This window comes from Taudactylus pleione, unplaced genomic scaffold (genome assembly GCF_031769625.1).
Source record: "Taudactylus pleione unplaced genomic scaffold, aTauple2 ptg000259l, whole genome shotgun sequence".
NCBI lineage: Eukaryota > Metazoa > Chordata > Amphibia > Anura > Myobatrachidae > Taudactylus > Taudactylus pleione.
In genome coordinates, this window is record NW_028284661.1 from 2074001 (window position 1) to 2650716 (window position 576716).

Below are 576716 nucleotides of genomic sequence, written 5' to 3' on the forward strand. Positions count from 1 at the left end.
CTTGTGCAGTGTGCTAGGGGGTGGGTGGAATTTGTTTAAATTTTTTTCCAGTCTAGAGTAGAGTTTTACATGGATTTACTCGGATATGTTCAGTACTCATAAATGGCATCATATTGGCTACCCGGCTCTCACGTGTTTTGGATAGCCAATAGGATAAATCCGAACTAATCCGAACTTGCACTAATTTGGTGATAAGAACCGAATAAAACCAAACCTGCAAATCTCTAGTATAAATCATACACACTCTCCTGGCCATAGACAACCACAACAAGGGAATAATCTACTTATAGCATCTCCTGACACAAGGACACAATAGCAAACACAAGATCGTGTGATTGGTTTCTTGTTTCCCCACCTCTCCTTGCCCTCCCTTATACTCTTCATGTCTCAGCCAGCCTGACAGGACCGTAATGACGCGCCTGCGTGAGATTTAAATGTCCCCCCAGCTGCAGGCTGGCTGCTGCACTGTGCTCGTCTTATGTTGGAGTTAGCAGTGGTCTGAATCACGGACTGCAGTAGACGGTAGCTCACATATGCTGCTGCTCCAGCTCCTTCCACATGCTCTAAGGGACAATTACAGCTGAAGGGTTGCCTATAGAAGCCACACTGGACCTTAATGAACAAACACACGAAAAATACAAAGATTAATCCCCAAAAATACTAAAGCAACAACTGTGTCTAGCCATGAGCTGTTTGGATGTAATGTACCAAGTGTATGGTCCTCCTCAGCCTTACTTTGCAGCAGCATATAGTCCTTACCACCAGGTACGTTATATAAACTCATTTGTAAGTGACAATCCTGCGCTGTGTATAAAGTCATTTGGCTTCATAGTGATCAGCACAAACTATGTGTTCTTAGAATAACCTGCAATAGAAATGTCAACCACTGCTTTATAGTTTAGTTGTAGCTACATTTTGAAGTTATCTGAGACGCTGCCCAGTTCTGGAGGTGTCAACATGCTGTGATTTGCGCACTACGTAATTAGGTGCAATTGATAGTAGTATTTACTCATCATGCTGAGAACAAGTAGCCGCAGTAAAACAAGTGCAGGAGGGATTTACTATGTTTCCAATTTATACAACACAATTTAAAGGATTGTCCTAGTAGAGTAATAGTGTGACAATGGATACTTTGCTTATTTTTGCTTTTCTGCTATGGTGTGAGACGACCACGCAGACTTAAAATTCGTTGTATCTTCAGGTTCTTGTTTTACTTGTTTCATATAACATACTTAAAAAAACCGGAAAGATGACTGACTGTGAGGCAGCAGAGCTGTGTTCCCATAGCCTGCACCTGTTCTAGTCCATTTCATGTCATTCCGCAGTTACAGTCATTGCAGACAGAAATCGAAGCAATGTCCATTGTTTCCTCCGCTCCCGGAACTAATCGCTGGGAAGGGTGCATTTGCGCTGTTTCTGTTAGTATGGTGAATGAATGCGCTTGGATGAAATAAAAGTAAGTGGTAGGATAGTTATTTACAATGCATTTACTTGTGTAGAGACTTTTCCATAGGACTTTGAGAAATTATGTTGCATTAGTTTGTACAATAAGTTGAGTTATGTACTAATAACAGTTTGCTCTAATGTATTTAATAAATTTAATGAGATTTCAACCAAAACCTGTATTTCTTTACATGTGGAGAACTATGTATAAGTGATTCGTTTGTGATTTATTGTTGTGAATTATGAATTGTATGCTTATTGTGTTAGTAGTTCACTTTATCAGTATTTTCTTGTTAAGTAATAGATTGACTAAATGTAAAATACTTTTAAAGAGTTACATATCAGCACCACTAGTGGAATATACAATTCTTTGCCTTATAAAGCTATAAGGTACTTTATGGAAGTGCACGGCTCAATATCAATGTTTGTTTATGATATGGCTAATAAGAAATGTGAGTGTCAGGTGTGGTAATAACAGCAATATCTCACTGCAGGAGGAATACCCAACCTCATTCTACTATGAGGGATTGATAGCTCAGGCTATGATAAGCCGCTTCAATGCAAAATGCATTAATTGCTCATAGTTACAATATTATCTATACACTGTAGTGCTAACTTGTGTCGTCGTGTTAGTTACTTACATGTTGTATTCCATATGACTGATAGCTCTTATTTCTTTACATTATACAGAAACTAGCCTTTTACTCGAAGATGCAGGAAGCCCCAGACAGTGCCAGCAGCAGCAGCGCCAGCAGTGCCAGCTCCTTCTCCAGCCACGCACCAGCCAGCATTAAAGAGGAGGACTGCAGCCCGGAGAAAGAAAGACCCCCAGAAGCAGAATACATAAACTCCAGATGTGTCCTCTTCACTTATTTCCAGGGAGATATAAGCTCGGTGGTGGATGAGCACTTCAGCAGAGCACTCAGTCTGCCCAGCAGCTACTCCCCCAGCAGTGCCAGTGCCAAGGCGTCCAGGAGCGCCAGCTCATGGAGAGGTAAGTGGAGAAATAATGATAAATACACTTCATTCTGCCAGATAACTTATTTATCTGAGTACGGGTTATCGTGCTATGGTGCATTGTGAACATAAATGTTCCATAACTAATGTATGAGGCTTACGCTCCTTACCTTGCATGTACGTAGCTGGCGCACAGTTATTATTATGCGGCTTCCTGCTCCTGTCTCAGTACATCGGGCGATATTTATGCGCTGGAGGTTGCAAATCTCGAACATGTGAAATGTCTGGGTTTGAATCGTTTAATTCACACAAGATGCAAAACAAAAATTCTACTAAATTGTATCGATTTGTAAATTGTTAGAAAAAGTTTCAGTTGTGCATATGCGCACTTTTACTGGCATAAGTGTATTCTGCCCATTATTACAATGATGCAAGTAATAACTGCATGTATGTAATGGTTTCAAATAAAAGTACTACACAAGTTTACTAGACTCCCATAGGACTCAGGTTGGTGAGAAATTAGTTGGTGAGAAATTAGGCATTATATACTGAACTATTATAAGTGAATATTATGGCATTGCTTTGATATAGCACTGACAGTGCAAAGGATTGGACTGAAACTTTTATAGTGAGTTTGTGTGAAATTAATTAGAAAAATAAAACAAAACAATTATTATTCTGTTATGTGTGTGTCCAAAAAATATATCATTCATTAATTGGTGTTGTGGCAGCATGTATATTATTTTCTGACCTGATATTTAATCACATTGGTAAATATATGTTTTGTAAACCAGTTTGATTTCTTCAAACAACAATAATATGAGTAACATAATGTCAGCTAGGGATGTAACAACGGTTCTGAGTCAAATATTTATTTAGAGAAGTCATATAGTCATATTCAGTTGTTCGGCTAAAATTATAATTTTGATATAAATAAAATCTATGCTTTCATTTGTTAGGAACAGTTACAATATAGATTATAACCTTGTCAGCTGGGCTCTCTCACCTCTTTGTCTTGTTTTATTACTGTAAAGTGCTATGGAATACGTTTGTGCCATATAAGTATGTGCTAATATATAAATGTGTGGGGGCAGGAGGGTGGGGGGTTGTTTTAATTTTAGTAGAGACAGCAATTGAGGCAAATAACATAAATGTCCAGAAATCTCTCTCTATTCAGATTTGGAAATATTAATACTTAACATTGTATTGATGACTTAGAATGCACACATAACATCATATATCACAGTATAGATGCCATATCAGTTACTCCATCACAAATGTGTATGTAGATGAGCAAGTCCGCTGTGATCTGATTCTCTGGTTACTTCAGTAAATTGCCTCATTGTGAAAATTCTGAAACAATCATGAGGTGATACAAAATTCAATCTAATGAGTGACACTCTAATCAATAGTCTTTGGTTCTTCCTCTAAATAAGATTTTCACATTCCACCTAATGGAAAGTTGTTTGAAACTTTTAATCAATCCCATTTCACACAGTGATATTGCTCAGGTCATGTGAATCAGCAATATACAGACACAATCTGAAATGGTTCTCTCCTTTCTGCGTCCTCTGTACCTGTAGGAGTTCTAAATGTTCATACGTGATAATTACTGGAAGAAGTTGTGTACAAAATCATATTTGATAGCATGAGTTTGGAACATTGGTGACACATGTTAATGCTGAACCAAGAAGTAGTTTTATTCCAAAGTGTACAATATTTTGGAGGCTAAAGCATTACATATGTGGTTGAAGATGGAATAGGGATGTACCTTGGGTTCTGCTTAATAGTTTGTGATTTACTAAACATCCTAGAGCCAATAGATGATATCAGCCAGGCTCATTTGAATATACAATACTTAGGAGTTGATGTATCAAGCAGTGAAAAGCATGGAAAAGTGGACCAGTGGCGAAGTTGCCCATAGCAACCAATCAGCTTGTACCTATCATGTTATAGATAACATGATAGGTACAAGCTGATTGGTTGCTATGTACTTGATAAATGCTACCTCAAATCTGATTGGTTGCTATGGGTAACTTCTCCACTGATCTTCTTTTCCACTCTTTTCATGGCTTGATACATCAACCCCATGTTCCTCTTGTTTCAAACACATATTCAAATGTTGGACACTCTTCTGTGGCTAGGACATTTTTCATAGGGAACCTCAGTGATTTTAATGTTGTAAGGATTTGTGTGCTTCACTGTACTGTAGCTTCAGTGTCTGATGTAGCATACTGTCCACTTTCGCCAGCATGTAACTACAGTATGGGAAGACAAAATCTGAGTCAAAGGGCTACTGCAATAAATAGTCAATGATCATTTACGGTATCCATTTAATGAATGCGTAATTAAAAAAACTGCATAATACAAATTGGGATTTAAGTTGCCATTCTCATTATAATGAGCACATTTTTTTAGAAGCATTTCTGAGGACATACTTGCTTATTCAACAATTTTTTTTGTATCCATCCTGGGCATACACACACTATAAATTGCATGTATAGATCAACAGGTGTGTTTTACATATTTATTATTACCATTTATTATTACCATTTACTTATATAGACACATATTCCAGATCACCTGGAGGAACACCAATTTCTATGTGTTGTGTGTGTGTGTGGGGGGGGGGGGGGTGTATTATTTACTCATATTAATGTACTGCTAATTAGATGGTCATGTGTTGATACTCAAGTACCTAAGTTGTTTCTAGGACAACCCTCTTTCTTCCTATGTGAAATGGTTAGCATGGCATGCATGCCTAGTTTCCTAGTAGGATGCTTTTCCAGTTACAAAAGTGCAGTGCTAATACAAGCTGAACAGAGGTGTTCCTACTTTCCAGTCATTCTCCTGCCTGAGAAAGCAACTGCAGTGGTGGCTTCATATCAGCTACTATAGTTACTTTGTATACATTGTGCATTCTAAAAGAACTTTTGTTATCTTTTTATACATTAGTAAATATACCAATATGACTTTTCCAGCAAGAAATGTTCCATGTATTATATGAATTAGTTTAATTTTCTGCCCCTGTAAAAAGATTATATAATACTACATTAAGTTGCCCCACATCTGTGGAGATGAATCACTGCTGATGTGACATGTATTGAAGTGAAGAGGAAACACCTCTTACAGTCAGCCAGTCAGCCCTGAGAAGGCTGCATTCAGCATTTTCAGAGGTGAATTACTCTGCTTAAATGTTTTTCTGCATTCTGCCTCCATAAACTTTATGGGGTGTCTTTAATAGATTACGCAAACTCTATAGGTCTCTTTAGTCTTGTAGTGAAAATGTAGATGCCTGATGATTCCATGGTATTCATTTATATCATATATTGTTATTATTCTCTAATTATAATTTGCAAATTGACTTCAGAATCACCAAAGGTTTATTCATTTCCATGGATACATTTCAGTGAAACTGTTTATTTTCATTTCTGATTAATTTTGGTATAATGTTCATTTTAGCCTGTTTTAGTATATTCTTTTTTTTTCCTACTAGGAAATATAAACTTTTCCAGCATGCAAACTAGTAATTACTGACAAAGTTACTCCTTAATTTGGATTATCTTCTATTATCTTTATTCTAAGTAATATGATATTCTTATAATGTAACACTGATGATTAGGATGGGTTGGCTCGTTCTTAAATTTGCATGCTTGGATTTATGTTATACATAATTCTTGTGACTCTACATTTGTTCAGAATTTCAGCATAATCCAAACATCCAAATATAATAAAATGTGTTTACATCTAAATGTCCGCTTTGCCATTTCACAGCAAAAGAGATTTGCCTATCAAGACATGTGGATAGGAAAGTCGGTCCAATGAAGGCAAAGTGACCTTTGGCAAATTAAATTAAAAAAATAAATAACTTTAAAGAAAACCACTACCATTCATATAGCTGACTCCAAAGCATCATTGCCAAACATGGACTGAATTTGAACAATTCAGTCCATGTTTGCCAATGATTCTTCAGATGGCACCTATCATTTCTTATTGCGTTCAACCCTTTTTATGGAACTACCAAAATAGTGTTCCCCATCAGTACTACTAAATCTCCCTCTGGGTGTTTTCTGCATGGAGTCTGGCTATAATTTGTTTCTGATGTTTGTTTAGTGATGATTAATAATATTGTGTTATTTTTTTTGTTTTGAATTTTAACTTCTGAATATGTTTTATAAAATCCATGCACTTAATTTTGGAGCTTACACATTGTTAGTGCTAAGCACCGTATTCTATACTATATAAAATATATACAGGTAAAATGTTTGAGGTAGAGGTAAGTTTAATATCAATTGATGAGTAGTAGGAATGAGCTTATTTTTTATTTATTTTTTATCTCACATTGTTTTTATTACTTTGAATAGTAATTGCTTTCCCCATTGCTTTTGTGTTTTTCCATAGATCCTTCTTTTCCAATGAGTCAAAGAAGCTTTCCTCCATCCTTCTGGAACAGCAGCTACCAGCCATCTGCAATCACAGCTACATCATCACTGGGCAGCAGTCTAGGCAATCCTCTAAGTGGTCCGCACTCAGAAATCTCCCTTGGAGCAGATCATTATTCCCCAGCTTCTCTTCATAGCCATCTACATCAGGGACCACCTGAGCCCTGGCACCATGCACACCACCATCATCACCACCACCCATACTCCATTGGGGGAGCTATAAACAGTCAGGGTTCAAGTTACCCCCGGCCTGGCATGCATGAAGTTTATGGTACTCACTTCGATCCTCGCTATAGCTCATTACTTGTCCCAGCATCAGTCCGACCCCACAGGATCACCCCTGCTGGAACTTCAGCAGCTGCAGCACAATGTGACCTGGGCAAAGGAGAGCCATCTGCCTCCGCTTGGACAACTCCTGGTCCATATCCTGGACCAACCGGAGACATGGGACAAAGCCTTAGCCTCAATGTTGATGCAGGTAAGCAAGGACTGACATTCACAAATCACATCTACCAAAGTTGTGTCCACCATGGTTACATTCAATAACATATTCAAAATATATATATATATATATATATATATATATACTGTATGGAGCATACATTTTTCTCACTTTCAGAAATGCTTTAAACCTGAAAAGTTGCTTATCTGTACTGCAAACAGTGCTGTAACAGGGCTTTATGCCGCCCTGTGTCGGCCCGGCCCCCTAAACACCTGATGTCAAGATGTAATGCCTAGGGGGTGGTGCCATCAGCTCCACCACCGTCTCCGGTAAGTAGCGCATTGCCCAGAGTTAGGACGCTCTGGGCAGCTCCACAAGCTGCAGGGTGCCTGCATGGTGCATCCCTTGGACGCATCCCTTGGACGCTCAGTAGAGCTAGTGGCTGCAGGGTGATGTTCCAGACACCCTGCAAGCCGCATGTAGGTGTCGTGGGGCAGAGACCATGCTGCCCATAAGGCCCTGCTCTGTGAGCGGTGGCACTACTCGTACTCCCCTAGTAATTGCTCTGACTGCATACATTTGTATGCTCAATATAAAAATTATACATATTACATTCAAAAATGTATTCAAATACCTTCATCACTATAAATATATTAAGATTATTGTTAAATAAAAAGTGAGACTTTTACTTTTAGCTGTATGCTGTATTTGTTTCATGATCAATGTGTCTTATTAATACTTGTTATTTTTTTAATTATACATATATTAATTGTGAATTATGACTAAACTGTTTACTGTGTGCGAACATTATATATTTTACTATTTTAATAATTGAATTAATCTACTTGCACTCAAATGTTTTATGTACATTATCCTTAAAATTTAAAGAGGCTGTGTTCAATACCCCTAATAACCACTACTGATTATGGTCGCCTGCACCAAGAGGAGGAGAAGAGAGCTATAATCACAACAGCTCAGACAGGGCATCCAATTAAAGCATGTCCACGTTGGAGGCATATAGTGAATGTGGTATCTGATTGGACAAGACTTATAGTCAATCAAAGCATTACACACCACTCTATAGAACATAATGCATTGGATAGTCCCTGTCTTCCAGCACTAGAAGGGGTTTATTCTTCCTTCTAATATCTGTGGCAGTAACCATTTAACTTGGAAGGTTGATGGAGGGGAGTTAACGACTGCTGAGTGGGCCTCTTTAAAAAAGAGAGAGTAAACTAAAATCTGACAACTTCTTTGATAAAGTTTTAGGTCCTGATTCAGAGTTGGACACAAAACATCAACAAACTTGGATGGCTGTGGCTGCTAGATCTACTACCATATGCTGATGCGAGTATCCGTATGGCCTCATGCAGCCGGTCACACCTTCCAACGTTTTTCCACAGCCGCAGTAGTCATCATTAAAATTGGTACTTGCAGCAGGCCCATGTTAGGTGCAAAATATCCATCAGAAACAGGCCTCAAACTGGCATTGAATTCTGGCTCCACCCCCATGACACTCCTAAGAGATGGATCGTTCCATGCATTTGCAAGGAAGCTGCTCAGTTAGCACCCTGAAACTCCCATTTCAGGAATGGAGAAAAACTACCATGAAAAAACCAACCAGACACTCTCGTATGCTCCGTCAGGGTGCACTTGCGAAGAATGTGCAGTCTGTAATTACCTTTTGCAGCACTTGCACAGTTGGAAAATATTCATGGGATGCATCTGTTTTTGGGCATGAATCAGACTCAAAATAAGACCCTTAGGGCGAGATGTAGTTAAAACAAAATGTGGCCAAAAACTCAAAAAACTGCACTTTCCAAGCTTGTACCCAATGGCGTTGCCTAATACATCTTCTTTTCACATAATTTCCAAGAGGGATCCATTAGGATCCCTCCCAGGGTTCCCCGCGGCTCACTCATGCTGATGGCTGCACATGCACAGAAGAACTCCCGGGTCATAAACCTAGAAGTTATCACACCGCAAAAGACAGCTCTTATCGTATGCTTGATACATCCCGCGCTTAGCTGTCTTCACTAAAGCGGGATTGATTGCATAATTACATGTAGACTGTAGTCATGGAATTTTACTTATTGATAACACTTTGTTATATAGAGCTACTTAAGAAATCATTTGAGTCTGTATGGTCTTCAGATCCATGCAACTTGACACACTTTTTTACTAATAGGATTAACCTTGTAAATCAGGTAAACTTCACACTTTATCCTAAATAAATTTACTTCCCATTTGAAATTGTATCATGGTTGATAGTTGAGGTGCCATAGAATTTAGTACCATTCAGGAATTGGATTTTCTTCCATACTACATAAGAATTCTATCTATGCCAAATTGCAGAGAAAACTACTAGGAAGATAACAAGTCAAATATGTTACTCTGTGAATTCTTAAAATATACAATTTCTTTAGCACTTCTCCATATGAATCCTCTAGAACTCAATAAGTTAAAATAGCAATAACATTTTTCTCAGATAAACTATATTTTACAATAATCCTAGATAGATAATCTTAATACTAAAACAGATAATTTAGATATTATTTTAATGCATTAAAAATACAGGCAAAATTTTACTGAATGGACGTAAACAAAAGATATTTTACAATTCATACAATTACATAGGTTCAAACAAACTTTCACTATAGTAAATACAGTGATGTTTAAATCGCACTAACAGGCATACTAACAAAGCTATTTCATGTTAACCAACTGCTGTATGTTTCGCTTTTGAAATTATTTGCCTTCTCATTTAATTATTTGTTTCTCACTTTTTACTTTCTTCTGAATTGTTTTTTGATATTTGTACGGCCACTTACAGCCAGTCATGTCACCCATGCCATGCATTCCTGTCCTACTCACTTTTCTATTTTGTCTTTATTTAGACTTCACTTTCCTGGAATAGTGCAAAATGCCAATATACTCTGAGATTTATCGTTTAAGATTATTGTGAAGCAAATAGTTATCACTGTTCAATGCCAAAGCTTTCTACTTTGAAGAAATATTAAAAGCTTAATATAACTATAACCTACAGCCACTATATATAAAAATATGTATTGTTGCTATAAAGGGCAATTACTGTCGCATTGTCTTATACTGTGTATTGGGGATTATATCTGTATGGGAAATTACAATCAGGACTGCATTGACAATAGATCTCCTTGTCCTTGGTTGGTGTATTCATAATAATTATTTCCTAGAGCAATTAGTTTATATATTTTACTAACCATAACATTTGTAAACCTTGGGACACAACAGTTGTCTAAGGGCCTGATTCAGACCCACTCGCGAGCGGCTGTACGCTCGCAAGTGGGTCGATGGTCTGCACTGAGCATGCGCACGACGGAGGGAGCTCCGTCGTGCGCATGCGCCAGACACGACGAGCGAAGGACTTTCCTTCGCTCGTTGTGTCCGATCAAAGGGGGCGTGCTGTCAATGTTGATTGACAGCACGCCCCCTTTGGTGGGCGTGCCGGGGGCGTGCCTCCCTGACGGGGGCGTTCCCACGGGAACGCCTCCCGTCAGAAGCCGGCCCACTGACATCACTAGTGATGTCAGTGGGAGTGATTTTGGCTCTGATAGAGCCAAAATCACTCCGGAGCTTGAGGTTGAAAACCGCAACCGCAGGCTCCGGCTCGCAATTTCGATGGTCGCGATGGTCACGACCATCGCGGCCATCAAAATGCACGCTCGTATAGCCTGTGGGTGGTGACCCACAGCTATACGAGCGTCCAGGAGGACGCTCCATGAAAAAGGAGCCCGGCCCTCATGCAGAGCGTGCGCTCTGCTCAGAGCGTACGGCTCTGAATGAGGGCCTAAAATAGCAGTGAAAGAGAGTGAAAATAGTAAATGGCTGTGCATGAATGTCTCAAAGATTATGAGGGTAAGGTTGAAGGAGAATGGGGAGGAGCACCATTTAGGATGAAAAATAGGATAGTAAAATGAGATGGGAAAGAAAATAGAGCAGGAAAGATGGCAAAACACAAAGGGAAAACAAGGTATGACGGGATGTCGATGAAAAACCTTGAGCAGAAAGTTTTCGATGAAGAGACTGAAAATGAGTTGAAGGAAGGTAAATAGAATAGACAGGCTCAGTGAAGATATAGACAATGCATAAGCAGAGTTAAATAGTATGTTTGGAATTTAGGCATAATTGGCTTTGAAATAAAATAATAAAAAAAATACAAGATGATGGAAATATTAGAAAGATGGTGCATAATGAGCACCTGGTCTTATACACATAGGCACTAGCTATTTTATGAGTGGAACAAAGATGTCATGAGAATGCAGCCTATCAATTAATTAGAAACATTTGTTATAAATGAGAAACTTCGCCACAAACAATCATGAGACGGTTTCCTAGTGAACTGGTTTCCTGCATTTTCAAAAACTTCAGTTCAGCCTGCATTTGTATGCAACAGGGGCACTTAAATGTAGCTATCCTTTCATATATTCTGTATATTACTCCTGCTCAAATCTCATGCTAAAGAGTATCTTCCTAATGCCAACATGTACCTGTCTCCTATACAGTGGTGATCCATTCCTTATTAATTTTTCACCCTATCCTCAAAAATCTTGTACCTTTATTCATTTCCCCTCCCCTCCTCCCCTTCTCATCCACCTGTCTCTCCTCACTCTCCTTCTCTGCCTCCTCCATTCCCAGGTTTACAGCCTCAGGATAAAAGCAAGGATCTGTACTGGTTTTAAAACCTGTTTTCCCTGTAGATCCTCTCCACCTTGTAGAATTGGTGGCATTCTGAGCTGACATGGAGTTGCTTTGGTTTGGTGGTAACAGACTTGTGATCTTGGTTTGCAGCTCGACGCTACACCTTCTGTGGAGGACCTCTCCTGAGCTGATCTTCTTAAAGACTCAAACTATTTGCCCCAAGGCCCAGAACACATGTTCCAGCACTAAGACTGCAACCAGAGGATGGGAACAGGACTCCTTACCACAGGCAAAGCCGGAGGAGACATACTCATTTCACCTTGCTCAAAGACTCATATTTTTATTTAAAATATACTCAACAAAGTAATTAGTGCCACCAAAAATAGAGATATAATTATATATTAATATAAATTCAATTGCTTTCTTATGAGGGGAGGGGGAAAAGAGACTATTTTTGTTGTGAATATTTTTTATGCCTTTGTGAAAATGTACTTTCCAACCAAGCTGCCTGATGAACAAAAGTCCAATGTATTTGTATTATTCTTATTGTGATTACACAGACAAAGCACACACAACAGGACACACACTCAGACTATGGAAACAAATGAAAGGACTAAAGGTCGATGGACTAAAAGCCCATATGTGGACATACAATCCAGTCAGTTGTGAGTGGCGAGAATCTATCCGGGGCCACCTGCCCTAAGCTTATAGAATTGCAGCTGTTAGCTGGACAACTGTTCAGACTCCAGAAATATGACAAGCAAGGTGGCACTTCTCAGGGTTTAGCCCAACAATCGTATTTGATTTTTTTTTTTACAAGAGAATTTTATGATGAAAGAAGAAACGCTTTAGAAAACTGACAGCCTTGTACATGGATGGAACAACTGCAGCAGAGTGAAAGGTGATACTCTGCAGAGACACATTTCAGTGTGGACAATCGATCTCCTCAGTGTGTGTATATGTTGCTGTCATCCTGTCACTTTAATTTGTTTGGGAAACTGTGAGAGATGTATTTAATTGTAAGGACTCTGCATTAAAATATCTTCCTGTCCTTAGATGCGTTGACTACTAATACATACATGCAAATATATATATATATATATATATATATATATATATATATAATTTATTTCGAAGAAACAGAAAAAGTTAAATCTTTCTCAAAAGTTTGCCGATATTACAAATATTAATTTCCATAATTCATCTGAACTACATGTATAGCATTCACGGCTGTTTGCTATGTCCAGATGGGCAGAGAACGTGCAATAAGAGCCCATACTTTCCATACCTATTTTAAAACTCCTGGCAGTTTATGCAGTCGCCAACATGGATAAATGTTGTTGTTGCACTCAAGTATCTGCCTGGGTGAGATTTGTGTGCACAGAAATATTTCAAGGGAGCAACCGCTTAATAATTTATTGCAAAGATACCCGATACCTTGCCCGCTTGGTCTACGTAATTCTGGCTACAGTGCCGGGGAATATCTAATAATACACGATGGATTAATTTAATTAGCATTCTGCTTAATTTATGTGTGACACTATGCGTCCACTTTCAAGTATGTACAGCCTTCTGGTCTTGTAATACTGTGAACCAAACACCCAGATAAGTGTGAAGAAATGCATAATACATTTCCATATGAACTACAAAGAACCTATTAATATGTACTGTAAGCTATAAAACAAGTCCCATGTTTTGGAGGTGTGATGAATGCGCATGTATTGCAAAGACTGTCACTAGCAGGTGACATATATTTATATTTTATTATCTTAGCACTGAACTCTTTAGTTTTATTTAGTAAAATAGTGCATAATATTTACGAAGCACACATGCATTTTGTTAGGTAAATGGTGTATTATAACATTGCTAATATGCTCAGTTTGTTCCCTTCTTAATGATAAACCCACATTAAGAAGATAATACATATCTATGCCGGCGGCTGTTTGGCCGCCGGTTCAAATCCCGACAGCGGTTGGCCTACAGGATCAAGATCCCGACCGAGGTAGCTAAATACCCTAACCTCCCTTGCCCTCCCCTAACCCTAACCCTCCCATAGTGGTGCCTATCCTTACCCCCCCCCTCCCCCCCATACCGCTCCCTAAACCTAACGGGGGGTGACAAACCCTAACCTCCCCCCTAGTGCCTAACCCTAACCTACCCCCGGGGGTGTCTAACTCTAACCCCCCCCCCTCCCCCCTTACCGCTCCCTAAACCTAACCCTGGGGTGGGGAGCCTAACCCTAACCTCTTCCTGTGGGTGCCTAACCCTTCCTCCTAGGGGTGCCTAACCATAATCCCCCCCCCCCCCCACAGAAAAACAAAAACCCGCTAGACTCCCTTGCGGCCGCCGGACACATGACTACATCACGGCAGGGGAGACCACCCCATGTAGGTACAGAACACTTTCATGATTTTGCGTATGACATAAATGTATACAGCATATGTGGTTAAACTGTACCAAGCAATAAGCGACAAAGGTGAATAAAACGACATAAAAAAAAAACATTTATAAACATTATATACATCTGTGTCCATCCAGGGGCTGTTGATCGAATGTAATATTTTATTTTAAACTTGTTAACTTTCTATGAAGCAGACAATAACAATTTGCACAATGTAGCAATTGCACTGTGTTTCATAGTATCGTGTTCTGACTACAGACCATAAGAAGTAAAAAGATAACACATACCTACAGGTCTCCTAAAATAGTTCGTTTATCGCAGTATCGTATTTACTAAAACCAAGCTATTATTTTATTTCTAGGTTACAGTAAATAGTATATATAAATCATGCCTCTATTCATTTTGTTAGGATCTGTAAATGAATATTTATTAGTGGAAATCTTCGCTATAACATATCACGTCACATTTATTCTACAATGAGAAAGTCACATTGCACAGTTACTGCATTATGATAAATGGATCCGAATTACTTATTTGTTTTCTGCCCGTGCCGTGCATCTGATCTCCTGCTAAGATATTATCACTCTGATGTTGGTCATAATATTGGCATCACCCCTGAAAATCATTACACAGCCTGGAACATTATATCAGCCCACGGGCAAGCTGGGAGTCACTTCATAGACACTACTGTCATATCAACCTAATACTATACAAAGGTACGTTGTTGTTTTTTTATTTACAATATATAACGCCCTACTTTACCACCTGCTGTACACCTGCGTTCAAGCAAGAACATGGATCGCACAGCCACAGGCGTCTGGTATATTGGTGTAACCTGGAATTACCGACCTGCATCTCTCTCCCTGCTTCTGCTGCTGTGTTTTCATCGTCACTTTCCATCATCAGATTTATAAGGCATATGTGAGTTTCAAAGCCATTTAAATTACAATAAATATGTGTACAATTGTTTCCACGCCTATAACAGATGGAAAACCAGTAAGAGTTAGCTTTTAACCTCATGTTTAATTGGTACAGAGCCAAATAGTGAATCCCCCACATGCAAAAGTCTGCAATGTATAAGGCATGATGGAGAAAATATTTTATTTTTCTACAAGACCCTGTGGCGCTGTTGTGGAACAACAAGTTCCAGCATTGCTTCATATCCAAAAACCTGTACTCTAGCTTTGTGGAAGTACAAGTCTCTGTATGACATCACAAGCTGCTGTGAAACTATAAGTCCTAACCAGGCAAAAGACATTGAACCTGATGCAAAGTTAGAAGTAAATTGGGTGCATGTCCTATGGAACAGTGGGCCTGATTCAGAGCCGGACGCTATTTGCGCTCGCTCGTCCAGAAAAAGGGGCTGGCTATTTAAATTGACCGTTCGCTCTTTGCGGTCTGTTGACGCCTCTATGTCTGAACGAGCGAACAAAATATGCAGACTTTTTTTGTTAAAAACGCCCCCTGGCCGCTCACATCATACGTCATCTCCGCTATTTATTAGATTAATCGAGTACATCGAAACTCGAATGAACTGCTCGCAGTGCTTGTGGTTGCATTTTCCTATCGCAATCATGCGAGCAGTTTTGGCTAAAAGACACCCAACTGACGTGGTCGATGACGCTGCTTTCTTAATTATGCACACCCTTAAAATGCCCGTTTTGACCTTTTGGCATGCCTGCGTTCGGATCTCCACTCCCCGTTTTCAAGCACCTTCCCCTGTTACCACCCACAAACGCCTCATCCTGTCACTCAAATTAGCAGTCATTCGCTATTTTGCGAGCACACGATTTTCGGCCGCACTGACTGGTTCGCGCATGCGTACTAAAACCCATACGCATGCGCAGATGTGCGAACATTGCTTGGAGCGAACGAGCGGCCACTTACGAGCGGCTCTGAATCAGGCCCAGTGAGCACCTGCACTTACCTTATATTACAGAAGGTACAAGAGATATCCCTGGAACAGACACGAGGCCTTAAACAGTTTAGAATGGAATTGCAAATCTGCCCACAAGCAGCTTTGCAATTCCATCCTTGCCAATATGGTAATGTATAAGGAGGCATCACGCCTCCTGTTGCATCACATATCCGAGCTGCATTGTCCAACGCAGCATCGTATAATTTGCAATAACATCGGCCGGCTAAGTGACCCATGGGGTCACACAAGCCGACCACCGCAGTTACAACAAAGAGGCCAGGAAATCTCCATCAGCCAACAGCCTCTTCCGCCCCCCCCCCCCCAATGGCGGCGACACGCCTCAGTTTCTGGAAACGGAGGTCATCGCCATCCCCTCCCCACCCCCAAATGGCAGCAGACTGTCAATCACCGACAGTCTGCTGCCACTCTGCGTGCGTTCACACAGGACACCTACTGCACATGCACAGTATGGATCAGGCGTCTGCGCAGATTCCTGACCATCTGGAATGTGTGTTAAGCAGTGTACATACATGCACTGCTGAATAAGGGCCATAGTCCATATGTCCAACTATGCGTATTGCCCTCTGAACTTTGCCTATGTGAGATTGCCCCTGTACAACCCAGTTATGCCTCTTCAGTCATTAGTGTAGATGCAGATGAAATGCGTACTATTCTCTATCACATGTTCCTGTATACACGCAGTTCTGGAGCATGTGTAGTGCGAAAACAGACAAGGTAGGCTCCTCAAACAGGTGTACATTCAACTCTGCATCAGTGCCATTTAGTTCAACAACCACTGAATAACAACAGGCTGTGTAAAGCTGGCCATACACTACTGATGTTGGTTTGTTGGAATGAAAATGTGGTAATGGAATGGAATGGTAACGAAAACAGTCATCCAGACAAGTTGGTTAAATCTTTTGGTTTAAACCAATTTGTCTGACAGTTTTTGTCCATTTTCCAGTGTTTGGGAGCAAGTTGCTGATTGTCCTTTGCACCCATACATTACCAGATTTTAATTCAAACCAACCAATACGTTGTATGGTTGGAAAGATAACTTTAGGTGTGTGGCCAGCTTTTGGCTCTTTTTTTACCCTCTTTTTTTAAAAATAACATCAAACAGCAAATCTTAATCTCTGAATGGTTTAACCATGTCCATCAATTTGGTTGTGAGTTCTTGTTGTTAAGAAGCAGCTTTATGCACAGCACTGTATGTTGAACAAGAAATGTTCTGGAATATATGTAATTATGGGTTGCTGTAGGGCATACTACTATAATAGGCAGAAAGGAAATTTGAACTAGTACTATTTGTAGTGGATATTATCTAACCTTCTGGCTAACTTGATCAATAGCTGATAAATAAAGTGACACAGTAAGAAATGAAAACAGTACAGTAATTGCAGAGCAAATATATAGATCAGTGATTTATTGTCACTCAGTTATACAGTACATGGCAACTGAATGCTCTCTCCTGCTTAAGATTTACATTGAATGACTTACTTGTATGTTGAGGACTGAGTTGATCCCATTTTCTGACACAGAAAGGACAGCAATGCGACTCACTGGAACCTATGTATCCTAACATAACTCCTGTCTCTATATTATTCAGTACCTTTAAGCCATCCAAAGTTCACAGGCAAATAAATATTGAAGGTTGTCTCGTGTTTCTTGTCAGGTCAGGAGCCTACTAGGATCTATCACTGGAGCTTTGAAGTTCTATTTAGATCTGTACTAAACACCAACTGAGTGTAACATAGAAACATAGAATTTGACGGCCGATAAGAACCACTTGGCCCATCTAGTCTGCCCTTTTTTACCTTTTGGTAACCTTAACCCTATGGGATCCTCAGTTCTTTGTAAGAATATTCTTATGCCTATCCCAATCATATTTAAATTGCTCTACTGTCTTAGCCTCTACCACCTCTGATGGGAGGCTATTCCACTTATCTACTACCCTTTCTGTGAAGTAATTTTTTCTCAGATCTCCCTCCAGTTTCAGTGCATTTCCTCGTATTCTAGTACTTCTCTTCTTTTGAAGTATGTCTCCCTCCTGCACCTTGTTAAAACCCATGATATATTTGAAAGTTTCTGTCATGTCCCCCCTTTCCCTTCTCTGCTCCAGACTATACATATTGAGATCTCTTTGTCTTTCCTGGTAAGTTTTGTAATGTAGGCACTGGCGTCACAAGGGAGGGTGCGGGACTGCGCATGCGCAGAAGCCCTGACTGCCCTCCGGAGACATCGCAGGGACGGGCTCTTTTTCGGAGCCCGTCTCCCTGCATGTCCCGGATAATACATCCGGCAGATAGGATCGCATTTTGCAATGCGATCAGGGGCGATACTGCATGCCCTGATCGCATTGCAAAATGCGATCATTAATAAATGGGCCCCTGAATCATTGATCGTTCAGTGTAGGCACATCAATCATCTCTGAACATGGGCAATCTGTCGTTATCGGCAGATTGACCAGCATGCTCAGTAGATGATTGATGTCAGAAACAACCAGCGGGAGTGCACATCACTGGTCATTCCTGACATAATAGTTCCCAATTTTTGCACGATTACTGAGCGATTGCATGATTATGATGTCGTAATTGCACAATCGCTCAGTAAAATCGCGTAGTGGATATGCAGCTTTAGACCTAAAATTTATTTTTGGACTCTGGGACCTACTCATCAAGTTAGTGTAGTGACACGAATAGCTTGCCCGGCACTCGCAATGTGTCACTCTCTTTGAGTCTGTTTTGGCACAATAGGGAATATATTTACTAAAGTGTGGGTTTTTAGAAGTGGAGATGTTGCCCATAGCAACCTATCAGATTCTACTAACAACACAGATATTCCCTATGAAGTGCGAGTAAAAATCTGTAATGTTTGTGGTTGTAAGGTTGCTCCAAAATGCTCAGAACATTCCAAAGCATTCTCTGTCCTAAGATCATCACAGAGGTGACATTCTTTAATTATTGGCAAAAATGTACGATAGATGATTGGAAAATCATACACTACAAAATGTGCACAATACCAGCTCATTGTATTGGCAAAATACTATGCAGCAGATCGAAACATCTAATTTAACTGCTAAGGGAATGATAATCAGCCCTGAATGCTGGGTACACACTTATCAGAATGAGGAGCTGGAAATTGGCTGATTGGCCTGGATATGGCATAGTATCTATAGTACCTAGTGTTCAGAATCATTCTAGCTCAGATGCTCAGCTATGAACATTCTATAAGCTTAAATTCAGACAGTATTTTATTAGCATGATTCAAGTTTGTTAGCTGCAGAAAGGTGTCATATAAGGCAGTTCCTTCAACCAGGGAACTGATGATTATTATATAGGCCATTAGCCGATGTGTACCCAGCGCGATATCACATACACACATACACACTTGCTGAAGCCGGGTCTGACAGGGGGGAGGGTGGCGTCATGCTGTATTCTGAAGCATGACATTGTTAGCGACATCCCCGCTAATGACCCGTGGGAGCGTGCATATCATGTGTACACACTAAACGATGTACCCAAAATGTTGCTCCGATCCGTGGGATTAGACGACATATTGTCTAGTGTGTACCCACCTTTAGAGCCACACTGTTCCAGAAACAGCAGATAAATAACTTTTCTCTATATTTATCAGTTAAAACCAGGAACAAAACATACTGGTCATCACGAAATTCAAGGGCCTGATAACTAATTACTAGGTGCACAGTGATGTATGTTTAAAATGAACAATCAGGCTACAATACATATATAAGTGTACAATACATATATAAGTGAGCACCTGCAGCGTGTAGCAATATACACATTCCTGTGACTCGGCTGAGATCGGAACCAGACCCCTTGCAAAGCTGTACAGTAGGAAGAAAAGCTCTATGTGCTGTAGGAGCAGATGTGCAGTGTCTAAGATTGTGTACTCATGTTTTCGAATACACTCACAAAATCATTTTAATTGTACTTTTTCCAATACTATAACGAAATAACTCAAGGAATTATCAGTATTTGTGTCTCATGAATGTGTTATTTAGTGTTCCAGTCACATTGCTTTTCAAAGTCTAATATAAATGTTTTTCAGTACACAGCTTTCCACTGAAAGGCCACCTCCACCACAGCATAACGATAGAGTTGGCACAAGTAACTCACTGTTTGCTCATTTAAATATGATGTTTAGAAAGCCACTACTGTACCAAGTGTGCAAAATACTAGTTGTGCTCCGATCCATTAGCTAGCTCTGATTTGTTCATGTGAAGTGAGTATGTGGGTTTTATATTTCTGCTAATATAAATTAAACCATATGATGCCTTTCTTGCTTTTGTATAACATATAGGGAGGCAAGGTCAAAACCCTTTTAGTGCCAAGGACATAATTACTGCTAAGACATGGGTTTGGTCGGACAAGGCCAATGGTACTGTACAGAAAGAGCAAAGCTCCTGCAATGTGAATTGTACAGTACTCTACACAAAAATGTCTTTAAAATACACCATCTGTGTTTTCCATTATTGTTTGCAGTGATCATTACATAAACTTGCCTGTATAAATGGAGTAGTGAGATTAAATGATTATTTAGCATCCTTTATTATTGTGGTGGGGAGTTTATTTTAATAACTTTTTGTTTCATGTACATGTACTGTAGCAGTGGGGCACACTTTACAGTCAACCAAGAAGTCAATGTACAGTAATGCTCCTGGGAAGACTTACTTAACTCACATTCTAGAAGGTATAATGTATATGGTCACAGAGAGAACAGACTCCTTATGCAGTAGGTGCTGTTGTAAATAAAACCGTTTTTCCAAAATTCCTGCCACCATTATTTAGATTTGGAAAATGACCATCCATTCCAGTGTCAGGTTTCCTACCAGAAAGGTAGCACTGCACTTCATTATACAATCTATAGGTAGCTCTTTAATATTAAGGGGTCCATTTATTATATCCTGCATATTTTTGACTAAAATTTGCAAATTGAAAACAACATGTGCTCCAATAAGAGACTGCGTATGAGTCAGTGGGTGTCCCCCACTACCCCTCCCCCTAAAATCAGGTGTTACCAGGGGATATTCTGCAAATGTTCTTTGCTAAATAAGCCCCTAAGAAAGTAGGAAGGAAAGAAAACTATAATTACCAGGTTTTCAGGGTGTGCATCTGCTATGGGACCTGCTGCTGGGACAAAACCCCAAGTCTATTGGTGTTTTCTCACCCTTGGGTGGTAAATGGTGGCCCTTACAAAATGTTGGTATGGGGCCCACAAATATCTTGTTAGGTCCATGTTTGGAGTATAGCTGTTTGCTGAGATCTACAGGTATGAACAGGGGCCAGAATGATAGCACTAGTGAACATGCATGTACAGAATGATGGAATCACCAACATAAGTAATAATTCACTTGCATGAATTTATATTAAAATATATAATTCTATGTGTTAATAACTATATAATTTATATATATATATATATATATATACATATATATATATATATTACACATGTAATAGTAAATAAATAGTGTTCTGCCCAGCAAAGTGTCAAAGCAGAGTGAGACTGTGGTGACATTAGCATTCTTGCAGTTGCTGTTTGTGTGTAATTGAATCTGGGTATTTGCTCAAGCAGTGCAGTTAGACAAACAATCTTCCTTCATTACCATTTCCTTCATTCCCCACCTCTTTTGAAAAAAGTGAGTGGAATCCTGACACAATGTGCAATTTCCAGCACTGTAGCCTCTAAAGTGCTCTCTTTCTGCCTTGATCTCATCACAGCTCACATAACCACAAATGATTATTCCTGTCCCATCCTCACAGGCTTGGGCAGACAGCTATCCCTGCTCTTAGCTGCAGCTCCAGGCTGCTGGATCAAGGAGAGATACTTGATAGCTGCTGTTTCCGTGGTTTAAATATTTGTGAAGTTAACGCATAATCTGAAAGCAGAAGCTAATAAATTATAGGGTGCTAATTGGGGCCGGTGTGGAGCTGTCAATCACTTTATCCTAAACACACAGAGACCCTCATAACCTAAAAAGGCAAGAGAGCGTCCAAGAAGAGATCCCAGTTGTTTCCAGTCATGACCTCCACATGAAGGAAGAGCAGCGACAGTACTGAATAAATTGTAAACTAGGATTAAGCAAGACACATTGGGTGCTGAGAGGGGACAATGTATATATGTGAAGGTGGAGCAATACTTGTTAAAAAAAAAAATTAGAACACATTCAAAATTTAAATCACAACTGTTCTACAAGATACTTTTATTTAAACTAATCAATGCATTTATTACTGTATTTTAAAAAGTGAAATCTTGCTCCAGAATTATAAACACAGGTACCTACAGTAAAAGTCATTTCACATTACCAGTAAAGATTACTTGATGATGTATTAAGCAGGTACCTGTAAGTTATCTTATGCATCTTCCTGTAGTAGTTCTCAAAAATGTTATAGGTAAAAGCGCTTAGAAGCAGAATAAAAATGTGTTATTGTTTAGCAAATTAAAATAAATGAAAAACAATTCATAGCTAGTTATTACTTATCTCCACACCCACAGTGGTAAGATAGTTCAGTAAACTAATCTGCTATGTATTAGTTATTTGGCAAGTACTTGTATTTATTTAATTATAGCTAACTGTACAGTTGCAATTAGATGAGCTGTGTTGTAAAAATATATATTCGTTGGTTTCACTACAGTATACAGGATTCTAGTTTCGTTTTTCTTTTACATTTCGGGTAATTTATTACTGCTATTATGGCAGAGCAGGCATAAATAATGGTGTGCTCTTCTTGTGAAGACAAAACAGGTGCACAGAATATTAGCAGTGGAGGACATAGGTGAGAAGGTGTAGTATAGCTACAGAACTGTAGCAAGAAGTGATGGCTTACAAAAGTCCCTGCTACGTAAATATAGACCGTGATGTTTTGTGGATTTCTTTAATCATGCACAGGTGAGTTAATGTATTTTGCTTGGTCAGTAATTATCCCACCTGCTTCCACAGACAGAAATCCTCAAAACATGACCTGTTGGGGATACCCGAGGGTTGGGGTTGAGAACTATTGACTTAGGTCACATCTTTCCAAATTGTCTACTAAATTTCTGCACACCCAATAAAATGTATCTGTAGACAAATGCTTTATCTATGTCACAGGATGAATTAAAATCAAATAGTCCAACTCCAATAGTCTCATATGTGTATAATAGGCAAACTCTGCAAGCGTTTTTATACAGATCATTAAATAAAGGATGGTCTTCTGGAAGCTTTTGGTATTTTGTTAATATAGGCAACAGCGGAAAAGTACTTTGGAAAGTCCTTTATATAATAATGCTATACAAGTTATCAACAACTAGTACACTACAATTCCATTTAGTCATCTACTGTATATATGTGAGTACTATGGACAGTAGAATAATGAAAACATATACAGTTATGTGGTCTCAGTGCAATGGACAACTGACATTGACATTTAGAGAAAGAAGGAAGGATGCAGGCTATGTATAAGCCACACTGAGACCATTAAGCTAGTGACATAAAAACATTTGTGTATCCAAAAATACAACAGGTGTTTGGGAGCAGTGGACCTAACCAAGAATATCAAAGCTAGGCAAAATCATAATCTTGGCACAAAAAATGCTTATTTTCTGAAGCCCTATTAGAAAGGAGAATATGTAAACTAAGCAGACAAGGGCACTAAACCTTTTAGATCCCAGTAGATCTAAACCCCTGTTAAGTAGAAGAATAATGCACTATTTATCAAGCTTATATCCAAAGGGGGTAACAGGCACTACAGAGATGTATTCCCCTTAAGGGAAATATACATTACAAATGCAGTCACTTTTTTACTTACAGAATAACAAAGTCCACATAAAGAACTATACAAGTTGTATCTGAATAGAGAAGGAATAAATACAACTGTGCATTGTCTTGTCTGGATAATTAAAGTTGTTACTGGTACTGGAAGGTAAAATATGGTGGGATGCCCAGTTAGTGGGCCGTATCATTCTATTCTGCAGAGTTTGTGCAAAGCATCAAAATGTTGTAATAAACAGTCTGATTAGTCTATCTCTAAGCCTTCCCTGGCAATGTTACAAAAGACCCACCATTGTCACAAGAGGCACCAACATGGCTATTGTAGGTCTTACGCAGGGTCAGACTGGCTCACAGGATAACAGGGGAAATCCCCAGTGGTCACCACTGCCTGAGAGTTCCGACCCCTTTCTCTAATGTCAGGTACCAGACTGTGCACTTGAATGATACATTGTTACTTTAGTAGGGGGTCAGTTACCTGGTAGATCAGGAACATGGATGAACATTAGTGTTTGGTTTGTTTCTATAGAAACTACACCAAGATTTGCCCTCCTGACAATCAAAATTAGCAGTTGGGTTCAGATCTGTTTCCATGTGTGAAAATAACATTTAAAATATAGCATTTTGCAAACTAAGAATGTAGATGTAAAAAAAAGCAATTAACACTTCATCCAAGTGGAAATAACTTTTTACAATGGTATGTATTTGTCCTTTACTAGCCCTAATGCATTTTTTTATGAGTTTTAGACACAGGCTGGTGTGTATGGGGGTCCCCTATTATATGTAGAGCACATTAATTTGGTATATATAACAGAATCACCATCATGTGCTTTATTATTATATATGTTACATTATACTGCATTCCACGACTATAGTGTATTTACTACAGTGCATAATATGGTAGATGATACTGCATTTACTATATATATTTATAAAGGGGGCCCAGATCATGCATTATAGTATACATGTTGTCTGCACACTATGCCCTCTCTAATGGTTGGCCAAGCTTCTGCGGTGGCTGGCCACACCCCCTGTAGTAGCTGGCCACACCCCTTAATCATGGGAATCTACTATTGCATATCCCCAGTGGGTCCTTCATGCCCCAGTCTGACACTGATCTTACATGCCACTACTTTCAGGTGGTTTTTTGGCTAATAGGGAATTATCTTTACTTAAATGTGATATACACAATAATATTTAAGCCATTAGCAATGATAGAAATAACCAAGTAAAGTTTCTAAATACATTACACCGTGCAGTAACAATAGTACCATGTGACCCTTTAAAAGGGCTGCGGTGTATCCAGCTTTTACCAAGATAAGTCAATGGCATTGCCATTTAGCTACAATTGGTTCTCCAACAGGAGTCATAAATATCTGCAAGGATTTCACTTGGGATTTCTCAGGACTATTGCGATCTATATGTTTGGATTTACTTGCCTACATTTGCAATATATCTAACAACTCAATATATTTATGCAATTTACAATTGTTATTATTTTAATAGTGTACTCAATCTGTTGCTGATTTCAGTATTTATAATCAGAGCTTGTTTACATGTTGAGTGTTGATATTTTTATATCTTGTGGACTAGGAATCTGATCAATTCCAGTCCTATATTTAATTATTGTTTTTTTATTGTATTATTCATGTGTTTATTCTTGATTAAGATTGAATAAATTGGTCAGTGCAGACCTATACACACATATATGTGTTATCGTCTATGTCCCAACATAGTTATTAGAGCGCAGTGTTCTTTTGTTCAAGTTAAAATTAGTGCGTAAAATATTTTACATTTTAAACACTGTTTAACTATATGCTATTAAGGGTAATGTACAACACTGCGCTTCTATGTTTTAAAGCAGCTCATTAAATTTGAATTATGAAGAAATGGTGGTTATGAGCGCTAGTGACTCTAATTAAATTGAATTAAATTAAACAAGTGGCACCTGTAAGAAAATATTGTTAGTAAACAGTGTTTATAGCTCCTTTTTGAGGATTTGGTTAGAGAGGTGAAGTCCGGTTTTAAGTGTGTTGCTGCCGTGTGCTGAAACTGTCCCTACCTTACCCTGAGATGAATCACCTCCAGGGGACAAGTCCGAGTTGAAGTGGTTTGTTGGTGGAGTTCAGCCTGGCTCAGTACTTTTTCAAGGAGCTGTAAGGTACGAAACGCGCTGGAGGCACAAAGGTGAACAGTACCCGGCATCGGACTACCCCTCTTGGGAAGCCGCCCAGACTGCCCGCACTTTCCTGTACTATCACGCTGACGTTATCTATTGCGGCCGCACTTGGCTAGACGCCGGCGGCATGTGGAGTGAAAAGCCGAGGCCAGGCTGAACTCCACCAACAAACCACTTCAACTCGGACTTATCCCGTGGAGGTGATTCATCACAGGGTAAGGTAGGGACAGTCTCAGCACATGGCAGCAACACACTTAAAACCGGATTTCACCTTTCTAACCAAATCCTCAAAAGGAGCTATAAACACTGTTTACTAAAAATATTTTCTTACAGGTGCCACTTGTTTAATGTAATTCAATTTAATTAGAGTCACTAGATTCATAATAACTATATGCTATAACTATATGCCTCTGGAGAAGTAGAAAAGGCCAACACAAAACGTAAAGCTTGACATACAGATCTGCCCAGCTATTTTGTTGCTCATGGCGTGGCGTGAGTCGTGCCATGGACTTGTGGAATAACATGGTATTCTTCAACGAAGGATATGCTACGGCATGTAATACAGTGCTTAACCGCTGGGTGGCGAGTGCTCCACTTTTGTAATTGCATGTAATATAGTGCTTAACCGCTGGGTGGCGAGTGCTCCACTGTACTGAATGTCTATCACATTCACAGCATTTGCATGAACGCACAACCCATACTGTATTTTTAATGTCGCATAATATACATATACAGTATATAGTACTATACCGTACTGTACGTAACATCTTATAACAGGATGCAAATCACTGCACATACTGTATTGTACATACGGTACGGTGCAGTAACTGAATAGTAGAGAAGTTGCCAGAGTTGTTGTCACGGTATAACCGATACTGTAGAATAATTAGATGCACGCACAGCTTTCACTGATATGGGATGCATTACAGTATGACAATTTTTTTTTTTTTAATTAAAAAACAGCAGCGGGAGGAGTGCACAAGGATGAGGCCACTCTCTGTGGTTCACTGTAGCTGTCGTGTGGGCTAGTGGTTAGGTGATCACTTTGGTAGAATTATGGTCCGGGGTTCGATCCCTGGAAAAGAATATACTGTACCGTACTGTATATTTTTTTTTTGTCACTGTCTGCTCTGGACACTATAGTGCCCAGAGAGGGCTCTGTACTGTACTGTATTTCACTGAATAGTGATTTCATACTGTGGCTATGGTGGCTGACAGGGCTCTGCATCTGCAAACTGACGGTGCCGTACAATTTAGCACCACAGAATAGTGATTTCATACAGTAACTGCAGAAACTGTTAGTGAATCTACTGCCTCTGCATCACAAACTGTGCGCCCAGAAACCGCAAAACGCAAACATGCGACAACGCATATGCGGTCTCAGCCTTGTGCACTATGGCTACGTCCCTTGGACTGTGTCTGAGAGTGGTTTCCGTCTGTGAGAGAGCGCTCTGTGTTCAAAGCTGACTGTGCGTTTGATGCACAAAATAGCGTTGCATCCCAAACTGATGACATTGGTGATGCTGCTCCAACCTTGCACACTAAGTACGGTAGTAGTGGGATCTGTATGAGAGAGAGCTCTCTGTATTACACGGTTGGCGCTATGGTGGCTGTCAGCCATCTGCGATGGATTAGAAATGGAGGGGGGTACAATGGGATCTGTGGCGCCAAGCCATACGCCATGTAGCGCTATGCTATCACTGAGCATGCGCAGTTGGCTGTATTACTGCAGTCGGTACAGTATTGTATTCTGTTGCATTTCCATCTCTGGTGGGCGCATGCCCAGTAGGAGGGTTGTGATGGGATTTCTGGCGCATGCCCAGTGGGCCGAGAGTCATACACAGTGCATCAGGTCCCTTCCCCCAAAGCAAGCCAAGAGCCTCACATTACCATAATAAAGGAAGCTTTGTTAATCCATTTACTGTAAGCAGTCAGCTCTGCCCTAGTGTCCTGAAAAATGCTACGAATTGTCACCATTGCCAAAGACACCATCCCCCGTCTGCTAGGACAACTAGTGTGCCGCTATGAATGTGCCTGTACTGAATATTCAAAACTGACGGTGCCGTACAATATAGCACCACAGAATAGTGATTTCATAACTGCAGGAACTGTTAGTGAAACTACTGTCTAGAATGTGAGACAGGCCTCTGCATCACAAACTGTGCACCCAGAAACCGCAAAACGCAAACATGCGACAACGCATATGCGGTCTCAGCCTCGTGCACTATGGCTACGTCCCTTGGACTGTGTCTGAGAGTGGTTTCCGTCTGTGAGAGAGCGCTCTGTGTTCAAAGCTGACTGTGCGTTTGATGCGCAAAATAGCGTTGCATCCCAAACTGATGACATTGGTGATGCTGCTCCAACCTTGCACACTAAGTACGGTAGTAGTGGGATCTGTATGAGAGAGAGCTCTCTGTATTACACGGTTGGCGCTATGGTGGCTGTCAGCCATCTGCGATGGATTAGAAATGGAGGGGGGTACAATGGGATCTGTGGCGCCAAGCCATACGCCATGTAGCGCTATGCTATCACTGTGCATGCGCAGTTGGCTGTATTACTGCAGTCGGTACAGTATTGTATTCTGTTGCATTTCCATCTCTGGCGGGCGCATGCCCAGTAGGAGGGTTGCGATGGGATTTCTGGCGCATGCCCAGTGGGCCGAGAGTCATACACAGTGCATCAGGTCCCATCCCCCAAAGCAAGCCAAGAGCCTCACATTACCATAATAAAGGAAGCTTTGTTAATCCATTTACTGTAAGCAGTCAGCTCTGCCCTAGTGTCCTGAAAAATGCTACGAATTGTCACCATTGCCAAAGACACCATCCCCCGCTATGAATGTGCCTGTACTGAATATTCAAAACTGACGGTGCAGTACAATTTAGCACCACAGAATAGTGATTTCATAACTGCAGGAACTGTTAGTGAAACTACTGTCTAGAATGTGAGACAGGCCTCTGCATCACAAACTGTGCGCCCAGAAACCGCAAAACACAAACATGCGACAACGCATATGCGGTCTCAGCCTCGTGCACTATGGCTACGTCCCTTGGACTGTGTCTGAGAGTGGTCTGTAGCGTAGAGGTAAGAAATCAAACTTCTACATTGCAGACGTCTGTACAACCCGGGTTCGAAACCAGGAAGCTTAATAATGAAGCTTTTCATTATTATTAGACAGTCAAGGTTACACTTTTTATTTTTAATATTATTATTACACAGTCAGTGTAATAATAACACACTTTCACTGTGTGTGAATCATAACCTGGTACTGTACAGTATGATATTCCATACTGTACGCCATGGCGTACAGTACATAGCCATAGCACTACAAGGGTATGGCTATGGCGCAGCACCACTGGCAATGCATTGCAACCCCGCCACTGGGCACAAGCCAGAGATCCTATTTGTACCGTAACCCATCAGAACTGGCTATAAGTTACCACAACGCAAACTGTGCTGACATTGAGGCAATTTTGCGGTTTAAACGCCAAGTCAGTTTGTACTATAGAGACCCCTCTCTTATACACAGTCAACTATCAGTTACTAAACATATTAAATTACTAATGTTACCAAGTCTAAGACAGTATTTTCATTGACGCAAGTTTGCGCTCTGCATCTGCCCTACAAACTGCTGTTAGTCCACTACTGTAGCACCTTATGTACTGTAGTAATGAATTTACTATTGTGTATACTGTGCGGTACTGTAAGTCTCGGACAGTGCAGAATGGCACTAGTGTGAAAATTCAACAGTACAGTTAGCAATACAGACAACTGGGCATGCGCCATAAAATAGCGCTACTTAATGTATGGCTTGGCTCCACTGGACATGGGGCACACATTCCATTGTGATTAAAATCCGACCACTGGGCACGCGCAGACATTGACGAAATTTTGCGGTTTAAACGCGCAATCAGTTTGATATACAGAAACCAGTCTCTTTAACAGGGCCCATTGCCACTTGATGGTCATAATAAATCACTATAATGTCCGCGTTCATGTCAGCGCCGGCATTGACGCAAGTTTGCGTTCTAAGGTACAGTACTGTATGTACAATAATAAAAATCCTAGTTTCGCTGTTTGACTCTCGAAGCACTGGGCAGACATGCGCTCCACATGTACTGTATTGAATACTGAATATTTTAAGTGAAGATTTTAAAAATAAATTAAAAAAACATACTGTATTTTCAAGGTCTCGAACCCACGGAACAAGAAGAGAGGAGAAGCAGTGAGAGTAGGCATTAGACCGCTAGGCCACACGCTTCACCCATTAATAGAGTTCTGTAGTTTGTAAAGTCTAATGTCTAAGCTTCTGTCAAACAATCATCGGCCGGTGATACAGAACATACCGTACGGTACATTGGAAAGTGACACCTGGTGGGCAAAATGTTGTATTACATGTAATGAAATCACACGCATGCGCTATGTAGTTTAGGAAAAGTGACACCTGGTGGGCAAAATGTTGTATTACACTTAATGAAATCAGACGCATGCGCTATGTAGTTTAGGAAAACTGACATCTGGTGGGCAAAATGTTGTATTACACGTAATGACTTTTTTCACTAATAAACTTTCTTTGTGGCGCGACTCATGGTGTGGTGTGTGGCGCGCCATGCGTGGCGTGAGAGATAGCGCTGTGATGCCACGTTATAGCTGGGCACATCAGTACTCACTTGGAACTGCTTGGATACTGTATTGCTGATTGCCAACACCTACTCCACCATTTGACTTCAGCAGTACCATCTCTGGATTTATACCTGCAGCTTCTACACTCTGAGTCTGGACTTGCCTGGATTTTTCACAAGTTGTGCCGGTGGGCGCCACATTTGAGAAGCCGGACATAACCATCACTTGATATTTTATAGGACTAGGTTATTCATCTATTCTGAAAGTTGCCAAAAATTTAAGTTTCCAGGTGGATACATGGGTATTTAATTATCAGGATGTAGTTATTAGGTTGACAATAACAATGTTGATATTTGTAATGTTGATACCACATGCTGACATTGTTAGAATGTCGACATGTCAAAATGTCAACATTAGAGTTTTGTGTCATTTAGGGTTAGAGTTAGGCACTAGGGGTAGGTTAGGGTTAAGGTACGGGAAAGGGAGAGGTTAAGGTTAAGCACTAGTGAAGGCATGTCAAACTCAAAATTCCAACCAACTCGAATATTCAAGGTCTAAAGGCCCCCACACATCAGAGCGATATCGTTCCAACCAGCCAACCAGCTGGCTGGTTGGAATGATAATCATCTAGTGTGTGGGAGCAAACGATAGTCAGCCGTTTGCTCCCACATGGTGAAAAACGGGCAAAAACAGTCGTTCCAACTAGTTGGGGAAAATCAAACATGTTTGATTTTCCCCAACTATCATTCTAGTGTAGGGGGATAGTTCCCCCCGACTGAGCGATAGGTAGGCGGACACTGGCCGGGAGTGTCCGCCTACTGCTGTCACTCACCTCTAATGACTGCCCCTCGGAGATCTGCCGGTACCACTGCCACCGCTGTCTCTCTGCTGGGGGGAGACATATCCGGGAGCTGTGTGCTGCCATTAGCCGCCCCTGCAGAGGAAGCACCACTTCAGCACTCCTATACTCCCCCAGTAGATACACAAGCGGTACTACTAAACCTCAACCCCCCCCGTGCAGGCGGCATCTCAGCGTCGATCGCCCCCCGCCAGCAGCACCTCTCCTTCATGTGCTCGGAACACAGTGCCCCCCCCATGCAGGCGGAACTCTGATCCTCCCCCCTTCTGGTACAAGCGGCACCTCTTCACTGATGTGTCTCTCCGGTGCAGACAGAGCTCTGATCCTCCCCCCCATATGGTACAAGCGGCACCTCTCCTCCTGTGATCCACCCGCCTCCCACCTTCTAAAAACAGCGACTCTCCTCTGATCCCCACAAGCAGCACCTCTCCTCCTGTTCCCCCCTACCACCCCAGTACAGGGGGCACTGCACCTCAGACCCCCCCTATCAAGACAAGCTGCACTGCACATGTTATTCTTCCCCCTCCACTAAGTAAGGTTGGCACTGTGAACCCCCCTCCACCCAGTTCAGCTGGCAAGTGAGTAGAACCCCCCTGAAGCTGGCGCTGAGCACATTTCCCCCACCTCTCTAAGTACAGCTGGCACTGTGCGCCCCCCTCTGCCAGTACAGCAGGCTCAGGAGGGTCACTGAGCCGGAATAGGTATTAAACACCGGCTGACGCATGGCCGGCAGTTCGATTCTCGGCAGCGTCAGTCCGACAGATGCAGAGATCCCGACAGCGTCAGCCCGACAGCGCTGGAAATCCCGATCGGCCCTAGGTAAGTACAAACTAAGCTAATCCCCCTAACCCTCCTTAGGGGTGCCTCTTGTGCGTAACCCTAATCCCCCTCTAAGTGCCTAACCCTAACCTCTCCCCCCGGGGGTGCCTAACCCTAAGTCCCCCTTCCCCTAGCCTAACCCTCCCGGGGGGGTGCCTAATACTAAGTTTCCCCGGGTGCCCTAAACCTAACCCTCCCCCCTGCGGCTGTCCGCTCGCGGCGCTCTGCATCACTTCGATCGGTATGCCGGTCTCCCGGCGTCGGAAAGATGACAGGCGTCTAGATTTAGATGCCTGTCATTTTACCCTCGCCGGGATAAAGCAATCAGGAAGCCAGCTGTCGGGCTTACGTCAGCCAGTTTCCCGATTGAATACCCACTGAGCCCAAGAGCTTACCACTACAGGACTGTCTTCCCAGTACCCACCAGCTCTATCTCCGGCGTGTGATTGGGGGGGATCCTCCTGCTGCCCCGCTCCCTCTGGTGTCATGGCTGCAATATATATACTCATGAGGTGTAAGCATAAACCAGCTGGGTGCCCTCCACAGGTGATCTGTAAATTGTATCCATAAGGTGGCACTCCGTAATTAAAAAAAAGACATGTCACCTTAGCTCATATTGCAACGTTTCAGCGCTTTAATGCGCTCTTTTATTTGACAAAAGCGCGCATTACAGCGCTGAAATGTTGCATTATGAGCTAAGGTGACTTGTGTCTTTTTTTTACTACGGAGTGCCACCTTATAGATATATATATATATATATATATATAATCAGTCCAAGAGTCCCCGGCACTCCCTTGTATGCAATGGATTAAAAAATGCACTGGTGCCCTCTATGGGTGCAAAGCCCTGTGTACTCCAAACAAACAATGGCGGCACTCAGCATCTTAGATAAATGCAGAAAGGTGTCCTTTATTCCTGATGACGGGTTACAGGCCCGAAACGTAGGAGGAACAAAGGACACCTTTTTGCATTTATCTAAGACGCTGAGTGCTGCCATTGTTTGTTTTAAGTGTTTGGAGACAGTGAGTGAGTGAGTGAGTGAGTGAGTGAGTGAGTAAGAGTGAGAGAGTGTGTGTGTGTGTGTGTGTGTGTGTGTGTGTGTGTGTGTGTGTGTGTGTGTGTGTGTGTGTGTGTGTGTTATACTGTGTGTGTGGCCCATTTATCAATTTGCAATGCGATCTAAGCGCCATATTAACACCCATGGTCATACCACCCGCATGTATGAATTTGCACTCACAGAAACCACAATCACTTCACACCTGTGCCAGGGATCCTGCGCATGCGCAGCCTATGGAACCCTCTCCCATACAGATTTGTGATGTGTAGTATATATATATATATATATATATATATATTAGTATATTTCCAGTACATTCAGTGTGTGTGTATGTACATATATATACATACATACACACACACATATATATACATACACACACACTGAATGTACTGGAAATATACTAATATATATATACACACACACACATATACATATACACAGATATATATGTATTCAATATATTTATTTAAATCATGCAGAAGTAGGCAGGCACTCTCCGCCTACTTCGGTGACATTACCAGTTGAACAGAAGTTGGCTGGTCTGTTGAAAAATTTGGCAGGTTGCCTGGTTGGATGAAAAGTTGGTTAGATGTGTGGGGAAGCATTTTAGTTGGACAGACAAGTTGGACGGTTGGTCAGTTGGCTGGTTGAACAGATAATCTGTAGATGTGTGGCCAGCTTAAGAGTGTGTGGGCTGCAAGAAGAAAAAAAGTCTTATATGCAATTTTGAAAGGTTTATTATTGAGAAAAACTAACAATAAAGTTTAAGCAAAGAGATGTCAAGTATCGGAAAGAAAACATTAACTTTAATGTTTTCTTCCCCATATTTGACATCTTTTTGTTGTCACCAATTTTCCAATCTCAGGAGAAATATTATTGGATGTGATAACTTTTAAAACTGAACCAAGATGAAAGTTATGGAACTTCCGAACGGAAATAATTTTATATGCGAACTTGCAAGTTTCTACAAATCGAGCAGGCAAATACTTAGAAAAGTCAGGTACACCAACTTTGTTGAATTTGAGCTTCAAATTTGAATCGCATTGAATCTGAATTACTCCCATTTGCATATGAGTTGGCACTTTTTCTATTTCAATTTAATTCGCTTATTGCTCCCATAGCCTAACACACACACGCTGCCCCAATTCTATAACTGTGAAAGGTAGGCAGAAGCCGTGTGACTGCAGAGACAGTGGCACTTATCAGAGCATGGCAGCACCAGGCAGTACTTACAGGTGTGATATTATGAGTGACTCCAGTCTCAGCTGCAGCGTTTCTCCTGTCCTGGCTGGCTGAGCTTTCTTCACAGGCTCCTGTACAGAGATTCAGCTGGGAGTGCGGCGGTAGGCCTTGTGGCTTCTCTAGTCGACAGCATGTTACTGCTGGAAGGTGAGCTTGCATGAACACAGGCCTTGTGGTGTGTGACGTCTCTCCCTGGTAGTGGGTTACTGCTGGAACACGGGATTCTGGGAGTGCAGGTCTTGTGTGGTATGGCGTCTCTCCCCGGCAGTCCCGCGCATCATCGTGTGACACTGTCACTTTTGGGCCGCATAATATGTGTATTTGGGCCCACACTGTCAGGTCACATAAAATGTGCATTTGGGCCGCATGTTTAACATTTCTGCACTAGGGGAAGAGTTTTGGGCAGATATTACAGTTAGGGATAGGGGAGGAATACCGGAACCGCCGCTTATGCGATTGGTCAGCAGTAATTGACCACCCCCCACATTTGTGATTTGTGGAATTCCCACACCAGATACCCCTCATGGATGTCACATTGTTTACCTTATACTCACAAAGTCCATTACCTCGATCAGCGGACTTTTAAACAGTGGCTATAATTTCAAACTAACCTTCCAATCACAACTCTTTAAACTGCCGTCATAACAATAAATAGAATGCTTGCTATCAACGGAGTGCATGAGACTGGACAAGACCCGGCTGCACTCATATTTTGTTAACTATATAACATACTTAAGATTATGCTCCTTTCATTATTTTCCTCAGTACATTATCATAATATATTTTTATTATGTATCTTATGAAGTCTCTTTATGTTTTTGTATCTTCACATTTTCTTTTAGTCATCCCCGCCATCCATTTAACCTGTCTTGCATACAATCCTATACATCTGCCTATATAAGAAACAAGTGGTCAGTTATACACTCACTGCCTGTGGAAGCAGACCTGTCTGCAACTACAAAATTAGTAAGACTCTTCAAATGTTATTTTATGCTTTATTTTATTGTGTTATTGTGTGCATTATTAATGATTGTATATTATGTCATTATATAGTTTTAGATTTTTATTCAAAATTCTTTTTTGTTTTGTCTATAAATTGTGAAGCAAATTCAGTTAATTGTGTGTCCATTATAGGAGTTAACATACCTCCAGGACACTGTGATATTATATATATTTTTAATAAAACCACTTTTCATTTTATCATACCCATAGGCATCATTAGGGTTGGTGTCACTCAGTGCTGTAACTCATGGTGTCATCTCCACCAACAACAAAAAAAATATATATATATACATACATACTGTGTATATATATATATATATATATTATGATAGAAGCACTGGAGAAGTGTGGAATGGCTTCTATGTATGTCCTAGGGTCCTGTCATATGTGTTCTGAAACCCCCAGGAGAAATCTGTTTGGGAAAAACAGACTAGAAATGTTGGCTTTAGAGAAAAACCGGTTTGGGTCCTGGGGGTGTGGCTGTGAGGAGAGGGAGGGCTCCATCCACAGGTCACACCAGGTTTTGGGCCTTTCAGCCTGGTAACAGGCTCATTAGGGCTTGCAGCTGGAAATGGCTAATATAAGCTGGGTTTGTTTGTGGCTGTGTCTCTCACCTGGGAGAGCAGGCAGACTAGCCTGTTCAGAGACACTTGGTTACTTTCCTTGTAAGTACTGTGCACGTGTTTTGTTGATGGTGAGGGCAATAGGCCCTACCATTATTATAGAGAGGGAATCTGCTTTGTAGCTAGTGCCCAGCCGGGCTAGGACTTATGTTGATGTTTTGTTTATGTTTATATTCCTTTGGCACAATAAAGACTGGCGCCGACCAGTTTGTACGAGAACCCCAGACTTGTATCCTGTTTCTACGGCTGCTGTGTGTGTAAAGAGGGAGTCCATCTACCCCAGGAGAGGGAGCCCTATCCTGACTGTGTCACATTTGGTGGAGAATGCGGGCAATCACACACTGAAATTGCAGCAAGGAAAAAAATTTTATTTAAAATTTAAAGGGACAGACACCAATTCGTCAGTGTGGATATAAATTTGTGTCCTTTGAATTCCATAGAGGTGGCGTCCGCAGATGTTTAGGGAAGCCAGATTCTGCTTCCAACCTACACCCCAGGACAAAATGGAGGACATTGTAAAAGCCTTGTTCCAAGCTACGGCAGCTCAGCAGGAAACAAACAAAATTCAGCAAGAAGCTACCAGGGCTCAGCAGGAAGCTACCAGGGCTCAGCAGGAATCCACCCAGATGCAACTATTGGCCTTGGAGGCAGCCCAGAGGCAACAAACAAGTCACCATCGAGGAAAGCCGCCAGGCCATATCAGAAAACAGCCAGGCCATAAAAGAGGTGGTACAACAGCTGGTAGTCCGGTTTGGAGATGCTTCCCCTGCTCTGCTAAATAACACCATATGGGCCAGTCACTTTCTGCAAGAGATGACCCAGAGTGATGATGTGGAGGCATACCTTACGGCCTTTGAAAGAACTGCCGAAAGAGAGAAGTGGCCTAAAGAGCAGTGGGCAAGTCTTGTGGCACCCTTCCTGTCTGGAGAACCACAAAAGGCCTACTATGATTTATGCCTGGATGATGCCAAGGACTATGCAAAGTTAAAACGGGAGATCCTAACCCACTTGGGAGTCACCTCATTTGTTCAGGCCCAACGAGTCCACCGCTGGGAGTTCCTAATGGAAAAATCTCCTCACTCACAGATGCATGACCCCATCCATCTAACCGCAAAATGGCTGCAGCCCTAGATGCTGACAGGACCACAGATTGTGGAAAGAGTTGTGATGGACTGGTATCTGCAATCGCTACCTGCATCTTTGCGCAAGTGGATGAGCCATGCAGACCTTAAGTCCGCAGACCAGCTAGTCGAACTGGTGGAGAGGTATGTGGCAGCTGAGGAGCTGATCAGTGTGCCCCACTTAGCCCCGATGGCGCATTGGTGAACTTCCATTGACACTGGTAAGATTTTTCCAGGGGAGAAGGGTGCTGGGCGGTGGAAGGTACTCAAGACTGGGGGTGTGGAACCTGGAGATGGGCCAGTCAGGCCAGGAAGGTTCTTACCCCATAAAAGGCTAGATATTAATGTAATTCAGTGTTTCCGATGTGGTGGTTTCGGCCATATTGCGGCTAATTGTTCGCTTACCTTTGTACCTGTGCAATGTGATACTGCTCATGTCATCCACAGGATGTCTTTCTTTGCACAACCAACCTGTATTGCTGACCGGCAGGTTGAGACAGATAATCACATGTGTATACTCACTGTAGAAGGCAACCAAGTAGAGGCTCTGTTAGATTCTGGTAGCCTGGTTACACTTGTGAAGGCTGAACTGGTGAACCCCTTGAAGCGTAAGGGGAAAACTGTTGGTGTGACCTGCATACATGGGGATACCTGGTATTATGTTACTGCAGAAGTGAACATAGAAACACTGCGTAGTTCCGCGATAGTCTCTGTGGGTTTGGTACAGGGCTTAATGTATGATGCAATATTGGGGAGAGACTTTGCTCACTTCTGGAAGTTGTGGGAAAGCCGATTTTGCACAGAGGTAAATCACATTGACTCGTTTGTGAGGGTTACTGACTTAGTAGCAGAGTCAGAGATGTTCCCTTTTTCTAGTATGGTTGGCGAACTAGAGAATGTGGAGTGTGATGGTGGCTCACCAAGTGGTGTGCCTCCCACTGAGGTGGGGAGGGTTATTGAGCCCGTGGCCCGCCTGCCTGATCTTGAGGTCAGGAGAGAGGTCTTTGCCGTGGAGCAGTTGAAAGACCTTACTCTGGTAAAAGCCAGGGAGAATGTCAAGGTGATAAATGGTAAACCCATAGACCCCGATTGTCCTTCGTCATATCCTCACATGGCAGTATGTCCGAATTTGTTGTACCAGGTGACTAAGAAGGGGGAAGATATTGTGGAACAATTAATAGTTCCCAAAGCATACAGAAGAACAGTGTTAGATCTGGCCCATGGTCATATAATGGCAGGCCACCTAGGGGTAGAGAAAACTGAGTGAATTGTGCAGAGGTTTTTTTGGCCTGGGGTCCATAAAGAGGTATCTGACTATTGTGCATCCTGCCCTGAATGTCAGTATCATGCTCCAAGGCCACATTTCAAAAGTCCCCTGGTTCCGTTACCCATTATTGAGGTTCCGTTTGAAATAATAGCTATGGATTTGGTTGGGCCATTAATGAAATCTGCCCGGGGCCATCAATACATTCTGGTGATAAAGGATTACGCTACCAGGTACCTGGAAGCGATACCATTAGGCAATACGTCAACCAAGACCATTGCTTGAGAGTTAGTCCATGTCTTTAGCAGGTTGGGAATACCTAAGGAGATCCTGACTGACCAAGGTCCCCATTTATGTCAAAAATCATGAAGGAGTTATGCCGCCTGTTTAAAATTGACCAATTAAGAACCTCTGTGCACCATCCCCAGACCGATGGGTTAGTTGAGAGGTTTACTAAAACTTTAAAACACATGCTAAGGAAAGTAGTGGACAAAGGGCCTGATTCAGACCCACTCGCAAGCGGCTGTCCGCTCGCAAGTGGGTCGATGTTGTGCACTGCGCATGCGCACGACGGCGGGAGCTCCGTCGTGCGCATGCGCCAGATGCGACGAGCGAAGGAAAGTCCTTCGCTCGTTGTGTCTGATCAAAGGGGGCGTGCTGTCGATGTTGATTGACAGCACGCCCCTTTGGTGGGCGTGCCGGGGGCGTGCCTCCCTGACGGGGGCATTCCCAAGGGAACGCCTACCGTCAGAAGCCGGCCCACTGACATCACTAGTGATGTCAGTGGGAGTGATTTTGGCTCTGATAGAGCCAAAATCACTCCGGGCCTTGCGGTTGAAAACCTCAACCGCAGGCTCCGGCTCGCAGTTTCGATGGTCGCGATGGTCACGACCATCGCGGCCATCAAACTGCACGCTCGTATAGGCTGTGGGTGGTGACCCACAGCTATACGAGTGTCCAGGAGGACGCTCCAGAATTATGGAGGGCGGCCCTCGTTCAGAGCGTGCGCTCTGCTCAGAGCGTACGGCTCTGAATGAGGGCCAAAGATGGTAGAGATTGGGAATACTTGTTACTTTATTTGCTGTAGGCCATAAGAGAGGTTCCCCAATCCTCCACAGGGTTTTCCCCTTTTCCAAGTGGGTTACTTGACATTGCCAAAGAGACATGGGAGGGGCAGTCCAGTCCATATAAAACAGTTATTGAGCATGTTTCTCAGATGCAAGAAAGAATTGCTGCTGTGGTGCTGATAGTAAGAGAGCACTTGGTACAGGCCCAACAGGCAGAGCAGAGGGTATACAACCGCAATGCTCACTTACGTAACTTTGCTCCTGGGGACAGAGTGTTGGTGTTGGTTCCCACAGTAGAAAGTAAACTTCTGGCTAAATAATGGCAAGGACCCTTTGAAATCTTAGAAAAAGTGGGGCAGGTCAATTATAAAGTTTACCAGCCGGGGAAAAGAAAGCCAGAACAGATATACCATGTAAATCTTATAAAACCCTGGAAGGATAGAGCAGCACTGTCAGCCGTCCGAGCCTCTCCAGTAAACCCAGGGCCCATGGTACCCGAAGTGACAGTGGCAAAAACCCTGTCGGCCAGTCAATAGCAGGAAGTTAAGGAATTTCTGATCAGCAATAGGATGCTGTTTGCTGACATACCAGGGAAAACCACGGTCATCAAACATGACATAACCACTGACCAAGGGGTTAAGGTTAACCTAAAACCCTATAGGTTACCAGAAGCCCAAAGAGAATCAGTGTCAAAGGAAATTAAAAAAATGTTAGAGTTGGTTGTAATCGAAGACTCACATAGTGGTCAAGTCCCATTGTTCTCATTCCAAAACCCAACGGGAGTGTGCGATTCTGCAATGACTTCCGGAAATTGAACAGTGTGACAAGTTCGATGCCTACCCTATGCCTGGGGTGGATGAACTAATTGAAAGGTTGGGGACAGCCAGATATTTAACTACTCTTGACTTAACCAAAGGGTATTGGCAAGTGCCGTTAACTGAGAGCGCCAAAGAAAAGACCGCTTTTTATGCACCAGTGGGGTTGTTTCAATACAAAATGTTTTGGGCTACATGGGGCACCTGCTACCTTTCAAAGAATGATGGATAGGATTCTAAGGCCCCATAGACAGTATGCTGCTGCTTATCTGGATGATGTGGTCATTCATAGTCCTGATTGGCAGTCTCACTTGCCCAGAGTACAAGCAGTATTGGACTCCATCTATAAGGCAGGTTTGACAGCTAACCCAAAAAAGTGTTGTCTGGGGATGGAAGAAGTAAACTATCTTGGGTACACCATTGGCAGAGGTTTGATAAAGCCACAGCTCAATAAGATTGAGGCAATTCAAAACTGACCATGACCTCTGAATAAAAAGCAGGTGAGAGCCTTCATAGGGATCACTGGGTATTATAGGAGGTTTATCCCCAATGCTACACTCGAGAAAGAAGCATTGGCCATAAAGTGGGCGTTAGAGACTCCCAGGTACTACTTGGTGGGAAGAAAGTTCAGATTGATCACTGACCATGCCCCTCTGAAGTGGATGTCAGAAAACAAGGACAGTAATGCGAGAATAACAAGATTTGTTCTTGGCATTACAAACCTTTAAATTTACGGTAGAACACAGGCCAGAAAGCCAGCTGGCCAATGCAGATGCTTTGTCACGTGTCCATTGTTTAGGGACTACGGTTGTTCCGCCCCACAGGTCGAAAAAAAAGGGGAGATATGTGATAGAAGCACTGGAGAAGTGTGGAATGGCTTCTATGTGTGTCCTAGGTTCCTGTCATATGTGTTCTGAAACCGCCAGGAGAAGTCTATTTGGGAAAAACAGACTAGAAATGTCGGCTTTAGAGAAAAGCCGGTTTGGGTCCTGGGGTGTGGACGTGAGGAGAAGGAGGGCTCCATCCACAGGCCAATCCAGGTTTTGGGCCTTTCAGCCTGGTAACAGGCTCTTTAGAGATTGCAGCTGGAAATGGCTAATATAAGCTGGGTTTGTTTGCGGCTGAGTGTCTCACACCTGGGAGAGCAGGCAGACTAGCCTGTTCAGAGACACTTGCTTACTTTCCTTGTAAGTACTGTGCACATGTTTTGTTGATTGTGAGGACAATAGGCCCTACCATTATTATAGAGAGGGAAACTGCTGTGTAGCTAGTGCCCAGCCGGGCTAGGACTTATGTTTATTTTTGTTTATGTTTAAATTTCTTTGGCACAATAAAGACTGGCGCTGACCAGTATGTACGAGAACCCCAGACTTGTATCCTGTTTATAGGCTGCTGAGTGTGTAAAGAGGGAGTCCATCTACCCCAGGAGATGGACCCCTATCCTGACTGTGTCACTATATATATATATATATATATATATCCGATTGTATTCCACAGTCTTAGGAAATACTGTCTGGTGATGTGAACACTTGTATAAAGATGATGCCTTTGGTGTTGCTAGTGTCTTGAAGAAAGTCCATCAAGGACTTTAACGTCGACAAAATACTTGGCAGTGTGGATTAAAATAGCGTGAACTTTTTCTTTGGTGAGTGCCCTCTGTTATTTCCTAAGACTGTGGAATACAATCGGATATATAATTAACCATTATTTGGTTTGAGGATTGCACCCCAACATTTGCATATGAAATTTATGATGTGAGTCGTGGCTCCGGATTTAGGGCCTGATTCAGACCCACTCGCGAGCGGCTGTCCGCTCGCAAGTGGGTCGATGTTATGGACTGAGCATGCGCACGATGGAGGGAGCTCCGTCGTGCGCATGCGCCAGACGCGACGAGCGAAGGAAAGTCCTTCGCTCGTTGTGTCCGATCAAAGGGGGCGTGCTGTCAATGTTGATTGACAGCACGCCCCCTTTGGTGGGCGTGCCGGGGGCGTGCCTCCCTGACGGGGGCGTTCCCACGGGAACGCCTCCCGTCAGAAGCCGGCCCACTGACATCACTAGTGATGTCAGTGGGAGTGATTTTGGCTCTGATAGAGCCAAAATCACTCCGGAGCTTGCGGTTGAAAACCTCAACCGCAGGCTCCGGCTCGCAAATTCGATGGTCGCGATGGTCTCGACCATCGCGACCATCACAATGCACGCTCGTATAGCCTGTGGGTGGTGACCCACAGCTATACGAGCGTCCAGGAGGACGCTCCATGAAAATGGAGCCCGGCCCTCATTCAGAGCGTGCGCTCTGCTCAGAGCGTACGGCTCTGAATGAGGGCCTTAGTTTATATATATATATATATACATACACATACACACACACACACACACACATAGAACCCCCCTCCCCACAACAGTGCCCCCACTGTCCTCAGTGCCCCCCTACAGACTATAAAAATATAAATTTGCACCCTCCCCTTTTTCAATAAAGGGATAGCACTCACCGTAAAAATAGGCATGGTCTCAAAAGAAAGGGGCATGGTCACACAATAGTATCCCCAATTGAAATTACACCACACAGTAGCACAATCTTATTCACATTAATCCACACATAGTGCACTGATTCACATTACACCACATAATAGTGTCCCTTATTCATGTTAGGACACACAGTAGTGCCCCTTTTACACAATGCCCACATTAGTGACCCTTATACACAATGCCCACTTTAGTGCCCTTTATACACAATGCCCACAGTAGTAGTGCCCCTAATACACATAATGCCCACAGAAGTAATACCCCTTATACAATGCCCACTGTAGTGGTGTCCCTTATTTAGTGCCCCCAATAGTAATGCCCCAGTAGCAATACCCCCAGTAGTAATGCCCCCATTAGTAGTACCCCTTATGGGCACTTTGCGCAGTAGTGCTGTAGGAGATAATGAGTGTGTGTGCAATGATACATCTGCATCCGCTTCTCCCAAGTGATCCGAAATAGCTCCAGCTCCATCCCGCAACCTCACCCAAGTCAAGTGTGGCATGGAATGGGACTCTCATAGTAGGTGCAGTGCAGAGCTCCATCAGAGTGATAGCCACAGGCTTGTAGACCGCAGCTGCCAGTTTCAAGGCCAGTGAAGGTGGGCAGATGGAGGCGGAACTGGTTCCGCCTCCAATTAGAATAGGCGGAACACAATTCCGCCCTGTTCTGGCCCACTTTAAACCCCTGACACATGCATATAGATATACATACACACATTCATGTCCCACATACTGTACCTTACACACACACATATACACTGTATATACACACACATAAACTCTTTATCATCAGATGACAGATGAACCATAAATGAGAATCTTAACACTTATAACATAACTAAAGTGAAGACATGAGACCAAATGTGCCATTCAAAAATTAATGGTCAGCTTTATTTATTACAACAGAAGTAGGGTGGCAGAAGAAAGAACGGCATGCATATTGAAACCACTTGACATAGGCAAATGATGGCACAATTTTGCAAGGGCCAACTATCCCTTTGTCAAAAGCAAATGTGAAATTACAACTTGCAAGGGCCAATTATCCCTTTCTAAGCAAGTAGAGAGGTATCCAACACCCATGCACAATTCAGGCCCACTCAGTTGAGAGGCACCACTGACCCCAGTAGGGTGAAATTAGCCTAACCAGTGCATTGAAGGGGAGTGCACTCCCATACTGCAGCAAACTGGCCGCCAATTTGCCATTCTTTCTCGCCACGCATGGTTCTCCAAAAGAACCAAGTCCACCACCAAACCTAACTAGACAGGCACCAATGCTAAACCAAAAAAATGTCCTCAAGCCACAAAAATATCACCTCAGTGAGGTGAACCCATCCCTACGGAAAAGGTGGGCATCCTGTACATGGATTAAGGAGTGATGCACCACCAACCCACCCATTTCCAACACATGTCTAGCCACCCATTTATTCACTTTCTTCCTAGAGCGATCAATCACTGCCCTGCTCGACCTACAACACCAAGACAAATGAGCAACAATAGAGGACCAAACCACCACACACTCCGGTCAGAGCTTCACCACAATGGTGTGACACAAATCCAAGGATGTCCTTTGGCATAAATCATTACCCCCAAGATGCACCACTAATACAAGGGGGGCACCAAATTGTTCTACCCCACAGCATAACCTAGGTAAGAACATCTCCCACAACAGCCCCCCTAAAACCAAACCATTTGACCCTGTCCCATCGAGAAAAAATATATGCATCAGAGGCAAAATAGGACTGAGCAGCCTAATACACAAAGGAATGTCCAAACAACCAGATGGGCCTATCATCCAGGGAACCACCTGCAATATACAGAAAGAATAGGTGAGTAAAGTGTGACACTACTTAACTGCTATAAGGAGGTGTCAGGAAAGAGGGGGGGAAGGAAGACTTGACCCAAGGTAAAAACCTGACAAAAAAAACCTGCAGGATCTTTTGTAATTTTAATATATATTTTGTATATTTATTATCCAGTACGTTTATTTGATTTTTTTTTTCTTTCAATCGATGTCCACAGCAGAGCAAAAAAACAGGGCAAAATTCCTTGAGACCCCCACCAACACAGTGATGAGTGGCCATAGCTCCCAAGTCAAAACATAAAATACAAGCAATGTTATACAGTTAATCAATTCTCCAGTCGAATGTATCTCCTGCAGGGATCGAACTTCCATCTTCCCAAAGTCTTGATTTCCTGTACCTACAGACCAGAGAAGGTAGCAATTCTAAAAGAATGGGTGCCATAATCGGCCGGCGACAACCCAAGGTGACGGATGTAAAAACCGAACTAAACTGAAATTTCTCCAGAGGCGAGCCATCTGCGTGCATCAACCATGTATGCTCACGATACCGAACAACCCACTGGGAGACACATCCAGGTAATATCCATCTGCCAACTGAAACCCCATATACCTGAATGAATCAGGGTGCAAGGGGATGAGACGAAAGGCGGACTCAATATCCACCTTGGCTAACATGGAACCCAAACCGTAGGCCAGTACTAAATCCATCGAAAGATTGATAGCACACACAAAAGAGATCCTCCGCAATGGCATCAATCAGAGAAGGATGACAGCCCATGTATGATGTGGCCAAGCATACTAGACAGAGCCTGGCATCCTTATAGGGCTTTAGGGACACCCAGAGTCCCCTGCCCAACTGTTGGTCTTTGATCGCTGAATCCGACACAACAGGGTATCCCGTACGAGAACATGAGCATGTGCTAACGAGGGAGGGGCAGAGCACGATGAGGCAACTAATTTGCTGATGCAAAAAGCCCCATGGTAGGCCATCACATAAGCAATACTGAACAAGGCAACTTCTAATGAAGATGAACACACAAACTCTAAACTCGCAATCAAACATAAAAGCAATGCGGGGCCAATGGGACAACGTCGATTGTCCCTCACAGGGACAGTATGCGACCAACCCCTAAGGGCTTTTTGAACCAAAAAGCCCTTAGTGATATCTCGACGCACCGCCAACTTAAAAAAGAAAGAGATGACGGCAAGCCTCTGGCCACATAAGCCCAAGACTTCCTGGCAGCGAACATGTTCTAAATGAAGGCTAACAACTTGGAGTACTGGAATTTACCTTAGGAGCTCTGTTTCTGCAAAAAACACGGTCTCATATTTCATCAAAGTCCATGACCATGGGGTCACGAACCGGCATGCAAGACCCTATATGCTGGCTCGATAATCTGCCAACAATGATATGGACAAACATCACCGACAATAGCAGCTGTCGGCGCCAAGTCACAAAACCTACCCCAATCCTGTCTAGAGAGTGCATCCGCAACTGAGTTCTCAACGCCGGGCACATGATGAGCCATAAAAAACAAATTAAGTTGCAAACAACGAAGCACCAACCAAGCAAGAAGGTGCAAAACCATCGTTAACAATCGCTGATTTTTAATCGCCTGCATTACGCCTAGATTGTCACACCAGTAGTCAATGGAACTGTCCTGTAACCTTGCCCCCAGAGCTCTACGGCTACCACAATGGGAGACATGTCCCATAGGAGCCAGTTCTTCATAAGGCCCATTTGCACCCAATCCGACAACCATGTAGAAAAACACCAAGAGTCACCAAGAAGAGCTCCAAAGCCAGATGAACTGGTGGCATCGGTGTAGAGTTGCAAGCAGTTGTTTGATTGAGGGTCTGAAGGCCAAAAACGCACACCATTAAAATGCAAGAGAAAGGTCTCCCACTCCGCGAGGTCAAGCCTGAGTTCTGCCATCAGCCACAGAAAATAGTGCGGCAAACGCAAGTCAACCAAGGCTCTGCAGCTTGCGACAAAACACCCTCCCCATCAGGATCACCCGGCATGAAAAGTTAAAGAGCCCCAGTAAGGATTGTCCTTGACGCAAGGTAACCTTACCCCATGCCATGGTCAACAAAATTACATCCTGAAGCCGCTTTATCTTATCAAGAGGCAACCGACAACAGCACTCCAACGTATCGATCTCGATACCCAAGTACACCAGCCTAGTGGAGGGGCCTTCAGTTTTCTCATGCACAATTGAGACACCCAATTCCATGAAGAGGGATGTTAAGAAAATAGTGGACGGGAAAAACTATCGGAACTTGCTGGCCTGACACACAGGAAATCGTGTAAATAGTGAGCTAGCCCCACTTCCCCAGAGCCTGTGCAGATGCACCAATGGAGAAATGAACTAAAATGCTCACGATACCGAACAACCCATTGGGAGACACATCCAGGTAATACCCATCTGCCAACTGAACCCCATATACCTGAATGAATCAGGGTGCAAGGGGATGAGACGAAAGGCGGACTCAATAGCCACCTTGGCTAACAGGGAACCCAAACCGTAGGCCAGTACTAAATCCATCGAAAGATTGATAGCACACACAAAAGAGATCCTCCTCAATGGCATCAATCACTGAAGCACCCACGGGATAAGATAAGTATTGGATCAATCGGTAACTACCTGGCGTTTTTTTAGGCACAACACCCACCATTGAAAATATAAGGCCAGGAATAGGAGGCTCATCAAAAGGCCCAACCATGTGTCCCAGACTCACTGCCTTCATAACCTTGTCCTTCACTACCTGGGGTAAATCCCTAGCGGATTTGAGATTCTTAGGTGATCCCGGGCAAATAGAACCAGATATTGGGAGCGGAAACCCCTCAGCAAAAACGCCACGCAGGAGCTCGGCATCATCCCGTAAAGGATACCAGTCCAGCCACTTGGACATGGCATCCAGCCTAACAGGAGATGCAGCTTTACTTAGAGGCCCCATCCTCAACCCGCTTCTGAGCGGGTGCGGCTGGGAGGTTGAGGCCCCACTAGACCCTTTGAGGCAGACCTTGCTGGGATGCATCTCATTACATCAGAGGCAATGACACCGTCCACCAAGCAAGCAATTCCCATTATTAAAGGCGTAGCATCGCCCTTTTGCAAAGGCCGTGCCGGGAAACCTCTGTGAGGTAGGAGAAGAAGATTGAACCTGATGCCCCAGGTCAGAAGGAAGTAGGGGTGAGCGGATTCGGTTCTACTCGGTTCCGTTCGGTTTTAAAAACCGAATCTTATTGGCTATCCAAAACTCGTGACAGCTGATACCCAATAAGATTCGGTTTTTAAATCCGAACGGAACCGAGTAGAACCGAATCCGCTCACCCCTAGAAGGAAATCGCGCAGGCTGTGCGACTTCCATCCACACCTCTATGTCTTTACAACCCAAATCCATAACCAAAACACAGTCCTGCTTTCTACGGAATTCTTCATCATACTGACGCCATGACATCCCCTTCGATGACTTAAATAGGCCGTGTATTAAATGGAAGTATCAAATGACATTAAGAGATTCAGTCGGTCTGGACTTAAGGTAGCAGGCTGTGAATACAGAGAAGATGGATAACCAATTTATATATGACTTATAGGCCTCAACCCCAATGCCCCCTTTTGCCTTTGCAGTCGCAAACGTCTTCTTCACATGGGCAGTAAGCATAATCATGTCAACATAGCACCCCTTACGAATGCGCTCTCGCATTCTAGTGCACAAACCTTGTGTCACCGCTGTATTAGCGCAGTGCACTACATCGTCTGGACCAGCTTCACCTTCTATGCTAGTGCTGCTCCCAGGAGACCGGTCGCTAGAGTGTTGAGAACCACGTGAGCGATGACGACGAGCCCTTCTCGCACACCTGCACTTAGCCCTCCTTGAACTGTTACCAGAAGTGGTGGAGGAACTGGTACTAGACCCCCAACCAGAAGAATAAAGGTACTCACCAGAGGCAGCAGCACTTGCGACCCTAGCAACATCAGCCGTGACTGGACCACAACCAAAGGTTCTTCATCCACACTGCCATCTAAAAAAGAAGAAGCAGAAGCAACTTCCTGCAATACATCAGGGGGCTGACCCCCACTCCCAACCAAAGCAGTGGAAGCGAACGACACCCCAGGAGGAGGAACAGAAGAAAAAGTGAGACCACAAACTTGCCCCAATTGCTGGACCAGAGGCCCCAACTGTGCCTGCATGGCAGACACCGAGGGCAGGGCAGTCGACACCCCAGCTCCAGCACTGGGCCCGGGCTGCTGTGTCAGCAGCGGCGTCAATGCACCAACCACCGACACCAACAATCCAGCGACAGCATCGGCATCAAATTGCTGAGGGCCCCCAGCAACTGAAGGACCGGACCCTATTTGTTCTAAAAAAACAGGAGCTCCTGTAACCGATGAAGAGGAGACAGCAGCCCCAACATGAGGGATCCCATGCCATGAGCAGGCTGCAAGCCTGCAGTGTTGTGAGCTGTTGCCTGGTGGCCATGCCACCCCCCCCCCCCCGCCTTCTAGAAGATGGATGCCACCCACTCTCCCCCTCCAGCAAAATCGGTGCGGATGCGGATGCCATTACAGGCTCCCTGCCAACCCACTTATAGGCCCATTTGAGGCCACTCGGACCCCCGTCTGAGGAAGTCCCGGGCCGGGCAGCTACCAAGCTGGCCACAGGATTAACTACTGTCAGGGGAAGAGCTAGGTGCACACACCCACGACGAGACCGTGGCACACCCCCAGCAGACGCAGGGAGCTGTGGCAGGGAAAGCGCCTGTCCAGGGAGACGGCCGGGAGGTATGGCGTGGCTGATGTACTGTGGGGGAAATAACAGCCTGCGAGGACACCACAGCGGGTGTCCTGTCCTGCAAAAAATCACCAGACAGGTGGGCTGGGACAGAGCGGGCATGCTGGGGAAGAGGTATCCCTAACCTGGGCAAGTGGGGAGTACAAGTGACCGGACTGAGAGAATAGAAAAGGTAAGACAGCAGGGGTGTAGAAGGAAGTAACAAATAGAGAAAAGATAAAAGGATTTATAAGGAATTAAGAGAAACTCAGAAAGACGAATATTCAATATATCTGATAGAGACACACAATATGATTTCCCTGCTTGCCGAGATCAAAGCAAAGGCGCAGGATTATACAACCAACTCACCTAAAACCCCTCTAAACCCCGCCCCAAAACTAATCCCTACCAATCCTTCTAGTCACCTGTGTTGTCCATCAAACCAGAACCACACCCATCTAACTATTAACTCATTCTGTCCCTGACTGGAGGTTTATGAGACTTCAGTTCTAGGCAAAAATCAGTTATCTTATGTCACATATATAATAAAAACAAACTTACCTTGCAGCAGATCTGATGGGGACAGAACCTGGCAGGCTGGCACCACCATGTAATTAGGCCCCTCCCCCTCATGGGTCAAATGGCTGGGGGCGAGGCCAAATTACGCGATTCTAATGGAATCATGTCATATCAGCTCTGCCTCCTCCATTTTGACCCGCAAATCATGGCAATTTGCCGCGAGGGAGTGGGGCTTCAGAACATGGTGCTGCCCTGCACTCCAGTCTGTCAGAGGGGGTCTTGCAGGCATGAGTTTGCAGCTTTTGGTGTCACCCCCTTGGAGGGTGACATCCGGTGCGGCCTGCCCCACGTACCCCACTAGTTACGCCACTGATTATACCAATATGGGATGGATATTCTCTCATTTATAAATAGCTTATTATTGAGTAAAGAGGATTGCCTAACAAGAATACTTTAAAACTATATTAGTTGTTCAAAACACCCTAGCTAGGGCTGGAGAAATAACCTATTACTACAGAAATCCAGTGGTGTGGTTGGGAAGACCCTATTTTTTTCTTGACCGTAAACTAAGGTAAATTCTTCCATTACATTGGCACCAGTCACTAACCTTTCTGTGTTCCACTTTCCTCAAATGTAGCAAATGATTTATTTTTAATCCATCAAAAATTCTGTTGAATTTTATTTTTTTTTGTACTGATTTCAAGGACCGTTTAAAGTAAACAGTGCACACCCAGTTCGAGCATCTGTAATCAGTATACAAATTGAATAAGTTCAAAAAGAAAAATGAGATACCACACATTTCAATGGGTTTTGTAGAGATTTACTTATTTTCTGGCTTTATACATTTTGGCTACAGTATATGTCATAACACTTAACTGGAGTCTGGTAAGAATGTGAGCAATGCCTTGGTTGCAAAGCATCTCTTTATTGTACTTTAGCAGTACACATGTCCTGCATGCTTGGTGATTTGCACACTACTAACACTAGCATTTTCTGCATAATTCAGGGTTAACATTTCTTACAGCTTTCACATGTAATGTTTTCTGCCTACATCAAAGTGTTGTTTAAGTGGTTGGAAAGTAAACTAGTTGATGTAGCCTAAAATACTTAAATTATTTTTTCAAAAATATAGATGTTTAGCAAGTTGTGTCTTTCTGAATTGTATGAAGTTAAAAGCAACATCTTATCTAATGACAAAAATACTAAACTTTATTGGTAGCAGTGCCAGATTAAACACTGTGGAGGGCCCTAAACAGTCAAAATCTCAGAGCACCCTCGCAAATGATCTCCTAATACATTTTTAATTTTACCAACTAAAAATTGTAATGAATCGCACGTAGGTTGCATTTCAATTTTTCTACAAACTGACAGCTGACAGAAGTTGAGCTTTTAAGAGACAAACTGTAATGTGAATCTGATGTCTATAGTTTATGTACTTTAAGTTGTTAATGGGTAAATTAAATTAATACAGTATTTTCTGTATAGAGTCTTTAATGTAAAGTTTTCGTTTCTTTGAGTTGATTAATTTTTGTCTATCTTTTGGAAACAATTTAAGAAGGCTTGATTGTAATCTGCTTTCAAGATCAAATCAAAATTATTTTGAACCTTTGTTGCGGGGACCCCAAAAGGTGCGGGGCCCATAGGCTGGTGCTTACTCTGCCTATTTGGTAATCCGGCACTGATTGATAGTATAGTATTAAATACAACTGTGCAGAAGTACAAAGCATATTTCATAAGTACCGTTTTTATTTTCAAAGATGATGACATTTTGGTCATAGAGAAAAATATTAGATTTTCCAAAAGCCACCCCTGATGTCTAAATATGAGAGACTGAAAAATGTGTTTAATGCTACCCTCTTATGCCCCCTTATTCCACATATCCTATCTACTGTATAAAATACACAGTAATTAAGCAAATCAATGAGTTGCAATATAACCATAGGTAATCTTCCTAAAGACACTTGTCATATCTGCAGGGCGTGAATAGCAATATACACTCTATGGTTGTTTGAGGGTAGGAAAATGTTTACGTCCTGGGGGGGGGCAAGGGGCAAGGTAGTTTGGTTATGGAACATTTATTTGAGTTAGTACATTGTATTTAGGTTTTATTTTATTTTTTTATGTAAGATCATAATAGCTTTCAAATTTATTTATAATTTGGGTTCATATTTGTATCCTCGGTCATGCAGAAAATGATACTCTGTACAATATGTGTTGTTTGACCTACACTTGAGCAAAAACAGAAACGTTGGTAAGAACACATTATGGTACATAACATTCACTGGCATATAAAACACTTATGATTTTGCCCTTGTATTATCTATATAGAAGCTTTCTTATGTAGATTGTGTACTAATTATTTTTTCTATACTCATAAATTAGGACATCAATACTCATATTTATATGGTCATTTGATCTTTGATCTTTACCATAATTAACTTTATGTTTATTTCTCTCAATTCTGTGCGCACTGCTAGTCATTCTGTAATTATTAACATTGTTTACAAAGTAGCTTCACTTACACTATATGCAATAATGGCTTTTACATCCAGATGAAAAGATTAACAAATCATTTAAAGGCATAATTTACATCATGCGCATGAAAACACGATATGCAATTATTTTGGGAAAGAAAAGAAAGTCTATAATAGAAATGACTGACAAAAAGTAAATGCACATTTTTAGCATTTTAAGGCAACAAAGATTCACTGATTGGCACAAAAGGCCGAAAGGAAATGGACATTTACTAAACTGTTGCATTAACCTCATGGCATTTTTACTTAAAATCCTAATATGAAAAAAGACTCATTTGAAAGCTTTACGACAATAAAAGAATCCTTGTATCTGAAAAACATTCAACATTTTAAAGAATTCTGCACACCTTCAGGTATTTCTTTTGTATTTTTTGTATTAAAAAGGTAAGGGCCAAGGATAAAGTGAATTCCACTCCTAATTTCATGTCACTTTAATAAGTCACATATGATCAAGGACAAGGCTTCATGTTTCTTCTAAATGACTGATGAAATGTTTAAGAGACATAACGCTCAATGCAACTACAAACGCATAAAAACATTGCGGAGAACAATCCCTGTTGTTTGTATTTGCATTTTGTAAAAAGAAAAGAAAGAAACAGTCTTCAGAAATATGTCTTTAGTCGTGAATAGCCTTGATACAAATAATAATCAGAGACACGCTGAGCTTATAAACAAGAAGAAGGGCAAATCTCACATGTAGGCAGAATGGTGATACAGCCTTACACATATACAATGGTTATAGAATACACATAGCCATCGTATGACAATAGAAATGGAAGATAGCTTGGCATACTTTAACATTGAACCATTCATCAAAAGGTATAATTCTTCAGTTGAGTACTAGCTTTCATGTATGTTCTATAACATTGAAAACTTACCTTTGAGACCAGTTTGTAAAATTGATGTTATGATAAAGGTTGTGTTAGCACATTCCCAAAGTACTGATGGTCAGCAAGGACCAGTCATAGTTTGGACTATCAGGAGTAACGTGAAAGAAAGACACTGTGGCTGATGCACAGCTGAAAGCAAGTCGGCTGTAATTGCTCCCGCATTGCGCGCACAGAAAAAAATGGTTCATTCACCCATATGAGTTATGCGCATCTTTGCAGTCAGACTAGCCCTGCCCATTTGCTTGGTGTCAAAGTTATCATACCAGTGAGCACTTGAACCAGCCTTATCCCTGGTACAAAAGGTCTGTCTGAAAATAGGCGTAATTATGCCTACCTAACTCTGCAATGTAGACAATTCCATTGGCACATCCACTGTGAAGTTAGCATATTGCTGGCCATACACCTGCGCGATCAGATTCACCATCCGACTCCCCGGAGCTCCCTGGCAGTCCCGGTGGCATATTTGTTGTTTTTCTTAGCACACGATCTGTCGTACGATCGATCGTGTGTCTCACGCGCTCATCAGGGAAAAAGTAATTGAAATTACTTGAATGGACGCACACTGCATCACGTGCACAAAATAAATGGTACCATCTGCACACGATACGATGGAACATATGGGCTGCACATCTGATCATACGATCCATTTTAGGAGCTGCAGGAGCGCGCATCGGATTATATCTTACTCCAAAAATACACGATTTCCACAGGATCCACCATAAGACTCATCGAAAATCGGGCAATCGGCCCAAAATCGTGCAGGTGTATGGCCAGCATTAATGTGAATAGCTAATTATGCCCCTTCAGCCACATCTGTAGTTGCAATGACTCTGCATTGCCTGTAATTGTACAAAAACACAAAATGTATTCGCCAAACTGACTTGTTCTCAAATCTGTATCAGCCTGTATATGTTTCCTATGGTCCTAAACTTATAGTGGTAATCAGAGAACTGGGACATCCACATTTACTCAGGCCATAAAGGCACTCAAACTTTCTGAATGCAAAATATAGTAATATCATATAAAACAGTTCATAAAAAGAATGTTACACACCAGCAGCGGCGGCTCCTACCCTCTCTGATGAGGGGGGTTGCCGCTGCCAGGAAGGAGCAAAACTTACCGGCTCCTGGCCAAGTCCTTGTGCCAACACAATGAAACTGACAGGTGCTGGGACTGGCGCATGTGTACTAGTGGCGGGGAGCCGCACATGGGCATATCCCTGGCTTCAAAAAGGGCTGCATTGTCTGCAGTATCAAGGAGCCGGTTAGGGCAGAGAAGTGGCTTCCTAGTGGAAGCCGCTCTCTGCTAATAGCAGCCCAGATTGGCAGTCCCAGGGGGAGGAGAAAGCTCCTCCTGAGACTGCCTGTTGTGTATGTGACTGGCAGGTAGCACTTCCAATGGGAAGCCACTGCCAGTCACAGTGTAGCCAGTGCAGTCACAGACTGCACTGACTATACTGAGGTGTCAGATTTTACTGGAGGGGTTTCAACCCTGCAGCTCATAGGTAAAAACCGCCACTGCACATAAGACAGAACTATGGGCCTGAATCAGATCGACACACAAAGAGCTGCAATCTCTCATGGATCGCAATTGTGAAAATATTCTAGACTCACCCGCCATCCAGTGCTTAGAGACGCCAACTGAAAGCATCTCACATCCCTGCTCACACCCAAAACTGGAAACATCAACTGCAAGACCTAATTCAGATGTGGATGCAGTGCCGATATTCATGCAGATTGAGCGATTGTTAGCCAAAGCACATGTGTGTAAGCTGCACTGCACATGCACAGCGATTGAATTGCGATTACGCTCATCCAGAGGATTCACTCTCAAAGTGAGTGACAGGCAGTCAGCGTTTGAGGGAGGTAATGGGGGATAGTTTGAAAAACACAGGCATGTCGGACCATTTAAACACTGCTTTCTGGGCATCCACAAATTAGCCACTGAGGACTTGCTCACAGCAAGAGGGCCCTCTGCATGTCTGAAGACCGGATGTGTCTGCAACAGCTTAGATGTACTCAGAAGGCTGATTGCTGCCTAATTTGTTTTTGATGTTTCTGAGGTTTCTGGTTGTGTGCATGAGCGGCAGATATGAGATGCTCTCAGTGGGCATCTCTAATCACTGGTTGGCAAATTAGCATTTTTCACAATTGCGATCCATGAGAGATTGCGGGTGCAATGGCATTTTCATCAATATCTGAATCAGGCCCAGAGATCAGGTGGCCATCAGCCTTTTGAGTAAGTCTAAGCTGTTGCAGATATAGTGGGTCTCCAGACTCCAGTGTGGAGTAAAGCCTGTGTAGAACCTCCATTGTGTTGTTGCAGAGAGAAAGTGTGTCCAAGAAACCCTGTGTTGAAAGGAGAGTGTGTCAGAAGCTCCTGCTTGTGGAACAACAGGTCCCAACTAGCCTGTAAATGGAGAGTTATCTGCTGATCTGCCTGTGAAGAATTAAGAGTCCCAGCCAGCTTGTCATCAGGGCGAGATTATAGGTGGGGCGGACGTGGTGGTCGTCCAGGGGCCCACACACACTGGGGAACCCCACACTGCAGCAAGCATTCCGGGCCACTCTGGAACTCTCTGGCCGGCTCTCGGCAGCAGAGAACATGAGTTACTGTTCCCCGTGGCTGACTTTGGAAGCCCTGCCCCTTGATTGAGAAAATTTTGCAATTTGCGGATGAATGGAAAGGAGGTGGAGCCTAATGCAGTGAAGTGCCCGCATCCATCAGAAGTGCTGCCTGGCCTGCCTGATCCTGCTGCAACAGGTAGTGTGTGTGCACTCTGGGCCATGATTCAGAGCAGAACGCTCTGACCAGAGCGCTCGCTCTGAATCAGGGCCCTCCTACCTTTTTTTGGAGCGTCCTCATGGACGCTCGCATAGTTGTAGGTTACCACCCACAGCTATAGCGAGCGTCCATTCTGATGGTCGCGATGGTCTTGACCATCGCGACCATCGGGCTTGCGACGGAGACCCTGCGGTAGGGTCTCGCTGCCGCAAGCCCTGGAGTGATTTTGGCACTAGTGATGTCAGTGGGGCCGGCTTGAGACGGTAGGCATTCCCATGGGAACGCCTCCGTCTGGCAGGCACGCCCCCGGCATGCCGCCCAAAGGGGGCGTGCTGTCAATCAACATCGACAGCACGCCCCCTTTGGTGCGAGACCCGGAGCGAGGGTGAGCCCGTCGCTTGCCGGGTCTCGCGCATGCGCACGACGGAGCTTCCTCCGTCGTGCGCATGCGCAGTGGGGAACATCGACCCGCTTGCGAGCGTCCTGCCACTCACGAGCGGGTCTGAATGACCCCCTCGGTCCTTTACTCCCTCTCGCTCTCTCCCCCTCTCTTTCTCCTTCTCCTTCTATCTTCCTTTATCTCTCTCTCTCTTTTGAGAGCTGTCATGTGTGTGAAGTTCTGCAACCTTACACACTTATCTAGAAGCAAGCTGACAATGTGATAGATTCACACATGTCGGAGATATCAGCTGTGGTCCCTCTTTCATACTTCTGGGGAAAACTTAATATTTGTGGTTCACTCCCCAAAATGGGTGTTTTTGGGGATTAAGCTGCAAATATACAATAATAAATAGGCCCCTATGTCCATTTTGCTGCTGGGAGTCTGTTCCCAGCAGTGATGCAGACATGAAGTAGTATGCTGTGACCTTGACGGTCAGTGGAGAGTCCGGAGATATGGTAAGGGGCATAGTAGTCGCTACGTGCACCATGGCAATTTTAAGGATGGGGCCCCCACAACCTAGTTGCCCTGGGCCCCCATAAGCCTTAATCCGGTCCTGCCTGTCATATACTGACTGCTCTGCGAAAAGCTGTACTCCAGACCCCAGTTTGTCCCCTGGGAGAGTCTGATAAAAGTGCAAATGGGTCCCTTATTCTGTGATTGAGCTGTCCAAAGCTACCTGTGCTGACCAGATAAGTTACAATTTGCCTGTTATACACATCATCCTCAAGATTGTGATTTGAACAAGACTTGCAATAGCTCAGAAATCTTCTCGGTTTATATTATACTTTTCACTTCAGTTCATGCAGCAAGCATGCCAACTGTACCCAACAAGCTCAGTACTGCAGTATTATTTAGCTAATGTGGATTATTAATGCTTAGTTTAAATAAGGACCAAAATTGCTATTAGCTAGTGCAGGTATGTATGTAACACTGTGAGGTGTGCATGTGTGTGGATTGGCTAGGTGGAGAAAGTGATCATTTCAATAGTACCCAGACAAATTATTGTCCATTGTTCTGGTTCTTTGGGGCATATGTATCAAAGCTTCATGTGAGATAAAATTGTGAAATATATATCACCAACCAATCAGCTACAAACTATCATTTCTTAATCACAGCCTGCAAAATGTAAGTTAGAATCTGATTGGTTGGTGATCTATATCTCACAATTTTATCTCACATCAAGCTTTGATACATATGCCCCTTGTCAGTACAGTTCTCATGAAGATGAGTGAGCACATGTACATAAGGTGCGAACAGCAGTCAACAGATTCATCAAGCTGTCTAGGCCTCTATGGAGAGTTTCATGAAGAATGAAATTATGAGATTCTGCAGGCAGTTCGCATATTGCAAGGTGTGAAGAAGCTGAAGGTCATCGGCTGATCAGGGGGAGAACAAGACACAGTATGCTTAGTGTTGGTGGATACTCAGTGTTTGTGAAAAAGTTCCTTTCATTTAGGACCACAGAAGCCCATCTCATGTGCTGAAGACTTGCAACAGGCACACTAAAGATACCAAAAGGATCCATACAGAAGATCCTTTATACTTTTACTAAATGTGCTATGCTCTAATGGACATATGATGATACATGACTGTGGGCTATTCTAATACACCACGGAGGTGAGAACCAGTCCGAAGTAGTAATGTGACAACTAACCTATTATTTAGGGGTATATTCAATTGGGCGCGAGGTTTAGCGAGGCTAAAACCTCGCGCCCCTGGCGGCCAATTTTGAAATCCTGCTGGTAAGCGCGCTCCCGATACCCACGGGATTCAATTAAAAAAACAGTGGATGTGGGGTTTTCATCAATGAAAACCCCGCACCGCGTAAATTAAAAAAAAAAAAGTAACTTACCTGCCCGGGTCTCCGCGGCTCCCATTGGCATCCCCTCTCTATTCTTACTGGAGAGGGGGCTGCTGGGAGTCCCGTGGGCTGATGGGAGGAGCAATGGCTGGGAGATGTAGTTCTCACAGCGCCCATTCCGGGGGGGCCACACACACTGCACCGGTGGTCACACACACACACTCTCATACACACACACTCACTCACTCATACACACTTACATACACCACACACTGACATACTTGCCCTGCTGCAGAAGAGCCGGCTCCCGATGCTGGATGAAGAAGACACTGCTTCGGAAGGTGAGTAATTAAGGACTAATTAAGCTAATTGGATACTTCCAATTGCTTAATTAGTCCTAGTGGGGGTGCCGCGGGGGTGTCAGAGCATGTAACGGTTATTTTTCCTTAAATCATCGATTTTAGGAAAAATCACGCTTGCTCAGGAGGTGCATGACAAAAAAACTCCCGATGCTTGTTATTTAAAAAACCACGCACCTAATAGAATTGCAAAAAACCCGCACCTGCAGGAAAAACCTCTCAGGTGCGGGTTTTTTGCTATTCTCGCACACAATTGAATATGCCCCTTATAATTTCATTACTGTAGCTTCTCATATGCCTAAAACTTTTGTTCTGAGAAGTATAAGACACATTTGCATTTGACTAGAACTGTTATATTTGTCATTAGAATGTTCTGCATGTTGTTACATCCTATTACATTTTGTCCCTACTGATACATTGTTTGAAAGCCCAATAAGTTTGGTACATTACAAATACCATTTTCTATGTTTCTAGTTAATACAATAAAAATACAAATAGCTTTTACCTACTTAATTGGTTTTGGAAAGCCATTTCTAGCACACAGTACAGCTGTTTTAACTAACTAACTCCCTATCAAAAGGAGCTACACTACGTACACTTCAGCGCCACTCATTTCCTTATTCATGCTAAAGTTTAATGATTAACGGGGGAGGGACCCCAACATATTTAGGAAAAGGCTGCAGAGAAGTATGAATAGGAAGCAAAGTCAAATAACAACACGTTGTTTCAGTCTTGTTTATGAACTGTCGTCACCACTCTGTGCTGGTCTCTGAGCACTGATTACTGTCTCTCCCAGATGTGCTCAGAGCTGTCCTGAGCTTGCTCAGGAGACTGATGCTAGTTGGTTTCTCAGCCTTTATTAGGTGTCCTCTCCAGCTCACCTGTGCTGGTGGTAATCATTCTGTTTCTTCTGTGTGCATAATAGTGCTTTTCTTCTTGTGCTTCTGTGTTTTGATTATTGATTGTGACCCTGGCTACAAATCTGTTCTGCCTTCCCTGATCTTGGACTGTAACCCCGACTACGAAGCTGTCCTGCCAGCCCTAATCCTGGATTGTGAACCCTGACTACCATCTTGATTGCAAACAGCTGCAAGAACTTTTTACAATCTGAAGAGGGCACTCATCACTCTGATTTTGCATTTCGGGGGCCCTCTGTGTCCTTTTTCACGTGACACTGATGGTGCATCTGCACTGGAGGTCGGAGAAGTCGTGCCAATTCACCAGGAGGAGGATGTAACCCCCTGGCTGCCAGCTAGGATATATCTATCTGAGCAGCAGTGGCTAACAGAAAATGGTTGCCCCATAGCAGGCTATAAAAAGATGCTGCCATCAACCAAAGTGAAGCTAGGTATCCTTTCCCAGGAAACTAAGGTTGTTGCAGACTGAGGGCCTGATTCAGAGCCGCTCGCAAGCGCACAGCGCTCATAAGCGGCTCAATGTTTGGTCACTGCGCATGCGCCACGTCCAGCGTGTGCATGTGTCAGCCCCGCTGAGCCACTGAACTTCAGTCACTACGGGGCTCGCTACAAGATGGGGCGCCTGTCGGTGTGTGACAGCTCGCCCCGTTTTGTAGGTGAGTTGGGGGGCGGCTGCACAAACGCAGGTGTTCCCTTAGGAATGCCTGGCGTTTGTGGGAGTACCTACTGATATCAGTGATGTCAGTAGTGGATTTCCTGCTCTATTAGAGCAGGGAGTCCACTCGGGCTTGCGGCAGCTGAGACCCTACTCCAGGGTCTTGTCGCAAGGCCGATGGTCGCGATAATCGTGATGGTCTCCAGCCCGCTCGCACAAGCTGTGGGTGGACATCTGGATGTATTTGGATGAATTGTCCACAGGGGCGTAGAGAGCCACAGGGGGCCCCGGTAAAGAGGGGGGCGTGGCCTAATTTCAGAAGGCGTGACCACGGCCCCTTGGGGAAAAAAAAGTGTTTTGCAGTGCCGCGAAGCACTGTGAGCCCCTCAGCCCGGCGCAAAGCCAGTCGGGGGCGCGATCAGTGTGATCGCTCCCCCCTTCAGGCATAGGAGATTGCTGTGGCTGCTACTTAGCAGCCGCAAGCAATCTCCCGCTGCAGCCCAGCACACAGCGTGTGCTGGGCTGCTGCAGAGGAAGGGAGGGAGGAAGCGAGGGGGGGCGGCACCAGACCCGGGCCCCCGCCGGGCCCCTCTGGAAGCCCGGGCCCGGGTAAACTGTACCCGCTCCCCCCCCCTCTCGGCGCCCCTGATTGTCCAAAGCTACTTGCACTGATCAGATAACTTACCATTTGTTTGTTATACACATCATCCTCAAGACTGTCATTTGAACAAGTCTCTCCATAGTTCAGAAGTATGCTTGGTTTATTTTATAGTTTTCACTTCAGCTCATGCAGCCAAATGTACCCAATGAGCTCAGTACTGAAGTATTATCTAGCTAATGTGGATCATTAATGTTTAGTGGGCCTGATTCAAAGCAACTGTAAATCGCACACGCACATCGAGCAATTATTTACCATTGTGCGAAGGCAGCAGGGTGTTCGCTGTGCATTCACGCAGACCACGGAGGCCCATTGCAGATTGATTGACAGGAAGTGACCATTTGGGGGTGTTGACAGGGGGTAGTTATCGAAAAGCAGGCACGCCTGACCGTTTGAATGCCGTTACGTGGGCATGCATAAATTATCCACTACAATTGCATATGCAGCTCTGCGTGGCAGAAGAGCTCCCTGGCCTGTGTCAGGTCAGACCTGCCGCAAGGGTAAAAATGGCCACTGATGAGCTTCGAAAGTACCGATGTTTAAGTAGGTATGCATAGTTGTACGTAGGTGAGAAGGCAGTAGTGGGCATCCGTATGCTCGGGTGATTTTTGCTAACATTAGAATATTTTTGCAACTGCGTTGCGTATGGAGACGCGGTTGCGGTCACATTAGCGTCCGTCTCTGAATTAGGCCCAGTGTTGGGTAGGACCCCCCATCTTTACCTACCATTCAATAAATCTGCCGAGGTGGCTTTTACAAAATGTTGTGTGTGTGCAACACCCTTTCCTGAGTTGAGAAAAGGGTTGCTAAATATACCCCTATGCAGGGCCGGCTCTACCATTAAGCAACTTTAGGCAGCTGCCTACGGGCGCCAGGATCTGGAGGGCGCCACAGAGTCTGCCCATCACAACATTAAGGATGTGTCTGAGAGAGACATTCTTGTGGTACTAAATGCAAGTGGAGGATGTGGAACTAAGATGATGCCTTCTCTTTAAGCTGATGGGTTGGAAGTGGGTATTGGTGGCGGTGGTGGGGGCTCCTTAGCAGGCTGCAGTTTTGCCTAGGGTGCTGAGAAACCTTGCACCGGCCCTGCCCCCATACTAATGTAAGATTGTGATATATAGGGTGAGAGTATATAAATGAAATTGTGTGCAGTGGGCAGCATTACTTGGTAAATAAGGACTGCAGAGCATTTTCTTTTAATCTCCATTATGATTTGATTTTTACATGTGATCAGAGGTGGTAAAATCCAAGCCTCAATTTGTACTTCATTGGGATACATATTACACCTTCCAGTCAGACTTTATAGGGTATAGCTCATTGTCAATTTAAATCTTTGTCTATTTAACAAATACAAAAGTGAAGAATGTTAGAAAGACATCTGTTTCCCCCTATTAATTCAAGGCATAAATGATGTAAACAAAACAGTATTGTAGTAAAAACATGTCATATCTGAATTCAATGAAGGGGGTTGTCCGAATGTGTTAGTAGGTTGGTCTCTGGAGGGATATTTATAATTTTCCAACAATGCGTGTTCTCAGCCAGACCAGTAAACCTATAAAATATATCTCCATTTGTACTTTGAAAGTTATGCATAACATCGTTCTAAGCTTTCTACAAGCTAAATATTAGAATAAAGTGAGCTACAGAGTGTCACAAGCCGCCAATGCGAACGCCAGGCGATCATTCACTGAACTCCTCCTATCAGCTGTCCGTCAACATCTTGAATTGTCACAGTGTGTCACGACATTATGATTTGGGGGTCTATTTATCAAGCAGTGAAAAGTGTGGAGAAGTGGACCAGTGGAGAAGTTGCCCAAGCAACCAATCAGCTCCTACCTATTATTTTATAGACTGTACTTGATAAATGCTACTTCATAGCTGATTGGTTGCTATGGGCAACTTCTCCACTTGTTCACTTCTCTACACTTTTTACGGCTTGATAAATAGACCCCTTGGTTCACAATGGTAATCCAAGCTGTCTTTCGATTTTGGGAATTGAAAAAATCACACACACATCGAGGGGAGGGGACAGGTTTAACAACTATGTCACCAAGAGGTATACTGGACCTTGCAGTTCAATTCACTACATCCTGTTGGACTTAATGAGACCATTGAATTAAATTCAGTATTATAATATGGAATTCCTATTATATACTCATTATATAATATTTTATAGATTCTGATATATATCATTATCCCTCATTTAAAGGGTCTTTATAATATAATTGTACAATTCTATGTATACAAATTATGGATCATCGGTTATTCAAAATATAAATATTATAGGAATTGGTAATTTTTGATAAAAATAACTAAATTAACAATACACTGGGAACCATGATAATGTGTTGTGATATGTTAATATGTGCACGATGGATTAATAGGTACGATTACCAATCGTTTATCTCTAAGTGTTCTCACTCTATAAAATAGATTAAAGTAGGATTATAGAATCGATATGATGATATATATGTTGATTCAATATTTGTGATAAGCGGATACATGTATGGAAAAAGTGTGAATCAAGCCCGAGAACTGGCACCATTTCCCAACATATATACAGAATGTAACGACATGTACTAATACGTACAACAAAACGTTTGTTAATTTTAAATATCAAGTGTTGCCTAGCAACATGCTTACTACAAACAAGTTATATAAACCTTGTAATCCATTTTAATATGAATTTATATATTTTCTAATAATACTTATCAAATCTATATAGATGGAGACTACATATGGGGATTGTGGTCTCTAGATATATAATTCCATTCCCTTTTAGTAACGGACTGCATGAATAACTAATTATCTGTATCTATATGGTTGCCATGCAACACTAGACATTACTATCGACTTGTATAATTGACTCCATAACACTACATAAATATTCATGAGTCACGTGACCAGCCTTTATTTATATACGGAAGCGTAAAACACTCAGTTGACACTGGTGGTTGCTAAACAACACTAGAAACATTGAGATACTGACTAATTATATAATTGGCTCTGCAATACCACGTGAACAACCATGAGTCATGCCACTGACTATTATACACAGAAACATGAATCATACAGACGACACTGGTGGTTGGCAAACAACATCAGAAACAACCAATCGGCAATGTGATTGGTCCTTTCTCGTCACATTTACGAATACATGTCACATGATTGGACCAAATCTACAATGGAGATGTAGACACATCACAAAAGGGAATTAAGGTGAATTTAAACTTTTTTAGAATGTTTATATTTATATTGATGTCTATACTTATGTATGCAAATGGTTCCGAAATAGGATTGCCTTGAAACTATTAGGGAGTTATTGTAAGTTTATGAGAAGCGGATGTTTAATGAAATAACAAGCGATTAACACAAGGTGTTTTTTATTACCTTGAGTAAGGAGGTATATAAGGAGCTTTTTAGAGACAGTACAGATATGCTTCTGATGAAGCTGGTGTTTCAATATCCAGTGAAATGCATTAAGCAACTTCCATTGATGCTACATTGACTTTGGGGTGTCTCCTCTATTTAGTTGATCCAGTGGATTTTGGACACTATACATACGCCATTTGGATTTATTTCCTCTGCAACTGGATTCAGGATACAGCTACAAGTGGACCCATATTTCAACTTGCCGTTGCAGTGATCTGCTAATTGGATTGCTACCCTAAGATAATTCCACCTGGTAAATATTCGCTGTGCTTGAACCCAAAATAACTTTCTATTGAAGTCCTATCAGGATACATTAGTGTTCCAACCATTATCCCATCAGGGGTCCCCCTAGAAGCTGAATGAATTGAAATATATTTAAGTATATGCTCCTATGAGAGATTTACAAATGTTATCCATGTATATGTAATAAATGTGTTTTTTTATATTTTATACATCCGCTTCTCTATAGTATCTGTTTAATTTAATATTGAACAAGTGGTTTTAAAAGTGCTGGTTTCCTTTATATGTACTGCTGCTTGTGTGAACCTGGTGGCACAAGTCGCACATCAGCGTCCAGTGTGCGCAATCAGGCATACTGCTGATTGTGTCAACCCGGCGGCACAAGTTGCACATCAGCATCCAGCATATGCAATCAAGTGTTCTGCTGCTTGTGTCAACTCAACAGCACAAGTCGCACGATTGCCACATCTTGCCAAGGCTTACCAGCCCTCAAGGCTGCTACATGGCCCACAAGCTGCATCTTGCTTCAGGGCCCAAATGCCACAAGTCTCTTATAATGACAAACCAAATGTGTCAGGAATCATCCTCACCCTCGGTACTGGCACAGTGATGCTCTGTCCTGGTGGAGGTCCCAACCTGGAGGGACTCAGGAGGGTATGCTGTTGGCGGGCTCCCTGCGTGGTGGTGTTCTCAAGGGCCCGTAGCTCTGGTGGCATTCCCGCCGGTTCTGGATACTGGGCGCCACCATGTTGGTCCCGGTCAGCTGACCACTATTCCCCAATGGCAGCCAGGCTAATGGCCACCTGACTGCACCGGCCAATCACGGCATGACCCAGGGTATAAATATCCTTATCTGACAACATTTTGTGCATGAGCTTCATCACTACTAGACATCCAAGGCTCCAACTCCTTGACTAGCGGTCTGCGGTTCACCTGCGGATTCCTGCTGTAGTTCCAATCCAGCTCCAGTGTGTGCTATTGTCTGGTCCCAATCCGGCTCCAATTTGTGCTATTGTCCATTCCCAATCTGGCTTCAGTTTGTGCTATAGTCCAGTCCCAAACCAGCTCCAGTTTGTGCTATAGTCCGGTCCCAATTCGGCTACAGTTTGTGCTACAATCCGGTCCCAATCCAGCTCCAGATTGTGCTACACTCTGATTCCAATACGGTTCTTGTTTGTGCTACAGCCCAGTCCCAATCTGGCTTCAGTTTGTGCTATAGTCCGGTCCCAATCAAGCTCCAGTTTGTGTTACAGTCCGGTCCCAATCCGACTCCAGTTTATGCTTCAATCTGATGCCAATCTGGCCCCAGCCAGTGCTACGTTCTGGTCCCCATTCCAGCTCCAGTTTGTCCTATAGTCCTGTCCCAGTTGGTGCCAGAGCCAGATTTAGACCTCATGGGGCCCTAGGCAAGATACCAGTTTGGGGCCCCCTCCCTAAAACACATAGAGAGAGGGTCTAGGCAGCACTCACAGGTCTTAGTAGCAATAGTAGTAAATAAGGAGACACTACTCTATATAGTTGATAAATCCTTATTTACTACTAATGCTACTAAGACCTGTGGGGGGGTGACAGAACAAGGAAGGCTGGCAGGACTAGGAGGGAGACAGGGAAGGCCGGCAGGACTAGGAGGGAGAGAGGGAAGGCTGGCAGAGCTAGGAGGGAAAAAGGGAAGGCTGGCAGGTCTAGGAGAGAGACGGAAGGCTGGCAGGTCTAGGAGAGAGACAGAAGGCTGGCAGGACTAGGAGTGAGACAGGGAAGGCTGGCAGGACTAGGAGAGAGACAGGGAAGGCTGGCAGGACTAGGAGAGAGACAGGGAAGGCTGGCAGGACTAGGAGGGAGACAGGGAAGGCTGGCAGGACTAGGAGGGAGACAGGGAAGGCTGGCATGGCTAGGAAGGAGAAAGGGAAGGCTGGAAGGGCTAGGAGGGAGACAGTGAAGGCTGGCAGAGCTAGGAGGGAGACAGGGAAGGCTGGCAGGTCTTGGAGGGAGACAGGGAAGGCTGGCAAGACTAGGAGGGAGACAGGGAAGGCTGGCAGGACTAGGAGGGAGACAGGGAAGGCTGGCAGGGCTAGGAGGGAGATATGCAAGGTTGCTTGGACTAGGGGGGGAAGCACAGGGCAAGGAAGAATGGCTGGAACAGGGGGGGAGCAGGGAGGGACAACAGGGCTAGGTCAGGGATTAAGTAATTAGCAGGGTACCTGTTTTAAAATGTATTCAACTGGCTGTGCTGGTGCAGCCAGCCAACCAGAATCAGCGCCAACAGAATTAAAAATATTGAGAGAGGGGGGGCTCTGGTAGTAGTGCTGCATCGACATTTCAGATATAGCGCGGCCACAAGCAAATCACATCTTACAGACCGCCAACCAATCAGGAGCGGCCGCTCCAGATTGGCTGCTGGTCCGCGAGCTCAGGCTGGCTCATGGCCGGCACCATAAATGACATGCAGCCTGCACTGTAATTCAATCCTATGTGGCTGCCAGTGCAGCACCGCTGCACCCGGGCCCCCCCTCTTTTCCCTGTCTCCAGGCCCAGTACTCGATGCCTGACAGTCCCCCCTGATGGCGTCCCTGTGCGCAGGCGGCACACTTACATAGAGGCAGATTGGGATGGAAAACCAGCCTGAGAAATTTATAGTAGCAGCCCTAATGGGGGCGGAGTTAAGGGGGACACATGTACAGATTAAAAACAATGCACAAGAAAAAAATAAAAAAACACATTAGCCCCCACAAGTAAATAATAAAACACATTGGCTCCCATAGAAAAAAACAAACACACACACTGATCACCGACAGAAAAAAAAAACACATTAGCCACCACAGGAAAAAAAATAAACACACATTGGTCCCCGCAGAAAAAATAAACAAATCGGTCCCTACAGAAAACAATAAAACAAATTTGGCTCCCGCAGAAAATAAAAAAATAAAAAACACATTGACCCCTGTCAGGTAACAAAACAAATACATGCATTGACCCCATAAGGAAAAAAGACACATTGTCCCCTGCAGGAAAAAATTAAAAGCACATTGGCCTCCACAAGAAAAAAAATGGCTTCACTGGGGCTGTGGGGTATGGTGGGTAGTGTATGTCCAGGGCCTGGGAACTACTGTATGTCTAGGAGGCCAGGGAGTAGGGTATGATCGGGAGGCTGGGGGTAGGAAGGGTTACAGTATGTTCCAGAGGCAGGGATGGTAGTTAGGGTGGTTACTGTATTGTGAGGCCATGGGGTAGTCTGGTTAGTCAATCAGGGGGCAGGATAGGTGTAGTAGTAGTGCAGATTAGGGGCTGGATGGGAGTAGTAATGGGAAGTGGGAGTAGTTGTAATGCGGGCAGGTTTGGAGTAGTAGTATTGCGAAGCAGGGGGCATGCTGGTAATAGTAGTAGTAGGGAACAGGAGGTCAGATTGGGAGCAGTAGTATGGAAGAGGGGGCAGTTTGGGAGCAGTAGTGCGGAGCAGGGGGGCAGGTTGGGAGCAGTAGTGTGGAGGGTAGCAGGTTGGGAGCAGTAGTGTGGAGGGTAGCAGGTTGGGAGCAGCAGTGTGGAACAGGGGGCAAGTTGGGAGCAGTAGTGTGGAGCAGGGGCGCAGGTTGGGAGCAGTAGTGTGAAGGGGAACAGTAGTGTGGAGCAGGGGGCAAGTTGGGAGCAGTAGTGTGGAGGAGGGGGGCAGGTTGGGAGCAGTAGTGTGGAAGTTAGCAGGTTGGGAGCAGTAGTGTGGAGCAAGGGGCAGGTTGGGAGCAGTAGTGTGGAGCAAGGGGCAGGTTGGGAGCAGTAGTGTGGAGCAGGTGGGCAGGTTGGGAGCAGTAGTGTGGAGGGGAGCAGTAGTGTGGAGCATGGGAGCAGGTTGGGAACTGTAGTGTGGAGGGGAGCAGTAGTGTGAAGCAGGGGCAGGTTGGGAGCAATAATGTGGAGGAGGGGGGCAGGTTGGGAGCAGTAGTGTGGAGCAGGGGGGCAGGTTGGGAGCAGTAGTGTGGACTAGGGGCAGGGTGGGAGTAGTGGTGGGAATAAGCAGGCAGCATGAGAGTGGAAGGGAATCACTGAGAAGAAGTAAGCTTAACATGAATCACCTCCACTCCGAGGTCAACTGCTCTCCGCATGGGTCCCGACTGCCATCCCTCTCTCGCGCTGATAGCAGTAGCCAGTGTGTTCACTGCACAGCCAGTCAGTGAAAGCTTCTCCCAGTCCCACCAGTGTCCCATTCCTCCAGCGGCGGCTCCTACTTCATCCCAGCTATAAGCAGCCTCAAGCACAAGCCCCTTTCATCCTGCCGGCTTGTCTCCTGCAGCCCCAGGGGATGGCCCGGCCCCGACTATCCCACAGAGACATGGGGCATGACAGCGGCCGGCAGAGGGAGAGGAAACTCACACAGCACAGTGATGGCGGATCCAGGAGTTATGCAAATCGCGGAAGCACGGCAGCCGGCATCAACCCGGGCTAGGCGACAGTGTCGGCAAGCCCAGCAGAGGGGTTCATGTGACACACACACTTTCCCGCTGGGCCACAGACAGCAGCAAGGACTCTTTGGGAGTGGAGGTGGACCGCGTCACATCATGACGTCACACGGTACTCGCGCAGTGCTCCTCTGGGAGTGTTGTGAAAGACTGCTTTCTTCAGGCAAATGGGGCCCGTCCATGGGCCCCTTGGGTACCGCTGGGCCCTAGGCGAGCGCCTAGGATGCCTAGCGGGTAATCCGGCCCTGGTTGGTGCTACATTCCGGTTCCAGTCCCAGTGTCTATTTCAAGTGCACCTCTCTCCCGGGACTGTCCTGCCACATAACATCATATAGCCCTTCATCTATGAGGAAGAGCTACATACGCCCTTCCCTACTCCAAACCCCCAGAGCTATTCAAAGAGCAGGTATCAAGGTCTCTCCCGAAAAGTCCAGAACCCCCAGTCCTGACAAAATGTGTACACTAATGTATTATCTTCTATTTATCTAAAACATATAAAACATAAGTAGTTAATTTCACCTAGCAGTACTCCATACCAGAGAAAAGATAATATGAGCTAAATGTACAACTACCGTCCTTGATCTCCAGATTGAGAGAAGACAGTAAGTGCAAGGCTACATATGTCTGCGTCTCATTTTTGGAAGTGTCCCATCCTGCTGTGCCAGCTGGGTCAATGCATTTCGGAAAAAGATACTTTTTCAATACGACTGCAGTATCTTAGAGAAGTCTTTTTATTGCTTTTTACGGTGGTCACATGATCGCAGCTTCACACATTTAATTAACAGGTGCAGTTCATTAGTAACTTTAACTTACAATAATATAAAAATAACATAAGTAGATGGAGAGTATAAAACTCCAATATAAATTTAATACATAAAATACCATAGGGAAATGCAGAGGAGTTCTGGTTGCCTGGAAACACCCTCCCCAAACCACACCATGATGACCACAATGGAAATAGCATGTTTTTAAGAGCCCCTCAGTGTCACATATTAAATAATTAGCACCACCTGTTGATCTTTTAAAATGTGTTAGCCAGTAATGAATACACTTTTGCACCAACTAGGAGATCTGGAAAACATGCACTGTTAGAGGTGCACTGATATAGACCATCTATAGAGTCAATTATTACTACTGTATAACAATATACTATACGTATAAGGAGACCAATCTGTACATATATGTCCAGGGCAGGAGACCAATCTGTACATATATGTCCAGGGCAGTGCAAGGTTCTTTTGATGCTCCCCCAGACTCCCGAACTTGCACAAATGTTCTGGAATGGAGCCCAGACCTGACATAAAAACACTCAGCTCAGGCAGGATGGCCCTACTGCCACATGTAATGGCTTACTGTGATTGCTGGCCCTGTATATGTCAGAACCATTATATACACTATACTTAGTACAATGTATATTATGCTCATGGACTGGCCACACTAGCTTTAAAATCAAGCATTTGGAAATCCCCCTCTAAAAATCCTGTGTTTACCAGTGAAATACCTATACTGGTATAAATGGTTCACTGTATTTTATTTTATTCACCACTTTCAATTGTATTAAATTATTTTAATTGCATTTAAAGATTACATATGTATATACTTGCATTAATTGTATAATAAGGGAGTCCTTATGTTAGATGCAGCGGCAATCACATGTTTGCACCATTATACAATCAGCTGGTGTAGATCAGTGCTAACCTTATTTTATATGATTTATTAAAGATACAGATTGGTGTACATATTCGGCAAAGAATAGCAAACATATAATTAAACAGGGAGAATAGGATTCCAATGATACTACAAAACCTTTATATATAATATACATAAGATACATATAGTATACAATCATTTGTTATCTAAACTACATATAATCAGATAATATACTAGTTTTCTAATCTAAATAAACACAAATAAATCATATGACTCCTAAATAAATATACTACAAGCACTAAACTGATATACTATTATCCCCCAAGTTTGGGTGGTACCTATAACAGAAAATATGAAACAAAAGAAGAGAAAATAAAAATTAGTACATATTAACAAATAGGAACCAATAATTACAAAAACTGCAGTAAGGTCCCTGGGTACAAGTGTCCCTGATAGATATTTGCTTCATTTATGATTAAGCCAAATTGGATTATACATCATTAGACCTCCAATTTTGATGTCCTATACCTATGCCATAAAATTACCCTAGCTGTTTTATCTCACTCAACTTTATGTCACTTTTAATTGTATGATACATTAAGTTTTTTGTATCCCTTTTAGATACTGCGGGCATGTTCTGCTAAGTGTTTCTTCATAGCTTTGATCGTCTTCCCAACATATTGGTCTACACACTGAAATTGTGACTGTGACAGGTAATGAAGTCCAAAATCTCATATACTTTTCCAGTACTTTTAGAGGTATATTGAGTTATTTTGGACTTTACTTTTGAAGTTTCTGCATGATTCATGAGCCACATTGAAAGAAACCATTGGATGCGATAGGTTTTATAATGTGGAACTTAGAAACGGTACTCTTTACTAATTGATTTCTTAAATCTGCTTTCCGGTACACAAAACTGGGATTCTGTGGTAAACAATCTTTCAAAAGTTCCATCAGTCTGTCCTTTGTACATTGATCACTGTGTGGTTTGGAGCGATAACAAAACGGGAGTAGAACCAACTGGAGAGAGTAATTAGGGCCAAAGAAAGGAATATTTGTGTCGATCTTCCACCTATTAAAGAATTATATCTAACTAGTACTGGTAGCTGAGCAAAAAATATTGTGGAGGATAAAACGCACCCTGGTTATGACTTATTTGATCGCCTTCCGTCAAATAGGCGTTATAGATTGCACTGGACTAAAACTGCTAGGCACTTAAAAAGCTGTTTTCCATAGGCAGTTATCCTGTTGAATAATCAAGGGCTAGTTTAGGGAATAGGAGGTCCCAGGCGTCTGTGATGTATTTAATTAATATATGACTATATGACTGCTGTTTTGGGTGTGTATGTCATGGTAGTTTTTATTTGTTTTTTTTATGAGGAGTAGTTGCCAAAATTAATTCCTTGCATTGCTATACTTGGCCAATAAAATCCGATTCCGAAAATAGGGTCCCTATGTAATATTTCATAATGTCTGGTAATAAGGTTATCGATCTGTTTATGTTAGATTATATATATGGTAATTAAAGGAATTTTGGTAACTTCTTTGCTGTCCTTATTTTTATTACTTTCAAGGGTACTGGATCTATCCATATTTTTGCTTTTAGTGAGTGCCTGATGTTCTAATTTTGCTTCATATCCTTTATTAAGTAATTGATTTTCTAAGATGTTGGCCTGCTACTCAAACAACTCTAGCTCTGTACAATTATGTCTAAGCCTCTGAAACTGGCTATTAGTAATACTTTTGAGCCAGTTCTGATGAAGGTTACTTCTGTAGTTTATAAAAGAATTACAGTCTGAGGGCTTTATGTAGTTTTTAGTGAGAAAACTATTGTTTTCAATATAAATGGTGAGATCCAAAGAATTAACCTGTTGATCACTGATCTGGAAAGTGAGATGCATATTTCTGTTATTGCTATTCAAGTAAGTGCAAAAGGAATCCAATGAAGGTCCATCAATTTTTCAAATAAACAGGATGTCATCTATAATCTGTTCCAGATTCATAAAAATTGCACACATTTAACATGTAAAAATACATAAGCAGTAATATGGTTCTTAAGGTCCACGTCTCTTGTAGTATGCTGTATTAGAATTAGAGACAGCTCCTCTATAAATTATAAAAACCAGATACATCTCTGTAAAAATGTATTCAAAAATGATTACAAATGTAAAAAGTAAAACTGGTACCAGCAATATGTATACGTTCTCAAATGGCATCACTGCGTTCTATAAAGTAAAAGTACATATCATGGTGTATGCTCCAGTAATTTATTTTTGTATATGCTCTAAGACAGCATTTTTCACCCACTGTGCTGCGGGTGATGCCCACCAGTGCGCAGCCAGTACTTGTTTAACTTCGAGCCTGGGCTGCACTGGGCTTTTCCATGTAGCTCAGAGACAATATCTTGATAAAGATCCACTGAGGATCGAAACGGCGTTGGTGCAGAGATTTGTGGGCAACTTTTAGGACAATCAGAGAGACTGGGACTTCTTATTTTGAGGTATGCAATAGACCTAACACAGGTTTTAGTCCGGACCTTTTACCTGTGAGTGGAGAAATTGTGTAATTACTTGAATTTACCATAAAAAATTTGACTATGGACTCTGATTTGGATTTCAAAATCCCTTTTTGATTGTGCCTATTTTATCATTATCATTTTTGTTGTTTGAATAAACTATCATTGAAGTTCTATTACATCTATTGTGTGACACTTCATTAAGAAGTTCATAGATTTTTCGGCATGTGAGCCCCTTTTTTCCAATAGAGAAGGAGAAACTGTGTTTTTTTTTTTTTCATTTGTCTGGGAATACACTACCTGCTGAGAATAAGTATTAAGAAGTTCAAAGATACCTCTATATGTGGGTCCCAACTTGATATTACGTGAGTTGGGGTACGCCCATCTATTACGCTTCTGTGTGACATATGGTGAAGCATATTGAAAGATACCTTTATATGTATTTCCAACACACTCATTAAGTGAGTTTATGGTACGCCTATTCATACATCTAGTGGTGGTGAGGTCCTGTCCTAATTTGATTGAGTGACGTCCATCTTGGATTAAAAGAAAATCTATATCACCTTCCTCTTCTTTAGAACACAAAGGAGAAAATGTACATAATTGTACCAATTCTAACAGTACTTCACATATTTTCCTTTTTGTTTGTTTAATTTCATATCCCATTCTGCGGAGTTGATCATTTTGAAAAGGAGAATTTCTAGTCTTTGACGATCTTCTGTTAAATTTATAGTTTATGTCTGTATCACCTTAGATCCTAATCCCACTTTTCTCGCATTTTTTCACAGCCACTGCCTGTTTAACTTCGAGCCTGGGCTGCGCTGGGCTTTTCCATGTAGCTCAGAGACAATACCCAGGCCATGACCTATGAGACCCAGCGGCGTGACATCATCCACGCCGCGTCGCCATCCTGCCCGCATTCACTGCTCCATATCTGTACTGTGCAGTAAGTAATTGAGTGTGACTGAGGCTACACACCACTGACTGCTGGGTGCTGGTGCCACACATGGCGGAAGGACAGAGATGTCTGGCAGATCCTATCTCTGTTACCATCAGGTTAGACATGTCTTTTGTTGTGGACTGGGGCAATAATTGAGTTGTATTTTTTGTTTCCCGTGGGGCCAATGTCTGATTTTTATTTCTGTGGGGCCAATGTCTGATTTTTGTTTTTGTGGGGGCCAATGTCTGATTTTTTTTCCTTTGTGGGCCAATGTCTTTGATTTTTTTTTCCTGTGGGGGCCAATGTCTGATTTTTTTTCCTCAGGGCGCCAATGTGTGTGTGTTTTTCCCATGCGGACCTCTGTTTCTGTTTTCTTTTCCACGGGGGATAATGTGTGTGTTTTTTTGATGGTGTGCCGTGGCAATTTTAAAATCGGCTTCGATGTGTTGCAAGTAGAAAAAGGTTGAAACTCACTGCACTAAGAAAAGAGCTTTAATAAATGTACAGTACACTCTCACCCCTTCTGCTGGATGAATCCTGCTGAAATATCAGCACTGTAGTGTAGGACCAGTAATAAGTGATTGTGTTCTCGGTCTACTCTACTGTGAAAAGTGCTTGAAGGGAGTTGTGGCAAATGTCCCGCCAGGAGAACCGCATGTGATGTCGAACACTACCCTTCTTAATTTAGTAGTTAGTAACACTGCACAGGGGAGGATCAGCGGTGGGGCTGTTGTAAGTGTCCCGCTGGGAGATACACACTGAGGTCTAATGCTTCCATAATTGAGGTAGTCAGTAATAGTGCAGTGCCAGAGTCAACAGGGAGTGACTGATCACCAGTAGATGATGACAGGCTCGCCAGTGAAACAAGTAACAATATCAGAATGCTGGGTAGCCCAGAAACTGTCTGCTTTCATAGATTGTATTTTAACATGTTTCAATGCCAGATTGGAAGCTTTTTCAGAAGTCAAGACAAGACGTTTAAAGGAGCTTTACGTGATGTAGAATGCTCATTCATAGTGTCATTCAAGGTTTACTGGGTGGCTAAGAGCAAATGTACTTAATGGTGGCAGGGACAAACACATCATTTGTAAAGGGGGTTGGTGTGTGTGTGTAGATGGATAGATAGATAGATAGATAGATAGATAGATAGATAGATAGATAGATAGATAGATAGATAGATAGATAGATAGTTACACATATATACACATAAAGTGCAAAGTAGTTTATACACACACATCACAATGACACTTACCACCTGCCTGAGAAATTTGGAGACTAGTTAGTAGTACTGCATGACAGAGGCAGATGGCATGTGAGGACGTAGCTGCTGTGGCTGGGCATTTGCAGCAGCTCCCCCTCTGCCATATGTATGCCCTGCAGAGACCTCTGAGTGACAGAGATGTTTGTCTGATTGAGGCTGCAGGCAACATAAAGATGGAAAGAAAGGTGCCTACTTCTCAAAATAAAGAAGAAATCAGTCTGCTGATGGTCATGCCTACTCAGAAAACACCCATACGCAGTGGCGGGCTGGGCCGGGGGGCAGGGTGCCATGTGCCCCCTGGGCCGCAGCGTCATGCGGGCCGCGGGCAGTCTGTGTCACAAGTGACAAACCGGCAGCTGTGTGTTTGTTTTGATCAGCAGCCAATGAGAGTCTGGGAAGGACAGACAGAGGAGCGGATGGCGACGGCGGAAGCGGGGATTGAGTTAAGTGTGTTTTTTTGTATTACGTGTGTCTACTGGGGGAGGGGCGGGCACTACAAGGGGGAGACCACTACTGGGGGCACTACAAGGGGGGGGACTACTACTACTGGGGGCACTACAAGGGAGGAACCACTACTGGAGGCACTGCAAGGGGGTGACTACTACTACTGGGGGCAATACAAGGGGGGACTACTACTACTGGGGGCACTACAAGGGGGGAACCACTACTGGAGGCACTGCAAGGGTGTGACTACTACTACTGGGGGCAATACAAGAGGGGGACTACTACTACTGGGGTCAATACAAGTGGGGGACTACTACTACTGGGGCACTACAAGGGGAGGGGACTACTACTACTGGGGGCACTACAAGGGGGGACTACTACTGGAGGCACTGCAAGGGGGGACTACTACTACTGGGGGCAATACAAGGGTGGGGCTACTACTACTGGGGGCAATACAAGGGAGGGACTACTACTACAAGGGGGGACTACTACCTGGGGCACTACAAGGGGGGACTACTACTACTAGGGGCACTACAAGGGGAGGGGACAACTACTAGGGGCACTGCATAGGGGGGAGGGGACTACTACTAGGGGCACTACATAGGGGGGAGGGGACTACCACTGGGGGCACTACATTGAGAGATCACTGCTGGGGGCGCTATAAAAAAGGGCAATACTGGGGGTACTGCATAGGGGGGAGACTACAACTAGGGCCACTATTTAAGGGGCAGTGCATAAGGGTTACCACTATTGGGGGCACTGCATGGGGGGTGGACTGCCACTGGGGGCACTATATAAGGGGCACTGCATAGGGGGTACCACTACTGGGGGCATTATATAAGGGGCTTACTAATGTGGGCACAAGGGTCACTGCACAGGGGTCCACTACTGGGGGCACTGTATAAGGGGCACTGCATAGGTGGGGATCACTACTGGGGGCACTACTGGAGGCCTGCATAAGGGGGTCCTCTCCTGGGGCACAGGGGGGCACTGCATATAGGCACCACGACGGGGCTGCTTCTAATCTTTATTTTTACTTTATGGACCCGCCTCCTCCCTGGAACACTTGAGGGGGGATGGGGGGGACACCGTATCACGCGCATTCTTCGGGCACCCTGGCTACACGCTATTCCTTTGCAGGGCCGCCTGCATGCATTTGCCCTCCAGGCTAAAAGATGCCAGCCAGCCCCTGCCCATACGTGTGCCACTGGGTGGAGGGCAGCAGATTTTAAATTATAAATTTAAACACCGTTTTCTGTGCATAAACATGTAACACAAATTTTATAAATACACAAATTTGACACAACACATAAAAACAATCTCCATGCCCCCTGACTCTTAAATTTATGTCAAATTTACGACATACTGTAAATGAGGTAAACAAGCAAAATTTTAGGTGTAAAATGTTAAATGATTTAAGGGGTTGGTATTAAAGTGCTAGTAATCACCGACATGAGAATTCACATCTTGACCCACAATCCCATTAAAGGTCATATATAGAAGGTGTGCTAAGGGACACAGACCATATAGAGACCTTGAAGCATGTTTATCAAATAATTATGTGGATTTCCCTTCTTATATTCTGCAGTAAGTAACTAAACCTCACAGTCTTTCTCTATGAGAGTTGAGTAAAAGAAAACCTTGATCCATATTTACTGTAACTTCAAATTAATAATATTTAATTATTTAAAACCAAATCAGCAGTTAATAAATTACATGGAACACATGGATGCAACCAATCAGCATATATATATAAGAAAAGCAAAAAAAATAATTCAGTCACAAGTGCTGTCAATCATATGGGATTAGGGCCACTTGTGGGAGATGTAAAATTAACATATTTTTAACAAATTTCAACAAATGTAAGTGTGTACATAGAGAAAAGGAAGGTATCTGACATACTCAATTATATCTACACCTCCAATTGTTTACATCCAATGGCTTCAGCTTTTGCAAATCACACAGTAACACTTAACAACACCTTTCTGTTCTGTTCCTCAAACTGGGTGTCCAAGGCTTTGCATTCATTTGATTTCTGATGTCTTTGGTAGCAACGTCCTTGTCTTGAAGTTTTTTCCTGTGTATGCTGCTTTATGTAGTCACCATTAGATAATTGAGGCCATCTATGTTCCTTGCTTCTGTAAGGGTCAATGAACCAGTTTCTTGCAAATCTGAACCCAGCGTACTGGCATCTGTATCTGAGAAAGGTAACAGATATCACACATTTATTCAAGTTAAAAGCTAAGGGAAAATCATCTGATTTAAAAGTGCAAAGTAGTTTATGAACAATACCACACAATAAAATATTAGTATTGCAGATATGATAATTTTGCCCTTTGATCAAGAACTTAAACTTAAGTAAAAATTACATTCGTGTGGAAGGCTGTGCTGGGATCACGTGTTTGATCCCAGCATCAGCCGAGGTGCAGGGGCAGGCAGAGGGGATGTGTCCTCTGCGGGACACATCCGTTGCCGGCGCTGGGACAGTAATGTCCCTAGCGTCGGTGCAGACACCGCGGGCACCTGGTGAAGGGACCGCCTGGTCCCTTTCACCAGTGCCGGCGGTACTGTGGCGCCGGGAGAAGCTTGGCTCCGGGCGCAAGCTCAGCGGAGCTTGGCGACCGGCAGCCAAGAAGCGGCGGGTAGCCGGCGCTGGGACAGAGTACCTGCTCCCAGCGCCGGTCAAGCATTGGGCGCGGCGTTCCTTGCGGCGGGTGTTTGGCTCTGGCCGCGAGCCAAACCTGGCTCGCGGGCCAGCAGCCAATCAGAGGCGGACGTGATGAGCCAATCGCGGCTCGCCGCATCATAGCCCCGCCCACTCGCGCCGTCTTGTATTAGACGGCGCAGAGCGGGAAAAGTTAGTTCGGCGGCGGAGAGGGAGGAGAGAAGACCTCCCGAAGAGCAGAAGATCGGCGCGTCAACAGGGGCGGTGGCCGCGGAAGAGGCCAGAAGACGCCGCTGTTAAGAAAGAAGACAGGCGGCGCCGGCTGGAAGAAGAAAGGAAGAGGCGGCGTCGCTGGCCAGGATGGGCCAGCGGCCGAAGAATGCGGCTGAGGACTGGAGAGGATTGCGGGGGTGGGAAGTAAAGAGCTACACAAAGTTCCCCCCTGCAGCCTCTTCCAACGTAGCAGGTAGGCCCTCCGTGAGGCGCACCATATACCCCCCTCCCTAGACCGCCAGGGTTGTCGGGCGCTAGGCCCATGGAGCATTGTCGGGCACTAGGCCCGTGGGTAATTAGTCGGGCACAAGGCCGGTTGCACAGTAGCGGGCATTAGGCCCTGTTAAAAGGATTGGCCCTTAATAAGGTGTGAGTGGCCTGGGTACTAGGCCCAGGTCACTAAATAATCGAGTAGGCGGGCACCAGGCCCGTGGCCATAAATCAGGCGTAGGCCTGTACCCATACAGGAGGGCACTAGGCCCTATATATGAGCCCCACAGATAGGCAGGCAAATAGGCCTGAGCCCCATAAAAAGTGGTCTGGGCATTAGGCCCAGGCCACTACCAGAGCCCACCGTTAGGCAGGCCCCTAGGCCTGAGCTGCAAAATAGAGCGGGACTCTGAGCAGTAGGCCCAAGTCCCTTGAGTACCCTGCAGTAGGCAGGCATAAGCCCTGAGCCGCCGGTAAGACCCTGGGCGTTAGGCCCAGGGCCCTGAGCCCATTAGGTAGCCCCGCATAGATGAACAGAGGTGTGAGCAGTGGTGGAGAGCTGTACGGCTCCCACCAATAAGGTAGAGTTTCCCCAGTCACTGGGAAGAGGAGCTGGCCAGCTCTGGATAGGTAGCAGACATTTAAAGGGACAGCACCTTGTTTTGCTCTTGTATATTTAGTCTGTGATTGGTGTTCCGTGCAGGGCAAAAGTTTAGTTGTTGTTATATCTGTCGCACTACACACACTGTAGGTTGAGGGTGATGCCGTTTTAGTATGTGTAGTTGCTTGACATAGGTTTAGGCCCTGCACGGCTGTGTTGTGTATCTCCTTACAGGGACCTGTAGGCGAGTGAGCGGACGAAGAGCAAGAGTGGACATGGTGAGAAATATCTGTGTGTACTGTCTCTCCTGTTTGTTTGTCACTGTCTATCTCTCCTTCCTTCTGGGCGGACGGTGAACCTTGCAACCCGGTGCAAGGACGGATCTTCACCTGGTGCGTGAGTACCGATAGGTGAAAATTCGGGATCTGACGCCAAAAGTGCCAATGATGATCTTCACTTAAAACCTGAATTTATCCCCCGGTTCGGTAGGGCGCATCGGTTGACGTGAGGAAGGACGGTACTCACCTCGTCTCCTTCTCCTTAGGTCATCGTGTCCGTGTTCTATTTGGAGGTTCCAGGACCGTCTGCTCAACACACCGGCCTGAAGGTGAGAGGGTGCGACGCAAGGTAAGGAACAGACGTACACCTGCACGGCAGCAGGCACTGCACCGCACCCACCCCTCACATTGCCATACTTTACTTTTCATAAATACTGAGTTATTGTGGTGTAAAAGAAAGAGAGCTAGCTGAATGCAAGTAAGATATCTTCAGAGATGCAACCTTAAATATGTTAAATATTTAATGCATGCACATTTTATTCTCAAATATTTGTAATAAATTCTACTGATTGTTCAACTCATTTACAAGTACAGTCCTCAACAAAAACATATTTCTGATTCCCTCAGTTTTGATGTGGAGTAAATAATAATAATAATAATAATAATAATAATTGTATTTCTTTGTAAAATGCCACAGTGCTGTGCATCACTGTACAGTGGGGAAAACAGGACAGGAAATAACTTGTGATCTAATTGGAGCAGGGTACAGCTGAGACTGAAGGAATGAGTGTGGCTCAGAGTGGAGATTGTGACAATTGTGAAGGTACAACAGTGTGAGTAGGACCGCCATCAGGGGGGTCTGCCGGGAGTGGAGTCCCGGGCCCTGGAAGAATGGGGGGAGAGGGGGGGGTGGATGCCTGGCCCACTCCTACCCAGGGCCGTCCCTAGCCCAAATTTTTTGGTAAGCGAATATATTTTTCAGTGCCTCCCTTTGCAGTGCCGCTTTTACAGTGCCCCCAGTAGTGGTCCCCCCTGTGCAGTGCCCCTTGTGGCCCCAGTAGTAAGCCCCTTATATAGTGCCCCCAGTAGTAGTCCCCCTATGCAGTTCCCCCAGTAGTGGTACCCCCTATGCAGTGCCCCTTATATAGTGCCCCCAGTAGTGGTCCCCCCTGTGCAGTGCCCCTTGTGCCCCCAGTAGTAAGCCCCTTATATAGTGCCCCCAGTAGTAGTCCCCCCATGCAGTTCCCCCAATAGTGGTACCCTTTATGAAGGGCCCTTTAAACAGTGGCCCCAGTTATAGTTTCCCCCCTATGCAGTACCCCCAGTATTGCCCTTTAATCAGTGCCCCAAGTAGTAGTCCCCCTCTTGTAGTACCCCTAGTAGTAGTCCCCCCATGTAGTAGTCCCCCCAGTGGAGGTTCCCGCCCTATGCAGTGCCCCCAGTAGTAGCCCCCCTTGTAGTGCCCCCAGTAGTAACCCCCCTTGTAGTGCCCCCAGTAGTAATCCCCCCTTGTAGTGCTCCCAGTGGTAATCCCCCTTGTAGTGCCTCCAGTAGTAATCCCCCTTGTATTGCCCCCAGTAGTAGCCCCCTTGTATTGCCCCCAGTAGTAGCCCCCCTTGTAGTGCTCCCAGTAGTAATCCCCCCTCGTAGTGCCCCCAGTAGTAATCCCCCCTTGTAGTGCCCCCAGTAGTAATCCCTCCTTGTATTACCCCCAGTAGTAGCCCCCCTTGTATTGCCCCTAGTAGTATCCCCCCCTTGTAGTGCTCCCAGTAGTAATCCCCCCTCTTAGTGCCCACAGTAGTAATCCCCCCTTGTAGTGCCCCCAGTAGTAATCCCCCCTTGTAGTGCCTCCAGTAGTAATCCCCCCCTTGTAGTGCCCCAAGTAGTAATCCCCCCTTGTATTGCTCCCAGTAGTAGCCCCTTGTATTGCCCCCAGTAGTAGCCCCCCCCTTGTAGTGCTCCCAGTAGTAGCCTCCCCTTGTAGAGCCCCCAGTAGTAATCCCCCCTTGTAGTGGTCCCCCCTCTTGTAGTGCCCCTAGTAGTAGTCCCCCCTTGTAGTAGTCCCTGCAGTGGAGGTTCCCCCCTATGCAGTGCCCCCAGTAGTAGCCCCCCTTGTAGTGCCCCCAGTAGTAGCCCCCCCTTGTAGTATTCCCAGTAGTAGCCCCCCTTGTAGAGCCCCCAGTAGTAATCCCCCCTTGTAGTGCCCCCAGTAGTAGCCCCCCCTTGTAGTGCCCCCAGTAGTAGCCCCCCTTGTAGTGTCCCCAGTAGTAATCCCCCCCGCAGTAGAAACGTAATTAAAAAAAAAAACATTTACCTGAAATCCTAGTGCCGGAAGATGCCCGGCTCCAGCAGTGGGAGCAGCAACCGATGAGTGTCTGTCTGACTCTCATCACCTGCTAAAGCAAACACACAGCTGCCGGCGCCGGCGGCTGTGTGTTTGGCACTGTGTAGTGCTGACCGATTTATGTCCGGTCAGTGCTACACACGCGGTGCAGCTGTATCACAGAGACACAGACTGCCCGCGGCCCGCATGGTACGCAACTGAGGCTCCCTTCACTATGTGGCGCCCTACACAGCTGCGTACCATGCGTAATGGGAGAACCGGCCCTGCTCCTACTGCTGCTGCATCTTGCACAGCCTACAGTGCCACACTACCCCTTTAACAAAAGCAGGAGGCCCGTCCACTGCAGTAATTGGAGGCTGAGCTGCTCCACCAGCCTACAGCTACAGGACATGCTGCGGCCCGCTGTTACATAAAGTTTGTTTTGGACCCGCGTGACATGATGATATCACGCCACACTGCACCTCTGGAGGAAGAGGTCAGAGAAGCAGAGGCGAGTAAGGAGCAGGTCTGCTAGGGGAGAAGAAGAGAAGGAGGGACTAGGAGCCTTTAAGGAAATAAGGAAAGTACAGCAAGTGGGAAAAAGCTGGGGAGGGTGGTTTGGTCTGGTCTGTTCTGGTCCAGTAATATTTAAACGGGGGGGAGAAATTGGAAAAAGCTGGGGAGAGCAGTCTGAGCACTGGTCTGGTACAGACATATATGTAATAAACCAGGGGGGGGAATTAGGAAAAAGCTGGAGAGGGCAGTCTGAACACTGGTCTGGTACAGTCATATATGTAATAAACCAGAAGGGGGGATTGGGAAAAAGCTGGGGAGGGCAATCTGAGCACTGGTCTGGTACAGTCATGTATGTGATCAGTGGCGTAACTAGGGTATTTGGAGGCCAGGGCAAGTTAAAAAATAGAGCCCCACCCTCACAAGTAAGTGCGCAGCCACTGGAAAATGGGGGCGTGGCGACAAGACACACCACCATTTCTCATCACTCTAGGAACATTCCTTTCCATTCCATATGCACCTTAATGCCCCAAGTAGTAGTACCCCTCTTGCAATGACCACTGTAATAGTGCCCTTTATGCAATGTCCCAGTAGCAGTGCCCCTTATACAGTGCCCCCAGTAGTGCACCCTTATACAGTGCACCCTGTGATGACACTTATGCAGTGTCCCCAGTAGTACCACTTATACAGTGCTCCCAGTAATGCCCCTTATACAGTGACACTAGTAGTGGTCCCCCTTTGCAGTGCTCCCAGTAATGTACCCTTATACAGTGTCCCCAGTGATGACACTTATACAGTGCCCCCAGTAATGCCCCTTATATAGTGACACTAGTGGTTCCCCTTTGCAGTGCCCCCAGTAGTGGTCCCCCATATGCAGTGCCCCCAGTAGTGGTCCCCTCTGCAGTGCCCCCAGTAGTGGTCCCCCCTATGCACTGCTCCTAGTAGTGCCCCTTATACCGTGCCCCCAGTAGTGATCCCTCCCTATGCAGTGCCCCTTATACAGTGCCCCCGTAGTAGTCCCCGCTATGCACCAGTTTCTGATGTTGCCAAAAATATGGGAGGAGGTTCCTAGATGGTTAACATCCCTACCTCTATTTACTGTGGTTTTACAAATGCTACTACTGATGGCTTGACGATTGTTGTCAGGATTTGGGTAAAAATAATTCCACACATAAGAGGTGCATTTGTTGGTCCTAGGCCCAGGCATGACAATGGCCTTCCTCTTATCATGACCAAAAGCTGCTTCCACTGTTGCTTGACTTACACAAACAACATCCTCCCCCTCAACATCCTTATTAGTGCCGATGTCAGCTACAAAAATATCCCCCCTATCCTCTTGCACTTCCTCGGTGGCATCCTCAATTTATATGTAATCAGCTATATTTGTGCTACTCATCCCCACATTTGCAGAGAGAGCAGAAATGGTGGAAGGTGGCTCTTCTGCAAGTACAACAGTATCAGAAAGGTCAGGTTCAAACATCGTACTCTTGGACACACTTAGACTCTCCTCAGGGACTTGTGACACTTCTGTTTCTGAATCTACAGTTTTTTCTACTGCCTTAGTGGTTTTCATTTTTTTACACCCCTTCTACACTCTGAGTGAAAAGGTCTTGCATCGTCATGAGAGGCAGAAGAAGATGCCTCACTGACACTTGCAGAGCCACCACTCATACATAAAGACAAAGGCCTCAGTCTTTCCTTGCCACTGCGTGTGGTGAATGGCATGTTGGCAATTTTATATTTTTCTGTACCACACTTTCCCTTTATTAGATGTGTTTTTTCTTTAGCACTGTATATTGTTTTATTTATTTTAGATGCTCTGACTTAGACCTCTATGCCCTTGAGCATCGTCTTTAGTAAATGGCATTGAAGGACTAGCATTGTCATCATTACTAGTGGCAGCAGCTGCAGCGACAGTATTTGGCTGCTCTTCTCTAAATGGAACGGTATCCATTTTTCAATTGGCAGATCACTGCGCGGCTTATTTGTGCACGTGAACAAAGTGCACCAAACAGGACAAACAATACAATTATTTAATTTATTTTTTTGAGAGCACAGCTCTATTCCTGCATAAGCTGGAGCCACGGGGCTTGCTTTATATATGAATGTGAACAAAGCGCACCAAACAGTACAATTATTTGAATAATTTTTTTGATTTCACAGCTCTATTCCTGCGCGGACTGGAGCCACAGGGCTTATATATGCACGTGAACAAAGTGCACCAAACAGTACAATTATTTAATTTATTTTTTTATGTCACAGTTTTATTCATTTGTGGACTGGAGACACAGGACTTATATTTGCATGTGAAAAAAAGTGCACCAAACAGTATAAACAATACAATTATTTAATTTATTTTTTTTGATGGTGCATCTCTATTCCTGCGTGGACTGGAGACACAGGGAATATATATGAACAAAGCACAGCGCACCAAACAGTAAAACAATACAATTATTTCATTTATTTTTTTGATGAGTGGACTGGAGCCACAGGGCTTACATGTGCACAAGAACAAAGCACACCAAACAGTACAAACAATACAATTTTTTTATTTATTTTTTTGATGTTGCAGCTCTATTCCTGTGTGGACTGGAGCCACAGGGCTTATATATGCACGTGAACAAAGTGCACCAAACTGTACAAACAATATCATTATTTTTTTATGTCACAGGGGCAGCTCTATTCAAACTGTGTGGAGTCACAAGGCTTACATATACATGTGAATGTCTTACTGATGGACACAGCACAGCCAATACAGCAGAGTACAGCACAGCATACTGCAGTGGCATGCACCCCATATACACACTGACTAAGTAGCACAGCCACTTGTGACTTGTGCTTCTGGACACAGCTTCTACAGCAGAATACAGCACAGCATACAGCAGCGTGCACCCCCTATACACATTGACTAAGCAGCACAGCCACTTGTGACTTGTGAGTCTGGACACAGCCTATACAGCAGAGTACAGCACAGCATCTAGAAGCATGCTTCATTAAGCAGCACAACCATTTGTGACTTGTGAGTCTGGACACAGCCTATATAGCAGAGTACAGCACAGCATCTAGAAGCATGCTTCACTAAGCAGCACAGCCACTTGTGAGTCTGGACACAACACAGCCTATACAGCAGAGTGAAGCATAGCATACAGCAGCGTGCCTGACAAGGAAATGGGGCCACGTCCAATCCACAGTGCCTTATAAAGAATTCACAACCCACAAGAATCAAACACCACGAGGATTATGTTTTGCCTCGAAGTGGAATCCGAATCAGGCGTGAAGATCTGACCCGCCACTCGGATTGACTTGGATTCCAAATGTTCGGGTGGGTTTGGATTCCAAGGAATCCGAACCGCTCATCTCTAGGTTTGAGTGAGTGTTTAAAGATTTGAAGGCCATGGGAGAGTCTGATTGGAAATGATTTTGGACTCCAAATGTCCAAATTGACTGTGGGATTGACTCTCCCACAGTCAAAGTCGCAAATAGTGTATAAGCAGGAGCACCCTCCTCATGCCAATTTCCTATCTACATACGCATGTAGAAACCTTAATATTGATATTTAAATCAGATGCAAGCTCTATGCCTGAGGGGGCCCAGCACTGTCTGACCATAATCAGTTTGCAGCTGACAGGGCAAGGTGACAGGAGAGCATGTGCCCCTAAAACCATAATCAGTTTGTAGCTGACAGGGCAAGGTGGCAGGAGAGCATGTGCCCCTAAAACAGACCTTTCTGAAGTGTTTTGGGCTGAAATCCAGCCAGCCGTGTAGTATTTTATGTGGCCCTATGTCGCAACGGCACTGTCTATATTGTTACATTGCTCAATTACAAACCAGGCCTGGTAACAATAATATGTACAATTAGTGTATTAAATGCTAACAATGCAAGTGGAGAATGTGCACAGTAACTAAAAAAAAAAGCTGTCAGCCGCCAAAAGCTTACAAGTGATTCAGCCATCCTGAGTTGCCATCGAACAGCAGAACGTGGCGCCCATCATAGGTACACATAGACTGCTCCTGGAACTCTATGGTGGCCTGCTGGGTTAGTCAGGCAGCACTATCTCCCCTGCTGACATGGCCTATGTTATACTTGTAAAATTAAACTAAGGGCCTGATTCAGAGCCGAACGCTCGGACCAGAGCACTCGCTCTGAATCAGTGCCTTCCTCCATGAAAATGGAGCGGCCTCCTGGCCGCTCACATAGCTGTGGGTGACCACCCACAGCATATGCGAGCGTCCATGATGATGGTCGCGATGGTCTTGACCATCGCGACCATCGGGCTTGCGACGGAGACCCTGCGGTAGGGTCTCGCTGCCGCAAGCCCTGGAGTGATTTTGGCTCTATCAGAGCCAAAGTCACTCCCACTGGCATCACTAGTGATGTCAGTGGGGCCGGCTTCAGACGGTTGGCGTTCCCATGGGAACGCCTCCGTCTGGCAGGCACGCCCACCAAAGGGGGCGTGCTGTCAATCAACATCGACAGCACGCCCCCTTTAGTGCGAGACCCGGAGCGATGGAGAGCCCGTCGCTCGCCGGGTCTCGCGCATGCACACGACAGAGCTCCCTCCATCGTGCGCATGCGCAGTGGGGGAACATCGACCCGCTTGCGAGCGTCCTGCGCTCACGAGCGGGTCTGAATGACCCCCTAAGTGCAGAGGGGAAGGTGAGCGGGAGCCTCTTAATGGAATAGATTTTTGGGTGCTGATTTCAGTAAGTATACTAAAAAAAAATCCATCACGTATTATTTTTTCCACAAGTTTAAAATTTGCTTATAATAATATATTTTTATTATTTTTATTATTTTATTTCATGCAGCACAGAACCTAAGTCTCTAATTGTTCAATTCCCAAAGTGTTTCTTTGCAAAAATAGGTGTTGATCCCTGAGCAAGGATTACGAGAATGCAGGAGCTTCTAGTCACACAGAGGCCCTGATTCAGACCCACTAGCGAGCGGCTGTCCGCTCGCAAGTGGGTCGATGGTCTGCACTGCGCATGCGCACGACGGAGGGAGCTCCGTCGTGCGCATGCGCGAGACGCGACGAGCGAAGGACTTTCCTTCGCTCGTAGTGTCTGATCAAAGGGGGCGTGCTGTCGATGTTGATTGACAGCACGCCCCCTTTGGTGGACGTGCCTGCCAGACGGAGGCGTTCCCAAGGGAACGCCTACCGTCAGAAGCCGGCCCCACTGACATCACTAGTGATGTCAGTGGGAGTGATTTTGGCTCTGATAGAGCCAAAATCACTCCTGGCCTTGCGGTTGAGAAACTCAACCGCAGGCTTCTGCACGCAGTGGCGATGGTCGCATGGTCAAGACCATCGCGACCATCATCCTGCACGCTCGTATATGCTGTGGGTGGTGACCCACAGCTATACGAGCTTCCAGGAGGACGCTCCATATTTATGGAGGTGGGCCCTGATTCAGAGCGAGCGCTCTGGTCAGAGCGTCCGGCTCTGAATCAGGGCCAGTGTCTTGATATAACCTAGCAAATATGTGTTGTTTAATAACAAACACTCTTTATATTGTATCATCAAGATTGATCTAAGTTAAGGATGACAAAGTAGATTTGAAATCCAGAAATTAAGCAATCATGTGCATGGGGAAGGAATTATTTCAGAGGCATAGAATGCATAAATGGTGATGATGTCCATAATCATGCAGATATAATACCTACTGTTAACAATGTATCATTATTGTGCTAATTAAAAATATGTTTATTTGAGAAATGGCAGAAAATTATCAGTCGGAACTAAATGTAAATAAATAAAAATATATATTTAGTCACATAAAATATACACAAACAATACTCAGTCTCAATAGTTATCAGATATATGTAATATACTTTGTTTCCTGTCAGGCTCATATAATATCCAATTTAAACATTGATGTCTTTATCAATGTTCATGAAGATTTGTAATTGAGAGTGTTACTCTCTATGTCTATACTGAATTGCATCCACATTGATCCATATGGTTATATTGAGCAATGTATACACGCTATTATGTTGTAAAGTAATGTCCACGATATTAACCCCGTCTTGGCTAAATTTATTCAGTCTGGCTAAGAATCCGGCTTAAAACAAGTGAGACGCTTTTGTGTATACTCACTATGGATGTTCCCTCTGCACAGCAGTGTATCGTCTGACCGCAATCCGTCTCGTGACAACTGTGCTGTCCTTTATTAGCGCCTGCTGTGCGCCTCTTAGCTTGTCAGCAGCAAGCCAGTAAGTTTAATCACTGCAGGATCTTTGTAATACCAGCGGGGAAGATGACATCCATACGCTAACAACGGTAGGATCTCCAGTGACTGCCGTTATACCTGTGTACTGGTCAGCAGTAAGCTGGTGAGTATACTGCAATCACCATAGGACCTTTGTAATGCCAGCAGGGAAAATTACATCCAAGGACTTGCAGCGGTAAATGTCCAATAACTGCTATTACACCTGGACAACAAATATGGGCAGATTTTATGTGTTAATATTCATGCATGACAACCAAATAGAATATCTTGTCACTTTGAAATCAGCATAAAGTATGGGAATTTTTAAAAGGGAACCACAGGATAGAGCGTGTCATTATTCCTGTATGACGTATCACGCAAACATCAGGATAAAGTATGGGGAGCCTTAATAAGCAAACTCAAAATGGAGAAATAGAGGAGGAAAAAAATCCTGAGGGATGAGGTTATGTATATTTATAGTCATACATTAAAAAATCTATTTCAGTAGGCTTATTCAAACCTCAGGGCTCAATGATTTTAAGGTGAGGATCCATAGTTTTCTTGTATACATAATTTATATATCTATCCCCACCACTCAATGTGGGGGGAATAAATTCTATACCCATAATATTAACTTTTAGAGAGGTTATTGTGGTGAAAAGTGTTTAGAAATATTGTGTGCACAGTTTTCCTTTTGGCTATTGATTCTATGTTCCAAAAATGTAGCCTTAGACATCTGGAGATTCTCCCTAATGCTGGGCATACACTGCCAGATAAAATGTCTGTCAGACCAACAGACATTTTATCTGGCTGCCTGCCAGCCGCAGAAGTCGCCGGCATACACTGTGAGAGAAATCTCACAGTGTATAGCCCGACATCCGCGCTCCGCCCCCGGGGGAGGCATACACTGCCCGATGCGGCCGACAGTTTCCCGGGTAAATATCGCATCGGACGGGCATGCTGGACAATCCAGCATGCCCGACCGAGCAATATTTAACCCTCGGTCGCCCGCATACACGCTGCAATTATCGCGGCGATCCGCCGATATCGGGCGGATCGTCCCGATAATTGCAGAGTGTATGGCCAGCATAAGTACTGAAGGCAGCAGCTACATTTCAGAATACAGATAATGTAAGGTGTTGCAGTTTATAAAGATTCACCAGTGATGTGAGATTTGAAACTCTTTAACTTCCGTATGTATTATGCACAGATATATAAAATAAAAATAAAACCACATAACATATATCTGCAGATTTGTCTTCAATTCACAGCATAGTCAGCATCATTCAGTCTTATTGAGGATTCCTACAGCTGCCTATTGCTCCACGTCAAGAGCCTGCAGCACTCTGACACTGGCCCCACATCTTTAAGCCATCCACCGCCTGTATACATAGCTGCCTATGCTCCACGACAAGAGCTAGCGGCACTCAGGCATCGGTGCTGTATACTTAAGCCGCCTACTGCCTGTTCACAGTGTGGTGTATAGAACATTCTGCGGAGCCTTATCTGAGTTGCGGCGTTCCTGCTTCATAATAGCAAACTAGGTGGAGGCGTTTAACAACGGAACTCCGTGTAGGTCCAGCCTCCATATAGAAGATGCTGCAAGTTACATTCAAGCAGTGGGCAGGAGTAACCTATTCATCAATATAACGGCGGTGGAGGTATGTATGAACTGCCTGTTTTCACTATATACATTGAGTGTCATAGGAGCTGATTGTCACATGGACTATTTCTCACTATAAACTATCAGTGAGTATATGGAACATTTATCTTCATTTTTCCAAAAAGTGTCTTTACACCTGAAGCCGGACGTGGCTGTATGACTAGTCATTAAACTGCCTATATCTTGATTTGGCTTTGGCTGGGACAACAGAACACTTTTTTTAAATGCATTGCTATGTATATCTATTGATACTTTTTCCAGTATATGGATGTGATACAATATATACTGTACAATAGATTACTTTTAAGTGGTTTTATTTTTATTTTATATATTTGTGCATAATACATGATAATTTATATATTTTGTGATCATATAGGCACAATTGCATCTCTTAGACCCGTATTCAATTTGAGCCAAGCCGCAATACTTTTCCACCTCCCGGACTTTTCGCCTACTTCGCCTGTTTTGCAGATGGAAAAGTGTCGCGCGTGTGCCGGCGTATCGCCATATTCAATTTGAAAGTAGGCGAAAACGGGACCCAGCGAAACTTAAACAAGCGGAAAGTCCTGTCAGATTTGGGGAAATCAGCCTGACACCCCCCAAAAGATGCTCTGACATGGGGGTTAGCTATGGTTACCCCTGATTTGGCTTGCTGAAGGTATTTGGTGTTTTTAAACGGTCTCAATAGCTGCTAAATAGCATTTTTGTATAAGTGGTGAAGAATAGTATTCTGGGGTTTTTTTTGCAAAAGATAACTTATCCCAGCAAATTTGGGGTACTTGTAAATGAGGGTCAGCATATTTTAAAGTTGCTAAAGTTATGTTGAAAAAAATGTGAAAAATCCACCTGCCGCAAGCACCTGCAATGATAAAAACACCTGGTGCATACTTGGGGACTCCCCCAGAGTCAAGTTCGCTAGTTTTTATCTTTGTCCCCCAACTTTTTTTTTCGCCCCCAAAAGCAAAGTGATTTTTTTGGGGTGTCCTTAAGTTTTGGGGTTTTTTTGACACAGTTTACCTTTGGGGACTGTCTAAAGGCTGCATGGAAATTCCTGCAACATTGCACCCCAAAACCCCAATTCTGCAAATCTTTTTCGCCTATTACATTGCATTGACTTTCCGCCTAGGCGGAAAGTCTTCCAAATTGAATATGGAGTAAAATCAAAACAGGCAAAAATGACGTCATCTGCGAAAAGTTTTCACCAAAAACATGCCAAAACGGCTTTTCGCTCCAAACTGAATACGGGCCTTTATTGGTTTTATATCCTCAGTGCTGTTCATTAACATTATTAGCATTTTTCCTCTTTGGTTTGCTATCTAATAGAACAGCTGCGTGGTGTTGTAACCCCTTAAAGTGACATTTTGCATTTCCATTAAGCGCCTGAAGGTTTTTATTCTTATGAATCCACATATAATGCATAAATTGGAGCTGGATTTGTAACATCCCTTATCAGATCTTTTGAATTAATGATGTGGTGTTTGACAAGTTTTGTTTTAAAATAGAATCTAACATTTAAGGTGCATACACACACGATTTTTTGAACGATTATCGATAACAATATCGTTTATCGTTCAATCGTTGAAAAAATCGGTCACTTTCTGAGTTAAAACGATGAATGATTATCGTTCATGCGCATTCACGTTTGTAGTTTGTAGTTCAGTCAGGCTGATCAACTAAATGATTTTCAGTAAGGGAATATGCAAAAATCGTTTGTAGTTCAAAAAAATCGTTAATTACATTTAGTAAATGAACGATTTTAGTAAACGATTTTTGTTCATTTTTCTCTTGAAAAAATTAACGAAAATCGTTAACTAAAATTGTTCATTTACTAAATCTTTGTGTGTGTATGCACCTTTAGGTTGGAAAGTTTTTTTGTAGTATTTTCTTCATTTGCATGAAAGATCTATTAAATGTAGAAACACAAGTTGGATTATAGGTGAAGTCTTTAGAACTTGCTTTGTCTTTTGATGAGGTGAGGAGTAATAGATTCCTACCAAGGCCCCTACATTTCTCTAATGCCTGTTCAAGTAAATGAATAGGAAATTTCATGTCTTTAAATGCATTGACAAGTTCTGCAGCTTGTTCTTCAAACTGATCTAGAGCTGAACAATTCTTCCATTTTCTACACAATTGACCACGTGGAATGTTTCCTAACCAGGGTCTATGCTGGCAACTTTCATAATGGAGGACATTATGTGTAATTATTCTTTTCTATATGTCACTATGGGGCCCATTTATTAAGGATCGCATTTTGCAATGCGATCAGGGCATGCAGTATCGCCCATGATCGCATTGCAAAATGCGATCATACCGCCCGAATGTATGACCCGGCACATGCACGGAGACGGGCTCCGAAAAGAGCCCATCCCTGCGATGTGGCCGGAGCGCATTCAGGGCTGCTGCGCATGCGCAGTCCCGCGGACTGCACATGAGCGGCACCCATTGCCGGCGGAGGGATCTGGAAAGATCCCTCCGCCGGCTCAAATGCGGTAAGTGCCCATAGGACACAGCGGCTAACACTATCTGCAGATGGCGTTAGCTGCTGGGGTCAATATCGGGAATGCAAAGCATTCCCGATATTGATACATTTGGCAGCATCGCATCCCCCATAGAAACCTATGGGGGAGGCGGCTGCCGGCGGCAATGGAGGGATCGCAACAGGTATCGGAGATACCTGCTGCGGTCCCTCCTTCATACATTCAGGGGATACTAAGTATTTGAGGTAAACCCCCGAAAACAGGTGTTTTCGGGGAATTTACCTCAAATGAACTTTGATAAATGGGCCCCTATGTCATGTTCTCTTAAACTCAGGGTGATATATAGGAATGATATCTCAGTTTTACTGAATGTGCCTGTAAATTTTTAAATTAAAGTGTTGTGATATAGTTGTCCTATAAAGTGTGAGAGAGAGTGCTTGTCACCATCCCAAATAAAAACTAGGGGCCTGATTCAGACCCACTCGCGAGCGGCTGTACGCTCGCAAGTGGGTCGATGGTCTGCACTGAGCATGCGCACGACGGAGGGAGCTCCGTCGTGCGCATGCGCCAGACACGACGAGCGAAGGACTTTCCTTCGCTCGTTGTGTCCGATCAAAGGGGGCGTGCTGTCAATGTTGATTGACAGCACGCCCCCTTTGGTGGGCGTGCCGGGGGCGTGCCTCCCTGACGGGGGCGTTCCCATGGGAACGCCTTCCGTCAGAAGCCGGCCCACTGACATCACTAGTGATGTCAGTGGGAGTGATTTTGGCTCTGATAGAGCCAAAATCACTCCGGAGCTTGCGGTTGAAAACCTCAACCGCAGGCTCCGGCTCGCAATTTCGATGGTCGCGATGGTCACGACCATCGCGGCCATCAAAATGCACGCTCGTATAGCCTGTGGGTGGTGACCCACAGCTATACGAGCATCCAGGAGCACGCTCCATGAAAAAGGAGCCCGGCCCTCATGCAGAGCGTGCGCTCTGCTCAGAGCGTACGGCTCTGAATGAGGGCCTAGATCCGCTATGTAATGGCTATAGAGTGCACCAGCCCTACAACCCTAAACTGGTATATCTACAAAGGTACCCATGTATACCAAGGTACCCATGGGCAGCACAGACGGTGTAATGGTTAGCATTACTGCCTCACAGCACTAAGGTCATGGGTTCGATTCCCACCATGGCCCTACCTGTGTGGAGTTTGTATATTCTCCCTGTGCTTGCATGGGTTTTCTCTGGGTACTCCGGTTTCCTCCCACACTCCAAAAATATACTGGTAGGTTAACTGGCTCCCAACACAAATTAACCCTAGTGTGTGTATGTGTGTGCGCATGTGATAGGGAATATAGATTGTAAGCTCCAATGGGGCAGGGACTGATGTGAATGGCCAAATCTTCTCTGTAAAGCACTGCAGAATTTGTCTGTGCTATATAAATAACTGGTAATAAATAATAAATAAATGTATAGGTTAGCGAAGCTTAACACAAACCTCGTGTCCATGACTGTTCCCTGAATCTGTAGATATTATTTGTTATTAAAAATAAAATAATTGTGTGAAAGAATAAAGGAAATAAAATGTTGTATAAATTCACGCTGTATGCCCATCAGTTTTCATTTTTAGTCTGATGAACTCAATACCTACATTATGAGGGATGTTAGAATTTAGTGCCAGCACTTCACACACAACAATATTGGGCTTATGAATTGAGCAATCAACATTTTGTGTATTAATGTTCTGAGAGGTAGATGTGCTGGTTCTTGTAGTGGCATATTGGAGGTTCCTGTGGTGCCTCCAGATGAGTTAGCTCATTTAGAGATATATAATGTATGTGCTATTATCATGTAGCATAAAAAAATGCATAAATGTATGACCCAAATAGGGTACTATTATTATGTAGCATTAGGACCACCAAAAGCAGATACACCTTGACATGACTGGTGGCTTAACCGTATGTTGCAAATATGTGTACTAAGATCTCTGCATTTACTATTATATAGGGTGCAAATTTCTTTACTGGCCTATGTGCAGCATTCTGCAAAAAATGTTGTCTGTTTTTTCTTGTCTAGATTAACCCCCCCCCTTATATGCACCTATAATGGATTTATAAATTGATTTGAGCAACCACCATTTTGTGTATTAATACTCTGAGAGGCATGAAAATGGCATGTGATCACTAGTTGGAGGGCATGCTGGTCCTTGTAGTACCATAGTGGAGGTTCCTGGGGTGCCAATAGGTGAGTTAGCTCTTAATTTAGAAATATATAATTGTACAGTGGGCCTGATTCAGAGCCGGACACTCTTTAAGAGCCCACCCACAGCTTTTGCGAGCGGCCAGGTGATGGTTCGCGATGGTCGCGACCATCGCGAACTTCGGGGCTTGCGACATGATCCTTGTGGTAGGGTCTCGTCCGTCGCAAGCCCCAGAGAGCTTCCTGGTCCAACAGAGTCACTGGTGATGTCAGTGGTGCCTCCTACAAATGGCAGGTGTCGTCATTTTGCATGTCAACATTTCAACGATTTCAACATCATAACTGTAAATATCATAACATTTGACATTGTGGCGTTGACCTTGTGACTGGATCTCTTTGTGTATATAGGGCCTGATTCAGTAAGGAACACTACTGTGATCGCAACAGCGATTACGCATGCAGTCTCACTGGGAAGATATGCTAATGATTGCAATCACAATGCTGTTACAGCCTAACATAAGGACACCCCCTTTACCTTACACACATCCATAATACTTAGCAAGTCTGCAAAACAATCGGGAACATCGAGTATAATCGGAGCTTCACGCACACTTGCACAAGGTCTGACCCTACTCAGGAATTGATAACTCATTGCACGCAGTGAAAGCCCAAGCTGCGTATGGCAACACAGTGGCTAATTTATGTGGCTATAATCTGTAATGGCATCCAAATGCACTGGCACACCTGCGTTTTGCCGACCACGCCCCCCCCCCCCATAACCTCCCTAAACGGTTCTTCCCATCAATCACCCTGCGATGGGTCTGTGTAGTCATTGGGATCGCAGTCCCGGTCACAGTGGAGTCTTCATGCACACACAGGGCCAGCAAGAGAAATCTTGGGGACCGATGCACCGATATCGCTGGGAGCTCCCCACCACCTCCCTTGATGCCCGCACCCATAAATCAAAATGTAGAATGCATGGGGTGTGGTCATAATACCGACTGCAGGGATTCCAGCTATTAGAATGCCAGCACCAGAATCCTGACACCTGTCAGAATCCTGGCGTCGGCATCCTGACAGTAAGTATTTCGGTTAGGGGGAGGGTTAGGTTTAGGGTGCAGGGGGGGAGGTTAAGTTTAGGCACTGGGGAGGAAGGGTTAGGGGTAGAGAGAAGGGGAGGGTTAGGATTCAGAGCCTGTCAGGATGTTGGCGTTTGGAATCTGACCGCCGGGATTCCAAACGCCGGCATCCCGTACCCAGCCCGAATACACCGGCTTTAAAAATGATAAAGAAGATGGGTATAAGCAGAGACTGGCTTTGAAAAAAAAAATTAATATACAAGTGAAATGAAAACAGATGTTTTTACAGGTCAGTTATAACAGTAAATAACAGTGTTTATAACAAGGGTTTCACAAAATTAGCAATCTTTTTACTGATAATAAAACTCATACTCTTACAATTAACATTAAAGCAATATGAAAAAGAATAAAATACCGTATACAAAGGAGCTACTAGTAACATTGACATACAGTCATATAGTGTGATGTGAGTTTGTATATTATTCTGAATAAATATGCTGTGTTGCTACTGCTACTACCTTATAATATATATATTATAAGGGCACGGATGTGCCCATATATTAAGGCTGAATAGAAAAAAACTGAAATCTCCATAGAGAATTCCAAAGGGGTGTGCAGGGTGTTTAAGGAGATCCACCTGTATTTATCGGAACCAGCACCGGACTCTTTCTACCGATGGGGTGATGCCACAGCCAGGGGACCCCTTTCACCGGGCCCCTCAGCTGAAGCATTACCCCTGACCGCTAGACAGCCCAGGCCAGGGATTCCTGGGAGCTGGGGATCCCCCGAATAAAGGAGTCCCTCTCTCCAGGGCACCCTAGGCCCAGGCTGATAGCCTGGCGCTATCCCTGGCTCCCCTGGGTGGTGGGTGCCGGGTTGATTGTGTAAAGTGTGGTGCAAGTAAAGTTAAAATATTGGCTATAGTTCCCAGCAAGCCTCCCCAGCATGCTGGTACTTGGAGAACCACAAGTATCAGCATGCGGGGCATTACAGGCCTGCTGGTACCTATAGTTTCACAGCAAAAGCAATATTAAAAAACCACAGCACACCGTAGAAAAGTAAAATTTTATTAAAACATACATGCACACACACATGTACACACTATCTCACATACTCACCAAGTATTCCTGTAGCCAATCTGTCCTCTTCTCCAAGTAGATAATCCAATGGAGAACCTGTAATAAAAATTCCAAACTCACCTCCTTCTATGCGTGGATTTTAGAGAACACTACTACCCAATTCACAGCTCCGCCCGGGGTTTCAATTCAGAAATCCTGGTGCGGAGCGCTCATTGGCTGAGAGAGGTGAGCCTTTCGCCTCTCAGCCAATGAGCTGTTCTCACCATTGACTTCAATGGTGAGAACCGAGCGTGCCCTTTTCAAAAATGGTGCCTCAGCGCCATTTTTGCAATTCAAAGATGGCCATTGAGAGCCAATCATGGCTCGCAACGTCATTGCCCCACCCCCTTGGCTGGCTTATATACAGCCAGCATGAGGTGCCATGCAGGGAGCTGGAGAGAAGACCAACTGAAGCAAGAAGACGCTATGGAAGCCCTGGATGGGTGGCAGCCATGAAAAAGAGCTTAAATGCCGCCGGCCTTCAGGTGAAGATGCCATCAAAGTCCTGGGGGAAGCAGAAGCCTGCTCCCCAGGTGAAGGTGGGGCTAAATAAAATACTCTAAAAATTTGTATCTTTTTATTTTATTTTAATATTTCTTTTGCAGGGGTACAATAGGTACCAGCAGGTCTGTAATGCCCCATATGCTGATACTTGTGGTTCTCCAAGTAGTTCCACAACAAAAGCCAATATTTTAACTTGCACCACACTTTATACAATCAACCAGGCACCCACCACCCAGGGGGGCCGAGGATAGCCCGGGCTATCAGCCTGGGCCTGGGTTGCCTTTATTGGGGGGGTCCCCAGCTACCCAGGGATCCCCTGCCTGGGCTGACTAGCGGTCAGGGGTGATGCTTCGGCTAGGGGGCCCGGTGAAAGGGCTCCACTGGCTGTAGCATCACCCCCCCCACTAGAAAGAGTCCGGTGCTGGTTCTGGTAAATACAAGGGGACCCTATGCATTTTTCCCCCTATATTTCCAGAACCAGGGGTGGCTCAGAGCCCAGTGCTGGTTGCGCTGCATACGGGGGACCCCTACGTCATTTGTCCTCCATATTTTGGCAACCAGGACTGGTTCTGAAAAGTCTGGTGCTGGTTGTGCTTCATACGGGGGACCCCTATGTAATTTGTCCCCTGTAGTAAGCTCAATCAGTACTGGCTTTCCAAAGCCCGATGCTGGTTGTTTTTTTGGGGAGGGGGCCACGCCATTTTTTTTTCATACAGGTTGTTTTTTTTTAATTAAATACAGAAGCACAGACCCATCCCTGCTTCTGTGTTTGTTTTTTTTAAACACGGATGCAGGTATTACGGAATATTCCAGATCCGAGCCCGCATCTGTGTGCTGCTACCTCCCCCGGGTCCTAATGCCTGCTACACCGCCGCCCACACTACCGTCGCACCTCCGCTGCTAACGCCTGCTACCATCCTTGGTTCCTGGCTGCAGCTATCACCAGCTAACCCCTACCCCCTAAGAGCTCAGTGCTGGTTGTGATGAATATGGGGGACCAGCACTCCCATATTTGTCTCCCATATTTTGTCTCCCATATTTTGGCAACCAGGACTGGTTCTGAAAAGCCTGGTGCTGGTTGTGCTTCATACAGGGGACCCCTACGTCATTTGTCCCCTGTATTTAGCACAACCAGTACTGGCTTTCCAAAACCCGGTGCTGGTTGTTGTTTTTGACAGCACAACATTTTTTTTTTACACAGGGTTTTTTAAAATTAAACAGAAGCACAGATGGGTCTCACTGACCCGTCCCTGTTCTGTGTTTATTTAAATACAGGTATCACGGATCGTTCAGATCTGAGCCTGCATCAGTCTGCTGCTACCTCCCCCGGGTCCTGCCACCTGCACTACCGAATCTGCAGTTAACCACAGGGTGTGATGGCATACCACATCTGTATTGCGCGAGGAACACGTCCATTAAGGCGTCAGCCTTAGTGATCATAATTTCATTGTTTTTTTTTAGTTTGAGTGGCACAAATTCAGTAGGTTATGTGATATTTCAGATTATGTCTAAGGAACCTTAATGACATATAAAACCGTAAGGTTTTTTGTCTATGGAATATATATATATATATATATATATATATATATATGGTGTAAATTTACTAGGTTTTGAGCGACTGACGTATACTTTGTGACAAAAGTGCAATTGTGCAAAAAAGATCTACTGCATAAATTAATAGAATAAAATATATAAAATGTGACCAAATATTTAAAATATTATCAATTTAATATGGTATTTAAAAACATATCAGAACAAACACACACACAAATAAATGCTTATACATGCCTTAATCCTGATCATAGGATTTGGCAAAATATTTCATATACAGGCACGTTTCTGCAAATATTGTATATAAAGTGCAATCGTGATGCTAATAATCAATAAAATGATTTGAAGGGTATTCCAATTAATATACCACAAACATGTAAGATCAAAATGAGAAATAAATATAGCAGCACAGGAGAGTATACAAAAAAGGATCAGCAATAAAAACTTTGAGGCTAGATTCAAAATTTTTAAAAAAAAGCTTAAAATATATATTTGAATAGCATGAAATAATTCATATAATACTTATCTGTGTTAAGTTCATTTCAGGTAAGAGTCAGCTGTCCCAACGCGTTTCATCCATACATGGACTTCATGAAGGGGTGCTGCTGGTCTGGGGTTGTCACTATTTATACCCCTTTCTCAAACAGAACTCAATTCCCTCGTTTCACCTGCGGGTGATGTCACTTCCGGTTTTCGGCATCCAGAAGCGCGCTCAAAAGTGTTACTCCGTACTAAATATATGTCTTATACATTCCTGTTTAGTTTTCCTATATATGTCACATTAATTCCTGCAGCCAAACTGTATTACAATAGGCTCTGTAGTCATCTCTTTAGTTTGCCAGCTCCTCACTTCCGTCCACTTCTTGCATCACATCCGCTTCCGCCTTCTCCTATTCTCCGTCGCGTCATTCTAACCATCTAGTAGTGCTTCTATGGCTGTTCTCAGGGTGCGTGTAGCACATGCGTGGTGCGATCCTAGTCTTTTCAGTCATGTAAAATGACTTCCGCCCAAAAGACTGATACTGTACTGTTGGCCTCAGAGTCTGTTTTGCGCCTGCGTGGGAGACGGAGAAATCACCCAGTCTTCATCCATAAGGGCATTTGTAGGGTCACCATTATGTTGTAGTTGTGAATACTATTAATAAGAAGGAGAACATTTTACCGGCCAATATATTAAATAAACATATAAATTAATCAATAAAAAACTGCAGTTAATAAGAGGGAGGGTTTTATATAAAACCTAAATGGAAATGATCGGCTAAAACAAAGGAATCTATATATGATATTATTGGACCATGCATATCACCATGTATCCAATGAATATTCTTAAAAACATGAAAAAGTATATAGAAAAAATTGTCCATTGATGAACTGAGGCATGAAAAACGGGTGACTGTCCAAGAAGTCCATACTGTAAACCATTGGTTGCTTGAGTGATTCTTTCATGCTTCACGAGTTGTGAGGTGCCCATACTCCGTTAACGGACTGAGTGGCCATTCGCCCTACTGGGGATGTCTGTAAATACAACACTGGGTATTCCCAGGAGGTCTCCCATCCAAGTACTGACCCAGCCCAATTGTGCTTAGTTTCCAAGATCAGACGAGATTGGGTGTAATTGCAATGGTAAGGTTGTAGATACTTCAAAGCCATCACCAGTTAAACAACTCATCCTCTTACAGGAAAGGGGCAATTTCATAACTCTCGTTGAAACCAGTCGGGGCCATGGTGTTAAGCTGAAATATCCAAAACATCTCCCTTCTTGACAGTTTGTTGCCCAAATCTCCTCCTCTTTCACCCAAATTGATTTGTTCTATTGCCTTGAATGTTAATTCCTCAGGGTTAGATGCATGATGATTGATGAAATGCCTGGACACCGCATGTCCTTCTATTTTGTTCTTGATGTTATGAATATGCTCTTGAATTCTTCGTTTTAGGGGTCTTTTAGTTTTCCCAATGTATTTCAGGCCGCATTTACATTCCAATAAGTATATCACTGATGTTGAATTGCTATTTAAAAAGTTCTTAATTTTGTATTATTTGGAGACATTGAAATTACAAAAAACTTTTCTCAGTGGATATTTACAAATGCTACATCTGCCACATTTGTAGCACCCCAAGCATGGGGGAAGGGTGTAATTTCTCATCTGAGTCACATCCCTTCTCATGCTTGGTGCCAAAGTGTCTTTCAAATTCCTGCTTTTCTTAAAAAGAATGGTGGGTTTAGGGGGTAGAATATCTTTAAGAACAGGGTCCATGAGTAAAATGTTCCAATGCTTCTGTAGGCATCCCTTGATTTTGTTTTCATGTCCATTGTAGGTCGTGATGAAGGGTACAATGTTCTTCTCGATTTTTTATCTTTATATTTCAACAAATCTTCTCCCTTTAATTCGTTCGTTCTCTCTGCTGCCTTGGTCAGAAGCTCCACTGGATAATCTTTTTTGTGGTGAATCTCTCAGTATATGGTCTAATCTGATTAAATTCTTTGTAATCACCATCCCTTCTTCTTCACTCAGGGTGAGGTCTAAAAATTCTACAGATGTAGTACTGAAATGAGATGTAAATTTAAGATTCATATCATTGCTGTCAATAAAACTTAAAAATTGTTTAAAATCTTCCTCTGAGCCATTCCAAATAATGAGGATATCATCAATGTATCTTTTATACATGACTATATTGTTTTTGAAAGGATTATTTGTATAAATGTATTTTTTCTCCCAACAGCCGATAAAAATATTAGCAAAACTGGGCGCAAAGGTGGTGCCCATGGCTGTTCCACATATTTGGCGATAAAACACATCTAAAAATTTAAAATAGTTATGGTTTAATATAAAAGTCATAAGATCACATAAAAATTCATTGTGAGTGTTCTCCATGGATGCATCCTCCTCCATGACATCTTTACACGCATTCACCCCTTTATTATGTTCAATACATGTATATAAAGCTTGTACATCAAAGGTAATCCACTTATAGTTATCCCTCCATTCAATTTCTTCGATATATTGTAATAAATTTGTGGTATCCTTAAGATAGGAATCTAGCTTGACCACATATTTTTGCAGGAAGACATCCACATACTCTGAGAGGTGTGAAGTTAATGACTCAATCCCGGCCACAGTTGGTCTGCCTGGCAGATCTATCAATGATTTGTGTATTTTGGGCAGAAAGTAGAAAATGGGGGTAATAGGATTAGTTGTCATGAGATATTGGTATTCTTCCTTACATAAAGTTCCATCTCGGAGGCCACGTAAAAGTAAAGTTCTGAGTTCCTCAGTATAATCTCCCAAAGGATCCTTTGGTAATATGATATACGAGTCTTTATCCCCCAGCAATCTATTGGCTTCTTTCAAGTAGGCTTGTCTGTCCATTAACACCAATCCTCCCCCTTTATTGCCTTGTTTAATGATGATCCCCTTATTTTGTTGAAGTTCTTTAAGTGCATGTTTTTCATTGTTCTTAAGATTCTGTTTAGTGACCCTTTTCATGTCCAGATCACATAGGTCCTTCTTCACCTTCTCATAGAAAATTTCAATGTGACTGCTTTTGGATTCCAACGGATAATAAGTCAATTTACTTTTTAGTCCAAACTTCGATAATGGTTCCTGATAGTTCCTGATCGGAGCTGTTTCCTTTCTAATAAAATGTCTTTTCAATGTCAAATTTCTCACATACTTATTTAAATCAATGAACATATCAAATTTGTTCATGTTGGAAGTCGGGGCATAGTTCAGTCCTTTGCTAAGCAAGTTGATTTCAGGTCTGGTTAAGGTATGTGAGGAAAGATTGTAAATTCTTTTGCTTTTGAGGTCTACTGGAGGTTCCTCCTTTTTAGGATCCTTCCTCCCACCGCCCCATTTTCCTCTCCTGCTCTTAATCTTCTTTTTAGTGGTGAGGCTAGTGTAGTGGTCTCCTTGAGCAGGGGGTTCCCTGGGTCGTAGACGATGTTTGGGCCTGGTGACAAAAAATGATGTTCATTATCACTACTGGAATCAAGTCTCTGTAATGCTGAAAATCTGTTCCTTGTGTTGATCCGGGGTTTGGGTGATGGTCTCCATGCTTCACCCCTAAAACCATTCAAGTCCCTCGATAGGAACTGCTTCCCAGGATGTTCCTCTCTGTTCCGATCATTCCTTCTCATGTGGTTAGTATTAATCTGCTCCATTGCTTGATTTTATTATTGGCATAGTCCTGTTTGTCCCTTAAGAATTTTTTTTCTTTACCTTTAATGACTATTTCTTCAATTTTTTCAAGCTTCTTGTTTAGAACTTTTTCATTCTCCTTATAATTTTCCTCAACTTTATACTCCTCCATTATGCTTTCTTTGTTTTTGATTTCTATTTCAAGTTCCGTCATTAAGCTTTTCTTCTCACTAATTATCAATTGCATAAGTTCTATTGAACATTTATGTAGAATATTGTTCCATTTTTCCATGAAACTAGCTTTTTCTACACCAAAAGTGGGATTTTTTAAAAGTCTTAGGCCTCTTGGTACTATATTAACTGAGATGTAATACTCCAGGCCTTTTATATCCCACCATGCTTTGATTTCTTTAGTTAGAAGTTTCTCCATATCCCAAAATAAGTTATCCAGATTTTCAGTAGGAATTTCTGGAACAGTAGTTGTGCTATTCTATTTAAAAATCCTCTGACATAAGTCATTTCTTTTGTTGGCTCTTTCATTATTTCTGAATATTGTAAAATCTGACTAATAGCTTAAGGAGGCAGCCGGTAACACAATAATCCAAAGTACAAATTTAAAACAAGGGAGGTACCGACGCCAGCTTCTATGCTCGACAGAGGCATTCTATAACCACAGTTTGTAATACGTTCTCCCGAATGTAACAGGGTGTCAGCTGCACCTAGTGTGTACAGACCTTTGGATGAGGCCTTTAAGTGAAAATGGTGTAAATTTACTAGGTTTTGAGTGACTGATGTATACTTTGTGACAAAAGTGCAATTGTGCAAAAAAGATCTAGTGCATAAATTAATAGAATAAAAAAATATAAAATGTGATCAAATATTTAAAATATTATCAATTTAATATGGTATTTAAAAACATATCAGAACAAACAAACACACACAAATAATTGCTTATACATGCCTTAATCCTGATCATAGGATTTGGCAAAACATTTAATATACAGGCACGTTTGTGCAAATACTGTATATAAAGTGCAATCGTGGTGCTAATAAATAATCAATAAAATGATTTGAAGGGTATTCCAATTAATATACCACAAACATGTAAGATCAAAATGAGAAATAAATATAGCAGCACAGGAGAGTATACAAAAAAGGATCAGCAATAAAAACTTTGAGGCTAGATTCAAAACATTTTTAAAAAAGCTTAAAATATATATTTGAATAGCTTGAAAGAATTCATATAATGCTTATCTGTGTTAAGTTCATTTCAGGTAAGAGTCAGCTGTCCCAACTTATTACAAACTGTGGTTATAGAATTCCTCTGTCGAGCATAGAAGCTGGCGCCGGTACCTCCCTTGTTTTAAATAAATATATATATATATATATATATATTAGGGGTGTGCACCGGCCACTTTTCGTGTTTTGTGTTTTGGTTTTGGATCTGGATCTTTCTTCATGTTTTGGATCTGGATTGGTTTTGCCAAAACCACCCTTCCGTGTTTTGGGTTCTGGGTTTTGTGTTTTGGATCTGGATTTTTTCTTAAAAAATAAAAAAAACGCTAAAATCACATAAAATGGGCCTTTTTTTGTTCCTACGCTATTAATAACCCCAATAACATTAATTTCCACTCATTTCCACTCTATTCTGAACACCTCACACCTCACAATATTGTTTTTAGGCCAAAAGGTTGCACCGAGGTAGCTGGATGACTATGCTAAGCGACACAAGTGGGCGGCACAAACACGTGGCCCATCTAGGAGTGGCACTGCAGTGGCAGACAGGAAGCCAATCAGCGTTATGGTGCCCATTTGCATGTAGCACAAACCCGGGAGATCCGTGCTACATGCATCTGTGTGATTGGCACAGAGCAATGACAGGTCCGTGAGACCCGTCTGTGCTGCTGTGGAAAAAAAAAAAAACCTGTGTAAAAAAAGAAAAAAATGGCGTGCACCCCCCCAAAAAAGAGCAACCAGCCCCGGGCATTAGTAACCCAGCGCTGGTTGCCAAAATACGGGGGACAAACGACGTAGGGGTCCCCCGTATTCTGCGCAACCAGCTCTGGGCTCTGATCTGGTCCTGGTTCTGGAAATACAGGGTAAAAAAATTAGTAGGGTTCCCCTGTATGTTCTAGGACCAGCACTGGACTTTTTCTAGCGGGGGGCTGATGCCACAGCCAGGGGAGCCCTTTCACCGGGCCCCCCAGCTGCAGCATCAGCCCTGACCGCTAGTCAGCCCAGGCCGGGGATCCCTGGAGAGCTGGGGACCCCCGCAATAAAGGGGTCACCCTCTCCAGGGCACCCCAGGCCCAGGCTGATAGCCCGGGGATATCCCCGCCACCCCTGGTGGCGGTGGGTGGCGGTTGATTGTGTGGTGTGGTGTGGTGTAAATAAAGAATATCAAACATTGTCTTTACAAGTAGAACTGCAAGTCCCAGCTAGCCTGCCCCGCATGCTGGTACTTGGAGAACCACAAGTACCAGCATGCAGGGCATTAAGGGCCCACTAGTACCTGTAGTTCACCTGTAAAAAAAATGTTTAAAAAAACACAGGACACACACACCGTGACAGTATAAGTTTATTAAACATACATACACACACACACATGTACACATACTCACCTATGTAACCTGTAGCATCGGTCCACTTGTCCGGTAAAGTATCCATAGGGGACCTGTGAAAAAAAACATACTCACCATCTCCTATGCGAGGTTCTGTCCTCTTCGTTCCAAAGTAGGCATCCCCGGACTTGGAAAAAAAACAAAACGAAAACGCGATCCACGAACTTAGTACCGTTCTATAGAACGGTACTTCCCGAATGAGAGCTTAGCGGCAGGGTATCACCATGGAAACCCCACTGCTAAGCGTTCATTGGCTGAGAGAGGTCATCTCCCGTCTCTCAGCCAATGAACGGCTCCCTCCATTGTAGTCAATGGTGGGAACCGCAGGGTAAACTTTAATAACCTTGCGGCTCCCACCATTGACTGGTTGGTTCTCCAAGTACCAGCATGCGGGGCAGGCTTGCTGGGACTTGCAGTTCTACTTGAAAAGACAATGTTTGATATTCTTTATTTACACCACACCACACAATCAACCCGCCACCCACCGCCACCAGGGGTGGCGGGGATAGCCCCGGGCTATCAGCCTGGGCCTGGGGTGCCCTGGAGAGGGTGACCCCTTTATTGGGGGGTCCCCAGCTCTCCAGGGATCCCCGGCCTGGGCTGACTAGCGGTCAGGGCTGATGCTGCGGCTGGGGGGCCCGGTGAAAGGGCTCCCCTGGCTGTGGCATCAGCCCCCCGCTAGAAAAAGTCCAGTGCTGGTTCTGGAACATACAGGGGAACCCTACTAATTTTTTTCCCCTGTATTTCCAGAACCAGGACCGGATCAGAGCCCAGAGTTGGTTGCGCAGAATATGGGGGACCCCTACGTCGTTTGTCCCCCGTATTTTGGCAACCAGCGCTGGTTCTGACTAGCCCGGTGCTGGTTGTGCTTAAGTACAGGGGACCCCTACGTCGTTTGTCCCCTGTATTTAAGCACACCCAGCACTGGGTCACTAATGCCCGGGGCTGGTTGCTATTTTTTGGGGGGGGGCACGCCTTTTTTTTCTTTTTTTACACAGGTTTTTTTTTTTTTTACCACAGCAGCACAGACGGGTCTCACGGACCCGTCAGTGCTCTGTGTCAATAACACAGATGCAAGTAGCACGGATCTCCTGGTCCGTGCGTGCATCTGTGTCATTGAAATACACAGCAGCACAGACGGGTCTCACTGACCCATCTGTGCTCTGTGTCACTGTCAGTCACACAGATGCATGTAGCACGGATCTCATGAGTCCGTGCTACATGCAAATGAGCACCATAATGCTGATTGGCTGAGAGCCGTGACAGACGGCTCTGTCAGCCAATCAGCACTTTGCCCATTAAAGGCAAAGACATTTTTTTTTAAATGGCCGCTCGAGGCAAACCCTCGAGATCCGACAGCAGATCTCAAGGTTTTGCCTCGGGAGAGGGATCCGGGGCAGACAGGGAGATCCGAGCTTGGGCTCGGATCGCCCCGGATCCCCGAAGTTCGGGTGGGTTCGGTTCTCAGGGAACCGAACCCGCTCATCCCTAATATATATATATATATATATATATATATATATATATTTATATATATATATATATAGAAATGGAGAGAGAAGTGCATGCTAGTGTCAGAAAAATAATTAACTCAACACCCAAGTGAAGCAAACTGGTGATTAGTTCACTAGTTATCTGGTAAGATGTTCTTCGGTCATGTGACCATTGGGAAAAATATATACCGTACCGCACTGTATGTTATTCTCTATAACCCAAAAAGAAACTGTATTGGACCCTTTTAGGGAATATTCTTTTCCCAAAGATTAACACAATCAGGGGTCACAGTAAGTTTTCCAATATAAAACATGTTTTAATAACACAGTGACGCACAATGGTAAAAAGACACACGTACAAGAAATATCAAAAATGAATGCTTATCTGTCCATTTAAGGGGGATCAAGGTACAGCAAACCCAACACGTTTCGTCTCTAGGACTTCAATTATGCACACAATTGGCCGATTGTGTGCATAATTGCAGTTGCGATCGGTAGTGAATCAGGCTCATAGATCGCTAGATACCATGTACACTGATTAATGAAAATTATTGATTGCATGAATTTTGGAAATTAGATTATGTGGGAAGTTAATGTAAATGTAATTATTACATTTAATTCAGCATGTTCATGGAAATTAATTTACGTCAAAACACTTCTGGTCCAGAAGTTCTGGATTTTTGAGATAATGATTTTACTAAACATGAACCAATTCATATGCTATTTTTACTTGTGACTGAATTATATATATATTTGGATTTGTACACATCTTTGCACTTTATAATTAATGGGACATTGTTTTAAGGGGTTCTTTAAAAATTTTCACTTACTCTTCACAAAGTCTAGGGCTGCCTCTGATATCAGATTACATTAAAAAGAATAGCTTGTGATGTGTTAAATAATGTAACTTTAAAGTAGAGATATGCGGTTTGGTTTTCCAGAAATCAGAATCCGCCTGACTTTCGTGAATCCCTACAGATCCGAGTTGCGGTTCTGTTCTCTCGAGATCCAGATAAATCCAAGTCACAGTTCTGATCTTCCAGCAGTTCAGAATTCAGATTTCAAATTCAAATTTGAATTTCGGATTTTGGATTGCAAAAATTCTATGATTTTAGCTGTTTTTAAAAACTTTGCAATGTAAAAAAACAAAAAAAAAATCCAAAAGCAAAACACATGAGGGTGGTTTTGAAAAACGAAAACTACAACACGAAGATTAATCCAGATCCAAACCAAAACAATGAGGTCAGCGCACATCTGTACATTAAGTTTGTTTTTTCTGTACATGATCTCAATTAATTTTCACAATGTGAAGTATTGCAAAATATCTTCATATAATAATAATAATAATAATAATAATAATAATAATAATAATAATAATAATAACAACAACTATCATTTTATATAGCACTTTTCTCCAATAGGACTCCAGGTGCTTAGCATATGCTATTAACATAATACAGAGGTTTAGATTGAAAAAAAATATATATAGAAGCCATGAACATTATACAGAGCACATTATGAAAGCTCATTATCTGTTTAGAAGACTCCTTACACTTTAAATTAGGGATGCCCATCGACCATCGATGATTCATAATCATCAATGGTTTATGGCCGATGTCGAATGGTTTCCCTCCATCGATGTCTAAGCATAACCGGATGTGTTTTTTTATTTTTTTTTACAAGGTGCCGGGACACTGAGCATAGCTCCGCCCCCAGACCCTGTGAAGCCCCGCCCCATGTTCTGATGGGCCAGTCATTCAAAAAACAGGGATGACCATCAGTTGGTGAAACCATCGATGGTAAACCATTGAATAGTTTGTTACCATGGATAGCTACTTGCTATTTTGACATACTGTACTTTAAATGAATAAGCATGTAGGTACTTCCAGAGCTTTCTTTATGAAACTGGACTCCCAGCATTTCACAGACACCAGGCACATGTCACAGATATGGTGGTGCATTCTGTTCTATTAATATGGCAAGGGACCCCCAAGTTCACTGGACCCTTGAGTCCCACTGCCATCACAACCCGAGAAAAATGTTTTATAGGATGTACTTTGAGAATTAAAAGCATTGGAATAGATTCAAGGAAGTAATTATTGCTAAACATTTCAGTCTGTATGACTCTGCCTGTTCTCTACAGTAGTTATACAATTTCTAACATAATGGTGTGTCTGCAAAAATTGGATTGCAGAAAGAAATAAAATGTCAAGGAGTCTAGTTTAATGTCATTCCTTGTTCTGGTTTAATGCACCAAATAGACTATACATTCATTTACAAGAATTGCAGATTCCGCACACAAAAAATACACCATGTACATTAAAGAGGAGGCAAGATTTAATGTCCATACAGAATGTTTGTTTATTTTGAAAGCAACAATGTGACATAGAGGAACCTCTCTCTGGTTATTTTCATACCTAACAGATCTTAATTACAGAATTTCAGGTATAAGTGACACCCATAGTTAAGGGAAGGTTCATGAAAAGGACATTTTTCTGAACAAATTTTCTCCCTTTTCTTTATTGAAATCCTAGAAATTAAAAAAACATATATTTACTTGACTATATCAAACAAAAGCTATAGGAATCCCAAAAAAATAATATAACGCTTGCCTGGGCAGAAAAAAGATATAAAAGAAAGAATATTCATGGCAAAGCCGGCAAAAACAAAAGCAAAAAAGTGTTGTTACCTTCTGAGTTGCACATGTGACAAGGAACCCAGGAAATATAATGAAAACGAAAATAGGCCAACAATGTATTCAACATTTAGGGCTAAATGTAATAGGGTGAGAGTTAGAAAATGTGAGAGTTTAGCAGTAAACTCTCACATTGGTCGAGTTTTATCTTCAAAATGGGAAAACATCTGGATGAGAGTTTCAATTGTGAGAGATTTTTGAATGTGAAAAACATGCGAGTTTGCTCTGTTGCTTTGTTCCTGACTATATTACATTGACCGAGATTAAAAAGTGTGAGAAAACTTTTCTAAACTCTCACCTTATTACATTTGACCCTAAGAATCTTATATCAGTTGTCAAGTATGGTAGCAATAGTGTAATCTTTTAGGCATATTTTGTTGCATTAGGACTTAGATGGTTTGCCATCATTGACGGACCCATGGATTTTTATTTGCAAAAGTTCTACAAGCAAATGTCAGGCCATCCATCAATGGGCGGTATTCAATTGTTTTCGCGGTCCGGATCTCCCGTCTAAAGTGACGGGAGATCACAGGGTGCTATTCAATTGTTACTGCTTTTCGCACTGATCACACCCAAAGTGGTCAGGTTTAGCCACATAAAGCGGCTTCTCTCGAGCAAAGTGCTGGGCGCAATCGCAAAAAGTGCCATTTGGGTGCCCAAACAGGTCACTTTTCACCCATTTCAGCTCGCGATCCCCAGGGGCTGCGAGCTAAAATGGTGCGCTGGCAGCTGATCGTGCCCGACAGGAGCAACAATTGAATAGCTCCATCAGGCACGAAGGGGGCTGGAAACAATTGAATTCTGCCCTATGAGCTTCAACGTAAGTGCAGTTGGGACATGCATTAAAACACTGATCCAAAACACAATTAGCGCTATAACAAAATGGTTTAAGAACAAAAAAAATTGAATTTTGGGCTGGCCTACTTAATTCCAAGCCTGAACCCATTGATATATTTGAATAGGACCTGGATCAAGCTACTTATTGCTAAAACCCACAGATGTCAAGTGTCGAATCAGTTGAATGTGCCAACACTGCTCTTAAGTCGGGTACACACTGGAGCGATATTGGCCCAATATGTCATTTCTGGATGAATTTGAATGACATATCAGCCAGATATCAGATATCAGTGTGTACAGCCAATCTGTGCACTCCCACTGACATTGGCGATTTTTTCCGGTTGGCTGTGCTGCACATCCACCCGTACTATATCGCATGTGGCGCCATGCAAGGCAATGAAGGATACGTTTTTATTGGGGCTGCTAAAATGTAATATTTACCAAGCCCCAGAACGTAAAGCATAATGTAGCCTATGGGCTGCATTAGACCATATTTTCTGGGAGAGGGATCCATAGGATTTCTCCCTGATACTGTCCACTCACACATACACAGTCTGATGGCCATGCATGCGTAGTAGCACTGCTGGGGTCTGAACTTGGAAGTAATCGCTTTATTTCTTACACATTGCAGGAATGGACTCCTACCAGAGAACCCTGTCCCAGTATGTGTTTTTTGATAGGCAAAATATGCGGCAATAAGAAATTATAATTATTGGGACCAAGATGACATTTTCAATATTGTCTTAGATGAACTGTGTGTATTAAGCAATATTTATTAGAATTACAGTAGGCATCCACATTTAGAATCAAAATTCATTATTTCATGGTCATCTTTGAAAGTACAAAAGAGGAAAAGAACAGTGAATATGCTATTTTAATACCTAAGGTGCTTATTTTTAATGGCACAACTATCTCCTCTAGCCCCCAAGTGCGCTGTCTTGGAGTTATCCTTGACTCCTCCCTCTCCTTCAAACCACACATTCAGTATCTCTCACAGTCCTGCCGCTTCCATCTCAAAATTATTTCTAGGATCAGACCCTTTCTCACCCTGAAGGCAATGAAGACCCTCATCCACTCACTGGTAATCTCCAGGTTGGACATAAAGGTTCTTACACTCACTTACAAAGCCCTCACCCATTCCTGTCCCATTTACATCTCTGAACTCATCTCACTTCACACTTCTGCCCGTCCACTTCACTCAACAAATGCATGCTGTCTCGCTTGCCAACTGATTACTTCTTCCCACTCCCACCTCCAAGATTTTGCATGTGCTGATCCCTACCACTGGAACTCTCTCCTTCTCCCTATCAGACTCTCCACCTCTCTACAAATCTTCAAACGAGCTCTCAAGATCCACTACTTCATCAAAAGCCTTTCAACTCTCATCCTAACCTGCTGCTCCCTGCTTCTTCCTCACTGTCTACCCTATCTGTGTCAACCCCTGTCTATCTGCCCCTCCCCTTTAGAATGTAAGCTCTAACGAGCAGGGCCCTTTTCCTTCATGTACTTCTCCTTCCCTTACTCATACGATCATCTACTCCAAGCTCCCCGCAAGGGCACCTAGCACTTGGTTGCTGATGCCTTGCTGCTTTTGTAGGTTATGACTGCTATTTATTGTTTATAAACTATGTCCTTGTCTTGCATTGTTTTGTACTGTAGGTCGCTGTCTCTTGTATGCTCATTTGTTTTAGGGATGAACGGGTTCGGATTTCTGAAATCCGAACCCCCTCAAGCCCCCCCGATCTGAGTTGGGAACCAAGTCCGGCTCGGGTTTTCCCACCTGACTCGGAACTGAAATCGAGGCAAAACGTCATCATCCTGCTTTTCGGATCTCGTGGGTTTGGATTCTATAAAAGGTCCCCGTGCCATTTTTCACTCCAGCTGTGGTCAGTGAAAAGGGAGGGTGGGAGCTAGGGCTGGCTGGGCTGTGTTGTGCTGCTATTGTCCATAGGGGCTGTGTCCACTCAATCCATAGGGGCTGACTGGGTTGTGTTGTGCTGCTGTCATAGGGGTTGGCTGGGCTGTGTTGTGCAGTCAGTTGTCCATAGGGGCTGTGTCCACTCCAAAGTCTATAGGTGCTGGCTGGACTGTGTTGTGCAGTGTCCCATAAAGGCTGTAGTCCTAAACAGGTGCTGTAGTGTTGTCCAGGGGGTGATCTGTCCGTCAGGGGTGCTCCCCCAATGTGCACTCCAAAAAAAAACAAAAACATTTTTTTTTCTGTGTTTGTGAATTGTGTGCGCAGTAGCCGCATGTGCATCAACAAAGTAGTGTCAAGCGTGCACCTGTGTCCCATAAGTAAAGGGCCGGCTGGCTCATCTCTTAAAGGGTGGTGTAACCCCCAAAGAGCACTCCAAAAAAAATTTTTAATTCTTATTTTCTGTGTTTGTGTGCGCCTTAGCCGCACGTATATATGAATATAACATAAATTGAGGACCAAACTTTGGGCCTGATTCAGACCCACTCGCGAGCGGCTGTACGCTCGCAAGTGGGTCGATGGTCTGCACTGAGCATGCGCACGACGGAGGGAGCTCCGTCGTGCGCATGCGCCAGACACGACGAGCGAAGGACTTTCCTTCGCTCGTTGTGTCCGATCAAAGGGGGCGTGCTGTCAATGTTGATTGACAGCACGCCCCCTTTGGTGGGCGTGCCGGGGGCGTGCCTCCCTGACGGGGGCGTTCCCACGGGAACGCCTCCCGTCAGAAGCCGGCCCACTGACATCACTAGTGATGTCAGTGGGAGTGATTTTGGCTCTGATAGAGCCAAAATCACTCCGGAGCTTGCGGTTGAAAACCTCAACCGCAGGCTCCGGCTCGCAATTTCGATGGTCGCGATGGTCACGACCATCGCGGCCATCAAAATGCACGCTCGTATAGCCTGTGGGTGGTGACCCACAGCTATACGAGCGTCCAGGAGGACGCTCCATGAAAAAGGAGCCCGGCCCTCATGCAGAGCGTGCGCTCTGCTCAGAGCGTACGGCTCTGAATGAGGGCCTTTGTCCCCTAAAAATAAAATAGGGAAAGATCAAGAACCACTTCCTCCTAGTGCTGAAGCTGCTGCCACTAGTCATGACATAGACGATAAAATGCCATAAACGTAGTCTGCCAAGGTCGATGCCCAATGTCATAATAGAGGGTATATAAAATCCCAAATGACAAAGTTCAGGAAAATGACCGTAAAAAAAACATTTGAATCATCTGAGGAGAAACGTAAACTTGCCAATATGCCATTTAGGGCACGGAGTGGCAATGAACGGCTAAGGTCTTTCCCTATGTTCATGACTAGTGGTTCAGCTTCACATGATGATGGAAGCCCTCCTCCCGCTACAAAAATCAAACGAGTTAAGATGGCAAAAGCACAGCGAAGAACTGTGCGTTCTAAGAAGATATCAAAAATCCCCAAGGAGAGTCCAAGTGTGGCGGCGGTTGCGATGCCTGACCTTCCCAGCACTGGACGCCCTCTGCAAGTGCTGAAAGGAGCACCCACAGTCCAACAGCTGATATGCAAATTGAAGATGTCACTATTGAAGTACAACAGGATGAGGATACTAGTGTAGCTGGCGCTGAGGAGGAAGTTGGTGAGGAGGATTCTGATGGTGATGTGGTTTGTTTAAATCAGGCTCCGGCGGAGACAGTTATTGTCCGTGGGATGAAAAAGCCCATCACGGTCATGCCTGGGCAGAAGACCAAACATTCCACCTTTTGGTCTGGCAATATTTCTATCCAAATCCGGACAGCAACTGTCTTGCCATATGTACCATATGTAAAGGTGAAATAAGTAGGGGTAGGGACATTAACCACCTAGAAACATCCTCCCTTATAAGTCACCTGCAGCGCATTCATAAAAAGTTACTGTCAACTTCAGAAACTTTGGGTAAGACCGTAAGCAGTCCAGGGACACCTAAATCCCTTTGTACTGTTGTATCCAAGTGCCTGCAAACCACGCCGTCAACTCCCTCCTCGTCGATTTCCTCCTTAGTCAGGATCAGAAGTAGTCCTGCAGGCCATGTCACTGGCATGACTGACTCACCTATCCGGGATTCCTCCGGAGGATCCTGCATTGCTACACCTACTGCTTCCGCTGCTGCTGTTGCTGCTGGGAGTCGTTCATCATCCCAGAGAGGAAGTAGGAACACCACTACTTTTACAAAACAATTGACCCTCCAACAGTCCTTAGCGAGGAGGATGAAGTACGACAGCAGTCATCCTGAAGCAAAATGTATAACTAAGGCCTTGACTGCTATGTTGGTGTTAGACGTGCGTCCGTTATCCGCCATTGGTGCAGTGGGATTTAGACAATTGATGGAGGTAGTGTGTCCCTGGTTCCAAATCCCATCTAGATTATACTTCACTAGGCAGGCGATACCGAGACTGTACAGGAATGTAAGAAAAAGTGTCCTCAGTGTCCTAAAAAATGTGGTTGTACCCAATGTCCACACGGACATGTGGACAAGTGGAACAGGGAAGACTAAGGACTATATGACTGTGACAGCCCACTGGGTACATGTATCACCTTACACAGCAACAACAGCCTCGTCACCAGTAGCAGCATCTCAGAAACGCCAGCTCATTCCAAGGCAGGCTACGCTGCGTATCATCGGTTTCAGTAAGAGGCACACCGCTGACAACCTCTTAGAGAAACTGAGGGAAATCATCGCCCAGTGGCTTACCCCACTTAGATTCTCCTGGGGATTTGTAGAGAAACTGAGGGAAATCATCGCCCAGTGTCTTACGCCACTTCGACTCTCCTGGGGATTTGAGATATCTGACAATGCCACCAATATTGTGCAGCCATTACATCTGGGCAAATTCCAGCATGTCCCATGTTTTGCTCACACAATAAATTTGGTGGTGCAGAATTTTCTGAAAAACGACAGGGGCGTGCAGGAGACGCTTTGGGTGGCCCGAAAAATTTCTGCCCATTTTTGCCATTCAGCGACTGCGTGCTGAAGACTGGAGCACCAGCAAACACTCTTGAACATGCCCCGCCATCACCTGAAGCAAGAGGTTGTGACGCAGGGAACTCAACGCTCTATATGCTTCAAAGGATGGAGGAGCAGCAAAAGGCCATTCAAGCCTATACATCCACCTATGATATAGGCAAAGGAGGGGGTATGCACCTGACTCAAGCACAGTGGAGAATGATTTCTGTGTTGTGCAAGGTTCTCCAGCCCGTCGAACTTGCCACACGTGATGTCAGTTCAGACACTGGAAACTTGAGTCAGGTCATTCCCCTCATCAGGCTTTTGCAGAAGCAGCTGGAGAAAGTGAAGGAGGAACTAAGAGAGAGCGATTCCGCTCGGCATATGGGACTTGTGGATGAAGCCCTTCATTCGCTTTGCCAGGATTCCAGGGTGGTCAATCTGTTGAAATCAGATTCACTACATTTTGGCCACCGTGCTCGATCCTAGGTTTAAAGCTTATGTGGTGTCTCTCTTTCCAGCTGACACAAGCCTGCAGAGGTGCAAAGTCCTGCTGGTGAAGCGGAACATGACACGTCAACGGCTCCTTCTTCATTTTCTCCCGCAACTGGGGCTGCCAGGAAACAACTTAGGCATCCTAAACAACCCGCTGGCAGTGATGCAGGACAGGCAGGACCAAGTTTGGACATCTGGTCCGGACTGAAGGACCTGGCAACAATTTCTGACATGTCTACTGTCACTGCATATGATACTGTCACCATTGACAGAATGGTGGAGGATTACATCGGTGACAGCATCCAAGTAGGCATGTCAGACAGTCCGTACATGTACTGGCAGGAAAAAGAGGCAATTTGGAGGCCCCTGTACAAACTGGCTCTATTTTACCTGAGTTGCCCCCCCTCCAGTGTGTACTCCGAAAGAGTGTTTAGTGCAGCCGGGAACCTTGTCAGCGAAAGGCGTAGGAGGTTGCTTCCACAAAATGTGGAGAAGATGATGTTCATAAAAATGAATTATCAACTCTTCCAGGGAGACCAGCCTCCAGAACTTAAAGAGGGACCTGTGGTGGTGGATTCCAGCGGGGACGAATTAATACTCTGTGAGGATGAGGATGTACACAACACTGAAGAGGGTGAGGAATCGGTGGATGAGGAGGATGAGGACGACATCTTGTCTCCGTAGAGTCAGTTTGTGCAGGGACAGATTAATCGCCAGCTTGTTTTGTGGGGCCCAAACTAACCAATCATTTCAGCCACAGTTGTGTGGCAGACCCTGGCGCTGAAATGATTGGTTTGTTAAAGTGTGCATGTCCTGTTCATACAACATAAGGGTGGGTGGGAGGGCCCAAGGGCAATTCCATCTTGCACCTCCTTTTTTTCTTTGCATTATGTACTGTTTGGGGCCTAGTTTTTCAAACTGCCATCCTGTCTGCCACTGCAGTGTCACTACTAGATGGGCCATGTGTTTGTGCCGCCCACTCGTGTCGCTTAGGATAGTCATCCAGCTACCTCGGTGCAATCTTTTGGACATAAAAACTAGGGATGTGCAGGTCGGATAGGTTCGAGTTTGCACGCCGAGTTCCGATTTTTCCCTCCAAAGAAACGGAACACACAAAGAGGCAAAACATCATCTTGCATGGACAAACATCATCATTCCTGGACTGTTTGTCCATGCAAGATGACGTTTTGCCTCTTTCTGAGTTCCGTTTTTTTGGAGGGAAAAATCCGAACTCGGCGTGCAAACTCGAACCTATCCGAGCCTGCACATCCCTAATAAAAACACTATTGTGAGGTGTGAGATGTTCAGAATAGACTGGAAATTAGTGGAAATTAAGGTTATTGAGGTTACTAATAGCATAGGAGCAGAAAAACCCACAAATTCTGTGATTTTAGCTGTTTTTATGCTTTTTAAAAAAAAAAATACAGATCCAAAACACCGAAGGGTGGTTTTGGCAAAACCAATCCAGATCCAAAACACGAAGAAAGATCCAGATCCAAAACCAAAACACAAAACACGAAAAGCGGCCGTTGCACACCCCTAATTTGTTTATGTACTTTGTGAGGTGCTGCGTAACAAATACAAGTAAGTGGCCCTGTCTCTTCAACGCGCCAGCAATGAAAAGAAAATGTTCTGACAAAAAGGATGTTTTCTCTAATATGATTATATTTAGACAATGATATATAGGAAAAATTGTTAAGTTAAAGAGCTATAAACAAGTATCACACCCACCAGCTTCATTTTACTAGTACTCTCAGCAAAGCCTATTCTAGTCTGGGCAGGTGGACATCTTGGGCTGTCCCACCTTGGTCGCCTCTTTTTGCTACTGCATCCTCACTTCCTAACTTGCATGGGGGGAATGGGTGTAGGAGCTATTTGTGTAGTGATGCTGATGGAATCTGTACCTCTACATCAGATTGGGAGTGTGACACTGGGATGTGATATTATGGCCACACTTCCAGCCTGTCACTGACATGGAGAAGCAGCAGGCATCATATTCATACATACAGTGTGCAAGTTAATTTAAGTACCTTGGCTCTTCACTCAATGATGGATTTCTCTGTGGGTCCATAGTCGCAATGCGATCGCTGCGCACGCACAGTGCGGCTTATACGCATGCGCAATGACAAACAATTGCTCGATCTGCGTGTGCAATCGCCTTTGCATCCAGCTCTGAATCAGGCCCAATATGCATGAAACACAAACAAAGCTGTCAGCAAACTGTACATATAACAAAATTCTGATGTATTACTTCATTTTTTAATCAAGCTTTCAAACCACATCATGGGACCTCATTGTTTGCAATGCCTTCATCTCTCCATTATGGAGACGAAATGTAACATAGGGCAGGTTTTTAAATAATATCCTATTGAATTTTAATAGTAAGGATTAGCGCTGACATCAACTTGACATGGTTTGTATGTTTTTATCAAACTTTAAACTAATGCCTCATACTTTCATACTCCTTCAGAGCGAGCACAGTGGAGATGTGAGAACTTTGCATCCCGCGTTTTGCTCTTGTAGACATGGAGGCAACAAATCTGAATGAATAAATAAAATAAATGAATAAAATGATGAGAGAGAGAGACTGAGACTATTAAAAGGGATGTACTGTAGTTATGACACCGGCAAGGGATTTAACAAAGGCGTCGAAATACCGACGCCTATGTTAATCCCGATGACAGCGCAGAGGACGACAGCCCGAACAAAGGTAAGTCCGGGGCATCCTTAGCGTTAGCCGCGGGGGGGAGGGTTAGGATTAGGGACTCTTGTGGGGTTAGGGTTCGGTTTGGGGGGGTAGGATTAGGCACCCCCAGGAAGAGATTAGGGTTAGGCACCCCTCTCTGGGAGGGTTAGGTTTAGGGAGCGGTAAGAGGGGGTTAGGGTTAGGCACCCTTGGGGGGAGGTTAGGGTTAGGCACTAGGGGGGGAGGTTAGGGTAAGGCATCACTAAGGGAGGGTTAGGGGGCTTCAGGGGAGGGTTAGGGTACTTACCTGCCCCAGTCAGGTTCTCCTCCTGTCGGGATTCCCATGCATAGTAAAATACCAAGGCAATTTAATAATAAAAAAACATAAATCCATCGCGGCCACCTGCCTACCTGGTAAGGCCTGTGACTATTCAGTCTCTAACCAGAACAGACCCTAAATTACAGGCAAACTGAACAAGCACTATAAGGAGACAATAATATCTTGCACATCACTTACATGAAAACTGCGGACATAGATGCATGTGTTTCTGTTTGCTTACAAATGACAATAGTGCCACCAGTATTTCTCCAATATTTTGGAAAATTATGGTTTGTTGACTTTTGATTTAAATATTGAGTGTCTTCCAATCAGTGTCACAACTCCCGGAGGCAGTAGAAGAATTGGACTCCGGGCGCCAGCTGTCAGGTGGGCACCAATGACCAAGGGGGCTGCTAAACAAAGACAGAGCTCTCACCACACATTTTATAAGAGATTTGCTGCAGTCACTGCTGACTGCTTTCCTTCCTTGGTGGACCCCCCTCCCCAGGGCCTTTAGCTGAAAAGTATTGAAATGTGTGGCGCACATCACAGTGTGTACAGGGTCTGAGTCACTACCGTACGCAACTGCGATTACACATGCAATTGGCCGATTGTTGCGTTCTGTGCATGTGTATGCATTGCAGTGCGTGTGCACGAACCCGCCACTGCAATGGGGACTGCGATCGCAACGGCTACGCAGACCCATTGCAGAGTAATTGACAGGAAGCGCCGTTTGTGGGTGGGGACGGGGGGGTTGGTCGGCCGAACGCAGGCATGTCAGTGCGTTCGAACGCTTTTGCAGTTGTATGCATAAATAGCGTGCGTGGTTGTTAGCATTTCCCGAGTAACGTCAGAGCTTGTGCAAGTGTGCGAGAGGCTGCGATGGTACTCGATTGTACCAATGGTTTCGCTATTCTGCTAAGAATTACATATGTGTGCAATGTAAAGTGGGCGTCCTTATGTAATGCTAAGTTTACATTGCGATCGCAATGGATTAGCATGATATTGCAATTATACTGTGTGTGTACGCAATATTGCGATCCGAAATGAATCAGGCCAACAGTGAACTACAGCCTCTGCTGTTGTGTTTTATATAATGAAAGAAAGGAAAGCAGTATTTGTCTTAAGGTAATGCACTAATAGTTAAAATAAAACTTTTAGGGCTCTATTTTTTATAATTTGCGGCCAGCACCCAAAAATAAAGGTTCCTTATGGCTGCAATTTGCGGCAATAAGGAATCTTTATTCGGCCACTGATGAGTCACCATAATCACATTACTTCCTCCTGTGCCTCCCTGTGCCACTGCGCATGTGCCTATGGATGTCGACACATGCGCAAGCCGGAGCCACTGGGGGGAAGGGCACCACTGTCTATTTTGCCTCTGGGTGCCTGGTATGAAATTACGCCCCTGCTTCCAGTCTTCTAAATACCACTTTGTAAATGTAGATGTTAAGATCATGCTGGTTTTCTAACTGTCCTTGACACCTGCCATGTGTGAAGTTTTGTTTGAAGAACCACTTAGCATAATATCCTTAAAGCTTGACTATTTTACAGCATGTGTTATTTACATATTCACGATTTACAATGCGCTCAATGCATTCACATTACAATAAGAGTTCCTAATTAAACCTTGGTATTTATGTCACAGTCACTTGCCGGCTAGCGTGCCTATGTTTAGCTCGGTTTCCTGCATAAATCCTTGTGGTGATGTTTGCCTAAATGAAGCTGTATGAAGTCATGGTGATATTTTTATTATGTGTGTTTCTGTCTTTCTATTTCTCTGACCTGACAGATTGTGGTTTTGGTCTGACTGAGAATTTATTCATGAGGTATGTTTCCAAATTAGCAAAAAACCCAGTGCCAACCAAACATGTTCATGATAATTGATTCTTTACTTTTCAAACTATTATTATTTGTATTAATAATAATAACTATAGTATACAGTTGTGCACAAACATTTGGACATTCTGGTGAAACTGCACAATATACTAAGGGCTGGATGAAGAGTTATATGCAATTTGGCTGCAGTTGTGCCTGCTTTCCATGCATAGAATTTTTTTTATATTTTCCCTTATAGAGTTGTCTGTAATGTTTGGTGCGCAGGTCCCCTATGCGTACACTTACTGTAAGGCTTATACACACTAGACGATGTGTGTATGAGTTGATATCGGCAGCGGCGGGCTCGGCGGGGGTGCCGGCATCGGTAAGTGCATACACACTTGATGATGCCGGCAACGATGAACGATGGTGGCATGCTGCATCCGGGAGCATGGCATAGTTAACGATATCCCCAGATTTGGCTGCATGTACAGCTGACTGAGGATATCGGTAAAGACCTGCGGGAGAGCGCATCGTTCGTCGGTGAGGGCATACACACTGGACAATACAAATGATATATCATTGAATGATATCGTTATCGTCCATATCGTTCATAAATATCGTCTAGTGTGTACGCGGCTTTGGTTAGACATTTATGCTTATCATGAATGCACACTTGCACCAGTCTATCCTCCAACATGACTACTTCCATCAGGTACATAATGCTCTATTCCTGGACTTCCCACCCAATTTATGAATGCAGTTACGTGTGTTGACCTATAATTAATGATACAGGTGTTTCAACACAGGTGACTGCAATCATACATTAAGAGCGAAGTCCAGGAGCAGAGCATTTTGTACCTAATGGAATAGGTCATGTTGGAGGGTCTGCACCAGCCTGTGGCGGATCCAGGGGGGGCGGTCAGAATAATCGCCCCCCGTAACACAGCCACTGCACTATACTGTACAGAGCAGCCAGAGCCCAGGAGACATACTGCACCGCGCTGCAAAAAGGATCTTTTTTTTTCCCCCTAAGGGGATGTAGCCACGCCTCCCGCAATTAGGTCACGCCCCCTTCTCTGGGCCCGGGCCAAATCTCTGCGGCTCAAGTGACAGGGCAAGGTAGGTTGGTTGGTTCCTGGGGTATGTGTGGGAGGAGGGGCTGAAAATGATAGATAGTCTAGGCGGGCAAGTGAACCTCCCAGTGACTAGTGCAGTATGGGGGTGCTGTCTGCCATGGATATATATATATTTACATAAGTGCATATATTCTATGTGTATATATAAATATATATATATATATATATATATATATGAACACAAAGAAGTGTCGGCGCCAACTTGGAGTTAGTTCAGAGGATTACTCAGGATATATAAAAAATATACGTACTCCCTTAGTATAATAGGGTGTCAGCTGAGCCCAATGTGAAAGGGCTTGTGGGGTAGCCCTTAATAGTGAAATGTTGTAAGTGTATTAGGTGATGAGTGACTGACGTATATTAATGCAATAATTAAGTGTGCAATTCAACCAACAAAACATAATACACAAGGTGTCTATAGATGAAAAAATATATAATCACAATTTAATAATAAAATAAACACATAGAACATACATATAAATAGATACTGCTTAAATAAGCGTGAAGTGTTCTGATAAATAATTTATCCACAATGTGCAAAAAGTGCTTATAAATATTCTAAAAATACTACACACAATTCAGCCATTTAAAAAACAATTTAAAAAGCGAGTAGAATTCATATATTTATATAATTAAAAAACCAGTATCACAGAGGAATCAATAAATAAAAACAAGTATAAAACACTCATTAAAAAGTTCCAAACTTGTTCTTTAAAATTAGGAAGTTAGAGTGAAAATGCAAAGCTTATCTGTAATAGTTCATTTCAGGCAATGGCAACTATCTGCCATTGCCTGAAATGAACTATTACAGATAAGCTTTGCATTTTCACTCTAACTTCCTAATTTTAAAGAACAAGTTTGGAACTTTTTAATGAGTGTTTTATACTTGTTTTTATTTATTGATTCCTCTGTGATACTGGTTTTTTAATTATATAAATATATGAATTCTACTCGCTTTTTAAATCGTTTTTAAATGGCTGAATTGTGTGTAGTATTTTTAGAATATTTATAAGCACTTTTTGCACATTGTGGATAATTTATTTATCAGAACACTTCACGCTTATTTAAGCAGTATCTATTTATATGTATGTTCTATGTGTTTATTTTATTATTAAATTGTGATTATATATTTTTTCATCTATAGACACCTTGTGTATTATGTTTTGTTGGTTGAATTGCACACTTAATTATTGCATTAATATATGTCAGTCGCTCATCGCCTAATACACTTACAACATATATATATATATATATATATATCTACACACACATGTGTATATGTGTGTATATATAAACACATGGCATACACCTCTCCCAGGGGTGGTTCTAGAGAGGAGGGGACCCATGTGCCGTCTCCGACATGGGCTCCCTCCTCTCTGTCCGGTGGTCGGCTGTGCACTGAACGGAGCATGGCAAGCACCACACTTATAGACTCTGGGCACTAGAGTGTGCCCAGAATCTTTAGTGCATGCACAGGTCACCAGGAAAATGACCGCGGCTGCCATTTTCCCTGTAATGCGCATGCATAAACGATGGGATAATGGCCACGGTGGCCATTTTCCAGCTGTTTTTTACAGGAGCAGTCACCGGAGCCGACTTGAGAGGTAAGTTTTATGGGTGCAGGGAGTGCGGTGAGGGCCCCCCCTGGACCCAGGGGCCAGTGTGCCCTGCACACCCAGCACCCATTATAAATATGCCCCTTACCGCCCCCCCTAAAGCAAGAGTCTATATCCACCCCTGGCACCAGCTCTAAAGTAGGTACAAAAGAAGCATCTGAAAATGTGTATTTTATCTTACTGTACAACCAGCTGTGCTTAGCCCGCAATACCATCGAAAGGCCATAACTGAACTTAGGGCCTGATTCAGACCCACTCGCGAGCGGCTGTCCGCTCGCAAGTGGGTCGATGGTCTGCACTGAGCATGCACACGACGGAGGGAGCTCCGTCGTGCGCATGCGCCAGACACGACGAGCGAAGGACTTTCCTTCGCTCGTTGTGTCCGATCAAAGGGGGCGTGCTGTCAATGTTGATTGACAGTACGCCCCCTTTGGTGGGCGTGCCGGGGGCGTGCCTCCCTGACGGGGGCGTTCCCACGGGAACGCCTCCCGTCAGAAGCCGGCCCACTGACATCACTAGTGATGTCAGTGGGAGTGATTTTGGCTCTGATAGAGCCAAAATCACTCCGGAGCTTGCTGTTGAAAACCTCAACCGCAGGCTCCGGCTCGCAATTTCGATGGTCGCGATGGTCACGACCATCGCGGCCATCAAAAAGCACGCTCGTATAGCCTGTGGGTGGTGACCCACAGCTATACGAGCGTCCAGGAGGACGCTCCATGAAAATGGAGCCCGGCCCTCATGCAGAGCGTGCGCTCTGCTCAGAGCGTACGGCTCTGAATGAGGGCCTTAGTCTGCATGTAAACACTCCATTAGAGCTTAGTTACACCCCTGAAGCCTCCAGTCGAGATGCTACAGAAATGTGTACAACGATACATAGAAGATAATTACATACACTTAATTCTAGTGACCCCTCAATCTATTGCAATGTCTAACTGATGTTGTACCTACTCTCAGCAAATATGGGATCTTTTAGCCGAAGTTTCACACCTCTAATGCTCAAGGACCCTAAACAGTGCATGCTGTACAGATCTCCTCAGTGTCACAAATTAAATAATTTGCATCACCTGTGGATCTTTTAACCTTCAGTGAACTAGGTGGGGTGTGACACACCCCAGCAAGATTTAAACACCTAGAACTTTTTTAAAATACTGCACACAAATTGCCGTTTTGAGTAGCTGGAATTGCGACATTGCCAGTTTGCATAGTGATGTAGGTTTAGTGCGGCAAGTGCTAGCGCAGAAAATACACGTGCATAAAGTGCGTGTGAGCAAGCATCTCATACCCCACCTGGTAGACACCTGCCTTGATGTCAGCCAAGAGTGGTCTCATTAAGACTGTGTTAATTTAAGTTTATTTCAATTACTTCAAATTTTTTATAATGTTTCATTTTTACTAACAATTATGATTCCAATGTGTTCCAAAGATCTTTTTCCAAAAAGTTGTTACTAGAAGACTTATAAGTTTAGTGTGTAAAAAATAGTTTTATTTGTGTTTTCTTGTTTCCCTTTTTATTATTTTGTTTTATTTTTATACCTTAAAGGAGAAGAATCTAGGTTATGACAGTCGGAATTAATGCTGTACTAAATTAGAATACTTATGGTGATGCAAAGCATGGGGAAAGAGATACCCCACATGGTTCGCCATGCTGACAGAAAGTTTAACTGTATCAGCTAGTAATGAATACACCTGTACATAAAGTAGGAGATCTGTAAAACATGAGGACTGGAGTTGGGAAACACTGGCCCTGATTCAGAGCCGGACGCTCTGACAAAGCGCGCGCTCTGAATCAGGGTCGGCCTTCTGCCACTCGTGATGTCAGTGGGGCCGCTCCCAAACGGAGGCGTTCACATGGGAACACCTCCGTTTGGGCAGCCACTCCTCGGCCCGCTCACCAAAGGGGGCATGCTGTCACTCAACATCGACAGCACGCCCTCTTTGGTACGAGACCCGGAGCGACGGTTTGCCCGTTGCTATCCGGATCTCGCGCATGCGCACGACGGTGCCGGCTCCATTGTGAGCAGGCACACTGGGCCATCATCGACCTGCTTGCAAGTGCATAGCGCTCGCGAGCGGGTCTGAATGAGGCCCACTGCTCTAAGCAGTTGATTGAGAACATGTACTCAAAAATAACAACAATTAACCTTACAAAGGAAACCTAGAAAAAATATCTACATCTTTCCCAGAAAAAGAACTGATAGATATGCTTGTAAATTGGTCTAAATAAAAAAATAACAGTACCCACCCACACATCTCTGCAAAAGACTGCTGAAAATGTAAACTAACTGAGGTGGTGAGCAATTCCACAGTGCATGGCTATTTGTGCAAAAAGTAGGTCCATGGTACAGTTGCCAAATGAAAATATTATCTTCAATCTCATTACAAAGTCAGAAGTATGCAAACTATACTTAGATATGTCAGAAATGTTTTGTAATATAAAGTGAACTGATTAAACTAAAATAAGCTTTTTTTTACCACAACCACACACTGCAGGAAGAATCCAAGTGGAACGAAAAATGGCTTCAATAAAATATCAACAAAAACAAGAAGCTAAAGTCCCAGAATCAGTGGAGATATTGATGCTGAAAGCAGGTAGGGTATTTCAGTAAGACAACAATCCATAACAGCTGCTCAAAATCAACTATGAACCACTTATAGGGATAAACATAAGGTTTTGGAATGGTCTCCATAGTCCTCAGGGAATATGTGAGACATGCTGGCACAAAACAGAATATAAGAAGAGAAGAGTTTTGCCAGGGACTGTGGGGAAGAGCAAGAATAGACTTTTAGCTTTCTATAAGAAATGTTTGGAAGTTGCGATTTCTGCCAAAGGAAGTGTTTATAGGTACTGACTGGCAGCTTGTGATTGTTCCTCCTGCTCACCCTGCTTCCTCATTGCTATTTTAAGTTTGGAAACGAAATTTCTTTATTGGGTCTTCATCACATATAAACATAGGTATGCCCAGGGTCAGGGCAAGGGGTGTATGCAACAACACACCCCATTCCCCTGTACATATGCTAAACCCCCCTACCATTCTGGGACTTATACTATCCACTCTAACCCCACCACCCCCTGGACATACAATACCCACTCTACTTCAGTCCCCGGGACATACACTATAAACCCTACCAATCCCCCTCCCCAGGAGATACACTACTCACTTTGACTGGGCAGTGGTCACTGCTGTAGTCTCCTCCCACTCTTGACAGCTCCCAGGGAAGAACCATCATTGTTTTCAATCCACGACCACCGATGAGGGATACAGTGGGGTAGATAGAGGGACTTAAAGTCGTCCCACCACCTTTTTCATTCATTTGGTTTTTTTTGTTTTGTTTTTTACAGTTCAGTGCCGTCACACTTCCTGGAACATTCCGCAGCTGCCATAGTGTCTCCACAAGTCATCGAGACAGGTGGGGAAGGTTAGAGTTCTGTTTAGTTTTTTCTTTGGTCCCACTCCTCATCCACAGATTTAATATACATGCGGTTAATGAGTGGGACTTCTCATTTGCAGCAAGCGGACTAAAAAAGGTTGTTACATTTGCTCTTTTTATCATATTATATATAACAAAATGGCAGATATTAGAATCATTAAATGAGGAGGTAAATAACTTATACAAACCCCTTTTAAACAAGTGTAGTACAGCACAAACAATTCTAGCTGCTTCTACATACAAATCTATATTCCATCTACCCATCTCCATTCCCTGTAATAAAATGAAATAGAGTAGAGATGACAAGATGAATGAAAAGCACAAACCCTATTTTCGTTGGATACCCTAAAGCCTTATACAAGGTTCTTCATGTGATGTGTTTAAATTAAACGATTGTAAAAAATACTTACAGTATCTTTTATATTTTCAAACGAATCAATCTTAATATAAAGAAACATTTGACATCATAAACCTACATAGTCACAATATGAAGTATAAATATGAGCTAACAATACCGGCGTGTTAACAACCTAATGCTTTTATTTAGAGACATAAAAAGCCATATTGACCTTCAAAGCCTGGATTATCAATTCCTTCCAAACCCACTCTTTTCTTTTGGCGTTGAGTGCATCTTAAAGAATAGCCTTTGAGCTCTTCAAGGTGTTTCTGTATAAGAGTAAAGCTAGGTCTCCTTACATGATCTTTTATCCAACATTTAAGGATCAGGTCCCACCTAAAAAAACAAAAAAACTATTTATCAAAATGCAAATTTCTACTACTTTAAGTAATAATGGAACCACTATAAAGGGTATATTTACTAAAGTTAGAGTTTTTAGAAGTGGAGATGTTGCCCATAGCAACCAATTAGATTCTGGCTTTTATCTTTCAGAAGGTGCTAGTTAAATGTGAAGTAGAATCTGATTGGTTGCTATGGGCAACAACTCCATTTCTAAAAACTCGTACTTTAATAAATATACCCCTAAAACTCAGTATGAAACCTGTGACTACAAATGCTTTTCTCATTTAGGGACATCAATTGCTGGCTAACACCAATTGTCCTATGCATGCAAATTATTATGTATAAGCTGCACAATAAAGTATGTCTGTTTATTTTAAGCTAATTAAAAGGACAATGTTTTAGGTATTTTTATTCTTATTTAACACTTTATAGCCTTTCAAAAAATTTTAACTATGAAAAATGTTGACACTTTAAGGTAAATTTATTAAGAATCGTGTCTGGCCAAGTTAGTATACCCGTGAGAGTTTATCCTGCTTTTCAATAAAGGAGATTTACTAAAGTCAGACACAGGTAACAAAACACAAATCTATCTGCAAAACATGGGTGAAAACACTAATCGAAAACAATACACCATCGGTTAAACTCGCAAGTACATTTCATAGACAGGAATAAAACATGGGGATTTACCAAGCATCATTTCTGCTAACATGATAGTAAATGGAGCAAACTCAGGACAAAATATAAGTATCAAAAAAGACTACTTCCTCAGCAGCGTGTTTATCAGACGCGTACACAGATCAATGTGATCTATGCATGCTTCTGAGTATAAAACAGTCATGAAAGTGTTAAATGTAAAAAAAACTTTAATTATGTGTGGTTCCCCCCCTCAAAAGCATAACCAGCCCTGGACCTCTGATCTGTTGGGGGAAATTTGGTTCCCCTTATTTTCCTTTAACCAGCACTGGGCTGAACCAGCCGGGGGGCTTACATTACGACAGGGAGACGATTGAGAGGATTGTCAGCCCTGGGCTGACCAGTTTGGGGCTAGTTTACATTTTGGCAGAGGGACACCGTACGATGTGTGTCTCCATGTTGTGGTTCGCCCAGTGCTGGTTAAAGGAAAATAGGGGGTACCTCATGTTGGTTTTTACCCCTAATTTTTCGCTACCAGCCCAGGCTCAGAGGGCCAGGACTGGTTATGATTTTGGGGAGGGACCCCAAGTAATTTATTTATTTTTTTAAATGTAAGACTTTATTACACTCAGAAGACTGCAGAGATCACACGGGGAAGTCTCCTTCATCCATTCAAAAAGTAATTTTTTTCAGAATATTGTTACATAATACCTTCATCCACTTGCCTCTTCAATTAAGTACTGTCCGAATGTACAGTATCAATATACACCAGCAGGGACAGGAGCCCATCCCTGCGTTGTGTTCAGAGTGAAATGATTGCATCAGTGGTCTCCTCACTTCTCTATCGGGACTCCTGTGCATGTGCTGTCTACTGACCACGCATGTGCAGGGGCTATTGCTGGGGAGGGTTTTGGAAGAACCCTTTCTCTCAATTTTTTGGAAATATAACCCATAGGCCACTATAGGATAACTGGAGATGGCGTTACCTATTGGGGCCAAATTCTGGAAAGTAATACAGAAAAATGTGTGTGATGGTATGAGGTCTAATATCACAAAAATGTGTCCTTTTTTATAGCGGGGAATTGCAAAATATGATATTCTAGCATGCAGTGTTGTATAAACATGTTCAATAACACAGCGTTTTCTACTCACAGAGACAACAAATACAAATAAATGTGTTAGGTGAGATTGTTAACCCAGAGGCATATTGGTTTTCTGCATTATTTCCAGTATATTGCTAAGAAATTACAGTCAGATACAGTGGTAGTACCAGTGCAGCAACCAGCATCCTGGGACAGGCATCATCAATGACCACAACTGGTTTGATGAAGAACTGACATACACCCACAAATAGGTGACTATGGTGTGCTAAGTAAATGACTTTGATTGTTTGTTACACGGTTCGGCATTTTATTGTGTTCTAACAGAATTATTCTTTCAAGAGGTTTTTTTTTTTTTGGAATGAGTAGGAGTTGTTCTGCCTCATTACTGTTTTTGTGTACAGCTTTCAATGTTTCCTTTCTAGAAACATTGACATAATGGCAAGTCACAGCTCTGTGGCCTTCAAGGGACAGGATGTAAGAGATCACCTTACTGACCACGACATTACCTGCTTGTGTTAAACACAAAATGATACTTCACATCAATAGCTTTGTCTGTCTTTGCCAGTTGTTGTCCTTCTTGTGAAGACAACTTAAAAAAGATTGCAGTGGCCATCACAGAAAAAAAAACAGATAAACCTACTGAGTACACCTAATAATGATTCAATTCTATGAATATTGCTTGCGTTTACATGATACTGGGCCTGATTCAGTAAGGATCACGGCGCGATTACGTACGGTTTGACTGTGATGATATGCTAATCCATTGCGATTGCTATGCCATCGCAGCACTACATAAGGACGCCCACCTTATCTTACACACATCCATAATACTTTGAAAGACTGCGAAAACATTGGTAACATCGAGTACAATCGGAGCCTCATGCACACTTGCACAAGGTCAGACCTTACTCAGAAATTGCTAACCTTCTGATATGCAGTGAGAGCTCAAGCTGTGTATGCCATCGCACTGAATCATTTATGCATGCCCCTGCAATGGCGTTCGAACGCACTGGCATGCCGGCGTTTCGCCGACCACCCCCCTGTCACCACCCACAAATGGTACTTCCTGTCAATCACTCTGCGAAGTCACTGCGATTGCAGTCTCGATCTCAGTGTATGGTTCACGCACTTCGATGCATACGCAGAACGCAACTATCGGCCAATATCGTGCGGAATCACAGTTGCGATCCACCTGTATCAGGCCCACTGTCTGCTTAAGTGCCACAATAAGGAAATATGCATGATTTACATTTTTGTTGATATACCTGAACTCTAATTTGACTTCCATAAGCATTTATGACATTTTCCCGCTTCTGTAAATGGCTATTATGGTACAACAGGTCATTGCTATAATACTGGAAACAAGAAAAGATATACATGCTTGAAATTCTTAAAATTCTACTTGAATTGCTATATTGTGCACACTAACTCTTTTGGGATTAAAAGCATGATGGCTGCAATGGTAAGGATCAGGTGTGACAAAGTGAAGTCTGTAAAGCTGGACAGTATATTTGTAAACTGACACAGTTCTTTTCAAGCTACAAATGACAAGAGACACGGCATTGCATTAACGTCCATGAACATTGAGGTGTCCAGTAATCCAGTAGCAAACAGTTTAAATGAAGAGATGGTAGAAGAATATGTTTAGGAAGCTGTCAGTGAGCGTGGTATTCTTAATGTTAGCAAGCTATGTGACACTATGTTTAGTGACAAGGTCATAGTAAAGTTGGAAGGTTTTGGTATGCATGTGAAATGTGAGATGGACAGTTGATCTGTTAATGGGAAAAATAGCCTTAAAGAAAAAAACAACACAGTAAAAGGCTCAAGCGTATAGAGCCAAATATATCATTAGAGGGGCAGTATCAACTTTTTGTTCATGTGGAGACTGAATAAAAAATATGGGGAAAAACAAAACCAATGACACATTAAAGATCATAATAGCATTATGCATATAATAAAATAGGGTGTAATGTTTATTTTTTGGTATACAAAAATATGAAGCTCAGAAACATGGGTAAGTTAGTAGGTTTGACTAGCAAAGATATAGTTATTTATATTGATGAGTACCAAAGAAAAAAACATTTTGCTTAAACCTTATGCATGGTTACATTCCATTTTGCATGTTTGGCACTAGGATTATGCGGGCACTCAGAGGTGACAAAATTATCACCATTTACTGCACTTTAATAAAATAAAATGAGGTGGCAGATGTATCAGTTGACATGCATAAATCCACGCAATGCTTAGATTGTAGGTGCTCATTACGGTTTGACACACTTTGGATTATTGGAAAATGAAAGGGGATTACTAGGATAAAAGAATACATTAAATGCAAAGTTTACTGTTCCTATGCAAAGTAAATGAGCATTTGTAGGCAATGAAATAGTGAAAAGGAGCCAAAAACTCACACGTCATTATCAGGGGCGCAGAGGGGGTGTGTGTACTAATTAGCCAGACCTGGGATTTCTGGTGAAGGGTGCAAATGTCGTGGCACAGAATATAATATTTTCCATTGATTTTTCTTTGGAGGGGTTGTGGCCACGTCTCCAAGATTTGGCCATGTCCCCCCGTACTTGCACCCCATGGATGTCTCAATGGCCTCGATTATTGCAGAATCAATATTATGATGGTGACTGATTGTCACAATTCTGGGTCTTATGTAACAGATTCACACTATCAGCTATGATAAGAATATATGGGGTAAACTTACTCAAGTCTGATTAAGTTTTTTTTTTTCAACTAGATTAACAGCGCCGTAACTCGGGTGATTTGAGGCTCCTGAAATTCACAAATTTACAAAGAAGTGAGTTTAGTTGAGAGTGAGTTGGCCGATGGTGAAGCAGATCACGCTTTCTCCCCCAAGTAGCAAGTTTAGATGAGATTACTCACCCGAGATTGCAGTGTTTTCTCTCTGCAAAACTCTCCCGAGCAAGCAGCCTGCACATATCAGTGAGATATGTGAAGGCTGCTTGCGTGTTGTACCTGTAAAAAAAGGGTTAAATGTAAAAAAAAATAATGTAGGGTCCCCCCCCCCAAAAGACATAACCAGTCTCGGACTGCTATGCCATTCCTGGTTTCTAAAATTACGGGGAAAAAAACATGTATGGTTCCCCTGTAAGTTAGGAACCAGCACCTGGCTGAAGGGCCAGTCCTGGTTTGAAATATAAGGGGGAAAACAATGTGTAGGAGTCCTCCTATCTTTAAAACCAGCACCAGACTCAAACCGACCGGGGTGTAATGCCACAGCTAGGAGACCCTATCACTGGGTCTCCCTGGCCAAAGCATTCACACCCCAAGCCGGCCAGCTCAAGCCGGTGATCTCAGGGGAGCTGGGGACCCCCCAAGAAGGTATACCCCTCTCACAAAACTCCAGTCTGAGGCTGAGGCTGAAGCCCGGGGCTCTACCCTGCACCCCTGGGCTGTGGGTATGGGGGTAATAATGGAGGAAATAGTTCAAAACTATTGTATTTTACAATGGAGCTACAGGTGCCAGCATGCCTGCCTATTGGCACTTGTGGAACTACAACAACAGGCGGCCAGCACATGTAATCCCACTGTACAATAAAAAGTTAAATAACCACAGTACACATACACCGTATACAGTATAACTTTAATACATACACCTATACCACTCACACATACTTACCTGCTGCCAGCTGTTCACATTCATTTCTGGATGTAGAATCCAATGGGAGTGCCTGGAATAAAGATCCCATACTCATCTACATCCTGGTGCCGGTCTCCGTAGCATCCCTGAAAAAACAAACTGAGTGACCCGGACCAGACACTTACATTAGCGGTGTACTGTATGTGTGTGACCACATACACCAGCTCCTGACTGCTCAGTGTGAACTATCAGGAGCCGGCAGCCAATCAGTGGCCACTAATGGTAGAGCAGCCACTGATTGGCTCTGGCTCCTGACTGACTGACCAGTCCACATGGGAACTGTCAGGTGCTGGTTTTAAATATAGGGGGACCCCTACGCATTTTTTTCCCATATATTTAAAACCAGGACTAGCCCTGCAGCCAGGTGCTGCTTCCTAAATTACAGGGGAACCCTACTTGTTTTTTCCCACCTAATTTAAGGAACCAGGACTGGCTGAGCAGCCCAAGGCTGGTTATGCTTTTGGGGGAGGGACACTATGTCATTTAAAAAAAAAATTTGATTAGAATACAAGCAGAAATATACACAAATCACAATGATCAGTGTATATTTCTGGCAAACTCGCATCTCAGGAGGTGGAGTCTTTTAAACTCTAATTTCACAGCGAGTTTGCTGCAATCTCACCCGATAAATTCCCGAGTTGCATTTTTTCATGAAAAGTACTTCCAAGTTTGCCCGATGGTGAGTTGTTTCGAGTTTGCAAACTCACCCGAGTTTTACCAGTGAGAAGAGAGAAATCTGTCCCAAACTCACCCGAGTTTATCTTTAGTAAATTTGCGAGTTGAAAAAAATGGCTAAACTCACCTGAGATTGCCATCTCTACCAAACTCGAATCTTAAGGTGCATACACACAAGACAATATCTTTGAACGGGGATGCAGTCAGGATACCGGCGGGCGCTATCCAGCCCACCGATATCCCGACACTTACATCCCAACATGGGACTAAAGATAGGCATCGAAATCCTGTCACCTATAATTAGCCCCACTACGGAATCCCGACACCCGGTATACTGAATGAAGGTATGTGTCTCAGCGTCTAGCCACGGGGGGGAGGGTCAGGTTTAGGGACCCCCGGGGGGACTTAGGGTTAGGCACCCCCTGGGAGGGTTAGGGTGGGTTAGGCTTAGGCACCACTAGGTGGGGTTAGAGTTAGGCACCCCTTCGGTAGGGTTAAGTTTATGGTGCGGGGAGGGGGGTTTGGTTTAGGCACTAAGGGGGGGTTAGGGTTAGGCACCACTAAGGGAGGGTTAGGGGGGGAGGGGAGTGTTAGGGTACTTACCTTCAGCTGTCAGAATTTTGACCCGCCGGGCTGCCCCTGTCGGTATTTGATCCAGCCGCCGGACTTACATACCGATTCCCTTTGAACAATATGAACGATAATGATATCATTCAATGATATATCGTTCATATCATTCCGTGTGTATGCAATGAACAACCAACGATGCGCGCTCCCGCTAGACAATAACGATATCGTCCATGCATGCAGGCCAACCTGGACAAAATCGTTCATTTTCCATATGTGAAAACAATTGCTGGTCGTTGGTCATTGATGATATCTTTGGTGTGTGGATGAACAATATCATTCATCCAGCACACCAGGAATTTCAAGGGAGATCGTTCAGTGATATAGGCCCTCATTCAGAGCCACTCGCAAACAGCAGTACGCTCGTTGTGTTCCGATGTTGAATAACCGCGCATGCGTCGGTGTAACACTGTGCATGTGCGTACGGCAGATTGCGAGCTTTTTTGGTCTCGTTCGTCAAATAGCGTACAGGAAGTGACATGTCAAATGTGATTGACAGAACAGGGCGTTTTTGGGTGTTGACGGGGGTGGAGATAGAAAAACGCAGGCGTGGCGAGGCGTTTTTGGGGCGTACATACATTAGCAGATGCGAGCGTAAAATGTGTTCGGACCGACTCATACGTCACTGGATGATCCTCTTTCCCTTCAAAATGCTCGCACAGCTTAGGGTCTGGATTACTCGACCACATTGGCGAAAGCCTTCTCCTCCGTCCCGAGACTCCACGATGTTGTTGCGATTAATCGCGGGAGGGCTGAAAAGCAATTAGTGTTGGATTGAAAACCGGCTTGGTATGTGTTTTGAAATCAGTTTTTGGGATAGCACAAAACCGTACGCAGGTGGAAATCAGAGCTGCTAATGTCAGGATGACACAATCAATTTGCGTACATTTGTGGGGGTTTATTTTGGCCTCAATTTGGTGGTTAGGGCCTATTGTAACAATAATGTCATCATGTTTTAATTTTCTCACCATTTTATTTTTGCCTCTTGAATTTGCCTCGTTATATGAATTTTTAAACGTTCCTTAAAGAGCCCATTTTTAAAAAAAAATGTTTTATTTTTTTTGGCAAGTTTTTGCCTTTTGGTCCAGGATTAAATGTAACCCATTTGTACAATAATTTCACAATCCAATGTCAGATTTTTGGTGTCAATTTATTGGTCAAACAAAAAATAAATTAATAAAAAATTTGGGGACATCTTTTTTTGGCAAAGATCTGTCCCAAAATCAAACAAATTGGCCCAACATAACTGTTGACATAAACATACAACAAAAAATTAAAAACATTTCACAAGAAAGGAGAGGGAAGTTTTGACCAGAAAGGAATATGAGCCAAGCACAGAAGGATTGTGGGAAAAGTCGCCATTGCTGTCACCGTTTTTTCACCCGTTTGGATGGGGGAGGGAGGGCGCCAGACCGGGTCCGGGATGTCATCGGGCTGGCCTGTCCAGAGGCAGATGTTGTGGCCTCTGGACTAGGCACAGGGCTAGGCACATTTGGAGGATTGGCTGATGTTGTGCCAGAGGTGGAGGATCCTGATGTTCCGGCAGGAAGGGAGGTCGGCTCCACCATGTGCTGGCGAACGAGCTGCTCCAGGGCATTGACGATGCGGATGTTGGCCCTGGTATTTTCCGCCAGGGCCTGACCAATGGTCACGTTGGCCGCAGCATTTTGCTCCAGGGCCTCAGCCACCCATAGCAGACTGGCGTCCATCCTCTGCAGAATCTCCGTATGGAAGTCCGATTTGAAATTGAGTTCTGTGAGGAGGGACACTGCCTGCATGGGGGATTGCCCTGGACTGGCTTCTGCAGGGTCCTCAGCCGGATGTACTGGTTCCTCCCCTGCCGAGCCAGCAGAAATTTGGCGGCCAAGGCTCCCCTCTGGAGCAGACTCATCCGCCTGTGTCTCTGTTAGGAAAAAAGAGAAAAGACTCACATTATAATCTACATATTGGCACAATAACATTTCAGAGTTGGTGACATCAAAAGATTTACCTGGGACAACATGAGGAGCCGCAAAGTCTGGCATGTCCGTATCCATGTTGGACACGCCAAACACCTCCACAGGCTGCACACACCCCTGTGCCAGCTCTTCTAAATCCGTCAACTCCAATGACACAGGGGTGGGACCCCCACCTGTCCCCCTTGCATGCCTAGCCCTGTCCGCGAGTTTTTGCTTTAGGCGATATTTGAAGTCGCCCCATCTGTGGGAAAAAATGGAAGCCATTATCCTTTTGTTTAAAATTGTGTTTGTTTTTAGGGGGGGGCAAGTGTTTACTTACCGCCGTTTGACATCCCGGGCTAGACGGACATAATCACCCACCCTATTGACAGCAACGGCTACCTCTTCCCACATTCTCCCCTTCTGGCTTAGAGTCATATTCCTGTCTGCCTGTGGCAGGATGTCCACACACTTCTGTATCAAAACCTCCATCTCCTTTCTTGTGAAATGTGGCTGCCTTTTTTTTGGCAGCTTTGACCGGAATACTGGGCCCAGCAGCCTCTTCCATGTCATCCTCCTCACCTATTTGTGTAAATATTCAGATTTCACAAATTCACAACTTGCCCAATCTTATGTTTCAAATTAATCATTGATACAAAATGCATGAAAGACTTACCGCATGACTCTTGGGCATTGTTTCCCTGGTCTGTCGCCATGTCTGAGGTCCAAACAAGAAATTCACCAGAATTTTAATGTGTTTTCGTGACGTATTTATACATGCGTCCTTATTTTGCGGCCGCATCATTGATTGTGCGTTCCTATGATCCCTCCTTAATTTGTGCGGGAAACGAAACACTATTTATGGCTTGGTGTGTCTCGAGTCGAGGTGGCGTTTTTGGATTGTTGGAGGTTACCTTGGCTGGAGTTTCTTGTTTGCGGATAAAGGAGTTGGCGTTTGGAGTTTATTTTGTTTGCTAGATTTGCGTTTTTATTTTCCGTTCTCTTTTTTGTTTTTTGTTTTTTGGCCTCGTTTCTTGATTTGGTAAGTTTTGTGAAGTCTAACTTTTGATCAATTGTTGTCTCATTGTGTTTCTTCTTGTTTTTAATTTTTGGATCCATAATTTCATATACTTTAGCTTTTTATTAATTTCGGACCCAAAGACCTTTTGATTTGGACTCTTATATATTTGCTCTTGGTAAGTCCATTTTTTATCTTGTATTTGTGAACTAATTAGCGCATTTTTCTCAGTTTGTATAGTGACTTGTATTTGCGAACTACTTAGCGCATTTTTACTACTTACTATTGTGACTTGTATTTGCAAACTAAGTAGCGCATTTTTACTACTTACTATTGTGACTTGTATTTGCAAAGTAATTCGCGCATTTTTACTACTTACTATTGTGACTTGTATTTGCGAACTAATTAGCGCATTTTTAAATGCTTATTAATCCTGTAAAATTTTTTGTGGTTGCCCTTTCGCTTTTTTGGCAAACATTTCAACCCATTTTGATGTACTGTGTGCAATGTCGTTTTGCTCTTTTGCCAAATGTGTGTTTCGCATATTTTAAGTTTTGTCTAGCACAAAATTTAGAAACAAAAATGCACAGAGTGAAATTTGACAAATTATTTTTGTGATTAATTTCAGTTTGGACGTATCATGACAATACCCCGGCATGTAAGCAGCAATGGATGGTATCATCAAGCTAAGTTGTTTTTAATTTTCTTTTGGGGTGGGTCCAAAGCCTTACATTCCAATCTTGCCATTTCAGGTTGATCTTGGGCGGATTGTTCTGGCCATGCTCCCGGAAGCCGACCAACCTCAATCTCGTCCCAGGCGTAGGCATCGTAGGCGTGCAAGGCCCCAGATATTTCGAACACGTGTCACCCTTTTTGGAATGCCCAATGATGAGGTTTTAAGATGCTACCGTCTTCCTCCCAAAATCATCATAGACACTCTCTCATTAATAGAGAGTGATCTTGAGCGGCAAATTGACAGTCCTACAGCAATACCACCACCTACGCAATTTATGGCGGTGTTACATTTCTGTGCCTCAGGATCGTTTCAAACAACGGTGGGAATAGTGGCGGGCATCTCACAATCCTCCTTTTCCCGGATCCTGAGGGCAGTGATGGAGGCACTTTTCAAGCACCTCCATCATTTTATTCAAATGCCTTTGGATATGGGTGCCCTTAGTGTGGCCAAGGCCAATTTTTACCAAATAGCTGGCTTCCCACACATCATAGGGGTTGTGGATGGTACTCACATACCACTTCAGCCTCCAGCACGGCTGGAGGCCATATTTCAAAACAGGAAACACTATCACTCCCTGAATGTAATGGTGGTATGTGATGCCTCCCTCCAGATCCTGTCCCTGAATGCAAAATTACCAGGAAGTGCACATGACTCCTTCGTCATCCGGCAATCAGGGATATGGCACAAATTAACCAACCTACAAGCAGGTGATGCGTGGCTTCTGGGTAAGTGGAGACCTTTAGTACATAACAATGTTAAGCTTGATACACAGTGATCCTGATGTTGTCTATTCTTTTTCACAGGAGACAGTGGATACCCTTGCATGCCCTGGCTGCTCACTCCTTATTTGGCTCCCACACCAGGTCCACAAAGTGAGTTTAATACCGCACTTACAGCCACCAGGCAAGTGGTGGAGCGCTGTATCGGCCTTTTAAAAGGCTGATTCAGATGCCTCCACCGCTCTGGTGGCGAGCTCATGTATTTGCCGGATATGGTTTCGAAAATTGTGGTCCTGTGTGGGATCTTTCACAACATCGCCATAAGGAGTGGTGTTCCAATGCAGCCAGAGGATGCCTTACCTGAGGATGGCCCCCCCGAGGTTGGTCGGAGGTCAGTATGTGGGGGGGCCATACGCGATGATGTGGTGGCCCGATATTTTAGGTAATTATTGACCAAACAACAGTGTGTATACCCAATGTGTTACGGTTTTTTAACGTTCATCTTTTTTTATATTAATTCTTGCACCATCTTCTGTTTGTTTGCATAATCTTTGGCACTCCCACGATGACTACTTCCTGCTACCCTTCAAAAACCTTTCTGTTGAAACTTCGGGAATATATTCTGACACCAATATTGCAACGCCATATTTTGGAAATCATGTGGGCATGGACCTTCGTCAACCAGTTCTTGATTTGTTGTGTGTTTGTTTAGTGTTTTTGGTATGTGGTGTTTTTCTGATTATCACTGTGTGTTTTGTTTGTGAGTGACCACTTTGTATTTTGATTTCTGTTGTGAATAAATATTTGGAGAGTGTAATTTGTTTCCTTTTTGGGCACGTTAGAAGCAAGTGTAAACAAACTCCCAAACATTAATTTTACCTAAGGGGTAGCCCAGTAATGAAGCAAGTGGAGCTAAAATGTAATATGTTTTCGGGGTACTAACCAACACAACAAGGAATCGTGTACAATCAGTTGCCTTCGTAAGATTGTCCGAAGCAGTTTGGCCACCAAATAGGAACCTGAAAAATGGTGTAAACTATCATGTTGACCACCACAAAAAAGGAAAATGACATTGGTACTGGGATGTGTTTCTTGTGCCTGTTTGCATTCAAAATACAACACACAATCTGTAGTGAGATTCTGTGGCAAACCTTGCTTGAAGAGTCTACTTATGTCAGTGTAAAGAATCTTGGATTTACTCCAAACGCATGAGACAGAGCTTGATTTAAAACTGATTTATTAAGAAACAATTTGTAAAAAAATAAAAAAAAAAACTAATTCCTAAGGAGGACCAACAGATGGTCAAGGCCCTGCATAAGCCCGGTGACCTGCTCCCGCATACGGCCCACACAATTCACTATCTCTTCCCGACGCCTCTGTTCCTCTGTGGGTGACAAAAGTTTGGGGATTAATAAATCGATAATGAAGCAACATTGTAAAAAAACACAAAACAAGCAAACCAAAACTTACAAGCTTGTGGGCCAAAAAAACATTACACAGATAAAACCCAGCACCCCAAAATGTCTAAGGGCAAAAATACAAGGGCCCTAAAAAAAGGCACACAGGTGTGATATGTGTATGGTGACATCAGCAGGAACAGGTAAAGACAACCCCCAAAAATACCCTAAGGCGACAAAAAGTCAAAAAAAATGGGGACGACACATGATTACATACAAACAGTTTGTGGTGTCCAAAATAAACTTTAAAAACATACCGTTCTCCAAAATGACAGAGCCAGAAGCCACTCCCTGGACCACCTCGGAGGTGGCTACATTCCCCAACCCGAGGGGCAAGGTGTTTTCGGGATCCTGGGAGGGGGTATTTGGAGGAGGGACGGATGGAGGAGAGGGGGAATTGGGCTGGAGGGGAAGTAGGCCTGAAATTTCGGCCACAGGGTCTGGGGAGGAGGGGGTAATAGAGGAATTGGGGGTTGGAGAGAGGGGCCGGGACCGGCGTCTTGTGTGGCGATGCCGCCGTAGTGTTTGCTGTGCCCCTAAAAAATGACAAAAATATTGTGGTTAGTTTTAACAGGAAACCAAAAAAAAAAAAACACAATAGGACAGACATGAAAACATGCACATGCAGATATGACTGCAATGACTCAATAGGACAGACATGAAAACATGCACATGCAGATATGACTACAATGACTCAATAGGACAGACATGAAAACATGCACATGCAGATATGACTACTATGACTCAATAGGACAGACATGAAAACATGCACATGCAGATATGACTGCAATGACTCAATAGGACAGACATGAAAACATGCACATGCAGATATGACTCCAATGACTCAATAGGACAGACATGAAAACATGCACATGCAGATATGACTACAATGATTCAATAGGACAGACATGAAAACATGCACATGCAGATATGACTACAATGACTCAATAGGACAGACATGAAAACATGCACATGCAGATATGACTACAATGACTCAATAGGACAGACAAGAAAACATGCACATGCAGATATGACTACAATGACTCAATAGGACAGACATGAAAACATGCACATGCAGATATGACTACAATGACTCAATAGGACAGACATGAAAACATGCAGATATGACTGCAATGACTCAATAGGACAGACATGAAAACATGCACATGCAGATATGACTACAATGACTCAATAGGACAGACATGAAAACATGCACATGCAGATATGACTACAATGACTCAATAGGACAGACAAGAAAACATGCACATGCAGATATGACTACAATGACTCAATAGGACAGACATGAAAACATGCACATGCAGATATGACTACAATGACTCAATAGGACAGACAAGAAAACATGCACATGCAGATATGACTACAATGACTCAATAGGACAGACATGAAAACATGCACATGCAGATATGACTACAATGACTCAATAGGACAGACATTAAAACATGCACACGCAGTTAGGGCCCACAAGATAAACTTGAAAACCACAGTCCAGAACACTTACTTTCCGCAATCTGCATGCGAAAGCATGCCAGCAAGCGGGGCGTCCGCCGGTGCAGGTCCGACCACCTGCGCTCCAGCTGGCCAATATGTCGGCGTGAGCCGAAGGAGCGCAGGCGTCGACGTACCTCCGCATATGCGGAACGCTTGCGCCTATTGGAGATGGGTGGAGGCTGACTGGTGATCCTCCTGTCCATCACCTCCGTCAGCACCAGCAGTTCGCGCCTGGTGAATGCGGCGGATCTCATGATGGCAATGGTGTTTTTTTGACAAAATATTTTTAATAAAGCACCACAAAAAAATTTGATTGGCTAATGTATTTGAGAAATTAACAGGACAAATTCTATTGGTTAGTGTATGAGTCATGTGTTCGACAGGGCCACAAATCTCTTGAGAGTTATGATAGGCTTGATGCAATGACATGCGTAAGCAAATTTAAATAAAGAAATGAACCACAGAAAAATTGTGGGGAGACAAACAAATAGAACAATTGTTTAATTGGGGCTAACATGTCTTGTGAACAATAAAAGCGAAGGTTTCAGCCGTACGTATTCTGCGAGCAAATACAAACACGGACAAGATTAAAGTTTATTGCATTGTGTTGAAAAAAAAAAAACAATTAAGCTAATTGATACATTGATTGGCATGATACGATTGAGGGAGGTAGGCCGAAAAAACGAGCAGGTAATCGGAATCTGACAGTCCCACTTCCGGTTTGTACTTGTGCGTGCGTTCCCTTCAAGCCATTTCGGGGATGTACGCTCGCTATTTGGCACGCTCGTTAGTCAGAGGGGGGGTCGCCTGAGTTTGGGGCGGATTTTTAGCTGCGTACGAAAATACGAGCGAGTGCTTCAATTTAAATATTTTTTTACGTACGCCGAACGTGCGTACGCCCACTTGCGAGTGGGTCTGAATCAGGGCCATAGTTCGTTGAACAAATCGTCCTGTGTGTACACAGCAATAGTAAATTTACCCCTACCACTTTGCTGCAGAATATTTTACATATATTTTATAATAAAAGCTTGTTTTAACTTAAACTTTTTTAATGAATACATTTTATTTATTTCTTCTGGTACTTGTCAAATATATAGATACCAGTGTTGCTTACCTTTGTCACTTCTTCCACTTAAACAGCTGTTTTTAAATCTTCTATTTTAGTACATTATGACGTGAGCTGGTAGCGGGAGATGTAAAATATAAAAAAATGGTTCAAGTATAAAAAAATTAAACAGTGCTTGTTGTCTGCAGTATTGCCTGCAAAATTAAAATGTACCTTTATCTTTTTTAAAAGAAGTCAATAAAAATAATTTAGACCATACTGCATTTGGAAAAAATATTTGTACATTGTTCATCAAATTGCTAGATGGTTCTTGTTTTGTTCACTAGTCACGAGATTGAGCTAAGGGCCTGATTCAGAGCCGGACGCTATTTGCGCTCGCTCTTTCAGAAAAAGTGGCCGGCTATTTAAATTGAGCGCTCGCTCTTTGTGGTCTGTTGACGCCTCTATGTCTGAGCGAGCGAACGAAACATGCGCTCGCTATTTTGTAAAGACGCCCCCTGGCCGCTCGCATCCTATGTCATCTCCGCTATTTATTTGATTAATCGAGTACATCGAAAGGCATCTGAACTGCTCACAGTGCTTGTGGTAGGATTTTCCTACCGCAATCATGCGAACAGTTCAGGCTAAGAAACAACCAAGTGACGTGGTCGATGACGCTGCTTTGTTAATTATGCACACCCTTAAAACGCCCGTTTTGACCTTTTTGGCACGCCTGCGTTCGGATCTCCACTCCCTGTTTTCAAGCACCTTCCCCTGTTACCACCCACAAACGCCTCATCCTGTCACTCAAATTAGCAGGCACTCGCTATTTTGCGAGCACTCGATATCCGACCGCAATGACTGGTTGGCGCATGCGCATTACGACCCATACGCATGCGCAGATGTGCGAACATCGCTCGGAGCGAAAGAGCGGCCGCTTACGAGCGGCTCTGAATCAGGCCCTATGTTTTCTTTGTTGTTCAACATGCATTGGACAATTGCTACCAGAGAAAGGTACTGCTTTATATATAGGTTTTCAAAATGACTCTGTTGTGTGTATCAGACACACGAAAGCCAGTAAGGGGTATACTTGCCGACAATATGGCTGCCTCCTCTGGGAAGAGCCAGCCAGGTCGGCACAGTAGGAGGTGCGTGATGCAATTTTGAGGGCGGGAGGAGTGACTGCGTGATCACATCATCGCAGCCCCACCCGTACTACTATGTCGAGACAATGTACAGCCCAATTGCTTAAACAGTGGAGTGGTTTTATTGGTGTAATATGAGATGCAGCCATACTCACTGTTATACACTGGTTTGATGGAGCTGGGTGATATATAACTCACCAGCCAGTGAATGTATCTGGTGACCGGGTAACGGCGGTACAGGGATACTAGAAGGCGTTGTGGTTGGCAGTAATACTGGGGTCTCCCTGGAACTAAGTTGGAGACTACTGTCTTCCACTATGGCACTCAACACAATGACAAGAAAATAAATTGTGCACTGTAACCCCTTCCCTTGCTACAAGCTTTTCCATGTTACACAAGCTTTTCTGTAGCAACATGTAAAAGAAAGAGGGTTAAGCACATAAGAAAACATCAACATATCATGTGACTCTGATCCAATCTTCTTGGTTGATACATCAGCAAGAGTCTCCTCACTGACAGCACGGGCCAAAACAGTCTCTGACTCACAAATTCAGAACTCCTGTGACTCTCATGATTCTTGATGTCTTACTCTGTGGTCTGTGGTTAACTTTTCTGTGTTTGCCGCCAACGCCACAATTAGGAAGTTAAACTCAGTTTTATAGCATCGTTGTAGCTATCTCTACTTTCCTCCAACAGACAATAGTTGCTGAGAAAGTGACATCATTCTGTCAATGTAATCACTCATACTGCAGTAATCTAATAACTTGGTGTATAATATACATCGTATTCTTCTCATGAGACCTCCATCTTGGTATGCTGTCTGCAGTGCTATCCACGTCATTTGCTTATGTCTTCCAATGTATAATGGTACATGTGTTGCTCTATAATTAAGCCTATGGTTCCCATGAATCTCACTATATTATCTGGGTTTGAATCTGCACCCGGGTCTATTGTGACCTTCTACAACCTTTCACTCTTTAATTGCATTTCCAAAGCAAACTTCCAGTTTGTATAATTTTCTGCACCTTTCAATTTTATAAACCCCATCATAGGTGTAGCTCTGTGTGCATGCTTCAGGCAGCCATATATACAGCAGACCTACAGAGCCATCAGTCTAAAATTGGTAAATTGCATTATTATTATTATTAGTAGTAGTAGTAGTAGTAGTAGTATTAATATTATTATCTTTTATTTATAGAGCACCACGAGGTGTATGCAGTGCCATACAATTATAAGAACACAACTGCAAAATGATTACATAAATACATAAGGTTATAATAGATACAATGATAAAATCATATATATTGACAGTGCTGGGGAAGTAGAGGGCAGGATAGAGAGACTCTGTGAGGCTTGAAAAAACAAGCATGGATGGGTTGCACAGGGGATAGAACAGGGAGCAAACAGCACATATTGAGCTGGTACCCTCTAAGTGGGTGGACAGACAGTAACAGAATGGGTAATATGGAGACAAGTGAACAAATGCATGAATGTGCTAGGAAGAAAGCACAAAGGAAGAGGGCCATGCCCATGATGGTTTCTAGTCTATGCAGGAGAGGTGTAACAAGGAGTATGAACTGGGATAGATAGGTAGGTGGGTGGTTAGAGGAGCTGATCCTTTCTGCCCCAGAGCTAATGATAGGCAGTTTGAAGGTGTGATGTGGCAGAAAGTCTGATAGTGTGAGGGAGTGAGTTCCAGAGTAGATGGTCAGTACAGGACAAATCTTGGATGCAGTGAGAGTAGGTGATCAGTGTGGAAGTGAGGCATGTAATGTAGAGAGGGTGTGAGAAAGTGTGGGAAGAAAGGAGGTCAGAGATGTAAGAGAGAGTGGAGGAATTGAGTGCTTTACAGGTGAATGTGAGGCTTACAAACTTATTCTGTGATGGATGGGGAGCCAGTGAAGCAGTTTGCTTGGATGCAGGCTAACACAGAGCAACAAGAGAGGTAAATAATACAGGTGGCAGCATTAATAATAAATGCAATGGGGAGGGGGTAGAGGTAATAGGAAGGCCAGAGAGAAGGAGATTACAATCATCTAGGCAATAGATGACAAGTGCATGGTTGAGAGTCTGATGAGAGTTCTGATTCTAGTGATATTTTGAAGGTGTAAGTGACAAGATTTTGAGATAGACTAATTGTGGTGAGTGAAGGAGACTGAGGAATCAATGATGATGATGCCAATTTTAAACTATCAATAGATAGAAAGAGTAAGGGAGATGATGGGGTCCTTAATGGGGAGAAAATTATGAGTTTTGTAGTAGACATATTAAGTATGAGAAAGCACTGGAACATCCAGGAGGAAATAGAGGAAAGCCAGTGACATGAGAGAGGACAGAGGGAGAAATCTCAGAGCTGGGGAGGAAAATTTGGGTGTCAGCATATAACTTGATGAGCTCTCCAAGGGAGGAGGTGTAAAGGGAGAAGAGAAGGGCCCCGAAGCAAATCCTTACGAATAGGAAGTGGGGTCAGAGGAGTGGTTAGTGAGGTAGGTGGACAACCAGGAAGAGATAGAATCATGTAGACTGAAAGACTGAGGTGTCTGAAGGAGGAGTAGGTGATCCACAGTATCAAATCCTGCAGATAGTTCCACTAGGATGAGTATAAAAGACTGACCCTGTGATTTTGCAGTAACAAGTTCATTAGTGACCTTAATACTCTAAGGGTGGTTTCTGTGAAGTAGAAACAAGACTGAAATGGTTCAAGGAGGGGGTAAGAAGAAATTAAAATGATGAGACAGCTTCGCCGGTGCGAAAAGTCTTTGTTAAAAAACAGGGGTTTAAAAAAGGGCAGAATTGGGGTTTAGGGGTGCAGGTTTAAAAAAATAGACTGCACCCCTGGGAGACTCCCCTAAAAGTATTCTGTGTCAAAAAAATGTTTAAAAGGCTTCAGGACCCCCAAAAAAAGCTACTTTAATTTTGGGGTAAAAAAAAAAAATTGGGGGGAACAAACTTCTAAACTAGCGAAATGAATTCAGGCAGGGTTCCCAAATATGCAGGAGATGTTGCCTTCATTGCGGGTGGTAGCGGCATGTGCATTTTTGAAGAATTTTAATAAATCATTTAAAGGACTTAATAATATGCTTACACCCATTTTCATGTACCCCAAATTTGATGGGCATAGTTATTTTGCCCCAAAAAATAAGCTAAGTGCAATTCTTCACCCCTTCTTGAATGCCGCATTTATGCACCTGCCGCGGCTATTTAAAAAGCCTGACTCCCTTCAGCAGGCAAAAAGGGGGTACCCATAGTGATCCCCAATGTCTGGACATCATTAGGGGGGTGCCAGGAACATTTCCCTAAAATTCCCCGACTTTTTCTATACTTACCTTTCCGCCTGGACCCGATTCCGCAGCTTCTGGAATTGAATACGGGATAAGCGAGCACGCGCCCGATACTTTATCCCCTGCCAAACATCCGATGTGGAGTGAAAAGTCCAGCATGCGAAAAGTCCGGACTTTTTGCTCCAAATTGAATACCCCCGTTAGAGTGTAGACTTCCAACTGTAAGAGTATAACCTTCCTGCTGTTGGGACTGGATGAAGCCTGTCTAGGAGAGAGCCTAGTTCAGAACTTTAAATAAAATTATGTTTTCTGGGTAAACAGGATTGAGGGGAAATGCCCATTTCTTTTTCAAACTGCATAGTGTGCAAGGCACTATGTAGTAGAGCCAAAAAATAACATGAGAGGACATGGTGACAGGTGCTCTTTAATGTTAATAATGCATTATTAATGTATACTTTATAATTAGAATCAGTAGTGATTTCACAATACAATTTTTTTTTTCATTCAAATGGTGTGCAATTTGCCCATCTACAGCTGGAGGCTGCAATAACAAATCTCTTATAATGAACGATTGAATATACTGAAAGTAAAGAAAATGAAAAGAACAGTAATATGTTTGTTTAGATTGACTAGTCCATGCAAACAGAGAAAAACATCTGTATGTACAGTAGTGTTTACTGAAGCTATAAAAATGTTGTTAATATTTCCAACCAAATTAGTGACTTTGGTAGGAGAGATATTCTCAGAGACGTCATCACAAAGTGAATACAAGTTGAGAGTCATACATTTTCATGAGTATACTCTGATAATGAGGGAAACATTACACAGCAGCTTATCCCTTTATTTGAGTCCTACTATCAAAAATGTTTTTCAAAATGTAGACAATTTAAATTATTGGTTTATACATGTTCTCCTGCAACTGTAACTAAATATATAGCTTACACTTTGTACCTTTAATTTTTGTTTTTATCCAAGACTTTACATTAACTTGATAGGTTTGCTCTTTTTGCATTACTCTAGGATACATATTCAAGAGTAGAAAAATCAAACAACTCTGCTTGGAAGTTACAAAGATAAAGCAGTGGAATTCATTGAAGGTTGGAGGAACATATGTACTACTAACCATACATTAAATATAGGTGGCCAACCAATTTAATATATCATAGGAATTGTGAACATTGGGCAAAATTTAGAGATGTACATAAACTCTATGGTATAAGTACATCACTGATGATTACAGACACAGCTACTGCATCCATCTCTGAATCAGGCCCTTTATAACTACAAATACTCTGCTATGTAAGATGACACTTCTGAATCAATTAAATGTTTAGCAAAAAATTAAAACAGCATGCACAATAAAAATTAATTTCTCCCTTTGTGGAGACGCTTTGCAATACAATGTTTGGTACGCAGACAGCTTCCTCTGGCAGTACAGAGAAACGCGTTGTTGAAAAACATCTCTTAAAGCCTTGATGTTCATCAGTCCTCGGTAAGACAACTTGTCTATAGATGGAGAAAGTTAATCACTGTTGACCCTCTCCCTAAGAGTGCCGTCCTGTAAAAATGACTGCAAGAGCGCAGCATAGAATGCTCAAAAAGGTTATGAATAATCTGGAGTGTCAGCTAAAGACTTACAGAAATCGCTGCAATTTCCAAACAAATCTGGTCACTAGTCTACTATATTTAAAACATTAAGCAAAAATGGTGTTCATGGGAGAACACAGCTGATACCCTTGTTGTTCAAAAAAAGATTTTTCTGAACTTCTGATGTTCACTAAAGATCATCTGAGTGTTCCACAGTGCTACCGGCAAAATGTTTCAGATGAAACGAAAGTTGAGTTATTTGGAAGGAACACACAGCACTGTGTGAAGAAAGACAGACTCAGCACACCAGAATCAAGACCTCATACCAGTTGTAAAGTATGGTGGATGAAGCATCATGGTTTGTGGCTGTTTTGCTGCCACAGGGCCTAGTCCACCAGTTTTATTGATGGAAAAATGAATTCCAAAGTTTATGAAGACATTTTGCAGGCAAACATAAGGTTAGTTAACTATCAATTGAAGCTCAACAGAAGTTGGGTCAAGCATCAAAACAACAAAGTAGAAGACAGACAAAAAAATCACCTTTTGGAGTAGCCGAGTCAGAGTCCTGACCACAATATTACTTAGATGCTGTGGCATGACCTGAAGAAAGAAGTTCACACCAGTCACCCCGACTATTGCAGTACTGAAACACTTTTTGTAAGGAGGAATGATCCAAAGCGCCTCCTAACCGTTGTGCACGTCAGATTTGCAGCTATAGGAAAGATTAAATTATGGGGCTTGCACTCATTATGATAAATTCCAACATTGTACCAAATATATGTATATGTGTAGGCACTGTACATGCTATTTTTGCTGTTGTGGCAGCCAGTATCAGATTATCAGACTGGTGTGTCATGATATACTAGAGGCAGCATGTATCAAACAGTAAAATGCAGTAAATCCTTACGAAAACAGGTGTTTTCATAGGTTTACCACAATTCATATGTATTAAAAAGCTCCACTGCAGATATCAGAGATATCTGCTACTGTTCCGTGGCACAGCAAGCCCAATAGAATTCTATGAGGCTGTGATTTGTCAATATGTAGCAAGTGTAACTTTCTGGAGCTTTTGCCTAATAGGCAATGCCTGCCTATAGAAGCCTGTGAGCTTCTTTCTGCAAGAAACTCTCCGAATCCGAAAGTCACATTTTAATAAAATTTGAATTGATGTTTTTTATTTGTAAATTCATTTTTTGATTTACTTTTATTTAGAAGCCTCCTTGCATTTCGTAAGAAATCACGGATACTGATTTTCCCTAACCAGCACTATATGATTAAACAATAATACTGATAACAACAATAATAATAATACAACTCAGTTAGAAACTGCAAATGTAGGAGCCATAAGGAAAAGAAAAGCAGATTGAGGACATGCAATAGGCTGGGTTTCTTTGTAAGGACTAAGCTTTATTTCATGGTGAAATGAAACCCTGCAAGAGGCTGTCAATGTTGGTACTGTTTAGCACAGGAAAAGTTTTCTATAACACTTAAGTGAGTAATGACTGAAAAGACCCCAGGCCATGACATTTCATACTTAATTCATTAATCAACCATCATTTTTACATGTCAAGAACTTACCTTTTGTGCTTTATTACTTTGTTAGGTAATTCAAAACAAATACTAGCTAGGTGAAAATAATCACTATGTTATTGATTTAAATAAAAAGGATTCAGTTATTATGATCAATCTCTATAATAAAAACTATTCCAAAATTGCAGTATAAAAATACAAAAAATATTACATTTGTTTCATAGGTTTTTTAATGAGGTTTATAAATGTGTGTTCTGGAACATGCATTGTGTGAATTAAATTGGCATTTGCCCTGATTTAATGTATGCTGTTTGTCTGATCATTTTATTTGTGCTGATTGTGTTTTCCAGGCCAATTTCATAATTGATAAATGATATTACCACCCATGATCGCATTGCAACATGCATTCAGATGGCATTAGCTGCGGGAGCCAATCTCCGGAATGTATCGCACTCTGGAAAATGATAAATCTGGCAACATTGCATCCCCCATAGAAACCTATAAGGGCTGAGGCTGCTGGAGGGATAACAGCAGGTATCAAGAGATATCTGCTGCGGTCTCTCCTTCATACATGATGGTGATACTAAATATTTGCGGTTACCCCTCAAAAATTAGTGCTTTTGGGGAATAAGTCACAAATATTTAATGATAAATGGGCCTCTAAATTAGTGACCATAAGATTGATCATGTTAACAGTGTCCAGAAAACATTTACTTACAGAAGTTGTAAGTGTATATAGGGTGCCCTCTACTGGAGAAATCAACATTTTTCAAAGTAAATCCAGTAACAAGGGCCCTCTGTAGAAATGAAAATAATATATTGTTGTCCATGGGTACTGAATAACTTGAAGACACATCTTACGTGTTACAAACACACACACACACACACACACTTCTTTATTTCTGGTGATGGTTAAAACTTGTTCGTGAAGCAGTAAGGAATCAGTGAATTAATTTCAGAAATTAATAAAAAAATAAGGATCTGAAGACTTGTCCAGGGTGCAGAAAGTACTATAAGTCTTGTATAAACTTATAACTTTAGGTTTGTACCAATATTTTTTTCCATAGAACATACACACATACCTCCCAATTGACCCTCTCTGAAGTAGAGATGTGTGCAGATCCCTGTGTTTTCGTTTTGGTTCTAAATCATTGTCATGTATATTTTTTGGGCAAAACCACCTTCAAGTGTTTTGGTTTGGTTTTGATTTTGGATTTTTTTTAAATTTGATAAAAACAGGTAAATCATGTAACTTGGACCTGTTTTTGCTCCTATAGTATTATTAACTACAGTAATTCATTTCTAGTAATTTCCAGTCAATTTTGACCACCTCACATCACCTGAAATCACGAGGGAGGGACTTAAATGCAATCAAAAATACGCAAGAACCGATTTTTAGATCTGAGTTCCGAAATTGGTGGCAAGACCTACTCAGAGCCCCAAAATGATCCGAGTCGGGGCTTAGTTCGATTCTGAACCCCAAAGTTTGGGTGTGTTCGGTTATCAGCAACACCGAACCACTCATCTCTACTTTGAAAAGCACTGTTTCTCTTTGGACCCAAGTCTCCTCATAATGTGTAAACTGTCTCTTTGAGGTGAGCTCTACATGGCAAAATCATTAAACTAACTTCTATAAATAACGGTCACACTCGTCTACTGATGCTAATTAGTTTGCCGGCAGCGGAACATGAACAGAGAAGGGACATATTTTTAGTATGTATGTTGGGGAGTGCATAAAGAAACAAATATATAAGCAGATATTTTTTATCATTATATATAATTAAAGGTCAAAATAGCAAAACAGTGAAGGAGTAGGGGCTTTAGCAAAACAGTGAAGGAGTAGGGGCTTCAGTATGTGATTTGCATTTTCTTTGTAAGATATAAATAAAACAAAAACAACTCTTCCATGTTGCTCTCTATTACAGTTAAGTCACGAGGACTTGTGCACTGCCGTCTTTTTTCTGCACATTTTTATCTGATTAAAAAAGATCAAAAAGCAGAAGAAGCTTCACCAAAGCAATAACAGTGCAAATGGACTGTTTTATTGCATTTTCTTTTAGAGATTTAAAAATGGATTTTTAGGTACTTTTTTTAAATACTAAAGGTGCATGCACACGCAACGATTTTGTAAATGAACGATTTTAGTAACGATTTTCGTTAATTTTTTCAAGGGAAAAATGACCGAAAATCGTTTACTAAGATCGTTAATTTACTAAATGTAATGAACGATTTTTTTTAACTACAAACGATTTTTGCATATTCCCTTACTGAAAATCGTTGAGTTGGTCAGTCGACTGAACTACAAACTACAAACGTGAACGCGCATGAACGATAATCGTTCTAACTCAGAAAGTGAACGATTTTTTCAACGATTGAACGATGAACGATATCGTTAACGATAATCGTTCAAAAGATCATTGTGTGTGTATGCACCTTATGTCACTGTGGATAGGTCTAAAAATGCATAATATATGGTATACCTTTTCAATTTGTTTCCACATGCAGTTTATACGCTTAATCACTTCTTGTTAAACAATTGGGGTGGTCGAATAATAAGCACTTGTAAAACTGCAGCATTCTTTTACAGAATACAGCAAAAACACAGCTTATTCTCCAAGTAAAAGCATGAGAAACCTGTGTGTACAAATCCTATGTTGGCTATTGTCAAGCGAAAATAGAAATAAAATGTCATGCGACAGTTACAAATTTTTATAATCCATGGATCAGCAGGCAATGACTATCAAACCTGTCAGAGCTGCTGAAACCTCTGACATCTTTAGTCTTTAAACCCTAAGCCAGCCACTGATAGATTGTGTGGAAAATGACAGTCTGCTAGGGTGAAGCAAAAAAGGAACGATTAATGATCCTTTACTTTGCTCTTCATGTTCAGAACTATGTTTAGGATAAATGGAATTCAAAGAATTCCCCACTTCCAATAATAACTGAGTAATGGCAGCAGACAATATAGTTTACTGACAGGAGCAGCACACAGGCGCTGAGTGCTAGGTCAATCCCATAAAAAGATTTTCATGACTTAAGCAGCTTGCTCTTCTGTGTGTTTGGCTTTGTAGACAACAGAATGTGTTTTACTTGTGTACATTTTTACATTAACAGCTTATGCTAAGGCTATCACTGAATGGAACACTTAAAAAGCAATATATTTCTACAATAAAGAAGCACTTTAACTATGGGTAGACAAATTGACAAAACGGTCATATGTACCAGAAACATAATGGCATTTATAATGGGTGCAGGGTGTGCAGTGCACACAGGCCCCTAGGTCCAGAGGGGCCCTGCCCCACACACCCAAAGTATACTTACCTTGCTCCGGCAAATGGGTCCCTCCACCTCCTCCGTGGCGTCATCTTCCCAGTGACATCTTTCCTCTCTAGTGCGCATGTGCCCTCCTGAATATCACTGGGAAGATGGTACTATAGGTAAGGTAAGAAGCCTGATTGGGGGGAAAGCCCGCTGCTTAGATGAGGGGGTCCACTGCACATGGTGTTAATACTCCCCTGACCAGAAACCATCTTTAGCAAAATGAAATTAATTTTTTATATAAAATACCACATGCAAATCAGATAATAATGCATATCATAGGAAAACATAACTTCAAAGCAGAACACCAAATCAGAAACTATTTAACAAGTCCATGTTTACGGATTCATGTACTATTTAGAGCAATCAAACTTCCATAACAAGGGAAATGCTTTTTCGGCTCTGTGGCTTAGAATGAATGATAAAAATATGAGGAAAGTTACACGAGTATCCTAAAACGGAATGTAGTTATGAGACCAGCAGCGGCGACACTGCCAGTCTAAATCCTGATGGGGGGAAGCCCGACAAGGGACTTAAAATAGGCATTGAAAAATACAGACGCATATCTTAATCCCGACGCCGGAATCCAGAAGGACGCCAGCCTGAATGAGGTAAGTCCGGGGCTCCCTTAGCTGTTAGCCGGGGGAGAGGGTTAAGTTTAGGTAGCCTAGCGGGGTTAACGTTAGGTTTTGGGTGGATGGGAGGTTAGGGTTAGGCACCCCTAGGTGGGATGGTTAGGGTTAGGCACTATGTGGGGAGGGTTAGGCACTAAGGGGGAGGGTTAGCTGTAGGCACAAAGGGGGGAGACTTAGGTTTAGGAACTAAAGGGGAGAGTTAGGGTGCGGGGTGGGGAGGGTTAGGGTTAGGCTACAAAAAGGGAGGGTTAGGGGGAGAAGCGGGAAGGGTAAGTATACTTACCTGATCCCTGTCGGGATACCAACCATCGGAATGCCGCTGTCTGTATTTCTACTTCAGGGTCCATAGGGTATCCACAGGATACCTTGGGGTATAGGTGTGACGTCAGTCGCAGGGCACCAAAGAGTTAAGCTTTCAGCCTCCCAGGATGCACTGGGTCCCCCTCCTATACCCCGCCCCCGAGCCAAGGCACCTCAGTTTAATTTGGTGCCCGGCCGGAGTCGGGTGCACCTGTTGGAGTGGGGGCTAGAAGAGCCCCTGAAGCTTTTTCTTCATGCAGCTGTGGCTGCACATCTGGATGAACAGCATGGACAGTCAGTCCTGACGTCCATGCTGTCTTCCCTACACCCCGCCGGTACCAGAACGCCGGTACTGATCCGGGGATGCTGGTGGGCATCTGGGGTCACAGCTAGCGGTGACCCCAGATGTTCCGGACCATGGCCAGATTCAAGGGGGACAGAGGTAAGTAGCGGGGTCCCGCGGTGGGTCCCCGCTGATCACATGGTCCTAAGTCCCCAGGCAGGGGGCTCCCTGGGGACTGGCTGCAGCGTGGAGCCAGGCGACCAACCTGCGCTTCCACTACCCCCTGGGACAGCGGACCGCAGCAGAGCGGTAGCGCTGCGGCGTCCCAGGGGTTAAATGCATGCCAGGGGAGCGAGCCTTCCCTGTCTCACAGCCGGCGCCTCCCCCGCTGCACACAGCCCTCTCTGCACTGTGCTGACTGGCCCTGTGTCAGCGCTCCTCCCCCAGGCCAGCCTCCTCTCTACTCCTCGGCGGCCATCTTCTCCAACGCATGGTGAACGCTGCTGGAAGCACTGGACGGAAGCATCGTGGTCTGGGTCCCCCCGCATACCTCTCCTCCGCTGTGGTCAGGTCTGTGTATGCAGCGCTGTGTCCTACCAGGCCCTGTGTCTGTGTAGTTGAGTGATCAGCGCTGTTAGTGCAGGAATTGATTTTCTTTGCATTGTATGTGACTGTGCTAGCGCTGCCTGTAACTTTTCTTCTCTAAACTGTCAGCTTTATTACTGTCCCTGTTCTTTCTGCTAAGCCTTTGCGGTGCGGTGCTGCAGGGTGGTCTCTCGCCTATTTAATATATAATTGGTGAGAGGGGTCACATACGTGGTGCCATCATGTCTGAAAGTGATTTTCCCCTCCGGCTACAGTGTACCACGTGTAAAGTACCGTTAGCGGAGGGGGAGGGTAGCGCGGAGGTCCTTTGCCGGCAGTGTTTGTCCATGGCGCGGCCTCTTACGGCTACAGCACCGGTACAGGAGCCGCCCTGGGCTTGTTTCGCTCAGGCGCTAACAGCTTTAGTGGGCCAGTTAGCTCCGCAGCCCGCGTTTACTCTGATGGGTTTGTCCCAGCAGTCTGTGGTGTCGTCACCCATGCAGGGTTTACCACGACAATTGGTGGTACCCCACAGTCTCCCTATTTCCCCGCTCCCCGGTTTCTCAGGAGCCAGCGTGGGTTAACTCCCTGACGAGTTCTGTACAGCACTTGTCGGATGTATTGCAAGGGGAGTCTGTGATGCGGCCTCATAAACGGCCGGTGGCGTCTCTGTCCGCTCCTTATGAGGATGACAAGCCTGCGGCCTGACGGTCCAGGCCTCCCTTTGGGGGATCCCATGGTGGGAGGCCGCCTGCTGCAGTTCGCCCAGTGTTGGTCGGTCACTACGACAGACACTTGGGTTCTGGAGGTGGTCTCCCACAGGTACGCCCTCTCCTTCCGGCACAGACCCCCGGCTCGATTCTTCACCACGGGTCTACCATCAGACCAGAACAAGGCTACGGAGCTGCGGAAGGTATTGCAAACTATGCTCCAGGCTGGAGTTATAGTGCCTGTTCCATTCTCCCAGAGGGGCCAGGGTTTCTATTCAAATCTTTTTTTGGTACAGAAACCCAATGGGTCGTATCGTCCGATTCTCAACCTCAAAGCACTCAACAAGTCTTTGCGGGTACCGAAGTTTCGGATGGAGACCCTACGGTCCATCATTCTGGCGCTGGAACCGGGGGACTACATGGTGTCATTGGACATACAGGACGCTTACCTGCATGTCCCTATTCTTTTGCGCCATCAACAGTTCCTCAGGTTTGCAATCCGCAGCGACCACTTCCAGTTTCGGGCGTTACCTTTTGGCCTGGCGACAGCACCACGTGTTTTCACCAAGGTGATGACGGTCATGGCGGCTTCTCTGCGGCTGCAGGGATTCCGCATGTTGCCGTACTTGGATGACCTGTTATTGGTGGCGGGATCTCCAGAGCTCCTGTTACGCCACTTAGACCTGACCATTGCCCTGCTGCAACGGCACGGCTGGCTAATCAACTGGCAGAAGTCCACTCTAATCCCGTCTCGGAGGATTCTGCATCTTGGAGCCTTATTGGACTCGGGACAGCAAAAGATCTTCGTGACGGAGGAAAAGATCTCTGCTTTACAGTCAAGGGTGCGCAGTTGTCTGCACAGCCGCCAGGTGTCTCTACACTCGGCGATGAGGTTACTGGGCTCCATGGTGTCGGTGTTCGACATGGTGGAATATGCCCAGTTTCACTCCAGACCTCTGCAGCACCTGATCCTGTCAAAGTGGAACGGGCTGCCTCAGTCTCTGAAGTCCCAGACGATTGTGTTCACCCCGGAGGTTCGCCTGTCCCTTGCTTGGTGGTTACAGACGACCCACCTCAGCAAGGGACGTCCGTTCTGGATTCCAAATTGGGACCTGTTGACAACGGACGCCAGTCTTCGGAGCTGGGGAGCAGTTTCAGGTCCACATCTGTTCCAGGGCAGGTGGACTCCGACAGAAGGGGAGCTTCCAATCAATATCTTGGAACTCCGTGCGGTCTTCAATGCTCTCCAGCAGGCACATCGGTTTCTCCAGGGTCTCCCGGTACAGGTCCAGTCGGACAATGCTACCACCGTGGCCTACATAAACAGGCAAGGAGGAACCCGAAGCCGGGCGGCTCTCGTAGAGGTGTCTCAGATCCTGGTTTGGGCGGAGCGCAATCTTCCGGCCATATCAGCGGTCTTCATCCCGGGAGTGCTCAATTGGGAGGCGGACTTTCTAAATCGCCAGGACGTTCATCCGGGGGAATGGTCCCTGCACCCGGACGTTTTTCAACTACTGGTGGACAGATGGGGTCTTCCAGAGATCGACCTCATGGCGTCTCGGCACAACAACAAGTTGCCGGTGTACGGGTCTCGCACAAGAGACGAAGGGGCGTCTCTGGTGGATGCTCTGTCCGTCCGGTGGACGTTCCGGTTCGCGTATCTGTTCCCTCCGGTCTCCCTTCTTCCACGGGTAATCCGGAAATTCAAACAGGAAGGAGGGACGCTCCTGTTGATAGCTCCCGCGTGGCCCAGACGGCACTGGTTCTCAGACCTTCAGGGTCTGTCCGTGGACAGTCCTCTGCGGTTGCCGCTACGACCGGACCTCTTGTCTCAGGGTCCTTGTCGTCACCCGGACCTGACTCGGCTGTCTTTGACGGCGTGGCTGTTGAGACGGCCATGCTGAGGTCCCGGGGGTTTTCCAGCTCTGTGGTGCGTACCTTGTTGCGAGCTCGGAAACCGTCTTCCGCGAGGATATACCATCGTGTGTGGCATACGTTCTTCCAGTGGTGTCGACCGAGAGGTTATGCACCGCGGGAGTTTTGTCTGTCTCGGATTCTCGCCTTCCTGCAAGCGGGACTAGATCATGGGCTTCGCCTTGCTTCTTTGAAGGTACAGGTTTCGGCCCTGTCTGTCTGGTTTCACCATAGGATTGCTACAATCCCGGATGTGCGCACCTTTATGCAAGGTGTTGTCCGCATTCAGCCGCCCTTTGTTCCACCTGTGGCGCCTTGGGATTTGGCTGTGGTCCTGAGGGCTCTCCAAGGACCGCCGTTTGAACCACTGGGCTCAGTGGATCTTAAATGGCTAACAGCTAAGACTGTTTTCCTTCTGGCTATTGCTTCGGCCAGACGTGTTTCTGAGTTAGGGGCTCTTTCTTGTAGACCCCCTTTCTTGGTTTTTCATGGGAACAGGGCAGTGCTCCGCACTCGGCCCGAGTTTCTTCCCAAAGTTGTTTCCCAGTTTCATGTTAACGAGGAAATCATTGTTCCGGCCTTTAACTCACCGGGTCTTTCCGTGGGTGAGGCCTCTTTGGATGTTGTGCAGGCCTTAAGGACTTATGTTGACCGCACTTCTTCGTTTAGGAAGTCGGACGCTTTGTTTGTCCTCTATGGCCTCCGTAAAAAGGGTTGGCCTGCTTCAAAGCAAACTTTGACAGCCTGGATCCGTATGGCTATTTCTGAAGCTTATCTTCATGAAGGCCTGCCGGTTCCTCCTTCTGTGAAGGCTCATTCCACTAGGTCTGTGGGTCCTTCGTGGGCAGCTCGACGTGGTGCCTCTGCAGTCCAGATCTGCAAGGCTGCTACGTGGTCCTCTGTCCATACCTTCGTGAGGTATTACAGGTTTGACACCTTCGCCTCTCAGGATGCTTCCTTCGGGCGGCGGATTCTCCTTTCAGCACAGGAGCGTCCCCACCCTTAAAGGATACTGCTTTGGGACATCCCCAAGGTATCCTGTGGATACCCTATGGACCCTGAAGTAGAAAATATGAGATATGGTAAGAACTTACCCTTGTTATCTCTATTTCTACGAAGTCCATAGGGTTCCACAGGACTCCCGCCCTGTCGCACCTGTGCTGCAGATGGGCTTTGCTCAGGTCACCGGTTTTCCATCTCCCTCTGGTGAGAATGTGATTCTTGTATGTGTCCAGATCTTTGTTCTCTCTCTTCCTTCTCCTCCTCCGGCCTATGGCTTGGTAACTAACTGAGGTGCCTTGGCTCGGGGGCGGGGTATAGGAGGGGGACCCAGTGCATCCTGGGAGGCTGAAAGCTTAACTCTTTGGTGCCCTGCGACTGACGTCACACCTATACCCCAAGGTATCCTGTGGAACCCTATGGACTTCGTAGAAATAGAGATAACAAGGGTAAGTTCTTACCATATCTCATATTTTTGACAGGAGGCATCCTGACAGCTGGCATTACATACCGATTCGTCCTGAAACATATATTGCTGATGACTGGGAGATTCAGAGATGTGCACAAGTATAGAACCATTGTACAAATATATACAGAAATCAATTTCTTATATACAAGATAACAAAAATCATGTCAAATTATCATAACCAATACACAGGGGCGCTGAGAGGGGGAGGGAGCAGGTACTGTTTACCCAGGCTTGTAGGAGGGGCCCAGGTCAGCTGCTGAACGGAACATGATACCAGATAAAAATATAAAAATAAATCACATTACTATTGGCATGTTTGTAAAAATGTTGACAAAATATCTAAATATTTATTGGGATCTGCTGAAGATAATGGCAGTTTGCAGTGATTTTTAGTGATTTGCAGAAAGGTAGGACTGTACATTAGACCCCAATCCATAACATTAGTTTCATTGCAAGGTCATAAAGAAAAATGTTTACTTACATATCATCAGGGCAATTTTCTGGGGAGTCCATTCTCCGTCCTGAGCGCACATAATGTAAAACTTCTATGTTAGAATATCCTTGGTAAGGTTGTTGTCCCAAAGTAAACAGTTCCCATAGGAGAACACCAAATGACCTGAAATAAACACACAAAGATGATTATTGGGCTATGTCATTCCACCACTGGGATAAATATCGATAAGATGAAAAATAACAATTTAGAAATGTAATGGAACAGTTCAGAGACCACACGCTTAATGACAGAACTCCCAGAAGCAATGGAGGCATTGGCTTCCGGGCACCAGCTGTCAGTTGTACTGGTCCCCGAAGTTCTAAGTCCACAGATTAATCTATCTGTTACCGCTGCCTGCTCCCTTTTGATCACTACAGTGGCGCAGGCAGCGTTTATAGATGGATTTATCTGTGGGGTTTGGGGGGCCGCTGTCAGTTGATCTACCGGCACCAATGGTGCAATAAAGTTGTTTGTGTTTATTGCGACAAAGCATGCGTGACGTCATGATGTCACACCGCACTGATGAAAGGCAGAGAAGCCATGGCGCATACAGGAGCAGTTAGAAGATAAAGAAGAAGGTAAGAGGTATATTTAGTGAGAGTTTTAGAAGTGGAGATGTTGCCCATAGCAACCAATCAGATTCTACCTAACATTTAACTAGCATCTTCTAGAAGATAATAGCTAGAATCTGATTGATTGCTATGGGCAACATCTCCACTTCTAAAAACTCTCACTTAGTAAATTTACCCCTTACCTTCTTTATCTTCTAGCTGCTCCTGTATGGGGTAAATTTACTAAAGTGAGAGATTTTAGAAGTGGAGATGTTGCCCATAGCAACCAATCAGATTATAGCTATTATCTTCTAGAAAGTGCTAGTTAAATATTAAGTAGAATTTGATTGATTGCTATGGGCAACATCTCCACTTTTAAAAACTCTCACTTTAGTAAATATACCCCTAAGTGTCTGAACTGGGGCCAAAGGGATACTGGAGCTGGAAAGAGACTGCAGGGCTGGAGAGACACTGCAGAATTGGAGTGACAGAATGGAGCTGGAGAGACACTGTGGAACTAGAGATACAGAAAGTGCTAGTTGGCAGCTGGAGAGACACTGGTGGCTGGAGAGAAACTATGGACTAGAGCTGTAGAAACATGGGGAAATGAGGCTGAGAGACACAAGGGTGTGTGTGGCTTACTAGAACTTTGGGGAAGTGGCTGGAGATTATCCACAACTAGCAGGATTACTGGCAGTTTACCTCCTTTGCCACCTTAGCTGTGCTACTGTTGGCACATTCGCTAGCTGCTGCCACCAGTTGAGGGGTGGGATGGATGGATGGCAAAACATCTATTTAATCTCTGGGCGTCTAGTGTGAGCTTACACCCTTGTTAATGAGAGATGATTTCATTCATTGTTCATTTTTATTTGTGTTTCTTTTCTTAATGCTAAGATCTTGGCATTGCAATAAGGGGGTACAATATTCTCTAAATTGTTTTCAAATGGGATGCATTTGGTGGAGCTACTCAGGTGACAAATGTGTACAAATAATTAATTGCATTACAGAACAATACCTCATCTAACTCGGGACTCGGGAGCATATGAATATGCATATACACAAGGTAAATGATACAGTATATTAGTGCTATATTATCTCACATAACACACAAGAGACTGATATAGTATATTAGTGCTATATTATCTAATATTACACATAAGGTGACTGATTCAGTTTATTAACACTATGTTATCCCATTTTACACACAATATGACTGAAACAGTATATTAGCACTATATTAACCCATATTACACACAATGGGGGAGATGTATCAAGCCTTTAAGAGAGATACATGCGGAGAGAGTTAAAGTATGAACCAATCAGCTTCTAAATGTAATTTTTCAAGCACAGTCTGTAAAATAGCTATTACAAGCTATTTGGTTGGTACTTTATCTGTGCCCACTATATTTATTTCCAAGGCTTGATGCATCTCCCCCAATCTTATTCATACAGTATATTAGTACTATTACATACAGTATATTAGTCCTATATTATGCCATATTACACACAAGTTGAATGATTCAGTACATTATATTAGCACTGTATTATCCCTTATTACACAAAAGGTGATTGATAAAGTGTATCAGCACTATATATTACCATATTACACATAAGGTGACTGATACACCATATTAGCATAGTACTATATTATCCCATATTACAAACAATATGACACATACAGGATATTAATACTATAGTATCCAATCTTTTAACACACAAGGTGAATGACTCAGTACAGTATATTAGCACTGTGTTATCCCGAATTTGACACAAGGTGACTGATACAGTGTATTAGCACTATATTATGCCATAGTGACTATAGTATCCAATATTAAACATAAGGTGACAGATACAGTATATTAACACTATATTATCTCATATTACACATAAGGTGATTGATACTTTAGCACTATTATAATCCCACATAAATCACAATGGAAGTAGCAGGCAGTCTGCTGGTAAATCTGAATCGTTTAGTAAGGGTGAATTATGATGCTGTCAATGCCATGGAGGAACCAAATGTCAAACAGTAGTATTTAGCACTCTCCTAAATTATTGTCTTTTCATGATTATGTCTACTGCTATTCTCTGCACTACACAAAGGGTGTACTGTCGTGAGTGTTGATGATAGGGCCTCATTTTAGGTAAGTAAAGATTTAATTCTAATAATTAAAAAATACATTTGTCCGTTAAGTAAGGTCCCATTCCTGATACCAGCATCTCCTTCTCCCAGGAAAAAAAAGTTTGTAAAAGATGCTGAACATTAGATAACTTCAAGCACCCACTACACCTACTACATTGTTTCTCAGTACAGCCTGATATTCTTTATATTTCATATAAAGACTGCTTCCACTATTATTTAGTCATTTTGATACTATGTAAAATTTACCCAGCAAAAAGAAGATACTTTCTCCCGAACAGTAAAAGACTTTGTGAAGGGCACGTATGTCCCTGTTAAAGTTTGACAAGCCCAGCCTGTCTAGACTTTAGCAGTGGTACCTCTTACTGCCCCCCTTTTTTAGTGGAAACTATTCCAGACTTTATAGCACTGAAGCTGATTATGTACTGTATATTAGGAAGAGCCATTCATGTATTTTTTCTTTAAATGCATTTGTTTTTGTTTTTTATGTATATGCATGTCATCAACATGAAAGCAATAACTTGTCCCAGGCTTATTGTCACAGCACTAGGAGGTTGGTAATACAGGTTGGTTGCACCTTGAGCTACAGTAGTTGTATGTGCTGGCGTGTGAGTGAAGCTGGATGGCCTAATAATGCAGGCCACTGGTATTTAGTAGCAGCAGGAGACTGTTGCTGCATAGAAAGTTAGAAGTATAGATACTAAAGGGCCTGATTCAGCAAGGGTCACAGTAGCAAAGACACATGCAACTGGTTGATTAATTCGCATAGCGCATGCATCTCAGTGCGCGAACAAGCATTTGCGATGGGAACTACATTTTGCAGAGGCTACGCAGACCCCGGGCACAGTGATTGACAGGAAGTGCAGTTTGTGGGTGGTGATGGGGGGGTGGTTGGGCGAACGCAGGCATGCCAGTGTGTTGCAACGCCGTTGCAGGGGTGTGCATAAATTATCCACTGCAATGCCTGAGGCCTCATAGCATGTACTGAAGCTAGCAATTCCTGAGCGAGGTCTGACCGGTCTTAACTATGCATAAGGGTACGATGTTATTCGATGTTACCGATTGTTTCGCTATATAAGTATACGGATGTGGGCGTCCTTATGTTGGCTGTGATCACAATGCGATTGCACACATTTGCATTTCCCCGCTGATACGAGCAACTACAGTGCGTGCATCCTAGCAGAATTACGATCCTTGCTGAATTAGGCCCTAAGGGGGTCATTCAGACCCGCTCGCGAGCGCAGGACGCTCGCAAGCGGGTCGATGTTGCCCCACTGCGCATGTGCACGACGGAGGGAGCTCCGTTGTGCGCATCCGCGAGACCTGGATAGCGACGGGCTCTCCGTCGCTCCGGGTCTCGACACCAAAGGGGGCGTGCTGTCGATGTTCGGCTCTGAATCAGGCCCTAAGACCAGATCTGCCTAGACACCTCCCTGTTACCTCCTGGGACCGTCAATAAATATCCACACTCCTTGTGTCCAAATTCACTCTGTGTCTCTATGTGGTAACAATCGGGATGCATGCACAGTGCAACTGGGACACATGTGCAGTACACATACATTTTACCTCCGAGCACTACAAGACGCGTTAAACATAACGTACAAGCAGCGTGCGACTCAGTAGCGCAAAGCGTCTTTCCATGCAACTTTTTCTCTTGAAATGTGTCTTCTTTGCAAAGAGATGCAAATAGAATGCACATGCAGCTTCTGCTGATTAAAATGATATGTGGCATGTCTATATTGTGTGCAACTGCGGGTGTATTGCATGCAAAATACTACATTACAGTGTCAGCGCACACAGAATATAGGCATGCTGCATATCATTTTAATCAGCAGAAGCTGTCTCAGCATCCTAGTCACATCTCTTTGCAAATAACACACATTTAAGTGAAAAAGTTGCACGAAAAGACGTTCAGTGCTACGGAGTCACACCGCGGCATGACACGACTAGAAGGGCTGTTTAACGCGCAAGGAAGTAAGATATATGTGGATACATCTGTATTTAAAACATCGACCAGCTGCATGCATATCGGCATAGTGTGCAACTCAGAATCAGGCCTCATGTCAGCATACCCACATTACAGGCAGAAAAGTATAGATACAGTAAGAAATATTGAAGTCACTTGGAGTCTGTGAAATGCAAATTGAACAAGTTGAGTGTTCTGTACACTGGAATCCTGTTATTAGATAGCAGCTGCAGCAGTTTTACTATATTTGCACATATGGATGTCATTTATACAGCTTGGCAAATCAGATGCAGTCAGTGGCCTTTACCTTCATTGTGCTTTCAACTTGAACCAAGGGTTGAGTACCCTCCAAACAGGCATATTTCCATATATTTTTTTTGTGGCCATATTTGCCACAATTCATGTTGTGACACGCTCTTACTGTACAATGGCCACATCTTCAGGCCTTCTCCAACCCCAGATCTGATGTAGGGAATCATAATTCCAACTTGCTTTGGAAAAAAGATGTGCATTGTGAAAAGATGCATTCAACTTCGACTAAGGTCTTTGGGCCTGATTCAGCACGCAGTTGCTAATACGCACGCAATTGACCGATTGTTGCCTACTGCACATGCATATACATCGTAGTGCACATGCGCGAACTAGCTATTGCGATCAGGACTGCGATTGCAATGACTACGCACAACCATCACAGAGTGATTGACAGGAAGTGCCATTTGTGTGTGGTAATGAGGAGGTGGTCGGGTGAACGCAGGCATGCCAGTGCATTTCAACATACTACAATGATTACCTAATTAACATAGAAGAAGAAACACAATTTCACTGTTGCAGAGGCTATGTTGGATAATTCCAGTGACTATCAATATAATAATGTTTGAAATCTAATTCAACACTGCCCGAGGAAACAGCCAGGTGCTGTGAAATGCATTGCAATATTAAGTGAGAATTTTGTTTATCCATGACAATAGTGAGTTATATTATGATGCCATTAATCTAACAAATAAATCATTTGGTTATGGTTAATCAATTTATTGTTGGGTCATCCCTTATTTGCCAATTGTAGCCCATATTTAATATTAGGGTAAAAGGGTGTTTGACCACTTATATCTTAAATACTGACACTACCTTTAACAGTACTTTATTGCTTGGCTCCCATTTATGGAGAGTAAGGGATTAGCTTTGCATAGCGGAAGTGTCACAATGAAGTTTTGATCTATAAAGTACCCTTCTCAGTACTGGAGATACTCTTCTGTTTTCAATTCTATTTCCTTTGGGTTAAGTTGGGAAACCCACTAGTTCTCCTTAGTTTCCAGAGTTTTGGCACCCATTTGCCCTGCTCCTACATTCATTTTACATAGAAAATGACAAACCCTCTCCCTTCCCAATATTACATCATATATAAAACTAGGCAACTATCATATATATATATATATATATATATATATATATATATATATGTAGAGTGAATTCTGACCCATTTTTTGCAGTTATTTGATTTAAACAAAAACTTTTTGAAGCTGGTTTATATTTTTCTCCAGGCTCTTTTTTGTAAAACTTATTTTCTTTCTTCCCACCCTCTTCTGTCACACTTTTCTTTAATTTCTTCTCCCTTGTGATTTTTTCTTCCACACCATCCAAAGCACATACTGTAGATAGATTCTCCGAAAGACTGTCATATTGAGCCTCCCCTGGTGTCTTCCTAGTTGATAGTTTCAGAAAATCAGAAAGCTTGGTTTCAAAGAACTGATTTTGTCATACACCCATTGCACCAATTGGAAGTATCTTTCTATCCTTTTTGTACAATTAGAGGCCCAATCGGTATAATGAGACCATTTTTTATACTGCCTAAAAGTAAATGACAATTTTCTTTACATTGAATGGGATCTGTAGGCTTTGTGTCATATCCCACAGGCCTAGTGACCAACCGATTCGAAAGGACACGTAGAACTTGGAAGGGGCTGTCACTAACACTCACAGTGACAGTCAGTTCCCATATAAAGAACAGGGCAGATGCAATATTTAGTCAAAATGGAGGTGGTTCCCACATGTCAAAAGGTCTTCATTAGCAGCACAAGTCACCCGTGATTTATGCGGCTAGTCTGCACAACTAGTTTGTTCACAGTTTAAGTTTAAAATATCTAAAATGTGTTAGTCAGACAACATTTTAATTCACTCAGAAAAAAAATTCACATGCCATTTTTTTCAGATCGGTAAATAAAGATTTACAATGGGTTTGTAGAAGAATTAGAAGGGGCTTATCATAGAACATTCATTAAGACCTAGTACACAATGTATAGATTCTCATTTGATGCAGATTTGCTTTATATCTAAAGACTGCCTTGAGTTTAAAGTAGGGGTGTGCACCGGCCACTTTTCGTGTTTTGTGTTTTGGTTTTGGATCTGGATCTTTCTTCGTGTTTTGGATCTGGATTGGTTTTGCCAAAACCACCCTTCCGTGTTTTGGGTTCTGGGTTTTGTGTTTTGGATCTGTATTTTTTTTTTAAAAAGCATAAAAACAGCTAAAATCACAGAATTTGTTGGTTTCTCTGCTCCTATGCTATTATTAACCTCAATAACCTTAATTTCCACTCATTTCCAGTCTATTCTGAACACCTCACACCTCACAATAGTGTTTTCATGTCCAAAAGGTTGCACCGAGGTAGCTGGATGACTATGCTAAGCGACACGAGTGGGCGGCACAAACACGTGCCCCATCTAGGAGTGACACTGCAGTGGCAGACAGGATGGCAGTTAGAAAAACTAGGCCCCAAACTGTACATAATGCAAAGAAAAAAAAGAAGTGCAAGATGGAATTGTCCTTGGGCCCTCCCACCCACCCTTATGTTGTATAAACAGGACATGCACACTTTAACAAATCAATCATTTCAGCGCCAGGGTCTGCCACACAACTGTGGCTGAAATGATTGGTTCGTTTGGGCCCCCACAAAACAAGCTGGCAATTAATGTGTCCCTGCACAAACTGGCTCTACGGAGGCAAGATGTCATCCTCATCCTCCTCATCCACCGATTCCTCACCCTCTTCAGTGTGTACATCCTCATCCTCACAAAGTATTAACTCGTCCCCACTTGAATCCACCACCACAGGTCCCTCTGTACCTTCTGGAGGCTGGTCTCCCTGGAAGAGCTGATAATTCATTTTGATGAACATCATCTTCTCCACATTCTGTGGAAGCAACCTCCTACGCCTTTCGCTGACAAGGTTCCCGGCTGCACTAAACACTCTTTCGGAGTACACACTGGAGGGGGGGCAACTCAGGTAAAATAGAGCCAGCTTGTACAGGGGCCTCCAAATTGCCTCTTTTTCCTGCCAGTACAGGTATGGACTGTCTGACATGCCTACTTGGATGCTGTCACCGATGTAATCCTCCACCATTCTGTCAATGGTGACAGTATCATATGCAGTGACAGTAGACATGTCAGAAATTGTTGCCAGGTCCTTCAGTCCGGACCAGATGTCCAAACTTGGTCCTGCCTGCCCTGCATCACCGCCAGCGGGTTGCTTAGGATACCTAAGTTTTTTCCTGGCAGCCCCAGTTGCGGGAGAAAATGAAGAAGGAGCCGTTGACGTGTCACGTTCCGCTTCAGCTGACAGTGTGTTCACCAGCAGGTCTTTGCACCTCTGCAGGCTTGTGTCGGCCGGAAAGAGAGACACCACATAGGCTTTAAACCTAGGATCAAGCACGGTGGCCAAAATGTAGTGGTCTGATTTCAACAGATTGACCACCCTGGAATCCTGGCAAAGCGAATGAAGGGCTTCATCCACAAGTCCCACATGCCGAGCGGAATCGCTCCGTCTTAGCTCCTCCTTCACTTTCTCCAGCTGCTTCTGCAAAAGCCTGATGAGGGGAATGACCTGACTCAAGCTGGCTGTGTCTGAACTGACTTCACGTGTGGTAAGTTCGAAGGGCTGGAGAACCTTGCACAACACGGAAATCATTCTCCACTGCGCTTGAGTCAGGTGCATACCCCCTCCTTTGCCTATGTCATAGGTGGATGTATAGGCTTGTATGGCCTTTTGCTGCTCCTCCATCCTCTGAAGCATATAGAGGGTTGAGTTCCACCGCATCACAACCTCTTGCTTCAGGTGATGGCGGGGCAGGTTCAAGAGTGTTTGCTGGCGCTCCAGTCTTCGGCACGCAGTCACTGAATGGCGAAAGTGGCCAGAAATTTTTCGGGCCACCCAAAGCGTCTCCTGCACGCCCCTGTCGCTTTTCAGAAAATTCTGCACCACCAAGTTTATTGTGTGAGCAAAACATGGGACGTGCTGGAATTTGCCCAGATGTAATGCCCGCACAATATTGGTGGCGTTGTCAGATATCACAAATCCCCAGGAGAGTCTAAGTGGGGTAAGCCACTGGGCTATGATTTCCCTCAGTTTCTCTAAGAGGTTGTCGGCGGTGTGCCTCTTACTGAAACCGGTGATACACAGCGTAGCCTGCCTTGTAACGAGCTGGCGTTTCTGAGATGCTGCTACTGGTGACGCTGCTGCTGTTGCTGCGTAAGGTGATACATCTACCCAGTGGGCTGTCACAGTCATATAGTCCTTAGTCTGCCCTGTTCCACTTGTCCACATGTCCGTGGTTAAGTGGACATTGTGTACAACGGCATTTTTCAGGACACTGAGGACACTTTTTCTGACGTTTCTGTACAGTCTCGGTATCGCCTGCCTAGTGAAGTGGAATCTAGACGGGATTTGGAACCGGGGACACACTACCTCCATCAATTGTCTAAATCCCACTGCACTAATGGCGGATACCGGACGCACGTCTAGCACCAACATAGCAGTCAAGGCCTCAGTTATACGTTTTGCTTCAGGATGACTGCTGTCGTACTTCATCCTCCTCGCTAAGGACTGTTGAAGGGTCAATTGTTTAGTAAAAGTAGTGGTGTTCCTACTTCCTCTCTGGGATGATGAACGACTCCCAGCAGCAGCAACAGCAGCAGCGGCAGCAGTAGGCGTAGCAATGCAGGATCCTCCAGAGGAATCCCGGATAGGAGAGTCAGTCATGCCAGTGACATGGCCTGCAGGACTACTTCCGATCCTGACTAAGGAGGAAATTGACGAGGAGGGAGTTGACGGTGTGGTTTGCAGGCGCTTGGATACAACAGGACAACGGGATTTAGGTGTCCCTGGACTGCTTACGGTCTTAGCCAAAGTTTCTGAACTTGACAGTAACTTTTTATGAACGCGCTGCAGGTGCCGTATAAGGGAGGATGTTCCTAGGTGGTTGACGTCCCTACCCCTACTTATTTCACCTTTACATATGGTACATATGGCAAGACAGTTGTTGTCCGGATTTGGATAGAAATATTGCCAGACCAAAGAGGTGGAATGTTTGGTCTTCTGCCCAGGCATGACCGTGATGGGCTTTTTCATCCCACGGACAACAACTGTCTCCCCCGGAGCCTGATTTAAACAAACCACATCACCATCAGAATCCTCCTCGCCAACTTCCTCCTCAGCGCCAGCTACACCAGTATCCTCATCCTGTTGTACTTCAACAGTGACATCTTCAATTTGCATATCAGCAAGTGGACTGTGGGTGCTCCTTTCAGCACTTGCAGGGGGCGTGCAAATGGTGGAAAGAGCCACCTCTTCCCGTCCAGTGCTGGGAAGGTCAGGCATCGCAACCACCACCACACTTGGACTCTCCTTGGGGATTTGTGATATCTTCTTAGAAAGCACAGTTCTTCGCTGTGCTTTTGCCAGCTTAACTCTTTTGATTTTTTTAGTGGGAGGAGGGCTTCCATCGTCATGTGAAGCTGAACCACTAGTCATGAACATACTAGGGATCGACCTTAGCCGTTCCTTGCCACTCCGTGTCGTAAATGGCATATTGGCAAGTTTACGTTTCTCTTCAGCTGATTTAAATGTCTTTTTCAAGGTCATTTTCCTGAACTTTGCCATTTGGGATTGTATGTGCCCTCTACTATGACATTGGGCATCGGCCTTGGCAGACGACGTTGATGGCATGTTATCGTCTATGTCATGACTAGTGGCAGCAGCTTCAGCACTAGGAGGAAGTGGTTCTTGATCTTTCTCTATTTTATTTTTATCGGAGAAAGTTTGGTCCTCCATTTATGTTATATCGATTTGATATATACGTGCGGCTAAACACAGAAAATAATTTTTTTTTTGGTTTGGACTGGAGTGTACTTTGGGGGTTACAGCACCCTTTAACGGTCAAGCCAGCCGGCCCTTATGACACAGGCGCACTCTTGGCACTACTTTGTTGATGCACGTGCGGCTACTGCGCACACAATACACAAACACAGAAAATAATTTTTTTTTTGGTTTGGACTGGAGTGTACTTTGGGGGTTACAGCACCCTTTAATTGTCAAGCCAGCCAGCCCTTTACTTATGACACAGGCGCACGCTTGGCACTACTTTGTTGATGCACGTGCGGCTACTGCGCACACAATTCACAAACACAGAAAATAATTTTTTTTTTGGTTTGGACTGGAGTGTACTCTCGGGGGTTACAGCACCCTTAACGGTCAAGCCAGCCGGCCCTTTACTTATGACACAGGCGCACGCTTGGCACTACTTTGTTGATGCACGTGCGGCTACTGCGCACACAATTCACAAACACAGAAAATAATTTTTTTTTGGTTTGGACTGGAGTGTACTTTCGGGGGTTACAGCACCCTTTAACGGTCAAGCCAGCCGGCCCTTTACTTATGACACAGGCGCACGCTTGGCACTACTTTGTTGATGCACGTGCGGCTACTGCGCACACAATTCACAAACAGAAAATAATTTTTTTTTTGGTTTGGACTGGAGTGTACTTTGGGGGTTACAGCACCCTTTAACGGTCAAGCCAGCCGGCCCTTTACTTATGACACAGGCGCACGCTTGGCACTACTTTGTTGATGCACGTGCGGCTACTGCGCACACAATTCACAAACACAGAAAATAATTTTTTTTTTGGTTTGGACTGGAGTGTACTTTGGGGGTTACAGCACCCTTTAACGGTCAAGCCAGCCGGCCCTTTACTTATGACACAGGCGCACGCTTGGCACTACTTTGTTGATGCACGTGCGGCTACTGCGCACACAATTCACAAACACAGAAAATAATTTTTTTTTTGGTTTGGACTGGAGTGTACTTTGGGGGTTACAGCACCCTTTAACGGTCAAGCCAGCCGGCCCTTTACTTATGACACAGGCGCACGCTTGGCACTACTTTGTTGATGCACGTGCGGCTACTGCGCACACAATTCACAAACACAGAAAATAATTTTTTTTTGGTTTGGACTGGAGTGTACTTTCGGGGGTTACAGCACCCCTAACGGTCAAGCCAGCCGGCCCTTTACTTATGACACAGGTGCACGCTTGGCACTACTTTGTTGATGCACGTGCGGCTACTGCGCACACAATTCACAAACACAGAAAATAATTTTTTTTTTGGTTTGGACTGGAGTGTACTTTCGGGGGTTACAGCACCCTTAACGGTCAAGCCAGCCGGCCCTTTACTTATGACACAGGCGCACGCTTGGCACTACTTTGTTGATGCACGTGCGGCTACTGTGCACACAATTCACAAACACAGAAAATAATTTTTTTTTGGTTTGGACTGGAGTGTACTTTCGGGGGTTACAGCACCCTTTAACGGTCAAGCCAGCCGGCCCTTTACTTATGACACAGGCGCACGCTTGGCACTACTTTGTTGATGCACGTGCGGCTACTGCGCACACAATTCACAAACACAGAAAATAATTTTTTTTTGGTTTGGACTGGAGTGTACTTTCGGGGGTTACAGCACCCTTTAACGGTCAAGCCAGCCGGCCCTTTACTTATGACACAGGCGCACGCTTGGCACTACTTTGTTGATGCACGTGCGGCTACTGCGCACACAATTCACAAACACAGAAAATAATTTTTTTTTTGGTTTGGACTGGAGTATACTTTGGGGGTTACAGCACCCTTTAACGGTCAAGCCAGCCGGCCCTTTACTTATGACACAGGCGCACGCTTGGCACTACTTTGTTGATGCACGTGCGGCTACTGCGCACACAATTCACAAACACAGAAAATAATTTTTTTTTTGGTTTGGACTGGAGTGTACTTTCGGGGGTTACAGTACCCTTAACGGTCAAGCCAGCCGGCCCTTTACTTATGACACAGGCGCATGCTTGGCACTACTTTGTTGATGCACGTGCGGCTACTGCGCACACAATTCACAAACACAGAAAATAATTTTTTTTTTGGTTTGGACTGGAGTGTACTTTCGGGGGTTACAGCACCCTTAACGGTCAAGCCAGCCGGCCCTTTACTTATGACACAGGCGCACGCTTGGCACTACTTTGTTGATGCACGTGCGGCTACTGCGCACACAATTCACAAACACAGAAAATAATTTTTTTTTTGGTTTGGACTGGAGTGTACTCTCGGGGGTTACAGCACCCTTAACGGTCAAGCCAGCCGGCCCTTTACTTATGACACAGGCGCACGCTTGGCACTACTTTGTTGATGCACGTGCGGCTACTGCGCACACAATTCACAAACACAGAAAATAATTTTTTTTTGGTTTGGACTGGAGTGTACTTTCGGGGGTTACAGCACCCTTTAACGGTCAAGCCAGCCGGCCCTTTACTTATGACACAGGCGCACGCTTGGCACTACTTTGTTGATGCACGTGCGGCTACTGCGCACACAATTCACAAACACAGAAAATAATTTTTTTTTTGGTTTGGACTGGAGTGTACTTTGGGGGTTACAGCACCCTTTAACGGTCAAGCCAGCCGGCCCTTTACTTATGACACAGGCGCACGCTTGGCACTACTTTGTTGATGCACGTGCGGCTACTGCGCACACAATTCACAAACACAGAAAATAATTTTTTTTTGGTTTGGACTGGAGTGTACTTTCGGGGGTTACAGCACCCTTAACGGTCAAGCCAGCCGGCCCTTTACTTATGACACAGGCGCACGCTTGGCACTACTTTGTTGATGCACGTGCGGCTACTGCGCACACAATTCACAAACACAGAAAATAATTTTTTTTTTGGTTTGGACTGGAGTGTACTCTCGGGGGTTACAGCACCCTTAACGGTCAAGCCAGCCGGCCCTTTACTTATGACACAGGCGCACGCTTGGCACTACTTTGTTGATGCACGTGCGGCTACTGCGCACACAATTCACAAACACAGAAAATAATTTTTTTTTGGTTTGGACTGGAGTGTACTTTCGGGGGTTACAGCACCCTTTAACGGTCAAGCCAGCCGGCCCTTTACTTATGACACAGGCGCACGCTTGGCACTACTTTGTTGATGCACGTGCGGCTACTGCGCACACAATTCACAAACACAGAAAATAATTTTTTTTTTGGTTTGGACTGGAGTGTACTTTGGGGGTTACAGCACCCTTTAACGGTCAAGCCAGCCGGCCCTTTACTTATGACACAGGCGCACGCTTGGCACTACTTTGTTGATGCACGTGCGGCTACTGCGCACACAATTCACAAACACAGAAAATAATTTTTTTTTTGGTTTGGACTGGAGTGTACTTTGGGGGTTACAGCACCCTTTAACGGTCAAGCCAGCCGGCCCTTTACTTATGACACAGGCGCACGCTTGGCACTACTTTGTTGATGCACGTGCGGCTACTGCGCACACAATTCACAAACACAGAAAATAATTTTTTTTTTGGTTTGGACTGGAGTGTACTTTCGGGGGTTACAGCACCCTTAACGGTCAAGCCAGCCGGCCCTTTACTTATGACACAGGCGCACGCTTGGCACTACTTTGTTGATGCACGTGCGGCTACTGCGCACACAATTCACAAACACAGAAAATAATTTTTTTTTGGTTTGGACTGGAGTGTACTTTCGGGGGTTACAGCACCCTTTAACGGTCAAGCCAGCCGGCCCTTTACTTATGACACAGGCGCACGCTTGGCACTACTTTGTTGATGCACGTGCGGCTACTGCGCACACAATTCACAAACACAGAAAATAATTTTTTTTTTGGTTTGGACTGGAGTGTACTTTGGGGGTTACAGCACCCTTTAACGGTCAAGCCAGCCGGCCCTTTACTTATGACACAGGCGCACGCTTGGCACTACTTTGTTGATGCACGTGCGGCTACTGCGCACACAATTCACAAACACAGAAAATAATTTTTTTTTTGGTTTGGACTGGAGTGTACTTTGGGGGTTACAGCACCCTTTAACGGTCAAGCCAGCCGGCCCTTTACTTATGACACAGGCGCACGCTTGGCACTACTTTGTTGATGCACGTGCGGCTACTGCGCACACAATTCACAAACACAGAAAATAATTTTTTTTTTGGTTTGGACTGGAGTGTACTTTCGGGGGTTACAGCACCCTTAACGGTCAAGCCAGCCGGCCCTTTACTTATGACACAGGCGCACGCTTGGCACTACTTTGTTGATGCACGTGCGGCTACTGCGCACACAATTCACAAACACAGAAAATAATTTTTTTTTTGGTTTGGACTGGAGTGTACTTTCGGGGGTTACAGCACCCTTAACGGTCAAGCCAGCCGGCCCTTTACTTATGACACAGGCGCACGCTTGGCACTACTTTGTTGATGCACGTGCGGCTACTGCGCACACAATTCACAAACACAGAAAATAATTTTTTTTTTTATTTGGACTGGAGTGTACTCTCGGGGGTTACAGCACCCTTAACGGTCAAGCCAGCCGGCCCTTTACTTATGACACAGGCGCACGCTTGGCACTACTTTGTTGATGCACGTGCGGCTACTGCGCACACAATTCACAAACACAGAAAATAATTTTTTTTTGGTTTGGACTGGAGTGTACTTTCGGGGGTTACAGCACCCTTTAACGGTCAAGCCAGCCGGCCCTTTACTTATGACACAGGCGCACGCTTGGCACTACTTTGTTGATGCACGTGCGGCTACTGCGCACACAATTCACAAACACAGAAAATATATTATTTTTTTAGCACTTGGGGGGAGCACCCCTGATGGACAGAGCACCCCCTGGACAACACTACAGCACTCCTTTAGGACTGGGACACTGCACAGGACTTTGGAGTGGACACAGCCCCTATGGAGAACTGACTGCACAACACAGTCCAGCCAGCCCCTATGGACTTTGAAGTAGTGGACACAGCCCCTATTAACAACAGCAGCACAGCACAACACAGCCAGCCCTTATGGACTTTGAAGTAGTGGACAACAGCAGCACTACACTACACTACACTACACAGCCCTAACTCCCACCCTCCCTCTTCACTGTCCACAGCCGAGTGAGAAAATGTCGCCGACGCGGGTACCTTATATAGGATCCAAAACCAGCGAGACTCGGAAGGCGGGATGATGACGTTTTGCCTCGATTTCAGATCCGAGTCAGGCGGGAAAAGTCGAGCCTGACTCGGATCGGACTCGGATCGGGTGGGCTCGGGGGGGTTCGGATTTCAGAAATCCGAACCCGCTCACCCCTAGTTTAAAGTGAGTATATATACATGAGTGCTTATTTGCCAATTGATGTACAATATTATTATTATTAAATTATTTTGTGCCGCTTCGGCATGTTGTTGCCTACATTTGTACGCGCCTTTAGACCTAAACTTTCTTGAATATATAGAGCACTTTCCCACAATCCAGTTTTTATACAATCAGAAGGTTCCAGAACAATGTACAGTCACAGATGGTTGAACTCACCAAACATCAGAGCGAGTAGTGAATATGCCATCAATTAGACTTTCAGGAGCCATCCATCGAACAGGAAGGAATCCCTCGCCTTCCTTCCTGTAGTAATCACTTTTATACACGTCTCTAGCTAGACCAAAATCACCAATTTTCACGGTCCTCTCTGGATGGCTGTACTCTTTCACCGATACTAAGCAATTGCGGGCAGCCAAGTCTCTGAATAAGAGATGATTATAATCTATTAGGAGAGCTGAGGAACATCACCCACAAAATTTTACATATGCTTAGATTTAATGGTTAAAAGGCTGAACAATTACTTAGTGTACATATATTTTATGTATAAAAAATGTATATAAGCATAAGGTAATTTCTTGATATTACTGCTCAAGCATCCAGCAATTTTTTAATTTACCATCGGGTTGTTGATCTTTTGCTGTCTTCAGACCATGTGTTGTTTATTTTTGTTGACAAATAATTAATAATGCTCCATATCATAAGATACCTATGCATATGACGTAAAATGTGTATTTTTCATTACCTAAGCAAAAAATGTAAAATACACAAATACTGTAGTGCAAGATACATTAATAACGTAAGATACACTACTAAACTATCTTACACTCACTGCTTATGACTTCAGTGTATTACAGTAGGAAATCCCCATGGTCTGTCTTGAGAACTTGGGAAACCCCCACTGTGTAAATAATGTTATGCCACCTCTTAGTCAGTCATGCACTTAAAGAGCAAAATATCACTGTAAATGGTTTGCAAAGCTGTGGATTCCTACATGGAAAGAATCTAGGACCTAGGTTAATTTTTCCTTGACACACTGTACAGGTCCCAGAGTGCACTAGAAGCTATTGGAAGTTGGCACATGTTGTCCCTTAAGTGTCAGCATCCCCGGCAGCCATGCGTGTGCCTGCAAGCCCTACCACTTAAAGGAAAAATTAACATTTATCCTATTTTTTTTCAATATTCACCCACCTCCTCTGCCCAGGTGGGTGAGTAAATGAATAGTGCTATCAGCACATGGATTGTTTTTCCCCTAGAGAATACAGTCCCATGTTGACCAGACTAGAGCTGTTTGGTACTATAGCAACTTTTTGCTGCGCAGGTCCTGATTATGTTATGGATCGATCACAAAATATTACACCACATGTAACCCTTTGTGTTTATTACATGTATTTCTCTTAACTATGAGCTTGGAGACATGCAGATGTAGGGAGATGCTCAGAGCAGGGAACAGATAATTGTTTATGGGAAGGTCGTAAAGATTTGCATGGTGACTCTTGTTATTAATACAGTATGTCAGTATGTTAGTGTTCACATTAATCTACTCCCCAAATTCTTTAAAGATCTGTGAAACCTCACAAACCCCCACCCACCAAAATAATGTTTTTTTGATAAACAAGATATTGACTAATTTGCATTGACACAGAAAGCCAATGAAAGAAGGGGGGGTTGTGTGACAGCCCAGGCAAGGATAAATACCATATACTGTACCGTGACTGAGTGGTATACACTTCTTGGGAGCCAATCTGAAATTGGAAATTGCTCCATCTTTTTGCATCCCCCCGAAAACAGATTAATGTAAAGGTGGCTACACACTACACAATATATTGTACAATATTGGTAGTTTCAACCAATCTGCACGACCATCGTATAGTGTGTACAACCAATCTATTGTGTACACATGTTGTTCATAGTATTTTCCCATCTGATGTGTTGTCTGTCCAGATGGGATGATGCAATGTATGATATGGTGCACATCGTGTAGTGTGTACACATGACCGCACATTGGGGTATATTTACTAAAGGTAAATTTTGGTAAATTATGTATTTACGGGTCTAAATCATACATTTACTAATAGATGATTTGTGTGATTTACGGGAGTATTTACTGAAAGTCGATTTGGGTAGATACTTTGTTCGATGTTGTGCCGATTTTTGGTCGATTTTGTGTTCCAGGGTCTAAATCACACCGATGGACTGAGGATCATGGAAAAGTGTGCATGAAGTTGATGTTTTGAATAATCTCTCTACAAATGTGCTTTTGGGAACTGATTTAGGCAGAATGAGTTCTGAGTATATAACTGATTGTAATGTCATTGATGATGCTGTGGGGCACACTAACCCTATTTCTGCACAGGTACCCCAGAATGATCAGAGAAAAATGTGTTCAATTGTATCTAATAATGATTTTATTCATTCTGTTGCTTTGGAAAATAGTCATGTTGACTCACAAGTTTCAGGGTCTGATGGAAAGAATTGTGTGTAAATATACCTGAAGTAGAAAAGCCTAGGATGTCAGTACTTGCTGTACTGTACTTGCTAATAATGGCCATGACCACCCTGTTTGTGCAGTGGTTACCAGACAGCAAGCAGAAGAGATTAAATCCTCCACATTAACCTCTGAGGGGATGGGTAGTGAATTGTAAGCAGAAGGAGACACTTACACAGATTCCTCCACTCTCACCACACTTCCTGCAGACCCTGCCACACATGCACTCCCCCTCCCTCTATCCAGACACTGACCAGCAAGTTCAATGTTAGGCTTTCCAGTTTTCACAGAGGGAAAAAGTACAAGTGCACAACTCCAACATTACTAATTATATATATTACACTTTGTAATAAAATTTTACAATAAATAAATAGAGGTTTTAGCATAATCATGGCCATGGTTATGGGCCTACCCACCGCTTACAGGTAACCTCTGAGGGTAGATCCCTAACATACTGGGGTTGAAATCCAGAGCACAGGACACCGCCAAACCAGCCAAGCTGGGCTGGTTTGAGGGTGCGGATCTACTTCAGGGTATTGCTAATCGGCTAGAGGTACTAGAAGCCTCTCTATGGCAATTAGCCCAATTTCTTCAAGATATGTCGCTTTGTCAGGACGCTCTGCAAGCCTCCCTTGTTGTGGTGAATATTCCTGCCGCTACCAATCAGCAACCCACTCTGGTTGTTACTGCTTCAGTTGCTTCACCGCATCTTCATTTACCAGCTCCAAGTAAGTTCGATGGAAGCACTAAGGTGTGCCGCCGATTCCTCAAACAATGTGACGTCCATTTTACCCTGCAACCATCGAATTTCCATACCTCTAAATCTAAGGTCGTCTACATTGTGTCCCTCCTGTCTGGTTCCACTTTAGACTGGGTCTCCCTACTCTGGGAGAGGTCGGATCCAATCCTGGACAATTACACTGACTTTTTGGCATCCTTTCAGAGGACATTTGATGAACCGGGTAGAATGACATCTGCCTCCATTGAGATCATTTGTCTCCACCAAGGGAATCATCCAGTTAGCCAATACATTATCCAGTTGCAAACTTTGGCTTCAGAATTGAAATGGAACAAGGAAGTGTCGGCCTTTTGGAACGGTCTCTCGGATCGTCTAAAGGATGACCTTGCCACTCGAGACGTTCCTACAAATTTAAATGAGATTATTTCCTTTTGTAATAAAGTGGACTTGCGTTATCGTGAGAGACAACTTGAGAGAAATAAGGGGGATCGTTTCAGGTTTCCAGCTACCAATCCTCTTGTTACATCCTCACCAAAACCTGTGAAGAATCCATGCAGATCAACCGGGCCCGTCTCACTGTTGAGGAACGGCAAAGGCGCCGCCACAAGAACCTCTCTGTGTACTGTGGAGAGACTGGTCATCTAGTTACTTCCCGTTCTCGTCGTCTGGGAAACTTCCGATCCTAACTGGCACAAGAGACACCAGGTTGGTCTCCAACTAAGAATGAATCAGCTATACCCATTTCTTTGGAATTAAGACAAGGGTCTCAAATTGTTTTTTCTCTCCTTAATTCAGGGGCTGCTGAAAACTTTATCCCCACAGAACTCGTCAAATATCTTCATATTCCTGTTAAAGCTCTCGACCATATCATCACCATGTTGGCAGTAGATGGCAGTCAAATTATTAATGGAACTGTGTCCTTACAAACCCAAGCAGTTCAAGGTCATGTCGGGGTTCTTCATACAGAACTCATGAATTTTTTGGTTATACCTAAAGCTTCTCATGGAATTATTCTGGGGTATCCATGGTTATGTAAACATAACCCCAGAATCGATTGGAATTCTATGAAAGTTTTGTCCTGGGATGATTCCTGTCATGTTTCCTGTCTGCCTTGTATAAAACCTATTAAAAAAATTAAAATTCCAGAAAATTTGCAGATTCCTACCCACTATATTAGATTTAGCGATGTGTTCTGTGAAACTGGGACTGACGCTTTACCTCTGCATCGAGATTGGTATTGTCCCATTGAGCTGATTCCAGGCAAAATTCCTCCCCGAAGTCGTACATACAAGAAAATCTTCAAAAGAGTTTCATCCGCCCTTCCACTTCTCCTGCAGGTGTCAGTTTCTTTTTTGTATCTAAGAAGGCAGGGGACTCTGACCCTGCCTCGACTATTGTGGCTTGAATGACATTACGGTGAAAATTCAATATCCCTTGCCCCTTATCACCGAATTGTTCGACCAAGTCAAAGGAGCCAAAGTGTTTTCAAAATTAGATCTGAGAAGAGCGTACAATCCCAATAGAATACGTTCAGGCGTTGAATGGAAAACCGCCTTCAACACTCGGGATGGACATTTTGAGTATTTAGTGATGCCCTTGGGCCTCTGCAATGCACCCGCTGTCTTTCAGAATTTTGTGAATTAAATATTCAGAGATCTACTGTACATATCTGTAGTTGAATGACATCCTGATATTTTCTTCTACCCTCGAGAAACATCGTTCACATGTAAAGGAGGTCTTGTCTTGCCTGAAGAAAAATCATCTATACAGCAAGCTGGAAAAGTGTGTATTCGAGGTACCCTCCATTCCGTTTTTAGGACATGTAATTTCTGGTTCTGGGTTAGAAATGGATCCCAAGAAGGTACAAGCCATTTTGGATTGGTCTTGTCCTAACTCATTAAAAGCCGTACAAAGATTCTTGGGATTCACAAATTATTACAGAAGATTCATAAAATAATTTTATACTGTAGTGGCTCCCATTTCGGCTTTGACCCGCAAAGACGCTATTCCCTCTCAGTGACCTCCTGAAGCTGAGACAGCTTTCCAAATGCTGAAACAGGCCTTCATTTCCGCCCTCATCTTGAGACAAGCTGATGTCAACAGTCCTTTTTTCTTGGAGGTAGATGTTTCGTCTATAGCTGTGGGGGCTGTGTTATCACAAAAGTTTGAGGATAACAGGATCCATCCTTGTGGATACTTCTCTAAAAAAAATTACCATCGAGAAACAAGAATTATTGGTGGTCAAATTAGCTTTCATTGAATGGCATTATCTCCTTGAGGGAGCTAAATTTCCCATCACTGTGTATAAGGATCATCAGAACCTACTATTTTTAAAGAACATCCAGTGCCTCAGTTCACGTTTGGCTCGATGGGCAATGTTCTTTTCCCGATATAACTTTACTTTAACTTTCCGACCAGGATCTCTGAATCAAAATGCTGATGTTCTTTCACGTTCCTTTTCCGAAAATCTCCCCGAAGATCTTAAAGAGACTACGGTTCTAGAGTCAAAAATGTTTGCTACCATCCAGATACAGCCACCTCCTGGGAAAAAACTTTTGTGGCTCCAGCTCTGCATAAACGACTCCTCACCCAGGCACATACTTCTTGTTTTTCTAGATGGGCATTCACAAGACTCTGGAACTCTTACAGCATTTCTACTGGTGGCCTGCCATGAAGTCTGAGATTACAGAATTAATTTCTTCCTGCACTCCATGCGCACAACATAAGATGTCTAGACAAGCTCCAGCAGGAGATCTGATGCCTCTATCCATTCCGACCCGTCCCTGGTCTCATTTGTCTTTGGACTTTGTAACAGATTTACCCATCTCCAATGACTATACCACCATTTGGGTTGTGATTGATTGATTCTCAAAAATGGTACATTACATTCCCCTCAAAAAATTACCTTCAGCCTCCGTTTTGGCTCGACCCTTTGTTCTTCACATATTCCACCTACATGGACTTCTTACTGAGATCGTTTCGGACCGAGAAGTTCAGTTTGTGGACAAATTTTAGAGGGCTTTGTGTTCTGTTCTACAGGTCAAGTTAAAATCATCCTCAAACCAACGGATTTACTGAAAGAGTTAATCAGGACCTCAAAATCTTTTTGAGGATTTATATGTCATCATCTCAGGATAATTGGTCTGATTCTCTACCTTGGGTGGAATTCGCACACAATAGCTCCTATCACTCTTCTATGGGACAAACCCCATTCATGATAGTCTACAGTCTTCATCTCATGGTTCCTGAATTTAAGGATCTGCCAGTTTTTGATGTTCCAGCCGTGACCTTAACATTGCAAAATTTTTCACAAATTTGAACTCAAGTTCATTCCTCTCTTCTAAAGACATCTCACTGATACAAGTTAGGGGCAGATAGGAAGAGAAGGGCCATCCCCAGTATGAAGGTGGGAGACCAAGTATGGCTGTCTACTTGTAATTTACGACTCAGAGTTCCTTCAATGAAGTTCGCACCTTGCTTTATTGGTCCTTTTTCCATCACTGAGGTCATCAATCCTGTTTCTTACAAGGTAAAACTTCCTTCTTATATCTAAATACCAAATTCTTTCCATATCTCTCTGTTAAAATCATTAATCCTCAATCGATTCTTCAAAGTTTTACCTCAATCTCCTAAAATGCAGACGGAAAGAGGAGTGGAATTCGAGATTAAACAAATTTTAGACTCTAGGTACCTTCTAGATTGGAGAGATTACGGTCCTGAAGAATGGTCTTGGGTAAAAGCAGAAGATGTCCATGCACCTCCTTTAATTCGCAGACCTTACCTGTCCGGGCACTCTGGCGGGGTCCTTTCAGTGGAGGTGCTGGCTTCTGGAGGTAGGGCTGGTACAGGTGACCTGTTAAGGAGGTAGGCAGGATAGCTGGCTGGTGGTTTGACTGGCAGTGCTACAGCGCTGCTGACTACTGGGTGCCGCCATCTTGGATTTTCAACAAGTGACCTGGTCGAGCCAATCCAGTCACAGCATCTTCCTGGGAGTCCTAGCAACCAATCCTGCACCTTCTCATGGTACTGGAGGTCCTTTAGTTGCCAGTGCAACATTATACATAGCGTAAGCTATGTGCTAGTTCCTGTGCTCTCTTTACCTCAGTGCTTTGCTGCAGTCCTATCCATAGTCTGCCTTCCACCCAGTTCAGTCTCGGTTCCAGCCTTAGCACCTTGGGTTCCAGTTACTGTGTGTACCGTCCTGCTTGCCTACCCAGCTGGAGGTCTTACCATCCCCAGGATTCAAGTGTTCCCTCCGGATTCCAGTTCCAGTGTTCGATATACCCCATGCTTTCCTCATTATACTACGGTCTGTGTTTCCTCCATCATACTTCTCATTCATGAATAACACCCCCCTAAGGCCGGTTTTATTTCAGTACCAGCAATCCGCTCTAGAGGACATCACTTGTTTCCACTCAAGATCAAGTTCAAATCAAGTTGTGACAAGTTGTAACTTGCCTGAGGATGAACAGGAACCAGACCCCTTGTTGGATTTACTAGCTGCTCCAAAGAACAGGGGATCCCTAGCAGACACTCAAAGTAGTGAGGAGCTGTAATAAGTGCAGCTGTCTCAGCTAAGTATGACATTAATGCCATACCAGCCCAGTTTCACAGGAAAGCCAGGGAAAACACACCTAGTTACACATCACGTGGACACAGGTATCCAGATACCCCATAAGACAACCAGCATATCATGTTTCCCTGACAGTGCTGGAAAAATGAAGAGTAACATTGAGGAAATGTTGCACTTAGGGGCAATTCAAAAATCCCACAGCTCCTGGACTGCCCCAGTGGTGCTGATCCCGGAGAAATGTAAAGACACTCGGTCCTGTGTGTAGTATAGATTATTAAATGCTTGCACTGTCTTTTATGCCTATCCTATGCCCAGGATAAATTCATTGCTGGATCAGCTTGCCCAGGCATGCTATATCACTTTTATGGATATCAGTGGAAGGTTACTGGCAGATCCCTTTGACACCTGAGGCCCAGAAGCGATGATTTTATCACCCCATTTGGGCTATAAGAGTGTCTGGTCATGGCCTTTGGAATGAAAAATGCCCCTGCATCCTTCCAGCACCATTCTATGAACTGCTAGAGGGCCAGGATGGACATGCTGTTGCCAACTTAGATGACATTGCAGTGTTCTGCTAGACCTGAGAGGAAAACCTGATCTATCTGTGTAGTGTGCTAGACCGAATCACTGGGACAGGCCTGACTATCAAAACTGAGAACTACCAAATTGGAATGCTTGAGGTGTAGTATTTCTGGCACCAAGTTGGGGGAGGTACCTTCCTTTCATTGCCAGAACAGGTAGGCTATTACAATGGGGCCTACACCTAAGACAAAAAAACAAGTCATGTTTTTTTGGAGGACTATTGGGTACTACCAAAAGTTTGTACCCCATTGCAGCACACTAGCAAAAACCCTGACAGACTTAACAAAAAAGAAGTTATCTCAGATGGTGACTTAGACATTGCTTTGAAATCTGCCCTGGTCCAAAACTCCTGTACTGCATGCCCGGATTTCAAATGGAGGTTTATAGTGCAGACTGATTTTTCAAACTATGGGCTGAGAACTGTGCTCAGCCAGGTAACTGAACAAGAGCAAGAGCAACCTAAATTTTTTCTAAAACTGCTCCTCAGAGAGGTGGCCTGTCATAGTAGATAAAGTGTTCAGCCATAGTGTGGGCCCTGCAGAAATTTCACTGTGATTATAGACCACAATCCTCTTAAACTGGTTACACATTTGACCAATTGTCATCCAATCCAAAGTCAGACCAAGCAGTTAGTCAGACATTGGTAGTGTGTACTGGCACAATCCGCTGCAGTACCACAGTCCTACCATTCGTGCTACTCTTTAATGTGCATCTACTCTATTGTGTTTCACTCAGTCTGGCCAAGTGTTGTCTGTGATCCTACTAGCCTGGTTGATTGCCTGAATTTGCAGTTATGGGCTGCACCTGTGATCACCTAATGTAAACCTGCTCCTCAGTGCTTCCTGTGCCAGTTTGGTGTCAGGAACCCTGTGTTTTGACTTTTTGTGTTTTAGACTCCTTGTGATTGGAACACAAGGTCAGTTTTTCTTGTGCCTGTTAGCAGTGTTTACTGGAATACTTACATTAGCTTCTGTGTTTGGACTCATGCAATAACTCCTGTTTTTGGACTCATGTGTTATATCCTGGATATAATATTCAATTTGCTTTATGTGTTCTGCAGTACTAGCCTACTTAAGTACCTACTTATTTTTTTGCACTACCCTGTGTGTCAATAAATATTACTATTTATTTATATAACCAGTTTTGGAATTGATCCCAGCAAAGCTTATTCACACAGTAAATGTCACATGTATGCGCACAAGACCTCTGATTTCATCCAATCTGGGTTATCTGGTATTGTCAAAATATTATAAATCCTTCTGAAAAATCAGGAGATCAGTAGGATTGTATGAATAGCTTCATCTGGAAGTGGACCCCTGGAGGATATGAGAAGTGTATACCCAGCTTTATTTGGCTGAACAGGGTATCTGCAGATAAAGGAAATCTTCTAAAATGGAGCATAACCCAACAATAATATACATTATCATCCAGGACAGAAAGGATATTGAACATGGCAATGCCAATGGACTCTCCAGGCATGGTGAAAGTGTGATGACAGGTGAGCAGGAGAAACTGTAATGTGGGTCACTGTTCCACTTGCCACCTTCTGAAGGGGAAGATGTTGTGATTATATTATGGCTCGATCACAAGATATTAGACCACATGTAACCATTTGTGTTTTTTAAGTGAATTTCTTTTAATTACCAGTATGGTGAACTGCAATTGAACTTTTAGGTGATTTACTCAGTCACTTTACAAATACAGGGCCTACGTCAGACCCGCTCGCGAGTGCTGAGCGCTCGCAAATGGGTCGATGTTAGCCCAGTGCGCATGCGCACAACGGAGGCGGCTCTGTCGTGTGCATGCGCGAGACCCGGATAGCGACGGCTAAGCCGTCACTATGGGTCTCGTACCAAAGGGGGCGTGCTGTCGATGGTGAGTGACAGCACGCCCCCTTTGGTGGGCGTGCCGGCGGCATGGCTGCCCAGATGGAGGCGTTCCTGTGGGAACACCTACCATCTGGGGCCGGCCCCACTGACATCACAAGTGATGTCAATGGGATTGCCTTCGGCTCTGATAGAGCCAAAAGCACTCCAGGGCTTGCGGCAACGAGACCCTACCACAAGGGTCTCATCGCAAGCCTGATGGTTGCGATGGTCTTGACCATCGCGACCAACTACCTGGCCGCTCACTATAGCTGTGGGTGGTCACCCACAGCTATACGAGCGGCCAGGAGGCCACTTTTGAAATTCAGAGGGACGGCCCTGATTCAGAGCGAGCGCTCTGTCAGAGCATCCGGCTCTGAATCAGGGCCACAGATCTGTCCTGGCACATCTTGCTGCAGTCATGCCAAACAGACCCTCTGGGTGCGCCAGGTATCTTTTTTGCATCCTTTTTTTGCCAAAAAGGCATCTAAGTCAGAGTGGACTGCAACTAGGATCCACCAGGACACTGTGCTATTTAATTTGATATGCAACACTTGTATATCTATTTGCAACTGAGTCTCTAAATCAGCATACAAAGAGCTACGATGCAGTGGGCGCTGCATTTTTCCACACCAAGGTCTATTGTGCTTTGTATACAGACTCAGTTGCACACAGAGATACAAGTGTTGCATAGCAAATTAATTAGCACAGTCTCCTGGTGCATATTAGTTGCATCGCATTGCAACTAAAACACATTTTTGACAAAAAAAAAAACCTCCAGACACTAGCAGGGTTGCATAAGACCTGGCGGCTCACTCACACTGGGCATGTCACACTGCATGGCATATTGAGGATAAATGTAGGAGGACACATCTGTCTTTGGTTTCTTTCCACTGATAATTTGGGAGACAGGATTTCAGGCAAACATAGGGAGATGTTCAGATGAGGGAACAGATAACAGTTTATGGGAAGGTCATAAAGTTTTGTATGGTGACATTTGTTACTAGTATGTCAATGTTCACATGACATGTTAATCTACTCCCTTGAAGATCTGAAATATCACAGACCCTGATCCTCTATCTGTTATGAGTGCCTGTCATGACATTGAACTTACAGAACTCACTTGCCAAGTGCTTCACTTATAAAAGTCCCTTTTTCCAGAACTACGATATTTCACTAGTACATAGCAGTTGCCAGGACATCAACTCTATTGAAAACAACAAGCCAGATCCTCAGGATAGCAATGACAATTTACACTGAAGAATATGCTTTTCGGTTTTCCCAATAGCACTGATATATGTTTTGCTGACATTTCATAAAGCACAGATTTTCATTAAAAATAGAGAATAAATGACAAATAACAGATTTTCTGAATGCAAATATAAATGCTTGTAGAAAAAAATACTCAACAGTTATTTACAATAGCACATGTATTTTCCACAGTAAAGAATTAATGGAAAGTAAAAAGTTTTCTGAATGCACAGGTAAATGCCTTGTATAGAAATACTACACAGATCTGTCAACTAGCCCAAGTATTTCCCACAACAGAGAATTGATGGAAAGTAACAGGTTTTCTGAATGCACAGGTGATTGCCTTGTAGAGAAACACAGAGTAGTTCTTTCATATTGCAAGTATTTTCCACAGCAGAGAATTGCTAACAGATAATGGATTTTCTGAACAGCACAAGTGCTTTACACTGCAGCAAGTTATTGAGTAGATCTTCAGAGTACTCCAGATTAGTTGCACTGTAGTGAATTGCTAAACAGTTCTTTTCAATAGGTACAAATAATTTGCACTGTATCAAGATACTTAGCAGATCTTTAGAAGAACCCAGGGGTATCTTCAACAGGTTACATGCTTTCCAAATGATGCAGGCAGATAAACTTCATTGAGCAGCTCAGAGTAGGAATCCATGTATGCATCAAGGCAAGACAGAATCAGACTGATTACAACCCACAACAGAGTGTCCAGACAGACTCCCTATAATAGCTGAACATCCAATCAGCCCCCAAAAAACCAAGCAAGGCTCTGACCCATGCTGCAGCAATCATGAGTCAGAATGAAGCCGAGCATGATGAGACCTAGTCTGCACAGATGACTGGTTGCCAGGAGACTGATTGATGTTCACAGAACTAACCTACCCATGATCTACTAAGTTGTGCATTTTCCAATTTCTTACAATATCAAAGACCACACACACACACATGAAAATAATGTTGCATTGACAAGCAGGATCTTGGCTAATTTGCATTGACACAGAAAGCCAAGGAAAGAAGGAGGCTGTGTAACCACCCAGATTGGAGTAAATCCCATATCCCACAGGCAGAGTGATGTAAAATAGTTGGGATTCAATATGACATTTGTAATTTCTTCTTGCGTCTCCCCCCAGATTCATGTAAGTGAAACTGTTCATTGTTTTTCCTTTTTTGTTTATAAGAAAACTACTTGCCTAAGACTATCTTTGTTTTCATTTTTGTTAATTGTTTTTGTATATACTTTAAGCATTGTGAGTATCTTTCTCATATTAAACTTTGTTTAATAAGATTTGTCTCTGTGATTCTTATAGGATCCATTTTGCCTATGTATACATCTAATTCATGCTACATATTTGTGCTACAGGTTACTATTTGGGTAAAAATAACTTAGATTTAGTTGTAGGGAGAACTAAGGCTTCCTATTTGTAGCAAATAGCTCCTAAAACAACCTTAGTGGTGAAAGAAACTGAGAATTAACAGTGAGTGGGAGAGATACTAGGGAGTGTAATAATTTCTGTAAACAGACCAGGTGGTTTATTAATGCTTTGTCATACTTAGGTCATGCAGGCTCAAATGAGTGCTGATTTTGACAAAGTTACAGACAGTGGTTAAAGATTGGAGTATCTTGGAACAGGGTACATGATAGTGCATATATACAATGAAAAAAAATTCAGCATGTGTGTGCAATCGTTGGGCATCACTAGGCCCCTCCAAGATTTATTTATCCTGTTCATAACCTGTTCATAAAACAATCCGCTCTTTCCAATTTGGCCATAATGTGTGACAAAACTAGGTACAGGTTCAGATATTTTAAGATTAGATCAGCTACTTGCAACAATGTTTTCACTGCAAAGGTTCATAAGTAGTGAACAAAATCATAACAAAAGTCTGACTTATTTTTCCTTATTTGTTCTGATTATCTGAGTGCCTTACAAAAAACAATTAAACCATTTAATTGAAATTATTTTAAATTTAGTTAACAGAATTTAATTTACTATACCTGTGTACAAAATGCATTTTCTCAAGATAGGCACATCCGCTGCAAATATCCAGTGACATTTCTAGAAGATCCATGGTTGACAGCAATGCATCTTGAAACTTAAAAAAAGCATTAAATCTAGGAACATCAACCACACGTTCCTTTTCAAAGACCAATTTGAAAATATACAAATACCAGTTTTCCATGGCTGCCTCTACATGAGATTCTGTAGTATCTAGGTTTTGTTGAGCTTGTTACCACTAAGCTTTGGGCATCATGACACCACTAGAACCTACTTATTTACAGTAACTCTATTTACACATGAATCTAACGCAAACTACAAATACAGTTTGGGTGTGGTATGCCTACGGCAAGCCAACGGATCAAATCCTAGTGGATCAAATACTGACAGTGAAAGACAGAAGAGTTAAAATGCCAAACGGGGCTCGTAAGTACCCTAACCCTCTCCTCTCCCCATCCTAACCCTAGCCCTCCCTTATTGGTGCCTAACCCAAAGACCCCCAGGGTGGTGCCTAACCATATGACCCCTAGTGTGGTGCCTAACTCTAAGACTCTCAGGGTGGTGCCTAACCCTAAGACTTCCAGGGTGGCGTCTAACCCTTAGACTCCGGGGGTGGTGCCTAACCCTAAAACTCCCTTTGTGGTGCCTAACCCTAAGACCCCCAGGGTGGGGCCTAATCCTAAAACCCCCCTGTGATGCCTAAACCTAACCCCCCCACCACGGCTAAGTGGAGAGGGGGTTAGGTTTCCCTGATAAACTACGATTGGGATAATGGCTAGTCGGATTTCGGAGAGTAGATTCTGTTAGGTGTCGGGATTAGACGTCGGTATCGTGACTCCTTTCGGTCTTTAGCCATCGATATTATGCAAACGCAAGCCTGTTGGGATGAATTAAACTTCATTTCAGGGGTGTGTATAAATTAGCATCATCCTTTGCAGCAAGAGAGCTCTTTGTGTGTCAGGAGAGCTGCAGTGTTAGAGACAGGTCAGACTGGACTTACAAGCTGCATGGCTGTTCGGGATGAAGTCAGGAAGCGACGGTCGAAATGCCGACTGCTGGCTTCCCAACTGTCTAATACCAGCAGGGGTCTAATGACAGACATCGAGATCCCGACACCTGTCATTTTACCTATGCTGGGAGCCTGATGTCTGGCATGCCGATCGAAGGTAAGCCGGGCGCCGGGTGCGGACAGCCGCAGCATAGGTTAGGGGCTCCCGGGGGGACTTAGGGTTAGGTTTAGGCTAGGGGAAGGGGGGGTTAGGTTTAGGCCCTTCCAGTGGGGATTAGGGAAACGCACTTGGGGGGAGGTTAGGGCAGGCACACCTAAGGGAGGGTTAGTGTTATGGGGGATTAGATTAGTAAATAGTTTAAATACTTACCTGTCGGGATCTTGACTGTCGTCTTCCAGCGTTGGGATTCAAACCGCAGGACATGCGGCGGTATTCCATACCGATCCTGGCTGATCAACCTGCGTTGATGTTACCGATATTTGGTCTGTTGTACATCGTCGGACAGATATGAGAAGGGCAGCAGTGGCCGTCCCTATGCTCAGCTGTACATTGGAAGGAATTTTAAATATTTTGGCAACTGCGATCCATAAGAGATTGCAGTTGTGATTGTATTAGCATAAATCTCGGAATTAGACCCAAAGGTACAGAAACTATCAGGATCTGTCTTTGATGAGATTACTCATTAATTGTTGGTATTGTTCCATTGTGGGAACTAGCTGTACTGAGCATAGTTTTTGTGACTTTAATTCTGTTTAACTTTTATTCTGGTGTCTAAACAAGGATATCTCTCCTCTTTTAAGCAGGTTATTACATTTTCTATGTACACAGCTATATATTTATGCATGCTTTCATTTGTTTGTAATGTATTTGACAGGGTATTTATCAAAGCTTGAAGAGAAATAAAATTGTGAGAGATAAAGTACCAACCAATCAGCTCCTGTCATTTTTCAAACACTGCCTGTAAAATGTACATTAGAAGCTGATTGTTTAGTACTTTTTCTATAACAATTTTATCTCTCTCCAAACTTTGATAAATACCAAGTGCTAATAAAATTTTAGTTTAGCTTTTCTCACCCTCAAGAGTTCTTTCCTGTCTTTCCATTAAATAACCATTTGAATATACAACTGGTATAAAAAAAAACAAAAGACAGAACTGCCTGAAGCAGAATAGGATGCCTGAGGCAGTAATTGTAATGTTGTCATTATTATAAATTGTATCAATTAAATTATTACATAAAATTACCTTAACTTTTTATTTATTATATTGTTTTATTTAATTGTGTAATACATAGTTACTAAATGTAAATATTATAACTTTAATTATTAATACAATAGTCTACATGCTAGAAACTATTAATTTAAACTTTTGCAGAAATAATTATAAATTATGCAGACAGTAGACAGCTTTAGTTTTCCTCATTATACTATAGTCACAAAACTATACCAAATTAATGGAATATATTACTTGCACTTACAAAAGTATTTGCTCGAGCTCCTCGCAAGTATGAAAGCAGATCCCCGCCATCCATTAATTCCAGGATAATATACTGAGGCTCATTAAAAAGGCAAACTCCAAGTAGCTTCAGAATGTTAGGATGGTGAAACTGACTGGATACAAAATTATAATCAGACCATTATGTGATCAACTATGAGTGGCAGTAATCATTAGAATTACAGAATATTACTAAAATGAATTGGTAAATGAATGTATTATAGAAACTAGTATAACAGCATTTACTGGGTCACATCAGTCTCAGCGCCATGCTCAGCCCCACCTCCACCTACTCTCTCTGCTGTCCACCCATTGTGGTCCCATATCACCCCCTCCTGTGCTTATAGCTGCTCCCCCCCACACCCCCACCCCATGGCTCCATCATGAACCCCCAACCCAATATGTGACTTCTTCATGACCATAAACCCCCTGCCACGGCTCCATTGTGACCTCCACTCCCATACGTACCCCAGCCGCCAGTCTATTTCTTCTTCGTAGTCTGTACCATCTTCCTCACTCGCAATGGAAGCAGTTTGGGTGTGTGCCCAGGATCTAATACACACGTATTGTGGACAGGGGACAGCCTTACACAATTATTATATAGATTTATTTAATACTTTCCTTTCCTGGACAATTCTAGAAAAAATAATCATTTATACGGTCTAGTAAAAAGCCATATCTATAGCTATAGAGCAGGAAGTTCACTCGGGCTTGCGGGAACAGAGACCCTACCACAAGGGTCTCCTTGCTAGCCCGATGGTCGCGATAATCGCGACCATCGCCAGGCCGCTCGCAAAAGCTGTGGGTGGTCACCCACAGCTATGTGAGCGGCCTGGAGGCAGATTTTTTTTTTTTTTTTTTTAAATCCACCCTGATTCAGAGCAAGCGCCTCTGAATCAGGCCCATAATACGCATTGTGAAAGCTAATCATGATATTTGGAAGACTTAATTTAATGAGTCACTTGAAATGATTATGATATAAGTTATAATACCTCATCAAGTGTGCTTCCTTCAGGAACTCCACTTTTTCAATGTCGGTTGCATCACTCTTTAAAGTCTGTTCAACAGAGAAAATATATTCAGTAGATAGCAAAAATCACATAATACATTCATATGATTGTGAACCAGGGTCTGATTCAGAGATTTATGCAATGCCAATACTTCCGGAAATTGAACGATTTTTAGCAATTGCGCATGTGTGAAAGCCGTACTGCACATTCGCAGTGATTGGTTTGTGATTACACTCGCACAGAGGATTCACTCGCAAAGTGAGTGACTGGTAGTCAGCGTTTGGGGGGCTTAAAGGGGGGTAAGTCAGGTAAACGCAGGCATGTCAGGACTGTTTAAACGCCATTTCATGGGTATGCATAAACTAGCCATTGCAATCTCCTGGCAGTATGAGAGCTCTCTGCCTGTCAGAAGAGAAACTGCGTTTGAGACAGGTCAGACTTGACTCAGAAGCTGCTTTTCTGCCCGATCTGCGTTGATGTTACCGATGTTTACGCTATTGTATGTCGTCGGACGGATATGAGAAGGCAGCAATGGGTGTCCCTATGCTCGGCTAAACTTTGGAAGACATTAGCATATTTTTGCAATTGCGATCTGTGAGTTACTTCAGTTGAGATTGCATTAGAATAAATCTCTGAATCAGGCCCACAGTATGAATTTCAATGTAAATTTTAAGTTTAGGTAACACGAATAAATATGTACACATAAATACACATGACCTAGAACTCATATTAATAAATAATATGAAGCAGTATCACATTAGATAACACACTTAGTGAATACTTTATAGACTTATAATTGCAATTAAAAATGGGATATTATGATCCTCATAAAGTGTTGGATACATTTCAGCCAAATATGCAGATCTGCACCAGGTTGGCATTAGTCCACCCCTGCATATGTGGCCTGCACAAGTTGCACATGGGAAGAGCAAAAAATAAACGGGACACATTCGCTGGTATTCCACTGGTGAAGTCAACCGGCACCGCACTCTGGGCCGGATTTATTACCGATCGCAACTACGATTACACATGCAGATCAGCCATTTGTTGCGTTCTGCGTATGCATCGCATTGCACGTGCGCGAACCAGCCATTGCGATCGGGTGACTACGCAGACCCATCGCAGAGTGATTGGCTGGAAGTGCCATTTGTGGTAGGTGACAGAGTGATGGTCAACAAAATGCAGGCATGCCAGTACGTTAGAACGCCATTGCAGGGGCATGCATAAATAATCCACTGTGATGCCATATGCAGCTTAAGTACTCATAGCATGAGACAAGGTTAGCAGTTCCTGAGTAAGGTCAGAGCTTGTGCAAGTGTGCGTAAGGCTGCGATGGTACTCAATGTTACCAATGGTTTTGCTAAGGATTACGGATGTGTGTAAGGTAAAGTGGGCGTTCTTGTGTTGTGCTGTGATGATGGCATAGCGATCGCAATGGATTAGCATACTATTGCAGTAAGACTGCGTCCGTAATCGCTATTGCAATCCATAATGAATCAGGCCCTCTGTTACATAAACCCCATAATATGGCAATGACAACGCTGTGAAGGCAAAATACAGGCTGTACATAGATTTTAGTCATGTTTGGAGATTTAAAGCACACAATGGATGCATTTTTATAAAAAAAACCTGTGGGTCTCATTCAGACCCGCTCGCGAGCACAGGACGCTCGCAAGTGGGTCGATGTTACCCCAATGTGCATGCGCACGATGGAGGGAGCTCCGTCATGCGCATGCGCGAGACCCGGACAGCGACAGCCAAGCTGTCGCTCAGGGTCTCGCACCAAAGGGGGTGTGCTGTCGATGGTGACTGACAGCACGCCCCCTTTGGTGGGCGTGCCGGGGGCGTGGCTGCCAGACGGAGGCGTTCCCATCACTAGTGATGTCAGTGGGAGTGATTTTGGCTCTGATAGAGCCAAAATCACTCCAGGGCTTGCGGCCACGAGACCCTACCGCAGGGTCTCGTCGCAAGCATGATGGACCCACAGCTACAGCTATACCAAACATCATGTGGTAACCCACAGCTATGCGAGCGTCCAAAAGGCCGCTCCACATTTAAATAGGACGGCCCTGATTCAGAGTGAGCGCTCTGGTCAGAGTGTCCGGCTCTGAATCAGGGCCTGTGGGCCTGATTCAGAGCCGGACGCTCTGACCAGAGCGCTCGCTCTGAATCAGGGCCCTCCTACCTAAAAATGGAGCGGCCTCTTGGACGCTTGCATAGCTGTGGGTTACCACCCACAGCTTATATGAGCGTCCATGATGATGGTCGCGATGGTCAAGACCATCGTGACCATCGGGCTTGCGACGAGACCCTGCGGTAGGGTCTCGATGCCGCAAGCCCTAGAGTGCTTTCGGCTCAAACAGAGCCAAAATCACTCCCATGGGAACGCCTCCGTCTGGCAGCCACGCCCCCGGCACGCCCACCAAAGGGGGTGTGCTGTCAATCAACATCGACAGCACGCCCTCTTTGGTGCGAGACCCGGAGCGACAGATTGACTTTCGCTATGCGGGTCTCGCGCATGCGCACGACGGAGCTCCCTCCGTCGTGCGCATGCGCATTAGGGCACCATCGACAAGCTTGCGAGCGTCCTACGCTCGCGAGCGGGTATGAATTAGGCCCAGTGTCCACAGAAAAATTAAATATACTATTTTTGAACGCTTACAGTACTATGATGTACAGTAGAGGATTATGTACCTGGACCCTCAATTTCATTTTGTTTTTGAGAATAGGAGTATTTCCATGAACCATGGATTTGTTGCAGCAATTTATTGTTCTTAAGAATCTTGTGGTAAAACTGCACACCGGATAGTAGTATAAAATGAGTATTCACTATTAGACTGGCCCCCTGCTGTGTCAATGTCTAATCTAGTTTTCGCATCTGTCCATAGTGAGTTCATAAGTGAAAATACACATTCTACTGAAAGTTAGTTGCTGGAAGTGACAATACATATTCCACCATAGTTAAAACACGGAAACATCAATTCATTCCTTAATGAATGTTTTGAAAAGATGAACCGAATTATCTTCTAAGGATAAACTGCCTTCTGAATTAGAAGTCCATTTCTCCCAATTTGATTTAAGACACCTTTCAACTATTCATACTGGCCAAAATATTGTTCTTCATCAATAGTAATGGAAGAAATTTGCTGAACAACTGCTAAAGATGATCTAGCACCAGACCAACTAATTTTTCCTTTGAGGTTACTCCTTGCCATTAAAAATGGCCTCATTCCTCTGTAGGATTTAGAGCTACCCACTTTTCAATATAGTTCATGCATGCATTGTAAATCTCGTCACACTGGCTATGAAAACATTCTTTGGTTAAGTCCCCTCATCATGCAATTGTGTAGCAGTGAGTGTGTTTCTGTGGGCAGAAAATGCTCTTCTTTTAAGTCACAAATTTTCTCAACAAGGTTGTTGAGAATGGCTATTAGTTCTATAGCAGTCATTTTCTCATTCTCTAATTGCGTAATGCAATTGTGGAACACTTTGAGCTGGCACTGTAGGAATGTAAGCCACAACATGGAAGTGTTGGATGCAAATACATTTTTCAGGACTTTGGGACATGTTGCTTGGGAAAGGAACTAAGATATTAGAGCATTAAAGATAGATATTATTCTGTGAATTCCTGGAGACAAAGACAACCACTTTATTTTTGAAATTCATAAAATGTCTTTGTACTGTACACCAGCATAAATTTCAAAACTTTTGTAGACTTGCCACATGGACAGTAAATATATGAAAATATCTTACATACATTTGATTTTACATCAGCTGGTAACACACCACTGGCACTTTGTATATTGCTGTGTAAAATGTGAGCTACACACCCCATTCCAAAAATGTTCCTTTTAAATGTGATTTTAGTTTCGCAAAAACAAAGTTTGGTGTTGGTGTTTACATTATCTGCAGATAATGCTATTATTTTACCTGTCAGTTTGTGTTTGTTCAGAACTTTAATAATCAAACCTGTAATCAGTTCAGAAGTTTCTCCCTAAAGATTAGTATAGTGAATAATTGTCACCATGATACCTACACCTGGCACAAAGTAGCGAACAAGTACAGGAATTAACTTAATGACCTTATGATTGGAACTGTCTATCATAACAGATACAAATGGTACATCCTCCAGTTCACAAATAATTAACAACAAGGTCTCTTGATTTGTGCCAGGCACATGTAAATGAATTTTTTCCAAAGAATTCCCTTACAATTTCTGAGGTGCAGTTCATTGAATTGATACTACGATTATGCTTTACCTTATTGAAAGCCATAGTTTCCTCATATGCTGCCAATTTATAGGACTTATTATTAGAGATGAGTGGTTCGGATTTGGAGGAATCCAAACCGCTCCGAACAGGTAGAATCCGAGTACGCCCGAGCTCAAGCTCGCGTGCTCCCATCTGACTCGGGTTCCACCTCGAGGCCGAACATCACACTGCCGACGTCAGATTCTCGCCAGACTTGGGTGACGTTCAGCCTTGACAAAAGGCGCAGCGCCTGGGACTCGGTGCCATTTCACACTGCGCAGAGCTGAGCTCTGCATACAACTTAGTTAGGACGGAGAGAGGGAGTGTGGACTGGCGGGGGCTGATCAGAGGCACACACAGCACACTGATGTACGCTGCGCTTACTCTGGTGTATTAGCCTGGCTCTGTACTATTCAGTGGACATTTTTTGTGCTATACTCTAATTTTGATATAAGCCCTCTGTGTATAGAAGCACTGTGACTAATTGGGCCTTAGACCACTGTATACAAGCACTGTGACTTCTTGGGCATAAGCCCTCTGTGTGACAAACTCCGTAACTGCTTGGGCATTAGCCCTCTGTATACAAACAAGCACTGTGACTTCTTGGGCATAAGCCCTCTGTGTATAAATTTAAAATAAAGTAAAATAAAGTAAAAGCACCGTGACTTCTTGGGCATAAGCCCTCTGTGTATAAAAGCATAAAAGCATTGTGACTAATTGGGCCTTAGCCCTCTGTATATAAGCACCGTGACTTCTTGGGCATAAGCCCTCTGTGTATAAAAGCATAGTGACTAATTGGGCCTTAGCCCTCTGTATATAAGCACCATGACTTCTTGGGCATAAGCCCTCTGTGTATAAATTTAAAATAAAGTAAAAGCACCCTGACTTCCTGGGCATAAGCCCTCTGTGTTTAAAATCACCGTGACTCCTTGGTCTGTAGCCCTCTGTGTATACAAGCATTGTAACTCCTTGGGCTTTAGCCCACTGTACATACAAGCACCGTGACTCCTTGGGCAGTAGCGCTCTGTATATAAAAGCATCATGACTCCTTGGGCCTTAGACCTCTGTGTAAACAAGCACCGTGACTCCTTGGGCCTTAGCCCTCTGTGTGTCCATAACACACAAGTACTGTGACTCAGTAGTGAGTGGCAATGATTCATATATGTGCTTTAAACTGCGGTGTCTGTCGCTTAGTAACCAGCCAGCTCACTGCAGCCTTTAGCCAATAAAGGTGAAAACAATATTGTGAGCTGTGAGGTGGTCTAAAATAATTGTAAATGACTGGAAATTAATGTTATTGGGGTTAATAATACTCTAGGAACAAAATAAGCCCAAATTATGTGATTTTAGCTTTTTTGTAAATTTTTGTAAAAAAATCCAAATCCAAATCCAAAGCCAGTCACGGCAGGTTTGGCAAATCCAAAGCCGGATGATGGATCAGAACCAAATCTAAATCCAGCAAAAATGGTCCGGAGCACATACCTACTTATTATTCAAGTCTGTGTTTCTTTGTTTGAATAAGATACACAGGGGTTTTTAGAAGTGGAGATGTTTCCCACAGCAACAAATCAGATTCTAGCTATTATCTTCTAGAAGACGCTAGATAAATGTTAAGTATAATCTGATTTGTTGCTATAGGCAACAGCATCACTTCTAAAACCCGCACTTTAATATATATACCCCATAATGCGGATGCCGTCAGGAAGCAGACGGTCGCAATGCCGACCGCTGGCTTCCCGACTGTTTAATCCCGGCAAGGTACAAATGACAAGTGTCGAAAGGCACTTGTGGGGGAGGTTGGGGTTAGGCACCCCTAAAAGAGGATTGGGGGTAAAAAAAAGGTTAGTTAAAAAAGGTTAGTTAATACTTACCTTTTGTAGCTTCACCTCTGCCGGGCTTCCACTGTTGGGAGCTACGGCTGGCAGTAAATCATACTGATTCCCCATAATGTCCAATTGAAAACACAGCACTGCACATCGAGCATAACACTGTTTCATTGTTTCATAGCAGGGGCTGCGTGCGATCATGCAGAATGCAGAATTAGCCCCTATGACTATTAAAGAATGTAGTCAGCATCCTGGCATGCGGGATGTCAATGGTCTAAATACCAGCACCGGAATCCCGATGACTGGCATCCCGAAGGTACAGATGTGTCATCTTGCATCTTTGCTGATCGCACTGCATACATGTGTATGCATCGCGCCATGTGATTAGCCACAACCACGTGTGGCACGCTACCCCATGCTACGTGCTGTGTTTGCACTGTGCAATCCCATTCGCAGGTGTACGACTCACACCATGCGTGGCGCGATTTGCTGCTTAAGCGGCAAAAATGCAAGAGGACATATCTGTCAGTATCAGGAGTTAGGGGAGGGTTAGGTTTAGGGCTAGGAGTTAGGGGTTAGGCACTAGGGGGTTTAGGGTGTGAAGAAGGGGAGGTTAGGTTTAGTCACTAGGGGGAGGTTAGGTTCAGGCACTGGGGAGGGAGGGTTAGAGGTTAGCTTTAAAAGTACTTACCTATGGGTATCGGGATTCTGACTGCCGGGATGCTGCTGTCGGTATTCTGACTGGCAGCATCCCGACCATCGGGATCCCATACCCAACCCAACTGTTAATATTTTAACTGTAAACACCAACACAAGAAAAAGAAAGTATCTGTGTAGGTGCACTAAAGGCCCTATTTATGATAAAAGTTAATAAATCTGTTTTGATGTGCTTTAATATATTGTTTGCAAAATATCCCAATGGTGAAATATTAAAATATATTAAGTGTAAAAGAAATAGAAAATGTGTATTAAAATTTGTTGCAAAGCTTTAGGCTGCTATCTGTTTTCTCTGTCTTTGTAGTCAATGGCAGTTCTAGGGGTGGGCTAACAGGGCAGTCGCCCGGGGCGCCGCCCCCTAGAGGGCGCCACTGAGTCCCCAGAAGGTAAAAAAAAAAAAAATCCCATAATAAAAAAAAACACAGCGCCGGTCCCCACCGCGTTGCTGGGCGCTCGCTGATATTTGTTATTAGTGGGCACCCGGCTCCCTCCCTGCAAAGGCAGCCGAAGCTCACTCCAGAGCTCCGGCTCCCGCATAGAGCACTATGGGAGGGACATCATGACATCTCTCCCATAGATCCGTGGAGCTGGAGCTCACTCCAGAGCTCCGGCTCCAGCAGCGAGCACTATGGGAGGGATGTCATGACGCAGGAGTGGGGTCTATAAGGGGCATTACTACTGGGGGCATGTCTATAAGGGGCATTACTACTGGGGGCATGTCTATAGGGGGGCATTACTACTGGGAGCATGTCTATAAGGGGGCATTTCAACTGGGGGCATGTCTATAAGGGGGCATTACTACTGGGGACAAGTCTATAAGGGGACATTACTACTGGGGGCATGTCTATAAGGGGGCATTACTACTGGGGACATGTCTATAAGGGGGCATTCCTACTGGGGGCACTACTATAGGGGGCACTAATGGGGGCATTCCAACTTTGGGCACTACTATAGGGGGCATTCCTACTGTGGGCACTACCATAGGGGGCATTATTACTGGGGCACTACTAATGTGGGCACTACTATAGGGGGCACTACTACTGTGGGCATTGTATTAGGGGCACTACTACTCAGTACTGTGGGCCTTGTGTATAAGGGGCACTAATTTGGGCATTGTGTAAAAGGGGCACCACTGTGTGTCATAACATGAATAAGGGACTAAAGTGTGGTGTAATTTGAATTGGGGATACTGTATTATAAAGGGAATTACTGCATGTGGCATAATGTGCTATACAGGAAATTACTGCATGTGGCAAAATGTGTTATACAGGGCATTACTGCATGTGGCATAATGTGTTATACAGGGCATTACTGCATGGGGCATAATGTGTTATACAGGGCATTACTGCATGTGGCATAATGTGTTATACAGGGCATTACTGCATGTGGCATAATATGTTATACAGGGCATTACCGCGTGTGGCATAATGTGTTATAAAGGCCATTACTGCGTGTGGCATAATGTGTTATAAAGGCCATTACTGCGTGTGGCATAATGTGTTATACAGGGCATTACTTAGTGTGGCATAATGTGTTATACAGTGCATTACTGCATGTAGTATAATGTGTTATACAGTGCATTACAGCATGTGGCATAATGTGTTGTAAAGGGCATTACTGTGTGTGGCATAATGTGTTATAAAGGCCATTACTGCGTGTGGCATAATGTGTTATACAGGGCATTACTGCATGTGGCATAATGTGTTTATAAAGGGCATTACTGCATGTGGCATAATGTATTTATAAAGGGCATTACAGTGTAAGGTGCATTGCTGCACATGGCAATTATTCGCCACTAGGGGAGAGCTTGGGGGAAGCCCAGCACCTTCATAAGTGCTGGGCAAGCCCCACAGTGTGATGAATTGGGGGTGTTCTGCAAGGACATGCCCCCTTTCCGGAAGCGTATGTGCTTTCAGCACATGCAGAGGAACGTCATCTACAAAAAGTTGTTTGTTTGTTTGTTTTTGGGGGGGGGCGCAACTGTGAACTCTCGCCCTGAGCTCCACAATGTCTAGAACCGTCCCTGTTTGTTGTACAATAAAGGCTTAATGGCCCTCAATACATTATATATTTTATTTCCTAGGAATAAAATATATCTTTACATCACTATTCCACAATAAATGAAAAATAAATTCCACCATTGTACTCTTATTCCCTGTGTCTTGTCTGCTTATCTCAATGATACCACATTAGTTTGAATTAGGGGTGTGCATCGGCCACTTTTCGTGTTTTGTGTTTTGGTTTTGGATCTGGATCTTTCTTCGTGTTTTGGATCTGGATTGGTGTTGCCAAAACCACTCTTCCGTGTTTTGGGTTCTGGGTTTTGTGTTTTGTATCTGTATTTTTTTGAAAAAAAGCATAAAAACAGCTAAAATTACAGAATTTGTGAGTTTTTCTGCTCCTATGCTATTATTAACCTCAATAACCTTAATTTCCACTCATTTCCAGTCTATTCTGAACACTGAACACCTCATAATAGTGTTTTTATGTCCAAAAGGTTGCACCGAGGTAGCTGGATGACTATGCTAAGCGACACGAGTGGGCGGCACAAACACGTGGCCCATCTAGGAGTGACACTGCAGTGGCAGACAGGATGGCAGTTTGAAAAACTAGGCCGCAAACAGTACATAATGCAAAGAAAAAAAAGAGGTGCAAGATGGAATTGTCCTTTGGCCCGCCGACCCACCCTTATGTTGTATAAACAGGACATGCACACTTTAACAAACCAATCATTTCAGCGCCAGGGTCTGCCACCCGACTGTGGCTGAAATGATTGGTTCGTTTGGGCCCCCACAAAACAAGCTGCAATTAATCTGTCCCTGCACAAACTGGCTCTACGGAGGCAAGATGTCATCCTCATTGTCACGGCCAGGGTATTTCAGCATGACGCTAGGCGAGTGTTACCTGTGAGGTCATTGTGGCGCGGGCTGTCTGGTGGCGGAGCTGGTGTCTGGCGGGGGGCTTTGGCTGCACGCGTTGTTGTGCGGGCCTGTTGTCACTCTGCGCTGGTAAGGCCTGGCGGCGTCTCCATTCCGTTTGGCATGGGCGCTGCCATCTTGCCTTCTGGCCATGTGATGCGGCTGGCCAATCCTGGTGAGTCACATGTTCCCTCCAGCCAGTAACAGCACGGCATGGGGTATTTAGGAAGGGTCAGTGCCTTCCTTCTTTGCCAGTGCAACGTGTATCTCAGCCTAGCTGAGAGGGAGTTCTCTGTGCTTTCCTGTTCCTGTGAATCCGCTGTCTGCCAGTCTGCCTGTCAGCTCCTAGTTCCCACTGGACTACCCCGCTACCTCCATCACCCTTGCCCATACCTGAGTGCCTGAGCCTGCTGACATCCTGCACTTCAGTTCACTATCTGAAAACCTGGCTTGTTTATTTTCAGTTTCACTACCTGCACACCTGGACTGCTCTAATTGTTTCTACCTGGACATTAACCCTTTTGCTCCCACCACAGAACTCTTGTGCACATTTATATTTTCCTGGACTTTTATTTACTGCCACATTATATGTATACTCGAGCACTTATTAAAAATCCTAGTTTTATTTACAAATCTGCTTCTGTGATCGCTCCTGCTACCACCCCGGGTCCACAAATAACCCAGAACGTAACAGTTTACACTGGCCACATGGAGCCGGCCACGGATCAGGAGTCAGGAGTGGATTTGTTCAAGTGCATTTCTGGTCGATTAGAAAATCTGGAAAACATGCAGCATCAGATGGCTAAATTTCTGCAAGAGATGTCCAAGCGACAGGATAGTTTGCAAACTTCCTTTTCTACCCCTGAAATACCAGCAACTACATCCGCATCAGCGTCTGGGAATACAGGAGGCAGATCATCTCCCCGCTTACGTCTTCCTTTACCAAATAAATTTGACGGCAATCCTAAACTCTGCCGAGGATTCCTAAATCAGTGTGACATACATTTTACCCTGCAGCCTGACAACTTTCCAACTGCAAGAACTAAAGTGGCTTATATAGTCTCTCTGTTATCCGGCCAGGCCTTGGAATGGGCTTCCCCACTCTGGGAGCGCTCAGATCCACTGCTGGATAATTACGCAGGCTTTGTGTCATCCTTCAGGAGGATTTTCGATGAACCTGGGCGTACTGTATCAGCATCATCAAACATCATGACACTGAGGCAAGGGGTCCGTCCTGTCAGTCAATATGCCGTGCAATTTCAAATTTTAGCATCAGAGCTCAAATGGAATGAGGAAGCCCTCACCTCGGCCTTCTGGCATGGGTTGTCAGACCGACTAAAGGATGATCTAGTCACTCGAGAGCTTCCTACTAATCTGAACGACATGATTTCATTGTGTATCAAAGTTGACCTACGCTTCAGGGAACGTCAGGCTGAAAAAAACAGAACTGACCGGCAAAGGTCATTTACCCCCTCCATTTCTACCCGTCCCATTCCTTCTCCCACTGAAGAGGAGCCTATGCAGGTGAATCATACACACCTCTCCAAAGAAGAACGGCAGAGAAGAATGCAAAAGAACCTCTGTCTGTACTGCGGAGAGTCTGGTCACCTGCTGATCTCCTGTCCCCGTAAACCGGGAAATGCCAAATCCTAACTGACCCTGGAGACATCAAGTTAGGAGTTATGAACCCGTCTCCAAAAATTAAAGATTTCACGATTACCCTAGCCTTGGATCTTAAACCCAAACCTGTCTTTGCTACTGCTCTAATCGACTCAGGAGCAGCCGGAAATTTCATAACGTCTAGTTTCATTGATAAATTTCAGATACCTTGTTTGACTCTGAACCATGCTATCTCTCTGACCTCGATAGACGGACGCCCTCTGACTAACGGGATAGTCACCAAAGAGACTCAACCTGTATTGGTCCGAATTGGAGCACTTCATTCTGAGTCCTTAAAATTCCTGGTGATATCAGAGGCCTCTCAAGAAATTGTTCTTGGTCTACCCTGGTTACGTAAACATAATCCCAGGATTGATTGGAGTTCTATGCAGATTCTGTCATGGGGTATGGACTGTCAGAAATCCTGTCTTCCAAAAATTCGACCTGTGAGAAAGACAGTTTCATTAGTTTCTTCTGCCATTCCCAAGGAATATCAGATGTTTGCCGACGTTTTTTCTGAACAACAAGCAAATATCTTACCCCCTCATAGGGAGTGGGACTGTCCAATTGAATTGATACCTGATAAGATGCCACCTCGTGGTCGTACCTATCCGCTGTCCTTGCCTGAGACTCAAGCCATGACCGAGTACATCCGGGACAACCTGGCAAAGGGGTTCATCCGCCCCTCTACTTCACCTGCCGGAGCTGGGTTTTTCTTCGTTGGCAAGAAGGACGGTGGTCTAAGACCATGTATCGATTATCGAGGCCTTAATGACATTACTGTAAAAAATCGATACCCTCTTCCCCTGATTACTGAGTTGTTTGATAGGGTCAAGGGCTCTGTCATTTTTTCTAAATTAGATCTAAGAGGGGCTTACAACCTCATTCGTATCCGAGCTGGCGATGAATGGAAGACCGCTTTTAATACCAGAGATGGACATTTCGAGTATTTGGTAATGCCTTTTGGATTATGTAACGCCCCTGCTGTCTTTCAAAGTTTTGTTAATGAGATTTTCCGGGATCTGTTATATGTTTCGGTTGTTGTCTATCTGGATGACATACTGATTTTTTCACCCTCTGTGGCTAAACATCAAGAACATGTTAAGGAGGTCCTGACCCGTTTGAGAGAAAACCACCTTTACTGCAAACTGGAGAAGTGCGTCTTTGGAGTGCCCAGTGTACCTTTTCTCGGCTATGTAATATCTGGCTCCAGTTTAGAAATGGACCCCAAGAAGGTACAAGCAATTCTGGATTGGACCCGACCTCAGACACTGAAGGCCATCCAGAGATTGTTGGGCTTCGCCAATTATTATAGACGCTTCATTAAGGGATTTTCTACACTGCTGGCTCCCATTACAGCCTTGACCCGCAAAGGAGCTAATCCTGCCCAATGGTCACCTGAGGCAGAGTCTGCCTTTCATCTTCTAAAACAGGCCTTCATCTCAGCACCAGTCCTTCGACAACCAGATCTGGACAGGCCTTTTTTGTTGGAAGTAGATGCATCATCTGAAGCTGTGGGAGCAGTCTTGCCTCAACGTTATGAGGACAACCGAGTCCATCCGTGTGGGTTCTTTTCTAAAAAATTCTCTCCTGCCGAAAGGAACTACGCCATAGGTGATCAAGAACTACTAGCTGTAAAGTTGGCGTTGAAAGAATGGAGATATTTGCTAGAAGGCGCCAAGTTTCCATTTACTGTATTTACGGACCATAGAAATCTCCTATTTCTCAAAAACCTCCAATGTGTGAGTCCTCGTTTGGTCCGCTGGGCAATATTCTTTGCCAGGTTTCAGTTCACCCTGACCTTTCGGTCTGGAGCACTTAATCAGAAGGCTGATGCCCTATCGAGATCTCTCCTCTGTGATGATCAATCTGAAAATCAAAGCAATACCCCTGTCTTGGAATCAAGAGTTTTCGCCGCATTACAACTTCAGCCTCCTACGGGAAAATCATTTGTGGCCCCGGAATTAAGGAAGCAGCTTCTCACTTGGGCACATTCCTCTCGCTTCGCAGGGCACTCAGGCACTCGGAAGACCTTGGAGTTCCTGAAAAGACACTATTGGTGGCCTTCTATGAAGGCAGACATAATGGAGTTTATCTCTTCCTGCTCCTCCTGTGCCCAGCATAAATCATCACGACAAGCTCCAGCTGGGGAATTGCTTCCATTACCTACTCCATCACGTCCATGGACGCATCTCTCCATGGATTTCGTCACAGACCTGCCAGTCTCTCAAGGTTTCAACACTATCTGGGTTGTAATAGACCGATTTTCTAAGATGGTCCACTATATACCGTTGAAGAAGTTACCTTCTGCCCCTGACCTGGCACAGTTGTTTGTCCAACACATATTTCGTCTACACGGCCTTCCTGCTGAAATTGTCTCTGACCGTGGTGTGCAGTTTACTGCAAAATTCTGGAGGGCTTTGTGTTCTGTTCTTCAAGTGAAGTTAAACTTTTCCACGGCCTACCATCCGCAAAGCAACGGCTCCACCGAGAGAGTTAATCAAGATCTAGAGACTTTCTTAAGAATTTTTATGTCATCTTCCCAGGACAATTGGGCTGCCTTACTGCCGTGGGCTGAGTTTGCACATAATGCTTCCTACCACTCGTCAACTAACCAAACGCCATTTCAGGTTCTATATGGCCTTCATCCTCGTGTTCCCGAATTCCGAAGCCTGCCTGTTTTCGATGTTCCGGCCGTGGAGGACATGGTGCGGAATTTTGCTGCCATCTGGACTCAAGTACGGTCTGATTTGTTGAAGGCATCCTCTCGCTATAAGACCCAGGCCGATAAGAAGCGTAGAATAGTTCCACGCATGCAAGTTGGAAACCAGGTCTGGTTATCCACCCGGAATCTTCGTCTGAGGGTTCCTTCTATGAAATTTGCACCATGCTTCATCGGTCCCTTCTCCATAACAGAAGTCATTAATCCAGTGGCCTATCGTCTACAGTTACCCCCATACCTAAAAATCCCTAATTCCTTCCATATTTCCTTATTGAAGCCCCTGGTCCTGAATAAATTCCATAGTGCTCTACCTGCTTCTCCTCGAGTCCAGACGGAGAGAGGAGTTGAGTTTGAGGTCGCCCAGATCTTGGACTCTCGTCTACGCAGAGGTCATCTACAGTATTTGCTGGACTGGAAAGGTTACGGTCCAGAGGAACGTTGCTGGACCGATGCTCGTGATGTCCACGCTCCCACGCTCATCAGGAGATTCCATTCTGCCCATCCGGAGAAGCCTGGTGAGTGTCCTGAGGCCACCCCAAAAGGGGGGGGTACTGTCACGGCCAGGGTATTTCAGCATGACGCTAGGCGAGTGTTACCTGTGAGGTCATTGTGGCGCGGGCTGTCTGGTGGCGGAGCTGGTGTCTGGCGGGGGGCTTTGGCTGCACGCGTTGTTGTGCGGGCCTGTTGTCACTCTGCGCTGGTAAGGCCTGGCGGCGTCTCCATTCCGTTTGGCATGGGCGCTGCCATCTTGCCTTCTGGCCATGTGATGCGGCTGGCCAATCCTGGTGAGTCACATGTTCCCTCCAGCCAGTAACAGCACGGCATGGGGTATTTAGGAAGGGTCAGTGCCTTCCTTCTTTGCCAGTGCAACGTGTATCTCAGCCTAGCTGAGAGGGAGTTCTCTGTGCTTTCCTGTTCCTGTGAATCCGCTGTCTGCCAGTCTGCCTGTCAGCTCCTAGTTCCCACTGGACTACCCCGCTACCTCCATCACCCTTGCCCATACCTGAGTGCCTGAGCCTGCTGACATCCTGCACTTCAGTTCACTATCTGAAAACCTGGCTTGTTTATTTTCAGTTTCACTACCTGCACACCTGGACTGCTCTAATTGTTTCTACCTGGACATTAACCCTTTTGCTCCCACCACAGAACTCTTGTGCACATTTATATTTTCCTGGACTTTTATTTACTGCCACATTATATGTCCACTTGAGCACTTATTAAAAATCCTAGTTTTATTTACAAATCTGCTTCTGTGATCGCTCCTGCTACCACCCCGGGTCCACAAATAACCCAGAACGTAACACTCATCCTCCTCATTCACCGATTCCTCACCCTCTTCAGTGTTGTGTACATCCTCATCCTCACAGAGTATTAATTCGTCCCCGCTGGAATCCACCACCACAGGTCCCTCTGTACGTTATGGAGGCTGGTCTCCCTGGAAGAGTTGATAATTCATTTTTATGAACATCATCTTCTCCACATTTTGTGGAAGCAACCTCCTACGCCTTTCGCTGACAAGGTTCCCGGCTGCACTAAACACTCTTTCGGAGTACACACTGGAGGGGGGGCAACTCAGGTAAAATAGAGCCAGTTTGTACAGGGGCCTCCAAATTGCCTCTTTTTTCTGCCAGTACATGTACGGACTGTCTGACATGCCTACTTGGATGCTGTCACCGAAGTAATCCTTTAACAGACAGACGCACGCTTGTCACTGCTGCTTTGAGGATGCAGGTGCGGCTACAGCTCACACAATTCACAAAGACAGAAAAAAAAGAAGAATTTTTTATTTTTTGTGGAGCGCACTTAGAGGGCTACACCACCCTTTAACAGACAGACGCACGCTTGTCGCTGCTGCTTTGAGGATGCAGGTGTGGCTACTGCGCATACATTTCACACACAAACACAGAAAAAAAGATTATTTTATTTTGGTTGGAGCGCACTTTGGGGGTTACACCACACTTTAACAGACAGACGCACGCTTGTCGCTGCTGCTTTGAGGATGCAGGTGCAGCTACAGCCCACACATTTCACAAAGACAGGAAAAAAAAGAATTTTTTATTGTTTGTGGAGCGCACTTTGGGGGTTACACCACCCTTTAACAGACAGACGCACGCTTGTTGCTGCTGCTTTGAGGATGCAGGTGCAGCTACTGCGCATACATTTCACACACAAACACAGAAAAAACGAAGATTATTTTATTTTGGTTGGAGCGCACTTTGGGGGTTACACCACACTTTAACAGACAGATGCACGCTTGTTGCTGCTGCTTTGAGGATGCAGGTGCAGCTACTGCGCATACATTTCACACACAAACACAGAAAAAACGAAGATTATTTTATTTTGGTTGGAGCGCACTTTGGGGGTTACACCACACTTTAACAGACAGACGCACGCTTGTCGCTGCTGCTTTGAGGACAGTATCATATGCAGTAGACTTGTCAAAAATTGTTGGCACGTCCTTCAGTCCGGACCAGATGTCCAAACCGGCCCTTGACTTATGACACAGGCGCACGCTTGGCGCTGCTACTGTGTTGATGCACGTGTGGCTCCATCGCACACAAGTCACAAACACAGAAAAAAAATTGTTTTTTATTTTTTGGAGCACTTTGGGGGTTACACCACCCTTTAACAGACTTATGGGACACAGGCGCATGCTTGGCGCTGCTCCTTTGTTGATGCACGTGCAGCTACAGTGCACACAATTCACAAAGACAGAAAAAAAAAAGAATTTTTTATTTTTTGTGGAGCGCACTTTGAGGGTTACACTACCCTTTAACAGACAGATGCACGCTTGTCGCTGCTGCTATGAGGATGCAGGGAGAACTAGACGGGATTTGGAACCAGGGACACACTACCTCCATCAATTGTCTAAATCCCACTGCACTAATGGCGGATACCGGACGCACGTCTAACACCAACATAGCAGTCAAGGCCTCAGTTATAGGTTTTGCTTCAGGATGACTGCTGTCGTACTTCATCCTCCTCGCTAAGGACTGTTGGAGGGTCAATTGTTTAGTAAAAGTAGTGGTGTTCCTACTTCCTCTCTGGGATGATGAACAACTCCCAGCAGCAGCAACAGCACTAGGAGGAAATGGTTCTTGATCTTTCCCTATTTTATTTTTATCGGAGAAAGTTTGGTCCTCCATTTATGTTATATTAATATATACGTGCGGCTAAGGCGCACACAAACACAGAAAATAATTTTTTATTTTTGTTGGAGACTAGTGCACTTTGTGGGTTACACCACTCTTTAAGAAATGAGCAAGCCGGCCCATACTTATGGGACACAGGCACACACTTGGCGCTGCTCCTTTGTTGATGCACATGCAGCCACAGTGCACACAATTCACAAACACATAAAATATATTTTTATTTTGTTTGGAGTGCCCTTTGGGGGTTACAGCACCCTTTAATGGACAAGCCAGCCGGCCCTTTACCTATGACACAGGCGCACGCTTGGCGCTACTTTGTTGATGCACGTGCAGCTACTGTGCACACAATTCACAAACACAAAAAAATATATATTTTTATTTTGTTTGGAGTGCCCTTTGGGGGTTACAGCACCCTTTAATGGACAAGCCAGCTGGCCTTTTACTTATGGGACACAGGCGCACGCTTGGCACTACTTTGTTGATGCATGTACAAATACCGGAAAAAAAAAAATTTTGCACATGGGGGGAGCACCCCTGATGGACAGAGCACCCCCTGGACAACACGACAGCACCCCTTTAGGACTGGGACACTGCACAGGACTTTGGAGTGGACACAGCCCCTATGGACAACTGACTGCACAACACAGTCCAGCCAGCCCCTATGGACTTTGGAGGAGTGGACACAGCCCCTATGGACAACAGCAGCACAGCACAACACAGCCAGCCCCTATGGACTTTGGAGGAGTGGACAAAGCCCCTATGGACAACAGCAGCACAGCACAACACAGCCAGCCCCTATGGACTTTGGAGGAGTGGACACAGCCCTTATGGACAACAGCAGCACAACACAACACAGCCAGCCCCTATGGCCTTTGGAGGAGTAGACATAGCCCCTATGGACAACAGCAGCACAGCACAACACTACACTACACAGCCCAGCCAGCCCTAACTCCCACCCTCCCTCATCACTGTCCACAGCCAAGTGAGAAAATGGCGCTGACGCGGGTACCTTATATAGAATCCAAAACCCGCGAGACCCGGAAGGCGGGATGATGACGTTTTGCCTCGATTTCAGATCCGAGTCAGGCGGGAAAAGTCGAGCCTGACTCAGATCGGCCTTGGATCGGGGGGGCTCGGGGGGGTTCAGATTTCAGAAATCCGAACCCGCTCACCCCTAGTTTGAATGTTTGTTTTCTCGCACAGCTGGGTTTTCAGTGCTGAATATCCTGCCTGCATTTTTATCGGGAACAGTCATCCCGGCAGTATTCCACAATTGGGCACAAGGTCATTTTTTGCGGAGAAAACCTTGTTCTCAATTGTATATGCCCCCAAGTCTTCCTATTATGTGCGGCATACATACATTCCATATATTAGTCAGTGTATAGATGACATTATTAATATAAAAGAGTACACGATCAGCAGCCACAGGGACGCCAACGTATGTTTCACCTGCGGCTGCTTTTTCAAGGCATCTTAGTGTATAATATTTTACCTGTGTCTACATTTTGGTTGTCGAACTTATGATTCTATATGTCGATCTTTATTTTAAATATCAAAATTTTAACTGTGTCTACATTTTAACTGTCAACATTTTGACTGTGTCATCATTTCAAACTGTTTGTATATTGCCTATATTATGCCCATGTCTAAATGATGTACCTGTTGACATTTTGACTGTCTACATATTGAATGTTGAGATATAGGGGGTCATTCAGACCCACTCGCAAGCGGCAGTACGCTCGCAAGTGGGTCGATGTTCCCCACTGCGCATGCGCACGACGGAGGGAGCTCCGTCGTGCGCATGCGCGAGACCCGGACTGCGATAGCTAAGCTGTCGCTCCGGGTCTCGCACCAAAGGGGGCGTGCTGTCGATGAAGCCGGCCCCACTGACATCACTAGTGATGTCAGTGGGAGTGATTTTGGCTCTGATAGAGCCAAAGGGCCTGATTCAGACCCACTCGCGAGCGGCTGTCCGCTCGCAAGTGGGTCGATGTTCTGGACTGAGCATGCGCACGACGGAGGGAGCTCCGTTGTGCGCATGCGCCAGACGCGACGAGCGAAGGAAAGTCCTTCGCTCATTGTGTCTGATCAAAGGGGGCGTGCTGTCGATGTTGATTGACAGCACGCCCCCTTTGGTAGGTGTGCCGGGGCGTGCCACCCTGACGGGGGCGTTCCCACAGGAACGCCTCCCGTCAGAAGCCGGCCCACTGACATCACTAGTGATGTCAGTGGGAGTGATTTTGGCTCTGATAGAGCCAAAATCACTCCAGAGCTTGCAGTTGAAAACCTCAACCGCAGGCTCCGGCTCGCAGTTTCGATGGTTGCGATGGTCACGACCATCGCGGCCATCAAAATGCACGCTCGTATAGCCTGTGGGTGGTGACCCACAGCTATACGAGCGTCCAGGAGGACGCTCCATTTTCATGGAGGCCGGCCCTCATTCAGAGCGTGCGCTCTGCTCAGAGCGTACGGCTCTGAATGAGGGCCAAAATCACTCCAGGACTTGTGGCTGGGAAACCCTACCGCAGGGTTTCCGTCGCAAGTCCGATGGTCGCGATGATCAAGACCATCGCGACCATCTTTTTGGATGCTCGTATATGCTGTGGGTGGTCACCCACAGCTATACGAGTGTCCAGGAGGATGCTCCATTTTAATGGAGGAGGGCCCTGATTCAGAGCGATCGCTCTGGTCAGAGCGTCCGGCTCTGAATCAGGCCCATAGTGCATGTCAACATTTTGGCTGTTTAAATATTGTACCTGTCATCATTATGGTGTCTATGTTTTGAATGTTTATATTTTGACTCTCTAAGAAATGTAGCCAACCCGACAATGCTAGTGTTGAATCTAATAAACTAGCTAAACCTTGTGCATCAAAGCTTTTTATTTGCCACTATATTATTTGTCAATACATATGATGTTTTCTGTTTGGAATATTAGGAACATATTGAATGCTTGACCATAACAGAAAGTTTAAAGGTGTTACCATTGCTTAATATTTAAAAGGGGTTTCCCCAATACTATAGGTACAGTAACACATCTGCCCCAGTATTTTTCTTTCCAGGCATTGCTGTCTGATAAGCTTTTAGACAACCATTAACAATGGGTTTGATGGAATTGCAGCTCCAGGTTCCCCACCAAAATATGTCCACAGCATTTGCTGTTCTGCTGTAGACAGGAATTTTTTTCCTGCTATAGTAGCCTGCTAGTGGCTTTCTGAGGCGAACCTCAACTACTCCCCCATGATGGACCAAATGTCACACTGTTTTAATATTACACTGTTACAATTGTAGCACAGAGGATTTTTTCACTAGCCCTTCCTGCGACGCATACACATAGTGTCTCGGCACAGTGTGACGTCACAATCCCTTGCCGGTGTGCTGCAGACAGTCCAGAAGCTATTTGCATATGTGATCACTTTGCTTCTATCCACGGAACCCTTGCAGCTACTGCGCATGTACAGCTTCCCAGCTGTGCAGTAGCTGCAAGGGGGTTTCATTGATAGAAGTACAGTGATTGCGAATACAATCACTAAATTTCTTCCTGATTGGTGGGACGGGCTCTGAGGTTGTTCCAGCAAATAAAATTAATACATCTGAGTGGAACAAGAATCTGTATTGCCACAACTTGCCCCCCTCGGCACAGAAAACACCTCCTGTGCAGACCACACTCCCCCCCCACAACACCGGTCACACACCCCATATCAATAGTCACACTCCCACAGTGTTGGGCACACCCCCTGCTGTTGCACACAGTAGGCCCTTTATACATTTCAGCACCAGGCTCATGTGGACCTTAATCTGGCACAGTTAGCACCTGATAGAATGGCTGTGACAATCTCAAGGAAACTGCTCTCATTTTTCAATCTCTTAATTAAGTTTCATATTTATTTATACATTTATCTCATCTTATTGAAATAATATTGCAATGTAAATTCTTTGTCTATGTGGTACAAAACCATGCAAAAAAACGTACAGAATATAATACCTTGACAGCCACATTCCTCGCTCCAGTCCCAGGCCCCAGAATATCCATAGCAATTCCTTCATACACTTCCCCAAAGGCTCCACTTCCCAAGAAAACACAGAGAGTTAAATTCTCCCGAGGAAAGCTGGGCAGGCTTTCCACTTCTGTTTTTATTGGAAGAGTACTGTAAAAAGAAGCATTGTTAAAATTTAAAACTAGGGATGTGCTGGCCCGGTTCCCAGAGAACCAGCAACAACCAAATGTAGGGGTTCTGAGTTGAACAGAGTCTGAGTATGAGTCTGGGGTTCTGAAACGAACCAAGTTCCGGCTCAGTTACACGTTCAGCTCACAGAACCGAACCGGGTTTTGGATTGCAAGTAAACAAGTAAAAATTACATGATTTACAATTAATTATTTTTTATTTTTAAATACGATCCAGGGGTGAGATCAGAGAGAGAGAGAGATAAAGACAGAATGAAAATGTAATACAAATATCCTAAGAGACTGTTTTATCCACTAGAAAGGGCCCTTCTTGTCCTTGTAGTGATAGTTGTAATATGCACCATAGCATCTCCATAATATCCATCACACCCTAGCATCAACATTTGAACTTGATCCCAAGGTGTGTGCACTGACTTCACTGACTGCAAGGCTATGCCAATGGGAGGTCACAATGTGTGTGGGGCTATTTATAAAATTTGGTGATATGTTGTGCACAATTAGTCCCCAAAATCAGCCAGTAGAATACAAAAAGGAAGTTTTCACCTTGCTTCCACAATATTGCACTTATATAGAGTAAATGGTTTTGACTCCACTTCGACGCTCTTCTGGGTTACCATGTAATCCACAGTTCCTTTTATGCACCATGAGTTAATTTATCCAATGGTTAATCCATATATTCATCCACTGTATCTCAATACCTGAAAGATTGTGTACCCCTGTTTGTGTGCTCATATAAGAGCAGGGGGAAACACACAAGAAAAGAGAGACCAGTAGTGCAGAGATCTCAAGGTAAAAAGACAATTTTATTTTCACATATTACACTCACATGTTAAACATTTTTTACAAGCATATAAACAGACCATCTGCTAGTGTGACTCAGGTTCTCCCACAGCTGCTGAGATATTAGTAACAGCAAGGTTATAAGCCCAGTTTCCAAATACTTAGCTCGTCCAACTGAAGGGGAACCGATAAATGGAACAGCCACAAAGTCTGATGTAGCAAGTCTGCAGCCATCGGTTAACACATTTTGGATACAAGTCCTTTATCAAAAGCAGATATGGCTGCTTTGCAGGAAAAGCCTTAAATATCCTTCTTAAATGAAACACCTCTCTCCCACACTCAATTAATAAAGAGCAGCTGGATTAATTCATGTGGTAACAATCACAAGTTACGGATATGTAGTAGTCACTACTATTTCCTGATATGCGTTCCAAACACCAGATCCAAGATGGTCGCTGTGACTTGTCATGGCAACTTCCGGCTATGCGTTTCACATGCATTCCAAAGTCTGAGGAACCAGTCGTTCCATAAGTAGAATTTATAGGACTCTTTTGTATATGATATGAAACAGAATTTAAAAGAGTTTATCTTAGAAAGCATTTTGTTCATTTTAAAAAATAATTACTTTTATTTTCATGGATATATTTTGCTTCAGTTAGTGGGCACAGCCATGGGCACCAGGTTTGCCCCTAGTTATGCCAACTTATTCATGTCACACTGGGAGGAGTTGGCAGTGTGGCATGGTGAGTTGGCATGGGCAGGCCTGGCATCCTGGCATAGATTAATTGATGACATCCTCTTTGTTTGGAGGGGGAGTCAGGAAAGTTTGAATTCTTTTTGTGAAAATCTCAACAAAAATGAACGTAACATCAAGTTAACTTATTCCATTAGCCAAGAACAGGTCAACTTCCCGGACTTAAATATTTATGTGAAAAATAATGTCTTGTAAACTAAAATATATAAAAAAACCAACAGATTCTAATTCCTTTTTTGAAAAGAACAGTCAACATCACATGAACTGGCTGGAAGGTATTCCATTCAGCCAGTTCATAAGAGTGAAATGAAAATGTTCGGAACCACATATACTAGAAGAACAAATCAGCGAAATGACAGAGTGTTTCTTGCAAAAAGGTTATAAAAAAGGAAAAATAGGATTGGCAAAAGGAAAAGTTGATCAAATTAAAAGAGAAGAATTGCTGTTGGGCAAACCCAAAAAAGAACCTCGAAAAAATGTAGAATGGTCCTTCAATTCAGGGTACAGTACATTACATAAACAAATTGAGACAATCATCAGGAAAAATTGAAAACTCTTGATACAGGACCCTATATTAAAAGGGAAAATCCCTGAAAGGCCCATTTTATATATAAAAAATCTAAATCCCTAAAACATAAATTAGTGAAGAGCACCCTAGGTGATAATAAAAGGAGCAGTGTTCGCATGAGAGGATTCCACAGATGTGGATCCTGTCTTGTATGTAGAACAGTAAAACTAATACTACAAAGTGTAGGGAGGTTGCAATAAATGGTGTAATGTATAAAATAAATCAGTTTATTAATTGTACATCCAAGAATGTGATCTATGCAACTGAGCGCAAATGCAGGTTGTTGCATGTAGGGAAGACGTCTAGAATATTGAAAATCCACCTCTCCAAACATATATATATATATATAATATCAGAAAGGGGTTAGAAACCCGTATTCTCTTTTCTCATTTTAAACAATGTCACAATTCTAAGGAATACGAGATAAAACATTTTTGGAGTATCGAACAGATCTCGTATACCTCGAAAAAAAAAAACATTGAGTCTAAGTTGGCGAAATCTGAAATGCGATGGATTTTTAAATTAAACACTTTGATTCCCAATGGCCTCAATGGTCAATTTGAAATTAAGTGGTTTTTAAATTTTTATGTTTTTTTATTGCTTTTATTGATTTCTCTATACTTAAATATTAATATTTTGACACTTGTTTCATCATCTTTATGTTTCATATTTGACCTATTTTATACGCCTGAACTCCTTCCCCGCAAGTTTCAACCTAAAATGTAAAGTGGACGATTATTCATTTAAACCTCCGGCTATACAAAAGAGTCCTGTAAATTCTACGTATGGAATTTCTGGTTCCACAGACTTTGTAACACATGTGAAATGCATGGCCGGAAGTCGTCATGATCGGAAGTTGCAGCGGCCATCTTGGATCTGGTGCTTGGAAAGCATATCAGGAAATAGTAGTTAATACTACATATCCAGAACTTGTGATTGTTAACACTTGAATTAATCCAACTGCTCATTATTAATTGCATGTGTGAGGGAGGTGTTTCATTTAAGAAGGATATTTAAGGCTTTTCCTGCAAAGCAGCCATAAAGGACTTGTATCAGAAATGCGTTAAGCGGTGGTTGTGGACTTGCTACATCAGACTTTGTGGCTGTTCCATCTATCGGTTCCCCTTCAGTTGGATGAGCTAAGTATCCGGAAACTGGGCTTCTAACCTTGCTGTTACTAATATCTCAGCAGCTGTGGGAAAACCTGAGTCACACTAGCAGATGGTCTGTTTATATGCTTGTAAAAGTTTTATAACATGTGAGTATAATATGTGAAATTAAAATTGTCTTTTTACCTTGAGATCTCTGCACTACTGGTCTCTCTTTTCTTGTGTGTTTCCTCATGCTCTTATATGAGCACACAAACAGGGGGACACAAATCTTTCAGGTATTGAGATACAGTGGATGACTATATGGATTAACCATTGGATAAATTAACTCATGGTGCATAAAAGGAACTGTGGATTACATGGTAACCCCTAAGAGCGCTGAAGTGGAGTCAAAACCATTTACTCTATATAAGTGCAATATTGTGGAAGCAAGGTGAAAACTTCCTTTTTGTATTCTGTTGGCTGATTTTGGGGACTAATTGTGCACAATATATCACCAAATTGTATAAATAGCCCCACACACATTGTGACCTCCCATTAGCATAGCCTTGCAGTCAGTGAAGTCAGTGCACACACCTTGGGATCAAGTTCAAATATTGATGCTAGGGTGTGATGGTGTGTGGGGCTGACAGATACATTTCTGTTTGGAAAATATGTATTATTTAAATTTACCATTGTCCATATCTGGGTGTCAACAAAGCACTTAGCATGAGGTAACTGCAAGTATGATAACACCTGACCTACTTTTATATATACTACTGGCACCATTTCCAGAATTGTCGAGAGGGGAGGGGAGCTTGTTTAAGGGACACAGGGCAACTGTAAATATATTTTCTGCAGATCTTCTCACTCTGGCCATTATTCAGCAAATAGCAATATTTACAGAGATTGGCGATTGTTAGCTATTGTGCATACGTGTAAGCCGCACTGCGCACGCGTATTGTCTGAAGACATGCTGTGTCTGCGGCAGCTTAGACTCACTCAGAAGGCTGGTTGTTGTCTGACTTGATGATACTGATGTTTACACTGTTGCACATCATCGAACATATATGAGAAGGCAGCAGTGGGTGTCCCTATGCTCAGAAAGATCAGCATATTTTCACTATTGCGATCTGTGAGAGATAGCAGCTGCAATGGCATTTGTGTGAGGATTTGAATCAGACCCTCTGTTACTAAGTGAGATGCCTCTTTACTAAGTCCCTTCTCAGCACCCCTTTTAGCCCCTCATGTTTAAGAAAACCAGAAAAGTGATAATTTTACATTTATATGATTTTAGCAACCTCTGGGCCTGAATCAGAGCCGCTCGTAAGCGGCCGCTCGTTCGTTCCGACCGATGTTCGCACAACTGTGCATGCGTACGGATTTTAATACGCATGCACGAACCAGTCAGTGCGGCCGAAAATCGTTTGTTCGCTAAATAGCGAATGCCTGCTATTTTGAGTGACAGGAGGAGGCGTATGTGGATGGTAACAGGGGAAGGTGCTTGAAAACAGGGAGTGGAAATCAGAACGCAGGCGTGCTTAAAGGTCAAAACGGGCGTTTTATGGGTGTGCATAATTAATACAGGAGCTTCATTAACCACGTCACTTGGTTGATTTATAGTCAGAACTGCTCGCAAGATTGTGGTAGGAAAAACCAACCACAAGAATAACGAGCAGTTCATACGCTGTTCGATGTACTCGATTAATCTATTAAATAGCGGACATGACGTATGGTGCGAGTGGCCAGGGGGCGTCTTTTTAAAAATTACGACCGCAAGTTTTGTTCGCTCGTTCAGACATAGAGGCGTGAACAGACCGCAAAGTGCGAACGGTTCATTTGAATAGCCACCCCTTTTTAATGAACGAGGGAGGGCAAATAGCGTCCGGCTCTGAATCAGGCCCTCTATCAGGACAAACTCATTTTGTACATGAGGCACTTCATTTTCATGTTGCTAATACAGGAATCAGATGTGTCCAGCGTTACAACTGAAAAATAGGGAAACAGGTGATATGTAAAATTGTATGGTGACATACAGAGTATTAGAACACTACTTACCCTACAGCATAGCATGCATTTGCCAAACCAACATTGTTAGACAATCCACGGAGCTTAGTGAGCTCTTTGTCCTCATGGATAACATCTAGGTTTTCTTTGCTGTGGCTAGCTTTGTGCTTCAATCTCTTATACATGACTAAGAATAGAAAAGAAACTAAAGAACTTCTTCAAGCTGTACAGTATGTCAGTTATAGCTGTAAGATGATAACTGCAGATTTCATACATACCGAAAACAGTTACCAGAAGCAGAACAAGAAGTATACTTAAAACAGTCCCAACAATGATGCCAACATTGTTAACAAAGCTGTTCTCTGCAAAATAAAAAAAACAGTCAGTCAATGCTAAACAAATACACAAAGAATAATAAAAAAATATATTTGAGTGGCACCCCAACTTACTACCACTTTAAAACAATCCCTTTTTCAGTTTTCTCCTAAAATATGGCACAGTTTAGCCTGATTTATGGCTTAAATTAGTAATGAAATAATGGGCCTGATGCGGAGTTAAATGCAAGTCCGTCCCTAACCTTTAAGCTTAGGTTGATAGTCGTCATCTTCATTAGAGAGCACTTGCACCAGCCCATACTTGATGCAAATAATATGTCTGGAAAAATGCATATTCACCATTCCGTCCAACTCTACATACAGTAGCCTTAAATGTCATCAACATAATATCAATGAACTTTGCATATGCCCAGTTACATCCCTTATGTCAGAAATGAAGATGCGATTGGGATGCATACAACTATGTATACAGTAGTTTGTACGTGATTGTTTCCAGAGCATGTGCAGTGCAAAACATGTACGATCTGATCTCCATAAACCAATACACAGTGGTGCTCCATAAACCAATACACAGTGGTGCTCCACAAAACAATGCACAGTGGTGCTCCAGAAATCCATGCACAGTGGTGCTCCATAAACCAATACACAGTGGTGCTCCACAAATCCATGCACAGTGATGCTCCACAAAACCATGCACAGTGGTGTTCCATAAACCAATACACAGTGGTGCTCCATAAACCAATACACAGTGGTGCTCCACAAAACCATGCACAGTGGTGCTCCACAAAACTATGCACAGTGGTGCTCCACAAAATCATGCACAGTGGTGCTCCACAAAATCATGCACAGTGGTGCTCCACAAAACTATGCACAGTGGTGCTCCACAAAACCATGCACAGTGGTGCACCACAAAACCATGCACAGTGGTGCTCCACAAAACCATGCACAGTGGTGCTCCACAAAACTATGCACAGTGGTGCTCCACAAAATCATGCACAGTGGTGCACCACAAAACCATGCACAGTGGTGCTCCATAAACCAATACACAGTGGTGCTCCACAAAACCATGCACCTACTCTGTACTATGTGAGCAAAAACCTAAGTCTACTCATCTCCTCGACATTTACAACTGCAAACCTTTGCTTCTTCGCAAGCTCTAAAATCTTACTCCACAAAACTATGTCCTTTAGCAGAAAACAAGACACTGGGCCTGATTCAGAGTTGTATGCTAATGCCGCCACTGCTGCCAATGTGTACGCTGCTGCAATGCGAAATTATGGAAATGGATCAGCTCCCGGAAGATGTATTGAGACACCCACCTGCAACTTTGCAAACAAGCATCTGTGTGCAAAGACTCACCATCGGTCGCAGATCATATGATGTTAGCAGTCCTGAGTATGAACTGAGACTCCGGAGCAATGTTTTGTGCACACAGGATTGCAGATACAGGCAGTGGCATGCCCTGAAAACAATTGTGACACGCCTGCATTTCTGGCCGCACAAAACAGTAACTTCCCCCAAATTACCCTAAACTGTCAATCACTCTGCGAGTAAGGAGTTGCTGTTTCCGACTACGATAATGGAATTTGAGGCATGCGCAGTGCAACTCAGATGCATATACAGATACTCGATAATCGCTCAACTTCAATAACATTGGCATAGTGTACAACTCTAAATCAGTCCCACAGGGCACTAATGGAGAGACACAGAGCCTGATTCTGAGTTGGGAGTAAAGCAAAACAGCAAGTAACTGTGCCCCTTGGCAAAACCATGCTGCACTGCAGGTGACAAAGATAAAACATACAGAGAGATTAGATTTGTGTCCAAACTGAGATCTAAATTGCAGTGTAAGTGATAAATTTACTAAGATGGAAGTTCTATTAAGAAGTGATGTTGCTCATGCAACCAGATTCCAGGTATTATCTTCTAGAAGGTGCTAGATAAATGAGAAGTAGAATCTGATTGGTTGCTATGGGCAACATCACTTATTTAAAGATTCTCAGTATCTGTTAGCTACATGCAGCAGCAGCCAGTATTTACACTGCATGCAATATATATATATATATATATATATATATATTTGCACCCCTTGCATTGCAACATGGTTTGTCCAGGTACAGAGTTACTTGCTCTTTTTTGCTGTACTCCCACCTCAGAATCATGCCCACAGTGAGCAGGGCCACTGAGGCTTCAAGCGGGCCTGGGTGCTAAGGGCGCAGGGCTACAGGTTAATTATATACCTATGGTGCTTCAACGCTGTGTGCACACCAGGGCGTGTGGTCATGGCATGACAGGCCCGTACATAGTCCTTGGCTCAGGTAATTCATACCTGCCCCCACTTAGCACCTTTGATGATAAAACCAGCTGCACATCAAACATTGGGCCTGATTCAGCAAGTACAGTCAGGTCCATAAATGTTGGGACATTGACAGAATTTTCAGATTTTGGCCTCTATTCACCACCACATTGGTTTTGAAATTAAACAAACAAGATGTGCTTTAACTGCAGACTTTCAGATTTAATTTGAGGGTAATTAAATCCAAATCGGGTGAACGGTGTAGGAATTACAACAGTTTCAATATGTGCCTCCCACTTTTTAAGGGGCCAAAAGTAATGGGACTATCAACTAAAAAGCTATTTCATGGACAGGTGTGGGCTATTCCCTCATTATTTCATTATCAATTAAACAGGTAAAAGGTCTGGAGTTGATTCTAGGTGTGACATTTGCATTTGGAATCAGTTGATGTCGACTCTCAATATGAGATCCAAAGAGCTGTCACTATCAGTGAAGCAAGCCATCATTAGGCTCAAAAATCAAAACAAACCCATCAGAGAGATAGCAAAAACATTAGGTGTGGCCAAATCAACTGTTTGGAACATTCTTAAAAAGAAAGAACGCACCGGAGAGCTCAGCAACACCAAAACACCCGGAAGACCACGGAAAACAACTGTGGTGGACGAAAGAAGAATTATTTCCCTGGTGAAGAAAAACCCCTTCACAACAGTTGGCCAAATCAAGAACACTCTCCAGGAGGTAGGTGTATATGTGTCAAAGTCAACAATCAAGAGAAGACTTCACAAGAGTGAATATAGAGAGTTCACCACAAGATGCAAACAATTGGTGAGCCACAAAAACAGGAAGACCAGATTAGAGTTTGCCAAACAACATCTAAAAAAGCCATTACAGTTCTGTCCTATGGACAGATGAGACATAGATCAACTTGTACCAGAGTGATGGGAAGAGAAGAGTATGGAGAAGGAAAGGAACTGCTCATGATCCAAAACATACCACCTCATCATTGAAGCATGGTGGTGGTAGTGTCATGGCATGGGCATGTATGGCTGCCAATGGAACTGGTTCCCTTGTATTTATTGATGATGTGACTGCTGACAAAAGCAGCAGAATGACTTCTGAAGTGTTTAGGGGAATATTATAAGCTCATATTCAGTCAAATGCTTCAGAACTCATTGGACAGCGCTTCACAGTGCAGATGGACAATGACCCGAAGCATACTGCAAAAGCAACCAAAGAGTTTTTTAAGGCTAAAAAGTGGAAATGTTATGCAATGGCCAAGTCAATCCCCTGACCTGAATCCGATTGAGCATGCATTTCACTTGATGAAGACAAAACTAAAAAGGGAAAATGCCCCAAGAACAAGCAGGAACTGAAGACATTTGCAGTAGAGGCCTGGCAGAGCATCACCAGGGATGAAACCCAGCGTCTATGCGTTCCAGACTTCAGGCTGTAATTGCCTGCAAAGGATTTGCAACAAAGTATTAAAAAGTGAAAGTTAGATTTAGGATTGTTTAGTTTGTCCCATTACTTTTGGCCCATAAAAAGTGTGAGGCACATATAGAAACCGTTGTATTTCCTACACCGTTCACCTGATTTGGATGTAATTACCCTCAAATTAAATCTGAAAGTCTGCACTTAAAGCACATCTTGTTTGTTTCATTTCAAAGCCAGTGTGGTGGTGAATAGAGGCCAAAATATGAAAATTCTGTCAATGCCCCAATATTTATGCACCTGACTGTATCACAGTTGCTTATACGCACGGAATTGGACGATTGTTGCGTACTGCTCATGCGTATGCATCGCAGTGCACGTACCAGACGTTGTGATTGGGACTGCGATCACAGAGGGTACACAGACCCATCGCAGAGTCATTGACAGGAAGTGACATTTGTGGGTGGACACAGGGTGTTGGTCTGGCGAACGCAGGCGTGCCAGTGTGTTTCAACGCTGTTGCATGGGCGTGCATAACTTAGCCACTGCGATACCAGATGCCGCCTGAGGACTCATAGCGTGCACAGAAGCAATTCCTAAGTAAGAGTTCATCTGCCTTAACTGTGCGTATGAGTCCGATGTTACTCGATGCTACAGATTGTTTAGCTATGTTGTCAAAGTATACGGATGTGAGTAAGGGGAAGTGGGCGTCCTTATGTTAGGATGCGATCGCAATGCGAATGCAGACATTTACATATCACTGCTGATATTAGCAACTGCAGGAAAGTATTAAATTTTTAACAGAAACTTTGCAGTGTTTTAATTCATTTTTGTAATGAAGAGCTGAGTCTCTGACTACCTGCACGATGATCAGAGAAGTGATTTTTTTTTAAAATAAGAGAGACAGTTGATGAACATGATATAAAAAGATGTATCCACAGGCTGAAGAGCAGGTAAGCCTTGTAACAATGACTGTCTCTGTCAGATAAGGAGATTAAACGTGTATTTCATCATTTCATGGATGGTATGTAAAAGATACAAATAAGCTGGTGTGTCTGTATTTGTGAGCAGTCTTGTTGAAGTTATGTCAATTGCATCGTGCTGCTCTCTTCAAGGTTAATCAAGGCATTAATCTGACTTGTTTATTTCATGATTTTAGTCATAAAACCATAAGGGACTAAGGGACATGCTGCATTGTGTAAAATGTTACATGAACAGCCATACTTGCAGGGTGTTTTCTAAAAAAAAGGATGCTGACTGAAAGAAAGATTTTAATCTGATTTTATTATCAAAAGATACAAAATAAATAATTCTCCCATCCCATTTTGGTAACAACAGAAAATGTATCCTTTGATTTTATTTTTGTGATATAATTGCTAATGCTGGGCATACACTATACAATTATCTGTCAGATATCTGTCCAATCTGGCTGGTTTAATGGAAATCTGGTAATGTATGGGAGCCAATGACAATCCACCATTTGCTGACAAACACTGAAAAACAGACAAAAATTGTTATCCAGACAAATTGGTTAAATCAAATGAGTTTGACCAATTTGACCAATCACTTTGCCCAATTTCCAGTGTTTAAGACCATATGGTCGATTGTCATTGGCTCTCATACGTTACCAGATTTTCATTCCAACCAGCCAGATTGGACAGATATCTTACAGATAATTGTAGAGTGTATGCCCAGCATAAGCAGTGTGCTACGCTGGTGTGATTAGGAGAGTCGTTGCTGGGTACTATGAATTATAATGAAGAAGTATATTTTACACTTCTACTCCATTAACAATCCAACTGTATTACACAATTTATTTTCTGTGTTTTGTGATAGAATTCATAACAGTCTCCAAAATAAAATACACTTAGACAGGGACAAAGAAATGAGGGACAATCCCTACAGGAAAACAATAAATTCAAATATCCTGCACATCGCTTAGCAAATACATGATATGACTCTTCAAGGGGGGCGTGCTTCCTAGAATAAAGATATACTGTACACCAATCAGCCATAACATTAAAACCACTGAGAGGTGAAGTCAACAACAGTGATTATCGCATTACAATGGCACCTGTCAAGGGTTGGGATATATTAGGCAGAAAGTAAACAATTAATTTCTGAAGTTGATCTGTTGAAAGCAGGAATAATGGGCAAGCATAAGGATCTGAGCAACTTTGACACGGGCCAAATGGTGATGGCTATTTGACTGGGTCAGAGTATATCCAAATGGGCAGGTCTTGTGGCATGTTACTGGTATGCAGTGGTTAGTACCAACTAAAAGTGGTCCAAGGAGGGACAACCAGTGTACCGATGACAGGGTCATGGGCATCCAAGGATCATTGACGTGTGTAGGGAACAAAGGTTAGTTCGTCTGGTTCTATCCAACAGAAAAGCTACTGTAACACAAGTTGCTGAAGAAGTTAATGCTGGCTATGATAGTAGTGTGTCAGAACACACAGTGTTTGCTGCATATGGGGCTCCGCAGCTGCAGGCCAGTCAGAGTGTCCATGCTGACCACTGTCCTCTGTCAAAAGCACCTACAATGGGCAATGAGGATCAGAACTGGACCATGAAGCAATGGAAGAAGGGCACCTGGCCTGATGAGTCATGTGGATGTCCGGGTGTGTCTACGTCATTTACCTGGGGAAGAGCTGGCACCAGGAAGCACTATGGGAAGAAGGTAAGCTGGCGGAGGCAGTGTGATTGTTCTTCTGGGAAACCTTGGATCCTGGCACTCATGTGGATGTTACTTTGACACATACCACCTACCTAAATTTTGTTGCAGACCTATTACATATCTTCAGGGCATTAGCATTCAGTGATGGCATTGGTCAGCAGGATAATGCAGACTGCCACACTGCAAAAATTGTTCAGGAATGGTTTGAGGAAAGAGCTCAAGGTGATGACTTCAAATTCCCCAGATCTCAATCCGATCAAGCATTTTTGAGATGTGCTGGAAAAACAAGTCCAAGCCATGGAGGCCCCACTCGTAACTTAAAGGACTTAAGGGATCTGCTGCTAACATTTTGGTGCCAGATACCACAGGACATCTTCAGAGATCTTGTGAAGTCTATGTCTCAACAGGTCAGAGCTGTTTTCAGGAGAACAGGGGGGAGCTACACAGTATTAGGCAGATGGTTTTAACGTTATGGCTGATTGGCATAGACAAAGGAGAAAAATTTAAAAAATTAGTTATTGTGGCTCATAAGTAAGTATGCAGTCAGAATGTTGATGTTCATTGCATCAACATTCCTAACATTATGTTTGTCAACATCTGGAAAATGTGGACATGGACAGAGTATCGACATATGACTTGTCGACAGTGAAAGTTTAAATTTTAGAATTAGGGGTTGGGTTAAGATTAGGTGTAAAGGTTAGTACTACAATAGAGATATCTTAGAAATGGATTGTCAACATTTCATCGGTGTCAAACATGCTGAATGTAAACATGCTGAACCTGTTGACATATCTGTCGACATTATCACCATTTCAACATTCTCATGTCAACACTACGTTGACATGGTCATCGTCTATATAATATACTGAATCCCTTAAATGTCTGTGTATGGATCCCTAAATATAACCAGGATGTAGTCAGTATAAATATAACCCACTCTGCTACAAAGTAATATTGCTAATCTTCTAATACATAGGTCCAAATGTAATAGGGTGAGAGTTTAGAAAATGTGAGAGTTTAGCAGTAACCTCTCCCATTGGTCGAGTTTTATCTTCAAAATGGGAAAACATCAGGATGAGAGTTTAAATTACAAGAGTTTTTTGAGTATAAAAACATGCGAGTTTGCATGTTCTCAGACTCTATAATATTGGCCAAGTAGGAAAATTTATTTTATATACAAAGTCTCTTGATACAGTTTATGGATGTCTCTAAAGCTATTTCTAAGAGCACCAGGTAATAGCGGCACTAGTAGAAATTGTCCATATTTACATCTGTTGAATTTACTTGTGTGTGAATATTCAGTATATATCCAGTTTATATATAGCATCAAGAGGTCCTGCACTCCAAACAACTTAATATATATATCTCCAAGTGGTGCCTTCACATTGAAATTCAAAAGCCATACCATAAGTGCGGCCCTCGCTCATAAACAGACAAATCCACTCACGGTTGATGCATAAGCCATGAGTGGAGTTGTATGTTTATGAGCAAGTGCCACACCTATAGTATGTCTACAGTTGATATATATATGAAAAAAAGGGGGAATGACTCTGGGCGACAATTCCACTTAGTGTATATAAAGTGCTATTGTGTAAGGTGCATTCCATATATTGAAAATAAAAATATAAATAACAGGTTAATATCAAAGTGATAAGTGCAAAAAAATGTGCTATATAAAGTGTTATTGTGTAAGGTGCATAACATACAGTAAATAATTTAGTAAGAACTTCCCCATGAAGAAGTCAGCAGACGAAACGCGTTGGTATTATTACCTCTTGTCCTGGGAAATGCTTATTCCCTTACACCTTGACTCAGATAAGCTACTATTTACTCTCCTCTAAGAAAATTGTTATCATCATTTATTTTTTATGTATGCCGTGTTTTACCATATAGAGGTTCTTTGATGTTTATGTCTATTGCTTTGATCCTTGTAATAAACTGTACACTTTTAAATTATTTATTACAATTAGCATTACCTTTGTTTTGATTTTAGTACTTTGATAGTAATATCTTAACAGAGTTCTTACTAAATTATTTACTGTATGTTATGCACCTTACATAATAACACTTTACATAGCACATTTGTTTGCACTTATCACTTTGATATTAACCTATTGATTAATTTTTTATTTTCAATATATGGAATGCACCTTACACAATAGCACTTTATATACACTAAGTGGAATTGTCGCCCAGAGTCAATCCCCCTTTTTTTCTTGTTGTGAGGTAGTATTTCACCAATACTACATACCATTGACACGGAGCTGACGTCCATTAAAAGCACTAGTTTTGGGCTTATCCGCATTTAACTAATTTATTTACTTATTTTGAGAATACTTATTATTATAGTGCATTTAGTTTACTGGTGCCGAATCTACATAATTTCTTTGTATGCACTAATGTTAAAAATTATATCAGTTCTGATAATAAAACATTCTGCTGTTTTCAAATAGGTACTGTCTGTAGACAATAAAATATACCTTTCTGCTGTTTTCGGTTAAACACAAATTGGTCACAGAGTAGTTAGCACCATGCAATATCTGGAATAATGCTAATAGTTCAAATAATTACCCACAAACTGAATATATTAGACATAGGTGTTCTCGGTTGTAGAGTATAATTGTAACATTAATTACATTCAAAGAGGTTATACCAGTAGTATATTATTTACTCATACTGAAATAATGGACTATAGTGTCCTGGGTGACAAAGGTATCACTCCTAAGCAAGATAGGTAGATATACAATAAACATCCCACTGTGATTGGAACAAGGTTGTTTAGTACGTAGTGTCAGCTGGTTGTCAAACAATGACAAATAAATATACACGTAGTTGAAGTAGTTCACCGCAATGTAAAGCAGGGTACACACTAGATGATAATGTGGACGATTTGACGATTTTAGACGAATTGGAATGACAAATTGTCCACATAGTCTAGTGTGCACGCACTATTGCGCACTCCCGCATGTCGTTGGCGACGTCGTGTGATTAACCTTACTGCACAGCCAATCACACAATATTGCATGCGGTGCAGTGCAAATTAATGAAGGACAGAACGAGTGATCCTTTATTCTTCATTAAATCATCTAGTGTGTACCAGCAATCTTGCATTGTCCGAGGTGAAGGGTAATCATCCCAGACCATCAGCAAGCTTGTTGGGTCATTTAATGTGTGCAATAGTCTATCATATATACATGCACTTAGTGGCGTAAGTAGAGGGGGTGCACCCTGCAGACTTTTTTTTTTCCACTGTGTTTACTTAAACTCCACTGACCACGGGCAAATGCCGGACAGATGGACGGGGGGGGCTGTATGTCACTCACTGTCACTGCCACCCGACGCGCAGAGATACTGGTCTTGTGAGATGATGACATCGTCATCTCACGAGTCTCTCTCTTCTTTGGGCAGCAGGTAGGGACTGATAGTGAGAGGGTCATGCAGCACAGCAGGCAGCGGCTTCAGAGTGGCACCGGTGTTTAAAGGAATGACTGTCTGTGAGTGAAACAAACTGTGCCGTTGCGGCTGCTGATAGCCTGCTCATGAAGCTAATTTATAATTATATATATATATATATATACACACAGGTATATATAATATATAATATTAAGCCCATTAATATTATATATTATATACAGTGACATGAATATACCTGTACTACCTATATACAGTATACGTATATACATGTACATAATATATATGTATATAGTGCAATATATATATATATAGAGAGAGAGAGAGAGAGAGAGAGATCTGTCTGTTAGCCGCAATAAGTCCAGATATTGAAAAGGGTCCAGTGCTTTGTCCAGGTGTTCAAAGGATCCTTGATAAAGCTCTGGGACACACAGGGAAACGTGTCAGCAGTACTCTGTACTGGACTTCCTTTTGTATTGGGACTTTTCATCAGCACTTTTGAACACCTGGACCAAGCCCTGGAGCCTATTTCAATATCTGGCGTTATCGCGGCTGTCACCTATCATCAACGGTCTCTTGTAAAGCTTAGACCACAAAAGGTCTAAGCTTTACAAGGGACTAACAACATGCAGGACCCTCTCTGCTAAAGAACCCTACATCACTGGACCAAAGTGGAAACTATTTGAGACTGTCTGATACTATACATGTGACACCAGCCAACAGCCTCTATTCCTACTAGGCTATAATAAGAACAGGTGGTTTGTGCATTATACCCCAAATGTCCCAGATGCTTAATATCAACTGATTGTTTATTAATGCTTTATAAAGTATTCATGCATATGTTATTTGCCTAGATTTATTTTTATTGATGTTAAAAAGGCTTAGATAACTGTGTGCATATACATATTTATTATTTATTTTTATTAAATATTTTTATATTCACCATCCATTCCATTGGTTTACGTATTATTTAAATGTTATTAGCGCTGTTTATCTCTTCATACTGTATCTATACATTTACCTGCTTAAGGTTGACTAGCCTTAATTTCAACAGCTGCTTTTGAATCACTACCCCTCGCAGCGCCTGAGTAGAACCTCTTGGTAGTTCTTCTTTTTGCATTCTCTGTTATCACATATAAACAGGTGACCCTACCTAGGCATCATGTGTAATACAAAATTAAAATATATATTTTATTTAAAAAATATATATTTATATAAATATATATATATAATATTTATTTTATTTACTTATAAAATAGTGGCAAATTAATCAGTGTACATACAAATAAAAATTATAATGAACATGACAACAGATTTTTTTTAATTGCTGATGGAAGAATAAATGTAATAATAACGAAAAAAGAAATAATGAAATATACATGCTAACTACCGACATTCACAATATCGACATTCTGCCAATGTTGATATTACATCAGTATCAACACTGTGAATTTTAACATCCGGCATGGCATAGTTCTGTACATGACGACATTCTATATGTACTACACCCCTTTGCTAATATTACTTTTTGGCAGTGCTAGCTATATCAGGTTTAGATTTATGGATTCATCCATGTACATTTAAGAGCTAAAATAGTTTGTTATTAAACAGTATATTTATAGTATTCAACACAAACCATTACAATGCTTTAAATACGTAGCAGTTAAACTCGCAAGAGTGCTCCTTGTAGAAAACTTTGGGCCTGATTCAGACCCACTCGCAAGCGGCTGTCTGCTCGCAAGTGGGTCGATGTTGTGCACTGCGCATGTGCACGACGGCGGGAGCTCTGTCGTGCGCATGCGCCAGACGTGACGAGCGAAGGAAAGTCCTTCGCTCGTTGTGTCTGATCAAAGGGGGCGTGCTGTCGATGTTGATTGACAGCACGCCCCCTTTGGTGGGCATGCCTCCCTGACGGGGGCGTTCCCAAGGGAACGCCTACCGTCAGAAGCCGGCCCACTGACATCACTAGTGATGTCAGTGGGAGTGATTTTGGCTCTGATAGAGCCAAAATCACTCCGGACCTTGCGGTTGAAAACCTCAACCGCAGGCTCCGGCTCGCAGTTTCGATGGTCGCGATGGTCACGACCATCGCGGCCATCAAACTGCACGCTCGTATAGGCTGTGGGTGGTGACCCACAGCTATACGAGTGTCCAGGAGGACGCTCCAGAATTATGGAGGGCGGCCCTCATTCAGAGCGTGCGCTCTGCTCAGAGCGTACGGCTCTGAATGAGGGCCTTTATCTCCTTTGTCTATACCTAGACAGGGACATCAAGAGGGGATAATCGGGGGACGGAGCTGCAGGTGTGGCCATGGCCTTTCAGCAGTACATATAGAAGGTCTTGACGTTCACAATGGGTCTTGTACAAGCCCTCTCAATGACCCAATAAATCTTCTGGAGACCCTGTAACAAGATATCAGGAACAACTCGCAGAAGCAGGTTTAATATCAGGTTCTAGTTAAGGTGATAGGTCTGCTACTTATATATACACTTACCTTTATGCAACAGAATATTTTCACTAATGTCACTGAAATCTCCAAGACCTATTACATTTGCAGCTGCTGCTCTGAACTGGAATGTTCCTTCCAAGGCCTTCGACTTCCATATACAAATGTCACCACATGAGCCATTGTATGCCATTTGCCATGACACTAGCTGTCTTCCATCAGAATTCACATGCCTAAAGAGAAAATACTTCAAAGTAAAGATCAATACATTTAGTGACCCTGAGTTGAGCTTTAGGCAGGAATTCAATTAGCCGCGATAATGCAGTAAGTTTTTGCACCCTTTGTGTGACAAATATGCTTATTGCATCTTTGCGCACACCTATTTTTTGTTTAATTCAATTCTAAAAGCGACATTCGCGCAAAAATTCTTCCTTGTTTCAAAAATGAACTACAAATTCTATGAGGAAGACCTTTGTCGACAATTGTAACAAAGTACGGAGACTTCTGTAATGGTGGATTCCAGTGGGGTTATCTAATATTGGGGATGAACTAATATTGTGTGACAATTATGTTAACACTGATGAGGTAGAGGAAGATGAGGATGATAATGACGTGTTCCCAGTGTAGAGATGATTAGCAACACTGTTAGCTGTCTTAAGCCCATTGGTAGCTAGTTTTGTTGGGCCACAAACAAACCAAGAACTTCAGCCACAAAAGTGGCAGCGCCTGTCGCAGAAGTGCTTGGTTTGTTAAACTGTGCATGTCCTTGATTAATAAAAACATTCTTTCTATGGTGTTGTATAGTTTATGAAACTCACATCCTGTCTGCCACGCTGTGTGTTTCATAGATGTGCTATATTATTTTAAACTGTCGTGTGTTTGCGGCATTGCTCTGTTCCTGAGTTTAGCCAGCCAGCCTTTCGGCACTATGGGTAAAAAGAATTTTGTGAGTTGTGAGGTGGTCAAAATTGACTGTAAAGGACTGGAAGGTAATGTCATTGAGGTTAATAATACCACAGGAACAAAAACAAGTCCAGATTACATGATTTGAGCTGTTTTTATTAAAAAAAAAAAAATCCAGATCCAAAACCAATTCACGTTAATGAATTAGAACCAAAACCAAAACACTTGGTCCGTGAACATCTCTACTAATTACACTAAAATAAGAACCTGTATGTAATATAAACCCACTATTTTCATGGTTACATGGAATAATCCAACAAAAGCAGAAGAAAGGTGGTATAACAAGAACACTTAGCAAGAATTACATATAAGGAGATGAGTTGACATATTCCATAAAGTAGGGTATAATGGTGTACTTACCTATACTGTAATATATTGTAAAGGAGGTTACTACCATTATCTTCAGCACTTTTCCACTGGATGGTATTTTCATCTCCTGGAACACTCTGTGGAATTCCTGGTTTATTTGGTACTCCAGCTGACATAAAGAAAATAGAGCATGTTTGCTTTACATGTATTTAAATAAAAGAAATTGGTGGCTATGAAATTTACAACTATAATGCAGGAGCATTGTGAGCACTCCTATCAAAATAAAACAAAAGAAAGGTCTTATATTGTTTGGAGCGCATAGTGACAAAAGAAGTTTTGATGTTGCCTTGATGTACAATAAATGTTTTTCAGCTTCAAGGGCATGTTGGATTATCTGTAGCTTCATATTTCATGCAAATCAAGTGCTGCCAATATCTGTGCTTTAACGTATCCTGTTTCATCTTTATACACAAAAAAACACCAGCAGCAACACTAAAACTAAGTACGCACTTACCTGACAGAGAGGCAGATGAGCTGCTGATTTGTTAAGCTATACACACTTACCAGTCGGTTGCTTGATATGGCTGGCCAGATATCACAACTGGGCAGACATTTAAATTTGCCCTCCACATTGTGATGCAAGTGTAGGCAGTCCTTGAAGTCAGCGTACGTGCGGTTGGCCGGTCACCCGTTTAACAAACAATGCAGATGCACCGAAATATCTGCATGATATTGTATAGCGGCATCGGCTATGCTGCAGGTCGACATATCGGGTGTACACACCCGCCGGTCCACTACCAATATATCGTTAGTCATTCTATGGATTGATATATCTAGTAGTGTGTACCCAGCATTAGTGTTGACACATATAGTTGAATTAAATGTTTATTTAGTGGTGTATCTTTATGTAATTGGCGAATGGACACTACATAAAGTTTAAACTGAGGTCTGCACTGCAGTATATTTGGCTTCCTAGAATGAGGAGCTGGTGTGTTTTACTTAAAAAAGGGTCACTTAACAATACAATAAATAAGTCAAATGATCAGTAAGGACAATAGGAAGGATCGAGCATTCCTCTGCTAGCAGTTAATTAAAAAATGTATTAATTAGACATCTAAAAATTATATATATGGTTTTCTTTTGGCCAATTTTATGTTTTTTTATATTTTGTCACAGGCAAGAAGCTTCTCTTCAATTCTAACAACTTTGATTCAAGAAAAAGGCCCATAACTAAGTATATAATATATATAGAATAAGAACAGCACAAAAATATTGTGGAAATGTGAACTACTACATGTAATGGTTCAAACTTATGTATTTATTTAAAAAAAAATGTATTCATGACAAATTAGAACATGCAAATAAAAAATTCTAAAAATGCTGAATAAAATCACAGCAATAAAATAAATCTATGTGTAAGGAGTATGATAAATTCCAGAGGTTATGTCTCTGGTATAAGTAATGGACCTGTCCTGCAGGTCTAAATAAATAACTCTGTCCAAAATTAAATATCCATACCATCCATAAGTAGTGGTCCTTAGATTGTGGTAAATCCCTGCAGCTATGTGCAGTCCCGCTAATGGGGAAAGAAAAAGCCTAACCTACTTCTGATAACAGTGTTGAAATTGTTTTACAATTAAGCTTCATGTAATTTCAAAATTAAAACTGGAACAGCCATATGAACTGTCCTCAGGCCCTAAAATAAGCCCCACACTTCCTTTTATGGCCAAAGTAAAATAGTTAGAGGTCTATTCTAAAGTGGTCTCAAATGTGGAAAATTATGGAAAATAAGTATTACCATTGAAAGAGTTTATGTGTATAAAAAGCAAGATAGACCTGGGAAAATCAGGATGTATGGGAGCGCAATTTACTTTGGAATGTAAGTGAAAGAAACGTACAGTAGGTATATGCAGCACCTTATACGAACAAGTGAAAATTAAGAATGCCAAACCTGATGTACTAAAGTTTGCTGGATCAGAACGACTGTGAATTCCAGACATATGCACAACCACAGCTCGTACATGGTAGTTAGTATTTGGCACAACTCCAGTGAGCATGCAGGAGTACACAGATCTCTGTGTGCAAGATTTGGTTTTTGGTTTATACCAAGTGCTCTCTGTTACCTATTTAACAAAAACACAAAGGAAAAGAAAAATAGAAAATAAATCAGGAGATTGTTAAAAGGATTAATACTATACAAGTATGACAAACAAATTATTTGGTTTCCAGCTAAGATCCATATCACACATATTGGGCGTGATTCAGAAGTACCCGCAAATACTGTCGTGACTGTGACAGCCACCAGGATTTGTTTAGAGACACCCATTGGCAGTGTCTCTGATCTGCCGCTTCCATACAAAAACGCGCCATCAGCCAGCCGCGCATCAGTCACACCTTTGATCCAATGAACAATCCTATGGTGGCTTAGAATGTCCGCCAGAAGTCAGCCGCCGGAGGGAGCCATCAGGGCCGGATTAAGAGGGGGACGACAGGGGCGGTCGTCCCTGGGCGCCCACACACGGAGGTGCCCCCGCACAGGGTCAGTATGACCCTGCCGAGAACAGGTGTCCAGTGACACCTGTTCCCGGATTGAGGCTCACTGCCGCGATTCGCTGTTAATGTATGCAGCAGCACAGTCAATGCCACTACATACAGCGCAGAGCGGCTCCCGAGTCTTCTCACCGGCGCCACGTGACACATTACGTCCACGACGCCGATGAGAGGACCAGGGAGCAGCTCTGCCGGGAAGAGGTCACGTCCGCACGCCGGCACTCAGGTAAATCAGTGGTGGAGGCTTTGGGGGTGGGAGGGCAGAAGGCTTAGGGGAAGGGGGAAGCTCCGTGTGGCTTGAAGGGGACCCCGCAATTTAGTTGCCCTGGATCCCCCACAAGCCTTAATCTGGCCCTGAGAGCCATTGTAACTGCGTATACAGACTCAGTCCCCGAAACGGATGCAACACAATGGCGTTTGACTCACCACCCCCCAACACACATACTGTTCTTTTCACAAATGCTCACTGGCTGTAAATCACTCTGCATGGAAATCCTCACTGCAACCGCCACTGATAATCCATCGGAAGGCATGAGCAGTGTAACTCAGACACATGCGCAAAACAAAAATAATTGCTCATCTCCGCAAATATCCATTATTATGTAGCCATGTGATCGGCAACCATGGAGTTAAAATTATTGTACTTCGCTATTTTTTAAGGTAAATAGTGCAAGCATATTTCTAGGGGGGTTCTAGTCAAGATGTCGCTAATCAAAATGTCGACACCAGAATGTGGACATGTTCTGAAAGTCAACAATCAGAATGTTGACATGTTTAGAATGTCAACAGTTGACATGTCGACATCCACAATGTTCAAAATGTTGACATCCTGAAAGTCGAAAGTAAGAATGTCAACACATGCAATTAGTATGAGGGTTACGGTTAAGCTACAATTAGGATTAGAGCTAGACTGCACTTAAGGTTAGGGTTAGGCAAGAGGTTCCTAAACTCTGCAATTGCAGTCCAAGTTTTAAGGATATCCATGATTGAGCACAGATAACTTAATTAGTACCTCAATCAATTTGATTTAACTGCATGAATATCCTTAAAAACTTGAACTGTAGTGACAGACTTTGAGAACACCTATGTTAGGCTAAATGTAGGGTTAGGCTTAAGGCCCCCATACATCAGCAATTGATTGCAGCAATCATGCAAATTGCAATCAATTGTGTATAAAAAAAATTCCCTTTTTCAATCAATTGTGGCAATTCTGCAATCGATTGAAAAAGGGAAAGATCTTTATACACAAACGATTGCAAATTGCATGATTGCTGCAATCAATTGCTGATGTATGGGGGCCTTTAGTTTTAGGCTACGATAGTACTATCGACATTACAACTAGTGACTGAACATGTCAACATTATGTCAGAGCTGATCTCGACATGTGATCTGCCAACATTCTGAACATGTAGGCATACTGAATGTTGACAGTCTGAACATGTCAACATAATGAATGTCAACATTCTGCATTTTGACATATCAATAAAGAAATGAATTGAGGCGCTTGGTTTGGAAAGGATAAAATGCTCAAATCTCATAAAATTAATTAAAAATACATTTATTCATACTACATATTTAGTGCTATGAAAACTATGTGGTGTCTCTCAATCTATATAGGTAACATTCAAGGGAGCATACCAATACACATCTCAATTGGTTTATATCTCAGTCACAATTGAAATATTGCAGGGTGCATGTTGGAAATATATATTGATCACACTATCAATATTCTGCTGGTAATCTGTCTAATGGTGATTCGTTCTCCTATGGATATAATATAGTAACATAAGATGATGAACCCCAAAATGGTAAAATCCAATTGAAATGGAGGATGTGCTGACACTTATGGTATATTCAAGTTGCCAGCAGCCTCGATCCTTATGTTCCTTCTGAGGAGGTCTCATTCAGCTGAGCGCACCAGCAAAGCAAAACCTGAAACTGCTCACACAGTTTAGAAGAGGGCAGGACCACATGGATCAATAAGATATTTCACTTACTTTTCCCAACTCACAATCTGACTTTAGGGCCATAAATGGATGGATGGGGCTGAGTCTCATATATCTTCACCATCATTGCCATTACCAGGCCCCATAGTAGGCCAGGGCCTGAGTACTTTTCACTCAGTCCCCCTCATGTATATTAAATCACAATGCCTAGGGTAACATTAACTTTAACACAGCAAAGCTACATATATTTTTTAAGCATGCAACATTTCAGAATTAGATGATGTAAATAAATACAGTAAGTTTACCTGTTTTAGTTCAAACCAGAATTCCATTATGGACTCCTCCTGAGCTCTCCATTCTAATACTAAACTGGTATTGCTAGGAACTATATTATGTGGAGGAGAAGGTGATTCAAATGTTCTGTTAAAAACCACACTGCTTTGGGTGTACCAGTCTTCATCTGGGTGAAATGTAAGGACCTGGGTCATGATACAAATATTACAGGTCACTATAATATGAAGTACTGTACAGTATTTTAACCAGAGAGATATACAGGTAATCAAAATAAACTGACTGTACAGTACCTTGAACTCATAATCAGTTCCACCTTGAAGATTTTCTAAAGACCACAAAAGCTGCTCATCTTGAAATTCCCTTTTCCTCCTTGGAGGCAGAGGGCTTGGGGGTAAATTGTTGGCTTGGATCTGATATCGAATAGACCCAAGTGGACCATTTGGCTTGGATGGCTCTGTCCATGTTATATTGACCAAAGAGTCTGATAAAACCTTTATCTCTGTTATAGCCGCAGCTTCTGGAACTAAGTAACACAAACCTCACTTTAGAAGCCCAGACAAAAGTGATATGTATACAATAAAGGTAAATGAAAGAGGTTTTTAACCATTAACTGAAAAAAATGTATTGGCTTGTACATGCCTCCTGCAACCTTTACTAAACACATTCCATAGTCTTTCAAGCATTCTTCTGTACTTTTTAGCTACAGTATGTGTTTATATGAACAGGGAGCTTTGTTAGATTATATTGTCTCACAATATAGTTGTATGAATGCAGAGAGCACAATGGAGCTGTGTAGTATCGAAGAGCAATAAATATAAATAATACCAGCTAGTAAAAGAATAACATTGCTAAAACGTATAAATGTAGAAAGAAGCCAGAAAGGATATTAATTAATTGGTAAACGTTATAGGAAGTAATGCTCATGCTCATGTGCATAATTCAGTAATCTACACATATGCTACTCTGCACAAGTTGCCAGCACCCACCTGTACCTTACATCCACTCTCCTTTGCTAACCACCATAACAGTCATTCAGTATTTTGTTCAGTCCACCCCTTTTCTTTAGCTTCCTCTGAATTGCACTCACATACAATCTGCAGAAATGTCTACACACACTGAGTGGTACCTATATAAGTCACACAACAACTCTGAGCTGGATAACGTCACAAGGGTCTAGCACAGGGGTAGCCAACCTCGGTCCTCGAGAGCTACTAACAGTTCACGTTTTCCAGATCACCTAGCTGGTGCACAGGTGTATTCATTACTCACTAACACATTTGAAAAGATCCACAGGTGGAGCTAATTATTTCACTTGTGATTCTGTGAGGAGACCTGGAAAACATGCACTGTTGGTAGCTCACGAGGACCAGGGTCGACTACCCCTGGTCTAGCATATACTTATACCCTGTCTCCCTATATGCTCCAACCACAGATTATAGCAAGAAGAGACATGCTTCACTAACCCCCATAAGCTGTTTTTCCAGTAATAACAGTTCCTAATGGCTGTTCATCAAGCAGAAATGAATAATAATTTCTCATAGTAACTTCAAGCTCATAGTTAGAGAAGGGCTGTAACCCAGGAATGAGTGCTATCTGGTCCTGAAATTCCTATAGAGACATAATTTAAAAGAGAGAAAAATATATTAGCAGTCTATCCGTAACACTAACATGTAATTAAAACTACAATTATATTTCTCTGCCAGCCGTATTTACACGAATATAAGATTACATTTTCTAGTATATAAAATTGAATGGTCACCAACTACAGTATATTAATTCCTTAAATAAGTGTTTTCTGGTGGTATAAATTGGAATGAATAAGCCTTGTTGTTACAGTTTTGGATATTAGGATTCATATTAACAAGTAAAGGGTTAGTGCTGCCACTGTCGAAAGCACCCCCCAGTCTCCACCTTGGACTGGCAGAATGGGCTTGACTGCTGGAAACCCACGGGTCCTCTAACTGCACCTTCAGGTGACTATCTGGGAGACATGAACAAGAACACTGGTATCATGGTACAGAATCTGAATCCAAAGAGAAGTCAAACGTAGCAAAAAGTCAGGGTCATAAAGTCAGGTTCAGAATAAAAAAAAACAGGCATGATGGTCAAGGTAACAGCTTAGGTGCAGGGTCAGTATGTAAGCAGGGACTGTTTTACAGGCAGATATTTTAAATATTTTATAAATATAATGCTCTAGCAGCTTGCTGCAGCATGAGTGGAGTTTGAATAGGCAACCCAATCTTGGATTTGCATCCCCATAAATATCAGTTAGTAGTTAGCCATTCCTTTAATTTACAGAAGATGCCATGTCTGTTGCCAAAAGGGAACACTCAGAAATTTCTCTAGATCTAGATATATTCTGTTTTTCCATTGGTTTGAGGATGACAAGTTCAAAAGAATTTTTAAATACACTGGGTGCCACAATCTGGGACTCTCATTAAATCTAAAGATGAGATGGAGAAATAAAATAACTAAGTGGGAGCTGATGGCAACCATTTAAATGGAGTGAGGTGTGCCATTTATGAGATCAATCAACCGGCACCCAAATAGTGTTGTTGCCTCATGGATGTTATAGATCTGTTATAAAGTCCAGGAACACATGTGGCCATGGTTTCTCTGGACCTGAAAGGGGAATCTGAAAATCAAAAGGTTTTTGATATGAAGCCTTATGTAGGGAGCAAGTTGTGCGATCAGACAAGACATCTTTTACTTCTTGGAGTGTCCCACCAGTAATATCTATACAACAGTTTGTAGGTCTTCTTGGTTCCAGGATGTCCAGCAAATTAAATGTTGTGAGCCCAGAAGAGGAGTTTGGAGTGTAGGGAATTCTTTTTCCCACAAGTTGGAGTGGAAGCCGATGAAGTGCAGCTACTAACACCACACCACTAGGATCTAGGATCTATTGTAGCTCACTTAACAGACAAATCAAATGGCTGAGACAGAGCGTTAGCTATGGTATTTTTGTACCTGGATGAAAGGTGTTTACCAGATTAAATTGAGAGGAAAAAAGGAACCACCTTGCCTGGCAGAGGCATTGAGCATATCTATGGTAGAGTAAGCTTTTGTGGTCAGTGAAGATGGTGACTGGGAAGATGGCTCCTTCAAAGGAGATATCAGCACTCCTCTAAAGCTGGCTTTTTTGCTAGCAATAAATTGTCTCCGACATGGTACTTTGTTTTATACCATAGACAATTTTCTGGAGAAGAACTTATAAGGGTGTAACTTCCCAGAATATTGTCTGTGAAACAGCACTGCACCCACACCAACAGAAGTAGAATGGCAGGGAAAGATCTGATTGGTTTAGGATAGATGCTGATAGGAAGGATTTGATAAGTTAATTGAGTGCCTGTAGTGCCTCCAGAGGACATATCTTGGGATATGCATATTTATTTCTGTGATATGAGCCAATAAAGTGAAGTAACCTTGTACAAACTGCCTATAATATTTGGAAGAACCTAAAAACTGTTACTTTGAACCCAGTTGAATGAGGTCAGTTGTCTTATCTCCTTAAATTTTAAAGATCAATTTGAAGACCTATGTCAGAGAGAATATTCCCCAGGGAAGGTTTGTTTGAACAGGAATTTTTCTAGTTTACAAAACAGACAATTCTTTTGAGGCAAGTGAGTACCAACTTGACATGATCTCCATCAGCAGAGAGGCATTGAGAAAAAAAATCACGATGTCATTAAAATGAATGACCACAAACTTGTATAATAGATCCCCAAAAATGTTGTTGATGAAGTTTTGAAAGACGACTGGTGCATTATTAAGTGCCCCTTTTACTTGCTGCATTACTAAGGACAAAAGGCATTACCAAGTATTCATACTGTAATAGCCATTTCGGGTATTACTGGACATCTGGCAAGATGCCAGAGTATTTGGACCTCTTTCCTAGCTCCAGCACTTCTGTTTATTCCAATTATCTGTCTGTGTACCAGTAGTTCCTTTTTGAATTATCACCCTGCGCCTGTTACTCTGAACATACTTCCTGTTTCCTCAATTCTGAACCCAAGCTTGTGACCCTGACCTTTTGCTACATTTTATTACTCTTTGGATTCTGATTTTATACTGCGATAGTGGCATTCTCATCCCTGGTGTCACTAGCCAGATAGAGTGAATAGGTGCCAAGCACCGATTTTTGACACTTGTACATGATAACTAACATTAACAATTCCTTCTGCTATTTCCCCTTACTTCAAACAAAAATATTGTAGTTAATACAATGAATGTTGCTCTTATTTAGAGAGTAATTATAAGAGGCACACTTAGTCCAAACAAGTCACATAAATTAGTTTTTCTGACTTTTTAAATCTACTTCCCACATTTCTTTAGATGCCTATGACTGAGAGCAGGGCCGTCATCAGGGGGGACTGTCGGGACTACTGTCCTGGGCCCGGATAAACCGGATAAAAAGGGGGGGCTCGGCCCGCTTCTACCATCCACCCGCCCGCCACCGTTACTGTTGCTGAATGAGGCTCCACTCCCTTCCTTGTCCCCAATGTGAAAGGAGCCCGCCGCGAACGAGGTGCCTGCTGTCCACCCCTTCTGGAGATGTAACTTTATTGTACATCGGCAGATGGGGCGGACAGGCCACCCATTCATGGCGGGCGGCGGGCTCCGTGTCCTTATCCGGGTGTGTGAAGTCTTTACGTCACAGCACGGCGCGCGCTAATGAAGAAGAGGAGCCGCTTCCACACGATCACCAGCCTGGCCCTGGAAGAAAAGGGTAAGGCAAGATTCATATGCTGTCTGGCTGGGGGATAAGGGGGCTGCAAGAACACAGTGCCGGGCTGGAGATAGATATATATATATATATATATATATTACTGTCAGGTCCGTAAATATTGGGACATTGACAGAATTTTCAGATTTTGGCCTCTATTCACCACCACAATGGTTTTGAAATGAAACAAACAAGATGTGCTTTAACTGCAGACTTTCAGATTTAATTTGAGGGTAATTACATCCAAATCAGGTGAACGGTGTAGGAATTACAACAGTTTCAATATGTGCCTCCCACTTTTTAAGGGGCCAAAAGTAATGGGACTATCAACTGAAAAGCTATTTCATGGACAGGTGTGGGCTATTCCCTCGTTATTTAATTATCAATTAAGCAGGTAAAAGGTCTGGAGTTGATTCTAGGTGTGACATTTGCATTTTGAATCAGTTGCTGTCAACTCTCAATATGAGATCCAAAGAGCTATCACTATCAGTGAAGCAAGCCATCATTAGGCTGAAAAATCAAAACAAACCCATCAGAGAGATAGCAAAAACATTAGGTGTGGCCAAATCAACTGTTTGGAACATTCTTAAAAAGAAAGAATGCACCGGAGAGCTCAGCAACACCAAAAGACCCGGAAGACCACGGAAAACAACTGTGGTGGATGACAAAATAATTATTTCCCTGGTGAAGAAAAACCCCTTCACAACAGTTGGCCAAACAAGAACACTCTCCAGGAGGTAGATGTATATGTGTCAAAGTCAACAATCAAGAGAAGACTTCACAAGAGTGAATATAGAGAGTTCACCACAAGATGCAAACCATTGGTGAGCCACAAAAACAGGAAGACCAGATTAGAGTTTGCCAAACAACATCTAAAAAAGCCATTACAGTTCTAGAACAACATCCTATGGACAGATGAGACAAAGATCAACTTGTACCAGAGTGATGGGAAGAGAAGAGTGTGGAGAAGGAAAGGAACTGCTCATGAACCAAAACATACCACCTCATCATTGAAGCATGGTGGTGGTAGTGTCATGGCGTGGGCATGTATGGCTGCCAATGGAACTGGTTCCCTTGTATTTATTGATGATGTGACTGCTGACAAAAGCAGCAGAATGAATTCTGAAGTGTTTCGGGCAATATTATATGCTCATATTCAGTCAAATGCTTCAGAACTCATTGGACGGCGCTTCACAGTGCAGATGGACAATGACCCGAAGCATACTGCAAAAGCAACCGAAGAGTTTTTAAGGCTAAAAAGTGGAATGTTATGCAATGGCCAAGTCAGTCCCCTGACCTGAATCCGATTGAGCATGCATTTCACTTGATGAAGACAAAACTGAAGGGAAAATGCCCCAAGAACAAGCAGGAACTGAAGACATTTGCAGTAGAGGCCTGGCAGAGCATCACCAGGGATGAAACCCAGCGTCTAGTGATGTCTATGCGTTCCAGATATATATGTATATGTGTGAGTGTATATATATATATATATACACACTCATATACATATTATATATATATATATGTATATATATAGCAAGAAAAAAGAGGGGCACTCACCAGGCTTGTGTATATATATATATATATATATATATATATATACAGTACATATATATATATATATATATATATATATATACACACACACACAGTATATATATATATATATATATACACAGTATATATATATATACATATATATATACACACACACAATGCGTGTATGAATATATATATATATATATATATATGTTGCAGAAAAGAAATACTAGCGCACAACCTTTTTTAAAACCTTCTGTGGATAGTCTTATAAAATTGTCATTAATAAATTCTTTGTGGCACTTGTGAATGTGAAACAACACTCCTGATGATGACAGGTGGCTGCAATCTTCTAAAAATCCGTATGGCAAACGGAGAAACAAGGGTGCTGAAAAATAAGAAAATGTGCGCCTAATAGTGTAGTATTTAAATAAAAAGCTAGTAGTGCTCAATATAAGTAATGTGCGTACCAAACAATAACTTTCAATAAAGCTTATCTGATGTCCAGGTCAACTTCCTATGGTCAGGAAACAAAACTGCCAAGAGATTCCGGATATCAATCCAAGGACGGGTACCCTCTTACAAGGACCTCATCATTTTTCGTAATATATAAAACCTCATTTCCAGAACCAAAGACACATGCTTGTCTGACAAACTTCAGATCCTCTTGTGGGCAGAGTGCAAAGATTGGCCATAGTGGCAGCGGCAGCAGCGTCTCATATTCCGGCTCAGATATTTGGAACTATAAGATAGGACTGCTATTCCATTGTCACATAATACGACTTCCTGGTGAATGGTTGCATGAGATATGATTGCCAATGACAAACAGTTTGTGCAGTTCTAGTGCCCATCTATAGTGACGATGGTAGATGTTGGCAAATGGCCAATCTTTGCACTCTGCCCACAAGAGGATCTGAAGTTTATCTGGATCTGGATCTTTCTTCGTGTTTTGGATCTGGATTGGTTTTGCCAAAACCACCCTTCCGTGTTTTGGTTTCTTGGTTTTGTGTTTTGGATCTGTATTTTTTTGTAAAAAAGCATAAAAACAGCTAAAATCACAGAATTTGTAGGTTTTTCTGCTCCTATGCTATTATTAACCTCAATAACCTTAATTTCCACTCATTTCCAGTCTATTATGAACACTGAACACCTCACAATAGTGTTTTTATGTCCAAAAGGTTGCACCGAGGTAGCTGGATGACTATGCTAAGCGACACGAGTGGGCGGCACAAACACGTGACCCATCTAGGCGTGATACTGCAGTGGCAGACAGGATGGCAGTTTGAAAAACTAGGCCCCAAACTGTACATAATGCAAAGAAAAAAAAGAGGTGCAAGATGGAATTGTCCTTGGGCCCTCCCACCCACCCTTATGTTGTATAAACAGGACATGCACACTTTAACAAACCAATCATTTCAGCGCCAGGGTCTGCCACACAACTGTGGCTGAAATGATTGGTTCGTTTGGGCCCCCACAAAACAAGCTGGCAATTAATCTGTCCCTGCACAAACTGGCTCTACGGAGGCAAGATGTCATCCTCATCCTCCTCATCCACCGATTCCTCACCCTCTTCAGTGTGTACATCCTCATCCTCACAAAGTATTAACTCATCCCCACTTGAATCCACCACCACAGGTCCCTCTGTACGTTCTGGAGGCTGGTCTCCCTGGAAGAGCTGATAATTCATTTTGATGAACATCATCTTCTCCACATTCTGTGGAAGCAACCTCCTACGCCTTTCGCTGACAAGGTTCCCGGCTGCACTAAACACTCTTTCGGAGTACACACTGGAGGGGGGGCAACTCAGGTAAAATAGAGCCAGTTTGTACAGGGGCCTCCAAATTGCCTCTTTTTCCTACCAGTACAGGTATGGACTGTCTGACATGCCTACTTGGATGCTGTCACCGATGTAATCCTACACCATTCTGTCAATGGTGACAGTATCATATGCAGTGCCAGTAGACATGTCAGAAATTGTTGCCAGGTCCTTCAGTCCGGACCAGATGTCCAAACTTGGTCCTGCCTGCCCTGCATCACCGCCAGCGGGTTGCTTAGGATACCTAAGTTTTTTCCTGGCAGCCCCAGTTGCGGGAGAAAATGAAGAAGGAGCTGTTGACGTGTCACGTTCAGCTTCAGCTGACAGTGTGTTCACCAGCAGGTCTTTGCACCTCTGCAGGCTTGTGTCGGCCGGAAAGAGAGACACCACATAGGCTTTAAACCTAGGATCGAGCACGGTGGCCAAAATGTAGTGGTCTGATTTCAACAGATTGACCACCCTGGAATCCTGGCAAAGCGAATGAAGGGCTTCATCCACAAGTCCCACATGCCGAGCGGAATCGCTCCGTCTTAGCTCCTCCTTCACTTTCTCCAGCTCCTTCTGCAAAAGCCTGATGAGGGGAATGACCTGACTCAAGCTGGCAGTGTCTGAACTGACTTCACGTGTGGCAAGTTCGAAGGGCTGGAGAACCTTGCACAACACGGAAATCATTCTCCACTGCGCTTGAGTCAGGTGCATACCCCCTCCTTTACCTATGTCATAGGTGGATGTATAGGCTTGTATGGCCTTTTGCTGCTCCTCTATCCTCTGAAGCATATAGAGGGTTGAGTTCCACCGCGTCACAACCTCTTGCTTCAGGTGATGGCGGGGCAGGTTCAAGAGGGTTTTCTGGCGCTCCAGTCTTCGGCACGCAGTCGCTGAATGGTGAAAGTGGGCAGAAATTTTTCGGGCCACCCAAAGCGTCTCCTGCACGCCCCTGTCGCTTTTCAGAAAATTCTGCACCACCAAGTTTATTGTGTGAGCAAAACATGGGACGTGCTGGAATTTGCCCAGATGTAATGCCCGCACAATATTGGTGGCGTTGTCAGATATCACAAATCCCCAGGAGAGTCTAAGTGGGGTAAGCCACTGGGCTATGATTTCCCTCAGTTTCTCTAAGAGGTTGTCGGCGGTGTGCCTCTTACTGAAACCGGTGATACACAGCGTAGCCTGCCTTGGAACGAGCTGGCGTTTCTGAGATGCTGCTACTGGTGACGCTGCTGCTGTTGCTGCGTAAGGTGATACATCTACCCAGTGGGCTGTCACAGTCATATAGTCCTTAGTCTGCCCTGTTCCACTTGTCCACATGTCCGTGGTTAAGTGGACATTGTGTACAACGGCATTTTTTAGGACACTGAGGACACTTTTTCTGACGTTTCTGTACAGTCTCGGTATCGCCTGCCTAGTGAAGTGGAATCTAGATGGGATTTGGAACCGGGGACACACTACCTCCATCAATTGTCTAAATCCCACTGCACTAATGGCGGATACCGGACGCACGTCTAACACCAACATAGCAGTCAAGGCCTCAGTTATACGTTTTGCTTCAGGATGACTGCTGTCGTACTTCATCCTCCTCGCTAAGGACTGTTGGAGGGTCAATTGTTTAGTAAAAGTAGTGGTGTTCCTACTTCCTCTCTGGGATGATGAAGGACTCCCAGCAGCAGCAACAGCAGCAGCGGCAGCAGGAGGCGTAGCAATGCAGGATCCTCTGGAGGAATCCGGGATAGGAGAGTCAGTCATGCCAGTGACATGGCCTGCAGGACTACTTCCGATCCTGACTAAGGAGGAAATTGACGAGGAGGGAGTTGACGGTGTGGTTTGCAGGCGCTTGGATACAACAGGACAACGGGATTTAGGTGTCCCTGGACTACTTACGGTCTTAGCCAAAGTTTCTGAACTTGACAGTAACTTTTTATGAACGCGCTGCAGGTGCCGTATAAGGGAGGATTTTCCTAGGTGGTTAACGTCCCTACCCCTACTTATTCCACCTTTACATAAGGTACATATGGCAAGACAGTTGTTGTCCGGATTTGGATAGAAATATTGCCAGACCAAAGAGGTGGAATGTTTGGTCTTCTGCCCAGGCATGACCGTGATGGGCTTTTTCATCCCACGGACAACAACTGTCTCCCCCGGAGCCTGATTTAAACAAACCACATCACCATCAGAATCCTCCTCTCCAACTTCCTCCTCAGCGCCAGCTACACCAGTATCCTCATCCTGTTGTACTTCAACAGTGACATCTTCAATTTGCATATCAGCAAGTGGACTGTGGGTGCTCCTTTCAGCACTTGCAGGGGGCGTGCAAATGGTGGAAAGAGCCACCTCTTCCCGTCCAGTGCTGGGAAGGTCAGGCATCGCAACCACCACCACACTTGGACTCTCCTTGGGGATTTGTGATATCTTCTTAGAAAGCACAGTTCTTCGCTGTGCTTTTGCCAGCTTAACTCTTTTGATTTTTTTAGTGGGAGGAGGGCTTCCATCGTCATGTGAAGCTGAACCACTAGTCATGAACATACTAGGGATCGACCTTAGCCGTTCCTTGCCACTCCGTGTCGTAAATGGCATATTGGCAAGTTTACGTTTCTCTTCAGCTGATTTAAATGTTTTTTTCAAGGTCATTTTCCTGAACTTTGTCATTTGGGATTGTATGTGCCCTCTATTATGACATTGGGCATCGGCCTTGGCAGACGACGTTGATGGCATGTTATCGTCTATGTCATGACTAGTGGCAGCAGCTTCAGCACTAGGAGGAAGTGGTTCTTGATCTTTCTCTATTTTATTTTTATCGGAGAAAGTTTGGTCCTCCATTTATGTTATATCGATTTGATATATACGTGCGGCTAAACACAGAAAATATTTTTTTATTTTTGCTGGAGAGTAGTGCACTTTGTGGGTTACACCAGCCTTTAAGAAATGAGCCAGCCGGCTCTTTACTTATGGGACACAGGCGCACGCTTGGTGCTGCTCCTTTGTTGATGCACGTGCGGCTACTGCGCACACAATTCACAAACACAGAAAATATTTTTTTTTTGATTTGGAGTGTACTTTGTGGGTTACAGCACCCTTTAACGGTCAAGCCAGCCGGCCCTTTACTTATGACACAGGCGCACGCTTGGCACTACTTTGTTGATGCACGTGCGGCTACTGCGCACACAATTCACAAACACAGAAAATAATTTTTTTTTGGTTTGGACTGGAGTGTACTTTGGGGGTTACAGCACCCTTTAACGGTCAAGCCAGCCGGCCCTTTACTTATGACACAGGCGCACGCTTGGCACTACTTTGTTGATGCACGTGCGGCTACTGCGCACACAATTCACAAACACAGAAAATAATTTTTTTTTTGGTTTGGACTGGAGTGTACTTTGGGGGTTACAGCACCCTTTAATGGTCAAGCCAGCCGACCCTTATGACACAGACGCACGCTTGGCACTACTTTGTTGATGCACGTGCGGCTACTGCGCACACAATTCACAAACACAGAAAATATTTATTTTTTTGGTTTGGACTGGAGTGTACTTTGGGGGTTACAGCACCCTTTAACAGTCAAGCCAGCCGGCCCTTTACTTATGACACAGGCGCACGCTTGGCACTACTTTGTTGATGCACGTGCGGCTACTGCGCACACAATTCACAAACACAGAAAATAATTTTTTTTTTGGTTTGGACTGGAGTGTACTTTGGGGGTTACAGCACCCTTTAACGGTCAAGCCAGCTGGCCCTTTACTTATGACACAGGCGCACGCTTGGCACTACTTTGTTGATGCACGTGCGGCTACTGCGCACACAATTCACAAACACAGAAAATAATTTTTTTTTTGGTTTGGACTGGAGTGTACTTTGGGGGTTACAGCACCCTTTAACGGTCAAGCCAGCCGGCCCTTTACTTATGACACAGGCGCACGCTTGGCACTACTTTGTTGATGCACGTGCGGCTACTGCGCACACAATTCACAAACACAGAAAATATATATTTTTTTGGTTTGGAGTGTACTTTGGGGGTTACAGCACCCTTTAACGGTCAAGCCAGCCGGCCCTTTACTTATGACACAGGCGCACGCTTGGCACTACTTTGTTGATGCACGTGCGGCTACTGCGCACACAATTCACAAACACAGAAAATATTTTTTTTTTTGGTTTGGACTGGAGTGTACTTTGGGGGTTACAGCACCCTTTAACGGTCAAGCCAGCCGGCCCTTTACTTATGACACAGGCGCACGCTTGGCACTACTTTGTTGATGCACGTGCGGCTACTGCGCACACAATTCACAAACACAGAAAATAATTTTTTTTTTGGTTTGGACTGGAGTGTACTTTGGGGGTTACAGCACCCTTTAACGGTCAAGCCAGCCGGCCCTTTACTTATGACACAGGCACACGCTTGGCACTACTTTGTTGATGCACGTGCGGCTACTGCGCACACAATTCACAAACTCAGGAAATATTTTTTTTTTTGGTTTGGACTGGAGTGTACTTTGGGGGGTTACAGCACCCTTTAACGGTCAAGCCAGCCGGCCCTTTACTTATGACACAGGCGCACGCTTGGCACTACTTTGTTGATGCACGTGCGGCTACTGCGCACGCAATTCACAAACACACAAAAAATATAATTTTTTTAACACTTGGGGGGAGCACCCCTGATGGACAGAGCACCCCCTGGACAACACTACAGCACCCCTTTAGGACTGTGATACTGCACAGGACTTTGGAGTGGACACAGCCCCTATGGAGAACTGACTGCACAACACAGTCCAGCCAGCCCCTATGGACTTTGAAGTAGTGGACACAGCCCCTATTAACAACAGCACAGCACAACACAGCCAGCCCCTATGGACTTTGAAGTAGTGGACAACAGCAGCACAGCGCAGCACAGCACAACACTACTCTGCACTACACTACACTACACAGCCCAGCCAGCCCTAACTCCCACCCTCCCTCTTCACTGTCCACAGCCGAGTGAGAAAATGGCGCCGACGCGGGTACCTTATATAGGTTCCAAAACCCGCGAGCCTCGGAAGGCGGGATGATGACGTTTTGCCTCGATTTCAGATCCGAGTCAGGCGGGAAAAGTCGAGCCTGACTCGGATCTGCCTCGGATCGGGGGGGTTCGGATTTCAGAAATCCGAACCCGCTCACCCCTAATATATATATATATATATATATAATTATATATATAAAGACTTAAAATTGGCAGCACTCAGAAAATAATCAGACACAAATCAAGTTGAGTAACCAAAGTTTCAATGCTCTATATTCGCATTTTCTACAGGGGCGCATATGCTGCAGATGCAGATATACAGGGCCATAAGCCGGGGAATGCGGCCATAGGTTTCTATATTGGGGGGGCCCGGCCTATTTTGTCAGTCCCGGGCCCCACAATTTCTGATGGCAGCCCTGACTGAGAGTGACTCATTCATTAGTAATAATTATACTCTAAAAAGAAATAGTGAACTAAACCCATCTTACTAATGTTGTGCTGGTGACATCTGTAGAATAGGCTGGAACAGCATGGTCACCATTAGTGAGCTTCCTGTATATAACTATATATGTTGGAGTACTGCTCTTTATAAATGGGCAGGTAAGTTCAGTCCTAGCCAGAGGCAGTTGCAATGTAAGGCTTGTATTTGTTGTACTCAGTAAAACTGGTTTAGAACTGTTTGCAGCCAAAATCAAACATCTTCTTTCTGCAAAAGAAAACACACACTATTAACAAAAGTTTGAAATAGAACTCTCACAATAGACAGATAGATAGACACAGACAGACAGACAGACAGACAGACAGACAGACAGACAGACAGACAGACAGATAGATAGATAGATAGATAGTTAGATAGATAGATGAGTGGCTCACAGGAGTACAGAGGAAACCCCACATTATTACTGCACAGGACTATGGTGTATTTTTTGCAATGCAATGCTGCATTTAATCTGGTACATTATCATGCATGCATCAGCAGTATTTACAATATTTGCATAATATATATATATATATATACTCACACACACACACATTATATATGTATATATATATATATATATATATACATATATTAGGGGTGAGCGGGTTCGGATTTCTGAAATCCGAACCCCCCCGAGCCCCCCCGATCCGAGTCCGATCCGAGTCAGGCTCGACTTTTCCCGCCTGACTCGGATCTGACATCGAGGCAAAACGTCATCATCCCGCCTTCCGAGTCTCGCGGGTTTTGGATCCTATATAAGGTACCCGCGTCGGCGCCATTTTCTCACTCGGCTGTGGACAGTGAAGAGGGAGGGTGGGAGTTAGTGCTGTGTAGTGTAGTGTAGTGTAGTGTAGTGCTGCTGTTGTCCACTACTTCAAAGTCCATAGGGGCTGGCTGTGTTGTGCTGTGCTGCTGTTGTTAATAGGGGCTGTGTCCACTACTTCAAAGTCCATAGGGGCTGGCTGGACTGTGTTGTGCAGTCAGTTCCAAAGTCCTGTGCAGTGTCCCAGTCCTAAAGGGGTGCTGTAGTGTTGTCCAGGGGGTGCTCTGTCCATCAGGGGTGCTCCCCCCAAGTGCTAAAAAAATAATATATTTTCTGTGTTTGTGAATTGTGTGCGCAGTAGCCGCACGTGCATCAACAAAGTAGTGCCAAGCGTGCGCCTGTGTCATAAGTAAAGGGCCGGCTGGCTTGACCGTTAAGGGTGCTGTAACCCCCGAAAGTACACTCCAGTCCAAACCAAAAAAAAAATTATTTTCTGTGTTTGTGAATTGTGTGCGCAGTAGCCGCACGTGCATCAACAAAGTAGTGCCAAGCGTGCGCCTGTGTCATAAGTAAAGGGCCGGCTGGCTTGACCGTTAAGGGTGCTGTAACCCCCGAAAGTACACTCCAGTCCAATCCTAAAAAAAAAATATTTTCTGTGTTTGTGAATTGTGTGCGCAGTAGCCGCACGTGCATCAACAAAGTAGTGCCAAGCGTGCGCCTGTGTCATAAGTAAAGGGCCGGCTGGCTTGACCGTTAAAGGGTGCTGTAACCCCCGAAAGTACACTCCAGTCCAAACCAAAAAAAAATTATTTTCTGTGTTTGTTAATTGTGTGCGCAGTAGCCGCACGTGCATCAACAAAGTAGTGCCAAGCGTGCGCCTGTGTCATAAGTAAAGGGCCGGCTGGCTTGACCGTTAAGGGTGCTGTAACCCCCGAAAGTACACTCCAGTCCAAACCTAAAAAAAAATTATTTTCTGTGTTTGTGAATTGTGTGCGCAGTAGCCGCACGTGCATCAACAAAGTAGTGCCAAGAGTGCCCCTGTGTCATAAGTAAAGGGCCGGCTGGCTTGACCGTTAAAGGGTGCTGTAACCCCCGAAAGTACACTCCAGTCCAAACCAAAAAAAAATTATTTTCTGTGTTTGTGAATTGTGTGCGCAGTAGCCGCACGTGCATCAACAAAGTAGTGCCAAGCGTGCGCCTGTGTCATAAGTAAAGGGCCGGCTGGCTTGACCGTTAAAGGGTGCTGTAACCCCTGAAAGTACACTCCAGTCCAAACCAAAAAAAAATTATTTTCTGTGTTTGTGAATTGTGTGCGCAGTAGCCGCACGTGCATCAACAAAGTAGTGTCAAGCGTTCGCCTGTGTCATAAGTAAAGGGCCGGCTGGCTTGACCGTTAAGGGTGCTGTAACCCCCGAAAGTACACTCCAGTCCAAACCAAAAAAAAAATTATTTTCTGTGTTTGTGAATTGTGTGCGCAGTAGCCGCACGTGCATCAACAAAGTAGTGCCAAGCGTGCGCCTGTGTCATAAGTAAAGGGCCGGCTGGCTTGACCGTTAAAGGGTGCTGTAACCCCCAAAGTACACTCCAGTCCAAACCAAAAAAAAATTATTTTCTGTGTTTGTGAATTGTGTGCGCAGTAGCCGCACGTGCATCAACAAAGTAGTGCCAAGAGTGCGCCTGTGTCATAAGTAAAGGGCCGGCTGGCTTGACCGTTAAAGGGTGCTGTAACCCACAAAGTACACTCCAGTCCGAACCAAAAAAAAATTTATTTTCTGTGTTTAGCCGCACGTATATATCAAATCGATATAACATAAATGGAGGACCAAACTTTCTCCGATAAAAATAAAATAGAGAAAGATCAAGAACCACTTCCTCCTAGTGCTGAAGCTGCTGCCACTAGTCATGACATAGACGATAACATGCCATCAACGTCGTCTGCCAAGGCCGATGCCCAATGTCATAGTAGAGGGCACATACAATCCCAAATGGCAAAGTTCAGGAAAATGACCTTGAAAAAGACATTTAAATCAGCTGAAGAGAAACGTAAACTTGCCAATATGCCATTTACGACACGGAGTGGCAAGGAACGGCTAAGGTCGATCCCTAGTATGTTCATGACTAGTGGTTCAGCTTCACATGACGATGGAAGCACTCCTCCCACTAAAAAAATCAAAAGAGTTAAGCTGGCAAAAGCACAGCGAAGAACTGTGCTTTCTAAGAAGATATCACAAATCCCCAAAGAGAGTCCAAGTGTGGTGGTGGTTGCGATGCCTGACCTTCCCAGCACTGGACGGGAAGAGGTGGCTCTTTCCACCATTTGCACGCCCCCTGCAAGTGCTGAAAGGAGCACCCACAGTCCACTTGCTGATATGCAAATTGAAGATGTCACTGTTGAAGTACAACAGGATGAGGATACTGGTGTAGCTGGCGCTGAGGAGGAAGTTGGCGAGGAGGATTCTGATGGTGATGTGGTTTGTTTAAATCAGGCTCCGGGGGAGACAGTTGTTGTCCGTGGGATGAAAAAGCCCATCACGGTCATGCCTGGGCAGAAGACCAAACATTCCACCTCTTTGGTCTGGCAATATTTCTATCCAAATCCGGACAACAACTGTCTTGCCATATATACCATATGTAAAGGTGAAATAAGTAGGGGTAGGGACGTCAACCACCTAGGAACATCCTCCCTTATACGGCACCTGCAGCGCGTTCATAAAAAGTTACTGTCAAGTTCAGAAACTTTGGCTCAGACCGTAAGCAGTCCAGGGACACCTAAATCCCGTTGTCCTGTTGTATCCAAGCGCCTGCAAACCACACCGTCAACTCCCTCCTCGTCAATTTCCTCCTTAGTCAGGATCGGAAGTAGTCCTGCAGGCCATATCACTGGCATGACTGACTCTCCTATCCGGGATTCCTCCGGAGGATCCTGCATTGCTACGCCTACTGCTGCCGCTGCTGCTGTTGCTGCTGCTGCTGGGAGTCGTTCATCATCCCAGAGAGGAAGTAGGAACACCACTACTTTTACTAAACAATTGACCCTCCAACAGTCCTTAGCGAGGAGGATGAAGTACGACAGCAGTCATCCTGAAGCAAAACGTATAACTGAGGCCTTGACTGCTATGTTGGTGTTAGACGTGCGTCCGGTATCCGCCATTAGTGCAGTGGGATTTAGACAATTGATGGAGGTAGTGTGTCCCCGGTTCCAAATCCCGTCTAGATTCCACTTCACTAGGCAGGCGATACCGAGACTGTACAGAAACGTCAGAAAAAGTGTCCTCAGTGTCCTGAAAAATGCCGTTGTACACAATGTCCACTTAACCACGGACATGTGGACAAGTGGAACAGGGCAGACTAAGGACTATATGACTGTGACAGCCCACTGGGTAGATGTATCACCTTACGCAGCAACAGCAGCAGCGTCACCAGTAGCAGCATCTCAGAAACGCCAGCTCGTTACAAGGCAGGCTACGCTGTGTATCACCGGTTTCAGTAAGAGGCACACCGCCGACAACCTCTTAGAGAAACTGAGGGAAATCATCGCCCAGTGGCTTACCCCACTTAGACTCTCCTGGGGATTTGTGATATCTGACAACGCCACCAATATTGTGCGGGCATTACATCTGGGCAAATTCCAGCACGTCCCATGTTTTGCTCACACAATAAACTTGGTGGTGCAGAATTTTCTGAAAAGCGACAGGGGCGTGCAGGAGACGCTTTGGGTGGCCCGAAAAATTTCTGGCCACTTTCGCCATTCAGCGACTGCGTGCCAAAGACTGGAGCGCCAGCAAACACTCTTGAACCTGCCCCGCCATCACCTGAAGCAAGAGGTTGTGACGCGGTGGAACTCAACCCTCTATATGCTTCAGAGGATGGAGGAGCAGCAAAAGGCCATACAAGCCTATACATCCACCTATGACATAGGCAAAGGAGGGGGTATGCACCTGACTCAAGCGCAGTGGAGAATGATTTCCGTGTTGTGCAAGGTTCTTCAGCCCTTCGAACTTGCCACACGTGAAGTCAGTTCAGACACTGCCAGCTTGAGTCAGGTCATTCCCCTCATCAGGCTTTTGCAGAAGCAGCTGGAGAAAGTGAAGGAGGAGATAAGACGGAGCGATTCCGCTCGGCATGTGGGACTTGTGGATGAAGCCCTTCATTCGCTTTGCCAGGATTCCAGGGTGGTCAATCTGTTGAAATCAGACCACTACATTTTGGCCACCGTGCTCGATCCTAGGTTTAAAGCCTATGTGGTGTCTCTCTTTCCGGCCGACACAAGCCTGCAGAGGTGCAAAGACCTGCTGGTGAACACACTGTCAGCTGAAGCGGAACGTGACACGTCAACGGCTCCTTCTTCATTTTCTCCCGCAACTGGGGCTGCCAGGAAAAAACTTAGGTATCCTAAGCAACCCGCTGGCGGTGATGCAGGGCAGGCAGGACCAAGTTTGGACATCTGGTCCGGACTGAAGGACCTGGCAACAATTTCTGACATGTCTACTGTCACTGCATATGATACTGTCACCATTGACAGAATGGTGGAGGATTACATCGGTGACAGCATCCAAGTAGGCATGTCAGACAGTCCATACCTGTACTGGCAGGAAAAAGAGGCAATTTGGAGGCCCCTGTACAAACTGGCTCTATTTTACCTGAGTTGCCCCCCCTCCAGTGTGTACTCCGAAAGAGTGTTTAGTGCAGCCGGGAACCTTGTCAGCGAAAGGCGTAGGAAGTTGCTTCCACAGAATGTGGAGAAGATGATGTTCATCAAAATGAATTATCAGCTCTTCCAGGGAGACCAGCCTCCAGAAGGTACAGAGGGACCTGTGGTGGTGGATTCAAGTGGGGACGAGTTAATACTTTGTGAGGATGAGGATGTACACACTGAAGAGGGTGAGGAATCGGTGGATGAGGAGGATGAGGATGACATCTTGCCTCCGTAGAGCCAGTTTGTGCAGGGACACATTAATTGCCAGCTTGTTTTGTGGGGGCCCAAACGAACCAATCATTTCAGCCACAGTTGTGTGGCAGACCCTGGCGATTAAATGATTGATTTGTTAAAGTGTGCATGTCCTGTTTATACAACATAAGGGTGGGTGGGAGGGCCCAAGGACAATTCCATCTTGCACCTCTTTTTTTCTTTGCATTATGTACAGTTTGGGGCCTAGTTTTTCTAACTGCCATCCTGCCTGCCACTGCAGTGTCACTCCTAGATGGGTCACGTGTTTGTGCCGCCCACTCGTGTCGCTTAGCATAGTCATCCAGCTACCTCGGTGCAACCTTTTGGACATAAAAACACTATTGTGAGGTGTGAGGTGTTCAGAATAGACTGGAAATGAGTGGAAATTAAGGTTATTGAGGTTAATAATAGCATAGGAGCAGAAAAACCTACAAATTCTGTGATTTTAGCTGTTTTTATGCTTTTTTTCAAAAAAATACAGATCCAAAACACAAAACCCAGAACCCAAAACACGGAAGGGTGGTTTTGGCAAAACCAATCCAGATCCAAAACACGAAGAAAGATCCAGATCCAAAACCAAAACACAAAACACGAAAAGTGGCCGGTGCACACCCCTAACATATATATATATATATATATATATATATATAAAACACTTAGCTGTATCCATAGAAACAGGCAAGATAGACCAGCACACCAGCCTTAAAGGCAAAAATTAATCCATTTATTTAGTCATAGAAAAAATGGCATCAAACTGCATGTCAAAAATATTGAGTGGTATATCGATACTTATCAAAGTAATGCAGTCTCAAGCATAGTGATAGCTCCCAGCCCCGACAGCTGTTTCGGTGTTACCACCTTCATCAAGGGTCAGCCATACTGAACATGTCAGCAGAGGCCATATAAATACCAAACTACCTAATGGTGAAAACAATCACCTGTGTGCACACCTGAACTCTGGCATCACTCGGCGTGACCGGAAGTCTGGCCGCGGACAGCGGAACACACGTCGCCACCCCACCTCACTGTGGTTAGCAACGGAGTTCCGCCTGGCCGGATCCGACATCATGGACACGACGGAACTCAAACAGCTACCCCGGCTAACACCGGACATTGCTGTATGGTTCCGTCTAACCGGAAGTGATGTCATAGTCACTAACATCCTATAACTGGATAAAAGATATCCCGTGGTGCAAACGGCCCCGATCACCATGACAACAGGGGGCGATCAACAAAGAACCGCCCCATGAGGCACAGAACATCGAGGACAACAATAACCAGGATCAGAACCATAGTAACATTTATAAAAAATTAGCACAATAGCAGCCTCATTCAGTGATAAACAATCTCTACAGTGAATCAATCATATTCAAATATTAAGATCAATATGCAAAATTCTTAATATAAACAAAGTTCTAAACTGTAAACAAGTTACAAAAAAATTATTTTTTATCCATAATAAAATCTTTACGACTGAACCATTAGCAGCTACTGATAAATTAGCCCTATTTCATAATTACGCTAAATATTAGTTAAATTCAGATAATGCATCACTAATAATATTAATCACTGTAAGGTGCACACATCAGTTAGAGAATGGATCATTTAAAGAAAGAGTATAGTAAATGCATAACCAACATTATACTAATGCAATTATAGTTAACCCCTGCAGTCACTCATAGTGCATCATAGAAACGATGAAAAGGTAAATTCCTCATTGAGTCCCAAAGGAGACATCGAATCCAATCGATATATCCACTCGCATTCCCGTTGCAAAAGCAATTTATGTCTGTCACCACCTCTTCTCAGTGGCGGAATATGGTCTATTGGCATAAAAACAAAATCATTCATGCTGTGACCATGTCCAATGAAGTGTCTCGCTACAGGCGGTGTGCTGGTGTCAATTAAAGTAACAGCTTTTTTAATTGAGGATCGATGAAGTGCAATACGTTCCTTGACCATTCGTATGGTCTTGCCCACATATAATTTTTTACATGGACATAGTATCAAATATACCACATATTTTGTCTCACAAGTCATGCGATGTCGAAGCTGGTAACGTATGCCGGTAGTAGGATGACAAAAATATTCCCCCGTTAATAAATATCGGCAATTGATGTAACCACCACATTTGAAAGCTCCAGTTTTAAGTGTAAGCCAGTTAGTGTGAATGCTGACCCTTGGACTTACATCAGAAAAAGTGATCCTTTCTTTCAAGTTAGGGCTACGCTTGTAGCAAAATAATGGATTTTGCTGGCAATGTGGACCCAATATAGGATCAGTTCGCAAAATATGCCAGTGTTTCAAGATCACTTTTCTCATCAATGCTGATGTGATGGAATATGTACTGGAAATTATCATCCTTTCAGGCTTGTCCCTTTTAGTATCAGGGTTTAACAAATCTTCTCTTTTCAATGTGAGACATTTTTGAATGGCTTCCTGCACTTCTCCAGTGCCATATTCTCTATCAATGAAACTTTGACCCATCAACTGTAGGGCCTCCCGGACTTGTTGCATGTTGGAGGTAGTTCTTACTACTCTCAGTTATTGGGAATACGGTAATCCCTTTTTCAAGGGTTGAGGATGAAAACTACTAGCCAGTAGTAATGTGTTTTTATCAGTTGGCTTCTTAAAAATTGCTGTAGTAAATGTATTTGTCTCAATTGATATCAAAACATCCAAAAAAGAGATGCTGAGTGCACTGCAGGAGAATGTAAATCTAATAGAACCCGTTCTATTAGATTTACACTAATAGCTCACTCCGGCTTCCGAGTCCCGCGGTGTGCAGTGCACTATGGGAGAGACCTCATGACGTCATGACATCTCTCCCATAGTTCAGAGGAGCAGCCAGGCGGACAGCAGGAGCAGGGCTTAAGGTAAGCATTGTTTTCTTTGTGTGTGTAAGTGGCTTCACTATAGGGGGCATAACTTCGGGGGTTATTACTACAGGGGGCATTACTTCTACAGGGGGCATTACTACAGGGGACACCACTCCAGGGGACACTGCATAAGGGGCACCAGTCCTGGGGGTACTGCATAAGGGGCACTACCACTACTGTGGACTCTGCATAAGGGCCACCATTACTGGGGGCACTGAATAAGGGGCACCACTACTGGAGGCACTGTATAAGGGGCACTACCACTATTGGGGGAACTGCATAAGGGGCACTGCATAAGGGGCAATACCACTGTGGGCACCCGCTAAGTGTTTTATATATATATATATATATATATATATATATATGTATATATATATATATATACATATATAATGTGTGTGTGTGTGTGTGAGTATATATATATATATATATATATATATATATATATTATGCAAATATTGTAAATACTGCTGTGTGTTTTGTATGGAGATCTATTGACCCTGCACCCAATTGTTGACTAAATTGTGTGCGATTTTTCCATGAATTATTTTATATATATATATATATATATATATATATACATACACACACAGGGGTCGAAGTGGGCCAGAACGGGACAGAACTGCATTCCGTCACTTCTAATTGGATTTCCGCCTCCTCCGACCCACCTAAGCCCGGGGCCGCAGGGAGGCTCCATTTGCCGGGCGACCGCTGAGATTTTGTTACCAGCGGGCGCCCGGCTCCCTCCCCGCAGCGGCAGCCGGAGCTCACTCCGGCTTCCGAGTCCCGCGGTGTGCAGTGCACTATGGGAGAGACCTCATGACGTCATGACATCTCTCCCATAGTTCAGAGGAGCAGCCAGGCGGACAGCAGGAGCAGGGCTTAAGGTAAGCATTGTTTTCTTTGTGTGTGTAAGTGGCTTCACTATAGGGGGCATAACTTCGGGGGTTATTACTACAGGGGGCATTACTTCTACAGGGGGCATTACTACAGGGGACACCACTCCAGGGGACACTGCATAAGGGGCACCAGTCCTGGGGGTACTGCATAAGGGGCACTACCACTACTGTGGACTCTGCATAAGGGCCACCACTACTGGGGGCACTGAATAAGGGGCACCACTACTGGAGGCACTGTATAAGGGGCACTACCACTATTGGGGGAACTGCATAAGGGGCACTGCATAAGGGGCAATACCACTGTGGGCACTGCATAAGCTGCACTACCACTACTGGGGGCACTACTACTGAGGGCACTGCATAAGGGGCACTACCACTACTGGGGGCACTGCATAAGGGGCACCACTACTGGGGGCACTGCATAAGGGGCACTACTACAATGGGCATTGCATAAGGGGCACTACTGTTGTGGGCATTGTATAAGGGTCACTACTACTGTGGACATTAAGTCATTAGGGGCACTACTACTGTGGGCACTGTGTATAAGGGGCACAAATGTGGGCATTGTGTAAAAGGGGCACTGCTGTGTGTCATACATGAATAAGGGACACTACTATGTGGTGTAATGTAAATCAGGGGTAAATCAAGATTGTGCTACAGTGTGGCATAATTTGAATTGGAATATAAGGAGGGGCTCTAGACTGCACACCCTAATAGTAATGAAAGGTGCCATCATGCTGAGATTTTAAAGTGACATATGCAAAAAACAGTTGCAGATGCACTATGCGATCATTACTGTATACTTACATTTTATTTTTTATAAATAAATTTAAATGTATACAGTAATGATCGCATAGTGCATCTGCAACTCTGTTTTTTGTATAATTTGAATTGGGAATACTATTAGGTGACCACGCCCCTCTCTTTTGAGACCACGCCCTTCTTCTTTTTTCGGCACACCCATATGGCATGCGCTGTCCCTTTTTTTAAACAAGCATCGAGGGGGGGGTGAGTTGCACCACTTCTCTAGGACCACTTTAAGCACTGTATAGATACAGTAGATAGATAGATTGATAGATAGATAGATAGATAGATAGATAGATAGATAGATAGATAGATAGATAGATAGATAATTCCATCTTTGTTTTCAATGGATATAATTTTAATCTCAATATGTAATAACAAAAATAATAATAATTATTATAATCTTAAAATGATTGCGATTTAGACAACGCTGCATCATCAACCAACAAAAGCATTGTAATTCTGTGCAAATCCACCTAGTATACAAAGGGACTGTTTCGGCAAGGAACGCAGTTGCTAGTAGACACGCAATCTGCTGATTGTTGCATTCTGTGCATCAGTATGCATCGCAGTGCGTGAACCGGCCACTGACTACACAGTGACTACGCAGACCCATCGCAGAGTGATTGACAGGAAGTGCCATTTGTGGGTGGTGACTAGGGGGTGGTTGGAGAAACGCAGGCGTTCCAGTGCGTTTGAACGCCATTGCATGCGTGTGCATAAATTACCCACTGCGATGCCCTACGCAGCCTGAGGCGTGCGTGGAAGTTACCAATTACTGAGTAAGGTCAGAGCTTGTGCAAGTGTGCATGAGACTGCGATGGTACTCGATTGTACTGATGTTTTTGCAGTCTTGCTAAACATTACTGATGTGTGTAAGGTAAAGTGGGGGTCCTTATGTAATTCAGCAGTGGAATTGTGACCGCAATGGATCAGCATACTATCGCAGTTGAACTGCGTGCATAATTGCTATTGCATTCGCAGTTGCGATCCGTAATGAATCAGGCCCAAAGTTTCAGCATTTCTATCCATAATTTATTGGAATTTCTTGAATTTGGACTAATTCCTCCAGTTCCCTAGAGAGGAACAAAGCTCCTGTATCCTGCCCACATCTCCCAAGTAGAGGCTGTTGCAGGGGACGTGATGATGCAATTCCCTATGAATCATGCCACCGTTGTTGCTTCGTCCTTGACGCAATGCTGAAAATGGTACATTATGTTGTGTGAGAGGCAGAGCCATGATAACACATTTCGTAGCCATCTGGATCTAACCTTCATCTTATCTTATATAGTCAAGTGGAGAAACGTTGGCAAGTATGTTCTTACCAATAAAGTTGAATGGACATTTTGGGTCTCATTCGAAGTTAAACAGACCTGTGATGCCCAGGCTGGAGTTGGCATAAAATTATGACATGGGGCCCAAAACTGCAGGAGTCATTGTTAGCATAGCCTGGTGGCCATACTTGCAGGGGGAACTCATGCTCTTGATCCCCCTGTGGTATCCTTTGAGTATATACCTATGCGGCCACATACTTGCATGCATGCAAAACTGCAGCTTAGAAAAAAATCTATTTTATAGGTCTACACCACCAAGCCAATTTACCTGGAAAGGGTTGCAGTGATGTGCTGTATGCTGTAACCTTAACATGTTCTTGAATCATTTGCAGCAAATTTGGCATTTTGTTACTTTTACTTGCTTGATAAATACTTGTATTTTCTTTATTTTGAATGCTCCAGTATATGAAGTGGTCATCCACCGTCAAACTAGTTATTGTGGCACCTTCAACTGAGAAACAAAGCAGAGTAACTGAAACTGAATGCAAGAACCCCCACTGTGCCAGGGTCCAGGAGTACAAATATGTCAAGTTTCAATATCATTTAAAAATGCATAAACGAAAATGTTAAAGTCTCCCCAAAGTGCAGCCATGTTTATCAATAATCCAAGTAGCAAAATAAAAGACAGCACTGCTGAATTATTGCAAAGATTACTTTCTTTCTTTTAATGAGGAGTGCAGATATCCTATACTGTAAGTATGTAAGGTAGACAAGTCCAACAGCTGCTTTGAGGTTGGAGGAATTTGCCTGTACTTCCACTGTACCCTTGCAGACTGATCCTCCTGAAACCATGCAGCCCACTCCTCCTCCAACTAACAGGGTTGACTCTAATTGTCCTTCTCTGCAAAAAGTCCTTCAGGTGATTACGACCTCGGAGAACAGAGTCACTAATAAAATGGGGGAGGTGCAGGTGGACATCTCCTTAATCCATCCTTATCTTCAAAAAATGAGGGAGAGGGTTGGAAAGGCTGAACATCATATCTCCGCTCTTGGGGATCTTACTTCTCCCATGAAATGCCAGATTACAATCCTGACTGCTTTGATGGCCTCTTATAAACCAAGTCATCAGATATGGGGGTAAATGTAATAGCCTGCAGACTGCAAGCAGGGCTGGCCCGAGCCTAATTTTTTTGGTAAGCGAAGATAGATTTTGGCGCCCCCTTGGTGGACTTTGTGCGTACCAAAGGCAGGAGCCTGAAAAAGGAAAAGAGTGTGGTCTCGTGGGAAAAGCTGTACCCACAAGCCATACATTTAATATCTTGAACTAGCGGGGACAGCGCACAGTCCGCAAAGGGGCGTGGCCTTGTGGCAGGGGCATGGTCTTGTTGCGGGGGCATGGCCTTGTTGCACACCACCGTTCGTCAATCTGGGGCACCCGACAGAGCAATTCAATTGTTGCTCCAATCGGGCCCCCATTACTTTTCACACCCCCAAAAGTATTGGGTTTAGCCGCACAAAGCGGCTAACCCCGACTAAAGTCCTGGCTGCACAGTGAAAAATGCCGTTTGTCCCTAGTGTGAGCGTGTGGTAGGGAAACTAGATTGTAAGCTCCACTGGGGCAGGGACTGACGTGAATGCCCAAATATTCTCTGTAAAATCGCTGCAGAATATATGTGCACTATATGGGATGGGTACGGGATGCCGGCGCTTGGAATCCTGACAGGGTTAGAATACCATGGTCAAAATATTGATCACATTCCGCGTATATATAAATAACTATTAATAAATATATTGCCCTCATAGAAAACATACAGAAAATACAAACTATTTGAAGTTAAGTATTTATGATACAAATACATAGATACTGTACTCACTTCCATTTCAAACTGATAAATAACAAACACTAATATATTTATATATATATATATATATATATATATATATTATAATCATTAGTTCAATTAATTGCTTAAAATAAATGTTTAATTTATACAGTAGGCAAATAAGATATATATGTATATTATATAACTCCCAACAGCTGTTTTCCTGTGAACATGGTAATGCCTGCACTTTATACACACACACATTGTAAATATACTAGACACATTTGGGAGTTTTAAAAAAAACCCTATTGAATGATAAATTAAACTAATAACCCCCCACCTTCCAGGCTGCAACAACCCCCTGGCTCCAAGACAGTGGCAGACAGCCTGACAGGTGGGTGATCACTGCTCACCTTCATTAAAGAAAAAATGTGGGTGTCCTATGAGGAGTACCTCAGCGTAGCTCCTCATCACTAGCAGCAGTCACAGTGGTGAAGCAGCACACAAGCAGTCCGGGCAGATGGGTTGGAGGGCGCATGTGTGTGGCGCCGGCGCGACGTTATGACGCCATGTTGAGCTGCTCTGCTTGCACAGCGTGCCTACATAGAATAGATGAAGGCAGGGCAAGGGGAGACAGAGCGTGCCTGTGGCCATGCCGGGAAACTGAATTGCAGGCCGGTTGCTTAGCAGCGCCCTCTGCCGGCGTAACGGGTGGACCGGCCCTGACTGCAAGCATCAGCGAGTCGCATGCGAGACTGCCAGATGTTTTAACCACTTAACTGACGATTTTCTAAATTTCTGAACCGCTAAGAAATTGTCAAGTTTCTTTATGAGTGAATTAGGTGAAGAACATCTATTTCAACTTATCCAAAATGATTTCATTTAAAAAAAAAGGTTTTTTGGGGGTTTTTTTTTATATTTGTAAAAAAAAGTTTTTTTCAAACATCAGAACATTGGATCACCACCATCTGAACATTTTGAAAATCAGAAACATCAAAAACATTGCGACCATCGTGACTTTCATTTTACAGTGGATTCAGGCACCAGGTACACTTTGGCGGGTGATGGGGGATTTAATTTACCTTTTCCCAGCAACTGCTAATCTCTGCAGCCTCTGGATGGAGGGGGCCTTTTGTGCTGACCGATCAGCAGTGACCGCCAGCACGACAGACACTGGGGGGGAGGGTGCAGGCAAGTAGAGGGACCGGAATGTCCTTCTGAGAGCAGCAGCTGCGGATAGATTCTCTTTCTGCAGCCGCCCACACTGTTTATCTGACTGGTCAAAATATTGAGACAAGATCAGATAAAGCACTGCCTGGTGTGGTTGGAAAAATATGACCATGCCAGTAAAGTGGTTAAAGCAGCAGTCATTTAAAATGTTACTTTAAAGCATCTGGCAGTCTCGCATGGAACTCGTAGATGCTTGCAGTCTGCAGGCTTTTACATTTACCCCATTGAGAGCAGACTGCAAAGAAATAACTTAAGTTTTGTGGATATCCCTGGCAGGTACTAATTAAATATGCAGTAACTTTCCCATGCTTAGGGGAAGCTAATGCAGGAGTATTCCAGCCAAGAAGACTACCGCTGGTGAGAGCCATTGTCTGTTGCAGGGCTTAATAAATAGGGAGATGCCTTATCACCTGCAAACACAGATGCTTTTGCCAGATTTTAGAGCTCTTCTCCCATTCATATTGAGACCCCAGAGATTATAAACTCTAATAGGGCAAAAGTTTATGTTAATGATTCACTTGTTATATAAACCATTATCATTATCTGCGATATTTAAATTAAATATTTATTGTAAATACATTATATTTACAAAACATTTGCTACATTTGCTACCTAACTAACCTCCAGATATAGTCACTACTTGCAGGCATGCAGAGAAGGTGCGGGGTGTGGCTTATATATGCAGGGCCACAATATTTACAATAGACTGGACCAAAGCCCAGACTATTTTTCATTATATTTTGTAGTTTGAGTCTATGGGACTGATTCTGAGTTGCATGTAAAGTGGCTTTGGCTGCAGTCAGCCATGGAAACTAGAGTTAAGTTACTGTGATATTCCACGCGGGGGTTAGTGCATGTACAAGAGGATTTTACACGGACGTCTGCAACCATCATCATCTATGCTAGGTGCCAGAGATACATCAGAAATAGGCTTCCCTTCCCCTTGTGCATGACTCAGAATCGCACATAGGGCCTGATTCAGAGCCGGACGCTCTGACAAGAGCGCTCGCTCTGAATCAGGGCCCTCCTACCTAAAATTAGTGCGGCCTCCTGGCCGCTCGCATAGTTGTGGGTGACCACCCACAGCTTATGCGAGCGGCCAAAAAGATGGTCGTGATGGTCAAGACCATCGCGACCATCGGGCTTGCAGCGAGACCCTGCGGTAGGGTCTCGCTGCCGCAAGCCCAGGAGTGCTTTTGGCTCTATCAGAGCAAAAAGCACTCCCACTGACATCACTAGTGATGTCAGTGGGGCCGGCCCCAGACGGTAGGCATTCCCATGGGAACACCTCCATCTGGGCAGCAACTCACTCACTCACCATCGACAGCACGCCCCCTTTGGTGCGAGACCCATTGGCCGTCGCTATGCGGGTCTTGCGCATGCGCACGACGGAACTCCCTCCATCGTGTGCATGCGCACTAGGACACCATCGACCCACTTGCGAGCGCTCAGTGCTCGCGAGCGGGTCTGAATCAGGCCCAGGGCTTTTAATACATGTGAAGAAAGGGGAGCAGGGTTTTTCTTGAGACATCAGGCTGCGTTAAGGATTTGGCTAGCCAATTTATCCTCATACTTGTCTAAGGAGTTAATGGGAAGATCCAAGAGAAAGGAATATAGGTTAATTGTTATGGAGGAATTTAATACTGCATGCAAGAGGTCCGCAATCAAATGACAAAAAGGGACTATTTTTGGGCAGGTCTACCAGATATGAATAAATGTACCCTGAGTCCAACAGCCTCTCCAACAAAGGGGAGGGATAGAGCTATACATTTTATGAAGTCTAGTGGGAACAATAAAAAACATTTTTTTATTGTTCTCCTTCACTAACGTAGATATTAAAAACCTAGCAATATGCTACCTTATTAGCATCTTCCTAGCAATACACTCCCTAACTAGCACCTTCCTCTTGGGGTAGGGCACCTGAATCTTCCTCCCACTGGGATTCATAATGGGGCATGGAGGGCTCTACCAAGAGGTTTAGGGAGTTGTAAAGGTGAGAAATTAGACCAGATTGTAAGGGTTTATGGTAACAGAGGGACTCAAATGAATTCAGGGGATAAGACAGGCTCAAATGAAGAAGAGAGGTAACAAAATGGTGCAATAAAAGATAGAGGAATACATTAACGTTAAGAAAGGAGAATTTAGCCTGCAAGTCAACTAGGCAGCCAGCACCATCCAGCATCTCCACCATCCAGCATCAAACTGTACACACCTAGACCCTACACAGATTAGAGCAGGAGTGGGTCAATCCTGGAGAAAAGCTACAGGTCAATTTATAATGCCTGGTACAGGAGTCCCAAATTTGACAGGTAAAACTACAATCGGGATGACTAGAAAATACTAGAGGTCAGACACTAGGGAGGTGACATGGAAGGGCTAGCAGAGAAAACCTCTTTTAGACCATTAGGTAGGAAAGACTAGTAGGTCAGGAGCATTTGATGTCAGTCACAAAGGGGTGATAAACTAAGCTCAAACCAGAGATGGACTCCTGAGAAGAAAATGTGTGTGGAGGAAGAGCAAGGTTCTGAGTAACATAGGGAAAAAGAAGAAAAAGACATTCAGAGGAAACAAGCAAGGCAAGAAACCCCCAAAAACTGAAGAAAATAACAAACTAAAAAAAATAACAAACATAAGAAAAAAAACTGGCAAACAAGAGAAACAAAAATACAATAATGAAGACAGAAAATGTAAAATTATATGGAGGTTGCACAAGGGCCACCACTGGTAGTAAGCCAAATGACTAGTGGAAGAGTGGAAAAGTTGGCCTGGTTAGACCTAAATAGAGAGATAAAGCACCAAATCTAAAGGAACAGTCAGGTCCCTGAAGGGTACAGGAACTTGGAGGGCATGGTGACCCAATGAAGCAAATAAACTGAAGAAAATAACAAACTGAAGCAAATAAACTGGAAAAGAAGAGAAACAACAAGACAATAACAAAGGCAACAAATGCACTTGGGCCTCCAGTGGTAGGAAGCCAAACACCCCAAAATGTGGTAAAGTGACAAAGTGGACCAAGCTAAACCTAAATATAGAGAGAGTGCACCAACTCTAAAGGAACAGTCAGGTCCCTGAAGGGTGCAGGGACTTGGAATGTATTGAGAATCCATCTGAAGAGAGGACTCCATGAGTAAAAGGAGGAGCCACAAGAGGCAATGGATACTTGAAGGCCATAATGTGCCAGTTTTTTGAGGGGTCTCTTTGTGGTAGAAAGGGGAACCCACTGAAGTTGAAGAGTAGTGATGAAGGACTCCTTGCTGCAAGGACTTGCATGTGCACCAGAAGTACTTGATATCATAGGCTCTGAGTATTTTAGATATATCTTGTATTTCCCTCCATTGTCATAGATGACAAGTCTTGAAATATGAGAATAGTTGAGCCTTCAAAAGAAATGGAAGAAGACCAGTGAGCCATCAAATAGATTTTATTATTTGCCTTGAAGTAATGAAGACGCATAATGAGATCTCATGGTCAATTGAAATATTGTGATCTAGGGCACAGTGCATGATGTGCTCTGTCCAGCAGCAGCATAGGCTCAAGAACACAGATAAGGCAAAGAACGTAATCCTCTAGTTGTACAGATTATACCGACTCAAGGATGTTGCAGATACTAAGGTTGCTCTTCCTCTACCCTGTTATCCAGATCCTTATGTTTGTCAGATAGTAAAAAAATGTTGTGGCAGATTTGGGTGGTTTCCTGTTTATACATTTGCTGGAAGGTGATCATCTTTCATTTATAGAGCATCAACAAGAGAGCTGAGGTCAGTGACCCCCTTTTGGATGCCAAAGATTGTAGTGTGGAGCTCCTCTTGCATTGCCTGCCAAAAGTTCTGTATTTCAGTGAGGACTATTAGGATATCAGCCTTAGTGGATGAGGCAGATGAGTCTACCCCATCTGAGCCATCTTCAGACGTGCAGCCCAGGCTAACTTCAGACCTCCGGAAACACATGGGATGCCCACCACATGCAGCCCCGCAGTCATATCTCACACAACCATCCGGCGGGAGGAAGCCACCACCGGCTGCCAGAGGATTGCCGACAAACAGAAGGGATGGCGTGGTTGGTGTAGCACCTCAGTGTCGCAGGAGTCCTACCAAGAAGCAGACTGAATGCAGGCACCAAAGGAGAATCTCCAACACATGAGTTGAGGTAAGATTTCTGAAGCAAGAACTCAACAGGTATTTGGGACAGCCACAGAGCGGGTGGAAATAAGCTGTAGTGGAGATGGCCAAAATGCAGGTAGGATTTGAGACAATTCAAGATGGAGCACAACAATCACACATACGTCACCTTGACTGGCCTGGCGGCTCCTCCAATGCCTCCCCCCCCCCCAGAAAAATATATAGTTTTACTTAAATGCACACAAGAGGTGCAATGCTGCTGTAGGTTACCCTTTTCCCTCATGCAGAAATACAATACCAGAAAATGGTGAGAGCAATTACTGTATGTGAGCAAAGTAATAAATATAAAGCAGATACATTTAATAGCAGGCAATCTTACTAAAGGTCGATTTTAATCTGATTTATTCGATTTCAAAACTATCTAAATCGATGTGTTTCAGGAGTTAAATTGCAAATTTACTAACACTAAAATTGTCTTTAAGTAAATGTGTGAAACACAATATCTATGTTGATCGAGTTAGATCAATTTCAAATCGATTAAAATCGACCTTTAGTAAAACATCCCTGAAGTGGATGTTTTCCAAGTACAATGACCTTTACTTTAACTGCAATAATTTCGTACATGGGTCAATCTCAAAACTACTGAAGATGCTATAATAAAGTGAATAAGAATCCATGTATACAGTAGGTGTTCCCCTAAATAAAAGTAATAAAGTAGTTTATATCCCAGGACCTTTAAGTGTGTGAAATAAACATTGGTAATATAATGGAAACACAAGTTTCATAATTTGTTACACTTTGCATTTGCAGTCTAATTAAAATAAAATTATATTTATTTGAAAATGTTGCCAAATATTTCTGCATACATAGAAAAAACTAATTTTGATCACTTTGATTCTCTAGCAAATAAAAAAGTTAATCTCAATTTAATCAATGCATAGCAAATATTTATAAAGCTGTTTGAGCCTATTTAGGGGTCTATTTATTATACTTTAATTTCTACAAAAGTAGGTGAAAATTAACATTTTCCCCTACTTTTGTAAAAATTAAGGTTCAGGGTCATTCATTAAGCATGTAAAGCATGTCACAATTCTCCCCCGATGATTTATATGATTCATCAAGTTCCAAAAAAGCATTCTTTTCGCATAACAGCGTGGCTGGAACAGACACCAGCTACAGTTACACAAGGCAGGGGGCTGCTGGGACAGACACCAGCTACAGTTACACAAGGCAGGGGGCTGCTGGGACAGACACCAGCTACAGTTACACAAGGCAGGGGGTTGCTGGGACAGACACCGGCAGCAACGGGGAGGGTGCAGGTGCTTACACACACCTGCGGAGGGAGATCTGGTACAGACACCAGTGTCGGGGCGTGCAATTCTGAGGTTAGAGACAGCGGCGGGATTAGCGAGGGGGGAGGGGCATACGCATTGTGAGGAAATTCTTCAGCTGTAGGGGGAAAGTATCACAATTCTGAAACGCAGCTTTTCGGCAATACTTTTGTTAATGAGGCATGATGAATGCCTCTGAATGGTTTTTTAAACTCGCAGCGAGTTTAAAACATAATTATAACTAGAAATAATTATGTAATGGTGAATAGGCCCCCTAATCTTATACTGTAACACTACCGAACAACTTACCAGGCAGAAGAGGTACACTTATCACTTTCCAACAATGACATCCATCCAGATCAGAGGCCCAGATATTTGTGACATTAAACAGGAAGTATATGTAGGAGTTGTTCATATCCGTTGTATCCAAAGTAATCAAAGTTCCTAATTCCCAGTTCTTCAAAAACCTGTAGCAATCACAGCTACTTGCTGTAGCAATGGGTGTCTTATAATACTGTCCAAAAACATTTATTACTGTATCATTTACAATATCATAGTATGATATTCCATTACCATATTCCCAAGATTCTGTCCAGTACAAACGGCTGCAACATAAAAAATATATATATTAGGAAATGACAAATATTTAGAACATACTTGCACATCCAATACTACATACTCAATAGAAATATTTTGTCATGAGAACAGCAGAAGAAATATGAGACATATAGGGAGAAATGTAATAGACTGTAAGATGAGGCATTGATGCTATTCCAGCTAGTCTGCCTGATGTATGAATGCATCAATATTTTAAAAGGCAGAGCTAACTTGATTTTACTTATTAAAGTATTGCCGCTTTAAGACATTGGGCAGTCTCACTAATAATTGTGCTGATGCCTGCATCTCACAGGCTGTTATATTCCCCCATAGTGTACCAGTGACATTTGAAAATTGTCTCTTGTTGCAGCATATTACAACACCTCAAGATAAGATTGTTGCCTGAGAATAATCTCATTAAATCATTTTTGAGCATCCAGATAAGGCAAGCACTATTAGCTATGTCTACTGCCATCCACCATGTGATTTAGCCCCGAGTAGCCAGATTGGAAATAGATTGTGATGTTTGGCTTTCCAACAGAGCAGTAGATTTGTCACATGTAAAGCCAGCAAAATATTTTAATATATAATAAATATTATCCCATGGAGAATATTATACGTACTGTGTATTTGCTGTTATAGTGATGGTACTTGGATGTTTCAAATAATACCACCAAGAACTCATGTTGAATATTATTATGGGTTGGTTCAGAAATATATATTTATAGGATATGATGTATATCTTCCTACATCTTGTCTCAGCAAGAAACTCAGCATATTGTTCTTTTGTCTTATCCCAGGTTGACAACATCACGATTTAATGCATGCAACGACTGGATTATAGAGATGGTCATTGCAATAGTGCGAACCATTAGTTTCTGATGTCAATCCCTAATAGATTACCAGGGCTAGCAGCTGCTATGGGGCCCCTCTTCTGCAGGGCCCCATCTGGTTACCATCATTGCTGCTTCAGACCATGTTTTCCTCTGTCATCTCCTCTGAACGCAGTCAGCGGAGACTGTCCAGAGGCAGTAAGGAGCTTGGGGCCTGATTCAGAGCCGGACGCTATTTGCACTCGCTCGTTCCGAAAAAAGGGGTGGCTATTCAAATGAACCGTTCGCTCTTTGCGGTCTGTTCACGCCTCTAGGTCTGAACGAGCGAACAAAACTTGCGGTCGTTTTTTGGGAAACTACGCCCCCTGGCCGCTCGCATCCTACGTCGTGTCCGCTATTTATTAGATTAATCGAGTACATCGATCAGCGTATGAACTGCTCGCTATTCTTGTGGTTGGTTTTTCCTACCACAATCTTGCAAGCAGTTCTGACTATAAAATAACCCAGTGATGTGGTCAATGACGCTGCTGTATTAATTATGCACACCCATAAAACGCCCGTTTTGACCTTTAAGCACGCCTGCGTTCGGATCTCCACTCCCCGTTTTCAAGCACCTTCCCCTGTTACCACCCACATACGCCTCCTCCTGTCACTCAAAATAGCAGGCATTCGCTATTTAGCAAACAAACGATTTTCGGCCGCACTGACTGGTTCGCGCAAGCGTATTACGATCCGTACGCATGCGCAGTTGGGCAAACATCGCTCGGAATGAACGAGCGGCCGCTTACGAGCGGCTCTGAATCAGGCCCTTAATGAGCTCCCAGACATGTGTATCCGCAGAAGTCCCAAGGCATTAGAAGAATGTTGTGTGCACAAGGCAATATTCTAGGTCTCCAAAATGTAATTCTGTTCAAAGGGAAAGGGAACTCTGACATCCACTTCCTCAGGAATTACAGAGCAAAATGCAGAGTAGTGGAGGTGGACAGGTTAGGGCAGCCAGCTGTGATAAACAAGTGATATGAGTGGAGGATATGGTAGGGTGTCCCCACTACAAAATTGTGGGCCCCTTCAAAATTTGCTTTGCGTTCTATATAACAGTTAAACCTTAGCTATGCAGGGAAGCTTATACATTTAAATTAGAGATGTGCGAGTTCGGATTCCTGGAATCCGGACACACCCGAATTTAGGGGTTATGAGTTGAGTCGAACCAAGCCCTGGCTTAAGTCTTCCAGCCAACTTAGAATCCCAAAATTAGGCAAAACGTCATCTTCCCAGCATCAGATCTCATGTGTTTTGGATCCGATAAAAGTACCTCCCTCATTATCGCGGGCACCATTTCACACAGGACACTGGAGGGTTAGGGTGTGGGGCTGTGGGCTGCAGCACTAAGACTGTGTCAGTGAAGGGCTGTAGGGTGCAAACACTACTGTGATACTACTGCTGTGGCTGTGTCAGACTGTGAAGGACAACTGTGAGCTGCAGCACTACTGTGGCACTACTGCTGTGTGCTGTGACTGTGTCAGACTGTGAAGGACAACTGTGAGCTGCAGCACTACTGTGGCACTTCTGCTGTGTGCTGTGACTGTGTCAGACTGTGAAGGGCTGTGGGGTGCAGCACTTTGAGGCCGTGTGTTGTTCAGTGCAGACACTGTGTTAAAAAAAGAAAATAAAAGCAGTGTGTAAGAATTATAAAAAATAAAATGTGTTTGTTGTCCAGGTTCAGGAACCACTGAGGACCTCATTCAGAGTCAGTCATTGCGGCCGCACGGTCGTACGCCACCGATGTTTGCTAAACTGCGCATGCGTAAAATTTGCAATGCACGTGCGCAAACTAGCTATTGCGATCAGAAATTGCTCTCTCCTTCAACTTGGCCAGGTCGTTAGTTTGAGTGACAGGATGAGGCGTTTGTGGGTGGTAACAGGGGAAGGTGCTTGTGAACGGGGGAGTGGAGATCCGAACGCAGGCGTGCCTGACTATGCAAACGGCGTTTTATGGGAGTGCATAATTAACTAAGTAGTGTCATGGCACATGTGACATGGGAGGTTTTTACACTGACATGATCGTAGTGCTTAAGAGAGGGTATGGTCAACCTTAAGCTCTACGACCAGCTCCGATGGTTCCCGATGGTCTCGATTAATCCCTATATGCCTGGAGATGACGTGTAATGCGAACGAAAAGGGGGCGTATTTTTAGTCTTACGGCCGCATCCTCCCCTCGGTCGTCCAGCTAACGATCCCATCTTAACGACGCAACTTGCGAGCACTTCATTTGCATATCCGGCCCCTTTTACCTTACGACCATGTGGCCGCAACGACCGACTCTGAATGAGGTCCTGAGTCACAGCAGTGTGTATAAAAAAAAAAGACGCGTGTGCTGTTCAAGTTCAGATTGTATTTTAAAATAATAACAATCACTAGGTGCCAGTGTGCTACCATAGAAGTGCTGTGAGTTGCAGCAGTGTGTAAAAATTTTTAAATAAAACGATGTTTGTGTTGTTCAGGTTCAGGCACAGTGTTGTAAAATAATAACGTTTATTAGGTGCCAGTGCGCCCCCATTAATTGAAGCGCTGTGAGTCGCAGCATTGTGTAAAAAAGATAAAATGATGTGTGTGTTGTTCAGGTTCAGGCATTGTGTTGTAAAATAATAATGTTGATTAGGTGTCAGTGTGTTACCATTAAAATAAAAAGTTAATAAAACTTGTGTGTGTTCAGGCAATGGCACTGTGTTAAAAAAATTACATCTAGTAGGTGCCTTGCCACCATCAATTACTTGAATCGCTGTGAGTCGACATGGATCACAATCAGTTGACAGAAGAGCAGGAGCAGTAACCCAGTACTAGTGCTGTGGCTGCTGCCAGTCATGATACTACTTCAACATCTATGAAAGGTGGACCAAAAATCTAAATATTTCATGATGTTAAAGTGTTATGAATCTCAGAGAAGATTCGCAATTGAATCAAACCAGGAACATGAACCTCAGGAGAGTATAGTGAAGTGGTTGACCAAAAGTCAATTGATAATAGATACTTAGAGTCAATTGATAAAGAGTCAATGGATAAGGAGTTGCGAGGATTTGATGGCTCCTGACTGGAATGTGGCCTTAAGGACTGATATATGCTTGGTTGGTTGCAGTCTTGAGAACTGGTATGCACTTGGCTAGTTGCAGTCTTGAGGACTGGTATGCACTTGGCTAGTTGCAGCCTGAATAGCTGGTATGCACTTGGCTAGTTGCAGTCTTGAGGACTAGTATGCACTTGGCTAGTTGCAGCCTGAATAGCTGGTATGCACTTGGCTAGTTGCAGTTTTGAGGACTAGTATGCACTTGGCTAGTTGCAGCCTGAATAACTGGTATGCACTTGGCTAGTTGCAGCCTGAATAGCTGGTATGCACTTGGCTAGTTGCAGTCTTAAGGACTGCTATGCACTTTGCCAGTTGCAGCTTGAATAGCTGGCGAAACTCTAATATGCGAAAAATATTGTCAGTTTTGGGGAAATCAGCCTGACACCCCCAAAAGATGAACTGACATTGGGTATCACCCTGCTGAAGGTATTTGTGGTACTTAGATGATCTCAATAGCTTCTATTTCGCCTCTTTGCATAAGTGGTAAAGAATACCATTTTGCATTATTTTTTGGAGAAAATAAGTAGTCCCAGAAAATGTGGGGTACATGAAAATGGGTGCTAGCATATTTTAATGTTGCTAAAGTGAAGTTTTAAAAATCATAAAAAAATCCACCTGCCGCAAGCACCTGCAAACTTAAAAACACCTGGGGCATACTTGGGGACCCCCCTAAAGTCTATTTAACTTTGTCCCCCAACTTTGGACTTTTTCACCCCCAAAATGAAAAGTTTTTTGACGCATCTTACCTTTAGGGAACTGTCCCATGGGTGTAGGGGGGTTCCAGCAACTTTGCACCCCAAATCTGCACTTTTTTTGACACCTATTCATAGGCAAAACTGTTTTGCAGGCTCCATTGCATTGAGTTTCTGCACCAGCAAAAAGTCTTCGGAATTGAATGCAGAGAAAACTTTTCGCATGGCGAAATGACGTCACTCGCGATACTTTTTCGCATAAAACGGCTTTTTGCACCTAATTGAATACGGCCCTAAGGTTGAAGGACAAACTGTGTGTTCACAAATCCCTGAGGAGAATCTAGGAGTGTCCACATTAGCTATATGTGAGTTTTACATTGACCTCATAAGAAGTATGCCATTTCTGCACCCTCTGCAAATGTGGGGATGAGCAGTAGAAGTAAAGATGGTGACATAATAGAAATTAAGGATGCTATTGTGGAAGTGCAACAGGAGGATGAGGGGGATATTTGTGTACTATCTAATATGAGGATATTGATGATGAGGATGTTGTTTGTGTAAGTCAGGCACCAGTGGCAGCAGTTCTTGCTCGGGATAGAAATAAAGTCATTGTCATGCCTGGACATAAGACCAGAAAATCCACCTCTTGGGTGTGGTATTATATTTACAGAAATCCTGACAACATTTGTGAAGGCATCTACCATTTTTGAGGCCAAAGTTAGTAGGGGTAAGGACATTAACCATCTAGGCACCTCTTCTCTGTTACATCATTTGTAGTGCATTCATGCAACTTATTTAAAAAAAATAATAATTTGTAAAATAATTACAAGCAGTCCAGTATCAGCTTCCAGCAACTGCAGTCTCAACCACCAACACCCACATCATCAACATCCTCATTAATGATGAGGTAGTCCTTCCACAAAATTGTTTTGTTGGGGCACAAATAAACCAATTACTTCAGCCACAAAAGTGGCAGTCCATGTCACTGAAGTGCTTGGTTTGTTAAACTGTGCATGTCCTTTTTTAATATCCAACATAAGGGTGAGAGGGAGGGCCCAAGGACAATTGCATCTCGCACCACTTTGCTTTTCATAATGGACTGCGTTTTCGGGGGAGCATTGGGGATTATCTTTTTTGCGTAGACAAACATTTTTATTGGTTATTGCTTTAATACATTACTACACATTTTAAAAAGAAAATAATAATACAATGTTAATAGCAAAGCATTCCTGACAAGGGTTAGAGAACATGTCTCAAATATTACAAGGCTGAAGTGCTGGTCATACTACCCCCTCCTCCCTTTGTGAATTGTTTCCTTTGTCAAACAATTCAATTAACTAACTAATCAATTCGTCCTTCCTTTACCTGCCTTCCACTACATACATAATCCACCTCCATTTCCCTGTTGTGTCCCTCGTATCTCAGTTCTAGTTCATGATCAATGAAAACATTCCTGGTTTCTATGGGGTCATATAGTTCAATAATCTGCCATCTTGTCTATCACTGCTGAGTGGCAATGTTTCATAGATGTGCTATAGTCTTTTAAACTGCCATGTGTTTGTGATGCTGCTCTGTTGCTTAATTTAGCCAGCTAGCCTTTGGACAATAGTGGTGAACAATATCGTGAACTGTGAGTTGGTTAAAATTGACTAGAAATTACTGGAAATTAATGTTGTTGAGGTTAATAATACTGTAGGGACAATCACAGGCCAAAATAACATGTTTTTAGCTGTTTTTATCAATAATTTTAAACACTACAGATTCAAAACCAAAACACAAGATGGTGGTTTGATAAAATCAAAACACAAAGATGAATCCAGATTCAAAACCAAAAACACAGGGGTCCGCACACATTTATATTTTAAATGCTGTTTAAACATAATGCAGCTTAACAATAAATATATTTTGCAAATAATATTAATGATCAATTGGGGCATAGTATTTCATTTTAAATAGTAGTATCTTTCTCCATTAATTTCCAATTAATATACACCTCTTGCTCAATTTCCTGGATAGACTTCCAGTGTCAGACATTGACATTTGCAGCTGTTTACTAAGTTCTAAGTTGTTAGTGCTATTTAATGCTGGCCATTTATGCTGCTGTATCTGCAGCAATGTTGGACAGTTGGCCCAATATCATAGTGTGTATGGTCTCATAACAAACCCCAAGCCTAATATTAATCCACTAAAAATCAATGGGGTGATTATCAAATATGTTGGTTAATGAGGTGACTGCAGCTGGCCACTGTTGGCCTACATTTGCAGTAATCTTTCAACTGTACGAAAAGGCTTGAAATTGGAATGTGCAATTTGGCCACATGTGTGTGTACAGGCAAGATTATATAGTGTACTGGTGACCTATCCATTTAATAACCAGTACTGGGAGGATAAAAAGTTATTTGGTTATGTTAACATGCAGTTAAATGGTTAAATTCTACAAGCTATCTCTTGACTGCGTATGACTCATCAGCAGGGGCGGATTGGCCATTACCTTTAGCAGGGATAATCCCGGTGGGCCGATTGGTCTTTGGGGCCGCTTCTCAACTGTGCCCCGCCCCCAGAATCGCGTCACCCGGCTCTTTTTTTTTTACTGTACAGCCCCGCTGTCAACTCCCTGCGGCTTGCCTCTATCGTGAGAAGAGGCTTTGCTGCTTTACAGGAGGGACTGACTACGTCAGACACCACTTGCGAGCACCTTGAAGGAAGAGTGCTCAGGCGCCACGCGGGTCCGCAGCCAGCGGCAGGTTAGGCTAAGTTAATGGATGCTCAAGCAGCCAGCCCGATTGTCTCCTCCGCACTCTGTCCCCTCCCCAGGCTGTGAAGTGTCAACTTCACAGCCTGGGGAAGGGACAGAGTGAAGAGGAGACAATCGGGGCTGGCTGTCTGGGAGACCTGGGTTTAATTAACTAGCTGCAGCGCAGTGGAAACAAAAGGGGGAGGGCAGGCTGGCTGGGAGACTTCCACCGGCCCCTGCATGCAGGAGTCAGGTCTCTTTTGATTGTTTTTTTGTGGCTGATAGAGATCTGTCTGAGGGAGTGGGAGGAATTAATGCTGATCTGAGGGGGGGGAGTTATTCTATATTAATATGATCTGTCTGTGGGGGAGGGATCTATTTTTTGCTAAGGACAAATGATTGTCTGTGGGGGATGGGGATCTGCTCCTATACTAGGGGTGATGATGATCTATCCCTGGGGAGGGGTAATTATGTGCTAAGGGGAGATGATGATCTGCCTGGGGGAGGGGGGTTATATTGTGCTAAGGGGGGATGATCTCTGAGGAGGAATATGCTGTGCTAGGGGGAGATGATGATCTGTCTGAGGCGGATCTGCTGTGCTAGTGGGAGATCTGTCTGTGGGGATGGGGGCTATTCTGTGAAATGGGAATATGATCTGTGTGTTGGGGAGGGGGGCTATTATGTGCCAAGACAGGAGGATGCTGCTGGGGAGATGCAGGATAATGGCACTAGGAAGACGCAGGATGATGGCACTGGGAAAATGCAGGATGATGGCATTGGAGACACACATAGAGGATAGTAGGACCACTGGTACTATGAGAAGAATAGACTGGGGGACAATAATCTTCAGTAAGACAACAATCCTAACAAAACCATATTACTGATGCAAATGGAACCAAATTAGCAAATATATTTTATTAATATAAAATTGTTTGATATGGGAAACCCACATTCTGTCCAGCCCCAAAACTTCTGATTGAACCTCTGTTGAACGATAATGACATTGGCTTTATTACTACACACACAGGCAGCTTCCAGACCATGTGATCTACTGCATGAATAGTGAATACCATCTCAAGACACTGCCTGTCCAGGGAGGATCAATTTCTTCAGAGGTTCCCTCGTTGCAGAGAAATCATATAGGTAAGAAAACACTCATTGTTTGCTGTGCTTATTCACTAGAAAGAAGGAATGGGGGCATGGCTATCAGCTTTTGGAGCGGTGGGGATGCCCCCAGCATGATGAAAATGGGGGGAGTGGCTTGCGTGCATAACATTTCACATTAGGCCACACCCCTGCCACAAGGCCACACCCACTTTTCAGGCGTGCGCCTACGGCGCATGTGTATGGGGCCACTTTCTAAGTTTTTTTCCAGGGCCACTTTAAATTCCCAATCCGCCCCTGCTCATCAGCCACAATAACATCATGTCTATTGTGCATGATTCATCACATGTTTGAGTCACCAGACTTAAAGGTCAGGCTAATTAAGACTGCAGGTGCAAGACTTGCTTACTTGGTGCTATAAAAGGATCTGCATGTGCCCAAACCTGTAATTGTGCTATTGGAGTGTCACAGTGCTGTACGGATGTACAGTATTTAGCCAAAGAGAGATTAATACCTTATTGTATTGACTGCTATTTACCTTCCATCACTGGCAACCTGTTAACTTCAATAAAACCTACTCTGGTTTGGAATCAACATGTGAACTTACCTCCTTGCTCACATCGCCTATGCACCTACCAACATGTAGGCATCTGCTATTAGGTTTATTATAATAGGAACAGAAGACAATTCTAGCATATTGTTTGAAATGATAAAATAAACTTAATAAATATGTGACAAGTGATAGTATACCTAAACAATGGGTAAACTACGATGGTGTTTATAAGCAGCTTTAGTGATATCTGAGATGTGTTGAGAGGTTTTAGGATCTTCTCCTTTTGTTCCAGGTCAGTAAAGAGAAGTTGGGTCCCATTTTGTTCCGAATGTACAGCCACATAAATATATCTAGCAATCCAGTCTGCTGTCATACTTTGACTGCCGGAGAGACGTTTATCTTTCAATAGCTACAAATAGCACAAAGATTGAGTCAGAAAGTTTACACTGGAATTCAAATGTAATAATAAACAAAACAAAACAAAAACTGTTTACATATAATATCAAGTGCTTATTATTTTTCTGATTTGACAACCTTGCTACATTTTGTAAGTGTATAAGAAAATGTTTTAAGCAAATGGCATAATGTGTTCTCGTGTATTGTTCAGACTTTTAACAATTCCCACATTAGCTGTATTGTGTTCAATTGATGCATTTATCTCATCTGGAGGAGGCAGTCAGCAAGATGTTCTCTTATGTAGCGACATTAAAAAAAGGTTACATTTAATGAATACCACACTTAACAATCTGTTGTGTGGTTTATCATCATACAGAACATAGATTTAAAAAAAATCTATTATTTTCAATGGCATTTATGTGTGTATTGTATTGTAAATTTTGTACTGTATTATGTATGCAATGGACTATTGTAATAGTTTTATATGTGGAATAGAAGTACTTACAGTGCTTTCATGAAAGACTAACATTTAACAAATGCCTAGACCCATTCTTTACCATTATATGATTTATAATAAATTCAAGTACCAGAATACTAGAATGGCTTTTCATATCTCTCAACAGCATCATATCATTAAGAAGGTAATATACTTTTCCATCATGGGCTAAGTAGGAAGCCATGTTTATGTTCTCATCTGTAAAATTCCATAACTCAGCATTTCTGTCCACATCATTAAAAGTTATTTGTTTTGAGGAAATACTGATTAGTACAGGAGCAGGATGAACATCTGCAAGGAAAAAGGTAATATATAACCGACACTACAAAAGGCATTAATATGACTATTATCGAAATAGTGACAAGTTTATGCAAAGAAGGCAGTAGCACTATCAGGAAAGAAGGGGACATCAGAGCAAAGAGAACAAGAGGTATCCGAGCATTAGTACTTCTCTAACTCTACTTGTAGCCTAGTATGTGTGACAGCTTAGGCTGGTACAGTTACTTTGTTTTACTTATTGGAAATAATGTATTGGTGTGTAATGTGTCCATTGAAGTGTTATTATACTTTATATTGCAATTTTCTGTCTAATTACAGTACCTCATACAGAACCCATGGATCTGCAGGCATGACCAACGTGGATGAGCAGTTGTTCATCATCAGGAAAAGCACTTTAGCCAGATTGGTCCAGCTTATCAGAGAGTATGGCTGGTATCAATATCAGTCTCCCCATGATTGGTTACTTAGACTCAGTGTTAAGATGTTGTGGACAAAATCTGGTGCTCAAGGGGATAACGGTTAGATGGCGCTTTCGGTAGGCAGACTAACAGCTACACAGCTATATAGCTTAACCCTTTTGGTAGAAAATGTTATATTTTAATCGGCACCTTTCCCCCTTCTCCATTTTACCTTAGCTCATCATTAAAACTGACCCGCATGGTTATTAACAATAAATGGGACAATGTTATTTATGATCATTGAAAGGAGACACTGGGATGGCTTAAACTTTATTAATGGGGCCCTGTAGCCACTTGCTAATGGATTACCTAAAATAGATAGTACATAAAAAGGGTAGTACTTATGATTTCTAAAACATTTCAAGATGTTTTGACTTTAAGATGATTGACTTTTTAAGGAAAAGAATAACCAAACAGTGATAAAAAAGCTGGCTTTTGCACAATTATACCTGACAACGATCCCCATTTTCTTGGGACTAGCCATGAGCATCAAAGCTCACAAAGGTCTGATTTGCCTGAAAAAAGTGTAGTCTTAATAAAGTGGGGAAATGCTACACAATTCAATAGTATAATGTCCTTCACTGGCAACAGTTGCCTCAGTTCTGGTGCTTTCATGTGTTGTGCTTTAAATCTAGGGTCAGACCCACAGGGGTGCAGGGGAAATTCCCGATGGGCTCAACTGCCCTAAGCCCACATCCTCCTCTAGAGGTCAGGTTTCAGGATATGCACTCGAATTATATCTTGTTACTCGAGTCAGTTACCTGGTGGAGCAGGACCACTGATGAACATGGATGCTTAGTTCATTTGTATAGAAACTACACCAAGATTTGCCCTCCTGCCAATCAAAGTAGGTGGTCATGACACAACCCTGTCCTGTCTTCTCCAACTATTGGCTGTGGGCTTTAACATAATGAACACAGTTCCTGTCAGTGTTTGGAATGGTATTGTAGCTCTGCATTCATTCACTAATCTTATATTAAGACATTCCAGTGGTAAGAGATAGTTAAAAAAAAACATTACAATTGCCTTTACTAGACCTAATGCAGTTTTCATTGAGTTTTAGACACTAGCCAGTCAGTTCCGGGGTCAATTATCTCATGTACAGTACATTAATGTGGTACTTTATATATAGACAAGATCACCATCATGTGCTTAATTATTATACATATGTGGTGATTTCACTACAGTGCATTCCTGTTTTCATTCGTGAACATTATCATGTATGCATAATCAGTATTTACACTTTATATATTTATAAAGGCATCCAAACCAAGTACTATCTAATGGTTAGTCAAGGCTCTGTGGAGGCTGGTCACACCCCCTCTAGTGGCTGTCTACACCCCTTACTCATGGACCCCTATCACTGCATTTCCCCGGTGAGGCATTTATGCCCCAGTCCGACACTGTCTAAATGTATGTGGCTGCTGTCACCAGCAATAAAACTGTTCTGTTTTCTTAGTACTCCATTATTATCAAATATTATCTAGTACCTGAAATAAATGCTTCTGCCAATTCAGAAAATGGTCCAGGTCCAACAGAGGTGTAAGCTTGTACCTGAAAGACAAAAAAAATAAGCTTCCTATGCACATTAAATATATTTTCCATTGTTTTAAAGAAGCATCATAGTAAATTGCAAAAACAAACATTACTTTCAGACTGGAATTCATTACAATTAATACTGTAACACATGTAAGGTTAAGAATAGCTGTTGAGATCCTTAATAGATAAAATAGACGTGGGGGCCTTATTCAGAGTTAGATGTAAATCCATTTGCACCAGTGTTGGAACTAGTGAGTGGTGGGCCCGGGTGCAACAATATGCTTTGCCCCCCACACACACACACAGACACACATACTGCAAATCAGGGAGTTTTTGTGCGTGCCTACTGTGCGCGCCTGAAAAGTAGGTGTGGTCTTGTGGGGATATAATGCAGAGAGTGTCGCAATGATCGCCATATAATATAGCAAACTTTGCTGTGACCAAAATATAATACAGGGAACATCGCAGTCACCATCATTTAATACAAGACCATTGCAGAGACTGCCAAACAATGCAGAGAACATTGACGTGACCACCATATAATGCAGAGAGCATCACAGTGACCACCATATAATACAGAGACCATCCGTGCCTGCCATATAATACAGAGAGCATCACAGTGACCACCCGATAATGTACATATGTGTCCTCAAACATCTATCCTTAGTACGCCACACAGTGCAACTTGCCTGGTGTGAGTGAGCCACCTGGTCCCATGCTATTCTGCTAGCTTGGGCATCTTTTTAACCGAAATTACATCTAAGTCACAAAGCGATGTGACTAGGATGTACCAGCAGACTGTGCTTATTAATTTGATATGCAACACTTGTATATCTGTGTGCACCTGAAAAAAGATGCCCGGTGCTAGCAGAGTCTCACAGGACCCGGTGCGCCCAGAAAGGCTTTTTGCGCAAGTGCAGCAAAGGTGTATAAGGACACATCTTTAACACACAGACCATCAATGCCCACCATATAATGCAGAAAGCATCGACGTGACCGCCAGATAATGCAGAGACCATTAGTGACCCACATGTATAAAATGAATACACTCCACCCACACATATACTATATTAATACACCACCCCCACACCACGGACAGAATTAAAACACACACCAACGACCTCCCCAGAAATAAATACATCCCTTCCCATTGCATAATCTGCCACCCCCTAGATGACACAAAAACTTACCTGTCCAGAAGGAGGATCTGTGTGGTCCCTGTTAAGCTCCATTACCAGGAAAGGAGAGACAGAGCTAGACTGGAGAGGGAGGGGTGTAGACTCGGGGTTAGAGGGCAAGGTTTTGGACATGAATAGGAGGGTGTAGAAGAAAAGACTGAAGAGAAGAGGGGACAGGGAATCAGGGCTAGTGGACGGGGTCTCGGTAAGGGATAGGAGGGTGTAGTACAATAGACAGAGTAGAGGAGAGGCGATTACTCCAGTGAAGAAGCTGGGGTAGACGGAATATGTAGATAAATATTCACTTTAGTCTAGAGTGACAGGTAAAAGATACAAAGGGGGGGCCTTCTCCTCTCCTTCAACCAGACTGATTCCTCCTTCCTGTGGATTCCTTAGTTCTTTTTATGCAGTATAACCAATTATATTCCTGCAAGCTAGTTTCATCCCCTGCTACCTGTGCCAGTTCCACTACTGCGACAGTGCTCATTCCAGTTGGTTACTATTTTACCTCTTCCCTGTGCTGTCAGCAAAGCAGTCCTCAGTTTTTACATATACTCCTCAGCAGCAAAGCACATGTAATTGTAATTGTAAGAGTTAATTGTTTTAGCATTACCACAGTCACAGAACTGCTGGTCCCAGCCAGCTACCAGTGTTACCACTCAGCCTGGTTTATTCTACCACCAGTTCTAGCCTGGTCTGCAGCACTACTGGTCCCAACCATCTACCAGCATTACCAGTCAGCCTGGTCTAGTCTATAACCAGTTCCAGCTTGGTCCACAGTAATATCGGTCCCAGCCCAGGATCTGAGCCTAGCTGGTCTTAGCCCAGCATCCAAACCTAGCTAGTCCCAGCCTGGCATCCGAGCCTAGCCAGTTCCAGCACGGCATCCCAGCTTAGATGTTCCCAGCCCAGTGTCCAGTATAACTGGACCCAGTCCTATCATCTTCCAATTCCAGTACAGGCATTCTAATAAAGGACTTCCCTTTTGACTGTACAGTGAAAGCACCACATACACAGTCTTCACTCATGTCAGCCCCATCAATACTGCCCAATGGTCCCAATCCCTGTTCCCAAACAAACAAAACCCTGATTCCTGATAGCTCTATCTTATTCCATTCCCATCTCTGAATCAAGCCCACTATATGGTACCAAATTTAATGAATGTAGAGACATGAATGAGTATATTAATGATGATGTCTACAATATATCTCAGCAGCAACCATCTATAGGAGTTCAAACAAAACCCTGATTCCTGGTAGATTGATATTGCCTAGCTTTGATCTCTTGGTAGGACAGTTGCTAGGACAGTTACAAATCCTTTTGACCAGTATTATCCAGATGTATAAATAATTCCTTAGAAATGTTCCTGACAATGTCAAACTTCTGCTCATTCAGTAAAATTGGGGTCCTTGAGAGCTAAGTTCTCTTCTCCTGCTCTGAGAAGAGATAGATATCAGAGATTCCCACAGCCCGAACTTCATGAGTGCCAGTGTTACAAGGAGCTAAACCTCTGCCTTTATTGTAGGAGTTACAATCATCTCATTCAGGACTGTCACCTCTGTTGTTCTAGAAAAGGTGACAGGTCTCAAAGTCAGGACCCTCATGTCTACAAATAATCTTGACTATCAAGTTTAGATCCAGCTTCCACTGTTTCTGGTAGGGGTTACAGGAAAGGATTTCTATACCTCTTAGAACACCAGTCGGAGACTCCTGTGTCACAGTCTCAATTGGGAACTGAAATCTTTCAGTTCCAGCCAGTTCAAGTAATTCTAGTTCCAATCTGGTTCTGTCTCTTCCGGTTCCAGCTGGTTCAAGTAAAGTCAGTGATGAGGAAGTCACAATGGCAATGCTACAAAACCTAATGTTTGAATTTGATTTCCTAATAGTAGCTGTAGAATCCAACATGGCTAAGCTACTGTATCAACAGAGATCATGAAGACTAAACTGTTGCAGTTCCAGGAATGCATACCAGTTGATGCAAGTGCCGAGAATACTGCATTACACATAAGGAATACCAAGCTCAAAAGGCCCAAGTACAGATGTTTCATATATCACAAATTTGGACACAAGGCCTCAGAATGCACTCTGAAAAATGCCACACAGCAAATGAAATGTATCTAGAAAAACGAATTGGCTCTAAGTGTCACAGGCAGTCACAAAAGAGACTGTTGGTACATAGACTCGGGGGCTACAAGGCATGTCAGTTGTAACCAAGAGTGGTTTACATCACTAACCATGTGTGATCCTATAAAGATCATCGGGATTGGAGATAAGGACCTTACAGCCATGAAAGTTAAGTCACAGATATTCAAGATGTTTTATTCGTACCAGATATGGGGACAAATCTCAATGCCATAAGTGTCCTAGAGCAGAAAGTATTCAAGGTCAAGCTGCAGATGGCAAGTTCGTTGTGCAAAATAGAAGAGGGAGTGTAATAGTGACAGCATACCAGCACCTGTACATCCTAGACATAGAAGAGTGTTGTGCAATAATGGCCTCTGATTCAAATCAATTTATGGAACTCTGCCACCTGGGGTATGATAATATCCAGAAACTCCTTGATGGAATGGTGAAATAAGTATGAGTGACACAGACAGACCAACATGCAAGAGTTGAATAATGGGTAAGGGAGTCCATTGTTCTTTTCTAAATCAGTTACCAGAGCATAGTGCATAGAGTCCATGTGTATCCCAAAGGACATAAAATAAATGGATACAGATACTTTCAAATGTTCATTTATGACTTCACAAGAATGACACTATACTTCATCAAAGCAAAGAGTGAAATAATAGATAAGACTGCAGATTACAAGAGATCAGTAGTAGATCAAACTGGTCAGAAGATAAAAGTCTTGAGATCTGGCAATGGCAGAGAATACAAAAATAGGAGTATAACAATCTTTCTAAAGAAATATGGAATTGAGCATCAACCAACAAATGCATACATGCCATAACAGAACGGGGTAAGTGTGTGTGCCAACAGCACAATTGTGGAAAGAGCAAGGTCTATGCTGCATAACGCCAACTTAGAAAAATGCTTTTGGGTAGAAGCAATGTCTACAGCAGTCTACCTAAAGAATTGTGCACCCACAGTTGCAGTACAAGGCAAAACATCATTAGAAGCATGGTCTGGAAGTAAGCCAAGCAGCATCTCAAAGTATTTGGATGCAAAGCATATGCTCACATATCTAAAGAGAAGAGACACAAGCTGGTTTCCAAATCAGTGGAGTGTATCATGCTTGGATATTGTCAACAGAGTAAGGGATACAGACTTTGGGACACAACAAATAGAAAGCTCATAAAATCAAGAGATGTATTTCAAGAAACAGCACTACCTAAAATAAAGCTGAAACAAGTTTGTTACTTTGGATATGCCAGCAGCAGAAAGCATATCTAAGGTTAGAAGCTGACAATACAGATATCCACACTCCACAACAAAGTAGAAGTTCTATGAGAAACAAAAAGGGAAAACAACCAAATAGATATTCTGAAGAGTTTTCAAATATCACATTATGTGAACCCCAAAATATCCAGGAAGCAAAGTCAAGCAACAACTGTGAATGGAATTCAGCTATAGACAAAGAGATGGTATCTCTGAATGACAATGGTACATGGACTATAGTCAATAGGCCAAGCCACCGCAAAACATTTAAGAGTAAATGGATCTTCTGTAAAAAGCCAAATGCAGTTGGAACCATTGCCCATTGTAATGCCCATCCTGTTGCAAAGGGATATACACAGAAATATGGGACTTATTATGGTGAGATAATTTCTCCTGTAGCAAGGTATAGTACATAACGTCTGGTCATTGCTATATCTGCCATATATGATTATTGCTAATTAGACTTTGAGTCTGCTTTCTTAAATGGAAAATAGCTAGAAAAGATTTACATGGGACCTCCAGAATACAACTGTGAAAATATGTTCCAAGAAGAAGGAGTCTGTTTGCTAAAAAAAAAAGCTATGTATTTGGTTGGTACATTAGGCTAGATATGCTTTACTACTTGAAATGGACTCAGTATGTTCAAAGACTGATCATTGGGCCTGATTCAGACCCACTCGCAAGCGGCTGTCCGCTCGCAAGTGGGTTGATGTTGTGCACTGCGCATGCGCACACGACGGCGGGAGCTCCGTCGTGCGCATGCGCCAGACGCGACGAGCGAAGGACTTTCCTTCGCTCGTTGTGTCTGATCAAAGGGGGCGTGCTGTCGATGTTGATTGAGAGCACGCCCCCTTTGGTGGGCGTGCCGGGGGCGTGCCTCCCTGACGGGGGCGTTCCCAAGGGAACGCCTACCGTCAGAAGCCGGCCCACTGACATCACTAGTGATGTCAGTGGGAGTGATTTTGGCTCTGATAGAGCCAAAATCACTCCGGGCCTTGCGGTTGAAAAACTCAACCGCAGGCTCCGGCTCGCAGTGGCGAAGGTCGCGATGGTCAAGACCATCGCGGCCATCAACCTGCACGCTCGTATAGGCTGTGGGTGGTGACCCACAGCTATACGAGCGTCCAGGAGGACGCTCCATAATTATGGAGGACGGCCCTCATTCAGAGCGTGCGCTCTGCTCAGAGTGTACGGCTCTGAATGAGGGCCATTGTCCACTAGTACATAGAGCAGAAATTGTTCATCATGTGGATGATCTGTTAAAAACAGGCCAAGAGCAGCACATAATAAGTGTCAAGCAGCTATTAGAACAGAAATTTAAGCTGAAAGACCTAGGACCTGACATCACCTGTTAGGCCTAAGGATTTCACAAAGTTTAGAGACAGCAACAATCAATATTGCTAAGCAGACATGCATTGAAGCAATACTTGATAAGTATAGAATTGTTAAATGCAAAACCAATGTGTACTGTACTTTCATTAACAAATTATTAAATATTATAATGGACAGACATGCTTTTAAGGATGCCCTGCAGAATCCCCCAAGAGTGTCCAGTCATATGCTGTCAGATTGAAATTACTAGCTAAATTTTATTTATGGTGCATTAGCAAGTTGGCTCATCAGGGACAGGATTGTGTGTGGGAATTATACTGATGTAACCCATGCACACTTATTGCATTACTAGGAATTAACATTGGACACTACTATACACATACTCATGCTACATGAGCAGTCCAATAAATGTGCAGTGGGGTTTAAAAGAGAGTCTGATATATGAACCTTTGGCAACCCGTGCAGCAAGAAACACGCTGTGTGAATTGTGGCAGTCACCATTGCCATAATTTTGCATGCTAGTGCAAGTCCAAGCCTATAGCTGATGAAGGAAAACTTTACACTGCACATTCAAGCAGCCCACTGCACCGACTTCTAACTGTAGATGCCAGAAAACAACCATGCATTGATCTCCACTGCAAGAGTATGGACCTCAGTGTCGAAGAAGGACAAATATTTACCACCATAAAGGATAAGGAGACAACTAATGCCATAAAATGAAACAATTACACTGGAGCCAAATGCAACATCATATCAAGTTAACTCCTTCAATGCATATTGACTGGTCTCACACAGTGAATTGAATTGCTTACTGTGGACAAGAAATCAAGAACATGGGCACTGCAATCCACAAACTTCTCGCTGCAGTTTTATATAGTGATGTCAAACTGCTCCTAGGTTTGCTGGACAGCATAAAATGTGGGCAAAAACTTTAAGTGCTGAGTGCATGTCATTCAACAGGGTGTTCAATTGTAATACCATTGGGTAACCTCCAGTCACCTATCACCTTCGTTTAAACGAGGTTGTTTCTCCCCCAGTATGACAACATTGGGCATTAATGCTCCAGCGTTAAGCCACCCCATGGGTGTTGGCTATGGTTGTTGCAGTGAACAAAATGTGGTTGGGTACACTTCTGCATTAACCCTGTGCATCTGAACAAAGTTCTAATGAAATCACATCACCCCCTCAGAACTGTGGAGCAAGTATGCCAAATGCAAAGATATTTACCGCTCTGGATGCCAAATGTGGATTCTGGCAGATCACAATGGACAAGGAATTATCCATAAGCACCACGTTCATGACATCTGTGAGCAAGTACACTTTCCTCAGAATGCCCTACGGCACATGCTCTGGCAGTGTTCCAACATTCCATGGAGCATCTCTTTGAGTGTTACCCTTGTAAGATTATTGTGAATTACATCCTCATTTGGGTCACCATGGAAGAACATGACATACACCTCCGTAAGGTCCTCCAAAAATTACGTGAAATAAACATGCAGTTAAACCCAGACAAGTTTCAGAGTAAAAGAGGTCATGTATATTGGCCATCTCCTAACATCTCCTAACTTCAGAGGTTAAGCTGGATCCTGCCAAGACACAGGCTATCCAACACATGCCTACCTCCACAAATAAGCTGAGTCTGTAGCATTTTTTTGGTTTTACCAACTACCTTTCAAAATTTCTGACATCACAGCTCCACTCCACCAGTTTTTGCACAATGACCTTGAATTGTGTTGGTTGGACTGCCATGCTACTAATTTTATTCGCCTCTAGACTATGCACAGTTTCAGCCCGTGCTCCAATTTGTTGATGTGCAGACTCCTGTTGTGATCTCTGCCAATGCCTCCTAGCATGGTCTTGCTGTCTGCCTGCAGCGTAACAAACCCATCGGTTTTGCTTCCCGGGACCTTACTTCGACTGAATGGCATTATGCTCAAATTGTAAAGGAACTGTTGGCTCTAGTCTATGCTTGTCAATCGTGACAAGGACCTCCATGTTGCTGATGCCTTACCACATGCTCACCTCCCAGACTCAGGTGTTCCTGATGCTGATGATGATGTTGATGTAATGGAATTTTGATGTCCTCTGCTTCCAGCATATGGATGAGCTTGTGATGACACACTCAGGAATAACCTCTGCCAATAGTTGTCTCATGTTTCCTTGCATGGCTGACCTACTTCCTCCAAGGAACTGTCTGGTGATCTCAAGTTTTTTACAATGAATTGACTCTCTCAGGTGGCATCCTTCTGCATGGTGAGTGTTTTGTGATACCCAATGCCCTTCAAGGTTTCTATGCTCAACAGGGGAACCCCGGGCGTGAAGGCACCATACAGCTGGGAAAGGATGCTCTGTTTTTGTTTTCTATGACTGCTGACATTGAACGGGTTGCCACAGTCATCACTTTTCTGCACATTGCCTAGAATACAAGCTACTTACTGACAATGCCAAGCAATTCATGAGTGGTGAGTTCCAGACTTTCACCAATGAATGGGACATCTCTCATGTCATTAGCAGTTCTCGTTATAACAGTCCAATGGACTAGCAGATAGGGTAGTACGTTCTGAAAAGCACCTTTTTAAAAAATGTTATAGAGATGGTTCTGACATGTTTATGGCACTCCTCAATTTGAGAAATACTCTGAGAGATGAACTTCCAACTCCTGATCATCGCCTTCTGTTCAGGTGCAACAGCACCATCATTCCCATCACAGAGTACAAATTTAGACCACAAGTTGAGAACAACATGAATTATGCTCTGTAGAACTCAAGACCACTCATGATAAAACATCCCTTCACTTAAGACCAGTCACCTGGACAGACTGTCCACATCCAGGCCCTGTCAGGTTTGAGTCAGGAATGAGCAGTGATCACAGCTATGTGATGCAATCTGACAGTGCCTTACATGAGCGCAAGAAGTGCCAACTCTTAGGGCCAACACCTTTACCTCTCTTGACACTGACTGAGAGTGTCAGAACACCCATCATCACTGGGGTGCAGGACTGTCCCACGACATTGACCTAGAGTGAGCCCATTCAGACTCCAGTCATACCTCTATCCCCTTTCTTTGTCATCATGTCCGGGAGAATTTCCTTGCCTAATCCAAACTTCCAGGACTATGTTACTTAATATACCATTTTGTCAATTTATGTTTGTTCTTTGTTGCACACGGTCTCTGCATCCAACACCTGTCACACGGTCTAACTCCCTGACACCAGTTTATTGTTTTTTAGCTTTGAAAAGGGGATAAAGATGTATACTGTGTTGTTGTAATGTGGATGGCAGAAATTGAAACACTGCAGTCCCCTCTTTATTCAGGAAGTTCCTCTGCAGTAATTCTACAGCATGACTACAGCTAGTAAAGACATTTCTGCAGCCCTCCATGGTCCTGTGGTATTTTACACACAGATCTTTTTATAGAGGCAGTGGAGCATGCATGCTTCATTCAAAAGCGAAGACATAACAGCACAACCTAATAAATGCAGCAGGTGCTGGCACCTTAATGTAACAGGACAAAAAATGAGTTTTGCAGTCACCCTACATACATTTCAGTCTTCACAATATTATTTGCTCTATCCAAGCAAGCCTAGAGTGACTACTATAAAGGGGATGGGGAGAGGGGTGCCAAGCCAAGTCTTTACCCCAGGTGACAGAAGCCTAACTTCACCTTGGACTAGAGGGGAGTACAATATTTCACAACACCTTAGATAATTATTTCCATAAATTCTATAAAATGACATAAAACATGAATTTATTGCACATTGACTTACCTGAAATTGAAGTAGGAGCTCAGGACTCAGGCCATAGAGATTAAATGACTTTGAAAATGCTGTTGTGTTGACAGTGACCCACATATTAACTGTTTCATTATATTCACTTTCATTAACTACTCTGTAGGAAACTGTAAAATGTATCAAAGCCCCATTGGTTATGTTTGGGTTATCCCATCTCATTTCTACACCAATGTTCTTTATGTCAAACATGCTAGAATTTAGCAAAATAAATGTCCGTAGGTTCAAAGGTGAAGAAGGGACTATGGAAGAAGAGAGAAATACATAAATAAATGTTTACAGTAGGTGACTACAGGTGAAGACTACTTTATTAATCAAATTAATGAAATAGTGATAATAACAATAATTGACATGCAGGTGACCTGTAATGTACAGTTATTTGTGAAAAACGTTGTTTTTCAGTGGTTTATTTATGAAGGTCGGGTTGTAAAACCTGACACTTCTGTTTGTGTTTAAGCTCGTATTTTAAAAGAGCAGTGCTTTTACTAGCTGTGTATTGCTAGCAAAAGCATTGCCCTTTTAAATATCAGACATAAACAAGAACAGAAGTGTCAGGTTTTACAACCCGACACTTCATAAATAAACCCCTTAAAGCGGAAATAAAACCAAATTCAGGCTAGATTTTCCTTTTAATAAATGGGTGGGTTAAATCCTGTGGAGAAAATCCCAGAAAATACCCAATTTTAACAAACTGCTGTTCATAAAATTCTCTCCATAGGCTCTTTGAAAGTTGCCAGAATAAAGTGAATTTTAAGAAGTCTTTGGAAGAGTTACTGTAGGTTCAGAGAAAAATGATTAAACATAAAAATAGAATAAGATTAGAATAGTTTTGTTTTATGAAATGTACATGTTTTTCCAAGTCTGATACTATTAGAGTGATTGTTGAAGGAAATAGATAAACCTTGCTTAGTGACTAAATTATCATATCACATTGCTGTGTATTTCCTATAAAAGATGTATGCATTTAGGAGATAAGTTGGCACATAGTGAGTTTGTTAATTCTGAATCTAAAAAAAATGGTTTGCAAAAGCCTTTGGTGAGACGACTAATCTATGTAACTATAACCTGTGGTATTTGATGTCTGTTTTGTTCTGTGAATTTTTCAGTTTATTGATTATGATAGATAAATAAGGGGTGTGGTACAAAATGTTGACATTCAGAATGTCGAATGGACATTATGCCAACATGTCAAATGTCGACATTGACATAATGTCGACATTACCAGAGTGTCGACATTGAGAATGTCAATAGTCAGCATGTTAACCTAGCATTTTAAGGTGATTGTAGACTTAACCCTACCCTAAATGTAACCCTAACCGTAGCTTAACACTAACCACATCCTAAGTTTGACCCTAAGATTGACTGTCCACATTCACAATGTCAACATTATAACCATATCAACATTGTGAATGTTAACATTTTGTCCATGTCAACATAATGACTGCTAACTGACTAGGGGATGTAGTCAGCATCCCTGCATGCTGTCCATTGCTAACCCAATGTCACATATAACAGCACAAATGTATGTTAAAAAGGGAAGTACTTGGATATTCTACGTAATCATAGACTTTCCCAATGTAATATCCCCACTTCCACCCTTTTCATTATCAGCCTTCCCTGTTACACATGTCTTTAATGTTGTTACTAGTTTTGTTTTGTGTCTTGCGCTACCAACCACCAAGCAAACTAATAACAACATTAAAGGCATGTGTAACAGGGAAATAGGTGAAAGAATGTTCTTTGGTGCTGTTACATGTAACGTGTTATAGCAGAAGGTGCAAACGTTGTATTGTACCCAGTGCTATTTCTTAGCAGTTTCTATTGGCAATAGTGATATTATGCTGGATAATGTAGAATCTGCTATCCTGCTGATTCTTATTTATTTACATTATTGCCAAGACATTACAGGGTACATTTACTAAGCTCCGTGTCAGTCTGAGACTGCTATCACGGGAGTATTTTGCCATTTTTACAAACACAGAAATTTCCTATGCCAAAAATTGGTGGTTTTTTTACCGTATTTTCAGAGGTGAAGATGGCCAATCAGAAGTTAAAATGCACCCGTAAATACAACTAGATATGACTACACCATCATCTGAACATGGCAGTACTTTCCATAGACAGGAAAACAACACAGGAGTTTACCAAGAATTGTGATTATAAGCACGGGTGTGATTGAAGCAAACATGGTTAAAAAATAGAAGTTTGAAATAGATCCCCTCCTGTCGTTTACTGTGTACCCAGCTTAACATCAAGTGAGTTTGAAAAATATAGTCTAGCTCTCATATCTCCCTTTCCCTATTCACTGCAATAGTACGTACAGTAGCACGTCTATGCAACAGATGTCAATGAAGACAATCAAAAACTTACTAATAATTTGTATCATATGAAATACATATAAAACACACATTGAATCACATAAAATGACAAAGAAATCTTTTGATAATTATACCTAACAAAAGATTCCTTTGTCATTTTATATGATTCTTTGTGTATGTTTTATATGCTTTTATATTTCATACAAATTATTAAAGTATTTGTTTTATTGTCTACAGTACATTGACATCTGTTACATACTGTAGGCAGCGCTTCACCCACCTATATTTTTAGTTTATCTGTTCATTTCTGAGGGTCAGCTCCTCATTGTGGCAGCGAGTGTCATTGAAAGATGACAATTGTAGTGTGAACGTAATTAGTAGCACCCTTGACAAATTTTCTTTTGGTACATACAGTAGCAGACAGACAACAATTATTCGTGTTTTTTATCTGTTAAAATAATGTTGTTTACACTATGCAAAATCATAAAACAGCAAATAAGTTAATAAAGTATAATTTTTATTAATTATAGGATATGAATTCAACAATGTAAATGTATCCTTCAAGTATTTTTCTTTGCATATTTGCAAATTATCAATTTACAGCTGTATATGCCTAAATTCATAGTCACAAAACAGGCAAACTAGTTCACTTAAATGCAATAATTACTCCTTAAGCAAAACAATAAAATTGTAACGCAAATTGAATTATTATGCATGCAAGTTAACTGGAAAAATATGTAAGCCCAAATGTAATAACCTTTGATTTGCGGACAATGTTGTAATTTCAGTGATGTAGCCGCTAGATTTAAAACTACAATTATTTTTCAGCAAAATCAGATTGTTTCATTTCCTTAAACAAAATATCACTTTTAATCGAGGGGCTATAGTTTTGAAAACACACTGGTGTTTGGGCCATTCTAACTAATAATCACACAAAAGATAAATGCATACTTGAATACTCTCCCGGAAGTTGCAGGAGGCTCCGGATTTTTTGAATAGCCCCCCCCACACCCCCGAAAGTGTAGTCAGATCTCCTGAATCTCATTGACTTCCTAGTGAAGTGGGCAGAATGGGGAGATTTGATGGTGAATTAATTTGTCTGTAAAGAGGGTGCAGGGCTAAATGATGCGACTCGCGTCATTTAGTCCAGCCCCCTCCTCGCAGACTCGCAAATCTCGCCCTTTTTCCGTGATGGCCTTTTTTGCCATTATGTTAATGCAGCAGGAGGCATCATGCCTCCTGCATGCATTAATGATCTGAGCTGCAGCCATGGACGCAGCATCGGATCATTTGCATGATCCTTGGTCAGCTGAGTGACCATGGGGTCATGCCCGCCAGCCATCGTTTATGAGGGAAAGAGGCCAGGAACTCTCCCTCAGCCGACGGAGATCCTGGCCTCTTCCCTTCAACATCCAATGGTGGTGACACGCCTCCGTTTTGGGAAACGGAGGCCGTCGCCACACCCTCCTCGCCCACTAACAGCAGACTGTCAACCCGATAAAGCAGGACCCATAATGCACATGCGGAGAACGAGTCCTACGCACATGCAGGTTTCCAACTATCTGCGTGCTGCAACATATCTGCGCTGTCTCCTGAGTCACCCCCTAAGAACACAGGAATCCTGTCCTCTAAGTGCCAACTTTAAAAAAAATTGTATACATTTTAAATGTAGAAAACTAAATTTATGTCAACATTGTATTGTATTAAATTACAAAAATGTTATGGCTCTGTTCTGTTGCTCATTTAAAACATTCAGTGGCATCAATACACTACACGTTTAGGATACAATTTGTAATGAAATGTCATTTGTGCCACACAGTATCTATATGAGTAAAACATGGCACTGATATTGTAGTTCTCATGAAAGGAGCTTTGCACCGACATGTTTGCCATATAAATCTAAGCTCACTTATTCATGTAGAAAGACATGCTAAGGAGTATAAATCCTTTCTGAGAGACCAAGTTACTAAATTGTAATGCAACATTTCTGAATGCCATGAAATATATTCATATTCCGTTAATGCCATTCTATGGATCACATGTTCTAATCCCAGGCATTTCCAGCACTGAGCTACTGAGTATTAGAACATGTTGCCATCTAGTGAGAAAAGAGAATTTTTGCAAGGCATTAATAATATACTGTACAGTACTGTAGGTGTATTGTTTTTGCTGTGTGTGAAAGACTTGCCTATTCTGCATATTTATATGTTAAAAATTAGAACGATAAACTTGGGAAGAAATAAGAACAATAAGATGAAAGTGTTAAATATTAAAGGAATGATCCGCTAATCGGAAGAAAATACATGAATAGATAAATGTACTTCATATTAATTAATTGTTTCAAAGTAAATATATATATATATCACAGTATATATATATATTTATATATATATATACATATATATGTATATTTATATATATATATATATATATATATATATTGGTATTGCACCACCACTATAATAGACACATAAGAGATGTCTATTGTAGAGTGACTAACTTTTTATAATGACAACCCAGAACACATCATTTCCAAGTAAGTAGCATTCCGGCGCGCACTCTACTGGCATTGGGTTCCCAACAGGTCAAAATGCTGGCAACATCAAACGCTAAGAATTAGGAGAGGGTTAGGGTTAGGCTGTGGGAGGGTCAGGGCTAGGGTGCCAAAGGGGAGGGTTAGGCTGTGGGGCGAGACAGTTAGGGCTAGGCTGCGGGAGGGTTGGGTTAGTGTTAGAGTTGGGATTCTGATTGTGAAGATGCTGTACCCAACCCCCTTTCCAGACCACAAATTTTATAATTTGTATTATTATTTAATTAAAATAAAATTGTAACATTTGTTACATAATGTGTTTTAAACAAAGAAATAACTGGCCCAATTATAAGTGGTAATTATAGTACAACTAATTAAACAACTGATAAACATAAGGGAAATAATTATTTTTCTGGCTTCCAATAAACCTTCTTAAACATTTAATCCTTAAATGTGTTTCTTAGAAACATTGATTTTTTTTCATTATTCACTTATATTCCTACCATTTGTATTTCAGCTCCTCTACTTACACTAAGAATAACACTAACATTTGGCATTTAAATTTGTATTGTAAGTTGTCTCAAAATTACAATGATAGGCAGAAAGTGTCTACATAAAATTGGTGGTTGCTGCACATAGGCCACTAAAGAGATTTGCATCCTACAGTATATTATAATAGTAATTTCATAGATCTCAGTACATATATTTGGAAACATATGGTTAATGCACCAGCTACGCTAAGGCATCTCTGTTTTTGGTGGTCCTACGCTACATTATAATAGCACCCACTTTGTGTGAAACATTTATGTATCTTCTTATGCTACATAATATAGCAGATATATTTTATAGATTTCTAATTTGAGACACCTTGATGTGACAGATGATGTATTCATATGTTTGAAAATATATCTATTGAGATCTCTGCAATTAGCCAATCAGTGAGCTGGCCACTGATTGATTAAGAGACAGACCACTCACAGCAAAACAGCGGCCTAATGCCATGGTAGCAGGCACTGATTGGCTCACAGCCATAGACATCAAAAAACACATGTGGGTTCCATCCCTTTCAGGAGAAGAGCTATAGGTATACACATATAGCTCTTGTATGTCCACATGGAATGGCTTACCTTGTTATTTTCACACCCGCCTAGGATGTTACTGGAGAAGAACAACAGTCAGTAGGTAAGTATGTAGTGTGTTTGGGGGTGAGTGTGAGTGCGGATGATTGAGTGGTTGAATGTGTAATAAAATAGTAAAACATTCAATGTGTGTTTGTATACTGTTTTAATATCTTCTTTCCTTGCTGGCACGGGCTTGCTGACACTTGTGGCTCTCCAAGTGCCAGTAAGTGGGCAGGTTTGCTGGGACCTGTAGTCCTACTGTAAAAGACAATATTAGTGAAAATCTATTTTTCAGCCCTGCACCCACTGCACACAGGGTGCGGGGATAGCCCCTGGACTTCAGCCCAGGCCTGGGGTATACTCGGTAGGGGGACCCTGCTAGTTGAGCCCGTGCTGGTTCTTAAAATATGGGGGACCCTTGCGCAATGTTTTCCCCATATTATTAAAACCAGGGCCAGCTCAAAGTGCCCAGTGCTGGTTATGCTTTTGGGGGACACCCCACGTAAAAAAATAAATAAATAAATGTAATGCCTTTATTACACTCAGAAGCATGCACATATCACAGTGATCTGTGCATGCGTCGGCTAAACACGCTGCTCAGGAGGGGGTCGATTTTTAACTTCTATTTTGATCAGTTTGCTCTATTTATGATTGTGTTAGCAGACACAGGGGGTGATTCAGGAGACCATGCAGATACGTTGCAGCTCGCAGATTGGATCATTAATGCATGCAGGAGACATGATGCCTCCTGCTACATTAACAGAGACACTATAACACTCCCTTAGGGCCACCTACATGTCAAAACAGACACTATGGGGTAAATTTACTAAGGGTCGAGTTTGTGTGAGTCTGTGTGAGTACAGTGAGTTTGCATACTCACATGAGTTTAGGCATTTTTTTCATCTCACAAATTTACCAGAAGCAAACTCGAGTGAGTTTGAAGTGAGTTCTCTTTTTTCACTGTTAAAACTCATGTGAGTTTGCAAACTCTAAAAAAAACTCACCATCGGCCAAAATAGGAAGTACTTTAAATGAAAAAGATACAACTCGCAAATTTACTAAGATTCAAGTTTACAATCTTGTGTGAGATTGTAGCAAACTCACTGTGAAATAGAAGTTTTAAACACTCACCTCCTGAGCTGCAAGTTTGGCAGAAACATAAACAGATCAGTGTGATTTGTGTATGTTTCTGCCTGTATAGCTAATATAAAGTGTTTTTATTAAAAATAAAAAAAAATGACATAAAGCATAACCAGCCCGAGACTTGCCAGTCAGTCCTGGTTCCTAAAATTATGGGGACCAAAATGAATAGGGTTCCACCATAATTTAAGAACTAGCACCAGGCAGCAGGGCCAGACCTGGTTTTAAATATAGGGGTAAAAAAAAATTGCGTGAGGTTCACCCTATATTTAAAACCAGCTCCAGACCCTTTCTAGTGGGGGACTGATGCCACAGCCAGGGGTGCCCTATCACTGGGCTGCCCAGCCACAGCATCATCCCTGACCTCTAGTCAACCCAGGCCAGAGATCCCTGGGGAGGTGGGGACCCCTCCAATAAAGGGCCGTGGCTGATAGCCTGGGGCTATCCCCACCACCCCTGGGCGGTGGGTGGCAGGTTGATGGTGTAGGTGTAGTGTGTAAAAATTTGAATAATTCACATTGTCATTACAGTGGAACTACAGGTCCCAGCAAGCCTCCACCGCATACTGGTATCCAATGGTTGTACTAATGGGAGCTCCGGGCTTGAGTTATCAGTAGTGCTGGGGTGCAAACCAATCAGTGGCAACTTCCATTAGCGGCTGGGACCCACGTGGGCTTATCCAATGAGCGGCTCCTCCACGTGGGTCCCAGCCAATGAGCGACCACTAATGGAAGCCGCCGATGATTGGCTGGTGCCCCAACACTAATGATAGCTCAAGCCTGGAGCTATCATTAGCGATACTGTAACAATATGCTGCAGCGTCTTGTTACAGTATCTCCGGGCCCTCTTTGGAATACTGCGGAGAACATCGTGGGACAAAAGGTGAGTATTGGATCTTTTATTCAGGTACAACCATTGGATACTTTACGTTGAGAAGGGGTCGTGAAAATCTGGGAGAAGGTGAGTATGTATGTGTATATATGTAATAAAACTTTATTTTCACGGTGTGTGTTGTATTTTTTTACACATTTCATTACAGCTGAACTACAGGTACCAGTGGCCCCTTAATGCCCCGCATGCTGGTACTTGTGGTTCTGTCCCGCATGCAGGGGAGGCTTGCTGGGACCTGCAGTTCTACTGTAAAGACAATGTTGTTTATTAAATTTTTAACACTACATCTACACTATCAACCCGCCACCCACCACCCAGGGGTGGCGGGGATAGCCCGGCCAGGGGTGCCCTGGAGAGGGGGTCCCTTTTTTTGGAGGGGTCCCCAACTCCCCAGGGATCTCTGACCTGGGCTGACCATCGGTCAGGGCTGATGCTGTGGCTGGGGGGCCCGGTGAGAGGGCACCCCTGGCTGTGGCATCAGCCCCCCCTGCTAGAAAGGGTCCACTGCTGGTTTTAATTTCAGGGGTACCCCTACGCAATTTTTTTACCCCTATCATTAAAACTAGGACTGGCCCTGCAGTCTGGTGCTGGTACCTAATTTACGGTGGAACCCTACTTGTTTTGTTCCCCGTAATTTTAGGTACCAGGACAGGCTGGCAAGTCCAGGGCTGATTAAGCTTTAGGGGGAGGACATTTTTTTACAGGTCTTAACACACAAGCAACTTACACATATCTCACTGATATGTGTAGGCTGCTTGCTCGGGTGAGTTTGGAAGAGAGAAAACACTACAATCTCGGGTGAGTAATCTCACCTAAACTCTCCTTAAGCTCACCTCTAAACTCACCTCTAAACTCACCTCTAAACTCGCAATTTGGAAGAAAAAACTCGATCTGCTTCACCATCGAAAAACTAACTTTCAGCTAAACTCACTTCTTAGTAAATTTGCGAGTTTGATTATGGAAAACTCATCCGAGTTTTGGTGAAGCAAAGTGAGTTTAAAAACTAAAAAACTCGACCAAACTCGAATCTTAGTAAATTTTACCCCTATGACTTGCAAAAGGATTATTCTCATCAGTATTAAACACTTGATGACTGCAGGAGCAGTGGTGGAACTGTGGGAGACAATGGAGTCAGTTGCCACCGGGTGCCAGCCCTGAAGGGGGCACCTCCTCCATTGTCACTCGTTCCGTGTCCTACTGTACCTACTGCTGAAACAGAGATCAGCATCAGCGGCACTCCTCCTCCATGACCTGGACTCTGTGCTCTGGTCGCGGATGTCACATAACATGTGACAGCGATCCTGAGCCTGCCCAACTGAGGAGCCGGGAAACAGTGTGGCCGGGTGTGTATACAGAGGCAGGGGAGGATTGAGCCGCCGGGACGCCAGGCCAGTGCCCATTGAGCCTGTCCCTTTGCCCCCTTTAGTCACTCTCCCCACTGCACCACCGGCTGGGCTGCTGAGCTCAGATCAGGCAACGTTACAGCTTCTGCACATGCGCAGAAGCTCACTGAAGCTGTAACACTGCCAGAGCAGTCAGTACCTTGGCCACTACTGACTCTAAACATGGGCCTCACCATCTCCTCACTCTTCTCTTCCCCCAGTTTTTCGGCAAGAAGCAGATACAGATCCTGATGGGTGAGTTAAGTTGGCATATTGTGACAGAGATGAGCAGTAGGCTCTATGTAGCACAGACTTGGGTATAGGGGCAGACAGGGTTACACATCACATGTAAGAGGGGACTAAGGAGCACTGGTATGAATATAGGGGCATTCAGTACAATATACCTTGAAAGAGAGACTGGAGCTCAGACATGGGTGAAGGGACTTACAGTGTCATAGAGATCTGAGCAGTGGGGACCAGGAGCACAAACATAGGAGTAGTGACATGCAGGATCAAAGAGGTCTGGGCAGAAGAGGCCTAATGGCAGTGGTTCCCAAACTGTGCGCCGTGGCACCCTGGGGTGCCTCAGGACACTTGCAGGGGTGCCTCAGGTTGGTGGTCCAGCACCAAGTCACATTATTTATGGTCAATGTAATGTAAATATGTCGACAAACAGAAGCACAAACCTGTCCACCACCAGATGACTGACCCTAAGGATGACAGGTAGGCACATCCCTGTCCCCACCACATAACTGACCCTAAGGATGACAGGTCATCACATCCCTGTCCACACCACATAACTGACCCTAAGGGTGACAGGTCAGCACATCCCTGTCCCCACCACATAACTGACCCTAAGGCTGACAGGTCAGCACAATTTACTTCACTGTACTACTTCACTACATTGTTTTCTAAATTTCTCAATCATAAACTTTTGGCTTAGGGGTGCCGTGAAAACAATACTGATACAGTAGGGCGTCTTGGTTCCAAAAAGTTTGGGAACCACTGATATAGGGACATGCAAAGTCACAAAGATCCAGGTAGAGGGGGATCTGGGGCGAAGACAGATCTCCCTGAGAGCACTGTTAGGGAGCAAATCTATTGCCCCTGATCTCCTGTATGGTTTATAATATATATCAGTGCTCAAAGTGTGCCGGTATACAACGGTATGATATACCGGCACTTCCTCCGAGCACTGATCCCTGTTGTGCCACCCGCCGCAGATGTTTGTTCTTGCAATAGATTGCAAGAACAAACTGGTTGCCATAGAAATACAGCGCACATCGCCGCCGTCATTTCTAATCTGGGGCTGTCCGCTCCTGATTGGCTATGGGTCTGTGAGCGCCAATTAGCTTGCAGACAGCCCCAGATTAGAAATGATGGCGGCGCTGTGCGCTGTACTGTGCACTAACGCATGGAGGGGGGGTTTCTAAGTACCCAGAAACCCCCACCCTGACCAACCAATTTTTTTTTTCTTCAGAGATGGAGACATCCTTGTCTCCATCTCTGCGCAATCCACAATCGGCGGCGCGGCGCTGCCCGGCCAGTTCAAATGTCAGCGCTTCCGCGTCAGGTGGCTTTCATATATAATATATTATAAGGGGCACTTCAGTTTGGTACACTACATTGATGAAAAGGGGGTGTGCCTTAAGATCACACCCCTATTGGGTGGCCACGTCCCCTTTTCCACCATGCAAGCACCTTCGGCACGTACATAGGTACAATCCAAAATTTTCCATCCATACCCCCACTTCAAAATTCCCACTTCGACCACTGATATATATAATGATATAGTATGCTGCAGGGAGTAATGGCGCTCTGGATTTGAACCTTAGTATGTTAGGGACCTACCCGAAAGAGGTTACCTGGATATGGTGGGTAGGCCCATAACCTTGGCCAAGATTATGCTAAAAACCTCTATTGATTGCAAAATTTTATTGCATTTATATATATTATTAATAATTTGGAGTTGTGCATCTGAGATTTGTCTGTTTCTGTGCCTGCAATTAGTCTCATCAGGTAGCACCTCCCATTATATATATAGTCAGGTTGTGCAGTCCAGAAATCTTTTCCATATACTCCATTTAATGTGCTTTATTGCACATCTGAGGGAAAGGAGACGCCCTCATTCTGGATTAGCACCCTTCCTTATTGGTTTAAAAGCATGGAGTATGGTAATGTATATGCACACTGTATTAGGCACAATTCTAGGTAAGTCCTACAAGTTATATACTGTAGTGCAATTTTGGTTCATTTTTGGGGCGTGTGTCCCCCTGGATTGCGTTGGTTGGTCTGTCTCACAGCACTGCATTATAACACATTTTCCTTTATAACACATCTTAACCCTTCACTGTGTGTCTAATATATATGTACTTCACTTTTTTATTTTCATTCTTTATATGCAGCTGCAGCTGCTCTTAACTATCTCTTTACACTCCACTTTTCTTACTATGGTGGTGCCCTGGGGCGGCTTAGCTGGGCTGGTTTTGGGGGTCCTGCGCTCTGGATTTGAACCTTAGTATGTTAGGGACCTACCCGAAAGAGGTTACCTGGATGTGGTGGGTAGGCACAAAACCTTGGCCATGATTATGCTAAAAACCTCTATTGATTGCAAAATTTTATTGCATTTATATATATTATTAATAATTTGGAGTTGTGCACCTGAGATTTTGTCTGTTTCTGTAATCATAGATGTAGCATAGTACGGGTGTGTTATTAGAGTAACACAGGTTTGTTGATGAAAGTGGTTGTTTACAGGGATACTGAACTGTTTAACTTGGAGGCCATAGTCGGGCACATTATCTGCACCTATCATAGGGCTGGTGCAAGTTTCAATGGTGGCATCTAAAGATGCATAAGACATGAATGCGTTTGTACTTTGTAGACACTGACATTGAATGAATCAGTTCTTGCACATTCAGATGCACATATGTACACCAGGGAAGGGCATTGTAGTGGCATTAGCATTAAGTTGCAGAAGACGTAAGGATGGCCGTAACTGCGTCCAACTTAGAAATACAGAATCAGACCTTATGAGGAGGGAGTATCCCACCCCCCTCCCAGACCCCACCCTCTCAACTGGCCCATCCCTATTAGAGCTGCTACCATTCATTTTCTAGGCTGTTTTTCCATTCGTGTACAAAAGACTATGATATAGATAGATATATATATATATATATATATATATATATATAATTTTTTTCTTTCTTAATTTCGTAGCACTGGAGGTGTTTTTAATCTATCATAACTACATAATTGCACTATATTTACACTATCTTGCTCTTTAAATATATCATGACAGAGTTCTGTATGTAAACAACGGTGCATCATTTTGCATGTTAGGTGTGTTGTTTGCATAACCATAAGTCAAGTTTTACATTTGTTGGGGCGGGGGCACTAATATTTATTTTGCCTCCGGGCAACTGGGGTGAAGTTACGCCACTGTGCAAGAGTGAGTGTAGAGCGACTCCAATTCCCAGTGCTTCAGCCTGCTATTATTGCAGCACAGGCGGTGTAATGGTTAGTATTACTGCCTCCCAGCACTGAGGTCATGAGTTCGATTCCCAGCACAGCCCTACCTGTGCAGAGTTTGTATATTCTCCCTGTGCTTGCGTGGGTTTCCTCCGGGTACTCCGGTTTCCTCCCACACTCCAAAAATATACTGGTAGGTTAACTGGCTCTCAACACAAATTAACCCGAGTGTGTATGTGTGTGCGCATGTGATAGGGAATATAGATTGTAAGCTCCACTGGGGCAGGGACTGATGTGAATGGCCAAATATTCTCTGTTAGCGCTGCGGAATATGTGTGCGCTATATAAATAACTGGTAATAAATAAATAAAATAATTGTGTTAGCAGTGCGGTGTGCATAGAATGACGAGAGAGGCAATATTTCCTATCCTGTACCCATTCTACTCACACTTCCAGTCACACTGTTTTTGAGATCACTACAAAAGAAAACACTAATGAATGTTTACACACTGCTCACTTTTGTGCACTCAGTGGGCATGGTGACTGGTATACAGAAGTGGTTAAACAGGAGAGATTTGAAGCCAAGGGCCTACTTTTGTAAAAGCATTTCAGGAAGATTGTGAAAGCAACACCTATGAGCACGGCGGTAAAGTGGGCGTTTACTGCTACATCTGAGAGGCGTGTCATAAAACTGATTCACATCCAAATGTAAATGAGCCCCAAAGCAGTTAGTAAGATCTACTTGTAAATGAAAACAGACTGATATTTTTCAGAAAATTTATGTAGCCATAGGGATCATTGTGCCTTATATCAATGCAGGGAAATGATACTAATGATCCCATTTGAATGTATAGATCTGTGTTTTTTTTATATTACTGCTTCATAATGGGGGTGAGGTGCAATTAGGGAGATTGCTATCCTCTTCAGGGAGAGTTGGCAAGTATGTCCTACAGTTGATCCTAAGACCAGATTCTCATCTTGTCCCATTAAGGGCCCCATTTATTAATGATTACTTTTGCAACGTGATCAAGGCATGACAGTACCGCCCATGATCGCATTGCAAAATGCAAAATGCAAGCATAGCTGCCGGATGTATCATCCGGGTCTTGCAGGGACACGGGCTCCGAAAGGAGCCCATCCCTGCGATGTTTCCGTAGAGCTGCCGGTGAGTGCAGAGGCTGTTGCGCATGCGCAGTCCCGCGGACTGCACATGCACAGCCGCTATAACCGGAGAGGCTTCCGGCGGTTCCCTCCTACGGCTAATTATGCACAGTGTAGACCATAGGCTACAGTGGCTAACGCCATCTTCAGATGGGGCCAATATCGGGATTGCAGATATTGGTAAATTTGGCAGCATCACATCCCCCATAGAAATCTATGGGGGAGGCGGCTGCCAGCGGTAATGGAGGGATCACAGCAGGTATTGGAGATACCTGCTGCGGTCCCTCCTTAATACATATGGGGGATACTCAATATTTGAGGTAAACCCCCGAAACTGTGTGTTTTCGGGGATTATACCTCAAATATACTTTGATAAATGGTCCCCGGTGTGAACAACTACAAATGTAACCAGTGGCGGGCTGGGCCAGGGGGCAGGGTGCCATGTGCCCCCGGGGCCGCAGCGTCATACGGGCCGTGGGCCGTCTGTGTCACTGTGACACAGACTGCACCGCGTGTGTAGCGCTGACCGGACGGAGTCCGGTCAGCGCTACACAGCACAAACACACAGCCGCCGGAGCCGGCAGCTGTGTGTTTGCTGTAATCAGGAGCCGCTGAGAGTCTGTCAGACTCTCATCGGCTGCTGCTGCTCCCACTGCGGGAGCCATCTTCCGGCTCCCGCAGTGGGTAATGGGAGAGACATCATGAGTAATGACGTCTCTCCCATGCAAAGCGGCCGGAGGAGCTGTTAGCGGCGGGACCAGGAGCGGGAGTTTCAGGTAAGTGATTTTTTTTTTTTTTAATTAAGTCTCTCTCTACTGGGGGGGGACTACTGGGGGAACTACCAGGGGGGGGATTACTATGGGGGCATTACCAGGGGGGGATTACTACTGGGGGCGCTACCAGGGGGGTGGATTACTACTGGGGGCACTACAAGGGGGGGGACTACTACTTATGGGGGCACTACAAGGGGGGGACTACTACTACTGGGGGAACTACAAGGGGGGACTATTACTACTGGGGGCACTACAAGGGGGGGCTACTACTGGGGGCACTACAAGGGGGGGACTACTATTACTGGGGGCACTACAAAGGGGGGGGACTACTACTACTGGGGGCCCTACAAAGGGGGGGGACTACTACTACTGGGGGCACTACAAAGGGGGGACTACTACTACTGGGGGCACTACAAGGGGGGGACTACTACTACTGGGGGCACTACAAGGGGGGGGACTACTACTACTGGGGGCACTACAAGGGGGGCTACTACTGGGGGCACTACAAGGGGGTACTACTACTACTGGGGGCACTACAAGGGGGGACTACTACTAGGGGCACTACAAGGGGAGGGGACTACTACTAGGGGCACTGCTTAGGGGGGAGGGGACTACTACTGAGGGCACTGCATCGAGGGACCACTGCTGGGGGCTCTATATAAAGGGAAATACTGGGGGTACTGCATAGGGGGGAGACTACAACTGGGGCCACTATTTAAGGGGCATTGCATAAGGGTTACCACTATTGGGGGCACTGCATGGGGGGTGGACTGCTACTGGGGGCACTATATAAGGGGCACTGCATAGGGGGTACCACTACTGGGGGCACTATATAAGGGGCTTACTACTGTGGGCACAAGGGGCACTGCACAGGGGGTCCACTACTGGGGGCACTGTATAAGGGGCACTGCATAGGGGAGGATCACTACTGGGGGCACTACTGGAGGCCTGCATAAGGGTGTTCTCTCCTGTGGCACACAGGGGCACTGCATATGGGCACTACGACAGGGGGCTGCCCCTAATCTTTATTTTTACCTTACATTAATCCCATATGGACCCGCCTCCTCCATGAAACATTTGGGGGGGGGCGCCGTAGCACGCACGTTCTTCGGGCACCCTGGCTACACGCTACTCCTCTGCCAGGGCCGCCTGCATGCATTTGCCCCCCAGGCTAAAAGTTGCCAGCCAGCCCCTGAATGTAACAGACTTTACTGCAGTAAGCAGCATATCACAAAACTTTCTGTGATTAACTTGCATGCCCTCAGTGGTCACAGCTAATACGTTCATAGATCACTCATACAATACTCATACAATCTCTAACACTGATGCAAAGCTTATTGCTCAGAGACAGAATTACCACCATCTAGCCTAGGTTGCCTGCACTACATGTACTGTATTTGTCTGTTTTTGTGCCTGCAATTAGTCTCATCAGGTAGCACCTCCCATTATTTATATATATATATATATATATATATATATATACATATATATATATATATATATATATATATATATTAGGGGTGTGCACCGGCCACGTTTCGTGTTTTGTGTTTTGGCTTTGGATCTGGATCTTTCTTCGTGTTTTGGATCTGGATTGGTTTTGCCAAAACCACCCTTCCGTGTTTTGGGTTCTGGGTTTTGTGTTTTGGATCTGTATTTTTAAAATCACAGAATTTGTAGGTTTTTCTGCTCCTATGCTATTATTAACCTCAATAACCTTAATTTCCACTCATTTCCAGTCTATTCTGAACACCTCACAATAGTGTTTTTATGTCCAAAAGGTTGCACCGAGGTAGCTGGATGACTATGCTAAGCGACACGAGTGGGCGGCACAAACACATGACCCATCTAGGCGTGATACTGCAGTGGCAGACAGGATGGCAGTTTGAAAAACTAGGCCCCAAACTGTACATAATGCAAAGAAAAAAAAGAGGTGCAAGATGGAATTGTCCTTGGGCCCTCCCACCCACCCTTATGTTGTATAAACAGGACATGCACACTTTAACAAACCAATCATTTCGGCGCCAGGGTCTGCCACACAACTGTGGCTGAAATGATTGGTTCGTTTGGGCCCCCACAAAACAAGCTGGCAATTAATCTGTCCCTGCACAAACTGGCTCTATGGAGGCAAGATGTCATCCTCATCCTCCTCATCCACCGATTCCTCACCCTCTTCAGTGTGTACATCCTCATCCTCACAAAGTATTAACTCGTCCCCACTGCAATCCACCACCACAGGTCCCTCTGTACGTTCTGGAGGCTGGTCTCCCTGGAAGAGCTGATAATTCATTTTGATGAACATCATCTTCTCCACATTCTGTGGAAGCAACCTCCTACGCCTTTCGCTGACAAGGTTCCCGGCTGCACTAAACACTCTTTCGGAGTACACACTGGAGGGGGGGCAACTCAGGTAAAATAGAGCCAGTTTGTACAGGGGCCTCCAAATTGCCTCTCTTTCCTGCCAGTACAGGTATGGACTGTCTGACATGCCTACTTGGATGCTGTCACCGATGTAATCCTCCACCATTCTGTCAATGGTGACAGTATCATATGCAGTGACAGTAGACATGTCAGAAATTGTTGCCAGGTCCTTCAGTCCGGACCAGATGTCCAAACTTGGTGCTGCCTGCCCTGCATCACCGCCAGCGGGTTGCTTAGGATACCTAAGTTTTTTCCTGGCAGCCCCAGTTGCGGGAGAAAATGAAGGAGCTGTTGACGTGTCACGTTCCGCTTCAGCTGACAGTGTGTTCACCAGCAGGTCTTTGCACCTCTGCAGGCTTATGTCGGCCGGAAAGAGAGACACCACATAGGCTTTAAACCTAGGATCGAGCACGGTGGCCAAAATGTAGTGGTCTGATTTCAACAGATTGACCACCCTGGAATCCTGGCAAAGCGAATGAAGGGCTTCATCCACAAGTCCCATATGCCGAGCGGAATTGCTCCGTCTTAGCTCCTCCTTCACTTTCTCCAGCTGCTTCTGCAAAAGCCTGATGAGGGGAATGACCTGACTCAAGCTGGCAGTGTCTGAACTGACTTCACATGTGGCAAGTTCAAAGGGCTGGAGAACCTTGCACAATACGGAAATCATTCTCCACTGTGCTTGAGTCAGGTGCATACCCCCTCCTTTGCCTATGTCATAGGTGGATGTATAGGCTTGAATGGCCTTTTGCTGCTCCTCCATCCTCTGAAGCATATAGAGGGTTGAGTTCCACCGCGTCACAACCTCTTGCTTCAGGTGATGGCAGGGCAGGTTCAAGAGTGTTTGCTGGCGCTCCAGTCTTCGGCACGCAGTCGCTGAATGGCGAAAGTGGCCAGAAATTTTTCGGGCCACCCAAAGCGTCTCCTGCACGCCCCTGTCGCTTTTCAGAAAATTCTGCACCACCAAGTTTATTGTGTGAGCAAAACATGGGACGTGCTGGAATTTGCCCAGATGTAATGCCCGCACAATATTGGTGGCATTGTCAGATATCACAAATCGTGAATCGTGTCGGCGGTGTGCCTCTTACTGAAACCGGTGATACACAGCGTAGCCTGCCTTGGAACGAGCTGGCGTTTCTGAGATGCTGCGACTGGTGACGCTGCTGCTGTTGCTGCGTAAGGTGATACATCTACCCAGTGGGCTGTCACAGTCATATAGTCCTTAGTCTGCCCTGTTCCACTTGTCCACATGTCCGTGGTTAAGTGGACATTGGGTACAACGGCATTTTTCAGGACACTGAGGACACTTTTTCTGACGTTTCTGTACAGTCTCGGTATTGCCTGCCTAGTGAAGTGGAATCTAGACGGGATTTGGAACCGGGGACACACTACCTCCATCAATTGTCTAAATCTCACTGCACTAATGGCGGATACCGGACGCACGTCTAACACCAACATAGCAGTCAAGGCCTCAGTTATACGTTTTGCTTCAGGATGACTGCTGTCGTACTTCATCCTCCTCGCTAAGGACTGTTGGAGGGTCCATTGTTTAGTAAAAGTAGTGGTGTTCCTACTTCCTCTCTGGGATGATGAACGAATCCCAGCAGCAGCAACAGCAGCAGCGCCAGCAGGAGGCGTAGCAATGCAGGATCCTCCGGAGGAATCCGGGATAGGAGAGTCAGTCATGCCAGTGACATGGCCTGCAGGACTACTTCCGATCCTGACTAAGGAGGAAATTGATGAGGAGGGAGTTGACGGTGTGGTTTGCAGGCACTTGGATACAACAGGACAACGGGATTTAGGTGTCCCTGGACTGCTTACGGTCTTAGCCAAAGTTTGTGAACTTGACAGTAACTTATTATGAACGCGCTGCAGGTGCCGTATAAGGGAGGATGTTCCTAGGTGGTTAACGTCCCTACCCCTACTTATTCCACCTTTACATAAGGTACATATGGCAAGACAGTTGTTGTCCGGATTTGGATAGAAATATTGCCAGACCAAAGAGGTGGAATGTTTGGTCTTCTGCCCAGGCATGACCGTGATGGGCTTTTTCATCCCACGGACAACAACTGTCTCCCCCGGAGCCTGATTTAAACAAACCACATCACCATCAGAATCCTCCTCGCCAACTTCCTCCTCAGCGCCAGCTACACCAGTATCCTCATCCTGTTGTACTTCAACAGTGACATCTTCAATTTGCATATCAGCAAGTGGACTGTGGGTGCTCCTTTCAGCACTTGCAGGGGGCGTGCAAATGGTGGAAAGAGCCACCTCTTCCCGTCCAGTGCTGGGAAGGTCAGGCATCGCAACCACCACCACACTTGGACACTCCTTGGGGATTTGTGATATCTTCTTAGAAAGCACAGTTCTTCGCTGTGCTTTTGCCAGCTTAACTCTTTTGATTTTTTTAGTGGGAGGAGGGCTTCCATCGTCATGTGAAGCTGAACCACTAGTCATGAACATACTAGGGATCGACCTTAGCCGTTCCTTGCCACTCCGTGTCGTAAATGGCATATTGGCAAGTTTACGTTTCTCTTCAGCTGATTTAAATGTTTTTTTCAAGGTCATTTTCCTGAACTTTGTCATTTGGGATTGTATGTGCCCTCTATTATGACATTGGGCATCGGCCTTGGCAAACGACGTTGATGGCATGTTATCGTCTATGTCATGACTAGTGGCAGCAGCTTCAGCACTAGGAGGAAGTGGTTCTTGATCTTTTTCTATTTTATTTTTATCGGAGAAAGTTTGGTCCTCCATTTATGTTATATCGATTTGATATATATAAGTGCGGCTAAACACAGAAAATATTTTTTTATTTTTGCTGGAGAGTAGTGCACTTTGTGGGTTACACCAGCCTTTAAGAAATGAGCCAGCCGGCTCTTTACTTATGGGACACAGGCGCACGCTTGGCGCTGCTCCTTTGTTGATGCACGTGCGGCTACTGCGCACACAATTCACAAACACAGAAAATAATTTTTTTTTTGGTTTGGACTGGAGTGTACTTTGGGGGTTACAGCACCCTTTAATGGTCAAGCCAGCCGGCCCTTTACTTATGACACAGGCGCACGCTTGGCACTACTTTGTTGATGCACGTGCGGCTACTGCGCACACAATTCACAAACACAGAAAATAATTTTTTTTTTGGTTTGGACTGGAGTGTACTTTGGGGGTTACAGCACCCTTTAACGGTCAAGCCAGCCGGCCCTTTACTTATGACACAGGCGCACGCTTGGCACTACTTTGTTGATGCACGTGCGGCTACTGCGCACACAATTCACAAACACAGAAAATAATTTTTTTTTTGGTTTGGACTGGAGTGTACTTTGGGGGTTACAGCACCCTTTAACGGTCAAGCCAGCCGGCCCTTTACTTATGACACAGGCGCACGCTTGGCACTACTTTGTTGATGCACGTGCGGCTACTGCGCACACAATTCACAAACACAAAAAATTATTTTTTTTTTGGTTTGGACTGGAGTGTACTTTGGGGGTTACAGCACCCTTTAACGGTCAAGCCAGCCGGCCCTTTACTTATGACACAGGCGCACGCTTGGCACTACTTTGTTGATGCACGTGCGGCTACTGCGCACACAATTCACAAACACAGAAAATTATTTTTTTTTTGGTTTGGAGTGTACTTTGGGGGTTACAGCACCCTTTAATGGTCAAGCCAGCCGGCCCTTTACTTATGACACAGGCGCACGCTTGGCACTACTTTGTTGATGCACGTGCGGCTACTGCGCACACAATTCACAAACACAGAAAATAATTTTTTTATTGGTTTGGACTGGAGTGTACTTTGGGGGTTACAGCACCCTTTAACGGTCAAGCCAGCCGGCCCTTTACTTATGACACAGACGCACGCTTGGCACTACTTTGTTGATGCACGTGCGGCTACTGCGCACACAATTCACAAACACAGAAAATTATAATTTTTTTGGTTTGGAGTGTACTTTGGGGGTTACAGCACCCTTTAACGGTCAAGCCAGCTGGCCCTTTACTTATGACACAGGCGCACGCTTGGCACTACTTTGTTGATGCACGTGCGGCTACTGCGCACACAATTCACAAACACAGAAAATAATTTTTTTTTTGGTTTGGACTGGAGTGTACTTTGGGGGTTACAGCACCCTTTAACGGTCAAGCCAGCTGGCCCTTTACTTATGACACAGGCGCACGCTTGGCACTACTTTGTTGATGCACGTGCGGCTACTGCGCACACAATTCACAAACACAGAAAATATATTTTTTTTTGGTTTGGACTGGAGTGTACTTTGGGGGTTACAGCACCCTTTAACGGTCAAGCCAGCCGGCCCTTTACTTATGACACAGACGCACGCTTGGCACTACTTTGTTGATGCACGTGCGGCTACTGCGCACACAATTCACAAACACAGAAAATTATAATTTTTTTGGTTTGGAGTGTACTTTGGGGGTTACAGCACCCTTTAACGGTCAAGCCAGCTGGCCCTTTACTTATGACACAGGCGCACGCTTGGCACTACTTTGTTGATGCACGTGCGGCTACTGCGCACACAATTCACAAACACAGAAAATAATTTTTTTTTTGGTTTGGACTGGAGTGTACTTTGGGGGTTACAGCACCCTTTAACGGTCAAGCCAGCTGGCCCTTTACTTATGACACAGGCGCACGCTTGGCACTACTTTGTTGATGCACGTGCGGCTACTGCGCACACAATTCACAAACACAGAAAATATTTTTTTTTTTGGTTTGGACTGGAGTGTACTTTGGGGGTTACAGCACCCTTTAACGGTCAAGCCAGCCGGCCCTTTACTTATGACACAGGCGCACGCTTGGCACTACTTTGTTGATGCACGTGCGGCTACTGCGCACACAATTCACAAACACAGAAAATTATTTTTTTTTTGGTTTGGACTGGAGTGTACTTTGGGGGTTACAGCACCCTTTAACGGTCAAGCCAGCCGGCCCTTTACTTATGACACAGGCGCACGCTTGGCACTACTTTGTTGATGCACGTGCGGCTACTGCGCACACAATTCACAAACACAGAAAATAATTTTTTTTTTGGTTTGGACTGGAGTGTACTTTGGGGGTTACAGCACCCTTTAACGGTCAAGCCAGCCGGCCCTTTACTTATGACACAGGCGCACGCTTGGCACTACTTTGTTGATGCACGTGCGGCTACTGCGCACACAATTCACAAACACAAAAAATATTTTTTTGGGGGGTTTGGACTGGAGTGTACTTTGGGGGTTACAGCACCCTTTAACGGTCAAGCCAGCCGGCCCTTTACTTATGACACAGGCGCACGCTTGGCACTACTTTGTTGATGCACGTGAGGCTACTGCGCACACAATTCACAAACACAGAAAATATATAATTTTTTTAGCACTTGGGGGAAGCACCCCTGATGGACAGAGCACCCCCTGGACAACACTACAGCACCCCTTTAGGACTGGGACACTGCACAGGACTTTGGAGTGGACACAGCCCCTATGGAGAACTGACTGCACAACACAGTCCACCCAGCCCCTATGGACTTTGAAGTAGTGGACACAGCCCCTATTAACAACAGCAGCACAGCACAACACAGCCAGCCCCTATGGACTTTGAAGTAGTGGACAACAGCAGCACAGCGCAGCACAACACTACTCTGCACTACACTACACTACACTACACAGCCCAGCCAGCCCTAACTCCCACCCTCCCTCTTCACTTTCCACAGCCGAGTGAGAAAATGGCACCGACGCGGGTACCTTATATAGGATCCAAAACCCGCGAGACTCGGAAGGCGGGATGATGACGTTTTGCCTTGATTTCAGATCCGAGTCAGGCGGGAAAAGTCGAGCCTGACTCGGATCTGCCTCGGATCGGGGGGGCTCGGGGGGGTTCGGATTTCAGAAATCCGAACCCGCTCACCCCTAATATATATATATATATATATATATATATATATTCAGGGTGTGCAGTCCAGAAATCTTTAGCATATACTCCATTTAATGTGCTTAATTGCACAGCTGAGGGGAAGGAGACGCCCTCAGTCTGGATTAGCACCCCTACCTTATTGGTTTACAAGCATGGAGTCTGGTAATGAATATGCACACTAGTTGGGGCGTGGGTCCCCCTGGATTGGCTTTGTTGATCTGTTTCAGGGCACCGCATTATAACACATTTTTCTTTTAACACATTTTAACCCTTCACTGTTTGTTTATTATATATGTACCTCCCTTTTTATTTTCATTCTTTATATGCAGCAGTAGCTGCTCCTAACTATCTCTTTCACACTGCACTTTTCTTACTATGGCGGTGCCCTGGGGCGGCTAGGCTGGGCTAGTTTGGGAGTGTCCTGCGCTCTGGATTTGAATTGTAGTATGTTAGGGACCTACCCTACAGAGGTTACCTGGATATGGTGGGTAGGCCCCTAATCTTGGCCAAGATTATGCTAAAGACCGCTATTGATTGCAAAATTTTATTGCATTTATATATTATTAATAATTTGGAGTTGTGCACCTGAGATTTGTCTGTTTTTGTCCCTGCAATTAGTCTCATCAGGTAGCACCTCCCATTATATATATATATTCAGGGTGTGCAGTCCAGAAATCTTTCCCATTTACTGTATCCTGTCAGTGGACTCCTCTCAGCTGTCACCTACATCTAGTAGGTTGTAGTGTATTGTATTGTGGCTAACAATTGGTTACTGACACTATAGTTAATGCACACCCCACATTGACAATTTTGCAATTAGCCTTCTTGGCCATTGCGCTGCTAGGAATGAAGTAGTTTCATATTCTAAAATATGGCAGAAGAGCTGCATGGTGACATCATTATGTGGCACACTATTTTATCATATAATACCCTATTTGTCCTGCATTTCTTTAGATGCCCTGATATTTAGGAAAAGTGTTTTTATTTTTTTATATTTTTTAAACACATCTTTACACTAAAATAGTATGCATGTTTGTTTTCCTTTCTCCAATTCTTAGTAATACTGGAATCATTCATCAACTCTACTGAATTGTCTTAAGTATCACCTATTGCAGAGGTTCCCAATCACGGTCCTCAAGGCTCCCCAACAGTTCAGGTTTTAGAGATATCCATGGTGGAGCACAGGTGATTTAATTAGTACCTCAGTCAATTTGATTTAACCTGCTGTGCTCAACCATGGATATCTCTAAAACCTGAACTGTTGGGGAGCCTTGAGGACAGTGATTGGGAACCTCTGACCTATTGTCAATATTCCAGTCACTCTTAAATGTGTAACTGAACCTGCCATCATTACAGAACCTTTAGTTGACAGTTGTAAAGCAGATTTTGTTTATTTACATCAATGGGCGGAATTCAATTCTTTTCATCCCCTATCGCGCCCGACGGAGCTATTCTATTCTTGCTCCTGTCGGGCGCGAACAGCTGCCAAGCGCTACATTTCAGCTCGCAGCCCCTGGGGGATGAGAGCTGAAATGTGCGAAAAATTACATGTTTGGGCGCCCAAACATCACTTTTCGCGATCGCGCCCAGCACTTTGGTCGGGTTTAGCTGCTTTACGTGGCTAAACCTGACCTCTATGGGTGCGATCAGCGTGAAAAGCTGGCACAATTGCATAGCGGCCCGCGATCTCTTGTCACTTTAGACGGGAGATGCGGGCCGCGAAATCAATTGAATTCCGCCCGATGACAGCATTTTTCATTACTAACAACTAAATTTGAAATAATTGTGTCTCATACTTTTGTGAACTTTGAAAAAAAATCAAGGTATTTAGAAATGTGTTTGCTTATGAATAGGTCAACAAATTAATGAGAAATGAGAGGTATATTATAAGTCTAAATGTTCAACAACAATACATTTAATTAATGAATATTCCAGTGTTTTGTTTTGTTTCATAAAAAAGCGTTTTTAGAACAAGTGAAATGTATTAAGATAATCACTCAGCCAATGTAAAAAGCTGAAATACCAAACAATACATTTAATAAACAAAAGCCAGAGAAAAAGTATCCAAGTCAATGCCACCTAACAGCCCTGACATGTGCTGTACAGTAAAACCAAATAATATGCATGTCCTCTGGAAAATAACCAAATATGTACATGGACATGAGCCAGAAATGCATTCTATTCATATGAGGAGATTTTGTATCCATGCAACAGAGTACGTACTTGTATGTAGAAAAAGTACCAAGGCTATTCAATAGTATTGTATAAGTTACCATACTACCTCCTTGTGGCGCTCGAAGAGTTAAATATGTTGTGGACCCTTTTGCCCAGTATGTATAGGGAGTTACAGCAAAATCAAATTCTGTGTATGGTTCCAGTCCTTCTACAGTATAGAATGGATCAGTTAATATTCCTGGTTCAAAACAGATGTCAGAATTTTCTCCGAGCTGAAAAAAACCCCAGATAAAACAAGATAGTTACATGAAATACAAATGTGCTTTTGTGAATCTTCAGATTACATTTCAATAAAAAACAGTATAATATTATACTCTATAATTAGGTAATATTCTATATGACACCAGGTTACAGTTTCCCAAACCAATACATTTTTGGTGTTTGAATATTGTGTGTCTGAATCATCTCATAATTACTTGTGAGATTGCATAAAAAGTGAACTGTGTTATGCTGGGTACACACTGGCCGACATATCGGCCATTCAACTGAACGGTGTTAGAAGATTTGTAGTGGGAGTAAGGATTTCAATAGGGATCTGTCATAAGCCCCAAAATCAATCAGCACCTTAAATGTAATAATAAAGAATGATAGTAATCCAGGTAGAAAAAATCAACATGGCGAACCATGTAGGGTATTTCATACCCCATGCTATGCATCACCATAAATTTACTAATTTAGTACGACAGTAATTCCAACAGTCATGATGTTGATTCAAAATAAAACAAAATAATAAAAAGGGAATAAACGCTTTAATCTTTTAAAACAAACAAACTAAACGTATAAGCCTTCTAGAAAAAACATTTTTGAAAATGATCTTTGGAACACGTGTGAATCACAATCAATTATGAACAAATAGAAATAATTAAAATAAAGTCAACTCAGTCTTAATGAGATCCCTCTTGGCTGATATCAAGGCAGGTGCTGTGCCAGGTGGGGTTTGAAATGCCCACACGCACTTTACGCACATGTACTCACTGCGCTAGTGCCCGCCACACTAAACCGAGGTCACTATGCACACCGGCAACGTTGCAACTCCAGCTAAACAAAATAGCAACTTACGCGCAGTATTTTTAAATAAGTTATAGGAGTTTACATCTTGCTGGGGTATGTCACACCCCACCTAGTTCACCGAAGGTTAAATATATTTTTTGAGTAGCTTTGTGACATTTTCATGCAGACCAAGCAACAGTTTAATCTTAGTTGGCAATCAATTAAAAAGGCATTAATGGTACCTGACCAGAATTTTCATATGTAAAATTATTGATGGCCCATTTTAATAGGCTATAAGCCAACAGCATAGAGCTACAGCAACAATTGCCTACTCTAATAAAATAGGCATACATTAGGGTAAAACTGAAAGGACTTGGTAAAACAAAAAATAGAATATTTAAAAAAATAAAAGTCTGCCAAAATGAATCACATTACAAAAAAGTAGACATTTCATTAATTTCTGTTGTCTTGCCCAAAAGTTTTTTTAAACTAATTACAAACAGGGGAGGACAGAACTGATTACTTCAGGTAAGCAGGACATTTATCAAGTGCCCCTTCACCGCCTCCCACTGCCCCCCTAATCCTCCCCTCTCCCGTGACTCCAGAGCAGGAGGGTGGAGATTTATGTGCTGCTCCGTACAGAGAGCATGGTGCCCTACATTATTATTATTATTAGCATTTATTTATATGGCGCCACAAGTGTTCCGCAGCGCCTTACAAAGTACAAAAACAAATTGTATACAAGTGACTTACAGAACAATACAATACAGGACATGGATAATATATATTGCTACATTAGTGACCATATCACCCAGATAAGCAACAGAGCATAAGCAACCAAGTGTTAGGTGCCCTAGTGGTGAGTAAGAAGTAAATGACACTATAGTAAGGAGAAGCACAAGAGGGTAGATGGCCCTGCTCGTGAGAGCTTACATTCTAAAAACATTCTACATGTCAGTGTACTGTGAGTACTGGGCCGGCGCTGATTACAAAGAGTAAAAGTATCCTCCAATAGGCACATAGAAAATAATATTAGCAATGCGTACCAGCTCATAAAGCACTGTGGACTCCACACAGTAGAATAATGTTCCATATTCTATATTTAATGGCTCTTTCCAAAGAATGATGAAACGTGAATAATTTCCTCTGATTTCAAATGATGAACTAGGAATCATATCTGGTATTACTTCAGGAGTATGTAAGAAATTCCCTGCAATTTAGAGAAATAACAGTTTTACTCCTAGTTTACAAATTTTGCATACACATAGATGTCCACTTTGACATTGTTACTACAAACATACCTCAGGCTTTCATAATAAATAGCAATGCCAGCAAAAATCTATTGCTCACAATGTGACTATACAGTACCATGGTGCCTAGGGATGGACAGTCGTGTAACCAGGGTCTCACTTCTCATGCTCCTACCAATGCTCCCACCAATTCAATAGAAGTGGACTGTTGCTGGACCACACAAAACTGAGAGCTTTGAATGTAACTTCGAGCAGCTGTTTTTTACCTGGAACAATTGTTGACTGCTGTGGCACTACATGATCCAGCATACACTGGCAGTCATTGACTGGAAGGGCGGCTGGTACTTGTGGTTCAACAGGGAACAGCATGCCCTTCCAGGGAATAGTGACCAGTACATGCTGGAACCTTTAATTGCACAATATCAAATAAAAGCAAAAGATTATATATTAATATATATTTTCATATAAAGTTAAATTCATTATTATACTGTACTCACTAAAATCCCTTCTTCACCACTTTAATATCAAATAGAATTATTTTAGTTCTTCATTACTGTATAATATTAAATTGATATACTTTTTTAATCAAATGGCACATTATCATGTCTTTGTCAATGAGATAACATAAAAGTAAGGCAACTGCATCCTGAATTGACCAGAACTCCAATTATTCATTAGCCAAGAAAAGGAGGCTTTTGATTGGCTAAGTGGATGATGGGACTGGTGATCACTCCAGGTCATAGTGTTAGGTGCTAGAAACAATCAGTTGCATACATTTCTTCTCCTACTAGATTAAAAAGACAGAAGAATTTGTCATCAGTTTACCATGGATTCCCAACATGGGGAACTTCCCCTCATGTAAACTTGTTTTAACACATGTGACTGTTTTATTTATTTTATTCTTGGTGTAATGTGCAGGCATCTTAAAGCTATTGGCTCATCGCTGAGGTGGCAAAACCTTCAACTGCAAGGGTCCTAATCTTTTCAATTTCCAATCCCCCAATCCAGGAAAAATCCCAGCACATTTCAGCACAAGGCTGGTAGTATTTAGCAAAGGGATATGTGGTTTTGTCGTACCCTTTCACATAGAGGCCACATCACGGAGCTGACAAGCCTAGGTGGTTTTTTACTGTGACAGGGGGACCCCATGCTTGGGGAAGGTTTTGACTTTGTAGTGGGAACAAGGCTAAGATTGTTCAGTGGGTGAGAGTTTTGCAGAGAGGGCTGTCCAATTATTTACTTATTGCTTCATCATTGAATCCCTCTGTCCCTGCATAAAACTGCAGTGCATTGACGCAGCTTTAGCTAATTCAGCAGATGGCACACAACACAAGCAACACACACTAAGAGCTGCAGGGGAGGTCCCTGCATCTCTTACACACTTCTGAGTCACTCCAATGAGACTCACCAAAAGGGGTCCGATGAGCATTAGCATGAGCTGAGCCCAGTTTGGAGGAGTTAATCAAATGCTTCTCTGACTATCCAGGTAAGCACTGCTGAGAAGCCTCATGGTAGTGATCTTATCTGATGGCATGTGGGAGGATCAAATCACATGTAGGGGCTCTGATGGCATGTGTGGGATCTGCTGGCATGCATGGAGGATCTGATGGCATGTGTAGGAGGGTATTATGGCATGTATAGTGGGGTCTGATGGCATGTGAGTGGAATCTGTTGGCATGTACAGAGGGTCTTATGGCATATGTAAAGGTCATATAAAATAGTGGCTGCTCAGATTAACAAAAAAATGTTCCACAGCACACTGCAAAAGGGGCCCATCTGGGCCCGTGTCAAGGCATCTCTGTACCAGTGGTCTCTAACGATACATGATAATAGCACCCACTTTGGGTATAATTCCATACTGTTAATGCATGTGTAAGGGTGCCTGATGGCATGTGGAGACCATCTGATGGCATGTAGAGGGAGTCTAATGGCATGTGGGTGGTTGTATGGTATGTGGAGAAGGTTTGATGGTATGTAATGGCATGTGGGTACATCTGATGACATGTAAAGGGCATGTTGGGATGTTTGATCTCATATGGGGATTTACAATGGCTTGTGGGGGCCCAATGGCATTTGGGTAGATATGGGAGGCATAAAAGGAGCATGTGGGAAAGTTTGAGGGCATGGGGTTAGATAGTTGTTGTTTGTAGGGGTGGGGCAGAACTGAAGCTTTTCCCTGTTTGAAATATGAAGGTTGTCAACAGGAAAGATGAAGATGGAACTTATCTATAAACTCAATTTCCTTGAGCCATGGCAAGAGAATTTGCAAGTGGATGCTACAATGAGTGTTTTGATTAAGGAGACAAGAGTACCAATAGGGATTAGTCTATAAATTGCATGTAAAGAATAAATGCAAACAACTCTGCTGAAGTGTATAACATTCAGCATGAAATGTGACTTCTACATTGGTCGTTGTAAATGAAAGCATTTAAAAGGGCAAACAAGAACATAAAGAAAGAAATATAAACAATGCTAGAGTTTGTTGTTAATGAAGAGTCTATGAGCATTTGGCCCAGTGATGATCGTTCTGAACCAGAGGGATATATGCTTTTCTCAGGGCCGGTGCTAGGTTTCTGGACACCTAGTGCCGTCCTGTGCTACTGCTGCCCTGTCGCCACTGCCCTCCCCCTGCGCTGCTTTGCTCCCCTGCTCCCTCCCCCTGAGCTTATACCAACTGGAGGTGGGGGCGGGGTTAGTCCAGAGACGGCCAGGTTGCGCTGCGGCTAGTGGATTCTGCACTTTGCAGCAGCATCGGCCACCTGGTGGTCCTGGTGCTCTTGTGCGGCTGCACGCATTGAACGTGCCTCGAGGTGGTCCTGGCTTTGCTGTACCTTCCAGCAATTTAACAGGGTGTCACTTCAACAGGTACCCAATGCCATGAGTCAATGGGCTTGATTCTATTCTGTGCGAAGTGAATAGCGCTGGGAATCAGCTCCCGGAGCTATTCAATACACCGTGTTGCTAAGCCCGACTAAGGATTTCTTCTTGCATCCCTTCGGGGATGCGAGCAGAAATGCGACAAAAGTCCATGCACAAGGCTGTTTTCTGCCCTTCGTGCCTGGAGAACAGCATCGCGCCTGGATGTTAGGTCGGTGAATGCCCGTTTTCGCACCTTAAACAGGGTGTTTAGTCATGAGAACGGGCATTCTCTGTCTAAACACAGCGCAGAATTGAATAGCTCCGGGAGCTATCGCCCGGCGCTATTTACATTGCGGGCAATTGAATCGAGCCCAATGAGTTAGCTTAGAATTTGAGCAGTACTTGCTATCTGACAACACACGTCAGGGTTCAGCCTAGGATCGGCCTCTCTCACCTCCTTGCCGGCTTCCCCTGACTTCCTTGCGGTCAGACGTCTGGTGCAGTGATGGATGTGGGGCTGAGTATTCTGCCTTAGGTGCTTTTTGCGAGCTTCCATGGTCGGCTGTGTGTGCTGGGGATCGGAGTTCCCATCATGGGCGCCGCCATGACAGTTCCTCTCATGTGACAGTACTCCTAACCTATGGTAGCATGATTTCAGTCAGCTGATGCTGTGCTCCAGTAATCTGCTACCCCTGGGTATAAATCCGCCTCTAGAACTCCAGGAAGTTGCTGTTCAACTTCTTCTCTGTTCCAGTGATACCAGCGTTGCTCTGTGCTAATCTTTCAGAGAGTTACTTCAGCCTGTTCACAGTTCTCCAGTTTCCAGTATTAGCTTCCATGCTAAACCTTACTCTGAGACTTTAGCTTTCTCACAGTACTTCAGTGTTTCATGTCCCTTCCCTGTGTGTCTTTGTATATGTGCTGCTAATTCTATTGCAGCTTTCCTGTGGCTATTACCCTGTATCACTGAAGTGTCAGATTACCTGCTGGTATTAATTAGCTCACAGCTGGTCCTCCCAGCACATGTCTGTGTCAATCTGCTCTGTGTCTTGTCAGTGCAAATCTGCACTTGCAGTTAGCACTCTCCCAGTGTATGCCTATCTTCTCTATATGTCTTGTTGTGCAATCTGCACCTGCATATATAATTATTCCCAGTATTTTGCCTTTGCCCAGTACCAGCATTTCTAGCTCTCCCAGTATTTGGCCTTTGGCCTTTGTTTGTGTTTTCCTGCATATTTAGCAAACTCCAGTACCTGCCTGTGTCCACATCTCCCTGAGCTGCTGAGCTAGTCAGCTCCTGGATTTCTTAGTGATTCTCAGTACATTCTCAGTAATCTCATGCAAGCCGGTGATCAGGATTTCTAATTGTGTTCCAGTGTATCTCCAGTGTTCTAGCAATAACTTAACGTAATATAGTTTCCGGTCTTCTGCCATTCCCAGGTACCTGTCCAGAGGGCCGCGACCTGCTCACTTGGTGCAGCGGAAAACCAAATCCCAATTGGAGGGGTCACTGGAGAAAACTACCAAGTGAGTTAGACTCCGCGCCTCTGGGCAGGTCTAGCCAAACCTGGGTTCAGCCGCAAATAGGAGACCTAGCCACAGTCACTCCGATAGTCACCTGAACCCCCCGGCTCACCGTCCTCCACAGAGGATCACTTTCACCGGATTGTGACAGTTTGAACAGCCTAATATGCAAGCCGCCGGGTTCCAGGTTGAAGCAGGTTTTCAGGATTTACTCTTTCGTGTGTCTGCACAGGAGACAGCTTTGCAATCCGTCAGACAGCAGCTGCAAGAACTCTCTAGTCAAATGATGGTTATTCATTCAGTTCTAGCTGCTTTGTCCCCAGACACACCACAAGTTCCGCCAGTGAATTCTCCACAGTTTCGTTCCGAAGTTTCATTACCCCTACAGATGAAAACTTTTCTGTGCAAGCTAGTGAACCTCTCAAGTGTCCTCTGGTTCCCCAATTTCCTGATATTCATGACCCTGAACCTTTCAAGAGTTTCTACTGGCTTCTAGAACAACTACAAAATCTCCGTCCCAAAATTTTTCAAGTTATTTCCAAGCTTTCTAGTGCTACTCCTGACTTGACTAACAGCTTTTCCAAGCAAACTAAAGTAAAGCATCAAAGTTACCTGCGCCCTAAACTTACTGAGGTTGAACGTCAGTGACGCCGGGAACTGCATCTGTGTTTATATTGCGGTTATGACGATCACTTTCTTAAGGACTGTACTCTGCGCCCACTGAGAAGTGGTGACAAGTGTGTTACTCCTAATGTCTGCGTTTTCAGTTCTCCCCATCATCCATCAGTGATTCCCGTTTCTTCAGTTACAGATAAGGAGGTGATGTCCACTAAGCAAAAGAAAGTTCAAGTTTTCGATTGGGGCCCTGCTACAAGATGCTTCAACCCTCATCTAAGAAATATTGGGAGGATATTTCAACCTTCTAAAGTCAGGGACACTACTCATTCCATTTCCATCGGTCCCAGTCCGGATTCTGTTTTTCCCAATACGGGACTCCAGTCAGTAGCCCCAGGAGGGGTCTCAACTTCCTTACCCCGAGTGGAGGTCCCAAGTCTCGCACCCCAGGAGGGGGTCCCAAGTCTCGCACCCCAGCAGGGGGTCCCAAGTCTCGCACCCCAGCAGGGGGTCCCAAGTCTCGCACCCCAGCAGGGGGTCCCATGTCTCGCACCCCAGGAGGGGGTCCCAAGTCACGCACCCCAAGAGGGGGTCTCAAGTTCCACGCCTCAGAGGGGGGCCTTTGTTTCAAGTTTCATGCCCCAGGAGGGGGTTTCAAATCTCTCACCCCAGAAGGGGGTTACAAGTGTTGTACCCCAGGAAGGGGCTTTCATTTCAAGTTTCACACCCCAGGGAGAGGTCTTCATTTTGAGTTTCATGCCCCAGGAGGGGGCCTTCGTTTCCAGTTACATGCCTCAAGAGGAGACCATCGTTTCTAGTTTCACGCCCCATGAGAGGGCCTTCGTTTCGAGTTTCATGCCTCATGGGGAGGCCTTCATTTCGAGTGTTTTGCCCCAGGAGCGGGCCGTAATTTCAAGTGTTACTCCCCAAGAAAGGGTCTCAAGTTCCATACCTCAAGAGGGGGTTCTGAGCCACTCACCCCAGGAGGAAGTCTGTGTTCTTGCATCCCAAAAGGGGGTTTCATATTGCATACCCCAAAAGGAAAAGCCAAGTCAGCTTCCCCAGAAGGGGGTTTTAGGTCCCATACTCCAACAGGGAGTGTCAAGTTCTGTACTCCTGGAGGGGGCCTTGAGTCTCTCACCCCAAAAGAAGGTTTCAAATCTTGTTTCCCAGGAAGAGGCCTCAAGTCAAGTACCTCAACAGGGGTTTCCTGACTCTATACCCCAGGAGAGTGTTTCAAGTGTCGTACCCCAAGGAGGGGCCTCTAATGCTATACTCCAAGAGGGGGTTCCTAGTGTTACGCCCCAAGAGGGAGCCTTAAATATTCTTCCCCAGAAAGGGATTTCAAGTATTCCACCCCAGGATGGGGTTTCCAGTGTCATACCCCAGGAGGGGAATTCAAGTGTCTCACCCCAGGATGGGGTTCCAAGTGTTGTACCTCAAGATGGGATTCCCAGTGTTATATCCCAGGAGGGGATTTCAAGTGCCTCATCCCAAGATGGGGTTCCCAGTGTAATGCCCCAAGATGGGGTTCGTGGTGTTATTCCCCTGGAGGGGACTTCAAGTGTCTCACCCCGGGATGGGTTTCCCAATGTAATACCCCAGGAGGGGATTTCCAGTGTTATGTTTCAAGAGAAAGTTCTTGTTTCAAGTTCTTCACCCCAGGATAGGGTTTCTGGTGTTATACCCCAGGAGGGGATTTCAAGTGTTACACCCCAAGAGGAAATCCTCGTTTCAAGTTCTTCACCCCAGGAGGGTTCCTAGTGTCCTTCCCCAGGTGGGGACTTCAAGTGTCTCACTCCAGGATGGGGTTCCCAGTGTCATTCCCCAGGAGGGGATTTTGAGTAGTATACTTCAAAGAACAACTTCCGCTAATTTGTCCATCCCAGTTATAAATTCTTCTGTTCCTATGTTCAGGGGATCTTCACAAGCCTCACGCTCTTTTGAATCGGAGTCTAGCGATTTTGAACAGACTTCCCAGGAGATTGATAACCACTTGAAAAATTTTACTTTTGTGATCTCACAGGTCCCTGGGCTTCTGGGGAAAAAAGGACTCAAGTCTCTAGTTGAGGCAGTTGGAGGTAGAGTTGCGGAAAATCTTAGTAAAGAAACCAATTACCTCATCATGAGCCCCAACGGTGATAAATCTAAACGGAAAGTGGCAGAAAATCTTGGTATCAAGGTCATCGACGAGGACCAATTGTTTGAATTAATGTATTCTTCGTCCAATGACGTAGTAGGTACTGACCATATAATCCCTGAGAATAACAAATTTTTTAATTCTGGTGCAGATAAAGATCATCAATTAATGCCAATTACATCTCCTGTTTATCAATCGATGGATCTCCAGTATAATTCCATGTCCAATCCTAACTGTGTTTTGTCCATTCCAGTATGCTCAACTAAAGTGTCTGAGGTATCTTCAATTCAAAAAGGGAAAAGCCCTAAATCAAAGACCAAAGAAATTTCATGCTCACAACAAGGTTCTTCTACCTTCCTCTGTGGATAAAACCAGTTCTTCAACTAAAGACCTTATCTCTGAGCAAAATTTTTTGGGAACAGATAATTGCCTGAAGGACTTGTCTTTTGTGATCTCGGGAGTCTTAGAATCTGTTGAGAATAATGAAGCCAAATCTTTAATAGAAACTTATGGAGGCAAAGTTTTTGAGAAACTCAGCAGTAAAATCAATTATCTTATTTTGGGCTGTGATGGTGGGAGATCCAGGCGAGCAAAAGCAAAAGATTTGGGGGTCAAAGTCATTAATGAGGATACATTTTTTGAATTGGTGGACATTTATTTCAGCAAACAGTTACTTCTTGAACAAGCCTCCTTATGTAGTATTCCAGTACTTCCAGTCTCTAAAAACGGATACGAAAGTTGGGAGGATATCTGAAAAGTTATATTTTCTAGTCTGCTGGAACCCAGTTCTTATTGTGTCTTCAAGCAAGATTTTTTTGTTGTTGATGTTTTCAAGTCGGATTTTCGAGTTTCCTGTGTTTTTCAAGTATATTTTTTGTGTCTTTCTGAGTTCCAGTTGAGCCTTTATGGGTGTTCGGTGCCCACCCTAAAAGGAGGGGGTACTGTCAGGGTTCAGCCTAGGATCGGCCTCTCTCACCTCCTTGCCGGCTTCCCCTGACTTCCTTGCGGTCAGACGTCTGGTGCAGTGATGGATGTGGGGCTGAGTATTCTGCCTTAGGTGCTTTTTGCGAGCTTCCATGGTCGGCTGTGTGTGCTGGGGATCGGAGTTCCCATCATGGGCGCCGCCATGACAGTTCCTCTCATGTGACAGTACTCCTAACCTATGGTAGCATGATTTCAGTCAGCTGATGCTGTGCTCCAGTAATCTGCTACCCCTGGGTATAAATCCGCCTCTAGAACTCCAGGAAGTTGCTGTTCAACTTCTTCTCTGTTCCAGTGATACCAGCGTTGCTCTGTGCTAATCTTTCAGAGAGTTACTTCAGCCTGTTCACAGTTCTCCAGTTTTCAGTATTAGCTTCCATGCTAAACCTTACTCTGAGACTTTAGCTTTCTCACAGTACTTCAGTGTTTCATGTCCCTTCCCTGTGTGTCTTTGTATATGTGCTGCTAATTCTATTGTATCTCCAGTGTTCTAGCAATAACTTAATGTAATATAGTTTCCGGTCTTCTGCCATTCCCAGGTACCTGTCTAGAGGGCCGCGACCTGCTCACTTGGTGCAGCGGAAAACTAAATCCCAATTGGAGGGGTCACTGGAGAAAACCACCAAGTGAGTTAGACTCCGCGCCTCTGGGCAGGTCTAGCCAAACCTGGGTTCGGCCGCAAATAGGAGACCTAGCCACAGTCACTCAGATAGTCACCTGAACCCCCCGGCTCACCGTCCTCCACAGAGGATCACTTTCACCGGATTGTGACAACACGATTTAACCAAACGCTTCTGGCATATTCCTCTAACTCCTTTATCTTAGCCTAACGTGGCATTTCCCACCCATTTTAAGCCTATCCATAAAAGTTTATCCCTTTGATATATATGGAACACAGGGCCTGATTCAGACCCGCTCGCTAGGCTGTGTCCGCATACAGCCAGCTGATGTTTGCAATCTGTGCATGCGTACGTATCGCAGTGCGCAAACTAGTCCATGTGATCAGGAAGTGTTCGCTCAATGTGCATTGCCAGCTCGCTAGAATGAGTGACAGGACAAGCCATTTGTGGGTGGTGACAGGGGTTGGTCTATGGAAATGGGGGAGTGGTGGTGCGAATGCAGGCATGCCTGAGCGTCTTAACAACGTGTAAGAGGCGGGCAAAATTAACAGGTAGCGGATTTGCATACTTTCGCTGCGTGCGAACGCATCTAGCGAGCGGGTCTGAATCGAGCCCACAGTACACATTACAAATTTCCAACACATCATGCATTGGATCCAAACGTACCATGCGGATTATGCTGCTATGGTACCTATCTTGCTGATATGGTGATATAGTCTACAAATTGGGAGCCTCATATTCCCAAAGTGTAGACCAGCTTGTATTGCTTACTGAGTGTTAATACGTAGGTGCCGTCATGTTATTTTTCTCTTACCTGGTAATGGTTTTAGGGAATTTAGAACCAGTGTAAAACCTGTAAACTCCCAAGGTTGGGAGAAAGGTGTGCAGAAGCTTTGGTTAACCTCTTGTACTGTGATGAAATTCTGCCCATTTATCCAAAATAGACGATCGCTGTGGAACATTACAGCATGTTGAGAAATTTCTGATGAACTCCAGTTTGAAAACTCTGTCACTTTTACATTAAATGATCTGTAAGGGGGCAAGAAAGATAGCCAAGCTTATCAAAGCACCACTGTATTTGTATGTGTATCATACATTATATACTTATTACAATGTTAAAGTATAATTCTTATTAAAACTTACAACATTAACAACAGTGGCAGTTATTTTGTCTGGCATAAAACTGGGAGCCTATTCATCAACACTTAAATGGCCCGTTAACTATGCAGAAACAATAGTTTCTGCATATTTACATTAGCTGCACCATCTTCAGATGGCACTTATTCTCATAGCCTCACTGCTTCCTATGGGAAGGAGTTCTGGGGATGCAAAGAGGGATCCGTACTGACTCCCCAGCAGCTTTGCGCATGCGGGACCTCAGGTCACACATGCGTAGAAGTCGGCGACGGGAACAGGTAAATAACTCTGCTACTTCTGTAGCTGCGCTACTAATCACGGGGTCAGCTGCTTTTTGGAGCAGCTGTCCCCGCACTGGAGCAATGATGAATTGCTCTGGTGATAAGTATCCCCCATGGCGAGGTGGATACTTAAAGACATTTTAAAGTACAGACACTTGGACACTGGTGGACAACTGGCAGGTCAGCAGGACCTCTACTGTGCTCTCTTCTCTGACTTATTCTCTGCTCTCTTATAAAGCAGAGAATAAATGTGCGTACACACGGAACGATATTGTGAACGATATGAATGATATCGTTCCGTGTGTATGCAAGACAGTGTTAATGATGCTCGCTCCTGCGGATCGTTAACAATGTCTTTCATTGCCTGAAAATGCAGGCTGCCCTGATGATATCGTCAGACCCTGCATGTTTGGGGACTGTGGCCGGTGACGTCACTGAATGATATTGTTCAGTGTGTAAGCTCAATGTCAGGAACAACATTGAGCCTGGCAGGTGAGGGGACAACAGTAAACGATATCGCTCATAGTGCATATCGTTTCGTGTGTACACACCTTAAGTTTAAACAGGAGTAGCCAGCCGTCGAGTCATGGGGCATCCCCAGCACACTGCAGGGAGGTTGCACAACATATCAGAGGAAGGCTTGTGGCTTGCAATATAAGTATTTCAGAGTGGTATGTGGGCAAGTCTCAGTGCATACCTCATGTGACAATTAACGGACCTTGTAAGAGGTGGAGCTTACACAGAAGTGTTGGCATCAGGTGTGTGGTTTATTTTGACCCATTTTAGTATAGAAAGTAGAGAATTATGTGATGTGAATGTAGTCTGAATGGCATGTGAAGTGTTCTTTGAGGCATTCAATAGATCATGGAAGGGGCATGTAGGATTGTGTGAGTATAATTCGGGGAGGTCAGAGTGGAATGAAAGGGCATGTGGGAAGATCTGAGTGACATGTGGGGGACTTTATAAACACATCCTGGATCTGAGGGCTTGTGCACAGCATTTTACAGCAAGTGGAGGTCTTAGTGCATGTGGATCCATTTTGTTCCTTACATAACATATATAATAGAGGAAATTAGTGTCTCATTTGCCTACAAAGCAAATTGCAAGCACTGTCTTACCCATATTTACGTATATGTATATTGTACATATATATAAGGAAACGATCTTTTACAAGCCAATAAAGGCGTCCATCTTTAAGATCCAAAGTCAGGGCCACCACCTGGTCAAAAAAAAACATTAAATAGTCATTGAAAACCAAAGTTATTTGCTATGGTTCAATTTAACAAATAAAATTAATATGTACCAGTTTAAAGAACTAGGGGTAAATTTACTAAAGTGAGAGTTTTTAGAAGAGAGTTTTAAAAGTGATGTTGCCCATAGCAACCAATCAGATGCTAGCTATTATCTTCCAGAAGGTGCTAGTTAAATGTTAAGTAGAATCTGATTGGTTGCTATGGGCAACATCACTTTTAAAACTCACTTCTAAAAACTCTCACTTTAGTAAATTTACCCCCTGATGTTATTTTATGTGCAAAAACATAAAATCATATTACTTTGAGACATACACTACTACTCAACAATTTCTATGCAATCCTAGGATTTGGAGGTGTGTCTTCAAAAAGAAAAATCGAAACAATAAAGAGCACATGAAAGGTTGGACATACTGTACATCTGTTTTTTTACGTAAAATATACATTTACATAATGTGGATGTGCATCAAAAAAGTTTGTGCAGATGTCCTTATTAGGCATTTTTTGTAGATACTGGAGCACTGGTCTTACAATCATATTGCTGATGATCTCTACACTTTCATTGTGCATAAGTATACATACTTGTTACTCTACATGTTAATCTGGCAAATGTGACAATGATGTACAGCTAGATGCATCTTTAGATCCATCCGACTGAACTCTTTTTCATGCGACCGTCTATTTCTATTTACTAGCGCGTCCAACTATAAATGAGGCCCAAAATGTGGAATGACATCACCAACATCCTTAGAAATAAACTTTCTATTAATAACTACAAATTGTCAAGTACCCTGTGGTCTAACACAGCTGTGCCATTAGATTTATATATTGCTGTCTGAATACTGAAGGCTAGATGTTTTCAGTTACCTGTGTACTGGAAAAAAGGGTTAAGTTTTGAATAATCAGATGATCCTGTCCGTTCAGTCTGCTGCTCTCCACTGTGTATTCTGTAGTCCAGTATAGAAAAGCATTTATAGAGTCCACTACCAGATCAGTCACAAGATACCTGACAACTGTTACTGTGTCATGAATATATGTTCTTAAGGATGTTCTGTAAATCTGTTACCAGGAGAAGAGGCTTCTAATTAGTGACTTCTAAAAATGACAACAATTTTAATTCCACATTTCCAGTTGTACGTTTCTAATCTCAACAAGAATCACTAAAACAACAAAAAGAGTATTACATACATCCCAACATTGGCCTGCAGCAAATCAGGACAAGCTGTACACATAAAACTAACCCACTCTCTTCCCCTTTAAAAACCTGTGGCAAGTGAGTGCAATATCCACATGCCATGGTGAGCAGGGACATATCAGCTCATTTCCAATAAGCCAGGTCAGGGGGACAGTCCCTTCAATTTAATTCCCAACAGGTGGATGGCAGTGAGTATGACTAAAACCGCAAAATAGAAAGGGAAGTGGCATGAGTGTTGAGGCAGGTGGTCCTCCGGATACTAGGCTATATTAGAGAGTTGTGTACAGTAATTGATATAGGGGCTGATTCAGAAGCGGGTCGATGTTGTCCAAGTGCGCATGCGCGAGACCCGAATAACGACGGCCAAGCCGTCGTTATGGTTCTCGCACCAAAGGGGGTGTGCTGTCGATGGTGATTGAAAGCACGCCCCCTTTGGTGGGCGTGCCAGGGGCGTGGCTGCCCAGACGGAGGCGTTCCCATGGGAACGCCTACCGTCTGGGGCTGGCCCCACTGACATGATGTCAGTGGGAGTGCTTTTGGCTCTGATAGAGCAAAAAGCACTCCAGGGCTTGCGGCAGCGAGACCTTACCGCAGACCATCATTTTGGCTGCTCGCGATAGCTGTGGGTGGTCACCCACAGCTCTAAAAACTAGGAGGGACGGCCCTGATTCAGAGCGAGCACTCTGTCAGAGCATCCGGCTCTGAATCATGGCCATAGTTACATAGTCAATGTCATTTATTTTACTCAATAACAGTATACATTTGAAATTATGTGTTTTGAACAGATGTGCTTACGGTTAAAGTGAAACAGGGAATGGTCTATTTTATCCTGAATTTACTATCAGGAACATTGGCAGGTGTGTATACAGGGGCTGTTTTACACTTACAACATTGTGAGACTCCCTCCTGGGGGATTGTGGCAGGGGACGTCACAGGGGCAACTGTGGGGGGCAGGGGGCATAGTGACGTGAACCTTTACAGGCCAACCTCGGCTGTGATTACATGATTCACAGCAAATATTGTCATCAGTGCCCAACCCCATCCACCTAATGCAGATGTGATAATTTTTGATTATTTATTATAATTTAAATCCAATTAAATATATTTAATAATAGTTTTGGCCCATAAAAGAAATGTTTATTAATGACAACTTAATAAATATGTTTAATGCGCCTCTAACTGTTTTTTTTGTCCAGACAAATAGTTCAAATTAGGGGTGAGCGGGTTCGGATTTCTGAAATCCGAACCCCCCCGATCCGAGTCCGATCCGAATCAGGCTCGACTTTTCCCGCCTGACTCGGATCTGAAATCGAGGCAAAACGTCATCATCCCGCCTTCAGAGTCTCGCGGGTTTTGGATCGTATATAAGGTACCCACGTCGGCGCCATTTTCTCACTCGGCTGTGGACAGTGAAGAGGGAGGGTGGGAGTTAGGGCTGTGTAGTGTAGTGTAGTGCTGCTGTTGTCCACTACTTCAAAGTCCATAGGGGCTGGCTGTGTTGTGCTGTGCTGCTGTTGTTAATAGGGGCTGTGTCCACTACTTCAAAGTCCATAGGGGCTGGCTGGACTGTGTTGTGCAGTCAGTTCTCCATAGGGGCTGTGTCCACTCCAAAGTCCTGTGCAGTGTCCCAGTCCTAAAGAGGTGCTGTAGTGTTGTCCAGGGGGTGCTCTGTCCATCAGGGGTGCTCCCCCCAAGTGCTAAAAAAATAATATATTTTCTGTGTTTGTGAATTGTGTGTGCAGTAGCCGCACGTGCATCAACAAAGTAGTGCCAAGCGTGCGCCTGTGTCATAAGTAAAGGGCCGGCTGGCTTGACCGTTAAAGGGTGCTGTAACCCCCGAAAGTACACTCCAGTCCAAACCAAAAAAAAATTATTTTCTGTGTTTGTGAATTGTGTGCGCAGTAGCCGCACGTGCATCAACAAAGTAGTGCCAAGCGTGCGCCTGTGTCATAAGTAAAGGGCCGGCTGGCTTGACCGTTAAGGGTGCTGTAACCCCCGAAAGTACACTCCAGTCCAAACCAAAAAAAAAATTATTTTCTGTGTTTGTGAATTGTGTGCGCAGTAGCCGCACGTGCATCAACAAAGTAGTGCCAAGCGTGCGCCTGTGTCATAAGTAAAGGGCCGGCTGGCTTGACCGTTAAGGGTGCTGTAACCCCCGAAAGTACACTCCAGTCCAAACCAAAAAAAAAATTATTTTCTGTGTTTGTGAATTGTGTGCGCAGTAGCCGCACGTGCATCAACAAAGTAGTGCCAAGCGTGCGCCTGTGTCATAAGTAAAGGGCCGGCTGGCTTGACCGTTAAGGGTGCTGTAACCCCCGAAAGTACACTCCAGTCCAAACCAAAAAAAAAATTATTTTCTGTGTTTGTGAATTGTGTGCGCAGTAGCCGCACGTGCATCAACAAAGTAGTGCCAAGCGTGCGCCTGTGTCATAAGTAAAGGGCCGGCTGGCTTGACCGTTAAAGGGTGCTGTAACCCCCAAAGTACACTCCAGTCCAAACCAAAAAAAAATTTATTTTCTGTGTTTGTGAATTGTGTGCGCAGTAGCCGCACGTGCATCAACAAAGTAGTGCCAAGCGTGCGCCTGTGTCATAAGTAAAGGGCCGGCTGGCTTGACCGTTAAAGGGTGCTGTAACCCCCAAAGTACACTCCAGTCCAAACCAAAAAAAAATTTATTTTCTGTGTTTGTGAATTGTGTGCGCAGTAGCCGCACGTGCATCAACAAAGTAGTGCCAAGCGTGCGCCTGTGTCATAAGTAAAGGGCCGGCTGGCTTGACCGTTAAAGGGTGCTGTAACCCCCGAAAGTACACTCCAGTCCAAACCAAAAAAAAAATTATTTTCTGTGTTTGTGAATTGTGTGCGCAGTAGCCGCACGTGCATCAACAAAGTAGTGCCAAGCGTGCGCCTGTGTCATAAGTAAAGGGCCGGCTGGCTTGACCGTTAAAGGGTGCTGTAACCCCCGAAAGTACACTCCAGTCCAAACCAAAAAAAAAATTATTTTCTGTGTTTGTGAATTGTGTGCGCAGTAGCCGCACGTGCATCAACAAAGTAGTGCCAAGCGTGCGCCTGTGTCATAAGTAAAGGGCCGGCTGGCTTGACCGTTAAAGGGTTCTGTAACCCCCAAAGTACACTCCAAACCAAAAAAATATATATTTTCTGTGTTTGTGACTTGTGTGCACTGTGGCTGCACGTGCATCAACAAAGGAGCAGCGCCAAGCGTGCGCCTGTGTCCCATAAGTAAAGAGCCGGCTGGCTCATTTCTTAAAGGGTGGTGTAACCCACAAAGTGCACTACTCTCCAGCAAAAATAAAAAAATATTTTCTGTGTTTGTGTGCGCTTTAGCCGCACGTATATATATCAATATAACATAAATGGAGGACCAAACTTTCTCTGATAAAAATAAAATAGGGAAAGATCAAGAACCACTTCCTACTAGTGCTGTTGCTGCTGCTGGGAGTTGTTCATCATCCCAGAGAGGAAGTAGGAACATCACTACTTTTACTAAACAATTGACCCTCCAACAGTCCCTAGCGATGAGGATGAAGTACGACAGCAGTCATCCTGAAGCAAAACGTATAACTGAGGCCTTGACTGCTATGTTGGTGTTAGACGTGCGTCCGGTATCCGACATTAGTGCAGTGGGATTTAGACAATTGATGGAGGTAGTGTGTCCTCGGTTCCAAATCCCGTCTAGATTCCACCTGCATCCTCAAAGCAGCAGCGACAAGCGTGCGTCTGTCTGTTAAAGGGTGGTGACACCCTCAAAGTGTGCTACACAAACAATTAAAATATTGTTCTTTTTTTTTCTGTCTTTGTGAAATGTGTGGGCTGTAGCCGCACCTGCATCCTTAAAGCAGCAGCGACAAGCGTGCGTCTGTCTGTTAAAGGGTGGTGACACCCTCAAAGTGTGCTACACAAACAATTAAAATATTGTTCTTTTTTTTTCTGTCTTTGTGAATTGTGTGGGCTGTAGCCGCACTTGCATCCTCAAAGCAGCAGCGACAAGCGTGCGTCTGTCTGTTAAAGGGTGTGGTAACTCTCAAAGTGCTCCAAAAAATCAAAAAAATTTTTTTAATGTGTTTGTGACTTGTGTGCGATGTAGCCACACTTGCATCCTCAAAGCAGCAGCGACAAGCGTGCGTCTGTCTGTTAAAGGGTGGTGACACCCTCAAAGTGTGCTACACAAACAATAAAAATATTCTTCTTCTTTTTTCTGTCTTTGTGAATTGTGTGGGCTGTAGCCGCACCTGCATCCTTAAAGCAGCAGCGACAAGCGTGCATCTGTCTGTTAAAGGGTGGTGTAACTCACGAAGTGCTCCAAAAAATAAAAAACTATTTTTTTAATGTGTTTGTGACTTGTGTGCGATGTAGCCGCACTTGCATCCTCAAAGCAGCAGCGACAAGCGTGCGTCTGTCTGTTAAAGGGTGGTGACACCCTCAAAGTGTGCTACACAAACAATAAAAATATTCTTCTTTTTTCTGTCTTTGTGAATTGTGTGGGCTGTAGCCGCACCTGCATCCTTAAAGCAGCAGCGACAAGCGTGCGTCTGTCTGTTAAAGGGTGGTGACACCCTCAAAGTGTGCTACACAAACAATTAAAATATTGTTCTTTTTTTTCGGTCTTTGTGAAATGTGTGGGCTGTAGCCGCACCTGCATCCTTAAAGCAGCAGCGACAAGCGTGCGTCTGTCTGTTAAAGGGTGGTGACACCCTCAAAGTGTGCTACACAAAGAATAAAAATATTCTTCTTCTTTTATCTGTCTATGTGAATTGTGTGGGCTGTAGCCGCACCTGCATCCTTAAAGCAGCAGCGACAAGCGTGCATCTGTCTGTTAAAGGGTGGTGACACCCTCAAAGTGTTCTACACAAACAATTAAAATATTGTTCTTTTTTTTCGGTCTTTGTGAAATGTGTGGGCTGTAGCCGCACCTGCATCCTTAAAGCAGCAGCGACAAGCGTGCGTCTGTCTGTTAAAGGGTGGTGTAACTCTCAAAGTGCTCCAAAAAATAGAAAACTATTTTTTTTATGTGTTTGTGACTTGTGTGCGATGTAGCCGCACTTGCATCCTCAAAGCAGCAGCGACAAGCGTGCGTCTGTCTGTTAAAGGGTGGTGACACCCTCAAAGTGTGCTACACAAACAATAAAAATATTCTTCTTTTTTCTGTCTTTGTGAAATGTGTGGGCTGTAGCCGCACCTGCATCCTTAAAGCAGCAGCGACAAGCGTGCGTCTGTCTGTTAAAGGGTGGTGACACCCTCAAAGTGTGCTACACAAAGAATAAAAATATTCTTCTTCTTTTTTCTGTCTTTGTGAATTGTGTGGGCTGTAGCCGCACTTGCATCCTCAAAGCAGCAGCGACAAGCGTGCGTCTGTCTGTTAGAGGGTGGTGTAACCCTCAAAGTGTGCTCCACAAACAATAAAAATATTCTTTTTTTTTTTCTGTCTTTGTGAATTGTGTGGGCTGTAGCCGCACTTGAATCCTCAAAGCAGCAGCGACAAGCGTGCGTCTGTCTGTTAAAGGATTACATCGGTGACAGCATCCAAGTAGGCATGTCAGACAGTCCGTACCTGTACTGGCAGGAAAAAGAAGCAATTTGGAGGTCCCTGTACAAACTGGCTCTATTTTACCTGAGTTGCCCCCCCTCCAGTGTGTACTCCGAAAGAGTGTTTAGTGCAGCCGGGAACCTTGTTAGCGAAAGGCGTAGGAGGTTGCTTCCACAAAATGTGGAGAAGATGATGTTCATAAAATGAATGATCAACTCTTCCAGGGAGACCAGCCTCCAGAACGTACAGAGGGACCTGTGGTTCCAGCAGGGACGAATTAATACTCTGTGAGGATGAGGATGTACATAACACTGAAGAGGGTGAGGAATCTGTGGATGAGGAGGATGAGGACGACTTCTTGCCTCCGTAGAGCCAGTTTGTGCAGGGACAGATTAATTGCCAGCTTGTTTTGTGGGGGCCCAAACGAACCAATCATTTCAGCCACAGTTGTGTGGCAGACCCTGGCGCTGAAATGATTGGTTTGTTAAAGTGTGCATGTCCTGTTTATACAACATAAGGGTGGGTGGGAGGGCCCAAGGACAATTCCATCTTGCACCTCTTTTTTTTCTTTGCATTATGTACAGTTTGGGGCCTAGTTTTTCAATGCCATCCTGTCTGCCACTGCAGTTTCACGCCTAGATGGGTCACGTGTTTGTGCCGCCCACTCGTGTCGCTTAGCATAGTCATCCAGCTACCTCGGTGCAACCTTTTGGACATAAAAACACTATTGTGAGGTGTGAGGTATTCAGAATAGACTGGAAATGAGTGGAAATTAAGGTTATTGAGGTTAATAATAGCATAGGAGCAGAAAAACCTACAAATTCTGTGATTTTAGCTGTTTTTATGCTTTTTTTCAAAAAAATACAGATCCAAAACACAAAACCCAGAACCCAAAACACGGAAGGGTGGTTTTGGCAAAACCAATCCAGATCCAAAACACGAAGAAAGATCCAGATCCAAAACCAAAACACAAAACACGAAAAGTGGCCGGTGCACACCCCTAGTTCAAATACATACAGTTTGAGCAATCTTGCCAGCCAGAGCTATTTTCTTGCTGTTTGTGGCTCAAATTCACAGATATTTTGGCCCATTAAATCCAAAGCAAATTTCCTCTGATTGGTGATAATTGGATTTGTATTACATCAGTGGTTCCCAAACTTTTTTGAATCGCGGCGCCCTAGTGCATCAGAATTGTTTTCACAGCACCCCTAAGCCAAAAGTTTGTTATTGAGAAATTCAGAAAAAAATGTAGTGAAGTAGTAAAGTCATACCTGCCGACTTTCTGGCTGCTCCTTCCGGGAGGGAGCAGCCAGATCGGCAGGACAGGGGGCGTGGCCGAGACCAGGGGGAGTGGCCGGCCGGGTGACATCACATGTGGGCGTGGTGGGGTGGAGTCACGCGATCGCGTCAGTTTGGCCCCGCCCCCGCTACACAATGCCGATAAAATAGGCATTGTGAAGCAGGGGGCGGGGGTTGCAGGGGTTATAGCAGGGGGATAGGAAGGGTGAGCGGCAGCCGGGAGAATTGTCTGCCTTCCCGGGAGGTCGGGAGCGGCACCCGATTTTCGGGAGGCTCCCGACCAAATCGGGAGGGTAGGCAAGTATGAGTAAAGTGAAGTAAATTGTGCTGACCTATCATCCTTAGGTTTAGTTATGTGATGGGAACAGGTTTGCGCTTCTGTTTGAGCACATATTTACATTACATTGACCATAAATAATTTGATTTGGTGCTGAACCACCAACCTGAGGCACCCCTGCAAGTGTCCCGAGGCACCCCAGGGTGCCGCGGCGCACAGTTTGGGAACCACTGTATTACATAATTGACAGTATAATGTATCTGATTAGATTCCTGAACAAAGACAGGGGGCAATAGGTTCCAAGATTAGAGAACCGGCGTGATTTTTGCGAGTATGTTGCTAAGGGATTTATTTACTAAGCAGTGTTAGGAGACAGCATGAACAGTGATAAGGTGACAGCCAATCAGCTCCTACCTGTCATCTCACAGGCTGTGTTTAAAAAATGACAGTTGGGAGCTGAATGGCTGGTACCTTATCACTTTTTTCACTCCGTCTCCTAACACTGCTTAGTAAATAAACCCCTTAATTTAAAGCAGCAGTTATACTGTGAGACTGGTTTTGCTATAAACTCAGAACCTATCATGTGACCCACAGGAAGTTCAGACTGTGACTGAAACAGTTATTTGAAGAGCTACAAAAAGTTAAACATTTCTGATGAAGATGAGCAGGCTCATTACACATGATCATTACTCATGGAACATATAATGGATTTTCCAAAACTAAAACAACATGTCTCTTTGAATCATGTAAAATGTGCAATACATGGAAATACACACTTCAGTAATACTTCAGCTAAGCATTTCAGTGCATCTTAAGTAGCCTCATTTCCCCATCCTCCTAGCGAGCTATAGTATAGGGACAGTGATAGTGATTAAAACTTAGTGAACACCAGATATATCTGATACGTTTCCGGTGTTACCATAGTAACAAATAGGTCTGATCCTTTTTTTACCTGAGATGTTTTTGCAGTATTTATGAACACTTTCATAAATTGGCTACTTACATACTTACCTTCTATAAATATAGGACATTTAATGTAATCTGCATATTGTAATAAATATGATGAATATTACAGTAACAAATTTACATGAGTGTGTAAAAAAAGAACGCCTAGGACTCATACTGGCCAAGGGACTCCTCCACATCGGAGTCTTCAATCAACCTAAATGTAAAGAAATAACAGACAGGATATACTGTACACGCAGACTTTAAACAGAGGCCTTAGATGATAGCTGCTTTATTATTCTCCAAATAACAAAATGATAGTTTTAGGGACGACACTGACCCCTCTGCAGACACTCATATCTATGTGTAATGCAGAGCTTGGTTAAATAGTGAATACCATACACATATACACATATATATAGAATGTGGAACAGCCCGACACTCATCAACATCTATGTATATATTACACGGCTGTCTTCTGTATTGGATGGATATGCAGATTTGAAATGAACAGCGGCACTCCGAGAACCAGCTGTACTTACTTCATAGGTTGAAGCAAAATAAAAAACGGCTTATAAATAGTTTGAAGAGCAAAGGTAAATTATATACTTTTGTATTGTATTCGCTATTTAATTAGGCTCTGTATTATATGTACTGTAGACATGAGCCTCTGACTAAAGGGACAATATAGACCCTGCAATGTTACACACTTTTGAAGTTTGGAGAATAACAAGCAGCACTGGTGTGAGTCCCCTGTTTAATATTGATGCATGCATCCTGTCTCTTCTTCTATACACTGAAGGGTGTAATTAAAAAAGAGAATGAAAGTCACAATATACAGCAAGATTATAAAGCTGTTATCTACATTTTACATTCTGATATGTATCTTCTTGCGGAATTGAACTGTTGAGCAACTGGCAATGGACATGTTTCATAAAACGATCAATACATACCCTATTTTATATACTGCCAATTAACAAATACCAACATAAGGGGATGCAGTCACATTGTTGACAATCATAATGATGACAGTCATAGGGGGCGAGATGCCGAATTGTCCCAATAAGGAGTTCCCAGAGCTATTCAATTTACTGCGCTTTTAAATCCAACTAGAACCACGGAGAATGTGTCAGAGTTCAGCCGGGGATCGGCCGTCCCGCCGGCTTCCTCTGACTTCCCGGGCAGTCGGGCGGCTGGTGCGGCGACGTGGGAGGTGCTGAGCATTCTCCCTGATGCTGGTGTCTCGGGCGACCTGGTGCGCGGGGATCGGAGTCCCTGTCATGGGTGCCGCCATGACACTTCCTTTTCTGACTGTCCTTCCTTCCCTGACAGTCTGGCCGGTCAGCTGACGCTGTGGACCAATCAGTGGGCTTCCAGGAGTATATATCCGGCTCCTGTGTATCAGGTAGTTGCCTGAACAACCATTGTCGCTGCTAGTGTTACTAGTGGTCTCTCGTTCCAGGTTCCCTTGCTTCCAGTGATCTATTCCTGTGTGCAGCTATATCGTTTATCTCACCAGTGCTTTAACCACCTCAGCCTGTGTGCAGCTATATCATCAGAGCTTTACCACCTCAGCCTGTGTGCAGCTATATCATTCATCTCACCAGTGCTTTACCACCCCAGACTGTGTGCAGCTATATCATTCATCTCATCAGTGCACTACCACCTCGCCTGTGTGCAGTATACCTCCATTCCACCAGTGCGTTACCACCGCCGCCTGTGTGCAGCTATATCGTTTATCTCACCAGTTCTTTACCACCTCAGCCTGTGTGCAGCTATATCATCCATCTCACCAGTGCTTTACCACCTCAGCCTGTGTGCAGCTATATCGTCCATTTCACCAGTGCTTAACCACCTCAGCCTGTGTGCAGCTATATCATCAGTGCTTAACCACCTCAGCCTGTGTGCAGCTATATCATCAGTGCTTAACCACCTCGGCCTGTGTGCAGCTATATCATCAGTGCTTTACCACCTCAGCCTGTGTGCAGCTATATCATTCATCTCACCAGTGCTTTACCACCCCAGTCTGTGTGCAGCTATATCATTCATCTCATCAGTGCGTTACCACCTCGCCTGTGTGCAGTATACCTCCATTCCACCAGTGCGTTACCACCGCGGCCTGTGTGCAGTATACTATCCATTTCACCAGTGCTTTACCATCACAGCCTGAGTGTAGTAATTCGTACCAAAATCTCCAGCGTTATAATCTCTGGCTGGCTCCAGTACTACTACCCACCTCGTTACTGGACTCTGTGGTCCCTACCTACGTGTTACAGTATTGCACCGTGGTGCCCTCATTCTGACCGGCAACCCGGTAGAGTGTGTCCGCAGTGCACACTTCCTTGTACCTCAAGTACAGTGTCCCTACTTGCCCCTTACTGGCACCGACCCTTTGGGCCCCGAGTGTTCATCTCTCCTTTTTCCCGCAGGCTTTGGTCACCTAGTCAAAGGACCGTGACCTGCTTACGAGGTGCAGCTCAAGCCCATATCCCGATTGGTGGGGTCACTGTTGAACACCATCTCGTGGGTTAGATTCCGCACCTTTGACTAGGTCTCGTCAACGACCAAGACCCGTGGATGCGGAGGTCATACATTCAGGCCCCTCATCTCCATTTCCTCCCGCAGCCTCAGGCCTCAGCTTCCAGAAAACCGCCTCCCAGCGTGACAGTATGCCAGTAATCTCTGACTAAAGTGCCTGTGCGAGGCTGTTAGCGTGCCCCGCTAAGCTGGAAAACAGCATCGCGACTGGCACCTACATCAGATTTCTGCTCGCACCTCAGGACGGTGCAGAACTCCTCTAATCGGACTAAACAGCACAGTCAATTGAATAGCTCCGGGAACTCCTTCCCAGGGCTATTCATCATCACGCTGAATTGAATCGCCCCCTTAATGTCAACACCACAATGCCGACAGTTAGGATTTTTACATTGTTGACATGTCAACATAGAACATGCTGACATCTGCAGAATGTCCACATGTTCAAAATGTCAACATGTGAAATGTTTGAATCCAACAGAGTGCTAATGTTAGGGTAAGGCAGAGCAGAGGGTTAGGGTCACCGCCGAACCTGGACGACACTGCTAGAGCCACCAGACCCACCGAAAAGGTAAGTCACCACTGGACCATCAGAACTGTTTTGTCAACATTATAATCATGACAACATGATGAATGTTTACATGGTGAATTTCCACATGCTAAGCATGTCCACATTACAAACATTTTACAGTACGAATTTCGGCATGATGAATGTCTACAAAATATACCTACCCACCAAACATACGTTAAAGGGTATGAGGGGTCTACTTACTATTACTCCACATATCGTGGAGCTAATGCCGCTCCTGCTTTGCCTGCTAGCGCTGCGAAGCAGGAGGTGGCTACCGCAGATATCACCCCTCAGCGGTTTATGTCCCTCTTCTTACCACACACCGCTAAGGGATGGCGCAGGTGTGCATTCATGTGGATGACGCATGTATCCTGGCGGCTAACGTGGTGTCAGTCAAACGTTTCCCTACAGACAGCTGCACCAAGTATTGTTTTTTCTTTAAACAACTTTATTCACACAGAATAATACTAACATCAGAGACTTCCGGGCTGCCTAAGTAGAAACAGAAAACGAGTAACCGTCAGCCAGAGGACGTTGAATATCCATTAGTACATATTGAGAAGTGATATGTACTTGGATTTTCAGTGCTAAGTGCTCTTTTATCCCTTAACTCCTGTTAATAAATAGAGCTGTAAATGCTTTAGATATTAATTTTGAGTGTTTATTAATGTATTTAGTAACTGATTAGTTAGCTGTAGATACATTTTTAAAATTATTTAGAATAGCTAGGGACCTACAACTTCTATATTCTATTGAATAGAATCCTGGAATGATCCCTCAAAAAGGATATTAAACAATAGGCCTATTGAACAACACTCCACACCAGAGATAGCTCCCTGGCTTCCAAAGTTACCATCATACAAGCACCCAAGTATGACTCCCACATTAACATGCTGGAAAAAAATGAGGACTTATGCCACGAATCATCCACGATTTCCCCCAACAACACTATTATATAGCCCAAACTTTACATTAGGCTTCCATTGACTAACTTTCAATTACTGGGTTTTTGCAGGAGTTTTCAGGGTTGGTCAGCTGGTGCTCTTGTTGGAGGTCCACCCCTTATCAGATCTTCAAACAAATTGGGATCTGCCACATTCACAATTCTAGAAATACTACTATCTAGCATTCTGGCTTTTTAACCTTTAAAAAAGATCTAAGGGAGTATTCAATTCTGCAGGAAGTGCTGCACACATATCGGCCAATTACAGCAGTCCCGACATACACCTCTGTGAGGTGTGAGGGAAAGCTTCCGATGTTGGCAGAAAGTAATGTGCCATTTTGTGCTCATTATAGCCATATTGGTAAGATCACCCATTAACGTCAAGGCTTCTCCTGTAAGTCCCTAGGCTCTGTAAGAAAAAGTGTACTCAGTATGTCTCAGTACAGACCAGGGATGGACTGGAGCTGCTGAGGAGCTGCTGTAAATTTGTTAATGTCACCAGCACTACTTAAACAGACACATCACACTATACTGTAGATATAAACTCTAACATTAGCAGTTACCAAACAATGGGGTCTATGTACTAAGTCTTGGAGAGAGATAAAGTGGGTGGAGATAAAGTAAAAGCTAATCAGCTCCTAACTGTCACTTTACAGGCTGCGTTTGAAAAATGACAGGAGCTGATTGGTTGGGTCTTTAGCTTCATCCACTTTTTCTCTCTCCAAGGCTTAGTACATAGACCCCAAAATCAGTGGTGTAACTACTGCCCCCGCAGCCCCTGCGGTGGCTTGGAGGTGCCGGGTGGCTTGGGGGCACCTGGGGCCATAGCTTCGCCACTGCAACTGTGAGTGCTGGCCTCTGAAGTGATCGGAGGCTAAGGAAGCCTCCAATCACTTCAGAGGCCAGCGCTCCCAGTAATGCAGTGCGCGGGTGACGTCATGATGTCGCCCGCGACCTGGGGAACCTGCGCAGTCATGTCTGCTGGATCAATTCAGATCCAGTCAGCACGTTAGCAGAAGTGACAGCCCGGATGACGCGCGGAGTAAGGTAAGAACTGGGGAGGGGAGGGGGCACGACTACAGGAGGCACTACTTTAAAGAGTACAACTACAAGGGGCACTACTTGAAGGGACACAACTACAGGGGGCACTGCATATGGGCACTAATTTAAGGGGCATTGCATAAGGGGCACATCTACAGGGGGCACTACTTTAAGGGGCACAACTACAGGGGGCACTACTTTACTACTACAGAGGGCATTGCATAAGGGGCACTAGTACAGATGGCATTGCAATAGGGGCACTAGTATAGGGGGCACTGCTACAGGGGGCCCTGCATAAGGGGCACTGCTACAGGGAGGCCTGCATAAGGGGACATTGCATAATGGGCACTACTACAGGAGGCATTGCATAAGGGGCTCTATTACAGGGGGCATTGCATAAAGGGCGCTAGTACAGGGGCATTGCATAAGGGGCACTAGTACAGGGTGCCTGCATAATAGGCACTACTACAGGGGGCCCTGCATAAGGGGCACTAGTACAGGGGGCCTGCATAATAGGCACTACTACAGGGGGCCCTGCATAAGGGGCACTGCTACAGGGGGCCCTGCATAAGGGGCACTATTACAGGGGGCATTGCATAAGGGGCACTATTACAAGGGGCATTGCATAAGGGGCACTACTACAGGGGGCATTGCATAAGGGGCACAACTACAGGGGACACTGTATAAGGGGCAGTAACTTGTTATACGCAGTTTACAGGTTATAAACTATGTTCCCAATAATCTGGTTCTACATGGACATAAAAACTGTGCAACCTGTCTTGAGCTGAGGTGACAGACTGGCAGGAGCGGAGAGAAGAGTTGGTGAAGTAGATCTGTCAGGGTGGGATGTAATGGGCAATACTCTGTGGAATAATGTGCAATGGGCATTACTGTGTACAAAATTTGCTATTAGGGGTATTACTTAGTGTGGCATGCTGTGTGGCATTATGTGTTATAAGGGGCATAGGACCTCATTCAGAGTCGGTCAAAGCGGCCGCACGGTCGTACGGAAAAAGGGGCCAGATATGCAAATGATTCCCTCGCAAGTTGCATCCCTAAGTTCGGATCAGTAGTTGGCCGACCAAGGGGAGGAAGCGGTCGGAAGACAAAAAAATACGCCCCCTTCTTGTACGCATTGCACGTAATCTCCGGGCATATAAGGATTAATCGAGACCATCGGGAACCATCGGAACTGGTCGTAGAGTTTAAGGTTGACCATACCCTCTCTTAAGCTCTACGATCATGTCAGTGTAAAAATCTCCCAGGTCACATGTGCCATGACGCTACTTTGTTAATTATGCACTCCCATAATCCGTATGCACCCCCATAAAACGCCGTTCGCATAATTAGGCACGCCTGCGTTCGGATTTCCACTCCCCCGTTTTCAAGCACCTTCCCCTGTTACCACCCACAAACGCCTCCATCTGTCACTCAAACTACCGACCTGGCTGTGTTCAAGGAGAGAGAAATTTCTGATCATAGCGGCTAGTTTGCGCACGCGCATTGCGAACTTTACGCATGCGCAGTATAGCGTACGACCATGCGGCCGCTTCGACCGACTCTGAATGAGGTCCATAAGGTGTAAGGGGCATTACTGTGTGGTATAATGTATTGTATGTGGCATTACAGTGTGGCATAATGTGAAATAGGGGCATTACAGCATGGCATAATTTGTTATAGGGGCATTACTGTGTGTCATTATGTGTTATACATGGCATTATTGTGTGGCATGTGTAAAGGGCATTGGTGTGTGGCATGTGTTGTAAGGGGCATTACGGTGTGGCATAATGTGTTATAGGGGCATTCTGGTGTAGCATTTGTTATATAGTGGCATTACTTATTGTTTCATAATGTGGAAGGCAGAGGTTCCCAATCACGGTCCTCAAGGCTCCCCAATAATTCATGTTTTAGTGATATCCATGGTTGAGCACAGGTGACTTAATTAGTACCTCAGTCAATTTGATTTAACCACCTGGGCTTAACTATAGTTATCACTAAAACCTGAACTGTAGGGGAGCCTTGAGGACTGCGTTTGGGAACCTCTGGTGGAAAACACATTACTGTATCATGAAACCAACAGCTTAAACGTCGTCTTTGGGTGTGTTTGTATTTTGGGCGGGGGGCGCCCAAAACTTTTTTGGCATGGGGGAGCTAAATTTATAGTTACGTCACTGCCCAAAAGAGCTATGTTTTGATGAAGGGGGTTCAGTAATGGCAACCATTGCCTGCAGTACATGACCGGGTGTTAGAGTCTGTGTTTGTTGTGGACCCGGGATGGTAACAGGAGTAAACACCTGAACAAGTTTAAACTGATAAGTAGGTGGTTTAATGTGAATGTTGGTAGACATGAACAATAAGATAACTAAAGTCCAGTAATAACTAGAGATGAGCGGATTTGGATCTCAGAGATCTGAACCAACCCAAATTTTGGGGATCCGGGGCGATCCGAGCGAAGCTAGGATCTCCCTGCCTGCCCTGGATCCCTCTCCCGAGGCAAAACCTTGCGACCCCGCTGTCGGGTCGCGAGGTTTTGTTTTGAGCGAGCTTAACGCTGACTGGCTGAGAGAGCCGTCTGTCATGGCTCTCAACCAATCAGAATTAAGCACACTGAAAATGCACAGAGAGAGAGAAAAAGAAGATGGCGCCTGCCGCCTGACACCGCCGGCACCCCCGTCAGCGACCCCCACACTGCCGACACTCCCACACCGAGGATACCACCAGCACCCCTGCACTGCCGACACTGGGCCTGATTCAGAGCCGGACGCAAGTGGCTGCTCGTTCGCTCCGAGCGATGTTTGCCCAACTGCGCACGGATCGTAATACGCATGCGCGAACCAGTCAGTGCGGCCGAAAATCGTGTGCACGCAAAATAGCGAATGCCTGCTATTTTGAGTGACAGAATGAGGCGTATGTGGGTGGTAACAGGGGAAGGTGCTTGAAAATGGGGAGTGGAGATCCGATCGCAGGCGTGCTTAAAGGTCAAAATGGGCGTTTAATTAATACAGCAGCGTCATTGACAACGTCACTGGGTTTTTTTTTTAGCCAGAACTGCTCGCAAAATTGTGGTAGCAAAAACCAACCACAAGAATAGCGAGCAACTCATACCCTGTTCGATGTACTCGATTAATCTAATAAATAGCGGACATGACGTAGGATGCGAGCGGCCAGGGGGCGTATTTTCCCAAAAAACGACCGCAAGTTTTGTACGCTCGTTCAGACCTAGAGGCGTGAACAGACCGCAAACAGCGAATGGCCCATTTGAATAGCCATCCCTATTTTCTTGACGAGCGAGCGCAAATAGCGTCCGGCTCTGAATCAGGCCCACTGTCAGCACACATGCACTGAGGACACCGCTGGCACCCCCGCTCTGCCGACACCACCGGCACTCTGTATTGAAAACATCCCTGCACTGCCGACACAGTCAGCAAACCTGTACTGAGGACACCGCAGGCACCCCCGCTCTGCCATTCCATGTACTGAGGACACTGCCAGCAACCCCGCACTGCCGACACAGCCAGCAAACCTGCAATAAAGACACCACTGGCACTCCCACACTGCAGACACAGCCAGCAAACCTGCACTAAAGACACTGCCGAAATCACCGGTACCCTTTACTGAGGACACTGCCAGCACCGCAGCACTGCCATTCTATGTACTGAGGACACCGTCAGCAACCCCGCTCTGCCGACACTGCTGTCACAGTAAGTGCACTATTGGTGTATCTAACCCACACTGTATAACACACTGTATCTGTTTTGAAAATTAGAAGCTGAACTGCCACATGTTAGTGCTGCCACTTAGCTTAGTCAGCCAGCTAGCTGGATGCAACCTTATGGCCTTAACTAGATTAAGCAAATAATATTGTGAGGTGGTCAAAATTGATTGAAAATTACTGGAAATAAATGTTATTGAGGTTAATTATACTGAAGGAACAAAAACAAGCCCATTTTACGTGATTTTAGCTGTTTTTATGGTTTTTTAAGAAAAAAATCCAGATCCAAAACACGAAAACAAAACATGGAGGTGAGGTTTTGGCAAAACCAATCCAGATCCAAAACCAGGCAGGATCCAGATTCAAAACCAAAACCTAAACATGACGGTCGGCACACATCTCTAGCAATAACAAACTAATAACTGTAGCAGGAGAAAACTGTGGGAATAAACAAATGTCCAGCACGGTGACAGAGATGAATAAAGTGAATCCAGATAGATTGTAAAGGTGAAATGGATATCCGGGTATGCAGAGAAATGGCTGAGAGGGATATCTGGAAATTCTGTGATGATGGCTGAAGGGAGAATCCAGAAATGCTGTGATAATGGCTGAGAGGAGAATCAGATAATGCTGTGATGATGGCTGAAGGGAAAATCCTGTAATGCTGTAATGATGGCTGAAAGGAGAATACGGTAATGCTGTGATGATGGCTGTACAGGAATGGGTTAACTGAGGAGACAGGTTCAGGCAGGAGTGGGTCTGGTGGAAGGTGCAGGATGATCTCCAGCAGAGTGCAAGGCAAGGCAGAGCGGTGCAAGCTGCAGGGAGCTGAAGGCAGACAAGGAGCTAGGGCAAGCACCGGAGCACAGGTCTCAGGTTCAGGAGCGCAGGAACTCTCTCTCACAGCTGACGCTGTGAACACTGCACTGGCAACTACAGGGCGCTCCAAACACCCTTAAGTACCCAGCAACAGAACATGATAGGCCAGAGAGAGCAGGAGACCCACAGACGATTGGCCTGCTATATCACATTGCCAAAGACAACATGGTGATGCCCAGACAACCGTGAGGCTGAGACGCCACTAGTCTTACCCCTGTCAGGACGGCCTAACACTGGCAGACCTCTGCGTACACGCAATGCCAATCTTCACACGCCAGCTCCCCTGCCAGAAGGACCGCGGCACAGCGCCCTCACCGGTAAGGACCACAAACCTCCATGCCGCGAAACCTGGGTCGTGACACTGGGTTTGTTACCATATAACCAGGGGCCTGGGATGGGTAACTTGCAAGAGCAGCACTATTTAATTTGTTTGTGAAGTTGGTAACTCTTTATGTACACTTAATTTAATTTTCATTTGAGCAAAAATCCTAGTTACTTTTCAAATACTAGTAGAATCTATTAACTTGTTACACAGATACTAAGGGCATGAAGCACTGTATTAATGGCCAGGTAAAGAAATTAACATAACAAATACAACCTCAGGAGGAAGGAGGAAAAGAAACAAAAGCTTCCAAATTGCAATGCTACCCACCTGACACAGGTTTATTATGTGAGGAAATAATCACTATAGCAGAAACCCAGTATTTAAGTGGCACTATATATACTGTTCATCCATTAGACTGTCTACATGTTAAACTTTTAGCTGGCATAAATGGAAAGATGTCACCAAGAAGAGCCATGGGTCCCATAGCAAACTCTACAACACAGCATTTCTTCTCATACTGTACCTTAGCGTTCACTTTGTCACACCAGTAAATACAATGTCCAATCCAATCATATGACAATGCTCCAGCTCTCCTAATTTCAGGAATGTTCACAGCTGAAAATTCTCCTGTATGACTGATGTTCCACATATGCATATGGCCTGTTTCATTGCTCCAGTAGAGGGTGCCATTGTACCAATCTAGATCTGTAACCGAAAGTCTATTACAGTACAATACTTGCAGACAGATGTAACACAGACTTATTGCTGCTTTACTACCTTGAACACATTATACATTTTCATGATGAGATAATCTAGGCTGTGTACTTCATTTAATGTATCTGAAATAACAACAGTGTAGTAATTGAATATGGAGTAAAGAAAGTAAATTATAGTCAATGATTGATATCTAGTATCTACTTAGCTCATTACTTCAAAAGAATCTCCAACATATGGTTTCTTGAACTACAGTCAGGTGAGAAATGAGTACAACCTAGCCCCCCTAACACAGTTTTCATAATGTACCACCATAGTATGTTTAAGTCTCTGTAACAGAGACTTAAACATACTATGGTGGTATATTATGAAAACTGTGTTAAAGGGACTAGGTAGAAAAGGTAGTGTTACCCATAGCAACCAGTTCTTGCAACCTCAGTAGAATTCTTTCTTAACAGCAAAATGACTAGAATCTGTAGGGCATCGCAGTAGGTAATTTATGCACGCCCCTGCAATGGCGTTCAAACGCACTGGCCCACCTGCGTTTTGCTGACCACCTCCCACAAATGGTACTTTCTGTCAATCACTCTGCGAAGGGTCTGCATAGTCTCTGCAATCGCAGTACCGATTGCAGTGGCTGGTTCGCACACGCACACTGTGATGCAAACGTATGCGCAGAATGCAACAATTGACTGATTGCTGCGATCCTTGCTGAATTAGGCAAGAGTCCAAGAACATGCAAACTCGAATGTTTTTAGACGAAAAAAAAACTCTCATCCAGATGTTTTCCCATTTTGAAGATAAAACTCGACCAATGTGAGAGTTTACTGCTAAACTCTCACATTTTCTAAACTCTCACCCTAATACATTTGCCCCTAATGTTTGTTGCCAATTGTGAGTAAAATTGTTGCTATTAACAAGAAACTACGAAGGTGGTTCAATAAGTAAAATAATAAGACCGCACACGTGTGTAATGTTCTCTATTTCATTCGAATTTCCTGCCAGGCCAATTGTAAGGCCAGTTGTAAGATGGCTGGGCTGGTGGAAACATGGTCAAACATTGAGGTGTGTAGTGTAATCAGATTTCTGTACCTAACGGGCACAACAGCAGCTGAAATTCATCGCCAACTTGTTGAGGTGTACAGTGATAGCGTTGTGTCATGGAAACAGGTTTGGTGCACGGCAGAACAGACATTCAAAATGAGCAGCGATTTGGCCGGCCAAGCATGTCCACCACAGATGATAATTTGTGACACATTGAAGGTCTGATTCAGTAGGACAGATGCATTTCAGTTAGTGATATTGCTGACAAACTGAACATCTCAGTGAGTACTGTGCACAACATCGTTCATGAGCAACTGAAGTACAGGAAAAAGTGTTCATGCTGGGTACCGAAGCAACTCACAAAAGTTCACAAAACCAATAGGATGGGACTGTCTCTCATGCCCTTGACGCAGTACCATGAGGAGGAAGTGCACTTCCTGCTGTGTATTGTTACAGGCAATGAAATGTGGGTGCATCATGTGACACCAGGGACAAAGCAAGCATCCATGACATGGAAACATGCATCGTCTCCGCATGGCAACTGTATTTTGGGACCACAAGGGCAAGTTTCTTATTAATTTCCTCACCAATAGAGATACTGTGAATAACCTCTTATCTGATGGGGGCTGCCGCTGCTGCTGGTCTGGCCGTGGTTAGACTGGTCCTGGAGAGTGCGCAATGAATCTGGGACTGGCGCATGAGCGGTGGTGGCGGCGTGCATGTGCATAACACTGGCTTCTGGGGACTGTATTCTTTGCAGCCCCGATAAGCCATGTAGGGCTGCCGGAAAGGCAGAGCAGCGGCTTCCACTGGAAGCTGTTCTCTGCTACTTGCAGCCCGGACTGGCAGTCCCAGGGGGAGGAGACACCTTTCCCTGGGGCTGCCTGTCCTTTGCATGACTGGCAGGAGGTGCTTCCAAGTCACCTCCAGTCACAGTGAAGCCACTGCAGTCACGAACTGCAACTGGCTCTCTGAAGTAGCGGATTTTACTGGGGGGCTGCAGCCCCTAGGTAAAATCCGCCACTGCAGTGAAAGCTGTCCATTATTGTGACCCATTGAGCCGGTTGCTGAAGGGAAATAATCGAAAAACAACCTGGGTTGCTACGTATAGTCGACAAATTGCTGCACGACAACGCCAGGCCACACTCAGCGCCAGGCCAACCGCATGCATGAGTTGTCATGGCATAATCATTGGGAGGTACTTGACCATCCTCCCTACAGCCCTGACCTGACACAGAGTGATTTCCATCTCTGGAACAATGAAGAAGCACCTGGGCAATTCGCAACCGATAGCAGTGGCAAACGCAGGATTTCTAGAGGGGGGTTTCCAAATGCTTGATTTTAGAGTCAGTGTGGCCAGTCCATGAAGAGGACATAGGGCCTGATTCAGCAAGGTTTGCAGTTGCTAATACGCACGCAATCAGCCAATTGTTGAGTTCTGAGTATGCATTTCAGTGTGCATGCGTGAACAAGCCACTGTGATCGCCACTGCGATCACTTAGGCTACACAGTCCCCTAGCAGAGTGACTGACAGGTAGTGCTGTTTATGGGTGGTGACAGTGGGGGTGGTTGGGCGAACACAGGCATGCCAGTGCATTGCAACACCGTTACAGGGGTGTACATAAATTAGCCACTGTGTTACCATATGGAGCCTGAGGTCTCCTAGCATGCGTGGCTGTTAGCAATTTCTGAGTAAGGTCTGGGCTTGTGCAAGTGTGCGTATGGATCCAATGTTACTAGATGTTACCGATTGTTTCACTATATTGCTAAGTATTACGGATGTGAGACAAGGAAAAGTGGGCATCTTTATGTGAAGTTGTGATCGCCATGTTATACTGCGATCGCAATGCATTTGCATATCACCACTGATATATACTAACGCTAAGGGCGCTCTGGCTTACCTCCTTTGTCTTGGCGTCCCGACATTGGGATTAATAAAGGCGACGGTGTATCTCGTCGGGATTTGAATGCCAGTATTGAGACCTGCGGCATCACAGCTACAGGTCTCATAACTACACCCCAGACTCCTGATTTACCAACACAGAGACAGGAAAAGTAATCCACCCTGTGAGTTACTTAAGTGAGCTACACACTGTCAGATTTTTTTGTTTGGGACGAGAAATGGGGCAAATTTTCAGCAAATTGCCAGCCCCAATATCTGTGCTACACATTATGCAATTTTTTATTAGAAGCTACCAATTCTCCACCACACCACACTCATTTTGCATATGTACGCCTACAAGGAGGTTGACAAAGTGACAGGAAAACATAGGAAATATCAGAAGATTATCACACACACTGCTCGATATCAGGAAATTGAGGCCAAGATTTTCGTTCTTAGCCGATTGATCAGATAATCGAAAGAATGAGTTTGTGGATGTTTTTTAACCATTTTATTGGTGAAACCCATAATGATTGTTCATACACACTCTACAGTAAATTAGGCCGATCACCCTATTGTTGGCAATCGGCCCAATATTTGTATAGTGTGTATCTACATTAAGCAGGATATCTAATGGAGTGCAGATAAGATAATGGCATAATATAATATGTATTCAAATGGTTACCATTAATTTTCCCAGAAATTTCAAATAATTATTTTTATTTAAGGCATCTGTAGAATTATAGCTATCCAATAATGAATTTATTATTATTATTATTATTATTATTATTATTATTATTATTATTACACTTTATAGGATGACACCAGTGGTTCACAGTGCTGTACATAGGGCAAACAATCAGACAACACAAGTAAAACAGAACAGTACAGGAAAATTAATCCATTCCTCCCATCGATTGAGCCCTAAACTCCTGTATATTAGTGTTTTACACAGTTTTGTGCTACAAATATTATATTTCTTGTGTCTCTCTTGTCAAATAAACATTAGTTCCCATCATCTTAAGAACATTTTTGTGCACTAGTTAGCACCATACTGCAATTTCCGCAGTTTTGTCCACTGACTGCAGCGTTCATTGAGTGTCACAGTGCTTGTGGGACGGGAGGGTTCAGCATTTCTTATGGGGTCCTACAAAATGTTGCTATGGTGCCAGGAAGCCATTTATTACACTCCTGACATCATTGTTAGAACTACAGCTGTTGCTTTACTTCTTCTGTCTGCCTTGTCATTTTGCATTGCTTAGAGGTAGCTTTTTTTTATCACAAATTGACTGGACCACACCAGTAACTTAAAATGTTTCATTGCTATTCACATACATATGTATAATAATAAAGCTTAGGGCCTGATTCAGAGCCGGACGCTATTTGCGCTCGCTCGTTCAGGAAAAAGGGGTGGCTATTCAAATGAACCGTTCGCTCTTTGCGGTCTGTTCACTCCTCTAGGTCTGAACGAGCTAACAAAACATGTGGTCATTTTTTGGAAAACTACGCCCCCTGGCCGCTCGCATCCTACGTCATGTCCGCTATTTATTAGATTAATCGAGTACATCGACCAGCGTATGAACTGCTCGCTATTCTTGTGGTTGGTTTTTCCTACAGCAATCATGCGAGCAGTTCTGACTATAAAATAACCCAGTGATGTGGTCAATGACGCTGCTGTATTAATTATGCACAACCATAAAACGCCCGTTTTGACCTTTAAGCACGCCTGCGTTCGGATCTCCACTCCCCGTTTTAAAGCACCTTCCCCTGTTACCACCCACAAACGTCTCTTCCTGTCACTCAAAAAAGCAGGCATTCGCTATTTAGCGAACAAACGATTTTCGGCCGCACTGACTGGTTTGCGCATGCGTATTACGATCCGTACGCATCCGCAGTTGTGCAAACATCCCTCGGAACGAACGAGCGGCCGCTTACGAGCGGCTCTGAATCAGGCCCTTAATTCATAATGCTGCCAGTACACAAAATGATCCTCATACACCCAAAGGCGTGATCTTAAAAGAACAGAATAATATACTGCAACAATAATATGATAAATTTGTGGCTTGTAAAACGATACAGTATCCGTATTGAAATATCCACTTGTTATATTGTATCAAAGTACTGTAGGTGTTGCCTAATATAAACACAGAGCACCCTGAACATAGAAGCCTCTTTTGATGACTCAAATCATAATTATCCAGCAGGCTGAATAATTATGGCTGCAGCAGTGTGTTAAAGTGCAAATATAAGCATTGTTCAGAAAATAATGTGACAATATGTACCAAATTGAACCAGCTGGTATATTTCAGTATACAGCGTGTAGCTTGGCACTTAGGACCTGATTCAGACCCGGTCGCTAAGCTGCACTCGCTCGCTAGTAGCGATTTTTAGCATCATTGCACACGTGACTGGTTGTTTTTTAGTCTGAACTGCTCGCAGTGCTTGGGGTAGGTTAGGTCAACCCCAAGTGCTGCGTGCAGCTCTGATGGCCCTCGATGTTCCCGATTAATCAGACACTTCCCGGAGATGACGTGTACTGCGAGTGACAGGTTGGAGGTTTTATAGTCCAGCGTACGCTAACTGCCGTCACTCACTAAGACATAGAGGGCGTCCTTACAGCGCAAAGAGCGATCGCTTGATTTGCATACCTGGCCCCTTTTTGCAAGCGAGAGATCGCATCTTGCGAGCAGGTCTGAATCAGGTCCTTAGGGTTTTGAAAGTGAGTGTGGTACCTTATATAGAAATAGCACTGGTATAATATCCATCTTCCCTGGATGTTAAGGCAGCAGGTGGTTATAGAGCGCCATCAACTCCGATGTCCAGCACAATCATACCTCCCAGGTCTACAGCAATTCAGGTATCAGGTTCCTAGCGCCTCACTCCGTGGATGCTCAACCACGCTCTCACACTAAATTAGCCCACAATTCAAAAGGGAAGCGACAATGTGCAGTGATGCATGTGCCGGGTTCCCAGTTTCCAACTTTAAAAATGTTCAATCACACTGACACGTTCGTTAATTCAGGGTCCACAAAGGATGCAGTTGGGGGGGGCACAAATATCTAGTTACGCCTCTGTATACACCAAATGATTACAAATTTACTAAGAATCGTGTTTGACTTCTAAATGTAATCACTTGACATTACCGGCACGTTATAGTGTCAAAACCCCAAACATACTAATCAGCGTATTTTACTATTTACATTCCAAGGTGAAACTCAGCTATTTTTGTCGTATGCAAGATCAGTCGATTTGTTCCAATTACAATAGATCTGTGCAAGCTTTGGTATCAAAGTGTAAATAAAATGTTCATTTAAAAAAAATGGTGTGGGGTCCCCCCCCCAGAAGCATAACCAGCCCCAGACCTTTGAGTCTGCTACTGTAAAATTGCGGGAATCAGACTTCTCTCAGCCATTCAGCCGGAGGTTTCTATGGCAGCGCCTGTTGATTGACTGAGAGCAGTCTGACTCTTAGTCAATCAGCGCTATATAGCAGAGAACCAAGTGGGAACTGTCATTTGGGTCGCTGTACTGTGTATGTATAGTATATCGTGTCCATTGGCTCTACAAGCTGCATTTTTTTATTTTTCCAAGACAAAATTTCTTCATGGACAAGGGAACCGAGCATCGCCAAGGAGTAGGTGATTATGAAGCGTGTGAGTGCGAGGATTAAATCAGTCAGTGTGTGAGTACTATCTTTTTTTAAATATTTTCTTTAAAGTGGGACTACAGGTGCCAGCAGGCCCTTAATGTCTGGGCATTCTGGCACTTGTGGTCCTCAAAGTGCCGGCATGCTTGGAGGACCTGTAGTTCCACTGTGAAGAACAATTTTCCTTTTAACCTTGCACGCATATCCTCCAGGGGTGCGTGCGATGAAGAGCCCTGGGTAGATCCTCGGGGAGGACCCTATTTTATTTTTGGTATCCCCACTTCCCAAGGATTTCCAGACCTGGGCTGACCAGTTTGGGGCTGGTTTTACATTATGGCAAGAGCAGGGGCTTAGATAGCGCCGCCGGGTCCCGGTAAAAGAGGGGGCGTGGCCTAATTGCGGATGCGTGGCCACGCCCCCTTGGAAAAAACCATACTTTTGCAGCGCCGTGTACTGGCGCTGCGCGCAGGGGAGGGGGCACTATGATACCCTCAACACGGCGCAAACCCAGGGGGGGTGCGATCAGTGTGATCGCTCCCCCCCTCAGGCATAGGAGATTGCTCGCGGCTGCTAAGCAGCAGCCACAGCAATCTCCCACTACATCCCAGCACACGCTGTGCGCTGGGCTGCTGCGAGGAAGGAAGGGGGGGCGGCGCCGGACCCGGGCGGGTAAATTATACCCGCTCCCCCCCCTCGGCGCCCCTGGGCAGGAGCACCCCACATTGTGTCTCCGTGCTATACTGTAAGCCCCCGTCTGATAAACCTGGTGCTGATTACTGGAAAATAGTGGGGAGACCACTCCAGTTCCCCCCCTCCAATTTTCCAGTAGCAGACTGGCTTCAGAGGTCTGGGGCTGGATATGCTTTTGGAAGGAGGGGGAGCACGGACTCTGGGGTTTTTTTTGTAATTGATCCTTTTTTTTACACTTTGAGGGGGAGATGTACTAAGCCTTGGAGAGAGGTAAAGGGAGACAGATAAAGTACCAACCAATCAGACAGTTAGAAGCTGATTGGATGGTACTTTAATTCTCTCTACTTTATCTTGCTCCAAAGCTTAGTACTGCCCCCAAAATACTAAATTCTGCACAGATCAGTATCACAGGAAACACGCTGCCCACAGGCCAGTCTATTTATTTTGTGCTGCGATTTTAATTGATTTGACTAACACAATTCTTAGTAAATCCGTGATTTGTATACTTGTCAATGTTAATACAATGTTTGGTCCAATGGTGTATTGACGTATATTGGAGTGTGAAGTCATGTTTCACCTGCGAATTGCAGTCGATTTGGGCTTTAGTAAATCTTTGATTTGCAAAATCACACAGAAGTCACAGAAAAACAACAAATTTAACCCTAGCAGGGGTATTCAATATGGGAGCAAAACGTCCATGCTGGACTTTTCGCTCCACATCGGAGATTTTCCTGGGATAAAGTATTGGGCGCGCGCCCGCTTTATCCCCATATTCAATATAAAACCTACGAAAACGGGAACCTGCGAAGTGGGATCTGTGAAAAAAAACAAAATTTATCTGGAATAAATTGTAGGACCCCCCCTAAAACTGTAAAAACATGGGGGATCACTATGGGTACCCCCGTTTTAGCCTGCAAATGAAAGTCGGGGATTTAAATAGCCGCAGCAGCAGGTGTTTTTTTCCCGACATTGAAGAAGTGTTGCAGAAGAGCACTTAGGTTTTTTTTTTCATTTTTTTAAGTGGTCCCATCAAATTTGGGGTACATGAAAATGGGTACTAGCATATTTTTATGTCCCTATAGTTAGTTTTAAAAAATTCTGCAAATATGCACCTGCCGCTAATAATCTATTCTAGAATACACCTGCCACATACTTACAGAATAGCCCTGAACCTATTTCCCTATTTTTAAACACTTTTTTCCCATTTTTTTTTTTCACCCCAAATTTTAAAAAAATTTTTGGGATGTCCCTATTTTTTTTTTTTACTTTTTTTGACACAGTTTATTTTAAAATGACATTCACAGGGATGCAGGCTATTTTTTTTAAGCCTGCACCCCTAAACCCCAATTCTGCACTTTTTTTCGCCACCTATTCAGTGGTGAAAAGTTATCCCCGTTTTTTTTCAAAGACTTTTTGAACCTGTGAAAAGTCTTTGAAATTGAATACAGTGTAAAACCAAAACCTGCGAAAATGACGTCATCGGTGCGGAAACATCGCAAAAACTGAGTTTTCGCTCCATATTGAATACCCCTTTAGGTCTTTCATTTGGAACATGTTCACTATCCTGGCACAGGGGAAGTAAGCGCTTAGAATACGTGCTACAGAGTACCGACACCTGTCAGAATCCCGGTGCTGACTTTCCGACCGCCGGCATCCCAAAGGTAAGTAGCAGGTTTGGGGGGAGGGTTAGGGGTTAGGCACTAGAGGGAAGGTTAGGGTTAGCCGCTGGGGGGGGAGGGTTAGCTTTAGGCACTAGGGGGGGAGGTTAGGCTCAGGCACCGGAAGGGAGGGAGGGTTAGGCTTGGGATAGGGGGATGGTTAGGATACCTACCGACAGGTGTTGGTATCCTAACCCTGTCGGAATGCCAGCGTCGAGATTTTGACCGTCGAGATCCCGAGTGCCGGCATCCTGTACCCAACCCCTTTAATTTAACTGGCATCTCACTGCAGATTGATGACATTTCTGATTGTATGATGACTTAATTAACAAAACTTTTTTGTGTTAATACTGAAACTGAAGGAAAGTGTTTACCTGATACAAATCTGAGTTTCTCATAGACCAGTTTTCCAGGACCAAACCTGTCCAAAGGTTGTCTCCATAGTCCTTTAGAGCCCACCGCTAGGAAATAAGGTTCCTCTTCAGCTGCAAATGAAGCTTAGACTGTTAGACCACACTGCATGGATCATCCTCTTGCAAGGATAATAGTACATAAAATGTAAAAAAAATATATACTGTATATTTTCAAGCGTGATGCAAAACGTACCCCTCACTTTAAAGTAGGCCCTTTAGTATATTTCATATATAACATTATTCATGCTTTAAAGAATAAATAATACCTTGCAAAGATTTTAACTACAAACAGACACCTACCCAATGTCTGACAATAATAATAGTTGCTTAGCTTTGAGGAAACATATGACAGTGGAACACCTAATTTTTCAATAAGGTATGATTTCAGTAACATAGAGGATAAATATGATGGTAACTGGATCAACATTAGTACTTGGTATAATTTAATATTTAAACGTAAATCAAATCTGTGTAAGAAACAAAGAAGAATAAAACTTAATATTTCAAAATAATGCACATTGACAAAAGCAATACATTATTTGTGCATAATAAATATTATATTGCAATAATATATTCACAATAATAAATGGCACTGATCTAGTATTTATTATGGGGTATATTAAATAAAGTGCGGGTTTTTAGAAGTGAAGTTGTTGCCCATAGCAACCAATTAGATTCTCGCTATTATGTGTAGAAGGTGCCAGAGAAATGATTGGTTGCTATGGGCAACATCTCCACTTCTAAAAACCTGCACTTAGTAAATAAACCCCAATGAATCTGTCATGACAAAGATACATCAATCAAGACACATGTGACGTTTAAAAACATTTAATAATGCACAATAAATATATAATAAAACAAAGTACAAACAGCAAGTCACAGCAGCTGCATAGTACCTGCCAGCCGGGAACAGCAGTCCGTGATTGAGCTTGTCACTTACCTTAATCCACAGCCGTCGCTCTGAATGCTCTATGTGAGTGTTTGTTGGATCCATAATTTCACAAGCAGTATCACCACCACCAGACCAGCTTTTCCAGTTGATTGTTATGGGATTACCTCAATCCATGCAGGAATCAAGTTATGGATATGTCAGGTAAAAACTGCAACATTATATAGGATCTTTTTGTGTCCGGTCTGGACTACATTTCAATTGGGGCTGTACACTCATTCTATGAGCAGAGACATATCACCATCTACCTCACAATTATGTCTGTGCAGTATTTATTGATTGTCAATTATTATATGTCTATGGCCATTATACCACTGTGCTTTGTTTAATTAGATATTTATTGTGCATTATTAAATGATTTTAAACATTACATGTGTCTTCAGATTCATCATTTCTGTATATTAGCGCAGTGCCATTTATTATTATGTTCTTGGTTTTGTAGTGAGTATCCACAGACTCATATTGAGGCACTGCTGCTTTTTTTAATTATATTACATTATTGGGTACCAATATTTGTTTTCATTTTAATACACTTTAGTTTTAAAGTACCTTCACCTGCAATAGTTTTTGTTTCCAGCAAATAATATATTCATGCCATATAAATAATTATTTTGTAGGTGCTGTGGATTCTTTATAATCAGTCAAGTGTCTTTTTTGGAAAACTTGTTACAATACCCAGTACAACTCAAATAACTGAATTCTCCTAACAACTGCAGAAATGTAGATTTATATTACGTATACATGAAGTGTTTTATTTAATATATTGTCGCATGCCGGATCCCTGGGCCTCATTATTGGGTCTGGCAGTATGTCTTTATGCCCATCAAAGTCTCTGCACTTTTCAACAAGCGCAAACAATGCATGTTGCTGGCATCCTCCTCCTCCCAGCAGTTCCCACAGCTCTGGTACATGGGTGCCACCAGTTTTGGAATGATGTCATCAGGACATCTAGCTAATCAGTGAATAGCAGGCCCCGTTCATGTGATTGAAGGAACCTATAACCAGTCAAGGCGCCCTATTTAAGTCTTCCTTGGCTCCAAGTTCCTATATTATCTGCATTCTGCATACCAGTTCCTGTATTACTGTGTTCTTATGTTGGACATCCCTAAAATTTGCCACGACAGGAAGCATTACAGAAAGTGGGGGCATTTTCTTGGCATACTGAAGCATGAGGATGCGTCCTTGGATGCAGCTTCAATAACCCCACAGTGTGATTTCACCGGACATCCAGAGTAACTCAGATGTCCGATGGTCAAACAGTTGATTTGATGCTGCATCCTTGGACGGCGCAGTAGATCACAGAAGCCGGCAGTGGGCTTATTTTTTTTAGCTTAAAGCGACTCCTGCGGCTATTGCATATTTTAGTACAGCTGCTGCGTACAAAGACGGTGCTAACTGCGTCCATCTCTGAATCATACACTGAGCCCCTAATATTAAGTATTTTTTTAGGAGCAGTATTTTTTGTTGCTAAGGAATTGGTATAAAATAGCAGTTTAAGCACATTAATGTGTGGTGAGAGGCACTCACACAGTATGCTTAATCTGCTACTTTATACCAATTCCTTTTAAACTATTAGTGCATTCAGGAAAAAGTAATTTGCGTAAAAAGGCAAAAGACATGTAGAAAAGACAAGACAACTAGATTTCAGACTTTTGAGCTTTAATTCACTATGAGTGTACTAAAGGCCTGATTCAGATATAGACACAATGCCCATGTTTACGCAGATGAGCGATTATCATGATCTGCACATGCATTTGAGTCGAACTGCGCATGCGCGAGGCTTCACTACAGACGGTGGTCACAGTGAGGATTTGGCCACAGTATAATAACAGTCAGGGAGTGTAATGGCAGAGTGGCAATGAAAGAACAAGCGCGTCGCAACCATTTTGGGGGGGTGTCGCAGAATTTGACTGCGATCCCGTACGCAGTTGCAAATGCTCCGGCTATAGAGTTACTCTACATTCTACTGATCTGCGACCGATACTGATGCGTCTTTGTACACAATTGCCGGTAGACGTCACAATACAAATCCCGCTGGCTGCGGCATTTGCATATTTCCGCACATCCGCTGCATACAAATTCACAGCAGTGGTGGCATTAACGAGCATTTCTGAATCAGGCCCTAAGCTGCTAATAATGTACTAAGGGCCTGATTCAGCAAGCAACGCAAAAGAGAGAACGCACGGTGCGAGCCAATGTTTGCGATCTGCACATGCGTATGAATCGCATTGCACGTGTGCGGACAGGTTGCTGAGTATGGTAAGGGCTCTCTCAGAGTAGGCAGAGAGCCCGCAGAGCCCTTCAACGTTGATTGACAGGAAGTGCTGTCTGTGGGTGGTAACAGGGGGACGGTCAGCCGAACGCAGGCGTGCATGTGCATTCGCACACCATTACAGGGGCATGCATTAATGAATCTCAGCAGCTTTAAGTTTTGCTGGGTGTCTGTTTCTTGTGCTGCGATCTCCGTGCGTATGCATTGATTAGCATATTCTCGCAGCAGCTGGATGCGTGCGTCTGCTAGCGTGCGTTCCTTGCTGAATCAGGCCCTAAGTGCTAATTTGCAATATCTGCAGCATGCCAAACAGGGCTATCTGGCGCAATTTGAGGATGGGTGTATGTGGGCACATCTGTACTACAGCTTACTGTGCCTGCTGTGATATATCACCCCAGGAAAAGATTGTAACACATTTTCACAAATCCTTTATATAAAATTGCAGAGGAAATTACCATATGTTGCTAAATTTATAACTGCATATGACTTTCATCATCAATAGGACAAATATCACAAAGTGAGGGTAATTTATAATGCATATGTACCTATTCCTTTGCCATGCATGCAGTATATATTAAGGACTGCTTTTATATTACATTTTACATTTATCTGCACAGAGATACCTTACACGTTTTTGTAAATAATTGATATAAAATGTGCTCATCTGTAAAAGTAATATTTTTACAACAAAGTACTGCTTACTATAACATATGGACTTACCCTGTTTTAGTAATTACATGTTCTACTTTCTAAGTACAATGTAACTTGCAACCTTCAGTAAGGAGACACTTTAAATACCATAAAGCAATTTCATGTTTTACATTGGGTTATGTGTGCACATTCATGTGTTTCCACCAAATAGTTTGTATTGCTACCTAATAATGACCTCATATAATAACATGACCAATCAGGAAGTGATGGCTTCCCCATTTGTCAATGATCATTGTTGGTCTGCTTTAAGTAACCAGACAGCAATATAGCAATTTACCTGGGTGTAGAGTGGTTCCTCCCACAGGGTCTGTCCACTTGCTAACCCCAGCGGGTGATGACGACTGAATAGTTATATCATATTTTGTAGTTACATTTAATTTAGTCACGGTTATTTCTGTAGAACTGATATTGGAGAACTTTTGCATTCCATACTGTTCCGATGATATGGAAACACTGTACATCCACTTCTGCCAAGCAGCAGGACCTTTACAATAGAGAAAACAATAAGCTTTTACTAGAACACAATTTTATTTTCATTCATTATTGGTTTGTACGTGTTCAAAATTTGTACCTAGGAATATTCGCCTCATTCTGTATTCTTACCCAGAATTTCACACATTCCTATGAATTTGGTCTAAGGTGTGACCTTGGAAACCTCCATATCACACCACAGCGAATTGCAGACATTACAAATACAGGACTTTATTCAGAGTTGGATGAAAATGTAAACTGCATTTTATTTCCGAACAACTTGTTCAGATTTTAAGTATTCATGTCCGTAAGTCACAATACACATCTATTGCGACTCCAACCCTTCGGGGGCAGAAAGAGGTACGCGTAGAGTACAAGTAAGGGCATGTAGTTGCAAAATGTGTCACAAAATGCCTACATAACATGTGACATGCTTTGCAGGTACTCAACCCCTGGTGCAAGTTGCGTGCTGATGATGATGATGACTACTGACTGCATTTGATACGCCGAATGTGCTAAGACCCACACAATTATGCTAATATGTTATAAATGCACATGGATGCGATCTAATTGCAGGATTACAGGGTACTGGCAAACTTTAAAAAAATGAGTATGGGAAAAGCTGCTGACTGATAGTAGTAGTGAGGGCATTAAAAAAAATGTTAGATTTGCATTTACTATGCACCATGCACCTTGGGTACTTATTTGCTACAGTTTCCAGCCACATCCTGCTGGAAACTGTATGAATTGTGTACTGTGTTTTTCCCCATCTCTTGTATAAACAATGAAGCCACACCTCCTTTCCTATTCCTGATACAGCTGCTCCTGTTATTTACAAGCAAGGGGAGGCACATGTGCTACCAGGATACAGTCAGGAAGCCGACGGTCAAAATGCCGACCACCGGCTTCCCGACCATGCAATCCTGACAGGGGACTAATGATAGGCGTCGAAATCCTGATGGCTATCATTATCCCTATGCCGGGAGCCCGACGCCCAGCATACCGAACGAAGTTAAGCCGGGCGGCGGGCGCGGACAGCCGCGGGGGGGATGGTTAGGGTTGGGTACCCCCTTGGGGGATAAGATTAGGCCCCCCCCGGGAGGGTTAGGTTCAGGCTGCGGGGATGGGGAGGTTAGGTTTAGGCACTTACGGGGGGTTAGGCACTAGCGGGGAAGGTTAGGGTTCGACACCCCTAAAAGGTGGGTTAGGGTTAGGGGGGGGAAGGTTAGGGATAGTTAGTTACTTACCTTGTTGGTCTCTTCACTGCTGCTGGTCTTCCGGCATTGGGATTTGAACCACCGGACCTCATTCATACCAATCCCGTGCTACCTATGTGCTACTTATGCAGAGTTGGTCACATCTCACATTTGTCACCAATTCTGCATAGGTAGCAAAATGTGATTTATTTTTTTTCCCCAGGAGCAATTTACATCTGTGTTTAGGTGCAAATTGTTCCATTCCCTGCATCAGGCCCAGAGTACAGAATAGCCAATGTGCAGAATGGAGACACTAAAGGAAATTTAACTTGCATAAAACTCCTAAGAAAATTACAGCAGAGCACAAAGTGAAATGTTCTTGTTTGGTATCACAACATAGCTAAGAAACAGAAGGAGATTTTATTTATATATAGTTGATAAGTTTGTTTTAAAGTTCATCTACTGTACACAATATTGTTCAGTTACCAATAGCTAAAGTTAAACTTACTAGCTCCAACATTTAACTTTGGTGGCTTCCAAATGATTGTAGCAGATTCTGTTCCAAACACTGCCATCACATATTCAGGGCAGCCTGGCAAGGGGATTGGTTGGGTAGACTCTGCATACAAAATGATGTTATTATAGCCAGATGATGGTGGGGCTACTAGGTCACAAGTTACTAAGTATTCATTGTACCAGTATTGGTCCATTACAAAATCTTCAACGAGCACAATATTTCCATCTGTGAACATTAATGAGTCATCGAAATAAAGAAAACTTATAATTTCTTTAACCGAGTCATCATGTATTTGTCTTAAGAGCAGATCAATGGATCCATCCGTAAAAACAGACACAAAGTCAAAATCCCCTGGACCAACGCTCCTTGCATAAATGATTCTCTTGGACTGAGAACTGATAATGAAATCCTGAATGTCAGTGTTCCTTACAATATGCTCTGTTACATTGCTATGGATAGACGGCTCAGGGAGAATCATTCTGTGAATACCATTGTCCAGAAGAAAGAATAAATATCTATGAAAATAAGCACAAACATGTTAAAGAATATCACTGAGCTAAACAGGAGATATCAAATCATTATTAGACTTACATTAATAAAGAAGGTCTAGGGCAGAGCTGTTTTAAGACTGTGACAAGTGAGGTAATTGCCTATGGAAGGTCCTACCAGTGTCAGGTAACCAATAAAAAATATTGTCACACTTTATAAACATCAAAATTCTGCTGTGTTTACATTTTGCCAAAGAGTTTCAGCACAATATGGGAACTTGAATACTAATTATATTGATATGTCGTAAATCCACATTTTTGTCACAAAGACATAAAAATGGGCAACATACATTACGTTTTCTTCTTACTATAGTGAACAGTGGCATTGTAAAACTATAAACATTTATAACCCCTCTAAGTAAACAGTGATGTAACATACAAAATGATTCTGTAAATTAGTTCTCATTCACCTTTCCAGTACTTCATATGGACCCTTATCCATCCCTAGTGGTACAAACATTTGCCAGGCTATACTAAATATAGGGAAGCAGCAGTGCAAGCTGAGCCTTTATGACATTATGCATCTGTGTTCAGGTCTCCCTCGCTCATATTTTTGGAAATGTGTGTACAGATGGTGATTTGGCAGAGTTAATGTACACACCAGCGGAATGTGTGATTGACCCAAGGATAAGTCCAGTATAGCTTAACCAGGCAGTGTGGTTTATTGAGTAAATTAAACTACATCCGTACTCACTGTTACACTGGTTGAAGAGCATGAAGCGGAATTTGTAGTGGAGCAGGGTTCAGACAGATCACCAGCCGGTGACTGTGTCTTGGAGATGCGGTAACGGTGCAGGTGCTGAAGCTGCAGTATTGCCGGTAATAGGTCGCAGGAGCTAAGGGGAGCAAAGCGCATTTGCAGTAGCAGGATCCGGCAGCCATCATGGTAGGGGAATGAAGTTTCATACTGGAGGAGCCATATTGGAGACTGCACAGTCGCTCTCTCTCAACATTTAAGAGAACACACCCTTACTGAACTTAACACAAGAAGGCGTCAGTATAATGTGCAACAGAATCTGTAAAAACAACCTATGCTTTTGTGCACATTCACAGTATGCAAAAAAAGAGATATATACACCCAAATCTACATAATGCCCAAACTATGGACAACAAGATTTACCCATTATATGGATCAACTACTATCTTCTTAGTCTTAGAAGCAACTTGCAAAGGAATGTTAGCAGTAGCAGTGCAGTTCATTAAGCCACACACGTATATCTAAAAGAGAGAACAGAAACAATTATACATACAGATATAAGATATCAGATATAAAACATCAGATATACACAATTATATTAATGTCCACTTAATTCTATTAGATAGATAGATAGATAGATAGATAGATAGATAGATAGATAGATAGATAGATAGATAGATAGATAGATAGATAGATAGATAGATAACCAGCAAGAAGGGTTCTATACACAGGTGCACTACACGGATGTGATTGGTTTGGGATGTGTGGGGAGGATAAAAGAACTGTGGGATCTGGTTGGTGGAGCGTCTGAAGCTGATTAGCAGCCGGAAGATGTATATACAGTAGCATATGTTTTTCCATTGTTACGAATGTTACCATCGTTGGTTTATGCATTCACTTTAAAATGACATATATAACTACAAAAAAAGATTTTAATAGACCCACCCTTCTACTAATACAAGTATCCTAATACAAAAAATTGTTTTCTGTCATATTAATTTTTTAATGCCACCATTAAAATATACCAGGGCAGGAATACATTTCTGCTGTAGAATTTAATCCTATTTTCACTAATCTTACTTTATTAATGTGTATATTGTAAAAAAAAATTTGTGCTGAGGATCTAATCGGACTCAATTTGGTCATTATGGATGGGGCCACACACAGTGCATTGGTCAACAATATTTTGTTCTCACCTTATTGTTCATGACAAAATACATTTTATGATTTAGCCAGTCTACACATAAGGAAGTTATGGTCCCATTGTTAGTGTGAAATATTTTCAGGTCAGACATGTCTGTCATGTCAGCAGCTCCTTTCCCCCAAATATTATTTTCCTCTGAGAAATATACAGCTTGGGTATAAATGCTCACAGAAACACCTAGATTAAAAGAAAGTTGTTGAGTAAAAAAGATATACAGTAACCCCCTATAGATTTGTGGAAGGGCTACATGTGCCGTGGTGTGTATTATTATACACATTTTATTCTATTTAGTCTAAGCATTTAACATAGACCTATTACTATTTCCATGCATCTGATACAGAACAAATTCTACGGAGGCCGAGAACATTGAGTGCTATTGGGCTCGGGGATTGACACAAGTCTTTTGGGGAAGGGGGTACCTGATCAGTAATGTGCAAAGATGTAAAGAAGGAATCTTTACAGGGTTGTTATTTGCTTTCAAATAGAGCACAGAACTTTCTTATCCAGATAAGGATTTGAATTCTCTGTCACAGTGGCACTGGAGGCTGGGTATGATGCCTGTATATATTATGTCACTTTTCCTTGTTCCTTATGTTATAAAGCCCCAATTTCTTAATGAAATTATTTTACATAACTAAATCAAGTAGTATTTTAGGATAATTATGGAAGCACTTAATTGAATGACAAGAATCTCTATAATGGTGGTAGTATAGTGACCTGCATCAGCCATGCTTAAGCCACCCCCACCCCGGTGATATCAGCTCATAGGTGCCCTACAGTAGGAGGCATGGGAATCACTACATGGAGCTGGTGATGCATATTAGATGTGGCAGTTATTGGGCGAAGTTTAGATAGCGTTGCATAAACATGGACCAGGCCTGATGCCTGTTGGAGGAAGAGGCGGCATACACTAATTTTTTTATGTGTTGCTCTAGCCTAAGCCACCGCCAATGTGTCAGCTTTAAACTCGCTGCACATCCTGATTTTGCACTCTCCAAATTGCTGGGTATTAAATCTGCTGATTTGCAGGCTATTACATTCTGACTCTGCATCAGACCCTTAGGGGGTCATTAGAACATTTTTTGACAGTATAGGAAGTTAAAGTTTGATTTCTTAACATTATACTGTGGCTTTATCGCAATCAATGACACTTAAGGATAATTTATGTGAATGGTTCAGAAATGACTGAAGTGTTTCATGCTGAGGATTATAATAAGTGAATGTGTCGGCAACAAGAACCTCATCCAAACCGTGAATTAAAGGATACATATATACAATAATAGATATATATGATACTGAATGTCACACACTTCTATATCTTTCAGCTTATGAATATGTGTGTCATTATTATATATCTTACTTTGTACATGGAACTATTTGGATTTTAGCTCCATTTGTGTTTTAGAGAAGATAGATAACACTTACTGTGGATTGTACTATGCATTTTAAGACACTGAGATTCATGCACAGCATCCTTCAGGTTATCCCGCTGTTTAAGGGTGTCATTTCTTGACAGAAATAGCAACGGTGACTTATCTGGAACTAAAGAGAGTTTGATCAGAGATGCAGAGAGGCTGTGAATAATATTATTGGTCTTCCAAGCGCTGCAAACAAACTCTGCTGAGCATTATGCAATAACTAAGCCACGGATGTATTGAACTATTCCATCTGGCATCACCGGTGTAGTAGCGATGCCATGGCTATTTCTGTTGATTTTTATTTCCAATTGGTTTGTGTGATTTTTTATCAGAGTTAGATTTGTACGGTAGCTTTGATATGCATTTACTCAATGGGCAATGCAGTTGCTTTGTAATGAATGATCAATGACCATAGCCAAACTGCACAGAAAAAAAGTGAACAGATGCTGTTTTCTATCTAAATGGAAATGTATCCTTTGTATTTTTGGTGGTTGAAAGCACATAGCATACCACATGACTGGTCATTTAGATGTAGATACAGTCTCTTGGGTACTGCATTTTACCAATATTAAACTTAGACTATGCAAGCTGACCCTATAAAGGGCTTCTGATACCCAAGTAAGTTTTGTTACTGATATCACAAAAATAGGTTTGGCATGCATATTGCACTCACTTAGTGAGACAGGCAGTTCAAGTAAGGGCGCACTTACATAAACAGTATAAATTACATATTTATATATTTTATATGTTTACTACTTATAGGTTAAGAAATGTCCATATACACTCTGTATTTACTAAAATAATAACTACTACATTACTATCATGGACATACTTACCAGTAACCCTATATGTATATACACTCTGGACTTCATTCAGAGTCTCTCACTAGGGCACGCTCGCTCGCTGGGAGCGATATTTGCACATCTACGCATGCGTATAATTCGCAGTGCGCATGCGCAAGCCATTCGTTGCGATCTGATTTTGATAGCTCGCAAGCCACTTTCAGGTCGCTGCTTTGAGTGACAGATAGTGCCGTTTGTGGGTGGTAACAGGGGAAGGTGCTCGTGAACGGGGGAGTGGATGTGCAAACGCAGGCATGTCAGGCCACCAAAACGCCGTTTAAAGGGCGTGCATAATTTACAACGTAGCGTCATTGTACGTCACCTGAATGTATTTCAGCCAGCACTGATCACAGTGCTTGCGGAAGGCTAAGGCAACCCCAAGGGCTGCGAGCAGCTCCGATGGCTCTCGATGGTCCCGATTAATCCTTCATTTCCCAGAGATGACGTCTGTTGCGAGTGGCAAGGGAGCGTCTTTATACACTTGCGAGCGCACTTTGCCGTAGCTTGCTAAAACATAGTGGGCGTCCTTACGAGACGCAGTGCGAGCACTTCATTACAATATCCGGCCCCTTTTGCCAGCGAGCGATCGCATCTTGCGAGAGACACTGAATGAGGTCCCCTGTGTTTACTAAAAATAATAACTAGTACAATACTATCATGAACTTTAAATGAACTATAAGACATTGTCTAGTCCAGAAATCCCTCTAGTACTTTAGGGGACTATTTATCAGATAATATTTGCAGAATATCCCCAGAAAACACTTGTTTTCGGGGTTACCAACAAATATTATGGATACCCCAAATGTATGAAGGAGGAAAAGCAGCAAATATCTCCATATCTGATGCGGTCCCTCAATTTCCAACAGAAGCTGCAGCCCCACAGTTTTCTATGGTGGCTGCAAATCTGTCAGCTTTACGAAGCAGTTTGGCTCTGGCAGCTAAATCTGTAGATGACATCCACTGGGCAAAATTCACAGAAAATACTGGGAGAGGGTTCCTCCGAAACCCTCCCCTGCAATGGCTGCCGTACAAGCTTGGTCAGTAAACCGCCATGTTTTTTTCGTTCATTTCACTTCTTATACAATGCAGGGACGTGCTCCTTTACGGAGCCCCTGTCCCTGGATGTGATTAAGGGCCGTATTCAATTTGAAGCGAAAAGCGTGTTCTTGGTGAAAACTTTTCGCCGATGGCGTCATTTTCGCCTGTTTTGGTTTTACTCCGTATTCAATTTGGATGACTTTCCGCCTAGGCAGAAAGTCAATGCAATGTAATAGGCGAAAAAGTTTCGCCTATGAATACCAGGCGGAAAAAAGTGCAGAATTGGGGTTTTGGAGTGCAATGTTGTGGGAACCCCCGTGCAGCCTTCATACAGTCCCCCAAAGGTAAACTGTGTTAAAAAATGTAAAAAAAATTCTAAAGGACACCCCAAAAAATTATTTTGAATTTGGGGGCGTAAAAAAATAAATGTTGAGGGACAAAGTTAAAAACTAGCGAACTTGGCTCTGGGGGGGTCCCCAAGAATGCCCCAAGTGTTTTTTTGATTGCAGGTGCTTGCGGCAGGTGGATTTTTCACGATTTTTACAACTTAACTTTAGCAACTTTTAAATATGCTGATCCCCATTTTCAAAAACGCTATTTAGCAGCTATTGAGTGCATTTAAAAATACCAAACACCTTCAGCAAGCCAAATCGGGTGGTACAATAGGGAACCCCCATGTCAGAGCATCTTTTGGGGGGGTGTCAGGCTGACAGGCTGATTTTCCCAAATTTGACAGGACTTTCCGCCTGTTCAAGTTTCGCCGGGTCCCGTTTTCGTGTACTTCCATATTGAATACAGGGTAAAGCGGGGACGGCCATGATACTTTTCTGCCTACAAAGGACGCGATGTAGGCGAATAGTCTGGGAGGCGAAAAAGTGTTGCGGATCCGCTCTAATTGAATACGGCTCTTAGAGTACATCCGGGTGATCTATAATTTGTTATTACCGAGAATAGCGGCAATAAGAAATTATAATTATTAGGTCTTAAACCCGATTATTAAAAAACATGCCTCTTAGTGTTTTTATGACATATAAAAAATGTAAATATGGAAATGACCTGTACTCATCTCGAATTTTCTGAGTGAGGAACTATAATCCTAATATTATTTTATTTTTATTGTAGTTGAGTGTAAGGGAAGATTAATATTAAGATTTATGTACACGGTTCTTATATATGTGGGATTTAAGATTAATGCTTGCTTTATGCATCATTCTTTTTGAAAATGTGATCAGATATCTATTTATTTTACTGTTCTAATTCTAGTAAATATCTGACTATTCCACTACTACCTAATATCTGTTCTGTATGCAATTATGTATTGTTTGGTGGGGAGGCACATGGCAGACATTCCTGGTATATACCTCTTGCTTTGGTTGGTGGAATGGCAAATTATACTGTTCTTGCAGCTGCTGCTCTTTTATATGTGGTCGCTGAATGCTGAAAATGCCCAGACATTGTTTGGAGCACAGACAGCATGTCCTGCATTTACCTGGAATTTTCAAGAAATTCTCAACCAACAAGTTTATTGTGTATGCAAAACATGGTACATGTTGAAATTCACCCAATTGCAATGCTCGTACAATGTCATAGGCTGCAGAACGGGGGAAACAAGGGGGCAACTCGCCAAACCCTCCCCCCCAAAAAAAAACAATTGAGAGGCGCCACTATATGTACTGGGTCTTTGGGAGCAGGGCTACCACAGGGCCGGACACGGAGATATTCCCCTTTCCAGCTGCTCCATCTCCTCCCTCCCCACAGCACGTGGCTGCCCACCTCCTCTCTCCTCCTTCCTCTACCTAGCTCATCCCCTACAGTGGCTAGTAACTGCAGGATGGCCCTCCTTTGGCATCAGTGCTGCACCCTTCTCCCCTCTCACTTTAAATACTCCTCCCTTCTTGCGCCTCAGCTCCCCCTTCATACTTTCTATCTCTCTAGGACCAAAATGCCCTCCTATTCACAGCACTCCCAAACCCCCCCCTCGCAACCCCCAACCTCTCCTTTCACAGCACCCCTGACACCCACCGTTCGTGCCATATATAGGCGCCAAAATGAAATTATATTTGCCACCCCAACCTAAAAACATTGTGGTGCCAATGTACAATGTTACTTGCGGTTATCGGAAATGATAAGTGCAGAGGAGTCTTAGCGGGGTAAGCCATTTTTCTATCAAATCCCTTGGTTTTTACAACAGATAAATACCAGTATGCCTCTTAGTGAAGCCAATGATACAGAGAGTAGCCTGCCTGTAAATGAGTTGGCATTGTGTGTTAGATACTGTTGCTTGTCACAAACTGCTGTTGCGGCTTGTTACCTTCATGCCATATCCTCCTGCTGCAGGGTCTGACAATCCCCCCGGTCACCAGGCAACGTGGACGCCAAACTGGGATGGCGCCCATGGTTGCTGGGAAACCAAGACGTCAGACGGCTGCAGGTGCTCCCGGATAGATATGCAGCTTCCCAACTGTCAGCAATCAAACAATCTGTGCTCCCACAGCTCATTGGTGGAGGATCTTTCTTTAGTCTGTTTGGACTGGCACCATGCTGCCAGTGATATTTTACACTTCCTGTGTGAATCCTGGTTCCTGTCAGTCTGCCACAGTCTCTGTCTGCCGGGTATGATGCCAGTTCATGTCCTAGACTGCCTTGTCTGTATCACTGGCCGTCTTTACCACCCTGCGGCATTGCCGTACCCGCGGCACTCATCTATGTGTGGAGACTTCCATCCCTGGCTAACAGCCATTTACTATTGCCGCTCACTCTACAACCACCTGCAGCGCTCATCCTCGTCCTACTTACCTTTACCACCTAGGTGGCAGCACAACCCTCAAGGTTGGATAGTGCTGTCTAAGTTGCACCTTTGCCTTCAAGGCCGAACCATTAAGGTTGCAACTTGCCCCTCAAGGCCATCAAGGTTGCATCTCAGCCCTCAAGGCCACATCATAATATTCGGACAGCATCTCGGCCCTCTAAGCCACACCACAGCCATCAAGGCTGCATCGTGCCATCTAAGTCGCAATTCAGCCCTTAAGGCATCATTTACTTGGAATCCCACTTCGGCCCTCAAGGCTACACCTCGGCTCTCAAAGTTGCATCTTGCCCTCCTAGTTGCATCTCAGCTCTCAAAGTCCCATCTAGTCATTCAGGTCACTAAACATCTACTATTACAACATAGTGATTTTTATTGTGGCCTGTTCCATCCAGTACCACCATCTTCCGCATAACATCCTGTGATCTGCAATATTGCCGTGTAAGCCCCTACTGTTCTGAATTTAAGACCAGGCGGCCACATAAGTACCGATGAGCGTATCCAGCTCTAAGGGAACAGCGGGTGGCTGTTATTGGCAGAAGACCAAGCCAGCTGGAAGCAGCTGTGTAAGATCTAGGGATCTTACACAGTGGTTCCTTGCAGATCGTAACTTTATATCTGGTCCAAAACTTTACGGCACTCATGGATCGGCATGAATCCAGCCCAAGTTTTGGTATCCCTGATATAGGCTTTGACACAGAAGGTCAGGAGCTGTCTCTTCATGTAGAGGAAGTCCATACAGCTCCAATCACTCAGGCAGCAGTCAGAGAGCCCAAAGTAATCTGCCTAATCAGTTTTCTGGGGACCATAAAACCTTTGTGAATTTCAGGGAGAGCTGCAAGCTGTAGTTTTGCCTCTGACCACTATCCTCTGGATCTGAAGCTCAGCATGTGGGAGTTGTAATCTCACTTCTCCAAGGATACCCCCAGACCTGGGCTTTTGGCCTGCATTCTGATGTTTTGGCCTTGCAGTCAGTTCGGGCATTTTTTTCGACCCTTGGCTTGCTCTGAATTTCGCAGATGGGCCAATGACAGTGGTTGGAATGACCCTGCTCTGTGTAGACAGTTTTGTCACGGCCTTTCGGAGCAAGCTAAAGACATCTTAGTCCAACATCCTACTCCGGAGACTGTAGATGCACTCATGCAGCTTGCTGTATGGATTGACTGTCATATCAGAGAATGTAGGATAGAGAAGGAGCTACCAACATTACCCCCTCATTCAGTAGCTGCCAACTCCTTGCCGAACAGGACGAGCCCATGCAGATCTAGGCTTTTCACTTGTCCGCAGAGGAGAAACTCAGGAGGCATACCCTGGTTCTCTATTGTGGCGTCTTAGTTCCAGTTCTAATTGAATGTCTTGGAAAATCTCTGCCAACCACAGCCTTCCTTGATAGTGGAGCATCTGGAAACTTCATGGATATCTCCTTCTTCAAAACCTTGGGAGTTCCACCTGAAGATCCAGCTAGCCCAATCTCCATCTGCGGGCTTGATGGATGCTGTCTATCTAATGGCCGGGTAAAACTTCAAACAGTTGGCGCTCTGCATCCAAAATGTATTTCTTCCTCCTCCTTCATTGCCCTATGGCTCCAGTCAGCCTCGGTCTGCCTTGGCTCAGGATCCACAACCCTGTTTTGGACTGGAGATCCAGCAAAGTAATCAGCTGGGGTTTCGAATGCAGCCCTTGATGTCTCACTCTTCCTGTCCGGGCAGTACAATCTCCTCCGCAATCAGCTCCTCTGGAATTACCACAGCCATATCATGAATTTTTGGACATGTCCTTGACTTCCGTAGGGTCCTTCACAGACACCGGGTGCCCTCCAACTTCAACAATCAGATGGAAGGGGAACCCCTATTTGCATTTGTAGCCATTACCTGGCAAAGTCTTATTAATCTCTCTTAGTTTTCTACGTTAAAGGATAGTAGAAGATCTGTATATCAGCACCTTCAATGATGATATGTGCGGTCCCCCTGGTGACACTGACTATTATGAATGTTATGACTATTATATCCTTTGTCTTAAACTAGAGAAATTATAGATCTCTATAATTGGTGACTCTCAATCTTTTTTTTTTAATCCAATAATTTTTATTGAATTTTTAAACATACATAAAATAATTAAAACAGAAAAAACATATCATAAATATTAATAAAAATATTGGTATAAAAAAAAAGAGATTAATATATACCGGTACATGTGTGATCTCAATTCTTAACTACACAATCAACAAATGTGAAGTACTTTCAATAACATAGATCAATACAAAATTATAGTCATTATAGAGTACAAAATTTCAAACCAGGTATAGTATAGGAACATTCAGCTGGAAAACTATGCACACAAAATTACGCTGCATATGTAAATACATATCTATCTTGCTCCACCAGTAATATACAGTACATATTATGTCTAGAGACCCCCCCCCCCCTTCCTGACTATTAAGGCACATCTAGCCATCTCGCCCAGATATCAAATTATTTTTTCTAGCCACATACAGCGGCTCTCCATCTTTGAGCCAATTGAATAAGCAAAGCCTGATTCAAGGCCGGAAAAAGCTATTGGAAGAGACAGGTCAAATAGGGTTCCAAATTCTGGGGAGCTGTAAAGTGCACTTTTAAAGATAAATAACCATGATGTCATGGAGAGACAGATTAAAAGGTCTAAAACTGTTCTTTTATTGAGGTGGAAATGCATATAAAACCAATTACATGAAATTTCATTTAACGAAAGATAAAAATGAATCAAAAATATTTTTGAATTATAGTATCACATGATATAAAAAAATTTTGGCATGATATTGATAAAACATAAAAATAAAGTATCACTAAATTGTGGAAAGTGAACAGCAATGTAAAGTAAAGGAATTGGTTCCACCACACATTCATCTATAAACTATGGTCAGTGTTGAACAGTCCTCATTTATATAACTCATAAACACCCTTAGATATCAAATACTACACCTTCACACACCGACGGGGTAAAAAAAAAGAGTTGTAAAGGCACTTCTACACAGTACCATTTTACCCTATCATTAATATTGGGAAATGCTTTTTTATTGATTAATCTGTATATGCAGATATTTGTAGAGAGAGATGGCCATATACTACCTTTATTAAACTATTACTACTTGAAGTTTGCATTGTATGTTTCCCTTACTATAGTTGTAATCCTACTACATAATTTACCTGCTGAAACCATGGTAGTAATGTTAGCTTCTGCTGCAGGGCTTTCTCCATGCTCATTCACTGCAGTGATAATAAATCTATATGAAATAAAAAAAACAGAAACTTCATCACTTGTTCATAACAACACTTGGTAGGTACAACTGGTTATGGTTATTAAGAAAAAAAAAAAAGAAAAATATATAGGTATTTCCAGGGACCAGCATTTCCAGAGAAAAATATTCAAAACATGGAAATTACGGATAAATGGCAACTATGTATTACATAAATGCACAGCAGTATAATGATACATTCTACAAGTCTACTGATTATAACTAAAAGTGGACATAATTACACAGGAAACTGCAGATCTGAGAGGAGGGGATGTGGTCAGTATGTCAACATTGATAGAGTCGACATTCAGGTTGTAAACAAGATAATGTCGACATGTTCAGAATGTCAACATTTCACATGCTGGCGTTCACAATGTCAACCGTAGCAGATGTCAACATTATGAATTTAAAGGATGGGACCTTCTTTGTCATGTACAGTAAACCTTATATATTGTGACAAGTATCACATAGACCAGGTAAAATCCAACAGAAGCTTTATTTCCTCACCACAGGCACGTATACAGGACAAAGCAGTGTTCACAGGCAAGATGTTACAGGCTGGTACACAGAATCTTCCAATCTTTAGTGGACTCACAGGTCCAGGATCCCTAACACTAGTCACTACTGGGCCTATAAACTGGGTGACTATTTCACCGTCAGGATCAGTTTCCCAGTGTCTCTGCAGCTCTTTCACCAGCCTCACACAGGTGTCTGAAATCAGCCGCCTTTCCAGACTCAAATTAGCACACACAAACACTGGCCTGGATCTAACACTGGCCTGCAGTTTTACCACTATGTCAGATCTATCCTGTCCTTGCCACACTCCTTCCACCTTAGCTTCAACCACCCTGGTGAAGCTAACACTTTTTCAAGTGAGCTCTCTGCCTCACCCACCTCTATTTGTGTCATCCGATTGGGAACACAGGAGCTGATTCAGACGTGCTCGCTAGGATGCAATCGCTCGTAGCTGGCCGATATTTGCACATGACAATTTTTATGGTATATAGTAGTGATGGCCATCGATAGAAACATCGATTGTGACCACAGCTGCTGATGTTTCTTTAACATTGGTTGGGGGCTGCCATCTATATACATGTGTATATATATATATATATATACATACACACGTGTGTATATATACATATATATATATATATATATATATGCACACACATACACATATATATATATATATATATATATATATATACACATATATATTCCATAGACAAAAAACCTTACGGTTTCACATGTCCCATTAAGGCTGCTTAGACATGATCTGAAAATTCACAAAACCTATTTATTTTCTGCCACTCAAACTTCAAAAAGCAATGAAATTATGATCATTAAGGCTGATGCCTTAATGGACATGTTCCTTGCGCAATACAGATATGGTATGCCATCACACCCTGTGGTTAACTGCAGATTCTGCACTCTCACAGAATGAGATTGCCGTCACTCACAAAATGGTGGAGCTGCTAATTCACAGAATTGTGTGCTCATTGGAATACACACATGCAGTCTATGCAACTGAGGTCAAAGCAGAAAATAGAGCTGTGCAGATGAGATAAAAGTGGTGTGGATGGGGGGAGGAGACACAGAAGCATGGATAGGTGAGACGCAAAGGCATGTAGAGTAGGGAAGGCTAAGCAGTACAAGGGGGGGTAGCCAAAGTAATGCAGATGGGTGGAAAACAGTGGTGCGGATGGGGGGAAACAGAGTGGCACGGTTTGGGGGGCCAGCGACGTGGATAGGGGTTGAGAGTGGCATGAGTAAAGACGGATTGGTGCAGATAAGGGAATACAGACTAGCACAAACAGGAGAACACACAACAGTAGGGATTGGGAACCACAAGTACCAGCAGGTGGGGAATTAAGGGCCTACTGGTACCTATAGTACCGCTGCAAAATAAATATTAATATAAAACAAACAGACATGGTATTTTAAAATATTTTATTTAGCCGCAACTTCACCTGGGGGGCGGCAGCCTCTAAGCTCTATTTCACGGCCGACGCCATGCAGGGCTTCCGCGGCGTCTTCTTGCTTCAGCTGGTCTTCTCTCCAGCTCCGCGGCCGACGACTGAGTGCACGGCGCCTCGCACTAGCTGTATTTAAGCCAGCCGAGGGGGCGGGGCGATGACGTCACGAGCCATGATTGGCTTGCGATGGCCATCTGTGAATTTCAAAAATGGCGCCTCAGCGCCATTTTTGAAAAGGGCACACTCAGTTCTCACCATTGAAGTCAATGGTGAGAACAGCTCATTGGCTGAGGGCAGAAGGCTCGCCTCTCTCAGCCAATGAGCACTCCACACTGGGATTTCTGAACTGAAATGCCGGGCGGAGCTGTCATTCGGTTAGTAGTGTCCTTAGAGGATACTACTAAAGTACGAGGGTCCGCGTACTTTCGTTTTTTTTTTTTGCCAAGACCCTGGATTGCCTGAAGAGGACAGATCCATGCATAGGAGGAGGTGAGTATGGAATTTTTATTACAAGTACTTCATTGGACTGTCTACTGGAGAAGAGGACAGACTGGCTACAGGGATACTAGGTGAGTATGTGAGGTAGTGTGTATGCATGTGTGTATGCATGTGTGAGTACATGAGTGTGTGCATGTATGTTTTAATAAAATTGTACTTTTCTATGGTGTGTGTGTGTTCTGTGTTTTTTTTTTGCTTTTGCTGTGGAACTACAGGTGCCAGCAGGCCCGTAATGCCCCGCATGCTGATACTTGTGGTTCTCCAAGTACCCGCATGCATGTGAGGCTTGCTGGGAACTGTAGTTCCACAGCAAAAGACAATATTTATATTTTCTTATGCACAACACTACACAATCAACCCGGCACCCACCGCCTGGGCTATCAGCCTGGGCCTGGGGTGCGCACGGGGGAGGGGGACCCCTTTATTGGGGGGGTCCCCGGCCTGGGCTGACTAGAGGTCAGGGGTAATGCTTTGGCTGGGGAGCCTGGTGAATGCCTGGCTGTGGCATCACCCCCCGCTAGAAAGAGTCTGGTGCAGGTTCTGGAAAATACAGGGGGACCCTATGCATTTTTTCCCCATGTATTTCCAGAACCAGGGCCGGCTCAGAACCCAGTGCTGGTTGCACTTAATACGGGGGACCCCTACATCATTTGTCCCCCGTATTTTGGCAACCAGGACTGGTTCTGAAAAGCCTGGTGCTGGTTGTGCTTCATACTGGGGACCCATATGTAATTTGTCCCCAGTATTTAGCACAACCAGTACTGGCTTTTCAAAGCCCGTTGCTGGTTGTTGTTTTTGGGGAGGGGGCCACGACATTTTTTTACACAGGTTTTATTTTTTAATTAAACACAGAAGCATAGACAGGTCTCACTGACCCGTCCCTGCTTCTGTGTTTTTTTTTTTTAAACACAGATGCAGGTATTATGGATATTCCAGATCCGAGCTTGCATCTGTGTGCTGCTACCTCCCCTAGTTTCTAACGCCTGCTACACTGCCACCCGCACTGCCGCCGCACAGCTGCCACTAATGCCTGCTACCATCCCCGATTCCCGGCCGCAGCGAATGCCCGCTAAACCGGACCCGGCCCCCAGTATCACCGCAAAAGGCAGCCATCTTGTTGCACCCAAGTGAAGCCACTGTGACTACACCTGCTGAAGGCTCCTACTGCGGCTGTGCAAGAAATTGAAACTTCCTATCTGTATAATGGCGGATTTGTGAGGTAATAGTTTAAAGACTGTAACTTTCTCAATTACCTGAACCTCAAAAGGCCCTATTCTGGAACAATAGCTACCTAATAAAACAAACCCCAAGTTTAAATTCGCCCCCTACCCTGAGTTATGCCTTCCCAAAAAACCCCCATAGAGTACAGCAGAAAAGTTGTCCTAATTGAAAATGTCAGAAAAAAGTGACAGTTGGAGCTTTAGATTACTCCCAAATCCTCATTTTTTATGTTTTTGCCCTGAAATTTTGCACGCAGCACCGAGCGATAGTTCTACCCGTCCGTGCCAAATTTCAGCCCGGTACCTCCAATAGTTTTGAGGTGTATTCCCTTAAACACCCTGCCCCCACCTTTGGAAATCTCTATGGAGATTTCCGTTTTTTTCTATTCAGCCTTAATATAAGGGCACAAGAGGAGAGATCTTTTTCATGATGTGTGAGAAAGTGCTTAGGAAGACTGTGTATTAACAATCCCATGTTTAATGTTCCTTACATACTATTGAATATGTATTTTATTTTAATATATATATATACATATTAGGGGTGAGCGGGTTCGGATTTCTTAAATCCGAACCCCCCCGAGCCCCCCAGATCCGAGGCCGATCCGAGTCAGGCTCGACTTTTCCTGCCTGACTCGGATCTGAAATTGAGGCAAAACGTCATCATCCCGCCTTCCGGGTCTCGCAGGTTTTGGATCCTATATAAGGTACCCGCGTCGGCGCCATTTTCTCACTTGGCTGTGGACAGTGAAGAGGGAGGGTGGGAGTTAGGGCTGGCTGGGCTGTGTAGTGTAGTGTAGTGCAGAGTAGTCTTGTGCTGTGCTGTGCTGTGCTGTGCTGCTGTTGTCCACTACTTCAAAGTCCATAGGGGCTGGATGTGTTGTGCTGTGCTGCTGTTGTTAATAGGGGCTGTGATCACTACTTCAAAGTCCATAGGGGCTGGGTGGACTGTGTTGTGCAGTCAGTTCTCCATAGGGGCTGTGTCCACTCCAAAGTCCTGTGCAGTGTCCCAGTCCTAAAGGGGTGCTGTAGTGTTGTCCAGGGGGTGCTCTGTCCATCAGGGGTGCTCCCCCCAAGTGCTAAAAAAATAATATTTTTTCTGTGTTTGTGAATTGTGTGCGCAGTAGCCGCACGTGCATCAACAAAGTAGTGCCAAGCGTGCGCCGGTGTCATAAGTAAAGGGCCGGCTGGCTTGACCGTTAAAGGGCGCTGTAACCCCCAAAGTACACTCCAGTCCAAACCCCAAAAAAAAATATTTTCTGTGTTTGTGAATTGTGTGCGCAGTAGCCGCACGTGCATCAACAAAGTAGTGCCAAGCGTGCGCCTGTGCCATAAGTAAAGGGCCGGCTGGCTTGACCGTTAAAGGGTGCTGTAACCCCCAAAGTACACTCCAGTCCAAACCAAAAAAAAAATATTTTCTGTATTTGTGAATTGTGTGCGCAGTAGCCGCACGTGCATCAACAAAGTAGTGCCAAGCATGCACCTGTGTCATAAGTAAAGGGCCGGCTGGCTTGACCGTTAAAGGGTGCTGTAACCCCCAAAGTACACTCCAAACAAAATAATAAAATATTTTCTGTGTTTGTGAATTGTGTGCGTAGTAGCCGCACGTGCATCAACAAAGTAGTGCCAAGCGTGCGCCTGTGTCATAAGTAAAGGGCCGGCTGGCTTGACCGTTAAAGGGTGCTGTAACCCCCAAAGTACACTCCAGTCCAAACCAAAAAAAAAAATATTTTCTGTGTTTGTGAATTGTGTGCGCAGTAGCCGCACGTGCATCAACAAAGTAGTGCCAAGCGTGCGCCTGTGTCATAAGTAAAGGGCCGGCTGGCTTGACCGTTAAAGGGTGCTGTAACCCCCAAAGTACACTCCAAACCAAATAACAAAATATTTTTTCTGTGTTTGTGAATTGTGTGCGCAGTAGCCGCACGTGCATCAACAAAGTAGTGCCAAGCGTGCGCCTGTGTCATAAGTAAAGGGCCGGCTGGCTTGACTGTTAAAGGGTGCTGTAACCCCCAAAGTACACTCCAAACCAAATAAAAAAATATTTTCTGTGTTTGTGAATTGTGTGCGCAGTAGCCGCACGTGCATCAACAAAGTAGTGCCAAGCGTGCGCCTGTGTCATAAGTAAAGGGCCGGCTGGCTTGACCGTTAAAGGGTGCTGTAACCCCCAAAGTACACTCCAATCCAAACCAAAAAAATATATATTTTCTGTGTTTGTGACTTGTGTGCACTGTGGCTGCACGTGCATCAACAAAGGAGCAGCGCCAAGCGTGCGCCTGTGTCCCATAAGTAAAGAGCCGGCTGGCTCATTTCTTAAAGGGTGGTGTAACCCACAAAGTGCACTACTCTCCAGCAAAAATAAAAAAATATTTTCTGTGTTTGTGTGCGCTTTAGCCGCACGTATATATCAATATAACATAAATGGAGGACCAAACTTTCTCTGATAAAAATAAAATAGGGAAAGATCAAGAACCACTTCCTCCTAGTGCTGTTGCTGCTGCTGGGAGTTGTTCATCATCCCAGAGAGGAAGTAGGAACACCACCACTTTTACTAAACAATTGACCCTCCAACAGTCCCTAGCGATGAGGATGAAGTACGACAGCAGTCATCCTGAAGCAAAACGTATAACTGAGGCCTTGACTGCTATGTTGGTGTTAGACGTGGGTCCGGTATCCGCCATTAGTGCAGTGGGATTTAGACAATTGGTGGAGGTAGTGTGTCCCCGGTTCCAAATCCCGTCTAGATTCCACCTGCATCCTCAAAGCAGCAGCGACAAGCGTGCGTCTGTCTGTTAAAGGGTGGTGTAACCCTCAAAGTGCGCTCCACAAACAATAAAAAAATTCTTCCTTTTTTTTCTGTCTTTGTGAAATGTGTGGGCTGTAGCCGCACCTGCATCCTTAAAGCAGCAGCGACAAGCGTGCGTCTGTCTGTTCAAGGGTGGTGTAACCCTCAAAGTGCGCTCCACAAACAATAAAAAAATTCTTCTTTTTTTTTCTGTCTTTGTGAAATGTGTGGGCTGTAGCCGCACCTGCATCCTTAAAGCAGCAGCGACAAGCGTGCGTCTGTCTGTTAAAGGATTACATCGGTGACAGCATCCAAGTAGGCATGTCAGACAGTCCGTACCTGTACTGGCAGGAAAAAGAAGCAATTTGGAGGTCCCTGTACAAACTGGCTCTATTTTACCTGAGTTGCCCCCCCTCCAGTGTGTACTCCGAAAGAGTGTTTAGTGCAGCCGGGAACCTTGTCAGCAATAGGCGTAGGAGGTTGCTTCCACAAAATGTGGAGAAGATGATGTTCATAAAATGAATTATCAACTCTTCCAGGGAGACCAGCCTCCAGAACGTACAGAGGGACCTATGGTTGTGGATTCCAGCGGGGACGAATTAATACTCTGTGAGGATGAGGATGTACACAACACTGAAGAGGGTGAGGAATCGGTGGATGAGGACGACATCTTGCCTCCGTAGAGCCAGTTTGTGCAGGGACAGATTAATTGCCAGCTTGTTTTGTGGGGGCCCAAACGAACCAATCATTTCAGCCACAGTCGTGTGGCAGACCCTGGCGCTGAAATGTTTGGTTTGTTAAAGTGTGCATGTCCTGTTTATACAACATAAGGGTGGGTGGGAGGACAATTCCATCTTGCACCTCTTTTTTTTCTTTGAATTATGTACTGTTTGGGGCCTAGTTTTTCAAACTGCCATCCTGTCTGCCACTGCAGTGTCACTCCTAGATGGACCACGTGTTTGTGCCGCCCACTCGTATCTCTTAGCATAGTCATCCAGCTACCTCGGTGCAACCTTTTGGATATAAAAACACTATTGTGAGGTGTGAGGTGTTCAGAATAGACTGGAAATGAGTGGAAATTAAGGTTATTGAGGTTAATAATAGCATAGGAGCAGAAAAACACACAAATTCTGTGATTTTAGCTGTTTTTATGCTTTTTTTAAAAAAAATCCAAAACACAAAACCCAGAACCCAAAACACGGAAGGGTGGTTTTGGCAAAACCAATCCAGATCCAAAACACGAAGAAAGATCCAGATCCAAAACCAAAACACAAAACACGAAAAGTGGCCGGTGCACACCCCTAATACATATATATATATGTTGAGGCAGGATGTACTGTGAGGGGTGGAGCTTGCAGGAGGTGTGGGTGCCGCCGGGCTTGCAGGGCAGGGGGTGGTAGCAGCTGACAATGCTGTGCTGTTCTTTATTTTCCTGGCGGCTGCTCTGACCTATGCAGTCGCCTTGTGTGGGTCCCACCAGACCCACGCTTGCAGGGCAAGGGGAGGTTGAGGATGACAGCGCTGCGCTGTTCTTTATTTTCCCAGAGGTCAGAGCAGCCACCGGGAAAATACATACCAGCACAGCACTGTCGGCGCTTGCAGGACGGGGGGAGGAGAATGAAGATGACACAGCTCTTTTGGTAGGTATTTTCCTGGCTGCTGCTATCTGCAGTCGCCGGGTGTGGGTCCAGCCGGGTCCCCATCTGCATGGCAGGGGGAGGTAGCAGATGGCAGTGCCAACAGCACTGTGCTACTCTTTATTTTCCCAGCAGCTGCAGAGTTCAGAGCAGCCACTGGGAAAATACTTACCAGCACAGCGCTGTCGGCGCTTGCAGGGCGGGGGGATGAGAACGAAGATGACAGTGCCTAAAGCACTGGGCTGGTATGCTCTGACATCTGCAGCCGTCGGGTGTGGGTCTCACCGGGCTGCCGCTTGCAGGGGGGGCGGAAAGATGACAGCGACAACAGTGCGCTGTTGATTGCTATATCCCCGGTGGTTGCTCTTTCTTCTCTGCAGCCGCCAGGTGAGGGAGCTGCGGGCGCCGGGTACATGGAAGAGTGTGGAGGGATCGGGAGGTCCCTCTGAGATTGGCAGCTGCTAGAAGATCATCTTCCAGCAGCCGCCCACTGAGCTTTTATGACTGGTCGTATCAGATACGACCATGTCAGGTAAAGCCCAGTCTGGTATGGTCGTATCTGATACGACTGTGCCAGGCAAGTGGTTAAAGACAGAGTGAAACAGAGATTTAGATTTACTAAAAAGGGAATCCTTCTGGATATATAACCTTGACACACTTGTATCCCATGGATTAAATGAGGGTATATGTAGAGAGCAAATATTGTGTGCTTAGTACATCACACGAAACAATAGCAAAATATTTATTTATACAATTGACAATAAGGAGTTAATTTATTAAAGAGTGGTTTTATAGAAGTGGAGATGTTGCCCAAAGCGACCAATCAGATTTTACCTATCATTTAGCTAGCACCTTTTAGAAAATAGCTAGAATCTGATTGTTGCTATGGGCAACATCTCCACTTCTAAAAACCTACATTTTAGTAAATATACCCCTTTATTGCTCAGTTTAGCAACTAACCCACTCTGTACCCAACCACTGTGACAGAAATACTAAAGGGTCAATCCAATTAGGTGCGAATTGCGAGTTGCTATTTTCTCTTCGAATTCGCATAGCGATTTAATTTTGCAATCCAATTAGCAACTTGCACTGAATCAGTCAGACTGAATTTGCATCTTTCTATTAGCACCTCCCTGAGGGTGAGAGATGGAAAGGAAAATCTTTATTTTAAGGTTAAAATGTCAGGACACTGTGCTGAACCCCTTGGACACCCCCCCTAATGACTAATTAGGAAATTGGAAGTTTCCAATTAGCTTACTTAGGGCCTGATTCAGACCCACTCGCGAGCGGCTGTCCGCTCGCAAGTGGGTCGATGTTATGGACTGAGCATGCGCACGACGGAGGGAGCTCCGTCGTGCGCATGCGCCAGATGCGACGAGCGAAGGAAAGTCCTTCGCCCGTTGTGTCCGATCAAAGGGGGCGTGCTGTCAATGTTGATTGACAGCACGCCCCCTTTGGTGGGCGTGCCGGGGGCGTGCCTCCCTGACGGGGGCGTTCCCACGGGAACGCCTCCCATCAGAAGCCGGCCCACTGACATCACTAGTGATGTCAGTGGGAGTGATTTTGGCTCTGATAGAGCCAAAATCACTCCGGAGCTTGCGGTTGAAAACCTCAACCGCAGGCTCCGGCTCGCAAATTCGATGGTCGCGATGGTCTCGACCATCGCGACCATCACAATGCACGCTAGTATAGCCTGTGGGTGGTGACCCACAGCTATACGAGCGTCCAGGAGGACGCTCCATGAAAATGGAGGCGGCCCTCATTCAGAGCGTGCGCTCTGCTCAGAGCGTACGGCTCTGAATGAGGGCCTTAGTCCAATAATTACATGTCATTTTTAGGGGTAAAAAAAAATTGTCCTCGAATTACACCAAAATAAACTTTTTTGTTAGTTTAGGCACCCCAAATTTAATTACTATATTTTTTTAATTGAAAAATATTTTTTTTATATTTTTTTTTTCAAGGTGCCCTCAAAGTACCCCAAAACACCTTTTATCCTACTTTTTTTGCATTTTTATTTTTCATTAATTTGAGATTAAACGAAAAAACGTAGTTTATAATTTTCTTGTAAATAAGAAAAAAATATACAAATCAGCTATTTGACACCATTTAAAAACCTACAGTAATTTCCTAATGCCCAAAAACAGCTTTCTATACGGTCCTGCTAATGAAATGTTCAATTTTGAGGGGTCCAGGATGGTCTCCCCACTTTTTCATGCACCTCTTTTAAATCTCATTTGGCAGTCAATTTACACCCCTTCACTGCGAGTAGTGCGAATATGCATTTTTAATTGGATGGGAATTCTCGGGAGTCTGCGAGTTTCAAGAAACAAACTCACTACTCGCAATTCGCACCTAATTGGATTGACCCCGTAGTATCAATACAAAAATTATGTAACAGAGGAGATCTATTGTAATAAATACATAAAATGTTGCAAATACTTCAATAGAGAGGCAATGGGAAAAAAGCATTATTATGGTATTAATGTAGTAAACCAAATAATTAGTTCTCCTCAATGCAACAACGTAGTTAATTCTAAAATTTATAAAACAAATATATCCAATCGTGCTGGCCACAACAAATGTAATAGTGTAAGTATGAGCAATAGGATAGAGACTCCTCCTTGATATTTACTCACTACTTCCAGCCACATCCACTGATGTATAGAAGCTCCTGTATTATAACTCTACCGGCGGGGTATAGCTGCAGGGACGTATCGGCATTGGAGAGAGCCTTTTCTCCAGTGATCAATCCTCAGAGCCCCAAAAGGTGGTTGCGGTTGAAGCATACAATAGTATCAGAGCAGAGAGTCTCCTTGTAGGGGCAGCAGATTGCACAGCAGCCGACCTACATATCTCAAGCAAGTTACAGATGTGTCCACATACATCTTACTTCCTTGCACGTTGAACATCCCTACTAGTTGCGTCGTGCCGTGGTGTGACTCTGTAGCACTGAGCATCTTTTCGCAAAGGAAGCAAAAGCAGCTTCTGCTAATTAAAAAGGTATGTGGCAGGCCTATATTCTGGGTGCAACTACGGTGTACCTGCATGCAAACGGTATGTTACAGTGTCACAGCCACTGAAATTGTACGTAGCATTTCTCATGCAGATAGATCGCTGCCATGCCATGTCCCCAGAGACCTGCATATGCGCAGTAGCCTGTGGAATAGAGTCTATTAGTGCTCAGAGTCTTCTGTGCTGCTGTAGTGCCGGGTAGAGAGGAGGGGGCCATGCACCTACACGCCATATATTTGTGATTTGATTATATTTGGTAAACAGATTACCTGTATGTTGTTGCTGGCTTTGTATCATAAAACTGGAAGTCCTGCCTCCCAACGACAGAGATGTGTATCTGGGATTCACCATCAGTGTAAAGTTTCAAATTATACCCAATAATAGGCCCATTTGGGAAGAGTGGTGGAAGCCAGCGGACCTCTACTGTATCACTGCTAGAACTGTATAGACTTTCAATTACTGGTGAGTCTGAAGGTACTGTAAAACAAGACAGACAGAGAAACAAAATATGCAGGTTGCCATTTGGTGGGTAAAGCAGAACTCACGTATGTAATGGAGCTGGTAGTACATTACAGGTCATTAAAGATGGTATATAATTGCTTAATACTCTGAAGTGCCAAAAGTCATGGCATAGCAGTAAGTGTAATTGTAGGTGGTGTCACTGTACTGTGAAATGACCAGATCTACATCAGTTGTAATCTGACATCTCATGGGTCAGTTTGAACACCGGCAAGGCTGCTCATAGCAAGGCAACATTAATCATCTGAGTTCGAATGGGGCATGATAGTGGGTGCTCGACGGATGGGACATTCCATTTCTGAAGTTGTAGGTCATTCAACATCCTCGATCTATGGTGTCATGTGTGTACTGAGAATACCTCATGGAAGGCATTACCAACCATCGTGGACAGCACAGTGGTGACCACAGGTGCTTAGTGATCGTGAACAACGGCGTCTGACCAGAATTGCCCATGGTAACGGACAAGCGACACTGATTCAAATCACATCCACATTTAATGCAGTAGGTATCAGATGCATATCCATCAGGTCAGTGCAGTGTTCTTTTGCTTCCATGGGATATGGGAGCACTCGGCCTCATCTGAGCTTGTGACATCACTAATTGGATCCTGGAGGGCTGGCAACATGTGGCATGGTCCAATGAGTCACAGTCCGAGTTGTTTCGTGCTGATGGTAGGGTTCGGGTGTGGTGAGACCCCATGAGGCCACAGACCCCAGTTGTCAACAAGGCACTGTGCAGGCTAGTGGTAGTTCCATAATGGTGTGGGGTGTGTGTTCATGTGGCATGGGTTAGGACCCGCTACATTGCATTGCTTGATGACCATTTGCAGCCCTTCATGGACTTCATGTACTCCCACAACGATGTAATATTCCAGCAGGATAATGCACCATGTCATCTTTCCCAAGTTGTCTAGAATTGGTTAGATAAACATTCTGAAGAGATCCAATGAATGGTGTGGCCACCTAGTTTGCCCGACATGAACCCATATGAGCATTTATATGGTGCATTCACACCCAAGATGCTACACATACAAATATCAGGGATTTGCGGGAAGCTATCTGGACAGCATGGGTCAACATTTCTCCAGAGGCAGTGGTGCATCTATAATGGGTGCAATGTGTGCGGGGCACACGGGCCCCCGGGTCCAGGGGGGCCCCCCACCGCACACACTGCACCCATATTTTTTTTAAACGTACCTGTCCGCGGTCCCGCGTCGGGTGTCACTGCTGCTCAGAACACCGGTGTTCTGCACATGCGCAGTATACTCCTGACACTACAGTGTGCCCGGAGTCTACTGTGCATGCGTAGAATGCCGGAAAACGGGCGCCGCAGCCATTTTCCGGCGTTCTGCGCATGTGCAGTAGACTCTGGGAACGCTCTAGTGCCCTGAATCTACTGCTTCTGCGGTGGCTGGCCAGCCGCGTCAGTCGGCTGCCAGCCACCAGGGAGAGAAGAGGGGGCCCCGCACGATGAGTGCACACGGGCCCCCTCCTCCCTTAAAACGCCCCTGTCCAGGGGTCTTCCTTCCACTTGTGAAATCGATGCCATGTTGAGTTGCTGCATTCACCGGGCTTGAGGGGGTCCTACAGGACATCTAAGCCATGACTTTAGGCTCGTCAGTGTACATCCAATGAGTGGAAAAGTGAAAAACAAAGGTATCCAGAGACAATTAGATAAAACTTTAACTTTTGCTTGTCTTGCAATGGGCAAATTTTTTTTTGTTAGCAATGACTTATTAATAGATAGGAGGGTTTCAGCTTGCTGTACATTGCCAGACACTGCATAATGTATGTACAATTCTATCACTCTCTGGCAAAATCTCACCAGGAACTACAGCACATAAAGAACTTTAACCATTTTATTGGGACGAGAAGTTCAGGTAATTAGTTTGTTTGCATATTGGGTATTTTTTGTAATTTTTATAATGCGATTGAGTTTAGTTTTGGGCCAAAATGCCATCAAATGAATAATCAAATCGATAATCCTAAAACAGGACCACAACTAGGGGGGGGGCTAGAGGTCCACGTGTCCTCCAGCCCAGCGCCACAGGGAGGCTCCAAGCCAGACGCCCGCTGAGATTTTACTACCAGCGGGCGCCCGGATCCTTCCCTGCAGTGCCACGGTAGCCGGAGGCTGGAGTTCTCTCCTGAACTCCAGCTTCCAGCTCTCCCCACGGGCACTATGGGAGAGATGTCATGACGTCTCTCCCATAGTTCAGTGGAGCAGCCGGGCAGTCCGGACGGCGGATCGTAGTTTAAGGTAAGTAATGTTTTGGCTTTTTTCTCTGTAAGTGGCACTACAGTGCCATTAACATATGGACACTACTACAAAGGCATTACAAATTGGGCACTATTACAGGGGTATTACTATATGGCCACTACTACAGGGGCATTTCAATGGGGGCATTACTATATGGGCACTACTATAGGGGCATTACCTTATGGGCCACACTACTACAGGGGCATTGCTATATGGGCACTTCTACAGGGGCATTACTATATGGGCACTACTACAGGGGCATTACTATAGGTACACTGCTGAAGGGGGCATTACGATATGGGCACTGCTGAAGGGGGCATTTCAAGGGGGAATTACCAGGCCAGGTGACAAAAATCCTAGTTTCAGCCCTGCCTAAGAGTTGTCTTTATTTCAAGTAACCATTCAGTATCTATAGCTAATGTCTACAGTTGTAGAGCACCTACATATTGCTGCAATCCTATACAATATTTATATGGTACATCTTAGTTTTATGACAATTATACAAGGAAGACAAAATGTATATTTAATGATGCCACATTTAGTGTAAGCTTTCAGACTTACCTCCAGATGCAAGTGTCCGATAGATAAGGCTAGGTGCCGAGTAAAACTGAAGCTGACAGATAATCCATATTACTCGGAATAGATACTCAGTGTAGGGTTGCAGATTATTCACAGTATATGAAGTCTCTGTTATGGTCTGTATCTCATGAACAGGTAAAATAGTAAGGAGTAAGTGCTTTTAGTCAATTGTCAAAGAAAATTTAAAAAAATGATTGAAACACAGAAAGTGCAGAATAATTTGTAACACAAATATATCCAATACAATTATTTATTAAAATGAAAAATGACACTTATAAATTATTAAAAATTTTTAAAATGGTCAAATCCTTTATGGTATGAACGCAGACAGCCACTTTCTGTACATTGTAACATGGGCCAAAATATCTACTGTATCATGTGGCACTCATAGTCCTGCCCACCATACACTTCAGTATAAATATTATTTCACCTATTCAAATTATACATTTAGCTGAAATATTATAATTTACAGGACACAACAAAGTTCCACAGCAGCTTAAAACACAGTGATATACATGGGGAAGGTTTAGTTACAAAATAACACCACGTACAAATAATTACAAGCATATACATTCTAAAGGGAGATATATGATTGGCTTAATAGATAACTGGTGAGACACTAAAAGGGCCTGGCTAGGATGTGAGTCAGGGATTACGCAGTAGACCGGTAGGCATGAGTAAATAAGTGAGTTTTGAGGGAATGTTTAAAGTAATGGAGGCTGGGGAGAATGGAAGCATGGCAGGATTTGGAGGAGAGAGTGAAAGAAGGTTGTCAGTAGGGAGGAGAGATGGCAGTCTTTCACAAATTGAACATTCATTCATTGCTGTGTCTAAAGCTTCCAACAGACTATCAAAGTGATTACCGCCCACCTGGCTGATCACCTGGTCAGCCTGACCAATTACCAATCAGATTCTATTTATCATCTTCTAGAAGGTACTAGATAAATGATAAGTAGTATCTGATTGGTTGCTATGGGCAACAACTCCACTTCTAAAAAAAACTCACTTTAGTAAATCTACCCCATTGCCTGAACAACTGTGTTCCTTCCTGAGGATCATTCCAGACTCAATGCCTCCTGTGTTTACAGAGCTTTCTCCTGTGGATACTCTCCTTGCTGAAACTCAACCATTACCTACTTGTACCATCATTGTTTCCCTCTCAGCGCTGTGGCTTCCATGCCCCATACAGATAACCACTGGGACTGTTTACCATCACCGCTGTATACCATCTCAGCGCTGTGGCTTCCACGCCACACACAGACCGCTTGCTGTTGTCTGCATTCCATCTACAGTACCACTGTGTATGATATCCCAGCACCGCGGCTCCCACCCACACTTCACACAGACCGCTTCCAACTCCAGCTCCAGTTCTGTCAGTGTACCTGCGGTGCATAGCATCTGCTGTTGCCACACATCTCATTACCTGCATGGTTTCCACTCTGCGTTGTGCGGGCATCATCTGGACTGTGTTGCACGTATCACTACACTCTGTGGCTATAGTGGGTTACTTCATAATCTAGGTTGACTATTTTGGTTATCCTGTACTGTGTGCTCTTGTCTTGGGCTGATAGTCAGCACTGGGGTTCCAGGTCTGGAGGGCATGATTGGGTCTTTAGCATCGAGGTGTTTAGTACTGTGTGTGCCTGAAGTGTCTCTCTATCCTGAGTTCCCCTTCCGGATTATGGTCCAGGTCTTGCATCAGAGCTATACCAGGGATATAGCTTCATTAGTTCTTCCCTGGTTACATAAGACTCAGATTCCTGGCTTGGTTCCCAGGTACAGACTGTCAGTACTATATTGTTTTGAGTTCAGGTTCTTCTTGTCACTGCACTAGGTCTCTGGCCTGATTGGTCCTTAGACCAATAGGTGAGAGGCTGCCCGGTGGCTTGGGTTCCTGCTCCAATTCTAGTATCCTTGCATTGCTCCGGTCCATGATTTCTAGTGTCTCTACCCTTCCAGTACCTGTATTTCCTATGAGCCATGGTATCTTGAAACCTTCCCGTTTCCTGCACTCCTTAGTTAATACCCTGGGCCCCGTGCCAGATCTACAGAATACCAGAAACATGACACAGTCACTGGCTGACAGGAGAGAGCAGGAGAAGGTGTAGAGGAAGATAGATTGGAAATGTAGATCTGACAATATAGGGTAAGAGCTTTGAAAGTGAGGATTAGGAGTTTAAAATGAAATCTGTAGGGAATACGGAGACAAGGGGGAACCGGCAGAGTAGTTCAGTAACAGTGTTAAGGAAAGATTGAAGAGGAGAGATGTAAGTGTGGGTTAGACCAGTGGACCATTTCATTGGTGGTGTCAAGTTAGAGGACACCGCATGTGTGCAACCCCCCAGCTTCTAATAGACCACTTTGACTATCTATCCATCAAACTGAAGTTTGATGGATAGATAGAGAGATAGATAGATAGATGATAAGCAGGATTAGAAAGTCAAGGCTGGAGATTTTAGTGTGTATATATATATATATATATATATATATATAAACAAAGTAGAGAGGGGCGCTCCATAGTGCAATAAAAGTTTATAAACACTCCATATTAGAAGTAGTGGACACTGTTCTAAATAAACTCGTACCCAACCCAGCGTATGTACTCTGTGGACTGGTTACCACACGGCATAAACAAATAGCCCCAAGGCAATCACCAACCGTCCTCCACAATGAACCTCCGGGACACCCGTCTCGCACTGAAGTTTGCCATGGTTAGCTGCAGCGTGCCTGACCACAGGGACCTGTGATGGCGGGCAGCAGGGCCGGCTCCACGGGTAGCTGCACCCCTGTGCCGCCCGAGTGATGGAAGCCCTGTAGTCGCGCGAAACCAAAGATGGGGTTGTGGCCTAATTACCATTGGACACACCCCTAAATGACGTTATTTGGGGTTGTGTCCGAATTGCACGCCTCCCATGTAATGTCAGGCTGGGGGGAGCCCAGCACTTCGTCATTAGCTGGGCTTCCCCCAGCCCTCTCCCGTCACTGAATGGATGCCGCTCGCATGCGCGCAGCATCCATTCAAACTCCAGGGACCAGCACCACTGCACAGCTGCGGCGGTGGGGCTATGTCGAGCACCAGAGTTCATGCACAAGGCGAATCCCTGTTAAGGATCTATAATGCATAACTAGCTGCTAACTGACGGGGTAACTGTACACATATAGTGTAACACATACTATTTATATTCAAACGGGCATCAAAAACAATATGCACATGCATCCACAGACATAATTGTCTGCATTTACACTATTATTCGTAAAACATAATAGAGTGCTATAAATTCCTCATATTTTCTTGGCAATATGTAAACCATAAGCCGGTGGTCCATCCTGAATCCCATTGTGCATGTATAAAAATTATGTATAGATGCTAATCAATTTCAGATTAATAAATAGATAGTAATTATGTGTAGCTGTCTGCTTGTGCAAAAAAATCTGGATCTGATTTACAGTACATTGTACATATTACAATCCATACTAAAAAACATCTAAAATCCATTAAAATACATGAAACAAAAACCAGCAAACATTTAGTCAATAAAAGAATGTGATCTCCTAACCTCTTATTCACTCAGTGAAAGGAGTGATCTCATAGCCTTAATTCAGGCCAATAGGAGCCAGGGTATTAAGGGTCAAGATTCAATGTTTCCCTTTTTAAAAGTATTTTATCCCCTCCTCCTCGATTTTTCCGGATTACAATTATGAAATGCTTTAAAATATCTCGGGACTCTATGATTGTAGTGCCATTGTTAATGTTACGTAAAAATGTTCTAATATGCATATTTTCAGCATTCGCTTGGTCTTCCCTATGTACCTCATTCCACATGGACAAATTAAAAGATATACGACGAATGTAGAATTACAGTTAATAAAAAATGTTATATTTTTACCAGGCAGGTCCCTATATTCATGTACAATCCTTGGACCCTTATCTACGTAAGGGCATACTTTACATTTCCCACATGGAAAACAACCTACAAGGTCCAGAAAGGTTTTGGTAAGGGGGCCATTAGTCTTAAAAAGATAATTATATTCCTCAATTGTTAATACTTTATTATCCATTCCCTTCTTTAATAAGAGTTGTAACTCATCAACAAACATACTTGTAGAATCCTTCTCCAATTTCCTATAAGAATTATTGTCTAGCAATAAATTATAGGCTTCCTTCTCATAATATTGGCGATCCATAATTACTATTCCACCGCCTTTATCTGTGTTTTTAATTACCACTTCCTTATTAGACGCCTATTGTTTTAGTGCTTCAAACTCCTTTATGATAAAGTTCTTCTGCTTATTATTATTATTATTATTATTTTTATTATTATTACTAACCTTCATATGTTCTATCACTCTCTTAACTAATTGGGAGAACATCTCCACATATGGACCTTTGCACTCTATAGGGAAAAAGGTGGATTTGGGTTTTAAACCAGAATAAGAAACTTCTTTCTGGTTATCCCAATTCCTGATAGGGGCATAATTTTTCCTAAGGTAGTGTCATTTCAATGTAAGTTTTCTAACAAAAAGATTAAGATCTATATTGAGATCAATTTTATTAGCTCTGCATGAAGGAGCAAAAGACAGGCCTTGTTTTCAGAACCTGTTTTTGTATTGGTGGGAAGGTAATCTTAGGTATGTTATAAATACCTTTTACTTCCTCATTGGCTAGACTTGTCTAATTTTTGGTGGCCTTTTTAATAGCCCTCTTTCCTTTCTTTCTTTTTCTCCCCATCTCCGTTTCACACTGACGAGTGTTCGGAGAACAGGGGGGGCATGATTTTTTACTCTGTCGAGACTTGTCCAGTCATAAGAAAACTTTTGATGGAAAATCCTCGCCATTAACTGAGCGTAATACTTCAAATCTATTGTTATGAATAAAACCTCGAGGTTCAAGTCTCTTTGGTCGTCGCAAGGGCAGTTTCTTTTGAGTTTGCCACTCATTATAATCATTAATTGATTATAACTCCTCTTATTGGAGATATATGGAGACTTCCACCTATTTAACAGTTTGTCAGCATTCCATGTTTGAGGCACTACGATATCTGTTGGATTAATGATATTATTGCGCTTATGGGTTTTTTCTTTCAAGTAAGCAGGTTTAAATGCCACGTTCTCACTTGTTCTTTTAAATAATCCCCTTTATCCCTTTGAAAATGTTTAGTCTCAATGATTTTATTTTCAATATTTGAGACTTTGATGTCAATATAAGACTTAATGTCATCAAGCTTCTCAGCATAGTCATCCTTATTAATTTCCAATTCTAATTCTGTCAATTATTTTTCTACTTGTTTCAAAGTTTTCTTCTTTTCAAAGACCAACAACCTCATAAGCTCAAACGAACATTTGTCCAAAATTCTATACCATTCCTTCATAAATTTGTCATTGTTATAATCTATAATGCAATATTTATTCAACCTAAGACACCTAGGGATACGACCACAACTAAGATAGTTATCTAACCCCTTTATATCCCACCAGATTTTGGTCTCTTTGATCAACAATCTTTCTAATGTTAGCCATTTGTCCTCCTTCCTTTCTATATGTGGTGTATTTATAGAGGAGGTATTATCCTTATTAAAGATCATGAGGCATTCCTGAGATCTTTTAGCTCTTAGATCACAATTTTCAAAGTATAACTATAATTTCACAAGTGAAAAAATCATGTAAAATATATACTCCCATGTGATAACCAGTCCACAGAGTACATACGCTGGGTATGAGTTTATTTCGAATAGTGTCCACTATTTTTAATATGGAGTGTTAATAATACATTTTTCATGCACTACGGAGCGCCCGTCTCTGCTTTGTTTTTACTAGATGTGTTTTCACCCGAGGGATCCAAGATTTGTGCTTGCAGAAGGGAGCAGCGGTCCATTATAGACAAGGATATTAGTGCCCCATACTCTTTTGCACTAGTTACAAGGTGCTGGTGAGCAGGACTGTGTACTGAACTCATTGTTCTTTTAATATTCAGTATTGTTCTAGCGCCTGCCATTATTTTGTGTGCTTCCAATATATATATATATATATATATATATATATATATATAGATATATATCACTGTCATAGAAACAATATCTTTATCCAAAATGCATCCATAAAGACTCCAGTTTCACATCAAGTGCATGTTGGTTAAGGTGCATGAAGTCCATCCAGCTAAAACTTTATTCTACCATTACAATATGGTGGCTATACGAAACGTGTTGAAGGTTGTGTTTTAGAGACACTTATCTTGATAAAGACGCCACAGTGAGTTGAAATGCATTGACAGAGAGTCTGTTCACATGGGGGGATCGCATGCCTGTCTGGATTGACATTGTCACTGTAGTGATATACCCGGGCTCCATCTACCTACAGTGTACCTGGTGTTAATCACATATGGTATGCAATGCCCCTTTTATGTTTTTATTATTAAAATATACTTTTATCTTCAATATCCACACCATCTGATTCCATTCCTTCTTTTGTTTGACGCTGTTCATATATATCACCATGAGGAATTTGGTCGTATAAACTAAGACTTTGGAGGAAGATAAAAAGAAACCTTTATATGCATGCATTATATTGATAACAAGTAAGCATACATGTAAGCATTCTTACTGTATGGTGTACTGTCTGCACACTGAGTGCCTTCTAAGGAAGTTGGATACAATAACGATAAAGATATTCTTGGATGAGGACTATTTCACCACTTTCTGTAGAATTTAACACGAAGGGTGTAAAAGATTTTGAACTCTAAACCTTATCACACCATTGTATATTATATTTGTTCATGTTTTTTACATATTGGAAACACAAGAAATTCTACATCTGAAGGATTTCTGGAACCATCCATAGCGCGAATATTGTAAGACCGTTCTTTTTGTATGTAAGGTGCATGAAGTGCATGTTGAATAACAAGACACATCAATTATAGCAACAAGACACAGCAGTGAATAGTCCGGATAATAGTCATCACGAAAGTGCAGTGCCAGATGCCATCACGATACTGCCGACTCAATGGCCATTTCAGTGTACCACAACCACCTTCATCAGGAGCCTATCACGTAGTGTCCAATTTTGCCTAAGAACACAGCTATGAATAAAGAATGGTACCAAATCATCCTCTAAGAGCAACTTCTCCCAACCATTCAAGAACAGTTTGGTGATGAACAATGCTTTTTCCAGCATGATGGAGCACCTTGCCATAAGGCTAAAGTGATAAATAAGTGGTTCGGGGAACAAAACATCGAAATTTTGGGTCCATGGCCAGAAAACTCCCAATACCTAAATCCCATTGAGAACTTGTGGTCAATCCTCAAAAGACAGGTGGACACACAAAAACCCACAAATTCTGACAAACTCAAAGCATCGATTTGGCAAGAATGGGCAGCCATCAGTCAGTATGGTGCCCAAAAGTTGATTGACAGTATGCCAGGGCAAATTGCAGAGGTCTTGCAAAAGAAGGGACAACACTACAAATATTGACTCTTTGCATAAACTTAATGTAATTGTCAATAAAAGCCTTTGGGCTCTATTTACTACAATCCGCATATTGAATGCGGATTGTAGTGTGATATTACCGAGTGAATTCACATTGCGAATTCAGGCAATATCACAGGGATTTACTATAAATCCCTTGCAGGGACAGAGCTTGCGATAAAGTTCTGTCCCTGCGGATCCCATCCGCACTCTAGTCGCTGTATTTTCGGAAAAAATACAGCTGACCCCCCATCGCTGCCACCCCCGATGCTAAGCCCCGCCCCCCACGATCGCGGACCCCCGCGACCCCCCCTCCCTTCATTACACTTACCTGCATCCTCCAGGCCTCCGGTGATCTTCTCCGGGCTTCCCAATCAGGTGATCTCCCATATTGCACTGGGGCCCGATCACCTGATGACCGGGCAGCAGAGCACTATGGGAGACCAGCTGACCGGAAAGGAGCAATCACCGGAGGCCCGATCACCGGTCCCTGGATTCAGGTAAGTAAAAGAAAAAATGTTTACATTTTTTTTTTCTTTTTTTTTACAGCAATCAGCTTGCGGTCTGTTTAGACCACATAGCTGATTACTGGTACCGGCTCCCGCCTCTGCTCTCCCCGTTAGAGCAGAGTGGGAGCCTGGTAACCGGGGGAGACCCTGGATAACGCCACCTCCAGGTGGCGTTGTTATCACAGGGCTTCCCCCGGTATTTTTTTACAATTTATGTTTAGTAACTCTGGTTGGATCACATTTCCCATTACAATTATGGGAAATGCGATCTGCTTTACTAAAAATAAGTGATACTTAGGGGTTGGAGTAGAAATTTACTAATTCTACTCAAATTGCCCTGTAATAACTACAGGTGATACTAAAATAATGTGAAAAGGGTGTGAAAACACCCTTTTTCACTTTATTTTAGTAAAAATAATGTTAATAAATAGAGCCCTTTGACACTTATGAAATGCTTGTAATTTAACTTCAGTATACCATAGTAACCTCTGACAAAAAGGTCTAAAAACATTGAAGCAGCAAACTTTGTGAAAACCAATACTTGTGTCATTCTCAAAACGTTTGGCCATGGCTGTACAACATACCATCCAGTTCACAGAACAGGGGAGAGAATAGAAAAATATAAGACCTACAGAAAACAACTCAAAGATAGTCCTTTGTTAAGTCCATTGGGGGGGCTCCCATATTTACCCAGTTAATCCATGCACACTCTTTCTGTAATAGAAATCTGCCATGATCGCCTCCCCTTCTCAGTGGCGGTATATGGTCTATTGGCAGGAATCGAAAATCTTTCATGGTGTGCTTATGTAGAGTAAAGTGTCAGGAGTATTAGCATCCACTAAACTCATTGCTTTTTTAGTAGAGGAGCGGCGTAGAGCAATTCTTTCTTTCAGTAAAAGTATTGTTTTGCCAACATGGCAAGGACAGGTGATAACAGAAATAATACAATGGCTATCACAACTCAAGTGGTGGCTGATTTCATTACCAGTGGCAGGGTTCATAAAATAAGGACCAGTACACAAAATTGGCAGTTCACACAGCCGTGACATCTGTATACTCCATTCTTTGGTTTTAACCAAGAGTTGGTCTTAATAGGTCAAATGTCCAATTTTGCCACTATATCTTTGTTATTACTGCGTATTTTGTAGCAAAACAGTGTTTTTTCCTGAAAGAGGTTATCCAATGGTCCCATCCGACTGAATAATGTGCCAATGTTTCAGCACAATATTGCGGATATATCCAAAAGTAATCAAATGGGTAGATATGAATGTCAAACGATTAGTCTGGTCACTGCACGTTTTATTGGACAAGACACTAGATTGTGTCAGTCCATGACAATATGTGATCATTTAATTAATCTCTGCTGGAGAGTAACTTCTGTTAATGAATCACCCATTTCCTTTAAGGCCAGTGGCAGTTCAGAGTCATCCGAAGTATTCTGTACCACCCTAAGCAATTAGATAAAGGCAGTCCACGGAAGAGATGAGAAGATGGTGCTGCAGGCCAGGAAGGGCCAGCGGCAGAAGAAAGAAGATGAGGACCGGAGAGTGCTGCAGCTTGTGGAAAGGGCTGAACAAAGCACCCCACTGCAGCCTCTCCAAGCTTACTGATAGGCGGCCTTGGCTACCAGTAATTTACCCTGCCTCCCTAGACCACCAGGTGTCAGCCATAAGGCCCGTGGATGCAATCAGGTCTCAGGGGCTATGCTCTGTGGCATAATGTGCTATAAGGGGCTGTACCGTGTGGCATAATGTGCAATAAGGGGCTATGCTGTGTGGCATAATGTGCAATAAGGGGCTATGCTGTGTGGCATAATGTGCAATAAGGGGCTATACTGTGTATCATAATGTGCAATAAGGGGCTATGCTGTGTGGCATAATGTGAAATAAGAGGCTATACTGTGTGGAATAATGTGCAATAATGGGCTATGCTGTGTGGCATAATGAAAACTGGTAGCACTAAGTGGCCACACCCCTTCCCTGCAAGGCCACGACCCTATTTTGGTGCTCATTTTCAATGTGTGCTGTTCATAATTAAACTGGGGCAAGGGGGCACCAATGCTATTTCTGGCACCGGGCACTAAAATGTCTAGTTACAGGCTCTGCCTTCAAGCACAGGCATTATTACCACAATCACATAAATCTGCATCGCATACAGGGCCTGATTCAGACCCGCTAGCAAGCGCATAGCGCTTGCAAGTGGGTCGATGGTCGGCCAGTGCGCATGCGCAGGGAGTGCGAGCCCCGGAGCAAGTGAGAACTTCACTTGCTCCGGAGCTCACTACAAAACGGGGCGGCTGTCAATGTTGATCGACAGCTCGCCCTGTTTTATAGGTGGGGAGGGGGCGTGGCTGGACAAACATAGGCATTCCCAAAGGAACGCCTCCGTTTGTGGGCGGCCCTACATTCCACAAACAGATTTTCCTGATGATCCTGCAGGATGATTGCGATGTCAAATGACTGTTTATATTCCAATGCTGCTATTACCAGAATTTTTTTAACTGTGTTGCCAACTAATTGTTTTTTTGCTTTGTACTGATTTACATATATATTTCAATAAAAAGAGGAACAAATCTCACCTGTGTATTTTCCCATACGCCTGGGATATTCACATATTTGCTCTGAATCATATATGTTGCTTCTGATACATTTGCTGCATTCCACTTTAATGTTACCTTATGTGATCCAATAGAGGACACAAAGGGAGGTTTTGGTTCAATGGTACAGTCTAAAAGGAAGACATGTTCATTACATACTTGCCAACGCTCCCTGATTGTCAAGTTATCAGGGAGACTCCTTGAAATAGTAGGAGACTCCCTGACTCCCTTAAGATTCTAGCAATCTCCCTGTTTGCACCTTACCCCCAGTATGTGGTTATTATATAAAAGAAAAAACAGAGATATATACATTAAAATGGGATCATTAGTATCATTTCCCTGCATTGGATATAATCCCTATGGCTACATACATTTTCTGAAAAGTATCAGTGTTTTCTCATCAACAAGAAGATCTTACTAACTGCTCTGGGGCTTATTTACATTTGGCTGTAAGTCAGTTTTATGACATGCCTCTCAGATGTAGCAGTACGCGTCCACTTTACCTCTGCGCTCATAGGTGTTGCTTTCACAATCTCCCTAAAATAACTTTTTCAAAAGTAGGCAAGTATGGTTCATTAAAGGAGACTCTCATTCCTACACACTGATTTACCAAACTAACATTTTGCAGCATTACTTGTACATACTTTCATTGTAGTTGTGTTTGACTACAGTTTCTGCCTCCTCTGTGCTTATATCTGTCATATTTCTTGACTTTTCCAAACCTGACTACATTGCCTGTGATACCACCCTGGTAATGTCACACATATCCTCTGCAACACTCTCAAACACCTAGAGCAGTGATTCCCAACCTCGGTCCTGAAGGCACACTAACAGTCCAGGTTTTAGTAATATCCATGGTTGAGCACAGATGGTTAAATCAAAATAACTGAGGTACTAACAGGGCCGGTGCAAGGTTTCCGGGTGCCCTAGGCAAGGTTCACAATGCCACCCCTGTTTTCCCCAAAACCCTCCGTCCAGCTCACAGACACACACACAGCACCCTAATAATATTCACATGACCCGAATTAAAGGGATGATTCCACCTGCAGTGCCCCCAGTAGTAAGGGCCCCTGTAGTGCCCCCAGTTCTAATGCCCTTGTAGTGCCCCCAGTAGTAATGCTCCCTGCAGTGCCCCCAGTAGTAATGCTCCCTGCAGTGCCCCCAGGAGTAATGGCCTTGTAGTGCCCCCAATAGTAATGCTCCCTGCAGTGCCCCCAGTAGTTATGCTCCCTGCACTGCCACCAGTAGCAATGCCATTGTAGTGCCCCCAGTAGTAATGCCCTTGTATTGCCCCAATAGTAATGCTCCCTGCAGTGCCCCAGTAGTAATGCCCCTTGAAGTGCCCCCAGTAGTAAGGGCCCCTGTAGTGCCCCCTGTAATAAGCCCCCTCCACACACACACATACACACACACAAAAAATAAATAAATACTTACCTTAAACCCCGCTCCAGTGCCTGATGCCATCCGTCCCCGTTGCCCGCTCCTCTGAACTATGGGAGTGACGTCATGACATCACACCCATAGTGCACTGCGGGACATGTAAGCCAGAGCTCAAGAGTGAGCTCCATCCTCCGGCTGCCGCTGGTGCTGTGGGGGGAGAGAAGGAGCTGGAAGCCCGCTAGTAGCACAGTCTCAGCGGGCGTTTGGCAAATGGAGGGTGCAGGGGGTGCGATCGCTGGGCCGGAGGGACCCTTAAGCCGCCGGGCCCCATAGCAACCGCACCCCCTGCACGCTCCATAGTTAGGCGGACTCAGAAGCGCCCTCTAGAGGCCAGCGCCCCTAGGTAGCTGCCTAAGCTTGCCTAGTGGTAGCGCTGGCCCTGGGTACTAATTAAGTCACCTGTGCTCAAGTATGGTTATCCTTAAAACCTGAACAGTTAAGCTGGCCACACACTAGAACAACTTACATCCAACCAGCCAACTTGTTGATTGGTTGGAATGAAAATCTGGTAAGGAATGGGAGTAAATGATTATCAGCAATTTACTCCTAAATGCCAGAAAACAGATGAAAATGGTCGGTCAGACAAGTTTGTTAAATGTTTGATCTAAACTATTTGTTCATACAACAGTTTTGGTCCATTTTTCAGCGTCTGGGAGCAAGTTGCTGATTGTATTCCTTACCAGATTTTCATTCCAACCAATCTACTAGTTGGCTGGTTGGACAGATAATCTTTAGATGTGTGGCCAGCTTTAGCGTGCCTTGAGGATTGTGGTTGGGAACTCCTGACCTAGAGGCTTCACATTTCCAGAGCTTTTTACACTAGTCAATAAAGCAGCCCTAATAGAAACCTATGGGGGCTGCTTTTGTGGTTGAAAACGAAGACCACAGCAGATATCGAACATACATCCCAGGGACATTTAATATTTGCGTGTACTCCCTGAAATCTGGTGTTTTTAGGAGATGTCCCGCAAATATTAATTTATAAATAGGCCCCCTAGACAGAATGTATTCAGTTAATACAGCACATTAAGATCAAGCAGGGGTAAAGTAATTGGTCCATACATTAATAATTCATTGCTATCTTTTATAAATGTGGAATTGCATTGCTTTTGTTTCTATATTAAACTCAACGTTATCTTTGCTATCATATAGTGAATCTCTAATTTCATAAGACATAGAACAATTTTAGACTAATGAAAGCCTTCAAAAGAATTAAACATCAGCATGAAATAAGATATTTTTATCTATAAAATAATACCAATACATGTTCAATTAGTCTATATACTACTGCCACAGTTTGTGGTTGGCTTACAACGATGTGTTTCTATCTGTGGCCCTGTGTCAAGTCCATTTCTATTACTACATCCTCAGCCACAAATAAAAAACATTATTCAACAGGCAATATTACTGGTTTGAAAATTTCAAATTAGGAGTATTGCTGTGTCTCGGCACTGGGGGCCCAAGATTCAAGACTCTAGCACAGTAGTCTGGAGCACAGCCAGATCATTCATTATGCAAGGCACGCAATCAGGGCCCTTCAGGCTCTGAAGGACCAGGATTACTTTAACTGTAGATGAGGGACCTAAAGGTGCCAATACACAGTGCTGATTTCATACTGTACGATGCAATCTCGTATGCAATTGCAGATGAACTCTCTCTGGCAGATGAGGTGAACGATGTGCAGCAAAAGCTGCACAATGTTCACCCAATCTATCGTGCACAATCTAATGATTTGCATAATTATTAGATCGAGTGCAATATGACAGAGATGCATGTAGCACGGACCAGGGAGATCCGTGCTACATGCATCTGTGTCATTGACACAAATCATGGATGGGTCAGTGAGACCCGTCTGTGCTGCTGTGTATTTCAATGACACAGATTCACACACGGACCAGGAGATCCGAGCTACATGCATCTGTGTCATTGAAAAAGAGCATGGACGGGACCAGAGACTGTGCTGCTGCGGTAAAAAAAAATTTAAATGGCGTGCCCCCTCCCCCAAAAGAGAGCAACCAGCCCCGGGCTTTTAGTGACCCAGTGCGGGTTGTGCTTAAATATGGGGACAAACGATGTAGGGGTCCCCTGTACTTCCAGCACCGGTGAGTCAGAACCAGCCCTGGTTGCCAAAATATGGGAGACAAACGACGTGAGGGTCCCCTGTACCTTGAGCAACCAGCACTGGGATATGATCCGATCCTGGTTCTGGAAATACAGGGGTGAAAAATTAGTACGGTCCCCCTGTATTATCCAGAACCAGCACTGGACTTTTTCTAGCGGGGGGATAATTCCACAGCTAGGGTAGCCCTTACACCAGGCCCCCCAGCCAAAGCATTAACCCTGACCACTAGTCAACCCAGGCTGGGGGTCCCTGGGAAGCTGGGAACCCCCCAATAAAGGGGTCCCCCTCTCCAGGGCACCCCAGGCCTAAGCTGACAACCCTTGGTTATCCCCGGCACCCCTGGGGCGGTGGGTGGCGGGTTGATAGTGTAGTGTAGTGCATTTCAAATAGTTAAATATATTGTCTTTTTCTGTGGAACTACAGATCCCATCAAGCCTCCCCCGCATGCTGGTACTTGGAGGGCCCGGTGAAAGGGCTCCCATGGCTGTGGTATTAGCCCCTTGCTAGAAAAAGTCCGGGGCTGGTTCTGGACAATACCGGGGGACCCTTCTAATGTTTCCCCCCTGTATTTCCAGAAACAGGACCGGATCAGAGTCCAGTGCTGGTTACGCAAAGTATGGGGGACCGTCATTTGTCTCCCATATATTGTCAGCCAGGGCTGGTTCTGACTAGCCCAGTGCTGGTTGTGCTTATGTACAGGGGACCCCTACATTGTTTGTCCCCTGTATTGAAGCACAACCAGCACTGGGTCACTAAAAGCCCGGGGCTGTTTGCTCTTTTGAGGGAGGGGGAACACGCCATTTTTTTTTCTTTTTTTACACAGGTTTTTTTTTTCCAGAGCAGCGCAGACGGTGTCTCTGATCCATCTTTACTCTGTGTCAATGACACAGATGCATGTAGCATGGATCTCCTGGTCCTTGCGTGCATCTGTGTCATTGAAATACACAGCAGCACAGATGGGTCTCACTGATTTGTCCATGCTTCTGTGTCGATGACACAGTAGCATGTAGCACGGATCTCCCTGGTCCGTGCTACATGCATCGCTATTGTGCATGATGTGCACAAACACCGTACGATGTTTGTCACATCGTGCACAATAGGTCAAAATCTTACTGCAGGTTCAGTTGATCTACGATGCCGATACACGACGCCGGGGACACGCATCAGCATTGTAATAGTACTGGAACACACCACTTTTTACACGATTGGTCGTTACGAATGATCGAAAACGGCCAAATTGTATAAAAAATCACACCGTGTATGGGCACCTTAAACCAGTATGATTCCTAGGGCCTCATGAGGTATTAATCCATCTCTGGACTGGAGATTACTGTAGTTAATTTTCATTAATTATATTTAATATAAATGATGATATTATAACCAACAGAAATGTCTACTTTTATAGTACTAAGGGGGTATTCAATTGGCAGCAATAATGATAAGCTCCGGAGAAAACTTTTTGGACCATTCGCCCGAATTTGCCGCTTATCGCAAGTTTGCGCACTCCCGTTTATCAAGCTATCCTATTGCAAAACTGGAGATATCCAATTCGCACGATAATTTTTGCATGGATGACAGGCAATAAGTACAGGTGAAAATGGAGTAATCAGCCTGTACCCCCAAAAAAAAGGTAAACTAAGGTAGAGTAATGGTACAGAAGTGTGTTAGTGGCCATAATCCAAGGGTCTGGGGTTCTAAAATTGTGTCAAATTGCTGTTATATGCATTTTTCTCTAACAGCAAAAAAATTATAGAAGGCAATATTTTTTGGCCAAAATAAATTATGTAGTTAAATTAGGAGGTGTAAGCATATTTTTGTGTCATTATAGGGCATTTTTAATAAAAAAAAAAAAAAAATACACCTGTCACCTGCACCTGCAATGTTTAAAACACCTGGCCCATTCATACAGCCTCCAACCCCTCCCCCCCCCACCCCTCATATACCTGTCTCACTACTTTAAACCAATTTTCCAACACTTTTTTACTTTTCCACGCAAAAAATGACATGTCATTATTGGCCAAGTTAAGGTAATTAAAAAAATAATTGTGCTAAATTAGTCACTGAGGATGGTGTCCCAGTGGTTCTGTAGCAAGTCCCATATTTTTAGCCAAAAAATATAGGTTTTGCACAATTTATCACCTGTTCAGAGCTGGTGAAATGAAATTTGCAATAATTCCTATACCAGCATACGAAAACCATAGCTAATAGGATAGCTCGATAACCATTTTAGGAGAAAATGCACTAAGGAGAAGTGGTTTCTCGAGAAAACAAAAATTGGAGAAAAGTTATCTAGAGAAAAATTACCTATTTTTCACACAAAAAAAAAACGTGTAATAGTATAGGGAGAAAAGTTATCTCAGAAAAATTGTACTACGTGACTGTGGGTTTACGGGAGAATCTAATTGGATACCCCCCTAAAGCTACTAAAACATTATACTCCTTTATTTTATCTATTCAATTTGTCATAAACCCCATATATCAAAGTTATTTTCCACTTGTAGTAGAACTACCACATTTTGTAAAAAAAATTACAAAGTAACAAAAACATTAAATAAAACAAATTCTGAAAAGTGTCTATATAATAAGACCAGATAGCACTAGTGTCAAGCAGTTATCTGTATTTCTTCTCTCTACATGTTCTAGCCATTATAATATTTGTACTGTTTTATTAATCCAGCCATCTATTTGTTAAATTGCAGAAAAGGAAATTAAGAAAGTAACATTTAATAAACTTATCAGAATCCAATAATAAAAAGAACATCTAACCAGCAGTGTCATACACACCTTCAATATAGTCTTGTATGCCACTGATAGCATTTACATAAAGACATTGGACATCACAGGGTATGACCTGCAAAAACATACAAAAATATACATTGTAATGCATATGGTATAATCTAAACATAAAGCAAGTACTGTCTGTACATCAAATTCAATAGATTAGTCACTGATTTATTATTTGGCATAAATATAATCCACACAAAATTTCAGAGAGATTAGATTCTCTCTTCATCAGGCAATATGACTGGTATCTAATCAATAGCCACCTTGCAAAATGCTGTCATATGTGTATTATAGTAGATCTAACATATATTATAGTAGAACTAAAACATGGAAGAGCCCACACACTTTAGTCATATCAGTTGCTGTGTCTATAACCTATCTGAATCTCCTTTATGTAAATGTTTTCTAAAGTACTGTATTTTACTTATTTGCATTATATGAAGTGACACTCTCTGATGATTACTAAAACAGGTATGAATATAGAGAAGAGGCCAACTCTATGCCCCCACCCCATCGCACGTGCTCTGTCTTGGCTCTTACCCCCCCATAGCTTTGACTCACTCCCCTCTGCAGCTCTCATACTTACCCCTGCCCACAGTCTTCCCTTTCCCAGTCTGTCTCTATCCAAGGAGTACTGAGACAGACCAGTCTGCCTGTGGAGACGATCCAAGTGGGACTGTGGCAGCCAAAAAGCCCAATGTGCCTGGAGGTATTTTTTATTTTATGAACTTTGCAGCTCAGTTCAAAATTGCATGGCACACAGGGCTTATATATGCATGTGAACAAAGCGTACTAGGGTAAAGCGCACCAAACAGTACAAACAATAGAAGGAAGAATATCGGTATTTTTCACTTCATAGCTCAATTCTCATTGCGCCAATTCAAAGTGGTTTTATTTTATTATGTATGTGAATAATAATGCACAGGGGTACAGCGCACACAGGTTGTGCAAACTGAAAGTTAAAATAATATTTTAAACTTTATTTTAAATTAACTTTTTTTGCAACTGACAGTGACAATACACAATGTAGTGCTGTATGTGAACAGTAACTATAGATAGACACAGCACAGTAAAACACAGCATACAGCAGCATGCCCCTATACAGACTGACTATACAGAGCACAGCAACTTGTTAATGAGTCTGCAGCCATAGCCAAAAGTTTTGAGAATGGCACAAGTATTGGTTTTCATAAAGTCTGCTGCTTCAGTTTTATGATGCTAGTTTGCATGTACTCCAGAATGTCATGAAGAGTGTTCAGATGAAGTGCTATAATTGCAAAGTCCCTCTTTGCCATGACAATGTACTTAATCCCAAAAACAACATTTCCACTGCATTTCAGCCCTGCCACAAAAGGACCAGCTGACATCATGTCAGTGATTCTCTCGTTAACACAGGGGAGAGTGTTGATGAGGACAAGGCTGGAGATCACTCTGTCATGCTGATTGAGTTAGAATAACAGACTGGAAGCTTTAAAAGGAGGGTGGAGTTTGAAACATTGTTCTTCCTCTGTTAACCATGGTTACCTGCAAGGAAACACATGCAGTCATCATTGATTTGCAAAAAAAGGGCTTCACATATTGTGGCTAGTAAGATTGCACCTACATCAACCATTTACCGGATCATCAAGATCTTCAAGGAGAGAGGTTCAATAGTTGTGAAGAAAGCTTCAGCGTGCCCAAGAACAGCCAGCAAACACCAGGACCATCTCCTAAAATTTATTCTGCTGAGGGATCGGGGCACCACCAGTGTAGAGTTTGCTCATGAATGGTAGCAACCAGGTGTGAGTGCATCTTCACGCACAGTTAGTTGAAGACTTTTGGAGGATGGCCTGGTGTCAAGAAGGGCAGCAAAGAAGCCACTTCTCCCCAGGAAAAACATCAGGGACAGACTAATATTCTGCAAAAGGTACAGGGATTGGACTACTGAGGACTGGGGCAAAATTATTTTCTCTGATGAATCCCCCTTTCAGATTGTTTGGGGCATTTGGAAAAACGCTTGTCCAGAGAAGGAAAGGTGAGCGCTACCATCAGTCCTGTGTCATGCCAACAGTAAAGCATCCTGAGACCATCCATGTGTGGGGTTGCTCCTCAGCCAAGGGAGTGGGATTACTGACAATTTTGCCTAAGAACACAGTCATGAATAAAGAATGGTACCAAAACATCCTCCAAGAGCAACTTCTCCCAACATCCAAGAAAAGTTTGATGATGAACAATGCCTTTTCCAGCATGATGGAGCACCTTGCCATAAGGCTAAAGTGATAACTAAGTGGCTCAGTGAAAAAAACATTGAAATTTTGAGTCCATGGCCAGGATACTCCCCAGACCTTAATCCCATTTAGAACTTGTGGTCAATCCTCAAGAGGCGGGTGGACAAACAAAAAGCCACAAATTCTGACAAACTCCAAGCATTGATTAGCCAAGAATGGGTGGCCATCAGTCAGTATGTGGCCCAGAATCTAATTGACAGCATGCCAGTGCAAATCACAGAGGTCTTCAAAAAGAAGGGTCAACACTGCAAATAGTGACTCTTTGCATAAACAATGTAATTGTCATTAAAAGCCTTTGACACTTATGAAATGCTGGTAATTTTACTTCAGTATACCATAGTAACATCTGAGAAAAAGGTCTAAAAACACTGAAGCATTAAACTTTGTGAAACCCAATACTAGTGTCATTCTCAAAACTTTTGGCCATGGCTGAAGATACAGCACAGCCAATTGAATTTAAAGCAGACTACAGTGTAGCATACAGCAGCATGCCCCAACACACATTGACTATACAGAGCACAGCTTGCGAGTCTGGACACAGCACAGCCAATACAGTAGAGTACAGTGCAGCATACAACAGCATGCCCCCCTATACACATTGACTATACAGAGCAACACAGCCACTTGTGAACATGGACACAGCACAGTACAACGCAGCATACCACAGCATGCCTGACAGTGAAATGGTGCTGAGTGTCGGTGCAGGCTCCTTATATAGAATCCAAAACCTACAAGAATCCGACGCCACGAGAATGATATTTGCCTCCATGTGAAATTTGAGGCAGACAGGAAGACCCGGGCCACCGCTTGGATTGCCTCCGGGAGGGGGCAGCCAGGTAGGCCCAGCAGGGAGCATGCCAGTGGCAATTGTGGGTGTAGCAGGGGCATGGCGGTGCAATTACATCATGACATTATACAATGTCAAGATTACCGGTACTGTAAATCATGGTATATGGTGCAAAACGCATTCTCACTAACTTTCACTCTGAAACTCTGCAGCGTGGGTTTTTTTTGAGAGGTGGGTGCGAGGGTGGTGCCACTCCAAGAGATTTGTCCTCCCTTGTGAGCACCCTCGACACTGGTAGAGTGAATGCAGCTGTGCAACAGGCAATAGCCCTGCCAGCCCGCCCCTTGATCTGCCTCTGGTCTCTATATTCTACACACTGGAGGTTGGGCAGTTTAAGTAAAGCAGAGCCAGTTTGTGCAAGGGCCTCCAAATTGCCTTTTTTTTCCTGACAGTAGTCAAATGGACTATCTGACATGCTTTTTTGGATGTTATTATTAAAACAATCCTCAACCATTTTTTGAATGGTGACCATATCAGATGGAGTCGCTGTAGAGGTGTCACAAATTTTCAGCAATTCTTTTAGACCCGACCAGATGTCACAATGTTGTGTTGACTCATCTGCATCACCAATGGGTCTCTTAGGAAAGCTGAGCTTTTTCCTGGCTGCCGCAGTTGCCAGGGTAACGGAAGCAGGAGCTGTTGCTGTGTCACATGTTGCTTGAGCTGACAATTTGCTCACCAACAGCTTTTTGCATCTCTTCAGCTCTGTGTCTGTTGGAAAGATCCAATTTTAAGATGCTGGCAACCCTTGGATCCTGACGAAGCAAATAAAGGACTTGATCTACAAGTCTGACATACTTAGCGGACTTGCTTTGTTTCAGCTCCTCCTCGAACTTCTTTTCCAAAAGTCTAATTAGGGGAATTACCTGACTCAAGCTGGAACTGTCTGAATTCACTTTATAGGTGACGGGATACATTCAGTATCTTGGCACAGAGGATGCCAGTGCTTAGAATACTGGCGCTGGAATCCAGACACCTGTCAGAATCCTGGCGCTGGCATTCCGAATGTAAGTAATGGGGTTGGGGGGGTTGGTTAGGGTTAGGCACTAAGGGGAGGGTTAGGGTTAGGCACTAGGAAGGGAGGTTTAGATTTAAGGTGCAGGTAGGGGGAGTTTAGGTTTAGGCCCTATTAGGGAGGTTAGGTACAGGCACCAAAGAGGGAGGGTTAGGGTAGGGAGAGTGGGAGGGTTAGGATACCTACCAACAGGTGTCTATATCTGAACCCTGTTGGGATACCAGCATCAGGATTTTGACCACCGGGATCCTGAGCGCCGGCATACCGTACCCATCCCCAGATGACAACTTCAATAGGGCTTCAGCACCTTGCACAACACAAAGTATTCTCCACTGCTCTGGGCTGTCAAAGTTATGTAATCTTTAGTTTGCCCTGTTCCGCTTGTCCACATATCTGTGGTTAAGTACACAACGACACGGATGTTGTACGCGGATCTAATACCTGCATAGCTGTTATGGCATCAGTGATCCACTGTGTTGGTTTACAGTCAATTGTTTTTTTAAACTACTACTAGTAGTAGTATTCTTGGTCCCCTCTGGGATTAAGATCCACCCCTAGCAGCAGCAGCAGGCCTAGCACTCAAGGATTCTTCTAAGGACTCCTGCATAGGGGAGGACTCACTTAGCCTTATCAAATTGGATGCAGGACTATTTCCAATCATGATTGAGGATATTAATGATGAAGGTGTTGGTGTTGAAGATTGCAGGTGCTTGGATCTAGCAGAGAGAAGAGAACTAGCTGAAGCTGGACTGCTAATGCTAAAGTTTCTGATTTTGCCAAAAACTTTTAATGCATGTACTGCAAATGACTTAACATGGAGGATCCTAGATGGTTAAAGTTACTAACTCTATGTACTGTGCTTTTACAAATGTTATAGATGGTAAGACAATTGTCCGGATCTGGGTAAAAATAATTCCACACATTGGAGGTGGATTTTTGGCCTTCTTCTTATTATGCGCAACAACTGCATTCACTGGTGCCTCACATACACAAACAAGATCCTCATCATCAACATTCTCATTAGTGCCTGCGTAAGCTAGACAAATATCCCCTCATCCTGTTGCATTTCTTCCATAGCATCCTCAATGTCTAGGTCAGAAAATTCTTGACCATGTTGCTCATGCCCACATTGGCAGAGGGTGCAGAAATGGAGGAAGGAGGCTTCTATACGAGTACAGAAAGGTCAGGCTCACACATAGCACCCGCTGACACACTTAGACTCTACTCACACAGTTTCTTCTACTGCCTTAGTGGTTAATTTCAGCACTCATTTTCCGGTTTTCATATTTTTGACACCTCTTCTACACTCTGAGTGAGAAGGGCTTGCATCATCATGAGAGGCAGAAGAAAATGCCTCACTGACAGCAGTTGCAGAACCACCACTGATAAAGGCCACGGCCTGAGCCTTTCCTTGCCACTGCGATTGGTGAATGGCATGTTGGCAAATTTATGTTTTTCTGCACTAAACTTTCCCTTTTTTAGAGGTGGTTTTTATTTACCACTGTAAAATACATATTTTTTTAATTTTAGATGCACTGACTGAAAGCCTCTATACCCTTGAACATCGGCTTTAGTAGATTACATTGAAGCAGTATCGTCACGACTGGTGGTGGAAGCAGCTACACTAGTCCTTGGTTGCTGCTCCTGCTGTTCTGTTGATTGATCGTCGTGTTCCATTTCGACACCTGAATTTGTTTTTCACAAAATATTTTTCTATTTCTTTTACAAACAAAAATGTGCCCACCGACTACGACACACTATGTGCTGGCCCTTGACCTACTGACCGTTACTGACTAACTTTATCACAAAACATAAAACAAATATATTTTATTTTTGTTTTAGATTAAAAAAAATGTGCCCACTGACTACGACAACTGCGCATTGACTCTTGACCTACTGACCGTTAGAGACTGTTATCTCTCGCAGACACAGTATCACAGCCTGAATTTTTTTTATCACAAACAAAACAGTATATAATTGTTTTATACAAAAAAAGTGCCCACGGACTGCGACACACTGCGCGGTGGCCCTTGACCTAATGCAAGTTAGTGACTGATATATCAGACATAATATCACAGCCTGAAGTTACAGCACCAAATTTTATTTTTAAGCCACACACAACAATATTAATTTTTAATTAAATGATATTCCCATACTATAAAAAAAAACTATTTGCTGACTGCCTATCCACAAAACTAGCTCAGCCAGTATTACCTATGGGACTCTCACTGTAGGTGGCACTGCCCATCAAAAACAGTGTCACTAAACCCGACTCTTACTATCACTATCACTACTAGGCTAGCTAAGCTAACTAACCTAGGCCCTCATTCAGACCCACTCGCAAGCGGGCGCACGTACGTTAGGCGTACGTACAAAAATATTTAAATTCAATGGCTCGCTCGTATTTTCGTTCGCATCTAAAATTCCTCCCTAAACTCTGACGACCCCTCCTCTAACTAACGAGCGTACGAAATAGCGAGCGTACATCCCCGAAATGGCTTGAAAGGAACGCACGCACACGTATAAACAGGAAGTGGCCTTGTCAGATGTCGATTACCTGCTCCTTTATTCTGCCTACCTCCATCAATCGTATCATGCCAATCAATGTATCAATTAGCTTAATTGTTTGTTTTTTTTCAACACAATGCAAGAAACTTTACTCTTGTCCGTGTTTGTGTTTACCCGCAGAATACGTACGGATGAAACATTCGCTTTTATTGTTCAAAAAACATGTGAACCACAATTAAACAATTGTACTATTGCTGTGGATCCCCGCATATTTCCCTGGGTTGATTTCTTTATTTAAATTTGCTTACGCATGTCACTGCATCAAGCCTATCATAACTCTCCAGAGATTTCTGGCCCTGTCGAACACATGACTCATACACTAACCAATAAAATTGCTCCTGTTAATTTCCAAAATACATTAGCCAATCAGAAAATTTTTACACACTTTATCAAAAATGATTTTTAAGAAAAACACCATTGCCATCATGAGAGCCTCCGCATTCACCAGGCGTGAGCTGCTGGTGCTTACGGAGGTCATGGATCGCCGGATCACCAGCCAGCCTCAACCCATGACCAACCGGCAGAAGCGCTCCGCGTATGCGGAGGTACGGTCCCGCCTGCGGTCCTTCGGCTCACGCCGCAACATCGGGCAGCTGGAGCGCAGGTGGTCCGACCTGCAACGGCGAACGCCCCGCTTGCTGGCATGCTTTCGCATGCAGATCCTGGCAAGTAAGTGTTATGTATTGTGGTTTTAATGTTTGTGTTTGTGGGGCAAACTGCGTGTGCATGTTTTCCTGTCTGTTCTATTTATTATTTGTACTCATATCTGCGTCTGCATGTTTTCCTGTCTGTTCTATTTATTATTTGTACTCATATCTGCGTCTGCATGTTTTCCTGTCTGTTCTATTTATTATTTGTACTCATATCTGCGTGTGCATGTTTTCCTGTCTGTTCTATTTATTATTTGTACTCATATCTGCGTCTGCATGTTTTCCTGTCTGTTCTATTTATTATTTGTACTCATATCTGCGTCTGCATGTTTTCCTGTCTGTTCTATTTATTATTTGTACTCATATCTGCGTCTGCATGTTTTCCTGTCTGTTCTATTTATTATTTGTACTCATATCTGCGTCTGCATGTTTTCCTGTCTGTTCTATTTATTATTTGTACTCATATCTGCGTGTGCATGTTTTCCTGTCTGTTCTATTTATTATTTGTACTCATATCTGCGTGTGCATGTTTTCCTGTCTGTTCTATTTATTATTTGTACTCATATCTGCGTGTGCATGTTTTCCTGTCTGTTCTATTTATTATTTGTACTCATATCTGCGTGTGCATGTTTTCCTGTCTGTTCTATTTATTATTTGTACTCATATCTGCGTGTGCATGTTTTCCTGTCTGTTCTATTTATTATTTGTACTCATATCTGCGTGTGCATGTTTTCCTGTCTGTTCTATTTATTATTTGTACTCATATCTGCGTGTGCATGTTTTCCTGTCTGTTCTATTTATTATTTGTACTCATATCTGCGTCTGCATGTTTTCCTGTCTGTTCTATTTATTATTTGTACTCATATCTGCGTGTGCATGTTTTCCTGTCTGTTCTATTTATTATTTGTACTCATATCTGCGTCTGCATGTTTTCCTGTCTGTTCTATTTATTATTTGTACTCATATCTGCGTCTGCATGTTTTCCTGTCTGTTCTATTTATTATTTGTACTCATATCTGCGTCTGCATGTTTTCCTGTCTGTTCTATTTATTATTTGTACTCATATCTGCGTGTGCATGTTTTCCTGTCTGTTCTATTTATTATTTGTACTCATATCTGCGTGTGCATGTTTTCCTGTCTGTTCTATTTATTATTTGTACTCATATCTGCGTGTGCATGTTTTCCTGTCTGTTCTATTTATTATTTGTACTCATATCTGCGTGTGCATGTTTTCCTGTCTGTTCTATTTATTATTTGTACTCATATCTGCGTCTGCATGTTTTCCTGTCTGTTCTATTTATTATTTGTACTCATATCTGCGTGTGCATGTTTTCCTGTCTGTTCTATTTATTATTTGTACTCATATCTGCGTGTGCATGTTTTCCTGTCTGTTCTATTTATTATTTGTACTCATATCTGCGTCTGCATGTTTTCCTGTCTGTTCTATTTATTATTTGTACTCATATCTGCGTGTGCATGTTTTCCTGTCTGTTCTATTTATTATTTGTACTCATATCTGCGTCTGCATGTTTTCCTGTCTGTTCTATTTATTATTTGTACTCATATCTGCGTCTGCATGTTTTCCTGTCTGTTCTATTTATTATTTGTACTCATATCTGCGTGTGCATGTTTTCCTGTCTGTTCTATTTATTATTTGTACTCATATCTGCGTCTGCATGTTTCCCCTCTATTTCTGATTTTTTAATTCTACCGCTATTTTTTTTTTTTTTTGTTTGGTTGCCCGGATTTGTCCATAAACTAAACGCAATTTCTTTGACATATTTTAGGGGGACAGCCAAGACTCCGCCGTCAACGTCCGTCCAGACGGCGTTCCCGCCCACTCTCCCCAACCCCCAGCCAACACTCCACCCCAAATCTTTCCCCTATTCCCCACTCCTCCCCATCCTTCCCAGACCCTCTCCCGGAAATGTCGGGCCTCCTTCCCCTCCGTCCCACTTCCCCCTCTCCTCCACCCACCCCTCTTCCAATTACCCCCTCCCCGGAGTCCAGCATAACTCCGCCCCATTCTTTGGGGAATGACGGATCCTCCGAGGAGGATCATGGAGGTTTGGCCGGAGCTCCCGATTTGTCTCCCGGTATGTTTTTTTATTTTATTTTTTAAAGCACAAACTGTTTGTATGTAATCATGTGTCGTGCCTTTCTTCGTGTTTTTGTGGCTTGACTTTTGTTGATTGTGAAGGTTTGCCTTTACCTCTTCCTGGTGATTTAAGCATACACATATCATACCTGTGGGAATTTGTACCTAGGCCTTGTATTTTTGCCAGCCCACCCTTTTTATTTTTGTTTTTGGGTTTAGGAGTGATTTGGTTTTTTTAAAAAAAAATTCTGTGGATTCCCTATTGTTGTATTAACCCACACACTTTTCTCACCCACAGAGGAACAGAGGCGTCGGCAAGAGGTGGCGGATGTTGTGGGGCAGATGCGCCAACATGTAATCGGCCTTCTAGTGGCCCTCGACCGGCTGTCTGGCCTCCTTCGGCATTAGTTTTTTTTGTTTGGTTCTATTTTCCTAATAAATTTATTAAGACAAATATACGTTGTGGCTCATTTTTAAAAACCAAAACCAAGATAGTTTAGCCTGACATAAGTAGACTGTTCCTGCAAGGATTTCCCTTTTTTAAAAGTTAGATTGTGTTTTGTCTTTGTATGTCAAACAGACACCAGAAACACATAACAGTAACAATGTCATTTCCCTTTTTGGGTGTAGTGTCAATTACAGATTTCTACATTTTCCAGGTTCCTACTTGGTGCGCAAGCTGCTTAGGCCAATCTTAGAAATCCCAAGGTTGGGCCAGGCTTCCTTTTGGTGTGGATTGGGAAGCTGAAAACATATTTCAGTTTTGCTCAACTGGCGTCAGTACTGGTTTACCCCTTAGTCAAATGTAACTTGTGTTAACCTGGTTACACTTGCTGTTAACGTCCCAAAAAAGGAAGACCATTTCACTCTTCAAACATTTATTCACAACATAACAGAGAAAACAAAGTGGTCACTCCCAAAAAAAATACACAGTGATAAATTCAAATACAACACATACCAAGAAATAATTAAATAAAAACACAAAATCAAGAACTGGTTGACGAAGGACCATGCCAACATGATTCCACAAACATGGCGTTGCGATATGGGTTCCAGAATATATGCCCAAAAGGACCAGATCCAGGTTTGGTAAGGGTAGCAGGAAGTAGTGAGCGTTGGAGTGCCAAAGATTATGTGAACAAACAGAAGATGGTGAGAAAAATAAAAATAAATTAGATGTTCGCCAAAAAACACAAACACATTAGGTATAAACACTGTAGTTTTGTTCAAACTTACCTAAAAAATCTGGCCACCACATCATCGCGTATGGCCCCCCCACATACTGACCTTCGACCAACCTCGGGGGGGCCATCCTCAGGTAAGGCATCCTCTGGCTGCATTGGGACACCACTCCTTATGGCAATGTTGTGAAATATCCCACACAGGACCACAATTTTCGACACCATATCCGGCACATACATGAGCTCGCCACCAGAGCGGTGGAGGCATCTGAATCGGCCTTTTAAAAGGCCGATACAGCGCTCCACCACTTGCCTGGTGGCTGTAAGTGCGGAATTATACGCACTTTGTGGCCCTGGTGTGGGAGCCAAATAAGGAATGAGCAGCCAGGACATGCAAGGGTATCCACTGTCTCCTGTGAACAAAAATAGACCACATCAGGAACACTGTGTATCAAGCTTAACATTGTTATGTACTAAAGGTCTCCACTTACCCAGAAGCCACGCATCACCAGCTTGTAGGTTGGTTAATTTCTGCCATATCCCTGATTGCCGGATGACGAAGGAGTCATGAGCACTTCCGGGTAATTTAGCATTCAGGGACAGGATCTGGAGGGAGGCATCACATACCACCATTACATTCAGGGAGTGATAGTGTTTCCTGTTTCTAAATATTGCCTCCAGCCGTGCTGGAGGCTGAAGTGGTATGTGAGTACCATCCACAACCCCTATGATGTGTGGGAAGCCAGCTATTTGGTAAAAATTGGCCTTGGCCACACTAAGGGCACCCATATCCAAAGGCATTTTAATAAAATGATGGAGGTGCTTGAAAAGTGCCTCCATCACTGCCCTCAGGATCCGGGAAAAGGAGGATTGGGAGATGCCCGCCACTATTCCCACCGTTGTTTGAAACGATCCTGAGGCACAGAAATGTAACACCGCCATAAATTGCGTCAGTGGTGGTATTGCTGTTGGACTGTCAATTTGCCGCTCAAGATCACTTTCTATTAATGAGAGAGTGTCTATGATGATTTTGGGAGGTAGACGGTAGCGTCTTAAAACCTCATCATCGGGCATTCCAAAAAGGGTGACACGTGTTCGAAATATCTGGGGCCTTGCATGCCTACGATGCCTACGCCTGGGACGAGTTTGAGGTTGGTCGTCTTCCGGGAGCAGGGCCAGAACAATTCGCCCCAGATCTACCTGAAATTCAAAGTTTACAATGTAAGGCTTTTGACCCACCCCAAAAGTAACAAAAAACAACTTAGCTTTCTGATACCATCCATAGCTGCTTACATGCCGGGGTATTGTCATGATACGTATAAACTGTAAAAAAGCCAACAATGAGACTTCAAAAATTTAGAGGGTGTTTTTTTTGTTTAAAAATTGTTGCAAGCCAACACAGAAAATAGCGGAAACACACATTTGGCCATCTATGAAAACGACATTGCACACCGTACGTCAAATAGGGTTCAAATGGACACAAAAAATGGAAAAGGGAAAAGCAAAACTGGATTATATGATGAATAAGCCGTCAAAAATGCGGTAATTAAATCGCAAATGCAAGTCACTACACCAACAGTCAAAAATGCGGTAATTAATTCGCAAATGCAAGTCGCTACACCAACAGTCAAAAATGCGGTAATTAATTCGCAAATGCAAGTCGCTATACCAACAGTCAAAAATGCGGTAATTAATTCGCAAATGCAAGTCACTACACCAACAGTCAAAAATGCGGTAATTAATTTGCAAATGCAAGTCGCTACACCAACAGTCAAAAATGCGGTAATTAATTCGCAAATGCAAGTCGCTACACCAACAGTCAAAAATGCGGTAATTAATTCGCAAATGCAAGTCGCTACACCAACAGTCAAAAATGCGGTAATTAATTCGCAAATGCAAGTCGCTACACCAACAGTCAAAAATGCGGAAATTAATTCGCAAATGCAAGACAAAAAATGGACTTACCCAACTCGAATATATAAGATTTCCACAAAAAACTTCTTTGGGTCCGAAAACCAAAAAAAACTAAAAAAGATGAAATGAGTGTTAAACAAATTAACGAACCACAAAACAGAAGAATACACCAATTGGCCACAAATTTGAATGCACAAAACTTACCAAATCAGGAAAGGATGTGGAAAAAATGAAAAAAATGCGAACGGAAAAACCAAAGAAATGTAGCAAAAACAAACAAAAAACCAACTCTGCCAAATCCTCCAACCGCAAACAACCAAATCCAAACCACTTAACCGACAACACTCCAACAACCCCACCTCGACTCCACACACACCAAGCCATAAATAGTGTTTATTTTCCCGCACAAATTAAGGATGAATCATAGGGACGCACAATCAATGATGCGGCCGCAAACTAAGGACGCATGTATAAATACGTCACGAAATCACATAGAATTTCTGGATGATTTCATGCTGGAAGCAGAGACATGGCTTCAAACCAGGGAAACAATGGTCAAAATTGCGGCGGTAAGGCCTTCATGCATTTTGTGTCAATGATTCTTTTAAAACATAATATTGTGCAAGTTGTGAAGTGGCTAAATCTGCATATTTACCCAAATAGGTGAGGAGGATGACATGGAAGAGACTGCTGGCCCCAGTCAACCCGCCAAAGCTGGCAAAAAAAAAAGGCAGCCACATTTCACAAGCAAGGAGATGGAGGTTTTGATCCAGAAGTGCGTTGACATCCTGCCCCAGGCAGCCAGGAATATGAGCCAAAGCCAGAAGTGGAGAATGTGGGAGGAGGTCGCCGTTGCTGTCAATAGGGTGGGTGATTATGTCCGTCTAGCCCGGGATGTCAAACGGCGGTAAGTAAACACTTTCCCATCCTATAAACAAACCCCATTGTAAAAAAAAGGATAATGGTTCCAAATTCATTCCACAGATGGGCAGACTTCAAATATCGTCTCAAACAAAAACTTGCCGACAGGGCTAGGCATGCAAGGGGGACAGGTGGGGGTCCCACCCCTGTGTCATTGGAGTTGACAGACTTAGAAGAGATGGCACAGGGGTGTGTGCAGGCTGTGGAGGTGTTTGGCGTGTCCAACATGGATACGGACATGCCAGACTTTGCGGCTCCTCATGTTGGCCAAGGTAAGTCTTGTGATGTCACCAACTCAGAAATGCTATTGTGCCAATATGTAGATTCTAATGTGAGTCTTTTCTCCAATTTCCTAACAGAGACAGAGGCGGATGAGTCTGCTCCAGAGGGGAGCCTTGGGCGCAGAATTTCTGCTGGCTCTGCAGGGGAGGAACCAGTACATCCGGCTGAGGACCCTGCAGAAGCCAGTCCAGGGCGTGCCCCCTCGCAGGCAGTGGGCCTCCTCACAGAACTCAATTTTAAATCGGATTGCCATACGGAGATTCTGCAGAGGATGGACGCCAGTCTGATACGGGTGGCTGAGGCCCTGGAGCAAAATGCTGCGGCCAACGTGACCATTGGTCAGGCCCTGGCGGAAAATACCAGGGCCAACATCCGCATCGCCGATGCCCTGGAGCAGCTCGTTCGCCAGCACATGGTGGAGCCGACCTCCCTTCCTGCCGGAACATCCGGATCCTCCACCTCTGGCACAACATCAGCCAATCCTCCAAATGTGCCTAGCCCTGTGCCTAGTCCAGAGGCCACAACATCTGCCTCTGGACAGGCCAGCCCGATGGCATCCCGGACCCGGTCTGGTGCCCACCCTCACCCAGCCAAACGGGCGAGAAAACGGTGACAGCAATGGCGACTTTTCCCACACTCCTTCTGTGCTTGGCTCATATTCCTTTCTGGTCAAAACTTCCCTCTCCTTTCTTGTGAAATGTTTTTAAATTTTGTATTTACGCTTATGTTAGTAGTTATGTTATATTTTTTTTTGGATCAAATATCTTGGCCACAAAAAAAGGCAATACAATATTAGGCCAATTTGTTTGTGTGTAAACAATAAATTAAAAACAAAACACTGACATTGTATTGTGACATTATTGTACAAATGGGTTACATTTAATCCTGGCCTTAAACGCCAAAACTGACCCTCTTTAAAAAAAAAAAAGGCCTCTTTAAGGAACGTTTAAAAAATCACATAGCGATGCAAATTCCACAGTAAACCAAAAAAAAGGGGAGCTAATTAAAAGATGATGACATTATTGTTACAATAGGCCATAACCACCAAATTGTGGCCAAAATAAAACCCCAAAAATGTACGCTAATTGATTGTGTAATCATGACATTAGCAGCTCTGATTTCCACCTGCGTACGCTTTTGTGCTATCCCAATAAACTGCTTTCCAAACACATACCAAGCCGGATTTCAATCCAACACTAATTACTTTACTGACCAGCCGCGATTAATCGCTGCACCATCGTGGAGTCCCGGGACGGAGGAGAAGGCCATCGCCAATGTGGTCGAGTAATCCTGACCCTAAGCTGTGCGAGCATTTTGAAGGGAAAGCGGATGTTTCAGTGACGTATGAGACGATCCGAACACATTTGACGTTCGCATCTGCTAATGTATGTACGCCCCAAAAACGCCTCGCCACGCCTGCGTTTTTTCATCTCCACCCCCGTCAACACCCAAAAACGCCCTGCTCTGTCAATCACATTTGACATGTCACTTCCTGTACGCTATTTTAGGAACGAGAGAAAAAAAGCTCGCAATCTGCCATACGCACATGCGCAGTGTAACACCGACGCATGCGCGGTTAGTCAACATCGGAACGCAACGAGCGTACTGTTGTTAACGTGCGGCTCTGAATGAGGGCCCTAGTCTACCCTCCTTCCCCTCCCACGGTCCTACACATGAGATCCGATGCCAGGAAGATGACGTCGATTCTAGTTTTCGTATCTGAATATGGCGCAGGGATCCAAACAGCAGCTCCTCAGATTAGGTAAGTTTGGGCTGGGTTTGTTTTCCAGGAAACCAAACCCGCTCATCTTTAGTTCCTGATCTTCTCCTCTGTTCTGAATATCTGTGGAACAAACACACACCGGCATGGTGCCGCTGTGACCTCTGCACTCTCCTAAGATTTTCCGGGACTTCACTATTGTATAGTACACAGATGGCCATCTCAAACTTAAGCTTTTCTGGCCAAAGAGGTAGTTGTTGGTATTTATGTAGTAGTGTGCAATGTATCTGATGCGTAGTGAGACTCCTGACCTTCCTCAGAAATCAAAGTGGATGTCTATGGGCCTGATTCAGAGTAGTACACAAACCTGATGGTCTGTGAGATACTCCAATGTTAGAAGATCTGAGCATGCGCAGGTCCTGTACTGCGCATGTGCCGGTCTCCTACTGCAACATTTCTCACAGTTACCCATAGCCACAGCCTGATAGGCTGCAGCCAGTATATACCCCACATGCAAACAAAATGTATGTATTTGCACCTTATGTACTGTATAAGACACTGCGGACTCCTTGTGGCACCATATAAATAAAGGACAATGATAAGAATTGTAGTTTTGGAGTTTGTCTTCTCTTGTCTACATTCTCTGCTATTTAATTTTCTATATTGCATATTACTGTTCTCTTTTGATGATTCATGCAAGACATCAATATTGCCTTGTGAACAACTATGCCAGAGATTTGTTTCATGTGTACTGACTGATTTATTTTGTTTGGTGGTGATTTCAAACATTGCCAAACATTGATTGTCACTGATGTCTATTGGTAATTCCATGCATTGTCTATTGTCTCTTGCCCAGATGTAACATTGATGAGTAACCAGGATCACATTATTTCCTCCTTAGCCCAGGGCTGCCGACAGCTCTGCCAGGCTATGGTACTGGGAGGGGCCATGGCCAAAGCGGGGAGGTGTGGCCAGCCCCCTCTTTACAAAAATAGAAAATACACTATGTTCGCGGGTGGCACAGGGGGACACAGATGACAGGACCGGAGTGCGGGGTGGGGGTTGAGTGCATGTGTGCTGGACTGACGAAAGAGGCTGCTGCAGTAGCAGTCTCTCCTCTCTTATTGCCCGAAGTATTGCATCCTGTTAAATGGGCAGTGGGGCTTTCAACAGGCATGGGCCCGGGTAAAGAGTACCCCCCCCTTTCTCAACACTCCTGCCTTTGCCCCTTCAGCTGTGCTACTGTGTATGAGCCAATGGACGTCGGCACATGAGCAAGCCGGAGCCACAGGGGGGAGGGGGGTTGTACCACCGTCTATTTTGCCTCCGGGCACCTGGTAGGAACTTACACCCCTAACCGTACATGCAGATAACCAGTTTTACTGATAGAATTCAAAAGCAGACATGTACACTTTATAAATTACACTACTGTATATAATTTGAACACATAGCACACAACTATTTCTCTCTACTCTTAATAATATTATTAATCTCCACCAGGCTCTGTACAGGTCCATAATACTGAGAGAAATGCAGCTAAAATCTCATAGTAAAAAAAATATTAAATGTCATGATAGAAAGAGGTACATGGTTACGAGAGAAAATGTCACATAATAAAAGTAAAGATGGGCGCCTGAAATGGTTCCTAGCAATAGTATAAACTGTACTTTATAGATACTTTAAATTCTCACACACAAGATCATAGTTTTAAAGTATTCCATTCCACAGACTGGTTCCTTCATCGACGTATATTACTAGAGACGTGACTCTTCAACTACATATTGTGTAATAGAGTTACATTATCTAGTCTTCTGCTTCTCATGTATACCAACTTGTGTTTCTAAGGTATAAAGTGCATATTCTTATTCATATGTATGACCAAAATATCCACAACTGTTACCATCAAACTTTGGATTTATTCCTTCTCCAATGCACCACCTTTCTTCTTGTGTCATCCCTTTGTCTTGTCTCTTCTTCCCTCCTTTCATTCCACATATTATTAGCTGAATTATAGTCCTTTAATTGAGCATGAATCATCTGAAATATTTGACCTGATGGTTGTCATGTAATGTGTTCATGATCTCACTCCTTCAGGAGTTTTTTTCTTTACTTTCATGTTTATATGAAAAGTTTGTATACCATTTGACTTTTTATTTGTTTCATACTATAAATGTATGTACACAGCTGTAAGAAGAGGACTGTACATATTATCCCTATACACTATTTTGTCTGAATGTATTTTGAATTTATTGAAAATCTATTCCAGCATCGCTATGTACACAAGGGGTCTCATTCAGACCCGCTCGCAAGAGCCTTTGCGCTCGCAAGCGGGTCGATGTTGAGGCCCTGCACACGCGCCGCAGCTGCACTGCGCGTGCGCAAGCCCTGGAGCGAGAGAGAAACTCTCTCGCTCCGGGACTCACTACAAAAGGGGCGGCTGTCGATGGTGATCGACAGCTCGCCCTGTTTTGTAGGCGGGACGAGGGGGTGGCTACACAAATGGAGGCGTTCCCAATGGAACGCCTACCATTTGGGGGCGGCCCCACTGACATCACTCGTGATGTCAGTGGTGAGCTTCTGGCTTTAATAGAGCCGAAAGATCACTGGGGATTGCGGTAGACGAGACCCTACCACAAGGGTCTCGTCGCAAGCCCCGATGGTCACGATGGTCTTGACCATCGTGACCATCAACCTGGCCGCTCGCTAAAGCTGTGGGTGATCACCCACAGCCTAGTGAGCGACCAGGAGGCCGGCTCTGAACATAGAAGCGGCTGCCCTCATTCAGAGCGAGTCCTCGCATTTTGCGAGCAGCTCTGAATGAGGTCCAAGGTCCGAACAGCGCAAGGAACAACACTAGCAGCCTGCTAGTGATGATAGTGGAGTCCGGTTCACAGACAAAGAGTTATACCATCCTTATTAGCCGGTAGGCGTTAAGCAACTAACACTTTGTGAATGTGGTGGAGAGCAGAGTGCAGCTCAAGTATGCTTACAAAAGAACTCTGACAGTAATCACTAAGGCTGAATATCTAATATGTTGCAACCCATGTAAAGATCAAGGTGATCATTGCTGCATAAGTTGACATAAGTGGAAGTTACAGACATCATTGTAACAAAGTGAAGCTTATTATCAATCAAATATCCCCATGTGGGTGACTGTGAGTTTTCAATTAAGACTGTAGCTGGAAACGTTTTTTCAATACCAGAGGAAGGTCTAAATATTTGACCCCACCATCTAATTGGATACTGCTAACCGCTGTATGGAACAGGAGCCAGGAATGGCTATATATATTATTTTTATGTAAGAGACACCTACTGCAGAGGTGAATCTCCTATTGTTCTCATAAGAGCCAATAATTTTATCACATACCAGTTGGACTTTTTATATACAGTATGTGTGTCTGTACCTTTTTTATATATATATATATATATATCTATATATATATATATATATATATACATATATATATATATATACATATTCTTCAACTACTTATCTGTTTTATATTAATTGTGTCAATAAATTGTTACATTTTTTATTTTTTAGAATTAAGCGCTCTTTGTCTGATAAGTTGACAAATTATTTATTAACACCGGCCTATGATTGGCATGAGATTTGTGCAAATTGACGTTATATTCAGGCTTCATATATGACCCTGAATTGCCTGCAGATGCGTACGCTAGGCTATGGAGCAAGCGCACTGCTAAAAATCACAATCACACTTGCGTGTAAAGCTAAAACGGCATCATAGTATACAGGGAAGTAAGGATAATACTTACTGCATAATAAAGCCATTTTAACTATCAAGGACATGTAACAGAAAAGAGTCAATTCACTTAGCTGCGAGTCATCACACCCCACAAGTAAATGTGTGCATACTGTATATTGCACTTATGGTAGCTTGTACTTGCAGATTTGTGTTTGCAGCCCCACAGGGCCACGTACAAAAATCAGCAAGTCTGTGGCAATATAGGGGTGAGTTGATATGTTGTTTCCGCCATTTCCACGCTGTTGCAATAACACATTTCCCCCTCATGGCTAATTTACTCCAAAGTGTTCCTCCTATTCTGTAAGAGTGAACACATTTTTATTCTACTATTAAGAATTATTGTAAACAATTTAAGTTTTTGACTACATTCCAGAGATCCAGGGATCTTTCACTGCCACAGTAAAATACAAAAGGATAGTATGAATGCTTTACAACTTTATATTACTGAACAGTAATATTATTTACATATCTCAAACATCAATTAAAAACGTTAATTACCCTGGATAATACTTGATAAATCACTGATGCTGATTTGAAGTCATTATATGCAGGGAAAACAAACCAGTTTATGAAACATAAGCTCTCACTTACCTGGGCATTTGCGTGGAAATATAGGCAATTCCAGGTGGCCAGCACAATAACCCAGAAAATATTCTGCTTAGTTTGGAAAATAACAGAATACATAGTTATAGTCCAGCTTGATTTTCCAATAATAAAACATACCCAGGAAAATAAAATCTCAAAACATTCCAAGAATGGTTGATGAAAAAAAAATGCTTTATATCAATGGTAGTAGTCCTTTCTTCTCTGCGTATGTGTGTTCTGATAAAATTATGACAGACCAATAAACCCAATTGTATTAAATAAGTGTTTTGACATGACTCCTGTAAAAGTACAACATACTCTATATTAACAGAAAGTCAAGCATGGGATAGAACACCTTCTTAACACATGCTAACAATTTCTAGTTAGCATATAATAGAACCCAGAATTTGATTTGTCATGTCTGATTTACTTCTCTGTATGAATCCTGTTGCATGTAGCCACTCCCTTTAATGACTAAAGTTCCACAGGTTGTCTGAGATAAAACTATTTAATGGCCTTAACCTTAACTAGTTACTTATGAATCGGGTAGGTGCATTCCCTCCTGTTCTTGAGAAGTATTCACAAACTGAAAATCTTTTAACCTGCTTCTACGAATGTTAATATTAATAAAATTAACCTGGTCATTGATTGGTGTGAAGAATAATTGTAGGAAATAATTTGGTAAAGACACCTGTTATAAACTAGTAATTATTTGTGACTTGTTGTGATGTAGATGAATGCACCTGTAAATGTAAATCAGCATTATTTCCTGGATCATTGTCACGCTTGTGTTTGAATTGTTTGTGAAACCGGATTTGAGTCTCGGGCTGGAATGGGAGTCTGAGGCTATTGACGTAAACTGGATTGTCTTAAGTAGTGTCTGCTCATGGACTTGAACAGGAATGTGAAGTGTATGAGATGAACTCTTGTGTTTGACTGGTAAGCAAGATGTGGCTGCTGGCGACTGAAGGCACTGGTGTGACAGCCAGAGTCTTGATGGGAATGGGCTGGATTGCTGGAACACCGGAATGGGAATGGACTACTTGGAACACAGGAATGGGGACTGATTGCTTGGAACACCGGATTTGGACCGGATTACGAGATCACATGAATGGGATTGGAATACTGGAGTCAGCAATGAAGCAAGATGGTAATTGCGCTAGTATGTGCTACAGTAGATACAGAAGTATATTTACTAAGCTGTGTTAGAAGATAAAGTGAGCGGTGATAAGGTACCAGCCAATCAGCTCCTAACTGCCATTTTTCAAACACAGCCTGTGACATGGCAGTTAAGAGCTGATTGCCTGGTACCTTATCACCGTTCACTTTATCTCCTAACAAAGCTTAGTAAATAAACCCCACAGTGTAGCGCTGTGGAGCTCAGGTATTACAGGACACAACAAGAACTGTGTTAGATGGGGGACATGGCCTAGCCGTTAATGGAGATGGACGCACACAGCCAGAGCTCCCACAAAACTGTTTAACACCCAGCCACCCCAACAACCCTTCCAGCTCCCTTTACCTCCCAGCAGTCGTCCCCAGTCGTGCTTATTGGGCAGTGTTTTTAACCACAGCTGCAGGTTGCAGCCCACTGACTCTCCTGAAGCCGGGACCTGAATTTCCTGCCGCGAGCTGGAGACGCTGGCGGCAGTGACTTCACCTCCGCGGCGTGTCTCCGTCTCTTCTGCTTGTCCCCTCTCCCCACTGGGCTGTATCACCGCACCCACCTGTCCCTGCCAAGGCTTCCCACCTGATACCATTGGCTGTGTCCTCTGTAGGACCTCGCCGGGCTCCAAGTTCACAGTGTGCTGACGGGTCTCACAGTGCCATGCAGCGGAGCTGATCCTGAGTCTTTCCAGTGCTCATAGCAAGCCAGATATTTTTCTGCAGGGGACTGAGATCTGTTGGCTGGACCTTTACCTCCCCTCAGTCTTCTTTTATACAGAGCATCAAGTATAAAGCCACTGTTTATACAACTCACCCTGATATATGTGGATAAGTTATTATTCTTGTACAGGGGGGGGGAGGATCTTTCTCCTGGAGCACCATATACCCCTATAACTTTCCCCTACACATCCAGAACAGTAATACTGTTCAAGTGATTTAATCTGGCCTATGTGGAAAAGTTATTGAAAATCCTAACCACCTGTATATAGGATCGGGCTAGCAATCTAACATAAGTGACCGGGAGGGTCTCAGATTACTAAAACTAATTTCCCACGCCCTCACTCCCCTCACTCTCCCTGCTTCCCACAGCGAGGCTTCTACAAGTGACGGTCTACACCGCTGCATATATCAGCGGTCTGGAGTTCAGGATTGAATCAGGAACTTTCCTTTGAATCTCACTGAATGCATTGTTAATTAATACCGCTTCTCGAGCTTCGTTCTACTACCAAGTTTTCATACCATTAACAGTATTATTGGAACTTATCACTATCCATCCTCCGCCATGAGTAAAATCCAAAACAAGGGCAAAAAAGGGGCTCAAGCTGAAATCACACATCACTTTAGCAAACAGGATAAAGCGGGTCCAACTAAATCTCAACCTGCCTCCCATCAACACTCCATTGATTCCGACATGGATCATGAGGAAGTACCGGCTATTAAGAAAGACATCTCAGATCTCAAATCTTTACTTGTCTCTCTTAACAATACCCTTACCACCGATCTTCACAAGTTCTTAGGTGAACTAAAACAGGACATCTCTGATATTGATAGATGTACTACAGCCCTAGAAGCAACCACCTCTCAACTTTCCACCTTCCAATCTGAAACCAATAGAGATCTAGAATATTTGAGCCGTGAACTAGATTTCCTAAAAGAGAAGAACGAAGATCTTGAAAGTAGGGAACCTCGCAACAACCTTCATTTCCGGAATATTCCAGAATCAGTTGAACCTGCGGACCTTACCTCCTATCTTACCCGGCTTTTTACATCAATGATAACCACCATGTCACCCTCAGAGATATGTATTGAGCGTGCTCATCGTGCTCTGCGCCCAAGACCCAAAGACACCAAACCTCCTAGAGATGTGGTCCCCCGCTTTCTATCCTTCCGTATTAAGGAACATATCCTAATAGCAAGCCGCAATGCAACCTCATTAAATTTCGAAGGATCAAAACTTCAATTTTTCAAGACTTGGCACCTATCACCATAGCCAAACGCAGAGATTTTAAAGAAATCACCCTCACCCTCCGTGAACATGGCTATAGATACCGTTGGGGATTCCCTTTCCATCTGATAGTAGAGAACAGACAACACATTATCCATTAACCTCGCGAGGGTAAAGACCTACTCCATTGGCTGAACCTTTGATCCACTCCACCTGGCCCTTCCTTGATGATGGAGGAAAATGACCCAAACACTTGAACTGTATTGATCTCTAAGCACCTTATAATGTGGTATATAAAAAATAATAAATAAATAATATATATATGCCAATAGGGCATATTGATTTAGTCTGTGTTCATCAGACTATATACCCTTGTATACTTGAGGTTGTCTAGTCTGGGTTTTATGTGTTTCATATATCTAACTTTTACTGTAAATATTTTTTCTCTTAATACTGTTGAGAAGTTATACTTTGTTTTCAACGTTTCACACTTGCTACATTTAGCTATTTTTTAGGGCTCTGGAAGCGTGCTTTCATGTCCTAGCTCTTTTACCACACCACGCCTCCATAAACTTTATTTTAGGGAATTCTAATATATTTTTTGTTAAATATTTCCCCTACCGATATTTGGGGGGAATTCTTACTCACGCCCTACCCTGAGCCCCATTCGGTTAAGTTAGTTAGGGTGCTCTAATTGTGTGGCAAGTGTCCTTGATTGGGGGATCCTCGCTCACATTCCTAACCTTTCCCTGTTATCCCTTTATTCTTTTTCTCTCTTTTGTATTTCTTTTTTCTGACCTCATTTTTCCCTTTATCCTTTTCAATATGCCACTCTCTGTTTTGACGTTGAATGCCAGGGGTCTCAACACCCCACAAAAGCGATCTAAGTTGTTTTCTTTGTTCAATCCCATTCTTGCTGACATTGTCTTTTTACAGGAGACGCACTTTAAGCAGGCGGGCCATCCCTCGTTATCCACCCAACGTTTCCCTTCAACCTACTATTCGAACCACAGATCAAAACGTTGTGGGGTAGCGATATTAATTCGTAATTCCGTTCCTTTCACACTACTCGACTCACTCCACGACAAAGAAGGCCATTTCCTCATACTAAAAGGTCAGCTCAGTGGGAGAAACGTTACTCTAGCAACACTGTATGCCCCAAATTCAGGTCAGTCAGATTTTTTTCAGCAGCTTCTTTTTGGAGTTACATATTTTCCAACACGGGGAGGTCATACTAGGGGGCGACTTTAATACCATTCTTTGACACAATCAAGATTACTTTGGTAATTCCCCGCATTTGTCCAGCTCCACTAATTCCAAAACATTGAAGAGACAAATGACCGAGGCTGGTCTGTTTGATTCCTGGAGAGTTCTTTACCCTACAGCCAGGGATTATACCTTTTACTCCTGCCCACATGACTCTTACTCTAGGATTGTCATGCCTTCAGCATAGGGTTTGTTATGTTGCACTAATTCACATTAGCAGCTCCACCTAGTGGTCAGGACAGCAGCAGTTTAAATCTGATCTATTTTGTCCTTCTTAGCATTCCATAGCAGTCTAGCAATGCATTCTGGGCTAAAGGAGCTGTAAGCAGCCATTTTCCTTTCTCACATGGTCCCAGACAGTCATCATTACATATGCTCCATCTGGTACAGCATCCGATGGTAAGTTCTAAGCTTCAACTGTGCCACAGATCTGCTTAGCCAGTTATGTTATGCATGTTAGCTGTACTATGTGACACTACAGTCTATACTTTGCATACTGTATGTTTCATGTTGTTTGCATATCCCATGTTATGTATATGTTTGCCTTGCATTCCCATGTACATATAGTAATTGCTTTTCATTGTTTGTTTACAGTTTTACCATTATCATCGCACATATGCGCACACATGTGCACACTTGTTTATACGCATCGATCTGTGTAAATCCACGCAAGTTCCTCTATCGAATAATAAACTCAGGGCCTGATTCAGAGCCGGACGCTATATGCCCTCGCTCGTTCAGAAAAAGGGTCCGGCTATTTAAATTGAGCGCTCGCTCTTTGCGGTCTGTTGACGCCTCTATGTCTGAGCGAGCGAACGAAATATGCGCTCGCTATTTTGTAAAGACGCCCCCTGGCCACTCGCATCCCACGTCATCTCCGCTATTTATTTGATTAATCGAGTACATCGAAATGCATCTGAACTGCTCGCAGTGCTTGTGGTAGGATTTTCCTACCGCAATCATGCGAACAGTTCAGGCTAAGAAACAACCAAGTGACGTGGTCGATGACGCTGCTTTGTTAATTATGCACACCCTTAAAATGCCCGTTTTGACCTTTTGGCACGCCTGCGTTCGGATCACCACTCCACGTTTTCAAGCACCATCCCCTGTTACCACCCACAAACGCCTCATCCTGTCACTCAAATTATCAGGTACTCGCTATTTTGCGAGCGCTCGATTTCCGACCGCAATGACTGGTTGGCGCATGCGCATTACGACCCATATGTATGCGCAGATGTGCGAACATCGCTCAGAGTGAACGAGCGGCGCTTACGAGCGGCTCTGAATCAGGCCCTCAGTTCTTCAGATCATATCTGACTGGATTATTGGAAGATAGAGTACTGGTTATGCTGGCTGCTCCAAATTTGTCAGACACTTAGTGCGGGGCAGTACAGTAAAACATCGGGCTCCCAGCATGTGATGCATATATCTGACTTCGTCAGCACTTTTCTGTCAGCAAGTGGGACACATACTGACTTACAGATCTGTTACACTGGCAGCCAGAGCTATCTGCATATGACAGTACAAGAGTATCTATACAGTCTAACCGTGGCAGCTCAGCAATAGGAGTACCGCCATTGACTACACAGGAATTTCACACTGTCAGTATAGCTACCTGCATATGACAGCACAAGAGTTTCTATACTGTCTAACCGTGGCAGCTCAGCAATAGGAGTACCACCACTGACTACACAGGAATTTCACACTGTCAGTATAGCCACCTGTATATGGCAAGACAACAGTCCCTGCACAGTCAAACAGCCTAACAACAGTCCCAAGACCCTGACTACTCAGAGACCTGCTACAGTGCCAGCTCAGTTATCTGCACATCACAATACAGCAGCCTCTACACAGTCAAGCATTTCCATTCCATCATCATGTCACAGAAAACGACATCTTCATACAAAACAAGGTCCCAAGTCTCTAGTTCCTATAAATCTTTACCTGTCAGCAATGCTGCCATAATGGCACGCGCAAAAGCAGAAGCTGCAAAAGTGTGGGCCACCTTTGCTAAACAAGAGATGCAACTGAAAATAGAAAAACCACGTTTAGAAGCAGAGAAAGTAATAGAGAGGTCACGTCTGGAAGCAGAAAGATCACGTCTGGATGCAGAAAGGTCACGTCTGGATGCAGAAAGAGTTGTGGAAAAACAACGCCTAAAAGCAATTAGTGAGAAGCTCACTGCAGAGAAGGAGGCAGCAGCTGCTATCGCTGAAGCAGCATTCTTAGAATCTGCAGAACTTATTAGTTTAAGGAATATCAATGTGCTTGATGCAGAGCTTGGATCGCAGAATGCATTGCAATGCACATCAGAATATGTCAATCAAGCACCCAAAATGAGTAGCAAACCTCAATCAGTACAAAGCATGCATTCAGACTTCGTCAGTGAAACAACCCAAACACACAATGCAGTGCCTCCACTAGTCAACAGTGAACTGCAAACTTGCAAACAAGAGAATTCTAGACACAGGGAATCCATGAGGGACAACCTTCCCCCACACCAGGTGTCTGAATCTGGAAACTACAACAAAGGCACAACTACCCACACACAAAAGTAGTATGATACAAGCCAACAGGAACCATACAATCCTAACAGGTATGACCACGCACCATTTACTCACCATGTTAATGCACAAACAGCATCTCCTAGAGCCAATGAAGACACATTAGACTTTGCCAAGTTTCTTGCTCGCCGTGAGCTGGTCACAAACGGACTCTCAAAGTTCAATGATCGCCCTGAGAGCTTCAGTGCCTGGCAATCCTCTTTCCAAAATGTATTCAGAGGGTTAGGCCTTTCACATAGCGAAGAGATAGACCTTTTAATTAAATGGCTTGGGAATGAATCCACTGAACATGCTGGAAGGATAAGAGTGATCAATATTAACCACCCTGAGAACGGCCCTAAAAACATCTGGGATAGATTAAATGAGTGCTACGGCTTACCAGAGATAATAGAAAGTGCACTATTCAAAATAATTTATGATTTTCCTAGGTTACCTAACAAAAGCTATCAGAGACTGAGAGAATTAATTGACCTACTAATGAAGCTTCAAGTAGCCAAGTGTGAGGGAGACTTACCAGGACTTGCCTACCTCGACACAGCCATAGGCATTAACCCTATAGTGGAAAAGCTACCTTACAATCTGCAGGAGCAATGGCTCATCCATGGTTCCAAATATAAGCAGCGGCACAACGTGCCATTTTCACCATTCTCTGTTTTTGTGGACTTCGTGCACCAACAAGCTAAGACCAGGAATGATCCTAGTTTTGCCTTTACCCTGACTAGCTCAACCCCTAATCTACCTAACCCCCACAAAATGTCAGTCGCAATTCACAAGACTAATGTGCATTATACAGATTCTTCCCACATGTCTACCTATTCTACTCGTCAAGAGAACAAAGATAAAGATCCTGCCAAGCAGTGTCCTCTGCATAACAAACCGCATCCTCTCCTGAAATGCAGAGCCTTCAGAGAGAAGTCCCTGGAGAACCGCAAAGCATTCCTAAGAGAAAACGGCATCTGCTACAAGTGCTGCTCTTCTACAACCCAACTTGCCAAGGATTGTAAGGTTAGTGTTAACTGCATAGAATGTCACAGCACAGAACACAACACAGCTCTACACCCTGGACCTTCCCCATTGACTTTACAACACAGTTATGGTGACACAGAGCATGGCGGGGAGCTCAGGTTGGAGCAAAGAGACACTACCGCAGTCATACCAGAGATAACTTCACAATTAACTGAAGTCTGCAAAGACACTATTAGTGGCAAATCTTGCTCCAAAATATGTTTAGTCAGAGTCCACCCCAACGGTCAACCAGAGAAAGCTGTCAAACTTTATGCAATCCCAGACAACCAAAGTAACAAGTCTCTAGCCAGATCAACCTTCTTTGAGACCTTTAATATCAAAGGACCCAGCACTCCATACTCCTTAAGGACTTGTGCAGCGAGTTTCGAGACAATGGGGAGAAGAGCAATCGACTATCAAGTCGAGTCCTTAGACGGAAAGACATGCCTTCCCTTACCCACTATCACTGAATGCAATGAGATCCCTGATAATAGGTCTGAAATCCCTACACCAGACGCAGCTATCTTTCATGCACATTTGAAACGTATAGCACATCTGATATCAGAACTGGACCCACTAGCCCAGATAATTCTACTCATTGGGAGAGATATCTTACGAGTCCACAAAGTCAGATTAATGGTCCACACAATGCTCCTTATGCTCAAAGATTAGACCTAGGATGGGTCATAATAGGAGAAGTATGTCTTGGAAATGTACATAAACCAGTTACTGTCAACAGCATGCTTACCTGTACTTTAGAAAATGGACGCCCTTCTCTATTTCAACCATGTCACAATCACTTCCTCATAAAGGAACTACCACACTGCACTGTCATAGACTCTCCTAGTGACAACCACATCTGTGACAGCTACCAAGAACATTTGGGGTGCACAATCTTCCAAAGAACAAAAAGGGATGACCAAGTTGCAATGTCCATAGAAGACAATCTATTCCTGGAAATAATGAAAAAGGGACTAGTCAAAGATGATGCCAACAGCTGGGTAGCACCTCTACCCTTTAAAACACTCAGACGGCGCCTACCTAACAACAGAGAACAAGTATTTAAACGCTTCTCTTCACTAAAACGCAACTTCCACAGGAAGCCAGAAATGAAAGATCTCTTCTTCTCTTTCATGGACAAAATATTTGAGAACGGTCATGCTGAGATAGCTCCCATTCTTAAAGACACAGATGAATGCTGGTACTTACCAATGTTTGGAGTATACCACCCAAAGAAACCAGGTCAGATCAGAGTCGTGTTTGATTCCAGTGCCAAGTGCGAAGGCATCTCCTTAAATGATGTTCTCCTGACAGGACCAGACCTTAACAACAAACTCCTAGGAGTACTCATACGTTTTCGCAAGGGCTCTATTGTCTTCACAGCTGACATTCAACAAATTGCTTCCACGTGAGGGAAAGTGACAGGACTTTCCTAAAATTCCTTTGGTTCAGAGACAATGACCCCTCTAAAGATATTGCAGAGTACCGCATGAGGGTACACATCTTTGGTAACAGCCATTCCCCTGCAGTTGCCATCTACAGACTTAGATGTTCAGTTCATGAGGGTGAGCTAGAGAATGGTTCTGATGTTAGACAACTTGTGGAAAAAGATTTCTATGTAGATGACTGTTTAAAATCTATGCCAACAGATGAGACAGAAATCAGCCTCCTCAAGAGAGCTCAGGAAATGCTTGCCTGCTCTAATCTCAGGCTTCACAAAATAGCTTCCAACAGCAAAAGAGTGATGGAAGCCTTCCCTTCTCAAGATCATACCAGTGACTTAAGGGATTTAGATTTAGGAACTGATTCTCCACCAGCTCAACGCAGCCTTGGACTCCTATGGGACTTAAAATCTGACTCCTTTACCTTCCAAGTGAACAGTGAGGAAAGACCCTACACCCGCAGAGGTGTCTTGTCTGTTATAAACAGCTTTTATGACCCCCTAGAATTTGCTGCTCCTGTCACTATCCAAAGTAAAGCCTTGCTCAGAGACCTAACCTGCGAGTCATCCGACTGGGACGCGCCACTGTCTCCTCAGAAAAGAGATTTGTATGAGGAATGGAAAAGTTCTCTGTCCACCTTAACCAACCTTTATATTACACATTCATATGCTCCTGTGCCTTCTACAGAAGTACAAAACCAGAGACTATGTGTATTTTCTGATGCTTCAATCCAAGCAATTACCGCTGTTGCATATCTTAAAACTGTGGATATTAGAGGCCAGTGTCATATTGGGTTTGTCATGGGCAAAGCAAAGTTAACACCATTTCCAGAGCATACCATACTCAGGCTAGAACTTTGTGCTGCAGTGCTAGCTGTGACAACGATCCATACTATGATCTCACATTGTCAACTTGAGCCACACAGATTCCAAAGATTCTCTACTTGGAAATCACTTCTTAGAGCAATTACCTGCCTGGCTCACATAGCCCATTCATTTAAATGTGCCACATCTCTAAGAGTGACTGAATGTATAGGTTGGCATCAGTGTCAAAATATTTACGCAACCTAAGAATTACAAATTCACTCAAACATCACCACTAAAGGTGTAGAGAGATACCTCAGTGAGCAAAGTTGTACATGGACTTTCAACCCGCTTCATTCTTCTCATATGGGAGGTACATGGGAAAGGATGATTGGCATAATACGCAAAATCATTGATTCCATATTCCTACAAGTAGATACTGCAAGACTTACTCATGAGAGTTTAACAACTTTCATGGCTGAAGTCTCAGCTATTGTCAATGCTAGACCTTTGACTTCAGTTTCTAATGACCCAGAAGATCCGCTTCTGCTTACTCCTGCTACTCTTCTTACTCAGAATACCGGGACTATCTATACTCCTTCTGGAGAGTTCACCAACAAAGACTTATTCAAACGACAATGGAGGCAAGTTCAAAGCCTAGCAAACACCTTTTGGGACAGGTGGAAAAGACAATATATCTCTACCAAGTGGCAAGTTTCCAAACCCAACCTAAAACCTGGTGACATTGTGCTTGTCAGAGATTGCCAGTCACAACGTAATGAGTGGCCTTTGAGTATTGTCACCAAGACGTTCCCGAGCAAGGACAGAAAAGTTCGTAAGGTTGAGGTCAAGATCTGTAAGCAAGGAGAGACTAAGTTGTTTCTCAGACCAGTGTCTGAACTGTTTAGAGTTTAAATTTGTGTTATCAGCGATACCAGACGGGGAGTGTCATGCCTTCAGCATAGGGTGTGTTATGTGGCACTAATTCACATTAGCAACTCCACCTAGTGGTCAGGATAGCAGCAGTTTAAATCTGATCTATTCTGTCCTTCTTAGCATTCCATAGCAGTCTAGCAATGCATTCTGGGCTAAAGGAGCTGTAAGCAGCCATTTTCCTTTATCACTTGGTCCCAGTCAGTCACCATTACATATGCTCAACCTGGTACAGCATCTGATGGTGAGTTCTAAGCTTCAATTGTGCCACAGATCTGCTTAGCCAGTTATGTTATGCATGTTAGCTGTACTATGTGACACTACAGTCTATACTTTGCATACTGTATGTTTCATGTTGTTTGCATATCCCATGTTATGTATATGTTTGCCGTGCATTCCCATGTACATATAGTAATTGCTTTTCATTGTTTGTTTACAGTTTTACCATGATCATCGCACACATGTGCACACTTGTTTATACGCATTGATCTGTGTACATCCACGCAAGTTCCTCTATCGAATAATAAACTCTGTTCTTCAGATCACATCTGACTGGATTATTGGAAGATAGAGTATTGGTTATGCTGGCTGCTCCAAATTTGTCAGAAACTTAGTGCGGGGCAGTACAAGGATTGATATGCTCCTCTGCAGTGCCTCGTTAACTGATACACTTGTAGACTCGACCATTTATGCCAACCCATGGTCTGACCACTCTGCATTGTTGGCTCGACTAGATTGGTCGTCCTCATGTTTAGGGGGGCACTTTTGGAGGCTTAACGAGATATTCCTGAAGCTCCCAGATTACTAACTGCCAAGATGAGAGAATTTTTTTAAACCAATTCTACCACAGATGTCTCTGCAGGGGCATTATGGGAAGTCACAAAGCAGTAATTAGAGGGGAAATTATTAGGTATGCCTCACATCGCAAGAAAACCCAAAAGGCAGCAATGTTGACTAACCAAATTACCCAACTAGAGGCAACACTTAAAAACGTACACACACTGCCTCAACATTGCAACAACTCGACAAAGCCAGGGGTGAGGTACATAATATTTTAGCCAAAAAAACAGAAAAATATCTTTGTTGGCTCATGCAAAAATTTTACGACAAAGGTAATAAGGCGGATGCTTTATTAGCTTAAAAACTAAGAGCTAAACGGGCAGCTCAAGCAATAGTCTCTCTGAAAGATAGCTCAGGTAATTTGACATACGACCCCAAAGTTATTAACCAAACATTCAAAGATTATTATGAAGCATTATATAATATACCTCCCCCTCTAGACTTTACTACATCCGTAGATAAAAGTAGGGGGTATTTCACCTCATGTAATCTTCCTGCTATTAGTTCCCACACAGCGCTTATCCTTAGCCAGGATATTTCGTCATAAGAAGTCACCCAGGCTCTTAAAACCCAGAAGCCTTTGAAGGCTCCTGGTCCAGACGGTTTCCCAATGATTTATTATAAATCCTTTGGGGCCATTTTAATCCCGCACCTAACAAAATTATTCAATACTACTTTGGATGGGTCACTATTCCACCCGGAATCTACCAAATCCAAAATGATTGTTATCCCTAAGCCAGACAAAGACCACAACTTATGCCCCAATTTCAGACCCTTTTTTCTCCTGAACACAGACATTAAGTTGTTTGCCAAGATTCTGGCGAATAGACTCAATGAGATCTTGCTGGTATTAATTGATCCGGATCAAGTGGGTTTCATACCCCATCATCAGGGTCTAGACAACACTCGCAGAACTATAGATCTTATCCACAGTATCAATCGCTCCCAGTTATGCTCAGTGATTTTGGTGATTGATGCAGAGAAAGCATTCGATCGAGTATCTTGGCAGTTTCAATTCCATATCTTAGAAATGTTTGGATTTAACAGGCGCTTTCTACATGCCATTAGATCTCTTTATCAAAACCCGCTTTCATTGGTTACAACAAATGGTATTTGCTAGGACGTGTTCAGTCTGGGAAATAGGCTCGACAGGGCTGCCCGCTCTCGCACTTGCTTTTTGCTCTATGTATAGAGCTATTAGCGGCACAAATTAGAGCAAATCCTAATATCACAGGACTAAGCTTGGGGTCCCAACAATACAAAGTATCATTGTTTGTCGATGATGTGCTTTTCACATTGTCCAATCCAACTGTATCTCTCCCTTGTTCCAAGACTTGCACCAATTCGGTGAGATCTCGAGATACAAGGTTAATGAACAAAAATCCGAAGCACTCACTTTGCATATCCCACGTACAACAAGGGTTGGCTTGTAGTCCACTTATAAATTTCAATGGCGCCTGGCGAAGATTAGCTATTTAGGCATCTATATCACCAAACAGTACACCCAATTGTACTGCGCAACTTACTCCCCCTTGATTTGGGCACTGCAGAGGGACATATCGACTTGGAAAGTATTGTATATTTCCTCAATAGGTAAATTAAACACAGTCAAAATGAACGCACTCCCTAGATTATTATACCTGTTCCAGACACTTCTGGTTCGAGTCCCTATGCATGTATTACAGTCGTTGCAAATGTTGTTTGGGAAATTTATCTGGGGAGGTAAAAAAACCATGATTGAGCCGTTTAACTTTGTCCAAACCTACGGGAAATGGTGGTTTAGGCCTTCCACTACTACAGAATTATTATTACGCCACCCAATTGAGCCATATAATTTCCTGGCACTCTTTCCCAGGCACAAAAAATGGGTTGATATAGAAAATGCATCCTCCCCGGATTTAGGTGTAGCCTTTCTTCCCTGGCTACCACGGATTCACAGACCAGCCTCAGCCTACACTCACCCTTCCATCCAATTTACTCTGGCGACTTGGGATACATTTAATCAACATTTTTCACTCACATCATTCCCATCTCCTTTAACTCCTATCTGTAAACATCCTCTATTTCCTATAGGTTTCTCGACAAGCTGGGCTGCACCAAGGCTCTCATCGGGTATAACACGTTTTTCGCATCTCTCTGGAGAGTTCGCTTCCCCCACTTTTACAGATCTTCAGGAAAGATATCACCTCCCCCCCAACCTTCACTACCCTTATCTCCAGATTACCCATTTTATACGGACTCAATGTCAGTCTACAACTCTTCGTCAAGCCACCCAGTTTGAAGGCCAATGTCTGCACTTGGTGGGGAGTAAAGGTGTGATCTCTCTGTTATACCATTCGATTTTGGCCCCTGAACAACCCCCAAAGAAAAATTTGAATTAGCTTGGGAACGTGATCTTGGGCTACAACTAGATGACGAGGGATGGGCCCATATATGACTGCAAATCTCAAAAGCCTCTATTAGTGTAAGCATCAGGGAAACATCCTTCAAAGTCTACACTCACTGGTACTTAACACCCGACAAACTACATCACATGTACCCACATTCCTCCGATAGATGTTGGCGTAATTGTGGCATGGAAGGTTTTTTTCTCTACATTTGGTGGGATTGCCCCGTGATCCATCAGCTTTGGTCTATGAAATTATCTTCTCTGTTGTACCCATGGATCTGCTTGTAATACTGCTCCAGGAGCCTCTGCGCTCAGCGTCAAAGCCTGAAAATAAATTGATTGGGCATATATGCAATGCCTCCAAACTTTTAATAGCCAAACATTGGAAATCTCCTCATTCTCCTAACAAAACAGCTCTAATTAACAGGCTATGGTCCGTTTCTTCAATGGAATATATTACTTCCATGCTAAACAACACAGTACCTACATACCAACAGGTATGGAGCTCTTGGTTTACTTATCATAACTCCTCACTGCCAGGAGCACCTCATTGATATTTATATCACAGTGGATACCAGCAACACACCATTTCTCTCCTGCTTTTCTTTCTTTTCTCCCCCTTCTACCCTCCCCTTCCCTTTCTCAAATATGTAATCAATAGTTGTTTTTGATGTATTGTTTAATATATATGGAATTTCTGAATATTTTGTAAAAAAAAAATCAAATTACACTACTTGTAATATTGTGGGAAAACAGAAAGTGATACTTCTGTTATTGTGTTATATTTTCTATTTTTGATACCCATATTTTGATATCTATACTGGATAAATGATATTGTATTTGTGTAGTGTATTTAAAATAAAAAGGTAAAAAAAAAAAAAAGAACTGTGTTAAGCTGGCTACACATCTAAAGATTATCTGTCCAACCAGCCAACTGACCAACCGTCCAACTTGTCTGTCCAACTAAAACTCTTCCCCACACATCTAACCAACTTTTCATCCAACCAGGCAACCTGCCAACTTTTTCAACAGACCAGCCAACTTCTGTCCAACTTGTGATGTCACAGAAGTAGACGGATACTGCCATGACTACCTCTGCATGTTTTGAATAAATATATTGAACACACACACACATACATGTCTGTGCATGTTTCAATATATGTGTATATATATGTGTATAACACACACATAAAATATATTTTATATATATATATATATATATATAATATGTGACATTGGACAGTGCCAAATGAGGGGAGGAGAGTTGGGATGGATCGGCGGGTACAGCGCCGTGATGGTCGGGGGAGGGTGGCCCATTTATCATTCAACCATTTTCGGGGATAGCCTCAAATATTAAGTATTCTTCGATATCTGTTGCTGTCCCTTCATTTCCGTCGGCAACGAAACCCCCATTAGTTTCTATAGGGGATACAATGCTGACAGATTTATTAAGTTCCAGAATGCAAAACATTCCGAAACCTTGATGCGCGCAGCATGAGCCTTCTGAAGATGGCGTAAGCCATTGTAGCCTATGGGCTACACCTCACAAATCTGTCTGGAAGAGCGTTCCATAGGAAACATCCCTTGGCAATGGCCGCATCGCATGTGTGGTCTGCAGACCGCACATGTGCAGGATCCAAGCACAGGAGTGAAGTGAGCGCTGTCTCTGCAGGTGGAACTTCATACATCCAGGCAGTATGATCACATCCTGCAATGCGATCATTACTAAATGGGCTACACACATATATATATATATATATATATATATATATATATATATATAAATATAAATATATCATACAGTATATGGATATAATTATGAGACCGGCGGTCTCAATTCCAACTGCGGAATCCCGGCAGGAGATTTAACATAGGCGGCGAAATTCCGACACCTATGTTAATCCCAACGCCGGACCGTTCGCCCTCCTGCCAGTTAAGTACAATACTTAGCCCGGGGATGGGGGGTTAGGTTTAGGAACCACCGGGGGGACTTAAGGTGCTTACACACTAGGCGATGTGGTCACGATCCGATTTCATGTCAGATTTCCCTTGAACTTTCCCCGGCACTCCAGGACACGATGTGCAGCGCCAGCTGCATGATGTGTCACAAGATCTATCGTGCACGATCTAAAGATTTGTCGATCTTTAGATCGTGCAGGATAGCAAACAGATGCTTGCACGGATCAGGGATATCCGTGATGTATGTATCTGTCTGTAAAAAAATAAAACACAGATGCATGTACGGGAACAGTGCGACCAGTCTGTGCTGCTGTTTAAAAAAAATGTGTGTAAAAAAAAAATGGCGTGACCCCTCCCCCAAAAGAGCAACCAGCCCCCGGGCTTTAGTGAGCCAGTGCTGGTTGCGCGAAATACGGTGGACAAACGACGTAGGGGTCCCCAGTATTCTGTGCAACCAGCACTGGGCTCTGATCCAGTCCTGGTTCTGGAAATACAGGGGGAAAAATTAGTAGGGTCCCCTTGTATTATCCAGAACCAGCACCTGACTTTTTCTAGCGGGGGGCTAATGCCACAGCCAGGAGAGCCCTTTCACTGGGCCACCCAGCCGAAGCATTAACCCTGACCGCTAGTCAGCCTAGGCCAGGGATCTCTGGGGAGCTGGGGACCTCCCCAATAAAGGGGTCCCCATTCTCCAGGGCACCCCAGGCACAGGCTGAAAGCCCGGGGCTATCCCCAGCACCCCCGGGCGGTGGGTGCCGTTTGATTGTGCATAGTGTGTGTAAAAAATAGATTAACTAATATTGTCTTTTGCTGTGGAAATGCAGGTCCCAGCAAGCCTCCTTGGCATTCTGGTACTTGGAGAACCACAAGTGCCAGCATTCGGATCATTACGGGCCCCGCTCTTACCTGTAGTTCCACTGCAAAAGCAATATTAAAATAAACACAGGACACACACACCGTACAAAGTATAAGTTTATTAACCATACATGCACTCACATCTACACACACATGTACTCATACTCACCTATGTATCCCTATAGCATCGGGCAACTTGTCCAGTAGAGTATCCATAGGGGACCTATTAAAAAAAACATACTCACCATCTCCTATGTGAAGTTCGGTCCTCTTCGTTCCAAAGTAGGCATTCCAGAAATCACAGAGCCACGAACTAAAGTACCGTTCTTTAGGAACGGTACTTCCCGAATGAGAGCTTAGCGGCGGGATTTCACCATGGAAACCCAGCTGCTGAGCGTTCACTGGCTGAGACGCGAGCCCTCCGCCTCTCAGCCAATGAATGGTGAGAACCGCAAAGGTAACTCAAGGTTAGGGTTAGGCACCCCCCCGGGCAAGATTAGTGTTAGGAAACCCCCCCTCGGGAAGGTTAGGGTGCAGGGAGGGGGGGGGTTAGGTTTATGCACCTATGTGGGGGAGGTTAGGGTTAGGCACTAGGGGGGGAGATCAGGGTTAGGCACCCGAAAGGGAGAGTTAGGGGGAGGAGAGGGGCTGGTTAGTATACCCTCCTACCCCAGTCGGGATCTCCACCATCGGGCATCTGCTGTCGGGATTTCAATTCCATTCCGATCCATTAATATATATATATATATATATATATATATATATATACACACACATGCACACACACTTATACATACACATACATACAACTGGGGGGTAACTCGTGCGGTGGAAGGGGTGCACCTATGATGGAGACCTGTGATGGAAAGGGGGGGGGAAGACCGGCGGGGCGGTAGACCTGTGATTGCGGGGGGGGGGGGGAGAACACCAGCGGGCGGGCAGACCTGTGATCGCGGGGGAAGGAGTGCGGGCATGGGACAGTGAAGGTGCAGCTGCGGGTGGTGATCGCGGAGGGGGGGCGGTGCACACGTGGGGAGGGGGTGAGGGCAGTGCACACTGAAGCTGCAACAGTGGGTGGTGATGTGGGGACGGCAGTGGAGACCAGTGCTGTTGTCAGGGGCCGGGGGGGGGCTACGTACTTACTGGAGACTGGTGAGAGACTGTAGTGCTGCAGCTCCACCGATCCTCTCCTACGCTGCACCTGCCCCATCCCCTATACAAACAATGTCACACAGACATACATAGAGGAAAGGACAGATATATACACATACAGTACATGCACACACTGCATACATGCCTACCCTCCCGGTTTTCGCGGGAGGCTCCCGATTTTTCGGGTAACCCCCCGCACCCCCGGAAGGGTAGGCATTTCTCCCGCATTCTGCCCACTTCCTAGTGAAGTGGGCAGAATTAGGAGAATACCCGCGGCAATCGCGGGTCTCCGTGAAGGGGGCGGGGCTTAAGCTGTGATTCTGCATGAATCACAGCATTTGGCCCCGCCCCTATGTAAATTTTGCCCAATCGCGAATCGTCAAGCCCCTCCCCCGTCGGCCCCCTGCTGCTTCTCTTACCCGGGCTTCTCCCGGGAAGAGAATATTAAAGGTAGGCAACCCTGACACACTGGCAAGCAGGGTCGTACTGTACATAGACACATACATACAGACAAGGAGGGTCACACATATACATGTACAGGCAGGGTGGTTCACACATAGGCACATACATACAGGCAGGGTGGTTCACACATACATACAGGCAAGGAGGCTCATACAGACACATACATACGGACAGGGACGATCACAGATACATACAGGCAGACATGGAGGTTCACACAGACACATACATACGGTCATACATACATACATACACGGATGTAGGATCACACATACATACATAGTCAATAGTCATATATATATATATACAGGCAGGCAGGCAAGGAGGCTCACAGACACATACATACAGGAAGGCTCACACATACACACATACATACAGGGAGGTAGGATCATACATACACATATAGGCAGGCAAGGAGGCTCACACAGACATACATACAGGGAGGATCACACAGACATACATATACACATGATACATACATACATATACACATGATACATACATATATACAGATATATATATATATATATATATATATATACACACACACACACTGTAGATATACACACACAATATGGGGCAGCAGGAACAACCTCCTGAAGAGGGAGGCCATCCACAGCACTCCAGGGATAGGAGGTCAGCCAGGCAGCACCCTGTCAGGTGCCACAGAAGTGAGAGGATGAAGGTCTGGAGCTTCATCAATGCACCGGTGATAGAGCAGGTGAGTATGTATCGGGCTCTGGGAAGAGGGTTGGTCAGCACCAGGGCGGCAGATGCAGTTGTGATCGCAGGGGTACACCCGCGGGGGGCGGGAGGGGCTGGTGCACTCGCGGGCGTTGCAGCTGTCATCGCGGGGGTTTGTACCCACGGGGGAAGGTGGGGTGCAGCACTGCAGCTTTGATCGAGGTTGGAGAGGGGGTGCAGCTGTGATCGCGGGGGGGAGGGGGTGGTGTGCACCCGCGGTGGGTGGCAACTGTGATCGCGGGGGTTTGCACCAGCGGGGTGGGGCAGCACTGCAGTTTTGATCGAGGCTGGAGAGGGGGTGCAGCTGTGATCGCGGGGGGGAGGGGACGGTGTGCACCCGCGGCGGGTGGCAACTGTGATCGCGGGGGCTTGTACCAGCGGCGGGAGGATGGGGGTGGTGCAGCTCTGAGAGCTTTGATCGAAGGAGAGGTGCTGCAGCTGTGATCGCGGGGGGAGGGGAGGGGGGCATTGGTGCTGCTGTGATCGCGTACCTGGCCTGTGCAGCAGCTGTACGGATCCTCTCCCCAGCTCAGCGGCCCGCTGACAAGGGCAGTACAGTCGGCAGGTGGTGAAGTAGGCGGACACTACCGACCAGTGTCCGCCTACTTATCGTTCAGTCGGGGGGGAACTATCCCCCTACACTAGAACGATAGTTGGTGAGAATCAAACATGTTTGATTATCACCAACTAGTTGGAACGACCTTTTCTGGCCGTTTTTCAGCGTGTGGGAGCAAACGGCTGACTATCGTTTGCTCCCACACACAGGACGATTATCATTTCAAACCTGCCAACTAGTTGGCTGGTTGGAACGATATCGTTCTAGTGTGTGGGGGCTTTACACTTTTTGGATATAGCAGAGTCTGGAAAGTACTGAGGAGATTGCAGGATACAGGTAGAAGGAGTCTGTCAGGCTTGGACTCGCCTGCCGGGGATCCGGAAAATTCCCCGGTGGGCCCCAATGCATCAAGACCCCGCCCTTTTTTATCAGGAGGCGGGGCTATGTGGCCACGATAGCAATGGGATCTCTGTCAGAACATTAGAGTCTTTGGGAGGCCACCCAGGTTTTGTATGGCCTGGGGGTGATTAAGCTCCGCCTCCCCCCTCTGCCCGTGTAAGGTGGGATGTCATATGCACTTACATATCACACACTTCATTGTAAATAGAGGATCCACCCAGCCAAGAAGCTGAGGAGCACTAGTCAGTGACAGACAGCGCACCACAACAGCATTGACACTGCCTGACAGGACAGCCAGAGGAGAGGCAAATGTACTGTTGCTGGCGTTACAGGGTCAGGCTGGGCAGGAGGGTATGTGAGGCCATGGCATTTAAGTCCTGACAGTGACAGTCAAGCTTGCAGCCTCAGGGGCATTTCAGCAATATAGTCCTACTGCCAGAGTCAGATTAGGGAGAAAGCGCAGTGGGTTAGTGCCCCCAGGCTCCCTCTCTTATGGGGTCCCCTCTCTCAGAAGAGGGGGACCATAAACTGCAATGTAGTGGTAGAGCTCTGCAACATGAAAAAATTGAGCTGAGGAGTGGTGGAGTCTGAGAAGGGGCAGGGCTATACTGCACTGTGTGAAGTGAGGGTAGCAGCAGTATGGATGGGAGAGGAGGGGACGAGGAGCAGCAGCCAGTGTACCAGATAGTGTAAGGTGATACAAATATGTGACTATGTATATGTGTGACAGAGTCAGTACGTATGATGATATATGTTTGTGTATAAGTGTGTCTATGTGTACAACAGCATCACTGTATGTGTATAGGTGTGTGGCTGTATATATGTGTATATGTCATGTGTGTCACATTATGTATGTGTAGTACTGTATATATTTGAGATGTGTGCTGACCCCCAAGTTTTGGTTTTGGGGTTGGTTTTGGATCTGTATCTCATTGTGTTTTGGATCTGGATTTGGTTTTGCCAAAACCACCCCTTGTGTGTTTTGGTTTTGGATCTGTATTTTTTTTTTAAAAAATTATAAAATCTGCTAAAATCACATAATTTGTTGGGGTTTTTTTGTTCCTACAGTGCTATTAACCTCAAAAACATTAATTTCCACTTGTTTCCTGTCAATTTTGACCACCTCACAGCTCACAATATTGTTTTCATCCGGTTTAGACCCAAAACTTGCACCAAGCTAGCTGGCTGATTAAGCTAAGCAGCAGCAGTGGACGGCACAAAAATGTGGCAGTTCAACTTCCAACATGGCATATCAGGAAACAAATGTTTTTTATTATTCAAGAGGCCTGAGAGAGTTGGATTATGTATGTAGTTGAAGGCAGGGACAAGAAGGGTTAATTGGCAGTAAATTTAGTTTCATTTTTGATTCCGTAGCAAATTTATGAGGAAGGAGGGGAGGAGATGCATTTACAAAAATATTTTTCTCATTCACATCAATCCTTGCCCCAGAAGAATCCTTGAGTTCTATGCCTGCTGCTGCTGGGAGTGGATTTTCATCCCAGAAGGGGACCAGGAAGACTACTAGTGCTTCCAAAAACAATTGACTGTTAAACAATCCTTTGCAAAGATTCCACTTCACTAGAAAAGCATTTCCCAACCTGTACAGGGACATTAAAAAAATTTAATTAGTGGCCTCCAAAATGCCGTTTTACCCACTGTCCAAATAAATATAAAGTTATAAACACACTGTGCTGCCACTTACAGTATCACAAGAGTATTTATGAAAAAGAAAAGAATAACACCCTGTGCTGCCACAGTGTCACAATATTTTTAATGAATACACTACATTTCCACTAACAGTATGACAATATTTTTAACAAATACACTGTGTTTACACTAAGTGTCACAATATTTTTTACGAATACACTGCATTTCCACTTACAGTGCCACAATATTTTTAACAAATGCACTGCGTTTACACTAACAGTGTCACAATATTTTTTACAAATATACTGCATTTCCACTAACAGTGTCACAATATTTTTTACGAATACACTGCGTTTTCCACTTACAGTGTCACAATATTTTTAACAAATACACTGCATTTCCACTTAGGGCCGTATTCAATCAGGTGCGAAAAGCCATTTTCAGCAGAAAAGATGTCATTTCGCCTGGCGAAAACATAACCCCGTATTCAATTCCAAAGACTTTTTGCTGGTGCGAAAAGTCAATGCATTGGAATAGGCAAAAAATATTTGCCTATGAAAGCTGTCGAAATAAAGTGCAGAATTGGGGTTTTGGGGTGCAAACTTGTGGAAACCACCCTGCACCCTTGGGATAGCCCAAAAGTAAACTGTGTGAAAAAAAGGTTAAAAAAAACCTTAAGAACACCCCAAAAAATTACTTTGAAAAAGAGGGCGAAAAACAACAAAGTTGGGGGACAAACTTAAAAACTAGCTAAATAGACTCCATGGGGGTCCCCAAGTATGCCCCAGGTGTTTTACAGATTGCAGGGTCTTGTGGCAGGTGGATTTTTAAAGTTTTTTTAAATTTCACATTAGCAACTTCAAAATATGCTAGCAACCATTTTCATGTACCCCAAATTTGCTGGAACTAGTTATTTTGATGAAAAAATATTGCTTAATGCCATTCTTCACCACTTATGCAAAGACGCTAATAGCAAGCTATTGGAGAAAAAAAATCAGGGGTACAGAGTGTTTTCCCCATATTTGACAGAACTTTTCGCCAGGTCCGAATTCGCCGGGTGCCATTTTCGCTGATTTCTAATTGAATGCGGGGACGCGCGCGATACCTTTCCGCATGGAAAACCAGCAATAACGGCGAAAACTCGGGCATGCGAAAAGTACGGGACTTTTCGCACCTAATTGAATATGCCCGTTAGTGTCACAATAATTTTTACGAATATACTGCATTTTCCACTTACAGTGTCACAATATTTTTTATGAATACACTATGTTTCCACCAACAGTGTCAATATTTTTTACGAATACACTGCATTTTCCACTTAATGTAACAATATTTTTTATGAATACGCTGCGTTTTCCACTTACAGTGTCACAATATTTTTAACAAATACACTGCATTTCCACTAACAGTGTCACAATATTTATTATACACTGTGCTACCACTTACAGTGTCACAAACAATACGTGTATGAATAATACGCTGCGGTCTGACCGGCAGCGTCATAGTAAAAAAAATAATAATAATATTAATATAGTACACTGAGGTAAAGCTTTGTATTAATTATATTGTTAGTTTTTATTTTTTTTATACACTGGGCACCCTTGGATGGACAGAGCACCCCTGGTTGGACACAGCAGCCACTGCCCCTGGATGGGCACAGCAACCCCTGGATGGACACCGCAGACCCTGGATGGACACAGAAGCCCCTGCACTTGATGGACACAGCAGCCCCTGGATGGACACAGCAACCCTTGGATGCACACAGCAACCCCTGGATGGACACAGCAACCCCTGCCCTCGACAGATACAGCAGCTCTGAGATGGACACAGCACATCCAATCACTACACTCTCCACAGCTGGAGTGAAAATGGCACCAATCGCGGCAAAACCCGCGAGAATCCAATAGCAGGAAATTAAGTTTTGCCGCATTTTGAGATCCAAGTCACGCAGGAAACCCCGAGCCTAGCTCGGTTCTCGCCTCGGATCTGGAAGTTCGGGTGGGTCCGGTTCTCTGAGAAGTGGATTTGCTCATCTCTCGTATATATGCATGTGTATATGTCATGTGTGTGACAGTATGTATGTGTATGACCATCTATATGTATGATGTATGTGACAGTATGTATGTGTATGACAGTATATATGTATGTGTATATGTCATGTGTGTGACAGTATGTATGTGTATGACTGTATATATGTATGTGTATAAGTGTGTGATTGTATATGTGTGGGACTATATTTGTATGTGCACAGGTGTGTCTATGTGTACAATAGTAGGAATGTAAGTGTATATGTGTGTGACTATATACGTATGTGTATAAGTGTGGCTATGTTGTATACATAACCTATGTGTACAACAGTGTGGATGTTAGTGTCGGGAAGCCGGCTTACCTAATCCCGACAGCCGGCTTCCTGACTGTCATATCCCAGCAAGTGTCTAAAGACAGGTGTCGATATGCCGACGCCTGTCATTAGACATATGCCGATAGCCCGATGCCCAGCATCCCGATTGAAGGGACACCGGGCACCGAGCGTGGATAACCGTAGGGGGGAGGGTTAGGTTTAGGACTCCCGGGGGGGACTTAGGGTTAGGCACCTCCCCTGCAGTTTAGGTTTAGGTTAGTGGAAGGGGGGGTTAGGGTTAGGCAGCCCCCGGGGGGATTTAGGGTTAAGCACCCCCTCCGGAGTTTAGGTTTAGGCTAGTGGAAGGGGGGGTTAGGCACCCCCGGGGGGGTCTTAGGGTTTGGCACCCCCCAGGGGACTTAGGTTTAGGCGGCGGGGAAGGGGGGGTTAGGTTTAGGCATTTAGAGGGGGATTAGGGTTAGGCACTGGGGGGAAGGTTAGGGTTAGGCACCCCTAAGGGAGGGTTAGGGGAGGGAATTAGGTTAGTCAATACTTACCTTAGGGACGATCGGGATTTTCACCCATGTCGGGCAGTCGCTGTCGGGATTCCAAGAAAGAGAGATATATATATATATATCGATTGATAGTTCGATAGATGTCAGCAGATAACAAGAGACGGAAGAGGGAAAAGGAAGAGAACTTAGAGAGGTAGGAGGAAGGACACAAGGATGAAAGAGCTGGCAGAGGGGACAGATGAATAAAAGTGATCCCAGATGATTATCTGTCCAGGTGCACATCACCTGGACAGTGAAAAATAACAGGCAGCGCATTCTGTGTAATTTAAGTGATAGGTGGAGCACTAGCAGTAGGCAGAGCTGGATTAAGGTTTTGCGGGGCCTGAGTTACTTAAGACTGGGGGCCAATAGAGGGCAACATTTGGATCACGGGGATCAAGTCCTTGTGTGCAAACCTTGGGCATGCTAACAAAAATGGGGCATGGCTACATAGCATGTGACCATTTCATTTCCCGTCGGGGCATGTACATCGCTTCCCTAGATGCTGGGCTGCCCTCCCCACCTTTCCTCCAGCCCACGGGTGTGATAGCGCCCACAAAATAGAACTGTAATACCTCAATCGTGATGGTTGGGGGGTATGCATACATACACTAAATATGTACTGCACACACATATGACTTGTATAGAACTAGAAATAAAAAGTGTATGAAATACATTTTGACCATTGCAAAGCCAAACAGGCCAGTCATTCCACTAGGTGCCTGAATGACCAAATATGTGCAGATCTGTGCAATTTGACCAGGCACCTGGTCGGGCACAAGTTTGTTAATGGCATGCAATAACAATAAGTATCTGTTTTATAACCATACTGTATATTTATCATTTAGAGAGCAAAGAAGGTGGTGTTAGTCCATAGAAGCAGTGAAATAAAAAGGCTTATTATACAGTAACAATGGACAATCTGAGATTGACTCCAGAGAAGGCCAATCTCAAAGTTCTGCCCACTTCCACAGTGAAATGTGGCTTCATCCCCTGCTACATGATGCTGGAATCTCCCGGAGGGCATTGTTAAAATGTAGGCAAGTGTGATCCATCTCCACTTCACTCCTGATAAAGCGGAACTGACTGGAGATAGTATAAAATGACCTTGTGTACATGAATTAAATTGACTCCTGCTGGGATTCTTCTCAGTTTAAAATTACTCCTTTGTCTGTCACATACTATATAAAACACATCCTGTAACATATATCAACAAAACCTAATTACCAGTTACTGCTAGACATTCATTTATAATTTTAATTCACACTATGACAAATATTCCTAATGTAGTTAACACATTTTGAAAAAACTATGGAAATGTAAGCACAGGTCTCAGTATGTGTTCATTTTCTCAGCAGATATTGTTTGCACACAAACTACCTTTACTTAAATAGAAATACACGCACTGTATGTCTAATATCGTATATATTTGTTAGCTTGTGGACTTTTTATGGTTCATAAAAGGCTTGCTGCCATCCTGTAACAAAGATATCACTAGGGATTGGATAATTAGACTCTCTTTTTTATTCACTTTTGTGGAAAATCTGGTTGTATTTGTATTCTTTATTTTTCTCTCTATAAAAGTTGACTATCAGCACTACAGTGTGTGTGTGTGTGTGTGTGTGTGTGTGTGTGTGTGTGTGTGTGTGTGTGTGTGTGTGTGTGTGTGTGTGTGTGTGTGTGTGTGTGTGTGTGTGTGTGTGTGTGCCTAAGAGCATCGGCCACTGCAGGGCGCCTCTGGAATAATGTGTAGTGCGGTACGAACATAAGTGCAGCCCGCACTACACTACTAGTAACAAACACACAGCTGCCGGCGCCGGCAGCTGTGTGTTTGTTTTAGCAGCCGAAGAGAGTCAAACTCTCATCGGCTGCTGCACCCACTGCCGGAGCCGGGCTGTAGGGGGTGATGGGAGAGACGTCATGACGCCTCTCCCATCATGCAGAGCAGGCCGGCCTGGGGGGACAGAGGAGAGGACGCTGGAGCGGGGATTAAAGTAAGCAGAGTTTTTTGGGGTTTTTTTTACGTGTGTCTGTCTGGCCCTGGGATCACTACTGGGGGGGGGGACTACTTCTGGAGGGCCGCCTGGGGGGACTACTACTGGGGACACTGCTGGGAGAGGGGACTACTACTGGGGGCACTGCTGGGGGGAAACTACTACTGGGGGCACTGCTGGAGGGGGGCACTGCTGGGGTGGGACTGCCACTGGGGGCACTGCTGGGGGGACTATCACTGGGGGCACTGCTGGGTGGACTACTACTGGGGGCATTGCTAGGGGGGGACTACTACTGGGGGCACTGCTGGGGACAACTAGTGGAGGCACTGCACTGGTGGGACCACTACCTGGGGCACTATATAAGGGGCACTGCATAGGGGGACCACTACCTGGGGCACTATATAAGGGGCACTGCATAGGGGGACCACTACTGGGGCACTGTATAAGGGGCACTACTGGGTGCACTGTATAATGGGCACTACTGGGGGCACTGCATAAGGAGCACTACTGGGGGCACTGCACTGGTGGGACCTCTACCTGGGGCACTATATAAGGGGCACTGCATAGGGGTACCACTACTGGGGCACTGTATAATGGGCACTACTGGGTGCACTGTATAAGGGACACTACTGGGGGGCACTGCATAAGGGGCACTACTGGGGGCACTGCATAAGGGGCACTACTGGGGGCACTGCATAAGGGCTTGTGTAGCTATCCGAGGGTGGGGGGGGAGCAAGGTTGAAGAAATGCCTAGGGTGCAGAGAAACCTTGCACCGGCCCTATATATATATATATATATAGATAGATAGACAGATAGATATAGATATATATATATATATATATATATTATATATATAGATAGATAGATATACACACAGAGACACAATGGATTTAGTGAAGTATTTACCTTACATACAGTGCATGGAGCTTACTTGTGAAAAGGACTAAATGCATTTGAAAGAATGAGAAGACCATCCAGTGCTATATTTGCTCAGTGGCTGCATTATTCATCACTCTCAGCATGGAGCCCTCAGCTCTCACTCACATAGTGCAACACAAAGACAAGGAGACAGGAGTGTGCAGTGTCTTTGTCATTTGTAAACTTCCAAAGCTGAATACTAAAAAGGATAAACAATAAGGAGAGCAAAGCTAAGTTTCTAGTGAAACTAGTGACTACACTCAATCAACCATCAATCAGTCAGTAGTTAAGCAGCAACAACAGGCTAATGATTAAACTAAATAGTTTGAACATTAAGGGGAGTTGCACAAAAAAGCGCACACAGCAGCGCCTATTGCCGGTCACCCATCTGAGAGTTTATGCAAATGGCGCTACAAACTCTTTCGCCTGTGTACATCCGTTCGGCTAAATGTGCAAGGACTAAGATGCCCACTTTTAGCACCAGTGCATGCTGTAATAACGATTGTTATGTCCATCAGTCGCACCATCAGAATTGCACCAGCCCCATGGCAGGTGCAGTCTCTCCATCTGACTATGGCCTCCTATGCCTACCGCTGTGCGTCTGTGCAGACATAGACATGGACACACCCACTGAACGGACCATTTTTGCATGCGTTACTAGCCACCTCCCAGCACTTTCCACATAACTTGTGTGTGTCATTACAATGGATGTTTTTCAGGCTCACAAAGATAAGGTCATAAAAAGTGGGTGGTGACTGCTCCACAGCTGCCAATCAGCTAATTTTAGGCATGACTTGGGTCAAATGACCCAAGTAGCACCATTCACATCGCACCGTTCCCGAGTCAGTGCCGGGTTCAACCCTGGTAGTGACCAAGGTTGGATTCCGGGACACACAACATAAAAACTTAACATCTGTAATGACATCTCAAAGTGTCCCCTCCACACCCCCAAATCCTCAACCGCCCCAGCATTAAACACAATGGGATAGTTTCCATTATGACATAACATGTTGTAAAGTGAACAATGTGACAAATTGAACAGGCTCAGGGAAGAATGTCGAAGCAGCATAAAGACAACTGTGCACCTGTTTCCTTGAAAGTGTTCCAGTAGCTGACACCTTTACTTAGCCTTCATTTGCTCCTCTGGAATGTTCTATGTGTTGTTTTGGCAGAATGGGTGACACATAGTTCTTTACATGCTTGAAATGTTTTTGAGTGGGTGGTATAGTATTTTCGTATATATATATACAATGTCTTGGAGTTTTAGCTACACGAACTTTATCATACTGTGACATGACAAGAGACTGAAATGTCGCAAGTGCATTATTTCATATAAACCTACTGAGGTAAAATGATACACCTGTATTTTCCATAATAAAGTACCTGTAAGAATTGTGAGGGGTGTATCAAAGAACAATTTTAAAACTAGTTGGATGAAACAGTTGAAACACATTCGATGTGTGGCATTTTTAAAAACACAACAGCATGCAGTTTTTACATCAATTACTTGTTTGCAATCCAAACATCATATAAAAATCATTCAAACCAGTATGTATCATAAGATTTATGTCTAAGGGGCCTATGTATTAAAAATCGCAACACTGGCGCAATTATTAACAGTCAGTATTGAAACAGATATTTTCATTTTGAATAAAAATATCTCCGTTATGTACAAAAGATAACTTGTAGGGACAGCGGTAGCGCTAACCGTTGTCCCTGCGAGTTAAATCCCTGGCATATTGGAGGAGTTTTTCACATTTTTGAAAGACTATTCAGAGGAATCTGACATTGAGCATGCACACAGTGTCAGATTCCGGAGCCAGACAGAGACTGCGAGAGAGTAAAGCCTCCATAGACATAATGCTGTTTACGCCATCTGATGATGGCGTAAACCAGGGATGGGGAATCTCAGGCCCGAGGGCCGTATTTGGTTTGGCCCTCTGAGCTTTTTTCTGCTAGCCTCATCTGGCTAGCAGGGTGCCTAGAATGGCACACTGCAGCCAGAATCTAAGCAGCAGTGCCGTCTGGAGTGCACTTAGGATGCTTCAGATGGTCACACTGCTGCCCTTACAGCTCACCGAAGCATCCTCAGGATGCTCTGGGCATTGCTGTACTCACCGGTGATTGTGGCCCCGCCCTGTGTAACGTCACGCAGAGTGGTCGTGGGCTGCACCGGGCCTGCGAATAATGTAATGTATATCAAAATGGCCCTCAGCAGAAAAAAGGTTCCCCATCCCTGGCGTAAACCAACGGGGCCAAACTTCGAAAAGCTTCATTTTGCATTGTTCGGTACATAGGTGTCATATCATAGTCCCCATTGATAATAATGGGGACTGCGATCTGCACTGATAGTTAGCCTTTCGCAGGAGATTTCTGTGAAATCTCCTGTATTAGGCTATTAGTACATAGGGCCATATTAAATTTGGAACATAAAGCCGTTCTCAGCAAAACTTTTTTTACGTCATTTTCGCCGACAGCGTTATCCCCGGATTCAATTTGTGCAACTTTTTTCCGGAGTGAAAAGTCAATGCATCAGACCCTGCGAAAAAGTATCACCTATGAATAGGTGTCGAGAAAAAGTGCAGAATTGGAGTTTTGGGGTGCAAAATTCCAAAAACCACACTGCACCCCTTGGACAGTCCCCCAAAAGTATTCTGTGTCAAAAAAAAAAAAAATACCTTAGGACACCTCAAAAAAGTACTTTAGTTTTGGTGGCGAAAAAAAACAAAGTTTTCTAAACTAGAAAAATAGACTCAGGGGGGGTCCCCAAGTATGCACCAAGTGTTTTTTTTTATTGCAGGTGGTTGAAGCAGGTGGATTTTTCACGATTTTTAAAACTTCACATTGGCAAGTTTAAAATATGGTTGTACCCATTTTCATGTACCCCAAATTTTATGGGACTTATTTTTCCCCAAAAAAATTGCTAAATGCTATTCTTCACCACTTTCCCGAAGACGCTAAATTGCCCCTATTGAGACCATTTAAAGACCCCAAATACCTTTAGCAGGGCTATTCGGCAGTACCCATAGTTAACCCCCATGTCAGAGCATCTTTTGAGGGGTGTCAGGCTGATTTCCCCAAAAATGAGAGGACATTTTCGGCGATTTCGTTTTCGCCGAGTCCCGTTTTTCGCCGATTTGGAATTTAATACACGGATATACGGGGACGAGCGCAATACTTTATCACAGCCAAAACCTCCGATGATGGCGAAAAGTCCGGCAACGGACTTTTCACTCCAAAATGAATATGCCCCATAGTAGTGATACATAAACAGAATTCTATGAAAAAAAAACACCTTGATAAATAGGCCCCTAAATGTATTTTGCAGCTAAATGAGGCATTTTTCATAGACATACTATGGGGCCTATGTATCGAAGCTTGATGAGAGACAAAATTGTGAGATATAAATCACCAACCAATCAGCTTCTAACTTACATTTTATAGGCTGTGTTTGAAAAATGACAGTTAGGAGCTGATTGCTTATTTCTTTTTCGCTCACAATTTTATCTCTCATCAAGTTTTGATACATAGGCCCCTTAAAACACAAGCAATTTGACCAAACTCACCAACGACAGTGACATCTAAAAATATATATTTTTATGTGCAGTTTTGCAAACTGCCTTTCATGTTTGTTTCACTCCCAGTTCATAAAGTTTGCACAGTGATTATTATTTGAAAATATAAATATATGATTTGATTCGTGATTTTTACTTTGATAATTGCAGAGGTTCAAAAAGGCACAAAAAGAATAATTTTATTTTGAGAATTGGAAAAACTGCACAATGATATAGCCTACCCCAATTTTTTTGTTCAGTGATAGCTTGCATTGATGATGAAATGTAGTTACATTTGCCCACAGTGTCAGACTACCCAGAATACCATAGCAGTGTATAGTGAATCTCTAATAGCCACATTGAATAAAAACACATTGCATATTTTAAAAAGTAAAACCCATTCTTCTCCTTTAACTGGTGTACTACATATATGTTCAAATTACATGATATGAAAACTAGCATATAATAACTGCATATTATTTGTAATACAGATGTAACCAATCATTTTACTTCAGCATAATCTGGCCTAGAACAGAAAAGTGTGTGGCTTCTGCCCCTGATGTTTTTCAGGTTTGTTTTTCTACAGTATGACTTGAAGTTCTGTAGTGCAAAACTGTTTTGCTCTGATGCAAAAAGAATATATATATAATTGGCACTCCTGCAACTAGTATTGTTTATTTTCTAATAGTTACTAAATTCTCCCATTACGGTCTCAGAAATGTCTTAAAAATGTATTATGCATTCCTTGGTTGTAACTGGAAGGTGGACAAGGAAACGGAGATGGTCCATCTTATAGGTGTGTTATGGGAGTGATTGCAATCTCAGACACATAATCGCTCACATTGGAGGCCTTCATCTGAAGGGCAATCTGCCAGGGCCGTAACTAGGGTGGTGCGGTCTGTGCACCCGCACAGAGCACACATGCCCTGTGGGCGGAACCGGCTGCCTCCACCCGCGATCACCACCTCTAACTTGCTTTTCCTCTACATCGGCCGCCCGCGGCTATGTATAATAGTAACTGTGTGCCTAGCGTCTTCTCTACCGGGCGCACCGCTACTATTACACATTACAGCAGGCAGCGCTGCAGCTGCCTGCCCCCTGAGCTCCGCTCCCTCCCCTGTCTGGGATCTATCCACTGTGTGGTATAGGGTCTATTTACTAAGCTGTGTTAGGAGATAAAGTGAACATAGATAAGGTACCTGTCAATCAGTTCCTAACTGACTGCCATGTCACAGGCTGTGGTTGAAAAATGTCAGTTAGGAGCTGATTGGCTGGTACCTTATCACCGTTCACTTTAAACACAGCTTAGTAAATAATGTGTAATGGGGGGGGGGGATTTGTCATGTGTGGCATAATGTGTAATGGTGGGGGGATTTTGTCATGTGTTGTATAATGTGTAATGATGGGGGGAATTTGTACTGTGTTACATAATGTGTAATGGTGGGGGGAATTTGTACTGTGTGGCATAATGTGTAATGGTGGGGGGATTTTGTCATGTGTGGCATAATGTGTAATGGTGGGGGGAATTTGTCATGTGTGGCATAATGTGCAATGGTGGGGGGAATTTGTACTGTGTTACATAATGTGTAATGGTGGGGGGAATTTGTACTGTGTGGCATAATGTGTAATGGTGGGGGGAATTTGTCATGTGTCACATAATGTGTAATGGTGGGGGGAATTTGTACTGTGTGGCATATTGTGTAATGGTGGGGGGAATTTGTACCGTGTGGCATATTGTTAATGGTGGGGGGAATTTGCACTGTGTGGCATAATGTGTAAGGGGCATTTCTACCGTGTGGTGTAATGTGTAAGGGGCATTACTACAATTTAGCGCAATGTATATAAGGGACCCTACTACAGGTATGTAGTGTAATGTAAATAAGAGGCACTAGTGTGCAGAGTAATGTGAATTGGGGGTACTATAGTGTGGCCACGCCCTTTCCCTATGAGACCATGCCCTTTTTTGGCCCACGCCCTGTTTACGATGGGGGGGGGGCACCAAAGCTCTTTCTGGCACAGGGCACCAAAATGTCTAGCTACGGCTCTGAAACCTGCACCTAGCATAGGGGCTGGTGCAAGTTTTAATTCTGCGACAGGACACGGCTAAAGACGCACCAAGCTATATTTCAGCGTCTAAAGATGCTCAAAGTTGAGTTCTTAGTCCTTGCACATTCAGACACACGGATGTACACCAAAGGGCTTGTAGCGCAGTGGCATCATTCACCTTGGTGACACCCGGTGCGGACTGAGTCTGGAGAGTATAGCAGTACGCGCGGCTTCGGTAAAAAAGGGAGTGGCCTCGCAGGCAGGGGGCGAGGGCCTCACGGCCCGAACCCGTTTTAGTCACTCCGGAGATCCCGGAGGTGCAGACTGCCCCCAGTGCTGGTACTTAGGTGTCTCCCCACGGCAGGTGACACCCGGGTAGGGCCTGCACCCCCCTAGTGACGCCACTGCTGTAGCGGCATTTGCGTATGCTATACCAGCAAAAGACACACACACACACACACGGACACTGCAGCGTCTGATTCAATATCAGACCCACAATGTAGCAAATACATTTGCTTAAAACTGCATTGGATGAAAACATAGATTACATAGAACATGATTATAATCATTGTGTAGGTGTTGCTTTTGTGACAGCACATTGGGAACGTCTCTTGTAATTGGAAACTTACCTGATGATAGTGTAATAATAACTGTCTGACAGTATCGCAGTAGCCTGTTCGTTGGAACTACTGACGAGCCCCCGGCAGAACATGCCTAGTAGCAATTACTTAAATTGACCGTTAGAGGTCGCTAGTACGCGCAGACCTGTGCGTATGTCTCTCTTCCCAGCCCCCTCCGGCGGGTTAGGAGGAGCATGGGGCTGCTGTGTGACTGTCAGTCAGATGGTGAATGTAAGATCACTCACGCGGAGGGGAGAGAGCGGGTGTCTATGAGAGCTCCTCTCACACACAGGTTGAGGTAATACTCTGGATAGGAGAGTTTGAGCTCAGTCTCTGTATGGAGACTCAAGCCCTCACTGTCTGTAGAGGAAATCCTGCTCTGAGCCAAAGCTTGCTGCAAACTTTTCAGAAGGGGAAAGGACTGTACAGGGCACTGAGCTGAGGCATGGCTGGGATCAGAGGTTTGTACTGGCCACAACCCGTCATTGGATTGCTGACCTTGCTGGGGATTTCACTAAGTACTCCTGTCATGCTTCTGGCAGAAACTTTGGGTGAGTATTAATGTGTCCTCATAGGCAAACTGCACCTGAATTCTTTCTTTGTACTGTACAATGTACCCAGCCTTTCCTGGTGATGTGTTATAACTACCTATGGCAGGAGTACAGTACAGCCAGTGGGGCAGTACATTATAATGAGAGCTGGAAGCAAGGTAACCACTTGCACGCAGTCCTCCTGCCACACATCAGACATTGCCTGCAAGTTTTCATTAGCGTTGATTACTGTAATGTGAATAGAAAAAAAAATCACCATCTGTTATTGGTTGATATTGTTTCTGCATGATTGTGTAATAAAAAACCGGTATTGTAATATTGTACTATGGCATGCAACATATGTGTCCTCCTTTGTAGCAATTCTCTTTTAAATCCATTGTAGGTTCTGTAACTGCTATCACTGTATCAGCAAGTAGTTTGACTTCAACACCAATAATTTGGAAGGTAGATTAGCTTGTAGTTCTGACTGATAATATGCGCTCATCCACTTCAGGACAATAAAGTCCATTTACACAACACAAAATGTGTGTGTCTACCGTATGTATCAAAGCTTGATGTGAGATAAAATTGTGAAAAATATATCACCAACCAATCAGCTCCTACTATCATTTCTTAAACACAGCCTGTAAAATGTAAGTTAGAAGCTGATTGGTTGGTGATATATAACTCACAATTTTATCTCGCATCAAGCTTTGATACATATGCCCCTGAATAAACCTAGAAATGTGCTTTTTTTTTTTATTTTATTTTTTTTTATTATAAAGTAGAGCAGTTACCCGTTGCAATTAATCAAGTCTAAAGGTGTATACACACGTAACCATGTTATTAACCAACGATTTTCGTTCAGATTTTCCCTTGAAAAAGTGAACGAAAATCGTTTACAAAAATCGTTGGTTACTAAATTAGTGAACGATTTTGTGAATGATTTTCATGAACGATGAACGATTTTTTAATCATGCATACAGTATATGGAAATCGTTCATCAATCATTCTGTACAACATGAAAGAAAATAATTTGTTGGACAGTCAGAATGGACGATAAACTGCAAACGGGAACGTGCATGAACGATTTTCGTTCGTTGTTCACCTTAAAAAGATTAACGATAACGACATTGTTCTAGTTAAAGCATTAAAAAAATTGTTGTGTGTACGCACCTTTACTATCATTTATCTAGCACAGTCTATGAAATGGCTGAAGCTGATTGGTTGCTAAAGACAACTTCTCCACTTCTCTCTCTTGACGGTTTGATACACCTCGCCCATATGACATGTAGGTCTAGAAGTGGCAAAAATAACTTCACATTCTAAACAGATTGAGGCCTGGTTTATACTACTTTCAGGGACCTAGAAATATCTGTCACTATGTACTCATCTTTTTTCTTATGCATCATAGTTATTGGTAGCTTACTATTTAGACTTTAATTTGTCATGTTTTTCCCAGTACAGTCCCCTTTTTTCAAACCTAAAATCTTATTTTTACTTTACAATACTTACTTTCCAATCACATACACTCCTTATGACCCCATAGTAACAGGACAAGTGTGAATAGATTAGTATAATGGTTTCCCTTGGTGCAGACCTATAGGATAGATATTAGGGTCGGAGTAACCTTCAGTTCATATATCTTGGTTTTCCATTGAATACTAATGGAAGCTTTATTCATATTTCAACGAAGTTTCCTATTTGCAGCTTTGGCTGACCATAATCCATTTTTTACACAAGTGTGGCAAACACCAGGGGCTGAAATCTATGCCCAATGACAATATGTTGTGATTTTTATTGAAGCTCTAACAGGAAATATTTTTATATATATTTTTAACAGGACAGATTGCATTGTACTATGTAATACACAGTATATAAATGATTATTGTGTTTTGTGCGTCTCAATTGCATACCATAGTTAAACCACCATATGACTGTTGTATAAATTGAATATTTCCTGTGACAGAAACATGTAACATCAAAATGTAGTGTAAGTTGGATCTGTAGGTTTCATTGATAAACAAATGTAGCAAAAGACAGGGGCATATGTGTTAAAGATCGCAGCATGGATAATAATACATTTTTACATGATCATCTCCACTATATCTTAAGGGAAAGGAGTATCAATAACCACTGTCCCTGTGATTTACATACCAAAGTTGTCAGAGGATCCTTTCACATTTTTTAAAGATTTCTCCTCGGATACTGACATTACGCTTGTGCACATTGTCAGTTTCTGGGAGTCTGCGGGAGAAGAATCTTAAGATTTATGCCTCCATAGACATAGAGATTTACGCCATCTGAGGATGGCGCAAACCAAACTCTGAAAAGCTTCACTTTTTGGAGTTTGGCACATCGGGGTCAGACTGTAGTCCCCATTGACATTAATGGTGACTGACATCTGCAGCTGTACATAGCCTATTGCAGGAGATTTCTGTGTAACCTCCTGTATTAGGCTGCTTTTACATAGCATTGATACATAAACTGATGCAGAAACTGTTGTTTCTGCATTATTTGTAAGAAACCAGCTTGAAGAATAGGCCCCTTAGTAATGTGTTAGTCATTGTCTGACATACATTGCAGGCTGGTTTTTTGACTGAGTTGCGTATTGGTTGTGTCCACCAGCTCATAATGTGATGTCTATGATGAAACACATAATAGGTGTGAGAAAAGAGATGTGTGAATCCAGAAAGAAAGAAGTCAAGAATGATTAATTTGCACTGTCTTATGTGTAAAAGGATCGTTCTGCCCAAAACTGAAATTTCACTGAGCCAAGGCCATTAATGTTCCTTAAGAAGGGTTCATGATGCCCAACTGGTCCTTTGGACCTCCAGCACTCACCACTATCTGCATTGTACCGCTGAGTGTGTCTGTCGACCACATGCTGCCTGTCTGGGAAAATACTAGGTTAGCACAGGAGAAAATGGAGTCCAGCGATGTCTGACGTACTCTCGCTCCATCCAACCCAGACTGGCATCATACTGTAAGTGGCAAGCAAAGGTGACCAGAGGCAGGTACTTGTAAGACAATGGCCTGAATGCAGGGCTGCAACTTTTTGAAGTGAACATAAGATATTCCACCTAAAACTGACAATTACATTAGTGGTGAAATGAGATTTACAATTTGAAAAGTAGTCTCAGCACCATGAATTGTAAACCTTTTAACAATCACTGCATTTTTAATTTATGATCTAATTTGCTTATTTTAATGCAACATGCCTGTATTTATAGACTGTGCATAGGTCTGTATGCCAAAATGGCATTTGTGAGGATGGGGAGGAATTTCATCTTCTGATGGAAGTAAGTGGTAGATTAACACTTCTTTCTGCAATAATGTCTTATGCTCCAATGCATGCAATGCGGTTCAAGGAACAAGAGCACATGGTAATAGCAGTCATCTGTATTTTTAGCTCTGACTACCGTGATAGATTTATTTTTTAATTGTCATCTCATATAAACTGAACCTGTGTCCCTTCACTCTCATGATTATTTCAGACCTAGGGGTAAATTTACTAAAGTTAGAGTTTTTAGAAGTGGAGATGTTGCCCATAGCAACCAATCAGATTCTACTTAACATTTAAATAGCACCTTCTAGAAGATAATAGCTAGAAGCTGGTTGGTTGCTGTGGGCAACATCTCCACTTCTAAAAACTCTCACTTTAGTAAATGTACCCCATAGACTTGTCTGGAATAAGCAGTGTGTTAAGAGGGAAAATGTTAATGAAGGTATGGTCTATTCCAGGGGTAGGCAGCCTGTGGCACTCCAGCTGCTGTGGAAGTACACATGCAATCATGCCCTGCCACAATGTTATCATACACAAATAGTAAAACTGTGGCAGATCATGCTGGGATATGTAGTTCCACAGCAGCTAAAGTGCCGCAGTTGCTTACCCCTGGTCTAAACCAGTTTTTCCCACCTCCAATCATCATGGACCCTAAACAGCAATGTTTTCCAGGTCTCCTCACAAAATTGTGAAGTAATTAATACCGCTTGCGAATCTTTTAAAATGTCAGTCACTAATGAGTACACCTGTGCTCCACTACGGCGTCTTCTATAGGGGCATTTTATAAAAAAAATCTAGGGGTTTATGGATTAGCCTTATTGGTTAAATGATTGCTGCTTTCAAAATACGGGCAAACTCACCAGAATCCTACCAGAGCCTGTATGTCACAGGCTATTCCATAAACCCCTTAGAGGTTTATTCAGTTGTCCACGCGGTTTTAACTGCAAAAAACCTTGCGGACCTTGCGCCCAATTCTGGATTACTGCGGGTATCGCACTCCCGATACCCGCGGTATCCAATTTGAAAAAAAAAAAATGCACACAGCGTTTTCTTTTTTCAAAACCCCATGCAGCAATAAAAAATAAATGGTCCAGTGGTGTCCGTGGCTCCCTATCATCTCCCCTCCATCTTTACACTGGCGAGGGGGCTGCTGGGAGATGTAGTTCTCCCAGCTGCTGCCTCTGGGGGGCTCATACTCACAGGGGGGCGTCACACACACTCACACTTACTTACACACACTCACACCTACTTATCACACACTCTGCTGCAGATGACCGGGTTCCAACAGCAAGGATTAAGAAGACTTCCAATGGCTTAATTAATCATTGGGGGAGGGGGGTTCCGGGGCAATTACTGACCATTTTTCCTAAAAATATGGATTTTAGGAAAAGTGGTCATGCTCTGGATCTGCAAGGGGAAAAAAACTCCCGCCGTTCAAAAAATGAAACACCAGGCACCTAATTGATTACAAAAAATCCCACTGCAAAAATCCTACAGGAAAAACCCAGTAGGTGCATGATTTTTGCTATTCTTGCAACTAATTGAATATACCCAGTAATGTGAGTGTCCAGCTTTTGTATGCGTCGGGTGGATTAATAAGAGCATTTTTGCAAATAGAAATACATTGCATTTTTGCATTTATTTTTTGTTGAGGTTCATTAATTCGTCTTTTTCTTCTTTTTTTTTCTTGCTTCGGCATAATTTGTTTATTTACAAGGATTTCCCCTAAAAAAACAATCTGACTATTTGGTGGTGGTTGATTTGATTTTCTTTTTTACATTGCTATAAAATGCGAACTAAAAGGGATTGGAGCTGGAAATTGGTGGAAAACAGACCAACATTATTTTATTGGGCTGTTCATCCTAGTTGTCTGTGCAGAAGCTTTGGCAAAATATTTTTGCATTTCAGTTCAATAGTCAGTGGCTGCACAAATTATGACTTATAAATATTGTATAAACAATTTAGACTGTGTTACTTGATGAAAATAAAAGAATGATAGATGGATGACTTTATCATGGTCACTTTTAGGGGAAGCTATTGAGGCCATGGCTTGTTTAGGAATGGAGTTGTTAATGATCCACCATGTCCCTGTCCTTCTAGAGAGCCTCCTTTTGACCACTTGAAGTCTTAAATCAAGAATACTTAATGCAATACTGCAGCCAACATGGACGAGGAGAGGAGCGAAGGGCCCGATAATAGGAGCACCTCCATATCCTCTGCAAGGTGTAGTGACGTGATCTCCGTTCACAAAGGGAGATGTGCTAGCCTTGGAGAGTGATAAAGTACCAACCAATTAGCTCCTGTCATTTTTCAAACATAGCCTGTAAAGTGACAGGAGCTGATTCGTTGGTACTTTATCACTCTCCAAGGCTTAGTACATCTCTTTCACAGTCTGTAGTCTGCTGAATGACGGTCAGGAGGATCCAGACCGTTTTCAGCTATGTTCAGGCTGTGAACGTTTATTGTTCAGGTCCATACACTGAAAGATATTTGTATTATACCAGAGGCAGATTTTACCTAGGAGCTACAGGGCTGTCACCATGTCAGTAAAATGTGCCACCTCTGTGAGTCAGTAACTACTCTGTAACTGGCAGTGACTTCCCATTGGAAACGCTACCTGCCAGTCACACACAGGACAGACAGCCAGTGGGGAGTGCGGCTCCTGGTGTCCACTGTCCAGTTCTAGTGGTGCAAGGTCCCAAATAGCAAGCCGCAGTCTCCTTCTAAATTTTCAGTGCCAATGTAACTTATATAATTATTGGCAAAGCACGACCTCTATGTGATGTGTTGTTTGAGTACAGCTAACGGACCTGCCCACTAAGACACAGAGGGTACAATTCAAATGTTAGCTCCAGTGGGTGTCAGTGCCAATTCAATTGTTGCTCCTTTAGGCGCGATAGCTGCCGGTGCCAGCATTTCTGCTCCTGGCCCTCAGGATGCAAGCAGAAATGTGTGATAAGTCCTGGGCGTCCTAACCAGGACTTTAGACAGGTATAGCCATTTTACGAGGCTAAACCCGGTCTAATTAGGCACGACGAGCATTATAATGATCAGTCAAAAATGTTATTGCAACATTATTTAATTAGAGTGCCTTAAAAAAACAATTGAATCGCCCCCAGAGGGTGCAGACCGCCACTAGACAGGGGATGCTCTGTTTCTTACCTTTGATTGTCTAGTATCCGGACACTACTGAACAGAGAAAATTAAGCTCAATGCAATGAATAATATAAAAGTTTTAGAATGGTTCATCTGGATAGCAGGCTGATCCCTTAGGGGTTGGTAGGCTGAGCCAGGTGGTGCTCCCCCTTGACCAGCGCCCCTGGCAAGTTCCATCCTGGCTGACCCTTTGTTACAGCCCTGCCTGTATCCATGTTCTCTTTCCTTATCTGCAAATGCCTCTGTGTACACCGAACATGTTAAATGATACCTATTTATAAATTCTTCCAATTTAGGCTAGCCAATACACCAGACTACGATCACATGAGAAGCTCCCATGTTTACATGCCCTAATTCATTCCTCCCAACTGTCCTCATTTGAGGGGACTGTCTCACTGATCAGGACTTTTGTTTTTGTTCAAGGACATTTGTTCCAGGACAGTTGGGAATGTGTGCCCCTTTAATGTACATATACCAGGGCAGTTGCATGTGGCATAGAATGGGGTATTTAGGGCAGTGATTCTCAAACTTTGTCCTCGGGACCCCACACAGTTCATGTTTTCCAGGTCACCCAGCAGGTGCACAGGTGTATTCGTTACTCACTGACACATTTTAAAAGATCCACAGGAGGAGCTAATTATTTAACTTGTGATTCTGTGAGGAGACCTGGAAAACATGCACTGTTTGGGATCCTGAGGACCGAGTTTTAGAACCTGTGGTTTAGGGGACTGGAAGAGTTTGGGACAGCCCAGTGCAAGGGGCTGGGTAATAGGTTAGTATAATGTGCCATGCGCCCAACACTGTGTCCACACGAACTACTGATTTCGGACAACTAAAAGAATGTCAGGTATGTTAATTTGACCAAGAAAATGACTATAAAATGCTCACCATGTTGCAGATTGTGTCAGGAAGACGGAAAACAGAGGCAGATTGCAGACTTGTGTTAGTTTGTATCAACACTGTGCATTGTTTGTTCTAATTAGTAAATGGTAGTCCCTATCGGGCAGTAGGTAATTAAAATAAATTGTCTGATCTATGTATGGAATTGCCAATATCGGAATCTTAAAATGAACATTGGTTGATAGAAAATTTCTTCTTTTGTCATGCATATTTAAATGCATATGCAGGATGGTTTATGCACAGACAGTATTTTATCTGTTTGCACTGGTTTCAGTACAGATTGCCAGGGGAATGCTTTGTTTCCACTGATTACTGTCTGAGCGATAACATCCCACTCAGTGTGGTATCGGCATAGTGTCTGCTCAAGGTGTCCATGGGATTTCCTGCTATTCTCTTTATGGTACAACTATACTCCAAAGCTTCAAAGGCTCTTTGAGGAAAGCGTTCTTTGTATAATAAAAATGTTATGTATACAAATGTATTTATAAATCAGCAGATGTATGTATGTGTATAATATATATATATATATATATATATATATATATATATACACCTAATTATATAACACACACACACCCTTATCTGTTGATCTATAAATAAGTGTGTGTGTGTGTGTGTGTGTGTATATATATATATATATACATATATATATATATATATATATATATATATATATATATATATATATATATATATATTTGTGTGTGTGTTTTTTTTTTTTCCGTCAATGCCATGCAATTTATTGTGCATTGTGATGGATAATGAACACCTAAGTATATTGTGAGAGGAGTTTTGTAAACTTTGCACCCACCCTCACCTCAGACCACACAGACTGTGGCACATTCTGGTACTGTCACTATCTCTGAAGTGATGGCATACAGATTTCATTCAGAGATTTCATTAAGAGAGATTTTTCCAGTCCACCCCAACATTCACAAGTGACCTTGTTTTAGTGTACAAATAAATAGAATACAAAAGCTCACTGCTCTGTATTTTCGATAGATGATTACTTTAAATCGGCCACTGTGGAAAATGTCACAAAATCCAATCTCTGAGTTAATCACATGGAAACCCTTTTACAATAAAAGTTTTCAAAATCGGAAGGAAAAACTTAAATTCTTACAGCTCTTTGCTCATTTAGTTATGTGCACAAACCAGCTTTTTTCTTCTCCAGTTAATATGAGGAACGCTGCTGACCTGAGACGGGGAAATCTAGGGGCGCTATGAGGAATTAGTTAATATGTTTAAACATGGTGCCAAAAATTATGAAATTTTGGAAAATAGATCTGTGTTAATATATTATTAAAATGATTGATACAGTATAATTTTTATTAGCGTTAATAATTTGATTAGCGTTCTTTTTTTGGTTTTATTTTTTTCAAATGGCCTTCAGAACTAAGAAGTAGAACCGTTTAGTGATAATGAGCATTCCGGGTTGTGTGGTTCAGCGAGTTTGTTTTGTGTATGTGATAAATCTAGTGGAAATCATTTGAATTTGCCCAGCATCCTAAATACGGCCACAATCCTCCCATTGCTAGTAAAATGATGACTCTGAAGCGCTACCTAATTCAAAAACCCATCTGCTCAGTTGGGATTTCACATAACAAGTCTGAGACATTGCTTACCCCACAGCTGCATCCTGGCATGAAGGCGTCACATGGCCCTCTTTCCTGAGAAGCTTTCTCTGGCTCCTCTAATAGGGCCGCTAAACCTGAACTACAATATGCCCTATAAAATAGATATGTCAGTGTTATTTGTGACTATGCATAACCATTCCCATACCTTGAAAGAACCTATTTTGATTTTCTATGCAGCTGAGTGCACTGCAAAAGTAGGTGCTGGTGCATGTACAGAATTAGGAGCAAAATAAAAAAAGGAGCTATTCACTTCTGGAACACACGATATTGCAATGTAAGGGATGCTTGGTTTTTCAGACCCAACCCCCAATACACAAAAAGTCTTTGTTTTGTTTAGCTCTGATTTAAACATGCTAGCTTGCAGGGACATCACTTCTGTAGAGGGGCTGTCCCGAGAATGCACTATCCCTTTTGAAAAGCCTTTTACTGCTAGCTTTTCTTCTTAATGAACAGTACCGCGCATGTACAACTCATCTGTAAATGGTTGTTCCATGTCAAAGGAAATGGGAAAAGGTAGCCAATGCCACCTGAAAATGGTGTTTGCTGCCAGAAGCAAGCTCCAAAAGCAAAGATATGGAAATTGATAAATTGGGCAATTTCGACGTTCTCTCAGAGATCTATGTGATATCCGCCATTATCTACGTAAGTGTTGAATAAATCAATGGCTTTTCTGGCGTAATGGTGCGTACACACGGTACGATCAGTCAGCGATAACGATATTGCTGACTGATCTCCCTGCACCTTCCCGGTGTGCTGGATGATTGATATCGAACATCCAGCACACCACCAAACCACCAACGACGGGCCAGCGACCTGCGATCCCTATGTAACCTGGTTGAGGTTTTCATAAATAGACCTATTGGTATTTTCTTCAACACTCCATATGGAGTGACTGAAAAGCAAGGGCATGATGGAATATTTTGGGCCTGGCACTCTTCCCCTGCTGAGACGAGATCTAATGTATATGAAATCACAGTGAACTTTAGACTTCTAGTGGAGATTACACACCAATAAACCTGACAAAAATATTTTCACAATGAAAAGTATGGTACTTCTGTAAATGTCAAGTTACACAACTCTGGACTGTACTAGTTCAATTTAAATATTCAACTGATGTACAGGTTTATCTAATGTCACTGCACAAACGTTTCTTTCTATGAATACATATGCTCATGTTGTGTATGCAGAGGACAAGTTGGGTTGTCACTACACAAAAGCAGTTTATCATTTACACCTAAAACTTCCTTGGTATTGTTAAGAGGCAATTTTCTTCAGGACGGCACTGGAGAGACACCATCTGGCTGATTCAAAGCTGACTTCAGCACTTGTGAGATTTGAATGGTATTTTAGGGGCATATGTATCAAAGCTTGATGTGAGATATATATCACCAAACAATCAGCTTCTAACTTACATTTTGCAGGCTGTGTTTCAGAAATGATAGTTTGGAGCTGATTGGCTGGTGATATATATTTCACAATTTTAACTCGCATCAAGCTTTGATACATAGGCACCTTAGTGTGCTGATCTGTTTGAAACAAACTCAACATGCTCTGTTGGTATTCATATGACTTTTCTTGTCATGTAAATTCTGAGTGACTTGGCAGTGTATCTTCATCACAGGGGTCTCCTATGTCGCATGTCAGACCTAGAGATGGGCAATATTTTCAAAACTGTTCCATAAAATATTTGGCTGTGAAATTTTACATATGTATCTGTTGAAATTTTACCTCCAGTGTACCCTGTCCTATACCAGCCACAGCACAGTTAATTGACCTTTGTCATCCTTGCTCTTCCCATGGATTATGTAATCATTCTGTGACATGTTTATGTATAAATACAGTCATAGGCAAATGCAGGGGGGGTTTCTGTCTGCCTGGAAACCCCCCTCCCTAGCCCACACCATGACTACAATAGAAATAGTAATATAATAGATTTTACAAGTGCTGCATGTTATTCTCACTATCACAAATGAAATAATTAGCTTTACCTATGGATCTTTTAACATGTATCAGCTAGTAATAAATAACCTGTGCATCAACTAGGAGATTTGGAAAACATTCACTGTTAGGGATGTGCTGCTATAGAGCCCAATATGTACATATATGTCCAGGGCAATGCTAGGTTGCTCTCAGACTCCCGGAGTTGCTCTAATACTCTGGAATTGTGCCCACATCTAAAATAAAAACATTCAGCTCAGGCAGGATGGCCCTACTGCTGCATTTAATGGCTTATTGTGATCGCTGGTCCTGGACATGCTGGAATTATGACACACAATACACTTTGTATGATGCATATTAAAGCTGGATAAGTACTAATTATACCCTCTTCATGGACTAGCCAGACTCACTCTAAATCAAGCATTTGGAAACCCCCCCCCCCTCTAGAAATCCTGCGTTTGTCACTGCCAGTATTAAATAAAATTGTGCAAAACTCATGAGACTTTACCACTGTATTTCACACCGCTTAATAAGATGCTGCTACTGAAAGTCAGTTTGCATTCATCTCTAGTTCAGTTTTATTAAAAGTGTATTTACTTGGGCCTAGGTACTGATACAGAGTGTTAGCTCCAACCATAAAAGTTACCGTTGGAAATTGATTAATTTAAATGAACTTAAAACTTGCATCTATATTAAATGCCTATGTTTTTCATGAATGGGGCTATTTACTCATAATTTCAATCGTTTATAAAATAAATTACATAAAATTTACATGGTGTAGGACAATTATTTTCACCGAACTGCATGGTAAAATATTTTTTACAGAATAATCCTATACAATTTTCAATTTACAGTAACCATTATACAACACACTGAGGTTTGTTAGTTACAACTGACCAAACTGTTAGTATGTGTTGATATCACAAAGTAAGGAAATCTCAAATTCCAGGATGTGAGAGCGGCTTCCTGGCTAAGCAGTGAGCAAGGAAACTTCCAAATTGCTCTTCTGGTGCAAGTGTTTGAGCTAGTCTACAACAATACTTACGCTGGGCATACACAGCCAGATAAAATGTCTGTCAGACCGACAGACATTTTATCTGGCCGGCTGCCAGCCGCAGGTGTCGCCGGCATACACTGTGAGAGAAATCTCACAGTGGATAAGCCCGACATCCGCGCTCCGCCCCCGGGGGAGGAGACATTTCCCTGTTCCTTCCGTAGGAAGGAACACAGTAAATGTCTGTCTGTCGGCCGCGGCTGGGTATACGCTGCCCGATGCGGCCGACAGTTACCGGGTAAATATCGCATCGGACGGGCATGCTGGACAATCCTGCATGCCCGACCGAGCAATATTTAACCCTCGGTCGCCCGCACACGCTACAATTATCAGGGCGATCCGCCGATATCAGGCGGATCGCCACGATAATTGTAGCGTGTATGGCCAGCATTACTGCATCTGGGACCTCCCCTTCAGGAGATCCTCCAATTGGCAAGTGTAGGGGGCGTGGTTATGCAATTCACATAATCATGGCCCTGCCTTCACAACATAATGTTAGTGAAGTGGGTGGGATCTGGGAGGGTTCCCTGCTTTCCCTGGAGCCATGCGGAACTCCCTGAAATTTAGGAGGGAAGTATGCTACCACCTAGAAAACCTTTTTACTGAAGTGGCCCCTCCCCCTAGACAGATGGGAGACGTCTTGTAACCATGCATGCTATGAGGTTATGAGAGGGGAATAAATTAGAACGTCTTTGGGGATCTGCAGAGGGTCGACACGGAAACACAAATGTATGCTATATGTGTGTTTTGTATGTAAGGCTTGATGCTTTCAATTTTCTTCTCACATTTTATGGGAAGCAGAGGATTTATAGGAAAGAACCTTGTAGTCAATGGAGATTGATAGCTTGAGAACTGAGAAGTAGGTAGAATGATGGTTTATTTTACCAATATGAGGGCATTTAGTTGACATTTGTAGTTGGGGGAATTGGATTTTACACCACATTTCTTCTATCTGCTGACTGCAGATAGAAGAAATGTGGTGTAAAATCCAATTCCCCCAACTACAAATGTCAAAAAAAAAGAATGTCAAAAAGAAACGTGGTGCTGACTGCGCCACGTTTCTTTTTGCAGGGAATATGTAAGAGAAGTATGCCAAGGTGATGGTTGGAGTTGCCACTACTTTCAAAGAAATTGATGACCAAGTATTGACAAATTATCACAAGGAGATACTGCTATAGTAATTGTTAGCCAGCACATTTTTACTTATGTCTATCAGATTTGTATTATCTATTTCTGTCCAAGTCATTGTTTTGTTCCTTTTGTTAGTACAGCAGAAACACCTATGAGGAATAGTTTTCATCTTTTGTTCTGATTTCTCAAACCCCCCTTCCCCTCCCCGCCCCCTTTATATTATACAGGTTGAGTCTCCCATATCCAAATATTCCGAAATACGGAATATTCCAAAATACGGAATTTTTTGAGCATGACTGAAATAGTAAAAACTTTGTTTTTTGATGGTTCAATGTGCACAAACTTTGTTTAAAGCACAACATTGTTAATAATATTGTATAAAATTACCTTCAGGCTGTGTGTATAAGGTGTATATGTAATATAAATAAATTTCATGTATGTACACAAATTTTGTTTGAGCCACAAAATTATTGAATATTGTATAAAATGACCTGCAGGCTGTGTGTAGAAGATGTATATAAAACATAAATGCATCCTGTGATTAGATTTGGAGCCCATTCCCAAGATATTTCATTATTTTATGCAAATATTCCAAAATACGGAATATTCTGATATCCAAAATGCCCCTGGTCCCAAGCATTTTGGATATGGGAGACTCAACCTGCAATGCTGTACTTCTGTTTGGCTTTATAGACTATTATGTTTACACACACAGGAGACAATTCAGTTCTTATATGGGAATGTAGCTCCCGGACTAAGTGCTATTCAATTCATTTTCATGAATGGCCCAGAGGCTGCATTTATTGGGGATATCTGCTTGCACCTCCTGTAGTGTGACAAAAATGTATGTTAATTAGGACTTCGGGGCTAGTCAAGAGAGCCGGGTGCACCATAACTTCATCGTGCCCAGCACTTAGCACTGGAGAAGCTGCCTAACGCAGCTAATCCTGCGCATTCACACGCAAAATAATAGAAGTTTAATTGAATATCTCCCGGGCACTTAGCTGAAAATGGTGATATACCTGCGTTTGAGTCGCCACCTCTCTTTGCTGCCCACAAATGGTCCCTGCCTGTCTATCATTTTTATGAATAATTCCTGAGTGACAACGAAAATTAAACTTGACGCATGCATCAGTGCGACTCATAGAAATGCGCAGATTACTGATAGTCGCTCAAACTGTGGAAACATTGGCATTGCGTCCATCTCTGAATCAGGCTAGAAGATGGAAAATTGCTAAGCACAGGAATCGCACCAGGCATCTAACACCAGATTGTGCAAAAAAGGATAGGTATATGCTTATATTTACCCATATACAGGGTTACACGCATCTTTGTGAGCGGACCAATCCATGCGTTAGGTTAGATACCCATAATCATAAGGTCACACTTGCAGCTGTCCTATCCTTGGTGCAAATTATATGTCTGAACAAATCTGCCTAGTCCACAGTTCTGTCAACACACCCTCTCTGTATAGTGCCTACATGAGAACATCCTGTTACAGCCCAGTTCTGCCCATTCAGTCACAAGTGGATTGCCACACAGTGACAGAGCATGCGCAGTTAAACATGAGACACTCAGAAAATAAGTGCACCTATTTAAATTGCACCTTTAAATACAGAACAGAGACAATATACAATATGGGGAAATGAAAGCAAATGGATGACCAGCAAATGAAACCATAGGGTAGAGGTCAATGTCACAAGGAGAGTGAAATGAAACATAAAAGTATAGTGTGCCAACGAGTATTGGAAAGTATAAGCACAAAAATGTTTCAGTCCTCCAGAACTCATTACATTGCTGCCGCTTTGGTACTGAGGACATTGATCAAAATATCCTGACAGATTGGCCTACAGCAATGCTCTTGTCAAAATATGGGTGAGATAAGACTATAAGTAAGTACTGTGTTCCTGAGCAGGGAGTGGTATTAAACCGGTGGCAACGAGACAAGCTGTAACAGAACTGTACGACTACAAAGACTTTATACTGCAGCCATGGTGATGTGTGGGGCAAATGGTTATTCTAGTATTTGCTAAACTTATATTAGGCATTTTTACTTATTACCAAGGTGCTCTGTTCACTGTTTTTATCATTCTTGAAACTGTGAACATTATTTTTTAACACAAAACTCTTTTGTTTGCATCCTGTAGCAAATCACCATGCACAGGCAGATGGAGTTGGTTTTCGCACTAACCCCCTTTGTGTGATAATAGCTGAGACAGGGAAAGAGGTGGCTTGTAGGTATGCCACAAGTAGAGTAAGGGCGTGCTCACGCAAAATGCGTCCTATGCTGAGTACCATACAGGCGCTTTGCGAGTTAGATCACTTGTGGGTGGTCGAATCCTGGTGCAAGTTGCGAACTGATAACGACCAGTAGCTGCATCTGATTGGTTGAATGTGTCTTAATCCCATCTAAATCTCTCCCTGTTGTTCTAATTTTCCTATAATAATGCTGCCTCAATCGGTTTGCAGGATCACAGGGAAGTGAGCGATTGTGTGGCAGTAATAAAACCGCTTGTAAAGGAGGAAGGCTACTAGTGTGTCTGTTAATATGCACTTAAAAATAAATAAAACATATTTGTTCATTTTCATCTTTATGACCTCTGAATCGCATTGTACAGCTATGTACTACAGGTGTGGTACAAAGTGTCAACATGTGTATTGTTGACATACCATTTTTAGTGCATTTAAGCCCTAACCGTAGCGTAGAACTAACATGGACTGTCAGCATAATGTCCATATCAACATTCTTGTGTCAACATTTGGAATGTCAACCTTTTTACTACATACCTGTACTGCAATGTGTATGCATGGCATACTGAGCTCTGGGGACATTCTGTTGTTGGCTAGAGTAAGCAGACGTGCCAAGCTGGACACATCTTGCATCTGCAGGCAGCTCTTCATTGGTAGCAAAATGCATTTATTTACTTTTTTCACAGTGCATTTTACATTTGTGATTAGATGCTAGTTGCATGTAACTCTGTGTCGGCCCCTATGTGCTGAGCGTAGTGCAGGACAATGCATAATGTTAAGTGACAGTATGCTGCTGGATTGTGTTTTTATGCATATAGGGTTGTGAAGCCATTTTAATAATTTGCAGCTATTAAACTGCATCCTAAGGTTGTAATGATAAACAATGCTGTCAGGTCCATGATATTAATTAGTTGCACATAAGGTAAATGTATGCCTTCATACATGTATGTTTACCCTTTTAAATACCAATGATAAGGGTTCATTTCCTATTGTACAAGAGCACATTTAGCAGTGACTAGTAACGTTTTATGTCCATGCTTTAAAGTGTCACAGTAGCCTTTTATGTTTTCCAATAAAGCAGTTCAACTAATTTGTTTTTCTTATCTATTTTTAATAAACTTTAGCTGTTTTTAGTATATTTGCCTGCTTTTCTGGCTTAATGTTGAATATACAGTAAGTTACTCATGGCTACATCATACTTTGGGGTATATTTACTGTAGTGCAGGTTTTTTAGAAGTGGAGATGTTGCCCATAGAAACCAAACCGATTCTACTTAACATTTATCTAGCACCTTTTAGAAGATAATAGCTAGACTCTGGTTGATATGGACAACATCTCCACTTTTAAAAACCTGCACTTTAGTTTATATACCCCTTTGACACCAAATTGTACAAATGTAATAGAGACAATCACATGATCAACATTAATTGTTTATCAGTCATTAGTTAGTGCCATTAGCGCCAATTCATTATCAGAAAGGATCAGTTTGGTCTGGTTGGGGCTTCTAGAATTGTGGGTTAAACCTTGTTTCACAGTATCGCATGTGGCATTATGCTCCACAGAGATAAAGGGGTCTACTTATCAAGCAGTGAAAAGTGTGGACCAGTGGAGAAGTTGCCCATAATAACCAATCAGCTTTGAAACAGCATTTATCAAGTACAGTCTGTAAAATAATAGGTAGGAGCTGATTAGTTGCTATGGGCAACTTCTCCACTGGTCCACTAATCCACGCTTTTCACTGCTTGATAAATAGACCCCAAAGATATCTATTGCACAGGAATTGACCATACCAAATCTATCAAATGACAATAGGCCCCTAAAAAATTCCCAACTCTCAATAATCAGTTTTTATGTCTGATAGGGGGTGCTGCCACAAATAACCTGAATTCAACTTAATAGGGGAGAGAGAAGAAAATATCTGTACATGACGCCATGTACAGATCACTTCTACTCTCTCTCCTAATTAAGGTGGTATGCCCCAGACATTTGTGTTCTGGAAACAAAATCACTTGGACATGTGTAGTGTGTCCATATTACTTATGCTAGATTACTTATGCTATTCTTTCATTACTTTTAGCTTTGTCTTGTCGTAGCCTGGTTGCTGCTGTGCCATGCCAATATCTATTACCACTTCAGTTCTGGTTTTTCATACATAGACCACCTCCAGTCTGGGTTTAATTATGTGTTTCTCTTTTCTTTTTGTTTTCCTGTAAAGAGCACCATGCAACATTTATTACAGCTAGTGTGGTAGAAGGTGTAACTAAAGCGGGCAGGGCTGCCATCAGAAATTCTGGGGCCCGGTACTAACAAAATAGGCAGGGCCCCCCCTGGGTATAGGGCAGAGTTGGTCGGAGTTGTGGATAACGTGAGTGGAGCTATATTAGGGATGTTGCCTAAATTGGTGCATAAACCAGGGATGGCTAGTCATAGTGGTGGGGGTGGCACAGGGCAGGGAAGACTGGCTGGACGGACAGAGGGGCAAGACAGGGAACGCAGACTGTCTGGACTGGGGGGGGGGCACAGGGCAGGGTCGCCATACCTGCTTGCCTGTTCTCCTGTCCTGATAGAAGGGAGCCCAGGTGGCAGGCAGGGAGAAAGAAAGATCTTCAGGTCTGTGGCATTCAACTATGGACTCGAGCCGGCCGCAAGCATCAGCAGCGCTGCAGCATTTGAACTATGGAGCCGACCGCGAGCCAATCGCACCACGCGGAACAGTTCCTGATTGGCTGATCAGGAGCTGCTGTTCCGGATTAGCTGCTGTTCCATCAGCTCGCGGAACGGCAGCCAATGGGGGTTGGCCACTCCTGAGTGGCTGCTCAGGAGCTGCTGATTGGCTGTCGCTGCGCGAGCCAATCACTGCTCACGGCTGGCTCCAGTCCATAGGTGAAATGTCACAGCGCTGATGATTTTTCTCCCTGCCTGCCGACGCCCGGTGCATTCTTCGTCGCTGTCAGTCGGGCCCCCTCTCTCTCCGGGCCCGGTACTAGAGTCCCGGCAGTCCCCTCCTGATGGCGGCCCTGAAAACGGGGCATACACGGTACGATATGCACCATGTATGACAACGGCCGATCTGATGCCCAACATAACGGGCGGTCCCCACACATGTAGCGAAGTGGTGGCCGACCGCCCGATTATGCCGGCACCCCCCTCCCTCACTCGCATAGCGCAACATGGGATCGTACATCATATCCCCCAATCAAGTGAATTTTCTGTATGATCTGGTTATGCAATGTACGACCCCATTGGAGCACGCACAGGACGATATCATGCCCATACACGGTCCGATATAGCAGCTATATTGTGCCAATCAGTCGGATCAGCTACTATATCACACCGTGTATGGCCCGCTTAAGAAGTAGGCAGAGTTACTGTGTGGACAAATCTAGGTATCTATAAATACAGGTAGATTATTGTGAATGTTTTTATTGTGTGCGAGATGATATTTTATATGTTTTGTAACCTAAATTGTTTCAAGCTCTTAGATACACTGTATAGGGGCCTAATTTTAATGAGCTTTTCTATAGTGTTGAAGCAGAATCCTTTTCATTTCAAGTACAAATCAAAATTATAGGAATGCTAAAAACAAAACTCTCTGCCTGTGAAACTGATGTACAAAGGTAAGCCTACTCACAGATTACTACTTATAGCATAAAGTCTACTTTTTGGCAGCCCTCACTCAGGGGTATGTTTACCAGGGGCAGAACTATGGGAGACAATGGAGTCCACATACATATTACCTCTGTGCGCTACAAGTCACGTTTAAACCTAAAGCGTGAGAGCTGTGCGACTCGGTAGTGATGTTCATCTTTTTTCTTGCGACTTTTTACCTTCAAATGAGTCTTATTCGCAAGCAATGCCAATAGGATGTACTAATCTGCTGATTAAAATGATATGCAGCATGCCTATATTCCGTGTGCAACTGCGGGTGTATCTGCATGCAAAATGCTATATTACAGTGTCAGTGGCTGTGGCATTGTAACGTGGCATATAGCATGCAGATACACCCGCAGTTGCATGAAAAGATGCTCTGCGCTACCGAGTCACGCCACAGCATGGCGCAACTAGAAGGGCTGTTTAACGCTTAAGGAAGTAAGATGTATGTGGACACATTTGTAAATAAGTAGAATCTGATTAGTTGCTATGGGCAGCAACTCCACTTCTAAAAACCTGCACTTTAATGTATATATACCCCTCAGTATCTCACAGTGACATAATCCTAGGAAATGTGTGTGTTTTCAAAGCCTTCGCTTAACATCATATTTTTTTTATGTTTTAAACATTGATTTTGGTGAAAGTACCAATAATTCTAAAGGTTTAATTTAATTGACTGCTTACATTTTAATTACATTGAATGTGTGGGTTCGTTCCCCAGTGCCTTGCTTTGACCCGGGGCCTACAATGCTGTTAAGACGGCATTGGAAGCAGGAGGTTTCTTGCTCCAGCAGGTGATATGACACCAAATTGCTTTGCCATTTATTATCACTACAAATGCTAGAGCTGCAAGTTAGATAATCTAGGAAAGGGGCTATTAATAAAACAGTCATTTTGTAGAATAGAAAAAGGGCTGACTAACAAGGTCATGATCTGGGAGTGGTAGAAATATGAATGTTGCTTCTCGCATTCATAAAATAGTTTCTCAGGGACTGTGACATTAAGGTAAATCATACAGGTTTTCTTACCTTTCACACACAGATTACTTGGTAAAAGTAGATGGCCTTTTTTTTAGAAGCATTCAGCAGTGAAGCTGCATGATAAATAACCTTTCTCTCACCTACTTCAGATATTCTGGCCACGTGCAGATTTGGTCCACCATTTTGTTTTTCTTCTTTAGCCCTGTTGTTAATGCAAACTACCTCTTATGTATTGGCATGTATGGTGATCAGTAAACCATCCTGCTTATTACCCCTTGGAATGGTATCTGGTCAGAATGTCGATGCCAGCATGTTGACATCTTCTGATCGTTGCATTATGTTGACATCCACAAATGTCGACTTGGTCAAAATGTTGACATTTTCATTATGTTGACATATTACATGTACAGTACATTTGAATGTTGTATGTAGGTTTAGGGTTTGGCTTAAAAACACAAAAAAATGGTATGTTGACATTTTGATGTTGACATGTAAAATGTCGACAGAATGAACTTATCGACATTTTGACCACGTTGACATTTGCGGAAGCTGGCATTATACATGTCGACATAACGTCCATGTCGACATTCAGAACATGTCAAACTAGGAAACAAAGAGAAAAATAAATTTTGGGGGGCACTTAAACTTACTGAATTATAAAACATGTAAAATTAAAATACTGCGCTTGTACAAATGAGACCTAACACAGTAAATCACAGAAAACAAACAGCGAAATGACCACACATCAAGAATAGTGTGGAATGATGGTGAGCATGTGGGTATGCAATCGGGAAGCCGGCACACGGAAGCCCGACAGCCGGCTTCCCGACTGCTTTATCCCAGCGAGGGTTACATGACGGACATCTAAATCTAGATGCCTGTCATTTTCCCGACGCTGGGAGACCGGTGCCCGGCATCCCGATCAAAGTGATGCCGGGCGCCGCAGCGGACAGCCGTGTGGGGAGGGTGGGGTTAGGTTTAGGGCTCCCGGGGGGGACTTAGGGTTAGGCATCCCCCCGGGAGGTTAGGGTTAGGATAGGGGAGGGAGCGTTAGGGATAGGCACCCCCGGGGGGGATTTAGGGTTAGGCACCCTCCCGGGGACTTAGGCTTAAGCGGCGGGGAGGGGGGGGTTTGGGTTAGGCACTGGGAGGAAGGTTAGGGGGGTTAGGTTAGTTCATACTTACCTGCGGACAATCAGGATTTCCAGCCGTGTCGGTCTGCCGCTGCCGGGAGTTGAACCACCGGACTTGTGTCCGGCGGTAAATCGTATGTATTCCAGCATTTGTGCTAGAAATTCCACATAAGCATGAAAATTAGTTATTGGTCCCACATAGACAAACCAGGAAATATTTCCAAACCTCTGGTGAATAAACACCAAAATCATGTATGTTATGTTGACACCAATTAGTTGTAATTATCCAGAGAATAGAAATTCAAATGTAATATACCTATGGTGAAAATCTGTTATACTCCAGACATCAACAATTAAACATAGGACACTACTGCGTCCTGTATATTATAGCCGGCTATTGTGTATACAGTGTGTGTGTGTGTATGTGTTATAATATATATAGCCTCTCTTAAAATATATGGTAATGTCAACAATAATGCTGCAGACGGAGCTGACAGTAAACATATATACAGTCAGGTCCATAAATATTGGGACATTGACAGAATTTTCAGATTTTGGCACCACCACAATGGTTTTGAAATGAAACAAACAAGATGTGCTTTAACTAAAGACTTTCAGATTTAATTTGAGGGTAATTACATCCAAATCGGGTGAACGGTGTAGGAATTACAACAGTTTCAATATGTACCTCCCACTTTTTAAGGTGCCAAAAGTAATGGGACTATCAACTCAAAAGCTATTTCATGGACAGGTGTGGGCTATTCCCTCGTTATTTCATTATCAATTAAGCAGGTAAAAGGTCTGGAGTTGATTCTAGGTGTGACATTTGCATTTGGAATCAGTTGCTGTCGACTCTCAATATGAGATCCAAAGAGCTGTCACTATCAGTGAAGCAAGCCATCATTAGGCTGAAAAATCAAAACAAACCCATCAGAGAGAGAGCAAAAACATTAGGTGTGGCCAAATCAACTGTTTGGAACATTCTTAAAAAGAAAGAACGCATCGGAGAGCTCAGCAACACCAAAAGACCCGGAAGACCACGGAAAACAACTGTGGTGGATGACAAAAGAATTATTTCCCTGGTGAAGAAAAACCCCTTCACAACAGTTGGCCAAATCAAGAACACTCTCCAGGAGGTAGGTGTATATGTGTCAAAGTCAACAATCAAGGGAAGACTTCACAAGAGTGAATATAGAGGGTTTGCCACAAGATGCAAACCATTGGTGAGCCACAAAAACAGGAAGACCAGATTAGAGTTTGCCAAACAACATCTAAAAAAGCCATTACGGTTCTGGAACAACATCCTATGGACAGATGAGACAAAGATCAACTTGTACCAGAGTGATGGGAAGAGAAGGAAAGGAACTGCTCATGATCCAAAACATACCACCTCATCAGTGAAGCATGGTGGTGGTAGTGTCATGGCGTGGGCATGTATGGCTGCCAATGGAACTGGTTCCCTTGTATTTATTGATGATGTGACTGCTGACAAAAGCAGCAGAATGAATTCTGAAGTGTTTCGGGCAATATTATATGCTCATATTCAGTCAAATGCTTCAGAACTCATTGGACTGCGCTTCACAGTGCAGATGGACAATGACCCAAAGCATACTGCAAAAGCAACCAAAGAATTTTTTTAAGGCTAAAAGTGGAATGTTATGCAATGGCCAAGTCAATCGCCTGACCTGAATCCGATTGAGCATGCATTTCACTTGATGAAGACAAAACTGAAGGGAAAATGTGCCAAGAACAAGCAGGAACTGAAGACATTTGCAGTAGAGGCCTGGCAGAGCATCACCAGGGATGAAACCCAGCATCTGGTGATGTCTATGCATTCCAGACTTCAGGCTGTAATTGCCTGCAAAGGATTTGCAACAAAGTATTAAAAAGTGAAAGTTTGATTTAGGATTGTTTAGTTTGTCCCATTACTTTTGACCCCTTAAAAAGTGGGAGGCAAATATAGAAACCGTTGTAATTCCTACACCGTTCACCTGATTTGGATGTAATTACCCTCAAATTAAATCTGAAAGTCTGCAGTTAAAGCACATCTTGTTTGTTTCATTTCAAAGCCATTGTGGTGGTGAATAGAGGCCAAAATCTGAAAATTCTGTCAATGTCCCAATATTTATGGACCTGACTGTACATGGAATGTGTGGCGTTATTTTAGTATCGCAATAACTCTCATAGAACTCGGCTGAAAAATTATATCTGTAGTGGAACCAAACACTGATCTGTCTCAGCCATTTTCATTAAATAAACAGTATTGTCATTTATCTCATGAGTTTTTATAATTGAAAACACAGTGATGTGGATAGAAACCGCGCACAATCTGCCAGTTTCAAAAACTATACAACATTTTTAATACGGGTAGGGTATGGGATCCCATCTGTCAGGATGCCCCTGCGTCGGTTCCTAACCCTACCCCCATAGTGCCTAACCCTAACCTTCCCCCGCGCTGTGCCTAAGCCTAACCCTCCCCCTATCCACCGATACTTACCTTCAGAATGCCGGCGGTCAGGATTCTGGCGCCTGTATTTCAACCGTCTGCATGCCGGGATGCTGACTACATCCCGTTGGTACATTGTATTCATTAGCTATGTTCACACTGCAACATTGTAAGTTATAAGTGTTTTCATATATCCTCACAGTGTAGCTGGTATTATATTATAACCATTACTGGGTAACATACATAAATCATAGTCTCACACTGTACATAAAGTAAAAGAGAAGGATAGTGAAAATTCTCCAGTGGGTAGTGAAGGGAATGGCTGCTGCACACTATATAATCCTGGTATTTAATAGTGTTTGAGCAGATACCATAAGCACATCTGGTAGAATGAAAATGTAGATCACAGGCATCAGCTTTCAGAGTGAAGTCAGTGGTGGATTTGATACCAAAGGCAGAGCAGATTCACTTTTAATTAAGCCCACAGCTGATGGAGTGCCTGATTAAACACTCACAGGGTGCTGCATCCTGCTGTGTGTGGTGATACACAGTGACCAGCAGGTGAGCGTGTCTGTAGAGTGGTCCCTAAATCTGAATAAAGATAAGCTGTAAAAGTCCTCTCACCGTGTATAACCCTGGCAGCCCTGATGTCTGTAAGACAGCACAGGGATGTCACAAGGAAATGAGGCAGGGGACCAATATCTTGTGTGAAATAAACCAGTAAAATGGTGGTTAGTTGGGTCCATCGTGTCCTAATAGCTAGGTGAACGCACCATGGGCCTGATTCAGAGCCGCTCGTAAGCGGCCGCTCGTTCGTTCCGAGCGATGTTTGCACAACTGCGCATGCGTACAGATCGCAATACGCATGCGCGAACCAGACAGTGCGGCCGAAAATCGTTTGTTCGCTAAATAGCGAATGCCTGCTATTTTGAGTGACAAGAGGAGGCGTATGTGGGTGGTAACAGGGGAAGGTGCTTGAAAACGGGGAGTGGAGATCTGAACGCAGGCGTGCTTAAAGGTCAAAACGGCCGTTTTATGGGTGTGCATAATTAATACAGCAGCGTCATTGACCACGTCACTGGGTTATTTTATAGTCAGAACTGCTCGCATGATTGCGGTAGGAAAAACCAACCACAAGAAAGCGAGCAGTTCATACGCTGGTCGATGTACTAGATTAATAAATAGCTGACATGTAGGATGCGAGCGGCCAGGGGGCGTAGTTTTCCAAAAAACGACCGCAAGTTTTGTTAGCTCGTTCAGACCTACAGGCGTGAACAGACCGCAAAGAGCGAACGGTTCATTTGAATAGCCACCCCTTTTTTCTGAACGAGCGAGCGCAAATAGTGTCCGGCTCTGAATCAGGGCCCATGTGCATAATGGTGACTCACTGGTCCAAGACGTTTGTTTCACCTGGAGAAGGACTTTCTCAATTGGAAGTATTTATTGTATTTATCCTGACATTCAGAACATGTCAACTTTTTATACCACAGCTCTTGTACTAGGATCGGGTCAGACCAGAATAAGAATTACTTGTGCAGAATAGTTTTTTATTTAATCCCTGGCTGACTGCTGTACCACTCCATCAGCTTGTGCACACTTGTTTATTATCTACACCTCGTCTACCATGATCATTGCAAGAATGATTGAGCTAAGTGGATGCATTGATTCACCATACACAGTAATATAAGCAATTCAGGCTCTAAAAATAACTAAAATATCAACAAATGAATAATACATCACACCCTAACAAAGCACGTATCAAGTAAAGCAATATCCTTCTGTAGTAATGTTTTCTCTAACGTAGGTAACTAGATGATGTACAAAAAACACAAGTGATTAATTTCATATACACTTTGTTCCTGTTTATCTACTTTGCCTGATTCCTGAAGGGTGAGGTTTGCAATGGAAGTTGCCTATGTTGGAATATACATTCATCACATGATACATGAGTGTCTGTTTTCACATAACAATATTCTGTAGTTTCCTGATGCATATGCCTCTGGTCTGGAAAGGGTTTTTTTTCTTTTGATTCTTAGTTTTTGCATGTGTTAACCACACATTTACTTATGTTGCCAGTTCAGCAACTCCTGTAATGTAATGTAAAGTCTGATATTATTAGGACATGGACAATTGTCTCTTAATAGGAAACACTTTTTTTAGCCAGGTTCATTGTCTTGGAGTATAAAAATAGATGTCAATGCCACTAACCTCAATAATTGTAAGCTATGGTGAGAATAATTGGTTTCACAGGTCCGAAAGCACAGTATACAGTGTATTATAATAATTGCATAATACTTATCATGAACAACATATGGCATGATAGATGTTCTATTTAAGGTTATGACAAAAGCTTCACTCTAGATTTTCGGATGATTATATATTTTCTTTTAACCCATAATGTTTGTTGTGTTCTAATATTGTTAATTTTTACAGGTGCATATCATCCACCATTACCTAACATTGGTTTATTAGCTTGTTCTCAGCAGTTATATGTAATAAAATGATAATGTACTGAACTATTACATTTTTTTCTGTAAAAATTGTCTCATTAACATCAACAACTCCTAATCTAGATCCAATATGGGTCATTCCATGTCCAATGGACCAATTTTGAAGGTTGTCCCCACCTGCTGATTTGCGCACTGTGGAGTCAGTGACCGTTGTAGCAACTCCACTTTTTGGGCCATAGTTTCGCTACTATTGCATATTGTGAAGTAACATTTTCCCAAAATTAGTCTGACATATATGACAGCCTTCATGTAAAATGTTATCAAAATTAGAGATAAGGTGGGAACCCCTGGTCCACTTTATATGGAATGACCCCTATGCACTTCTCTACAGGTGTAAAATACGGGACCTGTTTGTCGCTGCCAATCACTAGAGTTGAGATTGGGATGAATATTCCAGATTTTTTATTTTTTGTTTGGTTCTTTTTTGTGTGTATCTGTTCAAAATGTTTCCTCACTTTTATTCTATCACATATGGCTGTTAAATATGGTATATGCATCTATGTATTAATGTGAGTGGTGACTGCCATATTTAAATGCACTACAAAGATAAAAAGAAAATGGAAGTCAGATATCCAGGCACTAGGCCTATACAAAATATTTATTGTATTCAAAATATTGAAAACCATACAGTGTTACTTTTTGTCTAACGTCATTATGTGTGCCTTACTAAGAGGTGCATTTAGCAGAAGCCATGACCTTTACCTATTTTGTTATTGCAGTGGATGAATGTAGACACACAGTCCACAATGGCGAGAGTGGAACACTAACGTCGAAGAACTATCCTGGCACTTATCCCAATTACACACTTTGCTTATTAACAATCACAGTTCCTGTTGGTAAAAGTCTGTATATAAAGCTGGCAGACCTGGATATAGAATCCAATGACTGTGACTCTGATTATCTCAAAATCTACAAGGGATCCTCCACTGTGGAAATTGGTGAGTATATGGCCTTTGTGTATTGGAGGGGAATGATGTATGACATTGAATCCATTGTTATGAAATCTATTATAACACGCTGCAAACTATTTCACCACAGTTTAAATGGAAGCTGTTGAAATAATGTATAACATGCAGTAGTGCATTGCAAATCTGTAGGCTATTGGTAAATTGTAATAGGCAAAAGCTCCTCTTTCCTCTTATACAATATTTTAGAGATCTGAACAGGAGGACACTGCTGAGATTCCCTCTGTTTAGAAAAACAAGGGGTAATAGAAGATGTGGATGACCTTGAAGTGTGAAACATTGATGAATGTTTTGGTCCTTTTTCTCATTCTCAGTTTACCCAATGACAGGTGAAAACTGCATGCCTCACAATGAGCTTGTTGGAATGGTCTACTTGCTGAAATAACTAGTTTTAGTTACATGTTGTTGTTCATGTTTCAAAGCATGCTATTAATTCAACAAAGTAACAAAACATGTGTTTTGATAATGAAGAAAGACAGGGCCGCAACTAGGGGGGGGCTAGAGGTGCACGTGTACCCGGTGGGTATTGCGGGGGGGGTGAAAAATCTGTCTCGGCCATCTGAAAATGGCCGCCGCCAAAGAGGAGACAAATGCTAGAGGTCCTTACTGGACCTCTAGTGTCTGTCTCCTCCTTGGCGGCGGCCATTTTTGGATGGCCGTTTTCAGCAGATTCCATGCAGACTAGCCGTCCGCATGGACTCTGCTGAAAACGGCCATCCAAAAATGGCCACCGCCAAAGAAGAGACAGATGCTAGAGATCCTACTGGACCTCTAGTGTCAACAGAGCGCAATGCGCACAGCGTTCCCGGATGTGCCGGGAACGCTGGCGCTGCAGGGAGAGGATGCCGAGAGCTGCATCTTCTCCCTTCAAACCCCCCTGGAAACGAGCATAAACCCCATGGCAACGAGCATGAAACCCCTGGCAACGAGCATGTAACCCCTGGTAACAAGCATAAATACCCTGACAATAAGCATAAATACCCTGACAATAAGCATGAAACCCCCTGGCAACAAGCATGTAACCCCTGGCAACAAGCATGAAACCCCATGGCAACGAGCATGTAACCCCTGGCAACGAGCATAAACCCCCTGGCAACGAGCAGGTAATATTAAAGTAATTAGAAGCATTACTGTGGGGAATAAAATGGTGTCGGGCAAATATGTAAGTGGCACTTTGGTAATAGGCATTGCAGTGTGTGGCATAATGTGTAATGGGCATTATGATGTGTGGAATAATGTAAGTCACTATACCAGGGATGTCTGAGTAGTGCACTGCCTTATCGAGGAGCAAGGACAAAATCCAGGTACGGGAAGGGAGGGGGCGCAAAATTGCTGCCTTGCACTGAGTGACAGATATCCTAGTTTCGGCCCTGAGAAAGACCTGGTAAATATAAATGACTTGGAATCTATTGTTCTATACAGTCAGTTCTACTTTAAATAAACAAGTATTTAAGAAAATGTTCAGCTATTTTACAGATGAGGGGGGAAATTATTATACATACCAGAATGTCTGACTACCTGTCTGCTGGTATTACCGAAGAAGGATTATACTGTAGATTAAATACATATTATTGTCCTAACCATTAATTAACAGATAACAGGTTGTATTCTTGAGCTTAAAAAGCTATAACATATGTCGTCTTCCCCTGTGACCTTCATTCTCTTTTCTACATACACCAGTCTTTGTTAGTCTGAGCCTCCTTTAACATCTGTCCCTGTCACAAGTTATTTGCTTAAGGTACTCACAGTGGGATGTAGTTACAAAAACCTATGATCGGGATGCCGGCTGATGAAATCCTGCACAATGGGCTCTTTTTTTTTTTTTTTTTCTTTCTTTTTTGACAACTGTCAGTCTGATCCATGAAGGGTTTAAGCAAAAGTAGTTAGAGCTAATTTTTGAAAATGCTTGTGCCCACATTACCACTTATGATTGAAAAATGCCATGTATAGATGATTAGTGGCAGCACAAATATTGGGGTTCTCTATTAGCCACAGAGCTGGGCACCTATGCACTTAATAATCATATTTTTAGAAATTCAATCATTTTGTTATATAGGTTAAAATCTCAGTATACTGAGGTTTTCAGAGGTTTACTGCATAACTGTAGGATCCCTGTATGTATCGTGAGGGTCTGCAGCACATAGGAAGATATCTGCTGCAGTCCCTCAGAACAGCATTCCTCATAGGTTTTTACTAGTAACATTGGTCTGTGGAAACCCAGGGTTGCGAGAAATATTGGTACCCCTAGAGTGACAACTTTGGTACTTCAGTGGTGCTATTATATTAAGGGCTCCCTAAGATGATGATGATGATTATTATTTTATTTTGAAGGTGTCAAAGTTTTGGCAGGGCTATAAGACTGTAACTTGGTGCTAAAAAAGCAACAGACAAAAACCCTTGAAAACGGCAATATTTTTTAAATCAACTTTTTTAGTAAAATAGAACCTAATAATTATTCAGCAATTTAATAAAAAAATTTTTTATCCTATTTATGTGTATTTAAACAATATTATCTTTACATCTAATGGTCTTAAATTGCAATCCATGGGAAATTAAAATAAATAAAAAATAAATCACCATTTGATGGTACAAACTGCTTTACTAGGAGCCCCATCATGTAATGTCTGGGCATTACATTTACTGTGACACCCCTTAATTGCTCAGCCAATTATAAGTAGTTTCTCATGCTTCCCACAATAGACTGATGGAAATTCCTTACTTTGATCACGCCTAGATAGTTATTTATAAGCTCTATGCTGATGTGTGCAAAAAAAAAAAAAAAAACAGCAACATTTCTGTGGAGCCCCGTTAATTTCAATGGGCCATTGACATGAATGCAAAATGACAGTATAATACTGGTATATTTGCGTCTCTTAACCCCTAGTCGGAGCTGTGACATGGTACAGAAATGTAATAAGTATTTTCCATTAACCATGTTATAACGTAAGCCCTCATAGTCACAAGTAGGAACGCAAATGAATGGACCCATATAATGTTCTTCCATTTGTGCCCCCCCCCCTTTAGATTGTAAGCTCCTATGTGCAGGGTCCTCCTCCCTCCTGTTCTCACTACCTACTGCTCTTGCACACCAGCTACACAACACATGTCCTTGGGCTCACTGCCCCCAGGCACCACTGCCTCGCTCTCTTCCCACCTTTAGCAGCGCTAAACCTGTTAGTTGCCCACACTAATGGGAACAGCTGTACTTTCCCATGTACCCCTTACTTCCAAGGCTGTGTTGCGAGTGCAGTGCTATTTAGTACTTGTTACTACACTGTTCATTGTTTTGTACTTTTTACTGTGTACTGTCTTACTCTGCAGACCACATGTGGCGCCCTATAAATAAAGTTTAATAATAATGCTTTAAGACTTTGTCTGATAAGAATATAAAGTGATGGGAGATGGAGCATGAGTGTAGGGATTTTTAGAATGCCGCTAACAATGGAGGTGCTTCAAATTAGCTGTTTAACTGCTTTGTCTTTCAATTATTTTCCCAGAATATACAGAAAGTCTTGGAACCTATGTTTCAGCAGATAATTATTGGGGTCATACATTAGAATTATTTGCAACTTTAATTTCACTATTAAAATATATTTGTATCATGGTGCATTTGTAAAATATCTGTTGGTGGTTGGCATAGAGTAAGTATTATAACTTTTGCTCTTACCTACAGAAGTTCAAAAATAACTTCAATAATTCCTCCTAGTCAAACTATTCACTAATATGAATTGCTAAATATAATCATAGTAAATATAGAACTAGACAATATATCTAGGTTGTAGTTCTTTTAATTTAGTGTCTTTTTTTGTTTAATCAGTTAAGAGATCACCGAAACATAAACTGAAATCCAATTCCAATTTGCACCTATGTGCTATTTGTTTCTCCACTCCTGTAGTGTCCATATGATCAAATAAAGTATAGAATGAGATTACAGGCCTGTAGGAAAATAATAAATGAATGTCTGCATTGGTAGTAACAGATTATGAGATGAGTTCTTGGGCAATAACAAGAAGTGTATTTGTGCTTACAGTAGGATTGTGAGATTCCCCTTTTGTCTGTAACCTCCTATGTTTGGGAGATGTTCTTGTTTAGGCTAAATACATTCCTGGACAATTGATGATTTCCTGTTTTTTTGTGTTTGTGTGTTATGTAAGGAAATGGAACAAAGGTATGATCGTATTATAATGTTACTGTGTATTGTGAGTAGACAGAGAAGATATTTGGAACGGATGTTAGACTGTAGCAGTCTTCTAGAGAAGGAAGCTGGAATAGTCATACACATATGTTATAACTGTCAGTGATCTGCTAAAGTAAACAGACGCATTGTGTAGCCAAAATGCTGCAGTGTTGCTGGTACATTATGCCATAGAAACCTTTTATTCACAAGCTAAAATAATAGTCATTAGAGTAACGGTAAATGAAGCCAGCCACACATTGTGCAACCTAGTTGAATCAGTACGGGTTTTATTTGATATTATGTGTAGATTGTGTACAAGGTCAAAATCTGGTCCAATTGGATTTGGTTTATTTGGGCATGAGCTAAGGCAATACCTACTTTATTACATGTATGGATTCATCATTTGACCATGAAATGTATGGGGCTATGCTTGCATGGTCACCCTTGAACAAACCGTTATGCACAAATTGGTTCCAGGTATATGGCCAAAATAACCAATGTGTTTTGTTTTGTTCTGCAGTTGTGCCAAACTGACATTCTAGTGTTTGTTGGCAATTTAATATCTTATATTGTAACATTTGCAATTATGTGTACTAGATAATGTTGATTGCACTACGTGCACAGTATATAGGAACCATCATACGAGTGAGAGGCTGGTCTGTACTAGGCATGTGGCAAGCTTAATTGTCATCCCTGCTGCAAATTTCTCTGTGCATCACCTTTAAAGGTATTTTTAGTATAATGTTAAATATTATCTGAGTTTCTTTTACTAATAGTTATCATCTAGATTTCTGACTTTATTCATGCTGTTTTTCTGACTTGTGACTCAACGTCAAGCTATATTGTTCCCTAATTTAATCATTTTTCAACCTCATGTGTGACACATCTAATTTCACTCTATCATGCCATATTTTTACAGTAGAATATATTATATTATTGTAGCTATGTATAGTTTGGATCCCTGATGCAGCAAGCCTTACGGAATGGTATAGTGCACTTTGCAAGCCTAGTGAGTGACTTTGGAGGGCATTGTACTTTACATCATTGTAAAGCTGTAGCTGGTGCCTATTTTCTGTCTCCAGCAGCAGAGACCCCTGCTCCAGACCCTGGCCTCTGTTGAAGCATACTGATTGCAATCTCATTCCTTTGAGTGAAAGGTCCTTAACACATGTCCAGCAATCAGCAGCCAGTAAATTATTAAGGTTTGTCTGGTGAGTTAGAGGAAAGATAAAGCCAGCATTACCCTTCATGGATGAGAAATCCAGTGCTATGACAGCTAATGATCAGTCTTCCTCCTATCAGTGTCTTGGTTCCTCTTATCTGCCTCAGGCTGTGAGCTCTGTAATCCAATGTGCCTGTCTGTGGCTCACTACCAGGATTATTGCTGACACTTCTATTACTTCCCTCTGATAGTCTGTGAATATGGAACTCCTCCAGGGAGGCTTTACATTATTTGTGTGTCTATATATACTTATATCATTCATCTTATATTGCCTAGGTCTTGTAAGGCTCATGCCTCTCACCTGCACCTTCAATTTCTATAGGTTACTGAGAATGCTAAAGAAACAAAAAATAATCCTTAGCGAAAATATTGTTTCTATCTATCTATCTAGAAGCAGGTGTATTGATCAAATCAAGGATACTTGTATTGCTATGTACTGCATCAGAAACGCTAGTGCAGAGGTTCCCAAACTTTTTTGAATCACGGCGCCCTAGAGTATCAGCATTGTTTTCACAGCACCCCTAAGCCAAAAGTTTGTTATTGAGAAATTCTGAAAAAAATTTAGTAAAGTGAAGTAAATTGTGTTTATCTGTCATCCTTAGGTTCAGTTATGTGGTGGTGGACAGGTTTGTGCTTCTGTTTGTACACACATTTACATTACATTGACCATAGAGAATTTGATTTGGTGCTGGACCACCAACCTGAGGCACCCCTGCAAGTGTCCCGAGGCACCCCAGGGAGCCACAGCACACAGTTTGGGAACCACTGGTCTAGTGTAATTGTCATAGAAGACTCTTTCATTAGTGACGTCCATTCTAAAAACTGTGCTACATGCTTCAAAATCATATTTGGAAACCATAAACCTAATGGATGTCATGCATTTTTTTTTTCAGTTAACTAAATTCCAGAAATTACATTTAATTTTACCAAACATTAAATACTCACATTTGTGTCGTGAACTGGATACCCTGGAATAGTCAAATTAATTGTTTATACAAAACATGGTGGGGGGTTAGTGATTATAATTTGTGTGTAGTCACAAATGGCCTCTAGGCTTTTTATTGTCTTTTTCATTGTTCTTTTTTCCTTTACTGTAAAAAGTGCAAATTACTACACTTCTATCCTTTGTGTCTTGCATGATTCCCCTATAGTGTGCTTCCATATGTGACGTTCTGTAAATATCCAAGTAGAAACCTCTTTACATTGCTTTAGAGCACCAGAGGAACACAAGAATGAGTTCTCAGATTTTCATGCAAATAAGTTTTATTTATAAATATAGGGACATTTATTAGCATATGAAATGGCATAACTAGACCAATACCAGTCTCCTTATTCATGTTGGTGTCCACAATCCTGTCTTTTCCAAGTCAAACTTTGCTGGCAAAAATGTTGATTACTTTTTTAATTTAAATTTTAGTACAGTAGTATAGCTGTGATATAAATTATGCTCCTTGTCGTTGGTTTGGATGTATATATATTCCTGAATACCAGTAGCTCCCATAACATCTATAGAGTGTATAAAATTACTTTTCACATATCTACTCAAATATTTATATTTTTAATGTAGCATTTAGTCTTACCAAAAGCCTCAAGTGCAGTTATGTTAAAAAGTAAAACATGATCAGGTCTGAGGCCTAGGGGTATATTTATCAAAGTTCGATTTTTGAATTCGATTTTATGTTCGATTTAGCTCACCTGAAATTCAATCAAATTGAATGTAGAAGTCTGTCAAAATCCCACATTTACTACATTTCGACTTTGGTAGCCTTTCCTAAATGGAATTCGTTGTGGTTTGATTTTGAATTGTGATTTCCCTGTTTGTTTTGTTGCATGCCCATGTCCAAATCGAACACCACATCAAACTTCAATTCCCCCAAAAAATAGACCAGCTTCATGCTGGAATTTTTAGTATGTGCAGGTGTGAATTACATAGATGCTTGCACAGATCAGTGAGATCTGTGCATGCTTCTGTGTATCAAGGTTGTAAAGTGTTAAAATGAAAAGAAATAAAATAAAAATAAAAGACCTTGGGTCCCCCCCCTGGTTGTGAAAATACGGGGGACAAAAGACTTGGGGGTTCCTCGCATTTTGCACAACTAGCACTGGGTTCAGTGAGCTGGTCCTGGTTTTGGAAATGCGGGGGACAAAAGATGTAGCGGTCCCCCGTATATTTCAATACCAGCACTGGACTCTTTCTAGCAGGGGTGTAATGCCACAGCCAGGGTACCCTTTCACTGTGTCCCCCGGCCAAAGCATTATACTTGACCGCTAGTCAGCCCAAGCCGGGGATCCGTGGGGAGGTGGGGTTCCCCCTCCCAGGGTACCCCAGGCCTTTAGCAATAGCCTGGGTCTATACCTTGCACCCCTGGTTGGTGGGTGCTGGGTTGATTGTGTATAAGAATATATTAAACAACATTGCCTATTACAGGAAAACTAGAGGTGCCAGCAAGCCTCCCCTGCATGCTGGAACTTGGAAAACCAAAAGTACCAGCATGCGGGGCATAAAGGGCCCGCTGGGACCTATAGTTAATCTGCAAAATAAATATTAAAATAAACACAAGACACACACACTGTGAAAGTGGAACTTTATTACACTCCCACAAACTCACGTACAATCCCTGTACACATCCTCTTCTCAATGTAGGCATCCAAGTGTTCCTAAAACAAAAAAATGCGAAGTCCCGAGCCATGGACATAAATACTGTCCTCTAAGGATGGTACTTCCCGAATGAAAACTCAGCCACAGCAATTCACTTAGAGCCTCTGCCTCTCTCAGCCAATGAACGGTTCCCACCATTGATTTCAATAGTGAGAACCGCTAGGTAACCTTGTGGTTCTTCAAGTACCAGCATGCAGGAGAGGCTTGCTTGGGACCTCTAGTTCTCCTGTAATAGACAATGTTATGAAGTGGGGAACCCCTTTATTGGGGGACCCCACCTCCCCACTCTGAAAGGATAACCCGGCTGTGGTATTACACCCCCGTTAGAGTCCAGTGCTGATTTTGGAAAATATGGGGGACCCCTACATCTTTTGTCCCCCGTATTTACAAAACCAGGACCAGCTCAGAAAAGCTTAGTGCTGGTTGTATTTTAAGGGGCGGACTCCACTATTTTTTTTTTTTCTTTAATTTTAACACTTTGTAACCTTTTTACACACACAAGCATGCACGGATCTCATTGATCTGTGCATTCATCTGTGTAATTCATACCTGCTCATGCTAAAATCGCCAGTGTGCAGCAGGTTTGTTTTTGGGATTTGAAGTTCTATTTTGAGTTCGATTTTGGTGTTCTTTTTTAGATTAAATTTTTTATGATGGTCTATGTAAAAGTACCAATGTTTTGCCGATGTTTGATTTTGAGTGGGATTCTGTTTTATATTTGACATTCGAATTTGCCTTTAGTAAATCTCCAAGGGCAAAATCGAATGAAAACCGAATTTTAAATCACCCAAAACTCAAAATCGAACATTAGTAAATATACCCCTTAGTGTGAAAGGTGTATAAGACGGCGATTCAATTATCACTGCGGGGATGTAGCTCCCGGATTAAGTGGCCAGAGCTATTCTATTTCTCCGGCAGTAAAACTGCGAGTAGCCCTTAATGCGAATTTCTGCTCGGGGCTCGTTTCGGGTTTACCATGTCCGGTGACTGCTTCGCGCACTTAACCCGGAATATGCAGCCTACAGCGACTAAACCTCAGACATTAGTCGTGTTAAGGTGCACCTCCCGGGTTACGTGCCAGGCGCAATGCAGTCAATAGAACAGCTCCAGGCACTTAACTCCCACAGGGCTAATTAAATTGCCCCCTGACAGTCCAGGTTTATAAGGATATCCATGCTTGAGCACAGATGGTTAAATCAAAATAACTGAGGTACTAATTAAGTCACCTGTGCTCAAGTATGTATATTCTTAAAACCTGGACTGTTTAGTGTGCCTTGTGTATTGAGGTTGGGAAGTGTCTGTTATTCCCTTTCATTCCTGCAGTGACAGCACACCCTGACCTTTGGACTTCATTAGTATTGTGTGTAATGATCAGAAAGGTTTATGAGAATAAAGCTTTCTTTTAAAAAAAAAAAAGATTAGTGCATGATGTTCAAATCTATTAAATATTACAGTAAAACATGTTATTTTAGATATATTGTTTGACTCTGTAATATGCAACATTTAATACATATATTTTAGCATAAATGAGTGGTTTACATCCTATTGTAAGAGGATCAGAGCAAAATCAATTAAAAAAACTTTTTTTTTTAAGTTTGATTGGAATAGACATGTGAACAAACATACTTGTAGATCTACAGACCATCAAACTATATATAATCAATAAAATCAATAGTCTCCTAAATAACAGCTCAAATTGGTATTTGCGTTCCCAGACAAAAGAACAGACTATTACCATGGCCTGCAGTAACGTGGCACTTGCTAGGGAGACGACAGGTGATTTTGCCTCGTCTGTAACATATACTTGTCACCTTTGCAGAGCAATTTGCTGCTATCCTTCAAACTTAATGTGGGAGCAGAGCAGTTACAGTACTGTGCATGGAGGACATTAACTGCTAAATCAACCCTTTGTTACACGTAGCACAGAGGCAAATCTAAAAGAAAGCTGTGTGGTTATATGAATGTCCAGTGTTACTCTTTGTATCAGGCAACAGGGACGTTTTACAGCTGTTGTTTTTTAAGTATATCCTGTGGTAAATTTCAATCTTAAAAGCACTGATTTCCCGTTGTGTAATGTTTGTACTTTGTTTATCTAATGCTTGTAGATTTCTAAACTTTGCCACGTTATCATTCAATTCCCCAGTGCTGTAAGATAAGGCATATGAAGATTCTCACCTTGTAGTAGAGAAACTATTGTATATTTTACATTAATCCCCTGCCTGCACATATGTATTATACATTAGAGCTCTGTGATATAATCTCCACTACCCAGGTTTCTCGTTCTCTGCTCAGACTATTAGTTATTACATGTTCACATTGAAGTACAGATTTATTTATTTTTCTTTCTACTTTTTTGTTTTGTATTGTTAACTTGTGTATATTTATCAATCAAGGGGGTGCATAGATGCAAGGGAAAATCTTTTTCTGGGGCACACTGTAGTATATAGCAATACACTGGGAATGAAAGTTATACTTTATTCAATCAAAGTGATACATTTACTTCTTGTTTGAGAACAAATATTTACAAATGTATTAAATATAAGATTTCTCTCATTCAAATATGCGGATGTTCACATCACATACCTTCGCTATGAGGAGATCACAGTTTATGGTGAAAATATTTCAGTCTCTGGCAACACACTATATTCTCCGGACATATTATATTATCTGGAATGATCTGGAAGATATGTTTACCCAAGAGTACTGTATATTCATTACTTTTATTGATTATATAAAATAAAGGTTATTTTTTTATTCAGTCTATCACTATATACTAAACTGCAGTGTGCCCCAAAAATATTTTTTCCCTCTGCACTCCCTTGTTTGCAAGTATTGATTACTTTATTCTTTGGAGCACAACAAATATATTAAAACGCTGATGATTACTCATCCAATATATACCTTAAAGTTGGCTTACATACAATTCTTTGTCAAACTGAGCAATAAGTGTGTAATCTTATCTGTCTTGTGTCCATTCTATATATTTACTTTCTAAATCATTTTGTTTTATTTTAGCTAGTTATTGTGGTAACCAGAACACCGGACCAAAGGAGCACTACCTGGATACTAACGAAGTGACAATCCGTTTTGAGAGTACGATACATGAGTCTGGACGGGGCTTTTTAATAAATTTTGCCAGCAGTGATCATCCAGGTAATGGACAGCTAAAATGCTATTAGATCGTCTATTGACTGAAACAGAAAGATACTTGAAGCTTAAAATGTAAAAACAACCTTTTCCGTTTGTGGTATTGGGAACCTTTTGCCTGTGGTTTTGTAAATACTATTATTTGATGTATTTTATGCTATACAAATTTATTTATTTATTTATTTTGAGTAATTTGTTTCTTTGGAATACTAATTTTTATTGATTGAGAGCATATATTACCACATAATGAAACGATATTATAAGTGCCACAAAAGGATTAATATATATGAGACATAAACATATGTAGATATAATCATATTAATACAAAACTCCTTAAATATTAATCGGGAGTAAAAAGCTTTAAAAATATGATGAGAAAAAATTGTCTCGTCAAGATAATAATGATATACTTCAATAGGAATGCAATAAATGGCCAAGGACTCATCATGTTAACTTAGAAGGTTAGTGAGGGGTGTGTCCGGGCCTGAAAAACTAAAAAGGTGCACCTGCATCCTTGACAGTCATATTGTACCAAGCCATCAGTTGAAAGCGACGGCAAAGTGTCAACTTTAGCTCCCGCGACAGAAGGCCTGATTCAGCTTTGGGAATAGAGTAAGATATAGCAAGTAACTGTGAACCTGGACAAAACATGTTGCACTGCAAGGGGTGCAAATACATAAAAAAAAATTGCATGTAGGGTAAATACTGGCTGCTTTTGCATGTAGCCCACAAATACTGCACAGCTTTATTTTTACTGCAATTTAGATGTCAGTTTGGTCACATCCCTCCCAAATCTAAATCTCTCTGCACAATTTAAATCTGCCCCACCTGCGGTGCAGCATGGTTCTACCCAGTTGCGCAGTTACTTGCTCTTTCTTTCTCGTTTCCCAAAGCTGAATCAGGCCCTAAGTCTGTTAATAGCTTAGCCAGGCGGAGAAAAACTTTCAGCTAAGCCTTCCTTATTAATGGATGTTGCTGTCCAGTTCATTGTGACCAAATAAGAAACTCAGGGGAACAATGAGGTCAGAGTGGGGATACAGACTTATTTTAATTTGAACAAAATGTTACTGTTCTTCTTGGGTCGTATTGTGACCGTTATACACATATATATAAAATGCAGGTTTTACACATGAATGGTTAATGGTGCAGGTGGTTTCTGACATGCGGAGTGAACAAAAGGACGCTAGATGGAGGTTTTGCGTTGTACATATTTCATATGTAATGTGTTGTTTTTTTTTCCAATTGTGTCAAATGCAAATATTTGTAATGTTAATTGAATCCAAATATAGGGCGGAATTAAATTATCCGTGATTATGCTATAAACATGCGATAAACGTAATGGGTGATAAGTTATCGCACACTTAGCAACTTTTTCTGTGATAATTTGGCATCAATTGGCTATGTGCCCTCTCTAGGGGCATATTAAGAGAGGAGGGGGCCCGTGTGCAGTCTAGCAGCGCACTGAGCACAGCATTAGACTCTGGGCACTAGTCTGTGCCAGAGTCTACTGCATATGCACAGGTCACCGGAGAAATGATGCGGCTGTCATTTTACCGGGGATTTCCCTACTTCGCAACCGCAAAACTTGCCGCAGTAGCCATTTTCCAGGTGATTTGTACAGCGCTTCTAGCACCGATGCAGTACTCTAGAGAGATAAGTAATGAATAAATGGGTGCTGGTTGTACGGTGTGGGCTCCATGGACCCAAAATTTTCGATGCGGCAAACGTGCAATATTGTCATGTAGGAAAAACTGCCTGTACCCCCAAATATTTCAAATGTAATAGGAAAACAATATAAAGTGTATTAGTGATCCTAATAAAAGTATTTGGGGTTCTTAAAAAGGGTCAAATTGCTGTTTCTAAAACATTGAAATAATGATAGAAAGCAAGATTTTTGGGGGGCTAAATAAACGTTATTTTTAAATTGGAGATGCATTCAAATGCCTATAAGTATATACTTGTGTCATGAAAGGACCTTAAAAAAAAAAACCTCTAACATCCACCTGCAATCTTGAATACACCTGTCCCACTCATACAGCACCCCCATAAACCTGTCCCACATCAATGAACCCATTTTCCTGCACTTTGTACTTTTTCACCCAAATAAATTACATGTCATTTATTGGGCAAATTTAGCTGTTAAAAAAAAACAAAAAAACACTTTTTGTCTAATTAGTCATTAAGGATGGTGTTTTTAGACAGAAATAGGGGTTTTGAACAACTTTTCACTTCCTCAGGAGATGGTGAAAACTTTTCATGGTAAATTGTGTGCTAATTGATTGCACAATAATTACAAATTTGCATGATAAGCAGGTTTTTGTGGACAAGCGGCTTATCATACCTGATTGAATTCCCCCATAGTCTGATGTATCTTTACAGTGTACTTCTTGGAGCAAAAACATATCAAGTTGCCAGTTTTTGCTGGCTTTTGAAACAAGTGTAATACATTCTGTTTAAAAATAATTTGTTTTGTAAAATTATGTAAATGCAATACATTTTGTACAATATTGCAATACATGTGTTTGAACAATTATACTTTATATACTTGTGTTATCATAATTTTCACTTTGCATGAATAAGTTCAGGCAAATGGCAAAAAAAACAACTTTGTTATTAACTTGATTTTGCTTATACAGGTTGAGTCTCCCATATCCAAAATGCTTGGGACCAGGGGTACTTTGGATATCGGAATATTCTGTAGTTTGGAATATTTGCATACCATATTGAAATGTCTTAGGTATACGGCCCAAATCTAAACACAGAATGCATTTATGTGTTATATACACCTTATACACACAGCCTATAGGTCATTTTATACTTTATTTTTAATAATTTTGTGCCTTAAACAAAAATTGTGTGCATTGAACCATCAAGAATCAAAGTTTTCAATATCTCAGTCATGCTAAAAATATTCCGTATTTCGGAATATTTGGATATGGGAGACTCAACCTGTACTTAGCTTTGTCACATTCATTCCATAAAGGATTACAAAGCACTACAGCGTTTTCTTTCAACAGTAAATAGTTCTTGCAGAGCTGATGGCAGTTTTTGAGAAAATGATTCTCACAACTTTGCAGTCCTGATTGTATGGCCAGCCTGTCTGGGATGTTGTGACATGCTTCTTCTTTTTTTTATGTATTTAAAAAAAATATATATTTTTTTTTCTTTCATTAAAATGACAACACAAAAACTACAACTATACCATAACACTGCTTCCTCCATGTCTGGCCGTTAATACTAAGCTGCCTTACGCAAGCCCTCCATATAGTGCTGACGCTGCGGCATCATTATTGTAACTGAAGGGTTTGTTCTAAAGCTGACCATACACCAGACCAACTTTCCTCCTACCATCCAACTGGTTGGTTGTTTGGAATACAAATCCGGTAATGAATGGGAACAAATGACAAACAGCCATTAGCTCCCAAACACCAGCAAATGGATGAAAGCTGCTGTTCAGACAAGTTACTTTAAATCAAACAGATTTAACCAACTTGCCTGAATGACCTTTTTCATGTTTTCTGGTGTTTGGTAGCAAATTGCTGATTGTCATTGGCTCCCATACATTACCAGATTTTCATTCCAACCAACCAACTAGTTGGATGTTTGGAGGAAAGTTCTTCTGGTGTATGGCCAGCTTAACTTAACCTAAAAGTGTTCCAGCATTAGACTAGTATGCAGTCTTTGGAGGCTTTGATGCAGTGTTTTTTTAATAATTAAATATTTATTTTGTGCTAGTGATACCACTGGATCCTTTACTCTGTGTTTTATGACCTTACAAATGTTTTATAGGTGTTACATGGCCACTTAATCCTGGATGATGTCACTATAAATTACATTTGTTCAACTACAGCTCATTTCATTCTTGTTTAACTAGATTTGTTGCTGCAATGCAATGCTGGCCTGAGGGTTTGCTTTCTTTTCTGTCCACCACTCATGAGTTTCTGTGGCTGTAGAACAACTGCCTGAGCTTACGATGCTAAAGTATTTAATTGCATGTATACATATTTTGTTTTTGTTTTTTACTTTGTGGTTGAAAAGATTTTGCTAGTTACTGCTAACATTCTGTTCTGTCAATTTATTTTTCCCTTTGAATATAGATTTAATCACCTGCTTGGCTCGTTCAAACCACTATCAAGAGACAGAGTACAGGTGAGGCATATATTCTTTACATTTTCTGACATTACACAGCTAAACTTGATAGTTTTAACTATGTTTTGTTACCACAGTGAACATAAAGTGACATATAAATGGATATTTATGTGATATCAAGCGTTTTGAGAAAACTGCAATAAGTACTTAAAAGAAACCTTTGACTAGGGCTACATGAAACTTCAACTTAAGGAAAACTTACATTATCAATTAATTTGCACTTTATTCAGTACATGTGACACAATGGTATTGCTTACTAGTTATTGCTAATATATGTATTTTATTGTTGTGACTGCAGCAGGTACTGTCCAGCTGGCTGTAGAGATGTTGCAGGGGATATATCAGGTGATGTGCAGGATGGATATAGAGATGTAAGTACTAATACTATATTACATGTATGGACCATGTTATGAGTAAATTGCAAAGGGATGGAAAATATCTCCTAATTAAATAATGATATTGAACATCACATACATGAATTCTTGCTATAGCTATCAATTGATGTATGACCGAAGAGCAAAGGGAGCATTTATTTAAATATGCAAGTACATTAAGTCTTCCAACAAGCTCCTGAGAGAAGCATCTTACAGACTATATATCCACAGTGTATTCTCAATCTAGTGTGGAATAATCATGGAGTACTGAGCCTGATTCAGAGACTTGTATAAATCCAATAGTGACATAAATCTTCTGTGTTTAATAATATGCGCAGGAGCCGCACTGCGCACATGCAGGTCCGGTTCGACGACCTTTGTTAAAGTGCTCAAAAAGCCACAGCATGACTGACATGCTGCTGGCATTTGGGGTGGTCGACTTGGAGCATTTCTGAAAATAGGGGCACATCAGCACCGTCTTCTGGAAGTGCCAAAACCAGTGGCTACGTCCACTGGCCCCGGCACCATGATTTTGCCGGACATCCTGTTTATGCTGTTGATCCGATGCTGCGTCTTAAATTCCACACCAATGGGTCTGCTGTCTGAATGCTCATCCACGCCATCCTTTACCACCTTCTGGGCCAGGTGATGTCTGTAGTCCTGATAAGTGAGCTAATGAGCTAACCCTGGGAGAATTCCATATTGTGGTGGATATATATGCTTGGTTTTATCTATAAACTGTGAGTGTAATACACTAATTGTTATGTTATTAAGAAGATATTGCACCTTGTGGTGATCTTTGTTTGCTTTAATAGTTTTTTAATACAAATGGATGCGAAACATTCTGCCTGTTAACAAAGAACTCACTCCTCACTGTGTACTCACCATAGGTAGAGCGAGAAAGGAGAAACAAAGAGATCCACTTTGAAATTGCTTGAAAGTGTAAAGCTGGGTACACTCTAGACACTTTGTTGCTCATTCCCACAGATCGGGCTGACATGTCGTTCTCATCAGTCAGTGTGTACCAATCGGGGTCATTTCATATCGGATAGTCACTGCAGCATGCAGTGTGTACTGACCACCCGATATATCGTGCGGTCAGGCATCGCATCACTGGGCACACACATCTGCAAGTGTGTACCTAGCTTAGGACTTTATTTAAAACCCCTTTTATGGTAGTTTGAACTTTGTATTGGGACACATATATGCCACCGTACACATCGGCGCCATTGTGGTATTTTTTGTTCTTTTGCACCTTATTAGGGAGGGTGGTGAAGGCTTCTTGTGTTCACAGGCTGCATATGTGGTGTAATTATGCAAAAGTATAGATCTTTGTTTTTTATTGTGTTATTTCGCCACCTGTAATTGCATATGTTATGGCCACTAATTATTGTTCAGTTTGTTGAAACTTATTCTTGAAAAGCAAGAATGACCACCATTGCAGATTACTCTTCTTTTGTGGTTAAGTGAATAATGTTCTGTTAAGCCTCCAGGCATACCAAATATCTTATTGGTTCTGGTTTTAGTATCACCTTGAAACTTGGAACACTGTGTAACTTTAGTATTTTATTTACCCACTATTACTGTGCATTAAGTGAGCAAAATGTAGATTTTTAAATGAGCAAGTTTTATATGTAATTGTCTCAAAGTCATGCACAGACATCGGCTGTGGTAGAATACAAGCCACTTGTAACTTGAAAAGCTGCACCATCCACACCCCAAGATGCAGCCACCACCCAACCACATGAAGGGAGCTGAGATTAGAGACCTCTAAGTTCTCAGCTCCCTTTCACATACTGATTGCTTGATGTGTCCCAACATTCTTTTGAAGATCCTTAGCTCATTTGGGAAACAAAAGAAGGAAGCAACAGATTGCTACACCTGACAATTATAAATGACGGTCATCAAAATGTCATGAGTACTAGGTACACCCCCCTTCTTGCACATTAATTGAACTGTCTGCTTTCTCAGCAATGGATGACTGATATTTCCTAGTTTCAGTAGTTTCAACTACAGCTATAAAGAGTTTATAAAGGTTCTAATTCTAGTTTCTTGTAAATAACCCTTTATCGAAATACGTTTTTTTCAAGGTATCTGATTATAGAGGCGATGCAGAGTTGAACATATGGTCCTTTGCAGAGAGTAGCTTGCATTAAATCGTACTGCTCAGAAAATCAACGCATGCTAATACGGCCAATGGAGAGTCATTCACATTTAGATTACATGTACACTTTTTACTGAAGGGAAGGAACTGGGTTGTGACAGGGAGTTACTCATGCAGACAAAGCTTAGTGAAGGCGTGCTCATGCAGATGTCTGTTATGAACACCTGGACCTCAGTGAAAATCTACCTTTTCAGTATTTCTTCCACATACAATAGGGCAAGGGCAAGTAGTAACTGATAACAATGATGACTATTAGCAAACCAGGCGCATACGCTACAGATACAGCAAGTTTTGTCTGTGGGTGAAAATACCTATTTTTCTGTGCATGCCTCTTTTGTGCAGTGTTGCACAACTTTGCATTAGGCCTGGTCTGTATATCAGGGATGGAAACGTAATGCTGGTCCCCAGTGGCGGATTTTACCTAGGGACTGCAGGGCCGCAGCCCTTCCCCCACGTAAAAATCTACCATGTTGCGCCATCACCCCATTAAGCCTTTTGTAGTGTTTAAAAGATAAAGCTTGGTCTCAGATGCTGCCAGGTGGAAAATTAACCCTATACATTAGTAAGGAAAATTTTAATTTATTTTAAGGCACTAAGGGGGAGATTTAATAAAGCTTGGAGAGAGATAAATAGCACCAACCAATCAGCTCCCAATTGTCATTTTTTCAAACACAGCCTGTATAGTGACAGTTAGTAGCTGATTGGTTGGTGCTATTTATCTCCAATTTTATCTCTCTCCAAACTTTATTACATCTCCACCTAAGGGTGGTTAAGTTAACGGGTGCTAATTGATCGCTGACAACTATTCAATTAGCCCCAGTTAACAGGGATTTCTGAGACCCTAGCAGATATTACTAATAAGTGTGCAGTTATCGGGTGGAAAGACTGAGTTAACACTCGTTAACTGCAATTAACACTCCTTTTTAACACTCGTTAAAAAGTGACTCTGGTGAAAAAGAGAGTCTAAAGGCCCCCATACATCAGCGACAGATTGCCGTGATGTTACGATCCTGGAACCCGGCATTGCAGGATCGCTGAAATCCAACATGTTGGATTTCACAGATATGCCGATCACGGTCAAAAAAATATCATTATTGGCAGATCGGTGAAATTTAACCAACGGATCGCAGAACATCGATGGCCGCCGTTTCCGATCGCAGGATCACGCAATCCCCATTCAGATGTATGGGGGCCTTTAGGCGATCTCCCTTTTTCACCCATGATAACTTAACACTTCTAATTGAGCAGAGTGATGATCATATTTTCGGTTTGGCTACACACGCAAGTTGGCCATATCAGTCAGTGTATCTCATACTAGCCTACTTTGAACAACCATTTCAGGGAGATTGTGAAAGCAACACCTATGAGTGCGCTGTAAAGTGTACTGCTACATCTGAGAGACGTGTCATAACATTGATTTACATACAAATGTAAATGAGCCCCAAAGCAGTCAGTAAGATCTATTTGTTGAGGAAAACAAACTGGTACTTTTTAGAAAGTGCATGTAGCCATAGGGATTATTGGCTCGATTCAATTCAATGCGAATTGAATAGCGCCGGGAATGAGCTTCCGGAGAAATTAAATTCAGCGCGCTGCTAAGGCCGACTAAGGATTTCTTTTCACATCCCTCCGGGGATACTTGCAGAAATCCGACAAAAGTACAGACGCGATGCTGTTTTCTGCCCATAGCGCTGTGGAAATAGCATCGCACCGGGAAGTTTAGTCTCAGAATAGAAGTTCTCGCGACTAAACACCCTGTTTAAGGCGCGAGGGGTGGTAGAATGGGCCTTAACAGTGCGCAGAATTGAATAGCTCCTTCCCGGCGCTATTCAATTAGTGTTTAATTGAATCGAGCCCATTGTGCCTTATAACCAATGCAGGGAAATTATACTAATGATCTCATTTGACTGTATATATCTGTTGTTTTTTTTTTTTTTAAATATAACAGCTTCATAATGGGGGTAAGGTGCAATCAGGGAGATTGCTAGCCTCTTCTGGGAGTCAGGGAGATTGCTGCTATTTCAGGGAGTCTCCTTGACAATAAGGGAGAGTTGGCAAGTATGGGCTGTATTTTTGTCTCTAGACATATACACAAAAAAACTGACCAGGGTGCAGTCTCCGTCCAGGTTCCCTCCTCTGCTAGTAGAATCAGCACATGCTAGTAGTAGATTTTGGAGCTCTGCGCATGCACTCTGGCTGTCTACTGCGCATGCTCAGGTGTCTGGCAAAATGGCACAGCGGCCATTCTCCCACTGTACATGCGCAGATTACCAGGAAAATGCCCACAGTACAATTGTCCCAGCGATTTGTGCACCACTGCTGCTGCAGGACTGCAGAGTGGTAAGTAATAAAGAAGTTAAAGACCATGGGTGCAGGCAGTGTGTGGTGTGAACCCAGGGGCACGTGTGCACTGAACACCATGCACCCATTAAAGTTGGTATACGTTCAGGAAGCTGGCGGACGTAATCCCGATGCCCGGCTTCCCGACTGCTTTTTCTCGGCGAGGGTTAAATGACAGGCGTCTAAATCTAAACGCCTGTCATTTTACCAATGCTGGGAGACCGGCGCCCGGCATCCTGATTGAAGTGAGGCACCCCCCCGGGAGGTTAGGGTTAGGCTAGGGGAAGGGAGGGTTTGGGTTAGGCACCCCCGGGGGGGGATTTAGGGTTAGGCACCCCCCCCGGGGGACTTAGGTTTAAGTAGCGGAGGAGGGGGGGTTAGGTTCAAGCACTTAGAGGGTGGATTAGGGTTAGGCACTGGGGGGAAGGTTAGGGCCAGGCACCCCTAAGGAGGGTTAGGGTTAGGGGGGGAGGTTAGGTTAGTAAATACTTACCTGTGGATGATCGGGATTTTCACCCATGTTGGCAGCCGCTGTCGGGATTGCGTCCAGCGGTAATACCAATTCCTTATAGATATGGCACTGTCCATATGTCCACTGTACCCCCCCCCCCTCCTCTCCTATATTTTTCTTATTTTGTACCCCATATTTACCTTTTTTAAACACCCAATAAAAATGTGATGTTGGAGGGGGAAAGAAAAAGCTGTCCATGACATAATTCATACATTTGGCGTGACCGCTGGATATCCGTATCTATGACCATTTTGGCCACAATTACCCCCTGAATGTTTCATTCAAACTTGTCTACATTTCTATGGAATGCTGCCACCTCTTCCTGTGCATCCTTGTGCTTTGTGCATACTCTGTACGACACTTGTTCATTATATTTACCTTTACCGATTACTGTTATTACAGTTGTTCGTTATTATTTGTTATTAGTGGTGTTCACAATTTCTTGCTATTCTTGTATTTCTGCTTCTTAAATGTCCTGTATTTGGTTTTGCTTCTTATATATTTTGCCTGTTGATTCTCTATCTCGTTGTACTGTGTTCTTTTTCCCTACTATGTAAAGGATAGTACTTATGTTTATTATTTGATGGATGACCTGCATATGTGCAGATTCTGGATCAATTTGGCCTTAATCTGCCAAATTAGCCAACATTCAAGTTAATATGGCTCTGTTATTACTAAATAAAAATATACCTGTACATATTTTTATAATGTCCAGTAACCGATCACTTTTTGGAGGAAGTGTAGTGTGTCATGTGTAAAGATGTATTTTGGATTTCTTTGTTAATTTGCAATGATAGGCTTTCACATGCCACCTGTCCTCCATCATGTCGTTACTGATTAACACTGTGGCCTGAGGCATAAATTCCATCTCTAGCAGGTTTGTCTTCATTATAACATGTTCATCATGCTCCTGAAAATTCACAGCACAAGTTCTCCATGTTATGTGTAGATAGGCCTGCATGTGCACAGCACAAGTTCTCCATGTTATGTGTAGATAGGCCTGCATGTGCACAGCACAAATTCTCAATGTTACTTGTAGATAGGCCTGCATGTGCACAGCACAAGTTCTCCATGTTATGTGTAGATAGGCCTGCATGTGTACAGCACAAATTCTCAATGTTACTTGTAGATAGGCCTGCATGTGCACAGCACAAGTTCTCCATGTTACTTGTAGATAGGCCTGCATGTGCACTGCACAAATTCTCCATGTTACGTGTAGATAGGCCTGCATGTGCACAGCACAAATTCTCCATGTTACGTGTAGATAGGCCTGCATGTGCACAGCACAAGTTCTCGATGTTACGTGTAGATAGGCCTGCATGTGCACAGCACAAGTTCTCGATGTTACTTGTAGATAGGCCTGCATGTGCACAGCACAAGTTCTCCATGTTACGTGTAGATAGGCCTGCATGTGCACAGCACAAGTTCTCCGTGCTACGTGTAGATAGGCCTGCATGTGCACAGCACAAGTTCTCGATGTTACTTGTAGATAGGCCTGCATGTGCACAGCACAGGTTCTCATACTTATGTGGAGATTGGGCTGCATGTGCATACAGGGCCGGCGGCCACTAGAGGGCGCTTCTGAGTCTGCCTAACTACGGGGGGTGCGGTTGCTATGGGGCCCGGCGGCTTACGGAGCCCGCCAGCCCAGCGATCGCACCCAGCATTTGCCAGGCTCCCACTGAGATTGTGTTTCCAGCGGGCACCCGGCTCCTTTTCTCCTCTCTCCCCCCCACCCCACCCCAGCTGGCTTCCGGGGCCCGCAGTGCACTATGGGAGTGACGTCACTCCCATAGTTCCGAGGAGCGGGCGCCGGGGATGGATGGCAGCAGGCACTGGAGCGGGGTTTAAGGTAATAAGTATTTATTTTTTTGTGTGTGTGCGCGCGCGTGCGGGGAGATGCTTACTACAGGGGCCTTACTACTGGGGGAATCATATGGGGGCACTACTGCGGCCTTACTACTGGGGGCATCATATGGGGGCACTACATCTGGGGGCACTACAGGGGAAAGGGGGGGGAGAGAGAGGAGAAAAGGAGCCGGGCGCCCGCTGATACAATCTCAGCGGGCGCCCGGCAAATGGAGGTGTGCGATCGCTGGGCCGGCGGGCCCCATATCAACCGCACCACCTCCCCCATAGTTAGGCGGACTCAGAAGCGCCCTCTAGTGACCAGCTCCCCTAGTTGGCTGTCAAACCTTTGCTTGTGGTAGTGCCAGCCCTGGGCCTTACTATTGGGGGTACCACAGGAGCCTTACTACTGGGGGCATCATATGGGGGCACTGCAGGGGGAATCATTCCTTTAATTTGGGTCATGCGAATATTATTAGGGCACTGTGTATGTGTCTGTGAGCTGGGCGGAGGGTTTGGGGGAAAACAAGGGCGGCATTGTGAACCTTTGCCTAGGGCACCTGAAACCTTGCACCAGCCCTGTGTGCATAGTACAACTTCTCATTTTTTATGTATTTTTTTTTCTTTTGACATTATTATATGTATCTGTATTTAAAAAGAAAATATAGCATACCTAGAGCATATTTCCATGTACTTTTCTAGATATTTCAGAAACAGGTGTATGCTTGCTTTACGCACCAAGAGCTGTTTATCACATAAACATGGAAGCTGGCGGTATATGTATTGTTCAACAGGGTAATCAGCCACTCACCAAACACAGCCTCATGTACCCATTGACTTACTGGATTTTGGCACATTTGGTTGTAACTGACCGTATTGCCCATTAAACCTGACACAAGTGTAACTAACTTATAAAAATCATGGTGATATGTATTTTTCTTGATGCTTTCTATTTACACACGCACACCACATAATGGTCACATTCTACGTATTGCCAGAAAGAGATAATGCTGGTGATAGACATGTATGGAGGTTTACTAATGTCTACAAATGTAGTTTTTGCTTTGCAGGTTTAAATTTAATCTGCTAATTGTAGTTTATAAACTTACTAGTTTTTTGCCTCTGCAAACAGTCTTTGCAGTGATGCAAAGATGAAGACCATTAGATTCCCATTTAAACGTTTAACACAATTAAACAAACTGTGGTTTTTTGGTGCTCAGTGATTTCAATTGAATTCAGGTCTCCCAGCTGTGAGGTGCATCCAGTTCACAGAACTGTCTATCTGCAACTAGTATTGTGTTCTGTACTTGTATTTGTGCATCAGTGGGCAGCTGACTGACAGGTCGCCTATGTAAATACACAGACAGATATGGCTTCATGGCAGCACCTGACACAGGTCAGCCCTTTTAACTTCAAACGCATTCTTTCAAAAGGAAAAGTTCTGGGGACATGGGGGAGGGGTGGGCAGTTACATCACAAGATATTAATGACTGCATATTTTGAAAAATAAATGGTCTGTCCTGATATTCCTGTGAGCTGACATTGTACATTTGTTCTTCAAACCAATGAGTGCCAAGGCTCGCCGGCTCGGTGGTGGTTATTGGTAATGAAGTGATTGTAGATCGTACATACAAGACTAGACTCTTGCTACTAAAGGCAATTCACAATTCTAAATTATATGTGAAAAAATCTGTTGCCTTTTGAGATTCCTAATTTGTTTCACAGGTCTTTGAAGCCCCATAAATGGTTCCAAATTGAGGAATTCTGCGCTACAAGTTGCATTTTTAAATTAACATCAGAGATTCATGCTGTTCAGATTTAAATAAGTATGTACACATCAGTTTATAATGCACAGGCTTTGATCCATATTACTGTGTATTTAGTTTTTTTACTTTTTTTCAAGCAGAGAAATTATTCTAAAAATGTTGATATGTTTTTTCTTTTGCAGACCTCTTTACTCTGCAAAGCTGCAATTCATGCTGGAGTTATTGCAGATGAACTTGGTGGACAGATTCATGTCACTCAGTACAAAGGCAAGAGTCGATACAAAGGAGTTCTGGCCAATGGAATCTTTTCAAAAGAGTACGTTATGATCCTCATCCTACAAGGAGCAGTCATTTACCTTTTCCTCTATTCTCTAAAACCTTTTATAAATGGAAAAGATGGAATCCTCTGTTATAGTCATCAGTGGAGTAGAGCTTTCTAGCTAATATGTGACGCATTTAAACTGTACCATTGTACAGTCATCCAAAAGTGACAATAAAAGATCAAAAAGCTATTTTAAGGCCCCACACACACGGAGCGATATAGCAGCCGATCCAACGGATTGAAACGTTATCGCAGCTATATCGTTCCGTGTGGGCATATCATCATCCGCTGCGTGCTCCCATGGGGTCATCCGCCACTCCTCCAGATCTATCTGCATGCACAAGAGATCTGGAGAAGCGATGTACGATCCCATGCTGGCTATGCGGGGGAGGGGCGGTATGTCGGGCACCAGATCGCTCAGTGTGTGGGGATCGCCTGATTTGTCGGCCGTTGGGTCGTGCATCGCATCGCTGAGTACACATCGTACCGTGTATACCCAGCTTTATGGGACACTGTATTGTGCCATCTGCATTTGTTACATTTCCAAGTACATACTTGCCTGCTTTATATACCTTCCTTCTGAGAGATTGTGGAGGGGAGGTCTAAGTGGTATCGGTGGAGTGTGTGATGCAGGTTGGGTAATAACAACCTTGCTCTGTTTGCGCAGTACCGTGAATTTTGCCATCACACAGCAAGGGTTTCATCATCAAGTGCCTTCCCATTTCAGTGGTGAGCGGTTCAGGTATGAGAAGGTGGTCTACTCTCCTGGTAGCCTGGGAGAAGTCTTTGAAATTTGTGAGTCTCTGGGGCATTCATGGAGAATAGACTAGTATGTCCAGATATCCCCATTTTTAAAGTAGGAAGATATATAGGAAGCTTCACATCTTCGTTATGCTAAGAGTATTAGAGTAAGAGAGTCTGCTGATTGTGTGGATTGCAGTGGTCTGTCCACTTGCCTGATTGTATGTAGGACAGGGCTGCATGTGACAGGGAAAGTCTTACAAGGTGGAATGATGGCAAGCAGGAAGAAGAGGGATTACAAAAAGTACTGATATTCAGTTTATACCTCCAACTTGATTTTGTCTGGTTATTTTATTCATCCTGGATTCAATTTACCAGTTGTCATGTTTAACAATCTGCTAACTAAAATGTTCTAATTTAATCCCTTCACTTCTAAGTACAAGTGGGACTCAAAATAAACAATACAGCTATTCGAATAAGAGTGGTAAACTTACCTAAAAGTCTCTGCCTTTAATACTGGATGCTGCTGGCAGTTAGGAGGGGCTAGAGCTTGATGACATCATTGCGCCTGGGCACGATATTGTCATTAAGCCCTGCCTCCTATACTGCAGACCTTTTCCAGACATTCCTCAAAATCCAGAAAATGGGAGATGCATTAAAATTGCTATATTACCCTCATTCCTACATCCACAGTCTCAATGATACCATCGATTTGAAAGAGAGGAGTCCTATTATGTGACCCTGTGAAGTTACTCTCTGGTGATCATATGTGAAGAGAACACCATTGCACTGCATAAATCATTATGAAGTCTTGGGATAGGGGGGAATTTAACCCCATACTGGCTTCAATAAACTCCCTCATTGTGGCACCTACACACGTGGGACACTTACGTTTAAAAGAGGGGAATCCCTGCTTTCAAAGATTGTGCAACCATAGCAGTTCTCTCTTAGACAATAAATCCTGCAATACATATTTTTTTTCAGAAGTCTACATCTCCCCCATCCTAGTATCAAACACATATGGGACACATCATTTGATGCAGTAGGCTGTCTATTCTCATACTGGAAAAGAGTAAAAAGCAGCGCTGTACTAAAAGTAATGACAATTTATTAAAAAGATAGATAAACAATTAAACCCAGTACTGAGTGCATATTTACATAAAAGGAATTCCTGAGTAAATGCAAAATTGATACATGAACGTTCAATACAAAAACATTTTGGTATGAACCCTGTAGGCACTTACAATAAAAAAAGGAAGCTGCGATTAAGCACCCAGTGGAACAGTTATAGAAGAAGCACATAGTCCAATGACAGGTGCTGTTGGTTTTACCGGCTTCTGATGCAAACTGGAAGGTGTCCTTGGTTAGCGGTGCATTTACTCAGGAATTCCTTTTATGTAAATAACTAAATATACACTCAGTACTGGGTTTAATTGTTTATCTATATTTTTAATAATTTGACATTACTTTTAGTACAGCGCTGCTTTTTACTCTTTTTTCCATTGTTATCCAGGAGGCTGACTACCTCCTTTTTAGCAGCTACTTGGAACAGTGATCCATGATAACGCACTTTACTAAATATCTTTATAGTTCCTTTTGTCTATTCTCATACACCTAGCCTCAACATGCCACACGTCTTCTTCACCTGAAAATGTATCTCAGTTGCAATGCACTGCGACTAAGAAGCACCAGGAGACTGCACTGATTAATTCGACATGTGACACTTGTATATCTGTGTGAGACTGAGTCTGTATACGAAGCACTACGGAACTTGGTGGGGAAAAAAGCTGCGGCCGCTGTATTGTAGCACTATGTATACAGATTCAGAGACTCAGTCGCACGCAGATATAGAAGTGTCGCATATCAAATTAATCAGTGCAATCTCGTTGTGTCTTATTCTCATATCATTGCGACCAAGGCACATTGTTGGGCAAAAAAAGATGCTCTGCGCTAACAGTCGCATAATACCTGGTACGCTGAGAAGGACTGTTTGGCATGACTGCAGCAATATTTATGTACTATTCTAAATGGTATGTCTTGTTACCATATTATTCCTACATACTTTATGTGATTCATTCAGACGTGTAAATAGAAGACGTAAAAAAAATTAGTTTTCTACTTCAGGGTCCATAGGGTATCCACAGGATACCTTGGGGTATAGGTGTGACGTCAGTCGCAGGGCACCAAAGAGTTAAGCTTTCAGCCTCCCAGGATGCACTAGGTCCCCCTCCTATACCCCGCCCCCGGGCCAAGGCACCTCAGTTTAGTTTGGTGCCCGGCCGGAGTCGGGTGCACCTGTTGGAGTGGGGGCTAGAAGAGCCCCTGAAGCTTTTTCTTCATGCAGCTGTGGCTGCACATCTGGATGAACAGCATGGACAGTCAGTCCTGACGTCCATGCTGTCTTTCCTACACCCCGCCGGTACCAGAACGCCGGTACTGATCCGGGGATGCTGGTGGGCGTCTGGGGTCACAGCTAGCGGTGACCCCAGATGCTCCGGACCATGGCCGGATTCAAGGGGGACAGAGGTAAGCAGCGGGGTCCCGCGGTGGGTCCCCGCTGATCACATGGTCCTAAGTTCCCAGGCAGGGGGCTCCCTGGGGACTGGCTGCAGCGTGGAGCCAGGCGACCAACCTGCGCTTCCACTACCCCCTGGGACAGCGGACCGCAGCAGAGCGGTAGCGCTGCGGCGTCCCAGGGGTTAAATGCATGCCAGGGGAGCGCGCCTTCCCTGTCTCACAGCCGGCGCCTCCCCCGCTGCACACAGCCCTCTCTGCACTGTGCTGACTGGTCCTGTGTCAGCGCTCCTCCCCCAGGCCAGCTTCTCTCTGCTCCTCGGCGGCCATCTTCTCTGCAACGCATGGTGAACGCTGCTGGAAGTCTGGAAGGAAGCATCGTGGTCTGGGTCCCCCCGCATACCTCTCCTCCGCTGTGGCTCAGGTCTGTGTATGCAGCGCTGTGTCCTACCAGGCCCTGTGTCTGTGTAGTTGAGTGATCAGCGCTGTTAGTGCAGGAATTGTTATTTCTCTGCATTGTATGTGACTGTGCTAGCGCTGCCTGTAACTTTTCTTCTCTAAACTGTCAGCTTTATTACTGTCCCTGTTCTTTCTGCTAAAGCCCTTGCGGTGCGGTGCTGCAGGGTGGTCTCTCGCCTATTTAATACTTAATTGGTGAGAGAGGTCACATACGTGGTGCCATCATGTCTGAAAGTGATTTTCCCCTCCGGCTACAGTGTACCACGTGCAAAGTACCGTTAGTGGAGGGGGAGGGTAGCGCGGAGGGCCTTTGCCGGCAGTGTTTGTCCATGGCGTGGCCTATTACGGTTACAGCACCGGTACAGGAGCCGCCCTGGGCTTGTTTCGCTCAGGCGTTAACAGCTTTAGTGGGCCAGTTAGCTCCGCAGCCCGCGTTTACTCCGATGGGTTTGTCCCAGCAGTCTGTGGTGTCGTCACCCATGCAGGGGTTCCCACGACAATTGGTGGTACCCCACAGTCTCCCTATTTCCCCGCTCCCGGGTTCTCAGGAGCCAGCGTGGGTTAACTCCCTGACGAGTTCTGTACAGCACTTGTCGGATGTGTTGCAAGGGGAGTCTGTGATGCGGCCTCATAAAAGGCCGGTGGCGTCTCTGTCCGCTCCTTATGAGGATGACGAAGGGACGTCTGATGATGGGGAGATTCTGGATCCTTACGATCAGGAACCTCTCCATACTAAGGACGCTGATGCTAAGTCCAAAGTATATATTCCTGGACTTATTCGGGCGGTCCGCACAGCCTTGGTGATTGAGGACGAAGTTCCCCCAGCGGCTAAATCTAAGTATGCCTTTTTCAAAGATGTGAAGGGCGATGCCACAGTCTTTCCTCTTTCGGGTCAGTTGGTGGACCATTTAGAGGAGGCGTGGAAACAACCTGGCAAAAGATACCAGCCGCAAAGACGCCTGGCGGATAATTATTTTGCTAAGTGGGAATCCCCTCCACAGGTGGATTCTCACGTGACCCGTCTTGTCCGTAGTGCCACATTGCCGATGCCATCCATGTCCTCCCTTAAGGATGCTACGGACCGCACGGTAGAAATCTGCCTGAAGTCCGCTTATTCCCTTGCAGGGGGGGCAGCACGGCCGGCTATGGCCATTTGCTGGGTTGCCAGAGCGATGGAGCGCTGGGCGGATTCATTAGAGGCTTCTTTTGAATCCGACTGTCCGGCCGAACAGGCGGAGTTGATTGGCAATCTCCGTGATTCGGCCACCTACATCAACGAGGCAGCTCTAGACATTAGTACTCTGGTGTCTAGAATTTCTTCAGCAGCGGTAGCTGCTCGTCGCACCTTGTGGCTGCGATCCTGGACGCAGATTCCAAGAAAGGTCTGGAAGCGTTGCCGTTTACCGGAGAAGTTCTCTTCGGTCCGGATCTGGATAAGATTGTGGCCACGCTGGCGGCAGCCAAATCTGCTTGTCTCCCGTCGGCCGCTGCTCCTTCTGGTTCTGGACCATTGTCCTTTCGGTCATCTAGGGCCCAGGGCAGGCCCAAACCACAGTCGTTTCCTCGACAGGCTGGCCCTAAGAAATCGGTCAAGCCCCGGAAACAGGCATGGAGTACCAGACGTCCGGCCCCCAAGCCAGATGACAAGCCTGCGGCCTGACGGTCCGGGTCTCCCCTTGGGGGATCCCAGGGTGGGAGGCCGCCTGCTGCAGTTCTCCCGGTGTTGGTCGTTCACTACGACAGACACTTGGGTTCTGGAGGTGGTCTCCCACGGGTACGCCCTCTCCTTCCGGCACAGACCCCCGGCTCGATTCTTCACCACGGGTCTACCATCAGACCGGAACAAGGCTACGGAGCTGCGGAAGGTATTGCACACTATGCTCCAGGCTGGAGTTATAGTGCCTGTTCCATTCTCCCAGAGGGGCCAGGGTTTCTATTCAAATCTATTTTTGGTACAGAAACCCAATGGGTCATATCGTCCGATTCTCAACCTCAAAGCACTCAACAAGTCTTTGCGGGTCCCGAAGTTTCGGATGGAGACCCTACGGTCCATCATTCTGGCGCTGGAACCTGGGGACTACATGGTGTCATTGGACATACAGGACGCTTACCTGCATGTCCCTATTCTTTTGCGCCATCAAGAGTTCCTTCGGTTTGCAATCCGCAGCGACCACTTCCAGTTTCGGGCGTTACCTTTTGGCCTGGCGACAGCACCACGTGTTTTCACCAAGGTGATGGCGGTCATGGCGGCTTCTCTGCGGCTGCAAGGAGTCCGCATGTTGCCGTACTTGGACGACCTGTTATTGGTGGCAGGATCTCCAGAGCTCCTGTTACACCACTTGGACCTGACCATTGCACTGCTGCAACGGCACGGCTGGCTAATCAACTGGCAGAAGTCCACTCTAATCCCGTCTCGGAGGATTCTGCATCTTGGAGCCTTATTGGACTCGGGACAGCAAAGGATCTTCGTGACGGAGGACAAGATCTCTGCTTTACAGTCAAGGGTGCGCAGTTGTCTGCACAGCCGCCGGGTGTCCTTACACTCGGCGATGAGGTTACTGGGCTCCATGGTGTCGGTGTTCGACATGGTGGAATACGCCCAGTTTCACTCCAGACCTCTGCAGCACCTGATCCTGTCCAAGTGGAACGGGCTGCCTCAGTCTCTGAAGTTCCAGACGATTGTGCTCACCCCGGAGGTTCGCCTGTCCCTTGCGTGGTGGTTAAAGACGACCCACCTCAACAAGGGACGTTCTGGGTTCCAAATTGGGTCCTGTTGACAACGGACGCCAGTCTTCGGGGCTGGGGAGCAGTTTCGGGTCCACACTTGTTCCAGGGCAGGTGGACGCCGACAGTAGCGGAGCTTCCAATAAATATCTTGGAACTCCGTGCGGTCTTCAATGCTCTCCTGCAGGCACAGCGGTTTCTCCAGGGTCACCCGGTGCAGGTCCAGTCGGACAATGCTACCACCGTGGCCTACATAAACAAACAAGGAGGAACTCGCAGTCGGGCGGCTCTCGTAGAGGTCTCTCGGATCCTGGTTTGGGCAGAGCGCAATCTTCCGGCCATATCAGCGGTCTTCATCCCGGGAGTGCTAAATTGGGAGGCGGACTTTCTAAGTCGCCAGGACGTTCATCCAGGGGAATGGTCCCTGCTCCCGGACGTTTTTCAACTACTGGTGGACAGGTGGGGTCTTCCAGAAATCGACCTCATGGCGTCCCGGCACAACAACAAGTTGCCGGTGTACGGGTCTCGCACAAGAGACGAAGGGGCGTCTCTGGTGGATGCTCTGTCCGTCCGGTGGACGTTCAGGTTCGCATACCTGTTCCCTCCGGTCTCCCTTCTTCCACGGGTAATCCGGAAATTCAAACAGGAAGGAGGGACGCTCCTGTTGATAGCTCCCGCGTGGCCCAGACGGCACTGGTTCTCAGACCTTCAGGGTCTGTCCGTGGACAGTCCTCTGCGGTTGCCGCTACGACCGGACCTTCTGTCTCAGGGTCCTTGTCTTCACCCGGACCTGACTCGGCTGTCTTTGGCGGCGTGGCTGTTGAGACGGCCATGCTGAGGTCCCGGGGGTTTTCCAGCTCTGTGGTGCGTACCATGTTACGAGCTCGGAAACCGTCTTCCGCGAGGATATACCATCGCGTGTGGCATACGTTCTTCCAGTGGTGTCGACCGAGAGGTTATGCACTGCGGGAGTTTCGTCTGTCTCGGATTCTCGCCTTCCTGCAAGCGGGACTAGATCATGGGCTTCGCCTTGCTTCTTTGAAGGTACAGGTTTCGGCCCTATCTGTCTGGTTTCACCGTAGGATTGCTACAATCCCGGATGTGCGCACCTTTATGCAAGGTGTTCTCCGTATTCAGCCGCCCTTTGTTCCACCTGTGGCGCCTTGGGATTTGGCTGTGGTCCTGAGGGCTCTCCAAGGACCGCCGTTTGAACCACTGGGCTCAGTGGATATTAAATGGCTAACAGCTAAGACTGTTTTCCTTCTGGCCGTTGCTTCGGCCAGACGTGTTTCTGAGTTAGGGGCTCTTTCTTGTAGACCCCCTTTCTTGGTTTTTCATGGGAACAGGGCAGTGCTCCGCACTCGGCCCGAGTTTCTTCCCAAAGTTGTTTCCCAGTTTCATGTTAACGAGGAAATAGTTGTTCCGGCCTTTAACTCACCGGGTCTTTCCGTGGGTGAGGCCTCTTTGGATGTTGTGCGGGCCTTAAGGACTTATGTTGACCGCACTTCTTCGTTTAGGAAGTCTGACGCTTTGTTGTCCTCTATGGCTTCTGTAAAAAGGGTTGACCTGCTTCAAAGCAAACTTTGGCAGCCTGGATCCGTATGGCTATTTCTGAAGCTTATCTTCATGAAGGCCTACCGGTCCCTCCTTCTCTGAAGGCTCATTCCACTAGGTCTGTGGGTCCTTCGTGGGCAGCTCGACGTGGTGCCTCGGCAGTTCAGATCTGCAAGGCTGCTACGTGGTCTTCTGTCCATACCTTCGTGAGGTATTACAGGTTTGACACCTTCGCCTCTCAGGATGCTTCCTTCGGGCGGCGGATTCTCCTTTCTGCACAGGAGCGTCCCCACCCTTAAAGGATACTGCTTTGGGACATCCCCAAGGTATCCTGTGGATACCCTATGGACCCTGAAGTAGAAAATATGAGATATGGTAAGAACTTAACCTTGTTATCTCTATTTCTACGAAGTCCATAGGGTTCCACAGGACTCCCGCCCTGTCGCACCTGTGCTGCAGATGGGCTTTGCTCTGGTCACCGGTTTTCCGTCTCCCTCTGGTGAGAATGTGATTCTTGTATGTGTCCAGATCTTTGTTCTCTCTCTTCCTTCTCCTCCTCCGGCCTATGGCTTGGTAACTAACTGAGGTGCCTTGGCCCGGGGGCGGGGTATAGGAGGGGGACCTAGTGCATCCTGGGAGGCTGAAAGCTTAACTCTTTGGTGCCCTGCGACTGACGTCACACCTATACCCCAAGGTATCCTGTGGAACCCTATGGACTTCGTAGAAATAGAGATAACAAGGGTAAGTTCTTACCATATCTCATATTTTTCAAGTGTATATCTTGTTAAAAACACCTACATGTAGAATCCAGGTTTTTGATAATTTAGAAAAGTGGATTAATATTAAATCTATTTCTTAGTGATGGTTAGGAAATAAAAATACACACATTTGCTGTTCATTCACATTCTTGTAATTTCACAATGTATTGCTCATTTTGGGTAGATTTTCTTTGCTCTGTGAGGGTACATAAACAAATGAGTGGTATATTAATTAAAGTCTTCTAGTAAAAAAAGCAAGTTATAATTATGTGATTACTGATTTAATAATTTGGAATGTTAAAGTTGGAATGCGATCAGCCAAGAAAAGTGCCAAAAAGAGACTCTGCAATAAAAAAAAAAGGAAAAAATATTTAACTCCTAATGCAAGTCACCTGTTACAGTTTGTGGAGTTGTAATGTTATTACTCCTTTGGGTACCTTTTGGCATCTAAACGATACAGTATATGTTATGCTTATTTATAACATACTGTAATTGATGGACAACTGACATTTGTAGCATTATTTAGACTTTAAAAATGCCTGCAGCTTTTTGGACAATGTGTTTGCACTTTTCAGATGCTGTGCTCTTATTGCTGGTCTAGGATTTCAATGATTTCTATGACTCTATAATGTGCAATCATCCTTTAAATATGAGTTGTAATTCCCTTATGAATGACTGCTTTGCTTACTGTGCAGCAACGACCTTGCCATTCTGTCTTCATCTCCGGCACATCATTCTGCTGAGTTGGAAGTAATTTGCAATCCCCTTCTACTGTGGGCACACAATAGTGTCTGTTTCATTGATGCATAATGGACATTGTTAGGGGTTAAATGCAATGGGGCCATTTGAATGAAGGGAGGTAAAGTTTGTTCAAATACCAAAGTCAGCCTTTCTGTTCTGCCATCTCTGTGTGTGACAGTTGTACTCCTCATTCTGTGTGTTTCATCCATAGATACTTTATTCAAAGTACATTTTGTGTCTAAAATAAGCCTGGCTCATGTAACTGTGTACAAAGCATAGTGATCTATTATGAACATAATAATTTGTGTTATATAATTATGATACTGCTAGAGAGGCACGTATAATTCACACTTTTATCTTGATCTAATTTATGTGAGACTTATGTACTGTAAATAAGTGTTTATGAAGAGCTGGTGTGAGCGTTCTGCTCCAAGTTGCTTTTAAATAGGTGACAGTAATTTTACAGATTTTAGTTCACATATGTGATTTATAAGTCAATGGACCTAAAAAGGGAATGCGTTAAAATTGCATGTTAGCACACTGGTGAAAGAGAGCCAAAATAAATTCAGATAATGCTTAACATGTAGATGAAATGTATACCTTTACTGTTTCTCTTGGCCCAAGAAAAGTCTGTGTAGATTGGTACTCACTTTACATTCACTCAATCTTAAACTGGGTACACATTAGACGATATGTGTTTACCCAGTGTTGCGACGGGCCGACATATATGGCAGCCGGAACACATTAAACGAATCGGTGCCCCAGTGGCAAACGCAGGATTTCTAGAGGGGGGTTTCCAAATGCCTGATTTTAGAGTGAGTGTGGCCTGTCCATGAAGAGGGCATAATTTGCACTTATCCAGCTTTTAATATGTGTCATACAAAGTGTATTGTGTGTGATAATTCCAGCATATACAGGACCAGAGATCATAGTAAGCCATTAAATGCAGCAGTAGGGCCACCCTGCGTGAGCTGAATGTTTTCATTTTAGATGTGGGCTCCATTCCAAGTCCGGGAGTCTGGGGGAGCAAGTCCGGGAGTCTGGGGGAGCAGCAGAAGGACCTAGCACTGCCCTGGACATATATTATTATTATTATCATTTATTTATATGGCGCCACAAGTGTTCCGCAGCGCCTTACAAAGTACATAAACAAATTGTAGACAAGTGACTTACAGAATACAATACAATACAGGACATGGATAATATACATTGCTACACTAGCGACAATATCACCCAGATAAGCAACAGAGCATAAGCAACCAAGTGTTAGGTGCCCTAGTGGTGAGTAAGAAGTAAATGACACTATAGTAAGGAGAAGCACAAGAGGGTAGATGGCCTTGCTCGTGAGAGCTTACATTCTAAAAAGGTGGGGGGAAGACAAACTGGGTTGACACAGATGGGGTAGATGGGGACGAAAGCGCATGTAGCAAGGAGTTAGTATGATAGCTGGAAGGCTTTGATGAAGTAGTGGGTCTTGAGAGCCCGTTTGAAGGATCGCAAACCGGTGGAGAGTCTGATGGGGAGTGGGAGAGAGTTCCAGAGGTGGGGAGCAGTGCAGGCAAAATGGAGGCGGGAGTGGGAGGAAGTAATCAGCTGGCATGAAAGGCGGCGTGCATTAGTTGAATGAAGATGGTGGAGAGGAGCGTGAAGGGAGATGAGATCAGAGCAGTATATGGGAGAAGATTGGGTGAGGGCTTTGTGAGCGAGCGTGAGAACCTTAAATTGGGTTCTAAAAGGGAAGGGGAGCCAGTGGAGGGCTTGTAGGAGAGGGGAGGCAGATGTAGAGCGTTTGGAGAGGAAGATAAGCCGTGCAGCAGCATTAAGGATAGACTGGAGCGGAGAGAGATGGGTTTTAGGGAGGCCAGATAGGAGGAGGTTACAATAGTATAATCTGGAGATGATCAGTGAGTGTATGAGTGTTTTAGTAGCATCCTGGGTGAGATAGGGTCTGATCTTAGAAATATTTTTGAGATGGAAACGACAGGACTGTGAAAGGTTCTGGATATGTGGTTTGAAGGAGAGGGATGAGTCCAGGATAACTCCAAGACAGCGCACCTTGGGACTAGATGAGATAGTTATTCCATCAATTGATAAAGAAATAGTGGGAAGGGAGGTGATGTGGGAGGGTGGGAAGACGATCAGCTCTGTCTTAGACATATTAAGTTTAAGGAATCGCTGGGACATCCAGGAAGAGATAGCAGAAAGACAGTTGGAGATACGGGTCAGAAGAGACTGGGAGAGATCAGGGGAGGAAAAGTAGATTTGAGTATCATCAGCATAGAGATGATAATGGAGGTCAAAAGAGCTAATGAGTTCACCTAAAGAAGAAGTATAGAGGGAGAATAGGAGAGGACGAAGAACAGAACCTTGGGGAACACCTACTGTAAGAGGCTGTGGGGGGGAAGAGGAGTCGTGAGAGGAAACTGAGAAAGATCGGTCAGAGAGGTAGGACGACAGCCAGGAGAGGGCAGTTTCACGTAGACCAAGGGAGTGAAGGATATTCAGCAGGAGAGGGTGGTCCACAGTATCAAATGCAGCAGAGAGATCAAGGAGAATGAGAAGAGAGTAGTGGCCTTGGGATTTGGTAGCAAGGAGGTCATTGCTGACTTTTGTACATATTGGGCTCTATAGCAGTGCATCCCTAACAGTACGTTTTCCAGATCTCCTAGGTTATTTATCACTGGCTGATACATGTTAAAAGATCCACAGGTGGTGCTATTTATTTCATTTGTGATACTGACAATAAAATGCAGCACTAGTAAAATTCTATTACATTACTATTTCTTTTGTGGTCATGGTGTGGGCTGAGGAGGGCGGTTTCCAGGCAGATGGAAACCCCCCCTGCGATTGCCTATGTGCCCGACATGTCGGAACCACCTGCACCCGGCTGCATGGGTCGTCAGTCACATTGTTAGATTGAGCTGCATGTAGGGATGACCTGACGATGCGACTGATGACCAAATGGGAGCGCGCATGGCGTGACATAGAGGCTACACATTAGGCGTATTTTGACAATATATTGGACCTATCCATCAGATCGGCCAAAATATAATCTGTGTACCCAGCTTAATGCTGGGTACACACTGGCAAATATATTGGAGATCAATTGATCGGCCAATATATCGGGTGCCCGTCGGCCATTGTGTACCAGCGATATGTCTGAACGACGTCATTCAGACGTATCGCGTCGGCTGTGCTGCACAGCCGATGGCAGATATATCTGCAGATATAACTGTCCATCTGCAAGTGTGTACGGGCGCATCAGCCGATTGCCCGTACACATGCATACGCAGGGAGGGGGGTCGCGGCGCGACCCGCAGCTGCCTGGAAGATTATGGTCGTTCAGTGTATATGAACGACCAGCATCTTCAGATAAATCTGCAGATCACTCGATCTGCAGATATCTGTGCAATGTGTACCCAGCTTTATTACTCTTCACCTAATATAAAATGTAAATGTGTTTAATTACTGTTTTACTGGGATTTCTGTGTTCCAAAAGAAAAAAAACCAAAGGAATACCAAACAAACAAAGCTATTTTTCAATACAATCTGAAATGCTCAAACAAACCAAACATCTTAGCATAAATAAGGAAAGAATCAAACCTAAATATAAAAAAAAGTGGCAAAATTAAGTTTGAAGTAACCAGACACCATAACTGTTTAAAATACTTTATCTTTTTGTCATTTATGCATTTACTCTTTTAAGAATCTGGTTTATATATACAGAAGAGCTAAAAAAGTCAAGATTTTTTTTATTTTATTTTTTTAAGCGTTGCAGAGTTGACAAGGTGACTGCTGTCACATATAGCATATACTCTATACCCCCAAGCTCGTTATGCACTGTTATAAAAGCAGCTGTTAGATCGCCATAAGATGGCACTTTAAATGCTGCTTCAGAAAACTCCAAAACATGACAATGGTGCGTGACACTGACAGCACACTGCACAAACAGACACAGGTCAAAGGCCTTTCAGAAATAGAGAGCGTCCTTGTTTAGTGATCATATGTCATCTTTGGTGGGGACACTGATAGGTGCAGCACTTTGTACCTCTCTCAGATAATTAGATTAGTCGCCTTGGGAAAGAATGCTTTGTCTGGCTGCAACTAATCGCTTTTTCCCTTTGTTTTTCTTTCTTGCAGTGGCTCACTTTCAGATCGCCGGTTTGTGTTTAACAGTCTTGGTAAGAATGATACATTGTAAATGTCTGCATGTGAGCTTGATTATTCTATTAAGCTGAGGTCAGATCTCTGTGTAAGACAAATGCTCTCCCAGATAGCGCTGCTTGATTTGCATGATTATGTGCAGTATTCAGTACACTGCAAATAGTATCTCTGGCAGGATGATGATCTGTGGCAGGATTTTTGTTTGACTTGATGACATACTAACATTGCCATTGTAACAAATTTTCCTACAAATAACTTCAAACCAGTAGGTCCTGTAAGCAACCAAACAAAATGGAAAATATTTATTTTTACTGACTTGTAATGTACAGTTAGAATATATTTTCAAATGGTTGCTCTACTTGCTCTTTGAAGTGAATGTCCATACACGGCAAAAAGCCCTCAGCCCACCCATGATGAATGTTATTTGTATTTTGTTTGCACTTGCCCCATCAGCGATTCCAGCATTGACTGATTGGTTTGCGCACACTGTACATCTGTAGCTACTTGCTCCTTTGTTGTATGGTATCCTTTTGACATGTCTGCAGAATTGCATTTCCATACAGTTCCCCAGTTTTACTGTAATGTGCTCTGATTGAGAGCGGACTATCTCTGCATGTATCCCAACCGACAGAATGTAAGCTCTCAGGATCAGGGACCTCCTCACCAAGTGTCAAATAGTAGATTAGAATCAGAAAGGTAGGAGAACCAAGAACTGAATGGAAACAGGGCCGGATTAAGGGGGGGGCATTGGGGGCATGTACCCCCGGGCCCCCCTCTCAGAGAGGGCCCCCTGCCACCAGGCCCGGCGACGGGGGGACTAGGGGCACATCTGTGCTGGGCCCCGAAGTTCAGAGGGGCCCCGAGTGCTCAGGGCACCAAGCACCTTTCTGCCGCGTTTCCGCGGCAGAAAGCCAGGCTCCAAGTGGAGACTGCATCGCCTCCACCGCCGGCCCTGGCCCCCGTCTTTCTTACTTGAATGGGCTGTGGGCGCTGTCGGCAGAGGTCAGATGCTTGCACTGCGCATACATTATAACTCAATGCCATCTCATGACGCTGCGCGACTGCCTGCGCCGGTCCTCCACCCTGGCCTCCTTTCTTATTCACCACTGAGGAGCGGGCACTGGGCTCAACAACGACAGCAGGGAGCCTGGTCTGTGCACTGTCTGTCCCAGTGTTAGGGTAAGTCAGTGACAGACCTTATTCGTTTAGGCAGCTCAATTTTTGTTATATAGATTTATATATATCTATCTATCTATGTATATATCTATCTATGTATATATCTATCTATGTATATATCTATCTATGTATATATCTATCTATGTATATATCTATCTATGTATATATCTATCTATGTATATATCTATCTATGTATATATCTATCTATGTATATATCTATCTATGTATATATATATCTATGTATATATATATCTATGTGTATATATATATATATCTATGTGTATATATATATATAGATCTATATCATATACATATAAATCTATATATAAATCTCTCTCTCCATATATATATATAGATATATAGATATATATATCTATATATTATACATATATATCTATATATAGATCTATAGAGAGAGATAGATAGATGTGTGTATATATATATATATATATATATATAATTATATATATATATATATATATATATATATATACACACACACACAGTATATGTACATGTGTGTGTGAATATATATATATATATATATATATATATATATATATATATATAATGTATCTGGTATAGCTAGAAGTGATATGCTTGTACTTTAACACAATAATTGGAGATTGGTTTGTGTGTCCCTATGGCCAAGTCCCTATATTATTTTACCCCCTGGACAAGATAGTCTGCCTGGATTATACAGGTATTTTTTTGAGTGCTTATCCATGCTTCTTTATACCGAGATTGTGTATTTATCATGTTGCATAGCAACTCTCTTTTGAAGCGCCCATTGGTTAACACACACTGGTCACGTGCGCAGGGGTTAGCGTGCCGCGGGTGGAACGCATCGCTGTTCAGCACGCAGCAACCGCGCTGTGTTATACAATGCCTGTGATGCCACAAAAGTGACATGGCTTCAGTTGGCTAAATGAGTTGGAGATGTAGGTTATCGGTAAGTCACTTTTTTTTAAATGTGAAGTTTGGCACTCTGGAAAAGAAACAGTATGCCGGAGTGCACTCCTACTTTAGTAGGCGCAAATAGGTACAGTATCCTATAGAAAGAAAGAAGCATCACTCCACATACTTTTAAATTAGTGTAAATATGTACCCTGAGGAAAAGATTCATAGAGGTCTTGAAATATCGGTAACTATTTAAACAAATTTGAACTATTTTAAAAGTCTGTGGAGTGCAGCTTTTTCCTTTCTACAGGATACCTATATGCTATATATAATATTAATATATACCACCGAATTGTACCGTAATTCTCTCTCTAGTGATTGATGATGAATGATTTTAATTTTAGACTTTAGGGCCCCCCTGTCTTAAGTGCCCCGGGCCCCCCAAAGCCTTAATCCAGCTCTGAATGGAAATGTGGGTCTACAGACACGACATGCTTTCTGTGCACCTCCAGTGGGAGAAAGGAGCTGAGTGGAGAACAGTTTCTGTACACTTCTATAGAATTGAATGAGCAAATATAAATAAAATAATATCCATTATCCACAAATTGGGAGAGGAGGAAAACTTTAACTGAAGAACCATTTCAACTAGATTTACCCTGTCCATCCTTGCATAGATAAATCTGTGTTTTATTATTGTTTAGTCTTTATTAATTACCAGGGGAGAAACTTTACAGAACCGTACAATTTGAGAAACTAATGCAAGCAAGTTACACACTAAATATATAGTGATACATGCAGTACCATAGCATGAAATATAGGATGATAGGCATTCAGATGTGAGGCAGGTATAAAATATCCCCAGAGAAGACCGCGAGAGAAGGTTACAGATCATGTACATTAAAGTGCACTGGTTACCTTCACATAGAGCTAGAGGCAGTGATTTTGTGAGGTGGCCATATTCATGTGAATGCAGGCTTTCTGTACTCTAGGAACCAGTGCCTCACTGCATGGGTATTGATTACAGAGTGCCTTGGTGATGTTGGTTCCTGATAATCAACGTTTTTATGAATATTGATGCAGTCCATAAGATGACCACCTCCACTATTTTAAGGAGAGGTTTGTTAATTCAAACATAGTAGAGGGAAAAGACATGGATGCGCCATAATGAAAATTCAGACAACACTAAATGAAGACCTAGTGGGATCTAGAACAGAAATGGATGGCTTATTTGTGGACTCCAAGGTAGATGTAGAAGATTACAAATACTGGGCCTGATTCAGAGCCGGACGCTATTTGCGCTCGCTCGTTCAGAAAAAGGGGCCGGCTATTTAAATTGAGCGCTCGCTCTTTGCGGTCTGTTGACGCCTCTGTCTGACCGAGCGAACGAAACATGCGCTCGCTATTTTGTAAAGACGCCCCCTGGCCGCTCGCATCCTATGTCATCTCCGCTATTTATTTGATTAATCGAGTACATCGAAAGGCGTCTGAACTGCTCGCAGTGCTTGTGGTTGGATTTTCCTACCGCAATCATGCGAACAGTTCAGGCTAAGAAACAACCAAGTGACGTGGTCGATGACGCTGCTTTGTTAATTATGCACACCCTTAAAACGCCCGTTTTGACCGTTTTGCACGCCTGCGTTCGGATCTCCACTCCCCATTTTCAAGCACCTTCCCCTGTTACCACCCACAAACTCCTTATCCTGTCACTCAAATTAGCAGGCACTCGCAATTTTGCGAGCGCTTGATTTCCGACCGCAATGACTGGTTGGCGCATGCGCATTACGAGCCATGCGCAGATGTGCGAACATCGCTCGGTGCGAACGAGCGGCCGCTTACGAGCGGCTCTGAATCAGGCCCTCTGCCCATATTGTGTGTTGCTGTTCTTTTGCTTAGCTATGTTGATGCTCATACTTGCAGATGGGAGAGCCACCTTCAGAGAATTCTATTGTTTAGGCAGCTTTGTGTCATAGTCCTTATATTCGATAGCAGGACCTTTTTATATAGATAAACAGTATCAAATGAACAAACGCCAACAAGCCTGTTATCATAACTAAAGGCAACAAAAATAAACATGTCTGCCTGGGTCATGAAATTATCTAAATGCTGTGATTTCCTTTAAGACCTTGCACAATTCTAATCACTTTCCACCCCACGTTCCTGCAAATTGTTATATACTGAGGGTCATGTACGTTTATAGCTGTATAAAAATAGAGGCTGGAAGTTTGTTCCAGGGGTTTACTACTCTTTCAGTAAACTCATATTTTCATCCATTACGACTGCAGTCCTTAGCTTTGCAACTGAAGGGTTGAGATTTTCACCTTTTTGTGGAGCTAATGAACTTTTTGTAATGTTATGAACACAAAGTAAGCTCATAAATTTGTCAGATATCAAAGATTTGATGAATTTCTCATTTGTGAGACCTATTTAATTGGAAGAGTATACACTTAATTATAGTATATACTTATGGTGCGTACACACTACACGATATGCTCCCTGAGCGATATCGTCTAGTGTGTCCCCGGCAGGCTGCGCTCAATGTCGTTCATGACATTGAGTACAGCCGCTGAACGATATCATTAACGATATCGTTCAGCGCCAGGCTCTCTCCCCCATTCCCCAACATGCAGCAACCTGACGAGGTCGTCAGATTGTGCTGCATGTTCAGGCGATGGACAATGTCGGAAACGACCAGCGGGAGTGCGCATCGCTGGTCGTTTCCAACATAAAAGTGCACGATTTGTGCACAATTACGATGTCGTAATCGTGCAGTCGCTCAGTAATATCGCCCAGTGTGTACCCACCATTATTGTTCACCAGATGTGCCTGTGGAGTTCTAATTTTTTATTTTAAAAATATAATGCTTACTTTGCTTTTCTGTATTTAAAATAGAGGTGGAATTAAATTCTCATATATCAGTAAAGCAATTAGCGCAGTCTGAAGGGGGTTCCAAAAATCACAAGTCACCAGAGGTCGGAATAAACATGCAGCTGTTCAGTAAATATCTGGCTTGTTGAGGCAGTGAGCGAAGGCTACACAAATTCCTGATTCTGAGTCTGCCTTCAGGGTATCTCCTGCTGATCTGCTGTTCTAGTTTCACTCAGTTACTGAGAGAAATCGAGAAATGTATCTTTTTTATAGTATACTCTGAAATCCAGGCCTGCTGGGACCTGTAGTTCAGCAGTCATTAAAATACAGTGAAATAAAAATACTGACATTGTAAAAAAATAATACTCTATTTGAAACCAGCAAGAGAAACCTCTTTACCCATTTATTTCTCACCTAATTCCCACCTAATTGTTTCTGATCTAAATCTTAAAAAAAAACAAAAAAACAGTTGACAACATAGACTAGCTGTACGCAAATGACAAACCTGTCAGCTACTAATCAATAAAGAACTCTGATTGGTCAGAACATGGGAAAATCAATATGAGCTGACTAGTATTGGTTACACCCTACATAGGCCATAATCTGAATAAATAACATTGCTACAGTATAACTCATTGAATGTATCAGTAGCCTGTCTCACTTTCCAATACTTCAATATCAGCCAATTGGCCCCGTCATCTAGTCATGTGGTATACACAATAAGGGACCTATTAATTCAGCGCGAGGTTCCATGTGTGTTACTGTGTCCTCCAGATATTATCCATTTTGTGGTCTGAACATCTGTTTGCCTTATCCTTAAATAACAATATATAGAAGGAAGTCTTTATATCCATTGGAAAACAAATGCCTCCCCAGTGATCAAGCCTTAACCGTAATATTTTATTCTAGTTAGCCTTAGAAACATTTCTATGTAGAACTGTTAGTAATATTAGTAGCTCTAACCTGGTACAATCTGTGCTTAGTAATGTTTGAACAATGACTGTACATTCCTGACTTCATTATATAGAGTTCTCCATCTACAAATATATATATTAGAAGAATCCCGATCATTCTGAATTATTTACATGTTTATTATTACAATTTATATTATTACCATCTTCCTTTTATAATTTCCTCTCCTTTTAATACTCCATATTTTGTTTATTCTGTGTTAGATTGCAGCACTTCCCTGACTGCAGGATTGGGAGCAGAAACCTTTTCAGCGACCTCATCTTGGGAGTGGAGCAGTGAGACTGGGGAAATGGTCCTGTGGTCCCCAGGAAAGGCACAGCTCCACACTCCAGGTGCATCTTGGGCTTCCAGCCATCAGGCTGACAGGGAATGGTTGGAAATCGATTTAGGAGACAAAAAGAAAATCACTGGTAAGTACAATTACTGTACCCAAATACCAGGTGCCTCATACCATGCCAGAACTTACATTGGCTGAGCAGTTGTGCAAGCATCTTCAGGGTTTTCTGGCATAAAAGAAGCTGGCTGCAGTGTCCTTCAATAGGTTTATTAATGGGAAATGCTCCCTGTCACAACCGTACCTGAAATAACTTGAATTATTACATATATTTGAATATTATTAGTATATCGTTTATATAAGGCATACATTTTAGCTTTATTGGTTATTGGCCTTTGGTTACCGTTCCACTGGCAGAAGTTATTATGCAATGTATTTTTATTAGTAACAATTATTTGTATAGCACCAAATAATTCTGTTACGCTTTACAGATATTGTATGTCTTCACTGCTCATGTTGGTTCTTTTTGCATTTCACACTTTCACTATGATCAGAGGCAAGAAATGCAATGATCTGTCTATCCACTTTCACATAGGAAACTCACAGTGGTGTGGTACAAAATGTGACATTCAGAATGTAGCCCTAATGACTGCATGCCAACACAAAGTTCAAAACATTTTCACACATTTCTTAAACTCTGTATAGTTTTCCCATTACTAGAGCCTTTATTTTTCCTGAATTTGTCCCCCTAAATGTTTTTATTTTCTAGGTATTCTAACGACAGGATCCACATTGCCAAACTTTAATTTTTACGTGACATCTTATATCATCAGCTTTAAAAGAGATGGCTCAAAGTGGAGGACTTACAAGGGAGCAATGAGCAATGAAGAAAAGGTGATTTAATTTATTTTCTAACTTAGGGGTCTATGTATTAATAATCGCAGCACTGCCGCGATTATTAACATTCCAACTCGCCGAGGATATTTTCATTGTTAATAAAAATATCCCAGCTATGTACTACTGGGAACTCACAGGGACAGCGGTTGTGGTAACCTCTGTCCCCGCGAGTTATATCCCCGCATTTCGGAGAAGTCTCTCACAGAAGTGGAAGACTTCCCCGGGGGAAGCTGACACTGCGTTTGAACACAGGGCCTGATTCAGAGCCGAACGCTCTGACCAGAGCGCTCGCTCTGAATCAGGGCCCTCCTCCATGAAAATGGAGCGTCCTCCTGGACGCTCGCATAGCTGTGGGTGACCACCCACAGCTTATGCGAGCGTCCATGATGATGGTCATGATGGTCAAGACCATCGCGACCATCGTGCTTGCGACGGAGACCCTGCGGTAGGGTCTCGCTGCCGCAAGCCCAGGAGTGCTTTTGGCTCTATCAGAGCCAAAATCACTCCCACTGACATCACTAGTGATGTCAGTGGGGTCGGCTTCAGACGGTAGGCGTTCCCATGGGAACGCCTCCGTCTGGCAGCCACGCCCCCGGCGTGAGAGACCCGGAGCGACGGCGTCTCATCTTATCAACATCGACAGCACGCCCCCTTTGGTGAGAGACCCGGAGCGACGGAGAGCCCGTCGCGATCCGGGTCTCGCGCATGCGCACGACGGAGCTCCCTCCGTCGTGCGCATGCGCAGTGGGGCAACATCGACCTGCTTGCGAGCGTCCTGTGCTCGCGAGCAGGTCTGAATGACCCCCACAGTGTCCATTTCCTGGACTGGCCGGGGGCTGCAGGGGGAGATATCGATAGATCTCTCTTCTGGCCTGCCCTTGGAGCTCCCGTAGGCAAACAGTAGTTTACACCATCTGAAGATGGTGTAAACTACCGGTACTAGCTTCCGAAAAGCTTTGCTTTTTGGAGTTTAGTACATAGGGTCAGATCATAGTCCCCATTGACAATAATGGGGACTGCGATCTATCTGGAGAACTAATCAGCACTTTGCAGGAGATTTCTGTGAAATCTCCTGCATTGTGTTTTTAGTACATAACTACAATACATAAAATTATGCAGAAACTGCAGCTTGTGTATAACTTTATGTAAAAATCAGCTTGATACATAGGACCCTAAGAAACGTAACAACATTTTTGGACAGTAATTACACCTTTTTAAATTTGTTTATTCAAATTTTTTATTTTTTTGACTAGATGACATCTGCAAATATTCATTTTCCCTCCCTCGCCAGTGTTTAGCTATGCTCTCCTGCCAAAGCATTTAAGGTCCCATTGTGAATAGCACATCACACTAAGATCTAATAGAATATCTATAATATGAACAGAGTTTGCCTTTAATTTTATATAGCCATATGTTTCCTATGAAATCATATTTGGCAGTAATGGCATATATGTTCCACAATGCAGCGCACATGTAAAGAAGGAAGGTAAATGACGGAATTATCATATTTGTCAAATAAACTGGATTTCAATACTGTTTGAAAATTACATATATTTCAGTATCATGTTAATCAATTGTTTTTGAATCCATTAATCTGAAGGTATTAGAGGGCAACTCAGACTATCAGGATTGGACTCGTAACAACTTCATCCCTCCAGTTGTGGCCAGGGCTCTTCGAATAATACCACGGACCTGGAACCAAAGAATTGCTCTGAAGGTGGAACTTACAGGATGCGCTCTAGCACAGAGTATGTACAAATATTACGGTTATCTAATTCATCATTGTACAGGTGGCTATACATGCAACATTATCAGCAAATTAGACCAATATTGTAATGTATATGGACCTTAAATGTGAGCGATGCTTATTGTGATCTTATCAGAAAATTTAGGAGAATGCCCAAACTAAAGAGGCCTGATAATCCTATCAGCCTGTGTATGATCTTGCCACCCAAGTGTTTCCAAATTCTATTGTGATCCTGTAACTCGTGGTTGGTACAAGTGGCAGGATTAGGGTGCCCTGACCTTCTTGCTCTGGCCATTCACCTCTTCTCTCTTTCTCACCCTTCACGATTCTGCTAAAGAGTGGAAGGCCACATGCAAGTTCTCTTTCCCTCTGAGCATAATTTAATTTAGGAATCCTAGAGTGTGGGCTCGCTTGAGTGACTTGATTTGTCCTTGCAATGTCCATTTTCACAGACAGGAGCCAATTAAGCTCCCTGATAACCATGGACACTGAGTGATGCTCCTCAGACCACAGCTCTCAGTGTAGATGGCAGAGGGCCAGGAGTTGCACAAGCTCCTAAGGCGTCCAATCATAATTGTAATTAAACCATAATAAACAACCTTATAACTCAAAGAGAAATAAAGACACAGGCAACAATTGCTTGGTCACAGCTTTTATTTAATTATGACAGAATTAGAATCTCTCAAAGGTGTCAAAGAGGGCGCTATAAGATCAGCTCCAGCCAACTAAATATATACACAAGATGAGGGATGACTATAACGCCCCTCCTGAGGATGCAACTGCGCTGCGAAGGACTCCCCTCTTCTTATCCGAGCACAGTCTGTGCACCTTCGCATAAAGGTGCCCAGGTTCCCCCACAGGAGTAGGACACCTGGCCATATTTTTGAAGGGGCAAGTGCCCTACAGCGACCTCTCGCACCACATGTGGCCGCTGATCTGCAGCGCCCTCCCGCCTGCTGCACTTCATTTGGGAGAAAAGTTTTAATAAACTATCAAAATTAAAATACATGAATGGCTCTGGGTAGGGGGGTTGGCCTTACAAACAGCAAAAGATGGATACTAATGGTGCATACACACGTAGCAATCGCTGGCTGATCGTGATGCACCCTCCCTGGTGTGCTGGGTGGTTGATATCGATCATCCAGCACACCCACGTACTTACCGGCGACTATAGTGGGTCCCTATAGTAGCCGGCATGCACGGCCGATGGACGATACCGCTATCGTCCATATGTGGCTGCGTTTCGCTGGTCAATGGTAAGTTGGTAGGGTCCTTTTTAAATGATCGATTTGAACGATAACAGTAACGATATCGTTCAAATCATTCTTTAAAATCGCTACGTGTGTACGCACCATAACTGACAACATCCAATCTATAAACTACACTAACCACTCCCCCTAAATTGCTATAGGACAGAAAACAACCAATGGAGAATAAAATACTAAACTGACAAAATTCTTCCTAGCAACAGGTCGATTAACCCTAACTAATCACAAACTATTAGGACTCGTATCTAGTCTCAGGCATATACAGCCCTCGCCTACTTTTACCAACTGCTGCAACTGATACCTCTGCATGTAGCCTATGCTGTGGCACTAAATAAATCTAGTCTTAACAAGATGCTGGTAAGAGAAGGCTTAGATTATTTGCATTGTATTTTAAACTATTTAGTGTCCATGTTGTTTACTTTACATTTAATTTAATTGTCAAAGAAAATTCTTCCAGGATTGTTTATTATAACAATTTTTTCCTGTAACTATTCAACTAGAAAACTACTATAAAAGTTTAAAGATTGTTTTGTTTAAAGAAGAAATGTGGGAGAATATTAATCAACACTTCTCAGTGGTGCTAGAATGTTTAATGTTTCTCAAGGCGGGTATTCACTACCCGATTAAACCGAGCGATTGAATGATAACGACATCGTTATCGTTAAATCGCTTGTTAATCGGGCCGCATAATGTCAAAAACGACCAGCGATGCGTGCTCCTGCTGGTCATTATTGACATTTATCATCCCCCGAACATGCTGGTCAATCTGCTGATAACGACAGACTGGCCATGTTCAGGGATGAGGGAGGGTGTCTGCACTGAACGACTGAATATCAGTGTAGACACAGCACAGACTGTTAAACGACTGCACTATTACAATGTCGTAATCGTGCAGTCGTTTCCCAGTCTGCTAATGGATGTGCCCATTCAGTGCATTCTCTTCTGCATGGAAGCAAATGAAAGAAGGGACAAAGAAAATGACTGGATGAATACGAGGTTCAATCTAATCAACTCCAACACTCTCCATTATTAATATATTCCTCATTGTCTCCACACCGCTAATTCGCCCAGACATCATGCCACATTATGTTACCCACACTCCCCAAGTGCTTGCAGCCCTTCAGATAAATTGGTTAATATTTTAGTAAAAAATAGACTCAAATAGCCCTAATATTTATAGTTGTACCCACATTCCAGTAACTGGCATTTTTATTATGACTTTATTCTGTCAATTAATGTGTATGTACTGAGTATTATGCATACTTGCCTACTTTTGAAAAAGCATTTCAGGGAGATTGTGAAAGCAGCACCTATGAGCGTGGCGGTTATGTGGACGTGGACTGCTACATCTGAGAGGTGTGCCATAAAATTGATTTACATCCACATGTAAATGAGCCCCAAAGCAGTTAGTAAGATCTACTTGTTGATGAAAACACACTGATACTTCTCAGAAAATACATGTAACCATAGGGATCATTGTGCCTTACAATAACCAATGCAGGGAAATTATACTAATAATTCAATTTGAATGTATATTGGGCCTGATTCAGAACTGAACGCTCTGACCAGAGCGCTCGCTCTGAATCAGGGCCGTCCCAGCTAAATTTGGAGCGGCCAAAAAGATGGTCGCGATGGTCTTGCGATGAGACCCTGCGGTAGGGTCTCACTTACGCAAGCCCAGGAGTGATTTTGGCTCTATCAGAGCCAAAATCACTCCCACTGACATCATTACTGATGTCAGTGGGGCCGGACTCAGACGGTAGGCGTTCCCATGGGAACGCCTCCGTCTGGCAGTCACGCCCCCGGCACGCCCACCAAAGGGGGCGTGCTGTCAATCAACATCGACAGCACGCCCCCTTTGGTGCGAGACCTGGAGCGACGGAGAGCCCGTCGCTATCCGGGTATCGCGCATGCGCACGACGGAGCTCCCTCCGTCGTGCGCATGCGCAGTGGGGCAACATCGACCCGTTTGCGAGCGTCCTTTGCTCGCGAATGGGTCTGAATGACCCCCATAGCTCTGTTTTTTCTTTTATATAACAGTGTCATAATGGGGGTAAGGTCAAAAGAGGGAGATTGGTAGACTCTTCAGGGAGATTGCTACTATGTCAGGGTGTCTCCCTGACAATGAGGAAGAGTTGGCAAGTATGATATTATGTGTAGGTGATTGACCTGTGCACAGCTCCATTGTCTGTGTCTCCTGTACCATGGTGTGTCACAGAGGAGAATATGGCCTTCAGTAACAGTACAGCCAACACTCCTCCAGACACAGTGTGATAGCGACATATGTACACTTCCAGCAGCTGTCACATTGCATCAAAGCTATATTTTACAGATATAAATATATATATAAAACCATAGTACCTATGTTGTGATCATACTTCTCTGCATGCAGATATAAAGTGAAGCCTAAGTAAATAACCCTTGCTTAGACATGCACTAGAATACATGTTGTCCTGGTGATGCTTTCTCACCCAGTTTATTCTGTTTTCATCTCCACAGCTCACAACTCATCCACTCATCCCATGTGGAGAAAGCCAAATGAAAAGAAGGTTAAAAATGTAGTAAAAGAAGAAAGAAACATCACTGAGCCGGTTCCTTCTGAAGAAAATAGTTTTGGTATGGATTGAACATTAGCACATGTACTAATGTTAGACATCAGCAAAGCATCAAACAAACAAAATAAAGAGTGGATTAATCTTATTTAAATCTGCATTTGTGGCTTACACTGGTTTTAATAGCAGCTGGCTCAGTCATAGGGCTTATGTGCATGTGCAATATACAGGTTTAAAATTAATATTGTCTCCCTTCTGATTCTATTTTAGGATGGAAAATGATTGCAGTTGTCATACCACTAGCCCTGGTAGTGTGTGTGCTTGTCACCGTTGCCTGTATATGCATATCACGGTACAGTTCTATTTTCTTTTCATGTTAGCATAAGAAAGGCTTCAATGCTGATGAGTGACTATTATATTGCTATTACTGCATGTAATATGTAAGGGCCCAGCGCCATGGCCGAGGTGTTCGGGACAGTACTAGTTCTCCACTGTCTTGTCCTGTGACAGCACAAGCAGAGCAAATGAGTGGCCTGTCCAGCCTTATCACCCAAGATATCATCCGATGATAGGCACTTTGCCTTGTTCTTCTGGGGTGACTAAGGGTTGTGCTCTCGGCCTCCCAAACATTGCTAGTTTGATCCTTACTCCCAGGATCCTGTGTAAGAATCACATTTCTGCATTCTTCTTACACACAAAAACTATAATCTGTAATAACATTTATGCATGAGTATATTGTGGAGCCTTGCTTTCAGTGTGATATTGTAATAGCTATCGCACTGCTTGGTAGCCCTTCTTTTGTGTCATTTTATATAGCTAATCAATCTTCTTTTATGGGGGACTTATATATAGCAAGCATGAGTTGTTGTTTTTTTGTTTTTTGTTTTGCACCCTCTATGCATATACACAAAGTTATTTTTGTACTTTTGCCACTCATCATTTGAGGAAGGGCTCCTACAAATAGTCAGATGTGCTCTTTATTTCGTAGTTAAAAGAAAGAAGCTGTTGTATGTGTCCCTAAGCTCCACTAGATCCTTCTAGATATCAGTATATTTATATAGGACACAAACATTCCGCAGCGCTTTACAGAGAATATTTAGTCATTCACATCAGTCCCTGCCCCAGTGGTTAACTTCTAGATTCCTGGACAGAAAATGTGGCCAAAACCGCAGTACGGTAACAACCATTTTATTTATCAAGAAAAGTATTTTGAAAATAGCAAAGGTACAGGACAGGAGTCACTGTCAAAACTACCGTGGGTGCAGTTGCTATGGAGCCCAGCGGCTTAGGAGGCCCGCCGGCCCAGCAACCAACCCATTGCAACGCACTTGTACTATCCATCCACTGTTACCTTCTATAGCAGTGCGGCAGAGATAGACTCCACAACGCTGATTAGCCGGCGCCAGCTCCTCTATCGCTCTCTGCAGAGACGCTGACATCATCCAGACGATGACGTGATGTCAGCGTTTCAGAAGAAAAGAATAGAGGAGTGACAAGGTGCCATAACTGGAGAGGCAGCTGAGACTGAGCCGTACAATAGGTCAGTGGAATCGCTGCTGGCGCCGAGGCTTGCAAATTGAAATATATTCCTCTGGCACAGCCTCAGCCACTGTCCTCAGTCCCAGCTCCCACATTAAATGGTACACAAGAGTTTATCCTGCTTGTATGCTTGTGGTGCACCAGGACCCAAACTCATTATAACAATCTTAGTTAATAACTGCATATTACAATAAGGAAATACAATCTGTCCCACTATATTGATATTGGCAGTTTTATATAAAGATCATAGAATAAACTGTTAATTGCATATGCACAGTAATATCATTGTACAGTATGTTCAAAATTTTAAATAAATAAAAATAGTAGGCTCATAGCATTTATTTGGTGGAAAATGATGAGGAGATGTGGAAATGATAGACTGAGCATGTTAGTACTTTAAAATGATAGGCAACATTAACCACGCCTCTTGTGTGGCACTAGCCAAACCAACTCTGGTGGAGACCTGAGTAGCGGGGCCCCTTAAAAATGTTGCTATGTTGCCCACAAAGTACTAGTTACACCCATAGCAGGAGTCACTGATCTTTTAGCCGGGATGCATCTTCTGTTTACACAGGCAGCGGAGGAAACCCGGGGTCAAACCACAATATTGTAAAAACAAAACAAGTTTGCTTTTTTTGTGGTATGTTATGTTGACATTGAAAATATAGACAATGTCGACAAATACATTATGTAGACATCAAAATGGTGACATGGACTATACACTGAAGTGCCCAAAGTCTGGGGTTAGTTGCATAATATCATGTAGGACCCCCTTTAGCCCGGTGAAGTGCAGTAACTCGACGTGTCATCGATTCTATAAGTGGATGGAAGACCTCTGGAGAGATGATGACCTATGCCGGTGGATAGGTTCCCACAGCTCCCTGATATTTGTAGGTCCAGGATCTTGGGTGTGAATGGACCTCTCCACCACGTCCCATAAATGCTCGATTGGGTTCATGTCGGGTAAACATGGTGGCCACACAATTTGTCGCAACTTTCCAGAATGAACCACTTGGGCTGCAAATGGTTATTAAGCAATGCACTGAGGGGCACTTTGGTGAGTTTTCTGCTCCCATTTGCTATGGAAGCTAAAGAACACTGCAGTGACCTGCTGGATATGAGTCTGGTACCTCCTGCATTGAATGTGGATGTGATTTCAGCCAGTGTCGCTTCTCTGTTACCATGGACAATTCTGGCCAGATGCCGCTGGTCAAAATCATTTAGCACCCGTGGTTGGCCACTGCGCTGTCCACAGTTGTTGGTAATGCATTCCATGAGGTATTCCTGGTACACATGTGACACTCTAGATCGAAGAATGTTGAATGTTCACACAACTTCATAAATGGAATGTCCCATCAGTCGAGCACCCACTAACATGCCCCATTCCAACTCCGGTAATTTACGTTGCCTTGCCATGAGCAGCCTAGCCGGTGTTCAAACCGACCCATGCGATGTTAGAATACAATTGATGCAGGTCTAGGCATTTCTATGATGTCATAGTATGGTGACGCCACCTACCATTACCTTTACACTTTACATACTGCTATCCCATGAGTTTTGGTACTTCAGTGTATGTAAACAATAATATGTAGACAGTCAAAATGTTCACAGGGACATAATGTAAACAATGTATAGACAGGATAACGTGTTGACAGGTTTAAAATGTTGAAAGTCAGAATGTAGAACTGCCTATTATTTGACTGAGGTTTGACTGTAGGTTAAACTTTAAACTATGTGCAGTGTTGACATTTTGACATGGTCAGAATGTTGACATTTAAAATATAGACAGCTAGTGACACAGACACAACTCTCACAGATAACTCACATTCATGGGAACCATGGGTATTAATAAAATGTAAAGTTTGATAAGTGATCCGATCAGTGCAGAAGATTACTTTTCCTTTTAAATAAAAATCCCAGTAGACTTAAGTAAACAGCAGACAGAATTGGTACAATCTGTGTCTTGGTATACAGATGTTAAAGAAAAATACACACATTTATACTTAAGTTTTAGTAAACGTATGGCCTGAAAGACCTGAAGCCCGCCCGACAAAACTGCTTGGCAGAGGATCCGTGCTGCACTCATTGATCTCCTACAGTGATATTCTCCTGATCTGGCTTTCCTACTCTCATATACAGTTACAGCCCTAAGCAATCTGGCAATGCTTTGCTTAGTCCTCCTTTTGTGCAGGGTATACCTTAATTCTACTAGGAGGGTATCCATAATACCATATAGGTTTTGAGAGTACAACCTTTCTTTTAACACGCACTTATTCCTTTCATTCTCTCATGTCCTTTTTAATTAATTTTGCTGTTTTAAATGTAACATTTTTATTTTAATGCTAAACCAGTGCCCTACCGTACAAGGACTTTTGTTTTCTCTGTGTTTGCAATTTCACACTAACATACAGAAATGGGCTTTGCAGCACCTTACTTTACTAAAGAATACTGAATGGGGTTACTTACTGTTAGATGTCAATAACCTACATGGGTCTGTGATGGGTCTGCACTGTGCGACATGAAGGGGCAGGCTGGCATTGTGCAATGTTAAGAGGGGGGGACAATCAGGGGAGCTCTCTGGAATTTTATAGCATGCTAGTACTTCGCCCTTCAAACAAAACTGCGTATTGGGGTGGAGCCTGTGGTGACTAATAGCTGTGATGCTGGAGGGGCACACAGGGCTTTAATATGGGGGGGCGGAGCAACAGAGAGGGGCGAGCAGTGGAGTGATCACTGTGTAGCCAACAGGATTCCCGAACACCACCCATCCGGGATTACCGTGCCTCTAAACAGAGCTCTGGATTTCCAGACTGTAAAGTACAGAGGAATCCTGGATGGGTGGCAACCCTAACCCACACAAAAGATAGATAGATGTTGCATTGTTCTTGCTGCTTGTTTTTTTTCTTCTTATGGTGGAAATAAAAATAGTGAAAGTATTCTACAGTCCAATCAATCATATTTTCTTTGCTAAAATTCCTACAATTTAGTTAGCCCCTGCTATTTTCAATGGAAATTGTATACAAATGGTTTCTTTAAAGTAGGGGTGGGGAACCTTTTTTCTTCCGAGGGCCATTTTGATGTATATTACATTATTCACGGGCCGGTGCAGCCCACGTCCCCTCCGCGTGACGTTACACAGGGCGGGGCCACAATCACCAGTGATTACAGCAATGCTGTAAGGGCAGTGGTGTGACCATCTGAAGCGTCCTAAGGACAGCCAAGGCGGCACTGCTGCATAGATTCTGGCCACACTGTGCAATTCTTGGCACCCTGCTAGCCAGATGAGGCTAGCAGAAAAAAGCTCTGAGGGCCAGACCAAATTTTTCTGAGGGCCTTATAGAGCCCCAGGGCGTGAGGTTCCCCATCCCTGCTTTAAAGCCATATGTAACAGCAGCCACAGGTGGTGATTTTTATTCTGCAAAATGATTTGCATGAATGCAGCTTGTGCTGATGGCTAATGTCATTATGCGGGTATTGGACCAGCATGTAAATTCTAGGAAGTCTCTCCATTAGAAAAATATCCTATAACAATAGCTTATTAAAGCATGACTGTTATTTATTGATCGTTGCAGAAACAGGTTGAAGACAGAGGCATACAAGACCGAAGAACAAAAAAGCGGTAAGTGAGGATTAGATTGAGTTAAGTACGGGCATCTATAAGACATACTTGCCTACTTTTACATAGTGCCTTTTGGTAGATCTTGGAGGGGAGGTAGGAATGGGAGTTGCAGGGGCGTGTTACCACATTGTGCCATTGTGTGCAGTGCTGGAATATGTGGTGAGAGGGTAGGCTGGACCATGATGAGGCAGTTTGCTGCAATTACTGTAGCGTCATCCAGTTCCTAGACTACCTGCTTCACTGGGAGAGGTGAGATCTGGGAGGCTAATCTGCTTTCCCTAGATTGTGAGAGAGTTCCCTGAAATTCCGGAGTCTCCCAGACAATATCATATCATTTATTTTCTCTTGTACAGGGTGCTGGAAACATCATGAACAACCATTTGTGAGACAGCAGCCAACAGAGTTTGCCATCAGTTACACTAGTGATAAGGATGTGCTGCAGAAACTTGACTTTGTCAAGTGTGATACAGAAGGTAGGAAACAAGTTAGGATAACTATTTTTACTGCACGGTATTGAAATTTGATTCCTCCCTCCCACCTGTATTACTCTGGAAGCTTAACATACTCAATATGCCTGGGCATGAAATACACACCCTGCATGCTCACCCCAGAGCTCCTGCTGCTCAGCATAGCATCTAGCACACAGTTTGCACAGAGATAATTGTGATAGGTAAAAGAGTGGAGGATTCTGCTCACCTATAATATTTACAATTAAATGATAATTCTGCAGTCCCTTTATTTTGTGATAAGACCATTTATACAACACATTAATCTGGAGCATTACAAAATTGATATATTTCTTAACATTGTTTTCATTGTTGCTTTGGGGGTGTGGGGATAGAAAGTTAACACTGTACGTTTTTGTGTATTCTCCATCTGTTGTGTATAATGAGCATTATTAATATGCAAGATGCATTGCACAATACTTAAGGTTGGAATTGTGTACTTGTCTCTGCAGCAGTGCTAGCTTGGTAAAACTGATTATTCCCAGTGTAATGGGGACAATGTGTCTCATTAATTGAAGTGATAGAAAATGTAAAATAATTCAGATGCTGAGTTGTCGTCTTCTAGGGTTAGATGAGAACTGTTTTGTACTCGCTATCATTATAAGAAGGTGCACATTCCAAATAGATCTCCTATTTAGGTCCCAGCCTGCAGAGCTTACATATTGGGGGACAACCAAGATATGTTCTTAATGGATTTTGCCTCAAGGCTATGTGGATATATAGATATGGTTCTCATAACAATGAGTCAGTTAATTTCTCTTAGCTACCTTCCAAGCTGCATTGGAGTGACTGGTTCTCACACTTACATCACACACTCCCTGAAATCACACATACTACATGTGATGGCTAGAATGAAGTGCACTGCTAATTATAGGAAGATCATGATCTAGGTCACACAACTAATGCCCAGTATTTCTCACATGGCAAGAACTGTAATGGGTTATATAAGCAACATTGACAGCACAGATGCGTACTGTAGACCAATAATCTAAATGTGCGTTTGCATGTAAAAGTGCTGTATATATGTTTTAAAGAAGTTTATCAGCACTGAAGTTGAGTGCTGATAAATGAGATAAGTTTGAGGCTATGGATGAAACATTTTCCTCATATACATCAGACTTTTTGTCTGTAAGCTTATTGAAGGACCCTTCACTTCAAGTAACCTTAAGTATAGTAATAGTAGAAAAATGTTGCACACTGCTACCAATCCTCTACACACACACATTCTCAAAAATGGAAATGTTTTCATATATATTAGTGACTGTTACTAGATGCTTATTCAGGTTTGATAAACGTGTATTTTAAGCTCATCAGCTCTTGAAAATATTAGAGTAGAGTAGTAGACTACTCAGCATATAAAAGTCATTTCCTTGGCCAGTGGAGACACCTGGTGGTAATTTACTTGTAAAGCTAGTGAATAGTTCATAAACAATTATGAACACAGTATATATTCTTATTTAATTCATAGGGTATAGAAAACTTTGGCAAATGGGTGTGTATTTATATACTTTCAGTGATGATCTTAGAGCCCATCTCTATAGTAGTGTTAATTAGGACATTATCTTTAAGGGAAAATAGTTTAATTTTTAGTACCGTAGTTTCAATTAGCTTTTGTAACATTGCTTACCAGACTACAAACCTATATTTAATGCCTTGTGTGTCTGTCTTATTGTTTTTAAATTTTAAATACGAGCATACAGATATGTCCTCTTGCATCTTTGCTGCGTACGTGGCAAATTGCACCACGCATGCCGCGAGGTGTGCGCCCACGAGCAGATACGCGCACTGCGTTCACAACTGTGACTCCATAGGATTCCCTGGTGAGGCGTGCTCCCGCAAACGCAGTGCGCCTCATAGTGTACCGCAGCATACGCTGCTGCAGGTAATCGCATGACGAGAAGCGTGTGCACGTTTGTAGCGTGATCGGCAGAGCACACATCTGTATATTGTACATATGTCACTGCACTGAATGCAAGGCTGTCCATAAGAATTATGGGCCCTCTTGCAATTTCTCATACAGGGCCCCCTCTCTTTAGAGATGAGCTTGAAAAACTTATATCTCACAACCAGATTGTACACTGATATTCACTGAAAACTGTGGTAATTGAATTCACATTTAGATTTACTTGCAGCACTCCCTTCCCTATAGTTTATAAATGAGAGAGACTTTTATGAACCCCCCCCCCCTTTGTTCCCAATCTTCAAAACAAAGTCAGCACTTGTATGTTATGTAGGGTGAACTGACTTAAAAGCATCAAGTATCCGACCCTCTACCCTGCGCGCCCGCTCTTATGCATTGTAGCATAAGGTAAGCTATGTAGTCCTTGTTGCCCCTCTGCACCCTGTGAAACCATCACTGCATCGTTAGAAGATGGCCGCAACCCGAAAGCTGCAGGGAGTCTTATTAGTGATGGTGTATCTAAGTAGTTCAACTATGGTACCACAGTAGGATAGTTCCCCAAAACCCAGATATCCTAGGCTGCAGCCTGATCCCTCTAATGATGGAACAGGCTCTGGCTGCACAACCCTGGGTCTCGGGGGCCCGATAGAGGAAGATGTTAGCGTGTCCTTCTCCTTAATCCAGCTCTGCACCCATTGACTGGGGTTCTAGGCACGAGCCCAGGTTTCTTAAGGAGATGTTCTGGGTTGGATATAGTGAATGCCCATAAGGGGAACTCTGTCATGTGTAGAGGGTGGGGGAATATAGGGAGCAAAAAGTACAGACAAACTCATACCAGTAACAGTATCAAAATAATACAACATTGTAAATTGAGACTTGGGGCCGTATTCAATTAGACACGAAAAGGCGTTTTTGGTGAAAAAGTTTTGCTGATGTAATTTTGCTAGGCTGAAAAGTATCGCCGTATTCAATTCCAAATACTTTTCGCAGTCGCGTCAACGCAATGCAATGTAAAAGGCAAAAAAGATTCGCCTATGAATAGGTGGTGGAAAAAAAGTGCAGAATTGCGGTTTTGGGGTGCAAACGTCGGGAAACCACTCAGTACCCTTGGGACAGTCCCCCAAAGCATAACTGCGTAAAAAAATATCCTAAAAAAAGACCACCCCAAAAAATTACTTTGAAAAAGGGGGCGATAAAAAAAAAAATCAAAATCAGGGTACAAATTTAAAAACTAGCGAAATAAGCTTTTTGGGGGTTTGCAAGTATGGGGGGAGGTGTTTTTTTGATTGCAGGTGCGTTGTTTATAGTTTTTTTAAAACTTCACTATTGCAATTTTTAACCATGCTTGCACCCATTTTCATGTACCCCAAGTTTGCTGGGACTAGTTATTTCCTCCAAAAAAACCTGCTAAATGCTATTTTTCACCACTTGTGCATAGATGCTAATTAGCAGCTATTGAGAGGATAAAGTACCCCAAATACCTTCATCAGGGCTATTCTGGGGCATCTAGATTGATCCCCAATATTAGTGCATCTTTTGGGGGGTGTCAGGCTGATTTCCCCAAATCTGACAGCACTTTTCGCCTGTTTGCGTTTCGCCTGGTCTCGTTTTCGAGTCCTTCGGAATTGAATAGGGCGAAAAGCAGGGTCACGCAATAAAAGTTTTCGCCTCCAAAACACGCTAAGTCGGCGAAAAGTACATTCCGCCGAAGGGCTGCGAAATTATCCTGGCTAATTTAATACGGCCCTTAAAGTAAACAGACCAGCAAATGGTGATGAGGGACACAATGCTTTAGTTAAACATAGGAGGAAGAATTGCTAAACGAGGTTTTAGCTGTAAATTTCATCAGAACTCTCATGCAGAGTATAGTGCCCTAAACTTAATATACATAATATATATATTTTTTATATAATATAATAATATTATTTTTTTATTTTTTTTTACTTTAGCACCACAACTAACAGATTTATTAATCATAGATCCATTTCTTCTTGGAAGCAGAGTTTGAAAAATGTAATTTCTCTAAATCTAATTAAACAAGTGAGGTTCAGACTGGATTCTCTTAGTTTCACCTCTTCAGCAGATTTAGATACACCCAGCAGTAACAAGCCAGGTTGCACCCTGCACACACTCCAGGGTAGTCACAACCCACACGGTCTAACATCAAATTTGTTATATTCGTATCATAGATTCTTATGAGCTCTGATCTCCAATACAATTACTGTGCGGCATCAACACGCTGGACAGAGCCTCAGTGCTGTATGAGCCACAGGGGTGAGAGGTGGTACAGGTGGTTTAGGCTGAGCAGGGCACCCAGGCATGGTCCCCTTCTGGACGGTATCTAGATAGAAGAGCAACAGTGTAAAGGTCGACATGCAATAGGTCAACAGGTACAAAAGGTCTACAGTGCAGAAGGCTGACCGTTTCAAATGATTGTTACAAAAAAATGGTCGACACATGTTTTTTATGGTTTTTCAAGGTTAATGTTAGGCTGCCGGAGGAGACGGTAAGGGTTAGGCACTAGGGGGATGGTTAGGGTTAAAATTAAAAAAAGATGTCGATAATTTTTCGACCAATTTAACCTGTCGACCGTTTGTCCCTATTGACCTTCCGAACTGTCGACCTTTTGGCCGTATCCTCAACGCAGCCGTATCCTCAACACAGCCGTATCCTCAACGGCTGTTGAGGATAACACAGCCGTATCCTCAACGCGTTTCTCCGCACTTGGCGGCTTTCTCAAGAGGCGGGTGTAGTCAGAGGGTCAGTCATAACCCAATCTTATAGTGCTGCCAATCAGAGTTTCAGGTGCATTAAATGATCAGTTGATTAAAACACACATTACTGCTCTCTTCATATCTGGTGATATCACCAAAAGAGACACAGAAGCAGAGACTTAAGCAGGCTTAGTTATTCATATTTACCCGCACCTGATACAATACATATCATAATTATAATAATAATTTATAAATATAATGCAGCCAACCAGTATTGAAATTAATATTAAACCTTATACTTAAATAAAAATAAATAATAAAAAAGATAAATAATAAACAACAATAATAATACAGAAATATATATTAATAATAAAAACTTGACGTGTTCTATTACCTAAAATATTTGAAAGTAGGATGCAGAGAAGCACCACCATTTGCCTTTAGTTGGCCAATCTTGGAGCACAGTTGTAGACACTTTTTTTAGAAAGGAATTATACTGTATATATTGGGTAAAAGACTCCTTTTTCTGCAATAATATATTTTTATCTGAATATTAAGAATTGAATTTGTAACCATTTGACCACACAGCATTGTTTGTATGTATCATCTACCTAGATCTTGAAGATGTTTCAATGCATAACAGGTTTTGTTGTTTTTACTAGCTTGTCTATTACACCTGTCTTTGTGTGTTTAGATTACCAGCAATCTCTCATGATTGGCACTGGCACAGTGTCAAGGAAAGGATCCACCTTCAAGCCCATTGACGCTGATGTCAAAGACGCACTTTGTAGCCAGGAAATAGAAAACCACTATGACTGCCCTCTCAGGACCAATGAATATGCATTGCCTCTCCCGTACCCTGAGCCAGAGTATGCTACACCCATCATTGAGCGCCACATAATGCGAGAATGTACGTTTTCACCAGAGTCTGGTTACAATGTCCCTGTGGTATCTCTGGACCGTAAGCATTCATTCTCTGCTGTCAGTTTTCAAATGTCTTCCAGTGCAGAGAACAGTGGTGGAGACTACCAAACACCCCACAAAATACACATAGAGGAGTGTGAATATGATTGCCCAAGAGCCAATAGTACATGGGCTATGGTGGACGGTGGCGATTATCAGAGACCGCAGTTCTGCACTTTAGTGGCAGATGGATACTCCTCTCCTAGGGACTGCTTGAAGCCTATAAATCAGACTGCCATAACTGCTCTCTTATGACTGGCTTAAGGGTGCTCTATGTATGAACAGCCCCATTCACCAATGTTACGGCTCAGCTGCTGAAGATCAATATTGTTTACATTATTATAGAATCTATTTTGTGAAGTTGTTTGAGGTTGTCTTGTGACTTCAGTATACAAGTTGAATAAGGTGTATTACTACACTACCAGTTCCCAGTTACTTTGTGAAATATGTGCAATGTGTACAGAAGATATTTAAGAGAAATGTAACCACTTTAAAGTGCTCACCTATTCAGGCCGGATTTCTTACTCGATCTTCATGTAACAATTATCACAAAACTACACTTTCCTGGTGCTTTTATTTTTATTTTTTTCAATATTGTAAATGAACACTGTGAATGTTTAACATGTAACTGACCTTAATTTATATTCCCTGCAAAACAGGAACTGCCGGGCAAAGTGCTAATTCATAGTATATCTATTAATGCAGAGATGTCATACTTCCATACATCATCTGTGGTATAACTGCCTCGTTTTATACACACAAATATCAGAGGGGTAGCAGGGACCAGAGCTGAGTCACATCTTGGATGATATGTACATGATGCTACCAGACACCCAAGAGACCACCATATAACTTCACTGTGTGTGTGGCAAAAATCTGCTTTGTTCTTGGATCTCTGGACATCTCAGCTTGGCGGGTGTGGGTCATGAATGATATAAAGAAGTTTATCTCATTCATGACCCACAAACGCCAAGCTGATATCAGGCAGTGGGTAATCACTTTATTAGAAGCAATAAGGAGTTTACATTCTGCTTTTACTCATTATAAGATGTCTGTGTGTTAACCATTATGACATGGAACTGTTTTTAAAATGTTTTTACATTTGAGCTATTTCTTATTGTCACTATAATGTTCAAATTTAGGCTAATGGATCTTCTCTAAAGTTGTGTTTAAACCTCTATGGCTTACCTGCACACAGTATAGGCAGCAATTTTGTGGACTGAACCTATAGTCCTAAGAATATAGCTTCCTGTTTAACTAGGAACCAGAGCCTTGTGAATACTGGGCCTGGAGTGCTACGTTCTCGGAAAACAAAATAGCCGTCTCCAGGATGCATGGGGAAAAAAACGTATTTTGCTAGTGGATAAACATCCATTTACTGTGTTGTAGATTTTTATTTTATTTTTTGATTGTATATAACATCTGAAAATCAGTGTTTTATTGCAATTTACAAGATGGACAAATCTTTCATTGTATGCTTTGGCTGGACCAAAGGACAATAATAATCTCAGGTAACCTTTTGCAAAGACCAGACATGTATGTTTATAAATCAAATGCTAGGGTGGCAACACATAGGTGCTTTACCTGTTACTGTGGTACTTTATAATCACGCTGTAGTCACCGCAGATTGAATAGCTGGTAAAATTGAGATCAGTTGTCACTTTACCATAGGGATTGTCTCTTTTCTCAAGGGATCTGTCAAGTATTTGAGAATGCTTCAATGTGTACTGTATTGACAACCCCACTCAGCAATCTATATGTTACCAGTCATTCAAGCTGCTGTCTCTGCACCTTTAATGGATTGTATCACAGGCACAAAGTAAGTGCCCACATGTGTATACTGTAAGAGCTCTTGTGCTTTGTATATGACTGTATATTCTCTTTTACCAGAATATATTAGGTGAAAAGAGGATAAATGAGTGTTCTATTTTCAACAGAAAAGCATTTAAACGTCATATTTTCCATTTGTAAGATTCTTTTGTTTTCAACAAAATGTTTAGTTAAATGCATTAAATTCAAACCATTTTATTAAGTGCATGGTTTTGGTTCTGTTGCTTATGTACTTACCCTCCAGGTTTGTGGGTTCTTGGTGTTTTTGAACATGCATACCATTGTGTTGCCTGCAAATATCATTGTCACAGCTGATGTCTGAGGAAATCTATTTCACAACCACCTCTCTGTAAATATTGGTGTTACACTAAATGGTGATATTTGACCGATACAATAATAATTGTATTTGATCAGCTGGAAAAGCCTATAACCTATCCATCCACTGCTTTTTGAAACTCCTGAAATAAAATCAATGCATTTATTATAACTTTATGTATTTTGTATTTGCAATTAGACTGATTCGGTTGCACATCACATAGTGGATAGCATATTTGGGAGGAGGTGGGGGGGGGGCTCATAACAAATAATGGGCATGCAGCAAGTGGTAAAAACTTAAAATCATATGGACTTGCATTAGCTGCTGAGATTGTGACTACTAAAACCGACTGTTCAGTAGCTACATGTGTACCATATGGCTTTTATAGACTTGCCTGGACATCCAAATAAACATTAACATGCAGCATTATTTGAATGGCAATTATGGTGTTTGTATAATGCAATGATAGACCAACAGATATTCAAATCCATTTTATTTCAGACCAGAAGCAAGTGTATTGCCTATATAGTACATGTATACCTGTTTCAAACTACTAGTTTTGCAATACTGTCATCTTTGTAGTTCGGCAATACCTGGAGTACCAAATATTGACTATCCAAAGTGCTCATCATAAAACAGACACCAATAAATAAGTAAAAGTACATTGACATATAAATAATAAACAGGATTCTGAGTAGTTTGTACCTACATTTTTGTGGTATAATTTGTCACATTCCCATACTTTGGGTGCATACCAAAATGCATCCATATATAAATGTATGCAGTTCTTGGAATTATTAAGGTGGACATGTTGACTGATAATGTGTACAATAATAAAAGTGAAACACCTGCGCTACATGTGAATAGCGGCTGGTAAACTTGTAAGTGGGCACACCCAAAGAAACCACAATAATAACTGCAAACAATAAAGGTAAGTAAACCAGCGGTGAGTGATGAAAGAAAGGGGTGCTGCTGTATCTCACAGTGGAATCCTGGACACGGACCAGACACCTTAACCCGATTTTTGTTGGTGGCGTGAACAAACTAACACACATGCTCGTTCACACTCGTGTGCACATCTAGGTATCTTTATCCTTTGGTATAACAATAGAAGAGATGACCAGTGTAAAAAGAGAAAAACACTTACATTAGTATTCTAATGTAATCCCTTGACGCTGTAAGAACTGGAAATCCTCCCATATATGGAAAGTCACACTTTTAATGAGTGCATGTACAGCACAGCATCACAGGAACAAAGAAGGTAAGTAAAATAATGGATCCGGGAGCAATCGGTGTAAGTCCCTCTGTGCTCCAGGCCGCAGTCCTTAGGAGCGGAGGAGCCTTAGCTTAGATATGTGAAAACGGATAGGGTATATAATGCTGGATGTCGGGAATCCTCCTGTCAGAATACCGACAGCGGCATACCGATGGTTTGTATCCCGACAGGGGTCAGGTAAGTATACTTACCCTCCCTCCCTTTTTGTAGCCTAACCCTGACTCTCCACCCCGCACCCTACTCCTCCCCGTTAGTGCCTAAACCTAGCCCTCCCCCCTTAGTGCCTAACCCTCCCCCCTAGGGATGCCTAATCCTAACCTCCCCCTCCAACATTACCTCGTTCGGGCTGGCATTCTGGCGTCGGGATAAAGATAGGTGGCGGTATTTCGACGCCTATCTTAAGTCCCTTGTCGGGATTCCCCTGTCTGTATTGAGACCAGCTGCCTCGCCCCTCAGTAATGTGCCTACCTCATACACTTATAAAAAAAAAAGGCCTTGTCTGGAGTGTCTTTTTAAAACGATATCACTCTTAGGTATCACTTGCTCCTCAGGATTAATATAATGATCATAGAAGGAAGAAAAAATATGAGATATGGTAAGAACTTACCCTTGTTATCTCTATTTCTACGAAGTCCATAGGGTTCCACAGGATACCTTGGGGTATAGGCGATGGCGGCAGACATCCAGGCACCACAGAGTTAAATTTTCAGCCTCCCAGGATGCACTGGGGTCCCTCTCCTATACCCCGCCCCCGAGCCTCAGGCCACTCAGTTTCGTAACAAGCCATAGGCCGGAGCAGGAGCAAAAAAGAGAGAGAAGAAAGTCTGGAACACACAAGAATCACATTCTCACCAGAAGGAGACGGAGAAACCGGTGACCAGATCAAAGCCAATCTGCAGTACAGGTGCGACAGGGCGGGAGTCCTGTGGAACCCTGTGGACTTCGTAGAAATAGAGATAACAAGGGTAAGTTCTTACCATATCTTATATTTTCTACTTCAGGGTCCATAGGGTATCCACAGGATACCTTGGGGATGTCCCAAAGCAGTATCCTTTAAGGGTGGGGACGCTCCTGTGCTGTAAGGAGAATCTGCCGCCTGAAGGAAGCATCCTGAGAGGCGAAGGTATCAAAAACATAATACCTTGCAAAAATATGGACAGATGACCACGTGGCTGCCAATCACCGCTGAAGCGCCATGTCGAGCTGCCCACGAAGGACCCACAGACCTAGTGGAAGAGCTTTAAAAGAGGATCGAACAGGAAGACCTGTGAATCCATCCTGCCAAAGTTAGCGCAGTGGCAGGCCAACCTATTTTATGGAAACCAGAAAGGACAAAACCGAGAGTCTGATTTCTTAAATGGACTGGTACGGTCAACTTAAATTCTTAGAGCCCGTACCACATCCAAAGAGGCCTCACCAGCAGAAAGGACTGGGGAAGTAAAGGCAGGTACTATAATTTCCTCATTGATGTGGAAACTAGACACCACCGTAGGTACAAAACCAGGGCAAGTGCGAAGCACTGCCCTGTTCCTAGGAAAGATGAGAAAGAGGGAGATCTACATGACAGAGCCCCCCATTCTGAGATCCTACCGGCCAAATCAATGGCCAGAAGGAATACATTCCTAGCCATAAGCCATTTGAAGTCCACTGAGCCCAGTGGATCAAATGGCGGTCCTCAGAGAGCCCTAAAGACCACAGCCAAATCCCAAGGAGCCACAGGAGGAACAAAGGGATGCTGAATATAATGTAATCCTACGATGAAACCAACAGGGCAGAAACCTGCACCTTCAGGTAAGCAAGGCGAAGACAGTTATCTAAGCCCACCTGTAGGAAAGCCAACACTCTGGATATCCAGAATACCCGAGGAGCAGAGCCTGTAGGGCGACACAACTGAAAGAAAGTATGCCATACCTGATGGTAAATTCTTGCAGATAAAATCTTCCGAGCTCTTAGCATGGACATAGGCCCTGTTAACTATAGAGCTGGAAAAACTCCTAGACCTTAAGAGGGCAGTCTCCACCGCCACACCGGCAAGGACAGACAACCCAGGTCTGGGTATCAGCCAGGATCCTGAGACAACAGGTCTGGTCGTAGAGGTAACCGCTTCGGAGTGTTAACTGAAACACTCCAAAGATCTGTGTAATAGTGCCGTCTGGCCCACGCACAAGCTATCAGCAGGAGCGCGCCTCCTTCTTGCTATTACTGGAGGAAGGGATAACGGAGGGACGAGTACACAACTTAGAAGGTCCACTGGACCAACATACGTCTACCATAAGAGTCTCATCTCTGAAAGGCTCCACTTGTTCACCAGAAGATTGAACACCTCCTGATGAAGAGGACATTTCCCTGAATGCAAGTCCTGACGGCTGGGAAAGCCTGCTTTGCATCTGAGGATTTCTGAATGAACACTGCCGATGACGGCAGGGATATAGCCTTCCACCCAAGCCAGAATTCGAGACACCACTGTTAGTGTCGCCCGACTTCGGGAACCACCTAGGTGGTTTACATAAGCCATCATGATGACGTTGTCAGACCGTACCTGCACGGTTTTTCCGTGGAGGACCTGTCCTGTATGCTGGAGAACCGTGAATACTGCTCAGAGTTCTCAGATGTTTATGGAAAGCGCAAAAACTACTGGAGTCCACCTGCCCTGGAACAAGTGTGGACCCATCACTGCTTCCCAGCCACGGATACTGGCGTCCGTTGTCAGAAGGACCCGGTACGCAATCCCAAAGGGGGTGTCCCTTGTTTAGGTAAGCTTTCCGCAGCCACCAGGCCAGAGAGAGACAAACCTTCGGGGAAAGCACTATTGACTTTATCCTATGGGGCAACCCATCCCATCCGGAGAGGATCAATTTTTCTAGAGTGACACTGGGTACTCTCCACCACGTCGAACAGCGACACCCTGGAACCCAGGAACCACATTGCCGAGTGAATAGACACTCGGCGACTCTGCAGGCAACTGCGTACCTTTGCCTGTAATGCAGAGATCTTTACCTCAATCACAAAGATCCTCAGATGTTGGGATATGGAGCATCCTCTGTGAAGAATCAGAGAGGACCATTTCCAGTGTATCAGTCAGCATTAACGTAGCAACACAGATATTGTCCGTTGCAGATGGCACTGAAGTATCTCTGGAGACTCTGGTAACACCAGGAGGTCGCCCGGATTGGGTAACAAGCGGACCCCCTGCATCTGCAGGTGGGCTGCCATAACTGCCATGACCCTGGTAAAACTGGAAATGCTTATCGACCACTGCAAACCTGAGGAAAAACACTGGTGTTCGAAGAAAATAGGGACATTCAGGTAGTCACCCTGAATATATCCAACGACACCACAAAATTCCCAGGCTCCATTGAATGATGGAATGCAGGGTCCCCCTCCTGAACCAAGGAACCCTTAAGAATTTGTTGAAGGATTCGAGGTTGAGGATGTCCAGGTATAACTCCTGCCTGTAGCATAGAGTGTAACACCCTCAAAAATTACAGGGCCTTGTCTTGAATTGACAGAAGACCTGTAATGAAAAACCGTCTGAGAGGCTTTTACCGGGAGGAGAGGACATACATTCAAGAAAATACTTCTCTTACCCCAGTGTCCGTGGAGGTCAGACACCAGCACTGGGCAAACTGGAGAAGCCGGCCTCCAACTCTGGGGTCCCCCGAGAGGAGGCCCGCCCTGTGAGGCTGAAGGCTTATAGTCCAATTTGGGAGTAGGACGTCTTGTAATCCAAGCCTGTTCTTATGGCTGAGCAGATTTCCTGGCTACTGACTGTCTTGGAAAGCTATATTTTAGACTTACCCTGGCCTCACAGGGCCGAAAAGACAAAATCCCAGACCCCGATGGGACTGTAGCCGATGGCAGACAGGCAGACGTAGCTGCTGCCTGCGGGGCCACAATTGTGTCCAGATGAGGGCCAAACAGGACCTGTCCCGTAAAAGGCAAAGCATTCCAAATGGAATCTGCGTCCGCTTTCCAAGAGCGCAACCACAGGGAGCGGCGAGCCGCTACTGCTGCCGAGGAGATTCTGGAAAGGAGTAGGCTATATGTAAGACTGTCTCATTATGAACGTGGCTAAGTCTCTGAGAATTTGCCACTATCCACCTGCTCCGCTGGAGAGTCAGTGTGCAGAGATCCAGTTACCTACCCAGCGCTCCATGAATCTGGCCCCCCAGCACACGGTCATAGCCGGCCTGGAAGCCCCTCCAGCAAGGGAATAATTGGCTTTTAGATATATTTGCACCTTGCAATGTGTAACCTCCTTCAAGGAGGACCTGGAGGGCATGGGCCACGTAACACTCCTCACTAGGCGCGTAACATGAGAATCTACCTGTAAAGGTAACTCCCATTAGGAAAAATAATTATCCGCAAAGGGGTATGCAAAAGGTAAACCGTTTTTGAGGCTGGAACCGCTTACCCGGATTTGCCACGCCTCCTCTAAATGATCCACCTGACCAGATAGAGGAATTACAGTGGCAACACCCTTATCCTTAAAGAAGGCATAGTTTGATTTAGCCACGGGGGATATGTAATAACCAAAGCCGCACGGACTGCCCGTATAAGGCCAGGTATATAGACTTTAGACCCTTAGCACTAAGGGGCTCGGGTCTGAAAAAGTCAATAATGTCACCGTCGTCAGACGTCATGTCCTTACCCGTCTGAGACCCGAAAGGCCGTTTAGAAGGCCGAAATGGTGACTCTCCTGCAAAACGTCCTTCAGGTGCTATACCATTTGGACAATAAATTCACCCACACTGGCTCCTGCGAGACCTGGGGGGGCGAAAAACAGGATACACTGGGGTACCATCAACTGCCCAGGGACCCCTGCATGTGATGAGACCACCACTCTCTGTGATAACCCCTACGGGGAAACGCAGGGAGCATTGCCCACCAGGGCTGGAAGCATCTTAGCCAGCCGAGGGCGGTCCCTTTTTGTGCAGGCACAGTGACAGAAATGGGGCGTGATATATAATACAACATGCCCTCCATAAACCCTCAGCGTCTACATATCCCTCCGCTAACTGCACATGATATCAGTACATTATAGCTGGAAGAGGATATCCTAGTTCACCCTCAGACATGAGGATTGTGAACGGAGCGTATGTGACCTCCCACACAGTAAAAACACGTTTACTGTGAGGTAATAAACACCCTGCGACACCGCACCGCAAGGGCTGTAGCAGAAGAACAGGGATAGGAAAAAAGGCTGACAGTCAGAAATGAAAGTTCAGGCAAACAGCGCTAGCATTTAAGTCACATACAATGCACAGATAACATCCTGCATTACAAGCACTGCGATCAACTACACAGACCAGAGCCTGGTAGGAAACAGTGCTGCATACACTGACCTTAGTACGGAGAGGTAAGCGGGGGACCCGGACCGCAATGGCACCTGTAACAGCTTCCAGCAGCGTTTGTCATTCCCAGCACATGTAGTGAGAAAATGGCCACCGAGGAGCAGAGAGGAGGCGGGCCCGGGGGAGGAGCGCTGACACAGCCCGCTCAGACCGCTGTGGAATGGCACTGTGCAGCGGGGGAGACGCCGGCTGTGAGACAGGGAAGGCGTTCTCCCCTGGCCTGCTATTAACCCCTGGGACGCCACGCTGTACCGCACATGCTGCGGTCCGCTGTCCCTGGTGGTCTAGTGGAAGGCGTAGGATCAGTACCTGGCCCCACGCGCAGCCGGTCCCCAGGGAGCCCCCTGCCTGGGGACCAAAAAGGACTGTGTTACCGGCGGGTGCCCACCGCGGGACCCCGCCACTTACCTTGTCCCCCGTGCATCCGGCCACAGTCCAGGTAGCCGGGGTCACCGCTAGCTGTGACCCCAGCTACCAACCAGCATCCCCGGATCGGTACCGGCGGGGTGTAGGAGTGACAGCATGGACGTCAATACTGACTGTCCTATGCTGGAGCACTCTAGTTGTGCAGCCACAGCTGCGAAGAAATCTTCAGGGGCCTTGAAAAGACCCCCCTCTGTACGGTGCGACTGGTCCGGCCAGGCACCGACGAAAACTGAGTGGCCTGAGGCTCGGGGGCGGGGTATAGGAGAGGGACCCCAGTGCATCCTGGGAGGCTGAAAATTTAACTCTGTGGTGCCTGGATGTCTGCCGCCATCGCCTATACCCCAAGGTATCCTGTGGATACCCTATGGACCCTGAAGTAGAAAACAAAGTTTGGTGCATTACCCTTACAGGTTTTTTTTATTACATAACTTAGTAAAATACAATAGATGTTAATATATGCATGTCAGACTCATACCAGAAATGCAGCGTTAATTCAGCGTTTATGAGAGGATGGCTCTGGACCCCCTACACTCATAATACCTTACTGCATGCGGCTGTCATGATGAAATAGGTAAGACCAGGGCCGGATTACCAATGGGGCGGGTGGAGCTGCAGCTCCAGGCCTCCCATCTAAATAGGCCCACAGTATCTGCTGTGCTGCGGCAGACTGGAAAAACGTTTTTCCTGTTTGGCTGCTACAACCAGCCTGCCCTGTCTGAAGCTCCGCCCCCTGAGACACGACCACCCTGACCCTGTCCTCCTTGCCCTGTCTACGGCTGTCTGAAGCTCCGCCCCCTGATAACTCGGCACCCGACCACACCCATCCCCTCCCTGTGGCCGTCTGAAGCTCCGCCCCCTGAGACTCCGGCACCTGAACACCCCCACCCCCTCCCGACCGCCGACCGCAGTCCAGACACTGGACTGTGACATTGGTTTGGAGGCCCAGTGGAAGGGTTCAATAGCCCTCCCTGCACCGAGTGTCTCAGCTCCGCGCCGCGTGCCATCACAGCTGCCACCCCCACCACCGCAATCTTAAGCAGCCCAGCAGTAAGAGGAACTTATCTCCATGAAGGCAGCCCGCGTAACAGGGTGACTGATCCGCACTCTCTGATGGCAGTGCTGCTGATTGGGATGTCATGTCCAGGTGGCTGCTGCTGAGATCTGAGCCCCACATGGTAAAAAGGTATGCAAGCAGTGACTGTATTTTATTGATCAAGTTTATATATATATATATATATATATATATATATATATATAATGTGTGTGTGTGTGTATGTATGTGTATATATATATATATATATATATATATATATATTTATATTAGACAAAAACACTGGAGTGCCAGCTTGTATTGACTGTATGTATGTGTGTGTATATATATATATATATATGTATATATATATATATATATATATATATATATACACGTGTGTGTGTGTACTAATTTAGCCAGCACCTCTGTCTCAATCCCCTGCTCAGCCCCACCCCCTCTCTTCTGACCTCCCCCCCTGCGTGGCTCCATTCCGCCAACACCCCCTGTCGCAACTCTGTCCCAACCCACTTCATCACGGCTCCATTCCAACATCACTGCTACCATATATACCCCAACGGCCGATCCACTACTAACGCTGTCCCGCCACGCTCGCAGTGGGAGCCGTTGGAGCTCCTGCATTGAGGAGACGTGATGGCATTACACAATTATTATGTAGTATATATGAAATATGTGTGGGTGGGTGTGAGTGTATGTGTGTATGTGTGTGTGTGTGTGTGTGTATATATATATATATATATATATATATATATATATTATATACACAAACACACACACACACACATCAGGGTTCACATGTACCATACCCTCCAACATTTTTCAGCAAGAACTTGGTACAGGGGCATGGCCACAGATTAAAGGGGGCGTGGTCACAGATAAAGGGGCGTGTCAACGGGGGTCTTGAGGCAGCTGGCGCTGGTGGGTTTCAAACTTGCAGTATAAGTGTTATACTGCAAGTTCTGTTTACCGGTGCAAGCATCAAGACAGACTGTGGAGAACCAGGGAGGAAGGAGAAGAGCCGGCTGTCACTTAGCAGCGCTGCGGGAATCCTGTGTTCAGCAGCGCTGCTAAAGAAATCAGTAGATTGTACCCACCCAGTAAAATCGGTACAGCCCGTTTGCCGGTACAGACCATTAAAAAAAAACTGTACTGTACCGGCTAAAACGGTAGAGTTGGAGCGACTGTTGTGTGTATTTTTGTGTATCGGGGACAATATAATGTGGCATAATGTGTATCTGGGGCACTGGGATGTAAATTAGATTGTTTTGGGTGCATTACGATGTGGCATAATGTGTATTAGGGGACACTGCGATGTGGCATAGATAAACTGGGACACTAAAAAGTGGCATATAGTGTTCTGTGGGCACTACAAAGTAGCATTATGTGTAACGGGCCCACTACAAAGTGGCATAATGCGGCTTGGGGTGCACTACCATGTGGCATAGGGCCTGATTTGATGAGTCGCATGCATAAGTGCACACAGCAGCATCTATTGGCGGTCATCCATCTGCGACTTTATGCAAATGCCACTAGAAACTCCATCCCTTGTGTATATCTGTGCAGACGAACGTGCAAGGACTGAGACGCGCACTTTTAGTGCCCAGACATGCAGTAATAACGATTGGTGCCTCCTTATACGCCACCATTGTTCACACCATCCAAACTTGCTCCAGCCCTATGGCATCTACAGTGTCTCTGTCTGACCATGGCCTCCTATGTCAACGTTTCAGGGCATCCGCCCTTTCGTCAGGACACACATACGGATGCCCTGAAACGTTGATCTTTATGGTTCAAATAAGTACACTTGGTATGTGATATTGCCATTGGAGCCCTTGGAGTGCTGTGTCGTCTTCTTTGGATGGTATGGAATCTTTGATACTTAAGCACCAGGGCCAGATGAATTGGATAGTGCAGAGTGCCGGCAGTTTTGGGACTATTAATAAATATATAGGTGTCCTACATGGTTCTAGTCATATGACCTGTGCAGACCAACCCCCCACATCTGTAGTCACAGCCCACTGTGCTGGTCACGCCCCCGCGGCAGCACACAAAAGGCCCTTCATGAATTTCAGCTCCAGGCCCATGTGGACCTTAATCTGGCACTGGGTAAGACCAAAGTCCTAGAGGATATATAAAAGAAATAAAGTTCACAAACGAAAAGTTTCAACACGTCTCGAGTTTTCAGGGCTGAGTGAAAGTACAGCAGCATGTAAACTTGAATCTTCTACAGGAGTCCACACAGCACTGAAGAAGAGTTTGAGACAACTCCAAATGCGTTGGAACTTTGTATACTTTATATTCAATGTGTTTCGAGTTGTCTAACTGCTATCATCTTTCTTTGCCATTTGTGTTGTGTGGACAGTGGGCCTGATTCAGACCCGGTCGTAAACGCTGAGTGCTCGCAACCAGGTAGATGGTGGCCCACAGCGCATGAGCACGACGGAGCCGGCTCCGTCGTGCGCATGCGCGAGACCCGGCTAGTGATGGGCAATACGTTGCTGCGGGTCTCGCACCAAAGGGGGCGAGCTGTTGATGTTGAGTGACAGCTCGCCCCGTTTGGTGGGCGGGCGGGGGAGTGGCTGCCCAAACGGAGGCGTTCCCGAGGGAACGCTTGCCGTGTGGGGGCGGCCCCACTGACATCACGAGTAATGTCAGTGGAGAGCTTCCGACTCTGTTAGAGCCGAAAGCTCTCTGGGGCTTGCGATGAACGAGACCCTACCACAAGGGTCTCGTCGCAAGCCCGATGGTCGCGATGGTCTTGACCATCGCGACCATCATCATGGCCTCTTGCTATAGCTGTGGGTGGTCACCCACAGCTATGCAAGCGGCCAGGAGGCCGGTCCTAAAAAAAAACAGCGCCCGCCCTGATTCAGAGCGAGCGCTCGCTTTTTGCGAGCGCCTCTGAATAAGGCCCATTGCCCATATTGGAGGACTAGAGAGTCATAGGGCTGCTTGTCCATATCCAGGAGTACATTATTGAACCTTTACCACTATATTCTGTACTAGCTGGCTGCCTCTGATTGGCATATTGACCCTTCCAGCTGATGGTACTTCATTTAGAAGTGTCAAATCTATATTCTATAAACAATATTGGTATAAATGTTTTTTTAAATGACATTTTATGTGGAAGATTTCACATTAGCATTTCTTAGTAACACTGTATAATATGTCATAAATATGACATTTCATTATATATAGGGCATATTTACTTGTAATGAGCCACATTTTTACACTGCTGTGAGTCGTATAACCATTTGTACTGCTGTTTTTGAGTTGGGTGTATCTAGAAATGCATGCAACTCAACATGGACAAGTAAGCACGCTTTATTTGCATAAGCGTTTTCACGCACTTTTAGAGCGCAAAATATATCCAAGTATACAGGTGACCCTACTTTACAGGGATTTTAAAAATAATTTAGGGAGTGCTGAAACCTTGCATACTGCAAATATTCAAAGGTAAAACCACTGGAGTGTGTGTGTGTGTTATTTATATACCTATATATATATGTGTGTGTGTGTATGTGTATATATATATATATATATATATATATATATATAATTCGTCCAGAAGGCTGCACTCACTTGTCAAGTGTATAATCCAGGGTGCTCCATTAAAGACAATAAAGTCCAAATACAAAGAACAGAACTGGGCACTCACCATTCAGTAGAAAATCATTTAATTACTCACAAGTCATATCACAAAGTCGACGTTTCGGTCTGAAAAGGACCTTTGTCAAGACCAAAATGCCACCACACAGCTACCATCAGGGGTCTACTGGATGGTAGCTGTGTGGTGGCATTTTGGTCTTGACAAAGGTCCTTTTCGGACTGAAACGTCGACTTTGTGATATGACTTGTGAGTAATTAAATGATTTTCTACTGAATGGTGAGTGCTCAATTCTGTTCTATATATATAATTTTATAGAGATGAGCGGGTTCGGATTTACCCGGTTCTCAAAACGGCATTTTATTGACTATCACGTGTTTTGGATAGCCAATAAAATAAATCCAAACTTGTGGTAATGGGGTGATAAGTACCGAGTAAACCCGAACCTGCTCATCTCTAATATATATATATATTTTTTTTTTTCTTACATAAGCGCGGCACTCCTGGTAGAGACAGGCTTCAGGGCAGCATAACAGTCAATGTTCAAAGCTTTAATACAGCTTTTTCATCAGCTGTATTAAAGCTTTGAAACGTTGACTGTTACGCTGCTTTGAAGCCTCTGTCTGTACCTGGAGTGCCACACTTATGTACATTTTTTCGTAAGGTCACCCAGTCAAGTTACTGTGCTATAGGGAGTGCTAGACCCTGCTTCTATTTTGTGTATGTGTGTGTATATATGTATATATATATATATATATATATACGGATGTAATGGCGGCACTCACGGCGACTGGTCACAAATAACAAGAGTCTCTCGTTGGTAGGTCAACGTTTCATGAAGATTTACTTCATTTCGTCAGGATAACAAAAGCATAAACAATCACATACCTTTATAGATCACCTCGTGTAGACGCCGTCCTCCCGCCCGTAAGCGGAAGTCTGACATCAGACAATACGTAGTGCACCCATCACCATGGTTACTACACTAAAAACAATAACAAACAAGACAACACATATATTAGAATCAAAGTACTTATCGCGAACAAAACCTATTCTATAAGGAGAACTGTAAACCGCATCATAATATGCAAAATAATTTGTATCTGAAGACAAATATGCAATACGTCCATGCGGGGAAATGAACCCCATACACGTATACAACAACTGTGCAAATATCCACTAAAGGAACAGCCTATTATAATGCTGTTACATTAATTGGAAACTAAATATTAGGAATGACTTATCGATAGATTAATGTCTGATAGACATTCAGGTATAATCAAGAAAATGTTTTAATAAATTGATTAACTAACCAATACCTCAATTAATTACTTAATTAGAACCACAAACCAGCCTTATTAGTCATTATAGTTCTAAAATTGACTTTAGCAAAATTCAAGAATCTATGATATTACAAGAAGCATTGTAACCATAAATTTTCGTTCAGACCCAAAGGAGTTAGTGTATTTAGGCGAAATATCCATTGGGCTTCTAACCTTAACAACAAACGGCAGGATGTGCCATGGGATTAGCGGTGGCACCTTCTCTAGCAAATTGTTATATGTTTGAAGTGGAAAGCCAAATTTTCTTTATAGACCCTTCAGTTTCAAGACATAGGCCCTGATTCAGAGCTGCTCGTAAGCGGCCGCTCGTTCGTTCTGACCGATGTTCGCACATCTGCGCATGCGTACGGATTTTAATACGCATGCGCGAACCAGTCAGTGCAGCTGAAAATCGTTTGTTCGCTATATAGTGAATGCCTGCTATTTTGAGTGACAGAAGGAGGCGTATGTAGGTGGTAACAGGGGAAGGTGCTTGAAAACGGGGGTGTGGAATTCGAACGCAGGCGTGCTTAAAGGTCAAAACGGGCGTTTTAAGGGAGTGCATAATTAATACAGCAGCGTCATTGACCACGTCACTTGTTTTTTTTTTACTCAGAACTGCTCGCAAAATAGCGGTTGAAAAAACCAGCCACAAGAATAGCGAGCAGTTCATACGCTGTTCGATGTACTCGATTAATCTAATAAATAGCGGACATGACGTATGCTGCGAGCGGCAAGGGGGCGTATATTTCAAAATTACAACCGCAAGTTTTGCTCGCTCGTTCAGACTTAGAGGCGTGAACAGACCGCAATTAGCGAACGGTTCATTTGAATAGCCACCCCTTGTTTTAGAACGAACTACCGCAAATAGCGAGCGGCTCTGAATGAGGGCCTTATTTTGTTATATAAACGGTACATAGACGATGTAATCATACTATGGAAGGGTCCAATTACAATGTCTGGACAAGGTGTTTAAAGATCATAATTTAATAGATCATCCTATTTAATTTACCTATGAATGTAGCACAGAAAGGATCAACTATTTAGATGTAACCATCAGTATCTGTAATAATAAAATAGTGACAGATTTATTTGCTAAACCCACAGACAGAAATAATGTACTCCATTTCAACAGTTTTCACCTACCAGCCACGAAGCAAGGTTTGCCTTTTTCACAGTTCTTAAGGGCTTGTAGAAATATTAGTGACAGAGCCAGCTTAGAGAGTCAGTTAGACGGTATGGTTCCGCAATTTCTTAGCAGGGGCTATCCGTTAGCACTGTTAATGTCCCAAAAACGTAAAGCTATGGCCATCCCCCGTACTGATATGTTAAAACAACATAGTTCTATCACTAACAAAAAAGAAAATAGGATTCCGTGGATCAACCACTATAGTTCCACAAGTGCAGTGGTACACAAGGAATTAAAGAAATATTGGCCGATAGTCATCTCTGACCCTGAATTAAAAAAATTTGCAGATACATCTATCATGCAAAGTTTTTCTAGGGGAAAAAACTTGAGAGATCTATTGGTGAAAACTGATATTTCCGATACCAGTCCAAAGGTGTTTAAACAGTTGAACACCTCAAAAAAGGGATGTTTTAAATGTATTGATTGTTTGACTTGTCGGTATTTAACCACAGGTAATTCATTTAATCATCCGTCTACTGGAAAAAAGTTTGCCATTCGGTATTTCCTAACATGCACTACTAGGTTCGTTGTTTCTCATTAGTTGCCCATGTAGTAAGAATTATGTGGGCAAAACCGAACACATGTTTAAAGAAAGAATGGCCTTACACAGAAGTGCGATCCGTAATGCTGTAGCTAAGGGTTTTAGTGATCAGCCGGTCGCACGTCATTTTGTAGAGGCTCATTATAGTTTGGCAACCTTGCGTTACAAAATCATTGACCACGTACCCCCTCTTATGAGAGGTGGAGATTGTGGTAAAGAGATGTTAAGGTTAGACGCCCAGTTGATATTTCGTCCAAATACACTAACTCCTTTGGGTCGGAACGAAAATTTATGGTTACAATGCTTCTTGTAATATCATAGATTCTTGAATTTTGCTAAAGTCAATTTTAGAACTATAATGACTAATAAGGCTGGTTTGTGGTTCTGATTAATTAATTGAGGTATTGGTTAGTTAATCAATTTATTTATTAAAACATTTTTTTGATTATACCTGAATGTCTATCAGACATTAATCTATCGATAAGTCATTCCTAATATTTAGTTTCCAATTAATGTAACAGCATTATAATAGGTTGTTCCTTTAGTGGATATTTGTACAGTTGTTGTATCCGTGTACGGGGTTCATTTCCCCGCATGGACGTATTACATATTTGTCTTCAGATAGAAATTATTTTGCATATTATGATGCGGTTTACAGTTCTCCTTACAGAATAGGTTTTGTTCGCGATAAGTACTTTGATTCTAATATATGTGTTGTCTTGTTTGTTATTGTTTGTAATGTAGTAACCATGGTGATGGGTGCACAACGTATTGTCTGACGTCAGACTTCCGCTTCCGGGCGGGAGGACGGCGACTACACAAGGTGATCTATAAAGGTATGTGATTCTTTATGCTTTTGTTATCCTGACTGAATGAAGTAAATTTTCATGAAACGTTGATCTACCAACGAGAGACTCCAGTCGCCGTGAGTGCCACCATTACATCCGTTTTTATATTGGTCCTTGCACAGCAGTTCCCTGGAGGGCACCGGCTCTTTGTTTATAATGAAAGTGGGAGTGCCAGCATGACTGTTCCATATATGTATATATGTGTATATATATATATATATTATTGTGACATGGTGAGCATAATTCCACATGAGGTAAATGTGGAATATCCAGATCTCCCAGGTTTGGCAGAGCAAAGGCATTAGGAATGTGTGATGTCCAGTTCAGGTGTTGCCTCAATCAGAATCTGGAATGCAGCTGATTAGACACCTTTGTGAGGCTAGTTTAAGAACTGCAGAGATGCTGGGGAAACTGATCCTGACAGTGAAATAGTCGCCCAGCTTATAGGCTGTCCTGTATACCTGCCTGTGGATAGAAATATAGATACTGAAGTATTTTACCCGGTCTATGTGATTCTTGTCACATTTGGCACCTGAACAGGGAATTGCTTGAAATAATTATGCAGCAAGAGCCCGGATACAGTGACCGGATCGACCCACAGCGGCAGTGAGACGCTTTGCAGGATGCTACCCACTGTGCAGCGGCTTTGTGAGTGAGTCGCTTTACTAGCAGCTGGGTGGGTGAGTGTAGCAGGCCAGCCATAACATGGCAGTTGTTCACAGTGATAATTTGTGTATATGCAAATTGTGCACAATATAAAAACTGCTTAATTCCTAAGTATATGGTTGAGTATCCAGGGAATGTAGTGCGGTTTTAAAGCAAGCTGTTATAGATTGCTGGATCTGGCTTGCAAAAGAGAATTTATAAAGCCTGCTAAATTTGTCCATAAAGGGATAAGGCAGTGTAATATGGAGGAATTGATGAAACTGTTTGCTGAATTGGCTGTAGGGCAGCAAGCTTTGGCTGCTGGGCAACAACTGAAATTCAGTTATTACATGCAGAGTTAACTGAAGTGAGGAAAGTTGGGCAGGAGCGAGAGGTGCTACAGAAGCTTACTCCATTTGATGACATTGAAGCTTTTCTGTGCACCTTTGAGTGTACTGCCTCACGTTTAAAATGGCCTGAGGAGGAGTAGGCTGCCAGACTTGCTCCCTGTCTCACATGGGAACCTCAGAACCTCATATGTTCATTTAAACGTGACTGAGGCAAACTTCTATTCGTACTTGAAAAAGGCCATATTAAGCAGAGTTGGAGTGACTGGACCTAGCAAAGCTCAGGAGTTTCAGGAATGACTACTAAACCCATCTGAAGCTCCTAGGGTCCAGCTGGCCAAATTAGCCAGGCGTTGTTGCAGCCGGAGAAGAACTCTGCTCAGTGTATAGTAGAGATGGTGGCTATGGACCATGCTGTGTGGGTACTAGAACACCTGGTGCAACATTGGGTTCTACAGGCTGATCCTCAAACGTTTGAGGAGTTAATGGTGCTGATTGAATGGTACCTGACTCTAGGGAAGTTAAACAAAGCCAAACAGTGATTCCAGCCAGTTCCCAAGCCTAGAACCCAGGTCCCAGTTGTTACAGCCAACAACCCACCTCCAGCTGTGTGTTTTGACTGTGGCGAGCCCGGTAATTTGCGCCGGCACTGCCCAAAGCAGGGTGAGCCGATGGACTGTAGTGCTCGAAAAGCAACTCGACCAGTGATCAGCATGGCTGCTGGAAGCACTTCCCTGGTGCAAACCACCTTGTTTCGTTTGATGGTGCAAGTGGAAAGCCG

The 576716-nt window shown here is 43.4% G+C and overlaps 3 protein-coding genes and 1 pseudogene across 5 annotated transcripts; 2 read left to right on the forward strand and 2 right to left on the reverse strand.

The window, feature by feature from the left end:
• The first annotated feature begins 415 nt into the window (after positions 1 to 415).
• On the forward strand, positions 416 to 13018 carry VGLL2 (vestigial like family member 2). 2 transcript variants are annotated; one of them, XM_088480964.1, is made up of 4 exons: positions 416 to 765; positions 2134 to 2437; positions 6802 to 7320; positions 11959 to 13018. In XM_088480964.1, exons 1-4 carry the CDS (start codon positions 685 to 687, stop codon positions 12000 to 12002), a joined length of 948 nt encoding a protein of 315 aa, XP_088337090.1. In that variant the 5' UTR covers positions 416 to 684; the 3' UTR covers positions 12003 to 13018. The 2 variants fall into 2 exon arrangements, with proteins under 2 accessions (XP_088337090.1, XP_088337091.1); XM_088480965.1 differs by having other exon boundaries at positions 12112 to 13018.
• Positions 13019 to 78115: 65097 nt separating this feature from the next.
• Positions 78116 to 413776, reverse strand: ROS1 (ROS proto-oncogene 1, receptor tyrosine kinase). Its single transcript, XM_088481008.1, has 41 exons — positions 413768 to 413776; positions 413423 to 413489; positions 407059 to 407207; positions 396496 to 396631; positions 393426 to 393633; positions 381943 to 382019; positions 374082 to 374198; positions 372649 to 372833; positions 371876 to 371973; positions 370199 to 370722; positions 368301 to 368507; positions 364053 to 364163; positions 354569 to 354750; positions 335651 to 335842; positions 334652 to 334752; positions 332930 to 333144; positions 323173 to 323336; positions 321183 to 321348; positions 295769 to 296031; positions 286063 to 286126; positions 283927 to 284126; positions 283141 to 283352; positions 273619 to 273914; positions 265136 to 265312; positions 253248 to 253465; positions 241161 to 241305; positions 239988 to 240220; positions 239709 to 239882; positions 236859 to 237030; positions 234959 to 235076; positions 233684 to 233868; positions 221315 to 221398; positions 221088 to 221223; positions 215639 to 215801; positions 194394 to 194458; positions 193381 to 193517; positions 190899 to 190989; positions 177615 to 177818; positions 161272 to 161406; positions 128739 to 128902; positions 78116 to 78511 (listed from the first exon to the last, which is right to left on the reverse strand). The coding sequence occupies exons 1-41, from the start codon at positions 413774 to 413776 to the stop codon at positions 78405 to 78407; spliced, it is 6651 nt and encodes a 2216-aa protein (XP_088337134.1). The 3' UTR covers positions 78116 to 78404.
• LOC148514754 (5S ribosomal RNA) lies at positions 101483 to 101601 on the reverse strand (annotated as a pseudogene).
• A 53770-nt stretch (positions 413777 to 467546) lies between the features above and the next one.
• DCBLD1 (discoidin, CUB and LCCL domain containing 1) lies at positions 467547 to 559511 on the forward strand. 2 transcript variants are annotated; one of them, XM_088480967.1, is made up of 15 exons: positions 467547 to 467941; positions 494712 to 494930; positions 506031 to 506168; positions 510260 to 510311; positions 510610 to 510682; positions 519497 to 519630; positions 533268 to 533308; positions 539408 to 539614; positions 540248 to 540372; positions 541976 to 542123; positions 545890 to 546006; positions 546213 to 546294; positions 551060 to 551100; positions 551454 to 551573; positions 556915 to 559511. In XM_088480967.1, exons 1-15 carry the CDS (start codon positions 467836 to 467838, stop codon positions 557436 to 557438), a joined length of 2127 nt encoding a protein of 708 aa, XP_088337093.1. In that variant the 5' UTR covers positions 467547 to 467835; the 3' UTR covers positions 557439 to 559511. The 2 variants fall into 2 exon arrangements, with proteins under 2 accessions (XP_088337093.1, XP_088337092.1); XM_088480966.1 differs by having other exon boundaries at positions 551054 to 551100; positions 556915 to 559510.
• The last annotated feature ends 17205 nt before the right edge of the window (positions 559512 to 576716 follow it).

Bases quoted from the DNA above. Each gene is read 5' to 3' on its own strand.
- VGLL2 (XM_088480964.1), top strand. From the start codon at position 685: ATGAGCTGTTTGGATGTAATGTACCAAGTGTATGGTCCTCCTCAGCCT. The intron at 766-2,133 runs GTACGTTATATA...TACATTATACAG, and splicing joins CATATAGTCCTTACCACCAG to AAACTAGCCTTTTACTCGAA. The intron at 7,321-11,958 runs GTAAGCAAGGAC...CTCCATTCCCAG, and splicing joins TAGCCTCAATGTTGATGCAG to GTTTACAGCCTCAGGATAAA.
- DCBLD1 (XM_088480966.1), top strand. From the start codon at position 467,836: ATGGCTGGGATCAGAGGTTTGTACTGGCCACAACCCGTCATTGGATTG. The intron at 519,631-533,267 runs GTACGTTATGAT...TCTTTCTTGCAG, and splicing joins AATGGAATCTTTTCAAAAGA to TGGCTCACTTTCAGATCGCC. The intron at 542,124-545,889 runs GTATGTACAAAT...TCATCTCCACAG, and splicing joins AGGATGCGCTCTAGCACAGA to CTCACAACTCATCCACTCAT.
- ROS1 (XM_088481008.1), bottom strand. The intron at 284,127-286,062 runs GTACTAGATAAT...TTTTCCTTGCAG, and splicing joins GGCAGAAGCATTTATTTCAG to ATGTTCATCCTGCTCCTGTA. The intron at 215,802-221,087 runs GTAAGTAGTGTT...TTCTTTTTACAG, and splicing joins AATGCATGCTATGCTGTAGG to TACTCTTCCAATAAAAACAG.